This window comes from Asterias rubens, chromosome 19 (genome assembly GCF_902459465.1).
Source record: "Asterias rubens chromosome 19, eAstRub1.3, whole genome shotgun sequence".
In the NCBI taxonomy this organism is placed as follows: Eukaryota; Metazoa; Echinodermata; class Asteroidea; order Forcipulatida; family Asteriidae; genus Asterias; species Asterias rubens.
This window is the reverse complement of record NC_047080.1, coordinates 156,285-592,067: the sequence shown is the minus strand read 5'-3', so window position 1 is coordinate 592,067 and position 435,783 is coordinate 156,285. Positions and strand designations below refer to the sequence as shown.

General features: G+C 38.9%; 29 protein-coding genes and 1 non-coding gene across 40 annotated transcripts; 17 read left to right on the top strand and 13 right to left on the bottom strand.

The window, feature by feature from the left end:
- Window positions 1-1,900: 1,900 nt before the first annotated feature.
- Window positions 1,901-10,428, bottom strand: LOC117303409 (coiled-coil domain-containing protein 151-like). The gene is made up of 11 exons (XM_033787596.1): window positions 10,119-10,428; window positions 8,968-9,167; window positions 8,344-8,523; window positions 7,795-8,022; window positions 7,305-7,427; window positions 6,573-6,716; window positions 5,963-6,123; window positions 5,179-5,335; window positions 4,590-4,745; window positions 3,980-4,064; window positions 1,901-3,301 (listed from the first exon to the last, which is right to left on the bottom strand). Exons 1-11 carry the CDS (start codon window positions 10,198-10,200, stop codon window positions 3,174-3,176), a joined length of 1,644 nt encoding a protein of 547 aa, XP_033643487.1. The 5' UTR covers window positions 10,201-10,428; the 3' UTR covers window positions 1,901-3,173.
- A 2,092-nt stretch (window positions 10,429-12,520) lies between these two features.
- On the top strand, window positions 12,521-20,394 carry LOC117302939. Of its 2 annotated transcripts, none has more exons than XM_033786937.1 (7): window positions 12,521-13,824; window positions 16,762-16,888; window positions 17,336-17,548; window positions 17,713-17,777; window positions 18,284-18,473; window positions 19,047-19,212; window positions 19,410-20,394. In XM_033786937.1, exons 1-7 carry the CDS (start codon window positions 13,804-13,806, stop codon window positions 19,642-19,644), a joined length of 1,017 nt encoding a protein of 338 aa, XP_033642828.1. In that variant the 5' UTR covers window positions 12,521-13,803; the 3' UTR covers window positions 19,645-20,394. The 2 variants fall into 2 exon arrangements, with proteins under 2 accessions (XP_033642828.1, XP_033642829.1); XM_033786938.1 differs by lacking the exon at window positions 12,521-13,824 and adding an exon at window positions 15,526-16,230.
- LOC117302940 lies at window positions 17,455-23,813 on the bottom strand. The gene is made up of 6 exons (XM_033786939.1): window positions 23,086-23,813; window positions 22,554-22,620; window positions 22,145-22,266; window positions 21,815-21,909; window positions 21,004-21,103; window positions 17,455-17,542 (listed from the first exon to the last, which is right to left on the bottom strand). The coding sequence occupies exons 1-5, from the start codon at window positions 23,544-23,546 to the stop codon at window positions 21,039-21,041; spliced, it is 810 nt and encodes a 269-aa protein (XP_033642830.1). The 5' UTR covers window positions 23,547-23,813; the 3' UTR covers window positions 17,455-17,542; window positions 21,004-21,038.
- Window positions 23,455-54,605, top strand: LOC117302937. 3 transcript variants are annotated; one of them, XM_033786934.1, is made up of 18 exons: window positions 23,460-23,536; window positions 24,282-24,380; window positions 24,666-24,856; window positions 25,263-25,477; window positions 25,891-26,070; window positions 26,321-26,496; window positions 26,869-27,005; window positions 27,229-28,156; window positions 28,407-28,538; window positions 28,710-28,826; window positions 30,027-30,079; window positions 31,477-31,562; window positions 31,975-32,057; window positions 33,859-33,953; window positions 34,327-34,398; window positions 35,795-35,865; window positions 43,994-44,083; window positions 54,439-54,605. In XM_033786934.1, exons 2-18 carry the CDS (start codon window positions 24,327-24,329, stop codon window positions 54,576-54,578), a joined length of 2,820 nt encoding a protein of 939 aa, XP_033642825.1. In that variant the 5' UTR covers window positions 23,460-23,536; window positions 24,282-24,326; the 3' UTR covers window positions 54,579-54,605. The 3 variants fall into 3 exon arrangements, with proteins under 3 accessions (XP_033642826.1, XP_033642825.1, XP_033642823.1); XM_033786935.1 differs by lacking the exon at window positions 24,282-24,380 and having other exon boundaries at window positions 23,455-23,536; XM_033786932.1 differs by lacking the exon at window positions 23,460-23,536 and having other exon boundaries at window positions 24,180-24,380.
- On the top strand, window positions 47,871-49,996 carry LOC117302938 (5-hydroxytryptamine receptor 1A-like). Its single transcript, XM_033786936.1, has one exon. It carries the CDS (start codon window positions 48,369-48,371, stop codon window positions 49,518-49,520), a length of 1,152 nt encoding a protein of 383 aa, XP_033642827.1. The 5' UTR covers window positions 47,871-48,368; the 3' UTR covers window positions 49,521-49,996.
- A 1,080-nt stretch (window positions 54,606-55,685) lies between the features above and the next one.
- Window positions 55,686-59,879, top strand: LOC117303109 (cilia- and flagella-associated protein 77-like). The gene is made up of 4 exons (XM_033787201.1): window positions 55,686-55,931; window positions 57,300-57,634; window positions 58,063-58,168; window positions 58,292-59,879. Exons 1-4 carry the CDS (start codon window positions 55,872-55,874, stop codon window positions 58,523-58,525), a joined length of 735 nt encoding a protein of 244 aa, XP_033643092.1. The 5' UTR covers window positions 55,686-55,871; the 3' UTR covers window positions 58,526-59,879.
- LOC117303108 (F-box/LRR-repeat protein 6-like) lies at window positions 59,875-67,485 on the bottom strand. The gene is made up of 11 exons (XM_033787200.1): window positions 67,444-67,485; window positions 66,580-66,792; window positions 65,798-66,097; window positions 65,161-65,350; window positions 64,846-64,980; window positions 64,510-64,629; window positions 64,077-64,241; window positions 63,499-63,681; window positions 63,022-63,108; window positions 62,638-62,792; window positions 59,875-62,166 (listed from the first exon to the last, which is right to left on the bottom strand). The coding sequence occupies exons 2-11, from the start codon at window positions 66,786-66,788 to the stop codon at window positions 62,007-62,009; spliced, it is 1,704 nt and encodes a 567-aa protein (XP_033643091.1). The 5' UTR covers window positions 66,789-66,792; window positions 67,444-67,485; the 3' UTR covers window positions 59,875-62,006.
- A 76-nt stretch (window positions 67,486-67,561) lies between these two features.
- LOC117302881 (peroxisomal leader peptide-processing protease-like) lies at window positions 67,562-75,208 on the top strand. Its single transcript, XM_033786844.1, has 11 exons — window positions 67,562-67,621; window positions 68,285-68,542; window positions 68,720-69,173; window positions 69,333-69,545; window positions 69,798-70,006; window positions 70,297-70,446; window positions 70,952-71,125; window positions 71,839-71,960; window positions 72,733-72,824; window positions 73,385-73,479; window positions 74,089-75,208. The coding sequence occupies exons 1-11, from the start codon at window positions 67,606-67,608 to the stop codon at window positions 74,190-74,192; spliced, it is 1,887 nt and encodes a 628-aa protein (XP_033642735.1). The 5' UTR covers window positions 67,562-67,605; the 3' UTR covers window positions 74,193-75,208.
- Window positions 75,209-79,452: 4,244 nt separating this feature from the next.
- LOC117303293 (fibrinogen C domain-containing protein 1-like) lies at window positions 79,453-80,088 on the top strand. Its single transcript, XM_033787460.1, has 2 exons — window positions 79,453-79,558; window positions 79,829-80,088. Exons 1-2 carry the CDS (start codon window positions 79,453-79,455, stop codon window positions 80,086-80,088), a joined length of 366 nt encoding a protein of 121 aa, XP_033643351.1.
- A 5,835-nt stretch (window positions 80,089-85,923) lies between these two features.
- On the top strand, window positions 85,924-155,495 carry LOC117303193 (neural proliferation differentiation and control protein 1-like). Of its 2 annotated transcripts, XM_033787326.1 has the most exons (9): window positions 85,924-86,090; window positions 90,455-90,601; window positions 115,436-115,522; window positions 122,639-123,025; window positions 124,402-124,468; window positions 145,313-145,403; window positions 151,157-151,236; window positions 153,920-154,022; window positions 154,470-155,495. In XM_033787326.1, exons 1-9 carry the CDS (start codon window positions 86,003-86,005, stop codon window positions 154,551-154,553), a joined length of 1,134 nt encoding a protein of 377 aa, XP_033643217.1. In that variant the 5' UTR covers window positions 85,924-86,002; the 3' UTR covers window positions 154,554-155,495. The 2 variants fall into 2 exon arrangements, with proteins under 2 accessions (XP_033643217.1, XP_033643218.1); XM_033787327.1 differs by lacking the exons at window positions 85,924-86,090; window positions 90,455-90,601 and adding an exon at window positions 98,378-98,739.
- On the top strand, window positions 118,206-118,278 carry Trnan-guu. The gene has a single exon. It is a non-coding gene; the product is annotated as a tRNA-Asn (tRNA).
- A 2,223-nt stretch (window positions 155,496-157,718) lies between the features above and the next one.
- LOC117302972 (arylacetamide deacetylase-like) lies at window positions 157,719-167,346 on the bottom strand. Its single transcript, XM_033786978.1, has 7 exons — window positions 167,311-167,346; window positions 166,528-166,713; window positions 165,960-166,197; window positions 165,639-165,702; window positions 165,058-165,299; window positions 164,130-164,743; window positions 157,719-162,713 (listed from the first exon to the last, which is right to left on the bottom strand). Exons 1-6 carry the CDS (start codon window positions 167,332-167,334, stop codon window positions 164,187-164,189), a joined length of 1,311 nt encoding a protein of 436 aa, XP_033642869.1. The 5' UTR covers window positions 167,335-167,346; the 3' UTR covers window positions 157,719-162,713; window positions 164,130-164,186.
- A 131-nt stretch (window positions 167,347-167,477) lies between these two features.
- Window positions 167,478-176,487, top strand: LOC117302880 (FAD-dependent oxidoreductase domain-containing protein 1-like). The gene is made up of 9 exons (XM_033786843.1): window positions 167,478-167,673; window positions 168,030-168,347; window positions 170,446-170,556; window positions 171,312-171,430; window positions 171,890-171,984; window positions 172,490-172,674; window positions 172,952-173,245; window positions 175,223-175,327; window positions 175,755-176,487. Exons 2-9 carry the CDS (start codon window positions 168,060-168,062, stop codon window positions 176,007-176,009), a joined length of 1,452 nt encoding a protein of 483 aa, XP_033642734.1. The 5' UTR covers window positions 167,478-167,673; window positions 168,030-168,059; the 3' UTR covers window positions 176,010-176,487.
- A 1,886-nt stretch (window positions 176,488-178,373) lies between these two features.
- LOC117303116 (40S ribosomal protein S18) lies at window positions 178,374-180,944 on the bottom strand. Its single transcript, XM_033787211.1, has 5 exons — window positions 180,869-180,944; window positions 180,206-180,304; window positions 179,716-179,802; window positions 179,141-179,334; window positions 178,374-178,673 (listed from the first exon to the last, which is right to left on the bottom strand). The coding sequence occupies exons 1-5, from the start codon at window positions 180,869-180,871 to the stop codon at window positions 178,598-178,600; spliced, it is 459 nt and encodes a 152-aa protein (XP_033643102.1). The 5' UTR covers window positions 180,872-180,944; the 3' UTR covers window positions 178,374-178,597.
- Window positions 180,945-181,038: 94 nt separating this feature from the next.
- Window positions 181,039-192,644, top strand: LOC117303115 (vacuolar protein sorting-associated protein 52 homolog). The gene is made up of 17 exons (XM_033787210.1): window positions 181,039-181,086; window positions 181,968-182,096; window positions 182,239-182,314; window positions 182,674-182,741; window positions 184,066-184,241; window positions 186,527-186,677; window positions 187,104-187,204; window positions 187,462-187,594; window positions 188,078-188,135; window positions 188,258-188,388; window positions 188,734-188,889; window positions 189,520-189,638; window positions 190,226-190,349; window positions 190,689-190,892; window positions 191,369-191,546; window positions 191,969-192,087; window positions 192,418-192,644. Exons 1-17 carry the CDS (start codon window positions 181,039-181,041, stop codon window positions 192,562-192,564), a joined length of 2,118 nt encoding a protein of 705 aa, XP_033643101.1. The 3' UTR covers window positions 192,565-192,644.
- Window positions 192,645-202,542: 9,898 nt separating this feature from the next.
- LOC117302945 (centrosome-associated protein 350-like) lies at window positions 202,543-236,085 on the bottom strand. The gene is made up of 22 exons (XM_033786943.1): window positions 235,961-236,085; window positions 229,652-229,777; window positions 222,877-222,920; window positions 221,321-221,515; window positions 220,802-220,871; window positions 218,749-220,631; window positions 218,048-218,363; window positions 217,358-217,732; window positions 216,783-216,967; window positions 215,483-215,804; window positions 214,941-215,128; window positions 214,645-214,808; window positions 214,026-214,449; window positions 213,356-213,796; window positions 212,527-212,714; window positions 211,378-212,230; window positions 210,338-210,756; window positions 209,353-209,742; window positions 207,893-208,149; window positions 207,509-207,669; window positions 206,739-207,084; window positions 202,543-206,373 (listed from the first exon to the last, which is right to left on the bottom strand). The coding sequence occupies exons 2-22, from the start codon at window positions 229,734-229,736 to the stop codon at window positions 203,234-203,236; spliced, it is 10,446 nt and encodes a 3,481-aa protein (XP_033642834.1). The 5' UTR covers window positions 229,737-229,777; window positions 235,961-236,085; the 3' UTR covers window positions 202,543-203,233.
- Window positions 236,086-236,849: 764 nt separating this feature from the next.
- On the top strand, window positions 236,850-244,398 carry LOC117303027 (torsin-1A-like). 2 transcript variants are annotated; one of them, XM_033787061.1, is made up of 6 exons: window positions 236,850-237,052; window positions 237,672-237,853; window positions 238,008-238,273; window positions 238,769-238,944; window positions 239,714-239,835; window positions 240,409-244,398. In XM_033787061.1, the coding sequence occupies exons 2-6, from the start codon at window positions 237,679-237,681 to the stop codon at window positions 240,678-240,680; spliced, it is 1,011 nt and encodes a 336-aa protein (XP_033642952.1). In that variant the 5' UTR covers window positions 236,850-237,052; window positions 237,672-237,678; the 3' UTR covers window positions 240,681-244,398. The 2 variants fall into 2 exon arrangements, with proteins under 2 accessions (XP_033642952.1, XP_033642953.1); XM_033787062.1 differs by lacking the exon at window positions 236,850-237,052 and adding an exon at window positions 237,313-237,386.
- Window positions 244,399-245,471: 1,073 nt separating this feature from the next.
- LOC117303266 (proline-rich transmembrane protein 1-like) lies at window positions 245,472-247,658 on the bottom strand. The gene is made up of 4 exons (XM_033787426.1): window positions 247,522-247,658; window positions 246,419-246,573; window positions 245,966-246,100; window positions 245,472-245,821 (listed from the first exon to the last, which is right to left on the bottom strand). Exons 1-4 carry the CDS (start codon window positions 247,529-247,531, stop codon window positions 245,582-245,584), a joined length of 540 nt encoding a protein of 179 aa, XP_033643317.1. The 5' UTR covers window positions 247,532-247,658; the 3' UTR covers window positions 245,472-245,581.
- Window positions 247,659-249,983: 2,325 nt separating this feature from the next.
- Window positions 249,984-252,478, bottom strand: LOC117303187 (protein C10-like). Its single transcript, XM_033787316.1, has 3 exons — window positions 252,196-252,478; window positions 251,567-251,743; window positions 249,984-251,121 (listed from the first exon to the last, which is right to left on the bottom strand). The coding sequence occupies exons 1-3, from the start codon at window positions 252,239-252,241 to the stop codon at window positions 250,973-250,975; spliced, it is 372 nt and encodes a 123-aa protein (XP_033643207.1). The 5' UTR covers window positions 252,242-252,478; the 3' UTR covers window positions 249,984-250,972.
- A 55-nt stretch (window positions 252,479-252,533) lies between these two features.
- Window positions 252,534-263,821, top strand: LOC117303186 (WD repeat-containing protein 38-like). The gene is made up of 10 exons (XM_033787315.1): window positions 252,534-252,688; window positions 253,529-253,607; window positions 253,841-253,961; window positions 254,955-255,071; window positions 255,476-255,573; window positions 256,022-256,102; window positions 256,570-256,701; window positions 257,255-257,404; window positions 257,838-257,885; window positions 262,844-263,821. Exons 2-10 carry the CDS (start codon window positions 253,530-253,532, stop codon window positions 263,003-263,005), a joined length of 987 nt encoding a protein of 328 aa, XP_033643206.1. The 5' UTR covers window positions 252,534-252,688; window position 253,529; the 3' UTR covers window positions 263,006-263,821.
- An 81,721-nt stretch (window positions 263,822-345,542) lies between these two features.
- Window positions 345,543-351,058, top strand: LOC117303101 (LIM/homeobox protein LMX-1.2-like). The gene is made up of 5 exons (XM_033787189.1): window positions 345,543-345,750; window positions 346,139-346,260; window positions 346,666-346,743; window positions 348,164-348,260; window positions 348,953-351,058. The coding sequence occupies exons 1-5, from the start codon at window positions 345,597-345,599 to the stop codon at window positions 349,375-349,377; spliced, it is 876 nt and encodes a 291-aa protein (XP_033643080.1). The 5' UTR covers window positions 345,543-345,596; the 3' UTR covers window positions 349,378-351,058.
- Window positions 350,228-360,656, bottom strand: LOC117303102 (phytanoyl-CoA dioxygenase domain-containing protein 1-like). Its single transcript, XM_033787190.1, has 9 exons — window positions 360,526-360,656; window positions 359,404-359,544; window positions 358,794-358,869; window positions 357,230-357,333; window positions 356,493-356,577; window positions 355,544-355,669; window positions 354,939-355,058; window positions 354,283-354,409; window positions 350,228-353,744 (listed from the first exon to the last, which is right to left on the bottom strand). Exons 1-9 carry the CDS (start codon window positions 360,550-360,552, stop codon window positions 353,699-353,701), a joined length of 852 nt encoding a protein of 283 aa, XP_033643081.1. The 5' UTR covers window positions 360,553-360,656; the 3' UTR covers window positions 350,228-353,698.
- A 4,495-nt stretch (window positions 360,657-365,151) lies between these two features.
- On the bottom strand, window positions 365,152-365,481 carry LOC117303292 (notch-regulated ankyrin repeat-containing protein-like). Its single transcript, XM_033787459.1, has one exon. It carries the CDS (start codon window positions 365,479-365,481, stop codon window positions 365,152-365,154), a length of 330 nt encoding a protein of 109 aa, XP_033643350.1.
- An 865-nt stretch (window positions 365,482-366,346) lies between these two features.
- LOC117303539 lies at window positions 366,347-374,609 on the top strand. 2 transcript variants are annotated; one of them, XM_033787774.1, is made up of 3 exons: window positions 366,347-366,754; window positions 368,261-370,214; window positions 371,099-374,609. In XM_033787774.1, exons 1-3 carry the CDS (start codon window positions 366,731-366,733, stop codon window positions 371,905-371,907), a joined length of 2,787 nt encoding a protein of 928 aa, XP_033643665.1. In that variant the 5' UTR covers window positions 366,347-366,730; the 3' UTR covers window positions 371,908-374,609. The 2 variants fall into 2 exon arrangements, with proteins under 2 accessions (XP_033643665.1, XP_033643664.1); XM_033787773.1 differs by lacking the exon at window positions 366,347-366,754 and adding an exon at window positions 367,183-367,313.
- On the bottom strand, window positions 372,313-382,292 carry LOC117303538. 2 transcript variants are annotated; one of them, XM_033787772.1, is made up of 7 exons: window positions 381,682-382,292; window positions 381,295-381,408; window positions 379,835-380,009; window positions 378,786-378,895; window positions 376,069-378,312; window positions 375,988-375,999; window positions 372,313-375,917 (listed from the first exon to the last, which is right to left on the bottom strand). In XM_033787772.1, the coding sequence occupies exons 1-7, from the start codon at window positions 382,159-382,161 to the stop codon at window positions 375,870-375,872; spliced, it is 3,183 nt and encodes a 1,060-aa protein (XP_033643663.1). In that variant the 5' UTR covers window positions 382,162-382,292; the 3' UTR covers window positions 372,313-375,869. The 2 variants fall into 2 exon arrangements, with proteins under 2 accessions (XP_033643663.1, XP_033643662.1); XM_033787771.1 differs by lacking the exon at window positions 375,988-375,999 and having other exon boundaries at window positions 372,313-375,987.
- Window positions 382,293-386,385: 4,093 nt separating this feature from the next.
- On the top strand, window positions 386,386-396,384 carry LOC117303537 (caspase-3-like). The gene is made up of 8 exons (XM_033787770.1): window positions 386,386-386,473; window positions 390,261-390,628; window positions 390,865-390,969; window positions 392,496-392,633; window positions 393,180-393,412; window positions 393,850-393,937; window positions 394,527-394,691; window positions 395,187-396,384. The coding sequence occupies exons 2-8, from the start codon at window positions 390,310-390,312 to the stop codon at window positions 395,393-395,395; spliced, it is 1,257 nt and encodes a 418-aa protein (XP_033643661.1). The 5' UTR covers window positions 386,386-386,473; window positions 390,261-390,309; the 3' UTR covers window positions 395,396-396,384.
- Window positions 396,385-398,616: 2,232 nt separating this feature from the next.
- LOC117303536 (transcription initiation factor IIB-like) lies at window positions 398,617-404,042 on the bottom strand. Its single transcript, XM_033787769.1, has 9 exons — window positions 403,932-404,042; window positions 402,575-402,685; window positions 401,810-401,996; window positions 401,568-401,654; window positions 400,890-401,019; window positions 400,426-400,535; window positions 399,889-399,983; window positions 399,686-399,762; window positions 398,617-398,947 (listed from the first exon to the last, which is right to left on the bottom strand). The coding sequence occupies exons 2-9, from the start codon at window positions 402,676-402,678 to the stop codon at window positions 398,814-398,816; spliced, it is 924 nt and encodes a 307-aa protein (XP_033643660.1). The 5' UTR covers window positions 402,679-402,685; window positions 403,932-404,042; the 3' UTR covers window positions 398,617-398,813.
- Window positions 404,043-404,101: 59 nt separating this feature from the next.
- Window positions 404,102-416,749, top strand: LOC117303535 (GPI-anchor transamidase-like). 3 transcript variants are annotated; one of them, XM_033787767.1, is made up of 10 exons: window positions 404,102-404,174; window positions 404,793-404,852; window positions 405,116-405,266; window positions 405,958-406,034; window positions 406,503-406,711; window positions 409,795-409,912; window positions 410,438-410,548; window positions 410,920-411,189; window positions 411,468-411,605; window positions 416,682-416,749. In XM_033787767.1, exons 1-9 carry the CDS (start codon window positions 404,145-404,147, stop codon window positions 411,570-411,572), a joined length of 1,131 nt encoding a protein of 376 aa, XP_033643658.1. In that variant the 5' UTR covers window positions 404,102-404,144; the 3' UTR covers window positions 411,573-411,605; window positions 416,682-416,749. The 3 variants fall into 3 exon arrangements, with proteins under 3 accessions (XP_033643658.1, XP_033643659.1, XP_033643657.1); XM_033787768.1 differs by lacking the exon at window positions 416,682-416,749 and having other exon boundaries at window positions 404,796-404,852; window positions 411,468-413,182; XM_033787766.1 differs by lacking the exon at window positions 416,682-416,749 and having other exon boundaries at window positions 411,468-413,182.
- LOC117303534 (alpha-N-acetylgalactosaminide alpha-2,6-sialyltransferase 3-like) lies at window positions 413,530-423,402 on the bottom strand. Its single transcript, XM_033787765.1, has 6 exons — window positions 423,274-423,402; window positions 421,264-421,506; window positions 417,463-417,984; window positions 416,588-417,000; window positions 415,656-415,763; window positions 413,530-415,417 (listed from the first exon to the last, which is right to left on the bottom strand). Exons 2-6 carry the CDS (start codon window positions 421,282-421,284, stop codon window positions 415,228-415,230), a joined length of 1,254 nt encoding a protein of 417 aa, XP_033643656.1. The 5' UTR covers window positions 421,285-421,506; window positions 423,274-423,402; the 3' UTR covers window positions 413,530-415,227.
- A 124-nt stretch (window positions 423,403-423,526) lies between these two features.
- On the top strand, window positions 423,527-434,034 carry LOC117303061 (endoplasmic reticulum mannosyl-oligosaccharide 1,2-alpha-mannosidase-like). 2 transcript variants are annotated; one of them, XM_033787116.1, is made up of 10 exons: window positions 423,527-423,764; window positions 424,227-424,451; window positions 424,911-425,000; window positions 426,768-426,954; window positions 427,215-427,400; window positions 428,395-428,543; window positions 428,973-429,349; window positions 429,849-429,969; window positions 430,513-430,707; window positions 431,329-434,034. In XM_033787116.1, the coding sequence occupies exons 1-10, from the start codon at window positions 423,663-423,665 to the stop codon at window positions 431,677-431,679; spliced, it is 1,983 nt and encodes a 660-aa protein (XP_033643007.1). In that variant the 5' UTR covers window positions 423,527-423,662; the 3' UTR covers window positions 431,680-434,034. The 2 variants fall into 2 exon arrangements, with proteins under 2 accessions (XP_033643007.1, XP_033643006.1); XM_033787115.1 differs by having other exon boundaries at window positions 424,911-425,111.
- Window positions 434,035-435,783: the final 1,749 nt, after the last annotated feature.

The window sequence follows — 435,783 nt, the reverse complement described above, 5'->3', positions numbered from 1 at the left end:
CATGACCTTGATGAGCTAAGCACTTGGAGTGTTTCCAATGGTATGACGTTCAACCCTACAAAGTCCAAAATTATGCATATTTCCCGTAAACACTCTCTCAACCCCCCTGTTTACACTCTTTCAAGTTTTCCTGTGCAACCCACATCCTCTGTCAAATACCTTGGAGTCACTCTGAATGCTCAGCTCTCTTGGAATAACCATGTTAAAAATGTTGTTTCAAGTGCCAATAGAACATTGGGCCTCATTAAGACCATTGCTTTCAATTCTTCTGTTTCAGCTAAGTTCTGTCTTTATAAATCCCTAGTTCTCCCTATTTTAGAATATGGCATGCCAGCATGGCTCCCTCATACATCTCTCCAGACTCAGGCCCTTGAACGGGTACAAAAACGTGCTACTCGGTTTATTCTCGGGCAGAGAATGGGTGAGATGTCCTACCCCGATAGACTTATGGTCGTCTCTGTCATATCGTCGTAATTTTTCTGGTTTGTATTTTATCATTAAGTGTAAGTTTAACCTTATTCATTGTGATGTGGCAGACATAATTTCTGTCAACCATAGATATCCTAATGTTCTCACCTTCAAACACCTGTATGCTAGAACCGATGCTTTGCATTTATCAGCTCCTCATCTTTTCCCCAGACTTTGGTCTAGTTTGCCTGAAAACATTCGTAATTCACTACTGCTCTTGCCCTTCCACAGCTTTCTTAAATCACTTAGATTTTCTGTCTGCCAAGCTCATGAATCTATTGTACAGTACCTTTAGCTGAATTACTTGTGCAATATTTTAAGTTGTTTAATTTATCTTCAAGTTTACTTTTTTTTTATTTATTTATTTCCTTTTATTATTTATCCTTACCTTATCGTTATTTCTACTTACTTATTTTAAATTTATTTTGTATTCTTATTAAATATTTATTATTTGCTATTGGTTGTATAATTATCTGTTTTTTAATGCTTTGTGTACTACATGTATATTATGTTAAATCTATATTAATTTTATTGTGTACCCCAGATGTGGGGCAACAGATCTACGGATCATAGTACAATGTATGTATTTGCTTTTGTTGTCCCTTGCCCATCTCGGGGTATATTGTCAATGTATTATATTTTGTACTGTTATGGCAAATAAAATAACAACAATAATAATAATAATAATAGTAAACAGCAACATTTTGAGATGGTTGAAACATGAAATAATTACGAACGTGCAGTTACACGCACCATTAACCACGATATTAAGCATGTATTGGTGAACGTTAATGGATGCATGCACCAGAGACCGGCTATGTCTCGAGGGGGGAACACACAATGAAGAAACTATCTTGTGGAAACAATGTTCATGTAGTGATGAGTTATTGATAAAGCCTGTTGTCAGGGCCTTCATGGCTTGAACAGATCCCACGCGACTGGAAGAGGAGCCCACTCTTGCGAATCGAGTTTTAATGAATTATTCATTTACATGTACATGTAGTATGAAATGTGCTTTATTCATAAAAAAATATAAATAAAAACATTTATATCAAGAATTTTACGAAATTGGACCCCGGACTGCGCGAGTAGGCCTACTGGAAAAGGTTAATAGTAGTCTAGCTCGAGGTAAATTGTGTTTGTTTAATCTGGATAATTTAAGTGGATGACAATCACTACTCCGTATTCATAACAACCGGCCAGTCCCCCCCCCCCCCAATCCCTCCCAGGGGAAAAATACACTTCTTCATCAAGGTTATTAACTGAATGAGATAATATCATTCGAGATCGTCACCATGGTAATCATCAACATTAAACGGCTAATGTATAACCCTAGCCATAAATGGTGGTACTTCATCACTTAAAGGCACTGGACACCTTTGGTAATATTATCAAAGACCAATATTTTTTCCTTTGTGCTTGCGACCCTTATATTTACAAAATAAATAACAAAACAATGACAAATTATTTGTTTGTTTAAATATCACAGTCATACTTTAATGTACTTAATTACATCAAACCCCAGTTCATAATGTCACAAAACAAAGTAAAGGGAAATACCCCCTACCTAGCGACGGTTTGGGAAACAAAACTCGCCTTGTATTCACTATTAAGTAAAATGAACCAGGCAAAAGTACATGTATTGTTTTATACAAAAGAAAGGACGGAATTATAAGTGTGAACAGACAGCCATTTTTTTCAATTAATGCTGAAGCAAACTAATATAGCAAACTTAAAAACAACTTCTAGTTACTGCCGGAAGAATTGGCATTTTGCACAGTATTGATGATAACTATTGTATGTACAATTCAATGTCCTTAGAAATTGTTCAATTCAAAATTAGTTTCCAAAAGCGTACTTTCTTATTAATATTTACACATACCTATCACTTGACTTACATAGTATGATAAACAAAGTAGAAACAAACCAAATGATGAAGATGTTGTCCTTATTCAACAACATCTTGATGTAAGCCTTGCTTTCCAGTATTTCACTGTTTTGGCATAAAGACAATGTCACTCACTTTATTCTGTCCCAAGGCCAGACGTCATAGAACTGCTTAATCAGAAAATAAGCTAAGCAAAACAAAAATATGCTCACCAGAAGAAAGTTTACCAGCCAAAGAACCACGTCACGCGTACAATTTATGCCTGGTATCCTGCTCATTATTGCTTTTATAGCAGTATTTTCGGCATAAGCGGCTCAACGAGATTGGGCCTGGTGTCAGTTATTTGGCCTTGCCCTTTGAAATTTGACACTTCAAGGTAAGCGAGTCTAGAAAGATTCTCAGAAACAAAATCGCCCTCCCTTCAGTCTCCCCTGGAAAACAAAACATTTATTTTTAGTTGTTTTGTATGATTCTACTTTGTAGATGTTCAGGGCTCAATTTCAAAGAGCTGCTTTAAGCAGGACATAATTGCTTTAACACACTTTCTGTTAAGCAAAGCAGGATACCAGTCACAGATTGTACCATCAGAAATACCATTTTGACTGGTAACCTTCTTTTGGTAAGCATAATTTTGTTGTGCTTAGCTACTTTTTGTGCTTATAAGCAGCTCTATGAAATTGGGCCCAAGTCAAGCGAAGGAACAGTTCACCATGGATGGTGTTCAATTGAGAGTTTTGACAGCACGTCTACCCTTTTCTGCCAAAGTAGCGGAAAGGGCTCCCTCTTTTGATGGTCATTTCAGCACAGATGCCAGTGCTTACTTTCCCTTCTTCTTGCGGGCGCGGACCTTATGCTTTTTATTCTTGGACTCGACAAGGGTCAGCGCTTGTTTCTTGAGTTGACCTCTTGTGATAATGTCCTCATCATCTCCACTTTCGTCATCATCTACAAGACGAAAAAAAACCAAATAAATAACACATTAAGGACAAAAACTCAAAAGGTTGGAGGGGTCAGGAGCAAATGGGGGTTTACACAGGGTCTGGTGTCCATTTCACAAAGACAGTCCCGACTAGTCCTAAGGCTCTTTAGGAGTTAAAATCTTAAGGCTAGTTCTTAGTGAGGATGAGTAACTCGTCCTTACTCAAGATAAGACTAATCTAAATATCTTTGTGAAATCCACCCAAGATTTCAAAAGCAGAAATGACTGCATAAAAAGTTTCTTTGCTGAGCAAACGATGGTTGGAGCACCAGTTGCAAACAATATCAACTTTATGGAATTTTGGCTGGTAAATAGTATCTATTGAGCATGATTTTTCTGAGCTGAGCAAGTTTTTACGCTTACAGGCTTTATGTAACAGGGCCCAGGTAAAGTTTATTCTCGCAACGTTCAATTATGTTTAATACAGTATTAATTCTTGTAGAAGATTTGAAATATCAAACTATAAGAAATTGACTCGAGTTGAATTAGAACCGGGAGCCTCTGGATTAAGAAGCAAGCGCTCTACCAACTGAGCTATATAGACCTCATGTTGGCATAATAAAACATGCAGTTAAAAAATCAAGTCAGCCTTGTAAGTTTCTACGGGAAAATATTAAGAAAAGCCAGGAGCAAGGAATACGTACCGTCATATGTCAAGTCTCTAGAGACAGAAGTCAGCTTGATGCGTGTATTATGTTGTGGCATCTGTCCCTCAATTCCAACATGGAACTAAAAAAGAAAAATAAGGATTTAACGTCAAGTGATGATTTTGACTCTAGGCCAATTTGACCCCATTCCTCCACTCCCTTCCAAGTCACTTTACACTCCTATAAACAATGCCTGATATGGGTGCAGAGGGTATAGTTCCCCTAGTTCAAAACAATTTTTTTCTCTTGTACAAAGGAAACCATCTCCCCTAAAATCCTCTAAAAAAAACCTAGAGTCCAAGCACACAATGAAGAAACAATAGAAGGCGTACCCCCACCCCCCCTCCCCTGCCCAATATCCAGAACCAAATGTAACACCCATGGGTAAGTTTGGTATGCCTGGCCAAGTGATAAGCAACAGGGGTTAATTCCTGCATGTATCAAAAATTTGAAAACAACATCGAATAAAGACAATATTTTTCATAAAGTTTTGTCCGAAAACAGTCTTCATTTGGAGCAGGCATTTGGCTGTACTTAGCAGATTTATCAAGTTTGCCAATAGTATTTTTTACTTCTTCATTTCCTCACAAAATAAAGCTAAACTTACTTCTTCTTCCTCCATCTGTTGTAGAGTATCATCAACGTCATGGCCGTCCAGGTCCTCCATGAGCTTCAAGAGTTTCTCCTCACAGGTCGATAACAGATCTAGGACGTATTCGTCTGATGTCGGGGACAACTGTGCCTGCGGAACATGACCTTTGGTCTGTAGAAATAAAGTTGAGGTTATGTCAAAGGTCATAAGGGTATCGTGGCTGAGTGGTTTGAAAAATCGAATTCAAGTTCTTGTGGTCAAGTAATCCGAGTGTGGGTTCGATTTCCAGCCATGACACTTGTGTCCATTAGCAAGATGTATTACTGTGATTGCTTCTCTTCACCCAGGGGTATAAATGGGTACCTGCGAGGGTAGCGGTCGATATTGTGTATGAAATAGACTTATGAAGTGTCACAGCAGCCCAGGATGTAAACTCCTCAGGGAGCTGATAAAGATTAAAGGGATGTAATTGGCCAAATGACCATGGCAGTTGTTATTATTGAGTCAATGTTAGCCTCTTCAGCTAATTGCTTAACTATACGATAGATAAACCAAAAACCACAGCACTGTGTTGAGAAATTAGGTCTGTAACTTTAAACCTTACAGCTTTAAGATGTTGTAGTTTGTCAGCCAAGTGTTCCACGCCTGATTTGACGTTGACTAAGATCTTACTAGACCGGTCCAGTTTGTCTTGGGAGTCTCCCCGTCTCTCCTCCTCCTTCTTCAGATGAGTTTGGAAATCTTCCAACATCCTTTGCCCGCTAAAAAATAACAGAGAAGATAAATTTAAGATATTAGCAATTCGAGAACTGTTCGTTGATAATAACGGTTCTGATTCCAAAGCTTACATACTTTTTGTTTGTGCAACTAATTCACTTGATTCAAATTTCAAATGCAACTGTCATGGAATTTGTCATTATTAACCCGTTCTGTGCCTGCTTTTTGTTTGTGTTTTGAACATAAAATGCCCGGCTTGTTGAGGTTTTTAAAACTCTGTATAACAAATAAACAAAGTAGTTTTTCTAACCAGACCAAAATCTTGCCAAGTCAAGAGTATTTCTCGGGTGATAATGCCCTCTGTTGATAACATGTATGATTAGGGTTGATCTAAAAAATGTTGAGCACTTAAACAAGATTGTCATGTACGATAATGGCGCTTTCAGAATACATACAATTTGAGCGACATTCTCAAAGTCAGGGCTCATAGTAAACCACAGCACCCTCAGCAAATACCATGGTGCCCTGTGCTTTTGCTGTGGTGCCCTTTGCGATAGTTACAATACAAATGAAATTTGTCCTCCTAGAGGTGCCCTAACCAAAGCAACATTACTGTGCCCCTTCAAGAGAGAAGTTCAAAGCCTGCAAAGTCAAGAGTCTCAAAGACGTACCTGGACAGCCTTGCCTCCCCAGAGTATTTCATCTCTTCAAACTCCTTCTGCAACTTAGATTTGTCCTCCTTGAGACGGTTGACCTGTTTCTCACCGCTCTCCTTTAGATCTTCAAGGTGTTTAGTTGTTTCTTCTTGAGATTCAAACCGCATCACTACTTCCTGTTTTGTGGGAGGGGGCAAATAGGTTGATCGATTTTAACAATTTGGAAGTAGAAGTGGCTATGAAAAGAGATCATGAGTTGGCTCTACGGCCTTCGCTAGGACAAAAGGTTATTGAAACAAAACAATCACTTTGTTTAGCAAAAATAGGTAAACAGCAAGAATATACCATACAGTTACGATACCATTGCTTCAACTGCTACCTGTTAATGGTTCATAACGATTGAGACTCAAAGGAAAGACATAATGACTACTTGACTTAGTTAGAACTCTTTAGGTCATGTTCAGTCCGAGTATGCATAAGTACAAGTTGTCACTAGAGGCTAGTATAAAAGATTAGCGGTATACTCTTAACAGTACCCTGGTCATTTCTTGCTTAGCCAAGATATCTGCTTAACAAAATTGTCTTCATGGATTTGGGCTCAGGTGGTTGAATTTGAGTTACTTACCTGGAGGTCACTGACTCCAGTCGCATCCTTGATGGAGTGGAAGGCCTCTTCAAAGGAACCGATTTTCTTCTCTTGTTCCTCTCCACTAATAAACTGCTTCTGCTCTACAGTCAACTCGTCATGCTGGATGGATGCTCGGTGGAGCTGATAAACAAAGGATTATGAACATTAATGGAAGAGTTACAATGGGGGCATTGGTAGAAGGGAAGATGGGGGAGGGGTTGTCTAAAGCTCCCAATATTCAGGCTTCATTAAGTTGGTTGTCATTGTGAGGAGTATTGTTGACCACACAGACAATGGTGAAGTGCTGTTGATCCTGTCAGAATAGTTCTATTGTTCATTAAGTTGGTTGTCATTGTGAGGAGTATTGTTGACCACACAGACAATGGTGAAGTGCTGTTGATCCTGTCAGAATAGTTCTATTGTTCTAATAGTTCTATTGTTCTTCCCTTGTTTTACAATGTTTAGTAGACTTATTAAAAGTATTTCAAAACAGCAAACAGCGTAAAAGCTTAAAAGGATTAACAAGTTTGCTAAAATCACCAATATTGGGAGGTCTTGGTTCTTTAAGGTCACAGCCAAGCTCTTAGCCAGCGGGGCGTCTCTTGAGAAGAGTCTTTGGAAAACCCAGGTTTTTGTTGAGGATAAATTCTCAAGGAAAAGCTTTGTCTAAACACTTCGATGAACTATGGCCTGATGGCGATGATGAGAAATACTAAGAAATCAACTTACTCTTCTCTCTACCCTTTCGGCATGTGCTTTCTTTTCCTCGGCTTGTTTCCTAAGATCAGCCAGAGCTTCTTCTCGCTCTCTCCTCTCACGATAAACCGTCTCCTCATGCTTTGACAGTTCAGCCTGGACAAAAAAAACAAGAAATAGAGCAGATTACATTTAAGAACATCAGTCAACAAACGTTATAAGAATATATATGAAGTAATAAGTGGATCCCAACCAATTATCACTCGGGGTCAGTGCTCGGGGTGCGTTTTGAGGGCTGTAACCATTAATAACTGTTTCGGTCACTGAAACAGTTATTGGTTACGACCACCAAAACGCACCCTTGGTGTCGCCCATTACAGAGTTAACTCCCACAAGTATGTTTGAAATGACATTAAATTTTCAACTTTCCAGAGAAATTAAGACCCTAGGGTAAAAAAAACTTATTTTTTCTCTCTTTACTTCATGAACTTTGAGATCCTTGGCACACTGGTTTTTAACTAACCTTGGCAGCATCTCTTGAGATCTGAGCATCCCGGTTCATGGCCTGCAGATCTTTCAACTCCGACTTCTGTTTATCGATTTCTGTCTCCAGGGAGTCTAAGTCATTACCAAAGGTCAAACTGTCTTTGATCATCTGCTCCCTGATAGCGAGGTACGTACCGTTGATGTGCTCGGCCTCGTGGAGTTTCAAGAGAGCTTTGTCCAGACGGTTTTCTAAAGAACGCAAGGTCTGCAGAAGACAAATCAAATACTCTTCTGTTACTATGGAAAATCAAAATTTAAGCAAATACGAAAAAAAAGTCTTGATTAGTAGAAAATGGTTACCTCCCAAGAACTGCGTAATGTCATTGCACTCAACAACCTCATTCTCTGTGGTGTTCAATCTCACAGAGCCAAATGGTTCCAAGAATGCCTTACTATTTGCATTAGGGTTAAAGGGTCAGTTGGTAGCGCACTTGCATGTTAATCCTGTTAGGGATTGTTCTTTTTAAATTAAATTTTTACAGGTTATTTTTGTAAAACAAATTTGTTTAAATGATATTTGGCTTACCATAGCCTCATTGGAGGTTCCCGTGTCCATAGCATCTGCATCTGAAGCATCTTTCCTCATCTGAGACAACTGCGTCTCAAGTTCTGCCAGCTTCTTCTCCATCTTAATGGTCTGAGCGTTCTCAGCATTCAAACGTTTCTTGGACTCACATACCTTCTGGTCCATGTGTAATATAGCTTCCTGTGATAGAGAACACAAGTATAAAATGTTTAATAGATGTGTAAGGTGCATCGGGGATAAAGAATATTTTGTCTTCCCAGCCTCACTTCGGTTACAATGATTTGAATAGAGTATTTAATCATTTTGTGGCGTGTCATTGCTTATAGTTAAGAGCACCAGATTCAAGCTCTTGTGTTTGACCAGCAGAGTGTAGGCCCGAGGCCCGGTCGTGACACTTGTGTACTTGAGCAAGACACTTAACCATGACTGCTTCATAAATTTTGGGGAGGTGGTGCTTTCTGCTCTACCAGCCAAGCTTCTAATGGATGATACCGAAGCATATGGACTGTAAAGGGGATAACCCTGTTTCAGCCTAGGCCAGGAGAAGGTGTAAGTCCACACCTTGAAGTGGCCTTCATCAGGCCTTGTGTTTCTGGCGACTTGCATAAACAAAACTAAAATTACCTTTCCAGACTTGCCCCTTAGTGAGGCCCTTTCCACATTGCGGTCCTTGAAGGCAGTGTTGATGACTTTTTCATCTCCGGCCTTGCTATCGGCAAGATCCCGATGAAGCATCTTGGTCTCCTTACGGAGTTTGCTGATGGCATCTCGATTCTGTTTGATGGTCCACTGTGAGCTCTCATAATAAGCTTTACGATCGCCATCTGTTTACCGGAAAGAAAAAAAATAATTTTAGCAATGAACACTGTTATTTTTTTAATCCAAAACTTGTAAGACAAATGATTTTAAATTTTAGCCAAATATTTAATTCTTGTTCTCACTAATCTACACTGAATCACCAACTGACCCAATTGAGACCCAAAGCTCGGTTTACAAATTTAACTGACTACCAATTTTGTTTAAATGTATTTTAAACTTTTAACTTTGGCCAAATGCAAACCTTTTTCCAATGACGGATCACCTTAATAACATTTATTAACAGCTAGTTATATTTGATTGTGCGAACTTAACTTTATTTGTCCATATGATAAATGGTTGTGACAGGTGACGGTGAGAATGTTGTTATTTGATGACATCAAAGCCAGTATGTTGGAGGCAGTGGACTTGAATTTTATTAAAAAAGGTAATTTTTTTAAAGCAAAAAGGGGCATGGGAGCAGCCACTGACGGACAGCTGGACAGTGACTGAGCCAGCTTGCAGAAAAGGAAACGTTTAAAGTAATTGTTATCAATACTGACTTTCCTTATGCCGCCACCACTTTTTACTTCAACACTTATTTTGATTGTTACAAAAACTTAAAAAAAGGAACAATCTCATACCCCATTATTCTAGTTGATTTTCTGCCGAGTTAGTTAGAATTTAGATCCTACCGTCCTACTTTATTAATATTATTTCATAACGAATGAAAAAGTGGTGACCTTTCCCTTACATTACAATACAAATAATGACTAAATGACATAGTTTAGAGTCGTTTGTTTCTAAGGCTTAGTTACAAAAAAGACTTGGTCAATCTTTTGAGTTGATGAGAATTTACCCCACACACTTCTCGAGTGTCAAAACTCCCAATCAATCAAGTTTTCATGTTCATCACAGTCACACACAAACATTAATTAAAGTTAAACAACAGAACGTCAACTCAACGAATTCCTACTCACCTATCAGAGCTATTTTACGTTGTAGCTCGGAAATCTGGTCCGTTATTGGAGCATTGCTCTGACTTTTGCCAGTAACTGGCATTTTGACTGTTGAAGATTCCTCAGAATCCAATTTTTGGATGTAATTCTCTGCTTTCACGACTCCACCTTCACGGCCAAAATGTTTCGCTATCGCTGGTGTACAACCTTGTGCGCACAATCATAACTTGTCATACTGTTTGTTTACGTTTACATCGAGCCATAGCAACTGCTATACATTTCAAGTTGTCGGACTCGTTATAATTTGTTATTAAAGTAACGTAATGAAGTATTTCCTTCAAATAACCTTTACTAAGGAATCCTTTTTCCATATATCTGCAAAATCTTAAATATTTGGTCAAACATTTTAACTATTTGTTGCTATTTTGGGGAAATAAAAGGCACAACACAACCTCGTTCACAGGTTCACCTTTGTACGCACGAATGATTGCCGAGTTCAATCACTTTGAAAACGAGTACACAACAAAGTCCTAATTATAGGCGTCACGAGAGGGCGGTATGGATATTATTTTATGCAAATTAGATGCAATTGTTACGCGGTGCCGAACATGCCAACAAAAGTTAACTTTGTGAGAGCTTGAGGAAAGGGTTGCGCAAAGAACTTGTCAGCTGCAAAAACAACCTTATTTTTAGTCTCAAAGGTAATAAAAAAACCTTGAAAAAATGGCTGAAAACGGCAGCAACGACAAGTCATCGCCTTTGGAGGCAACTTTGCTGGCTAAGATGATTCGCGAACAGCATGAGAGCAGTGGGTCGGTGATGTTCCAGCCGGGTAAAGCGCCAAAGAGTTTGGTATCCACCGAGCGGTTGGCCAGTCTCTACGAAATGGACTACGCACCGAAGACTGTCAAGCCATCTGAGCCTAGACCTTGCTCCGTTACCCGTAGAAACAACCCACATCCATCTCATGTAAGATGCTTCAAGTTTTGCAAATTAAATTTATCCCTTAAAACTGGCACTTTTTATTAGAATACAACACCGTGCACTTTTTTAAAGATCATTATCACCTCATAACATCACATAAAGTGGGGCAGATTGGAGAAACTGCAGATTGAAAAAGACCAAGACAAAAAATATATCTTAAAATTACCATTTGAGGCATTTTAACAAAACAAAAACATAAGGGTTGTACGAAGCATGTGTGATCTTCCAAGCTCATGTCATTTAAGGAAAATGGCGGCTTCCCTTTTACTTGAAACAAGGAAGTTCAGTTAAATAAATATGAATTATTATATAAAGTTTCATGGATGCAAAGTTCTCAAATATGTGACTTTACAAAATGGCTGAAATTTATAATACTATATTGTTTGTTTCCTGCTGGCTGCCATGGTGTCGACCACGCTATAGTATCGCCAAGGCTAAACGAATTTATAGTCTACTTTTTTCCCTTCTCATTATGTGGTCTTATTTAAATGCCACACCATAAAGATTTGTATAGATATAGACCTGTGAGTTACAGCCCGTGAAATGAAATGGACGCTATGTTTATCTTCACTATTTGCTTACGGCGAACCAGTAAGCGTCTTCTTGTGTAAACTTGTTCTGGGCTCACACTGCAAGTTCTCTTCACATAAAAACACCGCATAATAAACTTATAAATATTAATTGTGATGATCTATTACCGTCTGACCACGCGGTGGTGGTACCGCCTTTGAAACTGGCATGTAAATTGAAAAGAACATTGTGTCTGCGTTACAAGTGGAGATATCGAACTACACATGTATAAAACATGATATATGGCATTTTGAACTCTTGCCGTGCGTTACGGGTAAATTATTCAATTAAACAAAAATAAATGGGTGACTATCTTGTGTTACGACACCCCAATTTTTAAGTGCCGTTGATGATTTTTTTTTTTTTTTTTAATAGATCTATACACGATCTACATACACCCATACCCAATTATTGGCTTATGCATCGGTGTTACCATTTTTACGGGTAATTGGAAAATTTACTTTGATAAACGGTTGCTTGATTGCGATGAATGTACGTATGTCGCGTTTCATAAGTTTAGAGACTGAATGTAAACGCCTTTTTCCCCTTGCATTATAAAATTACCCAAAATAATAACACATAGACTTTGAATTAGTTTATACGTCGGGATTGATGACGAAGCAAAGGTGTGTGCAACAGTGACACATTATTATACGAAACTAAAGAAATAAAAATCACAACAATTGGGGTATTGGGCTAGATGTTGAATTCAATAGCTAAAATTTATCTCACAGCTTTCGCCGGAAGAAATTAGTTTTTCAATCAAAAAAATAAAATAAAAACAAATCAGAATTGAATAATAATTGTTTTTTTATTTGAATTTTTTTTGGACAGATGTTATTGTTTAAAAACATAATTGTCAATGTTTACTTACCCCCCCCCCCCCAGAAAGTATGGGTGTCTGGGTGGATAAACAGAAATAAAGGCAATTCGAAATTAAGTTTTTATTAAAAAAAAACACATAACATAACACTAGCGAAAAAGGAGTAGATAACAAACATACGCTTCTGGCCAATACCGTCATTTCATTCCAAAGTAAAATGTGTTTAAGAGTAGCTATAAATATAAATATGAATAGTCAACTTGCGGGTACAACCATGGGAAAAATCTCTTTTGAAGGAGTGGTGGCTCTGAAAAGAGCCGGTTTGGTCTCGACGTTTCGAACAGTATACTCTGCTTGTCTCCACTCCTTGAAATGAGATTTTGTACCCATGGTTGTACTGTATCCGCAAGTTTATTAGTAATAATTTATATTTATAGTTACTCTTATTATCACACCTTGCAAAGCTTCAAACACCATTTAAAATGTGTTTGTTTAAGCATGTGGAAGCCATCGAAAAGTACTGACGTTAACACATTAATTTGATCTTGGTTCATTAGATCTATAAAACTTGGGGCGGCTTGGTTAAACAAGTTTGAAACGAAATCGATTTGAAATATCACGGGCTATACTGTAAATTTGCCAGAGCTTGATCTGTGAGTAACAATAACACAAATTAATTGCCCAGACGGTACTCTAAACAAAGGCGATGGAAAAAGAACAAAACAATGGGGGCAAAAGTACATTACAGAGATTAACAAAGTATTATAAAGTTCTATCACCATTTTATTTTATCAATTAAACCACATTTTATTTTACTAATCTTGATAGAGCATAAATTATGCGCATATGCAACATGATTGTTTATACCGGATTAATCACATTGCCAATCAAAACTGAAGCGGATTTACTCGATCCCATGTTGAACAAGCTCAGCCGGATTGCTTTTGTCGCTCTGTTGACAATTCCATTGTGGTTGGAGTGTCACTCATACAAAACCAGGAATCGCCCGCGATCGAACTTTCTGTCAATTAGGTACCTGTATTAACTGCGGTGGGTGACCCGCTCCAATTATGCCCTTCACACGACCCTGTGGGGGCCATCAGCACGCCGTACCCTTAGCAACGGGGACCCACTATGCACCCCTGCATACACCCTATAACGTGTCTGATGCATTGTGTTCCTATTCAATTGTACAGAGTTGTAGTTTACAAAATCTTGTCAACATTCAACACATGGGAGTGGAGAAAACTTTAACTTTATGCTCAGAATGTAGAGAACATTTTGGGCAATTTTATCTTTTGAAGACATCTTTTTGACTGAAGACCAATTATGGCAGTGACGGCCGATGCGGTAGGTACTTTAATTTATTTATAAATGGATATATTATTACCACTTCTTGCTTTACTCCGTAACTCTGCTGGTCCAAGATAGGCCCGTTTATAAAAAAAAACAGTGTCACTCGACAATAAGGATTGTGTTCGCATTCCGCGAACTCCTTTTATGCGTTTATGTTACGACAATTTTATTTGGACACAATCATTGAGCAAAATTAGAGAAAAATGGGGGGTTATTCCTCCAACTTTAATAGTCTTATTTCAGATTGTTTTAATTTATTTTTTTATTCTGAGAGCAAAAACACAATCAGAACAGTCAGCAATGTTTTTTTCATCGCATGGGAAAGATATAACACCCGATCAAAATGTACATATTGTAGGCCAGCCCTTGCTCTACTTTTTCTTCAAAGGGCCGAATCATGATTGCAAATTACATTATTGTAACTGGCCAAGTTTTAATCAGATTGAACTTTGTCATATCATGGAGGTAGAAATATAGAATTTCTACCTCCCCCTCCGTGGTCATAATTTGATTCGGAGACCACTGTCCCTGTTAAATGACATCAAAAGGAGTGGAGTAACCGGGTCCTATAATTTCTGTTGAGGTTTTCCCTCTTTTATCGGGAAAAATTATCCGAAATATGGACACAATATCATTTGTTGTATGCCAGGCAATGTAATTAGTGGTCTTTGACGAAGTTATAAGTTCTTTAAACTGAAAAATTATCTGAAATATGGACACAATACCATTTGTTGTATGCCAGGCAATGTAATAAGTGTGTTTCTTTGAAGAAGTTATAAGTTCTTTTATCGGGAGAATTATCTGAAATATGGACACAATATTATTTGTTGTATGTCGGGCAATGTAATTAGTGTGTTTCTTGACGAAGTTATAACATGTTCCACGCCTTTAGGAGAAACCTATAGAAATTAAACTGTAATTGTGCACTTAACGAGGTGCCAAATGTCGTTTATAACTAGTTCATTAATTTCAGTAGTCCGAATTTGTTTATTGAATTATCTTCTACTACCGCGGAGTAGATTTATCGGATTGTTTCGGGAGACTTCTCAGTTCTGAAAATAACTGTCCTGCTTTTTACCACTACCTAGGCGGGAGTTAGTATAGAAAAATTGGCTGGGACTACTTTAGCTTACAGGACAGATTGCTCTTATAATAATGTGATGTTTAAAAAGTTCACAAAACTTCAACAAGAATTGAGTTTTAATTGTTACATTTTAAAGAATGTTGTTTAAATGTACTGAAACTTATCGGAAAGCACTGGTTGTGGTGCGGTCACCTGCACAGCAGCCACATTGTGAGGGTTAAAACAAAAATTGCATAATTTTATTTTCAGCGGCCGAGTTTCGGATGGTGGAGACAACACAATTAGCTTCTTATCAGGGTCTTATTTTATGCACAATCATGCATCATTCTTAGTTCTGAAATATGAGACAAATTTTGCTGGTTTCTAAGATCTTCAAATGAATTTTTCCTTGACTTTGACAATAGTTCCGATAGAAAGATAAGCACATGAATTGAATCGTTGAGTTTATAGATAATGGAGGAGATCGACATGTATGTCTGATAAATTAACAATAATTGGTACAATATAGAACAGTTTGCGGTAACACCATGTAATAACAATATCTCAATGAGTTGGGGTGGTTCTGAAAAGAACCGTTGGATTAACTCGACGTTTCGATCAGTATGCTCTGATCGTCTTCTGGAGAATGCTGGACTCTGATGCTGTATGCTGCTTAAGTACTGGGCGGTGGATCAATAATTGGTACACAACAAAGTAGATAAATACACATTGCGTTCCTCCTCGAACCTAACACAGTTGGCTCTCATCATCAAGAACACTGTGGGTTCTGCTTATAAAGAGTACATTATGAAGTTCCGAATCCAAATAACTGCTTTTCGTTTCTGGATTTTTTGGGTGTCTTTTTATAGCATTATTGTTATAAAGAAGTAAGTTGGCAAGTCCAATCGTCCTGAACGATAGTGGACTGCATTAATAACTCACCATGCGCCTCAAAATACTGATTGGAACTTCTAGAAGTTTTTTAAACTTTCTTATAATTATTAATCTTATGTTTATACTTTCTCTGTATAGCCAGCAGTACAGCAGCTTCATCATGGCCACCTCATTCCCAATGGATTTGCCGTCTTTGTTGACCAATAAAAGCAAATTCCTTGTACTGGATGTATAAACCAGTCTTATCCAGTCTTTGTTAGGTTTACTCAGAGAGGTTGGGGGATTACATAAGACTGTTAGAAGCACCACAAACAACTTAAAATCTGTTGACCTTACTCTCTTCTTTAAATACAAGATTTATTTACTGATATTCTGTTCAGTTGATGGAACTTTGATGGAAGCTTTATGCACACACCTGTGTAAAGAGTAAACTCCTTTCTAAAGTATGATGCGCTTGGCGACTGTTGGGGACACTAGGTGGTAGCAGACTAAGTAATCCCATCTATAGACTTGGAAATCTATTGTCTTGGAAATCTGTACATGCTCAGTACTACATAAATAGTTGGATGTTTACTTGGTGTGTCGGCTGCCACCATAGTTGGATGTTTACTTGGTGTGTCGGCTGCCACCATAGTTCCTCAGTCTCGTATTCTTCTCAGACCAGGGCCTCCAATTAAAACCCATTGCAATTGACATGGTGCCATATGCTTTTGCTGTGATGCCCTTTGCAAAGTTCCATTACAAACTTACATTTTCCTCAATAAAGTGCTACTATAACAGAGGGAAACTGCCATGCTCCTTCAAAAGCAAAGTGAAGGCCTACACACCCTAGAATAATCCATTCGTCAATCTCGTTGCCAGAGGGTGTCTCTCAGGGTGCCATTTTTTTCCAACATGCCTTGCTCGCTTCAAACCCCTGGGATTGGTTAAGTTAAATATATGCAAATAGAACTGTATTTCTTTTTTCCTTGCAGATGTTCATGAACTGGAAGGTTCCAACTCGTCTTATTGTGGATGAGCCTTCTTATAAGCAGCAGAAAGAGCGGCTACTACTGGACAGCAAGCAGCGCTTCTACGAGGACATTAACGGCAATCGGAAATGTGTGTAAATCCAAAAACATACTTATATTTTTAGACCTTAGTACAGAATTTAGCCAAGAAATGTTTGAATAGGCTTTTGTACTTAAAAAGTAACACATTGTATTTTTGGTTTTGCCCCAATCCTTGGTGTCCCGATTATTGACTTAGCAAAATAAGTAGTTCCCCTTGATTTCCTACCCCTCCCCTCCCCCAGGTAGGCCTTAATAAACAGGACAGTTAGTTTCAGGAACAAGTCTTCCAACTTCGAAATCTACTCATTGGCCAAAAACAAAAAATAATGAGAAAAACCAAAGGAAAGTAGACATTACAGATGGTGTTATCGCATGCTCACCATGCAATGCCTTAAAACCCATACAGGATCAATCTGTTATTCGAGGTGATCATTTTGTAAACAAAACATGAGAACAAAAGGTTGGATCATGAACACATATTCAAAATATCTTACAGATGCCAGCCCCAGCAACAATGTCTTGAAGGAAGTGGGCAAACTCCGTGAGATGGACCACAAGCTCCTGCCATCTCGAAGGTCCCATAGGACCTCAACCACCCATCACGTGCCGCCGTACGGGATGTTCAAACAATCCAGGGAAAAGGACATCATTGATGAGGAACTGAAGGCAGCGTCCATAGGTGGAATCAGGAAGGTGGCGACTCCTGGAGGTGAGTTAAACAAGAAAAAAACCCAGATGATCATGATGACAATCTTTATAATAACATACCGTAACAGTTTAATTGATAAGACAATATTCCGTAAATTTACATTTTTGCCATCCACTTCCTGAATTGTTCACTAATGAGTTCTTTGTTTCGTTTCTTTAAAACAGCTCCAAAGTTGCCTGCCATGCCTTTCTCACAGTCTCATCAAGGTGGCACTGACATCAAGTCCCAGGTACTGCATAGACCCTCTTTCTCTTTTAGTCTTGTTCCCCTTCTCAAATGGCAATAATGATTGCAAAACTCTCATTATACTAAAATGGTATCAGACTTGTTCACCTTCCATTTGGTTACATAGGCTGTTCTTGAAACCATGGCTTGTGCTCAGGCCTCGGCTTGGGGTCAGGCTTGGGCTCCATCAGTAATGATGAAAACATTCTCCTTTTCGGAGCAGGACTTCGGACAGACCAATGTTCCCTATGCTGGATCCCCTAAGCCATAGTAACAAAAATGGTCTCTGTGCTGAATCGTTGGAAAACAAGATGGCACAACACAAAATATATGGTTTATTGTTCAACCTCTTTTTTTGGTTAAATCTTTGGAAAGTAGACCAAAAAGAAGGAATGGAAAATGTTTTGAAAAAATTAGGGCTGGCTGTCTTCTTCAAGCTGAATTCAGAAAAAAAATCTCTGAAATATGTCATCCCTGCATAATGAACTAATTGTTTGGCTTCTTTTCTAGATGTCTCGTAACTTGAAGCCCAGAGCCATGCCTGCCGCTCAGGACTGGCTCAAGACAGCCGGTATGAGCCAGACCAAGATTATCAACAATGCCATGCAGGCTGCCGATATAGACAGGACCCTCAACAGGGCGCTTCAACCTGATTCCAAGAAGGCTGTGGAGAAATGGCTGTCCACAGCTAACGAGCGAGGTAACAGACCTCAAATTACATCTTTAAAGGGAGCAGGGCAATTTCAATTTTGTATTAAGGACATTTTTATTTGACGATCTTAAAAAACCCGGAATATTTTGACGGGGCACGAAGGCCAAGACCATGAGAAAATGAGGTCAATGTCTTCATGCCATTCCATGCCTGGGGCCGATTTCACAAAGGTCTCAAATTGATCATAACTTCAAATCAATCGTAGTTGCTAAGTAAAGTGTGATGTCACAATACAAATCTCTATGGTGATACTGAAAATTTGTCTTGCGATGAATTTTATTGCTTTGTGAAATCGGCCCCTGGTACTTTTTGTATCTGAAATGAGATTTTGTATAAAAAAACAAAACAAAAAAAATTAAGTAAGACCATTATTTTCTACTGCTGTGTATGTGAACAAGATAAAAGTTACTCAGTAAAAAATATTTTTGCTTACCAGAATGAAAGGTTACCAGCCAAAATACCATGTCACATGTACAATTTGTGAAAGGTGTTCAGAATTAATTTCCAAATTGACTTCCAGAAGATCTAAATCTTTTTTTCTTTAATACTTATTCTTTAAAGATCGCGAGGTGGCCATTGAGTTTTTCGGTTCCCTCGCTGGCAGCAAGTTGATGGGAGCTAAAGAGATCATTTCAAGTCACCAGCTCCACACCGACGGCAAAGGACAGGGTACTTGCAAGATTTGTGATGGAAGCAAACTGCAAGACGTCATGGATGCCCTCAAAAAGTAAGCACTGAAAAATCCTATGCAGACTTACTGCACAGTCCAAATCTGCACAACAGTTTTTCAAATATTTTAGTCCTGTACGTGTAGGGGAGTTTTTTGAATATCTACAAACACTTTTATGTACACATGGTGCAGGCAGTAAAAAGACTTTTCAAGACTACATCTGACTAAACCTGCGTCTCGTTTTCTAATTTCAGGGGGAAACCTGTTGCCTCTGTGACACTCAACAAAGGTTGCAAACAGCCGAGTCACAACGAACGCCGAATCCAACTCCTCACACCCTACACACGGAGCCACAAAGACGAGTTCCAGACCTGGCACCACCTCCCTGTGTTCAAGCACAACGGACCTGTCTCAAACACCATTGCGCTGTTTACACGCCCCCATCGACCAATCCCAAGACACTTTACCATCCATCCAGAATGGGATTAGATTACGGGATTAGACTATGGGATTAGATTTAGAAAGACAAGTTTAAGTGAAATCTTCACTCCCACAGGAATTCAAGTCAGACACAATTTCCTGACATCAAATTATATAAAATTTTCCCACAAATACAGTAGATACAGGTTGACCTGACTGAACAACAAAATGGATTATCGCTATAGAAGCTCAGTCATCATAAAAATTGAAACATCAAAAATGTAACATAATAATTTGTACAATCTTTAATTTTCCTTCGTGGATTTGCTTTTGTTAAGTGAAATATATCTAAATATTTAAATAAATGTTTAAAAATGACTTTGGGAAAACCTTGATGCCTAAAAAAAGGGGGAAAAATTGATACTTTTATAATCAATAACTCTGTTTTACAGATACTATGAATAAATTTTATATCGTATTTTTCAGGGATTTGTAAAATCCTAACGTCAGAAAGTAGTGAAGTTAAAAACTTTTAGAGACTATTCATCAAGTATATTTTTAGGCAAAGCATTTGAATTTGGAGGAATAAATGCAATCAAAGTTTGCCTGTGATCATTTCAGTTTCTTCAATTTATTGTACTCTTGTGATAAGCTATCAAAAAACCTAGTATCGGAATATTATCAGGATTCTGGTTGTAGAAATACAACACTAGACTTTTGCAGTTCAACAAGGTAAAGTTTGTTTTAGTTTTTAAGTTTGTGTTGATGTACTATTAAAATCATGAACAAATATTATACAATAAAAGCCTTTGAAAGTGATTTTGTGTTTTTTAAACTCACTTTATCTTAATCCTGTTTCTATCGGTGCACTGTCCAACCCAACTAACTCTTACCACGAAATTCCACACCGTGGAGACTAAGTCCACAAGTCCACAGCACACAAACCACTATTGGTACAGTGTCCAACTGACTCTTGCCACAAAACCTCACAGTGGCTGTGGAAACTAAGTCCACTAGCCTCCTGTCCAACTGACTCTTGCCACACAAAAATCCCCACAGTTCACAAGCCAAGGAGTTTCCACACAATACCAGCTGAACTAACAGAAGAAATCCACTCGATACGAACCATAGCAGTGCGACTCTGAGGTAACTTCAGGCCTGCTCTATGGAAGCAACGAAGGCGCTTGACTCTATGCCCCCGGTCATTGCCTTGGTGCCCTTAAAATGCTTCAGTAGAAATTTACAATTTCCTCATAGGGTGCCCTTTACTAAGGAGAAAATGTCTTGGTGCCCTTGCCCTTTTAAAAACAAAGCATACAGGCCTGTACCTAGTAGAGGGAGTGAATAAAATACCGAGCCTTGCTCCAAAACAATGGGACATTCTAGTGGATGGGGCTTTAATAATATTGTTTTATTTAGGGTACCTACCGGACTTTACTTGCTCTTTTAAATTGAAGATTCCATCAGTCGTTTAGCTCCAGACCAAACCTCTCATAAAGATCTTTGGTAGTTACTCCATCTATCATGGCTGCAAGTACGAGACAAACTGAGGTTTGAAACTTGGAAAGAGTGAGACATTGCCTTGGTGCCCTTGAATGCTCGTGTAGAAATCTACAATTTCCTCATAGGGTGCCCTTCACTAAGGAGAAAATGCCTTTGGTGCCCTTACACTAGGCATACAGTCCTGGGCCCAATACTTCATGGACGCAATGGAGGCAAACTCCTCTATTGCCCCTGATGATCATGGCCTGGGTATCCCTTGAAATGTTCTAATACAAATTTTAGAAATATCCTCAAAGAGCTACCCTTTATAGGGGAGAAACCGCCTTAGTGCCTTTGCCCTTTCAAAAATGAAGCATCAGGCCTGGGGTAAATACTTCAAGAAAAGTGTTTTTCAATCAATCTTTTGGTAAGTTGATGTTTCGATGCTGGAAGATGTTACTTAAAGAGAAGAGAATGGCCACTGTGCATTGATGTCAGCCTGACGCCATCTTAGAGTTAAAACGCTGATGAAACAATGAAAACACACAGCTATGTAGGCACTGCGCCCAGAGAGGGGACAATGTGCAGTCTCCTTTTGACTTCTACATGGCCTTGAACTTCCCAGCAATTTCTACAGGAACCTTGCATCATAGCGAGAGCACATAGCACCATGGCAATTGCTGTGGGTGTCATGGGTTATGACATCATGCATACATTATACCAAGGTACGTCTACACATATTTTTCACTCTACTCACCTATCTTTCCAAGTATCATCTGACCAGTGTCTTTAAGCTCATTGTATTCATGCATCTTAGTGATGTGTGTCCGGAGCTCATCCTCGCAAAAACCCCTTGGTGGACAAAAAAATTGTTGGCTAAACGTTGCAAACCAATGTCAAGACAAAACCAATAATATTCTTTTTGCATAAATCATCAAAGAGAAACTAGTCCAGTGTAATGGGATTTTTTTGCACGGTGAGATATCATTATATATTGTGTGTGTCCACTTGCCAGGTAGAGTTTGTTCTTTAGAGAACTGTCTTGTGTGGCTCACAGTGACACTAGTCATACTTGAACTCATCTTACTCGTTTCGTAAGGATGCAATTTCTGTCTTTATCTCTTCCAAGGTTTGCTGCAAGCTTTCGATACTTTTAGCCCTGTCGGGTTGTTCCGCTGGTTTCGGTGAAGAGCCCTGGTTGCTTCTCATCTGCAATTGAAAAAGAAATGGTTTTGACAAGAAATACTTTGAATGTGGAGTTGCAAATATTTCAAAGGCCCATCTGCCTTAGACATCAATAATCTCCCCTTTTAAGTTAAAAAGCTGTCTTTCTACTGCAAAATGTTTAATGTTAGGTGTGGGTGCAGATGTATAGAGAGTTGATTGCTTGCTGGGAAGGGTGGGGGGGGGGGCCAAGGGGTGGATCAGCAAGGCACCCCTTGGGCAGTCTCAGTCAGACTGGTTCTACATTCTTGACACACTACAGTAAAACTTACCGGTGATTTGAAGTCATGACGGAATCTTTTCCTTGCAGAGCCACTGAGTGAGTTTCTAACTGGAAGCCTAGGAAAAAGATAATTACATTTAAAAAAATGACACGCCCCCTTTTAAAAACTAATTTTAAAAGTTAAGTTTAAAACATTGATGATGTTTTGATTTGGAAATTTGTCCATATGGCATTGCCACTGGCAACGCAAAGCCAGTTTATTTGCGATAACGTAACCCGTCGGCAGTGAGCATGGTCACTGATCAGTGATATGGTGAGTCAACAACAGGAGGGTTACAACTGACGTTAATTAAATCACAAGCCAAAATATACACTATTACCGTACAGGACTTTCATTCATGAGTTTTAGTTAATAGTTGCAATATACGCCTCTCTTAATACGGTACGTCACAATGCTAACTCAAAACGAGACGATGGGCACAGCCACTGCAAGTGACGGGTAACGTGCGCCCGAAGCCTCATTTTGGGTATTAGAATTATGACGTCATGCATAAGTATTAAGAGAGGCGTATAGTTATTACCGTTGAACGGGTGTTGCTTGGTCATCCAGACAAGATGAGGACAGAGAAGATGTGGCTGTCTCCCCAAGACATTTCAGCCTAAGACTAGGAGTAGAGTTGTCATTTTGTGAAACGAGTCCTTTCCTACCATTCGCCCCTCTGCGAACTGGAGTAATCAAAACTGAGGATTTCTCTACAGTCTCATTGAATGAATCACCTTCCAAAGTTCTTTTCTGAGCACCATGTTGAACAGTTGAGTCGTTTATTGATAGGCAAGAATCGGTGGTTTGGGTTTGCTGCTTGTCCTCTGTCGACTGACGCGAGTCTAGGTTGTCAATGTCGCTCGTGAGAAACTTTTGCTCTGTTCCCTGTTGAGGTGAAAATGGCACTGAGGAAGTTGGTCTTTTTCTTCTTGCAGCTCCAAGAAAACGTCGTTTAGTCGTGGGAGTATCAGTTGTATTTACCTGTGTTGGTGAGGACATCACTAGAAAATCTTTAAAAACTTTGCTTTTGTTGATTTCGTATGGTTAGTTTTTTTTTAAGATCACATACAAATTTCCCGCAATGTTATAACACACTGTTTACATGCTGTAAACTTCCCCAACCAATTGGGCGTCACAAAGAAACTTCATTGGCTCTCTAAAGGGACAATGATACGTCTTTGAAGTTGTATAGCCTAGTTGTGCGCTAAAAAGATTTGTCTGTCAAGCACCTGGGTCAACATCGTTCTTCTGGGCAGCACGCTGTATCGTTCCCTCTCACCGTGTACAGCGAGGAAATGGCACACGAAGTTGTAAAACTATGGCTATAAGAGCTTGAGGACGAGGTTGGTTGTGGAATAGGTTTCTACAGACGCGAGCCCTTCAAGTTTGTGTAAATTTGTTTAGGTCAGCTTTTTATAAGAACTATTTTTGCCTTTTAGACTAACAACATTACTAGTTTTATTTGCAGGAAATAGTTTTTGCAATAATATTTATTTCTCGTCATAATTCGACCGCTCTAAATACATTATTAGCTAAAACTGGGGTTAAGTTCAACTGCAGGAAACTTAATTTGCAGTAACTTGGAGGGCTTTGCCATAAGTTCTTACACTTTATAAATACCTCTGGCACAAACACTGCAGCTCAGTTACACTTTTTGAGTTCGTCTGACATGTATGAAAACGTCAATTCCAAATGTTTTTATTTTATTTTACAAATGTGCAAATGATTAACTAGGTATGTTTTTGAAGTGTCTGTTGTAACCTGTAAAAGTGGGCCACAATGGAAGATGCCCTAGCTCAAAAGTATGATCGAATTCAGCAGTTTGCTACGCGGGTAAGTTTTTAAATAATTAAATTAAATTAAACCTTGTTTGTAATTTTGTATAAACATTGGGTGCCTAAACATTGTTATTGTATAATGTAGTATGACTATTTAATCAGAATACAGTTCATTTGTTATTGTTGTAATTGGGAAAATAAAATTTTGGCTATATAACGGATAATATTAAGCCTTCTTTATAAAGGTTTCACTCCTCAGTCTTTTCTCAACATTTGTTTGCATTTCTAATTATTTAATTTAATTGATTGTTGTGCATCTTTAATAAAACCATTTTCCAAGGACTGGTTGGGCCCGAGAAGTGTTTCTCTGTCAAGGCTGGAAAGGCTCCAAGCGAATGTGTACGACATGACGCCAACCTCATCAAAAATTCTGCGCCCATCTTCCGGAAGTTCCAGCCGTAAAGTGTACACTGAGTTGGATACAGCACCACCTCTAGCTACCAAGTCACATCTTGCCACAGCAACAGCTTGGTAATAAAAATTACTTGACAAAACTTGTGGGCTGTGAGTTTAGGACTTGTCCGCTCAACTTTAAAAGTTGCACAGTGCACCAACTGCAGTGAGTGTCCATGTCTTGAATCTACAGGCATAACAGATAGTGGAGCGCATAATTACTAATGTACATTTTAAATCAAAACCTGTTCTGCAGATTTTAGTTTTTTGCCCTATTTTAGTTTTTTGCCCTATTTTAGTTTTTTGGCCTATTTTTACTCAGTAATGACACATTTATAAAAATGCATTGTCAACAGGGTCTTTATTTCCCCATGCTTTGTGGAAATTTTCTTTTTGTACACGCAACTAACATTTGATGTCGGGTATGTTAAAGAATGAAGTCATTTTCATCAATTCCAATTATATCCTGCATTTGTATCACCAGGGGTAGCAATGCCTCCATCCCTGAACTCATAAAGCAACAAGGGGAACGTCAAAGCACTCGTCAGACTAGCAACCAGGGCCCCCGTCGCCCCTTGAGTGGGCATAAGGTACCACCCAGTCCAACCCATCAGCGAAATCAGAGGAGGCCATCTGCTACTGAGAGTGGTAAAGATACCGGTGACTCATCACAGCGCAGGCTGAATGCATTTATAAACGGTAAGAACATATGTGAGCTTCAAGGCTTAAGGCCCAGTCACACTCCAGCTATAAAAAAAATGATAACGATCACAACTCAAAGAGAACGCATTATTGGTTGAATGAGCGTGTGCGTATTCTGCGTGGAGCATTTCAACCAAAAGAATGCGTTCTCTTTGCGTCATGATCTTTATCACTGCAGTGTGACTCTGCCTTGAGCCTGGGGGACTTGTGCAACTAAAAAGCCTTCTGAGCGCCACAACAGCTTGGTTGTATACTCCCCAGGGAGATGAGAAAGACTAAAGGAATGGTATTGACCCAATGACCAGGGCACTAATGTAAAGCGCATTGGTATGGTTATTGTCAACTGCGCTATATAAGAGAACTAGTTATTATATTATGACTTGTATAATGTTTTATTTTGGGGTTTACAGTAAAAGGAGCTAAGTATGACCCTAAGAGTAGACCGCCGAGTGGCAGAGGATCGAGACAAACGACAGGGACAGCCCTGGCTGAGCTGATGCTTGGTGTGGAGGATCTCAGCAAGATGGACGTGGAGAGCACTCTGGAAGAATTCATCAGAAATCAACCTAGTCCAGGAAAACTTGATCTTGGTAAAGGTTTTATTTTATTATTATTTTGCAAGTTTGCCCCAAACAAAACCGCTCTAGGTAAAGGGGCTACAAGAAGAAAATGATTAAACATGAAAATAACTCAGTAGAGCTGGAGGCAGGAAATGATCCTCTAAAACAGTCCAGATTGTAGGATGGAGGGAAACATCCATAAATGATGGCCGTACCATTCAGTTTAAGAGAAGTATGTAAAACGAAAAACCAACTTGTTTTTGTTTTGACCTCTGTACAGCCAGACTCTCTGCTGCATTTGGGGACCATCCATCACTGATTGCTCCTCCCCCTGTGCCACGGGGCTCACCTAATCCAGATGATGAGGAGGCATACCTTGAAGGAGAGGGCATGGCATCAGAGGGTGGAGACAACGCAAGGCAGGAGTCCCCCTATAGAGAAATCTTCGTTAATCAGGTTTGCTTTGTTGAAATTTTGAACAGTGAGTCAATTGTAGGCCTAATACTTCACGGAGGTAACTAGGCAATTGCCTCCATGCCCCTGGTAATTAATTGCCTCTTGCAGGTGCCCTTGGAATTCTCCAGTAGAAGTTTACAATTTCCTCATAGTTTGCCCTTTACCAAGGAGAAACTGCCTTGGTGCTCTTGTCCTTTTGAACGAGATGCACTCAGGCCTGTAATTTGCTAAGTTACATTTCAGTGATAACCGGAAAAGTATGCGTATTGATTTAGAGCATTTTTTTTTGTATTTATTTTTTTTATTTTTGGTCAATTCTAATATACTAATCCTGTAATTCTGTCATAAACGTATTTAATTTTTAATTTATAGCCAGGAGTTCCGCAGCTTCTGAGACGCCCCACCCCTGAACCTGTAAGGTTGTCTATGACAATACCTGGCATGGGTGAAGATAGTGAGGAAGAAGAGGATGATGCTGATGAACAGGAGAACTGGAGCGATCTAGACAGGTTAAAACCCCAAACTCCTCTTCAAATCGTTATTTCTTAAAGCTAGCAACCCATTTCTGCTAAGCACAGGAAAGCTTAAAAGGGACTATCAGCACACAATTTGTCACTTTTTCCCACCCAATTTTTTGACAAATTTTTGACTGGTACAAATTTCCACTGATATTTTCAAGTTTAAGAGAAAACTTATTAAGTAAAATCTGTCGGTTTGATTTTGTTTGTTTAGGTCTGACAATAAGTCGTCTCCCAACAGAACACAACCTGATCTTGAGCTTCAAAGTGTCACAAGTGAAGTGTTAACTCAACTTGACGATGCCCCAGGTAGTCCCATTTTACCCCCTTATAGGGACCAACCTACACCCCTAAATACCGACAGTCAAATCAGGATTGTTCCAACGCACTCGACTGAAACAAAGAACGAGTTGGATGATGGTCAAAAGAGGGACCCCTTTGAGAAATCCAGAGGCAAACATTCTGTTCACATAGCCGAGGAGCGTAATGTGACCATCGACATAACACCCCGCGACATTTTGAAACCTTACATTCCCCGCCCGCCTCTTGAAAAGCGACGACCACAAAGTGCTGTGACAAATAGAAACCAGAATGACTCTGATCTGAATGACAAAAGCATCGCATCCCGAACATCTTCAAGACCAGCTACTGCCAGACCAAAGTCATCAAGACCCAGGGTTGCAAGAGTTGGAGTGGAGTATGGCGACACTGTGGATCATTCCCATAGAGAGGATGGAGCGCCAGCCCGATTGCATATGAGGAGAGCTGAAGTTGAAACAATGATGTCTCGGATGGAGTTAACTGATGAGGAGTCAAACGACGATGTCAGACCGGTGAGACAGGTGTCTCAGTCCTCCCTGAGCAAGAACTACTACGAGTTGTCGAGGGAAGCATCCAGCGGTAATCCCCAACAAGGCGCGGTGTTGACGACCAAGACAATCCGGCTGGGTGAGAGCGGACTGATGGAGCAGAAATCGGTGTCAGTGATCAAGCAAGCATCTGAGCCGTTTCGGTCTGCTCTGCATCGTCAAGAAAAAAGTGGGAAAGAGACGGAAGGGAAGAAACTGAAATCTGGAAGTGACGAGGACAGCTCTCAAAAGACACACAGTGCTGTTCGAAGACCAATGAAGGCAACAAACTCAGTAAGTTTCAGAGATTCATGTTCCATCAAATTTTATTTGCACAAAGATCTGGACTGATCAGGGCCTTATTTAACTAAAGGTGATCAGCAGATAAAATTGCTTAGCAGTTTTATTTGCTTTTAAGTTTTTTAAGCACGAGTAAGCTGTGAACCAGTCACAGCAACTTGCATTTCAGCGTGGATTAATGAAAATTGTTTCTTCTTTTCTGCAAATATTCCAAGAGGAAAACTTCTTTGTTTTATAACTTCAGGTTAAGATAGCTTCTCCAGGGAGGCCTGAGTCCAGAATGGGTTACAGACACGGTGATACAGATGTCAGCACAACCCCTGGGGAGGGAGCAGAGGGGAAAGCTAAACCCGAAGCAATTGCTACAGCTAGGAGGGTAAGAGAAGTACCTTTACTGAACTCCTCATCTTTTTATAAGTTTTGTATTACATCAGGGGCCTTATGCAGATTGGGCTTCAGCACCAGCTAGGCTCTGGCAATGTTTCCCTTGAATGTTTTGCTATTTTCTCATAATTGAAATTTTCAAATCCCGCTTTTGTCTGTATAGGTGTCTACCAGACCGGCCTCGGCCCCGATTAAAAGACGTGACGCAGAAACATTGTCTGGAAGGAAAAGTCCAGGCAAGACCAGCCGACGACCACACTCAGCAAAACCACCAACAAATGTAAGTACGGATTGTTGAATATTTCTTTTGGTTTTACCCACACCGTTGTGTGTTAGCACGATATACTCTTTCTGTGAAAAAATAACGGGCATATATAACTCCGGGGGATTCGAACCCCCAACCTTTGAAATTCTAGCGCAGTGTCTTACCAACTAGACCGAACATGAAAACAACTTGAATTCCGGACAAATCAGGATAATTAATCAAAGGTCTCCAGAACTTGCATTTATTTGTACACATACATAATGTTTTTTTCTGTGAATGATGTGTAATTGATAAGTGCCTTTTTGAGCGATAAAAGGCACTTGGATGTTAGTTGTTTCCACTGTCAGAAACATCCAGACAAGTCCCTTTTTCTCTGTTATGACGTGTCCTTGGTTCTTTTACATGACACAACACATGACTTAACATCTCATCTGAAGGACAAAGCAATAGGAGACTTTCCAACGCTAGGTGGCAGCAGACATACCGGGTAAATTTCCATTGTTTACGTAGTTCTGAACATGCGCATAATTCTGAGAACAATGGATTTACCCGGTAAGTCTGCTGCCCTCTATCGTCCCAGAAAGTCTCCCATTACAGTGAAAGAGTATCAAATAAAAAAACAGGTTGTATCGTTACCCGGGTGTGATCCCTGGCTACACAGTTTGCGGTTGAATGGCTTCTGACAGGCACCCCCCCGAACAAAGATATTGACAAAATTGGGAGACCACCAACATAGGGCTAGATAGCTCAGTTGGTAGAGCGCCGGCACGTTAAACCAAAGGTCGTTGGTTCAAATCCCGCTCTAGTCAATTTTTCTTTGTTCAATCCAAAATCATTTAAAAAATGTACCCAGTCAGTTTCCCTTGTGGTTTATTATTTGATATCTGATATAAAATCCCGCTCTAGTCAATTTTTCTTTGTTCAATCCAAAATCATTTAAAAATGTACCCAGTCAGTTTCCCTTGTGGTTTATTAAACAAAAAAACACTTAACACCATTTAAGATAACATTATAGACTTGCAATGTTCATACTTACATAATAAAGGACTCTATCTAATGGCAAATAAGTACATCACAAAACTGAAATAGACTTTGGTAACAATCATCTTCTTTTGTTTTAATCAATCAATTTCATTTTTACATAATATCTTTGATATTTTCTGCCTAAATCTATTTATCTATCCGCATGCTTTTTGTCTTTCTGTTGTGAACCAGGTGGGGACTGACGGAAAGTCAAGTGCAATTGTCACAACAACTCCAAAGAAGCGGTAAGTGCTCAGCAATTTATTACTTTCGGTTTTTTGTTTACATTTTGATATTGCTGTCCTTGAGCTTAACACTTCACTCCTTAATTGTTTTGTCCTTCAGATGGGACATTAAGCAATGTGTTGTGTAAGACATATACACTTATCATTAAAGAGAAGGGGTTTATCTCTATACTTACAACTTACACTTAAGTGCCTCTTAACGCTTAAAAAGCACTTATAAGTTGTGCATTAATCATAGAAAAATTCTTGTAAAAATAAATGCAGTTTCTGCAGGATTGGATTTGCCCTGATTTAATTCGGGGTTTTTGTTCCTTGACCTCCCTTGGTCTTCAATTTTTTGTTGAAAGAGGTGAACTGACCATTACAGATAATAATAATAAGCTGGCATTTACGGAGCGCCTTTTCCAGAGAATGCAAAGCGCTTGGATGTCTCCAGATCAAATTAAAATTAAAATGGCCCAGTAATAAAAATTACTATCTCTGAAATGGAAGAACTCGCCCTAGTTCTAATAAAATCCGCCTATAGATTTCTTGAAGTTGTGTCTATAAACTCTTGAAATATAAAACACATCCCTTCGGAGCTTCATCTGCAGATCACAAGGACATTGTTAACCATTTTACACAATTTTTCATATTTATATAATTTCATCTTTGTTTCTGTAATTCATTGTAACACAATAAAATAACATCAAGTAATAAACCACAAAGGAAACTTACTTGGTAAATATCAAATAATGTTGGATTGAGCAAAGACAAATTGACTTGATCCTATGACCTGTGCAAGCCTGGCGCTCTACCAACTGAGCCATCTAGCCCTATGTTGGCAGTCTTCTCATTTGTCAATTTACCTTTGTTCGAGGGTGCCAATTAGAAGCCATTTAACCTGTAACTGCTGTATAGCCAAGTATCACACCAACCTGGGTAGCGGCAGCAGACAGATATGCATTGTTGTTTCTTCAAATATATCAAGTACAAATATACACCACGAGGGATACTGATCCAGTTCAAATCCTGCTCTAGTCAATTCATTTCATTTTATTGGAATCACATTTCGTGGCCCACAGGCCAAAATGCACATGATTTACAATAATTAAATAGTAAAACTATAAAAACAAATTCAGGTGGAATTAAAAAAAGATATAAAAAAACACACATTAACAGGACTGGTGGAAAACAAACAATGATGAATTGCAATAAAAAAAACTAGCACTATTAAAAAGTTTTCTTTGGTGAACCACCTCCATGGTTCAACCCTAAAACATTGGGACAAGCATTTTTGGCAAGAAAATTTAACCACACCATGAATAACATGTGGCATGTTGTGGCACCGCTAGAGTCCAATCTAAGATTGCATTGTGTTGTTTGTTTAATATGAGTTTGAAATCGTCTGTCTGTAGGTTTGTTGACTACAAGAGGAATAGAGAGGCAGTAAAAGCTCTAAGAGATGGGTCGTTGAAAAAGGAGAAGAAATTCACAAAGCAAGGTACAATCTGAAACATTTGGCGAGCAGTGTTGACTTTTAATTTCAAATCTGTGTGTGGCAGCTTTATTCCTCCAGTCATTGTTATTTGTTTACAATTTTTCTAGGGAGAAAGTAATTTTGATATAAAGCCTTGGAACGACACTGGTGACTGTTTTCAACGGGACTTTGAATTAATAATAATACTATAGACGTAATGTAAATTCAATTAGTTTGTGTGTGTATTTGTTATGTTATAAACTGCTATAGTTGTCAACTAGTTTTGAAATAATTAAAATTACTGGTTATTTTGTAAACTACATTTTGGCATTTAGCTGCTGTATTGCAGTATTTTTAATTAACTTATAATAATAGTATACATGTTAAGTAAATACCTTGTATATCCACCTTTTAATTTGTTTTCTTCTTGAATTAGTTGTTGCCGTTGAGGAGCCTAAGCCAGTCTTCTGGTATCCCAAGAAACCGGTCTCGGAGTCCTCTGAAGAAGAGGAACCAATGGTAATTGTATTTTTGTTTTATTATTTTTAGTTTCTTTAAACTCATTCAGAGTAAAAGGCACAAGTCTTTTGTGTGATGCACTTATCATTAACGGAAAACGATGTACCATAATGTTGCTGGCAAGGATGGCTGTAGACTTATGGACAAGTCGTTAAATGTTTGGCGCGGTGATAGCAATTATGCTCTCGCAACTACAGTCCCATTTACCAGCCAGTAGTGAGAAGTGGGAGCAGTATAATTACATGTGAGCATGCACTGTGACAAACATTTAATGACTTGTCCACAAATCTATGGCTTACTGCAGATTGTGCTGTATCACCTCAAGTATACATAAAATAAATTGGTCCGATAATTCAAATGTAGCAATTGCATACTCTGTCGAGAAAAAACATTTCAGCGCTTTGAGATGTCCGTCGAGTGTGATAAAGGACTATACAACAACTGCGTATTACTCTTACTGTTGCTATTTTTATGTTTTTCAGCATTTTGAAATAGAAATGTGCATGCAAATTGTGATTTTTACCAACCAACATTCTTCGGTTTTGAAAATGCTACATTTCTCTTATTGATTACCCATTTTTTCATTGGTGTTTTTTGAAGTAAGACTTAGATCTCTTTGAAAGTCAAGCCTTACTGAATGGAAGCCACAGAGGCCAGTGACCTCCAATGACCTCCGTTGACCTCCAATGACCTCCGTTGACCTCCAATGACCTCCGTTGACCTCCAATGACCTCCGTGGTCCTCTGGTCATGGCCTCGGTACACCTTCAAAAGTTTCCCAAAGACTTTAAGATTTTTTCCAATTGAAGTGCCCTTGGCAAAACGAAAATGGCCTTGCCCTTTCATTGATGACTCCAGAACTGGAAAGTGACACACATTTTTATCCCTTTTCATCTCAAACCAGTTTTACTCTGAAGCCAGAAAGTGATATATTATGAAATGCATTCCCGAGAGACAAAGCCCAAAGTGGTTTTTACCTGCATATTATAAGTCCTTGAAGAGGTCTTTGTGTCAATGTGAGGATTATTTAAGGGGAAATTTATATCGGCAATCCTGATGCTTTCCCTCCAGGTAATCTTTGTCAAAACAAGCTGCCAAAAAAAAAAACAGCTATCAAAACATACTCAACTTCCTGGGCAAGCAAGGCGGTGAGCTGTCATTGTAGATGCTTGTTACCATGGAAACTGAGTAATGTGGATAAGGCAGTTAAGTGGAGTGGGGGTGATGAAGTAGAAACGCCAGCCACAAAGGGATTTAATCTCATCTGTTGATCAGTTGATCAGTCTGTGACGTTGATACTCTCTCGATTTGTGTGACGTTGATACTCTCTCGATTTGTGTGACGTTGATACTCTCTCGATTTGTCCTCGCAAACACTTAACGACCAGCTTGAACGACAGTAGCAACAAGTTATCTTTGCTGATATTCATTTAAAATGTCTAAGGATGAATAAGGAGATTGGGTTCACACAAGAACAGATTTTAAAGACCCTTCTTGGGTTCTTTTAAAAGGATTTGTGAACAAGCCCTGTTATGTCATGACCCATCCGTTACGTAATTTGTGGGAGCTCCGTTTTGTCTCGGAGTGCTTATTAGGGTTTTTTAAGACATTTTTTTCCTTTTTTTGAGACCCATTTATGTAGCACCTGGTGTTGGTTTTAAAAGGTCCTGACTCCACTGCTAGAAACATCAAACGTGGGATTCAAACCAACGACCTATGCCATTTGAAAGCAGTCTCTAGACCGCTGAGTTTGCCCTGTACCTAGACATTTTTAAGTTTTAATTTGTTTTACGATCTTCCCAGGTAATACCACTGAGTGTACAAGAGCAAGAAATGGAGACCATGCATCAAAAATTGTTAGAGCGAGGCGTCAATGTTTCCGCCCAAACCCTGGCAAGGTAGGAAGAGCCCTTAGCTCATATCACATATCGTACATTGTCTAGTGTAAAACTACTATGGGCTGGTTAACATCACTTTTCAACTTGCCCTGTGGGCTACTTAACAATGTCCCCCCCTACTTTCATTTCCAAATGTGGAGAAGACATTTTAAAAATAGTCTGATATACTTTGGAGTTAGTGTATGTAATTTTATTTAACCAACAAGATGGTTATTTTCTCTACCATTTAATCTGAAAGATAATTTTTTTTACATAAACATGTTAAAATTTTGCCTAGTAAAACTTCCTGGGGTCAAGTTAAATGCACAAGTTTCTTATAGCCAAGGCTACTACCCGGTACATGATTATATATGTTGCCGTTCTATTTCCACAGGGGACTTTTACCACCCACACAAAGAGGATATGATGACTGCGTAGCAGACCTGCCACAAAAAACCTCCCTCGGGTAAGTCAACAGCTTCTGTTTAAACAATATACTTGTATATTGGAGCTGTTTAGGAGGGCTCGAAAGGGGGTTCCACTACCTAGGCCTTATTGTTGTTATGCTTATTTTTTTTTTTTTTTAAGTTTTCTTTTCAGATGTTTTGGTACTGTAAGGGCTTAACTTATCAAAGCGAAGTCAACAACTCTTAATTCAGAAGAATACTTTGATAATTGTTTGTTAAACAGATTTATTGAATCTTGCCCAAGTTGCATAACCCAAGGGGTTACAATAGTTGCACTGGCTGTAAAAATGATTTGGGCTCCCCCAGGATGTGTGGACTCAATGTGTTTGTGGAGTGTTTTGGTTGGGGCGTTGGGGATGCTTGAGTCCCCCTGCTATCATGGCCAATGCATGGCTCTGCTGACCGTAAACAAAGTAGCCGTGCTTCCGGAAGAAGGGAATTCTGCGCTTAAATTAAGCGTATTTCATGTGTTAGCAAGGAACTTTTGCTTGTGTGCATGTGTGCCCTACGTTACTAGGCATTCTTTCGTGGAGAATGGTGATCGTAAGCGCAGAGTTTGGCGGTAAGCAGAACCATGAAATTTGGTCGGAAACATTTGCCCAATCCAAAAAGCTGAGTAACTATAAATATCCTCATATTCATGTCTGGACTAGAGTGAAACCTAGTCAAACAAAATTACTGGACAAAGCAAACACTACTTCAGGGAAACTTTAAAGGGACATTGAAAGAGAAAGAACATTTATTAAAGAGTTGTGACTTTTATCTTATAATTATGAGGAATTACAAGTCATAATTATGACTTCTTACTTATATATCTCATAAATATGACTTTATTGGAACAAGATAAAATTATGACTTAACCCAAATCATAATTATGATATATTAATCTTAACTGTGTCATATATGGCACACTTGCTTCATGTTATTATTAAGTATTTGTCATAATTATGACTTGCACCAAGGTTTAATTGTGATAAATTATATAAATTATAATTCATTTGTGTTTCTCTTAATGTCCCTTAAAAGGTTGGGTTATAGATTTTGTTTGTCTACGTAATCAAAATTTATGGACAAAATTATCAAGAAAGATAAAATAACAGTTTCAAGTTAAAGTTTCAGCATAATACAGCCTCTACCTGCTGAGAAAACAGCAACAAAACTGTCATAGTATTTTGACAAGAACGTTGAACCCATTCATTTGTTATAATCTTTATTGAAATAAACCACGGAATGAAATTGATTGTGTTTATTGAAAACTAGAGGATGTGATTGAGCTTTAGATTTATCTTTCTTGCTAGGAAATCTTTATGTCATCATGGCAAATTTGAACAGATCTTACAGGGTTAATAGAAATGCATTAAATTTGCCCACTTTATTTGTGAACTTTCCCTGAAGCTTACTGAATCAGCCCGAAGCCTGGCTCGGAAATCTCTTTCGGAAGTACAAGTTAGCGGAGAGGGCATTAGGTGAGTACCATTGAAGGTCATTGAGTTACTTGCTTCAATACAGGGCTACTTTCCTGCAATACAAATTATACTCAAGTTGCATGGCCAGATTTTTGTGGAAAGACATTTTTGGGGGTTGAAGAAAGAAGAATCAACTGGAGCGGGATTTGAACATTGACCTCCGATTTAACGTGCCGCTGCGCTCTACCACCTGAGCTATCCAGCCCTATGTTGGCAGTCTGCCTAATTTGTCAATATCTTTGCTTGGTTGGGGGCGCTTGTCACAAGCTATTCAACCTGTAATTGCCTCGTAGCGAGGGATTAGTTTATGACAAAACCTGGGAAGCGGCAGCCAGGGGACCACCTTCAGGGGATGTAACTTTTCAAATATTTCAAATATCAAGTTATAAATCACAAGAGAATTTGTAAATAATTTAGGATTGAACGAAAAAAACCTGATAAGAGTTGGGTATGGGCCAACAACATCCTGATTATGGTACCGATGCTTTATAATCCAAGCTCTAGCTCTTTGTGGGTAGTCTCCAGTCAGTTTCCCCTGTGGTTTGTAACTTGATCAAGTATTTCAATCACAAAACTGTTTTTCTCTGATGCTGATGATGCTCTTTATTTTCAAAGTGAAAAACATACCGAAATTCTCAAGTGGCATGGACAACGCAAAATCGTTTATGGACGTGGGATAGTGTGAGGACTGACAACGATTCACTCATAGTTTCCAAATTTTCTGCCCTGATCATTGACAGATTTTGTGTGCAATATCTTCAAAATGAAAGCTTGTTATTTGGGGTTAAATTTCCAGACATTTTACCTGAAAACAGCAGTGCAAAATATCAACAAGATTAAGTGGTGAAATACAGAACTGAGTTGTCTTTGAAGGGTTATAGAAACGGGTTAAAAGAGCTAAAATTGTGTAAGAAAGTCATAAAATTAAACAAAACAAAATAAATTATGAGTAAGTTTTACAACTGGATTAGTAGACATGCTACTTCCCAACCGATCCCCCTCCCCAAATAAAAATTCATAAAGTACAAAAATTGGATAATTCACAAAGATATATATATTTTTTTAAATGAAAGTCTAAAGGTGTGAAACAGTTTGCAAAATAATAATCTTATTTGAGAATGGCAATAAGTCAAGAATCATACACGAATAAATGTCTCTGCCGAGTAAAATCATAAGGAAACCAGTCATAGTCTATTGATTGCACATGGTGTTTTAGCCGGTTACCTTACTACTAAATGTCCTCATATTGTATGTTTTAAGATGTCTATAATTCAGTTTGCAAGAACACCAAGCAGATATGTCTATTATGTTGTGTAGATTTGTTCTTTGAGAACTCGTCTTGCGGGAGATTTCATATAAATAAATCATGAATAACAAGTAATGCTGAGAATTTGTTGCCCGGCATTCGTGGATTAAGGCACCAAGTTTCTAATATAAATAGTGTAGTCGTTAAGAGTCTCGCTGTCAATTGGCTTTAGTAGAGTCATCCATCACGCTAATTGCATGTTCCACTGACTTTGATATCATAAATAAATTCTAACGGAGCTTGATCGAAATCTAGGATTGTCAGCTCGCTCTCCATCGGTCGTGAATAGCTCCCTTGCATGCATCAACGTCGAATTCTAATCTTACCAAAAAACACTCTAAAAGGATTTATATGTACTATTTGTCCGACACAAAACACAATCGTCCACAGATTTCTATTTATTTGATAAGGTTAGGTTTCAAGATAATGATGGGAGAAAGTTTCCTTAAAATATTACTTGCTGAGGTGTTGTAGTTTTTTGGAAATGAGAAAAACATTTTCAAAATAGTTTTCATCTCAGGGAATTGTTTTTTAATGCTAATCTTGACGACTATGAGGCTGAAACTTCTACAGATATATTATTGCATACATCTTCATTCACAAAGAGTAGGAATTCATGTCATGGCCCAAAACTTGATCTACTAAAGGTATAAAAACCCTTCACAAGTGTAATACATCATTGGTTTTTGAAAAGAGAACACTCGTTTCCATGTTCTCGTTCTCAAAAAAGATGCCATTCGACGATCCTTTGATAATCTCAACCATGCGATGCAAACTACAGTCCTGGAGTTACCTGCAGACCACGAGGGCCATGGTCTTTGTTGCCTCTGGTCTTGGCCTTGGTGCCCCTTAAGAATTTTCAAAAGGGACCTATGGCTTTACATCCCATCTGAAAGACGAAGCAATAGTGGTTAAGTGCCTTGCTTATATGGACAGACGAGTGGGACTTGAACCCACACCCAGAAACCTGAGAGCTTGAGTCGGGTGCTCTTAATCGAAATTTCCAGAGTTACAGGCCATTGGTCATCATCTCAGTGTTATCTTCACCACAATGCCAATAGCTGTTGTCTCCCCTGTAGGCGTTCTTCTGCAAATTAGCTGGTTGTTTAATTAGAATTCTGCGCCGATCAGCGTCCAATAGATCAAAAACCGAAAGTCCACTCCATTGTGTCAAATTGTTCATCCAATTGGCTCAAGGTTTTACCCTGGAAAATGCTGGAGAACCTGCAAACTCTGCAAACTTATCAATGTTTAAAAACAATATATTAAAAAAATCCCCTTGTTTGGTGGATAAAAAACTAACTGCAAATTCAACTTTCAATGTGCAATTAAAGTAATAGAAACAAATAAACGAGCTTTGTTTCTGGGAGAATACCCAGCTACCCTTTAGGGTCCAATTTCATGCCTGCGTTTACTGCGATTTCTGCAGACATTTCGTGCCTGATTGGGTTTTGGCAAACATTGCCTCATCTGTTTGAACTACAGAGTGGCATGCAGGAATCGGGAAAAGCCATTGCAAACTCCTATGCTGGGACTCAATGTATCCCAACATATCCATACAATTTGAGCTCCATTGGTCATTGAAGTTGGTAATAAAATAATAATAAAAACAAATTGGTGTGCATTTTTATGCCTGAGGAAGGTTTTGGGGCTGAAGTTTTTCTATGTATCAAATATTCTAATGCTAGTATACTTTTACTTTTTACCAAACGTGGGCCGATTTCACAAAGCAATAAAATTCATCGCAAACAAATTTTCAGTATCACCATAGAGATTTGTATTGTGACATCACACTTTACTTACCAACTACGATTGATTTGAAGTTACAATCAATTTGAGATCTTTGTGAAACCGGCCCCAGTTCCTTTAAATGGCTGCTTCATTTGAGGCTTTACTTTGTTTTTCAGTTTTCTAGGTCAATATGTCAACAACAAAAAGTTAAACATTTATTATTCTGAGTTTTCTAAAGAAATCTACTGAAGGGAACCCTGCCTTAAAATAGTTTAAATACAGCTGCAGTGCTGCTCACACCAAGTAAATATAATGGTCAATAGTTTAAATACAGCTGCAGTGCTGCTCACACCAAGTAAATATAATGGTCAATAGTTTAAATACAGCTGCAGTGCCGCTCACACCAAGTAAATATAATGGTCAATAGTTTAAATACAGCTGCAGTGCTGCTCACACCAAGTAAATATAATGGTCAATAGTTTAAATACAGCTGCAGTGCTGCTCACACCAAGTAAATATAATGGTCAATAGTTTAAATACAGCTGCAGTGCTGCTCACACCAAGTAAATATAATGGTCAATAGTTTAAATACAGCTGCAGTGCTGCTCACACCAAGTAAATATAATGGTCAATAGTTTAAATACAGCTGCAGTGCTGCTCACACCAAGTAAATATAATGGTCAATAGTTTAAATACAGCTGCAGTGCTGCTCACAACAAGTAAATATAATGGTCAATAGTTTAAATACAGCTGCAGTGCTGCTCACACCAAGTAAATATAATGGTCAATAGTTTAAATACAGTTGCAGTGCTGCTCACACCAAGTAAATATAATGGTCAATAGTTTAAATACAGCTGCAGTGCTGCTCACACCAAGTAAATATAATGGTCAATAGTTTAAATACAGCTGCAGTGCTGCTCACACCAAGTAAATATAATGGTCAATAGTTTAAATACAGCTGCAGTGCTGCTCACACCAAGTAAATATAATGGTCAATAGTTTAAATACAGCTGCAGTGCTGCTCACACCAAGTAAATATAATGGTCAATAGTTTAAATACAGTTGCAGTGCTGCTCACACCAAGTAAATATAATGGTCAATAGTTTAAATACAGCTGCAGTGCTGCTCACACCAAGTAAATATAATGGTCAATAGTTTAAATACAGCTGCAGTGCTGCTCACACCAAGTAAATATAATGGTCAATAGTTTAAATACAGCTGCAGTGCTGCTCACACCAAGTAAATATAATGGTCAATAGTTTAAATACAGCTGCAGTGCTGCTCACACCAAGTAAATATAATGGTCAATAATTCGTTTGAGTATTCACTGAGCTACATACATATGACCCTACCTTTAAAGCTACATCACCGAGCATTCCCACAGGTGCTTCATATTGAATAAGTCCAGTCCTACTAAATTTGTCCTTTGATTAAAGATGTTTCATTTCCCCAAAGCCTCCTCTACGGTCGATGATGCATTGATGTACTCCTAATTACAAACTAGCAATGTAATTAGGAGTGTCACAGATAAAGATGTAGAGTCTTTCCACGTAAAGCTATATATAGCAACCACAGGCTTGTAACTACAGACGCCACAGAGACCACTGTTGCCCTAGTCTTGGCCTTTTTGCCCGATCAACAGTGTCTTATTATAGACTTTAAGATTTTCCATGCGCCCTTTGCAAAATGAAAATGGCCTTGCGCTCTCAAAGATGAAAGTCCAGACCTGCAATCATGAAGTCATTTTCCAATTTGACTTCTCAAAGGCCACTTTTAGTTTATTCGTTTGCCATTTTTGATTCGGTTGACCCACATACCCTGATGTCATCTTCTATTGTCAATTCTTTGAACTGGACCCATTTTTGGGGGTCATACTTTACTGTGCGATGTGCACTATTTTCAGGCACGGTCCACACTGCAGTGAGGCCCTCACCACTATTATTTGACTACCAGGATGTCAGACTACGTTAGTTATCTTTGGGGCGTGTAATTGAGCCCCATTTTTTTAACTACTGGATCAGTCTTGTTTTGAGGGAATCTAGTTCCGAATTATCATAATTAGCAGTGGGCAGTGAGTACAATTTTTGTTTGTTTTTTGTGAGAAAAAACTGTTGTTGTAATTGCGTGCAATTAGAATAAATGAGAAGTTATTAATTTGTGTGGAGTGTTGAACAATGTAATGGCAATTAAGATGATTGAAACGTTTTGCTCATCACCAAGCTGCTCATCCCAGCTGGGTTTACTGACGATGCAGTCCTAATAAGACAGGATCCTCGCGGGAATCCTTGTCTCAATATTAAATTATGTTACTTCACTGGACAAAATAAAGTGACAAATCGTTTCCAATAAAAGACTCATCGGCCATTTAGTTTTTTGGACTGAAAACGAAGAAAGGATTTGTGAGCGGATGAATTATAAACGAGGGTTGTGTGTGTGTCAACCTGCACGTAAACACTATGTAGTGGCGATGCTGTGATGGATTTTTTGTAATTTACGGACCTCTGTCTTCTGACGATGACTAGAACAGGCTCATGGAAATGTTGAAACCAATTAAGAACTCAACCCACGTCAGTGCCCTCGATCCACTAATTGAAAGTAGAAGTCACCGCTGCGTCCCCACCTCATTTCCTGCCTACCTCCAAGGCACATGTACTTGTTAATTAACTCATTTCAGAATTGAAATATGGCTTGTCATGGCCTAGAGGTTAAAAGCACCGGACTCAAACTCTTGTGTTTCTGATCAGCAGAGTGTGGGTTCGAGTCCCAGGCAAGACACCTAACCATGGTACTTAGTCTTACGGTTGGACGGGACGTAAAGCCGTTGTCCCTGTGTGTTGTGTAACACACCTAAAAAAAACAGTGCATTTATCAAAAGGGGACGGGGTTCCTTCCGGTGTTTCTGGTTGGTTGGCAGCATCTTAAAGATACTTGGTGTGTTTTTGTCCGATTTTAGCCCAAATTTAGAATGGCTATTGTTATAGACTCAAGAAAGTAGTAAGCTTTCTTTTCAGGTATTGCACACCGAAATTCGCCAATTAAAAATGATTGTTAATTAAGAACTACAAATATAATTATCAGAGTTCAAATGGCTACTTTTACAGACTTGATTTGTATAGACTCGAGAAATTTATTTAAACTTTCTTCAAGGTGTCGCACAAAACAACCCGCCAATGAAAAGAACTAAATATAAATAACACAGGCGGTAAACGTTGTTTTTGAAAGAGCAAGGGCACCGAGGTATTTTCTCCTTGGTAGAGGGTTCCCTATGAGGAAATTGTAAATTGTAAAAAGGGCACCGAGGCAATGACCAGGGGGCATGGAGGCAACCCCATTTGTTGCTTCTATGAAGTATCAGGCCAGATATAAATTTGGGAATTTTGAATGGCTTCTTTGAAAGACTCAAGAACCCTATGGTTTCTTTTAAGGTATTACACACAATTAAGAAAACAAAAGTTTATTACTCTTGGAATCCAGAAGATATCCAGGCGTGTATGCTTTGTTTTTAAAAGGGCAAGGCCATCAAGTCAGTTTTTCTTCTTCTACTTTATAAAAAGTTGACAATTACCAAATATGTCCAGTGGCTTTAATCATACCATGGTAGAGATGGTCCTTATGCTGTCCAAAACTGGCTTTCATTTTCTTTGCGAAATTGCCTATCTCCTATATGCAGGGTATTCATTGTCATAAACCTTCATTTCCGTCATTGGTGTTGGCCCTTTGCCACTCCGCTCATTTGGCTGACGGCAGGCAAGAAAAAAAAACATTAGTGAATTAGACTTTGAAAGGACATCCCAGAAAGAGACAAACAAACTCGTCAGAAAAAAAATGGGACTGTCTTGGAGAGCTTCTGGCAGTTAGTTTTCCTGAAGAGCTTTAACAGAAAATGAAAAAGGTTGTTTGCTTGATGTTTGGTAAATGGGACATAATGCGTAGTTCTGCTGACCGAAGAAATAGGTTTTCAGTGTGTTTCAAAGGTCTACTTTGTGTTAAAGGAAGTGGACACTATTGGTAATTACTCTAAATAATTATTAGCATAAAACCTTACTTGGTAACGAGTAATGGAGAGATGTTGATAGTATAAAACACTGTGAGAATCGGCTCCCTCTGAAGTGACATAGTTTTCGAGAAAGAAGTAATTTTCTACGAATTTGATTTTGAGACCTCAAGTTTAGAATTTGAGGTCTCGAAATCAAGCATCTGAAAGCACACAACTTCGTGTGACAAGGGTGTTTTTTCTTTCTTAACTTCGACAACCGATTGAGCTCAAATTTTCACAGGTTGGTTATTTTATGTATATGTTGAGATACACCAAGTGAGAAGACTGGTCTTTGACAATAACCAAGAGTGTCCACTGTCTTTAATTACACATAAATCTGTCTGGGTAAAATTTAAATGTTTGGGGTTGAACAATGACAAATATTTATTAATGTGAGGAAAATTGATTGATTTCTTAGTTAGTATATTGTCATTAATTTATTTTATCTTTTTCTGGGGCCTGACATTTCAACCATAGCAGAGTCTTTCTTGAAGGCTTAAAGACACTAGTGACAAAAGAAACTATTGAGTATTACTCAAGTTGTCAATTGAGATTGTATTATTGAATGTTTACAGTGTCATCGTTCTACTATAAGTGTCAAGTTTGATGTATTAGATGTTATTATTATTATTATGTATCAGGCATAAAAACACATACAAAATACAAACATAATCAAAACAAAACAAAAGCCAGGGACATATGCATGGAATTAAAAAAGTTTACCAAAAAACTGTAGCCCGAAGGCCTTCAATTCCAATATCCCTGGCCATATATTAAAAATCTATTATTATTTAAAATAAAATTATAAAGACATTAAGAACATTAGACAACCACAGAAAGATAATAAAAAGTAAATAATTAAGGGGTAGATTCAAAAGCAATGTCTGACAGAAACAGGCTAGTATTAAATGTCAATTGAGCTTGTATCATTTGATCTACTCACTCTTAACCGTTGTTGTTTGTTTAGATTATCTTCCCATCCTATATAGGGAACTCTGCAGACTCCCACAAGGAGTTCTTTTGAAACTGATGAAAGTTTCCTTTTCATCTTGCAGTAAGAGCCAATGATCGTATGACCTTGCAGTCTGAGATGGAGGCTAAGAGGGCCGCCCGACCGCCACGGAGCAAGAAGAAGAAAAGCACCGGTAAGAGAAAGGTCAAAGTCAAAACGAGGTAGTACCCTTACTGGTCCAATGAGGATATAGTTCTACCAGTAACAAACACAGAGACTTTGAGAAACATTCAGCACCAACCTGGGCTCAATTAACACTTGGCCGATAAATAGTAAGATAACAGGAGACTTCTGGAGAATTGTCAATCAAAGATCACTAATCGGGTAGCTATCCCAATTCAGGATCTTATTGCTATCTCAATTCTCGTGTAAATCTATAGATACTTCACAGTGTCTTGGTCAACCGAACCAACTGATCCCTAATTGGGAAAATTATATCCCAACTTGGGTTAACTTGTACCTTTATTGAAACCCTCGTCTGCAAATTAGGATCTTGTTATGAACTAGTAACAAAGAAACCACTTATCTTTGTCAGTCCACAAATACACGCATCTCTACCTGTGTAGAACTGTGTCATGTATCTACAGGAGGCTGACATGGTTTCTGTCAACAAAGCCCAACGATTTCAAGATAATCTGTCAAGGAAGATATACCTCAACCCCAATCATTCTTCTTCAGATTTGGGTAGTAGCCACCCTCATTGAGGGAAACCCCTGAGCAGGTCACTCTTGTTTTTTACTCTTGTGTTTTTATTTTATTTATTATTATTTTTTTTTATAACAAACACCCCCAATAAACAAACAAACAAACAAACAAACAAACAAACAAACAATCAATCAATCAACCAATCAAACAAACAAACAAACAACTACGCACAAAACATTTGTGCTATTCAGTAAAAGGTTGTCAGCTAAGATACCATTCCATATGCAACATTTGCAGAATCGGTTCCTCACCATATCTTTGCTTAGAAGAAAATGATTAAGCACTATTTTCTGCTTAAGCAGCCCTATAATACTTGGCTCAATATATTAGTTTATTAGTGCAGGCTTACGATGTATCATGTCCACATTTCATGGGAATGTGTCACTCTGCTTTACCCCACCCCCCAAATCCCCCTTCAACTTAATTTTAATATTTGGAGTGGAGGAAAATAGTTCAATTTTGCATGTTCAGGCAACAAACTTGATCCATAACTGAAACAGAAAGATGTGCCTTTTTCACTATGTAATATTTATATTGCAATTACAGTTGATATATTTTATAATATATTATAGTAGGTATAGGAAAGAAGTATTATTTATAAATATTGTTCCATCTTGAAATATACTGTTTTTGCCGTGTGGTTAAAGATTTATGTTTTACATACAATTGTTTTAAAAGCAACTTTAATTTTTGAGAGATCAGATTTCCACAAATAAATGTTTGTAGTTTTTGTTTGTATTAAGTTAATTGTCATAATGTTTTTTGTCCATTTTAATTTGTTTGATTTCTTTCATTTTGGACTAAGTTCATATAACCGGCCCTTGTTAAACGGTTTGGGTACTTATTGTGATGATCCGAAGACACAATAGGAGTGGGAGGGGAGTAAACTGTGCCTTATAGCAAGCAAAGAATGCGTCCTATTCATTCTCAGAAACATTTAGTTTCCTTGAAGTCATACGCGAAGCATCATTAGATAAATTGGTATAAAATAAATCATCGTTTTACCATGGTTTTACATCAGCCATTCAAAAAAACATGACAGGGCAGACTTCCTGTTTATTCGCAAGGAACACGTGTCTGATTTGATTTTCCCCCCGTTTTAATTTTATTCACTATGTAAATAACCCATCGTAATAAATGCCAACATATTTTTGTGAATTATGATCACGAAGCAGAAATGCCTTATTACACCAATCAGTATAAATCTCACGCAAGCTATTCGCCTGGCACACGTGTAATTTAGAAAAATAAATCATCATAAAATAACAGTTTCTTAAAAAAACATGATTTGAGAAAAATTAACGAAAATGGAGTACACGATCCTGTGTTTCACACTTCGAGTGGATACTCGGCGAAGGCTTGTTGTATTTCCCCTCCCGAATGGTAATTGAATACTGCCACAAACAGTGGGGAGATATACACAGATAAATGATTGAAATCTGATAACTTTGAGTTCAATATCGCTCAATTTACAATTAACTTTTAAATCTGAAATATGTCAATCTCCTGTTTATTTATCTGAACATGTTGACCATTATTCCCCTACCCTGACTTGACAATCGTCTATCGCAAATACTCGATGCACGCTGTCGGCGCATGCTAGCTTGCGATCACTTCGATCTATACGTGCCTCATTCTACAGTAAGCGCTTGCGCAATTAGCAAAAAGCTATGTTGTTTTCAACTGCAAAAGCTTCCATTTTCATGGTCAAGGGCCATTCTCTGACGTGTTCCATTTGTTTGGAGCAGTCTTCCTGTGCTTTTCCCCAGGCTAAAGTTCTTTACACTGTTTTGAAGTCTCTGTTAAATAACTCATTCATGTTTGAAGCTGCTTATTTGTAATCTGTTTTCTTGTAATCTATCTTTCTGTCGTTGTAATTGTTCTCTTTTTGCTTATAGAGGCTTTGCATTAGGCACTTTACAAATCTCTTAACTATTATTGTTATGCTGATTTTACATTATCACATTAAAGTTATCTTTATCACTGCCTGTGGATATTTTTCCGTTATGCAGTTTTTAATCCGGTACACCGAAAAATAATGTGGAAAAACAAACACAACCAAAAACAAAGAGCTGTGCCCCTTCGGGTTATAACCATGTCCAATTCCTATTACTTAATTTTTAACACAATTTGTTTCATCTTACATTTTCGGATGATTCATGGAACTTTCAAGGAATGAGATACAAGGGGGGGTCAGCGATAACAACTAATCCGAATGGAAGAATGAAAAAATGATTACAATCTAAAAAAAAATCACACCTGACATTCGTGTTTGGAGTTTATGTATTAATTTGTAGATAGTGTATATGGCATTGTGACAGTTGCTAAGGTTGTCAGCATCAGAAATCAATGATCATCACTCACTAGTTCACTCTGCTGGTCGAAGACGTCTCCTCCTCTATACATGTGCCAAGTGTTTGTGTTCTGTCTGTGTGTGTCTTTGCCTATAGCCTTCTGTCAAGGCCTTAATGGTTGTGAGAGCCGCCGCGATCCCAAGCGGCTGAACAGGAGACTGCCCCCCCCCCCCCCGCTTCGGAACTCCAAGGCCTTGACAAAAGGCTAGTCTTTGTCAGGGTGTTGATCCCACGCGGACGACTATCTCGTTTCTCTGCCGTCTTGCTCATCGTGGTCTCTTACTTCCCAAGAGAGAAGTTCCTATGCGGTGGAAATTTTCCCCCATTTCCCGTTTTTTTGTTTTGCCTTGGTGTCCATTACCATTTCATTTGCTATTTCTAAGGCCAAATAAAATAAATATCATGTTGCTCGTCCAGGTTCAAACAAAATATGACAAGGGAGGTCCTTGTTATGGTTTGCGGTAACTCCATGTGTGTGTGTCTACTTGTTAAGATATTTTGTTCTTTATAGTGACTGTCTTGCTTTATGTTCCAATACCGCGGAATATAAGATTTTCGTAATTCGGGAGACTTCTCAGTTCTAATGTCGATGCTCAGTTTTTTAATTTTTTTTATTTAATTAAATTACTGAAGCGGGTCAAAACACGTAAATAATTTACAAAATGCTCTATTGTGTAAAAATGTGTTTTTCACAATATTTAAAAATGATTACCACCCTCTGATTGAATGAACTCGTCCATGCAATCTTATTGGCCGCACAGTAATAATGTACGAAGACACGTGATAGACTATTCAGACTATCTGTCATGTCTAAAAAAAAAAGCATACAAAAACTGTCAAAATCCGATGGGAAGTGACATCTCAAATGATTCGTGAACGCTGAGTTTGACTGGCTGAGTTTTGGTTACATCAAGCGGATACGGGAGTGTCGCTGACTTGAATTAAAAAACACATCGGTGGCGTGTTTCACTCGGTTTTCAGTTGTGTTTTGGGTAGGACTATATAAGAGGGCGGTGAAGTCTGCTCAGTTTTCATCAAGGGTTTTTTGCGCTGACCCTACTACTGCGTATTCGGCATGTTCCTCGACTTAAGTATACATCAATTCATCATACCAACAAGTGGACTGTCCATTGTTGCATTCCAGCCTTGGTTTGATTTCCATTGATGTGAATGTGAGGGGAAAACAAGATGGACTCGTCGCGTTAAAGGTCCACTCAAGGGAAATTTGCGGGGTTTGTTTTAAGGTGACATTTCAACAGAGCAAGGCTGTGATAAAGTGAAGACGCTTCTTAAGACACTTGGAGTGAATTGCGGTAAGAATAAGATGCTGCTGAAAGACTTGGAGTGAATTGTGGTACGATGCTCCTAGATGATAACTCAAACATGAACTCAAGTCTGTATCACGATGACGGAGAAAGTCCCAAGGAGGATCTGACTATCTTCGTCTATTACATTTTCGGGATTCTTCTCCCGATGTCGCTCTTCATCTGCACCGGGAATCTCTTTGTCATCGCCGCGGTGTGTAGCAGTTCAGCCACGCTGCTCCTACAGCAGACTACCAATAAATTCATAGCGAGTCTGGCCGTGGCTGACTGCCTGGTCGGCATGTCGCTCGTCCCCGTCTTCTACCTCGGTATTCTCGCTGAATCCCTGAAGACGGACTTTTACTTCTGCCTGGTGATCGTCATTTGGATTCAGGTGTCTTGCGGTATCTCCATGCTGCACGTACTGTGTATAGCATTCGACCGTTTTCTCGCCGTTATCTTCCCGTTGGTTTATCACCAACTGATGACAACTCGCCGGAGCACCGTTATGATCGTAACAACGTGGTTGGTCACATCAATTGTCGGCCTGACCCCATTCATGGGTTGGAGAAGACCGGTCAAAACACTCCATTTCTGTTACATTGATCAGGTCTTACATTTCGCCTACTTCTTTCTCTCCTTCATGCTGACATTCGCGATTCCTTTAGTGCTCATGGTGATTCTATACGCTCAGATTATTATCGCAGCTCGCCGTAACATCCGACGCATCAACGCCATCGTTGAACCGACCACAGCGGCCAAAAACAACCCATCCAGGTCTACGCGAGCCATTAACATGAAAGCCACCAAAACCACGGCCATCGTTGTTGGGGCGTTCCTGTTCTGCTGGCTGCCGATTTACATCTATAACTTCACCATGGAGTACCTCAACTCCCATCGAGACCCCGGCTCGGATACCATTCGCTTCCCCATGATCGAGGCCGTCTTGCACACGCTGGCGTTTGCTAACTCCGGGGTAAACCCCATCATATACGCGTACCGCTACGCCGAGTTTCGGAGGAACATTAAGAAAGTCTTGAAGAGAGCTCTCACGTGTATGGTATGCTGGAAAGAAGATGGGCCCCCTTCGAGCAGAACATCGAGGACACTTGTTAATTTGGACCAAATAACAATTAGTCCAACAACAACCACGGTACAGGGTGGGTCGTCTGTGCAATCGAACCCCATGTATGTGGTCCAACTGTGACAGACAGAACTTACACTAAACCCTCTAAAAAAACACCTGGGTCGGCAGAATTCACCCGGAGTCTGTGTCTCGGGGAACCAGGAGAGCTGCTTAAAGCATAACAAGTAGCCTAGCACAATCAAAAGACCGTTTTACGTCATGTACAATATGTGGCTGGTATAAATTTGCTTATTTTTGTCGAGCAGCCATATTTTGAACAATATTTCTGGGTCAGGCTGATGCCGTATACAGTGTAATATTTACTATTAACCTCCAGGAGATCTGCGTCAAAATAACCCATTTTGGGGTCATTTAGACACAGATACCAGGGTCCGGGCCTCTCTTAATTCTTAACGTAAACGAGTTTTGAAAAATCACTCTTTTTGTCCGCCATACCATTCTCGGAAAGAGCCGTATGACGGACGACTCTTTTCAGAGTGAATGTCCGGTATTTTCCACACGATTTAGAGTTTCATAAAAACAGTCTTCACACAATATCATGCCGTCTATAAGAAGGATTGAATGAATACTAACATTGTACCACTTTTCTCGATTTGTTTCATATTTTGGGGTGAGATAATAACAGTAGATGCTTTTTTTTGGGGGGGGGGAGGGGACAAACATGGCCATAATAGTGAATTAAACTCTCATATCACACTGTTATTAGAATTTAAGGCTTATGCACATGAAAGATTAAGCTCAGCTCTTTTTGGAATCAACCTTAGTTGGAGAACCAGTATTGAAAAGACCTTGTATGTTTGTGAATAGAGTGGCCATTTAACAGGCAAGGTATACACTGCTCATTATGGGACATGTTTACATTTTGTGCCATAGCTACCAAGTTCCAGAGATATACAAAGTAACAGCTAATCAAGTTTTAAGATATGCCCCCTTTCTTGGTATCAAATAATTATAACAACCAGGCCTTGTAGTCATAATCGCGCCGCAAGTCCAGGCTCTGTTGATCTTTTGTAAACAAGTGATAACACGGATTACATGGTATAATGGGTGCGTTCGATTACCTTCCCCGTGTCGACCCCGTGTCGGCCCCGCGGTGCTCACTCGATGAGCCCCTGAGGAGAGCTGTTATAATCAAACGATCACACTCGCCCTCTCGATGTTACGTCATGCACCTCGGGCCAGCCCCAAGTGACCCGCTCCACAAACAGGGCATTGGGGGTTGACCATGGTGCTAATTTTTTTCCCAAACGACATTGCAATGACTTGGTAAAAGAGCAGGCCAATTTCATTATGACGTAATTTTGACGGAAAGGGCCAATCACAGCGGCAGGGGAAAACAATATTGCAATGTTGTTTGGCGAAGAAACAAAATTCACGACCCGGGTAAGCAGACCGGGGGCAGACCGGGGTCGACACAGGAAAGCTAATTGAACGCACCCAATGTAAAAGGATGAATGAGATTGATATCCCTATAATTTGGATGAACGCACATGATTCCGCCATCTTTGTATTATACCCTGTGTCCAAACACACTGAATGCGTTTCTTAATTTTTATAGAAACAGGGACCTCACTATTTCCCCTTCCACCCTCGGTTTGGTATACGTTGGTTTGACTGAATGAGAAGCAGAAGGTGACTGCTCTATGTTGTTATTCAAAATAACGGAACCATTGGCATTTCGACAAGTATTTGTGCACCGTCTAAAATTAAATCGACTGTAAAGTGAGAGAATCTTGAAAATGGTTGAGTGGGTATTTGCTGACAGACGCTGATCGCGTGTAAGGAAGCCTTGTCATACGGGGCAACCTTTACAGGCAACTTGGAGGAAGCAACCAACTGCAGTGCCTGCTGCGTGACCACTTTGCTAGCACAGGAGCAGTTTGTTTAAACAGTGTCTCACGATCCCCAAGTGCACATTTAAATGTGTTCCTTTTCTTCTTGGCGATTTGCAATTGCCTGGAACTGGTTGCGTGTAAATTGAACCGTGTGACAGGGCAATTGAAATCAGCGTTGCGGTTTTTATGTTTTCAAAAACAGTTTTCTCGAAAATAACTTCATTTTATGGTTTGACTTTGAATGGGCGGGTCGGTAGAAAGTGAGTGAGTTTGTGTGAGATGTGATTGGTCGTATTATAGAGCCCCGCAAGATGAACAACTGGAACTCTGGGGCATTGGTGCCATTTCGGCAAACAAATGTCTTGCTATATCATTGATATCAATGGTAATTATCTGTACTATGGTCTATTGTTGCATCAGCGGAACTGCTTACTGAAATGGCGTCCAGTGCCTTTTAACATCGCAGCCCGGAGTTGCTAATCATGCGACCCCGTCTATTATATGAGGGATGTATTGTCCATGAAGCTTGAAATGGCACGAAACAAGTATTTGTTGATGTGTTAGTCTACGTGAGTGGAGAAATGGTGTGCAGATATTTGAGAACGAGACCGAAGACCCAGAGTAGGTCAGTGAACGAGGCTGAACTTCACACATGTTGATGACGTCCTCATAACCAGCCTCGTCCCCAGGGGTGTCCCCCCCCCCCCCATCTGCGCACATACCCCTTGGGTGTGTTTTGGCGGTCGTTAACCAATAACTGTGTCGGTTGAATTGGCCATTGGTTATCTAATCACTGGCCGCCAACGCGAAATATTTATTGGCATCGATCTCCATTTATATAATGGATCCATTTATAGTATAATGGAGATCAATGGTTAGTGGTTACAACTATACCAAAACAAAACAGTGGAGCCAAGTTTGGGGTTGCTTCTTAGCGGTAAGCACATTTTCGCTGTAACTTTAGCAGGATATATAAGCTTGGATGTAAAATATGAGTTATTTCACTGGTTGGCGAGCGTCCAGCTTGGGCATTCACCATGTATTTGCAAATGTAACATTTAGCATTAGAGCCCAATTTCATTGAGCTGCTATTAACCACAAAAAAGACTAGGCCTATAGCTAAGCACAAAATTATGCTTACCAGAATAAGGTTAATACCAACCAAACTACCACGCCACACGTCGGCTTAACAGTCAGTTGATAATCTTTCAGTGTGACCTCACTCATTGTACGCGTATGCTGATCCCAACGATTCAAGTACGTTTCCCAAAGAAAGTTCTGCGAACTTTAATACCTAGTTTTTGAAGGTTTATGTAAGGAAACAACATTAACAAAAACATCTGAAACACATTTTTTAAAGGTCTTGTCAGAATCACCATTAGTTCCTTTGTATGAAATGCTTTTGAGAGTCAGAACGATGAATGAGTGTGGGACGTCCCATGTGACCAACACACGACTTATAATGGCGTCAAAAATACAGCCATATTAGCATTCACGTGTACAACATGTTTTTCTGAAAGTCTATTTTAAAGCTTGTTTTAAAGCTAATTAGTTTGATAATATCACTAGACGTGCATTTGCCCATGCAACATAATCCGAATGTTCTTTAGCTAAACGAGGTATTATAATACCATCTTGAAGAGTCTAATAATACAATTGCGTCTGCCTTTGCAATGTGTTATTGTTCACTGTCTATATTTTTACAAAGCAAATAACGAGGCATGTCGTTCTTGCTTAACAAGAATTTGCCGTGTCTGTTGAGGTTCATTATAATATTGTATACCATGCACAAAATGTTGTTATTATTATGGTGTATTAAAATGAAATGTGGTTTTGTCAGAAGTAGCTGAATATGTTGTTTACAAAAATATATCATTAATTAAAATTGATCTTCGTCCTCAATCTTGGAGCAGTGTCCATTGCACGATATTCCCATCATCCAATGGAGCCCAATACGGAGTATTAATAGAGTGAGGCGAGGCTACTTGGTTTTCCCAGGGGTTCACCCCCAGGGCACTGCAGCAGCAGTAGCCATTTGTCAAGCAAGTGATGATATTTTTTTCAGACTCTCAACTGAATTCGACTTTTTATGTCGGCCTGGTGAAGAAAATGAGACGAAATTTGTCCAACATAAAAAAAAAATGGTGTGGTTCTCTAGTGCTGGGGCGGGGGGGGGGGTTGCCTCCCTCTGAACCGCATTGGTGACCTCTGACACACTAGGTTTAGCCTTTCATATGGCAGATTGCAATCAAGGGGCCCAGCATGGAGATTTACACCCGGGATTGAGTGTTCTATAAGAGGATGGGGAAAAAAACAGAGACGCTATCATGGTAAAAAAAATCGATCGTGTATCAAGCCGTGAAGAGTCAAGACGCATCGCAAGACTTAAGGCTTTAAAAACTATCGTTATCAGTCAAAATATTGACGAAACACTTCAACCTCTATAGCTCTCTCGAAATCGCAACACTCCGCTTTGCAATATCATAACTGCACTGTGAATATAATTTTATCCTTTGTGAGTTTGTTGTTGAATTTAAGGAAGTGCAGTTTAAGCAATGACCTTGCGTCTTTAGAGGCCGAAAGAACAACACTGTAATCGAAAGAGTAAATTAATTTACCCCTTCTATCTAAATTGACCACCTTCTAGTTTTCAAATAAATATAATTATCACACAATGTGATGGCCTCAGAGGGAGGGTCACACAATGACCTAGTTACAAATTGACGGCAAAATTGGTAATAATATTAATATTCCCAGCAACAAATCATAACAAAATTTAATTCAGTTCGCGTGCTCGAAATTGTTTCAAAATCACGAGCTCTAAACATATTAATTATTTGAAACACGGAATATCGTATTATTTCGAATTTCATTAGCACGAAATAGGGGCAAATGGGGCAATGTTTTACACTGAAAGCCTTTCTATGGGGGGGGGGGCTCTTAAACAATCTGTATTTTGTAGAATATTTTTTAAGGGCTACAAACATGAGCCCACATCTCTGTTTTCTCCTTGTATAGTTGGTGGGGTGCACCCATCGAGACCAAGGTTAAAACAAAAAGGGGGAAATAAAAGGTCTCCATCCAAATGGAAACTAAAGACCGGGGTGCTCAACCTGGAATTTTGTATGAACTTTTAAATGCAGGGACAAAGAAACAAAAAACCAAAGCATGGTTCTCAAGGAATGTTGAGGATGTTATGCACAGCATCAAACACCTAGACTCTTCGAGGGAAAGAATCTCCTTGATGACCGTAACATGTAACAGCCCACGCGATGTTCGTTAGTTTCTTCCTCCATGGTTAGATGCACATACCCCACTGCCCCTCTTCCCCCAGGGTAAGTACCCATTTCATGAACTTCTTATTGTTAACAATGGAAAAGTTTCCGTATGGCGCCACCACTTTTTCATTCGAAATAAAATAATATAGTATGTAATTTACCTGATTAACATATCCCTTTTTGTAAAAATGAGTGAAAAAGTGGTGGCGCCATACGGAAAGTTATCCTTAACAATTATTTATTATTAAGAACACTAGGGGGAAGGCCAAACTCAGACAAACAACAGACAGACTCGGGATGACGCACTAAAGCCATGGGGGCGCGGCCGTATTATTGTCGGCCATTACCGGGCACAGCAGCCGCGGTCCGCAGAGGCCACATGAACTATATAGAGGCTTGTCTCCCCCCCCCCCCCCCCCACCCGTTGATGTGTTTTCTATTCACACACAGTGCCCAATTTTCGTCTCGCCCCATTTTAAAACAAAAGTCCTTGCTCAAAAACACAGAGTCCAGAGATATTTCTTGATTGGTTTTTCATTGCTGTAACGAGCATTGTTTGTGACGTTCTTATTGAATCGTTGAATTTATTGCAATGGCTCCATTTTGTAATTTACCACCGACTCGATGGAACGCATTGCAATGCGTTGTGTTATAAAGAATAAAAGGGGAATTCTTGTGGTTCGTTGACAGCTTTGCTTCGCTTGGGCATGCAATTCGTTATAAGTGTAACCATAGAGAAAGGACATGATAACACTAAAATGTACTGAGTGACAACAATAAATGGAGGGGTGTCATGCCCGCATGCCATGAATGAAAGCAAATTCCTTACTAACCCGTTTGGAAAAACCGCCCATTTTTATCAAGGATTGGTCGCTTACGGTAATCGGGGACCCATCGAGCACCTTCATTAACTGCCGTACCTAGTTAAAAGCCACTGATATTGTTTACAAAGTTACATTTTCACCTAGATGTTTTTAGTGACAGCGGGTTATGAGGTTAAAAAACCGGTGCAAAGTTTTTGATCGACCGTTAAAAAACTGTATAGCGCCCTCTTTTGGTCGTTACCATGGGACTCCCTTTTCTTCCACGCCTCTCCGTAACCAATACAACTTTTCAGCACACACAAAACACATGCACACAACAAACAATAAACTGGACCAGTGTCTACACGGAACTAACTCGCACCATATCCACTCACCATTCGTGCGGCGGACATAGCAAATTTGTAAGGCACTCTCGCAAGAAACTTGAGTAAAACTTCTTTAAATCCAGGTTTTTATAAAACACCAGTCGTCAAGATGAGTCAGGCAGCAGTTGGGATGCCAACCGATGCTTTCGATAACCCTCTCTTAATGAAGGTATGTGGTTGATTTATTTTTATTTTGATATAAAAATTTTGATGGTTACGAATACTATTACTATACTATAACTATAGCAGAATTTTTGGACTTTGTTGGAAATTGTTTAACTACCTGTGTGCTTGGTTTGAAGAACAAGTTTTTAGTTGGCTGAAAGTTTAAACTTATTTTGTAAATGTTTGTTTTCCTTTATCAAAAGTCACAACAAAGTTTTAGAAAATTTCTACTGTAAAAAAAAACTATAGTTTATTTTATAGAGGACACCCATAAATGCCTGTGTTATCAAACTCTACTTATTTTTTTTAGGCAGGACATTATTTAGTTGCGATAATCGTAACCCTCCATCCTCCCGACGGTCGGAGACCGGAGGGTTACGACACAAGCCTGATATTATCGGTGTAACTAGCAGTTTTGACCAGTTTTTGCCAGACTCGTGATCAGATTCGTCCTTTTTTTCCACTCTCCAAAATCATGACAGACATTCTAAACACATGGAGTTGATCTTTATTGTATGACAACGTCATCTGAAACCCTTAAAACAACATCATGAAAATATTTGGCAGAAAAAACGACAAAAACTTACCAAAAGACTGACCGAATATATACATAATCCATAGCGGGGTCAACTTGTGATTTTGAACGTCGCACTTGCTTGGCAACAACCAATCAGCGTGACCCAACCATGTGGGGGTATGGAGCAACACACGGTACTTGCGCAGCATGCAGGCATGTACATGTACATGTACTGTATGAACATCGTGTGTGCACAAACTATACAGCTCGTAAGTACCGTGTGCTGCTCCATACCCCCACATGGTTGGGTCACGCTGATTGGTTGTTGCCAAGCAAGTGCGACGTTCAAAATCACTAGTTGACCCCGCTATGGATTATGGATATATTCGGTCAGTCTTTTGGTAAGTTTTTGTCGTTTTTTCTGCCAAATATTTTCATGATGTTGTTTTAAGGGTTCCAGATGACGTTGTCATACAATAAAGATCAACTCCATGTGTTTAGAATGTCTGTCATGATTTTGGAAAGTGGAAAAAAAGGACGAATCTGATCACGAAGTCTGGCAAAAACTGGTCAAAACTGCTAGTTACACCGATAATATCAGTCTTGTGTCGTAACCCTCCGGTCTCCGACCGTCGGGAGGATGGAGGGTTACGATTATCGCAACTAGACATTATTTAGCCAACAATGGCAACATAAACCGAACAACTATTTTGCCGACAGTCTTCTCTGTATACCAAACATTGATAATTATTAATGTGTTTAAGCAATAACATTACACTTACAGTGCCAGTGGTATCATAACAAATACATGTTATGTAATAAATGCATTGTTTTCTTCATCTTTTTCAATATCAGACAGAGCTTGGAAGGCCAGCCAAACGTGGCTTCACTCTTCCTGATTATGATTTCACCTACGGTCGACCAAACCTTGCCAAAGACGGAGGTGCAGCAGAAGCCATGACTGGGTGGTCCCCCACAGCGGCTCTTCCAATCTTCCGAAAGGAGAAGAAACCAGATAGAGACTTTGTCGCACTGAATAAAGCATGCGTTGGGTCTGGGTTGGTGACAGCCAAAGAGCAGTTTGAATACAGAGCAACTCACGACGTGAGACGCCGTGTTGCAGAAGAGGAGAAGAATAAGACCAAGATTAAGAGGATACCAGCCTCCATGACTTTTGGAATCTCAACAAGGTGAGAATAAAGACCAGGGAAATTAAAATTGGAAAGAAACAGACTAAGACAGACGTGTAGAGCTTAAAAAGTAAAAAAGCTTTTTTAAACAATTGACAATCTTTCAGGTTGAACAATTGCAGTTGATTGCAATTGCAGGTCTAAAATTTGTTAGAACTGACACTGACAGCCAAATTAATAAATTTCAGATGAAACCATCAAAAAACAAGTATTGTTTAACTGAAACGACCCAAACTAAAACAATTTTAGGGAAACTGACGGGGTAAATTAATTTTGTAACAATCTTTCGGAAGTTATCAAAATTCCATCATGTGCTTTTAAACAAATTTTGTTTGATCCTTGATGCAAATTTAACATTTTTATATCAAGAGTTATGTTTGATAATCATCTTAATGAAGTTTATTGAATTGATTTGTGTTATTTTTCAGACCTTCGACGCCAGTATTTGATCTTCTAGAACACAGATATCAGGATCGATGGTTAAACGACAGAAGGAAAACCGAACTTGTCAAGAGAGATCGCCTCCAGCAAAAGGTAAGAATAAGATCCAGGTATTTCTCCATAACACTCTTTGCCATAAATTTCCACATATTATTATTTTAATTTTTCACCATTTTGAATAGCACTTATAACCCCTAATCTTGTTCTCATCAACAGCAAAGCCTCAACAAAGGAATCTACGAAACAAGAGCCTCCCTCCTCCGCAAGTTCTGCCCAACAGTGGAAGCCCCGCCCCTCTGGCAGATGCCCAAGTTCCAGAGAAAACTCCCCCACTTGGAAACATTCCGCTCTATCGAAGCGAGGAACAAAGCGCTGGATAGCCATGCTACAGACTGCACAGCTAGGACGGGTGTCTTTGGACACGGAACTTACGAGGGTGCTAAAAGTTAAAATAACTTTACAGAGACTGTAAGAATATCAACGTCTGTTTCCATAGCAGTGTTTTAAATGTAGCTAAGATAACCTTCAGAGTGCAACCAAAGTTGTATTTCCTGATGATTATTTTGTCACTGAATACAACAATGGAGTGATTGAACAATCTTTTTTGGAATAGTTTTCTCAGGCGTGGAATTTCATCTTTGAGAGGGCAAGGCCATTTCATTTTTCAAAGGACACTTCCATTGGAAAATCTATGGGCAACGGAGAGGCCAGGGCCTCCATGAAATTCCAGGCTTGTTATTTAATTCCAATCCTCTAGTTCTTTAATACATGTTGTACACACAACCAAACTGTCAACACTCAAATTAAGAGGTGACATTTCTTTTCAACCAATTCAAGACATGATATCCTTCCTTCTAAAGTGTCTGATTTCCGATTTGTTTTGCCCCTTTTTTCCAAGAACTGACTATCATGCCTGATTTTTAAACCAGTTTCATGTTTTGTCAAGAATGTTTGTGCATGTTCACATTGCTTTCAGGCTTAGTTCGTTTGAGAAAATTTAAATTTAAGCTATCGTAGTTTGCAGGGTATTCGAATACTATTTCTTAAACTTTGACATTATTTCAGAAAGAAGTATCTCCCCATGGAGATTCATGCCATTGCTGGTATTATTTTATAACCAATGAGCTTTAAGAATGAAACCAGTCGACTTGTTACTGTACCAATTGACCCAATTGACAGGCCTATCATTAATCTTGGTGGCGCCATTTTTGGAGTCAACACCTTTGGTGACACAGTGAAGCAAGCGCCCGCTTTGTGAAAAATTCACAAATGGCATTCTTTCAAATTGTCTTGCAAAAAAAAAAAACGTTCTAGTGATCATGGTGGCAGCTCCTTGCTTTCAAATCCATCAAATAAACCTAATTGTTCAGGTGCCTAAATTAGACGATCAAGATTGACTAAATTATAAACTGTTTTTGTCCACATCATTATGCAACAGCATTTATGCAAGCTTTACCAGCATGGTGCATACTTTCTACTCATTTGTAAATATGTAAATACAAGTTCAAATTATTTGTGCATTATTAAACCACCTTCCATCTGCAAGTACTTTGTTTTTTTCTACATTAAGTAAATTATGTGTTTTGTAAAAAGTCATGATGAATCATGTAACAATAATAAAAACTATGATGGCACACTATTCAGTTTATGAAAGTTTCTTTATTGGTGACTTCAGGGATCATTCAAAGTTGTTAATATTTGTATTAAAGACGTGCAGAAACCCCATCCTCAAAGAAAATTGTGCCTTTAGCATGTCAGGTTCTATTAATACATTGTGTATAGTTTCATTCCAACCCCCCCCCCCCCCCCCCATTATGCCTAAAAGCAATCTGGACTAATGATGTAAGTTTTGCTGAAAATGTTCACAAATGACGGACACGCATTCCACCACTAAATGTCATCCCTAAAATCAGTCTACAGCAGCTCAGCTGTAAATGTCAATCAGTCTACAGCAGCTCAGCTGTAAATGTCAATCAGTCTACAGCAGCTCAGCTGTAAATGTCAATCAGTCTACAGCAGCTCGGCTGTAAATGTCAATCGGTCTACAGCAGCTCAGCTGTAAATGTCAATCAGTCTACAGCAGCTCAGCTGTAAATGTCAATCAGTCTACAGCAGCTCAGCTGTAAATGTCAATCAGTCTACAGCAGCTCAGCTGTAAATGTCAATCAGTCTACAGCAGCTCAGCTGTAAATGTCAATCTGGTAACATTGTATTTTTTGGTACAAAAAGTACACAGACCCTTTAACATGATAAATAACAGAAATTAAATAAGATTTGGTTTTGTTTTTTGTTACAAATACATTTGTATTATCAATTGGACTGTACAGGTACATTATCATAAATCTTTGAGTTTCTTGAGTGGTCAATATCCACACCAAAAATTGCAAAATACTTTGTACAAAATACAATAAATTGTTGTAGAAAAATTGATAAATACATGTATTTACAATCTCTGGTACATTGTACAGTCTGCACTGCTTTTTCAAACTTCATGTCGACTGGCCTGTGTACTGAACTGACTTACAGCTGAGAGTTTTTAAAGCCCGGAACAACTTTGGAGTGCTCAAAATATAGTGCTTGATGAAGACATAATGCTAGGTGCTTGGTGAAGACCTAGTCCACATATTCCTAGGTGCATAGCCACATACTCCCAGGTGCTTTGTGAAACCCTAGTCCACAAATACTTCTCTGGGTACTTGGTGGTGAAGCCCTAGTCCACAGTCTCTAGGTGTCTGGTGAAGCCCTAGTCCACAGTCTCTAGGTGTCTGGTGAAGCCCTAGTCCACAGTCTCTAGGTGTCTGGTGAAACCCTAGTCCACAGTCTCTAGGTGTCTGGTGAAACCCTAGTCCACAGTCTCTAGGTGTCTGGTGAAGCCCTAGTCCACAGTCTCTAGGTGTCTGGTGAAGCCCTAGTCCACAGTCTCTAGGTGTCTGGTGAAGCCCTAGTCCACAGTCTCTAGGTGTCTGGTGAAACCCTAGTCCACAGTCTCTAGGTGTCTGGTGAAGCCCTAGTCCACAGTCTCTAGGTGTCTGGTGAAACCCTAGTCCACAGTCTCTAGGTGTCTGGTGAAGCCCTAGTCCACAGTCTCTAGGTGTCTGGTGAAGCCCTAGTCAACAGCCTCTAGGTGTCTGGTGAAGCCCTAGTCCACAGTCTCTAGGTGTCTGGTGAAGCCCTAGTCCACAGTCTCTAGGTGTCTGGTGAAACCCTAGTCCACAGTCTCTAGGTGTCTGGTGAAGCCCTAGTCCACAGTCTCTAGGTGTCTGGTGAAACCCTAGTCCACAGTCTCTAGGTGTCTGGTGAAGCCCTAGTCCACATTCTCTAGGTGTCTGGTGAAGCCCTAGTCCACAGTCTCTAGGTGTCTGGTGAAACCCTAGTCCACAGTCTCTAGGTGTCTGGTGAAGCCCTAGTCCACAGTCTCTAGGTGTCTGGTGAAGCCCTAGTCCACAGTCTCTAGGTGTCTGGTGAAGCCCTAGTCCACAGTCTCTAGGTGTCTGGTGAAACCCTAGTCCACAGTCTCTAGGTGTCTGGTGAAGCCCTAGTCCACAGTCTCTAGGTGTCTGGTGAAACCCTAGTCCACAGTCTCTAGGTGTCTGGTGAAACCCTAGTCCACAGTCTCTAGGTGTCTGGTGAAGCCCTAGTCCACAGTCTCTAGGTGTCTGGTGAAGCCCTAGTCCACAGTCTCTAGGTGTCTGGTGAAGCCCTAGTCCACAGTCTCTAGGTGTCTGGTGAAACCCTAGTCCACAGTCTCTAGGTGTCTGGTGAAGCCCTAGTCCACAGTCTCTAGGTGTCTGGTGAAACCCTAGTCCACAGTCTCTAGGTGTCTGGTGAAACCCTAGTCCACAGTCTCTAGGTGTCTGGTGAAGCCCTAGTCCACAGTCTCTAGGTGTCTGGTGAAGCCCTAGTCCACAGTCTCTAGGTGTCTGGTGAAGCCCTAGTCAACATACTCCAAGCTACTTGGTGAGGCTGTTCTGAGATCAGTCTTGAGTTGTACCAGACACTCCCCTGAATAGCTGCGCTTCATCCCACGAGGTAGCCCACGACAAGAGGCAAGATTGAGTGATACAAGTGATGGACATCCCTCTAAAATGGACCTACAGGCAAACAAATAATAATACAACTTCTTTCTTCAAACAAGTCTCCTTGTTTTAGTGTTGTGGCTAAAGCCTTACAAAAAGTTCAAGTGCTTGGGATTCAAATTCTAGCGACCCATTCATCAGAGTGTGGGTTAGAATTCAAGTCAATTAGAACATTATTGCTTCTCATCACCTGGGAGTTAAATGGGCATCTGCATAGGTAGAGGTAGTGACTTTGATTGATAAGCTTCATGTGAGCCAATTAGATGGCTGGGGCTGCACACTCCTCAGGAGTTGAGATTGTTTAAAGAATGCCTTGTACCAGATCAACTGGGGTAGGAATTGCGTAAGGCGCTTTGAAAAATTGGCTTCAAACAGTATATGATTGCAACAATGCATTTGAGGACTGGATACGGCATGGGTACACATTAAGAAGGGCTGACAGGAGGGGATGGGGGAGGGGGGGGGGGCTGGGGCTGCAATATTCACCTGACTCTTTCGGCCGTGATGGACGTCCCTGCCAGATTGATATCTCTTAGTACGGACTGACCGGGCACACTCGATAACTTCTGTATAGCGATGTCCAGCGACATGGCTGGGAATACGTTCCATGATAAGTCAAGCTCTATCAAGCTGTGTCGCCACTGTGCAAGGAATAAATTACAAAAGGAATCAAGTTTCATTTCTTTGACATTTTACTTTTTGATCTATTACTATCCTGATTCTGGTAAGGATAATATTTCTATGCTCAGCTACTTAGTGTGTTTAAGCAGCTCTATGATATTGGGCCGAGGCCTGTAAAACTATCCACATTATACTAAAACCCAATGGTCCCCTTTTTCTCTTTGCCATCACAGCCTTCACTGTACATACCTTTTGTACTATTGCTTCTATTCCTTCGTAGCGTGACACTGAACACTGTGATATAAACAGATGCTGAAGATCATACACTGGAAGTCTCTGTTATTCAGAAAAACAAAAAACAAAGACAAACATATGTTTCAATAATGGAATTCTTGCATCAGTGATAAAACCCAAAATCTTTGTTTTAATTGATCGCGTCATAACAGACAGTTCGCATGAAGAAACTCCAATACGATCTTTCTTTGTTGAGTGACATGCCTGTTAGAGTCTTTACTTGATTCAACCATCCTAGTCTGGGTCGGCCTGGTTGTTTCCCTTCAACGCTATATGTTTACATGTGTGTACTGACTGTACTAGTACTACTGTGATCTAGCATACCAATGATGCGTAGATTGCTGAGTTTTGGAATGTTTGTCCGACAGCGAGGTATTGTTTAGTAAATATGACGTCATTAGTCGTAGTTCCCTGTCATGACACTTTTCTTACTTGTATCCCAACGGCAGTGATATGAGTGCAGCCCCTGAGGTCCAGTAACCTAAGCTGATGAGATTTCACTAGGAGTCTTAGAAGCATGTTATCATCTATAGCGATTCCTCCATTAGACACGTTGATATCGGTGTTCACTGCCAGGCTGAGTTCTTGAAGATCAGGGAAACCTGTAGACGCTGCCTGATAAAATGGATAATGATACCACCATATTGGTCATGTTCCCCATGTGCAGTAACAGTCATTTATATAATTCATGTTGTGTGAAAAAAGGGCCAGACTATTTTCTATCAGTTTGGATAACATTATTTGAATTGTTGAACAAAAAACATTTGCGCTATTAAAACCATTCATTGCCTTGGTGCCCTTGAAATGCTACAGAAGAAATTTACAATATCCTCATAGGGTGCACTTTAAACCAAGGAGAAAACGCCTTGGTGCCCTTGCCCTTCAAAAATGAGGCATACAGGACTGAATGTACACTGCTGACAGATACTCTGTATCGCGTTTAAAATTTCAGCGTGTAAGTGGATTCAGAAGAAACATGATACAAACAACTTAAACTACACTACATGTACCTGAGCTTTAGTGGTAGCCTGGCCTGCCCTGACCATGCAGCCAGCTAATCTTAATACTTGTAGCTTGGGACAGCCTCGTTGGAATTCCTCAATGTGTAACATCAGGAAGTCAGAAGAGAACTTGCAGTTGGAGATATCTAAAGTTGTCAGATTACTGCAGTATGTCTTTTACAATAAAAAAAGAAACCAAATAGTTAATGGCCTGACGTTTCGACCCTAGCAGAGTCTCTCTCGAAGGCTAAATGACAACATAACAAACATGAACAGGTAACTAAGTGATTGTAAGTAACTATCACAACCTTTTATCGTTGCGGTACCTGCTGCCAAAACATAGGATTCGAACTGCCTCTCTAGCTATCGGGCAATCTCTGTAGTCTAGTTGGTCTATATTTTCTGCTTAAGCACCTCCTTGAACTTGGGCCAAGATTCTTACCATGAGACTTTTTAAGATGGGACCTGCTTTCAGTTTATTTGAAGCAAGACTCAGGACTCGTAATCGGCTGCCGAGGCTCTGCAGAACATTAGTCATACTACTAATGCTTACAACGTCTGCCTACACAAAAGGAGAATGAAATTAATTAGCACGAGGGAGAAACATGGTCTCAGGTGGAAAGAAATATACGCATGATATAGACTTTTATATACATTTCATACCATTTAATCACAATTTTTCTGTTTTTTCCAAAAGGGCAAAACAAATCGGAAATCAGACTACAGTAGAAAGAATATAGTGCCTTTCTAATGTGTGGAGATTTAAGCAGCTACTTACATTGCTGTTTGACAGGTCCAAGGTGTGAAGCTTTGGGCAACTATCGGCCAAAGCGTTGACAGACTTAGAGCCAAGTTTGATGCAACCGTTGAGCTGAATGGTAGTCAGATGCTTTGGACAGTGAGTTACCAACGCCTGAAACCGTCATCAGAAAAACAACAATTTAAATAATTCCATTCCAGTATCCTTAGGCTAGACACTCGTCTTGGAGATTGCCTTGAAATGGTTGCCCGCAAAGTGTCTCATGGGAGAGAAAGTGTGGGAAAAGAAAAAGAGGTTGAAAAAAGAAAAAGAGGTTGCTTCTTCTGAAATTACCTTAATTCCTTCATCGGTTAGCTTTTTCCAACCTCCTAAGTTAATTGATTTCACTTGTGATAATCTGTTCTGTGCCAGCCAATCCAACGTGGCATCCGTACATTTGATTCTCCCATTGGCTAAGTCAAGATGTTGCCATAGCGATGAATGAACGGCAGCCTCTCTCCACAGTCTACAAACTCTACACGCTCTACAAAAAAAAATATCAGAAAACTGTTAAGGAAGACTTTTGAAACTAAGAAGAATTTTTGTGTCAAACATATTACTGGAAAGCTTCATCAAAGAAACAGGCTAAAATAAAACATTGTTTCATCTGGCAACTCACACCTGTTATCTCAATGTAATTCTGTTCCCAAACAAAGGACTTAATTGGATCATGCACAAACCAATAGGGCTGCTGACTGCCCCAGGCAGATTAAATGCTAATCTATGAAGTTTAACGACCCACGTAATGACAATGTAATAACACCCACTGTTGAAAAGGATATTCTTTTGTGGCGAAAATCATAAAATCTTTAATTGAGCTTTCTCGTTCTGCATTTCCATATGAATCAAACTTCAGAACTATTATTTTGTCAGATTTTGTTTGAACTTACTTTGACTATGGAGGGAAGGCTCAACTGAAAAAAAAACCTACCTGCACAGAAATGGAATAGCCCCGGATGATTGCACCACATACTGATACACCTTCTGAAGCACAATCAGTGGTAACCTCTGACCCCACAAAGTGGGGTCTCCGAAGCTTGACCTTTGAACTTCACTGTCATTTCTATCTGGAACCTTTTGACCTTTTGAGGATGGCGCTGAAGTCCTTCGTCTTTTTGCTGCTTTCCTTTTATCTGTCTTCACTCCTTTTGCTGGTTTCTGTGACTTTTTTGTTGCTTTTGATTTCTGTTTTGATCTAGAGGGAATAGTGTCCTTTTTAGAGGTTTTTGGCCTGCAAAGATTAATAAACAGAAAAAGTGTTTCTAAATAATCCAATGAGGACAAACAAAAACAACAAGTAGGGCTCATATTTATAAACATTGTTTGGCGGGGTGAATGGCCATGGATTAATGATGAAGAAATGACTAAAAGCAGTGTACAAGGGATGTTCTATATTCTAAATTAAATTCTTAAAATTGTTTCCAATCTTCAAATTAATGTACAGCTAGTCTCTCATCACCACAGGCTTGTTTGTCTGGCAGTAAACAAGTCTCCCTTAACATTTGGGTTGTGGGTTCAAATCCCTCCAGAGGTGTCTGTGGATTTTCTTCCTTGAGAACTCAAGAAGCACTGAGTGCCGCACTGTGCTTCATCACCAACAAGTTTAGGAAATATTATTTTCTAAATTAAATGTTGGTCTCCAATCTTTATCCCTGATGCATTCGACATTAGCAAAACCTTCTGAAGGAAAAATAAATCAACTAATAAACCTACTTCTTTTTTGAAGATATTGCCGTTGGTGATGCTTCACCATCCTCGTCACCAAAATCAGCTGAAACATTCGGATCATAGTCGGAATCTTCCTCGTCATCATCAGACGGCCATTCCTGTGCTCCGTTCGGGAGGAACGAGAACAGCAATGGCTCAGCTGGCTTCAGTACCCCTAATATTCCCCTTTGACGTGGCTGTTGGTTTCCAGCCATGATCCTGAATGATGCAAGGAGAGTAACACTTTTAAATTGCAGCGCAGTGTAGTTGCAATTATAACGTAACCTTCCTTCCTTACCAGCTTACAGCCGTCCGGACGAGGGTTACGTTACCGCAACTAAGCACAGTGATACCTTGGGGGTGTTAAGGTAGTCCCTAGACATGCTAGACGTAGACCGACTGTAAACATACATATTCATTGCTAGCATTAATCATTGTATTGTTTTGTAATGTATTGTTATAAATAATTGTTTGTAGTGACAAGTAAACAGTGTGGAGTTCAGAGCGTGTGGTCATGACACTTTACAGGTACTGCTTGACACTTTAAGCAGTTGCTTCGGGTAATACCAACTAATGTTCAATCAATAATACATGTTTAATCCCAACATAGTTGAGCCATGGTGGCCAGACTTCAGTTGGGACAGTTTATTGGGCGCGCCAAAATTTGTAAACAAGGAAATACAAAACAGTTGGAATTGAATAGTCAATAATCATGTTTCGATCAGTCCTTCTTTTTAAACTAATGATTGATCAGAAAATCACAAATTTTAGTCACAATTGGTAAAACAAAAGTAGACATTCAAACAACGAAATTCTACAACATTTAAAGATATTTCAATCAACTTTTGTGACAAAACAAAATACTCTTACCTCTAGCTTCACCAGCGACCAGGCTGCCTGCTGACCTTCAAAACAGAAAAGTGAGTCAGTGAATAGCGCCACCAAGTGCTAGCAAGTGGCTAATGATAAACAGTCGTCTGCTGTAAACACTGTGCAGCAAGAGGCGAACTTTCTTCAGGCTGCTGCTGCTGGATGCTAGCAGAATTTGGTAGGCTAAATTTAGGAACTGTAAGAATTGCAATTGAATTTTGTTTACCTTACCCGGGAGGACCTAATGATTGTTACGTTTGCTGGGTGCTGTTTTAGTGGAACTTTGGGAACTTTGATTTTCAAGAGTCAAGACTGAGTTCCTGAACACTTGGCCGGTTCCTACCTCCGAGAGTTGGCCGGTTCATCCCAAATGAATTTGGGGGGGGGGGGGGGGGGGGAATCACTCATCCGACCTCCACCAATTATTGCCCAAGTATTTCTCTGTCACAAGGTTAAGGTAGTCACTTATCCACCTCAGGCTAAGTTGGTTGTTTGTAATGTTAGTCAAAAAATTGCATCCTTTTCTAAAGAAAAATGTAAAAGTAACATTTTGTGAAAACAATCTTGAATCTTCATTTAAACTGTCAATTAAATTGTGATGAAAGGAGTGTAACAATAAGATAAAAATGTCCTTCCTCCATGGTTGGATGGTCACTAGCATCGTCATCGCAACTACTGAGACTGTCGAGTCTCAAGAAGAATTCAACGTTATGATAATCTTACTATAAATCTTACAACTCTTCACTGATGCTGATTGATAGCCTGTTGCAAATGGATTATGTAAAGTACACTAAGATCAGTTTCCACTTTTTCACCCCTGACTTTGTTGAATTTTCTTTAGAAATGGACAGCCACGGATGTCTGAACGAGAGCTGTGTTGTTCGTCTTCGTCAACAAGATGGTATTAAAACGCCCTCAAATGGTTGCGTTGAGGGCGACAAGCCAACACAGCAGGAGTTCAGCTGCAGCGGTGTCGTCATTGAGCCAAAGGAAGGATTAATCCTAACTAGTGGTCTGGTATTTGCAGAAACTCTGAAGAAGAAACCTCATGGGCTTCATTCCTCAAAAAAGTTGAACATTTCTACAAAAAGACAGACTGGTAAAAGGCCATTTTGTTTCTGTTGTTCTCTTTTCCTATTCCTCTAACCCTATTTCTGAACGGACCAAAAGTCATACCTGATCAGTGTAGGGTAACACAAATTAATGATGTTCTTGATGTCTGATGCAAACTAAAATGACATTTGTTAAATAGAGGCTACGTTCTTTTGCCTTTCAGAGGACATTCCATTTTACACAGCAAGTAGTGTCTCCCAGTTCCTCATTGATGTCGTTCTGCCTGAGAGCTCTGCATCACAACCTCTTCCGACAAATCCACCCTCTTCAAGCACCGTACAAGGACAACGCCCTCTTCCAGCAACCTGTAGGACCGTCACTCGCAGAGCTGATCTGATCATCCTTTGGAAATGTCAAGACTTTGATGATATTCTCAAGACATTTCTACCACAGCGGGACGGATGGGAATTCTCAGACAGTAAAGAGGGTAGTGTAGACCAATCAGATCAGACATCTGAGAGAGACGCTGTTATTGGTGCAGGCGTGGAGCCTATTGGGTTGAGCTCCGTATCTAAGAATCTCCCTGAGGAATCTTTCATTAGTTGGTTTGCTCTGCTGAAACTAAGAGAGAGTGAGAGACACTTGGAGCATCTTGGGCATCCAATAGAATTCCTCAGGTAACTGTTCCAAGTACTTTAGATCTCCCAACCAATCTCTCTTTAGACCCGAGACCAGTCTCGAAACCTAGAACACTGGTATTTAGCTGGAAAATCACATGCGACTTTTATTGTACGTTACTTGATCATTTTCAACATTTTCACTTGTTTCATTTTCAGATCACTTTCATTGCAAGATGACTTTTCTGTGCGACAGGGTAACGCAGTCTGTCTGCGCGCCACTCCGTTTGGTGCCACGTGTCCTTCAGTGTTTCTCAACAGTCTTAGCATGGGAGTTGTAAGCAATGTAGCCGGACCACGGCACCAGCTCATTATGACAGATGCTAGATGTATACCTGGAGCCGAAGGGGGTGGGATGTATTTAAATAACAGGTAAAACTTTTTTACTTTATCAAACTTGTTTTCAGTTTTGCCCAAAGTGTACTTGAAGGGTATCAACCACGGGGGCAATTCACACAAGTTTAAAGTGAAACTGGAGACTGTGAGGCTTTTTCACTCATTTTCATAAGGAGTCTTTTTATTGGAAAATGGGTGGCTCTCAAAACTGAATTTAACCTTTGAGCCCAACATAAGTTTCTGTATTATCCGAGGTGAGTAAATGAGTCACTGTTGTTTCTCACACAGTAAACTTGCTGGCATCATCGTAGCTCCGCTATGCTGGAAAAACAATGAGTGGATTGGACTCACACTTGTCTGCTCACTACGAGCGATTATCGAGTCACTGAGTCGAGTTATTGACTCCAGAACAAAGGATGTCAATCGAGCTATTACATCATCAGTGAGTAGTGACTTCACAGCGGAAAGACTAAGGACTACAAAGAAACTCAGTTTAGGTAGGCAAACATCTGAGTGTTAATGGACTCTATTAACAACGTGCAGTGGGTCAAAATGTGCAGGAAAGGAATGGACTCCCCGAAAAGGCAGAAATGGTAGACGCACATTGTTCGAGGTAGTGTAAACATGTTTCAGAACCAACACTTCTCAAAAGAGATTTTGGCATGGTGTTACCACAAACCTCTCTTAGTTAGGAAGAGACCCATAGAAAAGTGCGGTATAAAAACTAGTTATTACTATAATATGATTATTATGCATAATGTCCACTTTATCTTTCCCCAACATATAGCAAGTTATCCCTCTCTGATCCAGCAGTGCATGAGGTCAGTCGCTCTCATCAAGGTTAGCGGAGTGTGGGGGTCAGGTGTGATCATCAATGCTAAGAAGGGGCTCATTCTAACCTGCCGTCATGTGGTCTACAAGGCAGAAAGCCTTAAAGGTAAACTATGGCTCAGCCTGGAAGATGTTGACTGCGAGTTTCAAGCATATTCCAACCCCTGGAAACTTTTTGGGTTCCTTCGAGATACGAGTTAACATTTAAACAACAAACCAAACAAATATGTCAAAGATTTGCTCAGTCTATATCTGGATGGGGTGTCGTGGCCGAGTGGTTAAGAGCACCAGACTCAAACTCTTTTGTGTCAGCCAGCAGAGTCTGGATTCAAGTGCCAGTCATTGGTCTCTTCTGTTGTGAACACATGTAAAAAGAAAAGAGAAAAGAGAAGGGGTTGGGCCCAGTGTTTCTTGTTTGATTGGCTGCATATTTCCTTACTGTAAAAGGTACCTTTGAATGCCTGCTGCTCGGACATGAGCCCTGTCCTTCACAATATAGCTTCTCATCTGTTAGTAAGGATGATGAGCCTCCCTTATGATTTTATTATCTGCCCTCTCAATTTCGATATAAATTCTTAATATTCATGACAACATTTTCCCGCTACCTGTAGTTCAAGTTTGTCTAGACTATCCGTACATACATTGGAAGTACGCTGCTGTCATATACATGACCAGACACAACTCCCCATTAGATCTGGCTGTTCTTCAATTAGAGGGAGGAGTTGGTGTGTTGAGTGAGGCCTTTGGGTCTACTGGAAAAAGAACGGCCAAGTCCTGCAGTCAAGGTAACTTTATACACACACAGATAGAGGGTCTGTAGATATCAATAATTAAAATAAACAATTCCTGTTTGTGTGCATTGATATGAGGATAGACTGAATACAAAATTAAAATTTGATTAATAGATTCTTTTGTGAATTTTTAATTAGTGATTTCATTGGATCAGCTGCAGTAGGGCTGCAGATCAGCAAGGTTAAAAAGATTGTGTTTTTAAATTTTTAAATGAGGTGTGGTCCTTTCTTTTCAACCTCCATTGGTGTCACTGATATTATTTGTATTTCCCTTGTAAATTTCCCCTCCAATTCTTCTTTAAGGTTAAGAAGGGTATACTTTTGGCGGTTGCCAAGGACTAGTGTTCTCACTTGATATCCCTAAACATGTTAATAAGATAACAATTTTGCTCAATTGGTCATTGAAGTTGCAAGAAAAACCCTTGTTGCATTAGAAATGTATGCTTACAGATGCCTGAGAAAGGTCCCCCCCCCCCGATTTAAAAGTTTGTGTGAAAACTTACCCCTTTCTCAAAAACTACATTACTTTAAAGGGGTTGTTTCTAACATTGTTTTATAATAACAGCAGCTCCGTTTCAATGATCCATTACTTGTAGAGTAATTACCAGAAGTATACACTGTCTTTAAGGGGAGAGATACTGAGCAAAATGGCCACTCTATAATTTTATAAAGAACTGTTTCTGTATCTTGTCTTGGTTTGTTCACAGGTCAACCAGTTTTTGTTGTTGGTCACGCCCTTCTAGCACCTGAACGTGACCTCTTGCCTTCTGTTAGTGCAGGGGTCATGTCAAAGGTCATCAGTGTGAGGGAATCTCCAATCATGCTACAAGTAAGTTCTTGGCTTTTTCTATAAAACCTCGGCTTGGGATTTGGCTCCGGCTTGGGCTTGGTCATCCATTTTGGAACAGTGTACATTTTAAACGGTGTTTCCAACATAAAACAAAGCCTGGGGCAAGAAACAAAGCCTGAGCCGAGGTTTGGAAAGGTGGGTTGTGGTTTTGGAGGGGTTGGGGTCTTAAGTCAGTTAATGGCGAGGACCAGAACAGCAGCCGATTTCACGAAACGCTAAGAATAATCCTATCTCGAGTTAAGTTCGTAACTCCAGTAACTCGTCCTAACTTAGGATGGGTTCAATGCGTCCTAACGCCGATGGATACGGAACTTAACTCGTCTTAGAAAGAAAGTTAGAAAGAGTTAGGTGAAATTGACAGCTGGCATTGTATCTAGAACATGCCTTTGCATGCTACCTACTGTAATATCTGGTTGGATATTCAAATCTGCAAGAAATTTAGGGCGTTGAAAAACTGTGCAACTTGAAGAGGTAAAAGTGTGCCCATTGACCAGAGATAATGCTGTGTAGCGCAATGATCTTAATCACTTGAATATGAATGCTGGATTGAAAGACCAAATATTCTTTCCTCCTGAAGACAATCAGAGCATACTGATCAAAACATTGATCAAAACTACCGGTTCTTTGCAGAACCAACACTACTCAAAAGAGATTCACTCATTGTGCTACCCCAAAGCTTACCTGAAAAACAAATACTGTTGATAAGAAATCTTAATTCTTTATCTCGCTGATTGTATGGCTTTGATTACAGTCAACTTGTGCAGTCCACTCTGGAACAAGCGGAGGACCACTTTTCTGTGGCAGGACAGGCCAGCTTCTTGGCATAGTAACCAGTAATGCAAGGTTTGTCAATTTATTATTTCCCTTTTAATCAATCCCACTTCTCACACCATGTTAGTTTATGTCTATATATACCGTATCTAGGGTGAGCTACATCAAAGGATGACATCAGATTCTTCTGATTTCTGGATCACTGATACTTTATAAATGACCATGAATCGTCGCCATTTTACATTGACCCAGCATGCAATACGTGAGATAACCTTGGGGTCAACAAACTTAAGTAACATGACCAACATCCCTGAGAGTAGATAAGTACAAAATGTTATAAGTACAACAATTTTTAAAACAGTGATGGGGTTTTTCACTATTTTATTTTAGTGACTCTGAAGACCGATTGAGCTGAATAAGTATTCACAGTTTTGTCACTTAGTGAAATTGTTTGGTGACAAAAAGTGTGAGTACTGGTCTTTGACAATGACTAATGTTGTCCACATGCTGTAAGATCAAGGCCAATTGTTGTCCTGAGAACATTTTTCTCTGAAAAAAATGTGTTTTATTTTTGCACTTAAAAAAAGACAACTAATTTCAGCTTTTTCAATTTTCTTGCATTTACTTTTTAGGGACATGGATTCTGGTGCTTCTTTTCCACACATTAATTTCATCATTCCATGGTCTATCTTTGGTCCAATTCTCACTGAGTTTCTCCACACAGAAGGTAAATCCCAATCCTCTTTTTCTTTCAAAATTCAGGTCTGGAATTTAATCTTTGAGGAGTAAAGGTCACTGTCATTTTGCATATGACAAACTAATAGAAAAATCCTCTAAGTCTGTATAAAACTTTTAAATTGGAACCATTTAGTAGGATTCGGTAGCATTGGCAGAGCTGACAAAGTAACCACAGATACTGTTCATGTTGTTTGTGATCAACCGTTAACATGAAATAACAAACCCATTAAATTTTGGGCTTAATTTGTTGTGTGAGTTAGGTAAAAATAGTGAAAAACCATGCACAATTTTCAGCATGTAAAAACATTGGTTGTAGCAGCCAAATTCAGTGTATTTTGTATTTAGGTTTTCAGTTACTGGTGTTTCTAATATGACTTTATTTCAGACTTAAATATTTTTCAGAAAAAATCTTCTTGAATGAACCAAATAATAAGTATGTTTTCAGACTAAATTTGAACAATAGTGGTTTTTATCTTGACCAATTCTCAATATAATACCTTTAAGTGCCTTTTAAACCCTTAGTAGATGTTACTTTAATAATTATACTCGCACCCTTCCTGTCCTTAATTCTTAATTTTTCTTATTAATATTTATGCAGATCTGAAGGTTTTGGGAAAACTCGATTCTGACGATGAATTTTTAACGTCTGTGTGGAGCTTGGACGAGAGGAGAATCATGGAGAACATTCAGAGTAAGTTGTGAGATCTTGAGGCGAATCAGTTGAAAGTTTTAATTATTTTGGTTTTTTTTACCTACAAAATATAAATTTTCGCTTCATTGGTTTGTTTCCTGGACTTCAATCGCCTTTGATTGTGGGGTCTCTTATCCAGTATTTGCATTGTTAAAGGCCAATACAAACGAAATTACAGGCATGATATTGTCCTTCTCAAGTCTGATTCTGATTGTTTTGCCTGTGAGATAATCAGACAAATTGGGATTAAATAATCTAAGGTTTATTGAAGGCATCACCTTGTGCACATTCAGGTTAGCCCTCGTACTCGATACAATATTCATGATACTGTTTTCCAAGGACTAAACAACATGCCTGAAATTAACATTATTGTTCATTTGTTATATATAAAAGTAAATGAGTGAAATCAAGTAAAACTCATGTTTCATAACAGAAACAAACCCACATTTTGAAAAGTCACGTTGGGCTCAAAACGCAGAGTGAAAACAGGTCTCCAGAAACAGGTCTTAGAAATCAGCACTGTGATGTCACACTGCGGACTCGGTCCATGACTTGATCCAAACAAGAAAATTTGAAAATGCATAGCCATGGAGACAAACAACCATCATCCAGTCTAAACTGGTTTTACACTGGTTTTCTGAGGCATGGCGCTTCAGTGTTGCTGTTACTTGTTTTACACTGGTTTTCTGAGGCATGGCGCTTCAGTGTTGCTGTTACTTGTTTTTGTTATGATTTGGGAATCATGAAGGGCGCTGCCAAAGCTGGGAACAAAACATGTTTATCTGATTATAGCTCAACCGAATAACAGGGAGGAAATCTTAACACTTATGACCAAATAAAAATAAGTAAACAAGGATAAAATAGTCAAATTTTTTTGAGTGAATTCTATTATTAAAAGTTGTTTTTCTAATTCAACAATGTTTGGAATTAAGCACTTGTCATTTTAAACATGTATGTTTTGTATAACGAATCTTATATTTATCAATGATCACAGAGATTAATAAAACATTATATTTTCATCTGTAAATATCTGTAAAAAATGATAGATGTTATGTATATGCAAATAACTTATTGTTTATTTGAATGTAATGTATTGGATTTAAAGGTTTTTAATCAGTGAATTAACAGTTTAATAAAAAGATTGTTGATACTTTTCAAATGACATTTCCGTATTTTTGTAATTTTTGGTTGTTGTTTACATAGTGTTAAGCTTTATTGGACCAGTCATTTATAAATCTTGTTTGATATAATAAATGGTGGATGAATGGCTTTTAAATTCAAGGACACAAGCGCAATGCTGATAACCTCGTTCCCCATAATAATAATAATAATAAATCCTGCCTTACAAAATACAATTTACCTGTATTACGCTTTGATGCGGTAGCTATAGTAACCCTACTTCTTGGACTTATGGCTGCGCTCACAATCGTCACCGAAACCAATAGCGCGAGAGGAGTCGTAGCATACCAGTGAAGTTTTGACTTGCAAGCTCAAATTGTATACCCTCGCGTGGTGTCACATCAGATAGCCTATTTTTGGAGTTACACCAAGACAGTCTTTAGTTGACTCTTCATTTATGTCGAGTAAGTCTGTGTGATTTTCCGCTATCGCCATGAGAACCGGTCTCCCCGCCTTCTCCTGGTGGGTAGTACTGCTCACTTTCATCGGCGTACTCGGGGTACATACATGTAGCCGGGGGTCTTGCCGTGTTTTCAAATCTAGGTGTGTGTCGGATACCCGTCTGACGGGCCACACCTTGGCGGTGTGGTATAACGTAACGTCAAAAATTCGGTGTATGAGTGGATGCTTTTCTAATATTAAGTGCGAGTCGATAAATTACCGCATTAAGATGCAGGAATGTCAATTAAACAGTGCTGCTATAGGAAGATTGTATGTTGGTGAGATGGGAGATGGAGACGTGTATTGCGGACCGGAGGAGGGTGAAGATTTGCGGGTAAGTTTGGTGTTAATTACCATGCATTGTTATTACTGTTGGTCATGTCTTTCTCCCGTTTTTGACCAATGTTACAACATCTGGTAAGGAGAGCCAAATTTAGTCTGGCCAACTTCCGCAATGAAAATAGATATTTCATTTTGCCGAAATGACGGCAAATATATTTGACATTCTGCTTCACTTCATTGGGGGAAGCCATGTTTATATTTTAATAACAAAATTAATTTTTGTATATATATAAATCCAAATAATGGTTTAAGGCTCAATGCTTTTAAATTGGCTTCAGATATTGAGTTTATACGGAGATGTGTCTTCAGAAACCGCTACAACTAGGCCTACGCCACGAGTTACCACACCACAAGAAACCACTACACCACAAACAACCACAACACCACAAACAACCACAACACCACAAATAACCACAACACCAACAGCAACGACTGGTAAGTTGAACTGAATATGAGCTACATTGTTAAAGAGAATTAGGCCTGACCTTGTCCATGTTTTGTTTGTTTAACTTTCGATTAAAGATTGTAAGAATTATTTGATTAGTTGGTTGTTCCCTTACACCGAGGTGTGTTCACCATTGTATCCAGAGGGTATTCGTATCCAGAGTACTGTGCCATCAAAACATGCGAGCGCGCAAAATAAATTGAATGCAACAGTAGCTCAAAGAACTTCCCTATAGTTTAACAAAAGTATGGAAACATGCGTGATTTAATGCTTGTGCATAAAGTGGAAACATAAATACTTGGAACAGGTTATATTTGGTCACTAGTGATCCAGTGGTCATGTTTATAATGTATTATAAATAAAAGTGTTACCACGGTTAATCGTTGCAAACGTAACATGTAGTCACTAACGTCATAACATGGTCGATCAACCCTGTTTTATCATCGAAATAAGCTGAGTTTATCTCCGCAAGTGGATGGGTCCGTTACCACGTCTCATGAACATTTTTGAGAACCATGCCCGTCACCTTAAACTGTTACCTTGGACTTTTAAATACGTTCCGGCAACTGGTTGAAAACCACATTTTCTACTTCCCTTTTTTTAAAATTGAACCGTTAAAGGTAAAAACCCGTATTGTCCAGTCCTTTCGCTGATATTTTTACTTTGTGTTGTATTTAATGGCCCATTATTCTGCGGCTCCATACCTTCTAACTACCGAGAAATGGTAACTAGTGGTAACTGCTGAGCACGCATCAACAATTAATTTGTGAAACGAACTGAATGTGCTGATTGTTAATGGCCACCCCCCCCCCCCCACCTTGCGAACGTGGCGCGGGCACGTTTTCATTGACGCGTCATGCGTTTAAAATGTTATTCTCGTCATGTTGTACCTCACTATTAACCCACTCTAAATTACCAGTGCCTAGCAGGGACAATATGTGACCAGTTAACAGACCGTCTTTTATATTATATGACTGGTACCCAGCACTTTTTAAAATACCACAGATTAATATTTAGGCCGTGTCCGAAACGGCGACTTCGGCTACAGCTACGGCTAGATCGCGCGCGTCTGCTATTCTTCAACACTGGTAGACGCGCTGATCTAGACGTAGCTGTAGCCGAAGTCGTCGTTTCGGACACGGCCTAACATTCATGAAAGTTTTCACTAAAGGCAAACCCTGAAGTCAAAATTCGCGCCGTCTGTGAATGCACAAGAACCAAATGCGCTCTAATAGAGGTCTATTCCCCGGTGTTCCTGGTTTGATGGCTGCATAATACGCCGCAGCACCATGCAAACCATTAAATAGTGACATGTTACCAAAGATCTCATACTTCAAAATGATTATACCATGTAGGAAAACACTGATACGTGCTTTATTATAAGATTGGTTAGTTGTTATGTCGTCAATTATTTTTAATGTTCCGTGTCAGGGCCACCAAAATAGCCTTCGTAAATAAACAAACACAATAATCGAACAGAAGATTTCTTTCGTTTCCATAGAAACTGTCATGACATGACATGTTGTTTACTATAGTTTCCTAAGATGTGTGAAGTTTGCGGTTGTGCGCCTTGAGTTCTAGACTAACCACTTCTACACACGAGTTCGTAAAGTTTTCAACGTTAAAGTTTACTCTCCAGATTCCCGTATTTCTTTCAAGTTTATGCCGTTACTAGGATCACACACAGTTGTTGAATAATACACATAATTGATACACAAGCAGCTTTCTTCGTCAATTTTATTGCAACAACGTGTTTAAACTTTACGAGCTCCAGAAACTGTATAATAACGGAAGCATCGCGGACCGGCATTGTTATTGCTGAGCTTCGGTGTCTATTAGATGCGCATGATAAACCTAAAATTTAATATCAACCATGGGTACCAGCTGAAAATGAAACCACGCCCGGACACAATGGAGAGAGGACAGTAAACAGAAGACCCGGCACTGAACAATTTTCACAGCAAAAATCGATATTGTGGTGCATGGAACGTGGTTGTTTGACTTGTTTGTTTGCAAAAAACTACATGCTGCTCAACTCTATATATTCATTCAATTCAATAGAAGAATAATAGAAGAACAATAGACCTACACAACTGTTTCGGACTAATTAAGTTGCATGTCTCAATGCGCATGACCGGCGCACAAAAGATTATTTTGTGAAATAAGAGTTCTGCAACACAAGATACCATCATGGCAAGCCGATTCGGACACGGTCTTTTGCAACGGCGGCCATTTTGGCAGCTGGATTTATGTTCCACTACTCCGTCTCCCACTCGTTGCGTTATATTATATTTAAGATGGCGTTTGTGCATGTATTGGCCAATTTAATTTGCTTCTTTCATTTACAAAATCGGAATATTTTTAAAAACATTTTGGTTGTGTTGCTTCCTTCAAACAGATGCCAGTGCTATTTACTACTGTACCAACAAACCAGCTAGTGGAGTGTACACGATTCACTACGAGGGGTCTGCCGTTGGGGGCGTTCAGGTGTACTGTGACATGGACACAGATGGCGGTGGTTGGATCGTACGTCAAACTAAACCATCTTTATTTCTTTGTTTGTTTTTTGCTCTTCTGTTTTGTCGTTTTGTGATTTTGCTTTGTCTGTTAATTTAACAAACATGACACACCGACCATTTTCAATTCATCCTCCCAGATTTTGAATGGTATTTTAGGGTATTTTATTATTTATTATTTGAATAATATTCCAGGTATTTCAGAGACGAACGGACGCATCTCTCAATTTCTACCAAAATCACCAGAGCTATGCAGACGGTTTTGGTGACATCAATGGAAACTTCTGGCTAGGAAACCAACTTCTGCATGACGTCACCTCAACTGGCCAATGGCAACTCAGGGTTGATATGACTGACTGGGTAGGAGGCGTGGCCTATGCGCAGTATGACGTGTTCAGCATCGGAGCGTCACCAGGATTCAGACTGAATGTTGGCCAATACTCGGGCACTGCTGGTGAGCTCTGCTAACTTTTTTCTATATGGTTCAGTTTGTCTCTGTTCAACCACAAATCATGAACTCTTACAAGAAACGTGACAGTGGCACAACCAGACCTTTCTTCGGGTGACACGTAGGGTCAAACATGGGGGCCTTTTGGTTTGTTGGACCATTCATGTGGGTTTTTTCCGACCTCATGGAGGTGCAAGAGAGGGGTAAGGGTTCCATTAAAAAATGAGGGTGGTGTAAATACGAACTCTTCTTGAAGAACGTTCCATTCTTTTGTAGGTGACTCGATGACACATCACAATAACTTCGGTTTCACTACCAACGATTATGACAGCGATGGTGCGACTGGAGGCAACTGTGCTATCTGGCTGAATGGTGGGTGGTGGTACAACGCCTGCCACCGGTGCGCCCTCAACGGCAATTATCTGATTGGAGGGGGAGTTACCCAGAGGGATCAGGGTCTTCAGTGGGTAGCTTGGAAGGGGTTTTATTACTCACTGAAAGCGACTGAAATGAAAATTCGTCTCCTTTCATCGTAGAGGGCTCACCTTGTTTTGGGAGACTTTTGGACGGACCTTTTCACTTTTTTTTTCAAAAGTAGCGCCCGTGCTCACCAACGCTCAGAGCAGCAAAAGTCTCACAAGCTCTCCTATAAAAATGCTAAATATTCAGAAATAGAAAACTCACTAATAATTTCAAAGTCTATCAGTGGCCTCTAATAAAATTAATTATATATTTGCTGACAACGGAACTGTTTTGATAGCTTAAGCAGGTTTAGCTGTTGAACATAATTATGCTCATCCAAAGTTTAAATCACCTCTGCACAATTAAGTAACTTAATTATGGATTTATAGATGTCGGTGTTATTGTTGATGTTGTTGTTGAGGAGGTTTTGGTTTTTGGGTTTTTTTTTTTTTTTTTTGGGGGGGGCGTTTACGGTATGAAAGGAGTATTAAATATAAACATTAATTATAAATAATCAAAATGAAATGAACAAACGAATATTGTTTAAACACCGAAGTTATTGTTTATTCCAAACTAATGAATTAATTAAACGACAGGAAAACAATGACAACGCAATGTAATCAAACGAGAATATTTTATAGGAAAATGGATGACAAGCGATGAGGTTATCATCACACCCTTAGTTTCCAGAAAAGAGATATCGGTCAATATGTATTGACTTTTATTCCGATTGGCCCCTTTGAATTATTTTGATTGCTTGTCCCTGTATGTTAAGTAAATTTCAGGTTAACTTTCATTTTCCTTCCCAGGTTATTAATCTGAGATTGATCTTGCTTATTTGTATTTAAAAAAAAAAAACAGTGTTGATAGTGATACTGGTAACCATTGGCAACCGATGAAATTATTTCGCGAAACATTCTTGATGGAGATTGTGTGATAAATATAGATTATTTTAGCATGGGGGGGGGGTGGCAACCTTGCTTAAGAGTCGATAATTTAATGCCACAATTTTTTTAAACATAATACACAATGAACAAAATGTTTCAATCCTGGCCTAAAAACAAACTGTCACCCTCAAGTATTGCTTTATAGTTTGCTGCGAAGAGGTTACAAGCAGGAAACTAGTCACAGATTATGTGAGATTGTATTTTTGGCTGATAAGCATTATTTTGTTGTGCTTACTCCATATAGTTATAAATTTTTACTCGATTATTACCGATAGTGTCATTTTTCGTCTTAAAATCATATGTAGTTCGAAGAGCAAGAAAAGGTTAACGGTCCTTTCTTTTAAAATTAAGTAATAATTTTATCAAACTAAGTACAGTGTCCCAAGTTTTAATTTTGTTTCATTGTTATAACTTTTAGCAAACTATTTTGAGCTGTATGAAAAATGTCTTTGTATTTAGAATAATCGCAGTGTTGGAACGTTGTGTATCAATATGATTTAAAAGGAAGATTTTATTTTTCTGAAAGTATTAAAATTAAAATTAAATCTAGTGACAACTAAAGGTGATTTTGGTCCTTAATCGATTAGAGTTGATTTCAGTCTGAAGTTTAAGAATAGAGTAGTCTTTGTTCAAGTTATCTTGATCATTGTTAGACAGGCGGGGCTTTCACAGTCTATAGCGAGAAGATTTGGCAGGATGTAGAAGTATGTTAAATAATTTTATATAGCCGAAGGTCTTTTGGAGAATTTCGGTAGATTTTACACTTTCAAGTATTCAAATAATACAGAGTATTCTGTTTACAGAGTGATCGATAGATCAATATTTTAATAATGTTCCCATAGTACTGTACATCACATTGACTTTCTTTCAACACAGACTTTGTTAAATGTCAGGTCTTCAACTATTTGTTGCATTTGGGCCATAGAGCTATTTGGTCATACCTTTTTGTTGGAAAGCAGGTTGCAACAAGCTAAATCTCTATTCACATGAATTTTTATCAAACCATCTCTTTTTTTCTCTTTTGTACATTCAGAGCTCAAATTTATTCTAGTAAGAAGATTAAAATCATGGGTTGTAATGTGTTTTGCTTATAGTGGGTTTGAGTTATGCAGGTTTCAGTATTAAATATAAAAAATATATAGCTGCATTTTGACTGTACATTTACTCCGCGTTCTCTATCAACATCATCAACCAATCTGTAAAAGGTTCATTCTGTGTAATGCTCTAATGAAGAAAAAAACCGGAAAATGTGCACCATGTTTTGTGTTGATGAATTTGCATGCTCCTTTGTGGCTTATTTTAAATGTGGCAATCAAAATAATGGCCACGGGTATAGTCTTAAAATGCTATTTTAACAATTTTAAATGTTATTTTAACAACTTTAGTAGTGTTTCAACCAATATATAGCTCTGTTGTTTCAACCGAACATTTTCTGTATGTTTGGCAAAATCATGCACTTCAAAACCAATAAGCTTTCAGATTGAACGGGTTATATTATTTATTTCGGTAAAAGTTCGTGTAAAGTGTCTTTAAAGTTCATTATGGATCCTCCATGGATTTTTGGACTTCTTCAAAGGCTATCGCCAACCTCTGTTTATCCGTCTTCCGGTAGAAGATGGTCTCCAACTCTTGGATCTTCTCATTAATGATGGCAATTTCCTTTGACAGCTCCGTCCTCTCGAAGGCCAACTGGTTGGATCTACTCGTCGCAGACCTCATCTCGTTGTAATCTCTCTCGAGATCTTGTTTCTCTTTCTCGCGAGTGTTCAGGTCCGTCTCAGTGAGCTTGATGCTCTTATTCAGTGATTTCAATTTCTTCCCAAGGATCTCAATGTCTTTCTTCAGACCTAAGATATTATCAATGTCTTTGGTTATGTCTGTGATGTTCTTATTAAGGAACATTACCCGTTTTCTCTCCAAGACCTCCTGCTCTGTCTGTGTCTTCTCTGACGTCATACTCCGTTTCAGACTATGCAGTTTATGAATCTCCTGGTCCAGCTGTTTGATCCTCTCGCGGATCTCGCGAGCTCTCACGCGAACTCGTCTCTCAACGATGTTACTCAGAATATTACCATGCTCCAACTCAAGTGTGTTATATTCCTCTTGTTTGAGACGCTGGATCCGTTTTGTTTTAATCAGTTTAAATTGAACATCCTCCAGGTAAATCTGATCATTTGCGCGCCATTTTCCAACCAGGTGCAGCACAAAATGTAACTTCTGGAAGACATCCGGAAACAACCGCAAAATAGGGTACCTCTTTGTGTCGAGCGTTTCAGCCACATCCATCGAAAACTTGTCGGTGCTGAACAACTTCGGATTCACCCCAGTCTGTGCCTCACGCAGGAGGGTAGAAATACCTTGGAGGTTGTTCTTAAGTTCCAGATTGGCGGCACGGGCCCACTTCAAATCAAACTCACCCTCCAATGATTGATAGTTCCGGCAGAAACTTTGTACGATTGAATACAAATCTCGTACCTCATCCAGGAGTTCCGAGATGGACTTCACCCCGCGCTGGAACGCCTGCATGAAGGTGTTGAGGTCCTTACTAAAGCCGGCATCTCGTACGCCTCCGGGTCTCCGGACCTCGTTGCAAGTCCGGGCGAATAAGTCTAACTCAGCCCACGAGGACACCTTCGGAACCAGGGTCTTGATTCTCTTCACTCGGTGTTTACTCTTGAAGATTTCCTCGACGTGGATGAGGAATTGGATAGGGTCGATGCCGCCGTAGAACAGTTTCTCTGTCTTGGTGACGAGTCTGACTTTTAATGTTTTGATTTCCCGGTCTATGTAGTCGTAAACATCTTGTATCGCTAGAGGTGCATCATCACCCTGCCACACATGGGATGGCATTGTTAAATACTTCAGTCTCTCTAGATCATCAAAATAACTCTATCGTTGAAGGGAGAAGTTGTGATGATGAAAACTGCACAACCGATTGTCCTTTTGTGCCATCACAAAAACCGGAATCGTTGCATTATGTTCACGTCCAGAACTACTTGTTAGAAAAGAAAAAACACGTCAACAAAGAAGACACTGGCGTCACATTGATATTAAAACAATGTTCTCCACTTGTTACTTGTCCGGTCGCAACATGAGCTTATTCGGGGTTATGTTTTACAAGCATGTCAGTGTTTTGTTATGGTTACAATGTATGCAAGCATTGGCACTATGGTCGAAAAATTTCACTGACGATACAATAATCGCCTTTTATTCAGCCGCCAAAACTGAGCACATGAAGGAGGGCTGGGAGGGGTTGGGAGGTGGATGGGATGAGGGGCACGGGTGACGCACATTGGACCAAAGATACAAACGAGGAAGCAATAATACTTAAATTAGTAAATAACACCAAGTATGGTAGATCAAAGTTTATCAAAGTAAGTAATCCACGTATACCGAACGAAAGTCTGTTAGAAGTTGTGGTAAACATGTAAAATTCAAAATATCTCCCCTCTTGTTTGAATCGAATCGTCCATAAAACTTTGAACAAAGTGGACACTAAGTTTCTCTGCTCGTATCAGAAATCGTTAAAAGCACTGTTTATGTATAGCGTTGAATATCCCCTCCATACACCTTCAAGAGATGCTTAGAGATGAAACAAGGCTGTTGTCAAATTGATTGAATTCTTAGTGGGTGCTGTTATAGGCAGTTCGGCTTGTTAGAACACACACCGGGCGAGAAAGAACTCTTTGTCTGACTGGGAAAAGTCGATCGGTCGCTCGGCAGAGATCGATTCTGATTCGGGCCTTTTCGTTAATTATTCATGGAACTCGCTAATAATGTACCGTTAAAGTCGATTCAATTGTTTTGTATGGGATTCACCACACACGTTGGATCTATTTTTATCAGTGCTTTGATGAAAGGGGTGATAGGTTGAGCAGTAGTGATTACAACTTTTGGGGAGGGTTTGTGGGCTAAGGCGAGGTTAAGGGAATCGGGGTGGGACGGTGGATGAAGGATCACCGCAATTAGTAAGAAAGGAGGAGGAAAAACAATAAAGTCAAGTCTGTCCCGAGTTAATGTGGCTCATCTAGCCGGTGTTTATAACAAGTTTCTTGGGCGTTGAACGTCTGAGAATGTTTCTATCGAAGTTTTTTCATAATTTAATTGAACTATTAATGGTGGTTTTGCACTTAAAGATCCACTCATTTTCCAATTCCTTATGAAAACGGGTTATAGAAGGTTATAGAAGACTGTAACCTCACATTCAAATAACTAAACGCAACAGAAAACTGAGCGTATCCGAAAACAGCAAGGATTCTGCAGTACTTCAATGGTCCCTAATGGTTCCTGAACTTGTGCACAAACTAAGTTCTCGCGTGTTCACACTTTTAAAGTAAGAATCAAAGACTCAGACATTCACGTTCATTTTGTATTATGTTCTGTTACTATTTTATATACTTTTATAATGGGATTTGAGGCAAAGCATTGTGAGATCGATGTTTTACAAGATTGTTTAAATTAAACGCACATTTTTATACGGAATCCGAATTGTTAATAATTCTAATGATTGACATAATTTGTTTACTTTACCTGGAGAAGCGACCTCACTTGATACTTAGAAAAGTTATGTGTAGCAACTTGGGACTCTGTTCATGTCACACAATGCTATAAATGGAGTAAGGACAACACAAAGTCTGCGACAAACGGGTTTCTTTTTCACTCCAATCGCACACTATACATTCCATATAAAAAAAATTGTGCCTGCATTATTATAATATAAAAAAGGGAATGCTAAATTCAGATGGAGTCTACCAGGGATGCGTTTTGGCGGTCGTAACTAATAACTCTGTTTCGGCGGTTGAACATGTCATCGGTTCTGGCCAGTGACCTAAGTATTGGTTATTACGCGCACGACCGCCAAAACGCACCCAGATGTATCACCAGACAGCAGAGGGCGCAAGTAAAGGCGTTTTTACGTTTTTGGGCCGTATGATGAAACACCAAACAGCCGTCGAAACTTCACGGTAACATGGAGGACACCGTCCGGTGAGCTACGTTAATTGAAATTCGCTCAGTTTGGCGTCAAAATTAACCGCTGAAAATGACGGGGAAAATAGTGTCAGTCACCTCACTGGCATGTGTAATTATGCTGCATCATTTGCTGTTCTTTTTAGTGGGAAACGTTTCTGGTAAGTTCTAAAAATTATCTTCTTTTTCCACTTGTTTTTTTTTGCCAGCCGGCTTGACCTGCCATTGGTTTGCTGTGTGTGTGTGTGCAGCCAGGCGGCAGCGCTCTGCATTCGGCCAGTATTTCATGCACAACTGAGTGGGCAGTGGGCATGGCAGGTTGTTTTCGGTGTTGAGGTAAATCCCTGTGGTGGGTGTTCAATAAATGTCAGCTTTACTCTGGGGAAATTGCACCAATGATTTACAATTGATGTAAAGTAGAACATCAACATGTACTTTGTATTCAGTTTTGCGATCAAAACAAACAGCTTTTTTAAATACATTTAGTTTATTTTTACAGTCAAAATTTTATTTTCAGGTTGAGGGTCGTTAGTTAAATGATTTCAGAAAAGTTTCTGTATGGCGCCACCACTTGTTCATTCGATATGAAATAATATAGTATCTAGTTTACCTCAATCAATGAGATCCCTTTTTGTAAAAATGAGTGAAAAGGGTAGGATAACTTTCCGTATGGCGCCTCCACTTTTTCACCCTTTTATACAAAAAGGGATATCTCATTGAGGTAAATTAGATACTATATTATTTCATATCGAATGAAAAATTGGTGGTGCCATATGGAAACTTTTCCAATGGGTATTTATTGGAGTGCATTTTGGCGACCCCAACCAAAGCCCAACCAACTCAACAATTCGGTTACCGGTGCGGTTGGTCTGAACAGCATCGTCACCGCGCTCAACCTGAACACGCGAAAACGCTCGACAGATAACCAATGTTTCTGGTTGGGGTCGCCAAAACGCACTCCTGGTAAGTTGTTCGCCATAAAAACTTACTGGGTGAGAAGTACTGCTGTTGACCAGTATCACGTTAGTAATTATGGTTTGAAAAAATTTACACCAGACAACATTCAAATCTGATAAATGATTCATGCATGGATCAGTTTTTAGTTTGATGAGGGTTGCTTGCTGTTCATTTCTTTATGCTGCGTCAAAAGATGGTAACCTCTTTATTACTTCTCTAAACGTAGAGATAGATTTGACAATGCTGTGAAAATACTAAGACTTTTCTTTCGTCAGTTTTCTCAGCACGATGACGCTATATTTGAAAACCTGATGATTTGACAAGTGACATATGTGACGTTAAAAAATATGCTGACAAAAACTTATCTATGATACTCCCTTTAAAAAGTTATAATGCACAATGCTAAGACAATTATTGACTAAAATTTTAAAACTGGGTCCGTCCTAGTTGTTTACAATACATTAAATGTAAATGAGAGATAAAACAGGGTACAGGTCTGACAAACAGGGTGTCATGGCTTAGTTGCTAAGAGCGCAAGCCATGGCAGCCTAACGTCCGTCGATGTCGGTTTTTTCCCATTATCGATATATCGAAAATTTAATATCGAGTATACTCGATATATCGAGTATTTCCCGCGCGCAAGATGGAAGCCTAAAAACAGCACTTGGTATACTCATGGAGGTAGAAATATTTATACCATAGACTGACAGTTTAATAGGGTTACATTTCAACTTGTTTTTGTCTGATCCCCCGAACTTGTTTGTAGTCCAAACAATTTCAGATTGCGTAGTCCCGCCCCGATTATTTCTGGTTTTACAACAAAGTATGATCGCCGCTACCGCTGGCTTGGCCAATTGGTGAACGCTCACCACAATTCTCGATTCGTGATTGGCCATGATTGGCCGTCTCAAAATGACACAGAGCCTTTGTGAGTTGCGTGACTCGCCGACATTAAGGTGTCAGTTGCCGATGCATTGACGTAGAAGTGTCAATCAAGTTGTCCGACGGGCGCGCGGACTACCTTTACGGTTGAAAATGGTTGAGATAATCATCGAAAAAAAAATCACTAGAAAGTCCCGCAAAACACAGACCTACCACTCAGCGATCACAATATACAACGCACGCAGCATGCAGTCACATAGTCTCCAATAAAGGCTCGTAGTCTTTTTACTTTGCATTCTATAACCAAGGCAAGAAACATTGAATGCTAGAACGCCCTCTATTGTCGAAATAACGCAGTGCATCACGCGGTACCGCCTTGACCAAAGACTGCATGTGTCTGCGCATGCTTGGGCAAACGGGTTTTCCCCCCGAATTGCAATAACCATACACGCTGGTGTGCACGCTTAAACCGTACAACAGCATAGTCTTCGCTGGTACGCACGCAATAGCCGCCGACAGCGTGGTCTGCGAAGCATATAGTTCCTCGGAAATGTTAGCTTGTTTACCGAAAACAACACAACGTGTAGGCTTTATTTGACCAAAATGACGCCATTACGATACCTTGGATTGATAGAAAGATTATTGTAAGATTGTTTTCTTCCTTGTTTTGTTTTGTCTTGTTGATTCGGGGAAGTTTTTGCGGGGTATTTTTGCAAAGTCAATAATGCTGTGATGAAGACGCATTGATTTTGATCACATGCACGATGGGAAGTTGCATCCGTTTAAACAGCCGATAGGCTAGGGCAGCAGCGGCTGTTTCTTTTGAGGTTTTACCGTGCGCTCGCCGCGGGGTCGTGAACTTCTGCGGCGGGCCGGCGGCTGATGGCGAAAACACAAAGAACATGCAGACATACTTGCTTGTAAAACGTATTTTATTTAATAGGGCAACTCAAAATGATGAAACTACATAACGACGACGGCTTTTCTAATACTCAAACACAGATTTCTTTTAAATAATCGGACACTCTTTTGGTATTTTCGATATCATTTAGGAACATCGAAATTTTCAAAACATCGAAATTTTTCGATATATATCGAAAATCCGATATTACGATATGATTATAAAAGTGACATCGGCGATTTCGATGTCAAAAAAATATCGAGTTTTTGAGTATTTTCGATATATCGACGGACGTTATGGCAGCCCTGTTCACCTAATTGTCCTTGAACAAGAAACCGTATTGTCCTTTGGATGGGACAAATAGTACGCTGTAGGTTCCTTCTACTAGGACTGGTGGTGCATGTAAAAGAACCTTGAACACTTGTCATGGAAGAATAGGCAGGTAGAAGTTTAAGCACTGGCAGTTACTGGTGTTTCTGGTTCACAAAGCAAGCGCCCTTTCAAGTTTACTCAGGCTTGCAAAGTGCAGTGATTTAAAGTTCACTTGCCAGAAAGTATGTTCAGAATGGAAGCTCAATTAAAGCCTAAAATGTGAACCTTGTTGAAAAAAATCAGTATGCAATCCGTTTTAAGCTTGTTTGTACACTTAATTTAAATTGACCTGTTGCATTATTTTCACCTCCCAAGTCTAGAACTCTTTGAATCTATGATGCATTACCCTACTGAACGTTGATACAAACTCCTTCACGGGGGTACCTTTCTCCCCATCCCAATAAATGAACGCAGCCCTCTTCAAGGTCGAGGAACATTTACTTGGCTGACAGTGTTAATAACACAGTACATTGTACCATATTTGTTTGTACCGTATTTGTACATTATACCGTATTTGTCTGCCTAGCAGAGTACAGATCAGACACTACATTCTTCTTGCACTGTGGAAACAGGGCCCTACCCCAAAATATCATTGTTGATTCTGTCAATAGAGTTGGGTGATAGTGGATACAACACAAATGCCAAGCCTCAATACCAAGCCTCTGCCATGCCTGTTCTTTTTATGGTATGAATGGAACTATTATGGCATATTGGGACAATCCTGTAAGCTCTTGACATCAATATGTTTTAGTATGATAGCCTCTGATAACTGATAGCTGGTAATGGAGGGCTTTTTGATTAGATTAATTAATCAATTGCTGCCAACTGGTCCTGATTCTGCAAGAAGTGCCCTGAAAATAAACTAAATTTGGATAAATCCAGACCCTGCTTAAGTAGAAACTTTCCCTAATTCACATGCTGAATGTTCTAAATATTTCCCTGGTTGTCGTATGTATTGTTGTCGTACGTATTATAATAATAAACAAAGTCTTATATAGCGCACATATCTACCAAACAAGGTACTCAAGGTGCTGAGTATATAGAAACTTGTTGTATAACATCTCCCTGATTGCTGGAAGGGTTTCTGGGTGTCTTTTTAGACACCCTGTTTTAAATTTTGGCACTCTGTTTGATCTGTCTATTACATCACATGTAAGTGAACCACTTGGACGTCGGTTTTTAAATTTCAAGCAAATTTTTACCCCTTTAGTTTGACCAAATCCTGGCTAAAACCTGTCAGCGTAAGCTGTATCCAAAGTAGTGAATACAGCTGCAGCTACTAATTGTTAATTGTGATGCATTGCAGTTGCTTAGGACATAATACTATCCTTCATCATGATGGTAAAGCGAAGTAGCCGTTCGCATTTGAAATGTTTTCTAAATCTTTTCACATTTATTGTTTGGCACCTGCAGGTGAAGCAGCTGCAGGAACTATCTGTCCCTCCATTCAAACCTGTACAAATCAAAGGAGATCTGAATGCAGCAAAGCATCAAGGGGGTGTGGACCATGTATACATCCATACATTGAGCACAATGGCATCTGCAAGTATAATGGACAAGGTAAGGATACATTCATGATTGTCTTCTGTGAATGATGCTAATTGCAGATCTTCGATGTCACCTGTTGTAGGTTTATTGACCAGGCCAGAGAAGTACAGTACATGGATGACATCACAGCTCCAAAGATCCACTAAACCGTACACGTACAAGTACGTGTAGGCCCAAGTGCAGTAATCTTTTGCAGGCCTGGAATTACACTAAAGCCAGTGAGGCCATCGGCTCTGTTGCCCTCGGCTCTGTTGCCCTCGGCTCTGTTGCCCTGGTCTTGATCTTGGTGCCATTCAGATGTTTTTCATAGACTTAAAGATTTTCCAATGGAATTGCCCTTTGCTAAATGAATTACAATAGCTGCCATGGCTGCATGTGAGTGAATTGTTGCAACCATTTATTTTTTACATAGAAAATCTGAATAAAATGAAAAGCCTGATTTCACTTTAAAAATAAGCGAAAGGAAGACACAAAAACATGTCACTCAATTTAACCTTGCCTTGTTTGGACGAACAAGTGGAACTGATATGTTTTGGGAACAACACCGGCAATTAAGCAAAGAAAATCCTATATTCATTTTCATACATTGTTGACCGTCCAACAATGTGCAGTAAATATTATATATTGTACATTGTACGCGGCAAAAGACGTCATGTGACACATGTTCCACCAATCAAATGACAAGGATCTACGTATGAGTTAATATAAAACCTGGATTAAAACCAAGTATGATAGTACAATGTCTGTGACCTGTACTGAACAATTTACAACAGCTGTTCAGATCAGAGGTTTGTACATGAAACTGTTTAAAGGAGGCCCTCTTGTGGTTGTTTGAAGCCAGGTTTGATTCTACATTGTACATAGTGTACTCAAAGCACGTATGATGCTGATTTGGATTAAACTTTCAAATAGATCGACTCTGTAGCTCTAGGTCGTAATGATTGATTTACAGGTAATAACTTCACAGAATGTCTGTGTATCAAATATTTTTGATGAAGGCAGTTGGGTTTAGTTTTCATATCTCACCCCCCCCCCCCTTCATCTGACAGTTCCTTGATTAGAAACTACATACTTTAGAAGCTCTTCATGGTCAAAACCCAATCATGCCTTCGTAACGATCACAAACATTCCATAGTTGAGCGAGAAAAAGCTAAATTGCTGCCTGTCAATGATTTGTTGTGTATGTAATTGAAGTCTGGTTGGTTTCTGTGTTTGTTCCCAACTTGGTGAGTTTGGTCACTAGCCTGGCTACCAGTCTAAAATGATTTGTGAAAAGGCAAAAAGCGATTTACGATGTAGCCTACATGTTTTGCACCATGCCAACACTGCCTATTTCAAACGATAAAATGAAATACATGTACGTATGCAGGCCGTTACATATACACTGTACGAGCAGTACGTATGCGGTTATGACGTTGTTGATGGTTTGTATCAATAAACTCACAACAATAGAAAAAATTAGAAAAATCACCAACAACAAAAAAGCGAACAGTTCATTCCTTTATGTAATTTGATGGAAGGTGCTGCCATGCCGATCAATTGAAAAAATAAATAGATGAAATGAAATTGGGGGAGTGGGGGAGGTTTGTGGGAAAGAAATTTAATAAGATGTTTGGTTTGCGTGTGAGTTTGACAGACAGATCGCCAATACGACACCTGGAAAGGTAAAAGGGGAGATGCTGTCAGTAACTCTCATCACCATGGTAACCAGGATACCATCATGCCTCGGAGCTGTTTATGACAGGGTGCAGAGTTGGGACGACTCCACGTTAGGGAAACACATTTATGTTAGTTTGCAAGGTTGCGACCAGCATCTTTAGTTTCCAGATGAACAAGATTTACCCAGATAATATGAGCCCAAAACTTATTGTCGGAAGTTGTCTTTCAGAGGTGGAAATTTGAGAAATAATGAAGTCCTGGAATTTCTGCAGGCATGACAGATTAAATATTTAGAGCAAAGGAAAACCAATTATAAGTAGATATCTTTCATGGCCTCTTGTAAATGATATGAGGAAATTTGATTACCCTCTGAAATATTTTACCGATACGCACCATAGGCCTGCACACTTAACAGTACAGTTTGTGTCCATACTTCAACATGTACTGGGTTTAATGTGCGGGACACTTGTAACATATATACAAAATGACTTTACTTGAACTTGTGCCGCATTGTGCAATGTTTGAATATTTCTAAATTCAAACTTTTACTTTGAGCTTTAAAGCAGTTGATAATTAAAACCAGTTATTAAAACCAACTCTGATTTGTTTACACTGCACTTAGATTTGTGGCATTGTTTATGTTTAGTAAATGTAGCCCAATGTATGCTTAGTCATCCTTTGCTGGTCATTAATATGTGGCAAACATATTTTATTCACGAGGCTAAGCCTTCAAGCGTATTACGAAAGCCATCTTGTTTTTGCCCCCGGGGGATTGTTGGAGATAGTGACCGAGATGGACTGACTGATAAACAACCCACTTCATCGTTTGGTCTTCTCTTTAGCAAGAATTCCTTTAGCCATTGGTCAGTATCTCTGCTTATAAAGACATTGCTGCCAAACGCTGGATACAGTAGATACAAGTGATCAACAGTTTGTGTAATGTATTTAACAAAGTGAACTCCAAGACATGACGTCAAAGCATTGTCATTTTTACGCACGCCGTCAATGGCAGAAGGGCCCTGATTATTTCCTTGATAATTACGAAAAATTCAGAAGTGTACACAAATGAAAATTACATTTACATGTACGTGTAGGCCTAAATAGTAAAGAAACGCATTATAAACAAGTTAAAATAGCATTTCCGTTATAAACATTCCGCTCAAGTAGCATATTAAAACAATTGATGAAAAATAGGCTCACTGCTCTCTGCTTGACCATGTTAACAGCTGTATGAAACTGGGCCAAGGTCTTTGAACAATACTTGCCATGATCAAAACACAAGTTATGAAATATTGCATCCTGTCCTATTGTTTGAAGAGTCTGGTTTCTTTTGTTCCTCAGTTTGTTCTCATCTGTCCATTCATATTTCATTCATGAATATTCATGGTCAATAATTGAAATTCAGAATATTTCCCATAGAGGTGCTCTTAACCAAAGCGCTTTGGTTTGAGCCCTTTCCCTTTCAAGAACAAAGCACCCTGCCTGCATTCAACTAAATGCTGAAAAGGGATCCTTATTTTTAATGCAGCATCACACATTTTCAAAATGAAATGATTTTCTTCTGGAATGTCTTAACCTTTAGCAATCTAGGATTTCTCTGAAAGCATCAGCCTTTGATTTTCCACACAGATTACATAACACAGTTTTCATCAATTTAAGGCACAGAGTGCAATTCATGCTGGCCTTGATGAAGAAAATGGGTACCAGACTTTGCTATTGTTGCCTTCCTCCTTCATTCCAACCCTCGTCTTTCTTCAGAAGGTAATAAGATGCACCTTAATGTTCCTAGCCACCTTCTGCAAAGACTCTGTGAGACAGGAATTATTTAGCCAAGGTCCCACTCTTTCCTTATTCCTGAGTTCTGAATATATGCAGTATCTGAAATCAATAAAGCTCTGTCTATGTAATAGACTATTTAGGGGTCGTCCATATGGGCAGTACGTGTACATAAGCCTCTTGGTTGTTGCCTCGAGATGGAATTTCATCTTGAAGGGAGAAGTATTATTTTGGATAGTCACCAAGATTTTATAAATAACATGGATCTTTGAAGTGTTTGTATGCTGTTCACATGGTGTGGGGTTTTCTTTTGGACTACCCATGTTCTTTTGGACTACCCATCTTTAAAAAATTATTTGGGAAAAACATAGTTTTATGCACAGCTTGATTAGATCTACTAAAGTATGGCATTTTATTGATCCCGCCTCCAGTCAGTCATTTTCTTATCATTCCTGAGAGTTAATAAATCCACAAAAATATATTGAACATAGGCATGACCTTTCCAATATGAACTTTAAAAGTCTTGACAAGGATAAAATATCAACCCCAAAAACGTGAATGATCCATGTACAATTAAAGTCTTGGAAGAAAAAGTCCTCGACAGACACATGCTGGCTGCAGAACGTGCTAGATTTAGCAGATAGGTCAATCTTGCTGTCATTATGAACGACATTGTTCTCAATAATTTGTTTTTGTGCTTCAATGGGCTTGACATTTTCTGACCTTTCACCGTTCTGGCCACTGGCTGTCCAGAAATGTCACCCTCTCATCCGTTAATATACTCCGCACTTGCCCCTGAAGCTAATTACAAAACAGTCTCTTTTTAGTGCTTAGATGATGTGACTACTAATGTAGACTTTTTACTCGATTTAAAATCTACTTAATTTTGTTTTAAAATCATACAGGACTTTCTGAGCCTTGACAATTTTATGCCATTAAAAGGTGGGTGTACTGTATATTTGTATAAAGATTTTTTGAAAAATTGTATAGAACAGTTTAATTTGCAAAATTGTCATGTAAGCAATTTCGTTATGCTGAATTCAAAAAAATTGCAATAAAAGGTAAACAATACAAATTTTAAGATTTATTAAAAAAAAACAGGCAACCAAATTTTTCAATGACAAAGAAAATTTGAAATTAAAATCTGAAAAAATAAAAAAAAATCAACCAAAGTTATTTTTTAAATAACAACAAGTTAAATGAAATACAAATTGCTTGGTGATAGTTGCACTAGTGCAAACTGCTTTTAAAGTAAAAGTTACTAGCGATTTAAAAACACCACACCAACAGGATTGTCCAGTTGAGTTTACTGGAATCGATGCAAAAAATCACTGGCCTCAGTCCTGTATCAAGTGTTAATTTCGAGCCCTGTTACCCTTGGTTAATATTTTACAATCATTCTTCATAATCTTAATTACATTATTGATACGATTGTAAACAATGGTAACAGCAGGCTCTCAGCACCCCATCTTCCCAACTCCTTTTAGACATTTGTCCGTAAAGCGGATGTTCAGGAATCCTGAATTGCATCATGTGTAATTTACCCCTGGGGATTAAAAACGGTATCAATTTAATGTTGTCCTTATATCATGTGTGTCTCTGTTCTCGCTCGCTGGTTAATCACAAACACGGTTTATGTTCGTGGTGCCAGAGGACACGCTGTTACTGTCGTAAATGAGATCACTTTTTGTTGATACACAAGAGAGGGATTTTTTCTCTCCCCTTTCCTCCCTTTTGCGGCGGGGAATTGTGCGAGTTATGTTGAAGCACAAACACTCTAGTCTAATTAGATAGAGACTTTTTGTGTGAGACAACAATGAAGATTCTGAGACCGTCTTGGTTCACCTGAGAGAAAATCTGCAAGGACGTCTCATAATGTATTCCATGTTCTCAGTATATGTCACTTTCAATTTATCCTGGAATTTAGGCTCCTGTGTCCTCGGTCTTGGCTTTATTGCCCTGGTTTTATCTTTGTTGCCTTGGTCTTGGCTTTGTTGCCTACAATGTAGGTTTTGGCTTTGTTGCTCTAGTCTTGGCTTTGTTGCCCTGGTTTTATCTTTATTGCCCTGGTTTTATAATTGATGAACAATTGAAGCACCAAAGGCAGTTGCCTCCGTGCCCCTTGGTGGCCTTGAGGTCCCTTAATGAGCATAAAAAAAGCCTTGCCCTTTAGAGACTGAAGATATCTGACCTAGAAATGTATCCGCTCGGTTCTTACTAATGGAGGTGCCCTTTGATTAAGGAAAGTGTTTTTTTTTTTACCTGTGTGGATGCAAGCCTATACCCCTTCCCCTCTTGTCAGTGATCCTCAAGTTTTGAAGGACTCTAGCTTCCGTCCCTCAAATAAGTTGGTACAATTGCATTAGCCAAAGAGGTACCTGATGTATATGTATAACACAAATCCTTTAATATAACCATTTACAGAAAAAATAAGAAATAAAACTGTCCTGTGTATAGTTAAAAACCTACATGTATCTCCATGCACAATGGAATCAATGGAAAATCAAAGATTAAGATGGGATGATTGACAACTGACAGCAAAAAAAGGTAAAGAAATGTTGAATATTTTAAGATGGACTGTTGCTATTTGCATATTTGATTTGGTCTACTGTACACATACCATTACTCGGCTGGATTACATAAAAACACATTGCCAAGACAGTTCCGTACTATTTAAACAGTTTTATGTAAATAAATAATTTAAGTCTCTCTGCATGCAACACAAAGGAAGTACAACCGCCCTCTATAGCCCGGAGCAAGTATTATGCAAATGAGGGACATTCCACATTGAATGGTAAACACATATATTTTATAGTCCGATCAATACGGATGATCAATACAGATCTCCGAGGTAACTCATTGTCTATTGGTAATTCCAGAAAGGGATTATTGGTGATCAATAATCGGGGTTTAACGGTCGCCACTGCCATGAGGTGGAGATCGATGGATATTAGCGGACAGCAACAGCTCTGGCGGGCTGGGGATTGGACAGGGGTTTAGGGATGGAGAGACATGGTACAATTTGGTTGGGCGTCACATGAATGATTAATTATAGGGCAATGTGAATTTTTTGTTGATAGAATTGAAAATGATGATTCATGTGTAATGGAAGTACCTGACAGATGTCATTAATGATTAGAGTACTGTAATCATGAATTACCCACAACCATGGTGTAGTCATCTTGGTGTTGCATCAAGGATAAAGAATATTATTTTGGGTTTATACTCGGATACACCGATGTGTGTGAGCACTGTTTACTCAGTACTTTCCCGAGTCCTGTGAACAAATATCTCAGGCATATAACTCAGGTGGGATTCGAACCCATGACCTTTGTAATTCTAGAGTAGTGTCTTACCAACTAGACCATGGAGATTGCCAGGTAGCTAGAGGCGTCTTGGTGTTTGTTTTCTTTTGCTTAGCAAAGGATTTTTAAACACTATTGTTTAAAATGTCTTAAATCTCAGTAAAGAAAATCAATCTCCATCGTCAAATGTAAATATCATTAAAGTATTATCAATCTAGAACAATGTTTGTGTTCATATAAACATGTCTTTATAATTAACAGTCTTGCCAGTTGTCTTTAGTCGTGATAGTTTTTATGCATCATCTATTTTTCATGCTTAAAAATATCGTTGAAAATAAAGCCAAAGCCAATAAACCTATAGTTGACACTGTTTATTTGCGCCCATTTATTGGTTAATAACTAGAGTAACCAGTCAGAATTTGATCAATCAAACATTTGTGTCTGTCTTTTAAAAATTTTCTTATTCATACATTGTACACATTCTGCACTGTACATGTCATTGAGATTAATATTACCAATCCATAGTCAGGAATAATTCCTGAGTCAGTCAGAGAATTATCCTATCTCATGGTCGGACTTCAGTTTTAAAGAAATTTGCCATCATTTTAAAAATAGAATTGAATGTCAGAGGGCCCCTTTCAGTTTGGGATGTTCCAGCTATGTTCCCCCCACTAATGTGGTCGATATCTAATAAATAAATTGTTAATATTATAATTATCCATGGATGTTAAACGCATTGTAGCATTGAGAAACAGCTGGTCCGTCCTTGTGTGTTTCGATCATATTCTAACCCTGGTTTTATATACATCTCTGTCCGGAACATGATCGTTAATACAACCAGCATTTTTGTCCCATCAAATTACCACCAGAGCCACAACAAACAATTCACATCATCTAATTATTCAACCCCCTCCCCTATGTCCTTGTCTTCCCCTCATCTCATAATGGAGCATCCCGTGAGTGAACCAGCATCTGTTAATGCACTCCGGTAATGAGCCTGAGAGATCCGCATACATCTACGTCATTCCACATACAATGACTAGATAGGCCTCACTACACACAATAGTAATATTTGCCCATCATAAAATCCCTGAGTAGTTGATATCTCTAGACCGATTCAGCGAGTTGGCACGCGAGTAGTGGCCGCTCATCTTCGGCGTTAAACCCCCCTTCTTTTACCCTTCATCTTGGATTTTTTTATAATCTCCATTGGAGTTCTGTTTGGATCGATACATGCAGGATATCATTTAAGGTTTTTGCCGTTGTGTGGTTTGGTGTCTGTTGAGATGGCGTTGTGGCCGCATGGCTCGCTTGTATCGTTGCTGTTGTTCCTTCATTGCTTGTCCTGTCAACCCCTAAGAGGTTCATCCACGTGGGGTCAGGAAGTGGATCGCTCAGGAGACCTACAAGGTATCTTATTCAAATTCAAAAGTCTCAGTTTGTAGAAAATTATACACTATACATGTAGCATTAATAAAAGATATTCTTAGCATACTGATACTGTGTGCATTCATTATTTACTATAGTCCTTTTGGTTGGTAAGCAGTTTGCAACAGTTAATTATATTTTCTCATCAGTTTTTCATGTAACAATTTTGTTAGCACTGTAAAACAGCAAATAAATTTACTTATCTGCATACAATCACAAACACACACACACACAAACTCCTTTTGTTTGAACAGTTTGTGTAGCTCATACTAATACATTAAGGGTGATTATGCGCAGTGATAACATTAATGTTAGTTAAATTATTGAACATAATCTGTAAAGACTTTAAAATATTTTTTTGCTTACCACTTATAATCAATTTAATTTAATTGAGTTTTTGGTCTGACAGACACAGTCTTGATTGTGCTCTGTTTCAACCCTTCATGGTTACATAAGCCAATCAGGAAAATCTGATGAAGTTTAATTCTTGTTTTTCTATTTTCAGTGAAGAAAAAATACAAATTATAATTACACAAACAAAATTTAGAAATTAAGAAATTGAAGAAGCTGACTATCCAATGAACGGTTTCTCTTGTATAGCTTAGCAAAACACGGCAAAAACTTTGACAGCTCTCACTAAAAAACATCAACATTTTTGTTTATTCAACACGGTCAATTCCAACTATAAAAAAACCCATAACTTATTGTTTATTCAGCATTCTGGAGTGTACACAAAACATTCAGTCTAAATGCTGCGCTATGGCAAAATCGCCGGATGGTATTGTTCCCTACATCTGTTTTTATTTTATTATCTTACATTATCATTTGCATTATATTCCACTATCACTTTTATTAAATTCAACATTATCATTTTTATAATATTCAACCCTGGATGAATATTTGAATATTTTAATGGGAAATTGCGTCTTTGATAACTGACAACAGTCCTGGGAATTACTCAGGGGCGCAGCCTTCATTACCCTGGTCGTGACTGTTATGCCCCTTCAAAAGTTTCCATAAGACTATACATCCTGTAAGGTTTTCCAATGGAAGTGCCCTTTGCAAAATGAAAATGACCTCGCCCTCTCAAAGATGAAACTCCAGGTCTGTGATAATAAAAATTAAACTCATTTGAGCTGAAAATTATAATGGTCTCAGTACATGTACACGGCCCTGACACTCTTTAATGGGCCCTTCAACTTGCCTCTGGTACCGGACATGTAGGTGGCTCCTTCAACTTGCCTCTGGTACCGGACATGTAGGTGGCTCCTTCAACTTGCCTCTGGTACCGGACATGTAGGTGGCTCCTTCAACTTGCCTCTGGTACCGGACATGTAGGTGGCTCCTTCAACTTGCCTCTGGTACCGGACATGTAGGTGGCTCCTTCAACTTGCCTCTGGTACCGGACATGTAGGTGGCTCCTTCAACTTGCCTCTGGTACCAGACATGTAGGTGGCTCCTTCAACTTGCCTCTGGTACCGGACATGTAGGTGGCTCCTTCAACTTGCCTCTGGTACCGGACTTGTAGGTGGCTCCTTCAACTTGCCTCTGGTACCGGACATGTAGGTGGCTCCTTCAACTTGCCTCTGGTACCGGACATGTAGGTGGCTCCTTCAACTTGCCTCTGGTACCGGACATGTAGGTGGCTCCTTCAACTTGCCTCTGGTACCGGACATGTAGGTGGCTCCTTCAACTTGCCTCTGGTACCGGACATGTAGGTGGCTCCTTCAACTTGCCTCTGGTACCGGACATGTAGGTGGCTCCTTCAACTTGCCTCTGGTACCGGACATGTAGGTGGCTCCTTCAACTTGCCTCTGGTACCGGACATGTAGGTGGCTCCTTCAACTTGCCTCTGGTACCGGACATGTAGGTGGCTCCTTCAACTTGCCTCTGGTACCGGACATGTAGGTGGCTCCTTCAACTTGCCTCTGGTACCGGACATGTAGGTGGCTCTTATACAGTGTAGGAGGAATTTTGTAAATTTTGAACTTTTCAAAGGGAGCCACAGTAAAAGCATAAGGCACTACAGCAATTGCTGTGGGATACCCCATGGTGATGTTGAAGCCTGGATACATGTATTGAATTTGGTAAAAGCAAATTTTATAGAATCAAATGAAAATGAAAAGGTCAACTATTTATTTCAATAGTCAGTCAGTCAGGCATGATACGTCTTATGAAAAATTCATTGCAGAGTAGACAAGCACCAAGTCATCATGCAGCTTTCCAATTTTCTAAACCAAAATTTAATCTATCCTTTCAACCAGATCAGATAAAAACCTCTTTTGGAGTTTTACAAAACATCGTCAATTTAGAATTCAACTAGAAATGAAAAAGTTGTTTGTTGGGTAGATTTTCGTGCACCAATATTCACGGCAGAGTTGACTTAAAAAGAAACAAGTAGACTTTCAAATTAAGTCATGCGTTTTCACTCTTGTAAACAAACCCTTTCCCCCGGTAAATTGAGGTAAACACTATAATGGTATTTGGATTTGAAAAAGCAAATATGCTCTATTATGTATAGAAAAACAATCCAAATGGAAAAGCAATTTGTTAAAGTTTATGTTATAATGTATAATGTTCATGTACAGTATGTCTTGTAAACAAGAATTTGTGACAGAATTGACTAGAAAATAAAACAATTACTTCAAAATGAAATCGAGTATGTTCAACTTTTTGAGAAATTTTGCTCTCCTTTAAGAAAAAATGAGCTGAGAAAACTCTCATTGTGTTTGAATTCAACAAAGCAAATATAAAATCAAATTCAAATTAGAAAAGTTAGCTGTTATAATTTATGTCAGTATTGCGAAAAGATTCTTTTCAGAGGCAACAGAATATCATCAAGTCAACTCTCGTCAGACTGCAACAAAAGCGCGCAAAAATGTATTTACCTCAAAATTAACTCATGCATGTCCATCTACAGTATGTAAACAAATTTGTTTCCTGTCCTTTAAAAAAAAATGAGCTTATCGAAATTGTCAACCTCATTAGTTATGCCTTACTGCTGCTGTGACCACCAAAGCCTTCTATATTTGGATGACATTGGACAAGCGTATTCCCAGACTTAGTGTTCGCCAGAGGTGTGTCTGTTGGACACCAAGTTTTATATTTGGAGACCCTGTTTTATCTGTCATTGTAAGTGGAAAATTAAGAGGCACAGTTTTAAATTTATCTGCAGCAATTCACACACTCTTTAAACAAACCCTGACTAAAAACCTTGTTCACGGAGGCTGTTTTTCATCTGGTGAAAAAGCTGTTTTTCATCTGGTGAAAAATCAAATGTTATTTAAAAAACAAAAACATTTAGTAGCCCAGCAAGAAAACAAAAATAAATGTTGATGTATAACAGCTGACATCCTGCGCATTCATTGCTAATGCTTGTAACCAAATGGATTTAGATAGGATTCCACTATGTAGGCCTTTCAAACAAAAAACTCCTTCCCTCCTAGTGCTGTCCATATTTCTAACATTAATTTATCAGATTTATCCAATTTCGCCTAGTGAAAATTCCTTTACCTTTCAAGTAAACCGGCAAAAAACATAGTGATAATAATTTTACAGCCATTATTGCCTCAAGTACTGAAACAAACTTCACCATGTTCACTGTATGTAGGAAGAGAACGACCAGCATATTTTAGAATTGACCCTTACCTTTCTCTAGCTCTTTTTGTTGTGTTAATACGTCTATAACTTACGCTGGTACCTATCATATCAGACAGTATCCGAACAACGTAGTTATCTTGGGTCCATAAAATGTTTCAGCCATTGAGGATGTAATGTACGTATACCAGTACATCTTTATTATTTACAAAATGTACAATGTGTATGGTTTACATTAGCAATCAGTAAATGTAATTATTGAAAAGTGGTTTTGCCCCCTGGTCATCGCCCTGGTGCCCCTTGAAACAGTCCGAGTAATTCAAAATGTCCTCGTAGAGATGCCCTTACTAAGGAGAATACACCTACATTTAGGTGCCCTTTAAACAAAGTGAAGCGTCAGGACTGCATTTGCTACTCAATAATAGCATTCAGTGTTCACAAAAACATGTTCAGTCTTTCCCAGCCGGCCAACCAAATTCCTGATGTACATGTTTTGTTTGATTCTGTCGGACCTAGGACTGCATTTAAAAAAAAATTTTTTTATAGTAAACTGATCATGCTTTACTCTGGGATCAGGCATACTGCCATAAGAATCCAACAGTTTAGGCTTTGAGTTGCCATTATGGTGTTGGATTTTGTTTAGATTGAGAGAGTCGCTTAGTAAATCACTCCAGTGGAAATGTTTTAAACCAAACTCGCTGAAAAAAATAGCATTTTAAAGAAAGTTTTGTTGCTGGTCCTTATGGAATGTGGTTGTGAAAAGAAAAACAACAATAGTTTTTATGCAATGTGGATATTACAGGTATGTATAAAACTTGATTGAATGCTAGACCTAATAACACTTCTAAATAGTGTCATTTCTCTAATAGTCATTAGGAATTCACAAGACTCCATTCGCGAACTCGCGAACTCCATTTTGTTTGTTTCTGTACCATTTTATTTTGCAAAGACTAGAATCGAAATGAGCAAAAAGTATCTTCACTGATGTGAACTGTTTTTATTTTATCAAAAACTGGTGAGAAATTGTAGGCCTATCTCATTTGTTTAAGAAATGCAAGTATTACACAATCATGTGTTGTAAATACTGAAGATAATTGAAGATTATTTTAGTCAACATTGGAGCTTAATTTTATAGATGAGTAAACAACTTTACAAACATCAGTGGGTAAAACCAAACTTAAGTTGTTTTTATTGAAGCTGTTCCACCGTGAAGTGTAACAGAAAAACACACTTTTCTGGTCATGAGTTTACCAGCCAAAAGCTAACACCACTGTCTCAGGCCTGTGATTCAGTGTTCAATCCCTAGTTTCACACAAACTACGATCATCAATATTTTGTTGTAAAAGAAAGAAGAAAAGAAGAAAAGAACTGTCATCCAAGGTTGAGTGACACGGTACATGATTTAAAAAAGGCTCATCTAACCTTAATTTTGTTTTTACTGAGTAATTTTAATTGCGAAATCCTGCAAGGACAATACATTTTAATCCTTACCATTGACGTATCTACAATCAGTCCACAATGTTATCAGAATCTATCTGGATATAAATGGAACTTTAATCATCATTAATACTCCCCCCCCCACACCCAACCCAACAACAAACTTGTTTGCACCAACTGCTCTTTTCACATTATTAAGCAGTTGTGGAAAGAAAAGGTAATTTCTTGTTTTCAAATTAAAAATTAATTTGACATGTAAATCTTTGAAAGTGCCACATAAATAGTTAAAGGACTCACCAAGCATTTTAAAGTTGTCAAAATAAGTAGTCTTGCATAATGTAAGCAAATTTATTGTTTTTTGTTTACCCCTTATGCTAAGGTATGAAAAGCACTCTTCACGTAGTGGTTATTCAGAGTCAGAGCACTTGGCCCATTTTCATAAACATGCTTAAGCAGAAAATATTGCTGAAACAGTTTCTGCTTAACAGGAATGAGCTGGATAGCAGTCACAATAATTGTACATGTGATGGTATTTTAGCTGCCAACCATATTCCGGTAAGCATAGTTTCGTAGCGCTTAGCTGCTTTTTTTTTTTTTTACTGACAAATTACAAAAAAAATTCATGGAAAATTATGGCTCATACATTATGAGAACGAGAAATCAGTATGTTTTAACTCACTACTAATTTAAAGATGTTTACAAAACGGGTTGTATTTTTTAGAAATGGCAGAGTTAAATTTACTGGCAGGAATGTTTGATTTAAAGCATTCATGACAAATTGGATAAACCTCCTAATGTGTCAATTTCCTCCTTAATTACTTTTGATTGACACCACATTCTTTACTCATCTCAAATCGAGCAACATGAGTCATTGAAATTGAATAATCGGCATGTAGATCTTGGCGTCCCTCAACCCATATCGTCTTTGGTAGATCAGATTGTCTTGATCAGTTCTCGTCGCCGAGTGCGATCGACGTTAACAGAGTAGAGGCTGTAATCGGTGACTACCGACGGAGCTTGTATGGGGCATAACCAATCATCCTTGTGATTCATTCGGAAACGACCACCGTATTTTTTTTCTTAAAATCTAAAAAAAAAGAATTGTCATTGAAATGTAAATTATAAGATCAATAATCTAAAAAAGAACATTTGTGAATGTTTTGCTTTTGAAAAGAAAATGCATTGATGACATAAACTTGCTTATTGGGATCTACAACTACATATTTGTCCTTTCTGTAAAATGGGAATTTGAGAATCAAGTTTTGACAAAAATGTGAAAAGAAATAATAATAATAATTGGCTGTTGAATGACCTCAGGTCGTTTCTTATAAAGCCCTTTCCTCCCACATCTTAAAATGAGCATTTCTTCTCATTCCCTATTCATCCTGTTATTGGCAAGTCTATAACAGTGAAATTAGATTTGTTATAAAGTAAATAAATAAATAAGTTTGAAATACTCATGCTTGTATGCTTTGTTTTTGAAAGGGCTAGGGCACTGAGGCATTTTCTCCTTGGTAAAGGGCACCCGATGAGGAAATTGTAAATTTCTACTGAAGCATTTCAAGGGTAAAGTTATATTGTAAGTTGTGTTATCTGAGCTTAAGTTCAATTTGATATAATATCTTTTCTGTCCTCAGAAACAAGTGGAACGAATCGTAATACATAAGATATAAAACCGTGTCCGCAAATGATATTCCTGACGTATGTTGCTGTGCACAATTGCGTCAAAAAACCTCCCTGTGCATGACAAATAGCTGTGCATCATATCTGTGTGTGTGTTTATGAGTGTGCTGCGTCATGCAAGATGAGGCTTCTCTCAGTCTCACCATATGGACGATTCAGCACGTAATGCAGTGTCTTCTTTCATGCCATTCTCTTTATATATTGGACTTATATCTGACCAGGGAGTTTCAGTGAGGCTTTCTCTTCCGTCTTTTTTTCTCTCTCAAGAGATTAAAGGAATTTCGCTGTCAAAGAATTTTGCTGATGGATTTTCAGAATTATATTTGCATAAATTGAGTGGTTATGATATAATTTATTTTAATTTAATTTTATTTATTTATTTCATACAGCGTCCATAGTGCAAAAAATGGATGGATAAATATTTAGTAATTGACACTAAAAAAATAAAAAAACAATGACACAACTTACAATGCTGCGCACAACCATTCAATGAACACAAGAGCATTCATGAAATGCACTTTGTCAGTTATCACTCTGTAATATTTCTAAAACGCTTTTTTTTCTTCTTGCCAAATTCAGATGTTCAAATTAACTTGCAAATAAACATCATCAGTTGCCACTGCTTTAAAATCATTCCAAAACTTCTTTCAGATCTGCAAACAAATTTGAAAATAAACATCAGTTACCACTCCATTATAATTTTTCTAAAACTGTTCTTTCAGATGTGCAATAAATAAACTTGTAAATAAACAGTGTCATCAAATTTATTCCTGCTGTGCCATTATAACCCTGAAGGCTCTATCAACCTCGTAAGTTAGTTTAATCAGTAAAAAACAAATGTTAAGGATTTCGTTGAAATATGACACGACCCCTTAACAGCCCAACATCAAACAATCCTAATTACAAGCCGTCAACCAAACGATGCAAGAGAGTCAAAGAAACGGAACATCTCCATCTTGTTTCTTGTCAGTAGTCAAGTGTGAACCCACGTCATTACCCCATTAACTCCTTTGCCTGGCAGCATGAATTTTGAGTCTCAGGTTGGTAGATGCCGCACAGCGCGACAGACAAACGAATCACTGCTTTAACCCCCCCATAATCAGCCCCATATGTAAAACTCATTATTAAACAAAGCAACCTCGTTGTTTTGGAGAGGGTGGGGGGGGGGGGGGTGGCCTTAAAGGAAGACAATTATTTCCAAGCCCATTATTATTGTTTCTTCTATCTCTCAATGGCCTTTTGAAATGTCATGAGTCTTTGACATTTGATGATATATTGAACTGAGACAATTATGGAGAAACAGTTCGCTTTAAAGGGACAGTAGATCTTTATTGTTGTTTCTTGAAGAGTACACCCTTTCTTATCCACTTGTTTCTAAAACAAAACAAAACATGTTACACACCAATCTGTGACAGTGTCTTTAAAATCAGCTGTCACATTTTTTTTAAATACAAAATTGTAGTTCATACTGCTTTCAGCTTCATACTGCTCTCATTTTAAATACAGCATCAAAAATAAATTGAAGTTTTGACAGGGATTTTGTACATGTTCATGCTGGTCTCATTTTAATATAAACCACAAGGGTGGTCTCATTTTAAATACAGCATTAAAAATACATGGAAGTTAAAATAATGATTTATTTGCTCTTCAGTGAAGGAAAATGTCTATATTAATTACATATGCTGATCAGACAATTGGCTGATTTGACTCATAAATTATAATTAAAATTTTAATTAGATATTTCTGTTATAGATTTGATAAAGTTCATTTAACCTTTTTGTCTGCTTATGCTAAGGGGTACTTAATGGAAAGTAAAAAATAAATTAGTGTTGGGATCCACAGCTGTGTACAAACCATTTGCTTTTTTGTATTTTGTGATTTTTCCTAGGCATATGCAAATATTTTTGTATGTTTTGTTTTGAAACATTATCATCATCTGTCAAAATTTGTTGGAAGAAAAAAATCCTTAAAAGAATTTGTTTTCAGAGAGCAGGGGACATGAAACTTTATAAAATAGGTATGTAGGGTCTTTGTTTTGTTTTTGTCAACATAATGCTGGTTTACCGGCAATATTATCAATAGAAACATATCAAAATTGACTTTTGCGTCAATACCAAAGTATGACGGCCAATCTTTAAATAATCTTCAGCGTAATCTTTAAAGATTTGTTCTGTACAGTTTTTGTTCAATTGGTTTTGTAACGCTGTACGACCAAACAAGAAGTCAATTTATGTACAGTAGGTCTAGATGGACCACACAGAATCAAAAACAAGTATTCGCTTTTTCAATTAGGATTCCTCCCTCAGTCCCAACGAGTATTTAGTCAGCATCACCATGGCAACGCGTTGAGGGTTTTCCTCCCTATTGTTTGGCGTTGTCATGGAGAAGCTTGTTTTTGTCTTAGCAACGTCATCAAGATAAATCCCCCGCACTGATGCCAGTCCACCCCCATAGCTTAATAATAAAAATAATAATAATAATAATAATAATAATAATAATAATAATAATAATAATAATAATAATAATAATAATAATAATAATAATAATAATAATAATAATACAAAAATTTGTAAAGCGCCATCAATCTATGGCCGAACATATTATTCCGAGGCGCTGGAAAAAAAAGAGAAAGAAAGGCATTTCATGAAACTTAGAATTTCAAAGGACACTTGGGATGTAATTAAGAGCACATTAATAGGGTCAGTCTTAAGCACAGATGACCAAATTTTGTTTTGGGTACGCTTTTGAAAATGTCCAGAGGTTCAGTAGCGCGGATATTTTATAGTAACGAGTTCCAGAGTTTGTTCATGTACAGTATACTGTACACATAAACATATTTCAGCCCATATTATCGTTCTACTGAGACATTTATATAGACTGGATTTATTTTTTTCTTATTATTTTATTCTTCCTTGTTTTTTTCTCTCACATTCAAATCAATTCAGTTAAACCAAGCTTTGATGGTGTAAATTTGTTCAATGTTAGCATTCAGTGTACACAAATAAATTGTTGCGCGAATTGCTGGATGAAACTTCTCCATTGCATTCGTACGTCACACTTTAACAAACATGTGAAAAACTGTAAAAAGGGAACTTAAAAGGAAACAGGACCCACAATTATTCAATAGACAAGTATTGTGATCATCACAGATGATTGTCCGGCATTATCAATGACTTTCCCCTCACATCCTCTTGCGCTTTTTACTCGCATTTGTTCTCCAGATGTCGTCATCATCACCTCACTTTATAAGAACCCATTCATGATTTCACAGCCGAACTGAATTAGATCCTAAGCTACACCAACCGGTGCTGCGTCTTTCAAACGACTCTGCGCCATTTCTTTGAACCCCGTTTCAGGTTTCGGATGTTCTCACTCGAGGCCGCAAACGCAAATATGGATTTCATTAACCAGTCTTTCGTGATCCACGTAATTCCTGTCAAGTGTTGAATTATCTATTTTGATCTTGGACTTTAAGTACGTCAATCTTCTTTTACTGAATTCTATATAAAAAAAATCTCACTGAAAAATTAATGGTTTCGGTTTTCTCAAACAGAGATTTCACAAGACCTTATTGTAATGACTTTGCATTTTATCAACGTATATTTTTTATTAATTCCCATATATGCTGGTCTTCAATACCACATAATGTACATGGCTTGAATCTTTAACTGGACATTTAATTTGACAGCTTCCAGAGGCTAGTGATTTTAGTATCAGGCCAGTAAACAGACAACTCTACGGACAACTCTAGTGGTCTTGTGTTTGTTATTTGAATAATAATACCTCACTGTGTAATGACAAAATGTTATTCAAATGTTGACTTTAACTCTGATAAACATCTTTTAATTCTGTTGAGTATCCAAGCATATTTACTCATAAGACAAATACGATTTAAATCTTATCTCAGCACTTCAAATTAAAACAGTTTATCTTACTTTTAAAACTGTGTGGATAAGATTTTTAAAAATCATATTTTGATTCTTGATTCTGGTCTTGAAAAGAATATTCTGGTCAAGAATTCAGAACTAGGAGTTCTGCGGTCTCCTCAAAAAAGGGGAACAAGACAAACAAAACCTTTAAAATTCCCCGTCCTACTCTTGTTCATGTACCTGTTCAAATACTAAAATTGCAGAGATCAATGGTAGCATTTTGAAGGATTCATTTTACAACAGTTTTGTGGGATCCTTGGATTCCATTATCTAGACTTAGACCACCATAACAACGAGCCTGTTTCAATTATGTTGAGGGATCCCAGAATGCTATTTCCTAGACTATCGTTATATCAGGTTTATTTTGATTGCGGTAACTGAAATAAGCAACACTGGTTTGTGAGATCCCTGTACATGTATGCTATTTCCTGTGACATTTAAGACTTCATTTTTAGAAATAAACAAGTCTCTGGAGTATTGTGTCTGATAAGAACTTTATAAACAGTGATTGTAAGATTGAAAGATTGAAATTAATTTTTTATTTATTTTTATTTACGCATCAATTTTTTGTAATGACTTTGTAGAGTGGTTCATTAACAAACAGATACACGGCAATACATTTTGCATTTGAGCGAAAGTTAGCTTAAAATAGACTTTCGTCATTAATTCAATTTGATATAAATTGTATTACAATTTCCGTATTTCAAAGTCTTGAGCCCAACCACTGTCCCGTTCAAAAATCCAATCTCATTTCAATGGAATACAATGCAGTCTGTAGTTTTTGTAGTTGTTTTCTCCCTTTTTTCCCTTGAATTGTCTGACTAATTTAATTTGAATGAGATTTATGCAGTCGAGAGCCCGTAAGATGTAAGCTGCTCACGCTAGCCATGGGTATTGGCCATCACAGTGAGCAGTGTGTAGGAATAATGACATTTTATTAATGGCAGTGAGCTTTCTAGATTGTTATATTGGATGAAAATTACCTTAAATGGAAAGACCGTGTGATGTCATTTTCAGGCCTGTATGTTTCGTTTTGTGAAAGAGCAAGGGCACCAAGGCATTTTCTTTGGTATAGGGCACCCTATGAAGAAAGTGTACATTACTACTGGAGCATTTCAATGGCACTAAGGCAATGATTAGGGGGCATGGATGCAGTCACCTTCATTGCCTCTGTGAAGTGTCAGGCATGCATGTTTGTGCTATGGTCCTGAACCAACTGGTAGTTTACATTGCCCTGGTAACCCTTTTTGAATACTTGAGGATTTTGTATTTTTCAGAGTCAGAGTCTTGTGTCCAACAGGTTCATATTGTTGCTCTGAAAGAGTATCAAATAAAATGACGTTTTACACCATTAAAATGTCAGGTTAGAGACTTATTTGATTTTCTTCTCCACTTTCATGAGCACTCTATCGATTTTACCTTAGGCCCCTGCTTTAATGAGAGATGTTCTTTTTAGCGCTAAAAGTACGTCTGGAAGAACCTTCGCAAATGAAGTATATTGACAACAAACACATGATTGTGAAATAAAGTGTAACTACGGGCCACAGGAGTCGGTTGATACTCACCAACCCCGTAGACAATTATTTACACTGAAGAGTGCAGATGTGTATTGCCAACAAAATAGCATTGATCATTGGCTCATGGTTAGATCTCTGAAAACAGCAATGGGTGCAAGGTGAGAGAGGGGGGGGGTCATTGAGATCTCGGCTTCTTCAGCGTGGCAAGGCAATGATGTAGGTCACTACGGCAACAAGATAGTAAGGCTACTTTACTCCGCTAATTCACCCAGGGGGGAGATGAACATGTTCCTCTCACGGCATGGATGGTTCTACTCTGATTTTGACCCGCGGGAAGTTTTTCCCGATGTTGAGAGGAATATAAAGTGACCGGAACTATCTTGGGAGTTGTAAATTGCAGGCCTTCTTCACCGACTGAATTTTTAATGATTGTAATGGATGTTCTTGGGGCTCTAAATGTGCGATTCGAGTAATAAGCAAGCATTAGGGTACCCATAGCAACACTCACAGCAGTAGCCAGAACCGTAGCTGTAGCCGCTAATGCAAACAATATCTACTCTTCCGATGTTCAAGTATTCAGGACACATGCCAAGCTGTTTGATAAATGAGTCAATTACATCAAAGAAGCACAATTAATTCAGTATGTTTTGTTTTGTCAAAGGTTCATTCATTCATGGTTCATTCGGTTGGAACATAACATGGCAGACAAAGGCTATTTAGTATGCAAAAACCAAATGACTGTCATTTACGCACCTACTACATTTTTACTTTAACAAATTACTGGCAATAGAAACTGATGTAGTAAGAGCAACAGCAGCTTCTGATATTGCATCTTGAGGACCTTTTCACTTAGCAACGCTTGATTCTCAATTCAATTAACTATTCGAGCCACATTTTCATTTTTGACTTTCACTCTTAATGTTGTCTCTCATCATAAATAGTTGATAGTGGTTGATTCAAATTCATTTGTGGCGTGATTGATTGTAAAGGGTGTAGGCGTCGGCAGTCTACTTTTAGATTCCTGGCATAAAGAAGAGTCACTTCAGTTTGATGCTAATCTCTCTAAAGGTCTGTGGAGATTTTCTGGGTTTAGTTTAGGATTCTGAAACTGTTGTCAACACCAGACTTATGTTACCATTCAAAGGGTTATTTAACAGTAGTTTTTCTGTGGGTAGGATTGGACTTTTTTTTTTTCTCTCTTTTTTCCCTGTCTTTATGAAGAAGGGTGTCAAGATTTGGCATTAACTTTTTTTTTCCTTTTTTCCCCCTTAGAAATAAACTGTGTCCCCAGCATTCTGTGGTGATATCATTTTTTTGGCTGCCAAATAAATGTGATTGAGCATTGATTTTGTGAAAGTCTGAAACCATAAGCAGCCCAGGATAGAATGGATGTAAACACACAGTTGTTTTTATAGCAGTCTCTTCGGGGATCTATGCATTCAATCAAGTGTCACCTATATGAAAAATGCACACTCGGCAGGTGTTCTCAGTTTCTCATTACGGATAATATCCATTATCAATAACAAATTTGATTACATGTGTAGTCTCAATCCAAAGTTGCAATCATTGTAACCACTATTTCATACCACTACTGATCAGCCAGAAATATTTATCTGTCTTTGAAATACTGTCAAAGTAGAGACAGTAATAGCATTTGAACCCAGTTACCTATTCAAATTCAAGAACTATTTACGAATACCAATGCACTAAATCCCTTACCAATTAAAACCACTTTATTTGTGATTTTCAGTCCAATTTGATCATCGAATTTGATAAAGTGACCATTGTGCTTATCAAAAACTAGCTGATGGGAATGATCGATTTTACTGATCAACTCAAAACAAACCAACACTAAAGGACTGTTATGAAGTAGCTAGGTGTTCTAATGAGACAGCAACTTGTCAGTGTGTCATTAATGACACCACGGCCCATCAAGAGGTGACATGTATGACAGAGTGTTGACTGCCATTGTAATGTAGACCCACAGGCTACCAACAGGAAAGGAGGTGACGTCAGTCGCTGATAAGGCTCAGGTGGTTATTTGAAGCAGTCTCTGCTCTCCCTCCCCCCTGAACCAAGGAGAACAAATGCGTTGATCTAGTGAGTGTCAAGGCAATCAACACTAGAACTCATTACCAAGGAATAATCAAACAAACAGAAATTGGAGGGAAGGCTGTTGAAAATTAAGATGTAATTACGCACTTGTTTATGCGAGGCGAGAAGTTAAGTTTTATTTGGAAGTGATTGAAGCAAAGTTTATTGCAGGCCTGATAGGAGGGAAACAGAAGCAATTGCCTCCATGGCTTTAGGCCCAGTTTCATTGAGCTGAGCAAAACTAAATTATGCTAAACATGTACATGTAGAATATGGTTACCAGCCAAAAGGCCATGTAACATGTACCATCTGAGACTGGTATCCTGTATATTTTTGCTATTTAAGCAGCTCTTATGGAAATGAGCTGTGGTCATTGTTTCTATCCAAAAGTAAAAGTTACAATTTATTATTGAGGTGCTTTATGTATTATTTACTTGTGTACGGAGGAAAGAATACTTTGGGTTTGATCGAAGAATCAGGCTTGACATTGTAACCACGGTAACCATGAAAAGCTTTTTAAATTTGTCACCTAGTGGTAAGACATCTGCTCTAGCAACGCAAAGGTTGTAGGTTCCAATCTGAGTGATTTGCCTGTGGATTTTTTTCATAGAACTCGGGAATGTACTAAGTGTATAGCTTATCTGTCATTCAACTCAAGTGGTTGATATTAGTTTGTCAGGCAGTAGGAGGGTTAGTCTAATGCAATTCTCTTTTTAGGTTCATGTACATATGTAAGAAAATGGAATAAAATATTTTAAGAAACCAAAATGAACAGTGCATTCCATTAGAGCAGCTGCCTAATGGTCCTGCTTGACAGCCAATCATCTCAAGAGGCGTCTGCGATATTCTCCTTGTAAAGGGTACATTCTCGTGTTGGATTCCTGAATCTTGTCTTAAAGGGTTTGAGTACTTTTTGTATGACGTACATGTACAATATAAATGAAAATGATGGTAGTAAGCTATCCGTAAAATTTGACTTGCTGATGAGGTAGTTTTAGTTAAACGAGTAAAACAATGTCACACAAATGATTTTCGACACAGGAGACAGACATTATTTTACATACACTGTACATGTACACTGTATTTACACGACTCTCCTGAATTTTATTTTTCCTCAAAGACTTGACAACAATGGAGCTGAAACTTCTACAGGCAAATTATAATACATACATCTTTTTTCACAGTGAGTGGGCATGGGATTCATGTCATTGCAAGAAACTTGATCACAAATGGTGTCAAAGCCCTTTAAAATCACTGGCTTTGGCCCACGGTCCAGTGTACACTCTTGTTCTGCCCATCTGTTCTTTGGATTCCCTCAAGGAACCTCTTCCGAAAACAAAACTGTTTAAACATTAGAGAAGCTCCCAATAAATGCCAATTAGCCCAGTGGAAAACCTTGGTATTCCAATCTCGGCACCAGAATAACAAAAATGAAGACGAAATGAGCGCTATCCAATGAGGATCAACACTCAGATGAAATCTCAAATGTCAAGTCGTCTTGGAAAACCCATTTTTTTTAAACGCGTCCCCAAACCAATTTTCTGTCATTACAGCGAGGGTCATGAGGTGAATCGATTGCTCCAGAATTAGTTTACGGAGAGAGGAACCGAGGAGAGCTTGTTTGGAGCAATTTATTCCGTCATAAGCACCGAGGGGGGAGGGCAATTATGTACTCATTGCCTCAGCAAGGGAACTGGTAACCTTCTTCATGGATTACAAGAACATCAATATGGACATGATTAGATGGAAGCGGAGTACCTGGAAAGCCTATTTACTAATTCATGTTTGGGGTCACAGTGCGACCAATGTTTTTCCGTGAATTGTTGACGTTTTTACGCCAGCTTGTTCTGATGGGCGCAATTGGTGAATTCATCTGCATTGAGTGAAATGCTTGGCTGAATGGCTAGTAGTGCAGGGCTGGTACATGTTTTAAAAACGATTTTGGTATTCTGCTTTAGCGGGAAAAAAAAAAATAGGAAACCAGTCAGTATATAAGACTATATTTTGTCTGGTATCTTGTCCTTATTCTGGATAGCATAATGGTTTTGTGCTGAATGAGCTACATAAATGTTCTTTTGCTACTCTGTGATTAGGTAGTTAGGCCTAGTTGAAACTTTGCATGGTGGGAGTATAATGAGGTGAGGTTTACGGTAGCACCATGTGTAAATCTCTTTTGTGTAGTGTTTGTTCTGAATAGAACCGGTTGTTGACAACTTGACGTTTCAATCATTTTGCTCTGATCGTCTTCAGGAGAATGTGAAAAAGCTCTGTAAAATAGGGCTTGTTCATATAGCATCCATGACATTTGACTCATTACATATTCGTATATTATGAATAATTGTTGTCACTCCTCAGCCATTTGTTTACCCCCCTCATTTTTTTATTGCAATTTGATTGTTCTTTTGTTGTTGACGTTTTCAGGAAGTAAACGATCCAATGAAAGGGAAGAGTTTCCAGAAATAGATCTGATTGTCAAACGAGTGGAGCAGACAAGACGGTCAAATGGAGGTAAGTGTTGCCATGACAACTGCCGTGTGATACCTCTTGAGGGCTCTGTAGAGAAGGGGATTTTGTTAAATTTACTCATCGTCAGGGGCCAATCATGAATTAGTTCATGTAACAGTTGCATTGGGTAGTAAGAACATTATCTTCAATCAAACTTGAATCATTCTGATTGGTGTGGTCCGTATGTATGTGAAAATGCCTGCCTAGTAATATTGGCACAGAGCCGCTTAGAGTCATTTTGATCAGCACCGATCAGTGGCCATCAGAGTCTCAGTGAAAAGATCAAGCGTTTGCATTATCCATTTCAGTTACACTGTATGGATAATAAAGAAAAAACAAGTCAGTTATCGAGCTGAAGCACTGTTGACCTATGTCTGTATGACTTTACTTTGTGCGCATCACAAAAACATCATCTTCAAGCTCCAGTGATGTTTTCCTTAAATCATTCCGAGCCCCCACCCCCTCTCTCACAGCCACAGACACAGCGCAGCTACAAATAAGATGTAGGAAAAGAAAGTGAGCATGGCAGGTCTTCTTTGTCCGCTATGACAACCATCTTAATCATTGTAGATCTGCCTTCAGGCACAATGAGCATTGTGAGATTCAAATCATCATGGCAGGCAACCCTGTCATTTTTTATACTCTCCGTCTATCACTGGCAGTCTTCGTTCACCGGCTGGAACCCCCCCCCCCCATCTCCAGCCCCTGTGGTCTGATCCCTATCACAATATCTGTGTGCCGCAGTTGCCAGGAGCCTCCAAAAGCCGTAACGGAAATATGGGAGTAACTTTAATTAAAGTGGAGATGACACGCAGTGATTCTTGGGAGTGGGGTAAACTCGACAAAGAGATAATCCTAGACGATGTTGGAGAGCAGTTTGGTTTATTAGAGTGAGGTATACATTACACATTAGGAAAATGGCATGGTTTTCTTCACCCAGCCCGTTGCTGCTGCTGCTGCGTGGTCTTCTTGGGAAAGGCGTTCAAGGAAATCCAAACCTTGATTAAGATTTGAAGCTTGGGTGAGAAAGCTAAGAAGTATGTAACTGGTTTGAAGGTGACAACCAGTTGGAGGTCATCTGTTCTTGGAAGAAATAAATCCACAGAGGAAATAATGGTTCTGAGAAAAATAGCATACTTTTATGTTAAAGTAACTATTATATCAGATTGAAACCAAAGAACCGCTGTGACACTCGATCCTTCTAAGTATAATAAGCAAGACACTTTACCATTATTGCTGCATCCTTTGGATGCCGTTGGACCCGTGTGTTGTGTGCATTTATCGTAAAGAGAAGGGGTTCACCCCAGTGTTGCTGGTCTGAGCGGCAGCATATTGCGCCACATTGCCTTGTTAACCTTACATGGTGCTTTATAAACGAATACATGTAGGTCTCGTACTTCAATACGTACAATGTATGTAGCTCAACATACCTTGCAGGAAATAATACTTAAGGTTTAAACCACTTTCTATAAGAGTTCAACTTTGTCTCACTTAGTTTGATTCCCTTCGGTTCGGGACATTTGTTTCCATGAAGCGCACCTTCCGCGCCAGGGTTTACCATACATTGTTTCAAATATCATAACATACCTGACTAGATTACTTCTCTCCTTACTACTGTGGGGTCATCAAATAAAGATTGCGTGCATGTGTACATGTAGACAACATTTATTGCCTGCTCCTTTCTAGGGTTGTTTGTAGCAAACTCACTACATTGCCGCAATGGTTAATGAAAATGTATCAAATAAATTTGTCACCGCCTGACACTATAGTTTATAAAAGATCTTTTGCAGATGGTTGCCTGTGTGTACATGATGTACTACATGCGTTTTAAAAAAAGGACGGAGTGCAGCCGGAGGCTTTCTATCCATAATGATGCACTGTATCTAGTAAACCATCGGCGATTTAGCGGCAAGACATTTCAAGAACACAAAGTGGCAGGTCTTGGTTGTTTCCCCTAGCTACCATCGGTTCTCGCACACGTGCCCATCGACCGCTCTAAATTATAACGAATTTGGCCATGACTGTGAGTTATTCACCACTTAAATTTTCGTTTTGTTTTCCCTTTATTTTTCTCCCGTTCCACGATTCAATAAATGGGCCTTGTTTGGGTTGGGTTAATTGCGGTTGCCATGGTGACAGTATCTACGGCCTGATCCCTAAACGTAAATTATGCCATGTTGGTCAGGTTGACCGTGATGTCAATAAATAGAGCAGTCGATGTGTGTTTGACCAGATGTAGATTGCGATTGATTTTTCCTGTCAGTGTACATAAACGCTGACGTTAGTTTACACTCGTTTCACATGCATTTTTTCTCTTCAGTATTTAAGAAATGCTACATCTGTGTGAAACCTGTGAAGCTCAACAACTGGCCACGGCACTTGTAAATCACAGAGTGTAAACAGGAATTCAGCTTTTCTGTGTTTGGATTCTTGATTACATAAAGTTTGTTTTAAGTCAGTGGTGTTTTATGGACATTTTGTGTTGATTGATGTACATTTACGTTGATCAATCTTTGCTTACAATTACATGTAGTTTGTAAAGTTGTCATCTCTGTATCTGTACAAACCTACGAGCCATTCATTTTGAATGAACCTTGAAAGTTGATCAAATTAGAACAACCCTTTTTAAGCCTTTCACGCACCCCTGAACAAAGATATTGACAAAATAGGGACACCGCCAACATAGGGCTAGATAGCTCAGTTGGTAGAGCGCCAGTTCGTTAATCCGGAGGTCGTTGGTTCGAATCCCACTCTAGTCAATTCTTTGTTCAACCCCAAAAATCATTTACAAATTTATCCAGTCAGTTTCCCTTGTGGTTTATATTAATCAAAAAAAGAAGACTTACAGAAGTTTCATACTTGTGTAGAATTTGTTAGAAATTGCTTATCATACTTAAAAAAATTCTTAAAATGGAAAACGTTCCTTGATATGTATAAATTCTTCTTTATGAGGAGTCTTCCTTATTAATGAAGTTGTTGCTGAGATGCTGACAGTTTATTAAGCAGCGAGAATTCCTCACATATAAGAACGCAACACTTTCGTTTAATTCACTAAAAAGCGAGATTGACCCCACAAAGAGTAAGACTTAAAGATGGCAGACTGATGAATAAGATGGATACTGCAGGCTTAATCCCTGGGTGTTTGGTATGCAACTTGACTGTCTTTCACAAGTGTTTTTTATCGGGCAACACTACCCACTCGTATGGAAACTCTGTCGGTGTGATGGTATCTTGCGTACAAAATGAGTAACCAAAGTCAGCGAGAAATCACAGCCAATCAGTATTCCCAGTATGTTTGACCTTTCAGCAGGTCAAGCAACCACTTAAAGAAAACACCTGCAAGAAGCTTTCATTTCTAGCATATCTCTTTCTCTATAAGATGGCGTACACTGACATTCTCTCATCCTGAGTTCAAGCACTCTAACAAAATTCCTGACTCACTTTCGCCCAAGTACAGTCTTCCGTTTCCTTCCTGTACCTTTCCTCGCTTAAAATGAGGGCGCAGAAAGGCTAAAGGATTTAATGAAATCTGCTCAGGTTTTCTTGCTGTTTTTTTTTGTGTGCATGAGTGCGGAAGCGACTGTTATAGGAGCGTACATTATGGCGCCACATGGCCTTAAGATAGCCACATCTGTGTGGCGGAGTCAGGCTTTACTCGGATGCGGCATGCATTTGGCATTGTAATTGCTGTTTAGTGTTTGTGTGTGAGCACGCAGTACTACTAATTCATATGCTATGTGAGAACATAGAGCAAGAATCAACATCAACTCTCTGTCATTCAGACCGTGTAACCTTTGATTACAAAAGAGTACATTCCATGGCCCATTTTGACAGATAAGATAATGTCAAACACTACACTCTTTACATTTTGTGAACTTCCACATAAATTCAAGAGCTGTGAGAAATAACAGCAAGTTTTGAGATGTGCTCCTTTTTCTTCATATTAAAATTTGATCAAATCAGACAGATCTCAATGAAATATAAGAATTTATGTTTTCTTCTCTCATGTCACAAGTCACATGGTGTCATACCTCCTGAAAAGAACCTGCTTTCCACATATTTTGTGAACTTCCACAAACACCTGTACATGTAAATTCAAGAGCTGTGAAAAATAACAGCTATACAAGTTTTGAGATGTGCCTTTTTTCTTCACATTAAAATTTTATAAAATCGGACAGATCTCAATGAAATATAAGAATTTATTTTTTCTTCTACTGGCTGTGTTTTTTTCTAAACATGTCATCTCACAAGTCATATGGTTTCATGTAAGACTCTGCTATGTTTTGTTTTTTGTCAATCCAACTGAAAGAGTATTACAAAACTACAGAGTGAGATGTACAGTTTTTAATCTTCAATTACAACTGAAAATTAATTTTTTGAATTGTATGAATAATACAGATATTTGTGCTGGTGGTTTGACCTTGCATGCAATTGTATCTGAATGTATTGATCCACATGGAAGTGGAGTGAACAGTCACGTCTTGCCCAACAGTATCAAGGTTTCATCAATAATCAGTAGTTTTATAAATGTCACTAGTGAGAGACCCTTTCCCTTGCTTTAATGGTACATGTACATCATGTACCAGCAACACCAGCTACTGCCTTTTAATAAATGCAGGCCATGAACTGGTAGTGATCTGTGCATCTGCACCATGAGTGTCAATTGCGGCGGATACCGGCACTTTACAATTTTCCATTATTATTATTATTATTAAGATTTGGATCTTCAATCATATTTACTTAAGTACAACAATGGTATTATCTTGAACTATCATGTAGAAGATAATATTTATGTGTCTCTATGGGAAGGTCGTTGATTTCAACATTCAAATCCAGCAGAGATTTAATTATATATATGTAGAGGAAATAGCGTTTGAGAAGACCACGCAAATTATTTCTGCCGTTAGGTCTTTCTGAGAGTTTCTTTGGACATTAAAAAGTATTGAATGAAGAAGATGTCAGGAGAGTTGGCAGGTTATAAAGTCAGCCTGGCCAAGAAAGCAAAACAGCTACTTCTAATAAAACCCTGGATCTCTAATTTTGCTTTGGCTGCCAGGCATTTTTCATAAGGTCTGCCTATAATTTCCACGTTTGTCAGAGTAATTTGATTTGGTTGCCTATAAAGCGCTGCATATTCAATGACTGTGAGTTTCACAGACATTCCTGGATATGGATTTTTAAGTGGCACATGACCCCACCCCATTTTTGATTTGTTTTTACACCTTGAGCTTTTCTTAAACTTGCTAACAAGAAGGACTATAAGGATATTCATTTTTGTGATCCAATCATTTTCTTTTGGATTGATCTTGTGAAAACAAAATGACAAGTCTCTTACCCTTGTTAAAGAAGGTGTGAACAAATTCCACTGTGTCTTGTAATCTTCACGACGTCACATTTGAAATAAATGGTCTGTTAGGTTTGTAACTTAGAGAAGTATAAGTCCATTCATGAATGTTGATGATATTCAATCAAAATGGCTTTGAATTTTGACTGCACAATGAGTCTCTTTAGAAATTATACAACAGATTCAGAAGAAAAAAAAACACAAAAAAAAAAAAAAAAAAAACCACCTTGTGAACTCCTTAAATGAACCTCTTAAATTAATAACGCCATTAGATTAAAATTAACTAGCGCATTCCTGTGTCCCCTAACCAACCCCCTCTCTAGACTACTAATGAAGTCGATTGCGGTTTCCTAGACAGAATTCTTGATGTACTTGGCAGAACTAGCTGCTTCCCGTCCTTCATGTAGGCCTACATCTCGTTAGAACTCTCTGTTTCCCAAGCATCAAAGCGTGCAAACAGTCGGAATTTGGAATTTAAAGTTCAGCTTGATGTATCTAGCCACTGTGTGTGCCAGACTGGGCATGTGTTTGCACAGTGGGTTTAAGATATACGTCCAATAAAATGTAGATTTTAATTTGAAAGCTGTCTTGGTGTTAAAGTTGTATTCTCACTCAATTGTCCTTCTTCAGACTTCTTTGTTTGTTGGAGGTTAGAGGATGGAAATTAATGTTTCAGAAAACAATAATTTGTAATCTGCCTAAAAAATTACTTCAGTCTGTGTCCGATTGTACTTTCTGTGTACACCATATCTTTAAAGAGAAGATACATTCGGTAATCACTCTTAAAATTAATGCCAATAAAATATGATTGGTTTAGAAGCCTACATCAGCTTTCAATAGTAAAGCATGTTGAGAGTCATTACACTTTGAAGTAATGTGGTTATGTACAGAAATATACAAGTTATTATCTTCAAAAATATAAATTTGAGAGTCTATAAAGCTTCTCAGATCGTTGGAACTATAATTATTCTTCCTGAGAGTGGACACAACCGCTCGGGATTGTTAGATATATTTTTGCCGGAAACCAAAGTTACACTTTGCCCTTAATTGTAATTCAACGGCTGGGCTGCGTGTGTACAGCATACATAATGTCTGTGTGTATTTAGTGGTTAAATCATGGCTGGCTAAACTCTTCCTCTAGAGTTAAACCCAATATCAGAGAAAGTACATTGCACCTGATGATGCACTCTGATGTATTGAAAGTGTAGTCAGTAATGCAGCAGTGGACGATGGTTACTGGCCCAAACTTAATAATGAATAGTGCCTACATTGTGAATTTATAAGTGGCATGGATTCATTATTTCTTCATGATGTGGAGGAATGCGATATTGTTTCTCGATATAATGTCAAAGTGTCTGTCACAAAAACAATATTCTAAAACAAAATACTTGGGCTCCTATTGAAGCATGTGCTAAATTAAATTATACTGTATTTAAAAAAAATGAGTTAAAGAATTCAGGGGCTGCACAAGTGTAAGACTTGGGCCCTACCTCTTAATTCAAAAAGTCGGCGCCTACCATTTGCATGTAACGTCACATAAATGTATTTCACAGGTTAGCAAAGAATTGTTGCTTGTAAGCAATCTTCAACAACACAGCTTAGCACAGAAAGTTGTGACTAACCCTGTTTTGTCTTTGTTGTTAAAAGACTTTAGACTAGATTGTTAAGTTAATGTGCCTTTCTATATTTCAGCCAACCGATGTTTTCAACTCTACAATGTACATTCCCTCAACCACTCACAATCCCTCATCTCTTTTTTATATGTTTCCCAATAGGATCAACACCAACTTCAACAAAAGGGGAGGTAGTCGTTGACAAGACAGAGACCCGAGTCAAAACCGACCACCAGATTGTTGAACCCAACGGCGAAACCACACACCTTGAGCACGAGAACGTTGACACGGTGGAGAAAACCAAACCAGCTTCTGACCCAGTGGAGTCGTCGCGGGAGGAGGTGGTACCCGTTGGTGGCGCTGCACCTGCGGCGGATCCGGTGGAGGTGGCAGAGGACCCGGCACCCCAGGGGGAAGTTGATGCAGCGGTGCGGAACGACAACGATGACCTCCTGCAAGCCGATGCTGGCCCTGGCGAGGTGGACAAGCAGCAAGGCTCACCCTTCGCACACGATGGAGAAATTTTACTGGAGGACTGGCAATTTATATGTAAGTTTTTCATGAACACACTGTAGCTATGTAAAATCGTTGCGTTAACCGCTGCTATAATATAGGTTTTGAACTGCCTTTAGCTACTGGGCGATCTCGGTAGTCTAGTTGGTAAGACACTGCTCTAGATGCACAGGTTAAAATTTCGAATACCACCTGATAAATGTGTAGCGTCACTTTAACCCAAAGAGCGTTCACTGTTTAATAATGACACAAAGAAACGCGTGGCAGATTTTCATCACCCAATGTCAACATGCTCCAAGACTTGACATGGATTTTGTGCTTGAATGTTATTAACCTTAGCCTGTCAGGTCTTCTGAAACATTCATGGACCAAAACGTGATTTATGAAACATTAATGAGTTATGGTGAAGAGTGGGAGTTATTTTAAAAGGTCAACATGTCGCCTGATATGTAAAATATAAGAACGAATCTTTGTATATGTAGCCAATATAATCATGGTTATAAAGATATAATATTAACCAGGTACTCAAGGCACTTGAACAAACAGAAACATTCTAAGACCATTTGAAACAATTTTTTTGTCCACTATTACTTTACAAAGTGCTGCGGCGAATTCAGCAAAACTACTTCCAGAAACACTGTAGTAAATCCCTGCTGCAAAATAGTGTACATGCTAAGTGTTCTCTTTGGATGGTATAAATTGCTAAGTGTTCTCTTTGGATGGTATAAATTGCTAAGTGTTCTCTTTGGATGGTATTTGGTGTGGTGACATTGCTGTGGAGAGATACACATACAGTCAAATAAGTTCTGCACAGTCAAAATTACGTGTGTAAATATTTCTCCGAAACGTCACTATTTGTGAGGAAAATAAGGTAGAAGACTTGAAAGAGAAAATAAAAGAAGACCAATTATTCGTTCCCTGCAAATTCCACCGACTCCAGCGAAATAATTGATTTATAAAAACCAATTAACAGCGAGTTGTGTGTGTTTTCGAGCCAGAGAAATACCGTGACTATTAAATTAGTGAGATCCGTAGCTACAAAGACGCTGGGTAATTACTGGTTAATGTCCCGAGTACATATGGTAAGGAGCCTTGGTGCATGGGTTTGTTGACGCCGGCTGCAGGATGGAAAGTAAAAGCGAATGCTGTATGTTTTTTTGACGAGGTGGAACAAAACATGGCAGTAGGATGAAACTAATTTAACTGCAAAATGCAAAACTGATTTAAAACAAAGTTTTGCGGCGGAATTTATGTGGATTAGTAAAGAGAACTACAATGTTGACAAGGGAAATAAAAATGATGATACAAATTTCTCCAAAAATATGTTCAGAACAGCGAATTGACACAAACCCACGACATTTTTGAGGGGAAACTTTGCAATAATGTTTGATTTGGTTTCTTTTTTCTTTCAGTGATAGTCTGCGGTTGTGTAGCTGTCGGTGTTCTGGGCATTGCGGTGGCGTTTCTATGCTGGTACAAGTAAGTACAACATTTACATCTATTTGTATTAGAAATAATAAATTGTGTGTTGACAGGGGGCTACGATGCACACGACTTTGAGACAACATTGAAATAACTTTGGTACAACTAAACACATAAAACCATTTTTCACCGTTTAGTTCATTTTGTTTTTCAAGGTATGCATCTTCCTCACGTTAATTTGTTAATAAGAATATTGGTTTCTCTCTGTCTTTGTTAGTGTATTTCTTAGAAGCACTTTGTAACTTGCTGTAGTGCCCGGTGTGCTAGAATAGCCCCCTCTTGTGATCATGAGTGGATAGACAATTTGGGTTGCAAGAAAAGGTGTATACTGCCCTCTACTGTTGTTCCTCACTCATTGATCCAAACTGCCTGAGCCGTCGGCTGATTTTCTACATGTTAGGACTTAAGTAGGATTTGAAACTTTGCATGGTGGAAGTAAGATATAGAAAAGTTTGCGGTAACACCATGTAATAACAATCTCTAAATGAGTTGGGGTGGTTCTGAAAAGAACCATTGGATTAACTCGACGTTTCGATCAGTATGCTCTGATCGTCTTCTGGAGAAGACTCCAGACTCCATTCTCCAGAAGACGATCAGAGCATACTGATCGAAACGTCGAGTTAATCCAACGGTTCTTTTCAGAACCACCCCAACTCATTTAGAGATTGTTATTACATGGTGTTACCGCAAACTTTTCTATATGTTAGGACTTGTCCCTTCACGCTGAAATCTTAGTATAAATTGCTTCATTCCACATCATGGACATTTATTTGGATAATGATGAGTTCAGTTTAAAAATGCATTATCGGCACATGTTTTCTTAGTGTCTCTGTCAGTGCCCCCCTCCCATTTTTTTTAAAGGTTTTTAAAAATTCGGTAAAGAAAAAAGTCTTTCTAACCAAACAACATGTATATTGCTAAGTTTGTGCAAAACTAAATTTTCTTGAGTGCTCATGCCTTCTCATAATAATTGGTTGTACATTTATGATTAATGACATTTTTGGAGTTCATAAAATATATCGAACAAAAAATAGATCATATGACCTTGGCACTGAAAGATTTAAAAGAAAGTGTATTTATGATTGTGACAGCATTTTCCAGTCGCCTCTGATCAAAAGTTAAATTCATTTATAATTGCTGAGGCTCCACACATCTTGAAGTAAGATTATTCAACATGATTTTTTGTCGGCCCAGCACTCCTCAAATGTAATGCCCTCGAGGCATGTTCATATGGAATTATACACTCCAGCTTCTTTGCTCTTGAGTAAAAATAAGCGCTCTGTGTATTGACTTACGGGATGTCTTCATGTTTACCAAAATTACCATGCGCTGGATCGCTGCGGGGGGTTTCTTAAAAATTAAATGAATTTGTTTATTTTGATTCTGATAAAGAGGGCAAGGCTAGTTTTTAATTTGCAAAGGCCATTTCCCTCTTGAAACTCATCATGTCTGCAGAGAGGGCACAAAGGCCAAGACTAGGGCGACTAGGGCAACCGTGTAATTTCAGGCATGCATCAAAATAATGAATGGCCTGTATTTCAGCCCTAGCAGCAGAGTCTTTATTGAAGGCTTATTGATTCCAATGTTTTTTTCCCAAATGAATCTTAGACCGTCCAAGTTTTATTTGTCCAAAAGTGGATGAAATTTTGTCCCTTTTAAAAACTAACCTTAACCAAAGACCTTACTCCTTGGATAGGATGATCTTTATTATCGTCCCTCAAATGGTCATTGAAGATCATAAATTAAATCCATGCACAAAAAACAAACACAAAGACAACAAACACATGAAACAGGTCACCGTGGAAGATGTGTAATCTTTCAGTGTGAATCTCTTGGGTTCGAGGCAAGACAGGGAGAGAGAGAGATGGGGAGAAGATTTCTCTTGGCTTGATCGATACCACCAAGATGCATCCCTAAGGCTCTGCTTTCAAATGCCGCCCTAAGAGAAGGCAAAGGAAATTGTGCCTGGTGGAGACGGTGCGATCTCGTTGCAAGAGACAATTTTAAAGGGAGGCTTCAATGTCTGACCCGAGGGAGCATATCCTGTAAAAATGGTGTTGTCAAAACAAACTCCAAACCAGTGCGCTCTGAGTAATAAGTTTGCATGAATTTGTACATGAATGTTCTGCCATGTCTGATTTGTTTACAGTTTGTTTAAAGGGACAGTAGATTCAAGTCTATCCTAAATATTAAGGATCTTGGCTTGCACTGAAGGAGGTGTGAACAAGAGGTGTCAGTTAAAGGGTTCAGCTACTTTTTTCAGAACACAAAACACAATGTTCACAGATTTACATTCAACTTACACTTGTACATGATTTGAAGATAAAGATGGTAGAAAGCTTCCCTTAACATAATATTTGCTGTGGTACTCTAGTATTTGAGAAATGAGTAAAACAATGCACACAATATTTTTAAACCAAAGGTAAATGTATGTAAGCATGCTTAATGCGCTCGCAAGCTCTCACACTTTGCACTCTAGAGTTCAGTTTTTGTTTTCAAAAGCCTATATCTCATCCCTGATCCAAGCAACTGCCTCTTTGATGCCTCATGAAACCGATCCAGAGTCTTCTTCACTTATTAGCATTTCTATCTCCAGTCCATCAAGTCTCAGCATCATGTTTAACCCGGCCTTGCGGGCGACAAACAACACTTCCCAGTATAAGTTCCAGCGTATTCTCTTTCACCAGCCTCCGGCCGGCATAAGAAAGCATTAGGTTTCGCAGAAGGTACAGCTTAACACTGTTCACACTACGCAGCCGAATCAAACAAACATTTCAAGAGAAAAGTCAGGCCTGACTGAGAAAATACAAGAACAACCAATATTATTTGTTTTGTTTTATCCATAAACTTGCGACAACCAGTGCGTGTCTGAGTGAATAGGGCTCGCTTTTACGTTATCATTTCCGTTGCTGCCGACAGGGTTTTCCAGCTTGAATCAAAATTAATCTACTTGGGTCTAATTAAGGTCAGACCTTCACTACGATGCAATGTTGCATACCAGAATGACCTAAACAATTATGGGACAAGGCAATTAAATAATATTTTGAATGGTCAGATTTTATTGAGTTGGTAAACTTGGTTAACTTTGGCCGAATCCTTCCCTTTTTGGGCAGCATGGTAATCATTTAGTCTTTAGGGAAGTGATACCTCTGTTTTAACCAGAAATCCTTTTTTCTAGTCCTAGTAGGTTGAGTATGTTTGCATTAGACCACTTGTTAGTTCATAGAGTTCAATAGTACCCTCTTGCAGCAGTTTTTACAGTGTATTCTTGGCTAGTGCTTTTAAAAGTCAAGGCCGGCCCGTATATTAGAGCCCTTAAATTTCACAGCGGCAGCCGAGGTAGTTGAGGTTGATTGAGGAGTTTGGGAAATGATTCCTGTTAGACTCGTTGTCCCCTTTGACTCTCTCCACGAATCCATCATCAACCCTCCTACACCAGCATCAAAACCTAACCAACATCCACCCTTGAAAAATAATTACAATTAAGTGAGATTTCTCAGCAATAATTCATGCATCTCTGGGCGAGATATTAGGAGTTGACCTTGCGAGGGCCGATGCGGTAATGCCAGTGGGCCGACAAAGTGTTCCACTCGTGTGGTCATTGTCGATCTCTGATAAATATTTCATGTTTAAAGTCCTACATGTATTAACATTTGAAAAGAAAATATTCAGACAGTGTCAGTATGTATATCAAGTTTCTACTGAGGATGAGCAAAGTATAATGTTTGGAATCTTCAGACCACACCGGCTCTGTTCAGAGCCAAACACTCCCACAAAAGCAAGTTTATTATTTATTTTTAGCTTCTCCCTATACATCGAGTTTGTTTAATTTTCTTATAAAATTGTGTCCCTTGCTTCATTCCAATGTACAAATTTGTCCATTAACTCTAATGGACTTCACATGTAAGCATTTTTTATAATTGGTACAAACTTAGTATTAAGAGACTCTTCACATAAATTAAGTGAGGAATATGAGTAAGTGTCACAGCCGACCACTGACTGGACTGGACGCTCAATTTACAGATTTATCTCTAATTTGGTTTTTGTTTGTATTGTTATATCCTTGTGTGTGATCTTGTATTCTTGTATTTTGTTTTTTTCTTCTGGTCTTTTCTCTTAAGTTCCTTAGGGTTTTATTCAAAAGTTCAACTGTACATATTTTACATAGGCCATGTGACTCATCTTTATGCCAAAGCACAAAGAACTATCTTCAAAAAGTATTTTCGTTTACCAACTCGGAACATAGAACAAGAAAAAGATCTACAACCCTTGTCGACATGCTTAAATGAATGTAAACTTGAATATTTCCCCTCTTCCCAGTTAGTTCCTCCGAGTGTTTACAATAAGTATGTTTATCGACTTCAAGGATTTCTTGGAAAGAAGGGGTCAGGAAATGTTTGTAATGTTACCAGCGGCATTACTCTCCTCCCCTTAAGGCAAACACACATCTCTCTTAACATTTGATAAACACACATGCCAGAAAGCCTTCCTCAATGTCTGACGACTCCAAATCTAACTCAGGAAATTCACAAAGAAAAAAGTGCAAGCAAATATGATTGCAGATCTCTTACTAGCTGCTGAGAGACTAAATGGCTAGGAGCTCCAACCATTAGCATATCAAACTTCCTCACAGAGAATCGGTTCGACGATAAAGCACAAGATGGGTAGCTAAGAAACACTGGGAATTGCTTTCATATGGGCCCAATAAAGCTGCTTAGTGACTAATTTTGTGCTTACTGCACAAGTTTTCATTTCATAGCGGTCGTTTTTTAGGGAACTTTGTGCAGAATCAGGGCGAGTTGGCTGTTTGGTTATAGATTCGGGTTGTATGTCCTGGGTCCAACTTCATAGAGCTGCTTAGTGGCCGTTTTTGTGCGAGTTTCCATTTCATAGCGCTGCTAAGTAATCACATGAAAAGGCATGCTAACCTTCTGGTGCTTGCTGTATGAAAAAGAATGACATAACAAGGCAAAATTAATGGTGAACATGCAAGCTGGTAGCCTAATTTTCCTGCTTACGGTGAAAAAATTCAGGAAGTAAGAAGAAAACAACACAATTTTGAGGGATATTTATGTGAATCCTTGTATTTTACTTGTACAAAATCTTTCCAACCATGTTCATTAAATAAAGAAATGCTTTCATAGCTCAAAGCGCCAAATCCTAAGGCAGTGTGTCCCTTTAAGCAGAAATGGAAACAGAGTGCCATGCAACGTTTTCTAGGACCTGTAATGTTTTTTAGATCCAGTGGAAATGCGACCACAGCCTGCCGCCCTGATGGAGTTATCTGGTCCGTTAATTGATTTTCGATTGATGCTTCCATCGGCCTCGACATTAAAACCTTTCCAGCAGTGATAAATATTGCTCCCTTGTTCAGTTTCATGCAGACAGAATTCTATTTTCAAAGTTGATTGTGTGTTGCGTTGCGGAGAGTCGTTACCGAAGATTTCTCCGCATGGAAAAAAAAAAAAAGTAAAAACCAAGATTAGATCTTGGCTGTACCGTACTCCGCAATATTGTATACCAATCGCCCACTCTGATTTAATCTCTTTCATCAAAGAAACTCTATGTAAATGTTGATAACTTACAGACGTATTTGACTCACAGAATTATACTCTGGTTTGGTTTTTCTCTTTTTCCTTGATTGATCCCTTTTTACATAACCCTTTTTAGTATTAATTGAATTGTCCTTTTAGGTCTCTAGCTTGGAAAACACTAATTTAATTTCATTCAATTTAACATTTATTTCAGTAGGACTTGAAACTTTGCATGATGGAATTATTACTAAGAGATTTTTTGCGGTATTTCTTTGAGTAGTGTCTGCACTGAAAAGAACCAGTGGTTAACGACTCAACGTTTCGTTTAATTTGTCTGATCTTCTTCCGTTTTCGTAACTACTTCAAGTCAGATAAAGGAATACAAAATAAGTTGATTATAGAAATCTGAAACTATGATTGAAAACAGAATAGAGTAGATAGTGAAATGAACATGTATAGGCCTGTTCATAGTAGGTAGAGGCTAGTAGAGAACAGCCTTTTGGAGAAAACAAAAAGCAAAAAAGCAAACCAAGGAGAAAACGGGGCACGGTTTAGTCTTTAGTGGTCGGATGCTAAAATCACTAGACTTGGTCCATGCAGTTAAAAGTTCACTGGTTCTAATCAGAAGCCTCAAAGTTTCTTTTCAGAACAATAACCTGTTTGTATGAGAACCGTTACTGATTCCTATCATAACTGTCATTGTTTTCTTATTCAAACCATCACTAGCCCTGATCAGAACCACATTATATCAAAGTCATACACTGTTCAGCAAACATTTCAGTAAACATTTAAGTGGGAGAAGGTGAATCTGCAAATAAATTGTGTAACAAATGAAATTTCCCCTAATGGCGGATGACACTATCTTTGCCACCTCCTGTTTGTAACAAGACAGAACAAAAAATGATTTTGAACTGTAGGACCACCCTCACTGTCCTGTTGTGTACTCACTCCCGCTTACGCTGATCCGGTTACCTTCATTAGCATTGGTTGCCCCGGCAACATGCTGTCTAAAAGCTGCCTTTAGAAGTAGTGTTGTTCAAACAAAAAGAGGTGGCAAAGATTGCTTGTTGTCAAAGACTGCTCGTTGTCAAATCCAAAGCTGTCACCTCTTCTCTTTGTCGTCAATAGAAAATAAGTTCTTTGACAAAGACGGTGAAGCCAGTGAAGCTCTCTTGCATAATTGTAATACACAAATAGGTTACAAAACGTAAATATGTTTGAACATGAGGTTTATTTAAAGAATGATATATTGGACCCCTTTGTTCTAAATCTTAAGTATCAGGCCTTTCGAACTCGATGACTAGTATAATAGTTGACGTGCTTTTTTGTCTTGTGTACACATACAAAATATTAGTCCCAAAAATTTCCAAATGAAACTGCAAAGTTTGATAGTTTTGCAATTTGCAGATTTTTTAATATTATTTTCTAACGCCTTGGAAAATAAATTCACTAAATTTCAGAATTAATTTTGAGCCCTGACAGAGTTTGAAAATTTTGTATGTTGCTCACACAAATCAAGGATTTCCGTTTCTCATTATTTGGACTTTGGTAAAAAACCACCCAAACCCCTTTTTAAAATCTTAAAATATCACGAGTAGACGCCCTCTACAACAAGGAGATACAATACTTTTGTGCGGAGCCTCTCTCGTGCGAAATACGTCGCTATTACCATAGTGCGATGTGATGTTTTTACGCCGACTCATTGATTTCTCTGTTACATTCATTTGGTCATTGAAGCATAAATTCAATTAATTATGGTCTAGTCTTTTCTTGAGGTCTATTTGGAGTGACATTCATCAAATTATGATTTGCTTTTGTAACACTTTTGAGGTAAATGATGACGCCAGTCCAGTTTTAATTAATAAACTCTTCATATCAATATGTATTGTCAACCCGCTGTCACCTCGCTAAACGCGGATGGTTCGTGATAGCACCATGTATGTGTCTACATGTACTTGCCATGTAGATTTTGTTTTTGAGAGAACTGTCTTGCTTTATATTCTACTGCCGCGGAGTAGATTTTCAGAATTTGGGAGACTTCTCAGTTCTGATAAAATAATACCTAAAAGGAACAGACATACTCTTAGAAGGGTTACCGATAACGCGTCTTATGTTCAAATTTCGGTGGATAAAAAGTTGATATATATTTGTCCATGTCCGCAGTTGTTCTCAGTGAAACGTTTCTCAAAATGCCCCCCCATCATACTATCCAAAGTTTATATATATTTGTCCATGTCCGCAGTTGTTCTCAGTGAAACGTTTCTCAAAATGCCCCCCATCATACTATCCAAAGTTGATATATATTTGTCCATGTCCGCAGTTGTTCTCAGTGAAACGTTTCTCAAAATGCCCCCCCATCATACTATCCAAAGTTGATATATATTTGTCCATGTCCGCAGTTGTTCTCAGTGAAACGTTTCTCAAAATGCCCCCCCCCCCCCCCCCATCATACTATCTACAAGCTCCTGTACATGTACTTCTTATCTGACTTAAGTTTTTCTTGACATCTGTTTTTTGTATTTTTACAAAACGAAGCAGAAGACCAGGGCCTCCAGAGCACACAAATCCAAACTGATCTTATTTTAATAAACTCCTGCAAGTTGAGAATTCTTTTATTTTTTTTTATCTTCTTAAGTTTCCTGGAAATGTGACACAGTGTTTGATGTATTTTTTAATGAGCACGATACTTAAATAACCCAGCGTGAAATTACATATGTATCGACAGATGATCAAGCATTTATTCGATGCAAATTCTATTTCAGTCCAATTAGTTATTAGTCCCGGCACTGATGTCCTTAGTAGCTGTCAATAATTGCCCATTAAAACTGGAGGACAATCTAGAAGTGTGTAGACTTAGACAAGTCTACCTTAACAGTGGAAATGATGTGGATTTCAGACTAAAATAAGTCCTCTTGCCGTTAATGCACAACAAAGACCCCAAAATGAAGTCCATAAAATAAACCTGTATTGTAAACTAAAGTAATGTCAGGAGTAGAGTGGAACTTGTCTACTTTTATGGCAAACAGGGACTGGTGCAAGTCTACCTGCCCTGGAAACTATTAAGAATGATAAACAGTGAATAGACTAAGGCAAGTCTACCACCCAGCATCGTCGTACAGGAAACTATAAAGAATAATGAACAGTGGATAGACTAAAGCAAGTCTACCCCCAGCATCATCGTCATCTTCCTTAACTGCAATGTACTGATCAACGCTAGCTGGCAAACACTATGGCTTAATGTACACTGTTCATTTACGTCCTTGGTGAGGCTAGCTTTCCTATTGATTTGAATTAAAGACCCTAGCAACACATGCGCAGTTAAGCCCTCTTCCTGCCTCATCAACATCCCAGCCCGTGGTTGTGTATAATTATCATGGCAGCATTGATCCCTACAACACGCAAGATGCTGTGAGTATTTACTACACGGCCTGCTTTTCATCAGTATTAGAGGCAGTGGACGTTGAGGTAGCAAGGGGAGACGAGTGTGTGTGTGCGTGAGGAACGATGTCAGCTTGGGATACGATGGAGCAGTGATAAGCTAGCTTCGTATCCGCATCATCTTCTCATCTTGAAGACGTTTTGTATTCATCCTTTCTGACGGGAAGCATACTTCTGGAGAGAATTAGCCGGATTCTTGTGTGTTCGCTACGTGGATGTTGCGTGTTTGTTGATGACCGACAGAGTCGGGTTTGTATGGCATATTGCCATGGTGAAACAAGGCCTGTTACCTGATCGTTATCAGATATAAACACTTAGTGATGACATCATTGCAGAGTACCAGCTGATTAGGAAACCGGTGCATTTGGTGACTTGATCGACACATCTCTGTACTGTGAATTTTACGTCGGGCCTTTGCCTTCCCATTTTTTTTATACTTTTGTACTGCTCGGAAATTATTTTGCGATTTGCAGGGATGTTATTTTTTTAAGTCTGTTTTTATACTCGATTAAATATTATAAATAAAACATTCCAAAGAATTTGTGACATGCAGAAACAATTCCTAACAGAGTTCTCAAGCGTGTGGAAACAATAAAACAAACAAACATAAACAGTGCTCGTTCCAGGGGAGATTTTATTCCTCAGCGGATGACACAAAGTAGAAGGCATCTAGATGCCGGCGTCCGCGGTTGAGCGATTTGGTGCAATGGATGAATTCACTGACATGCTCGGGCGAGCGAAGGACTATGTAGCCACCGCCCGCGAGTCAGCGAAGGAGTACATTTGCAACGCTAAGGAGTACTTCTATGCAAATCTGCAGACAGACTATATGTAAGTGTTGGTTGTTTTCATCACAATGTCTTGGGGCTGATTATGACCTAGATTCTTGGAGATTTGATGACTGGTTGATGGAAACCTCTGGAATTAAAAATATGAATCGAGGAGTTTGATTTGCATAATTTTATTTTCATTTTCGTGTGCTTGATTTGATAGTTTCAAGATTACTTCTGTTAAGTTATTTAACATTTGTACAAATTACAATGTCCTTTGAATATAGTACAGTTGTAATCAAATGAGGACCCACCAGACAATCTCAGTGGTCTAATTGGTTAAAGACACTGCTCTAGAATTGCAAAGGTTGTGGGTTTGAATCCTATCCAAGTAATATGCCTGTGATTGGTAAAGACACTGCTCTAGAATTGCTAAGGTTGTGGGTTTGAATCCTATCCAAGTAATATGCCTGTGATTGGTAAAGACACTGCTCTAGAATTGCAAAGGTTGTGGGTTTGAATCCTATCCAAGTAATATGCCTGTGATTGGTAAAGACACTGCTCTAGAATTGCAAAGGTTGTGGGTTTGAATCCTATCCAAGTAATATGCCTGTGATTGGTAAAGACACTGCTCTAGAATTGCAAAGGTTGTGGGTTTGAATCCTATCCAAGTAATATGCCTGTGATTGGTAAAGACACTGCTCTAGAATTGCAAAGGTTGTGGGTTTGAATCCTTTCCAAGTAATATGCCTGTGATTGGTAAAGACACTGCTCTAGAATTGCAAAGGTTGTGGGTTTGAATCCTTTCCAAGTAATATGCCTGTGATTGGTAAAGACACTGCTCTAGAATTGCTAAGGTTGTGGGTTTGAATCCTATCCAAGTAATATGCCTGTGATTTCTGTGCTTGTGCTGTTTCAGTTCCCATCTTAGCCTTTAAGTTGTCGACACCAACGTATAATAACTGGAGCAGGAGTTATGATAGATAAGCTGTTATGTGCATATGTACACAATGTACAACTTCAAAGGTTTTGCAAAATAAAGCAATAAGTTTTGCATGGATATGATCCGTCTTGCCAGCCTGTACATCTACTTAGCCACACAGATTCATCTACTACACCAAAGATGAATCAAACCGGCTCCTTAAATTCCCTTTGGGTTGATTAAATTCCAGGCCAGCTCAATGTGCACAAAAACCAATCAGGTTATTTTTTAAATTTTTATTTTGTGTGTGTGTGTGCAAGCATCGCCGACGCCGACTTTATTATCATCAAAGCCGGTACTGCTTTTGTGTTGCTGTAGCTACAGGAGAATTTCCGTGTTCCGAGTGTGGTTGCCGTGGAATGTTGTAAAGAGGTAGCAGTGGCGGCGACTTTGTGTCGTGAATTTTGACTGGGAGGAGGGGTCAGGGGGGGGGGGAATGAGCGGGTGCAAGGCACTCTTGTGAGACAATGTGGTTTTCATCAGGAGATTATACGACGTGAATACGTCTCAAATGACTGCAGTAGTGAGTAATGACTTATAAAATTTAAGTACATGGTTAAGCTACATTGTATGTGTGCTGTTACGTTTACTTTGTATCTTTTAACTCTAAACCTCTTGGGTTATTCACCATGATTCGAAGGTCGTATTCTGTGCAAGGTCCAAGACGGGCAAGGAGCTCTATCTATCGTTTCACAGTAAAGTATGGCATGGGCGCCATTTCAGTAAGCAATTGTGTTTTTATAGCAATGATAGCATTGATCATTGCTTAGAACCGATCTATTAGTGCATCAACAAATCTGCTTACTAAAATGTCGCCAGTGCATTTTTATTTCAGCACAAGATGCACATCCTTTGCTAGAATCCTGACTCACTCCAACAAAAATCCAATGGATTCGGGAGAAGAAATCGCTTACTTGATCAAAGATATTTTACTTACATTGGTCCTTCTGGGACTAGACACACAAAACGTCTTCAGAACTAGATTATTTTTCCCCCAACCGGTCCAGCGTCGATGAATGCAGCTTCATTTGGACCCCTCATCGACCTTTTCCGAAAATGGATGCCGGTTATCATGCAGTCACAATGATTATTGTTCCTCTGCCTCGGTTACCGGTGATTTTGTCCATTAACTGCATTGGTTATTTGATAAGCATACAGATAATTGGCAAAGGGGAGGTTGTGTAAACAGTCTTTCTGCTTCTGCTCTGTAGTTCAACAAACAAAATTAACAAGATGAAAAGATGGATCATTTTTAGTAATCAAGTTGAAATTAATTTCAGATCTTCTGGGTTTTGATTGATTTAAAATTAAATTGAGTATAGCCTTTATCTAAAAAATTTAGCAGTTCCAAATAAGTCAAATTTAACTGGGACATTCGTGTGAAAAGGGTCCACCATTTTTTAGAATCAAAGTTTAGATTTTCGTAAAGCTTCAGATGGTGTTGTTTCACGATGTAAAAGAAAAACTTGACATCTTTTATTAAAGGTATAGTTTTGTGAATCATTATATTCTACTTTTAAAAATATCTTCCCAACATTAACTTCATAGCTACCGCTTTGCATAGCTCAAAGCGCCCAATCTGAATGCAATGTGTCCCTTTATGGGGAATTTTTTTTTAGCTGCGCTCAATGTGTTGAAATGAAGGACTGTGTTTCCCTGCTTCCTTGGTAGTGCCGGGTCAGCAAACTATACTTTGCAAAGTCAAAAGCAAGGAGCGAACGTTTGTCCTGCTTTAATTGCATACTATGAATTATTTCTAGTAAAGTCAAAATAATGAAGTGAAATTTAAGGAACTTGCGACTCGTCCCCCAAAACCTCTTGGGTCTTGCTCATTTATTTTCATTCAGTCCCTCTGGATTTGTGGTTTGCGTTTTTTGTTTTTCTTTTCATCTTTGCGAGGAATTAATTCTTCCTGAATTTATTTATTATGTGTAGGCATTCCATTTGTAAATGCAGTATTCTAAACCAACCCAAACATGGCTTTGTTATTCTGCTAAATTTGTTTCTTTGTCTATGCAGAGAGAAAAACCGTAGGGGGGAAATTGAAATAACAATAATTTTGTTGTAAGCCAAATTCTGTCAATCTAGTTTATTTTAGATCGTACACGTTGGAAACTTCCATCAAGATGCGAGAAACAGGAGGATCTCTGTTTTTACTTGTATGGAATTCACAATCAGTGAGTTTTTAGATTGGAACTAGTCAACCAAAGTCTTTGATTAATTTTTTACTCTTCCTTGTCGGACCGAACCTGATCGTTAATTCATTAAATTCAGTTCTTGAAAGGTTTCGTTCGTAATCCACTTATGTCGGACAAGTACCACTTGATCCGAAAACCTAATCCAACGTACGCAAGTTTATGTGGACTGGAAATTTAATTTGCGGCTGTTTTTGAAGTTGGTTATGCGGGGATATCAACATTAAAGTGTTGTGTACTTTTCATGTTGTTCAAACCAAAATCGTTCTTTTTTTGTAGACATTTGCTCAGAAACTGTCTACTTGTGTTTTCACCAAACTAAAATAGCCCAGCCATCTTAAAGTAAATTATTCAGGAGTGAGGGGATGGGGGGGGGGGAGTTTATAGTTTGAACTCAAAGGCAAATTGAATGATTAATTCTTACCAGGAGCCGATTCTCCAGAAAAATATTGATGTCTGTATGATGGTATAAGTTGAAAAAATAGCATTTGAGCGGCTTAAAGTATAACTTTTCCATATTTTGGTGGCTGCAATCAGAGTTATAAGTATAACTTCGAAAAGTATAGTCTTTTTGGGCGCTCTTTTCACTGAAGCTTGATCACCAAATTTTATGATAATTTTCAGTTAATTGAAAATTGCAAGATTGGAATAAATCCACTGTTGAAAATACCGCCCAAAATAACAACAACAACAAAATAAAATAAAGGATCCCTTTAAATACTATTTTCATTCCAGCTCCGTCATTAATTAATCATAGCTCAATATTCCCAAGGGCGGTTTAAAAGCACCTCCTCCTCGGAACAAGTGGACCATCTCTGATTACCGTAAAAAGTGACGCAGCTTCTCTCAAATCTGTGATAACTCAGGGTGTGATCAAAATTGCTCCTAACATGAATATGTATTTCAAGCTTGCAGATTGTTTTTCGAGAGGTAAACAGAGTGTAAACTTAACCACCCTGATGACCTGGGAGAGTTCAGCCGATTTTGAAAGATAATAATAGACCACCCTGATATTTTATTTTTTACGAGGAATGAATTTTACATGAGGGAGAAAGAAGTTCAGGCGATCAGTGTGAGGCAATTTCAAGCATTCAGTGTTGGGCAATTCAGGCATTGAGCTTGGCCTAAGTGTTTTATTCCCTGCCTTCCACATTTTTGGACCTTGGTTCAAATCATCCTTCACATCGGAGCCTTGTTTCAGATGGTGGTCTCTCCTTATGGTCCATGTTTTCTCAAACCGACCAATCAATTGCCCCCACACTTGCAGGCGTCAATCACTGCGCCCTGATTGGTGGATGTGGTTTCTAGCGCACATTTTATCCATTGTTGACTGAGCGTAGCATTTAGTTCTGTCAGACGTAATGCACCATGATTAACAAGATGTATGTTAGGACATATATGTAGGTTGTGGAGCACTTGTACTTTTGTCAGGTTGGCAGAGAGATTTGTCCGAGGGCAGTTGCAGTCAACTTTGCTAACTATACACATTCTGTTCTTTCAACTTTAAAGCAGAGCTGTCCTTCACAAATGACAAATTGTGTATAATAAAGAAATAATTTGGTTGTTAGCCCATACATCGATGTGTATTGCACTTCCACTCAACTTTCCTGAGTCCACTGAAAAAACCCCACACAAACACACTTCTGGGGTGGGATTCGAACCCATAACGTTTCCCATGCTACAGCAGGTGTATGTTCATTACCATTACAACTTCATCATGACACACACACCTGCTGCCAAATCTTTCTGGTCATTCATGATGCTTTCGCAAATGTTCCTGTTGTAATTAGCCCAAGAGCTTGCTCTATGAAATTGTTCCTTACATGCCCCTCCCATCTCCTCCCTAGCAACTCCTGCCCCCCCCCCCACACCCTATTCATGGGCCCCTCCCCCTCAATAACCCCATTCTCCACTTTATTGATATAACACATTACCTTTATGTATCCTTGGCAAAACTTAATTATGCATCAAATTTATATGATTGATCTCAGGTGGGAAATTGAAAAAAAGACTACACTAGGGCTCCTGGTCATTGAAATACCTTAAAACAAAGAACCTTGTCCTGCCTCAATTCCAACAGAGGAACTTACTCCTGATCGAGTTACTTGAATTGGAATTCACTCCGGAAGCTTTAAATTTTCTTTTATGGTAGGATTTTGTTGCAAGATAAATAAAGAGTAATGTCTTTTTGCTTAGGGCTTGTATGTCTTAAAAGTGTTGTTTAGGAATCTGACTTGCAAATTGTTTAAATGTTTGAGATAGAGTCTGCACTGGCAGCAAAGTGAGATGTGAATGCACACACAAGTGTAAGTTTCTATCTTTGTCAGACAATGTCTAATGTTTACCAACCTAAAATTTATTAAAATTTACCCAGTCAGTGTCCTTCGTGGTTTATTTTGTTGTTTTTTCAAAACGTATGCTCTTTTTTCTTAAGCTTTTCTTTGCAAATGGGCAGAAGGAAATTTTTAGAAGAAGGAAATATTTTATGTCTTGGTTTGAGATGTTTGAGGTCCAATGACATTTCTGAGAGCTATAAAAACTTGTGATCTAATAGACTTTTGTCATGAAATTGGAGCGCCGGCCCATGAGCTAAGGGCCTTTTTCTAAGCATCTCAGAGGCAGTGGGTGGTTGAAGTGTAAATCAGTGGGAAGAAAATCCATAGGCTAAACCAGGCTGAACATATCTATGAATTACTTCAAACTGATTATACACATCTGTAAATAAATAAAGCAGGACAAATGCCAAGACCTGGTTAATTACTGAGCTAGGGTTTCATGTAGACTGAAAGTCATTATTATCTTTTATCTCCGCTCGTTGCTCATAGACTCATCTCAAACTCAAAGTGTTCCGATGGATGTTCTGATTTTCTAATGGATTTGCCCTTCACAAGTTGAGCCTCGGTCTGTGTGCACATTCGTGATGGACAAATGGACAGCATGGACAAATTGAACTGATTGCAGTGAATGGTGTGTCGCAGCTTGCATCGTTGGCCCTCAACTTTCTTCAGTGACGAGCCAGTTTGTCATTTCACTTGCCTGACAGCTTTCTTCTATTTTTCAATTGGTCCATTATCATTGAGGGATTCTTTTGTTTGTTGTTCTTGAATTTGAAGCTATATGGGCAATATTGTTCAGGCAGTGGTTTACATGTAGTGGAAAGTAAGGAGGACTTTGTAGCCTCTAGTAGTTCTAAATCTCATGAATGTTAATCGCGAGTCTCATGCGAATTCAAAAGAGTAGAATGTCATTCATTCAAAGTTCATTCACTTCTATTATGACTTGATGGGTGGTGCACACCTGTCCCTGTAGACATGGTCAAGAGTAGTAGATGGACACTATAAGACTCCATAGACGATTACAAGGTCATGTAGGGATATCGAGAGGCATCAGGGCTTCCAGAGGACATGACTTGCTGGCTCGTTATGGCGAGAAAACGTGACCAACTCGCCAAAGGCATCACTGTCTGGTGATGGTGGAGATCAGGGTTTTCCTTTAAGTTTCTCAGTGACTCTATACAGCCAGCAGGATTGTTTAGCTTGCCATTTCACTGGTCTGTCAGATTGTTCACAGGTTCTTATTTTAAGGTATTTTTTCAAAGTTGTCATTAGCATGGGACTTGTTGTTATAGTTGAACTGATAGAAGTGGTTCATACATGTACGTAGCGCTTGGACTTCAGCCATAAACTTTGACAGCGTCATTGAGTGATGAATACGAGCGTTATATTAGAAGCCATTGTTGAACAGAATTCTGCGGCCCACTGAAATGGGGGAGGCTGGAGATAATGGCAACCATATAAATCAGAGTTACAGAATTGTTGTTTGTCAAGTATTAATAGATTGTAGAAGACTGTCAAGATAAAGTACAAGATTGCTAGTTATTAAAAAAGAAAGAAAAGACAAAAAATGATTAGTTTAATTATTATCTCACTGATTATAAAGTCGATTTTTGTACCAAAGCAGAGTTCAAGAAATGCTGACATTTACCACCATGTAAATAGAATTAAGAAGACTGTCAAGATAAAGTGCAAGATTGCTAGTTATCTTAAAAGAGAAATAAGAGAGAGGGCATCAGCACTCAAGAAATACTATTGACGTCTGGATGTACCAAGGCAATTCAAAGCAGCAAGATACAAAGACATTTTGTGAGAATGTCTAAATTGACCCAGAAATGATAGGCATTTTAGGTTTTAAATGCAAAACAAAAGCGGGTACTGGAGAAGTTAATGTGCATTTTAAATAAAGAATTTTATGGCATTAAATTGCAATGTTTAATTGGACTGATCGTGTATATAAAGGTCTGCATGCTTACCGTAATGATCTCATCGTACTGATGAACCTGTTCTGAATCTATAATATTGCCAACGAGGAAAAAAACACTAATTGAGGGTTGGATTATTGATCTGCTAGTGGTATAATGTTTGCGCTATCTATTCTATCTCGTTAAGGCTGTACCGGGTTTAGTCTTAATGTGGGGTGGATTCACGTTTATTGATTGCTAATTAATGGTGGGTTATCTCATCAGCAATTGCTGCGTCACTGAGTGAGGCCTTGGTAGAATGTTGACTGCGACTTCATTCGTCTTAAGATTATTGTCGACCCTGTGGTGGTTGGAGGAATCGTCTTCGGGAGGATGTAGATGTAGCCCACTTGTTTGTGCCCAAAAGAGGAATTTAATTGTCTTGGGTTCTAGTGAAAGTTACTCCAAACATGACGTCCTCTCAGTTCATTAGTGGGGGGGGGGGATTGCTAAATGTCCAATGGAACACAATTTATTTTTCTCTGAGCAGTGGCTGTGTACATGTGCATTCATATTGGCCGAGTCTACATCACATGCATTGTTAAAACATTCTTGTACTTGACTCATGTGTACAAGTTACTCTCAAAGGCACCAGCAGCCATTTTAAGTGAAAAAGCAAACAAGCCATGACGGGGCCAAAACAAGATTACCCTCTTCTCCTCTTTCCGTTGACACAGTCCTAGTTTTCACTCATCTTGAAGACACATTCTCTCATCTTATTCTGGTTAGGGATAATATAGGTTCCCTCTCCGTATCTTCACGGTACAGATATAACAGCATGGGGTTAAGCCAAGTTGAAGTGCTTAACTGTGGAATTACAATTCCTAGTGGATACCTGTTTGCATCGTACGTGCTTGAAATTTACTTTGTGAACGTCTTAGTAAAAACAGAGGCATCCCATGGGGGAATGGACGGCCACTCCTCTCTCTCTGATTTCTGTAATGTTGAAGACATCCTTAGCTGGTTCTGCCTTGTGTTCAAGCTAAGAGATGGCTTGTTTGTTTTGCAAACAGCGATGTGATAATAGTGCTACGAAAAAATGATTCCGTACTGGTCAAATGTGACTGCGCGTAGGTCAGTCTAATAGGCTGGGTTTTTAATAGACGGAAACCTGGCACTTGAAAGAGACAGCTATTAAAATCAGTTGGTTGTCATGAAGTCTTGTCAGCAACATCATATTTATGCAACTTAACTTGTCAATTATTCATTACTATGCAAATGAGTTCCCTGGTGTGTAAAGAAGCTCGTTGTTAATGGAGTATACCTTAAGGTATTAGTCATGCGTTTCAAAGATGATTTATTAGGAATCTAAAAGAGTATAAATCAACGCGCATTCAACGCCCATTATGTATGCGGGTGTTTTCATTATGTCCTGCACAAAATACATATTTTCTAATTTGGTCGCGGACATTGCGTGAAGTGTCGTTACCATGCTACTGCCCTGGAGTTGATTAAATTAAACAAAATTCCTACAGCATCGCAATAATTTTGTTTCCCTCCATCCTCATCCTTTGTTTTTGTAAGCGTTTCTTTTTTCCCCTTCTTTTTGGACCCGCCCATTAATTGGTTACGAGTTGAAAGACATCACCCATAGCAACGCATCTTCAGGGTAGGTGCGTAGTTTTTTTCTTCTGCTGCCCCAATTTTTTTGATTAAATACAGGAACTCTCACTCGGCAGTTGTTTCCATGTGTTCATGTCGTTCAATTTAGTTCACAGACACCTCAACGTTGTGGAGTTGTTGGAAATTTATCGACTGTAGTAAAGCCCTTTTCCTCTGGCATTGTATGTTCGGTAATGGAACATTGTGACGTGTGAGTGTTTGTGTGGAGGTGGTGATATGAAACTGTAATTTCAGGGGAGGGAAAATTGCGCTGAATTTGATGAAGGGTTAAGCAGACACGTTTTAAATTTCTTTGCATTCTGTTCATGATGTTACATGTACTTGCTCCAAGGAGCATACACACTGTACATGTGTACAATGTAGTTGGGAAATTTTGGTCATGCTGGTAGGGTAAACAGCCTAATGGAACATGAAAATTGAAACATGAAATTTTGGTCATGCTGGTAGGGTAAACAGCCTAATGGAACATGAAAATTGAAACATGAAATTTTGGTCATGCTGGTAGGGTAAACAGCCTAATGGAACATGAAAATTGAAACATGAAATGTTGGTCATGCTGGTAGGGTAAACAGCCTAATGGAACATGAAAATTGAAACATGAAATTCTTTTGAATATTTATCCACACTTGTCTTGAACTGCTCATCCATGTCTCTCCAAGTTATGAATTTTCTCAAATTTGTCGACGGCTAGTATTGGTGATACTTGCACAATGCACCGCAGGTGTTGTATAGCATCCAGCGATGTAGCGAGGGCACTTTGTTTTTGGAGGGTGTAATTAAGACAATTTGACGACCAGCATTGTCCTTCAATGGAAGGAGGGATATGGAAGCCAATTAGCAGACTTGCAGATTATTTTTAGTACTCAACTCCAACTATTCATTGTGTCAGGACAATGTGTCAGGACAACCACAAAAGTCTTATTACAAAAAATTTCATATTTTTTAAATACACAATTTCACTTTTAATTTACTGTAAACAGTCTGTTATCTTTCAATTTTTCTCCATCCACAATTGTTTGACTTCAATGGAAACTTTTTCTGATGAATTTTGAATAACCTGAATTCAACTTTCAGTTTTGAAAAAATGTGGATATTATCGTTTTGGGCCTTGGGGGACCCTGTCCAAGTAAATTTGTTTTGATACTTCACCCGTCAAATCTGCTTACAAGTCTGTGAATAAATGACTGTCCCCTGAAAAAAAACCACTCTCATTTGATAATAAATTACCTTAACTACTGTTCGCTTGTCAATTTGTAGCAAAAATGTGCCTTAATTTCTAAGTGATGGGCAAGTGATATACAGATGTTTGCCTACAATGTACGTTTATAAAATGTACAATTTGCCGCCAGATCTATGGGCTAGTGATGACCGCATCACTCAGTTACCATGGTAACGAACATAGAGGAGCATTTCATCTTGTAGTTAAGACGGTCAATTTCTTCAAGTGTGGTTCGGGGGTTTGAATTTGTTTCAAGAAATCAGCAGGATATGCTTTGTTTTTGAAAGGGCACCAATTGTAAAGTACTGGAGCATTTAAGGGCACCAAGGCAATGACCATGGGGCATGGAGGCATTCACCTTTGTTGCCTTTGTGAAGTATCATCAGGCCTGATTCAGATTTAATTTGTCAAACTTAAAGTCCACCTACGAGATATTCCATCATTCAGATCAGTTTATCCCCACATGTCTTCCTCTTTCTTGTGCGAACATTAATTGTTTTTTGGTATCCAATGCTGCTTTCCTAATCCCATAAGCCTCGCACTGGGACTATCCGTTTCCTTTCTTACTCTGGTCGTAGTTCTATAAAGTTTAGCTTGCTCACTGCCTTCAAAGGCCACTTCCCTTCTCTGGTAACCTCGTACTTCCTATAGACTGTATCCAATAACCCTAGGAGCGTCATAATTTGCATAACTAACACCAGCTCTTTATTTATGTCCGTTATTATCTTTTATATTATTTATTTAAATGCATAAATTGTTGTATCTGTTTTTGTTTCCGTACAGAATCCAAACAACTGCCAAAGCCCAGAGTGAAGCTGAATATCCAGCCTATGGACTGACGGGGCCCAGTGCACATACTCCTTCAAACATGTCCGTAAGTCAAAATCCAATAACAATTTTCGTTCTAGGTTTGCTCTGGTCTGTGGTCATGGCTTCGGTATTGATACCACTAGTCTGTTATTTGCAAAAACCATGCACTCTAGTCCCCCAACAGTAAAGTTAACATACGCAGGGAGAATGCAGTGTGAAATGCAGTGCGGTCGATGCATTTCTGATTGGAGTTGTGAGTGCCCACATTTCTCACCTCATTAGTTGACTGTCTTGAATTATTAATTAATCAGCGTGAGAGTTCGGCATTAACAGATGAAGTGCCAGTGAACTTGGCTTTAGAGGGTCTATGCTTGGCCTGGAATTATTAAATAGGCATTAATTACATCCTTATAAACCCATTGTATCCAAGCACCTTATGTTAGTGGTTTGTTATGCAAGTTTGACCCAACTCAAGCACAAGTTTACAATACAACCTGAAAAGCAGCAGCAGAGGGATTACCAAGTAATAAACCACAAGGGAAACTGACTGGGTATATTTAAAAAAAATTACCCAGTCAGTTTCTCTTGTGGTCTACTACTCAAAGGGATCTGTAATTGCACTTTTGTGATAAAAATCAAATAAAAAGCGTTCACATACATGGGTTTCACAGTTTAAATGCCTACAAACATCCTGTCAGACCCTCGGATCAGTTGTGATAAATTTTGTTGCTATTCTTGGAGAGCGGAAGGCATTGAATGTCTTCATGTAATTTAAGTTGGTATGCGTATGCGTGTGACGAACGAGTATAAATAGACACAACATGTGAGGACTGACGGACAATTGACTGTCGTAGCAACAACCTAAAAGTTGAGAGTTGACAATGAAGGGAGTCATCCGATCCGATCTGTCACGCCGAGAAAACCTGACATGATCAGCCATGCAGAAGTTACACCTGGGCACCCCCTGTTTTGTTGTTGCTTTTGGGAGAGAGAAACGCGTAGATAGACGACTAAAGACAGGATATTAAATGTCAATACAGGGCAAACAGAACGTGACATCGAGTATCTCAAGAAGACCCAGAAACACGTAACGTTTTAATATCGGAACAATAAGGTTGTCCTCTAATGATTATGGTACAATTTGGATGGAAAAGATTGATGGTTTGAAGTGTTGGTTTGGGTTGCGTTTAAACACTCTTTACTTTTGCAAAGTTGGACAAATTTAATCTGTACCTAAGCAATCTTGATGAGCAAGGAAGGGTTCCATACTAAAGTGTTCATCACTAAGCCAAAAATTTCATCAGTGAGAGGGCAAGGCAATTTTTGTATCGCAAAGGGCACTTCTTATCAAAAACCTTCTTTATGTCTTTGCCAACCAAGGTTACGAAAACTATGGACAGCCAAATGCAAAACAAGAACAGTTAGCCACAAATATTATAGTGTTGATTTTGTAAGAAACAAAGCAACCTACATGTATCATACAAGGTAGTTTCTTTCAGAATAGAAAATATTGAGTTGGGTTCAAAGTTCCGTAAACACTATTGAATGTTTTACTAATATTCGGCCGTCAATGCAAACCAGTGCGGTTTGTGCGTTAACTACGGAGAGGTCTATTGAGCAGTTTAGCTCTATTCTCCTGAAGCTTGTAGCATGCAAATTGAACAGTCAATATTCCCGAAAGATGTCCACATTAAAGGGATGCTGCAGTGAATTAAAATAAAACAGTTAATTTTGCTGTCATTTATTTCTGATATATGTATTGAACATCAATAAAATGTGTTTTGTTTTTTCCCCGACATATCTCACTGGCGTAATTAGCGAATAAGTCATGCCCCCCCCCCCCCTTTGTGGATTGTTACCGCCCCCTACCATCGACGTCACGTCGGGAATTCAAACATATCGTCAGCAAAAAGAATCTGGTTCCTAACTACACGCGCCTAGGTAACAGGCCACACAATGCACGCGTCTCTGTATGCACACAGCCAGGGGACCCGACGGCTCAGGTTCCCGACATGACGTCACATGAAGGCTCCCTTTTAGGGGCGGGGTGGGTTCCCCTAATCTCTTGAAAACCACTTTTAAAATACTTGCGCATTAAATGAAAAATTTAAAAAAATATTTCAGGTTTAAAAAGTCATGTTTAATCGTTTAAATTAAAAAAAAAAAAAACCACTGCAGCCACCCTTTAAACATTCTAGCGGTTTGAGGAGGGTCCCTGAGTGATGGATTCTCAGATTGTAGCAGTAGGTTTGAATATATTATAGAATCGATCAGCGTGGCTCATACAAACCAGTGTGGTTTGTGCATTTAGCGTGGCTCATCGCTCGTTCCAGTTGGCTTCTTCATTTAGAAAGATAAATTGTGCGGGAGGGAGAGGGGGGCGGGGGATGTAGCACTTTGTTGAAAACTGCATTAGGGAAATCAGGTACCGTTATAGAACCCTGAAATCAATGATGAACTTCTTGTTCGGCTAAAAGGCAGCGTTCTTATTCAATATTAGCTTGAACGTTTAATGCCATACTTTGAGGCTCTATAAATACACCAGAGTACATTTGACCTTTTGGTTGGTGCCCACGGTGCACTTGATGCTGATGAGGTGCTGATGCTCAGGTACCAGCTAAATGTATAGTACACAATGTACATGTACATGCAATATACATACATCCATTAATATGATATTCTTGAAATCAGAAATAAAGTATTTTTTTAGAAGCTTTTCTTGTTTCACTCCCTTAAAATCTTAAACAAACTTTCTTGGGAGTGATGCAAGAAAGTTGTCCTTGAAATAGGATTTGTGTCTTTAACAACCTAGCAACAAACCCACACTCTGCTGATCAGAAACACCAGAGCTTGATGCTTCGGTACTCTTAACAACTTGCTTGGCCATGAAACCCTATAAGATCTAAGGTGATACTTTTCAGACGAGGAAAAGGAAGATGGCAGCCCGGTTTGCTTTGGTTTTTGTAATGGCAAGGGCACCAAGGCATTTTCTCCTATGAGGAAATCGTTAATTTCTACTGGAGCATTTCAAGGGCAGTCCGCACCGTACCTAGGCAATGACCAAAGGGCATGGAGGCAATCCCCTTAGGTGCCTCAATGAAGTATCAGGTCTAAGATGAGTGAGTTTTTCAAGAGTCGGAATGAAAGAATTGGATGTGGGTGAGGAGTCTGATGAACCCCAAACTCTGATGAGTGCAAGGACCGTGTTATTAGACAGAGAGGAACTGATGCCTCCTCCCCATTCATCAACATGTTCCTCGGTGTCCACGCTCCTACATCAAATTGACAAATTTACCTCAACCATCTAGAAGACAACCCCACCCCACTCCCCTCAGGCAGGTAATGCTTCTGCATGAGACGGAGCCTGTCAGCTGAGAAAACGCTCAGCTATAGAAGAGAGGAAATACCAGATTGAGGAGTAGAGGGTTTTGAATTTACGCTTAGAGTTGATTGAGAGGGTGGGGATCATCAAAGAACATGGTCAAGGACGGGCTGGAATGAGAGAAACAAATAATAAAAGATGGAATGCTGTGAGGTAGAACTAAGATGGCTCTTTTCCAAACATACACGTACATGTAGCCTCCATTTTTGTTTAGGGCTTTAACCTCAATATGATGGTGTCAGTATGACGGGTTACCAGCTTCAAGTCATGTACTAATGTGAATATGTTTTGTTTGGGGCCGGTTTCCATCCTCGTTTCTACTCTGAACAGCAATCAGTTTCTGAGGATAGAAATGTGTCAGCAGAGTGAGCTGAATTCCCAGATGAGTGATAAATGTTCTCCACACGTAGTTAAAGCCTCCGGCAAGTCAACAAGAAGAACAGAAAATGTGGATTTATGATACATTTGAGTCTCATACATGAACAAATCCAATCTTCATGTCAGATTCTGTTGTGGATTGATCAATGTTTTGAGTTACAGTTTCTGAGAAATAATAAATCTCTCTGTATTCCCCAACCCTTCAAAAGACAGACAAATAAAAAAGATGCTCAATAAAAGATGCCGACAGCTCTAATATAGGTAACCGAAATCCAGTTTTCCCTCTAAAGCCCCTTGGCGGTTTTGTTATAATTTAAACACGGCCGTCAAAGCAAAACAAGTTTCAGTTTCAGGAATGATACATCAGTAGCAAGACTCGGAATATTTATAACTTCTTCTCTTTTTTCTGGAAACATAAACCCTCCAAAGCCCTTCAGGGCAAGGAAGGTAGTGAACTTTCTTTGTGCAGTACAGGGAGAAGCTGGTTAGAGAAACTGCGCATTATTTATTTTTACTGTTGGCTGTTTACTCATTAAGATTGTCTTTAGTTGTCGGAAGGGATTTCTCGGAGGATGATGTTTAGGAGCGGAAATGAGTGAACGTTACTCGGAAAATTATCTTGTTGTCCGAAGATGTTTTGGGATGGGGAGGAGGAGGGATTGAGTGATAGATTGTTTACCAGCCAACATTGTCTTGAGTTGTCGGAAGACATTTCTGGATGGAAGAATTAAGTGACTGAAAGGAGTGACTGTTTACTCGTCAAAGTTGTCTTGAGTTGTCGGAAGAAATTTCTGGATGGAAGAATTAAGTGACTGAAGTGAGTGACTGTTTACTCGTCAAAGTTTTCTTGAGTTGTTGGAAGAAATTTCTGGATGGAAGAAAATTAAGTGATCAAAGTTAGTGACTGTTTACTGGTCCAAATTGTCTAGAGTTGATTTTCCAATCTTGAAATAAAGGTTTGCCGTGACATCAAGTGTTTCATACTTTACATATACACTGTATGTAATGAGCTGCGATAATTCCAAAAAAAGAACCCATGGTTTAGGCTTAACAACTTCGTGTTTGATCAAATAAAGCAAACATATTATTTTCCTGCGGTGGCCGTCTAGGCTGAGGTCAGCCAACTTTACAGATTGTAATCAGCAAAGGACTCAGCTGATGAAGGAAACCTCTCCTCGGAGAGTGTGAATTAGTTTTCATTGATCTCCTCAGATTGTGTGAATTCTTTCCCAAGCCCCCCCCCCTCTTACTCTGATGGGCAGATGCTTCCATTCTGCCATTCTTACCCCAAGCCCTATCTATATTCACTTACACACATTCATCCAGCCATTTTTTTATTTAGTTTTCTTCATACCTATCCAAGTCTAATATACCTCAGGGTTACTGACACTTCGATGAGTCTCCACATAATCTGAAATGCAAATAGAGTTCTCATTGGATAACCGATCGCCTGAGCTCTGCATATTTTTTAGCACATGAATGTTTTGTTTTCTTTCATGTCTTTGTTATGGTTAAAGGGTTTAAAGCTGTTCAGCAGGAACATTTTTCATGGAGCAGAAAACCTTTGCTTAGCACAGAAAATCTTTGCTTAGTGGAAACAGGTTATCAGCCAAAAAATTATAGCTGTAAACATGACTGGTGCTGTCCAGCTTGTTTACAAAGCAAATATGTTAAGAGTTATTATTAAATTGGGTCTTACAGAGGCAACGGCGCAAGTAGACTTGAAATTCTCAGTACTCCACAAATTTGACCACAGCTGTGAAATCCATTATCATTACAGTATTGTAAATAAGGTTGTATCTTTTATTGTGAAACCTTTTAGCTGCGTTGGACCACTCACACAATGTGGTACACACCTTATTATTTGGATGCAACCTCAATTCCAAGAAGGAGGCTCAGATGAGGACCTGAAAGGATGAGGAGAATGGAGGAGCTTTTAGGATGATCCTACTGCTGGCTGGAACCGCAGTGATTGTTGTCCAAGGAGACTGGTCAGCTGGGTTTTTATTAGCTTTAAATTTGAGTTTTTTTTCTCTTCCTTTTTTATTTGCAAACAGAGTGGTGATCGGAAGCTGGCCCAGAGTGCACAGATGTATCATTACCAACACCACAAACAGCAGATGATTGCCATGGAAAAGTAAGTCCCATAATTAGAGTAGTCTGTTGCAGGCTTTATTTGAGAAACTTTGACAATAGAACCCTTGCAAATGACAGACCCTTCCTTAATCGGCGCCCTCACCGAGGTCAATGTAGAACTATCATTGGCTAAGAGTCATGCGCAGCATGTACACTTGTGCACGTTTTTTCTTGTTGGGCATTATGTGAACGATATCGCTTACTTTTACCGTCAGAAATAACCCTTTTTGAAGAGAGAATTCTTTAAGGATTTTGTTTATTGGAAACGAGAAGCTGATATGATGTTGAGGGGGGAAGTGTTTCTTGATATTTTTATAAGCTTGGAATTTCCTCTCGATTCCGGGGCTTGGAGGACTGTATCCTGTTTCGTTAAAATCTATGAGTTCACATTTTGTAAACTCTTTTGGTTTTATAAATCCCAGATCCATAGATGCCTCCACTGTTCATTTATCTTTTCCTTCCCGGTGTCCGGTGACACCAAACCGGTGATCGTATCAAAGGGACAAAATGTTTACGTGGAGGGCCGTAACAATGTCATGCGGATCGTTAGCCTTTCACAGTGTCACTAATCCCTGAAGACTAAAGTTGAGCCATTACTGGTTTACATGGTTTACACAGTCGACTTGTTAAACAAACAACTAATATGGGTTAGCATTTATTTTTATACTCATACACCGATGTGCATTATAAGCACTGTATACTCGGTAATTTCCAGGAGCTCTGTGGAAAACAAAATTCAAAGGCAAATCACTCAGTGGGATTTGAACCCGCTAAGCAGAAATTGTTTAAGCAGTATTTTCTGCTTATAAGCAGCTCTTTGAAATTGGGCCCCAAATTGGTTTTCTTGAAGGAAAAAAGAAGAAGTTTATTAATTGAGAAAACCCCTGCCCCAAACTGGGGCAGAGAACTCTCCAGAGTAAAGCCACCTTTGAGGCAGCTCCACCTTCCAGAAGCCAAACAACAATGCAGCCGAGGGGGCAGGAGAGAGTGAGACTGCGACACTCGATCTGACACAATCACACAATCCACTCCGGTGCGGGGAATAATCAGGCGTCTGCTTGCAAACCACGGCGGCTAGGGGAAAGCTTCTGTATGCAAGTCGCGTTCTCTCATCGTAGCCTCGGGCTGAATCCAAGAAGTCAATTTATTCCCACCCCTCTTATATTTTGTTTCATTCCTGTTGACATTATCATGCGCTACCGAATGAAATGCCAGACTGATCGGAAACCTAAGGAAAAATCCATCCCAGATGTTTTGAAATCCTGTTTGAAGGGAAAGTCTGAACTATGTTTGAAAATTCAAAAGCCTGGCACGAGTACTATTAAGACTCTCCTCTTCTACTTTTTCATTTTTTGCAGTCAATACATTCTGCTGATCATGAAAAGAAGTTGAAATTGGGTTAAAATATTCACAGTCATCAATCATTTCCACCCCTGACTGTCAACTTGGGAGTGAAACATTAAACTCATCCATGTGTCGATTTAAAGTGTTCTGTAACCCGACATGTTATGGTGCTGTGTTGTATAGATGTTTAGCCATGTGAATTGACTAAACAACCAAACTTAATGTATTTCCTATGGAATGTGTTACTCGTCTACATGATGCTGGGTAGTGTCGTGCTTTTATTATTTTAAACCATTTCTAAGATGACAACATGATCTGTGCCCAATTTCATGAAGCTGTTTAGTACAACAGTGCTAAGCGCAGAAAAGTCTTGCTAAGCAGAAGTACATTAGCAGCCAAAATTACCTGTCAAGTGTCCTTGTGACTAGGTGCCCTGCTGTCATTTTGCTAAGCAAGTACATTTTTTTAAACAGCTCTAAAAGAAAACAAATCTTGGGGCCTAATCTTCAAATTTATCAATGCTGAAAACGCTGCAAAGAAAATTTCTTTGAGGAGCGGTATACAGTGTCTAGTTTAGATGTACATGTACATTGACTTGTTTCATATTGTACACAGGAGAACTGCATTTACCATACCAAACCAATTGAACGATATTAAATGATATGACGCCAATGGTGTGAATGGGAGGTTTTACTGTGTACTATTAGGAGTATGATATGAAGGTGCATTCACCACATAATATCCTTCATTTTTATTTATGGTCTTTCAAAGAACGCCACATTACAAATCCATTTGAATTGGTGAACAGTATAGTGTTGTTATCTTTTAATGGACTTATTTGGGTTTTGTTTCTTTCTTTTTTTTACAAGAATTAGAAAATAATATGCGAGTTTCAGGAAGTCACTTTAATAAATTATGTTCCTTCTCAAAGGTATTATATTGGACTGGTAATGATAATGAAAAAAATTGTAATTGTAGTCTGAAAAATTATTGAGTATGAAGTTCATATAAAAATAAATTTGGTTCTGTGAAATATTTTTCTCTAAAATGAAATCATATCAATTCAAGAAAACTTGATCAGAAAACCTCAGCTATTCCGACAAAACTTAGGAACAATGTGCATCAACAAATTTGACTAGAGTGGGATAAGAAACAGTGAACTCCGGATTAAAGTGCCGGTGCTCTACCAACAGAGCTATCAAACCCCATGTTGGCGGTCTCCTTACGAGTCAATATTTTTGTTGAGAGCGCGATACAACTGTAAACTAGCCAATAGCCAGGTATCATACCAAAGTTTACGCATTGAGATAACATGGCATTCATTGTATTAATCTATTCAGGAGGGAAAAGGGAGAGATGCAACATGATGCATCAGACTACGACTCAGAGGAAGAGAATGAAGATGGTGACCTCACGGTGTATGAATGTCCAGGACTTGCTCCGGTAAGATCCCTAACCCTAACCCTAACCCAAGTTCTCAAGATGATCCTCTTGGAACAAATAATACCATCCCAAAACCCCGTCATAATTTGTTTTTTGAAAGTATTTTCTGTGCCCTTTTTTTTATCCTTCATATTAAAGAAAGGACTTTTTGAACTTTTAGTTCTAGAATCAACTTCCAATAAAAAAGATTGGAGAGCAAAAAGGATGGGAAGAGGGAAAAAAGACTCCACTTCTTTTAATAAGATAAATGAAATTCCTCTCTTCCCCATTCAATTGTCAGGTGGGGATCGAGAACCCAGTCCACATACATGTAGTGCCACCGGCTTGATTTGAACCATGGTCCTATACTAGAGGTGGAGGGCAAGGAATGCCACACGACCATTGATTAAACAATATTGAATGCCATAATAAAAATGTGTTTTCTATTTTTTTGTTTCTTGCAAACAGACGGGAGAGATGCAAGTGAAAAACCCCCTCTTCACCGAAGACAGGAATTCTGAGGCCGTCCCGGAACCCGAGGAGAAACAATAATGCTTGACGTTGACGTCACTCCAGAGCGATCATTCACTGCCAATGATAAAACACAAACACAGAGAGACCATCTGATTAATAATATAGACAAACCCACGTTGTTGAAAACACGTCACATTAGGGCAGATAGTAGGGGATGAAAAAGTCAGTCAAAGGCAGTCTGGTGTCTGACCAGTCGAGCACTGAGTCCCCTTTTCTAGCCGGTGAAAAAGCAAACAACTTAGAGTGGTCAAATGTGGTACTTTGTTAAATGAACAAAAATTGTTTGAGCAAAAGGAAAACATTTGTCAACTAGTCCAGTTTGGACTCTTTTTCTCATCTCAGGCAAAGTTTGGAGATTTTTTTGAGATTTAAGAAGATTGATGTCCTTTTTTAGAAAACAAAAATGGATTCAGTGGTTGTTTGGTCAAACTTGCGACTGCCTTATATCTCAGGTTAAATGAATTTGTTTAAACCTATGTGACGAAGAGAGGTCAGCCTGCGGCCATTTTTGTACGCTTTACCGTTGGATAGTCTGGTGCCGGAGATGTATGGACAGAATAGTCTGGTGCCGGACAGAATAGTCTGGTGCCGGAGATGTATGGACAGAATAGTCTGGTGCCGGACAGAATGGTCTAGTGCTGTGGAGTGTATGGACAGAAGAGTCTGGTGCCGGAGAAGTTTGGATGTAAATCAGAGTTTCTTTACCATGGAGGTTCTTGGCAACCCTACAATGATGGCCGCAGTAAGATGGAGAGAGTCCATTGCTGTCCAAGAAAAAAGACAAGTCACCAGGGACACTTTAGCAGAATTTATCAAAAGTCGCCCCTCACTTCACCTTTTTGCAAAATTCATTAAATAAATCTCTCCACAGATGGTCATTAATCACTCCACTTTTCAGGGTTTTTGTTTTCAAAACATGAATCAATAGAGTGAGCTTTCCTTTAAAGCTTTGAGAAAAAAGAAAACTACAAACTCGTTCTGATATTGAGTTTAATTGACCCCCTTTTTGTTTCAAAAATCTTGAAATAAGCAAAAAACATTTGATCTCTGGCAACTATGTACTTAATTTATTGCATGTTTTCACCCGTACTGAAAGAAGAAAAGCGTTTGTTTGATGTGATAAAAAGCACAAGTAATTTCCCTCTGAATGTACTAGCAGAAGAAAAGAGCCACAACAGTACTGAGAAACAACGGGCTGTTTATTTTAGATTAGTCATTTAAACTGTTAGTGAGTGCTGTATCACAACAACACAAGTATATTTGGGTGATGACTATTCCATGTATATTTAGTTATTTAAAGATGAATACAAAATAATGTTGGTTTAGATTTGAGAAGGGGGGAGTGGTGTTTGAGGTTAAATAATAATAATAATAACTTTCGATTTATATAGCGCCTAATAACTAACACTTTACATTAGTGCCCTGGTCATAGGGCCAATAACATCCCTTTTTAATGTTTCTCAGCTCCCTTGGGAGTATACAACCTGGGCAACAGTTTATATCGCTCCAAAGGCTTTTTCATTCACAATATCAACTTCTACCCTCGCAGGTACCCATTTATTCCCCTGGGTGAAGAGAAGCAATTATAGTAAAGTATCTTGCTCAAGGACACAAGTGTCACAACGTTTAAAGATAAACATTGTCAAGATCAAGAATATCTGGTGTTGGAAACAATAACATAGTATACATTCCATGATGTCAACATTTCCAGAATTCTATTTTCCAGGTTTTTTTAACAACAGTACTTGTTCATGCCTATCTTTTAAAAACTAATACAAAGTGTTTTCTGTTATGTCAATCAGAGCTGGGTCATTTGTACCCAGGCAAAATAGTCATAATTTTGAGACATTTCAGTACTTGTTTATTGTTAACATTCCAGCCAGCATGTCAATGCAGATGCTCAAATCTAAATTCCTGAAGCTGCTAAGCATGATAACATAGCTTACCACATTTCTTTGTCTGGATAACTCTGTACACACAACAAACAGTTACTCACAAATAGAGTGCATTATAATTTGGCTCTGAGCTAATCAGTTTATCCATATTTGTTGTTCAGCAATTACTATATTTTATGATAAATGGAGAAAGAATTGTTGGATTAATGATTACACGTTACCAACAATGGTTAAAATCTAAGTACTATGTGACGTCAAAGCATGTGTTGTACTATTAATTTACAAGGGGATAGAGAATAGGCTTCAGAGCTCGGCAAACCTGGTTCTCTTTAATGATGTATTTTCAATTTGTGTAAAACAGTATTCATGTTTAACAATAATATTTAAACAAAAACTTTACGTTAAGCCTCATGCGAATTTTTTATTGATAACAGATTTGACTAATCTCCCATGTTTTATTCCCTCTTTCAGGTTTTATTTATTCAATGATTGTATTAATTTTTTGAGGGATATGGATAGGGGAGGGGTAAGAGAATAATTTGAATGAGGCTTGACTGTTATTGTGTAGAGATTGAAGCCAACTATGTGTGGTCTTGCTGTTTTTAGAAACACAAATAATCAAATAATAGCTTTTTGCCAGCCGCTTCACTGCCGTGCAAGTTTAGGTGTCGTGATATTTTTTATTTCAACCATATACTTGAAATGTGCGCACACCACGGCAGTGTCACCGCTACTAAAATAACCAACAAGTTATCGATGCACGGAGTATTTAGATGTCAGTTAAGGCTCTATTGTTGCACATTCGCTTTGAGTTAATAATACTCGTGATGAGCTTATAGCGAGTTTCTTTTGAGTTTCTGTGACTTGTGATGCACACATAGTTGACTTCGATAAGCGTTTTAATTGGGCGATCCTCGTGTTTCGTCCGCCTTGTGCAATGTTATGTCGATAGAAAGCTGTGTCAAAAATTGAAGTTGTCAAATGTTTATTTTATTGTATTGTCAGTTGAAGAGTTTCCACCGTATGCTGTGATCATGTTTAATTGGAAGTTGATTTACATGTACCTGTTTGAGAATTGTTATGGCAGTCTTAGCCTTGGTTTTATTCTAAGTGAGAGCTACCAGATACCAGTCGCAGGCAATGTCCTTCATATACTAATGGTCGGTAACCTAGTTCTGCTTAGCAAGGTATTCCACGCTAAGCAATTCAATCAGGTACGTGTGAATCCACCATGACATGGCATATTTTATTCCATTTCTGTTTGTCTTTTACTTTAGAATTTATTTAAAAAAAAAAAAAAACAAGAAAGAAGTATTTTTATCAGATGCTCTTTTTCTCATATGGACATTCCTATGTTGGTTTGATTTTAAGTTATTGAAAGGGTTTTGCTGCTTGGATATGAACAGGGGAAACTAAAAATGCTGTTTAAAGAAGACTAACTTCCTAGCTCGTAAATTTAAGATTAATAATTGAATAACTGTCAATACCAACATACAGGGATGTTTAAATGAATATATATTGTGTATAGATAAAAGTAGCATGTATATAATAATGTATGTATTGATGGAAATCTAATGCAGTGATATTAGACCATAGACATTATAATATATGCATATTATTTTCATATTATTTGCATAATTATAATGCCACTGGCATCTTGTAATTTAAACTGTACATATTAGATGATATCAGCACGATTGTGTATTGTAATTAAGTTATGTTTATTCTGAATAATCCGAATATCAAGAGTAGAGAGAAAAGAAACAAATCCCAAAGTCATTAATGTTTTTAGAGGTTTCTATAAATAATATGCAAATGAGCATATGATTTTTAAACATGGCGACTAATTGCGCTGGTTGAACAATATTGTTTGACTAGTTCCTGATGAAATTTGAACACAATATTTTTTTAATGTGGCAATGTGGAGATGTTTTATTTGCCAATGACGAGAACGATTCTAGCAGAAGATTGATCATGAATAATTCATAAGCTATTGAATAATGAATAATACTAATAATTCTTGTGAGACTTTTGTCAATAATGTCAAGTTTGGTGTAGAGGAGACTGTTAATACAGAAAGGGTGAATGATATATAATAAATTACTTTTGATTTCTACTTAAACAGACAAAAAAGTGCACAGGCACTATACTTGTGCTTCCAGTCAATCCAGCAGAAACATTTGTGTTCAAATATACTTTTTCCTGCATGGTTAATAGATTTGGATCTAAGTAACGCCTTGAAATCTTTATAAGTGAAATTTGTTAAGAATCTGAAGTTGGTTACAAGAATATGTTACCCTCCGAGATGAAAGTTAATCTCTTAATGTTGGCTTCACCGAGTGTTGATCACTTTAGCATGTATATTATTACACATTGAGGTTCTTGGCCCAGATTTATGAAGCTGTAAGCAAACAACTATTGGTAAGCTAAGCACAATTGGAGCAAGGGAACCACACTGTTTACTGACTGTGGCTGGTAGCCTGTGTCTGCTAGGCAGTTTTTATTCAAGCTGCTAAATCACAAGAAAGTGTTACTTAAAAGAACAAGTGCAAGACCAAAATCAGTTTTGAGACAGTCCAACTTACTGTATCATACATTTGCATGCATGTTCTTGAAACCTGCCCTGCTAAGCAAGGGTTCTGTACTCGCTAAGCTAATTTCTGTAGCCCCTTCGCGGGTGTATGGGCAGGTGCTTGCGGCTAAGTTATATTATTTTCTGTACAATTTATGGTGATGCTTTGGTGATGTGAGCTGAGCGTGTACTCTGTTTCCCATTCACCACTTCAATTGTTCATTAGTAGCAGGTGATTGTGACAATGAGAGGGTAGATTACATCAAACCTCATCAAATTTGAAAACATCTACTCTGCATGCAATCAAAGAAGAGTCTTTTGTGTGAACAGAACACCCAGTCATACAGTCTAACAAACATGGTATGCAGATGTCCAATCAGTTGCACAGAAGCTCAGTTGACTAGTTTGAGGTTTCTTCTAGTGTGGAGCCTATCCAAATCTCCATAGATATTAATAGCCATTGAGATGGGTGCAGTACTTGATCAATATAAGACCGGGGCCGTGTTCAAAGTGGACACTGGCCATAGTATCATATAATACACAACTTTCCAAATAGCTGGCTCCCTGTCAATTTCTGCTTAGCATATCGATTCTTGCTTGTTCAATACGTTTCTTGCTTTTAAACAGCTTCGTGAAACTGAGTCTTAAGAATTTGGATACATCATTTACTGATATCAAAATATTGCAGTGTCAAACCATATTTCATACAGTTTCATACAGTGATCCCGTTTTATAAATCAAAAAGTGCTTAGTGCAGGTGGTAATTTGCTAATATGCTTAGCGTGTCAACCAGTAGACACTGAGCAAAAAAGAAGTTAGCTTAGAAACAAGTTGGTAACCTGCCTCAATGCATTGTCAAACATTGTGTCATGAAACCAGTTGTTCTAAGTTAACATTCTGTTTAGCACAGATTGTTGTAAACTTAGCTGTGGAAAAATCTCACAGGTTTGTGCCTAATCATGAATCCATCCCAATTAAAGACAAAATTGTGAGACCCTACAGTATCCCAGCTTGGTAAGACTTTATTCAAAAGGGATGGCCAATTAAAGTCTTGTGCCATTTTGACAAGCAACGCACAATCACTAAGTTGAATTTTGTACTTAACCGGATCGATGCTATATTGCTACAGCCTGTAGATACATGTATCAGTATGGAATCAATGTGCAATTAATAATGTAATAGTCATATAGAGCTGTATAAAGTAGCCTATAGACTACTTGCATGAAGGGGTGAAAGGTCAAACGGCTGCCATGTTGTTGGTGGGCAAGATTCCGACTGTCAATGAAAATGAACAAACCAGGATTTTCAAAATCTAACACAATACCAAGTTAGAAAGTAAACTAGTCAATATTGTTACGTTGTAATACTCTCTGCTTGTCCAACCAATAATGGCGGTGGCTTTGACCTTTGACCTTGCTATAGCAAGTCGTTTGTTGTATAATTGTTACTATACTGTCTGAAGTGAGGAGAATTAACAGATAAAGCACGTGTATATGACATCATTGTCTCATTTGTCACTTCTTCCGTCCATGTTGAAGGTATTGAATAGCACTGCCAGCTAGCATGGTATGATTATGTGACGTGAATATCTGTTAGACATGTGTATGCACAATGTGACTATACACACTACACTTGTAGTTTAATTATTTGCTCTTCACTTATACTCAGGGGTTGAGTGTAATGTGATTAACCATTACCTGTTATGAATATTCATCAGCTGACTTAGCTCATCAATCAATCTATGAATATTCATCAGCTGACTTGGTACAATCTATGAATATTCATCAGCTGACTTCAATATCTGAGAGCTTGCTTGTAAGGGAGCTGACAGAACTCAGTTTGCATGTGAAATGGTGTCTTCAGTTGACGCCTTCTTGGGAGCTTTGATGGTCCCCTTCCACGCAATTGATTCAATCGATTACAACAAGGTTTCATCTTAAATACATTTATTCATCCCTTGTTCATTACATTTCTACATGCATAATTTGTTATATCAAATTAAATAAGTTTGTAGATGATCATACTGGATACACTTTCTATAAAATTTATGCCAATATCATAATAGAAAGCATTTTAAAAAAACATTTCAATTCAAAGTAATGTGATTATGTAAAAAGATGCAAGTTATTATTATCCCCAAAATTTGAATCTAAGAAGCGTTACTGTCCAAAACAATTCTCAGGTTGTGTATTCCTATTAGGGAATACTTTCCTGCATGGAAGTATTTACTCAGGATATGGCAATATCTCAAAAACGTTACTATATCAAACCATTACAAAGCAATTAAACCGTTCCAAAAAATAAAAGTACATTGCCTTTATATACAGCAGGTCCTCTCTTTATGCTGTTATCTGATTCACCCTCTATCCATAGATAACATGTATGTTGAGGTAAACCCTACATGTAGACTCCACTCAAGGCGTTTATTGCCTCAAGCTACAGTGGCAGACATCTAACTTATGTACTACGCTATCCAGCTAATAGAATTAGGTATCAGGAGTACCCGGGAAAATGAGATTTAGAGTAGTGTACCGTGAAGTATCAAGCTTCTGGTGGCAAAAACTACACCAATTTCCCCAATTACTTCAAGTGAGAAAACAAGGATGTACATACTGGACTGGTAAGTAAAATGCAAAGTTTCAGTCTGAAAATTTACTGAGTATTACAAATCCTCCAGAGAAATATTTCTGTCTGAGTAAAATTTTCAATATTGGGAGAGAAGTACATTTGAGGACCCTCTACTATAATATCACAGTTACTTATTTGAAATTAAATAAGTATACACATAAATAAATGTGAACAGGTGATCCTGACAAAAAATATGCCTTTTTTGTAACCTAAAATGCATCCATGTGTACATGATTATCCCTATTCACTACATACAAGATTCAGTAAAAGTGATATAAAAATACACATCTTAATGCATTGAATGGTGCACTTAAATATTGAAAAAAAAAAAATTCTTTTCATTATTGCCTCAACTTTTATATCAATAAGAATTAAAAAAACATTAACAAAATACTTTAGATTACAAATAAAGACCTTGTTCTTGATAACATTTTGTCTAATTATTTTGTTATGCACTTGGGTACATTTTATGGAATGGGCGCAATATAAACCAATAAATTATTATTATAGCAAACCATTCAAGCTTGCACCGCACTTACCAACACCACAATTTGTCAATGTCTTCATAAAATTATATAATATAAATCATTAAGAGTACATGCACATGAAATATTAAACTGTAAACAGGTAAACAATGCAATAAGTGACCTAAGTGTTGCATAAACAGTCAAAGGTTGCAAAGACAAAACAGTCAACGGCTGACTGTCATTTCACACAATTGTTATCAAAATAAGTGCACTTTGATCGTGCATAAATAATCTCTCAGCCTCTTGAAAGATTTCAGTAACATTTTACAATAGTCAATATTCAAATTTAATCATTCACAAACTTGTGACAAGTCAGTTAGAAATTTATAGTCCATTATCTTATATATATATATATACTCACAACTTGTTCTAACTAAGGTTGGTTAAAAGAAAATTATGTAAGTTTCAACAAACACTGACAATAATATTGGCAAGAGAAAGATCATAATAAAGCAACTCGCTGTAGTGGCTTTTTATCTCAGCACCTTGAGTACCTTGTTGGTAGATATGTGCACTATATAAGACTTCGATATTATTATTATTATAATTACGGTTATTAGCTGTTCCGACCTACCGTCGGAACAGGTTTTGTTTTCGTCTAGATTTTTATTGTTTTTATTATTATTCTTTGTTTCCGCCTAAAACCCCATTGCATTTGTACACGTTTTTTTTTATTCCTAATCTCCCAAACCACAAGGTCAAAAGAGTTAAATCATATATCAAATTGAAGCTTAGAACTTAAGCTTAATTCTAAATGTCACAAATGTTAAAATTCTTAATTAATTAACCACGTGACCCTCATTTGCATATTTAATTGGGAAATATTTGTAGCACCATATCTCAAGAAGTTCACGGCAGATTCTTACCCTGTTTGTTGGTATAGACTCCTTGGGGATTGGGGATTAATTTTGAAAAACCGTGACCTCAAGTTGACCTCTACTTCCGGGTCAACCGGAAGTGGGACCATATCTCAAGAAGTACACGGCCGATTTGTAGACTGTTTGTAATTAAAGACTCCTTGGGATTGAAGATTAATTTGGAAAAACTATGACCTCAAGTTGACCTCTACTTCCGGGTCAACCGGAAGTGGAACTATATCTCAAGTACTATACAACCGATTTTCAAACTTTTTTCAGTTTAGACCCCTTAGGCGTTAAAGATTAACTTTGAAAACCTTGACCTCAATTTGACCTCTACCTCCGGGTCAACCGGAAGTGGAACTATATCTGAAGTACTATACAACCGATTTTCAAACTTTTTTTCAGTTTTAGACCCCTTAGGCATTAAAGATAAACTTTGAAAACTTGTGACCTCAAGTTGACCTCTACTTCCTGGTTAACCGGAAGTGGGACCATATCTCAAGAAGTACACGGCATATTTTTAGACTGTTTGTAGTTATAGACTCCTAGGGGATTGGAGTTAAGTTGCAAACAAACTTTACCTCAAATTGACCTCTACTTCCGGGTCAACCGGAAGTGGAACCATATCTCAAGTACTATACAACCAATTTTCTTCAACTAAAGACCCCTTAGGCGTTGAAAATAACTTAGTTAAACCGTGACCTCAAGTTGACCTCTACTTCAGGGTCACCTGGAAGTGGGACCATATATCAAGAAGTACACGGTCGATTTTTTGACTGTAGTTATAGACTCCTTTGGGATTGGAGACACATTTTTGAAACACCTTGACCTCAAGTTGACCTCTACTTCCGGGTCAACCCAAAGTGTGGCAATATCGATTTTCAAACTTTTTTCAGTTAGAGATTCCTTGGGCATTGGAGATTAGCCTTAGATTACCATGACCCCATGTCGACCTCTACTTTCGGGTCAACCGGAAGTGGCACCATAACTCAAGACACTATTCGGCATTTTCGTCCTTTTTCAGTAATAGACTCCTTGGTCATTTTAGCACATAATCCAAGGAAAAGAACACGGAACAGCTTTGTGTTTGTTCACAAACACCTAATGTCTAGTTATTATTATTGTTATTATTATTATCATCTAGTTACTTATTCTCAATATGGAATACCTTATAGAAACCCACGCGCGAATTCCACAAAATCATTCTCTGCTTTTAGCCCCACCTCAAAGAAATTGAAAACGATGGGAAGCATTCCGTGGAATCCTCCCTCATAGTTGACCCAGTGGGCCGATACGCCAGCCGCCTCCAGACGCTTCACGTAGAACACCCCGTCGTCTCTCAGGCAGTCGTTGTCCCCCGTGACGACGTACGCTGTCGGCAGACCATCCATGCTCTCTGCGATGACCGGAGACAAACGTGGATCCTCAAAAAAGTGTCCATATTTCTCCAACAGTTCTGGGTTATTATTCAAGGATTCCTTTGTCTTTCCTAGATCCATCCCATTCCTAAGATGATCCGGCACCAGGTTATCATCAACGTACTTGACGTGCTGGGGGTTTGTCTCTGGAGTGATGACGCTATTTGATGATACCAGATCCACGAATGCCTCATAATCTGGGCTTTTTCCTAGGATGTAGGTTGCCAGATAAGAAACTGCCTCTCTCCGGGTCAGCATTCCGCCATGGGTATTAAAATGGGCATCATAAATGATATGTGAGGGTGAACCTACAAGACAGCAAAATGTAGAGATAAGATTGTCACCCTGTCTTCAAATATCATACAAATATTGTACCATGTTTTAGGACAGCCTTCAAAATCAAATAGATTGTTTTGATGAGGTTTGGCATAATGCATCTAATGGTTTGGATGTTGAGTTACCATGGAGTTTGGGTTTGTCAGAGTAAGGAACATTCTAGGTAAGCACTCAAATGAGTTGGGGTTAAGCTTGAGAAATTAAATTTCCATTAAGCCATGCATTCACTCTTAATATTTCTTGAAATGGGATGAATGAACCAGAATCATTGTTCTACTCTACTTACCAACATTAAGGAGCTGTAGAGCCGGGTAAAACAGCACCTGTAGTTTGAGATTAGGTATCAATGGGTCGTCAAGAATCTGTTTGGCTACTGCAGCAGCCAGCAACCCTCCGGCACTGTCTCCTGCCACTCCGATGCGCCGAGGATCAACGTTCAATGTCGGACCGTTCAGGAGAAGCCATTTTGTTGCTTCCCGACTGTCGTCCACAGCCACAGGAAACAGATGAGCTGGGGCTAGTCTGTAGCTGAGGGAAGATTGTAAAACATGGATTAACCCTCTAACTGTCTGACCATTTAGTACCATCCACAAGATAGATGCACTAGTATGCCGGTCGCAACAAACACTCATCCCAAGTTGTATTTATTGTCACAATGTTAATGTCAACAGATCATTTAGTTAGATGTCAATGAAAACTATTTATAGGGATACTTATTTGAGGATACTTGTACAATAAAATTTGGCACATCTTAGGAGAGCACTGTGATACTCGCTCTCAACAACCCAACTTGTTTAGCTTGATCATGATAAAAACATTTGAAACAGATACTTGACAAACAGAAAGTAAACAAATCGGTGAACTTACTCCACTGAGACAACAACACTTTGAAGAGACTCGCAAAGGCGTCTTGTAAAGGGATGGAAAGATGCTGGAGACAAATGAAGACAAATAAAATCAAATGTGACGTCATACAGTCTAATCAGGCATGACACTAACCCCATTGAAAAATATGAGACTTATTGAGTGCAACCTCTCATAATTTATGTTTGAACTTTTTAACGTTTAACGAATAATGCTGAAGGTGTACAACTTGGATAACCTGGCAAGGAGGTGATGGGAATGATTGAGTGCAGTACAATTACATTTTCAATCATTTCTATTTGTATCCAAGATATGAAAACTAACCAGAACTTCCATACACAAAGCCCCCACCGTGGAAGTAAACCAATGCTGGCAAAAGTCCCGAGTCAAGTGTGACTTTCTTAGGTCTGTGGACCCGGACGGGAATGCCGTTGAAGTTTTGTAAGGTTGTTGAGACGTGTTCATCGTCCATGATACATTCTGGAAGCATCCAGTCCGTGAAGGCGGCCATGTTTTCTTCCATCGTGGATCCAAATACTCTGAAGAAAGTCAAAATGTGTGCCTACAGCAAACAATAACAATTCAAATTTAACATTTAAATACTGATTTATAGCTTTTAAAAGGCATTGTTTACTTTTGATTTTTTTGAACTGTGAGCAATGTGTCCAAGCAAATAGAATAATCTGGAATAGGAATACACAATCTGAGAAGTGTTACTGCAGTCTCAGATTCAAAATTTGGTGCATAAAAACTTATATAATTTTACATTTTAAACCACATTACTTTGCTTTGAAGTAAAAAAAATCAAAATGCTTTTATACTATCAACATACCTCCACTTTAATTCAAGAAGAGACCTTATTTTGAAAAACTCAGATTTTTATTTCGCTTACAATGAACCGATTGACTTTGAACATTATGAACACAACCCTGAAGAGCCATTTCTGGTTGATGGTTGGCGGAACAGCAGTGTAGAACTCGTAGCACGCCCAACAAAACAAGCAAAATGTAAATACTAGAATAGCTCCAGCAATGACGGATAGAGCGTCTAGTGGCATGATGGCATCCTTGTGGTTCAACTGATGAGAAAAAACAATAATGAAAGATGTAAATTCCATTTATTCATTTTTTTTTATAGATTAAATTTACCTCAATCTATTTTCTACATTCCTAATTTTATTAGACAGTCAAGTCTACATCTAGCAACTACTCCTAGAACTATGTATGAAAGTATGAGGTTCGTTCCCCAGGGATGTCAGTTGACTTGTCTAAGGTTGACTGAACTAGCCGTCACGTTGTCATTTAATTGTTTTTTACTGAACAAGACAGTTTCGTTAATAAAATAATATTAACTTTTTAATTTAGTAAATAAGAACAAGGAAATACTGAGCCCCATAAATAAACGGGTAATATTCCGGACGTCGCCACCAATTTATCCGCCGTTAATTAACTCCAAAACCACTGAATTTTTTTCTTACCTGAGAAGAAGGGTTACCGCATATATACATCCAGAAAAAAGAGAGAAAAATAACACAGTTTGTAAACAAAATAAAATATTTGTCAAAATTATAAACAATCTCTTCAAATTAGTGGATGCTCTAGTCTAATAATAAGAGTGCAGTCGGTCGGAGGTGCAATCCTCAAATTTTCATATAAATCTGAAATCACTCACCTACCTCATCTGCTGAATGAATATCCATCACCTTTTTAGTTTAGATATTAAATTATGTTGTTTGTCCTGCAAGTTTGTTGGCGAACAGCGCCCTCTCTAGGCTAGTATTAGATAGTAACCAGGGATGTGAATCCTACGACTGTTTGATGCTTTACTGTGTGTGCACAATTACAAGCGGTGAATGAATGGTGATCCAGATTTTTTTTGTAAATCGTACGTTTTTTTTACGCACTTTGTGTGACTATAATAGGCTAAATAGCTCCATGCTGTGACACAAGACACTACAAACGTTACAGTACTTGGAAGGAGGAAGGAAGGAGACAACGTTGTTTTTGTTGAGTTACATTAAAAACCGTTTATAATCTGGGTACGTTGCATTTTTGCATGCTTCTTCTCTTGTCAAAAGAAAAGATTAGATTTTTAAAAAGAGCACACAGAAGGTCTGACCGGGGGCTCGGGTTTTTGCGAGTGTCAGTGTGAGTGTGAGAAAGTTGGATGGGTAGGTCAACTCGGTCAAACTCCGAAGCAAAGATCATGTAGCGCCGCTATGCTATGGCCTATGGTCTTTAACTAGACTAAAAAGTCATCAACTCTGTTCAGTACTTTCAGGCATGGTTCAGGCTACCATTTGCATGAATGGTGGTCACAACCACAAGAGGGCGCTGCACCTCTCAAAGTTATTATTTCTCCTCTTCTTTTAAACTGTTTTTTTCTCTACTCTAGGGGTAGGTTTGAACTGTGTCTTCCACCACCATGGCCACGATGGCCAGCTTTATGGCCCGACCGTTGCGAACACTCATCGCAACGCCCATGGTCCTTCGCCACAGCAGTAAGTTCACCAAGACAATAAAAGATGGCATCAAAGGGAAGCATCCGTTTGCGACTCCTGAAACGTCTGCGTTTTATAATCCAAATCACCCGCCCTACCAGACCGATGTTGTGGTCATTGGAGGAGGAGTGATGGGATCAAGTATTGCGTACCACCTGAAGAGGGACGCAGAAGCGGGACTTAATGTGCTCGTCGTTGAACGGGATCCAACGGTAATAAGCATTTCAAGACGAATACAGGGTGGCTACTAATAGTTGCTCTTGGAGCAGAAGTTGTCTGCTTACAGACTTTATACTAAATTGGGACATGCTCAGTGAATATATCTGCCTTGTCCTTTTAAGAATAATTAACAATACCTGCAGTTGTGATTAATATTTGTTAAAAAATGTGTTCTTGAATTGATCATAAAGCTGTAGGTCCCGTGTGTTGTGTAATGCACGCAAAACAACCCAGTACACTTATCGTAAGAGAGAAGGGGTCTGCCCCGGTGTTCCTGGTTTGATTCGCAGCATAATATGGCTATGCAACAGCACCCTGTAAACCATTACATGGTGCTATAAAGGAATAGGTATCATACTTAAACATACGTACTGGATCTTAGCTCAGCATACCTTGCAGGACAAAATACTGAGCCCCATGAGCAACCCCCTAGGGGTGTGTGAGATGGAAGAAACTAGGAGAGTTAATATTATTTATTTCTTTCTTTTCCCCCAGTACACCCGGGCGTCAACCCTTAGGGGTGTGAGATAGAAGAAACTAGTAGAGTTAATATTATTTATTTCTTTCTTTTCCCCCAGTACACCCGGGTGTCAACCCTTAGGGGTGTGAGATAGAAGAAACTAGTAGAGTTAATATTATTTATTTCGTTCTTTTCCCCCAGTACACCCGGGCGTCAACCCTTAGGGGTGTGAGATAGAAGAAACTAGTAGAGTTAATATTATTTATTTCTTTCTTTTCCCCCAGTACACCCGGGCGTCAACCCTTAGGGGTGTGAGATGGAAGAAACTAGTAGAGTTAATATTATTTATTTATTTCTTTTCCCCCAGTATACCAGGGCGTCAACCCTTAGGGGTGTGAGATGGAAGAAACTAGTAGAGTTAATATTATTTATTTATTTCTTTTCCCCCAGTACACCAGGGCGTCAACCCTTAGGGGTGTGAGATAGAAGAAACTAGTAGAGTTAATATTATTTATTTCTTTCTTTTCCCCCAGTATACCAGGGCGTCAACCCTTAGGGGTGTGAGATAGAAGAAACTAGTAGAGTTAATATTATTTATTTCGTTCTTTTCCCCCAGTACACCCGGGCGTCAACCCTTAGGGGTGTGAGATGGAAGAAACTAGTAGAGTTAATATTATTTATTTCTTTCTTTTCCCCCCAGTACACCCGGGCGTCAACCCTTAGGGGTGTCAACCCTTAGGGGTGTGAGATGGAAGAAACTAGAAGAGTTAATATTATTTATTTCTTTCTTTTCCCCCAGTACACCCGGGCGTCAACCCTTAGGGGTGTGAGATGGAAGAAACTAGTAGAGTTAATATTATTTATTTCTTTCTTTTCCCCCAGTACACCCGGGCGTCAACCCTTAGGGGTGTGAGATGGAAGAAACTAGTAGAGTTAATATTATTTCTTTCTTTCTTTTCCCCCAGTACACCCGGGCGTCAACCCTTAGGGGTGTGAGATGGAAGAAACTAGTAGAGTTAATATTATTTATTTCTTTCTTTTCCCCCAGTATACCACGGGGCGTCAACCCTTAGGGGTGTGAGATAGAAGAAACTAGTAGAGTTAATATTATTTATTTCGTTCTTTTCCCCCAGTACACCCGGGCGTCAACCCTTAGGGGTGTGAGATGGAAGAAACTAGTAGAGTTAATATTATTTATTTCTTTCTTTTCCCCCAGTACACCCGGGCGTCAACCCTTAGGGGTGTGAGATGGAAGAAACTAGTAGAGTTAATATTATTTATTTCGTTCTTTTCCCCCAGTACACCCGGGCGTCAACCCTTAGGGGTGTGAGATGGAAGAAACTAGTAGAGTTAATATTATTTATTTATTTCTTTTCCCCCAATACACCCGGGCGTCAACCCTTAGGGGTGTGAGATGGAAGAAACTAGTAGAGTTAATATTATTTATTTCTTTCTTTTCCCCCAGTATACCAGGGCGTCAACCCTTGGGGGTGTGAGATAGAAGAAACTAGTAGAGTTAATATTATTTATTTCTTTCTTTTCCCCCAGTACACCCGGGCGTCAACCCTTAGGGGTGTGAGATAGAAGAAACTAGTAGAGTTAATATTATTTATTTATTTATTTTCCCCCAGTACACCAGGGCGTCAACCACTCTTTCAGTCGGTGGCATCAGACAACAGTTCTCAATCCCAGCCAATGTGGAGTTGTCCATGTACAGTGTAAACTTTCTTAAAACAATTAAGGTAAAGAAAAGGATCCAGATTAATATTCCAAGCCCAACCCTCCACCACCCCACAATTGACCACCATTGCTTTGCCCTAAGGATGGGAGATTAAGCTTTAGGTCCTATGTACTGTGAGTGGTGGTGCATGTAAAAGTAACACTTATCGTGGAAGAGTAGGGGTTAACCCTGGTGTTCCTGGCTCGACCAAAAAGCAAGCACCCTTGTTTACAGATTTCCTCAAGTTTGCGAGTGATCAAGTTCATTTGATTAAGTTTATTCATGGAGGAATAAATTAGATTTATTCCTCCATGGTTTATTTATGAGGCATCCTTGGTTTTATTACCAGAAATAGCAATAATGCTTTATGACTTGCTTATGGTAAGCATCAGCAATAAGGGATCTGCTAAGCTGAAATAATTTGTGTGTTTGTTTGTTTGTTTGTTTGTTTGTTTGTTTGTTTGTTTGTTTGTTTGTTTCTTAAGATGATCTACCCTTGAAGGGAACTCAGCAAAGCTCCTACGAGCCAAGCTGGCAACCGTGAATTTCTCTCATACAGACATTTGATTTAATGTCTATGATTATGAATTGCACGAATCAAGAAACCATGATTCAGTAACTAGACGACAATACTTATTCTAGTCATTGTAAAATCAGTGGTTAGCTTGATGGGATCCGAACCAACAATCCTGTGATTGCAAGTCCTGCAGTCTTACCACTGGACCCCCAAGGTGTTCTGAAATGACCCCTTAGCTTCTATTAATTTACTACCTTTAGGAGCACCTGTGTGTTGATGATGCAGATCCACCTGACGTTCAATTCAATCAAGGGGGATATCTACTCTTGGCCTCAGAGCAAGGCGCAGAACAAATGATGGAGAATCACAGAATGCAAAGGTGTGTTGTTTCAATTCAATGACAGGCCTTGTACTTCGCTCTTGAAGGGGAACAGGGATTTTCCTCTGTTAAAGGGAGACTTTAGTCAACCAAGATTACATAGAAAAAGCACTCATGCCTGAGCACAAAGGCCGTTTGTTTCAAAGCTGAAGTTTTGTCCATGTTTACCCTTCATACTAAGTACTCCACACCTAAGTTCCATTCCAACCCCAAGAGTAGTTGGAAAGAGAAATATCAGACCTTTATATTGATAGTAAAATATAATAATTTGCCCTTATGCAATCCCTTGGGAAAGTAGCGAGTATACAGTGCTTAACAGTACACACATTGGTGTAAGTATAACAACATTATATTAATTCCGATGTAAAAATAACATCTGTCATGTCTTATAGCAACAGACTTATTTGTCATATGTTTTACTAACAAAAGGTTTTTTTTTTTCTGTCTCTATATCACTAGGGAGTATGGTGCTATGGTTGAGCTCTTTACCGCCAAACAACTCAAAAGCAGATTCCCTTGGTTGAATACCGAGGACGTGGCTCTAGCTTCATATGGTAATGAACCCTCTTACAGAAACCCATTCTATGCGACCCTGTATTTCATTCACTATTTTAAATGGTATGCCTATTCATGCATTACAAAGTATGTACAATTAAATTTTCAACAATAAATATAGGATGCAATTTGTTCATGGATTGTCACAATGAACTTTGGAAGTCTGCTGCCACCTAGTGACCTAAAGTCTCACATTGTATGAAAATGTTAAATTTAGAAACTCAATAGTGCTTTTCAAACTACTCTATTCCCCTGGATCATATGGGCATACACGGGGAATAGCCACCCCTGCTCTGGAGTAGGGGCAAGCGGTAGAATCCCAGTGTTTTCTTAAAACTTGCAAAAGGAACACTGTGGAATAGGGGGGTTGGCGGGGACGGTGTGAAAGTGCTCCGGGGTAACCTTGGGGTAAAATTTCCTGGGCCCTCCGCTAGGCTGTCTCCATGGGGGATAAGTGGTACAATGTGAACAGGGCTTAGGATTGTTTGTTTTATTTTTACACAGGATTTGAAAATGAAGGTTGGTTTGATCCTTGGTCTCTTCTCAAGGCTTTTAAAGAGAAAGCGTTGTCACTCGGAGCTCAGTATATCAACGGAGAAGTCAATGGGTTTGGTTGTGTGCAAGTGCCGAGACAAGGGGCTGAAATGGCATACTATACAGGCAGTGGTCGTAGGGTGAAAACTGTAAAGGTAGGCTGCATTCATTTTATAATTGTTGCATTTGTCTTTCTTAACAACCTCCGTGAAAACTTTAACCCTTGACAAAAAAAGGCTGTTCAGATTTTGTTTCCTAAAATAAAATCAGACCCGTACATTGTCCCATAATGCTTTTTCTTCAGTCATCGTCACCTACAACTACACTCCACTCCACACATTTTTGCACAGTATGAATGTTTGTAAAAACTCTGACTACAGACCAACAAAATTGTCTTTCAAAGTATTATTCCTTTAATTTCTTGTGGTTTAGATCCGTATGCCGAACAGTCCAGAGGTATTACAAGTGCAGTGTTCAATGGTGGTCATTGCAGCAGGGGCGTGGTCAGGGGAGGTGGCTGAAATGTTGGACATTGGCAAGGGGTCAGAGGAAGACCTCCTCGACGTAGCCCTGCCGGTTGTCCCACGGAAGCGTTACGCCTACGTAGTGCACTCACCGGACGGACCGGTGCTGGACTGCCCATTAGTGATTGATAACTCTGGAACCTATTTGAGGAGAGAAGGACTAGGTGGAAATTATGTTTGTGGCCGAGGGCCGCCGACAGAGGTCAGTCGAACTCCTGACTCACTATAATTTTATACATAATTACAACAATTTGTTATTGTATTATTTGTTGACTTTAGATGAAATTGGAACAGTTGAAAAAGCAGATGAACAGTGGCGAATGAATTGTAAACAACAGCGGTGGTCGTTGACATAAATGTTGCTTCACTGTTCCCAATGGCACATTACACTGGAAAGTAAATCAATATGATTAAGTTTGATTTTTTAAATCGGATGTATAATATGTGGTTATGGTAACACAAGTTACCATGGAACTACATTGATATTTGAAATAAAAAGTCACATCCCCTTAAGGTGATCCCTGTGCTTGGACTTCCCAGGTTGTATCGTAAGCTTAGGTGTGATCCCTGTGCTTGGACTTCCAAGGTTGTATCGTAAGCTTAGGTGTGATCCCTGTGCTTGGACTTCCAAGGTTGTATCGTAAGCTTAGGTGTGATCCCTGTGCTTGGACTTCCCAGGTTGTATCGTAAGCTTAGGTGTGATCCCTGTGCTTGGACTTCCCAGGTTGTATCGTAAGCTTAGGTGTGATCCCTGTGCTTGGACTTCCAAGGTTGTATCGTAAGCTTAGGTGTGATCCCTGTGCTTGGACTTCCAAGGTTGTTTCGTAAGCTTAGGTGTGATCCCTGTGCTTGGACTTCCAAGGTTGTATCGTTAGCTTAGGTGTGATCCCTGTGCTTGGACTTCCAAGGTTGTATCGTAAGCTTAGGTGTGATCCCTGTGCTTGGACTTCCAAGGTTGTATCGTAAGCTTAGGTGTGATCCCTGTGCTTGGACTTCCAAGGTTGTATCGTAAGCTTAGGTGTGATCCCTGTGCTTGGACTTCCCAGGTTGTATCGTCAGCTTAGGTGTGATCCCTGTGCTTGGACTTCCAAGGTTGTATCGTAAGCTTAGGTGTGATCCCTGTGCTTGGACTTCCAAGGTTGTATCGTAAGCTTAGGTGTGATCCCTGTACTTGGACTTCCAAGGTTGTATCGTAAGCTTAGGTGTGATCCCTGTGCTTGGACTTCAAAGGTTGTATCGTAAGCTTAGGTGTGATCCCTGTGCTTGGACTTCCCAGGTTGTATCGTAAGCTTAGGTGTGATCCCTGTGCTTGGACTTCCAAGGTTGTATCGTAAGCTTAGGTGTGATCCCTGTGCTTGGACTTCCAAGGTTGTATCGTAAGCTTAGGTGTGATCCCTATGCTTGGACTTCCCAGGTTGTATCGTAAGCTTAGGTGTGATCCCTGTGCTTGGACTTCCAAGGTTGTATCGTAAGCTTAGGTGTGATCCCTGTGCTTGGACTTCAAAGGTTGTATCGTAAGCTTAGGTGTGATCCCTGTGCTTGGACTTCCCAGGTTGTATCGTAAGCTTAGGTGTGATCCCTGTGCTTTACAGCAGATAGATTGAATGGCTTCTGACTAGCACCACCAAACAACGATAATGAAAAAAAGGGAGACCGCCTAAAGTATAGCTAGATACCTTAGTTGGCAGAATGCTGGCACATTAATCTGGAGGTCCCATATTCAAATCTCGCTGTAGTAATTGTGTCTCCCCCCCCCCCCTTCAACTCCTAAGTATTAACATTAGTACACCTTCAATTATCACATTCTTGGGGATGCATCACTAAAAAATGTTTTGCAAAATTGTAATGAAGACTATTTCCTTTGGTCGTGTTATAAACTTGACTTTGAAGGTATCACTTTCTGTTCCTATTGATCCAAGTCACCTGACCGTCATCATCAGAATAATCTTGGATGCGCCATACTGGTGGGCAATGTTACTGTGCGTGATTCAGTGAAGGGCACATTTTAGGCAATGCAGCGTTACACGTAAACCTATGTGCCCACCAACATGGTGAGTGTGGCACAGTCGCCGTCTGTGATGTGCGTGCAAGGGGTCAATAGTAGTTTTGTTTTACAAATTTTGTTTACAGAATGACCTAAGCTAAACAAACTAATATTGTGCTCTTTTACTCACTACAGGAAGAAGAACCTCACACAGATAATTTGCAAGTAGATTATGAATTTTTTGAGGAGAAAGTGTGGCCTCATCTAGCTCATCGAATGCCATGTATGGAGAACTTGAAAGTAAACAGATTTCATTCATCTCATCTCCACTCAAGATATACAAAAATGTCCACTAGACCTTATTCTAATAATAATAGACTTGTGGACAAGCCGTTAAGTGTCTGTCACGGTGATAGCGTCCAACTCTCTCACTCTGCCCTGCCATGGGAAAACAGTCAAACTTAAATTTCTTTTTTTTATATAATGATGTCCTTATCTCGGCCTCCTTTACTTCTTTTGTCCCATTTTTATGGCAAAACATCTCTTAACTTTAACATCTATTAAATCTCTGTACTTGTTTCTCAAAATATAATTTTTAGACACATGTCAGTTTGGTTCTTAACCAACTTTTCAATAGTTATTTCTTTTTTTTCTTTTTTCACATTAGTTTCACACACAGGTATTAAAGTTTTGTTTTGTCTACTTTCTTCTTCTCTTGTTGTTTCAGGTCAAAAGTGCTTGGGCTGGTTACTATGACTACAACACATTAGATCAGAACGGCATCATCGGTAACCATCCGGCTTACCCCAACCTATACATGGCAACTGGGTTCAGTGGGCATGGTATCCAGCAGGCTCCAGCCGTTGGCCTCGCAGTCAGCGATTTGATACTTCATGGGGAGATTAGCGCGTTTGATCTGTCGGACCTCAGCTTCGATCGCGTCATGCAGAACAAACCGCTATTTGAGAAATGCATTTACTGAGACATGATTGGACATTGTGTAAGTTCTGAGAGCAGTCTACATTGTGATGGTAAGTCATCAAGCCAGATGTGCGTAAAAAGACACCTGCTAAAATGTGGATAAATTGAACTACCTCTAACTCCAAAGTCGGCATATTTTGAGATATACCAAAGCTCACTCGTTGGATTCTTCAAAGGTATTTCTTCTGATTATTCAAGGAGGAACCTCAAGAATGTTGAAAGGCAAGTTTAAGAAAAACAAATTCCACAGAAAACCAAACAAAACTCGCTTGTTGCATTTTCTTATGCCTTTTGGCAAACGATGGAGCCAGGTTGTGTGAAGTTAAACATTGTGACTTTAACAGTGGAACTAGGCCTTCTACTTCTTCTCACCCATACACTGTGGCTTTGTTGAAATGTAGAGCAAAGAGCCATTCCAACAGCTCTATTCCACGTACTGCATCTCTTTGAAACTCCTTGCCTGGTGCATGTTTCCCTCCATCCTACAATCTAGACTGTTTTAAGAGGAATATCAATTCATACCTTCAGCTCCACCCCACCCCCCCCCCCCCCCGAGTTATTTTCATCTGAAATATTTTCTTCTTGTATAGCCTCTTGCCAAGAGTGGTTTTAGCCTATTTGGGGTGAACGTGCTTAAATGTTGCAGCCAGAGATGCAGTTGGTAACCGCTGTCACCTCGCTAAACTTGGATGGATTGGATAATCTTGGGGAAAAACCATGTCAGTTTGTTGCTGTCTTCTCAGCAAGCAGACACTGTATATACTTTTTTCTAGCGGTTTTGATAATTTTGCCTATAAATTATGTTGGAAAAAAAAACTAGCACTAAGCTGCATTTTGATGTAAATGAACATGAGAAGGACAAGGCAAGCACATTCCATAGTAGAATGGCTCAGGAAGATATGATATACCCTTAGGTGTAGAATAAAACCATTATTTAGAAATAAATATACATTTTCTAATTTTACTTCAATATTTTTCAATCGTATTTAGTGTGTCAAAGGAGTTGGGTATGAATCTATTTACTTTAGACTTATGAAAAGTATTTTATTAAAGTTTTTATAACTGTTGGATTTTATTCCAATCAATGGGATGGTTTTTCTCAATCTGAAACATGCTGATGTGCACATTGGTTAAGGCTAAATGAATGGGGCTGTCGTGTCATGAACAAGGCAGGCCTGTGGCTGTACATGAACATGGAATGATAAACTCTTTCCCAGTTACTGGTGGTGTGTCTTGCCCGAGCAGATAAGAGCACCGAACTCATGCTCTGGTGTTTCTGATCAGCAGAGTGTGGGTTTGAATTCAGGACATTACACTCAAGCAAGACACTTAACCATTGGATGGGACGTAAAGCCGTTGGTCCTGTGTGTTGGGCCTGCTATGATCAAGATGAAACTGCCCTTTAACATAAATTATTTAGTAGAGTATCATGTCATGAATATTCAGTTATTTTAGGGCACTAATATGATTATGGACATCACTGTTTAAACAGTATTCAAGGGTAGAATGCTCTTTTCAAATGTACCGAAAGATAAAAAATGATCTGGGTCGACAAACAACTCATTTTGCTTGACCGGATCCCATATTTGGATAGGTATTATTGTCCTCTTGCATTGGCCTTGTTATGGACTTGTGGTGCAGCCATGTTTTTCCACTTTCAAACCCATGTATTGAAACCTAGGCTTGGAGGCAGATTCAGTATGCATTGATGTACATGTAACGTGAATGTTACTGCAGCTACGAGTATGAAATATTATCCTTTTGTATTCAATTAATATCGATTTATTCAGTATTATATTTTTACCAAAAGCCAGTCTAATAAAATGTACTTCTTTAATTTAAAAATGTACTTCAATAATTCTATAGTTCATAAAAATTGTTATACTGTTCAAATTCTGGGAAAAATTTCCGTATGGCGCCACCACTTTTTCATTCGATATGTAATTAATACTTACCTAATTTACCTCAATAAGATATCCCTTTTTGTAAAAATGAGTGATGGAGTGGTGGCGCCGCACTGAAAGTTGTCCAAATCCTGTACAGGTGTAATGTACATGCATAGGAAATATTGTACTTTTGGTATATCCCACCTGCATTCAATAGCAAACCTGGGCTCCATTATGGTCATCGAAGTTGAAGGAAAAACACCCTTGTTGCACAGAATCTTGTGCTTTCAGATGTCAAGCCTTTCTCTTCAACTACATTAATCGGGTGTTGTTTCCAACAATGTTTTACAATAACAACGGCTCTCCAATGCTCTTTACCAAGTGGGGTTTAAGGGTCATAACTTTTTTGAGTAATTACTTAAGGTATACCACCCTCCCTTTAAGAGAAAACAAACCATTAATGACGACTGAAACAGTAATTTTAATCCAATACTCCCATTTGTGGGCATTTATTGATCTTTCAAACCGTTTTAATTTACATCATGAGTCTGGCATTTTGTTTGCAGTGTGTTTTATATTCCCTAACTTGCAACAAGTTCAACTGAGCCAGTTTACTACAAATAGCAATATCTGACATGTTCTGATTGGTCTATGTTCCTGATAGACACACACCCACTGATCATCTCTAGGCGTTCTGATTGGTCTACTTCTTTTTGGACACACCCACTGTTCTTCCTCTCCTGCCTGTAGTCTTGGTGTGTTGACCTCTGACACGGAGACTGCCGAGAACAAACAAGAATACACAAATTCAGTATCTCAAACTTGAAACATTTTTTTCCCCAATTTCAAAAGGCTCCTTCTCTCCACCAAGGAGTACAAATGAGTATTAGCGAGAGCTGGGGAGTAACCTGCGATAGACTTGCATCCTGTCCAGGGAGAATAGCAACATTCTGTCATTTAATGCCAAGGAAACCAAAGGAAAACACCAGCCTGATGAGCCATATTGGAACAGAATTCACAATTTAAAAATGCTGGTAAAAAGCACATGAAATGTTGCTTAGCATTTAGTAGTGGAAACGGATCCCAACAAAAAAATACTGCATAATTTACATCATTGTTGTGACAAGTTCATTTGTTACTGTCTTCACGGAATGTAGCTTTAAATGAAACTGGACACACAACACATTCAGCGCAAACAGAATGAAAAGTTGCATTTCACACAGCAGAAATTTGAACTAAAACCTACCCCCAGTAGTGACGAAGACCACGATGGGCTCTGATCTTCTTCAGTCTCTCAAGATCTTCACGGAGTTTGTTGTCCAGGGCGTTGGCGAGGACCTGGCTGTATTTGCCGTCACGTTCGTCCTTTTGTCTGTTTAGGAACCAATCAGGGATCTTGTACTGACGTGGGTTACCGATGATTGTGATGACCTTGTCCACCTAGTAACAAATCAAAAACATGTCTTAATAATCATTCCTTATCACAAATTGAAGTCACATCAACTAAAAATTACCAAGGCTTGGACGGACATGGCTTAACCTGATATGTTTTACCTCTTGATTTGCAGGCCTGGAACTTCACGGAGGCCATAATTCCTGGTGCACTTCAAAAGTTCTTATGGAAATGCCTTTTGCAAAATGCAATTGTTCAAAGATGAAATTTTAGGCCTGGATTTGTTTTTCACTGCAATACTCTAGAGAACACCAAGTACAGAATCCTTATCACACATCGGTCTTGGTTAAACAAGTATCAAATACTAGTCTTCATCACTTTATGCAATTCTTGCCATTCTTGACAAACCTATTTTTTTGACTACCAACCTCTTCTTCAGTCAATTCACCGGCTCTCTTTGCGAGGTCGATGTCAGCCTTACGGCAGCAAACGTTGGCATATCGCCTACCAACCCCCTAAGATTGGAAAAGAAAAAAACGGTTTAATTTATTGGCGCAAAGAGAAAATGTTAAAAGTGGATTTTTAAAACCATGATACTTTCACGTGAAGCAGCCTGTTGCTCTGGCAAAACTTTTTCTCCATTTAAAATCACACACTTTTTAATTAATGCAACCCTCGCACTGATCTCACTGCACGATATTCACAATGAAAAGATGACCACAACTTTTTTAGTCGCGAAACAAACAAAAATATAATTTTTTTAGAACCTCTCTTTTGGTTGGGTCAAGAAGGAAGACACTATTTTTTGATAGAAAAAGGTATGATTGAATGACTGTCGGATGTGGCTTAATTTTTTAATACTTAACACATTAATACGACATGTGTTTAGGTCCTAGGATAGGAAGATTTTTGTCCTACCTTAATGGCGGTCAGGGCAAACATGATCTTGCGTCTGCCATCGATGTTCGTGTTCAACACACGCAGAATGTGCTGAAACTTCTCAGGAATCACCAGACTCTGCAAGAAAGGATTGTAAATGTAATGAGTGTCTAAGAAGTAAAGCTGCTCTTGTGCAATATGGGGAAAGTATACTACATTTTTTGTATCTACTATTACTAAGTTAAATTGACAGGCAGATGGGGGCCAAATCAAGGGCAAGTCAAAATTGTTTGCATAGGCCCTATTTGTTTTCAACATAGTCGCAAAAAACTTTCATCACACGACGATCTCACTAAATCACTGTTCAACTGTTGGCGCAACAAGTAGCCTAACATTGACATTGCCAAATCATATTCGATATTTATAGCCTTTACAGAACTTTAAACTTTAAAACGTATTCAGTTTCATTCAGTTTGCCAAAAAAATGCACTCGGTTAATCTTGTTACAATTACAATACACGGCAGTTAAACCTACAATGAAATCTATAATTTTTACCCTTTCCCATACATTTGTATGTACAAAAGTCAAGTATATAATAGGGAAATGTTTTCCTTTTACACAAAGAACTGAAGAAAATATTTCTAAAAACAGGATTGCAGTGATAAAAGTGGATTTAGACATGAGTTCCGACAGCCCCATACCATTTTGCCTGCTTGATGGATTGGAAAAGACAGTCCAATGATCTGTTCATCAACAACTCCTGTACAGTAAACGTGATTGGATGACGTTTTCGAGCTGTCTCAGAATGACCCTCTCTAAGCCAATCACGTAGCGCGTTACATGGATAAAAGGTCTGACTTAATGAAACAAAATGGCGACGACCGATGCGAGAACTGCGGATGTTATCCACGAAGACGAGGCAAGTTTATCTGAAATAGGACATAGTCATTAGTTTAAATGCTAGAAATGAACCATTGATATGTAAAGTGTTGATTAGTGTATCATTTAGTTAACGCTTGTGTGGAAGTGTTACTCTTTTAACGAGAAAGCACTGCCAGATGTGCTAGTTCTGTGTTCTGTGTTGACATTTATTTTCATTAGGGCGCCCTCTCGCCATGCTTGCTTTGCATGACATGTTGGAAGAGGGTGGGTGTGTTATGAAAATAAATTTGTATTAACAAAACCTTGGGTTTTTAAAGAGTTCTTGATGACAATGTTTGTTATTTGTTTTCCTTAATATAAATATGATAACACATTCAGACAGCTGAGCTATAAATTTGTGCAGGAAATCAATTCAAAATATTGTTCAACCCAGACCAGACAATCCAATCTTTGAATTTGATGAGAAATCATTAGAAATTTCTGAACGAATATAGGAGATGGTAGTCATCAACGTCAATCTGCAGCCCTATCAAAAACTGTTCCCAAAACTGAATTAAGCTACAGATCATTCTGAACCCCAGTATAAATTAGTAACATGGGCAGGATTGTTGGTGCTTACTCCCGGAAGGTTTGACCGCTATCGTCTGCAGGGAATGAACCTCATAGTTAGTTCTAGGAGTAGTTGGTGATATGGTCACACAATTTGAGGGAAATTGAGCACCATTGGCTATCACCAAAAGGGCAAACAAACTGGACAACAGCAGTCCTATTAATTGTTGTTAAATAAGTAAAGCATTAATTGCTGTCTATTTAAAGCAATTATGAGAGTATCTGAAAAGGTTAATATTTAATTAGAGCCATATTTCTCAAATTGTTCCACTAATTGCGATTTTATTTCCATTGCGTGTCTATCTACAGAGCTTGGATCTTCCCGAGTTGAATCTTGGTGTTCTGGATCTAACATCAGATGAGTTCATCCTTGATGAGGTAGATATTCATATTCAACAAAATCTAGAAGATGATGTTGTCAAAGCAGCTCTTGAATCGGTAAGTATAATTCTTCCCACTCCAAACCTTGCACGAAACCTAACTGTAATGGATACGACAATACAAAAAGTTTAAGAATATTTTTCAACCCTTTGTGAATTGTTTCTGCCCTGATTTGACTTACTGTGTATTTGATTTGCAGGGAGTGGATCTTCGTCAGTACTCCAAGCAGGTTGAAGCCGAGCTCCAGACAGTGGAAAATGCCTCCATCCAAGACTGTATCCTTGTAGACTTCAACTAATAGATATGAAAAATGAGTGGATGTGTTTGAACTGGATAATTGTGTGTGGATACAGTACAGAACTTCCCTATTGAGAAAATGACATCCATAAAAGCCAGAGTGTGGAGTTTTAGAATGTTTAGATTTAGAATAATCGTTCAAGGTGATGGAAGTTAGTGGATGGGTGACTTTTCAGTGAAAGTTTATAGTGGTTGTGCGGATTTTTTTTGATAGAGATTACCATTGGTTGATGTTGGTGGATTTATAGTGGATATAAGGTGTTTGAAGATTGTTGCATTTTAACTGGTTGTTGATGTTTTACACTTCTTGATAAATTATTCTTAACTGATCTAACAGATATTAAAGAAAGCCAAAACATTGCCAGCTTGCACAACCAGATATCGGCATGTGACACAATACTTGAGGTAAGTACCTTTCAAGCTGTATACAAAAAGGGCAAACCCTGTAGGCATGGCAAGGGATAATAATGGTGTAAGGCTGTACTTGGATAAGGGATAACAATGGTGTAAGGCTGTACTTGGATAAGGGATAACAATGGTGTAAGGCTGTACTTGGATAAGGGATAATAATGGTGTAAGGCTGTACTTGGATAAGGGATAATAATGGTGTAAGGCTGTACTTGGATAAGGGATAATAATGGTGTAAGGCTGTACTTGGATAAGGGATAATAATGGTGTAAGGCTGTACTTGGATTAATAATGGTGTAAGGCTGTACTTGGATAAGGGATAACAATGGTGTAAGGCTGTACTTGGATAAGGGATAACAATGGTGTAAGGCTGTACTTGGATAAGGGATAATAATGGTGTAAGGCTGTACTTGGATAAGGGATAATAATGGTGTAAGGCTGTACTTGGATAAGGGATAATAATGGTGTAAGGCTGTACTTGGATTAATAATGGTGTAAGGCTGTACTTGGATAAGGGATAACAATGGTGTAAGGCTGTACTTGGATAAGGGATAACAATGGTGTAAGGCTGTACTTGGATAAGGGATAATAATGGTGTAAGGCTGTACTTGGATAAGGGATAATAAGGGTGGAAGGGCTGTACTTGGATAAGGGATAATAATGGTGTAAGGCTGTACTTGGCTAAGGGATAACAATGGTGTAAGGCTGTACTTGGATAAGGGATAACTAATGGTGTAAGCTGTACTTGGATAAGGGATACAATGGTGTAAGGCTGTACTGGGATAAGGGATAATAATGGTGTAGGCTGTACTTGGATAGAATAAATGGTGTAAGGCTGTACTTGGATAAGGGATAATAATGGTGTAAGGCTGTACTTGGATAAGGGATAATAATGGTGTAAGGCTGTACTTGGATTAATAATGGTGTAAGGCTGTACTTGGATAAGGGATAATAATGGTGTAAGGCTGTACTTGGATAAGGGATAATAATGGTGTAAGGCTGTACTTGGATAAGGGATAATAATGGTGTAAGGCTGTACTTGGATAAGGATAATAATGGTGTAAGGCTGTACGTGGATAAGGGATAATAATGGTGTAAGGCTGTACTTGGATTAATAAATGGTGTAAGGCTGTACTTGGATAAGGGATAACAATGGTGTAAGGCTGTACTTGGATAAGGGATAACAATGGTGTAAGGCTGTACTTGGATAAGGGATAATAATGGTGTAAGGCTGTACTTGGATTAATAATGGTGTAAGGCTGTACTTGGATAAGGATCCAATTGACTTGGAAAGGAGTATAATAATACAATATTCTTACAGCGGATGGAGGAGATGTTGAATGGATTCCAGTCAGATCTTGGAAGCCTCAGTGCCGAGATCCAGACGCTACAGAACCAATCCATCGCGATGAACATCAAGCTGAAGAACAGACAAGCAGTCCGTGGGCAACTCAGTCAGTTTGTGGATGAGATGGCAGTACAGGAATCCATGATCACGTAAGTGGCATTCCTCCCCCTTTTATTTTGGAGTTAATTTTGACTAAAATGTATTGGTTGACCAAATGCTGTCCCCCCCCCCCCCCCATACGGGATAATAACCTACATGTAGGCTGGATTCAAAAGAGGGCGCTATCAGAGGAAGTTTCTACACAGTTCACTGTATGATTGGACAGAATCTCCTGCTACACCGGCAATCATCCAACTATTTACATGTTGACAGTCTTTCTATTTTGTCAATATGTTTTCGGGGGTGCCAGGCAGAAGCCATTCAATCTTTTAACTGCCGTGTAGACAGGGATCACACCAAAGTTTACGACACAAACTGGTGGCTGTAGGAGAGGGACCACCTACAGGGGGATGTGACTTTTTATTTACAAATATCAAATAAATAGCCACAAAGGGAAACTGACTGGGCAGATTTAAACAATCTTAAGTTTTACAAAGAAAGTTTGACTAGAGCAGGAATCCAACCTTTGGAGAGATTTTTATTAGCTGTTGCGACCTACCGTCGGAACAGGTATTGTTTCTGTCGAGATTTTTATTTTTTTTAAAACCCATAGCAATTGCACACGTTTTTTTCTTTTAACCTCCTAGACCATAACTTCAAAAGAGTGAAATTATATACCAAATTGAAGCTTAGAACATAAGCTTTACTCTAAATGTAAACAAAATTAAAAATCTTAATTAATTAGCCACGTAATCTTCATTTGAATATATAACTGGATGCAGTCGCTTCCATGTTATTGTTAAATATTCTCTTTGGTAAATGCCATACAGTATGTACCTATCATGAGTTGTGACTTCTTGAGATGAGTCTACGCGTTTGAACCAAACTGGATGCAGTCGTTTCCATGTTATCGTTAAACATTCTCTATGGTAAATGCAATTCAGTATGTACCTACATACTGTATCATGAGTTGTGACTTCTTGAGAGGAGTCTACTCAAGTCTCTTTTTCTTGTTTTTCTTCACACGTTCTGGACCACAGCAAAGTCTCTGTTTCTTCGTTTCCTAACCGAATTCTGGACCAATATGCTTTGTACACGAATGTTTAGGGTTTTTTGTTTAACGAACGTGCGTATATAAATAGGGGTTTTTGACGACGACGACATACCATGGTGTCCACAGAATTACACTAAACTTAAACAGTTTGAAGATAATGACAGTTGAAAGCTTCCCTTAAAATATTACTTGCTGTGGTGTTGTAGTTTTTGAGAAATAAGTGAAAAAATGTAAAATTTAGACTCTGAGGTGGCGTCGTCCGTGGACGAACGTGCGTAATTGAATAGGTTTTTTTGACGACGACGACGTCGTCGTCAAAAACCCATAAAGGCATCTAATACTACATTTCAACCCTACTTAATAGTTATAGGCGTTAGCAGTTCATATTTAGTGACAATGTTCGCTAAATCATGAAACGAGAATTATTTCGCCGGATCATAATCCCCTCTGTTGATATACATACATGTAAACCCTCAGATTATGCATTGGCCGTTATACGTTATAGCCTAGTGGTCATCAGTCGCACTTACTTCGCTGATACCTGCGAGTTCCAATTTCCGTACGATCACAGTTTTTTTTGTATCCCCCAAAACTAAAAAAATATTTCTTTTTGTAATATTAAAGTTAGATTAATATCTTTATATCGATAGTGTTGCCTTTTCTTTTTCTCATTTGTTAGCCCAACATAACATGTGTGCATGCATGACACGATGATGTTTGAAAAACACAGTAAGCGGAAAATGGTGATCATAAGCGCAGAGTTTGGTGGTAAATCAAATCGTACTAGATCAAACATCAAACCACCGACCCCCAAAAATGTTAACAATCGTAATTACTTAACCACGTGACCCATATTTGCATATTTATTTGGGAAATCTTTGTAGCACCATATCTCAAGAAGTACACTGCCGTTTTTTAGACTGTTTGTAGTTAAAGACTCCTTGGGGGATTGGAAATTAATTTTGAAAAACCGTGACCTCAAGTTGACCTCTACTCCCGGGTCAACCCAAAGTGTGGCAATATCGATTTTCAAACTGTTTTCAGTTAGAGACTTATTGGGCATTGGAGGTAAGCCTTAGGTTACCATGACCCCATGTCGACCTCTACTTCCGGGTCAACCGGAAGTGGCACCATAACTCATTCAGCATTTTCGTCTTTTTTTCAATGATAGACTCCTTGGTCATTTTAGCTCATAATCCAAGCAAAAGAACACGGAACAGCTTTGTGTTTGTTCACAAACACCTAATGTCTAGTTTTGTATTATTTCTTGTTGATATCCAGTCACATCTTAGACACATCGGTCACAGAGCGACAGTTCCTAGAGCAACTCCATGAGTTGAATCACAAGATAAGCTTTGTCAAGGAGCAGTCGTTTAAGGAGGCCATCTCATGTAAGGATGTACAGGACATCTTAGAGAAGCTCAAACTCAAGGTATATTGGCTGATCCTTAAAATTTAGTCTGTACCTCATCTTTTTAACCAAAAGCTTCGAGATTTAAAATAATCCTTTATACCATACCTGTACAGGATTATTTTCAATCAAATAGAAACTTTTTTCCTAGAAATATTTTGTTTTGTTTGTCAATGGACCTGTTAAAATGACCACCATCAAAACACACAAATTTGAATACCAGTATAAGCTTGACATGGTGTATTGCTTAAAAGTTTTGATTATTTGTTTATTGAGTTCTTCAAAGCAAACTTTAAAGAAAACTATTTGGATGGGAAGGAATTTCTAAAAAAGACCAATGTATTATTCTTTAAATGAACTTTGTCATGTCATGCTTATCCTTGGCCTTGACAAGGCATTTTGTTATAACCATTTTAATATGAAGTTGAAATAACATTTTTGTTTCAGGCAATAGCAAAGATTCGTGAGTTTCTACTACAGAAGGTGAACCAAATGAGGAAACCAATGACGAACTACCAGCTACAACAGAACACCATGCTGAAATTCAGGTAGGTCATCCCAATCCTCTGTATGGAATGCAGTAGAAAAATAATAAAAAGTTTACACAAACTTTGTCTGCCACAAGTTAAATTCTTCACGTCGGAAAACATGTTATCTACAAACAAAATTTGTACAGACTTGGGGGGGATTTTTTTAAAGCATACAATGTAGAACAACTTTGGATTTTCCTCAAATTTGTAGTAGCTTGATTTTCTCCTGTTTTTCTTCAAGACCTGAGAACCACTTCTCTCATTTATATTTCTAGATTTTTCTTTGAGTTTCTGTTAGCCAATGAGCGGCACATAGCCAAAGAGGTACGCGACGACTATGTGGACACAATGAGTAAAGTGTACTACTCATACTTTAAGGGATACATAAGTAGACTCATGAAACTACAGGTAAGACTACTCATTTAAAACTCATTTATAGACGGTTTTAGTCTTGTGAGTAAAGACCAATTGGACAAATTTCTTCCAGCAATTTCACAATTGGCCAGTTACCCCACAAGTTTAGATTTTTTTTTTTTTAGCAGTGCTTGTAAGTTTTGATGGTCATTAATTTGTGAAGTAATCACCAATCTATTGCCCTTCCTTAAATACTTTAGGAAAAAATCAAAAAGTACGCTTTAAAAAAAAACCCAAACTAATCTAGACTTGTGGACCAAGTTTGAAATTGTCAGAAAAATGTTGTTCCATGTGGTCAACCTATTTTAAGAAAAGGATTCACTTTGAATTGTTGTGTAATTTTTGAGTCAATAATAAACATAAATGAATTGGATGGATTTGAAAAATTTAAGACCAGTGGTGATGTGGACATTTTTAGTGATCAAATCAATGGCACCTTTGGATTATTCATGAATTTCATTTTCTTTTTTATCTCAGTATGATGAGGTGGCAGACAAGGAGGATTTGATGGGAGTTGAAGACACTGCAAAAAGAGATATCCTTTTTATACTCTAAACCATTTTTGACTCTGAACACAGAATTACTAAAATGAGTTTCTTGTTGTTTTATCATATTTATGTATTTACCTTTTGTTTGTGTTTCCTTAACATTTCACACGATTTTTCTCCAAACCATCTCTCAAAAACCGCTCCACTGTTTTTACTCTTGGTAACCGTGGCAACATCATCAACAACAATCTTGAAGCACCAATTATTATTCCACACGCTGCACAGAAAGATGATACCAAGGTACTATACTGGTTTTTGTTTTCTAATTTTTGTTTACAATAAAATAATTCAAATAACTAACAAGCATAAAGAGTAATAATAATTTTTATCAGGGATAAAATAGTTTACTATTTTGTTAACTATACTGATGTGATCTTTGAGTCCTGCATTAAAAGGTATACAGCTACTGTTGGATTCAAAACCACAACCCCTGCATTCCCAGATACCTTCACCACTAGAAAAACGATTGTACCCAGTGTCAAGATGCCAATTCAAATTGTTTAAATATACCTCCTCAACATTGGGTTCTACCTGTAGCTTCAGACCTTTATGTCAGCAGCCATTCTGTATTTGTTTGAATTTCAGCACACCTTTGAGAGTCTGTTCCGCAGCCAGCACTACGCACTCCTTGACAACTGTTGCCGGGAGTATCTGTTTGTGTGTGATTTCTTCATGGTGTCTGGCTCCAGCGCCCAAGACTTGTTCAACGCCATCATGGGAAAAACACTCTCCATGTTCCTGGTAAGATATCAACTCGTTCGGTTGAAACTTGTTAATATGCCGAGTTTATAACCTTCCAATACTCTGATAAACTGATTGACTATTCAATGCCATTCAGCTGGGTTGAGTACCTTGTGACCGAGCTATTTGTGTACTGTCCATATTTCATACTGCAGGCTGGCATAGTGCATCTATCACACAAAACCCCAATGTGTGAGGTGAAATGGTCTGACAGTAGGAGGGTTGACTGTGTACCAAGAGCAAGTTCAAGTGTGCACCATGGTTAGCTAAATGCTGACCTATTTTGACTGTACTCCAGGCTGGTTGACCATTTTGAACCAGCCTCGGGACCATAATTTCTTCCCTGGTCCCAGTAGTTTTGTTTAATGCAAACTCGTGTAAAACACAGAATGGAACCAGTGACACCATAGCGAAATAGCAGTGGGAAATGGAAGTGTTGAATACCGTACCAATAGTTGACTAGACTTTCAAATGAGTTGTTGGAGTGTGTACATCAATGCTCATGTAAATTGTTAGTCAGTGATCAATCATGGGCCAACTAAATGTGCACTCGAACTTGCTCTAAAATGTCTGCTTGATTAGATAAGAAGTTCTGTTTTGATTTGTTATTAAGTTCTGTTTTAATTGTAGAAACACATGGACATGTATACCAATGAGTGTTTTGACTCCATTGCTGTGTATCTATGTCTACACATCATCTTGAGGTATCGGATGCTAATGCACAAGCGAGCTGTGCCAGCCCTAGACAAGTAAGTTGACTACCCTCAAAATTTTCCGCCATACAGTTAATTGGTGTTGGGAGTATAGCGCAGAACATCTGTGGTTTTTGCGTTTTTAGGTGTTGGTAGCATTTCACCCGGAACACCTCCTGCTTTGCCTTCTCTTTTTCCTCACAGGTATCCCCTTTTTTCAGCCTGCGTTCTTTTTCTCCCTCTTCCCACATTTGATATTGTCCTTTGTGTTTCCATCTTCTTGTGGTTAAACCAGCCACTTCCCTGCAACCCCTCCCCCACCTTTTGTCTCTCTGCGTTTGTTTTTACTGTGTGCTCTCTGACTCATTCTCTATTTATATATTTCCACTTGTCTGCTTATTTTACTCTTACTTAGCCGTTTGTTTGTTGTGTTGTCATTTAGCCTTCAAGAAAGACTCTGCTAGGGTTCAAACAGCAGGCCATCAACTTTGTTGTTGTTGCATTTATACAATATGTCCTTTGGGTTGGTAAGTAGTTTGCAACAGCTAATTATATTTTCTGACTTAAACATTGTTTAACCATGGAGGTAGCTCCATGGTTTAACCTCCTCAATCATCCACCTTTTATATTTCATGTTTTTGCAGATATTGGGAGACACTTCTAGAAATGTTATGGCCACGTTTTGAATACATCTTGGAGCTGAATATCCACAGTATTAAGGAAGCAGACCCACAGAGGATGGGTTCCATCGACATCAGACCGCATTACGTGAGTAAACAAACAATTAGTTAAAGAGGGACTTTACTGGTTACTCCCGAACTAAACTTCTAAGATAAATGGGGGCAATGCCATGGATACACTGAAAACCAAAATTTTACTATCTATTCTAGCCCGTATTGGTAGCCAATTTTAAACATTTTGAACGGCTGTGATGGATTCCCAAATGCAAGTTCTTTTATTGTAATTACTTTTTCTCGTACCCTTGCCCTTTACCAAGCATTTTTATTTTTTTATAATACACAACTTGTAATACATCAGGGAGCTAATATCAACTGTTCACCCGAAATAAACCATGTTATATTTGTGTACTGTTTATGTTTCAAACAGATCACACGTCGATACGCGGAATTCTCCGGCGCTATCGTGAGTTTGAACGAGACATTCCCAGATGAGCGAGTCAATCGGCTATTAGCCCGCCTCATGTCAGATGTAGAGAACTTCATCCTGAGAATGGCGGCTGAGTTTCCACTACGGAAGGAGCAACTCATCTTTCTTATCAATAATTATGACATGATGCTCAATGTCATCAATGTAAGTCTCAAGATGTTTAGATGAGTTTACCAGAAAATAGTTTTTAAGAGCAAGTTTAGTCTGAAGATTGTATTCTGCCTTATCCGATGGCCAAGTTAAATAAAACACCAGTGGATCGTCCCAACCCTCATCATTTTTTGAAGCCACATTCTTATTTTTCTTCTACTTTTGTCCATCTTGGCTTTTTATCTTGGCACCATTCTTTCGACGTTTCTTTCAGACATGACCTTTACTTTGTGAATTGATGTTAGTCAAACCTTGCGGCCGTTTTCAGCCGCTTTGGACATTTTGGTTCAAGCTGCTTGTGGCCGCTATGGTCTGTAAATGGTTAAATTCACTTTGATAATCCACTCTGTTTCTTTCAGACATGACCTTTACTTTGTGAATCGATGCGAGTCAAACCCTGCTTGTGACCGCTATGGTCTGTAAATGGTTAAACTCACTTTGATAATCCACTCCGTTTGTTTTTCTACCAGGAGAGGACAGCTGAGGATTCTAGGGAATCAGACAGCTTCCGGCAGCTTCTTGAGGCAAGAACTCATGAGTTTGTTGAGGAGGTGTTGATGCCACATTTTGGTGCCATGATGATGTTTGTCAAAGATGCCGAGTCGCGTCTTGAGAGGGGCCAAGCGGACATGATGAAAAATCAAGATCGTAAGTCGAGTTCAGTTCTTGCGTCTTCAGGAAAGATACTTACTATGAAGTAAGATTTGTGGGATGGCTATGTGTTTATGTAGATGTTGTTTAATAGGGGGATTGGCTACACTAATGTCTGATAGGCACTGCATGGAAACATACCAAAGGATTTGGCAAGAACGTGTGTCATAATTGAGCAGTTAACAGCACCGGACTCAAGCTCTGGTAATTCTGTTCAGCAGAATGTGGGCTTGAGTCCCGGTAGTGACGCTCGTGTCTTTTACCAAGACATTTAACCATTATTTGTGCAAGCATTGATTTAGATGTAAAGCTGTGGGTCCTGTTTGTTGTGTCATGTACGTACAAGAGCCTAGTACACTATTGCCAAGGGAAGGGGTTTGTCCCAGTATTTATAAGCCTTTTTTATCTTGTTGTTGTAGGTCGTGTGGAGCAACTGGTGAGAGAATTTGGCACTACTTGGAAGCAAGCAATTGAGACGATCAACCAAGACGTTATGAGATCCTTCACTAACTTCAAGAATGGAACCAGCATCTTACAAGTAAGTTAACCTGACCACCTTGGAATCTTAAATAAAACATTTATCATTATCATCATCATTAGACATTGACTCTGTCACCTCATCCTTAAATTGTTATGGGGGCACATTCCTGGAGACCCAACCTTCACCTGTTCAAATGTATTAGTTTGTTTAAGATAATCTTCCCATCAAGGGAACTCTGCAAACTCCCACAAGGGAATATAAACACCAAGCTGGCAAAAGCCAATCTCTCTCATACAAACATTGGTTTAACGTCTTCGCACGAATCAAGAAATTGTGACACAGTACCAAGATGACATAATCTATGTGAATTCCTGTGGTCTGTTTCAGAGCACATTGACTCAGCTGATTCAGTATTACCATCGCTTCCAGAAGATTCTATCTCAAGCTCCATTCAAGAATATGGCGGTACGTGGGGAGCTCATTAATATTCATCATCTCATGGTAGAGGTCAAGAAGTTCAAACCTGCTTTCTAAGACACACCCCCCCCCCCTTAATAGATAAATAAATATTTAGGCCCTTAAAGGCAGTGGACACTATTGGTAATTACTCAAAATTGTTATTAGCATAAAACCTTTCTTGGTGACGAGTAATGGGGAGCTGTTGATAGTTTAAAAGATTGAGAAAAAGGCTCCCTCTGAAGTACTGTAGTATTCAAGAAAGAAGTTGTTTTCCACGAATTTGATTTTGAGACTTCAGATTTAGAATTTGAGGTCTCAAAATCAAGCATCTGAAAGCACACAACTTCGTGTGACAAGGGTGTTTTTTCTTCCATTATTGTCTCGCATCTTCGACGACAAATTGAGCTCAAATTTGAACAGGTTTGTTATTGTAGGCATATGTTGAGATACACCAAGTGAGAAGACTGGTCTTCAACAGTTACCAATAGTGGCGAGTGTCTTTAATAATGTAATAAATAGGTAATTAAATAAATAACTTTATAAATATAAATATAATATATACGTGTGTGTTCTTGTACACACATGAGAAGCCTCTGGTGCATTTGTATGGCCAGGATAAACTGAATCGCATGAAAATCACAGCAAGACTTGACTGCCTCTGTATATGCAACTTCAGAACTAGCTAACATGTGTTTTATTATGTAGTAAGATACATATAGTTGAACCGTGTTTAAACGTTGAATCGTTACTTTGTAAACAAACAAGCTGCGTTGTCTTTTGTCTCGTTGATTCCACAATTGAATCTTGTGCGTGTTTTCATCATACATTAATCCTCTCTTATTGATATGTAATATCAATGTTGGTTGTCCTGTAGTTACTTGTAACTTATTATATGCTTATTGTATTTGATATTGAGTAATTGATCTTCATAGAATGATAGCTTGTATCTAATGTATCCAAATTATTATTTTGCAATTGTTTGACCCTACCAACATATAAAGCCTCCTGTCAATTGTAACCTAAACATTGTGTATGAATGAATCTATACAGTCCTGTTAAGCCTTATGTACACTAATGGATTCAGGGACGTAACCTTTTTGGGGCAAAATATGACAAGTTCAAAAGTCCTTGTAAACTTTTCCAAGCAAAATTTGACAAGTTTACGAGGCCTTGTTGACAAAATTTGACAAGTTCACAAGGCTATATAAGCCTTGTAGTTTTTTTCGAGCAAAATTTGACAAGTTCACAAGGCTTATATATAGCCTTGTAAAATTTTTCGAGCAAAATTAGACAAGTTCTCAAGGCTATAGCCTTGTAGATTTTTTCAAGCAAAATTTGACAAGTTCACAAGGCTATGTCCTTGCAAAATTCGTTAAGTTAACAAATTGTAAGTTTTTTTCGAACAAAATTTGACAAGTTCACAAGGCTATATATATAGCCTTGTAGATTTTTTCAAGCAAAATTTGACAAGTTCACAAGGCTATATATAGCCTTGTAGATTTTTTCGAGCAAAATTTGACAAGTTCACAAGGCTTGTAGATTTTTTTGAGCAAAATTTTACAAGTTCACAAGGCTATAGCCTTGTAGATTTTTTCGAGCAAAATTCGTAAAGTTCACAAGGCTATATATAGCCTTGTAGATTTTTTTCGAGCAAAATTCGTAAAGTTCACAAGGCTATATATAGCCTTGTAGATTTTTTTTGAACAAAATTTGACAAGTTCACAAGGCTACAGCCTTGTAGATTTTTTTGAGCAAAATTTGACAAGTAGATTTTTTTCGAGCAAAATTCGTAAAGTTCACAAGGCTATAGCCTTGTAGATTTTTTTTGAACAAAATTTGACAAGTTCACAAGGCTATAGCCTTGTAGATTTGTTCGAGCAAAATTTGAGAAGTTCACAAGGCTATAGCCTTGTGAACTTTTCACATTTTGACGAAAAAGTGTTAAGGCTATAGCCTTGTGAACTATTCACATTTTGACGAAAAAGTCATAAGGCTTGTGAACTTTTCAAATTTTGACGAAAAAGTCATAAGGCTTGTGAACTTTCAAATTTTAACGAAAAAAGTCGCAAGGCTATAGCCTTGTGAACTATTCACATTTTGACGAAAAAGACATAAGGCTATAGCCTTGTGAACTTTTCAAATTTTGACGAAAAAGTCATAAGGCTATATATAGCCTTGTGAACTTTTCAAATTTTGACGAAAAAGTCGCAAGGCTATATATAGCCTTGTGAACTTTTCACATTTTGACGAAAAAGTCGCAAGCCTTGTGAACTTTTCAAATTTTGACGAAAAAGTCATAAGGCTATATATAGCCTTGTGAACTTTTCACATTTTGACGAAAAAGTGTTAAGGCTATAGCCTTGTGAACTATTCACATTTTGACGAAAAAGTCATAAGGCTATAGCCTTGTGAACTTTTCAAATTTTGACGAAAAAGTCATAAGGCTTGTGAACTTTTCAAATTTTGACGAAAAAGTCATAAGGCTTGTGAACTTTTCAAATTTTAACGAAAAAAGTCGCAAGGCTATATATAGCCTTGTGAACTTTTCAAATTTTGACGAAAAAGACATAAGGCTATAGCCTTGTGAACTTTTCAAATTTTGACGAAAAAGTCATAAGGCTATATATAGCCTTGTGAACTTTTCAAATTTTGACGAAAAAGTCGCAAGGCTATATATAGCCTTGTGAACTTTTCACATTTTGACGAAAAAGTCGCAAGCCTTGTGAACTTTTCACATTTTGACGAAAAAGTCATAAGGCTATATAGCCTTGTGAACTTTTCAAATTTTGACGAAAAAGTCATAAGGCTATATAAGCCTTGTTCACTTTTTCAAATTTTGACGAAAAAGTCGCAAGGCTTATATAGCCTTGTGAACTTTTCAAATTTTGACGAAAAAGTCATTAGGCTATAGCCTTGTGAACTTTTCACATTTTGACGAAAAAGTCATAAGGCTATAGCCTTGTGAACTTTTCACATTTTGACGAACACATTTTGACGAAAAAGTGATAAGGCTTATAGCCTTGTGAACTTTTCACATTTTGACGAAAAAGTCATAAGGTTATAGCCTTGTGAACTATTCAAATTTTGACGAAAAAGTCGCAAGGCCTTGTGAACTTTTCACATTTTGACGAACACATTTTGACGAAAAAGTGATAAGGCTATAGCCTTGTGAACTTTTCAAATTTTTGAGGAAAAAGTCATAAGGCTATAATAGCCTTGTGAACTTTTCAAATTTTGACGAAAAAGTCATAAGGCTATATATAGCCTTGTGAACTTTTCACATTTTGACGAAAAAGTCATAAGGCTATAGCCTTGTGAACTATTCACATTTTGACGAAAAAGTCATAAGGCTTGTGAACTTTTCAAATTTTTGACGAAAAAGTCATAAGGCTTGTGAACTTTTCACATTTTTACGAAAAAGTCGCAAGGCTATATATAGCCTTGTGAACTTTTCAAATTTTGACGAAAAAGTCATTAGGCTATAGCCTTGTGAACTATTCAAATTTTGACGAAAAAGTCATAAGGCTATATATAGCCTTGTGAACTATTCACATTTTGACGAAAAAGTCATAAGGCTATAGCCTTGTGAACTATTCACATTTTGACGAAAAAGTCATAAGCCTTGTGAACTTTTCAAATTTTGACGAAAAAGTCATAAGGCTTGTGAACTTTTCAAATTTTGACGAAAAAAGTCGCAAGGCTATAGCTTTGTGAACTTTTCAAATTTTGACGAAAAAGTCATAAGGCTTGTGAACTTTTCAAATTTTGACGAAAAAAGTCGCAAGGCTATAGCCTTGTGAACTTTTCAAATTTTTGACGAAAAAGTCATAAGGCTTGTGAACTTTTCAAATTTTGACGAAAAAGTCGCAAGGCTATATATATATAGCCTTGTGAACTTTTCACATTTTGACGAAAAAGTCGCAAGCCTTGTGAACTTTTCACATTTTGACGAAAAAGTCATAAGGCTATATAGCCTTGTGAACTTTTCAAATTTTGACGAAAAAGTCGCAAGCCTTGTGAACTTTTCACATTTTGACGAAAAAGTCATAAGGCTATAACCTTGTGAACTTTTCAAATTTTGACGAAAAAGTCGCAAGGCTATAGCCTTGTGAACTTTTCAAATTTTGACGAAAAAGTCGCAAGGCTTATATAGCCTTGTGAACTATTCACATTTTGACGAAAAAGTCATAAGGCTATATAAGCCTTGTGAACTTTTCAAATTTTGACAAAAAAGTCGCAAGGCTTATATAGCCTTGTGAACTTTTCAAATTTTGACGAAAAAGTCATTAGGCTATAGCCTTGTGAACTTTTCACATTTTGACGAAAAAGTCATAAGGCTATAGCCTTGTGAACTTTTCACATTTTGACGAACACATTTTGACGAAAAAGTGATAAGGCTTATAGCCTTGTGAACTTTTCACATTTTGACGAAAAAGTCATAAGGTTATAGCCTTGTGAACTATTCAAATTTTGACGAAAAAGTCGCAAGGCCTTGTGAACTTTTCACATTTTGACGAACACATTTTGACGAAAAAGTGATAAGGCTATAGCCTTGTGAACTTTTCAAATTTTTGAGGAAAAAGTCATAAGGCTATAATAGCCTTGTGAACTTTTCAAATTTTGACGAAAAAGTCATAAGGCTATATATAGCCTTGTGAACTTTTCACATTTTGACGAAAAAGTCATAAGGCTATAGCCTTGTGAACTATTCACATTTTGACGAAAAAGTCATAAGGCTTGTGAACTTTTCAAATTTTTGACGAAAAAGTCATAAGGCTTGTGAACTTTTCACATTTTTACGAAAAAGTCGCAAGGCTATATATAGCCTTGTGAACTTTTCAAATTTTGACGAAAAAGTCATTAGGCTATAGCCTTGTGAACTTTTCAAATTTTGACGAAAAAGTCATAAGGCTATATATAGCCTTGTGAACTTTTCACATTTTGACGAAAAAGTCATAAGGCTATAGCCTTGTGAACTATTCACATTTTGACGAAAAAGTCATAAGGCTATAACCTTGTGAACTTTTCAAATTTTGACGAAAAAGTCGCAAGGCTATAGCCTTGTGAACTTTTCAAATTTTGACGAAAAAGTCGCAAGGCTTATATAGCCTTGTGAACTATTCACATTTTGACGAAAAAGTCATAAGGCTATATAAGCCTTGTGAACTTTTCAAATTTTGACAAAAAAGTCGCAAGCCTTGTGAACTTTTCAAATTTTGACGAAAAAGTCGCAAGGCTATAACCTTGTGAACTTTTCAAATTTTGACGAAAAAGTCGCAAGGCTTATATAGCCTTGTGAACTTTTCACATTTTGACGAAAAAGTCGCAAGGCTTATATAGCCTTGTGAACTATTCAAATTTTGACGAAAAAGTCGCAAGGCTATATAATAGCCTTGTGAACTTTTCAAATTTTGACGAAAAAGTCATTAGGCTATAGCCTTGTGAACTTTTCACATTTTGACGAAAAAGTCATAAAGTCATAGCCTTGTGAACTTTTCAAATTTTGACGAAAAAGTCGCAAGGCTATAGCCTTGTGAACTTTTCACATTTTGACGAAAAAGTCGCAAGGCTATAGCCTTGTGAACTTTTCAAATTTTGACGAAAAAGTCATAAGGCTTGTGAACTTTTCAAATTTTGACGAAAAAAGTCGCAAGGCTATATAATAGCCTTGTGAACTTTTCACATTTTGACGAAAAAGTTCACAAGGCTATATATAGCCTTGTAGATTTTTTTCGAGCAAAATTTGACAAGTTCACAAGGCTATATAGCCTTGTAGATTTTTCGAGCAAAATTCGTAAAGTTCACAAGGCTATATATAGCCTTGTAGATTTTTTTTTAGCAAAATTTGACAAGTTCACAAGGCTATATATAGCCTTGTAGATTTGTTCGAGCAAAATTTGACAAGTTCACAAGGCTATAGCCTTGTAGATTTTTTCGAGCAAAATTCGTAAAGTTAACAAGGCTATATATAGCCTTGTAGATTTTTTCGAGCAAAATTCGTAAAGTTCACAAGGCTATATATAGCCTTGTAGATTTTTTTTGAGCAAAATTTGACAAGTTCACAAGGCTATATATAGCCTTGTAGATTTGTTCGAGCAAAATTTGACAAGTTCACAAGGCTATAGCCTTGTAGATTTTTTCAAGCAAAATTCGTAAAGTTCACAAGGTTATATATAGCCTTGTAGATTTTTTCGAGCAAAATTCGTAAAGTTAACAAGGCTATAAGCCTTGTAGATTTTTTCGAGCAAAATTTGACAAGTTCACAAGGCTATATATAGCCTTGTAGATTTTTTCGAGCAAAATTCGTAAAGTTCACAAGGCTAGAGTTTTTCGAGCAAAATTTGACAAGTTCACAAGGCTAAGCCTTGTAGATTTTTTCGAGCAAAATTCGTAAAGTTCACAAGGCCTTGTAGATGTGTTCACAAGGTTACCACTTTATCCAAAACTGATTAAAATGCTGGGCTTACCCCTAGCCCTGGCAGTCTTACACTTTCGTATTGTACTACAGTGACGCCCCAGAAACGGGCCTCAATCGTTCGTAAAGTTCACAAGGCAACTAGCCTTGTAGATTTTTTGACAAGTTCACAAGGCTTGTAGGCTTGTATATATATAGCCTTGTAGATTTTTTCGAGCAAAATTTGACAAGTTCACAAGGCATAAGCCTTGTAGATCTTTTCTATGTTATTTTTCAATTTAAGGCAAAAAATTTATAAAATGCTGGACTTGGCCCTTTTGACAGTTTGCTACATAATACACGACAAATGTAGATGCTAAAATAACCAAGTCTCATATTGTTTGTTTGATTTGTTGGCATATCATTTTAATACACATATACACACTAGAGACATCTTACACAATTGCCATTATTACACGTATATATACACAGCAAATCCATCTGCCATTTAGAAGTAATTTACATGAACGCATTTTACATAAACTTGAAGCATTTTACTATCTGCAAAAATCAGGAGGTTTTGTCTCAGCTGAGAAGTGCGATAAATGCTTGGTACATGTACATATGTTACATGTCATATAAACACCATCAGCAATAGTACAGTCTGCTAACATCAATGCAATTTTGATCTCGTCTCAAATGGTTGACAAATTTAAATATGTTACAAGTACATGTACATTCCAGTGATAAACCTTAACATTAAACCAGAAACTTACCATTTTTTGTACATTCTTTAAATAGGAATGTGTCGTTAAGAGAATCTAGAAAAGTTTCCATCTCTTTGTACAGTAACTTGAAATTGCTGAAATTTCATCCAAAATCTAAACCAAAACCAAAAATTGATAACAAAATTAAAAGAGTCTTTTGATGTGGAAGCATAAATTATAAAGACTCCTAAAATTGAACATAAATTCTGCATCTCTTTAACTCATTACAAATAGAATATAAATTAAAAATATTGCAGTACAAAAGATTCATGCGAATAAATTAACAAATACCAACTTAATATACACAACGTAGATTTTGGATAAAATTAATAAATTGCTCACGTCATAATGAAACGCTTTTTAAAATTAAATGCTATAAAATGAAGTATTTGAGTATAAATCATAGCCAGTGTATGTTAATAAATGTTTTGCCAACTTTTTGTTGTAGTAAAGGTTATTGAACTAGGAGGTTTTCCTCTACAGAATATGCATTTTTGTGGTTCAGTTTATATGCCTATAAAGAAATATGATGGTGTTAAGTTTAAAATACAAAAAGGAAGATAAATGACTTAATCTGTGGGTTTACAGTTATACATACTTAGTAACCATGGTAGTCAATATAGCATAAAAAGCACCTAGGAAAATTCAGCCAATGTCACAGGACTCTCTTTTGGTGGTCAAAAAGACATTTGGGTCCCTTTAAAAAAAATATACATGTGCAAAATCAAACACATGAAAATCATCCCATTATGAAGTTTAAACATTTCTAAAAGACTGTGCTTTTTACATGAGAGAGGGAGGGATTTGAACAATGAGCTAGTGGCCATCTTGAATAATTGGTGTGGCTGTCGTTTTTAACAGAAAACAGATGGGGCCTCCCAACTCTTTTTCTATTTCAAAAAGGCATTATGCAAAACACGTTTTTATATTTATTTCACCTAATCACAAAATATTTCCCTAAAATTTCAAGAAATATTAAATTCTCATTCTAGCCTCAGAAGCTTGAACTTCTCACATAATAATTTACGTACGCATTTATGAAAAAATATGACGTATTAAAAATTGCTGCGAACCATTTGGTGTTCAAGAATTTTATATAAAATTGGCCCTTAAAATTCAACTCCTACCCTTGACTTAGTTATACTTAAACCTGGACAGCAATGAACCAACCTAATAAGACATTTGGGTAGATGTGTCTGTATACACCTATTAAACCCAACCAGTGTACTCCTATAGTGTCCAACATATCTCAACATTAACCCTAACCCTAACCCTAACCCTAACCCTAACCCTAACCCTAACCCTTGACTTAGTTATACTTAAACCTGGACAGCAATGAACCAACCTAATAAGTCGTTTTGAGATAGGTTTGGGTAGATGTGTCTGTATACACCTATTAAACCCAACCAGTGTACTCCTATAGTGTCCAACATATCTCAACATTAACCCTAACCCTAACCCTAACCCTTGACTTAGTTAAATACTTAAACCTGGACAACACTGAACCAACCTAATAAGACGTTTTGAGATTTTGAGGTTTGGGTAAATGTGTCTGTATACACCTATTAAACCCAACCAGTGTACTCCTATAGTGTCCAACATATCTCAACATTAAGCTTGAACAACGGCCTGATCTACGCAAAGTACTGTATTAGCACCAACTAGACAAATCTTTTGGCAATTTACCATCAACATTCGGCTATAATTTACAATTCTTATACAGTATCCTGAAACATTGTGTTATACACATTGGCCCTGAATGTTTATGCTGCATATTATGTTAAGAGCTTAGTCATATATATCACTTTACAAAAAACCTAGTTGTTGTTTAGACCTTATACTCTGTGATTCTGGATTGAATAGACCCCTTGCATTAGCCACCTTGGTCGATGAAACTTGTAATGTGTGAAAGGCTATTATTGGCCCAGAGTGCAGTGCATAAACACACACTTTTACACCAAAGAGGGCAAATTAAGATGCCATGTGCAATTTATTCTTAGTGTTTGAAATATAGAAAAATGCTTATTTATGTGGTAATATTTTGAGAGTTTGCCGCAGCCTAAACTACCTGCAGCATCTGTGGCAATACATTGTATAAACTCAGAGTGTGATCCTCTCTTTGGCATAGTATAACTTGAGTGATTTTGTTAGTATGTACAAGCGAGACAAGTAGTTGAGTTGTTACTTCACTTAATAGGGAACAGTCCCCAACAAGATTTGAAGAAAATGATATGGAAATTCACAGCTGCTTGTTTAAGTTGGAAAGTAACGACATGGAAATGGAATCCTAGGTTTGGTTCAAGAACCAGTTGTTCTTGTGATACATGTTAGTAGGTAAAAACTGACTACATGAGTTTGTGTTACACATATCTATGGTTCACTAATGTCAAAGGAAGATACAAATAGTTCCAAGTAAACCCTCAAAAGCATTTTTAAAATGCACATAGATTCGTCTATTCCTAATCTTCCAACACAATCCACAAGCACTCTAAAAAAAAAAAATGTAAAAATTCACACACAAATGTTTGTTATTGGCAATGCTCTTTACAGTTTGAACATAAAAATATAGGTTTGAAGTTTTTTGCACAAGTGTCCAACAAACACGTCACATACAGTTTCAGAAGCTGATCTTTTGGGGGTTACCGGTTTAGTTGCCCCCATGTCTACGCCTCGATGCCCAATTAGACTAAACAATTGGCCGCACAGAAAACCTCATTTAAAACTGCAAGGCTGGAACTTGTGCATACACTCTAAAACACCAGCAGTCGATTTCAAGAAACACTAGGATCAATCCTATCTCAAGTTAGGACAAGTAACCCATCTTAACTTAGGATGAATTCAATGCGTCCTACATATTTGGATACGGAATTGATATTGTCCTAAGTCCTAAGATTAATCCTAAGAAAGAGTTTGGTGAAATCGACGGCAGGCACAGCTGTGTATAATTATTTTTGTATACAAATCAGATGAAGAGCACTTTGTCGTACACAGACACACATACTAGAGTTGATTGTTTTCAAAGTTACTAGGTTCCTTAGAAGAGTTTCCTAGTAATAATTCCACAATGGAGACCTACATTCAGGCTTGCGTTACATTTGCTACTTTGCGGGAATAGTTGTGAAAGATTTTGCAGAAAATTTACAAGATGTACATGTTCAATTCTGAGTTGCATAAAAGTGTGAGAGCACTGTGAAATGGCAAAAAATCCTGAAAGATGAACTGTCACCCCCCCCCCCCCAAAAAAAAAGAAATACCTCATGAAAAGAAAGCCAAAGTTTCAGAAATGATTTCTCCATTGTTGAATTTTTTACCTTGAATAGAACTAATTTTGTACGTTTTGCCTGTATGTATTTTTCTCCCAAGAAAATACTGTCCTGATTTTTTCAACCAGCGAGGGCACTTTTCACAGAGTAAAAAGTGTTCAGTTAAAAAAGTAAAGTTTATCAAAAAATATCCATATTGTTTTTGCGTCTATAGTTTCTCTGTGCAGAACAAACACATGAGAGTGCCTTAAATATAGGCTGGACCACATTTACCTTATCTAAACCTTAAGGATACAGGGAGTCAGACTCGGAGGTTAAAATTAAAATTCAATTTCCGGTTCTTCCGGTGAAATCCTTGCCTTCCGCCTGTCTTGTATTCTATTAAGAACCATCGCAGTGTCCGTGAGCAAAGAGTCAAATATGGCCTCGGTCAACTGCATCTTGACGGCTAATTCATCGTCGTCATAGTCAACCCATTCCTGTTCTTCTTCCCTCAACTCAAGAGTCAATATCTCATCTACATGGTCCTTCTTCTTCTTACCGAACCGATTCATGGCCGGGTCCACCTTGGGTCGGCCGGTCAACCCCGTCACAAAAAGCGCACGATCCTCGACCACCTGAGCAATGTCCGGAAGCTCCCGTGGGGGTTTGTCAAAGAAGTATTTTCGCGGACGTCTCTTTGGTTTCATCCAGAGGGGTTGTTCACCTTGCTCCTGCTCACCGGTGATGTCCTGGTACGCCTCCCCGACAAGATTAAATACCAGTCGCTTGTAGGATTTGCGGCTAGTTGATTCAATGTCCGAGCCCTTGGAGTCATCGCCCATGATCTCCTGAGGAGGTGAAATGGAACTGGTCAGCTCATTCAGTAATGCTTTCTCATGGAAGACTTTGATCGACTGATCTACCAGTGACTTGACTTCCTTGCGGTTATGCGGCACTGCATAAAATGGTTCCTGAGCAATCCGTGTGAGATCCAGCCTGTTAAGCTCTGGGGTACCAGGCACTGGGGTACCGGGGACGGGGGTTCCAGGAATCGGAGTGGCGATCGGAGTCTCCTGATTGCGCACCGGTACCTGTATGATGCTTTTGCTCTTAGGCATCGAGCCGAAATCATCATCAAACCATTCCTGCTCTCCGAATAGATCTCCTTCGAAAATGTCTGCTCCGAGTTGCTGCATCTGTTCCAGTCTCTCACTAAGAGCTTCTGGGTTGATTCCGCTTGGTTCTCCAAACACAGGAGATCCTGGTCTGGCAACAGGGACCTGGTCTTGGTCCTTTAGATCAAAGGGGTTTGTTTCCACTTTGACACGGTTGATGAAGATGTCGTCATCCAAAGTGGTCTCTTCTTGATTGATGGGGCTCTCGCTATCTGGTGTATACGGGGTGGTGTTTCTTATAAAAGGGGACGCAGAGGGAGTTTCTGGGGACGGGGATTTCAGAATCGGCGAGGACGGTGGTGACTCTGGCAGCAAGTCACTTGATTTATGCTCAGCATGTGGTTTCTCTGAGCGTTTCCTTCTCAGAGAGATCAGTTCAGTGATAGCGTCCATCAGCAGAGTCTCAGTGGTTGTATCAATCTTTCTCTTGATAACTGTGGTCCGTGTTTGTTCCTCCTCCTTATCATCGATAGCTTCCTCTCTTGGAGATTTGACTACATCATCAGGAACCAGGATCTTCAACAATGATGTGCTTGGTTTCTCTGTTGATGAGCTTCTTTCAGGAGTCTTGTCACTGTCCTTCTCCTCAATGACTTTGTCTTCCGGAATCTGTTTCATCTCTGTGATGGTCTTTACCGAGTCTTTTAGTACATTAACCGTCAGTTGGTCAGTAATGGAGTCGACCAGTCTCTCCTTTGCTGAAGTGGGAGCTACTTCTTGCTCAGGAGCTCCTCTAGGGGTCTCAGCACTCTCAGAAGTGGGAAACATTTCCTTCATGTCTTCCTCATTGAAGGACTCCACAGCAGCTGCCGCTGAATTGATGAGTCGCTCAAGGGCTGCGTCGTCCGTCATTGGCTCTGAGAAATCCTCAGTGATGGAGTCTTCATCGGTGGCTTCTGATTTCAAGACCTGAGCAAGAGGTTGCATGGATTCAGAGGGAGTCTTGGACGAGAGTGAAGACACCGGGGAATGCTGTTTCCTTTGTTCAGGTTCTGACCTCTCTGATACTGCACTCACAACATCTTCCTCAATTGATGATTCCTGGTCCTGTTTGGAGTCAGCTCTAGGAGACTCGTTCAGGAGATGTTCAAGCCTGTCAGCCGTAACAAACATCCCATGACTTGCTTTGCAATGAAAGTAAACATGTCCATCCTGGGAGCCATCATTTGTTCCTTGAGGTTCATCCAGTTCAACACCTCCCCAGGGACCGGGGGCAAAGTGGGTCACCCCTTTGAACAGAAGAGTACCCTTGTCCTTACTGCTCACAATCACACGGTCTCCAATGTCAAAGCCAGTAAAGTCTTGCGATTTCTCCAGGAGTTCGTCATTCGGAGAGGCAACTGGAGTCCTCTCATCTTCTTCACTAACACTATCCTCCTGTTCTCCACCCAGTTTCCTCTCAGAGATTGTAACTTCAGGAGCTGCTTCCAGTGCAATTCTTGTCCTCTCATTTGGGCCCTTATCAGCTGATAGATTGAAGGTGAGTTTCCCTCCACTTGTCACACTTACTTCAGAAGGCTCACTAACTATTGACAGCTGCTCGCTGATATCGTCATCAGTGTCTGAGAGGCTCTCCTTGTTGTTCACTCCAACTGACACAGAAGACTCAACAAACTCATCACTGTAACTTACTCCCGACTGCTCACTGTGAGTCCGGGATCGATGCGAAGACGCAGTTCTGACAGAGCTCGAGTAAGACGGCTCGCTTCTCTGGGAGAGGTCCTCGATGGAATGAACTGGAAGACGAGAAGGGGCGCCTTTCCCAGAGCTGTTGAGACTTCCATCGTGGTCTGGCTTTGGAGGTTCTGTCCTATTATTCTGGTCTTTCTGGTGGAGGTCAAGCAACCTCGGCGTAGTCCGCACTGAATCCAGAGATGCTGAACTCGTTGTTGACAAAACCTCCTCTGGGACACTGGAAGCTTCAGACAGTTCTCTCTCCACATGACTCTGACCCTTCAATTCATCAGTGACCTGAAATTCTCTGGTAGAGCGCAACCTGGGGGACTCCTTCAGGGACACTTCATCCGGAGTGGCAGAAGCAGAGCTATACACCGATTGAATATCCTCAGAAATATCTGACACAGCGGAGGAGTCTCTCTGCCCCTCTTGGTCCTCCGACTGCTGAGGTCCTTGTTTCTGGCGAGAAACATCCTTCTGAGTTTTCTTGTCCATGATGGCTCTCTGCGAGTCCTCATCAGTGATACTGTTTGCCGTATTCTCACTAACCTCCTCAGGTAGACTGAAGCTGTTCATCTCTGGCTTGGTGGTGGGTGTAGAAGTCTTGAGAGGACCTGGTGTTGTATCTGGAAGAAATAAATATCACAGAATATTAAATTGAGTGGGACACCAGCAACAACAAGGTAAACTTGAATGTTACTTTGGCTGGTAACCTGTTTCTGTGCTTAGCAAGTTTCTGTGCCTACAGGTTGGACACAGTGCCCAATATTGCTAAACAATTTTCATCTAAGCAGAAATGAGCAGGATACCAGTCTCAACTTGTTCAAGCCACATGATAACTTGGCCGAACCTCATTATGGAAAGCATAATCTTGTTTTGCTTAGCTATATTTTCTTCTTTAGCGGCTCCATTAAATTTGCCACATGTGTCATTGTTTGAACAAGGTTTCATTCAGAAACTATTATTGACAATGTCTAACATTGAAACCCACCATCAGCATGTCGAGGTGTCGTCGGTGGAGTGAACACCGAGCTGAATGAAGAATGCGACGGTTCTCTCCCTGATCCAGCCTCTTCATCCATGCTAGAGCGGCTTGAGACACTGCCCTCCGACACCGATCTCTTCTTCCTCATGGACCCAAGCTCAGCCCCTCCTTCCCTGCTGCTGTCTGAGGCTGTGCGCTGGCGTAGAGACCGGGCATGAGAGCGATCTTTGAGTCGTTGTGATTCTGAGACTCGTAGCTGTTTGATCTGGGGCTTGACTGAGATGGCGGTCGTCTTGGCGGCTGACTCTGTCTTTAATTCTGCCTTCGTTTTCTCAATCAGCTTTTCGTAGGACTAAAAAAAAATAGTAATATGCAAAACTTATAAGACATTTTTTATCAACATATTTTTGGATCCATGAAATTGGGGGGAGAGGGGGAATATCAGTTTTTCCAACTTAAAAATACTAACTTCTGATCACTGGTGACAACTTTCTAATCTGTAAACTTGCTGGCGACAGATAGTGGCAACAACTTTTCTTATCTGCAAATTTAAAGACCCCGTGCACAAAGCAGAACGTACCTCTGATTCTGAACAATACGCATCCACCATTTCTGCCTTTTTTTTGGAGACAGTTCCTATATGCATATATGCACATTTGGCTCTTAAATTGACTCCCAAAATGGCCCACAGAATGGTCCAATGTAGGTGCATTGTGGATTGTGCAAGGGGTTTGTCTACATACAGATTGAGAGAGAAATTACACTTTTTACTGTACCTCTAATTGTTTCTTAAGACTAGCTTCCTGTGCCTTGAGTTTCTCTCGCTGCATTCGTTTCTGCTGACGTCTTAGCTTCTCTGCCTCCATCTTGCGTTTCCGAAGCTCTACCTCCAGGGCCTTGACACGGCCCTCCACGTCACTCTGATCTGATGCAATTTCTGTTCAAAGAAAGCAAAATTTGATAAATTTAGACAGTGATGGAAACAAAAAACAGAACAAAACTGCTCAAGATTTTTTATCGTCAAAATGGTATTGGGCAATCAAGTTTCTGGAAGGCAAGTAATTTTGTTTCTCTATCTGCCGGCTAGTAAGCAATATAATTGATTTTAGACCCCTGTAAAGACTAATTCCTGATCAAGTTATAAATATAAAGAAACTTACCAGACACAGTTTGAGAGAATGACTTCTCAGACTCCGACCCACTCTCAGACTCCATGATCCTACGATGAGGTGACAGGGGTGCCCGGAATGACTCCAGAGTAGACGATGATCGCTGTGGGCCAAGAAGAGACTTGGTTGGGGTCAGGGTGTGGTCAGTCGTGTCGAAGGAATCACTAGCGTAATCCTCCGGGATAGACTTGGTGTGCGTCAAGGTGTCGTCACTGGAAATGTTACTCGCAGTGGGTATCCGGGAAGAGCTACAGAGGGCAGCAAAAAGAGGACATGTCAGTTTTCAGTTCGTGACTGTACATCATGACTCAAAAGTTACACTGGCCTGAGGCTGATCCAGTGTCGGGCCAGTTATCTCATGACCTGACAAATGCAGATATTTTTAAAATATTTTGTTATTATTATTATTAAATGACAAGCCTGCAAATAACCCACAGCACCCAAAGCAATTGCTGTGGTGCTCTAAGCTTTTACTATGGTGCCCTTTGTAAAGTTCAAATACAAATTTACATTTTCCCCATAGAAGTGCCCTTTTACCAGAGGGGAAATTGCCCTTTCCCTTCAAGAGCAAAATGATAACACCTCACTGTGTAACCCAAAAAATCCTAAGGTTCAACTTAGAAATTAGACTGTGGAAGTCCCACAATAGAATAACTCAATTGAAGACAGGCTTGATTCATAATTTTTTGAAAGGGGCAAGGGCACCAAGACGTTTTCTCCTTGGAGAAGGGCACCTCTATGAAGAGTGTGTACATTTCTATTAGAAAATGACATGGGGCAATGTTGGTGCATTCATAAAGTATCGGGTCTGAATGACTAGATTTTTCTAAAACCTTCTTTTTAAATACTATTCCAAAAACAAATCCTTGAAAATAATGAAACAATTGAATTATTCACATCATTCAAATAGTTTCTTAAAATTCCCATGATTTTCAGTGGAAAATAGTCCATCTAAATGTGTTTGATGACAATAGTGATAATATTTTCAAGCACATTTTAAATGCAATCTACAGATCATTGGACAAAGAATGTCGAGTATTTAAAGCACATGTTAAACTCATCACTGATCATGCTGGTGCATATGGCTTAAATTTCACACCTTTTAAGCTCACAAGGGTTGACTGATTTTCACAATTGACCTTTTTCCAGCAGAAGGCTTTAATTTAAAAATAATTATAATTTGTAAACCACATATAAATTTGAGAACAAAGACTCAGTTTAGCTATAAAAATCCTAAGTATGATATTTATATTGAAGGTATTATTTGGTTTAACCCTAAAGCTGATGTGTGTTTACAAGCTCTTCCCAAGTTCTGTGAAAAAAAACTGTTACACTGGCATATAACTCGGGTGGGATTCAAACTCTCGACCTTTGCCATTCCAGAGTAGATGTCTAGAGGTAGTTTGAATCCTTTATCTGATATTTATATGAAAGATGGACATCAAAAATACCTCATTTTCTTGGATGGTTCTGATACGATGTATTCTGGCACACTACTACTGTGACTGATGTCCTCAGAGATAGAGTCCCCACTTTCTCTCCTCTGCCCCTCCCCATCCCTCACCCCATCCTTTATACTTGGAGTCACTGATATCGAACCCTCTGAGATGTCATCGGATAGGAGGCGTGGGGAGGATTCATGGGCGGAGTCACGCGAAGGTGTAGAAGGAGGTAGAGCCTTCATCGGTGGACGGGGCTTTGTCGTGTCCAGTCTGCGCATTGCTTCTCGCTCCATGTTAAGGATGTGTGACTCTTCTTCATCGAGGCGTCTCTGCCAGGCTAGAAGCTCCTCTGCATTACGTCTACGCTTCGTCAGCTGCTGTTCACGCTTGGTCAGGTACCTGTCACAATCACCATAAGGCATATTATAATGAGGAGTCATGGACCATGACCAATCTTCCAACTCATATTTCATTGACATGTTAAATTAACTTTTAGGACTTACGTCGGTATACAATATAAAAGCCATGGTAATATCAGTATGCAGTGTCAAAGCATCACATGTAGAGTACAATTAAGATTAAACTGTGCTTCAAATTGCTATTGGATTGCTACAACTATAGAGTTTGTGATGTATCACCTGGATGTTTCAGTCTCATCCCATACCAATATCAGTTCCCTTTTTGGGAGGCGCTTTTAACTTGAAATTACTTGTTTTTTTGTTTTGTTTTCAGCAAATATAAAATAAGTTGCTGATTTGTGTTGCCTTAGTACATCCCTAGGTCAATGCATAGTATACTAGTGAGTGTGCTGATGCCCTCTTGTGTACAAATGAGGGGTTGTACATGTATGACTGATGACACTTTATGAGTACATAAAAAAGGCAGCGTACGATAATGGTGCTTTCGGAAAACATGAAGTAGGCCGTACATGTAACAACCTTGGACACTGAAAGAGTTTAACAAATACTATTTAAGTCTACTGGTTTGAACTTACTTCATGCTGAGTGGTTGTTGAAGTTTCTTCAATTTCTGCATGACCTGAGCTTGCTTCTCGGCAGGTGTCAAACTCCCCTTGGCCCCACCATCCTTCTCATCATCCGGCCCTGCCCCGTGATGCTCCTCCCTCAGCCCCGCCCCTTTCCTATCTCCTGGACTCTCCATCGAGATGTTTGAATCAGACAAGACCTCAGGGAGATCTGGTGATGAAACAACCGTGGATGCGTTGCTTGGATGGTCTTCGCTGAGAGCGCCCCCTATTGACGAGGTAATGGAGATGTTAGAGAAGTCCTTCATGTTGTCCTTGACGGCCTCGGTGGCCTTGCGCATACGCAGGATCTCCTGCTGCTGGAAGAGGAGTAGTTGACGCTCGTGACTTGCTGACTTCTGAGCTGCACGAAGACGACGCATTTCAGCCTTTTTGGAAAGTAAATAAATAAATAATAATCACCACTTAATTTTACAATTGTTTAAGTCAAATCCGGAGGATTGTTCTCGCAGCACCTGAAACTGTTCATAATTTGAGCATAAAAATATGGTTTTTTCTTCAGATGCCTCAACTTAAGATGATATTCTAAAAAGTGTGTGTTTTGCAGAAAAGTTTAAGTCACTTTTTTTTTTTTTTTTTCCCACATAGACACAGAAATGTTAGTTTTGTTAAAAATATCAAGAACCAACGGTTCTTTTCAGAACCACCCCAACTCATAAGAGATAGTCATTACATGGTGTTACCGCAAACCTTTCTATATCGTATTTCCACCATGCAAAGTTTCAAATCCTACTTATCAAGAATTTACTTTTTCCTTTTACAGGCTTTAATGCAGTATAATAGATGGAAAATTGCATAAAGGGATAACGAATATTAATTTTGGTTTTACCCATAAACACCTATGCAGTAATTTCAGTGTTCTTAAAACAAAATCTTATGAAAAAAAAGTTAATTGCACAAGTGCACTGTAAAGGGGCCTGTTGAAGTAAAATGGAAACAGAATTTAACTGCTCAAAAGAGCTTTAATTTCATCGCTGCATGATTCTTACCTGTTCTTGTTGAACCTTAGCCACCAGGGATTGTTGTTTCTTGCGGGCACTCTGCAAGGCTTCAGTATCTCCTTTCTCCTTGTGCCGCCGCTTCTCATGCTCTAACCACTCCAACTCCACCTTAGCCTTCTCCAAGAGAGTCTTCTCTCGTAGCTTAAACAGCGCCCCCTGTTGTTGGGAACGGACTTCCTCATCGCGTAGCTGCTGTCTCAGCATCTCAGCTGAGAGCCGTGTGAAGGAGTCATCCATCCCTAGAGTGAAGTTCCCGGCTTGGGGTTGCCGGACCTCATAGGTAGCCATCATCTTAGATTTCTCTTCCTTTGTCCTTACAGGGGTACTTGAAGACGTTGGAGTAGTACCACTAGATGAAGTCTTGCTCCTAGTGTCGCTGGAGAAACTACTATAGCTTGACTGTTTGTTATCGGGGACATCCTCAGAGATACTGACTGTGCTCCCTCCGCTGAGGTTGGATGCAGTCAGGATAGAGGAGTTCCCAATGCTGGGCGAGTATTCGGACTTCACTGGGGACAGGGCTGAATCCGTTTTAATCGACATACTAGAGTTGTCTTGGCCGACTGACAGACTACTCGCTGTCTGTATAACATCAGTGTTGGTTGGAGACTTTGCAGACTTCCCAGATCTAGATTGATCCATGATGGAGAGAGAGCTTGCCTCGGGGATTGTACCTGTGCTGATTGAATGAGACGATCGTTGGGACTTGGCGCTCTCAGTGAAGTCATCGGTATACTCTTGTTTGGGAGAGTGAGGAGTATCTGATCGGCTGCTGCTGGTGTAACTTGACTGACTGGACTGACGACTTGGAAGAGACAAGTTCTCACCAACACCAAGTGACCTTAACAGGCACAAACAAAATAATAATATAATACATAGCAAGACAAGTTCTCAATAGGGCATAATCTACCCAACAAGTAGATATACCCCTGGAGTTACTGCAAACAAAATATGCGTTGATACCTCACCATGCAATGCCTCAAATGAAAGTACTCTTTTTATTTAATTTGGGTGTTTCTTTAAATAAGCAAAATGACTTTACACCAAAAAAGAATAGTTTACTGTATTTCCTTGTCTCAACGTTTGTTTATTTTATTAAAACAGGAACAATTTTTCTAAAGGATCGTTTGTCCTTACCTTGTGTGAACAGCGGAAGTGGGAGGAGCGAGGGCGCCCTTCATCTCTTTGAGAAACTCAATCTGGTGGAGTCGCTGCTGCTCCAGTGCAGCAGTCACTGCTGCCGATGTCGCTGCCGTTGCTGTGTCAGTAGCTAGCTTGCCGGGATCAATGCTCGGCATTGGTGGCATGGCTGGCATCCTCTGAGCCTGCAACGAAGATTTTAAAACGTTTTAGGAGATTAACTTGCAGGATTAGCCAAACTCCTCATTCTTTTGCTTGCTGCCTGGCTTGCAAGATGAAAAGACAAATGGAGCTGAGGAGAGACTGGACTCAAGTGGCAGTGTCATGGCTGAGGGGTTAAGAGCACCGGATTCAAGCACTGGTGTTTGATCAGCACGGCGTGGGTTCGGATCCCGGTAGTGACACTTGCTACATAAAATTGGGTAGGTAGTGCTTTCTGCTCTACCGACCAGGCTTTGAATTGATGATACCCAAGCCTACATTCGTATGGACTGTGAAAGAGGTAACTCTGTTTCAGCCCTAGGAGTACATGTAGGTGGCAACGGCCTCTGGAAAATATAATTGTAGCCCACACCTTGAAGTGGCCTTCATGCCTTGTGTGTCAGGCGACTTGCATAAACAAAAATTAAAAAAATTGATATCATCTTGAGTAGAGGCTTGACTAGAGTACTCCTATAACAGTTCTCGATGAAACTACTGGGAACCTACTTGGATGCCAGAGCTCTACCTAGAACTTTTTTTAAATATAAGGCATTCTGAACCCAAAATACTACTGTAGACATCTCAAGATTTTCCTTCGACCATACAAAGTGACATGTGTACTTACTTCAGCCATCTGTTTAGCAGCCTCTGCAGTCACTTTCGCTGCCTCAGCCTGCGACTCAATCAGACGGCGAGTGGTGTCACTCCTAGCATCGGTCGCCTCTCGGCGAGCCTGAGCCAAGACTCTCTCTGCATCAGAAGCCGTCTCAACAGCTCTCTGCCTCACAACCTCGAGTTGTTTGTTTGCCTCTTCCACTTCCTGTCTCGCCTTCAATGACAGCAACTGTATCTCTCGTTCATGGTCTCGCTGCCGTGCCTGGAGAACCCGAGCTAACGACACGCTCTCCTGCTGGGCCAGGGAGACATGGCGAGTACGTTCCATCTCAGAAATCTGTCTCACTGACTCCTCTAGAGACTCCAAGAGGTTGAGCTCCGAGGCCATCTTCAGACTCAGGGCAGCTGGGGAGAACTGGCCAGGAAGAGGCGGCTTGCCTGATGTGGAAGGCTGCAGGAACAAAATACAGATTATTGGCTGAATGTTTCAGATGTAAAATTTTCTTTAAATAACAAAAAGAAGAGAGTTTGTTGTTCTTCTGTCTTGGGACTGTCTTAATTTAATCAAAGGTTCTACTTTTGAGGGTAACTCTACATCTCAAAAAACATCTCAGCACAGAATGAATGAATACAACCATAAGAGTTGAAGCTTTTATAATTAGAATCATTTCTCCATTTACCCTTTGATCAAGCCCACTTCTTGACGTCTTCCTCTCCGCTCCTCTATCGCCGTTCATCTCAACAGACGACCCGCTGCTCACCGGCTTCAGGAGGATCGATCCATCCTTGGTGTGCATCGATTTGGAAGACGCAGAACCCTGGTTTCTTGAAGATCGAGACTTAGACTTTGAGCGGCTCTTACTGCCGGACGTCTTACTTCCACCTGATGAATTACCTGATTGATTCTCAGCGACTGGTGAGCGAGACAGAGAACCCGACGAGACGGTACTATCGGGACTGGAGGGTGTCTTTGAGCCAAGGGAAGCTGTTGGACTCAGGAGGGATGGAGAGGAGCGCTGATCTGAGAGACTCTTGTTGTTGAAGGACGGTTTGGGGCTCGGAGTACGGGAGACACGCCTACGCTGGTGGGAATCGTCTCCGGAACTGTTGGTAAACAAAAAAACAAATGCACCACTCAAAATTACAATGATAATTGAAAAATGAAACAAAGTAAGACTATTTGATAGCCAATTTGGTTGAAATTAGAATTTTGGTGAAACTTTGTGCATTTTTGTCTGTATAAATGTTTCACAGGTACACTACCTTTTGATGTTATAGAGAACTAAGGAAATAGTTTACCTTCCAAAGCTTTCATTGGGAGACATATCCAATGTGTTGTCGTCCATCTTTCTGCTCCGTGTCTGCTCATTGACCTCTGACCTGGATGACCTTGATGACCTCTTGTGACTGCTGGCTGTCCTGTAGCTTGACTTGCTACTAGGGGAAGTTGTTGAAGAGTTACTCTACAAATAAAAACAAAAATAAAAATAGGGTAAAAATAACTAGCAATATTTTCTGCTGAAGCAGCTCTATGAAATTGGGCCCTGAACTGGTGTTGGATGCCCCTTAGACTACTCCGAGGAAAACTTTGTTACCTTGAATCTGGTCTTTGACTTGCTACTGCTTGAGAAGTCCTCAATGTAAGGTGAAGCCTCCTCCTGTTTGGTCTTCGGTGGTTTGGATGATGCGCTTGACGCTCCAGTAAAATCATCATTGTAGGAGTAACCAATAGGAGAGCCTTTAGGTGATGGGATGGCATCAGGAAGTTGACCATAAAGAACGGCTACAAAAGTAGAAAACAACAAAAATGTATATATTAACAATAAATATCATCAAATAGGGCCTTTATCTATTATTGTCAAAGATGCTTCATAATAAGCCCATTTTCAGACATACAACTTTAATATACCAAAAAGAGGAAACTGTATGTGGAACCCAACACTTTGTACATTCCTTCACATTCCTTCAAAGTGAAATGATTCTCAAAATTGCTTATACTATCGGAAGCTGCTGTACTTCTAACCAATCAAGTTTTGTCTCCATTAAATTAAAGTCAAAACCAAACAAATACCTTCTCTTAAAGTCAAGACTAATCTCACAAGGTCACAAGGTCATTGACCTACATATTCTAACTCACCCCTGTTGGCATTCTGATACTTCCTAGTGAAGATATTAATCACGCTGAGTCCATCAGCGAGGCTTTCCTTCCATCGATCTGCCGTCGCCCCCAGCAGGCTGGTCGGTCGAGTCAACGGAGCATCGCTCCCATAGACCTCCTCCTGGCTGGTACCCGGTGGGGAGGACTGGCACACATGACTGTGTGTGGTTGGCAGACTCTTGAACGTCGGCATGTAATCAGGTGCATCATCACTGAGTGGTCCCTCACTGAGAGATGCATCATCTTCTTGAACACCCCTACCACTGAATGGACCAGCCCTGTCTGCACTTGACACATGGACCTGAAAAACAATCAAGCAAGAATGGAATTTCAATCACTCTGAATATAACACACTAGAAGACCTAAAAGCTCAATAAAAAATGTGCTAACCAGAATAAGGTTACCAGCCAATCTACAATGTTACATCTACAATTTGTGACTGGTATCCTGCTCATTTCTGCTTAGCGGACAGTTTTTAGGCAGTATTTTCTGCATGAGCAGCTCTATCAAATTGTGCCCGGGTCATGTTACCTTTGTCGACGCCATAATAGGTTTAAAAAATCAAGTCATTCAAATAATTCTTTATAAAAGAATTTACCAAACAGCAAATTTCTGTAGTGCTGCTTAATATATCGTGAAGGGACCAATGATTAAAGAATCAAAATGACTTATCAGTCAGGCGTAAACCTGGATTACCGCTCTGAGATGTATTACAAGATGACTGAAACAGACATCTTCGTGCTCCACTAATTTGCGGATGAGTCATTCGATAAATGCAAATTGTACATATATGGAATTGGAATTCTTTCTCCATTCCATTGGGTATCTATACAGGCCAAGTTGTAATTTCCAATTGGTAATGGGCACCGATGTTTGTGAATCCTACTGTCTGTGTGGAGATTACCCAGTGCCCTCAATCAATTCAAGTACAAGAAATGGCGATTATGATGATCATTGCAAATATTTGTTTCGATCTTTTTTTTTTTTTTTTTTATGTATATTTATTTTCATCACACTGATCTACCTCGACACATCCTCTGCCTAATTGACCTTTTCAAAATACAGCATTCGCTTTTATTAAATGTTCACAGAGATTGTAAGCTTCAAGGTTTTTCAGGGTTTCAAGTGTTCAATCTCAAAATACCTCAAGTTACTGCTTATTTATTGCTGCATTTCTCCCTTACATTCTATTTTCTTATCGAATAGTTATAAAAATGACTATTAAAACCATCTATAACCACCAGAGAAATTCTCAAAACAAAATATGATTTCAACATACCTCTGGTATGGCATCTGGAGCCCTTCTCCTCACACTTTCACCAAGAGTTCTTCCTGAGGGTAGACTCCAATGAAGACTCTGCCGTACGCTGTGACCACGGAACGCTGCTTGGATCTTTGTTGCTGCTTGGTCTTGGTGATGGACAGCATGGGCGTGTTGAGCCTGGGTTGACAGATTGGATGTACCTGCAATGGTTGAAGGTTGTTACAGTTGGTGGTTTAAGAATATAGTGGGATTCGAACACATAACCCGCTAAATGTCAAAGAGCTGCTTATTTTAGTATTTCATTTGCTAAAAACCACGACACTCTTGGTAAGAGGCAACAAGAAGAAAACATCTGAGATGAAAATAACTCAGTGGAGTTGAAGGTAGGAATTGTTATTCCTTTAAAAACAGTCTAGATTGTAGGATGAATCTAATCACTGGCACTAATAATACAAATAACAATGAACACTTGTAAAGCAACAGTATCCGTCAAGCATTACGCTCATGGCAAATTAAACCAAAACAAACAATTTAAACAGAAAATTGATTAGCAAACAGTGGAAAAATGTAAGAAATAGAACAAATCTTACCAGGCAATGATCCAGTGAAGACTCTTTGATTGTAGTCATTGCCGACCATGCGCTGGTAACGGCTAGCTTTCATAGTGCTATCATCCTCCCACGCTGGCGATTCAATAGCACTTCCACTAAAGTGTACAGCCCGGCTTGGGGTGGCTGTTTTATTGCCAGCGGGATATGCCCATCTTCCTGCTTCCCCTGGAGAAGTAGCAACTGGTGAGTGGATGTCCACGGTTAGTTTCCTGACTTCATTGTCTATTTTGCCTTGCAGGGCTGCTGCTGTGGCTTTGAGGGCCTGGATCCTGTCTGATCTGCTACGAGCCACTGTTGAGATTCCAGAGGGTGCCGATTTAGATGCTGGTGGAGGATGTGCATTATTCTTGAGACCTTTGGTGGAAAAGAATATTTGTTACAACAAAATCACAGAAAATTAACATCAGGGACCAATCTCATGGAGCTGCTTTAGAAAAAAATAATGCCAAAACACTTGTCTGCTGAACAGAAATGAACAGGATACCAATCACAACCTGTGTGATATTGTAGTTTGGCTGTGACCATATTCTGGCTAGCACAATGCTGTTGTGTTTAGCTACTTTTTGTACTTTAAAGAAACTCTGATTTCATTTGTACAAATAACAGACAAAAATTTCTTCTGTTTTCTTCTAAAACTGTTACATCACTTTTTGTCTTGCATAAATTTACCTTGTCCGACCCCTGCAGGCTGTCTAACCTCTGCCCTTTGACCTGGGTCACTCTGGAGTATCTGACCTCCGTCTGACATACCACTAGCCATCTGTGTAACCACCACCCCTATGGGTGAGGACTGCCGGGGTGGTTGGCCATGACCCTCCGCTAGATCGCTCAGTCTACCGAGGTGATCAAGTTGTGGCGGTGGCTGAATGATGTGTTCTGATGGGCTGTGTGGAGCATCACTCGGTAGGTTGGACTGGACGCTGCTGTCACTGCTTGAGGTACTCCAAATATTTTTGTTCTCTTTGTCTGAGCTCGTCACATCAATCTTAAAAAAAAAAAAAAAAGCCAAATAATAATAGACATGCCCAGCCGTATCTGGTGATGAACCAAAAACTTTCACATTTTTAAATGATTGTGGGTTGAATTATGAAAAAATCAGTTGTTTACGACAACCAAATTTTTTAATATGGAATTGAATCATAAATTAAACAAAAACTTTCTTGACAGATTTTAACAACTGGGCCCAATTTTATAGAGCTGCTTAGCACAACAAAATAACGCTTACCAGAATAAGGTTGCCAGCCCAAACACCATGTCACATGTACAATTTGAGACTGGTATTCTGCGTAATTTTGCTTAGCAGCTCTATAAAACTGGGCCCTGATGAGTACTATGGGCAACATGTTAACAGAATCTTGAATTGCATCTACCTTTTTCCCTTCTTGTCTGAATGGATGATGCCTTGGTAGAGGGTCATATCCATTCATCTGACCTCCTGCCTGTCCAACTGGCCCCTTGGAGAAAGTCTCACCAAGCTGACTATTTGTTGCATCTCGAGTCCGCTGGCAAGTTCGAACGCTTTCCTTTTGCTTCTTGCTCAGTTCACGGAGTTGCTCTTGTTTGCGATCCTGCGCAAGTTTCCGCTCTTTCTTCTCCTCCTGAAGTTTCCGTCGGCGGTCGGCTTTCTGCTTGGCCATGTACCTGCGGACATTGTCAGTGTCATAGTGTCGGACTCTCTCAGCTGGAAACTCTGGATCCTGTTGAGGTGCTTTGGCAGATTTGTTATTTTTGAAGGACTTGGGCGGTTGCTGAGATTCTCTTTTCCTTCTTTGCTTCTCTGGTTGTTCATCCTCGCTGTCAGAGGGACTTAGGTTCAGGTCCTCCAGGACATTCTTGGCTTCTGATGGAAGGTTAACCATGTCTAGGGACAGGCCAGGTTGATCATCTTTAATCTCCTCAATGACTTCCTCAGGTTCAAGAGGATGATCAGATAACTCGGCATCAGAGACGTCATCCTTAGTTTTCACTTCAGTGCCAAGATCTAGAGATCTTGGAGAGGTTGGCTCCTCAGTGTCATGAGTTGGGGGTGAGTGAGGAGGCGGGGATTTGGGGACACCAACGGGTTTCTCTGGAGGTCCAAGAATTTTCAGGACTGTCTTCTGCCCATCCCGCCAGGAAGTTGTTGAGATGATGTCCTTGCGTTCTGGGCGTTTGGGTCTTCTCTCTGATGTCTTTGATGCTTTATGAACCTTGCGGACGGTCCTACTTGGTTTACTGTTTTGCTCTGGCCGATTCTGAACATGGAGTGCCAGACTTGGCTTCAAAGCTCGATCTGCCGCATTCCGAACATTCTGGCTGACAATTCTATTTCTATGCGACTGGCTCTTCGTGCTGGTTTTCTGGAGAAGGAGATTCTCCTCTGTCATGATCTTTCCGTCTGGCATTTTAAAACGCGTCTCCACCTCACTGAAGCCTCTGTACGCAGGAGCAGCAGGGGCCGCAGCGACCTTCCGAATGGTACTTTTCCCAGCAGGGACGGAAAACTCAGTGAAGGCATTCTGTCCGCCATCAGGGTCTTGTAAGACGACAGGGTCAGCTTCTCGATGCCAAACCCTGTCAAGGCCATCCTCCTTGACGGTGACAGCGGCTTTTTGCTCTTCCACCTTCTCTCGAAGTCTGTCCATGTGGCTGGATGCACTGCCTCCGGCTGCTAGTTTCCGACTTGCTCTGATTCTCTGACGCACCGCCTCACTTTGTCTGAGCTCAGCATCATTTTGCTCTTGCCTGTTGGATAACTTGTCCATGGGCTGCGTACCGTATATCCTTTCATACGCGGGTACATAATCCTCTCTAAATTCATAGTTCCTTTGATTCTTCTCTTTCTCAGAGGGCTGTTGACTCGACGGCAGATCGTTCAAGACTCGAATCGCTGTGCTGTTATCGACAGACAGGTTTGCCGAACCCCTACTCAAGATTTCCTGACTTGATGGAGACGGCGCATTCCCTTTTGGTGAAGTCCTCCTCTCGAAGCTTTCCAAATGAGATGAACCATTGGTCCAGTTTCTATCGGCTGGGATGTCATCATACATGTAGTTCCCCCTTCTAGGAGGAGACGACCGTATTGTCTTGCCGTCATAGGAAGATGATTTGAGAGTATGCGACAAGGACTTCAGCTGGTTTTCAAGCCTCTGAATCTGGGTGTTATCGATACTTCGTGATGGACTCAAGGAATTGGGATTCCTCGTCGGATCCCTGTCATTTCTTGGCGGGGAAAGAGCTGGATGAAGTGATGGTTTGTTCCACTCAAAATTATCTAGAAATAGCAACAGAAGAAAAAGACACTTTACCACTCTGTCACAAAGACAACTATTTTATTGCAATGTAATGTGGTTTAAAAGTGATGTGATTTGTTTTTAAAAGGAAGTCAGCCAATTATATTGGGTAAGGTGTTTAAGTTTACAAAATATAAGGATGATTTCTCACCAACGATTGTTACTCTTTTCCGTGCTCTGTCTTTGCCGTACTTTGCTCGGCTACCCCTGTTCTGTGAAACCTATTTCAAGAAATGAAGCAACAAATTTGATAATTAAAATTAAATTAAATATACACAAGAGCTCATTGAGGAAATCAGAAAATATCTAATACTGCTCACAACATTAGACCATCGACTATTTTTTTGTAAAGGAAAAAAGTATCTTTATTTTATTGAGATCAGTAGTTTAATTTTTTAAACAGACCTTCTTTTCTAAACCATAGAGCCAAATTTTATCTAAGAGACGACAACAATTTATGAAATGGCCAAAGACTGTCTTCATGTTTTGCACCATACAATACATGTAGCTCTAAAAAGTAAAAATTTGCATACACTTATAAAGAGACCAGACTATTTTGTGGGAATGGGCATGGGGGTTAGTACTACTCAATATCACAAAACCATACACAAGGTCATTTTCAATCAAAAGTTTTACTCGCTGTGAACTGAAAAATTGAACAAAATCTTACCTGACTGTGTTGCATGCCACCGAATTCTACCGATGGTACCCTGTCGACTGGTACCCGCACAGATCCAAGATCCTCTCTGCCGTCTAGGTATCGCTTGTAGGCGGGACTCAACACCCCTCTGGGATCCTGGTCCATATTAAAAGAGCCTGGATTGTAGGTCTCCGCTTCCTCTAGCCTGGCCTCTGCCCTTTGGAGCTGGAAACAAAAAACAAGCACCATTGGGATTATGCTGTGTGTGACGCCAACAATCTTCTGACTTCTTCATGGTCAAGATACTGTCTGACAGCAATACAACACAACTATTTCCATCGAAAAACAAAGTGATACCATGCACTCTTAAAGGCCCCGGACACTTTTGGTAATTACTCAAAATATTGATTACAAGCAACTGAGAGCTGTTGATTGTATAAAACAGTGTGAGTAACATAGTTTTTTCTGGAACTCTCTACCACTTAATCTTCGATCTTGTGTTTGTACCGCAAAATTCAAGTCTCTTCTCAAAACTTATCTTATGTCACAGGTTTTCAATGACTAATTTTGTTGTGTCTGTTTTTTTCTTTGTGTTTTGTTTTTGTTTTGTTTTGGTTTTACTGCGCCTTGAACACCCAGCAGGGTGGATATGTGCGCATTACAAGTCTTATTATTATTATTATTATTATTATTATTATTATTAATATTTGAACTGAAATAGACTTCAGGCCTGATACCTTTCCCAGGCATCTGAAAGCACACAGTGTTGTGCAACAAGGGTGTTTTTCTCTTTCATTAATATTTTCTTGCATCTTAGATGACCAATTGAGCCAAAGTTCTCACGTCTTGTTATTTAATGCTCATGACATGTATGAATTAGGATACATCAAGTGAGAATACTGATCTTTGACAATTACCAAAAGTGTCAAGTGCCTTTAAGCAGGGGATAGACTTTAAGACTGACTCATCCCACCATAGTGGATGGGATAAAATACATGACATATCTTATAATCACCCAAACTGGATGAAGTTAAAAAGCAGGTGCTTCTTGGCCCCTTGGTTTAGGAATAACAGAGCAGATGTGGCGGAAAGATAAGAAGTAGAGGCATATACTGACAGATGACGCTTTGAATTCGCAGTGATATTAATAAAGTAGTACTGGCATTGTTGTTTTTTGATGGCAGAAACTCTGTTTTACAGTCAACTGCCTCTATGCTTTTTTTTGAAAGGCCAAAAGCATTGAGGCATTTTCTCATTGGTCAAGGGCACCCTATGGGAAAATTGTAAATTGTAGGGGGCATGAAATTGTAAATTGTAGGGGGCATAGAGGCAATCGCCTCCGTTGCCACTATGAAGTATCAAGCCTGCAGTCATTTGATTATCGAATACACTTGTATTTATAAATGGAAATCCAAAAATAAGTTTCATTCAGGAAATGAAAGTTTAACAAATAGTAGTTGAAAGTTAATTATTGTGGAACATAAATATCAGGCCTGAATTGATTGGAGGTCACGGCCTTTGTTGCCCTGGTCTTGGCCTTTGAAATTGAATGATTTTTTTGTAATTTTATAATTGAAAAAACTTACCGCATTATTCGCTTCAGCATGGTTGTTCCACGCTGTTGTCAGCTCTGAAGGTAATGAAAAAACACAATCATGAACGGAAATATTAAATCAATACCCTTACAACCTAGTCCCATTCAAACCAATTGGCTTCAGAGGACTGATAACAAATTAACAATGTTAACTTTCATTCATTTTAATCTTGCTCCCCCCAACAAAAATCCATTTGTCAACCCAACAACCCAGATTTTTTATTTCAAAAACTGTTGCTTTCATCCAATGTAGTTTTTTTTTTCAGTCAAATTTTATATCGTTCTACTAAAAAGACATTTTTATGCATTTAGTGTGCACAAAACTTGTTTAGTCTTAATATTTCGCTAGGCAAAAATTGCTGGACGAAATCATTGTGTGGATCATGAAATTAGATTAGGGCAAGATTGGATCTTGAGTTACCATGTGGTATTGAGTTTTGTTTAGACTCTTTCCTCTACTGGCCGTGCATGGATAGCTTACATTGTTTGAGCATTGAGGGTTATATTGAATTACAGCGAGGAATGATCCTACATTACATCAGAATTAATGGTTTAAACAGGAACTTGTCAATTGATACTACAAGGCTTGAACCTGTATGGACCAAACCAGTCCTGATAATGTATGTGACTAATGCTTCAGGACTTCAATAAATGGAACAAACATTCCACTACAGACCAGTAGAGCTTCATACTTGTAACTCAGGGACCTGATGGGAGGGGGACCATTGGTGCTCAGAACATAACCCTAACTTGTAACTCAGGGACCTGATGGGAGGGGGGACCATTGGTGCTCAGAACATAACCCTAACTTGTAACTCAGGGACCTGATGGGAGGGGGGACCATTGTGCTCAGAACATAACCCTAACTTGTAACTCAGGGACCTGATGGGAGGGGGGACCATTGGTGCTCAGAACATAACCCTAACTTGTAACTCAGGGACCTGATGGGAGGGGGGACCATTGGTGCTCAGAACATAACCCTAACTTGTAACTCAGGGACCTGATGGGAGGGGGGACCATTGGTGCTCAGAACATAACCCTAACTTGTAACTCAGGGACCTGATGGGAGGGGGGACCATTTGTGCTCAGAACATAACCCTAACTTGTAACTCAGGGACCTGATGGGAGGGGGGACCATTGGTGCTCAGAACATAACTCTAACTTGTAACTCAGGGACCTGATGGGAGGGGGGACCATTGGTGCTCAGAACATAACCCTAACTTGTAACTCAGGGACCTGATGGGAGGGGGGACCATTGGTGCTCAGAACATTTGATGGAATGATATCACTATCATTGTTGTTTATGTACGTCACTTTCTGCCAATCCTACATGTAACACATCATAATTTGGCAGTCCCAACTGGAACATTCAAGTTGTGACCGGTCCCAAATTTACTTTGAATCAATGGTAATACACATTTGCAAGTAACGATCCACAATGAATGAAGGCCCTACATATACACTGTCATGTGCTTGTGTACCAGCAACTTTGCCAGTAATTATTGAAATAATAGGGCCTATCATGTGACCTAGTAGGCAAAGAGCCTCCACCATAAACTATAGACTTACAACGCTGTACAAATGTACTTAGGACACCTCATTGGACAATTACTGGCTGCGTACATGTACATGTACTTATGTAAACACACTCAGAGTAGTTTTAATTTTAATTTCTCCAGGGACTCTCTGCAGCATGTCCAGGGTATTAATCAAATATCATGTAGATCTGGGACAATACACTTTTGCAATTATTAGAGCTAACTGCCCATACTTGTACACATCTACCATACTTTTTGTTTTGTTGGTGTTTTTTAATTAACATTGCACTGTAAAATATGTTGTATTGTTGGTGTTCTGCCAATTTGTTCATTGTAATGAAAAAAAAGGGAACTTATGTTTACTGGTAACATTGACAAAATTTTCATATGACCTAAAATCTGTATCCTGCAAAACATTTAAAGCTAAAAAATGTATCAATTTGGTTAATGCTGTCTTGCTACTTACATGTAGAACTTAGTACGCACATTTAAGTGGTCCACACTTGTTTTAAATAACTCAGACCTAATAAAACTATGCATTTTAGATGCAACCCTCACTGTGAGTATGGACTATTCCATTCCTATTCGCTTTATCAAACCCAAAAGATGAGCTGAAAAAATGCTTCAGGGTGAAAAGGTAACAATAATTGTCAAAGCTCTTATAAAATTTGTGTTAATTTCCTATCTTTCTTGCACTTTTACACAGCATGGTTTTTCTTCAACTGCTGACCAGGCATTCTAACATGTAGTCCTACACAATGTACGTGTACATGTAGTGTGTTTGGTCCTTGAAGAAATGAGAAACTTATTTTTAGCACAAGGGCTGACCTACTCTTGTTCTACATTATGATGTAGGGTTTCAGGCCTATATGCTTCGTTTTTAAAAGGGCAAGGGCACCAAGGAGTTTTCTCCTATGATGAGGAAATTTTAAATTTCTACTGGAGCATAAAAGGGGACCACTGCAATAAGCAGGGGGCAGAGGAGATCGCCTTCATTGCCTCCATGAAGTATCAGGCCTGCGGTTTAATTAGACCTTCCATTCATGCTATTTAATCACAGGGTTTTTTCCCCTGAAATATACGAGAGCCAGACAAAAATTGGAAATCAGACTAAAGTGGGTAGAATATCATGCCTGATACAGAGACAGTGAGTGGACTTATCTTTACCCATCACACAGTTTGAGACAATCAAGATGATGTGTCAGCTCAAAGAGAATGCATCTGGACTATCCTACATGTTGTATTTAAGGTGTACAGTACACTATACCATATAACTTGCTCTATGCTTATTTAACTGTGTATGCTATACATTTTATATATACAGTTAATTTCATGCACAGTTGTTACAGTAAAGCCTGGTTCTCATCCAGTTTCAATGAGCTGCTTCATGGTAGCAGGTATTATTAACAGTCTTCTGCTTATAAATGTACACTGTAGCATAAATGAGCAGGAAATAATTATGTCACTTGTACATTATGGAGTAGTACAGTGTACATGTTACTTAAGTTGGTTCCCTTATTCTGCTAAGCCCATTTTATTGTGCATAGCTACTTTATGTGCTCAGTGAAAGTGGACCCAGATGCATAGTGTAGTGTCAAAGGCTTCATTGTTTCTTAAAGACACTATTATTTGCATCATCTTCCTACATGTGTCACATGATGCAGTACAGAGAACAAGTCTACAATGTAGTAAGTTGCATACAAAATGTGCACACTCAATCTGAGAAATTTTGACATTCGGTTCATTAAATTACTGTAGCGTTAATTCGGACGTGTTATTTCAAGAACGTAGGAAGTAGGAAGAGGTTCCTGCCACCCTCGACCAAAGATCTTCACCATCTGGCCATGAATTAATATTAAAATATAAAAACCAGTACAGAAGAACTATACATCAGTATATTTCTGGATACATGTACATCTCATAATCAGGAAGGATTGACGCAGCTGACAATTTTGTTTAATATTACGCATTGATTATGAAGATGAGAAAAACAAATGCACTGACTCGACACTGAACATAAACCAGGCAGCTATATATTACACAGCATGAAGACACTGCAATACATCAAACACATTGTACATAGTACATCCCCTTAACTCATCATCAAATTAACTCCAGGATGTTTTTCTCTCTATTACTGTAGTTAGTGCAGAAACATGCAAAGGTATCGCCATGAGGTACGTGTAGTTTGTTATGTATCCCCCAAGCTACATACAACCTACGTATTTTATGTGATAAAAACAGCTGCTAAATGGAGCCTTATCACAGCCTAATGCACTCAAGGGTGATATTGTGTGTACTGCGTAGACTTATCAATTACTCAGAATTGACTCAAATTTATTGAATTTTCAGCTTGTTTTCTCACCAATTGGGGCTATATTTGGATGAACAGTAGCAGGGCCCCTCGATAAATAATACTGGACTGCAGATCAGTGATTTTAGCGTCGGGCCAGTTTAACCCATGACATAACAAGTATGGGCTATTTAAATATATATATATATATGGGATAATTGAAACAAAAAGGAGCTCCAAAATATGCAGTGTACGGTGACTTTATGCATTGCATGTTTAGTACATTAAATGGACTTTTCATCCAAGTTATTTCCTAAATTAATTAACAACGTATGCAAATTTACAGTTAATTGCTCCAAAATTGATTGATGACACACGTCACTGCCTTTTAAGTGTCCAACGCCAGTTTCATATTGAGAGTAATGACATACAGATTGTGCATTAAAACTAGGTACAGCCGAGGACTAGTAAGTTTAGATGATTAAGTACATGGTGCACAACTGACTTTTGCAAAAAGGGAAAAGATCTGTCACTTTTACTCTAATCTTCTTATTTTTCAGGGGAAAAAATTATGTCAAACAAACCTCTGTCGTTTCATGAAACAATCAAATTTGTTAATTTGTTAGCTTTGGTACACAGAAATCAACCCAGTAAAAAAATAATCTTGGAAAATGATTTGACCCTGTCTCATCTCCCGAATGTACGTGCACTTCAAAACATTCACAACTTCCTCATTTTTGTAAGTCAAGATTCTCTGGAACCTGGAAGTAGGGCCACTGATTTTCCATTTCAGAAAAGTGCAAATTCCGTTTGGCAAAAACATGTTTTTTTAATTAGATAAAAGGTTGTTTAATACCCAGGGACACACTTATAAAAATCAATTTGAGATAAGTTGCACTGTTGACTTCGTAAAATGTTCATTTGAACTGACAAATTTCAAAAAAATACTTTTTTTTATAATTGTGGATTATTTTGTATACTGCTGTTCTAAAAAGGTTGCACTGTGACTGCAATATCAATGCACATCAGCCCTGATACTTCACGACGGCAACGACGGCAATTGCCGTCGTTGCCCCTACCGATTGCCGCAATGCCCTTCAAAAAAACAATTTTTCACGGCAATGATTGACGTGCCCTTTTCTCATCATTGCCGCCGTGCCCTTCGTCCCGAAAACAAATTATATTCAACGTTGTCAAAGTTCGAAAATAAGCCAAAAAGTCCCGATGTCTGTGTAAATTTCACGCAACGAAATATACCCCAATTTCACGCACGTAAGGCACAACAGCAGATTTCAGGCCCGTTAGTCGTTGTTCTTTGCGTGCGACAAAAAAATACTCGAAACATCGAACGCTAGAGGGCGTTTCGGAACAGAGCGATAGCGTGAGATTAAACGCCCTCTAGTGGTAAAATTACGCGAACCAACGCTAAACGCCTTGAGAAAAAGACTTGACGTGTCTTTGCATGCTGGGATAGTGGTTTTCCCCATGCTTGGTACATGTGATGTACCATCATGTACAGCATAGGCGTCGCGCACCGCATGCATTTATTCTGTCAACATCGTGTCAAAATGGAGCAGTTACGTGGGAATTTTAGTGCTCTACGAAAAACTACACAACGTGCATGACCAATAGTAGGATTAAGTATGAACAAAAATTATTTATTGTGTATTGTAAGTAGTTGTTCTTTATTTTGTTGAATTAGATGAATGCTTTCTTTTTTTCATTGGGTAACAGTTAGAAAATGGAAAAATTGGAAGAACTATTTTTAACAGGCAACTCGGAGGTTTTTTTTCAAACTGCCGTCGTGCCCTTCGCAACTTTTTATGATTGCCGTGATGCCCTTCCAAATTTTTGAAAATTGCCTTGGTGCCCTAAATTTTTACAAAAAGTCAAGGCAAAACTGCCGTGCCCCTTAAAAGCCGAAGTATCAGGGCTGCACATGATGTGATAGACTTGATTCCAAGTCTAAAACTGCAGTTGATTCTCTGCATCAGCCACATTGTAGGCTAATGACAGGAGTGTATCCACAAGAGGGCGCTGTTTCAGCATGATCAAAGACTTGGGAACAAGTCTATGGACGTGACCATTCTCCATCCACAAACAAAATGTCAGCCATTTTGTTTTCGCTTTGGCGACAGAATGTTGACAGTTTACGGTTTTATTTTAGACCTTTCCGAGATGAAAAAACATTGTATGTGTTCTTATAGATCATAGGTAAGCTAGTTTGTGTATTATTGTTGGTAAAAGAGAGGGAGAAAATGCAATTTGGGTGAACAAAAAATGTTTAAAACGTGCCGCGAATAATGCCCTTCGCTTAACCATGTTAACAACGTGTGTACATCATGTGTGTAAACATTGAGGATGGTGTGAAGTAGAACAGAATGATCCACGGTTACGATCTCGTACTTTTTAATGGTCTGATTTCCGATGCCTTTTTAGTTTAACAAAAAGAATCTTAATAAAGAATGCAATTTCAATACTTTTGGCGTCAAGAAAAAAAAAAAAAAAAAAAATCAAATTTTCTGAAATCCCGTTTTCCGTTTCAAAGGGCGAATTCCGTCCGTTTTCCGCGATCGCGGAAAATCAGTGGCCCTATGGAAGACTATTTGGGTTAGAGCAACAAATGGCTTGTTGGCCTTGGTTCCCTCTTATTCTACACTATGCAGACCCAGAACCTTTCAGATGTTACAATCCAAGTTTACAGAGCAAGCATGGAATTGTATCTTTGAAAGGGGAAGGCCATTTTCATTTTACAAAGCCTTCTTAAAGGGCACATCTATTGGACATGTTGGAAAAGGGGCACCAAGACCAATGTAGACCAGGGGCAACAGAGGCAATGTCTCCCTGGTCTCCATTTAGAGTCTCCATATTGAATTTACCAGGCCTCTGGAATATTTTAAGAAACACTTGACATTATGAACATTCCTTGGACTCACCATCAAAGTTGGAAGATTGCGGCGGAGGTCCTCGCTGTACAGGCAGTGGGTCTGCTACTCGACGTACTCTGATTCCACCTGACATGGTAATGGCATTCTAATGCTGTCTAATATGATTCAATGTACCTGTAATGAAACAAAAATATTTCTTGTGAAAGGTCGCTGACAATAAAGTACACTCTTGCCGATCCTCCAGAGAAATTCTTCAGTTGAAGTACAGTCAAAATAAACTAAAAACGTAGCCCGGATGAGCAAACTCCAAAAATTCTTGTTCTCTTTACTCGTTTGAAGCAACATAAATAAGCAGTGCATGCCGTATATGTTTTTGTACTGAATATATTCTGTGTAAAATACTCACAAATAATTTTTAATAGAAAAAGTACTACTTATACAACTAGTGTGTCGTACAATATAGCACCGTCCTTCATATCGCGAATATTCATAGCATGTCCAACACGCCGATACCGAAATAAATCTTTCTGATGTTGCCAGATTATTATTTTTGGGATGGTGTTGAAATCCATACTGCGTGTGAGTGTTAGTTACACTTGACTATCAGCACAGCCGCCTACCAATATCAAATCCATGCTTTGTGGAGATTTCTGAGTTTGAAATGCATCCCAGACTGGATGATGTCCATGGCCGTGTTTGTTTAGATCTTCTGTAATAATATATACCTGAGAAAGTCTTCAAAATGAAGCCAACCAGAAATGCACTTTCAAACACTTCCAGTTGTTTAATTTCCTGGTAGGCTATGTGATTAAAAGCGTTTTTTTAACTACATTTTTGTTTCCACAAACATTGGAACCGATTCCAAAAGTGGTCAGGAAAGAGGGACATTCATGCGAAAACATGCATTCCCACAGTGGGAACTTCCCCTTTGCAAAAATGAAAATGACCTTGCCCTCTCAAAGATGAAATTATAGGCCTATCATAATGTCATCGTCTACAATGAATTACTGTATGAATTGTACATATCGTACACACTGTACAACAATGTAGTAGCTACATTAGAAGCTATTGTGATGACCTTTTGTTTACTGTATGTAATAATACCTGTCACAATATATCAAATTACTTCACAGTTACAAATGCTCAATAAAAACCAAACACTTGAAAAGAATGTCCACAATTTACAATCACTTATAGTATCACCTGGATGCACACGACACTAGTCTCCACAAAGGTGTAATGTCCAAAGTTTACCATCAAAACAAATCAGCCGCTTCAATGAATAGAAACAGCCCATCACAACAAGATATCATTCTCTCTGCGTTTTGTATTTATTTCATGTTCAAATGCCACAGCAGTAGTAGACAACAGGGAAATGTGATCTTATTTGTCATAAGCCGCCCCCCCCCCCCCAAATGTATGGTGAGACTGTAGGGAAGTGACGTTATGCAGGAAGGTGCATTTCCTGTGTTTTCTAGGGACACAATTGGAGCTTGATAAGAAGATTGTGCCTGAATAATACAGCCCTTTCTCTTTCACATGAAATCAAATTCAATGCAATAACAAAATGGTGGTACTTTTGTTGGGGAAATGTACAAAGTAGTGCGGCAGCCATGATACATACAGTGTGGGGTTTTGTTGTCTGAATTCATCCCAACGCTTTTCATAATCAATGCCACTAGATTGAGGTTAAAAGGGTCATCTGCTTTCTGATGAATTCATTTTGGTTAAGAAGTTAAAGAACCTGACATTACACAACAATTTTTATTACAATCATATTATGTTTTGGATCCAACTACACTGTACATATACCAAGGTATGATGTTTATTATCAGGCCTTGTGCTGTTTCTTCAGGCCTTGCGCTTAAAATCCCTTTTAGTAAAGTAGCCTAAAAACCTAGCTAATAAACTGTGCATTTTACTTTGTCATAAATGTATCTTACTGCATGTACAATCTATTGGTTATTAGCAATCAAAGCCAGTGAAGTAAGCCATGTACACCAGCACAAGCACATCACACACATGATCCACAACTTTGAATATTCTGAATGCCCAAATGTAAAAAACAAAGTAAGCATTTTCCTTCCCTTGGGGAGCTGGATATAAACAACTGGGGATGACTTTTAACAAAGTGAACGAGGAGTTGATTAAATAAAGATCAATAAGCAGTTATCCTGACACAGTAAGTGCCATTTCAGTGGGTTTACCGTAGCGTCGATGGCCTACGCACCAGTTGTAATTATTCAGCCAATGTAGAAAATCAAATGTTCTAAACTGGAAATCAATCCTGACAGGTTCTTTAAACTGACTTTGAGGAAAGCAGAAACACTGGTCCATATTGGTGGCTACTACTGCTGCTAAGGGTATTGCTAAGGACATTCTTTACTTGAATGCATGATGACACTGTGATCCAAACCAAGCCATAGCCGTCAATTCTGACACAACCTTGGAACATGTATCTGTTTTGAAGACAGCTACATACAAAGAGCTGATGATGCATACACTGCGCAAACCTCATAGGAAATCAATCTGTCTATTAAAGTGCTCCAATCTTTATAGAAAACCAGGACAAGTTTTATGTCTAAAAAGTGATGAAACATGGTGAGATTTCCGTCTTATTGTCCTACAACAATAAATCAAACAGAGAATAGAGGGTCAAATAAGTCTGCTCACTCTGTTGTCTAGAATCAGCAGCACATTTTTCTTGTGATTGCAATAAAGGAATATTACGCAGTGATGTCAAAAGCTAAATAAGTAAACTGCGCTGTTTTCATCCACATGCCTGGAATTACACAAAGGAAACGGTCCAATGTTGCCCTGTATAGGCCTTCAAGCGAAGTACATAAACAAACAAAAACGTATTGTACAGACAGACAGGTGATAAGCTAATGAATTTAACCTCTAAGCAAACATCACAAATCAACCCTCTCAACTCCGAACGGGAATAAGTCACAGAAGTTCATTCCTTTAAATTCAAGCTTCCCAAATGCATCTAAACTCAGCACAGATTAGGTGTACTTAAACAAGGTATCAACTTCTAATAGATCCTTGAGAAGCATGCGCCTTTTACACATTTGGCCAAACTGTCAAACTTCACAAAGTCGGAGAGGGTTAACACGATGACTCACTAGTCGCCACCCTTATGCGGTTCACATCAACACCTGCAATCTCACATCATGTACGTTTAGTTGCAGTACAGGCTCTACACTCAACTTCCTGAGGTTAAGAAGCAAATACTTTGCCAAAAGCCCCCCCCCCCCCCCCCCCCCCCCTCCTCCCAACTCTACTACGTTCACAGCCAGGTCAGCCTTAAAGTGGATTACCATTAGTCCACCGGACTTTATTTTTAAACACACTAAAGTTAAAACTACCAGAACATTCCTGTGGTTGGCTATTTATATGAAGTACATTTGTGATTATAAATGCCGTAATCCAACTGACAATTTTAGTATCAGTAAATAGGGTAAATCTTCATGCACAGACCTGACTAGCTTTAAACGTCATGGTATGAATCCAGTTTCCAAGCTGCCAGAAAGTTAGTTGGGAGGTTTTCTTACAACAGTACAAATTATTTATTGATTAAAGCAAGATTTTAGACAGGATTTGGTAAAAGGGTGTCCAAACTTGCTGGAGATTTAACGATTGGGTGTCCAAATTGTTCATATCCTCATATAATTGACAAAAGTTGTCAACCAAAGAACATCAGACACACCTTTGGCCATCACAATGGATTTAGAGGGTTTCTAAACGGTCAAGGTTTGAACATTATGGAAACAGTATGCAATAAACCAGCAGCAACCTCACCGATAGAACTTAAGGGTCTGCTCTACAGAGACAACTCAACAACGGAAGGGACGGAGAACGCTGCAACGTCTTGCTGGTAAAATGCAATGAGTCAAACTCTGATCAAACCAATTGGAATTGATGCATGGGTGCAACCCTGGGAAAAGGCTGTCATCAAGCTATTTATAGAACTACTACTAGATGTCTCTAGACTGTAATGGAATGAAATGTTATGTTTGCATTGGTCTTCACTGACAGTTTGTTTTCAAGGTGATTAAATATCCATACCCACAATGTAAATAACCGTGACAATTTATTTTTGATGCAACAAGTTTGAGATATCAGGTAGCGCAATATTTGTTAAATGTTACAGAACATGTTCTTTATTTAGGTATGATGTAATGTACAGTCCTCATACATGTACATGTACCTGTGTACATCGCAAATGCTTGAATTTCTTAAAACAAATATCCTGTTGTTACAAAATTATTCAATTTTTTGTGCAAAATACCTGGCCTCTAAATAACAACAACAAAATAAGGGAAAGACCACTTTGGCCTTGGAGCAGGTCACATTTTGGAGGGCACTAGATAGGAAACCAATGCCAAAAATGTACAAAAGACAAAGCCAGCAGATGTCAACACACTTTCCATATTTGGTCACAAAGCCTGTCATCAAACCACACACAGTGAAGCGAGTACAACAAAGTATAACAAACGGAAACAATGTAACAAAATGCAGCAGTATATCTCCCTGTCTGTAGCTGGAAAACTAACATTAAACAATTAAAACTGCAGCTACATGTGTTTTTTTTTTAATCAACTGACAACTTTGGGAAAAGGGTGGTAGGAGATTCTGCCCAAAAATTTGAATTTTATTTCATGTTTATCCCCTTTTTAAATGAATGGCCATAGTTTAATTATGGTCCACTTTTTTTTTTTTATGCACCAGCATCTTAACCAGCATGAAAACGATTGACATTAAAAAATGCAAGTCTGGTTACTGGCAGTAACTTGAATGTTTACTGAAGCAGAAGAACTGTTTTAACAAGACCAGAACCAAAGTGAGAAAAACCTAAGGCTAAGTTGACACAGTGTTGCATTTAACTGTTTTTATTTAAACAAGCACTAATGAAAGATTATCTCCAAAGTGTTCTGCACTAGAATTGAAAACATGTCAGATAAATGAGTAGTTACGATAACGTAACCCTCGTCCCGACGATGAAGCAGGAGGGTTACAACCTGTGGTCCAGTGTAAACAATTCGTGCCCTGACTAGTTTGTTACACAAACACTTTCAAAATTGGATACATGTATGTGCTTAACTATCACGCATTTTATTTTCTAACCCCCTGTCTGCAATTGACCATCGGGACTGCGAGGATGGATGATTATGATTCTGCGACTGACTATGATTTATGAATTACATTATTCCAAAGTCATAATATGTGTGTACAGTGGAATATTTATAAACAGTTTTGCCAGGTGTGATTTCACTGAAGAAAGACAAATGCAATGTTCTGATTGTATCTTTTTTTTAAAGCTATGGTCGGCCAACCATCGTTTGAACATGTCTAGTTGCGATAACGTAACCCTCCTGCCGACGGCGTAGCCGGAGTACGCCGTCGGCAGGAGGGTTCATTATCGCAACTAGACATGTGATAATTGAGTTGAAGGAATTATAAGTAAAATCAAAACAGTTCTGGGATAACTTTCCGTATGGCGCCACCACTTTTTTACTCATTTTTACAAAACGGTAAGGTAAATTAGATACTATGTAATTTCATATCGAATGAAAACGTGGTGGCGCCAACTTTTCCTAGTTCTGAAAAGCTGTTTGGCTGCTTTTAAATGTTCTAAAAAATCCCAACTTGCTGTTGTTTTTCTCAGTGAGTAGTGACTTATTAAGATTTGGAGGCACTACAATTACAAACACTGAAAGGTCGACAAAACAACATTCATACTTTTCAATTTCATTGAATATCATCCTACAAATCCATAAAAAAAGTACAACAATTAGGCCTAGTATTAGTATTACCTTAAAATTAAATTAATGATGTGTTTTCCATTAATTAATAAATGAAACAAACAATGTCAACAATTTCTTATATTAATATTATTTACAGTTAATATTCCGTACCTTGTTTAAACTTTTATATAGATGTATGATTATAAATTGATGATTATAAATAAAATATCAAGATTATTTATAAAAAATGCAAAATAGTTTTTAAAAATGTTAGCGTTTCACGATGATCAGGACGATTGTTTATATATATGTACTTTCGCCGGTAAAAACAAAATATCTAATAATGCCAAATTTTGATTGACAATCACCAATCTCAAATGACTGAAAGAGTGACGGTATTTCTCTGGCAGAAACGGTTGGTCTGCGCGCGGGCCGGTAGATGAGTACACCCACCCACCCGGCCCGGCCCGAACTGGTCTAGCCCGCTGAGCGTTGGACAGATCCCGTTGAGTTGACAGCAAATTATCAAAACGTCTACCCATCTGTTCGGTGACAAACCCCGTTTTAACATGTTGTAAATCAAATTAAAAATAACTGTTCAACTTACCAAAAACTGTTACATGCGTAAGGTACATCACAAAGAAAACGTCTGGATATCACTCACTAGTTTTTTTAGGAATTTACTTCCGTAAAATCATTGTAAACATTCGAACGAAACCGAAAACTCACGAAAGACGCCATCTTGCAAATTGCACACTAACTGGAAAAACAAGTGCATCATGGGAAAAATCCAAGTGTTGGTCGCGGTTTTAGTGGCGGGCACGTGACTCATCGGCAGTTCACCTAACTCTAAAATAATGAACTCAGCTAAAAAGTGATAAAAGAATCAAATAGTTTTCGTAACTATAGTCAAATTTTGGGGGGAAAATGTGAATAACATACTAAACATATCCCAAGAGATTTAAGTGCTTGTGAGACATGAATTTTCTGCGAAAGCGTTGAGAAATGTTGAAATTTATATATTCCAAATTAAACGAATATTCATTTCCAAACTAGGGAGGGATTTCCAGGAAGCCTGTGACCATAGGGGAAGGAACATGCTCTATGCTATGATGACTAACTTTATATGCCGTTTAGTTTTATGAAAACAAATTGAAAAAAATGTCACCTTCTGAAAGTTGTCAGTATTTAAATAGCGTCGAAATTGTTTTTGCCAACTTAACCTTACCTACGGCATAATGGTACAGTCCACCCAATCTCATGGATGTGAAAGCAAAAAGACGCCCCCTGTAGGCTGCTCTGGAAAATACATATTTTTTGTATTTTTCCAAATGATGATAACCATATCTGGGGATAGTAAAGACATTAGAGCATTTTCAACTTGACTTCAAAGTTAAATCTGAAAATGTTAAGTGCCGGTGGGCTTCGTAGACAGTTGCTAGACAGTTGTCGTGTGGGCTTCGTAGACAGTTGGTAGACAGTTGTCGTGAGTTGTCGAGAGTTATCGGCCAATGTACCCTCATACATGTATTCTATTAAGGTTGAGCCTAAAAACTAAGCATTCGAACGTCATTAGGAGTCACATCGTGCCGTTTGTTCAGAGGTAAACAATAACATTCAAGATGGCAGCAGTTTGATGACAAGTCATGCAAGTATTTTGTTGATGTTTTGTCATTATGGGTGGAGGAGAGAAAGCTTGGTAAATCTAAACTAATGACAAATTTTATTAATACTAATAGATTTGTAATTGTGTGTGACAAATAAATGGTCAGGGGTGTGTGTGGATATCAGCTGGAGTAGTTAAACCATGGTTAAACATAATTTACTCGTTATTTTTTTAGTCACTGATGATCAATGCAATAGCAATGCAGAAGCGCTATTCGGGTAATTTACTTGAACTTACTTGAATCCACCGACGCCATCACACAACAGGGGAGGAGACGGTGGTTCTTCCTTCCAATCATTCATTCATCATGGGTCGACCGTGTTAAATAACTCATAGTTTTTAAAAGGAGTCCCATAATTATAAACAAGTTTGTAAAGATATATGCCTATATAATTTGTGTAAAGTATAGTTACTAAAACTAAATTAAAGGGGATCCCTCTTTAAGTTTTTATATATGGTGATATAATATCATGATAATTTTAAATTATTGTTGTGGGTTTTTTAGGTTTAATTTCAGATGAAGCTTTCTTGAATATGATGATTAAGACTTTATTTCAGAGGGAAATAAGTTTGAACTTTATAATCAGGAAGATTTATAAATCCTGTATATTTTTAATATTAATACTTTTAAAATTTTGATTTTTTTTTTCAGATTTAGAATGATGCAGTTTTCATCCCGCTTCCTGGCTCTATCCGTTAACTTTGCAATGAAGATCATCATCATCAGCCTCGTGACAAGCGCCCTCTTTGTTCAGTATACTGCTGCTTTCTGGAACCCATTCTGTTATTATGAATGTTGCAGTGACAAATGGATAAATCTAAAAAATGCCACAGGTAAAAACTTACATTGGTTGAATTGTTTGTATTTGTAAGCAATTGTTTGTATTGGCTGGTGCGACTTTGAAAGTTGTTTTGCTTTTTTTTCTGATAACAAATGCATTTGTTTTGAATATTGACTGGTGTATCAACCCCTCTGTCCCCCTTACAGGGCTCCAAAAGGTGCTTGATAAACAGTTATACGGCCAGCATCTAGCGACTGAAGTTGTAGTGAGTGCAGTTAGTTCTCATCTCACGGACCCAGATCCATCCAAAGCGTTGGTCCTCTCGTTCCACGGCCCTACCGGCACCGGAAAGAATTTTGTCTCTCGCTTGCTTGCAGAGAGTATCTACAAAAAAGGAATGCACAGCAAATACGTGCATGTGTTCTCAGCTAACAACAATTTCCCTCACAAGCAAGAAGTTTATGAATACAAGGTCAGTATGGAATGTTTAATTTGAGGCTGTGATTGATAGATTTGAGGAAATGAATGTTAGATTTCAGCCATTGAATGGTAAAGTTGAGGCACTGAACTGATCATTCGTGGTCAAGTTGACTAAAAGTCACATCCTTGGTCTGGGCAGAAAAGGATTATCCTTGATACAAGTTTATGTCTGTCTTACTATTAGAGCTAGTAATCTTTCCCCAACAGGATAAACTCCAAGCTGGCAACAGCCAATCTCTTTCATATCTATCATACAAACAATGGTTTAACGTGTATGATTTTGACTCGCACAAGTCAAGAAATTGTGATTCAGTTACTAGACAATACTTATTCTAGTCATTGTGAACTAAGTGGTTAGCTCGGTAGGATTCGAGTCCCAGAGTCGCTCTTGTTTTATGCCATGACATTGTTGTGGTCTTTCAAAGGAGAAGGAAACTAGAAAATGTTGTCATTGGATTATCTTAATGGAACTTCTTTTCTTTTGCAGAAATTTCTTAAAGACACTGTAAAAAAGCATGTATCCAATTGTCCACGCCAGCTCTTTATCTTTGATGAGGTGGAGGATTTTCCTGAAGGCTTGCTGGATATCATCAAACCATACTTGGACTACAACCAGCATGTGGATGGTATAGATTACAGGAAAGCTGTGTTCCTTATGTTAAGGTGAGAAAGATGCTCTCTGTTTCCCAGTAACTGAACTGCAGAGATTAAAAAGATACAGGCCTTGGCAAGTTGACTGCCCAGTGGGACATGGTGAAATGATTTGAAGGGCAACATCGGTACTGCCCAGTGGGACATGGTGAAATGATTTGAAGGGCAACATCGGTACTGCCCAGTGGGACATGGTGAAATGATTTGAAGGGCAACATCGGTACTGACCAGTGGGACATGGTGAAATGATTTGAAGGGCAACATCGGTACTGACCAGTGGGACATGGTGAAATGATTTGAAGGGCAACATCGGTACTGCCCAGTGGGACATGGTGAAATGATTTGAAGGGCAACATCGGTACTGACCAGTGGGACATGGTGAAATGATTTGAAGGGCAACATCGGGTATCTGAATGATCTGCCTGATCCTGCAAGCGCTCTTTAAGTGTAAATTAAATCACATTTTCACTAAAAGGCATTAAGGTTGGCTAGGTGTTTTTTCCCATGTTGTTTAACTTCATGTCTTATTGGTATCCCAGAATGAAGCATTGGGTTTTTAAATATCACGCGATCAACACTAAATGTTCTCCCCTTTTTCAAAAAACGTTAGCATTACAAGCACAAATACTTTGCAGGAAATTGTCCATCACTACCATGTATACTGTTAAGTTATGTGCAAATCTGTGGATGTTTATGTATTTTCATTCTCACCAATGTTGTGCACAGTGGACACCCTTCAATGAAGTTCTAAAAGTTTGAACTATCTCATTCTATTTTAAAGTAACACAGGCTCTATAGAGATTCTTCGCAAAGTAGACAAACACCTGCAGAATGGAGGCAAAAGAGAACAACTCGGACTTCGGGAAATGGAAGAAATCATAGAGAAAGTTTCCATGAACACAGGTATATTATGGGATTTGTCTTTTTATCAATCACATTAATCCATGTTAACACTTTCAGGAAAGATATCAATATGAACCACTTTCACGAAAGGGAATGTGAAGTGAACTACACGATGCAAACAATTTTGTAAGCACTGCTTTCCAATTAGGGACACTTGATGGTAGCAGACTTTACTACGTAAACAATGGAAGTTTACTTCGTAAGCCTGCTGCCACCTAGCGTTCCAAGGAAATTTGCTTCACTTTCTCAATTTACATGAAGTTTAAACCGGGCTCTCAATTTTCTGCTAGTCATACATTATACATTTGAGCTTGTTACTTATTCTGGTAAGCACAATTGTTTTGTGCTGAGCACTATTAGTGCCCTTTACCAGAGGAAAATTGCTGTGCCATTTGAAGAGAAAATGAGTATGTGTATTTGTTGTAAACCTTGATATAATGAGTATGTGTATTTGTTGTAAACCTTGATATAATGAGTATGTGTATTTGTTGTAAACCTTGATATAATGAGTATGTGTATTTGTTGTAAACCTTGATATAAGTATTAATGCCTACCTGGTCTTTTGTTCCTCAGGTGGGTTCCGCAGAAGTCGTCTCATCGATCATTACGTCGTGAGTCACTTTCTGCCATTTTTACCTTTGGAAAAGAGACATGTTCGAGAATGTATACAAGCTCTTCTTAGACAGAAACCAGTACCAGAACGCTCTTATGAAAAAATAATAGATGAAGTTATAGAAGATTTACAGTTTCAGCCGGAGGGTACTGAGCAGTATGCGACTAAAGGCTGTAAAAACGCTGTAGAGAAAGTTAACCGAGTACTATACAGAATGAAGGATGAGTTATGAGATTGCCAGTGTAGCAAGTCTAGAAACTCTACAACCTCTCAAGACCGAATCTCTGATCTGCTTCAAGTTTACTCATCAACTTGCAGAGAAACAATGGTGCCAGGATTAGAGAATATATTGACTTGATCACACACAGTTTTGAAGGACGAGTTGTGAAGTACCAGAGTAGCAAGTCTAGAATCTCCAGCTCTGTTTTCTCAAGACCCAACTTGCAGAGAAACAATGGTGCCAGGAGTAGAATACATTGACTTATTCACACACAGATTTCTCGGGTTAAATTCAGAAATCTGATGTAATGGTTGAAATCAGCTACACTGATACACATCAGGCTTTGAATTACAAGCAGGTCACGTTGCCCCTGGTCTTGGCCTTGGTGCCCCGACGAAAGTTCCCCATTGACTTTAAGATTTGCCCTTTCATAAATGAAATTCCAGTAATGCTACACTGATGTACAAATTCTATCTACGAAACAAGAGGCACTTTGTGTTGGATTTAAAACCAAAGACATTAAAGAGCAAAGGTGGCAATAACTGATATGCACAAGTGCTGTCTTAAAAATATTCTGTGCTGAATTTTGGGAAAACGAGTACATACATGTACATCAAGCTGGCAAGATGGACGCCCTGTTCACATGTGACTATGCAAGGGTTTATTATGGTTGTGTACTGCATAAATTCAAAATCAGTACACCATGATGGTTTCGACGTAGCTTGGACTAGGAATCCTTCACGCGCATTGTGGGACATACATTTCGGTGATTGGGAAAGTAATTGCACATTCATTGTCACTGACTTGCCACTTTAAACTGCCATTTTTCACCAAAAAATGTAATTTTGAATCTTTGAAACAAACTTCCTAAAGAATCTTCATTGTGCCGTTTGTTTTTAAAAAATAACCTGTAAAAATGGCTTTCTACAAGTTGTGATGAAGATCCGTGAAACCCGGTTCAAAGTTCCTGTGAATGCAACAACAAAAGCCGTGTTCAACTCCTTGGAAACATTCGCTGCAAGGTCAGCCCTGTGACGTTGAAACACGCTTTGCATTCACATGAAGTATGTACCAAGCTTAAAGGCATTGGACACCTTTGGTTATTGTCAAAGACCAGTCTCACTTGGTGTATCTCAACATGCATAAAATAACAAACCTGTGAAAATTTGAACTTGTGAAAAGTTGAACTATATTCAAAGTCAGAATTTTTCCTCCTAGAAGAAGTGATCTAGGGAAGTGATTGCTTGATATGTGCGATGCTGCACTTAGTTTTTTAATAATAATTAGTTTGGGTTTTTTTTTTTCGGTGGGGGCATCTTGTATTTTTTCCTTTTGTAAAGCAATTCTTTTTTTTCTGTTAGGTAGTTTAAACTTGCACTGTAAAGTGCCTAAACTAAAATTGAGTGAATAAATGTTAAATTTTCCCAGTAAAGAATATTTAGAACCTGGTTTATTTTGACATGTTTTTACTGTGAGGGGGGAAGTCCACGACGGTGCAAGGGGTCAAATTATGCCGGACAGTCACAAAGCCAGCATGTTGCTATGAAGGCTACCATTTACAGACAACATCTAGTATGAGAAGTTTATTTGAAATTTCAAAAGAAACAGATCACATTATAGAAAGGTACTAAATACATGTAGTTGGCATATTAAATGAACATGTATGGTTAGTTGTTTCAGTGTGTTCATTTGTTGAACTCTAGAAATACAACGAGATAGTAACATAACTAAGTTTAAAACAGTAGAAAAATATACTTATCTATTGAATAGTTCAGTCGGGGCAAGATCGAGTATGAGCTTATGGCAAAAGAACAATAAAAAATGTGTCGGCTGAAAGTACTGCTGTGAAATTAAACACAAATTAATTTGCATAATAATGGACAAGGATGCTTCATACAATCTGCCAATGAAGATACATGACTCATTATGGACGAACAATGTAGTCAAACCAAGAAAATAGCTTTTAACTCTAAACTATAAGCGGAAGTACTAAATAAAAAGTATACTATTTAAAAATACAGCTATACTTCTAACACTTGAAAGAAACCTCCTATTTAAAAGACTCGGTACACCAATGGTAATGTTGGTAAAATATTTGATACTTTTCTTTTAAGATATAAAAAAGGATGCAAAAAAAAAACTTCACCAAAAGGGATCCATGTGTTTAACAAAGTTAAGGTGTTCTAAATTCAATTTTGTGACGCTTGGGTCCAAAGGATGGTAGAATGAAATCTTTGATTTACAGGGTTGACTAACGAAACCTACGTAAAATATCTTGGCACATTTTTTTTTTTTTAAGAACTTGACAGTGATATTTCCTTGGCCTTCAAATTCACAAAATGTAAAGTAAGAAGAACTTTTGGAGCGTTTCTCTCCAAAGCTATGCACAAAAGAATGTCCACGTAGGCACAAACCTGGAATCCGTTGAGCTGCTAGCCAAACTAGTACAGGAGCAAACCTATACACGCATCAGTATTTTGAATGTTCCAGCCATTAAACTGAACGTTCCAGCAATCAAATGGAACGCTCCAACGTATAAGCTGGAAAACTTATCCGATCCAGTTAAGATGCTCCTACTATTCAGACCTTTAAAATACTCTCCTTCTAAAGGTGATTGTTAGCGTGCTGTGCAAAATCAGAAATCAAGTGAAGTTTGCAATAACTCACACACAAAATATGTTTGGTCACTAATACCGATATACAATCCCTTTTAATTACCTCAGTTACTACGCTGTACTACAATTGTCAGAAGATTACCAATATGTAGTTAAAGTCACAAAGTCTTAACCTGATTTACTACTTCAATCTACCCCAAAATAAAGCACTACTTCAAGATGACCAACCTCGCAGTCTCTGCTCTGTATTTACAACTTTCCACATGCCTCTGAAGATAATTTTTTTTTGCTGATTATAATTTAAGCAGCCCATTAACAAGTATGACTCGGGCAACATGCAATATATAGAGTCAGAAATAGCCCCTAGAAAATATTAATTTTAATTATTCTATTGTCTCACTTATTTTACTTTCCCAAACTTCCTTTTCAGCAACTTGCTAACAGGTAAGCTTGTTCCTAAGTAAATATGTTCACGTTTCCTTCATTGTCATTAATAGTGACAAGAATTGAAATCAGAAATGAGTTTAACAGATTTTCCAGCATTTTTCTGCTTTTAAACAAAAAATAACACTTATGAATGGGAGTAAGATTGTGGCACCTCAGCATTGAATGTTCAATTAAAACCTTTGTAGGGTCATGGTTGTGCAATTAAGCTCCTCGCCTTCAGCTCGGCCCTTTATCCATTTTAAAACAAACCCTCAGAATTCCCTCACTGATTTCATATTCCCTTTTGAAAAATTCAAATGTTAGCAGCTAGGGTATGAATTTGAAGCTATAACGAACAATCTGTCTAGTTCAAGTTAACTACAAGTAAGCCAATGGTTTACTCGAGCCATTGGTTGTGGGAAGCAGTGAACCGACTACGTATCATTTGGATAGAATTGAAGATTTCAAAGCGAACAACAAGAGCAAGTTTCCACAACTGGTCAATTTTGATTTTGTTTCTTCTTTTAAATAGGTTCTAACATCCTGAATTTCTTAGTATTACAGCGACAGTAGGCGTGGCAGGAGATTCTGTCCCTCCAATTGGCCAACTGTGTACAAACTTCACCTGATGGCGCCCTCTTTGGATCATCCTCCTTCTCCCCATGTTTATTTACCATATGAGGGGGTGGGGACACAGAATCTCTGTGACAGATTTCCCTGGGACACCGGCATCCAACAATATTCTTTCACATTGTGGGAAATAAAAATGACCTTAATATTTTCTTGTTACTTTCATACACAATAAAATAATACAATATAAAGTATAAAACAAACACTGTATCAAAAAGGGCTATATGGCCTCTTGAGTAAAAGGTTTTCCAAACAAAACAATACAGAAATGCAGTTTGATAGATTAAGAGTTTTAAAGAGTTGTGTACCATTAGTCCACAGAGTTTGCCTGTTGTACCATTCAAGCATTACCCACTCCTGTGCCCAATTTCACAGATCTTCTTTAGCAGGACACCAGTCAAAGAAGGTACGTGTATTTCAGTATTTTGGCTTGTAAGCAAAAATGGCACTTAGCGACTCTTTGTGCTTGAGCTAATCCATGAAAGGGGGGCCCTGTGACCAATTTCATAAAGATTGTAAGCACAAAAGTTTGCTAAACACGGCCAAATATTGTTCAATAGAAGCGGGTTAATCAGCCAAAATTACGTTGAAGGAACGTTACAGAATTGGTAAAAACAAAAATCGTGAAGATCACAGATTTAAATAAAACTTACACGGTCTAATGATGATGATAGTAGAAAACATCCCTTGAAATATTTCTGAAATTTTATTAAAATGAGAAACAAACAATCTCATTTCGTGTTTTGAGTTTATCGCTCAGTGAGCGTTTTATTCATTTTTGTTTTGGCATCGATGCAATGCAAAATTTGTAATCCGTTTTTCACTAATTTCCCATGACACAGATTGCCGATCGATCTCAAACTTCTACAGGTTTGTCAGTTCATGTATATGGCCGATTACACAAAGTGCTTACACTGCCAGCAACTTTTTTTCTTGCAAAACCAATTCTGTAATGTTCCTTTAAGTTTACATTGTTGTGACTGGTGTCTACCCTTACTCAGTGTCCCACTCAATGTTTGCTTGGGAAAGAAGTTTTTCAAGCAGTATTTTCTAATTAACAGCTTTATGAAATTAGGCCCAGGGGTGGATTTCACAAAGAGTTAAGACTTGTCTTATCTTGAGTTAGGACGAGTAACTTAGGACTAGCCATAAGATTTTAATATTTAATAGGACTAGTCCCAAGTTAAGACTAGTCCTAACTCTTTATGAAGTTAAGCCCAGGGTCTTGGCCCACTGGGCCATCTATCCAAAGATGCTTGCTGACCCTAGATCCAGGTCCAGATTGGTATTAAGACCATCAATGATTTTGGAGCTTTCGTTAGTGGCAACCCCAACTATGACGGCGACATAAACAATGGTAATTATAATTGAGATCACTACAGAAGCAATCCCAATGCCAAGACCAATCATGGAGAACTTCCTTGCATCAGCGGAGGCTTGGCTTGCCCCAAGCATGTCTCCTGTGTTGAAGCGGCTTCTCACCTATATAATGTACACAAATAAAGCACATTTAAAACTTTGAAAGACCTTGCACAGTCGGAACACAATCTAGTAAGGTTTGCATAAACCACGTTTTGGTACTGTCCTGTACAAACGGCTAATGAAGTAAATATTAATGTTTCTTACCTCGTTTGCTTTAATGAGTGCAACGATGCCAATGGGCCAGAAGCAACACAGGCAGACAAAGAGAGCAAATCCAAAGTGATCGTTTGGCATGGTATGTGTGGTTGAGATGATGGTCTGAGTTGTAGGTGCCGTCATCTATAGCATGAACACAAACAATCAAAGACATTAGATCCAGATTATATGTTTTTTACCTTTATACCGATGTGTACTAAGCACTGCATAGGCTTACTAGGTTCTTTCCCGATGGTTTTGACTGTGGGGGAAAAAAACAAACACTGGCAAACTACTCGGGAGGGATTCGAACCCATGAACTTGTATAACGGAAAAAGGTCTCATACATAGCTCGGCCACATACCTTACAGGAAAAATTACATGTGTGAGCGCCATGTGCGTCACTGAGTGACTGATTTTAACACTGTATAAGAAGGCATTATTATTACTAATTATACCTACCATAATGTTGACTGGAGGGGCTGGTGCAACGTTTTGAGCACTGGGAGGGGGAGGCGCATAGCCAACTGGTGGCACTCCTTGAGGTGCATAGCCTGGTGGTGCAGTCGGTGGAACATACATTTTATCGCCCTCATTTTGAAACTGGGAGTATTGAGCTATGGAAAAATCATTACAACATTATTTTAAATTATCCTTTTTAACAAATACTGATTATTTATTAATTGATAAAATCTAATAGATGATCAATTTGTTGAGGGCTACCATACATCTAATTTACCTTCTTGTTTTTACAATAATAATAGTAAACCAGTTCATCTGCTTAACCACTCTTTGCTTGGAAAAAAATTCCATGTCCTGGCACCACTTTTTTATTTGTTAGGAAATATATAATGATCTTATCACTTGTTTTCTTCATCCATGATGATCTAATCATTGCTCACTTATCTAAGTCACTCAAATGACACATTCCTTTGGGGGTAAAAATTAGTGAACAAGTGGTGGCAGGATACAGAAATCTTTCCCTTGGTTTTTATACACAAAATTATTACTACAGTATTAAAACATGTCCTAGTCTTTGTTTAAATTACCAAGTAAAGTAGTAGGCCTATGTGTATGTCATTGAAAGAGGGCTCAATTCTGGGCGTCATCTTCTCTTTACCACACTGGTCCATTTATTGTTCTAAAACACAATTTACTACACTCAGAGCTGCACAGACCCAATTCACGATTTATTGAGTAAACAAGTTAACATGTGTACAGCATAACGGGCATATCTTATCGTGATTTTGTTGAGGTAGACCGCCATGGCCATGGTTTGACCATGATTTGACGGGAAAGTGAATGTTTCTTTATTATAAAAATGTCCTCAACATTCGCCCGTTGCAACCTGCACATAAGCATGGAGGAAGGTACATGTACTTGGCATTGGCAATGTGTTGTGCAATTGCAAGTGCGTCGTCAGTGTTCAATACAATGTGCTCTTCCCCATTTGCAAAACAATGGTGGAGCACTTTCTCTCATAAAAACAAAGGTGCAAAACATGGATTTTGTCCTCATTTTCGAGCTCAATTAAAACCAATTTTACGTTAAGAAGATTCTCTCACCTGTAGACATGGTGAATTTTGTTACTTTGTCCTGCTTTCTCGAACGATACCAACACAATTGGCGGTTTTTAATCACGCAGTTTCTTGTTCACCTCTTGCCAAATGAGAGTTGATTCAATGTTATGACGTCAGTGGACTCGCGAGAGCGTGTTCGAACATGCGCATCCCTAATTGGTGCTGCACCTGTCAGTGCGCTTCGTTTTTCTGCTGAAGCCTTGAATTTATGAATATTATTCATTTATAAAATAAAACAACAAACAAAGGTGATATGGCAAAACCAATTATACTGTCGAAGATAGGAGAGTATAATGGTAACTTGGTAAACAGTTACAATTTTCAGTTTTGGAACCGGTGTCGCATGCAAATATGTCCTCTGTGCAATACTATCCGGAGGACATTATTGCATATGCGATAATGTCCGCCGGACGGTTTTGCATATGCAATCGTGTCCGCCCGGACACTGCTGCATAATGCAATTGTGTCCGTCTGGACACATTTGCATATGCAGTTGTGTCCGCCCGTGCAAAACCGTCATTGCAGTAAATTAAACGCCCTTGGTCGACGAACACGTTCCCCGCGATTGATTTATACAAACTAACAACTGTTTCTTGTGCAAATTATTGACAGAACTAAAATAAACTAAAACGTAATAATATAATGCGACTGAAAAATAATAATAAGGCATAGTGACATCGCCTTGGTCTCAAAGTGCCATTCACAAAAACCATAAATCGGCTACTCTACTAAAAAAATAACCTCGTAATACTATCGATATGCAGACTAAGCAACTAAATTACAATTACATCCACAATATTAAGTAAATAGTAAAATATATCAACATAACTCCGACGAGATTTCTTTTAAAGAGATTGTATGTTTGGTAATTGGAACCCTCTGTTTAGTATTAAATTAGTTTCAACCTATATATAACCTGTGAACATTTCATCACAGTGATATCGTTTTGAGATTTACATTGCAGAACTTAATCTGAGAGACGATATGCTTCACAGCCTATTCAACTTTAGCCTATCCAACTTTGGAGGATAAAAACTGATATATTTGTCCGTTACACAATACTTCAAAGTGAAATGAATCTCAAAAAGTTAGCATTGAAGTTAGCTATTTCAGTTGAGGAAGGAAATATCGTGTGATCCAGTACGGACACGGACACAGATGATAATTAACCGTATATCCTTTCACGCCTTTTGGGGGATGCTTTTGTCCTGAGAATTCCCGGAACAGATAAACTTCCACTTTGAAGGTCTTGCACATTATGTATGCAATATCCATGCACTCGGATGGGTTTGAACTTGAAGCTTGGAGTTTCATTCGGGAACTTCAACACCAAACCGCACATCAGGATTACAACATTTAGCCGAGCCACACGATGCATTGCAAGCCGCCCGGGTCAGCAATGATGGAATTATAATCACGGTCCAAACGGTTGGACTTTCCAAACAGCTAAACGAAGTTCGAGAGTGTTTTGAGATTTCCGTCGAACATTATCTGGTACCAGGGGACTTTCCCTATGCTTTCCTGAACACCACATTCAGTCTTCAGTTTTAGACATATGGTGAATATGTTCCACTTTTTGCGATGGCGACTACAACCCTGAATGTTCTAAAGTAAAGGTCATATTTTCCAACCAAGTTCCTTCTACCTTTACCACAAATGAAAGGAAGTCATGCATGTAAAGCGGGATTAAAGATGTATTGTATTATCAACAATACAAATTAGCTTTTAACCTGCAAACTGAACAACATATACAGCATAACAAAATATAATACGCATAATAAAATATCTTACGGTGCAGAATGTAGATGATTAGTTAAGGTGAACTTTCCGTTTACATTGACCCAACTGCAAACCTTTTCATTCATTATAAAACAAATCAATATAGATATACTGCTTTTGCTAACATTGAGTCCGACTGAAAAACTGGCAGTCGGTTAGGAAATTTTCCACAGGAAAGTTGTAAAAGAATATACCAATATTTTTCGAGTCAAAAATTGGTCTTGGACTCAACTAAGCTGTATGGCAGATCAAATTGTTTCAACATTGAGTCTCTTTGGTCACGGGGAAAAAAGTTTGTTTTTGTTTCTCGGAGCAAACACAGAGCTTCAGGTCGTGATCGGCGTTTTTGCTCCCCAACTGCCCCCCCCCCCCCCCCCTCCAAATGGCAAACCGTGTGGACAAAGTTCTTCTGATACTAGCGCCCTCTTTTGAAGGCACAGGGGTCGATTTCACAAAGAGTTAGGACTAGTCCTAACTTAGGACTAGTCCTAGGAGATATTCAAAACGTATGGCTAGTCCCAAGTTAGGACAAGTAACTCATCCTAACTAGAGATAAGACTTGTCTTAACTCTTTGTGAAATCCACCCCTGGACACTTAGCTCCAATAGTCATGAAAATCAAATTAGAACATATAATAACAAAATAATGAGAAACAAACTACAGCTTGCTAAAATACCATAGTATGTGTTTATTTTGAGGATAAACGAATATGAATCAATAATACCCAAAATGGGGAAAAGGGGCAAGACTGTAACTGTTTTAAATTCAGCTTGTGAAGTCAAGGCTTTAAAGAAAAACAAACAGAACAGTGTACTTGCCGAGAATCCCTTACAGACAAGGAAGGAATTCAGTTTCAGGTTGGGACTGAAAAGCCAATCGACATGGTTCCCTGGCGGGATTTGAACCGGGGTCAAAGAGGTAGAGCACAGGTTAAAAAACTGCCATGCCAAGCAAACTTCCCCCAATTTGACCCAATTTCCGTAGCTATTTATTTATTTAATTTGGCTGGCCATAACCACACTGAGTATCTAAGAGTAAACAAGTTATTGGTATCAAATGTTATTGCCCAGGTGGGTACAAATGAAGGTGTTTTAATTCCAGAAGATATCATCAGTAAATAAATAAGTCAATATGATACAACAAATTGCCTGGAATTTCATGAAGAGGATCAATAATCTATTTTTCAATCAGCACCTTCCATTGGGAAATCTTCAAGTTCAGGACACCAAAGCCAGGGGCACCAAAGTCAAGGGCACCAAAGCCAAGGGCACCAATGCTTAAGGCACCTCTTCCTCTCTTGCATGTCTTGCACAGAAGTACCACCCTTGAAAATCCTCTGAAGATTTCCTGAGCTTCCCGGACTTCAATGGATACAAAACAGGAAGGTCAAGCCTCCAAATAACAAACAGCACCCACAGCAACACGGTGCACTTTGCTTTTGTTGTTGTACCCTTGGAAAGTTCTAAACAAATCTACATTTTCCTCATAGCATGTGCCCCTTTACCAGAGGAAAAATGTTGCATCCCTTCAATAGCAAGGAAGGGAGGTACACCATGCCGCATATCCAACAACACATGAAGTAAGGGGGTGCCATTCCTAAGCTAGAGGTGCAAATGCTGTCCGAGAATAGAGTTGCCGTATGTAGAATGACAGTTTATTATGATGATGCTACCGAAGCTTGGCTCTGAGGAGGGGCTGGGAGAGGCAAGGGGGGTAGGAAGATTGACTTGAGTTGTGAGGCAAGTTCAGCAACAGTACTATCCATCGTCTCATAGTGTCGAACCAACTGGGCAAACTTTATTGCACCTAGGAGAAGAAAGACAACAAAACTACAAATCACAAATGGAATGTTCAAAAACTTTATTTCCCCTCCTTTCAATTACGGATAATAAGAAAAATAACACCCCAAGGGGCATACCAAAGCGCTCAGTATTTTTTCCTGCAAGGTATGTGGAGCGAAGACCTATTCCTTTATAGCACCTTTGGTTTACGAGGTGCTGTGTTACAATATGATGCCGATCATCCAGGAATATCAGGGCGAACCCCTTCCCTTTTTGACAAGTTCTTTCACCTGCAATACACAGCACACAGGACCTTTGCCTTTTTGTCCCATCTGAAGGACTTATAAATGGTTATGTGCACGACCAGGACTCAAACCCACACTCTGGTGATCAGAAACACCAGAGTTTGAGTATCATGTTTTTCTTATCCGCTTGAACCTTGTCCCCATCAAAATAATGGAGTGACCCACCTTCTCCGTCCACACTGAACCCATATTTCTGAATGACCTCCATCTGTATTTGTGTTGCTACGGGAAACACTATCTGCATCATCTTCATCATGTCGTTGCCTGCTGCGTCTTTCACCTCATCCATGCGTGTTTTATTCTCAGGAGTTACAAATGCATCCAGGATCTCCTGGAGGATTTCTGTTTGAAAATAAGAATAAAGAAACAAAGAAATCAAATATACAATACAACATTTGGACAAATTTGCAAAATTAGGACTAAAAAACAAAGGGTCATTTTGACAACCAATCCTTCCATTTGATTCTGTTACTTTTTATTTCTTTGAATAAAGATTATCTTCTCGTCTTTCAAGGGAACTCGGCAAACTGATACAACACAAAGGGATATAATAACAATACAAACAAACACTACCCAGTGAGTTTCTACCTCCATGACTGAACCAACTAAGCTTTAAAAAGGTAATTAAATAAACATGACAAAATCAATCATCCTTTCCATTCCAAATATGTTTATGACACATGCAAATTAATTAAGTAAAATATTCCCTCTCAAATCAAATTTGTAAGTAATATGGGATAATGGTATGGTCATAGAGTAAGGACAGAGACTCTATGGTATGGTAAATAACTCACTTCTGACTTCATCCAGCGATAACGTAGGTTGTGAATTCTGTGCCATGGTAGTATCCAATGCTTCTGCTTCAATGTATTTAATGTTCTAGCGCAAGATTTATTCGTTCATTTAGTCAACCATGAGTCAACCAACCCAAATCAAAACCATGAAAAAAACTCATTTCACTTACACTTTTATATGTGTACTAATGGGAGAGTGATTCCCAGACGTCTTAAACGAAATATACAAACGCAGATCAAACATGGTGCCTGTCTACTAATACTGCGGAAGTGACAGCCAAAAACAACACGGGCCAAGTAACGTGAACGCATATGAGTGTGCATATAGGAGTCGGAAACCAGACCATGTTGCTACAGACGCTGTACATCCGAAACCAAAACACACATTTGATCAAATAATGTCTGTCTACAAAGTACATGTACAAGGTCACGGTGACTTCACGACTCAGATGAAATGAAACAATGCTTGAACTTAGGACAGGATAAGAAAAAAGTAAGTATGTTTTACACATTAACTTCCTATCAGCCATCACTCCGGCAGTAATCTACATGTTTTGTTTGATTGATGGAAACCGGTAGTTTAATAATTTTATAGTTGTGTATGAATGAAGCTTGCCCCTCTTAACTTGGTGGACTCCCAGTGTATTTCATCCTATGATCCTCATTTGTAATGTTTGCAGTATTGCATTAATTAATACTTCCGTTCTGATCTGGTCATTATCAAAAAGCTTGGGGTAACTAAAGACGATTGTTGCGGCATTCATTGTGAAAACCATTTTTTTATCTCCATATTAAAAATAGTACAATACAAGTATTTGCTTCCCCTGTTCAGTTTTGTGTGCACATTGAAAGCAAGTTACATTGTAACTGTAATTAGTGAAGATTAAGATTAAAGATTAAAATATTTTATTGTCATGATAAAAAACATGAAATTTGTCTTCCCTGTGTAAAGGAGACTATACAATACATTCAAGAAAGGCATAGCAACAATGGACAACAAGAATAAAATTACAATTTACAGATATATACAAATATAGAGAAAAAAATATGTGGGGAGCTTGTAAAAAGTACAACCAATGAGAGGACTATGCCAAGTACCGAAGTAGTGGTAGAAGTATGTTTATGATGCAAAGCCTATCTATCTATATGGTGAAGTACCATTCCTCTTGTAGTAGAGTATAGTCGTACTGTGACTGTGATATAATAATGGGATTTATTGGTCAATATTTAGTAAGACAATATACCACCCTTAGTTTTGATGATCCAGGATGATCATCAAATTTTTACAAATTCATTATATCATATTTAAATTTGTTTGTAAATGTCTTATCAGGATGCTCTCTGCTCGGCTTGAGCTAGATGGAACCTTTGAGAAGATCAGCCAAAAAGAATACAGCAAGCACAAAGATGAGGTCAGTTCCTTAGCTATGAAATTCCTTTCATTTGTTCATAATCATTCTTAAAGTTGTGAAAAGCTAATGGCAACATTTTGTAAAATAGGAATTTTGGCCGGGCCTTCTTCTTTTTCTTCCTGGGGATTTCACTACCCCAAGGGACTTCTTAATTTGTCTCAATATTTAGACGAGCTTGCTCTAGTCATCACCATGAGGTCTCTGAAAGTTAAAGTTTTTTTCTTCTTTTTCAGGTGAACTGTTGTGCATTTTCCTTGGACCTTGAGATGATGGTAACTGGAGCCGACGACGGTCGAGTGCGAGTATTTAACAGACTTACAGGGCAGCTGGTCAGTAGGCTCTTTGGCCATGAAGGTGAGAGCAATGGGTCACATTTAACAGACTTACAGGGCAGCTGGTCAGTAGGCTCTTTGGCCATGAAGGTGAGAGCAATGGGTCACATTTAACAGACTTACAGTGCAGCTGGTCAGTAGGATCTTTGCCCATGAAGGTGAGAGCAATGGGTCACATTTAACAGACTTACAGGGCAGCTGGTCAGTAGGCTCTTTGGCCATGAAGGTGAGAGCAATGGGTCACATTTAACAGACTTACTGGGCAGCTGGTCAGTATGCTCTTTGGCCATGAAGGTGAGAGCAATGGGTCACATTTAGGGTCATTTATGGGTCATCGCTTAGGGATGGGCCATTCTTTGGGGTCATATTTAGGTTTCTTTAGGGTGAACTTTGGGCTTATTTTTATTTTATTTTTTATTTTTTTAAGGGGGGGGGGTTATCTTAGGTCTGTCAGTTTTGCATAGTGGTATCTTTCTTTGCCTTCCACCTCGAGGACCCTGGTTCAAATCCCACTGAAGGCACTGTGTAGATTCAATTCTCACTGGGTGTGTTTTCTCTGGGGTGTCCCTCCCACATCTGAAGATTTCCTTCTTTGTGGAAGGTGGTTCAGTTTGCTAATTTAATATGAGAGTCCTTGGCTTCACAACCATAATCAATAATTGAAATATTTATTTATGAATTTATTTATTTATTTATTATTTACCCTGGGGAAACCTCTCAGTGAATCACTCTTTTTCAGAGGTGCACAGCAACTACAAACACATTAAAATTTTAATGTGATAATCTTTGAAATCATCTTTTATGTAGAGGTGTTTTAATAGTGGAGAGTTAGAGAAAGGGCAAACCGGGTAAGAAGTGGTTGATGGCCATCTTCACAACACCTTACTGGCATTTTGGCTGGTAGTCATTTTGGGTGGTAGTCATTTTGGGTGGTAGTCTAGCTGTTTTTGGATCAATCAACATTGTGTTGAGCCTTTATTTGTGTACTGAGAAACTCTGTTTGTATTCATTTCAGGGGCAATAAAGAGTGTGGCAATATCATCGGACAGCAAATACATCGCCAGTGCATCACATGACACTACTGTGATTGTGTGGAGGACTTGTAATGCATCTGTTGTCTACACTCTAACAGGTAGATATAATAACAACAAACACCAAGTTCACCAAATAAGGCACAAGTCTGTGTTTACAAAGTGAAGAGTCACAAAACACAAGTTTATATTTTAAAGTTAGGTCGTGTAACTCGTTCTAACTCGAGCTAAGACTAGTCTTATTTAACTCTTTGCATTCACCCTGGTCAATTTATGGATGAATCAGTTTCAAAGATGGGTTAATATTTAATATGGCCCAACTTCAAACCATGGTTCAAATTCCATATGTTTTAAAAACTCCATATTGTTTCAAGTTATGACACTAGTTGTTTTGATATTAATCAAAATCTTCTAGAGAAGCATGAAATTCTGTACTCGGTAAGTCTGAAAATAAGTATGTGAGATTGATAAAACAAATGTTTATTACCTTGATGAATATTTTCAGGTCATTGTAGGAGTGTTGAGACAGTGGCGTTTTCTCAAGACGGAAACTTTTTATGCTCGGGATCGTGGGACAACAGCGCCCTCATCTGGAATATGAAGGTAAGTTACATTGTTAGTCTAAACATCTAGCGTCACTTTTCGAGGCTCGTGAATATTACAAGATACCACCCGTGTGCTCCTGGCAGATCCTGCCAGATAAACCTTTGACCTCACACCCCATTCACACGTGAAACACATTACATTGATTTACTTATAAACATTATGCACAGGCAGCAGCAGAGGATTGAAAGTACAGTTTACGGCTGATGTATGTAGCTGACAAATTAGTCACTTCAAGGGAAACCAATCATAAACATACAACTTGAAAACCTTCTGTCACTGCAAGTTTATCGACTGATATCGTTGGGCATGTAAGACCAGTACCTGTCTTTATCCTTGGAGATAAAGATGGGGAACCAGTCTACCTTAGTGTTTTCTAAAGAGAAATTCAAAGGATGATGGCAAATGAGTGTTTTTGACAATTGTTATTTTGTTTTATTATTTCCAGACTGGCACCGCAACTAAAGTATTAACTGGCCATCGAAACGTTGTGCAATGCTGTGCCTTTTCCCATAATGATAAATTCTTGGTAAGTTTACAAGATTTGCTTGGTTTGTCTTCACTGGACTCAAGCTCTAGTGTTTCTGACCAGCAGAGGGTGGGTTCGAGTCCTGGACTTGAGACTTGTATCCTTGAGCAAGACACTTTTTTGTGGACTACTTTCAACTCCAACTTTCCAGAATCTGTAACTAAAAGCTTGGATCAAATTTAGGGCGATCAGGTTAGCTTAGTGGTATCTTTCCTGGCCTTCAACCTCAAGGACCACGGTTCAAATCCCACCGGGGGGGGACACTATGTGGATTGGGTTTTCAGTTCTCTAACTCATTCTCTGGTGTTCCCACATCTAAAACTGAAACTTCCTTCTTTGTCTTCTCTCCGTGATACTTGGCTAGTATTAGTGAATAAAGCTCACTTTTCTGACAATCCTTGGCTTCACAACCAAAACAAATGTATCAAAGTTATAAATAACTTTTATTTTCTTTCAAATCAATTTAGGCAACTGGTTCGTGGGATTATACAGTCCGTCTGTGGTCCCTTGTAAGAGATCCACGTATAGAAGAATGTAGAATACTGAAGGGACACACCGGTAACGTTCATGCTGTTGCCTTCTCCGTCATGGGAATGCTGGTAAGAGTGGCTTCCTATTATCAAGGCCCAATGTCATCAAAAACTAGCTAGGCACAACAAAACTATGCTTACCGGAAAAAGGTTACCAGCTAAAATACATTTGACATGTAGCATCTGTGATTGGTATCCTGCTTATTTTTGCTAAGCTGAAATTGATTACGCAATATTTCTGCTTAGGGTGAGCAGCTCTATGAAAGTGGGCTCAGTTTGGAATCATGTTGACTCAGTGGATGCTTTTCCCTGCCTTTCACTTTATGGACCCTGGTTTGAATACCACCTCAGATCGAAGCGTTGCATGTGGGTTGGGCTTTCAGTCCATAATTCAGACTGCATGGGTTTTCCACTGATAAAATTATCTGGGGTTTTTGCTTCCACATCTAAACCGAATGTTCTTTCTTTGTTTTCTCTCCATGGGGTTCTTGACTGATGTACATAGTGACAAAGCTTTCTTGGCCTCACAACCAGAATTATTAAATGAAATAAGAGAACCAGAAACATGTTTTGCCATTTGAAATGTTGGTATTCAGATGTATTAATGACTTCTCTATTGCAGGCATCAGGCTCATGGGATAAAACTATAAGATTATGGCGGGCACGAGATGGCAGTCTACTATTCGTTCTGAATAATCATACTGGATGGGTGAGGGCGCTAGCATTCTCACCTGATGGGACTATTCTCGCAAGTACAAGTGATGATGAATCGGTAAGAGTGTTAACTTTCTTTTTATAGTACACACCGATGTGTGGTATCCTGTATACCAAGTACTTTCCTGAGTTCTGTGAACAAAATCACGGGCATATTACTCGGGTTGGATTCGAACCCACGACCTTTGCAATTCCAGAGTAGTTTCATACCAACTAGGCTATATTGTGTAGATTATTCATGCTGCCTGCAAGTTTAGTTTGCAACGGTCACAGATGTAGCAAAAAGACGTTTCTAAACATTTAGTAGGTCAAAGAGATGTGTTTCAATGGGAAGGTGTAAAATAAGATTGTGTATTCTATTCATAAAATATTTGATATTATTTATTAACAATTCCTATAATCTGATTCTCTGAATTTAGGCTTTTTTATGCCCACACAGGATGCTTTTAGAGGCTTTTCTTGATTGTATTTTCTTTTTTTCCAATCTTCAGGTCAAAATATGGGATGTCCTCACTGGAGAATGTGCAAAAACATTGGAGGTAAAAATTTAAAATTTTAGAAAAAAAAGGTATTTCTCAAAAACAATTTTAACAACAAATATTGAAATATTGTAAATGTTATAGATGTTTAAATTTGGATCTGGATATCAGAGCTGCAACATTTGCAGCTTGCAATCAGGGAGATTTTGTTTGACAAACAGGGAGATATTTATCATCAAATTCTGCATATTAATGCTAATAGGAGAAAGGTTTTCATAATCAGGGAGATTCTCATATTTTGTTCATCAGAACATTCAATGATTGATTTAGTTTCAGAGAACATTCTGCAAAGTCGGGAAGAATTGACAGCCTGGGATAGATAAGGGAAGACATGGGTTCACTCATTAGTAATAGTAGACCAGCCAAACTTTAAAAAGTGCTCTAGAAAAAAAAACCACGGCATAGTTTGTTAATGGCTAGCATCCATGGTAGATGTATGGATCATGGGCTCGGGAAGACGATTAGGGTGGATGCCCAGCTTGATTTTGAATTTTAAGGTCATTTTGGGGTAAAAAGGTCAAAAAAGGTCAAAAATCAATATTTTCAAAATTTATGTCAAATTTATTCACATTTGATCGATCTATCCATGAAATGTGTTTTTAACTTTATGTTGATACTAGAAACCTATGTAATTAACGTATAAACTTTGACCTTGTGCACAAATGTATAGCAAAACGAAGTGTAAAAGTGTGATTATCTTGAAAAGGGTACATTTTGAGTACACCAATTGTTTTTGCACTCCCCATCCTCATTGGTGCATTTATTGGTTTCAAATAACTTTTTTTGAAAGGTAAATATACCCAGGCAGTTTTTGAGAAACAAAAATGATTCAAATACCACCTTCATGTGGGGTCTTACCGACTTATTTTAAGGTCAAAGTTTCAAATAAAGCAAAAAATTAGCATTTTTGAAATTTTCACAAAATTTGATTCCAAGTGATAGATCTATCCATAAAATGTATTTTTACGTTAATGTTGATATGCCAAACGTATGTAATTAACGAATAAACTTTGACCTTGTACACAAACGTATAGCAAAGCAAAACGTGAAAGTGTGATTATCTTGAAAGTGTAAATTTTTAGTATACCAGCTTTTTTTGCACTCAATGGTGCAGTTATGTGTTTCAAACAACTATTTTTTTTGAAAGGTTAATGTACCCAGGCAGTTTTTGAAAAAAGAAATTACTCAAATACCACCTTCGTGTAAGGTCATATTGAGGTCAAAAAGTGCCAAAAATGTCAAAATTTAATTTTTTTTAAAAATTTCGCCAAATTTTACCCCAGGCGGCAGATCTATCCATAAAAAATAGTTTCATCATCAAAATGACATGCCAAGTCTGTGAAATTATGAGTTAATCCTTTGTCTTGTACACAACGTATAGGAAAATTAAATCTTCAATTGCAATTTTCTCAAAAAGTGCGTATCTTGAGCAGTGTTTTTGCACTTTCTATCCCAGCAATGCATATAAATGTTTGAAAACAACTTTTTTTGTGAAAGGTCAATATACCAAGGCAGTTTTAGTTTAAACTAAATTCATATTACACCTTCCTCATTGGTAAATTGAAACAAGAAATGCGTATGCTGATTCATGCAATTAGTTTGATATAGTAGTTGTATAGTTTGACGTGCTCAAAAAATGCATGTTTGTATCAAAGTTATTTCAACACTCCCAATCTTTCCAAGTACATGTATGCAGTTAAATACACAACTTTTATTAGTGAATTAACAAAGTTGAACATTCTTTTTGCAGTAAAATTTTGTTTTTTCCTAGGTAGGCCTATACATTGTAGCTACGATGGGGGGTATGGGGTATCGTGCAGTGGAACATTGTATACTTTCTTATCTGGAGGCCATTAGTCAAAGCTAACTCCAGAGCTACATGTAACCAGGCACACCAAAACCACTACAGCTTGACATACTTTTATGCCAAGTTTCTTTGATGAAAGAATTCTCACTACTCTTCAGGCACTAGCAGACAGCAATGACAATCTCATCACTTTGATCAATCAGTTTGTGGACATAACACAGGTCAGAAACATTCCATCATCACAGTTGCCCGGCCACTATACACTTCAGGAAGAAATGAACTTAAACGGGCAAGTCCAAAGTTTGAGATTTAAATCTTTTTCAAGGGAGGACTACGTCTGCTTAAACAAATTCAACAAGCACTCTAGAAATCCAAACTCCCGACTGTGGTCTCATTACATTGTGATGGTGGAGATTGAGATCCAGGACTCGGAAAGACAGATACTTGATCACCAATCTGGAAGCTTTTTGTGTAATGCTGCCGTCCCCATCATCTATGACCACAGTAACTTTGATCGATATGGATGTGTTCATCTGGCAGATATGAAACTCCTCAAGAAGACAGAGATGTTGATGATGTTTAGAAGCTTTCATAACAAACAGTAAGATTTGATGTGTTCCGACTAAACCCAACCTTGGCGAAGAAGATGACACAGACTCTGATATTGTTAGAGAGATACCACTGGTATCTTTGACAACAAAAGACATTGCACCAGTTGCTGTGGTAAAGTGATCTTCTAACAACTCCAAATCATGAAACGCAGTATATAATAACCATCTGGAAGCACCGTCTGCTTCAAGAAACTGATGGTTTTAGTGACGCCCTGAAGAAAACATTGCGCAAAAACTTTCTCTGATCTGTACAATGCAAATGTTTCAAACAAACGAATTATGTACGGTACAAAAGCCTATCAAAACGGACAGAAAGTTACTGCAACAATTGCTCAATGCTGCCACTGGAACCTACAACCTGGTCTTGATCGCTAGATTGGAGAGGGCTCCACCAAGGCAGTGACACAGTCGAAGAGAATGGGAAAGAAAAAGCCAATTCGAAAGTTCATCGATAGACCGGGGTTCCACACCTATACACGTCAGGTATGGGCTATTGAACAAACCTGATCTCAAGTTCTTGTCAGTCGTTTTTGTAGAAAGGGCAAGGGTCTACTGGAAAGATGAGGAATAGTACAGGCGGGGGTTCCTTTATGTTACGGAAGCCATGGTCCTTTAGGAGAGATGACGTTTTGAGGACACCTTAGCAGGCTGACACCCGGTTGATGCTCCATGCATAGAGGCAGTCAATGAAGGATAAGAGTGATTTGCAGGTGGAGAAATGTCACATTTGTGTGTTCAAAAGCGTCAGAAACTTGGAAATAAATGCACATTAGTTACCCGATAGGTGCAGTAACTGAGAGACTTGCCAAGCTTACATGCTCTTAAATGATGCAACACAGCCTCTCCTACATGACCATTGGGAAAAGCAAGTCTCCGAAAAGCAAAGTTAATATGTGTCAAGGGAATCGGCCGTTAAGGAGAACTTGCTCTCATTGAGCAGTTTGGTAACACTTGTGCACCTTGGTATAAAATCATCAACCTTGTCAGGCTCCAACTCTTTGATAAATAAGGCGAAGAAGTGTCTGGAGATGTTACCGCCAACAAGAGATGCACTGAAACTTCACACAGCATAAACTAGGAATACATGGACGTCTCATCTCTCACACTGACACAGACACACATGAGCTTAAAAGAAAGAGTGGGGTTACCTGGAAGACTACCCCTATCTCAGATGCTTGATTTGAGCTAGTTTTATTAAGGTGCAAATCAAAGGGCACCAAGTCAAACTGTAAAACTATGTCAAACTGTTCTGCGTGAATAGCATACAAGTACCTTTTTGTTTCATTTTACCACATAAGAAAGTCTGATATGATTTTTTTTAATGCCTTGGTATATTGACCTTTCAAAAAAAAAGTTGTTTTCAAACAATTATATGCATTGCTGGGATAGGAAGTGCAAAACACCGTATTGTGCTCAAGATACGCACTTTTTGAGAAAATTGCAATTTAAGATTAAATTTTCCTACACGTTTGTGTACAAGACAAAAGATTAACTCATAATTTCACAGACTTGGCACGAAACTATATTAAATGGATAGATCTGCCGCCTGGGGTAAAATTAGGCGCAGAAAGTCAAAAAAATTAAATTTTTACATTTTTGGCACTTTTTGTCCTCAAAATGACCTTACACGAAGGTGGTATTTGATTTTTTTTTTTTTTTTAAACTGCCTGGGTACATTAACCTTTCCCAAAAAATTTGTTTGAAACATATATATGCACCAATGAGCTGGGGAGTGCCAAAAAATGCTGGTATACTAAAAATGTACACTTTTCAAGATAATCACACTTTCACGTTTTGCTTTTGTATACGTTTGTGTACAAGGTCAAAGTTTATCCGTTAATTACATACGTTTGTCATATCAACATGAACGTAAAAATACATGTTATTGATAGATCTATCACTTGGGGTCAAATTTTGTGAAAATTTAAAAAATGCAAAATTTTTGCCTTATTTTAAATTTTGACCTTAAAATGAGTCGGTAAGACCCCCACATGAAGGTGGTATTTGAATTATTTTTTTTTTCTCAAAAACTGCCTGGGTATATTTACCTTTCAAAAAAAGTTGTTTGAAACCAATATATGCACCAATGAGGATGGGGAGTGCAAAAACAATTGGTGTACTCAAAATGTACCCTTTTCAAGATAATCACACTTTTACACTTCGTTTTGCTATACATTTGTGCACAAGGTCAAAGTTTATACGTTAATTACATAGGTTTCTAGTATCAACATAAAGTTTAAAATACATTTTATGGATAGATCTATCAAATGTGAATAAATTTGACACAAATTTTGAAAATATTGATTTTTGACCTTTTTACCCCAAAATGACCTTAAAATTCAAAATCAAGCTGGGCATCCACCCTAATCGTCTTCCCGAGCCCGTGATCCATACATCTAGCATGGATGCCAGCCATTAACAAACTATGCCGTCCAAAGTGTAATTTCACACTTTGGCTGGCCTACTATAAGCCAATATATTAAGAAAAACGAGTTGACTAAACTAAAATAATATGTTCGTTTTTTTCTTTCTTTTTTCAGGGGAAAATGGAGCAACTACAGACTTGTATTTTTTCAACAGAGGGCGCTCTACTGGCCTCCGGTGCAGCATCCATGCCCAATTTAGCTTTCAAGAACTCGTTGGCGAACAGGCCCAAGTCAGCCAGTGGACAAAGCATCAAGACAGAGGGAACAACGGCGTAGGCGTAGGAGGATCGGCACAATAGCGGCCAGAACATGGAAACAGAAATTTAGTGAAACAAATGTTTTTTTTCTTCATATTTTGCTCTTTGAGAAAAGCTTCAATTAATTGTAAAAAAAACTGTTTGTTTGCTTTGTTACATTCCATAAACAATTTTAATTGGAAGCGATGATCAAATGTGTGCTAGTTTGTTCAAGGGAAGATTTTTAAATTTTAATTATGAATTATTGTTTGAGAAATGTATACGAAATTATATAATTATTGGTACATGATGGAGTGCTTCATGTTACTGTTTGTCTTTATCTATAAATTTGTAAATAAACAAGAAAGTGGTTTGTAAAAGACAGAAGTTCTGAGGTGCACCTTAAATATTTTATTGGAAGAAGATTATAATGTGGGCCCAATTTCATGGAGCTGCTTAATCACAAATACTAGCTAAGCACGTCCAAACTACCATATAACATGTACAACTTGTGACTGGTATCCTGCTCAATTCTGCCAAACAACCTCCTTTGACACATTTCAGATACTTCTGAAACCCCACTTAATTCGGGAGGCCTGCCATCAATGACTTATTTATATGTCGGCGCTATATTATGATTGATTGTACTCAAAAGTTTTCTTTTCACGTATTAAACGAGGGACCTCACAAGATAGTAGTAACATTTTCTAGAAAGCTTTGAGCAATAATTTATTGCTCAATGAACAAAAAGCAAAACCAGAATGCTGTGGACTTTTCGTGTTACATGTTGATTGATATCCAACCCACAAAACATTGCTGAGGAATTATAAGAAATTAAAAATTACAACTGCAGATACATTTTATTGTTAAATCTCTTTTGTAAAAAAGGGCATAGCAAAGAATAAAATACTTCTCATATGGTTTGGTCAAGCCATCAATAGTAAATGATATTTTTGAGATGGGTTGAAAATCTGAAGAGACTAAGCAAGCATGCAATGTTGTCACGGATCCGTTTTCCTTGAAGTCAAATACTCGGCGCATAGTGTCGGCCGATTTGGCTGTGATTGTTTGTCAGTCATGGGCGGTTAGAGAGCGAGCCAAACGTTTCGTTCCGAGTGGGTCGTCTCGGGTTGCTTACCGTTGGAGTACCAATATCCCTAGCAAGGAGACGGACGGCGAGCTGGGTCGCTCGAGATGGTTTCCGGTGTAGAGGGACCGGCAATGCTTGGGACTGTGGCAAGGGGGGAATGATGTAAACCGGAGAAGGCTGTGTTGATGGAGTAGGAAAGAGGAGTATTGGTTGAGAAACATCAGGGTGCAGGAAAGCATTGTTCAGTGGGAGAGAATGAACGGGATGGGTCACCATGGTGATGGGTTTGGGCGATGACACGGAGTAGCGCCATGGGATACTTTTAGATTATTATTTTTTCTTCAGAAAAACTTGAGTCACGAAGAAGGAAAGGGTAACTTCGTTCCCCACTCTTTACAATCTAGAGACCATTCAGCTAGGCATACTGGACATGGATTGTTTGTGAAAGTGAAAGTCATGGGGAAGAACATTTAGGGGTTTTGGCGATGGCATGGAGTAGGGGATGGGATACTTTCAGAATATTATTTTTTCTTCAGAAAAGCTGGAGTCACAAAGAAGAAAAAGGTAACTTTGTTTCCCACTCTCTACAACTGCTATTCATTCACACTGGACATGGATTTTTGTTGAAAGAAACAGTCCTGGGGAAGTGACAATTAATAGGTTTGGGCGATGACACTGATACTTTCCGAAACTTTGTTTCTTCACCAAACAAAACTTCAGTCGCAAAGGAGAAGGAAAGGTAACTTTGCTCCCAACTCTTTACAATCTCAGCCTACTGCCTTTCAGGCAAACTGGACATGGATTTTTGGTGAAACTGAAAGTCCCGGGAAGACAGTAATTTATCCAGGGTTTGCTGATCCATAATGGCATGCAGTGAGCAAGAAGATGCAGACCAAACCCAAACTTCATTAGCAACACAATCACTAAAAATGTCTACATATCAAACTTATCAAACATACAGTTGGGTGAAAGATGCAATGGGGACAAGGGAAAGGGCAACCCACAAACAAGCTGTCCTTCCCACACGCGATCAGACGTAAAACATAATTACAATAACCACGTCAATCCACACGTTGAAATTGGATACCAGTCACAGTCATTTTAAGTTGAACTCCCGCAAGTCATCATGGCGACAGTGTGCTCAGTACAATCATTATTGCTAAGCACGGGAAAATAGCCCACAATTGATTCCGTTCGTGGTTTGCTGGTAAGTTAAAGCTGCTTAGCAGATATGTATAATTGGGCACAGTGGGCCGAGGGAACTACGGTATAGCTTTTTTGTTGTGCGGTGGTTTGTGCGTGGAGAGCATGATGCATGAAGCATAACGGACACCGTATATCGGCATAGACTCAGCATCCAATCTACGCGTACCACCAGTGCTGGGCCAATTAATTAAAACAAGAAAGGAGGAGAAAACTAAGGGGATGGGAGTTAAAGGGACTTGCAAGGCGACGAGTTACATGGGTGTGATATGGTTTGTACCACCTGTTTCGTGACTATAGATGATCTTCCCGTCAAGGAAACTCGGCGAACTCCCAGAAGGGGATATAAACACAAAGCTAGCAACAGCCAATCTCTCTCATACAAACATTGCTTTAATTTATCTGTGATTATGAATTGCACAAATCGAGAAATTGTGGTTCAGTGTAGTCATTGTGAAATCAGCTGTTAGCACCTGGTAGGATTCTAACCTTATACAACATTGTAATAACAAGTCCTGAAACCACTTGACCACGGTGACTGTGGTTCACACTCGTCTGTATCCCTCACAAACATTGTGATAACAAGTCATGAAACCACTTGACCACGGTGACTGTGGTTCACACTCGTCTGTATCCCTCACAAACATTGTGATAACAAGTCCTGAAACCACTTGACCACGTTGACTGTGGTTCACACTCGTCTGTATCCCTCACAAACTGCAGGTCCTAGTCTCGTTTGGCTAAAATGAACTCTGGCTAATGAAAGACCTACAAAGTACATTACTTATAGTCAGCACAAAGGACCATCGAAGCTCCTCTATCCAAAGTTTGCCGCAATAAGCCCACTTACCGATTGCCATAATACCCCAGTGTCGATTGGTAAACCTTTTTCATTTAATTTAATTTCATTTAGTCTGGTTGTGAAGCCATGGACTCTGTATCATTGTAGGCATATAGTAACCAAGAACCCCACCGTACATGTACATCGTTATTGGACATTGAACATTCAAATGGTTTGTACAGCGATTATGGTTGTTGTTCTCTATGGTGTGCTTATAATAGGAATCACCACTACATCCTACAACATGACATCATCAAGACCTGTAAACTGAGATCCTGTGTTACAGCTCATCCCTGTATTAGCATCGATCACGACTTTCATCGTGAACACTATCTAGCCAGTCCAAACCCAGAATAAAACACGAACCTCTCATCAAGAAAAATCACCATTAAATCTCCCTTTAGGTCCCCCCCCCTCCCCACCTCGAAAGAGGATACAAGCAAACCCCAACGTGATACACAGGATTATGGGGAGCACGAGAAAAACCCTCCGTGTTTGACAAACACTTGTGACCGTGGCTGTCCAGGTGGCGCTGCGGGGCTCGAGTGACAATATGCCGGCATATGGTCCCGGTGCAACTCGAGTCCCTAGTGAGATTACCTTAGGGTTTTGCTCCGGTCCCCGTTGTCTGTTTTCTCTCTTTTTATAGCTACCACAGAACGGGACCAACATGTTATAATTATGTCAGAATATTCTAGGGCTGCTTGAAGTGAAGACTACATAGGCGTCAGACACTGGGCGCTGCCCAATATCATATGAATAATCAACTTAAATCTGTAACGATTATACAGCACAAAGGAGGGATAGTTATATTTTGTATTTTGAATGGCCTGTACGAAATTCCAGCAGGGTAATACAGAAGAAAACTGTCTTTGATTTGAGTATTAAATGTGTATACAGAACTGAAAGTTCGCTCAATGGATTTTAATAATGTGTTTGTTGATAACTGATATAGAAATGAGTTCACTCTTTTAAAACCAATAACCTTTTTTAAGTAACCACCGAATTTGTACAAATTCACGAAATCCAACCAAATGCAAAACCCCACATTTTGATGCAAAAACTGATTTCCACTTAACTAAAAATCTGCCTTCGTGTTATCGTGACGACTCTTAAGGAATTACCATCTAGCATGTTTCTTATTTGTGTATTTTGTATTAAATGTAGCTTAGAAATTTCCTTTCTGTATTGTTAAAAAAATGATGATACGGAGGCTAGCATGCTTTGTACGTCTTGAACTCCGCTCTTGAAGGGGTACAGCAATTTCCAACTGGTAAGGGGCACCTCTAAATTGAATTTGTGTTGGAACTTTGCGCAGGGCAACAAAGCAAAAGCACAGTGCACTGCACCAATTGCTGTTGGTGATGTGTGGTATTTCGAGGGCCGACAAAATATTGTATTTCATTTAGTTTTAGCTTACGACAAGAACATTCCGAAAGCTCTGTTCTGTCTAGCTATGCCGAGCAATCTTCTGAACACCACACACGAAACGTCGCGCCCTGGACAACAGCCACTGCATTGTTTGCGAAACGTCAATCCCTTTCTAGAAACGGTTAATGTTTAATTTAAGTACATTGTTCTTGATATCAGTAAAAAACTCAATATTTCCTAATCCTTCAATCACCAATTCTTGTTCAATCACTGCAGTTCGCTTTCATCATCTGTGTCCAATATTGATACATAAAATGATACACTTTTGTTTTCCCATAACCCATATGATAAGAACATATTCAAACATTAGAACAAGTTAATCCCTATTGTACAGCAAATATTTATTCATGATAACAGGGCGACTCCACATCGATGTTTACTATAAAATAAAAACTGTAGACCAGCTTGGAAATGGCATGGCATATGGTTTGAAACGGCAGAATCAACACAAGGGAATGAGTGGTCCACTATGGGACAATCACTCAGTCCACTGGCCACGGGGCCTCTCCTGGGATGGAATACGATGCAAGCAAGGATGACCACTAGTAAACTGACCATACTCATGACATAATGTAATCTATATATACTTGTAAGTTTCACCAAATAGAGAAATGACTATGGTTTCACACATCATTATTACCAATAAGTCCATTGTATTTATATTGATTGAGGAATTTGGTAATAAATTTTACCATTTGATCACTTCCAAGAAGCTTTTGTAAAAAGTTATCCTCAATGCAAGAGAAGTAAATCAAATAGCATGACCCATTCAATTTAGAGAAAAATACAGCATCTTGATTACCAAGTATAGACTTAACAAAGTATGAATTCAGATAAAAGGCAGACAAATTCCATCTCTGTAATTTGTGATATCTAGAGTTTAAGAGAAAAAATCGACCATACATCAGCAACACGACATCAATCCCCGTAAAGAAATTGCGTACAAAACGGGAAATGTTTAAGCTCCCCAAGAGGTGTAGAGACCAACACATTCCATGCATCCTTAATTTCACTTCACTCCATCATGCTTAAATCAATCAAGAAAAACAACAAGAGTCAACACGGTAATTTGATCAACAAACTAATAGCACAGCCTTGCCGCTATTTATAACATACACGTTTCTATGAAATATGGGACAACAAAGCTTGTATTGTTCTTTTTGTTTGCTGTGGTGTTACTTTCGGGGTAATTTTTCAAGATCAGAGAGTTATTTTTGACCTGTGTGGTTCCATGGGCTAAGGGTGTGGGTCCCTTCGGCGGTGCCTTTGATCTCTCAGACAGAACGGGCGTGTAGATCGGGTTTAGGAACGCCATGCAAGAGTGGTCGGCTGTTCTTAATCCAGAGACAATTATACTTTCAGATATGAAAACAATCTAAAAAAAATTTTTTTACTGAAACAATGACAGCAATTCTATTTTCTCAATTGATTTATATAAGATTCACAGTCACACAGATCACCTAATTCGCAAATTATTTCAAAATACTTCAAGATTTTGTTTTGTGGTGTGCGTAGAAGTATTGATCTTTGATTTACACCAACATGAAACAGCCGTCTGGTTCTATAAATACGGCCATGGCTTGAACTTGAGTGGATTAAAGTAACGAATTTCAAACACCCCGTTATTATACCACAAGAGTTTGGGCGCGCTTAGCAACGCTACGTTGCCCCCGTTAGCTTAGTAAAGAGGGAGGGGACACTCCTGTCGGCTCGGTCGCAATGAACTCGGCCCGAACAAGAGATCAAAACACCGTAACATCACTAAGTAATTCCTAAACATACACAACTCTGATTAAGATTTTATCCCAACACAATAGCGTGTAGAGTATCTTTACTCTTGTACCATTGTAATGATGTTTTAATTTACAGATATACAAATTAGGTTTGTGTGTTGAACTTAAAAGCCGGTGCTGTTTGATGGAATTATGAATTTAAAGGTGACGCTGTAACTGTAAAGTACGGATGAAATCGGGCTAGCATAATTTCAAATCATTATTTCAACGTTGAATGGGTGTAGGTTTAGTGTTGACTAATATCTAACAAAGTATGACTTAATAATAAACAATATAATATAAAAATTCGAATTTCAAATTTGTTATTTGTTCATGAACCTCGGCTCATTGTTTTATAAAAAAAAGGGGGCGAAAGTCATTGCTGACCATTTCTAACCTTAATTTTAGGAAGTAGGCCTTTGTTGAAATGATTGGTATTTTGTGGCGTTTTGTATTGACTTTAGGAGCATCTTGGGATCAGTATCCTCACTAAAAGTATTGATTGAAGAGCAGGATCTGAAGATTACTCATCCCTGCATAATGGAGAAAATGCTCGATTTATTCTTATTTTTATTTAAAATAACGACTATTTAAATGAACTCTAGTTGAAAACCATTTCGCTTGGGTAGAATCTGCGTTTTCGAAGAAAAAACCCCCACTAAAATTGACAAACTCATTTCTGATTGAATCACATCCCGTCCGGCCAACTAAAGTTACCTACCACCTTCAGCGTCAGATTCTAAACTTATCTGAAGTTTAATGTTACATTCCCTTTAAGAACAACACCACTCGGGCACTTTACTTGGAGTGGAAGTGTGTCCAAACTTGGTTGGTCAATGGATGAGGTGTTTGCTTAAAACGAGGGATTATCATGCCCTTAATATACAGCCCGCTTCGATGACATCAACCCATACACATCGAACTCTGACACAGTGCCGTTGAGGCGTGCCATAAGGGGAACGGAATGAGGGACTGCGAGACGATTTGAACGGTAGCCTTTGGAGCGACAAGACGGTACGGGACCGCTAACCCTGAGGTACGTGCTTTATAAGAGTGTATTGATCGTGGAGTTCAGACATCAACTTTACTTCTTATAAAAGATACTTTGTTGGTTGTTTAGGAGTGGCATTTATGATGAAGAATACATTAGGAGTGCTGCACCAAGGAAAGTAAGTAGCAAATATATATATATATATTTTTTTTTTTAATTATCATTAGTTTTATTTTGGTTTTTTTCATATAGTTAGAACACTATTAATTGCCTATTGAGTGCAAATGGAACTAAACTTTGTATGTTGGTAATCACTTACTTCTGAAACCAATGCATTGTAAGCTCATGATGAAATGGGTTTTTTTTCCAGTTAGTTTTCAATATAAGATAATGTTGCTAAACTTATATAATATAATGCATGTATATTTAACCAAATAAAATGTGTACATAAATTTCCAAATAATTAAAAAAGAACAGATTACAAACTTTATTTTTATAGGCACTTCGCTTTTCCATAAAATTTATTAATCTATGTTTGTCAAGAAACAGATTTCACGTAGTGCTTTGTGAACAATCACGCAACCACGCTAAAATCAAGCAAAGGACCCTTGTTAAATTGCCATGGTGTGAAAGGGCTGTGCTTTTAGACAACAACAACTCGTGTCCGCTGAGGCTACCAAGGGCAATGAGGCACTCATGCTGGTCACGAGTTGCTGGTTTCTTCCTTCTGTTTTCCCGGTATCCTCACTATTTATACCCAATGGGTTCAGTTCGTGATCAGACTGATATAAGATGAGACATTAGATGATCGACACAAGAACATTCAACTGGATTTAGGGATAGCTCAGCATCGTGACTAGCTGAACATCAAGCTGTAGTGCTATGACCTAGGGCAGAAAGATTACTGCATTACAAAACACTGCATTTATCATAGTCAGGGATGAGACTTATATCCGAATCCAGACGGGTAATTAAAAGAGGCCTGTATGTTTCTTAAAATATAACAAGTCTTGTTATTGGGTCTTTCTCTCAAAAAGGACTGAGGACTGTTCAAAAAAGCTCATTGAAATTTATAATCCATGTGGGTAAACAAAAGTTGGAATTTCCACCATTCCAAAGTACCTCCCAAGATCTGCATCTTAGTTTCAGACTTTCCTGGTCAGCAACGACTATCGTCTAAGCATCATCTTTTTTCGACTATATACTCTTGCACTATCTCGCCACGTTAATGTCATAACACATAATTGTCAACCTGAAACCGCAGTGGAAAAAAAGTACGATACCCACTGCTCCAGAAAAACATGTTTTAGATAATGACAAAGACTGGCATTTGAAGATCCACAAAAATCACTAATAATTCCAATTGTCACAAACGAAGTCTATATAAGAACGTGCACAAAACCACGGACTAAAACATTATATTATACCGTTATTCATTGGTGTCACTCAACACTGGACCACCTAAGTTTAATGACTTGTTCACGGGTGGGTTCAAAATGACGAGTTTAATAACAGAATGATTGCTACAATAAATTTAATATTCCAAGAACCAACGATGTACTACTTTTGGTCTGAGCACACCACCAAGGGAGGTGGGGCTTTTTAAAACACAAAACTCAAGTTGCAAAAGAATTGTGTGTTTCGTAGGCCGAAAGCAGAATGTATTTCTTAATCTTAGTCAAAATTATTTCAGAGCAGCACAAAAGTGGGGCACCATGATCAAATCAACGTAAATTGCATATAAACTCTGACTGATATAACCAGTTTCTGCTAAACATCTTATATTTGAGCTAAACACATTTCACTTTGCCAGCTTGCCCAAAAATGAAACCAATGATGCATGTGAATTGCAGTATGACCAATATAGTACAGATATAAGCCGTGTGCCTAGATGCCATTGCATGTACATAAACACTGTCACAAGTCCCTGTATCACTTCCAAGTGACGTACCACACACCGTACATCACCAACCCACCCTCTAAATTGGAACGCGTACGACAAGTTAAGTCGATTAAAATTGATTGTAACCCAGTTCTTTTTGCTACCATGGGAAATGATAGGGATACAGAATCAGGAGAGAAATTAATATTGGCTTTAAGTTTTATTAACGGGGAGCTTGTTTACCACGATAGGCAGATGTAAGAAAGCCATTTAACATGATGTTTCTTCTTGAAGACAGTCGGTGTGTCTTATCGAAACGTCGGGATAGACGGGGCAGCATATTACAACTGAAGTCACTTTATGTGAAGAGGCTTTCGACGGAGTACGGGAGAAAAGACTCACTGATTGTAGATAACAAAGAACCATTATACAAATTCTGCATATATTTATTCTTTTGAGAAATCACAGGCGAGATTCGAACCCACGACATTTTGCAATTCTAGAGCAGTGTCTCGGGTGTACTGATACACACAGTCGACATCTCAAAAACGCGAACACCTTTTGATATGAAATTTTACATTACAGTTTACAGAATATCCGGTGATGTTATAAGAGAAATTGCAGCACTGTTTGTCGTCTATCAACTGAGTTTCAAATGGAATTTCCCCAGCGATATGCTACCCGTTCACGGTACCACGGTTTCTGTATCAGGTGGTGTCTCAAATGTTCACAAGTCGCGAAATTGACGTGAACTTTTGCCAGTGCGGAACACTTTCGCGGGATAGACCACAGTAATTTTAGAAGCCTGTGCGATGTAAGTTATTGTCCATACCACCCGTAATGCTGAAATGTGACGACCCTTGTACATTCGGGAAATCTGTATATACCGCGTGAAGCTGTCATGGAAAGTTCATTTCTGAACTGGGTTAAAGAAAACATCTTTCGATAATTTGCCTGATTCATGCCATCGCCTAACTTTGAAATATGGGCACAGTTTCATTTAATTTCAAAATTATGCTTAGAATGAGGGTTACCAGCCAAAATTCCAAGTACCCCGTAAATATTTCGGTGTGAAAGTTAAAGGAGGGACCGGGACTAGCCAATCCAAAGAAGGCACTAATTGGTAATCACCATGCTGGTTCGAGCAAACTTTGAGTCCCCTGAACGTCTGGTCGTCACTCCAACATTTTGCACAAATTTGCTTTAATTTTAATACATTTTAAACAGTCTGTAGCCTATTTGTATGCGACCGTATCCCCCAAAAATTGAATCTTAGAAGTGACACCTCTCAGATTGTGTTTTCCAATTGCAGATCATTCTCCCTGCATGGACACGACCTCTCCATATTTTCGGCAATAGCCCTAAAACTACCACCTTTTGAAAGGCCATTTTTTCACAGGTTAGTCTTCTATAGTAGGCATATAGGATTGAAATAAACATAGGTTCCAACAACCAAACCACTTTAAAGATTTCTTAAAACCTGAACTGGCATTGAACTTGGCGAGTTGTCTTCTAGGTACCGAGGTTATTAATTGCTTTAACTTCAGTGGACCTGTTGGTATGTTGTGCATATAGGGTTAAGGTTTATGGGTACTTACCATTGCGAGGTACAATAGGTGATCCCTTTGCATAGCCACTTCGGAGTAATTAGGTCGCCTGGGATCGATAAAATACAACGGCATGTCATGTTAGAGATTGATAGAGATCTCAAAAGGTGTAACAGTTAATTCTTTTGGCTCAATTGCATTTGGCCAGCGAACCACTGTTTGTTATAAGGGATAAGAGGGATGATATACAGAATTGTTAATTACAAAATTGCAACAATTGAAACTAAAAAGGGAAAACGATACTGAATTTGAAAATTTAGTTTTAAAATTTACAATGAAATTTGCCGTTTAAATCTGATCAAAAAAAATTACGCTGGTTTTGGGCCAAAATAGCTATGTTCACAAAAGCAACATCATGATACTTGATCCAACGGAATGGAAGCTGTTTGAGGAGTTCATGGCGATGGGGGCATACGGGCCAGCGAAGCGGTCCACCGGGTGCTCACTCCACCGACCCTGGTGAAATCACTTCAGCACCCTTGCGCTATGACGGTATGTTTGGTATGTTTTGGCAGTTAGACCATACAAACTGAAACAAACTTTTAAAATAACAAGTTTTAATTGATTCGCAAGCAGTCTCGAACCCAGACGGGATGGGGAACTAAATAACTTTCCCAATGGAGTGAGGGTGTTATTTTCTTGATGATTTATCGCAAAGTTTTGCAAAAGGGGAACAAATAAATTGTTCTCGCACTGCGGAAACCAAAACCAGACATTTTGTGTCCCATGTGGACTCACACCACGGGCCGTGTGGAAGTAAATTCACGCCGAGGGAAACCCACACGCTGGTCCCGTCAGCCTTTAACGGTAACAAGCAAAACCAATCTGTCAATTTAGAGGAAGCCAAGGAGATAATGGGGGGTTAATTGAGGTGCAATTAGGAGGTAAGTGTCGCAACACACCGACCGTGTCCTGGCCAAGGACACGGTATCTTCCCACACCATTGGGGGGCTAGAGTAGCATCCTTGGGCCATCATTCTTGATGACCAGATGGGTAGCATCTTGCGTCTTGGGAGGAGGGATGGTACAGCTCATAGATGTGGCACACAACCTTCGCATATCTTTATGCTTCATCCATTAACATTCAGTATTTCAACTTGAGAACATCTTTATGCGTTTTGACTCTAAGACAAACTTACAAAAAATAAAAAATAATAATAACTTTTCTGTTTGGAGAGATTTTGCAAAGTCGTGTGTTAATGCCATTGGACACTTTCGGTAAACAGTATTGTGCAAAGGCCCACACTTCGTGTAACACAACTGATATAAAAAATAACAAACCTGTGAAAATTTAGGCTCAATCGGTCATCGGAGTCGGGAGAAAATAACGGGAAAACCCACACTTGTTTCCGCACATTTCGCCGTGTCATGACATGTGTTTACTATAATCCGTAATTCTCGTTGTCGAGAATTGATAATTGTTTTAATGTTTTCTCAAAAAGTAACGTATTTCATGGAATAATATTTCAAGAGAAGTCTTTTACAATTCACTTCTGTAAACCCTGTAAGTTATTTGTAAATCTGTGAACTTTTATTTTTTTTTCTGTTCCGATGTATAATGGCTTTCTGTATAATGGCTTTAAGAGACTGTGTCACTTTGTTATGCCCCACAGACACTGACTCTATTTTAAATATTAATTTATGAATATTTCTCATTAAAAAAAAACGATATTCTTAGTGTGGTAACTTGTATTATTTGGTTTGCGGTCCACCATGTAAGATGTATACCTACTTGCTGTGTATAGATTATTGTCTTTTGAAAACTTGTCCTATATATTCTACTACCGTGGAGTAGATTTTTTTCGAAATTCGGGAGACTTCTCCGTTCACCTTCAAAATCAAAGGAGTCTTTACATATGGCAAGTGTGTTTAAACAAACAGTATACAAACATAACTCAGTGATTTCAAGATGGTTTCAAGGCATCAAGAAGAAAAACAAGTTATTTGTTCACAAAAAGAACATGACAGTTTAATTAGAAAAATAAAGGGCTGAATTGAACCTTAGGGGACAAGTCAGACAGTTAATAGTTATTATCGGTCATCATGTGCGGACCATATTCTTGGGTCCACACTGCGGGGTGCCTGCTCAGCCTGCAGTTCTCAAGACATTTTTGAAGGCATCTTGTACGGTCACCTACGGGAAAACATTTTCCTCCAACATAGACATTCACCCAGTCGGGACGTGACGGGTATTGACGCGCAACGAAAAGACATCGTGTAGGGTTTGGTCTTGGGGGGTGGGGGGGGGGGGGTACATCATCACCCTTGAGGGGTTACTTCCTAGGGGCCTTGACGATTACCCTCTGTGCATGCCGTGTGAACAGGAAGTGAGGTAACTGTTGGGTGTCATGTTTTTGCCTCAAGAAGACATCCAAGTGGAGAGATGTGATTATGATGATAATGATGATGAAAAGAAAACTTGGGAAGCTGGGAAAACTCTGTGTGAGACAAGGAAGGAGTAAATTACTCTATCCTATAACGATGGTACGCTTACAGTCTTGATTGTAAACTTCAAATAAAATTAGGGCTTTTTTAGTCGAATACAAGATGGTTGGCCCAAAGTGAGGCAGTGGCAACAACCTGTAATTGTTTCTTAAGCCCCATTCACACAATAGCAATTTAGCAAGGGTTCATTGCTAAATTGTAGCTCCCTTGTGTAGAATCTTGCCCAACATTGCTACCTTTGTAGAAGTTGCAAAGTTTCTGCAGAAGTTTGTGCCAATGACATGTCTTGGATGTGTTCGATATTATTAATTATGATGAGTAAGGCAAGGTGTGCCCATGAGGTCAAACATTAGTCTGTCTAAAGGTCAATCAAATTCAAGTCTATTGCGTTTACCATATTCAATCTCTAGGCTATTTAGCAATGTCGCTGTAAGCATCATTACTGCAAAGTGTGCTTTTGGTTTGCTTTAGTGAGTATGACCCAGTACGTGGTACAAGTAATTTTGGAATGGATATCGGTAGCGTGGGTGTGCACACACAGTTAAAATGTTACTTTAGTCAGCATAGCGTGTCGAGTATTAACAATGTTTTGCAATGGCTTTTTAGCTTGTGTACATATTTTGCACAAGTAGGTCTATGCGAAAAAGGGCGGGGAACTATTTGGGATGAGGCTTATAGAAATATGATTTCATAACTCAACACAATGCAAATATTATTCCACTAAAAATAAGCATTACGTTTTGCATGATGTATGCGACCTGGCCGGATGTTTTGACTTTTTAGGGACCTCAAAGACTCAATACAAAAGTAACCCGGCCATTGTCATTAATTTAGAGATCAGTATTATAAACTAAAGAAAAAGATGTATACTGATTCTGTTGTTTGAATATACACTGCATTTTTTTTGCCCGTTTCTGTGAGTACTTTCTACAAGAAATCGGGAATAACTTAAAGACACAAACTAAAGGTGTTATACAAAATTGGTAAGAAAAACACCATTGTTTAAATTTTAATCTAAAAGCTTACTGGTTTTGAAGCCTATACTAGATCCATTTTTGTTTGAAATTCTTTCCGAGTAAACTGTATCTATATTCCAACCTTTAAAAATATTTTCAACATTTTCTCACGAGTCATACACAATGGAGCCCACATTTTCACAGGTTTGTTATAATCATGTATTTGGTTCATGGCACAAAACATGACCACTATGTGACTGTTTTATCAGCTCTACAACAAAAAAGATGAAAATACCGCAATCTTTCTACTGTGCACACCTTTCAAAAGATGTTTGCATGCGTAAAGTAACAAATTCAACCTGGAAACCAATTAAGAGCATTTGGCATGGACAGTTTACCAAGTTTCAATGCAGAAATCTCAGTGTATTAAAGGCAAAGTCGGTTTAAATAATTTGCCATATTAAGTTTCACCAAGAAATATATGAACAGCGCCATCATGCGATAACTTCTATCTCTGTTTTTGCTGTCCATACCCTTTGCTCGTCTCCAATGATGGATAGGCGACTGTTCAAGGCAACTTATTTAATATGGGTCATGTTACTGAACTTAACTGATTTCAGGAAATTAAGCAAACTTTGTCTCTGTTAATCTTGAAAACTTAAGAACCAAGTTAGTATTATTGCTTATAACAATTGAAAATCCTTCATCAAGGGACATCCAGAAATGCATTTAGTTTGCGGTTGTGGGCTCAACCACAGAAACCAATAAAAGTGGTTCTTTTTCTGAAGATGCTACGGCTAAACAGGGTGGATAGAGCGCAATGGGAAAAGTGGGTTCGCCAGGCAGAACAAGAACATCATAACGGCATACAGACGAAAAAGGACGTAACTTATGTATGGTTTATACATACATGTACATCTAAAACAAAATACATAACAAACACTAAAGCGAGTTGCTTTCCATCAAACACATCTGTGGAATAATTTAGGTGAATATTCAACACATCAGATTTTAAAACAGTGAGAGAAGGCATCCAGAGTGCATATTCACGGGATGGGGTTTTGTTGGAGTCAACATTATACGCCTTGATTATCAATCTACAAGCCCCAAACACATCTGGCCCTTGTATTAATGCATAAAACATTGTCTGCACATCATAAGCTATAGTCCAAACTGTAAAGCAGGGTCTAATTCAGTTTTTATTGCAGCTTCGTGTGTACGCAATGAAGCAGTGCATTTTGCTATAGCTGCGAAAATGTAATCAAACGCCAGCCAGGGTAGGTCGAGCTTCTCCAGGTATATACTGTGACTTATGCGACTGTAACTTTGCCCTCTTTAGTTTCGATGTGAAGTAAAAAGATGATCTTGAAGGAGAAGTTAAACAGTGCACTCTACGGTGTATCCTTTAACAGTTTAGGAATCGAGTTTAACAAAAAACCTCTCTTGTGTAACACAATGATGACAGCTTTTCGGTTCTCATACGCATCACACTGCACGAAGCAAGTTAAGTTGCGTACAGCTTTTGTACATGCCCCGAGGTTGTTGGAAAACACAAGATCCTTTCTAAAAAAAATATCATTTCGCTAAAACATCCACACCTTTTCCCTCCTCTGAACAAAATCGTTACAGCTGCAGCGCCCGGGGACAAACGGGAGACTAAAATGTTTTCGGCAGCACGCACGGGCAGCTCCAGGCGGTCAAAGCAGTCCCCTTCCCCCCACGCGGCCCGGCGAGTTTGACCGCTGAACCGTCAAGGCCCGTAAAAAAAGAAAACCTCTCACCGACAAACGCGAGTACCTGCTGCCGTTGTTTCACGCACCAGTGCCCAGGTCCAGATCACTTGTTATTTTCCAATTTTGCCACGATAATGCGTCAATTAGGATGACAAAATCGTCGGATTTATAACCGAAAATCGCTAGCCGAGCGTGGTTTGCGCAGTGATAGCCCGTGAGCCGTAAGAAATGAATTTGAATCAAGCAAACTATCGTGAGGCAAACTGAAATCAATTCTCGCGGGTTGGGGTCCGCGGCAGCTAGCAGCGCGGTTGTAGAAAGCGGAGTTGCGTGAGAAATCCACGTCAGGTTTGCCTGTATTTTACCTCACTTGATTGCTTTGTATAGATCGTGAAATCTCTCAGAAAATGACAGGAAACCATCATCACTAAAAAACGAGATGAGGAAAATCTCTAAACATTAAAAGCATGTGGGAGTGTCAGCTTGTTTACCCCTGGAAATAAAGTTTTCACATGTGCATCATTACACGATTGTTCATTTATATTTCCCAAGGTCGTCCCATCCATATCCCATCCCATATGACCTATCGATAACATGTCAGTAATAAAGTGAGAAGATATGATGATGATTTCTGTGAGTAATGTCAGGAAGGGTGGGGAAACCAGTGGCTTGCTTGCCTGCTTCCAGCAAAAATGACCATTAAAATTAGTAAAACTTCACTTAACTCATTTCTTCCTAAAATAATATATGTATACACTAACCAGCTCTGTCACAGGGAAAGTATACCTTTTATTTTAGAACCGTTTCATTGCTTTAATCTAGGTGCGTATACAATAAAACTAACCTCTGAAAATTTCTATTCAAAACGTGGTTGCGTTTTTGAGATATCGACGAAAATCCGGAGCGATTATGTCCGATTGGGATTTTTTTTTAAACAATTGACGAAACGCCATATACTATCGAAAGGTGCTTACCAAGTAAGTTTGTATCTCCTTTAATTTTAAGAATGATTATCAAACGTAGAATAACCATACCTTTCTCCTCTACTAACATCGAACTTTCGATACATGGCTTATTTGCTACAAACACAAAATAGGCCTTCGGTTAGAAAATCTAAAACAACACAAAATACAAAACAGCTAAAGCCACCGACAGTTTTTTAGGTCAAATTTAATAAATTTAGGTCTGCATATTACACATACCTATTTTCATTCAAAAAACGGCATTTTTTAGATGAGGTTTTATATTTAATTTCAGGCGAACCATTTTCTGTACTTTACACAAAAGATGAGTGATACCGCAGCACAACGACCTCCTGTGGCTGTGCGCGTTTGATTAATCCTTACTCTACCATGACAAAATAAAACAAGCTGTTCACAAGAAATATCAGCCACTAAATGTACTTGGTAAGCAACAATAATAGCACAGTAAAGTGCTATTCACACGACAGCAATTTTACTGGGTCCCTTGCTTAATTGTTAGCATGGTTATAAAATATAGCAATGTTTGACAAGATTTTGCATGAGAACTTGGACAATAGAAAAAATTGCCCTTTCACGTTTGGTAAAATTGTACAACACGCTACAATTATTTAGCAGAGGACCCTTGCTAAACTGCTCTCGTGTGAAAGGGGCTTAAGCAGCTACAATAGAGCATAACATTTCTGTTAAGCAAGATTTGTTTATGCTTACCGGCTGTGTATAAAGAAGAGCTCATATCATAATTAACCATAATTATTAGAGCGTACATAACGACTACCATTATCACGACCTGCTTGATAATTATAATCCAAAAATAGACGGCAAAAACGAAATTATCTGATTGCGGATTTTCAGTTTTTGTTAGTTGGGGTTAAACTTCACTTGAAAATAGAGTTCTTAGATGATCTTGCCATCAAGGGAACTCAGCAAACTCCTACAAGGGGATACAAACGACAAGCTATAATGGCAAAAGCCAATCTCTCTCATAAACACATTGGTTAAACGTCTATGATTATGAATTGCACAATTCCAGGAATTGGTAAAAAACTGAGTCAGTGTGAATTCAGTGGTTAGCTAGGTAGGATTTGAACCGACAACCTTGTGATTGCAAGTACTGCAGTCTTACCAATGAAACAGAAGGACCTGATGCAATTGCTGTACCGCACTCAAAAATGACAAGTGACTCAAAACTCAATGCCATACAGCTTCTATTAACAGAGCGAACCCGTTTATGTCAAATCAATGTCCACCTGTTAGTTTGACCATGTCAGTTTGATCAGGCTTCAAATGAACTCTCTCAGAATAATGTGCCGTAGCTCTTTAAAAGACCGTTATATTGAACTTCGCTGTAATTGATAATCGGATATAACGATCATCATGACCCAATAATTACAATGCAGAAAGGTCGTTGTTGAGATTATACCAATCCTCATTCCAATATTACATGAGATGTACTCGTACTGTATGCCCATAGAGCTGGGCCCTGTGCCCTATAGCTCTATAGTATGACTAAACGTATAGCACAACTTGTATTTATAGATGCGTCGTTGACCCAGTGATTATGACATAAAAAGGTTACCGAGAAAGTGACATATAATTTGACATTGCAAACTACATGTTATTCGCTGTAAAGAACACGTTGTATGTATGCAACGAATTAGGTCCAATGACAATCTGCTGTGACAGAACAAAATTAACTTATAGCTTTGAAATAGATCCCAAGATCTGGGTATAGGTTGGCCAAATGCACTGCGATATTAATCATTTATATAACGACAAATATAAGGCAAACTGTACACCTTTTGTTTTTGATCGAATCCTACATAAATGTGACTTTATACAATAAATCTAACATGTAAAGGCTTCATTTACTTATAAAGGTATTATTGTTTTCAAATTGCTGACAATCTGGAGCGGTAATGTACACGTAAAAAAAACACAATCTGAGATGCGTTTCATGCAGCGCTTCTTACCAAGAAAGTTGTTATGGTATTTTTTTTTTTAGTACTTACAAAAGATATACCCTCATAAATAATCTCAAAGCAAATATAGTTTTCATATATTTTTTAGTACAATGAAAACAGTGACTTTACTAAGCGGGTTTCTCTGTACCGCAACTCATGGGCCGGAGGCCATTGCCCACTTTATAGTCTGCAAGAGTTGTATTCACCTCGCCTTTAAATAAAATAGTACAACCAAACAAAATCTGCGTGTTTCGCTATTTTCATATAATACCACGGTATTAAATTATACACAGGTGTTTCCAGAGGCAATATTCACAGGCGAGATGGGGGAGGAAACTCATACATAGCAAGAAATAATCACCTATTTATATGAAGCAAACTACCGTGAAACGCATGCGAGGGATAGCATGTAGTTTGACAGAGGAAAAAAATATTTCTGAAGATAAACAGAGGTTGATAGCACATATACACACGCACAATACCCGCTAGCACTGCGGGTGAAATTTAAACGGCAACCAAACGCAATAAAACCGGCTTATTTTTAGTCTATCTTTTTCTTATTCATTATTATTTTTTAGGGGGAAAGGAAGTTGGGGCGAAATTGCACTGTATCAAAGGTTTTTGGGCATTTTAGCAATTTGGGATGCATCGATAGCATCTCCAGTTTTTGATTATCTGCGTATTGTTTTACCCTTTCCATGCCGTTGGCTGCGGGGGAGTGTTGGGACGGTACAATATGAAAACTGTCGAATCTCACACACGTGTGCTTAGTGTGTTTGTGGCGATTTGAGCTATAGAATAACCGACCAGTTAGAATTGCGAGCTATCGGTTTTATCTTAAACAAAATATATCCGTCAGTGTTTTATGGTGTTTTACTGCAGCGCACCCACGTTTCTCTATAGCTCTAGAGTGACCCTAAAGAGCCGCGCTTCGTCTCAATATTGTTTTAATCAATCGAGATTGGTGAATATCCGACCGGTTCAAAGGACTGAGTGGTGAGGCGACACCGTCACCCTCAAAGCACAAAGTGTCATTTGAGGAGCCTCGCTGGAACTATTGGAAAAGCCACCGCCAACATCAAAAAATACATGCCTTCTGTGTGCACACTAGTACCCAGTGTTTCTTAAAGGGAAGGTATATTTCATTTCCATACATTTATTTCCATTCCAGCAGAGAATTTAAAAGAAAAAACAATAACAAAGATCAGTTTTTAGGAGAATTTGAAATGGGGGTATAACCAGAAGAGGCAAAGCTTGTGGTAAGTATGCCCAGACAAACACACACACAAATGGACTAACATGAACATTAACGAGTATAGTGTAAGTAGGTTATTTAACTGCATTCGATTGTCATGCAACTGTAAGTTCAATTTTAATTTTATTTTGATTGCCGTGTTTTGTGTTATCTGTTAATGAGCACAGCGCCCTCTGTTGTGAAATATCATGACACGCGATAAAGACTGACTGATGCCGTAATAAATAATTAAGGCGAACAAATTTCAGCACAAGAAGGATTAATGTATTTATAGAGGCATCTTTAAAACGTGTTGTTGTCTTCAACAATAAAATTGGCTCAGAAAGACACGAATGTGCTCATCTGTGAGTTGAAGACGCCTTCAAGCTATGCGCAGGCGCACATCAAGTCGCATTGCATGTATGCGCATGCAGCCGCTCTGTGTATCATGTGAAGACAGCGGTTGTCTAGCTGGGCCTGCTGAATCTTGTTGCATCTAGCTCAAGGCAGTTCAGTTCGTCTCGTACCGTGCGTTATGGAACGAGGGGGGGGGGGGGGTATCTGGTCATCTTTTTTGTAGGGATAAAAAAATAAACGGCTCAGAAAACGGAAACGGACTCTGAGACGCGAAAATGTATAATTCTGTTCGGTGAGAATAAGGAGTCACGATGAATACTTGCGAGTGTTGCATGCAGCTAGCATTTTAAAAACAGTTGCATAAATTGTATTCGTCTTTGGTTTGAGGGTTTCTTTGGGATTTTTTTGTGGAGGGGGGGGGGGTAGTTCGGAATAGAGGACATACATAATTATTTAAAACAACAATTGCTTTGAACAACAAGTAGTTTTATAATTAATAGAAATACTCTAAAGTGCCAATGCAGTCATAATCACCGCATCAGAAGAAAATAACTGACTCATTTGCTTCTATTACTCTCTCAAAAAAGGGTGGACAAAAGGGGAAAAGGGAAAGAAAAAGGACAGTCGTCAAGTGAATGAAAATCCAGCATAACCCAGGGGCAGTTATTATGTCCCCAAACAACTGACTTCCGATCACGAGCGAACCGGGGTCCCTGATAACGAGAGAAACCATGGGAGCCCGCTAAGGCATGCAGGCCAAGGCAGGCCTTCTCTTCCCATCCGCCGGTATACACCCTTCTCAACCTTTCTCCCCTCCATCTATTTCTCTCCAATCCCCACACTCGCCCTTCTCATCTCTCCCCGACCGAGCACAATAAAACCAGTCAACTGGAATCTAACGCAACCTTTCTTCATACTCTTTCTCTTTCTCTCGACCCCCTCCTCTTATGTATTTATGCTCTTGATATTTTGTTCTTGATATTTTTTTTCTTGATATTTTTTTTCTTCGGATTGTTGTTCTCCAGGATTAGAGAATGCCTGATGCACACGTTGTAGGAATACAATAGTCATCGTGTGGTTATGGCATACTGAGTAGCCTTTGTAGTCATTCTTTGTTATCGTGTTGTACTGACTTATATTGAGCGGAGAACACGGCAAGAGGACAAAGGCGAGAGTCGAGGTTGACTATTGGTGGGGAATATTATACCCATGTTGGCAGTTTTTTATGCGCATTAGAATCGCCATCTTCAACAAATTTCCTGATGGTTTTTTAAGGATTCCCTTTTTAATCGACTTAGAAAAAAACAAATTCCCCATTGAAAAACCCTTTACGACACTAGTTAATTCGTAGTACAGAAAAAGTGCATCCCGTCTATAGTTCCTGGGAAGGAGGATGCTATCGTATGATAATGTTATTTGAAGTTGCATTTGTAATATACTAATTAATCTAATGAAGCGATTTGAAGCTTATGTACTACCACAAAACAGCTTGTATTAGTAACATTCATTTTCTAATTGGATACTGTTTATAATATCGAAGACAATGGACATGTTTCCCTAGTACATATTGGTTTTAATTCATAGAAAAAATCATTTATAATTGGTCTACTTTAAAAGAAAATTAATCCAATTCGTAAAGTTTAATGATCTAGTTGAAACTGGTGTAAAAAAAATCCTTGCAACCAGCAGAGCCAATAATAAGCCAATCGGTGCAAACAACCATTCAAACCCTACACTTCTACGAGCCGAAGAATCGTCAAGGCATAAACATTGATATTTAGAAGAGTAGAACTAAATGCACTCCACTTCTCTGGCTTTTTAAGAAACACATCAGTAAACTTCCTTGTGTAAATTTCATCGAAATAAGTGTTCACGTTTTCACTGAGACAACCTGGCGTATGGGTTCAGTGTGTTGTTCTGTTTTCACACGCAGTCGTTGCTTACACACGTTTTTCACGAAAACAACATTTGTTGTTGTCTTTTTTTATACAAGTTTAATGCTTGTTTCCCTCGCTTCGCAGGCAGAAGGTAAATAAATAACCAAGAAAGAAAAAAATGGTCAAACTGTCCTTGAATACAACTATCATTTTGATGGAAACATTATGCTGATGTAGTTGGGCCGTCTACAATTTAAGAATGCTTTCAGCGAGCATGATAATTGGTCCTTAAAAAGTAAGGAAATTGTATTTACTTCAAGAGCTGACCTAGATGTACATCGGATTCAATTGACTTTTCAGGCTATCTGGTTAATCACATGGCAAAAAGAAGGAAATCAGAATTAAGATAGGAAAAACATCTTGCATGTTTAGATTAAAACAAAAATTAGTTTATAACTATTTTAGTAACAATCATTTAAATATTCGAAAATCCGCAATTCCATAAATCTGTAATTTGAATTCCGTTCAAAACTCCCCAAAAGTGCATTCCCGTATATAGCGCTGTGCTGCAGTCAAAACCTGTGTCAATTAAGGGGGAATCAAACGACCATGTAGAGACATGCACTGACACACATACGTGTAGTAGCTTGCTTCCACTTAGCATGAAATTAACTCAATTCCAACAAGTGGCGAACTGACTGCTAAACGGTTCGTCAGAGAGTACGTGACTGACTTGAAATATTTATCAGCACTAATGTCCCAGTCACAACTTGAAGTGTGTGTTCTATTTAGTGATGTGCTTCAATTTCTAATAGTAAATGCGTTGTTTATGTATACATGTACATCTACAATGACACATTACAATACTCGAATGTGTTTAATTATTCCCACTTCAAATATCACATAAGACCAGTATTTTCGAATATAACTACATTGTGCGATTCCGTGTAATGTCTATATATTTTTTTACAATATCAACCTTAAGTTCTGTGCATATTTTTTTAGCTGAAACACATCATCTCTAGCGTGTGTGCATGATAAAAAGAAGGCTAAGCCCCTTTTCACACGAAAGCAATTTAGCAAAGGTCCCTTGCTTAATTTGAGCATGGTTGTAAAATTTTACAAATTGCACTTTGCGTGAAACAGCAATGTTTGGACAGCCCTAGATCCCAAGTGAAATCTTCACAAAATTGCCATCCTTTATGATCAGAAAAAAAAAAATTTTGTCCTTTCATACGAGGTGCATATGGTAGAATTTCACAACCATGCTAACATTAAGCAAGGGACCCTTGTTGAATGGCTGTCGTGTGAAAAAGATGCTTAAGTTAGCTGTGTTCTTATTACGCATTCAACGCGTCGACAAACAAACAGCGCGAACAAACAAAATGGGAGATGAGATCTGTGACCACCATACGCAGATATGGGTGACGTCATCTAAGTTTTGCTTTGCGTTACTTTGCGTCACAGAAATAAAGATGAAGACGTACTTAAAACCAGTCACTCTATAAGAGAGATGCGTGAAATCACCCTGGTAACTGCTTCTGCAAAATGGGTTGGAAAGGAATTTATATAAAATATGCACAAACTCCCATCAACGATGTGGCAAAAAAAAAGAAAAAAAATACAAATTCACGTTGAGGCCTGCGATACGGAGAAACGCTCTATTACACACGATGAAGCGAGTGCTATTTACTGAGCATTGTAGTGGGGCTACACGGAGCATCTTTGAGCCCGAAACGCGGACCAATTTGCGGTAGAACGTGCAGCGAGCACAGGGATGGGATAGATTTCAAGTGTGGAAGGGAGGTATGGAAGGGATGTATAGAGTTAAAGTACGGGGTAAGGGGAGGAGGTCTTGGTGACGAAGCGAAGCGGGAGGAGGGCCTCTCGGACATAGTGAGTCACTCTATATAGTCGCATGATGAATGCGAGCCTGGTTCCTTTATGATTTAAGTTGCAAGCTGAAGATATTATGCGTCCATTTGGAGTTCGGTTCTTATGAACAAGTATAGGATACTAAAGGAAGGACCAGAGAAAAACTAGGCTGAGAGAATGATGAAGTAGTAATGATGTTTACTGAAGTAGTAATGATGCATCTTTTCGAGTTGAGTGGTTCGAATCCCACTCGACAAAACCCGTTAAAGAAATTTGAGTTTCAGTTCCGAGTGAATTTTCCAAAATGTCTCTCTTTGTTATTCTTCATATACTCATGCGGTTTGGTTTATATTATCGAAAAGAAGGCAAAACAAGAAAGGAACAAGGAAAAACAAAAATGAGAGAACAGAAAATAAGTAAGAAAACTGTAATGACACGTGATGGTGCCGGACCCCCCTAGCATCTTTGGATTCGGGTGGTTCGAATCCATCTCGGCATAATCTGAAAATGGATTTGGGTTTCAATTCCAAATAACAAGTAATTTTTCAAAAACGTGTCACTTTAGTTTTCTTTATACAGTTTTCTCCTCCAAGCTTCGTAAAAACAAAAGAGGATGTTTGCTTCATCACAAAACTAGTTTAGTAGACCCTCGTTCTACAAGAAGGGACGCATACAAATACTCCCCTTGAAATAATAAATAAGAGTTTGGTACAGTTGTGAAGAAGTGAGAATAGAAGCTGCCTAAAATGGTTTGATCAAATGTTCATTTCTGCATCAGGGATAAAGATTACATACTTTGTTTACCCATAAACTGATGTGCATAGAGCACTGTATACTTGACCTACTTTCTCAAGTTCTGTTAAGAAAAACACAATTTAGGTTTTATTTTAATACTTTTATTATGTTTTCACAAATCAAGATGCTTACTCAACCCCTGTCACAAGAAAACACAAACCAAAGAGAGTCAAATCAGTTTATTTGATATAGACAAAGTTAGAAGAGGGTGGAGTAGACAGGAGGCACAATTCTATTGTAAAAGGAATAAATAAATAAATAAATAAATAAAAACACCGTTAGCTCGATGCTGAAATTGAGGAGGAGGAGCAAACTAAAGTAAGATATTCTCAATCGATAGTGGTTGGAGGGTCAGGTACGTAATGATCATTATTGCCTTAATTTACATAAAGACCCCTATCTCCCTGGAGATCCAAGATCACATGCTGTCGCTAAAGTATCACGGCAGCTCCAATAAGTGATAGAAAATCTGATTGACTATTTCAGAAAAGTTGTATTTCGAAATAAATATGTTTTGCGTACAATGCGCTTTATATTTATCTATTGAAAGAGGAAATATTCTGCTGTCGTTCTACTAGTGTACGATGCGGATTGCGGGTCCAACTTAAGACGACTTCGCAATCGACCAACAAAATGACAACAGACAGTGCCGTAGGACACCCTATCTCCATTCAGTGTGCGATGTAACAACAGAAGACGAACCCGTACACACAAAAAACAAGCAGTAGGGCTCTGAAACACGACACCGTGCGCCGCGCAGCACATGGACCCGCTCGATCCGCTCTGCTTCGCCCACGGGCCGATCCCCAGTCAGTACGGCAGAAGACACAAACTATAGCCCCCGGTTAAAACTTCTCAAGCCCCACGACCCATGCAGTAAGAAGAACTGCGATGGGTCATTTCGAATTCTGCGCGCGGCAATTGGGAAGACTACACCGGTTACCGCTTCAGAAAATGTTACTCATTTTGTAGGATGTATGCACGGCCGTTCAAAGTGACAGGACTCCGGGCGGACAGGGTGCCCCGTTGGAGGCACTCTCTCTCTCTCTCTACCTAGCCAGTAGGACCCATAAAGATTCACCGTTCTAACTCTTTGCCCGTGTGATTTTACAATATTCTCCTCCAACTACTTCAGGCCTTGCATTCCTGCAAGGCGTCCGGAATAATCGCTCCAATTTATCCCTCTAATTTGAGAATTAGTGAGCCCATATCGGCCATACGAGCTACAATTTTCGCGGATCATTCCATAAAATTGGTCATGTTACCAATACACTGCAATCTGAGCGGATGAAACATGTTATAATGAATGGCTGATAATCACTTGTTTTTCCCCAAACAAAATATCAACAAATTAATGCGAAATAGTCGTCTGTGTTGTGTGTTGCCGTGGAAACACTGCTATCCATGTACTACAAGAAAAGAAGTCTCCCAAATTCCGAAAGAAGACATTGCTTGAAAAATGGCTCACGTGCTACCTAAGTGCTCTGATATAACATGCACTGTAGAGTGCATTAGAGTTACCTAATTGATATTTGATTTGGCATAGGAGTAAATTAACCAAACATTGGATGAGATAAAAAACCAAATGGTCCGCATTGGGATTTGAAGCCAAGACGCCTGGCACTGCGGGCAGATGCTCTACCGTACTGAACTATGAGGCACAGTAGGCCCTTATACTCCCTCAGGTTCTCCCTAAGAGCCACAATTTCAGTTTCAGATTCAAACTGGAGTAAACAAGACTTCAGTCAGTCCTCCGTGTAGTTCTTAAAATTACACTACACATAGCAGGCCATTGACTCTATAGGAGATAGCGTCGCTTTTGAACGTTTCATAAGTCATCACTGTCAACTCATTTGACAGCTCTACCCTGGAATAAAAATACAGACTTTATAACACACGACCCCGATATCAAGGAATTTTGTCGCTGATCACATCCGCAAGACCTTTCGGGAAGACGGTTCGGGAGAGATCCACAGTTGGGAAACGTGTCCAAAACCAATGGGGAGCTGTTGCAAAAAAGTTACGATTGTAAACAAAATAGGGGTCCACGGTTGCAGGCATATACAAGTCTGGTGGGTTAGAAACTGAGATCCAAACATGTCTCGGTCGGCGTTCAAGACAGCATGAATGAAAACGGATTTATAGATGGGGGGATAGGGGAGCGATCGAAGAATGTCTACAAGTCGGTCAGAGAGACTGACAGAGTGGAGAGGTGTGGAGAGGAGGAAAGCTCTTCGGGATGTAGACCTTTTCTGCCAATACGAGTACCCACTGATTGAATCCAAAACTCTCTCACACTCTCACAACTCTGGGCAACTTTTAACTCTGGGCAACTTCCAACTTGGTTAAAATCGAACTCTCCGGTTAGACTTTTTTTAATTGAATATAAGGTGTGTGATGATAAAGTGGTATTTGGTCGTTTACGAAGAAATGTATAGCTTTGCGGGTGTGGACATTAACAGTTTGCCTTACTCGGAATACTTTGCCAATTCGGAAACTCACTTGACCTACTGTCGAACGAAAGTAGAACAATTTGCGAAATAAAAACTTCAGCACAACAGCAACAACGATATACAACAAACTTACTAGCAGCAGTTATTATTATTTAAAGGTATTGTGCATGCAGCTTGTCAATTCATCAGATTTTTGAATGCAAAACTTTTGCTTGTAATTATATAGACCAAAACAAACAATAATGTTTATATAAATCAACTTCAGTTTTTAAGTGGCAGCCTGTAGCCCCAAGATAAACTGATACTTATTAAAAATTATATCCTGTCACTTCAGCTGGTGACAATGTATGAACGGATCAACTTGAAACTAGATATGAATATTTAATAGTTCATTTAATGAACCTTTGTGGCATATAATAAATAATGATTGTGAAAAGCTATCATTTATGTCAAGTGCAATTTCATTAAAGAGTGTTTACCCTACATTAGTAAAATTTGGTTGCTTGATGTTGCTTTATGCAATTTGAACTCAACAATAAACTTATAACTTTATGATTTTATGTGAAAGCTGACTGGTGCGAGTATAACGCAGTTGCGACTTTCTATAGACTCGATTGCGGTTATTTTTAGCCATGATCATTTGCTATTAATTTCATATCTAAAATAGCTTTCACACGAGTGGGTTTTGCTATTTTTTATCCTGGATGTGAAACATAGCAAAATATGTTGGTTAAAAAGCTCTAAAGGCACTGGACATCTTTGGTAGTTATCAAAAACCAGTTTTCTCATTTGGTGTATCGTAACATACGCATATATAATACCAAACCTGTGAAAATTTGGGCTCATATTGGTCTACAAAGTTGCAATAATTACTTTGTGTTCTTTTAGATGCATAATAAAAGGCTGCAGCTGCTGATGAGGTCTTGTATTATTAGGGTGAGAAATTACGTTTTTCTCAAAGACTACGTTACTTTAGAGGGAGCCGTTTCTCATAATTATATAAACACCTCCCCATTGCTCGTTTAACAAAGTAAGTCTTTGTGCTGAAAATTATTTTTTAGCAATAGTGTCCAGTGCCTTTAAGCCAGGTTTTCCCATAAATTTATGATAATGGCAGAAAGTCCGGCGAGTTTGCTGGAACCCAAACCGGCTGTCCGTCTCACAACTTGGGGTTGAATATGGCAGAAAGTCCGGCGAGTTTGCTGGAACCCAAACCGGCTGTCCGTCTCACAACTTGGGGTTGAATGTATAGGCACAGCCTCTTAAAGGAGCCGTCGGCGGATCAATGATAACCCTAACGATTGTTGGCTCGTGTTAGTTGAGGTTAAGACAGGGGTAGACAGGGAGAAGGGGGGAGGGAGAGAGGAAGAGAGGAAAGAAGGGTGGTCGAAAACATATCGATCTCATAGCATCGATTTCAATGAGTTGAGGCGATCGTCAGCGTACTCTAAGTATGGGACTCGTGGGGGTTTGGCCTAGTATTCACAGCTAATACACAGGGACGCGTTTTTTATTTGATCACGCTTTATTTATAAGCCTACATCTTAACTTGAACGCACTCTATGGTATGCAATTGCCGGATCTGAACAACTAATTCTAATTAAATTGAAACTAAAAGTGGGACTAAACTGTTTTCTTCCAGCCTGCTTAGTGCCATTCTGTTTGATTTGCAGATGTACCAGGCTTGAAATACATAAATCACCAATGATTAATATTTTCCTGTCCAATGGCTAGCTGTCCTCACCAATTTAATAACTGTACTTTTTAATGAGGTAATAATAACCCGCAAAAACATGATATCACTGATGACGGGTATTATTAAATTATGTAGCCCTTATCGAAGTGATCCGTTGATAGTTTCCATTCTGTCTTTTTTTATTGGCGTTTCTCCTGGTCCCCCAATACACACCCATAAACATTGACGACCGAAACTATTCTGAATATGATTGAAGTATCGAAACGTCGACTGATATTACTTTATCTGCGGCTCTTCTCAAAGTCAAGACGTTTTGTTAAAAAAGCAAGGATAAGAATATTGAAGGATGTGAAGATATCGGAAAGGAGAAACTTTCTGGAGTGGGTTTTCAGCCTCATCTCACAAACCTCACAAATGTTACAACTCGGGAGGTTTGCGGACTGGCAGTACATCACCAGAAACAAACAGAAAAGGTTTGGGCACGATGTGGAGTGTTGTAGACTTCCTTCTCATTTTGGTGACAGTGCTTCATTTATGTCAAGAAACTCTACGGGCTCAAGGCCATTTTGAGAAGAAACAAACCCTGGACCAAAACTTGAGACACCACGCGCCTGCAACAGTTATGAGATGTATGTTCACACCCAAAACTTACACACGCAAACCATATTCAAACATTATTTCCAAAAGCCTGTCAAATCTCGTTTGTATCTAATAACCCACGGGCGGTAACAAACCCACGAGACAAAAAAAAACTTGAATGAAATAGTTTTGGAGGTCTGTATCTGTATTTTTATAAAGTGCAGCATATTTGTCATCTGAAGATCTGACATTATGGCTTACCACGTGACCAGGGTTGCCTCGGCAACCGTCAAAAGGGCACCTGTGCCAACAAGCACTTGTTTCCAGCTTTGCCTAAAACGAGCCACGTGGCTTGGTTCTGTGCCCTCATTTACCGGGATTTATTTGCGATTGTTCGCCAACTCGTGGCAGTCACTGGGCCGTGTTTGGATGGGTGCATTATTGTCTAAATGACTGTGGGACGAATACAGAAGGGGATGGGGGTGAAAATCAGGTTTTCACGTGTACTTTCTTCTTTTGCCATTTGGAGTGGGAGGAACCAAACACACATGTAACGCTGAATGTATCCAGTGGCAAAGCTGGTTGATCGAGGGGCCTCGGGCATGAGGCTTTGGGCCTTGGTGGTAGGGAGGCAAGCAAGATGGGGTTAAGGTAGGGGTTTCTACGCCCAAGCTTCATGGTGTGAACGTAGTGTGGTTGGGATAAGCGGGCACAGGAAGGATAACATATACTGGTCAGTCTGATACCAATACGTCAGGGGTTGGCTCAGTGGTTTCTGTCTCTGCCTTTTACCTCTCTGGACCCAGGTTCGAGCCCGGACCGGAGCCTTGCACGGAGCGAATTGCCCAGAGTCACAATTAGAAAACAGTGCAGTTCGTTTGCGTCATGTCATTGCTGCGCATGATCCGGGCTTCGACAAGAGCTTTCCCCCAAACACATCCAATTCCACTCACTGCATTGTGAATTTACTTTATACATTGATACATATATGCAGTCTTGTGAACAAAACAGCCTTTGTAGATCTATAGCAAACTTCGGTGAACTTTGAAGACTTTCATTTATTTGTCAACTAATGGGCGTACTGTATAAATACTGAGTGAAATGAAAACATTAAAAACGCCTACGTGAACTTAACTGTAAAAAAGGGGCTTCAAAAGTCTCAATGTTATTGTCATACCACCTCGCCTCCTCATTCTATATACTGAAGGGATAAAATAGAGAAACGAAGCTAGTTGGTCAAACTGACAATAGACGATATCGATTGCCGGAGTATAGAACTCTCTTGTTTTACGGCACAACCCCCATACCCCAGCGGAAATGTTTGGAGCCTTTGGCAGTGCACCAAGCCAATACTCCCCGCCGGTTCGGTCGGTTCGGCCCGCAGCCAGCAGCTGCTTGCCGGACAATAGATGCCGCACGCTAGGCAGTGGTGCCCCGGGCCGCTCAAGACAAAGGGGTAACGCCCGACCGCGGAGTCGGACAGTTGTCCGCACTTGGACGGGCATTGCCTATATGGCACTGGCAGTAGCACCCCTGTCAAACACGACTTGTTACTCTCCCTGTACTTTTGGGGCTCGTGTACGAAGTGTGTGATTTTTGGACAGTGAAGAGCCAACATACCGAGTTTTAGAGACAACATTTTTTCTGTGTGCTCTGAAGTGATTTTTTCTCCTCGAATGATCACCTTGGTAAATATAGGAAAAGAAATTGGACAAAACTGTTTTAACTAAAAACAAAAATTGACGTTTTACACTTTTTACACAATAGGATAAGTTATTTCAACTAATGGCTTCATGTCCAGTTTGAGCAAAAAAAAACACAATCTGTATATATGAGTAATACGTTACACAAACGCAGCTGCTACCGATACAGCTATTTGTCGGTAGTTCACAGTAGATTGCCAAAGTTTTCTTTCCCTTTATACCAGTTCTCCCTCCTTCAGCGATGATATTTACTTGATATATATATTGTTCAGATTAGCGCGTACGGCACGTCATTCTAGCCCATGTCTATAACATACGTAGCCTAGAAGGCGGGAAGAAAAATTGGGTCATTTTCACGAATCTGGCGTAATGTAAATGAAAGATTCTTCCCACGTACACCTAAGCAAACTTTGGAGAGAGAAAGTGAATTTTTGTCTTCTTCTAGTCTAAGATGGACACAGTACTGTTACGAGTATCGCACGCATTAACCATCCCACGTGGCTCTCATGAATAATTCATAACCCAAACGGCAGCCCGAGCGCGATTTGTTTGTCGTCATCCATCCTCTGGCTGGCTGCGTGTTAGAGGAGAGGAAGTGAGTCGTACTGCGCAGATCTGTCTCCTCTACTCGCACCATAGATAGAGGGTTTGAATAATGATGGTAGATGACCATAGCTGGTATACAAGGTGCACATGGATAGGCGTAGCATCCCAAAAATAAAGACAAAACACACACACACCACTAAATACCCTCCCCTCAAACATTCTACTGGTGGGTGTGAGAGAGACAGACAACAGTGATCAGGGGAAAGTGGACTTCGGGTTTGTTGGTATCTCCCTTCAGTTACTGACAGAGTATTAATACGAGCAGTACACTGTACAGACACTGCTCCTGCGGATTAATTAATGACAAAACGTGAGCGTGTGGTGCTAAGACGGGAAAACCTACGGCACGTCTACATTGGATGAATAACAGGTGGAGTTCGACAGCAAACTTTCTTCATCTTTTCTAACAGCAAAAAGACAAACTCAAAAATTCTGGAGCTGGACTCCGACAATCTACAACGTACACCACACCTTGCCTGTCATCTTAAATATACGACCATATCATCTAAGACCAGTGCAGCATCATCATAAAGCGACGATAGTTCTTAAAAGTCACCTTTTGAATATCAGCCCAGACCACAACTTGGAAACTGATAGTGTCTAGGGGTTTACAAAGCAGGTGCTTGGATGCTCACCACGCAGTTGGATCGCTGCAACCAAGCAAGCAACACTGGTGTGTTGCATGCACACACACCCCCAAGTGAAACATCAGCATCAAGTTTATATAGTCTTATCACACTGAACGTTTTCCTTGGAGGAGACCAATATTGGGGTACAAGTTATTCCCACTCTGCTGCTTGTGCTAAGACTATGGTTGCCATACATCACCAACTTTATTCTCTCTGATTGACTTCATCCAAAGCATCTTATTAGGACAAACCACTCAACAAGCATCTCCCTATAACAAGACTTGCCACTAATTTTGATTGTATTTTACTTGTCCTGTTTTGCCATCAGTCTGCCTACCCATCATCATCTTGGTTATCAAGAGCACCATCAGTACCATCTTCAAGAAGGAGGAGACGACATCATTATGGACATGAAGCTGGAGGAGGCTATAATCACTGGGCCAGAGTGCAAGCATGTACCGATAGGTAAGATATATATTTTCTATAATCGAAGCCAATTTCATTTTTCGTGAAACATCCTAATTGTTGAATAAGTAAAAGCTCTGAATGTAAATCACAGCCTTGCATCGTATCAATATCAACAACGGTACCTGAACATTATGAGTACAGGTAAGAGATTAAAACAAATTGGAATTGAAGCCCATTTCATTTCTCGATAACGTTGTTGCTCTTGTGAATCATCATTGTAGAATACGAGGTAGTCGGCTTCTCACTAAAACTTACAAACCTTGCATCGAGTAAAAATCCAAACCGGTTCTTAGGACTAACATGAGTTCAGTAAAAAATAAAAAGCTTTTCTATAATCGAAGTTCATTTCTCGTTAAATTTACTCCAATTATAGTTTTTTTTTGTAAATCATTATTCTAGTAGTCAAGTTCTCACTGAAAGTCAAATACCTTTAATACATCGGATGAAAATCCATACTGTTACGTAGGGCTCAATTTTATGGATCTACTTACCGTAAAATTATTAAATGCTTACGGTGCCTGTTAAACACACAATTGTATGTGCCTTAAGGGTAGAATTCCTGAATTCCTCATTCACAGAAATAACCTCACTCGACATAAAGACTGCCCAGAATTTGAGGCATTATAAAATCGTAGGATCTTAAATACATTAAGTTGTTAAACTCAAGGTGTTCAGAACTAATTTAATAAATTCAACATCTGCAGTCATAACATAAATAAGATTATATGTCCCACTTCCTTAAAATAAATCCATTTTGATTTCTTGGTTGAGGGCAAACGAAGAGTCTATGTTAAAGGCACTGGACACGTTTGGTAATTATTCATAATATTAGCATAAAAACTTACTTGGTCGGTAATGGAGAGGTGTTGATAGTATAAAACATTGTGAGAAACGGCTTCCTCTGAAGTAACATAGTTTTTGAGAAAGTAATTTATCACTCAAAAAGGTGAAACACCTCTAGTCTGTGTAGCCCTTCTTAAAGCACCTGAAAGCACACACATTCGGCAACAATGGTGTTTTTTCGTTCATCAAATCTGTGCAACTTCGATGACTTATTGAACCCAAATTTTCACGTTGGTTATTTTATGCATGGTTGGGATACATCAAGTTAGTGAGAATACTGATCTTCGACAATTACCAAACGTGTCCAGTGCCTTTAAAGCACATTAGACACTTTGAACCATATCGTCACAACTTGATTGTAATGGGAAGTAATGTAAGAAGGAATAAAGGCAAGAAAACATATATCGCATCTTGGATGAACCATGCAGCACACTGAAATTTCAACATCCAAATCAATGGACAAATCAAACGAAGAGTCTATGTTAAAGTACATTTACAGATCGACCATTCATTTAAAACTTGATTGTCATTGAAGTAATGTAAGAAGGAATGAAAGTACAAAATGATGATACATGAAAGAACTGTCGTGGATGAAACATGTTGTACATTGAAATGATAACATCCAAATCAATGACGATCACATTGCGTTGATGTACAACGGACAGCACCAAAACGGCCTTGTAATTGCAGACTGGACACAATTCCAATTATTCCGGGCGATCCAAATGCAATTTCAGCTAAACGCCCCAGCGGGACCGCCCGCGGGCTATGAATTCATAATAAAGTGCCAGGATTTGGGGGGGGGGGGACCGTGGAAAGGACGGGTTACGGGGTAAAACGATCCAAACAATGTTTACGGGTGTCGCCATGGTTATCTGGGCAGCAAATGCCAACGATGAATTGATTATTTCAAAAAGAAATGTCCATTACATAGGACCAAGAATAAACCACAATACAAGAATGCTACCCGGATAACTGCATTAAAGACTGAAAGTATGGCAAGCTGAATCACAAAATAGCGGGAAAGACAACAACTATTAAAAATTGGGTCAGGAATTTACAGATTTGACGGAAATAAAATGTGAATCAAGACCTAGTTTTCTAGAAGAGAATGAGCGAGATTATAAGTACCTCACAGAAGCTTCTCTAGAAGGGGGTTCTTGATCTCATGTGAGAGCTAGCAGAATTATCATTGTAGGCATCCAATTCTGGAGGAATCTTCCAAGACAAGTGTTCTAGGAGAGGAATCTCTGCAAAAGATGAAGCGTGAGATAAGAAATAAACTATAAATATACTATTTTATTAATTTATTTTATACGTTAATTCAAAAGCAAAGACGTCACAACCACAGAACTATAGTGATCAAAGTCTGTGAAACTACATCATGACAGGTGTAATCATAAATGGACATGTGGGTAAACATTTGTTTTTGTTTATTTTGTTTATCATTTTTCAAACATTGTTTTACGATTATGTAATCATTCATGCGGTCAGATACTAAAATAAATATTTGTTTTATTGGCTCATTCTTAATGGAAGGTTTACAATACGCATTAATCTATACCACTAATCAAACAATGCACGAAATGGGGAAATAATGACAGGATTTGTTTTCTTCTGAAGTCATGAACAAATCAATGTAAACAAATCGAGGCTGCAACATGAAGTAGTCTGGTTCCTGTTTAAACAATGAGTATTGCCACAAATTACTGTTGTTTGTAACAAAGAACATGACCAAAACAATGTAACGTTGCTGATATCCTGCGCATTTTTTAAGCAGAATTGTTAAACAATATTTTCTGCTAATGCAGCTCAATAAAATTGTTCCCAAGTCTCATTACATGTGGTAAACTGTACAGAATCCATGTGGTTTTCTATTATACGAAAACCCACGTGTACTGTTGTGCAACCCTCACCATAAAAAAAACCCATCACAATACTTTCCCAGGAAAAAATAATGACTGTTAAAGTTGGCAGTTGATCTCCTTTCTCATGCAAGATGTCAATCATAACTTTTATGTGCATCTAAATTTCTTCTTGCGGGTTGGAAAATTATTTTCAAAAGGGTTTAATTTTTTAGTGGTAGACAGGGCCAGCTGGTTCGTCTGTTGAGTCAGTTCTTTTTGTTATTATGGGGGTGCTTAAAATTCAGGCTTAAACGCATGCTTAGACACGCACCAACGCGCTTCACCTCTAATTTCTACAGTATAACATCAAACCGATTTACGGGTGATTATGGGTTATTTGGATACAGTTGTTAAAACGCAGCGCATCAGGGTGTAAAGGTGGATTAGTAGTTTTAGAAGCAGGTGTATACAAAGCCATAAAGGAGAAGCTGAGCCTTTATTCACAATGGGATAAATAAACTCACAATTGTATTGTATTGAAAAACTAAAAAAAAAAAAAACTTGTATGAGTTGTTATTGGAAACTTTCATAAAGAGACATGATTTATTCATGTTTTTTATGCGACTAGATTTAAACATGAATACAAAAATCAGAAACCACTCGAAACTTAACAATGCACTTATTTTCCATAGCGTTGAGAGGTTGAAAATCTGCCATATGCACGGGTAGTGATTATTTTTTAAACAACTATTGTTTTCTTTGACTGACAGTTTCGAACATGGCAACATTTTCATTTAGATCTGCTTAAACAACAAAAATTGCAGGAAGATTTTCTGCTACGCAAAAAGTAAGCAGGGTAACAGTCACAGGTGGTGCATATGTGGAATGATATGTTAGCTGGTTGCCTTATTCTGGTAAGCATAATTTTGTGCTAAGCTCCTTTTTTGCGTAAGAGAGCAGCTCTGTGAAATCGGGTCCTGGTAAATAGCAAAATGTTGAATGCGTGACATTTGTTTTGAATATTTACTATTATTATTATTATTTATTTTTTATTTATTTTTTATTTTTTTTGGGGGGGGGTGAATATGTTTGTGGTACCACGTGGTGCCCTGTTTAAGATCAAGTTGTAAAAGATAATCAGCATAGTTATTAATCAGTGGTTTAAATATCAGAAATATGCAACCCGTATTCAAGTTACTCCTAATCATTTTGTATCATCATCCCAACACAATCAATGTTTTTGCTTTTCAATAGAGACAAAAGAAAAACAGTCTGATTCTATTAAGTAAACAAAACATATAATTAAATCACATCAGGTGCTCCGTATTATTTCTAAAAGAAAAAAATGTTGTTTTTGTTTTCTATAAAAGTATCGTGTATGTGGGTTTAAGGGTCGATGTGGTACATAAGACCGGGTGGATTTCTCTTGGCACGCGAGCGAGCGGACAGCCCGGGCCCGTGTCGTGTTTTTCGGGGGTATGGAAGAGAGATGCATTGGAGCCCGCATCCGGGCCGCGCGCCGACCGGTCTCAAACATCTCCTTAGGGATGTAAGAGAAACTAGGCGTCTCGTAACTCGCCACCTGAATACACAAAGCAACGAGAGGAGATTGTGCGATGGAGGAGAGCGATGGTCTGGTTTCGTCAGCGGAGGAGCGCTCCCGGGCTATTCCACGGTTTTTATGTTTTTTTTTCTTCTTCATTCTCGTGGTCTTGGCCCGTTACACAGACCAATTAGAGAAACACGTGTACGACCAAGTTGTCGCAAGGTCTCCTGGGAAATCGAACCTTGACCTTCTTCCCAATGATAAAAACTAAGTTTGTGTCAACATTATATAAAAAGCTGGCGGCTTCTGAGGACAATTGTTTTTAATGCCCCGCAAATATGTTTTCGTTTTGAGATTAGGTAAACACTTTCAATATTTAATCCTTGCATTAAATGTTGACACTGCTTAATGCCTGACCTTGTGCGTTTACGCAATAATAATAATACTAATCACAACAACACAAGATGGCATGGTTTGGCCATTACGATGAAACAACGCCCATCGCCAAGCCACTGTTTATACACTCCTCTTGAGAGAGACACCATCAAGTATGCTCCCGACACACTTCACCGATTTGCCAACAAATATCAAAAGAGGTCCCTACTCAAACAAGCTGTTTCCATCTTAATATGGCCATTTAAAATCAACAGGAGCGCTAGCTGCAACCGCTGTAGCTCTTCTTCCTAGAGCTATGGATTGCGAAGGGGAAAAACCCCACCTCACGGGAGGGGGATTTGCCCCGGCCGTGCCATCCTATTGTTGGGCAACCAGATCCCGTGGTCATACGGCAAACAGACGGCACACTGCTCTCTCTCTATCTCTCTAGCTCCAAATATCTACCCATGAAACGCTCAGTCAACATCAATATCACCGGAGCGGCTGTCACAACATTAACCAAAATAAGACTCATATTAGAATGTCTGGGCTCAGCCTCCTCATCGTATGTCATCCTATGGTAATAACCAGACTATGACCGATTAGCGTAGCAATGATGCGTGGTTGGATGGATTGGGCAGAGTGGTTTGAATTATGGATATCTTACCTTTTTTGGAGGGAGGAAATTAATTATCACGCTCATGTGGGTTATTATTGCTGTAAATCCGAATAACACACCTCTGAAAATGTTTCTTAATTATGATTATTCTATATCAGGAATCAAACCATTTAGAGTCACATTATTAAATATTTTCTCAAAATCAGTGTGGCGTTACAAAAACGTTATGCAAAATAGATTCCTATACATAATTTAAGGCCACTTCAAATATTTGTATTCCCATGAGTGAGTGAATGATAGTGCCTCGTGGAGTAACCTTACTCAACTGTACCCTATTAATTATTCATTTAAATTCAAAGTATACTTCTCCTTCTTTTTTTCCATTCCACTGTTATTATCCTATTGAAATTCAGTTTTCTCAAAGTTTTCTTGTGGATAGTGAGTTACAGCAAAATGCCTCTTGTGCTGCCGAAGTTCTCATTTTGAAACAATTGCCATGTGTGACAATACCTTCCAGATAAACAAATAGGTGTAATATTGACATCACTTTCCTTTGTATAGGTAACGGAAGGACCTCCAAAGAAGTTTGTGCGGGATGTGCGAGACCCATCGAGGACCGATACCTCATGAAAGTTATGGACCATTGTTGGCACGAGCACTGTCTCCAATGCTGTGTCTGCCAGTCACCTCTTTCACACTCATGCTTCGCAAGGGATCGCAAACTTTACTGCAAACTCGACTACGAAAAGTAAGTCATTATTATACTTCCCCATTTGAGGTTTCATTTCGTAAGAAAGGCTGAATCTAAAACTATTTATAACGTCTAATCTAAATCACATTTACAGTCGTATTAGTTTGTGTTATGTTTCATTTCGATTGCGTAAACGGCGTAAAGACTATGACTAGAACTGAATTCAACGCAAGATGAAACTTAATAACTCACGAAAATGTTTCCCAAATAATACTGTTCAATCAAATTGCTTTGGATACGGATAAACATGCATCTTAAATCTCTTCCGGGGAAAGTTACAACTGAAGAGCCATGTCATTATTTAACTTTTACTTTTAAACTTCAAACATGTTGTTCAGTTCGAAAACGTCATCGGGTTGCCTATAAATGCCACGAGGTCGTTTTGAAAAAAAAACAGTTCCTTTCATTCCAAGTTAACACCCGTCGTCCACGCATATTACGGAGTGAAACGTACGAGCAAAACATTAATGTGGTTCAATGACGTCAAAGAATACATTTTAGACACTGTAAAGATAAAGAATCTGTCGTTGTCCTTAGTTTTGTATGCTACATCGTCTACAACTCACGCGTGATATATGCATAAGAGTACTACCCTGCTGTAACGTTATTTGTTTTCCACTTTCTCATTGTCCAATTGATGCTTTAAGGTCGCACAATGGTTTATTTCAGTATTTATTTTATACGGGGCCCTTTCACCATCACGCTTTGTTGCATTATGTGTTAATGAACTCTCGACATAAGAGCTAAATTGGCCTATGGCCTATATATGACGTCATTATACAACCCAAGAGAATGTCAATTTGGGAATAATTGCGCCTTAATGGATGGGTATAGAGCGGAACGAGGTCACACGCTATAGTTTAGTATAAGACTGTCACTAAATAGTATCAATGGGAATATCCAATAATACTCTGCTATCTTATCAAGATATTCAACTCACGTGGTATCACTTAAAGGGAAGGTAAACGTTTTTCACATGTTTTATTTTAAACATCTACATAGGATTTAAACAGTCGAACGGTCCCAAAACCAAAGGTATACTTCGCCTTTATTAACCATAGGACTAATCTCAATATCACCGATTTGTTTATGAACTTTTCAATGAATGGAATCAGGACAAAAAAGATATAAATTAAAGTAGATATGGGTGAGCTTATGAACATAGCCACACCCAGTGACAAAACCCAAGTTAATGGAGCTGCTTAAGCATAAGTGTTGCTTTCAAACATTTTGCTTAGCAGAGGATACCAGTCACAAATTGTACATGTGCCATGATATTTTGGCTGATAACCTTTTTTATGGAAAGCATATTTTGTTGTGCTAAGCATGCTTTATAAACTGTGCACTGGTGCTGCACGTTACGGTTTGAGTAGATTCAGTGATGTAACTTGATTCCAACAAAACACACGAAGTGCAAGAAGTGTGCGAATCTTAAACAAGCTGCACCCGGACCATTTACTGTGGGTATCTGGTGACTATGCCAGAGCGCGTTACGGGTGTATGGTTTTTTGAAGGGAAAAAAGTTAGAATTACAAACTAATACGTTGCAATGTGAACTTTGAAAACAACGTCGATGTCTTTTATGGGGGAAAATATATTATATGAAATAAATTATATAATGCCAATGTGAAGGAAAATATTTTCAAAACAGTGTACAAAAATAAATACACAAGTCAACTTACAATCAGTCATTCCCTGGTAACACACAGAATGTTGCAAAGGATGCTCTCTTAGACGAGCCGGACAAAAAACCAACAGGATAAAAAAAATATGATGGTTTCATTAGGAACGTTAAAAGGCACCCGCTGCACTAAATCAAGCTTGTTACACACTGGCTGTGTTTTTCCTACGAGGGTATAGAAAGAGAAGGTGAGAGAGAAGGGGAAAAAAGTCCCCCATCCCCCACAGGCTATAGAAAGCAAGCATTTAACCCAACCCTAAGCGCCACGATCCGCGACTGGGGACCGTCTATTCTGTTTGTTTTCCCGGGAGCAAATGACTTAGAAGTAAAGCTCGGACCTTCGGGACTCTTCTATAAAAGCTTATAACGCCAGAGCTTGGTGTATAGCTCGAAACAAGGCCACCCGAGCATTTGTGGGGGGAAATTTTTATATAATTCCATAGCACTTGATAGATGCTAAATTGTCTTACTGAGCTGTATAAACACAGGGGATTATGATGGGCAGAATGAATGTGTTACACCCGCAGTACAAAATACCAGGTCACTGTTCTTTTTGTCCCTATATTGGTTTATCATATCACGGTTTTATGAAGGGGGAGTGGTTTTATAAAACGCCATACTGTTTTATCGTTTAGGTCTCCTCTTGTATTTATCATCATGCGAGGCGACTTTGTCAGTCAGACATTGGAGCGCCTGGCGATATTGGATGTTATTATTTTATATTTTCTGTGTGTGTCATAACTTGACGCTAGTGATAGAGCCGTTGGGATATGCGGTGGTTATTATGTAAGCTCCATTAAAGGACTTGTACTATGACGGAGAGTCAAATACGGGAGGAAAGCCCTTAGGGTATTCAAACCTTTTTATTAATTATCATACAGTGAATGAAAAAGTCTTTCTACGAAATGCAACACTAAAGCAGACGTTCTGGAAGAACAAGTTGTTGGCAGCATTTTTAGTTCACGACAATCTCTAAATGAGTTGGGGTGGATCAACTCGACGTTTCAATCAGTATGCTCTGATCGTCTTCTGCTGTCTGCAGAAAGACTATATATCGTATTTCCACCATGCAAAGTTTCAAATCCTACTTCAAATCATCAAGCAAGCGTTCTTTAGGAACAAGTTGCTGCCACAATAATGTTTAGTTCATGAAACCGGAATGATACTATACGTAAAGTAAAATCATTGTTGAGTGTATGGACAGTTTCTAAAAAAAAGATTTTCTACAACATTTTTGTTGTGGCATCAATATTATAAAAAATAGTCTGGTGAATTGTAGTCGATGGTAGTTTAATGAAAACAATATTGCATCATCAGAAATATCACAAACAATAACATGAGTCATCCGTTGAAAGTTTGTATAATTGCAAAATTCGTTTCAATTAAACAATCTCCCTCAAGCACAGGCGTCAAGAAATCTTAAAGGATGATACACACACAATATAATTGACTTTAAAAAAGGATGCACACAGAAAACCCATTGAAATAATCCAACAATGCAAAACGAGCATATCGCCTTACATTTTTACAGGCAGGTATCTTATTGAAAATTTTAGACAGACATAAAAAAAATCGCCATGAAAAAAACCCGTGATATTGACCCGGTCGGGAAGGGAAATAGGGCCTCCGTCCATGGGTTTTATTGGTCATCGTCTCTAAAGAGATACAACTGCATATATGACTCCTTACCAACAAAAAGGGAGAGAATAAATGAAATTTGCTGTAGGCTGTCAGGCTAGCCTGTCATGTTACCGGGCTATATGCGCATACAAGTTAATATCAAACAGTTTGGCTGTGAGCGTCGGTTTGCATCTGGAACGCGGTATCTTTAGATGATGATAAAAGATGATCGCAAACCAAAACGCATGGGATGTTACAAAGAGACTGAGACAATCTAGGGCAATATTGCTGGGATATTGTTCAACTGGGGCAGTTACTGTTTGGTTACTTTGGTCGAGTAGGATAGGCCGGTTGTAGAAATGTTACAGACCTACTCTTCATGCCCTATGGTGGTTTATATACGTGAATTATTCACGAGTAGAGATATAGAAGGGGAGGTTGATATTCAAGACGGGATCCGGTGTCATGAAGATGGAGAGGACATCTTGTATAAATAACCCCCACTGAAAAGGTCTGCTGCCTCTTTGTTTAATCACGCTGGGAAATGACAGACAATTGAATTACGTAATATCAGTTTACAATTCGCTTGGGTAAATCTGTAGCTTTGCATTTGTTAATTAATAATGTAGGCCTATACCTCCCACTTGGTTTTCACTAGTCCGAGTATTATGATGATGAGCATCTTTATTGGTTAATAATTAAATTAATATGGTTTCTACTTTATAATGATAGTTCCTACCACAACAAAATACATTTTGAATTTAGAGTCAAAGTGAGTGATGAAGACCATCATTTAAAAAAAAACGAAACGTGGAGGAGCAAGCCCGACAGAGGAAATGCAAAATTACTCTCATTCGAATATATCATACTATGTACAATGTAGATCGTTTCTACTTAAGAGTTTCGGCATAAAACAAAATGAAACATACATTTTGTACATAACAAATTTAGAGTCAGAAGTGACTGATGAAGACCATTATTTGAACAACGAACCGTCGAGGAGTTAGCCCGACGGAGGTAAACCAAAAATTTCGAAGAGATTGTGTCTCAAGGCTCAGAGAAGGAATAATGAGACAAAAACATCTAACATTTCACCGACACGTGCATTACAGAATGTCGTGACAGTGGAAAATAAATAATGATAAAGATCGACGAGTAGGGTAGTTATCATGAATATTACACCGCGTCGAACCCTCCTTGGTCAAACCCCACACGTGGCTCTAGTTCCGGTGAGAGAATAAAAAACAGTTTGCCGCGTTTTTTAGTCAAGCTCTCAATCAAGATGGATGAATGCCGGCGTGCTGATTAGTCCTGTCCTTCAGATATATAAGGCTCTCATGTCGTTTTTATTAACACATTTCTTTCAATTATTGTAAACGTGGCTGTGTCCTATTTTGTAAAAATATATATTGATGGCCTATTTGAGGAAGAAAACTCAGTTTTTTATGAAAAGTGCTTTTTCAGCTCGAGTGATTTAGAAGCAATGTATAGAGCAGTTAGCTTTATACATTTTCCACACGTGGTTCGTCCCGTATTTAATGGCACGTGTGACACAGTTTAACAATTAATGTTTTTAACTGATCCATTTAACTCCAGAGCGTGATTCCTCGTCAAAGTGCAGTCCTTTTATTGAGAGGGAGAGGAAAAGAAAAGGCAAATCCTGATGGCACAACTTGCGTAATGGCGTGATAATCGCACAAGGCCGTTTTGTAACTCGATCGTGAATGACCGCCCCTTTATTTTCTATATAATTTTTGTTGATGGAACATCAAATGAAAATGTAGATCTTCGGCGCACAAAGGCAAACAGCCCCGGACTCTGCACTTTCTTCACACTTTCGATCAAGCATTCAGGCCTCAAACTCCTTTAGACAAATATCACAATCCTTGCATTTGTCCCTGTACAATGTCCCATGCAAACGAGTCATAAAAGACGACAAAAGGGGTGGCACACAATTATTTCCTTTCGCTTTATCATGTAACGTTTCAGCTGGATTTATTTCATTACTTATAATCATGCACATTATGCCAATTGTAACGGATCTGTTACAGAAGCGGTAGAGAAAAGAATCCTATAATGTTTGATGGTTGTAGGGAAGTTCGCTCCCTACGCTTAAAGTCCCTGATGTAAAGCGATATGGCCAATACTCCACAACACCCCCAAGTCTCCTAGGTTGTTGGGTTTTTATTTCATACATGAGTTATATATAAATAGTTATAAAACCTCGAGAATGGATAAATTTGTTGAGGGTGTTTTTCAGGCCGTGTGCGTAAGGTGTGTTTTCCCCCCGACATGGAGATCAGTATACCGCTCTTAGCCGTCCTGCATGAACAGGGGCCGGTCCAGCGATATCCGTAACAGACCGCACGCTCCCGGCTACAGGTTTAGCGTGCAGGTGTCAGCGAGCGGGGCCGTTTCCTTTCTAAAAGCCGCCGACTTTCACCCTCAAGATCCCCCAAAACCCCTCCGAGGCAAAATCGAGAATGTTTAGGACCGTATCCCCTCTTGTCTTTCCCCTTTTGAAAACGTGGTATCGATCGGTTTGCAGTTAGGCAGGGCAGAAGAAGAAACAAAATAGAGGACAAACCGGAGAAAATCCACTATTTGTGGAAACCTCCAATTATTATGCGTGAATAGGATAATACTCGCATGTTTTGACAAGACCCGATAGGTGCTTCTGGTATAACCCCCCCCCCCCCTTCCTGTCCAAGGCTTCTGAGGTCCCGTCTCAGGAAGCGGGAGGCTACTTCAGACGGTCTTAGTGGGGTAACACTAAGCCCCCCTTTTATGGATTCCACTCACCGATCGGTGGCACGCGAGCGACCGCACTACCGGGGACAAAAAGAGCCCCACGCGCCCGGCACGAGCGGGTCGGACATCAACCTTTTGTCTGAGACGACCTCCCTTCCCCCTTCGTCGGATGGCCGATTTCAAACCAACAACGCCTAATCTCCGGACAATAAATACACGGGGCTACCTTGCAACAAGTTACATGGAAAGAAAACGTTATTTGCGAAGCCCTACCAAATCCCCAAGCCCTTGAAAACTAGCGGGGCATTGTGTCCCTCTAAAACTCACTTTTGGAGTTGGGATCTATGAGAGTTTTTTTTTATAAGCCGGGTTGTTGAGACTGCGAGTACATACTGTTGAATCTCAGCATGCATTAATGCTTAAGCCTTATCGATCCAAACAACTTGTCAACAAGTCTTTGTCAAGCCATATTTCTATGCCATTGCATTTGCATAAATGTACGATGACAAAAGCTACTCCAATAACATCAAAATACTTGTGTGACAGCTTCGGTAACAAAGACTCTGCGGTCAGGAATATGGTTTGATGCATGTATAGACATCAGGTGTCAGGAACTTAGAATAGTCAAACTGATTCGAGTAGTGTACGTTTATACATTGGAAACCAGCAATAGTCAAACTGATTCGAATAGTGTACGTTTATACATTGGAAACCAGCAATAGTCAAACTGATTCGAGTAGTGTACGTTTATACATTGGAAACCAGCAATAGTCAAACTGATTCGAGTAGTGTACGTTTATACATTGGAAACCAGCAATAGTCAAACTGATTCGAGTAGTGTACGTTTATACATTGGAAACCAGCAATTAGTTTCTTACCTTTTTATGTACAGTGCTTTAGATATTATTGGATAGGCATACATGGCGCTTTATTAATACTTTTATTATTTTTATAAATAATAATAGTGTTTTAGTTGAACAAAGTATTTCGAGACATTCCACTTAAAATCAAGAACACATCAGGGCAATCAAGAACACTTTTATTTTCAATTTTATAGAGCTGCTTAAAAACGTTGCTCAGAAATTTTCAGCTGAGCAAAAGGAAGCAGGTTATTGGGCATTTAATGCGGGACTATATTTTAGCTGGTGATAACCATGCACCTATCAGAAATCCAACAAGATAGCCTCACGCCCAAAAACCTTGACAGACTCTGATAATATTGGTATACCAAATCCAACAGCTGATTATGTAGCAGTTCATCTATAAAAACAACATATTTTTGTGTGGTATTTTAGGATGATTTCTGTCATTATTGTGTAAGCCATTAATGTCATAAGTTTCTCTTTGTATTTCCATTTGTGAAGGTACCACCAAATGGCGTCACTTGACGATAGCTTCAATTTCTAGCTGCACCAACATTACTTATTCACTTAAAGACGTCTCTCTTCCGTAAATCTTCAAACACACTGATACAATATTTGCAGAAGTCATCTTCAGATGACACGTGTCACCGTACAAACAATATAAGAATGCTTCATGAATATTAATGAGGATAAGAAACCTCATTTGCATATCTTCGGGAGACGAAGTAAGAAATTCTTTATACTCGTGTGTGTTTTCACAGCCGGGTAAATTCACTTGCCGTTATAACATGCGCATAACTTGACTTTATTCCAGCGTAATGATGACTTAACATGTGGAAATTTATTCTAAAGCCATGTGTGCATTTTTTACATAATAATAATCAATAACTTCCACTAAAACGTTCAAATTCCATCACTTTGAACATTATGGTATGATTCAAAACCACACACACCAAAGCCAGTTTATTTGTCTACAATTTTCATTAGCCAATAAGAAATAAAACCCGTAAATTTTTTATCACTTGTTTGTCGGCAAACACTTTGGATGGAACCCCACTTGAAGTGTGGAAGACTTAAGCCAAAACCAACTCCAGTCCACGGGTAGAGAAAGAGAGAAAAAAGCCAGTCGATACTCCATCGACGTATCGATCCCTTCACTGGCAGTACGGTTGCCGTCGACAATGCATGCATGACGGCCAGGATTTCTCTACAAATTTGAACGCGACGTGCAGGCGCGGGGCAGGCGGAGTGCGTGCATTACACTAGCCGGGTGTAGAAGGTCGTTTTCATCCCGGTATATTCATGGCCGGTGTAGACGACGAGACGACATGTCCGTTTGTTTGCCCGTCGCACAGACCGCACCTGAATAAAGAAAAAACGCCAGGGAAAACCGGCTCGAAGGGGAGGGATAGAATGTGGGAAAAGAGTCCGTATATAATATGTGCTGTCAGGCTTCAATGTTCTTGAAATACCAAGAACGCGAGCTGCATTTGCAATGAGGAGAATGAGATGTTTTATAACACCAAGAACTTAGAACACATACACCTAAAACAGCCGTAGGAACCCAAGCTGAGACCGGTTCCACCAAAATCCATTGAGATATCACAAAAACAAATACAAGGCCTTAATAGCAAATGTTTGCACAGAATTCGAAAACATAATAGCACGGCCTAAATTACTTCTCCTACTGCTTAGTTATTAAAAAAAAAATCCCCGCAGAAAATCAGATTCATGAATATGACATGCAGACCTTACGGCTGCACGTCATCATGTCCGCCATTTTGAATCTAATTGTTGACGCAATTTCCAATGTGAGAAATTCTGATCAGACAGGAATACCTTTAGTTTGATTATTTGTATTGTTGTTATCTTGGTAACCAAATTGTCACTACGTCATGCCCGTTCCTGCCAACGACCGACCGCCGAACCTATCAAGAACGTTTAGGGTCCATCAAGAGAGCGATCACCCACCCTCACACCTCGAGACAGAGACCTCTTCAAGACACAGGAATATCAGGCGGCCCGACACACTGTTGCAGTCTCGATGAGACATGGCCAGTGGTCCCGACGATGGAGCAACACTTGGACCACTCATAGAGGCTGACAAGTACCGGTGGGCTCCACACTTGGTGCTATTTAACGGGGCCCGAGACCCACGGCACAGGAAGAGCTCGGTTTCAAGAGGCCCAAGTCCGGAACACGTGGATAAGGTGACTCGGGTGTTATGGAAAGAACAAGTTCGGTGGACTTCTCTTTTTTCTCTCTTTCTGAGAGAAGAAATTGTGAGATGACTCCTAATAGGTCTAGATGGATTGTTGTTCACTCACAGCCATGATTCCACGGAGTAAGGTACAATGAGTGAGGTACAATGAGTGAGACTCGGTAGGGATAAGGTTGACTGGATGGGTGTGGTTGGTTTTCAGCGAATGTGATCTCACAAAGTTTGAGAAGGGAGTCTTCGCTTCCGCAAATCACCACTTTTTAAGCACAAAACGTAGCTACGCATAACAAAATTATGCTTACCGGGACAGGGTTACCAGCCGCAATACCACGACATAATATGTACAGCAAATGAATGATACCCTGCTTTTGTTATTGCTTGGCAGACATTTTGTAAGCACTACTTGCTGCTTAAGTAGAACTATGAAACTGGGAACAGCTTGTAGGAGAAGCTCATTTGACAAAACAAAAAGTCCAAACATCAACCACTCAGAATTTTGTTTGTGAGTGTCATTATATGCCACTCTATGCATTCTACGGTCACAGCTGCTACATATTCTCATGTTTAATCATTTATTGACACAGATGTGGGTTCGCATCATTTCAACAATTCACTAGATTCCTGCCTTTGTAGTTAACAAGTTGGGATTCCTGTACAAATAATGATATTCTGTGATTTTCGGATTCAAATACAAAGCACAATAGTTGTGAAAGGCCAAATATAACAACATAAACTTAACGGACATACAACCAGTGTTAGTTAGTTCACCGTGGCCCATTGGTTAGACTGATTACAGACACAATATTGTGGGTTCGAATCCACCCAAGCTAACAGCGGATTTCACAGTGAAAAAAGTGCCGCCTAGTTACTGAGTCACAATTTCTTGATTTGTGAAATTCATAATCATAGACGTTAAACCAATGTCTGTATGAGATAGATTGGCTGTGTTTTTATACCCTTCTGTGAGTTTGCCGTGTCACACGGAATTATCAAACAAATTCAAAACGGTAAATGTGCACGTTGTGCTTACCAATAAGTGTGCTAAATGTTAAGCTGTGACGTCACGACACATTACCCAGAAGCATTTGGGTCAATCCACCAAGTGGAAAGTGCAGATTTGAAGCGTGGATGAATGGACTCTTTATAGGCAATACATGTAAAATGCATTCTTAATACCCGCGTTTTACATTAATTCCTCATGTTCTATCTTGTCATGTACTTTAAATAAACTGCTTTCGTTCCAGCTCTGATATTGGTACGTTAAATCGCTTTATAACAGCGAGTTCTAGTGTTTACATCTAACCACAGATCTATATCCAGCTCCGTGGTCCTTACCAAGTTAATTTAGTCAAGTGGGCTTATAGTCTCTTGCAGCGAAACGCGGTATTGGTCGGCTTGGGCTCAAACTTTCCAGTTATTGTACACAATCTATATTACGGTACAAGTTGACAATGGCGCATGCCTTGCACAATACATAGCTTATTGAACTCATCATCGCCCTTCGGAACAATATTTTTTTAGCGAGGTCTGTTTTGAGTATGATAGTTATGCCAAACAATTAACAGTCGTGTGCTGAAAATTGGAGATTGGACTGGAAAGAAGGATAGCTGTGGGAGTGAGATGGCCGTGTGTCGGTAGAGAGAGAGGGGTGCGAGAGGGGTGCGGCCTTGGTGAATATCAACCCCCAGCTCGGTGTCTTCGGATAATAGATGCACTCGCACGAAGTGAGGAGTGGGTTGACATTAGGTAGTTTAATAAGGACACTAGGTCTTGAGTTTGATGGGGTTGAAAACATAACTACTTGGACCGAATTAAGTAGGGCTGGACATAGCATGGAGTGGACTTGGGCAGGAAGTGTTACAACGCTACGGGCGGTGAACAGGTTTTACGCAGGTGCATCGGACGACGAACGCTGTATACACTTAACGCGCCAAATTTATTTTACAAACCTACAAACCATCATCAGAGTCACATATACAACTGTGATGAATTCATTAACATTAAATCAATACGTGAAGATTTTAGATTTATATTAAAACCCTGCTGAAAGGTTATTACACCGTAGTTTAGCTTTTCATTGAACATGAACAAAATCTTCTGCTCATACATATTTTGGGGTAGGCAATAGCTGTGTTGTGGAAATTGCCGTGGCTTCTTTCCACTTGCGTGTTTTACTACAGTGACTCATGTACAATTTAATAGCGAGTACTTTGAAGAAGGCTTTCAAACGGTCCACATGATGGTTAGCTTTTGATTTCTTTAGATATAGGGCCGTACTGGAAACTAACTGGGTATTTGAAGAATTCAAGATTGTCATTGAGCACTTAATTCACATTGCTCCTTGTTGGCCTATGATGGCGCTGTTTAGCGATACTGAGAGATACTAAAACCAGAAACTAAAGAAAACTCCTCTTTATACACACAGCATCTTCCGGTAAAAATGCTTACGACATAGCAACCCAAACCAAATATTGAAACGCTGTGTGTATATTTTTGCTTGTGCCAATTCAAAAATGTCAGCCCCGGCTCGGGCGTCGTGTGTGCTGGCCCCGGCAACCAACAAGGGTTTGCTCTCCTTTGGCCAACGAGGCTCCATGATGAGAAATTTTGTAATATCCGCGGATGAAAAATGCGGTCATCCGAACTGTAAATTAAAGAATGGGTGATGTTGGTGTGTGTGTGGGGGGGGGGGGTATGGAAGCGAGAATCAGAAGATAATGAAAGTGAGTATACAACACAGATTTCATACAGGATAGTAATAAATATCAACCAACGATGAGGCATATATCAGACGAGTGTCCTGGCAGGGTTACGCAAGTATTTTGTAACTTATTATAAGCACAACATATCACATCATTGTCCTGGGTTGTAACTAATTAGCAATGTTGCACCAATATGATGATCAACTTTCAGTTTGTTATCGGAAAATACTTTTCTGCACTCTCCATTTAAAGGTAGACATACCAGTGCATTTTACAAACAAAATCCTTTTGGCAGAATGATTCCACCCAAGGCTTTGCTCAATGCTTGCACTTCGTAGATGAAACAAGGGAACCAGACTACACATGAACCATGCAGAAACGCAATTTGTTTTCCTAAAAGTATAAAATGTTATTTTGAAGGATTCCTTTTTGAATCGATTTAGAAGAAAACAAAAATCACATTGATAAGCACTGGCAATTTTGGATAATTAATTGCTTTTTACGCTAAAATTATATAGGTCTAAGTCCTTTACAAAAATGTAACATTACAATCGCGGCATCATTCATTTTGATAATAGGTCAAGGGTTTGGAAAAGCTTGCATGTGTGAATGCGAATGTCTTTGGCGTGGAGTGGTTGGTGCATTTCTCTCTTTTTTTAAAATAAAAAACCAATGGCCAATTTGCATGCGACTGTACAAAGATAAATTCAGTTTAGCATTTAAAAAAGTTATCAATACATCAACTAAAACAAAAGTATAATCATTCGCGCGTGTATGATGAAATTAATGATTTGAGTTTTTGTGGATGAAACTAAGAATTGCTACAGGAGTCATTGTCCTTAATTCCAAGTCGGTGCCAAATCACACACTATAAAACACACACACCGAAACAAAATATAATATTATATAAATCAAAACACACAACATAATGAAAGAAAACTGGAACATGATTATACTGGTCGTCCGTAGTGGTCGATACAGCACTTGAAACTGCACGGGGCCCAAGCCGGCGATTACCGGGGCGTTATCAAGCCGTGCCTTGAACGGTGGAGTACCCGGTCCTCGACTCGCCCGGCAATTGCGCGAGGTTTTGCAATAAGGCCTTCGGTCTACGAGTCCAGTCATGTTTGCTGAGGACTCGAGCCTCGTGGAATACGGGGCCTTGCTCATGATTAGTTGGGTGCGAGGACTTGTCGTGCCCCCCCCCCCCCCCTATCCGTAAGTCCCTTCCCATCCCTCCCTATAAAGATCCAGATCGATCAGAAAGCAGCCATGTTGATTTTCCGTACATCGTCGTAGGTCACAACATGAATGAAATAAAGAAACCGTTAATATATAACAGACTTTCAGATTCAAAAATAATTGTTGTACATGTGCTTCTGCAGGAAAACCATCCATGCTGAGCAAAGTTGTGTGACTTTTAACTTTTCAATGAAAATATAATTGGCTCTAGTCAGTGTCATAAAGAAGCAATAAGCTGCTAGAGTTTCTTATTAATACTGTCACATCACTTGCAACACAATCCAAAAGATTAAGAAATAATTTGATGTCTAATCATACACGAGCGAGCAATATAGGTCCAATGGTGGACTGACTATTCAGCTGTACACGCGTGACTGAATCCAACAACAGGTTTCACTACAGTATGTATTACAGCAGACCACTCAAATATCAATCTGGCCTCATTAGAGAGGGTAAAGTCATATTTTGATTAATATGAAAGTAACACTGATTCCAACTGGATGTATATTAAAACAGGAAATTAAAGTTGTTTATTGCGGATAACTTACGGTTAAGTGAACCCAATGCTGGTATATTATCTTTAAATTAAGATGAAAATAACAAAAGGGTTTCATAAACAATAATACAAAACTCAACTTTGCAACATCACTCTTAATTTATCCTTTAATATCGTCTTGTAATCAGCCAATGTTTGATTTCGTAATAACGTCAACATTTTCTATTGTCACCCCACATTGTATTGAAAGGTTGTGTAAACTTTGAAGACCACGAGTTTTCTTGACTATGGACAGAGAAAACACACATCATCAATGCGATAATACACCCCCTGCTTGGGCAGGTCCCTAGATTCAGCAAGTCGGTTGAAATGGTTTTCAACTAAACAATCAAAAACGGTTGATGCTGTCCTTTTATACGAGCTGCAGAACAAATCACCGAATTCTCATAAGCCGTGTATACACTGTCAGTCTTAATTAAGAAATGCAAGCTCGATATATCCAGGTAATTGCTATTTTATGAGATAATGTCAAAACACGTTTAAATAGAAGTTTGTAATAATGAGCGAGATGGTGGTCCTGCTTTTGACTTGCCTTCGTAATTATTATATACGCCAAGTCAGGAAGGTTTGCTTTTCATATAATTCTGTCTATAAGAATAAATTGTTATACTCCTGTTGGCCAAACTGTTTTGTCCCGTCCTGTCCCATGCGTGCCCTGCAGGACTGTTCGTTTGTGTCCTTACCATATTGTCGTGACACAGTCATGTCAAGTATAGTTTGTCATCATTACATTGTCATAATTCGCCGCGACTGTCGCGTCTTTCGTATTGGTTCCAAATGCTGCCAAACCAGATTCCATTATTGAAAACGTTTTACACCTGCAAGATGTATATTTCTGCGAGGCTTTTCCTCATAACAGAACATTATTGAGTGCCTGCATCTAGACACCATCGAGAAACTACTACTGCGCTTCAATACTCAATACGTCCCGACAAACGGGGTCACATGTTCCTGGCTCGGCACATGATTGGTCAGATGTTTTAATATAAACTAAAAAATGCTGCATTATGACACAGATCAATAGAAGATTTCTTACATTGTAAGGAGATCCCCTTTGAACGATTTCCTTTAAATGTGAGAGAAAAACAATATTTACACAGCGATGCCATATTTATTTAGAGATATCCTCCCCCAAAAATTGTCCCAACTTATCCAATACTAGACATTGACCGAATTGTGGAATGCAAGACGACGAGGCTGCCCCATCCAAAAAATGAAACTAAATCCATGTGAAATCTTATCCGTTAGATTCCCCCTCAAAAAAAATTGGGAGGTGAACAAAATCAACCCTTTTTGAAGTGAATTCACGGTCCTTCCTGTCCAACAACCCAGTGATATCAGGCAAGCCTTTGATAGCTGTGTCAACAACCACGGACGAGTAAGGGGTAAGTTAGAAGCAGGAGCGGGTTTGCTTTCTCAACGGGAGAAAATCTGACGGTGGATAGACAGATAGAGAGGGTACCGATTAAAATGTGTTATTCCAGGGCCTGGGTCTGACAAGGGGGAGCGCGACTTCCAAAGACTCTTTGCCAGGGTTTTTGTGTACATTTGGAGGCAGGTTTCTTACGGATGGGTAGGTTTGATGCGTTTATTAGAGGTCTTAATTTGATGGCTAGGGACTGAGTATGGCAGATTGGACAAGGGTGTCATGAACCCCTGTCAGCACACTGCCTTCTTTCACCAGTAAAACTTGAACCAATTTGTTGGTCTTCGGGGTTTTCCCAAAAAAGTCGTGGTACAGAAGTTCATTAACTCCACGTAAAGTAGCCTCTGCGTAATGTAAATGGTACTATACCGAGAGTGCGAATTGTTATATTCTTAACATTCGAGCACGACTCTGTTGAGAACGAAACGTCAGACCAAATTTTATTTGCCAAAAAAATAGTTATTATTTAAAATAATAACTATTTTTTTGGCAAATAACATTTTACAAATACACAAATTTCAAAGAAAGTCTTCCAATGATTAAACAATTTCAATACACAAAACTTATCAAATCACAAAATTTAACACAGAAACCGCAAAGGAGAGTTGAGCAATGAAAACCAATGGCACCTTGAGTCTCACTTAATACACCAAACTGACTGTATGAACAAGAATAGCATGCCAATGCAAGTCTGCAATAGCCAGGTCTCCGTCAACATACGACCCCAGACAAACGGCATTTAATTAAAAATCACCTCCCTCCGACGAACAGGGTAAGGCTCATAAAAACAAAACCGCGCCGTGTGGTACAAACACAGCACCGGGGCAAACCGCTTGGGGAATCACCCACCGGTCACAGTCATGGGTGGTTGGGGAACGGGGTACGAACACGGTCCCTTGGTCGGTGGCGTGCAACCACAAGAAGAGAGGCCCGCCCGTCTTGTATGCAACGTCTCAAGAAGCTGACGAGGCTGAACTGCCCGACCATCTGGACCGCCAAGGACCCGTTCTCGTCATCTTCAAGCTGTGCTCATCCTACTGTAGATAATTAAAGAGTGCCTGGTGACAAGACAAGGAGGTAGACTAGAGAGGATGGATGGATGGTTGGTTGGGTCTAGCTGCACTCCTCCAGTGCGACTCACGCTAGAGAGAGCAACACAGATCGCCTTACATGCCGCCAAGATATGCGCCATAAACCTCAATGATTCACAGGGCGCATGGGGGATGTAAAGCTGCTCATTAATGGACATGCTGTATACATCATCATAGAGAGCTTTCTATATACGATTAAATCACCGTTTATACAACGCCATCGCGTAAACATGGTGGCAGTAAGACCCCACTCTCACTTAAATAGGTGTCAAATTAAATACAATTCGGTGACTAATAGGATTTCATACATTGATTTACGTTCTGGTTGTTTGTCAAATTAAATTGTGTAGGCCGATGTCGTTTTAAGTGGCTATTAGACTAGTCCCCAGACAGCACAACCCGTGCGAGGGCGTGGTATAACACGAACGGTGATCCAAAAGTCGCTTCTCACACCCACCTGACTACCAGCTACTTTCAAACTCAACGAGCAACACCTCTATGGTTGTAACTTTCCATACACAACAAACTTCTGTTGAGAAGTTTAGCATTATAGCAACTCTTTTTGCATAGCTGTATCTCTCAAATTGCAAACTTAAGGCAATCGTGTTGGTCTACTCTAGAAGTATTACCAACTATAGTTGGTAGGCCCCTAATACATCTAGAATTGCAAAGGTCATTAATTTGTTCGAGTCCCAACCGAATTATATGCCTGTGATTTGTTTTCACAGGACTCGAGAAAGTACTGAGTAAACAGTGCTATGCACATTGTCGAAAGGGAACCACAATTAATTTGGCAAACTTCACTTCTGAAATCAATTCTACTCAGCGTGAGGATTTTGCTCATGACTATCTAAACTTTTGGAAACTCTTTCCACGTGTGTCTCTTTAAAGTGAATGGAAATGACTCATTGGGTTCACCATTCTCATTCTTCTTGATTTTCTCAGTCATTTTGCTCCGCCATGGGTTATTTAGCAGACCCATTTGAAGATAATCAGGATTTTGAAATACTTTCATTATTAAAAACTATTAAACCTTGTGTAAGTGATATAAACTATTCGTAGCGCTAGGGATGGAATGTTGGAAGAGGTTGGCTCTGAAGTATACCAGCATATCGATAATAAACAATATCTGTTAATTCTGCCTCTGGTTTTTAAATCAATATAATTTGTTTCACCCTAAATGCACCGAAACTTAGTTATTCAGTGTTTTTAAGCAAAATACACATCGTTATAATGGTGAAAACAAATTACATATGATAATAAAAAATGCAATAAAATATATTTCTGGTAAGAAAACTCCTTGTGTAAAATAGCTAACCAAACTCACAATATTCTAAAATTGCATGTTTACCTCATAAAATAAACAACTCCTAATCGAGATGGATCAGTTCCAAGTATCATGATTTTTCACAAGACTTTGAATAAGACAATTCAGATGCCTTATCATAGAAATGAGTTGCATAATTTGTTATGATGGGATATGAAAGAGCTTTGGAGAGACAACCAAATTGCAGTTGGACCATCCAACCTTTGCAAAACCCAAACGCCAATACTTTCTTATGCGGACCGGCTCATCGACAATCTTTCTCTATCTCTACATCGTCAAAATGTTGAGCGGTGAGATCGTAAGTACCGGGTTGCGCCGTCCACCTGCCGCTAATCTCGATTTGCTATCTGTCGGTTCTAACAAACCCAATGCGATTTAAACATGTAAATCAATGCTTCACTCTTGTAGTATTTTATTATAACTCCAAACCCGTTTCTTCTTCGTCGTAATCTTAGTGTAACCCAACCCGCCTGCCTATAAGTTAAGCACGTCCATTCTGTGAATTTACGACAAGCCGTGTACTAGCGGCGGACGAATATGATCTTCATTATAAAGTAAACGGTGTTTTCTTATCCGTGGAATATCTTTTAAATCAAGAGCAATGGGTAGGAATTTATTTTAAAATATACATAAAAGCATGAAGGGGGACCTGTACCCCGGCCTCTGTACTCGGTTATGTTGTTATTTAGTGTTTTAACGGCAAATGATGTCGCATCTGCATGTGCACATTAATCTTTATTCGTTTACTTGAGTTTTTTCCGTCATCAGAAGTTTCATAATGAAAATTCTAATAATAATTAAGTATACGAGGATTTTGCTGGGAAAATAATCACAAAAACTCACAATGGAGAGAAGTTTTTTCTTTGGCGTCTCGGTACAATATTTTGTGATTTGTGATCAGTTTACTTACTGATACGCAACGGTTTGCATATCACGGTTAATTAAAAACTTCTTTTAATCTTTGGTTATACTTCAGACTACAACACAATGATATCTCCTTTTATTACACATAATACATCTACAGAAGCGAAAACATAAACAAAACCACACTTCTAAAATGCTGTGTGCACAAAGACCAGCCATATTATCCACGACTTTTCTTCCCCGGGCATTCCGTATAATCCACTCGCTCAGCCATAAAAAAGCCCCCGGGTTTCAGCGAACGCTCCCGGCCACTCCAACTCGCCGCGCAGTTAGCGCCGCTCAAAAACCCCGGTTTTTATAGACTTCAAGCTTTCTTCTCCGCACACAAAAAATAACCTCTCACTCACAGTTTGAAACCATTTTCCCCCCAACACAACAACATCAAGAAGAGACCGAATAGGTACATGTACAAGTTTAAAATGCAAATATTATTTTCAGAACCCCGGAAATTAGCTGCCAAGCGTCGCAAAAAAAAAAGCGTCAAGCGGACAAACTCGCCCGAGCCGACAGTTATATAGCGTGCATCGAACTGTATTTGATGCAGGCACATCCGGCCACTCTCGGTCAATTTCGTCCGAATGATGACTTCCGAAAGTGCGGCACCGCCTTGGAGGTTCCCTCTATTCATGGTACCCTTGTCTGGCACTAAACCACCCTTAATGATCGGGGTGATGGGTAGATGCAGCAGTGAGAGATCCCTCCTCTCTCTATCTCGACTGATAACCCCATAATATCGTTGAGGAGGTTAACAAAAAATGTCTTAAAAGCCATGGGTGAGACGGGGTTGTGGTGCTTCTTCTCTCTTAGCTATATATCAAGCAGTAATTGATCAAAGCTAGCCGCACTAGACAACCCGCCAACTCAATAGAGTGCAATGAAATAAAACTCGCTTTGTAGATATCACACGAGACACAGGAGGCCGTTTAGTTCTTGATTAAAACATAACATAAAGCTTATAAATACCAGAATATTGTTTCATCATTCCAATGAAAATGGGGCAGGATTAACTGTCCGATAAATACAGATGATAAATCCTATTAAAGAAAAGGCATGCACAAAACTCGGTAGGACTTCTTAACTTCCAATGACATTATAAAAGGACAGAAGACTGAGCGTTGGTTCTTGCTGATGTGCAAGTTAACATTCCATAACGAAAAGGTATGCGAACCTCACGGTGCTTACTGTATGAAAATTAATGACGTCACAATACGAATCCATGGCGAACATGCAAGCTGCAAGAATACTCTTGCTTGAACCTGTAAAATACGCTTACGCTTAAGCAACTTTTTCTGCTGCAGTTAGCATTATAATTTGCTTACCGTTATAGGCAGCGCTATGAAAAAGGCCCCTGCTCTGCTCCAAATCCACGGTGAACGCGCAAGCTGACCGCTTAATGTCTTGCTAATAGTGAAACACATAGTTGCTTACCGTTAAGCAGCGCTATAATTATGTAAGTTTGGCTCAGAGCAGTATGTTAATACCAAGTCCATGCTCAGTTGTTATTATGGGTGGTAAAACGGAACATAACAGTACCTAGATCTGACAGTACACTCAACACGGAAAAGTACATCCGTGAGCGGGATGAGTGTTGGTCGTTTATGAATCACACACACTCTATAGACAACGGGTTTTAAAGTGGCCGTCAACCTCGCTCCCACACACTGCGCTGAATAATCGCAGATGATTAATGCCAGAACACGTTTACAATCATAAGACACAATGCACTTTCTATAGTCGGACGATTATGATAGGCCAACCTCGCCGATGCTCGGTAATTATCGGTGGCACTCGGGGTTTCTCGGGAATTGTGTGCTCACTATATACGATATACAAGGTATCAGAAAAGTCAGTGTCTTAATAGTGGTTACGTGTTAACAAAGGGGAACGTTCATGCCATGTCCGTCTTTTCGTTAGCTTGTATCCACTACAAGGGTATCATGCTTATCACTCAAATAAATGAACTTAAATGAAATTATTATAATGAAATGTGTAAACAAAAAGACAGTGGGTTAAAGTTATTCTAATTCCAGATTACTTGTTAACAGTTTGACCCTCAATCAGAAGCTCAATAACTCCACACGGTATCCAACTGCTTATACGTTCAATTCTTTTTTGACAAATGTGGCGTTCCCATTGAAATGCAAATCCTAGTAAAAATGATCTGCAATTATAGGGTCGTGTTCGCATGGCCAATGGGAAAAATCAACAAACCACACATCCTCATAGAAAATCTCCAAAGTGAACTCCAGCGAAAAGCGATTGTAACACAATCAGACTCGCTGGTCCAAACAAAACCAGCATCACGAAACCCACTGCGGCTTTCTCGCTAACACCCACCATCATCAGATCGGAGGGTGGTTCATCGGGCCATGGGAGGTAGAAGGTTTGCATGGTTTGCCCCTTACACACAACAAACAGTCCTTGTACTTCCAGATCGAGTTCAGCCCGGTTCTTGAACTTGCTGAAAATGTTGTACTTTTTGTCTGATTTGACGCAAACAATCAGAAAGCTGCTTGTAAATCCGGGGATAATCGTGCCGGGGGCGTCACCGGGCCACGTGGCAATCAATGCGGACAATTAATCGCCAATCGACCGCACAACTTATTGGGGGTAAAATACCAAACCCCCCACGCGAACAATTGTTTCTTGGGAGTTTTTCTGTCAGGTATAAAACAACAAATAGAAGCATAATAGAAGCTTTCCGAAATGGAGCATGTGCGACCGGTCCCCCCTACAGCAGGCTTCACAACTGAAGGGCAATTCTGGAAGCTATGCGAACCTTTGTTCAAATTTCATCAGAGTGGACTGGAAGGCCAAGCTTTTTGAAGCTAAAGTTTGGTGACCCAATATGAAAATATGTTTGCAAACTCATATCATAAATACGCGTATGTAATAACAAAACCAAAATAATCCTTTCAACACAATTCGTAACAACAAAACTATCATGAATTTCGGTTGAAGCTCTGTGACTTTAAGCCAGATCTGAATAATAATATTATGAGCTTGAGGACTTGAGAACCAAATTAACATATAGACCGACATCTGATGTTATCTGCCTTTATTCTTACACGGGGTAGAAAGATGCGCCGGTGGACCCTTGCCCTCAGAAATTCCCGGTGTCTCTAAATAAAACTGCTTGTCAACCGGCTGAGACATATTAATTATATCTCACACAGCTACTGTAGTTCTTGGTTATTGTTCGTGTTCATATAGCATGATATGCAGCCCTATTGTCCATGTCAATAATTTAATTACGAGCGGATTAGTTTGGGGTGGGTGTGTGGGATCCGCACAGGGGGCGCGCGTGTGGCATTCACATCTAATAGTCATCAAAATTTCATGACCCAACTGGGTGGGGAGACTCTATACGGAAAACGTATGTACATGTATTTTTGTTTGGAGAGGGAAAATGAACTGCTATTGTTGCTGCATTATCGGACTTATATTAAATCTTTAGGTCAGTATCGATGTAAATTTATCAAGATACACACACATTTTGTTCAACCATGGTGAAGTTCGGCTGTGTACATAATTATATGCAAGGCGTTGTTGTCAACAAACAGTCCTTAATGGTGTTAGATTGTCCGAATACTCGGTATTTCTTGATATTTAAAAAAAAAGAGTTCGAACAATGCATCAGTCGTACATTGTTCTCCGTTCAGGACTTTAACTTTACAAACTTTTATAAAGATAACTTAGAAGTCACTCCCAAAACTTATTACCAAATCCTTTAATATTTCACACTTCTCTGAGATGATGTGGTTATAGACACTTGCATCTTAACACAGCCACATGCTTCCAAAAATGACAAGCAATAGTTTTAGGTTAGCCGGACAATAATGTCATTATGGCAGAAATAGCAGGTATCTTCAGAACGGTCACCGCGACGTGGAGAACAAAAACATCCCGTCTGTGACTCCGCCAGCCAAATTCAATTGTACTATAAATGGTCCACGTATGATCCCCCGTCTAAATTGAATTGAAATTCAAGAGATGGGCGGCATTACATACAGTAATTCCATAACATCGGCAATTTATACATGCAAATGTGTAAGTTAGACGACAGGTGTGGGCCAACAACGCGTTATTGCCTTGGCTCTTATTATTAGAGCTTTTCTCTTATTTTGACTATAGTGTATACCCCTCTTGCGACAAGTGTATTGGGGTACAGTGCACTTTATAAGGGGGGGAAAGTCAGGCTTCAGTGCCGTGATTTGCATACTAGGGGTTTTCACATGTCTTAGATATGATGTTATTATTGGGTAATGAAAATATCATCTGCGGGTATTGGAAAGTCGTGCGGGGGAAGTGTGCATTATGCGATTTGCATGGCTGTCTCTTTAACTGGAAATGCATCTGAAGAAACCACATGACGGTCAGAAGACACGGGTAAAAGATGATATATCAAGATTGTGATGTGGTTTATTTATTAAATACAAGTGTGTATGATCCCTTAGAATACACAATGCTTATTACTCTCCATTACACTAGTGTGACCATTCTAACCACCGGAATCCCACAGCTTGTGGTCCATGTGGATATATAATGCTACCTGCTTTTACCACATTCCAAGTATTTGTCTGGTACCAAGTCTCTGCCATGAAAATTCGCTCGATTTGAGGTTAGCAAAAACATTAACAGAAACACTTGTTTCTCAGTGCCACAAAATCTGGTATTATATCTATGATGTATGTATTAAGACACTATGCGTGCAAGTGGTTCATCAAAATGATATTACTCTATCATTACATGACACGCAGGATGCCTTCCTTCAAGGTTATTCATGACGATCACATTTTCAGTCACACAAACATCATTCATGCCTTCTTCGTTATCCATTCATCATTAGTTTGCTGATAATGGGAGAGTTAAAACTATGGGATGTTCCGGCAGAATTTGACTTATTATACAAGATACAAAGATATTAATTTGATATCAACATATTTTGTAAAGGCTGTTTATGTTTTCTTAAACACTGATTCATGTTTCCGTAGTGTGTCCACATAAATCTCCCAGAAAACAAAATAACCAATTACATTTATCAAGTATTCAAATGTTTAAAACTCGGCTTCACTTGTAGATGTTCACCTTTTTATTATTGTAGTAGACACTATGGGAAAAGGGGTGTAGTAGGCCTATTGCTATTGCTATTATTATCTACGAAAGAAGCAAGTAATAGACAACCTTGTGCAGTCAAGGTGAATTTCATGTGAGAACAGCGACTAGAAATGAAACACTTCTAAAGCTAAACTTCATTCCATCCTTTCTTCATAAGAATGTTGGCCATGATGAACTCTTGATTGCAGTTTATTGGCCATGAAACACTGCCGGTTGGTTTTGACATGCACCTCAATAAATTTATTCTATCTGGCTGACTTCGCAGGTCATTTCCTCGCAGGGTGGGTCCGAGTCCTCAAAAAGCATGGCACTCTTAAGGGATAGACGATATTTAAGAAATATGGTACCATGGTACTACCTAGATGCTCGTGTAATAAAACCCAACAAGTGTTCTAATTGTCTTCATGAGCCTAACAAGGCAACACATAAACACATTCTAAATAATGGAAATTGCCCATCACCGACATCAACCAAATAAGCTGGATTATTTTTATCTTCTTCTTAAAGGTCCCCTTTCGTAGTCTATCCTTGGGGTTAGAGGGATTTTAATGTAGGCATGCCTATTATTGTTATTGCTACATTAAACACGATCAATAAAAGGGCCTCGGGCAAAACACGAAGTTCACACCGACAAAACCTTCCTCGTCAATGACACGAGGGAAGGAGCTCGCTCGACCAGAAAATTGGGTCATACACAGGCTGCGTGTGGTGCACATGCAGGGCCTCCGCGACTGTGTTTACGGTACTAGTCTCTAGCTCTACCTCTCTCCTCTCTACCACCAAGGGATCTGTACCTCCTTTAGTCCGACTGCGTCAAAGCGATCTAACCATACTTGGGGGGCTGTTTTTCCTGTCTTCCGCTTCGCTGATCAAACTCCAAAGATTCAGTGCGCGGGGCTGAACAAAAATTAGCAGGAAGAGGAGCTCTGCGGTGGATCTTAGCAATGGGGATAGGGTGGGCAGCCAATCAGAGCGCGGCGACTAATTTCCAGCCTGGAGCATTGCCACTTGGTTGGCCCAGGTGCCGACGGCAGGCAGTGCAAGGCAGCAGGGGAAAGGAACTTTTCACCCACACTGCTTCATCTGTAAACAATACTCATCTCATGGAAAATTATGCAGACATTTTTTTTGCTTGGTGTTTATGCTTGATTATTCTTCACCACGTGATGAAGCTCAAGACACTATATGTGTAAAATAACATTGAGTGCAATACAAATGAACAATAATATTGAGTGCACAGTGTGTACTTACAAAATGCTCGGTGAGAAAACTAGCTGGTGCAAGCTGTTGGCGATCATCAATACCACGTTGATGATGTGTAAAACAAGGCAAGAAATGCAGCCTTTTAAACTCGAGTACACCTTTTTCTGATGAAAAAAAAAATACAAATGAAATGGTCTTTAAAAAGTAATTTGGGGTTGAACAAAGAAACATTGACAAGAGCGAGATTTGAACCAACGACCTCCGGATTCAACGTTCCTGTGCTGTAACACCAGCTAACTAGCCCTGTGAATTATAATGACATTAATAAACGGTACAAAATAATAACAACTAAGAAGCAAGTTAAATTGTGCGTCTTTATAATTTCTCTGAATTATGTAAGTGCAATCGAAAATTTGTGTTCTGAATTTCTGAAACAACATGCGAGAAATGCTTTTCTCGCTAAGTTAAGTTTCAGTGTGAAGATTAAAATATTTTGCATTTCAAAAGAATAAATGTTTAAGCTAGAACATTACGTGGCAAGGTGTAAAAACAAAACATAATGTTTACCAAAGTTTTTTAGTTCGCTGGTGCAATACAGTTCAGAAATCTGTCCAAGAATAAGGTAAGACGTGTGTTTGAATCTCAGGTGACTATATTGGTTCCTTTGCATACAGGACTCAGAAAACAATATAAAGTAGGGAGAGTAAAATAATATCAAATATGTAGAGTACGCTAGAAAGGTGAGGGGGTTGTATGTCAAATGCAATATTGTAGGTCCATTTCTCAAATCGCATGAACTTAATATTGTGCGCCATTTCATTTCTAATATACTTTCCAATGGGTGGCATATATCTTCTGTTTCACCAATTTCCCCTGTCCTTTCTTACCTTCTTCTCGACCATTTCTTGGTAGGTGGTTTTGGGGATTACAGTTGGATAATAGTGAACATTTGTTTTTAACAATGGGTCACCTGCAGTGATGAAGCTTGAACAGTGAAGGGTTTCTCTCAAAGTTTATGAAAGTGCATCAAGTTTTTTAATTGCGGGTTCAAATTCGTCAACCATATCACATTTTGATTCCTTATTTTACAGAAGTTTTTAATTTTACTCATGTCAATTATGGAGGAATATTTATCGATGAATTATGGGGAAACTAAGAGATATGTGTATTTTATTACTTTATGATATTAAAATACTCTTATGAAATATATCTTCACATATAGAGTTATGTTATTGAGATGGTGTGAACGAGATGTCATGCGGCGAGACACTAATTAAAAAGAAAACAATATAAGAATCAGAAAAAAATAGGAAACAAATTACACAGGTGGTAGCGGTTGTTTTTAAAGTCTGGGTAAATGGAAACTAGTGCAACAAATTAGTTAGTGGCCTGACGTTTCGTTATCAGAGTTGTTCTTGAATGGAAACTAATGACAGAACATTACAAATGATTTTGAAATAATGTTTAATGAATGTCACGTTAAATTATACCATGTCATCTTTGTTTTTTAAATATTGATTTTTATGTAAGGGTCAGGATTTGAGTTTGGTTAGCGGTATGTCATTTAAACTGTTAACAGTAAGCTCTATTTATGTTATAATTTGCCCTTTTATTACCAGCTTCGAATGAAACGGTTACACTAGTCTTGGCATTGGTGCCCCATCTAAAATTCTCCATTGACTTTAACAAAATTTCCAATGGAAGTGCCCTTTGCAAAATGAAAATTGCTCTCTCAAAGAAGAAATTCTAGGCCTATGAGTTTTGTGGCGTAGAAGTTCAGTCATCAACTGTTGAATGCAATCTGGTGTGACTGGGGGAACAACAATTCACACAGAGACTCTGGAAACAGTAACGAGTGGTATAGAGCAAAACAATAAAATATTAATAATTAAATCAAATCCATTGAAATTTGCAGAGGAAGCTGGAAAGGTGATGGGGGTTAGATGTCAATGTGATACTGGAACCCATTTCTCATATCACTTGAATTTAATATCGATGCCCGTGTGCCATACCCTTCCACAAATCTTTCCATTTTCCACCAATTTCCGAGTCCCTTTGTCTTTCGTCTCGACCCTCTAAATTGCTGGATGTGGGACAGCGAGAGAAAAAACTGGGTCATCGGACACTTTATGACAGAGACAGGCCTTAATGGAACCTGAAAGAATTATTACAAGTGTACGACTCTCTCATTATGAAAGATCTGCAGTGGTGACATACTGCAGGGGGGTTTCGGCGGGATTTTTGTTTTTTAATAAACGCCACTTTCTGAACAACTCCAGAACCAGACAGTGAATAATGTAACAAAAGCAGCAAGAGAGAGAATGATAGACTGTAAACTGAAAGAGTAACTAGGCTATTCATGCTTAACGAGCTATTATTTCGGGACACATGTTGACAGCTGAGTCATAAAATATGCAGATTTGTCTGAAATATTTGCAAGGGCTTTTGAAATGTGATCGTTGTGAGGATGACCATATGTGGGGTAATGACAATGGAAAGACTGCAGGCATGCTGGGCAGAATAGAGAGATGGGGTATAGCATTGTGTCTCGCAACAGAAATGATAATTCATATATTTTATGTCAAACTTTTGCAATGTGTTTTCTCCACATGACTATAACACATAATCATTTCTATTAGGCTATGTCTCATTCGATGCTAAGGTCTTACATGTATAACGATAAAGGTGAGACAGACTTTTTCAAAAACATGTATACAGAATTTTGACAAACCTATACCAAAAAAAATTGTGACGCTTTTTAGCTTCAAAACGCAAAGCTCAGCCGGCACTACTAATTATTAACACTTTTACTTCAATATTAGTATTTTTAATTTGTTATATCTTGTTTTACAACTGTAAGTCGCCAAACAAAATTACTTTAAGTATCTTATTACAATACTGAAATCGCAAAAAGTACTGATAAACTGCTTTTTAACTAACTGACAACAAATGGTGGCATTCTTGGTCAAGTTTCTTCTTAAAGCAACTCTCTGAAATTGGGCCACTCTTGAGTTGGCCTTGTTTTTATTTTCACGACCGTGAGTCATGACAATTTGACGGCAATGAAGCTATATTCAAATACCATGCGAGTGTTCATATGAACGAAAAAGAGTTTGTCTCAATTTTGCAACCAGTTTCTTCGGAAACTGTATACTCAAGATTTGTCTCTATGCCAGTTGCGTCTGGCTACAACTACAGACAATTACACGATGTATTCCAAAGCACAGAGCGAATAAGCCACATCAGGCTTCATATAGAGAGTAGTAATACGATCACCACTTCATGTCTGTCTTTTCAATTGACACTAATGCCCTCAAGTATTATGATTACTTTCATATTCAAAAGCTCTTTTTCAACACGTTTAAAAAAAACCAATACTTAAGCCTCCAAATTGAGTTTTCACCTCTTTTCGTCATCTGTGTCACTTAAGGTATAATGAACAAATGAAGCACCAATTTTCAGCAGGGGCAGTGTAGCCGCCATGTCTAATCCACTGATGGATGGACCTCAGTTGAGGTAAAAACAAAATTTACCTCACTGAAAAAAAAAAGTGCATCAAAATTGGCCTCCTGAAGATTGCCTTTGTGGTGGTGCTAATGACAACATGACTGGTTAAGTAGTGTGTGGACAATAAGGCGTGGGTCTGAAAATTGGAAGGAGGGACGGGATCGTTGCCAACGGCCACAGTTACTTCATTTCTTTGGGGTTCCTGTCTCTTGTCAAGGGAAGGGAAGTTACTTGATGGATGCCCAGTCACGGTGCTTTTGTAAAGTTGTGGACATGGGTCATTAAGGAGCATGCTTGCCAATAAAATGTCATTTATTTTGAAGGGAGGTCTTTCTGCTCTCTTGTGCTGGTAATGGTGTGATTTGTTTTCATGACAAGTCGGAGGAAGGAGACTGGGTAAAGGAAGAGGATGTGGGATGCGGGAGAGAGTGATGCAAAGCAAAGAAACAAAGACGGCAAGAAGTTAAGAAAGAGTGAGAGTTAGGAGGAAAGTGAGCTGGAGAGCACAAACTTCAATTAGATTCAGTAATAAAAACATATATATAACAGACATAATGCAACTGTTGAGGAAGACAAAGTCAGAATGTTTTACGAAACACAGACCGTGTGCATGGCACGCTACTGTTGGGAAATGTGGTGCCGCCCTAATGACATAAGATTGTAGGCCATTTTGTGGTCGATACGACCACTTGGCCCAAACAGATGACTGCGTGAGTTTGTGAGAGTGTTCCATACATGGATATTTCCATTAACAGAAGTGAAGAGGTTATATGAGGAGGGAGGGACAGTTGGTTGATGAGAAACAAAACACAAACAAACAAACAAACAAACACAACAATGTAGTTGCTGAAAAAAATATGCAATATTTGACACAAAATAATACAACCCCAACAATTGACGGAGAAGGCGCGAGTGTAATGTAGAAATAACTGGGAGGTAAAACAAACAAAACAGAGGTTTTTTTCCTTCTCCTCCACGTGTGAATTTTAATGTTCATTTACACCGAGCCAAAAAATAATACCGATTCATCATTGAAAACACAAAGCACTTCAATGAAAAGCATACGTTTTTCTGCTGTGGTGGAGGGAGGGGATAAAGGGAGAATCAAAAAATAGAAACAGGGAGAGACGAGGCAAGAAACGAACAGGAAGACAGTGGGTATGGCGAGTGCGACGGAGAGAATAGAGTGAAATGCTAATATTGAAACAAGATTATGGGCCTGTATTGTGCCAATATTGTTCGGGGCAGCACATAAGCCGTCCGCGTGCTGCTTTGAATGGACGGACGGCAGTAAGGTATTTGCAGAGCTTGTGTTGACTGTGTCAACAGACCAGGGCCACATAAACAGTAGCGGGGTGAGGGTGTGGGACAAAAGCAACAATAGAAGGCCCTCTCATCTCTCCCAACTCCATGTCCAATACACTGGCACTCAGCAAGCAAGCACACACGACCAAATCACCATCCCTCCTCCTACCCCCCCCCCCCCTTTCCCAACAACCCTAAACCAAAAAAAAGAAAAAATCTCACCCGGAAAAAATATCTGAGCAAATAATCTAACCTCTTTTTTTGTTCCGTCAATAAAACTAAAGTGGATGATTGAAGCTCAATGGTATCTTGTTACAATAGCTAACAATTGTAGTCACCCCTTTGGTTGTAGAGCACAAATGCAATGTGGGGAAAGAGATTGGAAGACTGGCCATTGAAATGAGGAAGACTTTAACTGTAGTAGAAGTCACTGGGTTGGTTTTGATTAAACTCAAGATTCACATCCTGGACGCAGTGCTGGCTCATGTTAAATAATAACAGAGTCATGAGAGTCCTGGGAAACGGGAAAAGGACACAATGAAGAGAGGAACGTTGTTTTGGAAAGGGTAGAGTTTTAGTGTGTAACAAATTTATTGACATTATTCTGCAAAATTATGGTTTTGATGCGATTCACAATCTATGTTTGGAGAGATTGGATGTTGCCAGCTTGGTGTTTATATCTCCTTGTGGGAGTTTGCCGAGTTCCCTTGATGGAAAGATCATGTTTTTAAAAAACAACTTTAAAATCATTTCATGCGAGTGCCAAGAGAGGAGTTCCAAGAAATTAAATTTCTGACTGCACTACGTTCAGACTTATTCGAATTTAAAGTACGATACGTGCCCTTTATACAAAGCCGATCTTGATTAAATCGTCTCCACTATGATCAATTTGATGTCAACTACAATTTGTACAAAAACAATCTTGTTCAATTAGAAGAAAATATGCAGAGTGGTCAACAACATGGATCAAGCAATTTAGTGAAGGTCAGATTTAAGCACAGGAGCTATGGCACACTAATCCCTGATAGAAACAGGAATCCAACTAGGTTCCAATGTTTCTTTTAAAAAACACCTAAATTTGCAACTGACAAGACGCATGTGTTTTTAATACCACACATTCAATAGACGAAGTGTCATCCTTCAATTTAACGCCTGGCTTGCCTGGCACCAACTTGCCCATGACCGGAGCGTGAGAAAGTCAAAAGTGCTTTCAATTGACATTGGTGCCATAAAACCAATCAAATCTTTTAATCAATTTGTAACATGAGGAGATATAATCCAACAGCAACCTACACTTAATTTTATCAGAAAAGAACAACGACTCACCAAAATACAAACTGTGCTCTTATTTTTTTCACTGTATTTTGTCTCTAATATCCGAAAAGAACAACAATTCACAAAAATACAAATTGTGCCATTGTTTTTTAATGCGGTCTCATATTATATCTGAGACTATTTCAGCTCTGAAAAATGCAAACTGTGCTTTTTATTTATACTGTCTGTCTGGAATTAAATCAGAGAAGAACATCGGTTCTCCAAAATGCAAATATTGAGCTTTTATTTTTACTGGGAATCTCAGGTTTTAGAGACATTCAAGGATGAATATTTTGAAAGCTCTAGGCTTTCCCTACCTAATGCAGAAATGCTTCATGATCATCTCTTTCCATAAAATCCAAACTCTTCCTTTTTCTACTGAGGCCGAGACATCTCATGCATGACAATTCCTAACCGTTTCCAAAAGCGCTGGTAAATAAAAGAGACCTTGTAGAGAGAATCAAGTAATTGTTCAAGCGTATGATGTGGTTAAGGGGGGAAAGATAGTGCTTGGCTCTATAGGTCCAAGGCTGTTGCTGTTCAATGTAGTGGATGAATATTTATCAATCAAAGGTATGTGCTGGGTATACATGTGGAGTGAGACAGTATAATGACACACTAATTAGTGCATCATATATTGCATGTATTCATGGAGTTAGGTATTATATGATATGATAGCTTGGTCGTGTTCCCTGTGTACACTGCGGTGGCGTACAATGATTATCATACAACAGGGCTCAGCCTATTTTTGTATTGTTCGTTGATTTTGAAAAACAAAACCGAATCACGACTGTTGCACTATCCCCATTTACCGAAAATTCCATTGGCAAAAAGCGATACGACCAAAGTGGTAGACAAGCTTGGACATGTTCCCTGTGTGCACGTATGTGTTCAATGCATATCATACAACAGGGCTCAGACTATTTTTGTATTGTTCGTTGGTTTTGAACATATTTTGACTCTTGCACTATCTTCTTTTACTAAGAACACATCCATTGGGTAAACATGTCCAAACATAATATAGGTAATACGACTGAAGTAGCAGGCAAGGTTAATTTGGTAGTGATTTTTAATAATCCCCATGCAGTTTGAATGAAATCTGATAAAGTTTCCACTCCATTGATGACCAATGAACTTATCGCCTCCTGATGATCTCTTGAGACTAATTCACCCTCCCAACCCATAGAACCCATTGAATTGAAGAAACCAACCCATGATTCCTCCCCAACATGTGCATTCAGTTCGGGAACACTAGGAGAGCCACTCCCTACACTCCATACGTTATAAGATTATCAACTTACATAAAAAGGGGAAAGATTTTTCTAATGACATGTCATAGCATCCGCTCTATTGAGAGTTCAGTATTGCGTTTCAAGACATCTCTTCTACTTTGGTATTGCGTTTACAGTGTTCCATTGAAACAGGAGAGAGAAAGAGAGAACAAATCCCGATCACCGCTCATTCAAGAAACAAAGAGATGCAGTTACCATGGAAATGGACCACAGGCATTTTCTACTTTCTTGTCCTTTTGGCGAGCGACTGAGTAAACATGGGCAGGCAATAGAGCAGTGTTTACCCAGGTTCCTAGGGCTACAGAATGGTGGTGCAGTCCAAGAACTGTAACAAAAGCTGGGCCAAAAATGACATATACACCACTAACCCCGCCGGCTCATGACACAATAACCATATATTGGTATGAATGGCAATTGGCTTGCACGTGAATGAAACAGCGCCTATATGACTCAATAGTAGGCAGTTGAACATAGATCGCTATCAATCCAGTAACAAAAAGATGCAGTAGTGATTATAATTCTCTTTTCATTTTCTATTTATCTGGGACTGAAATGAGTCAGATTTTCCCCAGATTTATTCCTCTTGTGTTTTTGAGGAGATTGTGTGGGGGTCCATGCTGCCATTGTAGAGTTAACATAACTCTATATTAATTACATTTACGGTGTATTGGATTTACTGTTCTTACAATGTATGTTAGACTGGTAGACATCCCTTGTGAAAAATACATGTCGATTGAAATCATCTTATGAACTACTGAACCTTTCACAATTTTACGAGGCTATTGCAATGAAGTCATTACATCTTGAAACAAATAATTAAGAAGTTTCAGTTTGTCTCTAAGGACAAACACTATAACCGACAAAACAACACAAGGTAGATTTACAGATACAAGTAATCGTGTAGGTTTTTAATAACTGCATTACATCATTAGTTTTAGAAAGAATATCTCCATTTCCATCCTCTCATTTTCATTCAATGAACAATCCACACAACTAGCCCGTGAAAAATGTCCTCCATTTCAGGCAAGGTCTCCATTTAAGTGAAACATATATAAATACTATAATATGTTTATATGAGTGCTCATTTCTGCTGCATTTTTTGGGGCCTTCAAAATGCAACTTTTCCAAACTGTAATGGTATTTCAGCAAACATTGTTTCCTTGGTGGAATAGTAGCGAACGACAATCAGTGAGCCATTTTATTGTTTGGGGGTACCAATCCTGTACTATATGTAAAACAAAATTGGTGTTACTTCCTGACTATAGTTTCGTGGACAACGACACATTTTCTCACAAAGTCTTCACTCAAATAATTGTATAAACTTAGCCTTATTGTCACTCATGACATAAACAAATATAGTGAAATTCACTTTGGTTCTACGAGTCTAAAAACGTAATGCTAGTAACGTAAGAATTGTGTTTTGGCAAATATAGTATTCACAGTCCACACTGTTGTTTCTTCCCTCAGCTATTTGCGTAGACAATAAAGACGTGACGGGCATAAATAAAACAGGAACTTATACGAGAATGATCTATTGCCAAAACGTTCAATATCCTTGGGAAGGGCCGCCGTAAATCTGTTTGAACAGTGGATTCAGTTTCTTCGCATGTCCCATCTTAATACTGCGGTCTTTCACCGGTGGGTCTCTTCTATGGGGAGATTTAAGAGGTGTCACAGTATTCATATGATAGTCCGTCATCACACAGTCATCCCTGATTTGCAATGATGGCTTGGGAAAAATGGGATATTGTTTTTCCAAAATGGGAAAACAAATTACACCATTGAAGTTGGAATCGTTTTGAAATTGTAAGGCATGATGGTACTTGGGGAAAAAGAGAAATTGGTTTCGTTTGTTTTTCTCTCAAAATAGATATAAAATAAAACACGGGGCTTAAAGGGTCCAAAGATACACCTTTGGTAATCACTCTTATAACTATATAAAAGCATTCCGAACAATTCTTTCGCCTATACGGCAGCTTTAATAACATTTAGAGAACCATTTCACTTCAAAGTAACTTCAAAGTATCCCTTAGTGACCCCTGGATGATCATTTGAAATTCCACATTCTTTATTCTATCATTTTACACCCTTTAAGTCAGTAAATCTGCAACAAACTAATAGTAGATTATGCCATTTGGGTTTGATACTGTAAGGCAAATTAAAACTGCCTCTAAATCCAATATGAATGCTTGACAAAGCAACCAGCAGAGTAGAATCTCTTCTAGATCCAATAGATCTAATAGTCTTTAACGGCATAACCAACACTGACATCTGCCCTACAAACCAGTCAATATTAGGCAGACGGTTATCGCCACCGAAAAGCGCAAATTTACGGCAAAATGCTTCTGATTTAGTCCTGCCCTGGGCAACCATTATTCCTGAGCCGGGACCCCGTAGGGACGTATTTGGACTGTCTTGGGAGGTTAGCATTATTCGTCGATTCCTTATGTGCGCTGTCCCTTTTAAGATTGCCGACTTGGACAATTCTGATACAATTCCACGTGAAAACAATCTGCGAGACCTCTCAATGCCCGGAGGGTGACTGCCTTTTCTATCTCTGGCGAGTGTGTGATGTGTGAGTTGGATGTGCTACAAACTACAAAGCACTTCTCTATAAATTGCAAGCTAATTTTGTCTTGATTGTACTAATGGATGGGTTTGAATATATACCTGAAACTGAAAGACACATTGTGAAAAAATAACCGAATGACGTTTTAGGAAAATAAGGTACGAGTAACGGCGCCAGGTGATATACCGCACTTGTATAAGCCTGCATACTCAATATCTGGCTCAAGACAAAAGGTGTCAAAGAAGTTGCTCAGCTTTTTAGTTCCGCGGATTATTGTAGGGCGTGAAAACATTCTAAATTGGTTTTAAAGTGATGACTTATTTAAATGAAAGTTTGTAACTTGTATACATAAAATTGAAGAGAAAAAAAAACTGAAATACTTTCATCTATTTGCAGTCTATAATTAGTTTTACCTTTTTTCTCTCTAAACTTTTAACAATCTGTTTGGCATTCCTCGTTCCTTGTCTGTTTATCTGTCTGTCTAATAATATTAATATTTAATATTTAAAATACGGTTTCATGTCACATACACATCACAAAGGGATGTACTATTACAATCCAAATACAGATAAATTGATTAACAATAATTGCAATATTTGCTGATAAGAAAGTTATTCTTATAATAAATGTGGGTTTTCAAAGAGCTTTTAAATAATGTCCATAGCATTAGCACGTCGGATCGCCCTCGTCAGTTCATTCCACAATTAGATTGTCTAAATCAGTCACAAAACTGTTCTGATTGGTCGTCTCCACTACAAAACAGTAACCCTTTAGTTTGTTCATAAAGCAAAGACAGCTCTTAGTGGTTTGTTCGTCTCACTCTGTCTATCTGTTTCTTTTCTCAAACTTATTAACATCCCTTCATTTGTCAGTTTGTGTGTCCCTGTCAGCATCCAACCTCTTGGTTTATATGCTATAATCTGTCTACTTGCCACCCCTCTGTTTGTCCTACCATCTATCCTGAATCCCGCACATCATCCCTTTCTTTGTCCTATTATTTATCTCTAAACGTAGTTGCTGAATGAAGTTGTCTCTATGTTGGTCACACTGTTTGTCTATCTATGTGTCTTAGTCTCCATCTCATCACCTTATCATTCTAGTTGCCATCCCTTTGTTTGTCCATTGTCACACTATCTATCTATAGCCTGTTGCCAAATGTTTGCCTGTCTGTGTACATCAATTGTTCTCTGTATTAATTACATGTTATCCTTTTTGTCATTGTTGTCTATAGCCCTGTCTATTGTCTATAGCCCTGCATGCTTGTGTGTCTGTGTATTGTTCTATTTATTAATTAACTAGTATCATTTTAGTTGCCGTCCTTTTGTTTGTCAAACTATACATTGCTATCAAAATGTTTGTAGCCCTGTTGTCTATCTGTGTGTATCTCAATTGTTCTCATTATTAATTAGCTATTCATTCTAGTTGCATCCCTTTGTTTGTCACACTGCCTGCCTCTCTCATCCTCCGTTTCACTCAGTCTTCATCTGAAATTCCTCTCTTGCCTCCCAGTCTAAAACATATGCAGACAAATTGGCTCCATAATGAAGTGATGTCCCAGGGCTAGCACTAGCAAGTCAGGCATGCAAAGGGCCTTTGAGTAAAACATGGCTGGCCGTAATGTAGTGAGGGGGGCTTTTAAACCACTCTGCTCTCTGTGATGGTACAAGTGACTCCAGCCAAATCGAGCTTAAAATGGGCTTAGACCACAAGGCAAATACTAGACACCTTTACTAATAGGTCGCTAAGGAAGTTGAATTGCCTGCTTTTAGGGTTTGTGTTGTTTAAGATGCACTATAGGTAACTTGTTAATGTGATTCCTTTAGGGAGATTTAAAAACATTTGAATAGGGACCCTGCTTAACTAAATTTACAGGTTGAACTTGATTGACAAAAAAAGCCTTAATGTTGATTGTAAGAGAAGACAGTTTATGGTGAATTAAGAGATCTAACATATCGAAAAAAGAAGCAAGTATTACTGGCTTGTTTGTTTGTTTGTTTGTTTGTTTGTTTGTGTGTGTGTTTGTTTGTTTGTTTGTTTGTTTGTTTGTTTGTTTGTTTGTTTGCTTGTTTGTTTGTTTGTTTTTTGGTTTTTGTTGTTGGGTGCTTATCTGTTTGTTTAAGATTATCTTCCCTTCAAGGGAACTCGGTAAAGCTCACACAAGGGGATGTAAACACTCAAGCTGACAACAGCCAATTTATCTCATACAAACGTTGGTCTACGGTGTTAACTAGACAACAATACTTATTCTATCACAGTTAGCTTGGAAGGATTCAAACCCACAACCTTGTAATTGCAAGTCCTGCGGTCTAACCACTTCAGTTACTTCCTACAAAACATTATTGATTGAAGGCCAGTGCAGAACTTTGAAGAAAATTAACGAACCGTCAGTTTTCTGGGTTAGAGGAAACTATACCTGTAGAAAGGAGCTGATGTAAAAACATGACACGTTATGAGACAATTACTCCTTTTCCTTAAAGTGATGTTTACAAAAGGCCATTATAAACATGCATGATTCCTTCACAAAAGACACGATGAATAAAAGACTGGAATTGGGTTGTGCTATTCTACAAGTCTCCACAGCAACTATATCGTAAACAACCCGAAACGGGTAGAATGAGAAACGGAACGCAAAACGGGCGAAGCAGAGTGACGAATGTCAACATTACCAACATCAAACAGAGAGAAGCCCTCTCTTTGCACGCCACACAAACTCTCCTGTTTTGTCTTCTTGTTTTATTCTCCAACAGTGGGCGGCAGTTTTGCCTGCTCTGTGTGTCCCTACAGCGCCATGACGTGACTTCCAGGGGTAAACCTGGACTGTCGCTCCGAGACTAACCCGACTCGGTCGTAATTTCCTGTTCTAGCCGACACCCTGTTTGCCAGGAAGACACTCTAATTAATCCACTCTCTTGTACTTTTTTGTGTCAACCGTTGCTGAAATACAAGCCCATCCTGAAGCACCCAGTCCTGCAAAACATTTTGATCATCATTTTGGTGACGACATTTTGTTCAACCCATCCTCTAGGAAAGGGGATCTTGCAGGACGGAACACACTGGATGTAAAATTCCCATGCGGCCGCCTTGGTTTTTTGATTTCAAAGGGTGGTGTTTAATGTAAGGCGATAGTAAAGGATGGACAGGGGTAGGGTGTTGATGTGGATTCTGACAATGATGGGGGGAAATTGGTTGAATTCACAGGAGAGGAATAAAGAGGATGGTACCAAGTAGGGACAATGATCAAAGGGGAACATGAGAAGAACAGAGTGACAAGAGAAGGTGTCTGGAAAGTCATAATAAAACACAACAAGAATTAATACCAAAGGAGAAAAGAAGTCAAAGAGCCTATCGAGAGAGAAAGAGAAATTACATGGGGAAATGCAAAAGCTTTAAGAACAGGAATGGCAGTAAAGCACAGGGAAACCAGAAAAAAACAATGAATATCTAAACAGTCGTCATGGTAACAATCAAAGATGAAGATTATCCTGCCTACTCTAAGAAGTAAATAAAGAATTCGATGCTGAGAGGAGACTGCTTAAGTATCAAATGATATATGGGGGACCATGGTACAAGTTGTCTTACTTTAAAGTAGGAACAACTCTCCCATTTGTTTTAAAGGGAATGTACGTTTGGTAATCACTCTTAAACTTAATGACAATACAAACGTTTGGTTAGAAGCCGTTAATACAGCAGCTGTCACTTCGAAATAAAGCGGTTATGTTAAAACATATCAGTTTTTATGCCCCCGAAAACATTTCGGATAAGTTTCCGTAGACATATTCACTCTGGATTTTTGGTGATATCTCAAAAATGCGACCACCTTTTGAAATGAGGTTAGTTTGTGTGTACATCTTATAGGATTTATTATGATGAGGGTACAAAGGTCAGAGGTTTAAAAACTTGTCACTGCTGAAATTGTATGCATTTTCTATATTTTATCAAGATTTTACCTTTTTCACCTTCTTGGGCAAAACTTTGGACTCCTAGAGAAAAATGAACGAAGAAAACAAACTAAGTAAATATCAAGAGAGCCAAAAAGAGGAGGAAATTACCAAATTAACAAATTAAGCAAGGAGTTTAAATAATCATCTCTTCGTAAAAAAAATGTAATTTCAAGAGAGTTTTCCCAAGATAACACTCCTTGTTCCACACTGCCGCCAACCTTAAAAAAAATCATCTCTGGTTTATGTATCTTTGATTTCTCCTCTCTAATGTATGCAAAGAACAGTACCTTTTCCCCTTTCGAACCTTATCAGTTATTCAAATTGAATTGGGGGAACAACACAGCTTCGCGGCACATTGTGACCAGTCTTACTGGGATTTTCATCGCAAATTCTACAATATATTTGGGTTTCATGATGTCCGAGATTAATGACATAATGTATGCAATCTGATAAATCAGTTGATGAAGATAAGACGCAGGAGGAAGGTAAAGATGCGGCAAAAGCACAGCAGTGCTCACATTGGAACACACCAACTTGTGCATACATAATCATTTGAATTTCTTAATGCACAACTCCTTTGAATTGTGGGTTTAGTTTTAACAATCCTTGTCCAGGAGGAGCGAGTAATATGAGACGGGAGAAAGTTTTAAGAAAAGTGGAGACAAGATGCAGTCTGCCACAACAACCCTTCCCTCAAGTTTGTACAACACAAACAAGTGGACTCCACTTTTTTATATATTATAGTATAGCCATGTCTTTCTATGGGAAGCTGTATGAGTGGTTGGTACACATTTTCTTAATGGGTTAGTAAAGAATCTATCCCTGGCTCTTCAAGTAGCCGTTAAGAGGAGCTAAGCATTTCATAATGGTACTGGTGTTATGCCAGCTTGCCCAGATGTTAGTCTTCAAACCTATGGACAACAAACTTGCAGCGCCTTGGCTGTGTTTTCAGTTTCTCAATCCATCCCTCTTGGATGGCACCTTAAGAGCGTTACGGCAGCTTCTGATTGGTCGGCATCTCCCTAGCGGTTGCATTCCCGTTTTCCAAGCACCTCGGCGAGGCGTTACGATAGTGGACTTCACCCTTACACCTGGTTGGCGGTGGTTGTTGTATTAACTCCTACGTGTACATTCAGCCACATGGGCCATTGAGTTTCCATCCCCAGATCGGATGTGTGATTTCATGGCAAGAGAGATCCGTACACAATAGACACGTGTTGCATATGTGTGTGCGAAAAAGTGTGCTAGCCTGGTAGACGCTGAAGCTTGTGGAAACCGTACCGCGGAACACGGACACGGCAGGATTAATTAAGATGGATGACGACAGAGCACAGGGGCTATGCTCAATATACCGAGCGTGATTGTGCATAAATCAAACAAGATGTTTCCTTATGATAGCTATGCTGGAATCCGAGCACCTCACAAATTGGGCTTTTTTATAAAAACCCACATATCATACTCACTATTATAACCATCACAGCCATTTTTCATATTGGTTTTTATTGATCAACGAACGGTCACATTCTTATTGGCTTTAAATCAACGCTGCTAACAATGACGAAGTCTTGACTCAAGAATAAACCTTGCACTATACATCACTCTTTCGACGTTAACATTTTATGTTGGCCGCAATTTTCGAACGAACTACGAATGACAACAAGAAATGCAATATGACAGAACAGGTATGATGTGTACCATATAGTTCGTACTGAGCAAGATATATTAGACTTGAACACAGAGCCGACAGTCTCCACTTATGAATTCTGAGCCTTGTGGCCCGAAACACAACTCATCAATCAACTTGTAAAACTACAGGTTATAACCAAATATATGGACAGGTTATTCATATATCAGGAAAGGGGCGTGACGCAGAAGGGGAAAGGGGGGGGTTCAAGAAGGGTAGTGAATGCGTTTAAAGCTGTGACGAGTCACAACAAAAGCGTGTGTCCATGTTTGTTGCTGTGACGAATCACAGCAAAAGCTTGTTTCCATGTTTTTTATATAAAATGTATCACAAACAAAGAATGTTCATAAATACAGCATGTAAATTGTCATTGGAAGGGGTAAAATTGTATGCAGATAAATTGGTGTTTCGGTAACATTTTGGAATCAGTAAATAAACATTGTGCATCGTGAAAAATGTTTCATTTGTTTGCAATTTCAAAGTGTTCTGTTTTTTTACAGTTCCATCTTTGTCATACATCTGCCTTATTGCACCATCCCTTCATAAAATTCCAAGTATGTGTTATTAACGGTGCAATAAAGCAGATTTCTGCGAGGGTTTTGTGACAGGACAAGTAACTAAATGCCTTATGGTAGATGTGTTACCATGGAGATGACCTTTGTGTCGTTTCCTGCCGAATCGCTGGTATTAAAGCAAGAGGCATAGAAGCATGGCCACTCTGCAAAATAGTGTGGATTATTGACAACTCTACGGACAGAGCATCTTCCAAGCAATATGAACAAATATTTGAGTTTATTGCCAGTTTTGAACTTGTGTTTTCGTCATATCCAATAACAGGGGGGGATTTTTCAGGGACCTGCTTTTTAGCGAGATATATTGCTTCAAGAGAACCTTCGACTACAATTTATTATCATGTAACACTTTGAACATCTCACTAGTATAACATGTTTTTTGCTTGGCAACATCTATACAAGGCAATCTTGAATTTATCATATAATTTCTTGTACACAAATTTCTCAACAATGGCATGTTATATTTTTGAGAAAATTTGGTATTCGAGCCTATAGGTTCCCTCAGATTGGAGGGATTTTGTATTTTGGTCAATAAAAATAATGATGATTGATGATTTGTGAAGTCTTCTGTAAGGTGGCAATTAACAGATTTACATCATGTACCATAAGATTCAATTAAGCTATTACTCCACGTTAATCTGACACCAAGCCTGTGATTGAGCCCTCGTATTGGTACGAGACCAATTCCATGGTCTTTTACAGACAATGGTTCAATTTAACATCAATCACTGGCTGGCGAGAGATGACCACAAGATAATTACACACAAGGCGAAACAAAAGAGGCAATCAATAAATAACAACAAAGGTGATGTTAATTGCTCAATTATTCCCACATATTGCTTTCGCACAATCTTGACGATCTGTTATTGCCAAAGACACAAGGACACGGCAAAAGTCTTGTTTGACAACAATTGCAACAATAAAGGGATCCTTAATTACTCATTTGCACTGAGAAGAAGAAACAAAAATCACTGTTGCTCTCACACACTGCCTGCGGTATTAAGACACTTGCAGCATCTTGCCAATTTAAGAGGGCTTTAGTGGACACTGAACCCAAATGAATGTCAAATCAAGCATGCTGGTATGATCATTGGTGCTGCTCTGAGAATCAAGCAGGACAACTTACTGCATTCTAGGCCCACAATGGGTTCTAATTGCATGAACAATGGGCAAGCATGGATTCTGCCTCAGCAGCGCGCCGTGTGACTTGAAAGGTAGCGTTCTTACTAGATTATAAAGACATTAAAGCGCCACGTGATCTGTACATCTTGCGCTGTCTGGCTACAGGAAGTCACGCAGAATGAACAGTCAGGGAATATTGGAACAGGGAGACTGGGAAATTCATTAAATGCTCTCAATAGATGGGAATTGCTTGCCATTAAAACATCGGGGTATCATGTGAACAGAAGTTGGTTACTTGTGACTGTTTAACTCACAATAAAGTAGAATTATATTTATTCAAATTGTAAATAGGACTACCCGTTTCCAATTAAATTCAAATACAATACAATACAACTTAATTGTCCCTGCATGCTCCGATATCTCGAAATAAAGTTATGCGCGATCTTCATGTTCAACCTGTACTGCAAGAAAAACACTGCGAATTGAGCATTAGCTGAATTCAAAGTCGTTTTGTATTTAAAACTAGTGAAACAAATAAGGCAATCCGTAAATAGGATCAACTCCCAAACAGTAAGACAAAGAAAGCAAGAAGAAAAGAACCCACTCTTAAACCCCAAAGTCCTCCCTTCTTTGTTTCAAGACGGCATCATCATTATATAAACCTGCCCCACCATGATCGAACTGTGCAACATCTGATATATTCATGCTCACGCAACAATCCGCTTAGGCCCAACAGCAAATAATGGCTCACTGGGTATTAAGTAACGCTCCCCCTGAGGGCTGAGACAAAACCTCGTCTATTGTTCAGCACCTCCCTTGTGTCTTTGTGACCCCTTAAGACACCCCTGTAGGATCCCTTCTAAACCCAGCCGATATATCTTTTGTTTGGGTGGGAAGGCTTAATTCTTGGAGCGTGAATAGAATAATTACACATGAACTGTTTTAAGAGCTATTTTGCTCTGTGCGGAACAACAACAAATCTCACGTCGCATGTGAGGCTAAAAGAGTTGACACACGACACAGGCATAAACGTATTAATACTGGGTAAAAAATCACAACAGAGTAGCGTACACGTATGCCTTAAAACGATATTTTGTTTGTATCATAGAACGTGGTTGTTAAAACAATCTGGCCATTGTTTGTTAAAAGTTTTTTTCAAATGTTATTACATTTTGAGTTATTAAGATGAATATCCTTTAAATTTATCACGTTTTGTTTAAATATTATTATCAAGGTATCTGGGTGGTGCGCGTGGTATTGTAAAAACTTTATCCACTGTGTATTACTAATAAAAATACTACCATTCCTAACCACTTCTTGCTGACCAAAATATCCAGTTGATGAACAATTCTAATAACCCCCTGTTTGTCTTTATCTTCTTTCTTTTGACGTAGGTTATTTGGAACAAAGTGCAATGGCTGTTTGCAATCCATTCCCTCTAGTGAACTAGTGATGCGGGCACTTAGCAACGTGTATCACCTAAGATGCTTCACGTGTGTCATCTGTAGGCAACAACTCAAGAAAGGAGATGAGTTTGTACTGAAAGAGAATCGTCTCTACTGCAAGGAAGACTACACAAAAGAACAGAGCACTATTGAGCAAAAAGGTAAGATGAAATTCCGAAAAAAGTCGAAGAATCGAAGAATATAATAATATAGTAAAGCAAGTTCTCAAAAGAACATAATCCACCCAGCAAGGAAGTATACACATTGTGTTACCACAAACCAAATATAGGCCTACATGAAAAGAGTTCACCAATCAAGTACACAAAACACTAAAACTATTTCTTCAATTGACTTTGATATTTTTATGTAAAAAACATGAAATATGTCTGCTGCCCTCATAGTCGACACTCGTCAAGATTGCTGGGACTGGTCAAGATTGCTGGGACTGGTCAAACTACCTCTTTTTAAACATGAACGTTGTTGTAGGAATGAATGAAGTCACCAAAAGGTTCAACAAAACTAATTGGAACTGTATTTTCTTTATTTCAGTTTCACGTAAAGAAAGTTCTGATGGTAGAAAGGGACCCAAGAGACCAAGAACGATTCTCACAACACAACAGAGAAGAGCTTTCAAGGCATCCTTTGAAGTCTCATCCAAACCTTGCAGAAAAGTAAGACAAGTTTTTTGTTCAGTCTCTGTAATTGTTCACATCATCTTTAATACATCATACAATCCAGAATGAAGCAAATATCCCTGTGAAAAAAATGCTTTCAGCTGATCCCTCAATTTTTCTATTATTTTTATTTATGGACAACATAAAATATTGTTTGAGATGCTCTCAAAAAGTGTTATTCTTTGGTGTATGAATTTTTAAGGCTAAAAACAGATCTTCTTGTGTTGCCATTAACTCAATAGAGGGCGGTAGATAACTATATGCTATTGTCACCAGATCTCGCCGAACAGGTTCAAAATTTGCTTTTATAAAAACGCGAACCAAGACAAGGCAGCTTCAGTGAACGGATAAAAGTAAACAGACATTGTTTTAATTAATGGTTTGTCTTTGTTCACCCTATAGGTACGTGAGTCCCTTGCAGCTGAAACAGGACTCAGTGTCCGTGTTGTACAAGTATGGTTCCAGAACCAAAGAGCTAAGGTGAGGGGCGAGACAGGAGACATCCTGAATACAAAAAGTAATTTTAATTCACACATTAATTCAAGCTTTCTAAAAAAAATTAAAAACGAGATGGGTTCCCAGACTTCTGATGTAGGGATAGTGATGTTTAGACAACACCTCATGAAAAATAAAGCAGTGGGCACACTTTTATGATTGACAACTATGCCAATTTGAAGCTTTTGGCTCATAGCTATTGAGTTTCTTGAAACTAATAGATTTGAGCGTCTACTTTCAAAACTATTTTGACTGAAATCAGATTTGAAGTATGTATGCATTTGGTGTTGACAAACATTATTGTCCAATCATCATCTATTAGTGGGTTCCCATCCAGCCTCTTGTCTCGCTACATGTTACGCAGGAAACTCTGAACCTTTCACCTCTGAAAACTATCAACTAGGAAACTATTAAACTCAGAATCAGATTCTGAATCATCTACTTCTCTTTAAACACTGCTGCTATTTCTTTCTTCCTTTGTCTTGATCAAAAACACTCCTAAAATGACTAGATAAGTATTTTGGTCCAGTAACTGAATCACAATTTCTTGATTGGTGCAAATATTACCAATGTGCGTATGATTTTGAGACAGATTGGCTGTTGCCAGCTTGGCATTTATATGGTAGTTTGCCGAGTTCCCTTGACGAGAAATTCGTCTGAAAAAACATCCCAGTACAATTGACAGATAGGCTGCTGACGATAAACTCAATGCAAAATTTGTGTGTCTCAACCACAAAGTGGTTTGTCTGCTCTTACTTTTGAAACTTGCTAGTATATTCAGTAAGGTTTTTAAATTATATACATTGATATCAATAATAAGTACAAGAGGCTATGGTAGTCCAGTGTTTTTGGCAACGGTGGAGAACTGTTGAGTGAAAGCCTTAGAATGTGTGTGTTTTTCGAGCTTGTTTCTTAGTTTCGTTTGTTTTGCTTTATTAGCACTTTCTGTACTGCAAGTTCGCACGTTGTGTAAAAATTCTGCAAACTAGGTTTTCTTTAGAATTAACGCATATTAGCAACCTTTATTTGTTATATTGCTAAGAGCCAGATATGAGATTGTTATCCAATTTCAATATTTTGTGAGGTCAACTTAAATGCGATCACCTCCACAACTTTCCCGACGTGATAAACATGCAAGTTATAATAATGAAAACAATAACTACTTATCAAAGGCATGATCCGAATTTCACAATATTTATTATAAAGGGTTGACCTACAGACCTACAAGTATGGTAGACATATGGACTTTTCAGACCACAACAAAATTGCTGATTTTTCTGAGGTAAATCAGACTCAAGTATAGGAAGGAAATCATACCTGTTATCGGCAACATTTTGTGTGACATAAAGTGATAGGATGTGTGATTGTCTAAAGACTAATGAAAATGTTTTCTCTTGTCTTAAAGATGAAGAAATTAGCCCGGAAGAATATGACGGAGCAGGAAGCGGCAGCTCAGAGAAGGAGTGGCCAGAGTCGGAGACGCAACAAGGACAAGAATGATGGTAAGACGATCTTTACACAATAACTAAATTAACACATTTTCGATGCATCTCCTCAATTGCCCGATGACAAAAAACACCTGGTAGATCCTAAGCTGTTTTATAACAAGATGGGTGTGTTACAAGACCACTGTCAGTCTACTAGTGCAGAGAAGCAGACCCAGTGTATCAGCAGCTTTTGAAGGGGCACCAAGGCCAACTAAGATATATCCGTTGAATTCCAGGCCTGAACAAGTAATGCAGTTTCATAGGGAAATCGTGTACGTCCCCCCGAATGGCAAGAAGTCAAACAAGCGCTGCAGAAGCTACAGTGTGATTCAAAAGAGGGCGCCATCCGAAGAAGTTTGCCGTACGTGGGCAGAATCTCCTGCCACAACGACTGTATTCTGTAATGGGAGACTTTCTGGGACGATAGAGGGCAGCAGACTTACCGGGTAAATCCATTGTTCTCAGAATTATGCGCATGTTCAGAACTACGTAAACAATGGAAATTTACCCGGTATGTCTGCTGCCACCTAGCGTTGGAAAGTTTCCTATTAGACACAGCACTATGATATCATTGGATTTGAGTAAACTTTATTTATAAGCCAGTGCACACCTATGGATATCCACCATCTCAAAAAGGCTAATGGCACCAGTAGGTCAAATTCTTTAAATCATTGTATTGATGAGATAATTTCTTTTCAACTTTGCAGACGATTCAGACAGTGATGACAGCACATGTGTCAAGATGGATGACGACGATGATGATTTCTCATTCGATGACCTCAGCAACCATGAATTTGACATGGGTCAGGGCATGACCCCACACATGACCCCACCAATGATCGACCCTCCCCCGTACCCAGAGTCCTCCATGTCACTCACCATCCCACCACCCCAGGGGATGACCTCCACCTCACCGATGTACCACCACGAGCACATGTTCATGGCTGACGGACCCCCACCCACAGACAGCGGTATCGACGATGACTTAATATCGACGAGTCAGGGTACCTCTCTGCACAGTAGCGGTAGCGAGTGCGAGGGAAATGGTATGGTGCACCACAGGCTCGGCATCAGTAATCCTATCGACAAACTGTATTCAATGCAGGATTCCTACTTCAATGCAATTGAATGAACTCTGAGTGCCTCAACTCAAACCAATAACAATCCTCTTGTAATATAGGTATACAGTATATTTGCATGGACTACTTATTTATTTATTTATTTGTTGTGGACAGTTTTCCTCCTCAACCCATTCCACAAGCTGTTCTCAAGGATTCAAAGTTGGAGTAACACTTCCCCCGATTTACAACATAAAGAATGCGTCCAACTCATCTCTATAAAAAAAAAACTGTAAATATTACAACAGAACCTGCCATTTCAAAAGACAGCAGAAAACCAAGCCACTGGTAACACTCAACATCAACCAAAGGTAGATATACACAGTATCACTACATACTAGCCTGACCATCTGACGTCACACTTCGAGGATCGTAAATTACGCCAGAGATCTGCCGTCGAGTGACGTCCATAATCACCTTTGACCTCGCATGGCCATTATGGTTCTGGAATTTCGCAGCTAAATCCGCCGTACATGTGTAGGCATATACATAAAAAAACATCCGTCATTAACATTGCGGATTAGGACAAGGGACCAGTCTAAATTTCGACAAGCTTCATACAAAGACAAGTTGAACATAATCGGGCACAAGAGGGAGGTAGAGAGAGACAGTGCGCACAATCACAGCGTCATCCTTTAAAGTTTGTATTAATGTTTAAAAACAAGGCAGCCCCAACGGGCTAGATATTGTACTAATTTTTAAAATCACTCTGTCATATTTTTCTTTCTCAGTCTCTGTGAATGTGTAGGCCTATGCAAATAGAATGATTCTTTATTATAAATCTTTCAAACCATAGGGATTTAATGTCTTAGTAGAATATTCCACAATTTGCTGTGCAAAAGACGATCTTTTTTTTGGCGCACATATACATAAAAAAACGTTTGATCAAGCAAGTTTGTTTTTGTTAAGTTTTTTTTTTTTTTTAGATCGTCTTGAAAGCTTCAAAAATCTCTTCAGATATGTTGTAGTGTATATTTTTTGAACTTTTCAAAAGTTTAACAGCACACTTTAAGAGTACCAATATTTATGGAAAACAATTTCTTTTCCAAACAAGCAGACAAGTTGGGAAGTTAATTTATTGAAAACAAATTCAAAGTTAGGCCTACATATTACCGATATTAATAATAGTGTTCTGTTTATACCAATAATGGAGCTTTTACCTTTGTGAATTATTCTTCCCTTTTTGGCTTAAACATGGAGGAATAAATTAAGTTCAGATATACACTGCCAGTCTGTTCTTATGTTAAATTTGACTTTCTTAATTTTAACAATTTGCTTAAACCCTGCGCCCATTGTTCGGTCAGACAAAAATGTTTTGCTTTCTTGATTAATTAACATAATTATTTATCTTAAAGATTTTTTAAAAAGAGAAAAAGTATTCCACAAGGACCTATTTATTGTTTAAAAAAGGCTGATGAGCCATTTATACAAAGTTTATTATTAATGTATATATATTAGATGTTTTTTCTGTGCTCTCTGTTATTGTACTTTCACTAATTTATTCATTACCTAATCTGCTTCATGAATATTCAACACGTGAGCATTGAACAACTTTTACGTAGGATTGACATAGATCTGTATATTTACTTGTGTGTATTTTCCCTGCCAGTTTACAGGCAGATTATGCTTTTGGTAATTAATTAACAAGCCAACAGGTGTTAATTAAAATTCCTAACACTCCTACCAGAACAATGACTGTGTGTCTCTGTTGTTGTTCATTTAACTCCCTTGTGTTATTAACTTAGACCCATTCCTCATAAAAAACATTTGAAACTCAACTCACAACCATTAAAGCGCGCTGTTTAAGTTACTGTTTAAGTTACAATATCAGGATTGTAAAGCGTCACCCACAGCCCTAATTATTACATTGTTTTGACCGCATGGGGGCGCTTTCATCGGGAAATTTTCTTGCGTCAAAATATTACAGTTCCATCTTATCTGAGTTGTCTGTATACCGTTTTCTTGAACCGATGACGAAATATATGAATATAATATCAACAATGAAATAAACCGCAGTTTGTTTACTTGATTTACGTCACGTAAATTCGGGTCGTATACGCCCTCACGCGGTCAAAAATACAGCAAAAATCAATGTTTGCTTGAAGATTATTATTTATCACAAACGGGCTCATGGAATATGGAAAAGATATAAACAGTGCTCTGTGTCCCAGATCAAACACGGCTTCGTCAAGAAATTTTTTTCTACGATCAAAGAATATATTGTCCCTCAAATTGCAGTATGACATGTTCTTTCTTGCAAACTTTGACAATTCTTAGAAATGGGAAATAAAACTGTCCGAAGTGTGAGATAAACTGCATCAATATCAACTAGGTCACACTCTGAAAGTAAAACTCCTCTAGACTATTGCAAACTCGAGAGCCTGTCCCTAAAAGAATATGAGGGTGTTGGTTTTCTGCAATACTGAGTCAATCAAACTCAGTCAAGACCTAGGAAAGGTCCTGTTATCAATATGCCTCCAGATGATGGTATCTTGATGCCCAACAAGTTACCACTTGGATGCAGCTTGGATACGAATGACTGGTTCCAAGATATGAAAGACAAACTACGATATCAAACCAAATGATCATGGGGTTGTCAGGGTTTAACCTTAGCAAGCATGAACAGAATTAGGATGGTGTCAACAAAACACATTATTTTCCACTTCTAAATATTCATGGAGGTTTGAGAACAAGGTGGAACCTGGCCGAGAAACTCACCATTTACACAAATTTATTTTCTTATACCATAATATCATATATTCAGAGATTTTTTTTTTTTAAATACATATTTTGGGCCACACTGCTTCCTAGGCCCAATTTCAATAGCTGCTTAAGCACAACAATTAGCTTAGCACAGGCCTACCAGAATGAAGTTACCAACCAAACTACCATGTCACATGTACAATTTGTGACTGATATCCTGCTCATTTCTGCTCAGCAGACAAAAGCATTGTTTTCTGCTCAAGCAACTTTATAAAATTGGTCCAAGGTGCTCTATAGTTCTGTACATGTAGTTCTTGAGTACATTACTGGATGTGAGTCACTGTTTGGTCCCAATGTCAGTAATAATTGATGGGTAACTTTAATAGTAGCAATATTTCTCATCTGCTAAGATATACCCCAAAAATAGCAAGGGTGCAACATAGTAGAAATTGTCCGTACTTGTTCTCTCCAGTGTCATAGGTATATACAAATTGGTAACAAAATATATTTCATTGTTTTATATAACCCGTTTAATATTAATAATGTTATTTTCATCTGCATCAATTGAAAGAGGAATAAAAGAATTTTAAAAAAATAAAAAATAATATTTTGATCGCAAAATAATAATAATGTTAACACTTATATAACATAAAGTGCAGGAGCATATATGCACAACATAAAACATAAAATAATGAATCACATTAATACAATCAAGCAATTTGTTACAAATTATCGTAGAAGTAACATGCATGGAATATTGAGCCTATAAGATTTAATGTTTGAACGTTAAAAGTTAAATTTACAAATTTAAATTTAAAGTAACGAATCAGTAAGTAACAAATGAGTTATTCAATGAATTATAAACCATCACCTCTTTGAAAAAAATTACTACTTCAAAACGCCAAAGTGAAGGTCCCTTGTTTACAATTCTGTCTTAAAAAAATGAACATTTCAATAGCTACCATAGCTCATTTTGAAATCCATCTGTCTTTCTCAAACATTTTCTTGAAACATAAGATGAACATTTTCTGATCGACCATCCCTTTATATGGCTTTTGGTTAGTAGAACTTAAAAGTTGGTGGAAATACAAGCTAGAGAAGTTTGCTGCAGCATCATGGAAGTCTATCCTTAGCATTATTACGGGTAAGCTCCATTGAAGAATTAAAGAAGTTTGGCCACCAAAACCTGGAATCTGTACATCCTATTCAGTGCGTGAGTGTGTTTACATTGTTATTACTTGGGTCTTTAAACTTAATGGATGCAGGATTAATCTGCCAGGGGCATTACATGGTGTGATTTGGTAAAGATGAAAAGGATGTAATGTTCTGGCCTCTTTCTTTAATGGAGCTTTCCCCTAATAGAGACTTGGTGCCTCTAAAAAGAGTTGGTGCTGAACCAACTCAGAATGCACTGATCATCTCCAGAAATGCTCTTTCAGACATATTTACAACCAACGATACGTTGCCACTGCAAACATCTCTAACTTAATGGTTCAATTGTGATCAATAACAACAGATGTATGAATGGATGATTGAACAGTAACTCAACGAAACTCAACGCCTGCTGTACTCACACACACTCAGCTGTTGATCTGAACTGGGTCAAAGGTGAAGGATCATACATACAGATGTTTATGTGTAGAGCTCAGGAAATGGCAGTGCCTCAGTAGGTTGCAGCCTGGGGAAATGAAGAGAAATCTTTAGTAACTAAACACATAGTGTCAGACCAACAGCGCAACATTGCAGAAATAACACCTCTTCAAGAATGCATTTCACAGAAACAATTGTTCTAGTAACTTTCATAATCAATAAGCAGGCCTATTGTCAAGTTGTTAGGCTGAGAATACCAAAACGTACCAAGTTCAAGACGGAATTTGTTTTCACTCCTACTTGTGAAGGTAAAAGTGCATTCTGCTCTACCAGCCAGGCTGCTAGTGGATAATACCCATGCTTACATCCTTACGGACTGTAAAGGGGGTAACCCTGTTTCAGCCCCAGGAGTAGGTGGCTCCTAGTGGATAATACCTAAGCTTACATCCTTACGGACTGTGAAGGGGCAGCCCTGTTTTAGCCCCATGCGTAGGTGACAATGTGCCCCTGGTAGCTCTTGATTTGGGTGGATAGCCCAAATCAGTTTAGCGTAGCCCCCACCTTGAAATGGCCGTCTGGCCTTGTGTGTTAGGCGATAAACAAATGGTTGAAAACACTTGACTCACCAGTTGCCTTTGGACCACTCGGTATCATTCGACTCACTGATATGAAAAGTGTAGATGTGCCTAGATCTATCGGAGCAGTTCTTTTCACTCTTGTGAATGACTTGCCCATTGATTAGAATACAAGTTCCTGAAAATAAGAAAAATGAAAGTTCCCTAAATACAGAGTTCAGAGTAAACATTTCAAAAAGCACTTTGAAGGAGTAAGAATATTATACATTTTTAAAGGGAACAAATAACTTTTTTTACTATTTGATTGTTTTAATATAATTATTAATATTTACAATAAAACTTAACTTAATGTGAAAATTTCATTTCTACTGGTTGACAACTCAACATTTTGACCAGTATAGTCTTATAATAGATGTTAAATTTATGGGGATAAAGAATATTAATTTGGTTTTTACCCATACACCAATGTGTGCTAGCACGGTATACTTAGTACTTTCCCGAGTCCTGTGAAAAAATATCATAGGCATGTTACTCGGTGGGATTCGAACCCATGACCCTTGCAATTCTAGAGCAGTGTCTTACCAACTAGACTACCGAGGTTGCCCAGTAGCTAGAGGCAGTATGGTCTTACACTACTCAAGAGAAATTAACATTGCAAACCTGCCCTGACGAAAAATAAAATTTACAAAAAAGTTTGTTATTCGTACCGGGTTCCACCTCCTCTGGCACAAAGAGCGATGGATCCCTGTCAAGTTCTCTTGGGGCAGTGAAGATCAAAGATGGCTCTCCTCCCTCTGGATTACGAATCATACGAGAATGGACTGGAGCTGGAATAAAACAAATAATATTAATAAACATTTTTTATTTTATTTTATTTTATTTCAGGCACACCCAACAGCGCAAGTGCCAATAACAGAATGGATAAAAACATTAAAATTACACAATATAGCGCAATAAAATTATTAATAGTGGCTTCTTTTATAGCTCTTATATCCGTGACTCAGTGTTGCTCAAGGCGCTTCAAAATTTAGTATTTTCCTGCAAGGTGGGGTTAAATTTTAAGTATGACACCTACTACTTTCACATAGCACAATGTAATGGCTTACAATGTGCTGTGGCCAAATATGCATTGGGGCGAACCCCTTCTCTTTTCCACAAGTGCACTGGGAAACTATACCTTTGGTTTACTGGAACCCTTTGGTTGTTTTAATTCTTACCAAGTAAGTTTTCTGCTAAGAGTCATTAAACTGTTATAGGGTTCAATAACATCTGAAAAGGAATTTTAGGGAATGAGTCACAACTGTAAACTTACTGTCTTGAGAACCAGGAATAAACCACAGGCAGGCATTCTCAATGGTGCATTTTTCAAGAGCAATCCAGAACCCTGTGAGTTTAAGAGGCTCTGTGTGAAGGAAGGAGGCATCCATGTGCGACGGCACTACATGTGAACAAAACAAAAATTAATTAAATATAGTCAGTGAAAGAAGTATGTGCACAATCAGCATTTGAGCTGTTTCAATTTTTAACACGGACTAAAATTCAAGCCTTTTCCCCAAATTCACTTAAACAATTCTTGTGTTGGCATGAAGGCCAGGCCTCCGTTGCCCCTGGTCTTGGCCTTGGTGTCCCCCTTTAAATGTCTCTCTACTTCCCTTTGCAAAATCAAAATGGCCTTGTCCTCTCTAAGATGAAATTCATGGCTTGTTGAAAACATAGAGCCCATTCTTACACCCGACAAGGATCTTTGGCTGTGTGACCATCTAAAGGATAATTAGGCATAGAATGTGAACCTACATTCTGATGACGTGGCCACAATTATCTATTTAATGATCTTTAAGCCATATACAAGGAAACATTTCTTTGACACAATCTCGAGGTTGCAGGTTCAAATCCTGTTCTAGTAAACTCTTCTGTGTTCAATCCAAAAATATTTTAAAGTTAACCCAGTCAGTTTTGCTTGTGGTTTATGACTTGATATTTGAAAGAAAAAGTTACACCCCCTTAAGGTGATCCTCTTGGTTGTTTTCCATGGCTACATGGCAGTTACAGGTTGAATGGCTTCTGACAGGAAACCCGGAAACAAAGATGTTGACAAAAGAGTGGGAATCGCCAACGTCAGAGAAAGATAGATCAGTTCGTATAACGCCTGCATTTTAATCCGGACTACACAGGTCAAAATAGTAACACTTTCTTTGTTCAAACTAAAATGACTATAATCCAGTGTAAATACATCTAAATGTACCCAACAAAAGATTGCTAACCTTCTCCGCCTATTTTAGGCTGTTTACAGATGTACATGCTCTGAACAATAACTGGTTTATTGTAACCAAGTTTCCTGGCAACATCCTGACAAAGAAAAGAGAGACAGGCATATAATAATATTACTAGATTCTTATAATAGCTCTTAATCCCACTCCTAGGAGCATCAAAGTGCTCATTATTTTGTCTTGCTAGTTATGTGGAGCAAAACTTTTGAAGAATACCATCTATTAGTTCATAACACCATGGCATGGTTTAAAAGGTGCTGTAGTGCAACATGCTGCCGATCTGACCAGGAACACCGGGGTGAACCCTTCTCTTTTTAAACAGTGCACTGGTTTTTTTTACACGCTTTACACAATACACAGGACCTACGGCTTTGCGTCCCAATCCAAAGGACGAAGCATCATGGTTAAGTGTTGTTTAAGGACAGGAGTGTCACGACTGGGACTCGAACCCACATTCTGCTGACCAGAAACACTACAGCTTGAATCTCAAGTCATTCAAAACATAATTTCATTCTCTAAAACATGAAACTATATCACAATGGAATATCAAAATATTTCTAGGTACAGTAGAGAACCCTGTCGCTTTCCGTGCCGCATTCAATGAGTACATGACTTGGCACTAACTTATTGTGCGCTAAAGGGTTTCATGCAGAGAAAACCTGCATTTATTCCTTTAGGGTGTGTTCATTCAGGCAGGAATAATTACTGTAAGAGAATACATAAACTCAAACCTGTGTATTATTGTTGTGGGTAACCTTCTTAAATTCTGGAACCAACTCATGCAGGGCGTGGCCAATCTTGTTGATGGACTTAAACTTGTCTACTTTCAGCTCCCCTGGAAACCAAAGCACACAATCTTAACCTAATACGTTTGGTATTCACTCCTAAAACTAATGGCAATAAAAACTTGCTTGGTAAACACACAGCAGTTTTCAATAGTATAACGCAACTTGAGAAGCATTTCACTTCTAAGTAAGGTGGTTATTGAGGAATATTTGAGTTTTTATCACTCAAAATTTGAGGTTGAGGAGTGTTACAGTCAGAGATGTTCTCATATTGTGAATTTGAGGTGGAGGAGTGTTACAGTCAGAGATGTTCTCATATTGTGAATTTGAGGTTGAGGAGTGTTACAGTCAGAGATGTTCTCATATTGTGAATTTGAGGTTGAGGAGTGTTACAGTCAGAGATGTTCTCATATTGTGAATTTGAGGTTGAGGAGTGTTACAGTCAGAGATGTTCTCATATTGTGAATTTGAGGTTGAGGAGTGTTACAGTCAGAGATGTTCTCATATTGTGAATTCCAATTACAGATTATTTTTGCGGGAAAAAACGCTACCACCTTTTGAAGTGATATAGTTGCATGTAAAAACGCTACCACCTTTTGAAGTGATATAGTTGCATGTAAAAACGCTACCCCCTTTTGAAGTGATATAGTTGCATGTAAAAACGCTACCACCTTTTGAAGTGATATAGTTGCATGTAAAAACACTACCCCCTTTTGAAGTGATATAGTTGCATGTAAAAACGTTACCACCTTTTGAAGTGATATAGTTGCATGTAAAAACGCTACCCCCTTTTGAAGTGATATAGTTGCATGTAAAAACGCTACCACCTTTTGAAGTGATATAGTTGCATGTAAAAACGCTACCCCCTTTTGAAGTGATATAGTTGCATGTAAAAACGCTACCCCCTTTTGAAGTGATACAGTTGCATGTAAAAACGCTACCACCTTTTGAAGTGATATAGTTGCATGTAAAAACGCTACCACCTTTTGAAGTGATATAGTTGCATGTAAAAACGCTACCACCTTTTGAAGTGATATAGTTGCATGTAAAAACGCTACCACCTTTTGAAGTGATATAGTTGCATGTAAAAACGCTACCACCTTTTGAAGTGATATAGTTGCATGTAAAAACGCTACCCCCTTTTGAAGTGATATAGTTGCATGTAAAAACGCTACCACCTTTTGAAGTGATATAGTTGCATGTAAAAACGCTACCACCTTTTGGAGTGATATAGTTGCATGTTAAAACGCTACCACCTTTTGAAGTGATATAGTTGCATGTAAAAACGGTACCCCCTTTTGAAGTGATATAGTTGCATGTAAAAACGCTACCACCTTTTGAAGTGATATGGTTGCATGTAAAAACGCTACCACCTTTTGAAGTGATATAGTTGCATGTAAAAACGCTACCACCTTTTGGAGTGATATAGTTGCATGTTAAAACGCTACCACTTTTTGAAGTGATATAGTTGCATGTTAACTTTGTTGTATACTAACATTTACATGCTTACCATTTTCACCAACAGCCTCTTCTTCAAAAAAGAATCTTATTTTGTCTCCACTGGTCAAGAAGTAGTCATCCCTTGTCTGTGTAAAACAGTAAAACTTGTCATTGCAAAAGTCTCATCAACAAAACACAACTCAGGCATTAATCTTGAAGGGGCACAGCAATTTTTCCTCTACTAAGGGGCAGTAATAGTTTGATTTGGAACTTTGGGAAGGGCACCACAGTAAAAGCACATGGCACCTCTGCAGTTGCTGTGGATGCCATGAGTTATTTTTAGACCTGACAACTATGTCAATTCATATGTACTTCAGATCAACATTATTTTGTCAAAAAAATCAGTTGTAAACAGTACATCAGTTAGCAACAAAAATGCACAGCAAAGGTAGATAGATTTTTTCCTTTTACAAAAAGGACCAGATGTGGCAATAATTTTCTAATAAAAGTCTGCAGTCCGTCCCATCATGAATTGCCAACAACAGAGGGCCTTATCACTCCATGGACCGCTAGCGGTTCATGGCGGCAACTTTTATGAGTCTTGAAAATACAAAACAGGGAGGTCTTGCACCAAGACTATCTTAAAAGGATAAGACTAAGAGTTTGTGTCTCTGTCAAACCTGTTTTCTGCAGCTGAAGACTGTTAGTGTGTGATCCTTGGGGTCCATAGCTGCTACAATGTCTTGGTAACCATTTTTCAATGAATCAACTTCATCTGCATTAAGGAAGTCCTTGATGACCACATAGCCGTCTTTGCGGAACTGTATAAGAAAGTAAAAATAACAAAGCTTGTTTTATTACATAATATTAATAATGTTTTGTTAAAGGATTCGGGTACTTTTTCAAAATGTCCACAGATTTACATTAAACTTACAGGGTTTGAAGATAATGATAGTGAAAAGCTTCCCTTAAAATATTACTAACTAAGGTTGTGTAGTTTTTGAGAAATGAGTAAAACAAGTCACAAAATAATTTTGAGGTCAAGCATCTGAAGACTGAGAAAGCACACAATACGTGTGACAAAAAGACTGTTTTTCTTTTTCATTAGGCCTTAGCGGCCTATTATCTCGCAATTTCGACGACCAATTGCCTCAAATTTTCCCAGGTTTATTATTGGAAAAGTTTCCGTATGGCGCCACCACTTGTTCACTTATTTTTACAATACAAACAGGGATATATCAACGAGTAAGGACAGTCAATCAGGTAAATTAGATACTATTTTATTTTATTTCGAATGAAAAAGTGGTGGTGCCATACGGAAACTTTTCCACTTTGGTGAAAATGGCGACCTCCATAAGGCATAAGGTCAATACAACAACAACTTGCACACACCACACCGCGCACACTCACTCTTCTCGTTTTGCTCTAGTAAGAGCGTTGAGAATATTGATCCAGATCCAGATCCACACACCACACACGTAACACTAGCTACTAAGCACTATGCACACATCATACTGCATAAAAGAGCATAGGGAAAAGTTTCCGTATGGCGCCACCACTTTTTTATTCGAAATAAAATAATATAGTATCTAATTTACCTGATTGATATATCCCTTTTTGTAAAAATGAGTGAAAAAGTGGTGGCGCCATACGGAAAGTTATCCGAGCATAGCAATGACCACGGATGAAGTGACAAACCGAGTCCGTTCTAATAAACTCAGTGCATAAATTCAGTGACAGTGCTGTTTTTTAATCAATTTAACAATATATTGACAAGTTAATACACACCAATGCAAACTTACCTTTGCAATATGTTCGTCTGTTGCCATAATTATTTTGTTCGCACACGTTTTCGGATAATTATGGCGTATTCTATTTCTTAAGAGATCTCAAAAGACCGCCTGTTGGTTCCAGTTAAGTTGTTGTCGTCCGTGAAAACATTGTTATGTATACACACACTAGAAAGATGCGCACGTGCGCAACCGGACGCCTAGACTTGATTCAACTTCCTCCGATAGCGCCCTCTTTTGAATCAAAAGCCTACTAATGGTTGAGGGACCGGCTTTACAAAAGTTTTCTGACGTTACAGGGACTTGAGTCAAGTCTACACTGGACCTTGCCCTCCTCGATTTTGGCAATTTTGTTTAGCCAATCAAAACACTGCTTTTGGGACGGGGCTTTTACGTCATTGAACCAATAACCAATCAATTACACACCAGAACCTGTTTCTAATCTAGCCTACTGCTCTGAGCCTAAACTTAATGAGGGAAAGGATACTCGAAGTGAAACGCAGATTTTGTGTTTTTAAAATGTTATGTTTTTGTTTTTCTATAAGTGCCAAATTTGAGTCTGTTTAGTGCACACATGAAAAACAATTTTCACTTTTTACATGTAATCTGTGATGAAATAAATTAATTGAATTGAATTGAATTGAAAGTTTGTGGTTCCAATCACAATATAATATTGAAGGTGTTACACGGTCACATAGCAATCAACTTGGAGGTAAACCAAACTGCACTGAGTTTGCAATCACAGTGATTTTGTGTTTTTAAAACATAAGAACAAAGTTTGTGAGAGTTCTTCATAGAAAAGATAGTCTGGAAGCAATATTGCCTCGTGTACTCAATTGCAACTACACAATGTGGACCATATCATTGTTGTCACTGGTATACAGTCGCCTTCGTTACAAAGAGCAGTTATGTTTGCTTATAAAGAATAGATTCCGAAGTCCTCTCCTGCTGAATCCAATTTCTGGTTTGTGGTTCTTTGTTTTGCAGTCCTCTTATTACACAGCGTTTATGCTATAAAGAGATACATTTTGGACAGTCCCCCAGCGACCTTGGTGTAACTATAGAGTCGTGTTTAGAAGACAAACAACGATCGTACGACACACAGTAACTAATTTTAGCAAAGAGACATGAATCTTTGTCCATAACAGTTTATTTAACATCACGTGATGAATACAATCATTGCTTTTTTTAATAATAATATCATGCATGGCTGGTTTATTTTTGGTTAGACACAAAGTCAAGGTGTCCCAACAACTAGACGGCCTTGGTATGGCGTTGGGTTATTTTTTTATGGTGCGTTTTCGAAATCAGAAACCATCAGGCTCATGAGTTGAAGTTTGTAGCCAAGCTCGCGAAACGATAAGAGCTGGAGCCGGACCCCTGTACCAGTTTCGACAACACTTCAAGAATATTTGATAAATTATTATACATAACATTTGATTACAATAATAACTGGTGATTAAGGTAATACATGGCAGTGATACATATACTTGAATGATTATTAACAACTATTTTGTTTAATTCAAATACAATACTGAAAAGGTTATGAAAAGTATAAAATGCCTTTTTTAATATTCATAATGCCAAAATATACATTCGGCTATGCCAATGTGTACAGTATATACTGCAATGATAACACATAATTATTTAAATACTCACAAAATAGGTCATTCGATTTTGAACACGTCACATCAACATATTGATATACAGTTCTTTTATTAAGGAAGTGGTACACATTTTATAGGTTTTAAACTTAAAATCTTGATATGCTTTTTTGGGGTGTTGATTTGCTGTAAATGTCAAACTTCGTGTTTAGCAAACATGAAGTGTAGGATCCAAAACTTCAAAGTGTGTAAAAGTATCGAATGTTAATCGAATTAATCTACACGATATAATTCTAGGGGCGGCTCATACCTTTATAAAAAGACAAATTGAAAGGGTCACCTTTACATGTTCTTTTTTAACTTCACAAAGGCCACACAAAACGATAATAATAATAAAATGTGGGAAAGGTCTTGAATTTTGTGACCCAGAGGTTGCATTCAAGTTTCAAATGCCAGAGTAGAATCTAGCAAGAAAAAAAACCCTGCAAATCACGAAAGGTTAAGGCGCCAAAGCAAATGGCCTACCACCAAGAACCGAAGACCTGGTTAACCCTGCTATTCGTTAGATAAACAACAGGGCCTTTTTAGCAAGAACACGCTTCCTTGCACACTGGTGTGACCCTTTGAAAGAAATTTCTGCTCTTTTCTGGTGCCGTGACTTGGCAAACAGAAGATCCGATGGGGCCTAACAATGGCAGGTGACCCTGGACTTGCTGCTACCGCGGATTTCTTTTCGTCTTGCGGTATTCAAGAAATTTAACAAAATACCTGGCTGTGATGTTATGTCAACAACAGGTAAAGGTACATGAAGGGTACACAAGGGGTACATGGAAGGTGCACTGGAGGGACACAAAGGGTAAACGAAGAGGCATATGGCGGATTAAGGGTAAAAACTACAGTACATGTACATTTTGGGCATGCAGGGTAGGCCTACACATTGTAACTTTGTGTAAAAGACCAACTTCTTTCGAACATACCAATAATGACAATAAAATGATTGTGACATTAAAACTATACCCTGTTTAAACCTTCACAAACAGTTACTGGCCAGATTTTTCGACCACTGAGTCTCTATTGAAGTCATCACCAACAAAGTGGGCAAAATAATACACCATAACTGCTGCATTACTTTGTGTGCTATCAGACGCATAATAAAAGGCTTTAGCTAAAGTCTTAAATTGATGAGAAATTTCCTCTTTCTCAAAAACTACGTTACTTCAGAGTCAGAGGGAGCCGTTTCTCACAATGTTTTATACTAAAAAAAATATATCAACAGTTTTCATTGCTCGTTACCAAGTAAATTGTTGTGCTTACAACTATTTTTGAGTAACTACCAATCGTGTCCAGGGGGTGGATTTCACAAAGAGTTAGTCGCGTTAGGACCAGTTACTCGTCCTAACTTAGGACTATCCATGCAGTTTGTATATCTCCTAGGACTAGTCCTAAGTTAGGACTAGTCCTAACTCTTTGTGAAATCGACCCCGGTGCCTTTAAAATTACTCTGGCGTGTGGGTGTTGACCATTTTTTCAGTATTCAAACTTTTTGCATGTTTGAACTTTCATTGGAAACACTGTTCAACAACAATTATTTACCAGGCATCAATGACGCACGGCTCCATTATCTCATAGATTTACAGGGTTTTCCATTTTCTTAAATCATATCTAACTGTTTTGATCACATCAAATAAGTTATCAAAAGGAATTTGAGTCCCTTTAGTGGTTACAAACATCAGGATGACATTACAAAATAATTTTCTGTTGTAAATCATTATGTTGTTGAATGAGTATTCCTTTTAAAAGAATCTTTGAACCACGAAACCACTCTTTGGAATAGATGTGAATATCGTAGTAAAATGGTGTGTTTTCAAATACAACATCACTCCAGAGTATTACAGTCACCAGCAATTTGAAAACTGCGAAATTTAATTTAAAAAGTTTTAAAATGGTCTACACCCTCATCATTTTTAAAAACAGGAAGCCCATTGGTCAGCCCGCAGATCCAATCTCCCTGGCAATATCTGTCTTGACATTTGAAAAGTTGAAGAAACATTTGAAGAGACTTGCCCCCATCTTCAAATGAAATAGAAAAAACAAGAAAACCCCAAACCAAATGCATGAAATCTTTGGTTAAACATTCGTGCTTGATGTTGCATCAAAATAGTGACAAATTCAGACAACATTTTCACAAAGTTGCATAATATGATGATTTCAGAATTAAAACTTTCTGTAAATGTACCACTTCCTTGAAAATTTTAAATGACCAATATTATAGTATGGCTAATCAAAATAATAATAATAATAATAATACAGAAAGGCAGTTGTGTTTAATTATTATAATCTCTTCCATTATGATAAATTGTTCCCTTTTCATAAAAAAAACACAATTTTAGACAATCAAAAGAGCGTCTTGAAGTGATGACTTATGAAAACGTCTTAAGAGCAGTTCATGTTTTAAACTGGGCCCAATTTCATAGTGCTGCTTAGGCACAAAAAGTAGCTCAGCAAAACAAAATTTTGCTTACCAGAATTATTTTGGTAGCAGAAAACGTTAAAGGAGTATTTTCTGCTTTAGCAGCTGTTATGAAATTGGGCTCGGGACTGTCGCCTTTTGTAAGCCTACACACATCTCGTTCTCTTCCTCCATGCTTAAAAAACAGAACGCCCAATCTGAGGTTGTTTGCAAACAACATTTTAGAGGCCAAGTTGATATCTGTTCTGGCAGAGTGTATGCCGATTAGTATGGAAGTCACACAGTTTGATTATACACCTTCTTGCAGAACTTGGATTCACAGCACCATAACGCAAGTGTTGTTGTTGTTGTTGTTGTTGTGGTTGTATTGTTGTTGTCGATGTGTCTTTTCCTTTGCGTTGTGATTAATCTTCCTCTATTGTGGAGGAGGTTAACAGCTAACATCCGTAACGCTATATTTTATTCCTCCATATATGAAGAACAAGAAGACACTCTCAAACGGTGGTGGAAATGGGAATAAAACAAGGAGGATTCTTGGCGTTGAGCGGAGACATTCTCGTGCCGTCACCGCTTCCGATCGCCCCCACGCCGTCGGATGAGGTAGAGTACTATATCGTCGTGGCCACCGTAGGCTGCTATGTGTAGTGCATTCCACCCATCTCTGTTCGCGAGCCGTACATCAGCTCCAAACTGCACGAGGAGTTTGACAAGTTCCAAGTTGCCGACCAGAACGCTCTGATGAAGCGGGGTCTGGCCGTCTCCATCGAATACATTCACGTTTACCGTACCTGAAATATTACTCCGTAGAAGCCGGGTCAGCTCGTTTGGGTCCCCCCTCTTTACGGCTTCGTGAAAACTTCGTTGCTGGTTGCTGTGTATTGCAGTTGATGACATGTTATTGCACACGAGCACATCGGACGGAACGGCCAACAAAATACTTCCAAGTCCAACGAAAACGAGCGATCTATAGCCTTTTCATCCGGATAGTGAAAGCCTTCATGCTCATTCGATACTTTCCCAACACATGGTGGAACTTTAACGCTGATCCTGGCTTCAATTTCGTCTCAAAATGTACGAGAATATCCTACTGGTGTTGGTTGACAGACGGCCAGCCCGGCGCACGGGTCCAGAACTGTTCTATGGTCCCCTGCGATAGATTCGGTGGACCGTGCATGCGATCGCCCAGTGCCTGCAATATCGCACTTACAGCTCCACTCACGTGGCCTGTAAAAGAATTATTTAAGCTTCAGCGAAAGGTCGGGTATTAACATGATAAAAGAGGACTTTCAATTGCGTGAATTGCAAACTGTTCGCACTCACAGAGATCAAGTGATTGTATGCAGAGGCTCCGTGATTTTCCTATACCCCGTGTGTTCATTTTTTACCTTAGAAAACCATCGAGAACGCACGTGGACCATAGGGCGTGCATCAGTTTGTAGGGATAGGGAGCGAACTACAAATTGAACTACAAGTGCACCACACCGTGGTGGGGACACACAGTTGCTGCACCATAGTCATGAGCGGAACGCACGCCAAAACACATTGGGCGATGATAGGGGCTTATCACCGCCTTTTCAATACCGTGGGAAAAAACAAGCAAGGGTCCGGCAAAACCCACCCCATTGAAAACTTCCAGAGACTTTGCCTATGGAAGGATTAACCTTTGTATGTCAGGAACAATAGTACACACTGTCGAACCTCCCATAGGTAAAGTCATGTGAAATGAGGCACAAAACGCTTCCTTACACCATGCTTACACCCTATCAGCAGCTCAGACAAAGAATGTTCCCCGTTGGTGATGATTCGTAACCAGTTTAAAATTGATCAGATCATCATTGAGCTGGAATGGCAGACAGTCTGTTTATTGCATAAAGAGGACATCATGGAGGAATAAAACGCATAAAATAGTCCTCGTGCAGTCACAGTTATGGGGTCCAAAATTTTTCAGTTGAACCATGGTTTTCTTCCTCCATGGTTGGACCATAAATTTTCCTCCATGGTTGGGCTCAGATTATAATAATCTTCCTCCCCAGTGTCATAGCATAGGGAATCTGTGTGATGTTAGGCCCCCCTATCTCAGTCCCGGTTTCTATGGATTGACATACCGTACGGTTGTGCTGTACAACTATGTTGAGAAATTTGCATGAAGTGTGGACAAAACAGTAAGGTGAGCTTTGAATATTGAATAACCATAAACATTAGCCGTTGTTATCACACGTTGACTTAATTTTAATATCCCAATGTCTTAGCCACCACATGCACACACATGGTCAGCTCCACCATAATGCCATGATATCCTAGCTGGACCATGCCACACGTCCTAAAGGGGTGCAATCAAAAAGGGTTTGATAGAATGAGGCAGGACAAAATATCTGCCATCACACTCTTTTTGAAAGTAGCGACTGGTCTGTTCAAATGGTAGCAACGCTGAAATTCCCCACCCAAAAATGTAGGCTGGTATCAAAGTTACCGTTCTACCAAAATAAATAGATGAAGAAAAAATTCCTATGATGAGCACTGGCAACCGGCTGGTATGATTTTGATTATACAGAGAAAAAAGAGCAGGCGGCAATAGCGCCCCCACTTGTTGGTTGCTCATCCTTCTTAATATCAAGATGGCGCTTAAAATTGAGGAAGAAGTGATTGAAATAATGAGTAGTTCGGACGAAGAAGTATCTTATGAAATTGAACCTCCAAGTATCGCAAACAAAGATGTATTGAAAAAGGTACGTTTCTTATCGGTTAAGAGTGAAATTGTTAAAAAGAAAATGGGGGATATGAATTGATTTGAATTTCGTCAAAACTCGCAACGGGATTTATTTTAAAGTTTAGTTTTTATTATTAAAATTAGAAGCATGGAATGGATGGATGGAGGTAGTTCTAGTTATATGTTATTATTTATAATATAAGTTAGCAAAAATAGTTATATACAAAAACGTTGTTTGGACTTTTCAAGCAACATGCACATTTTGCGTATGTCTAATTTTGACTAAACTACTAAAAGATGAAAGTACATGTATTGATTTCAACAGCAAAAATAACGAGTGAAATATAAAACATAATTTCACTTTTCAAGCAGGTGCTTGGCTTGTTCTTTTGTTGGGTTTTTAAAAGACAAAATTCCAAAATTTCTATTGTTTTATAGAATTTTCTATTTATAGAAATTTCTATTGTTCAATCAAGGCAAGATGGCTACCATATTGTCTTAATACAGTTTTGAGCAATCATTTCTTTTTTCCACTGTCCAAACAAGCGCAAAGTAATTAGCCTATAACAAAACCAAACATATTGGACATAAAATGTTGGACAATAATTGGGACATGTTTCGAGAAGTAAAGAAGTTTTCCCCTCAAGCTAGCGAGGTTTGTATTGGTGTATTGTATCATTTTGTGCACTTTTGTACTGTATGCCAAAATATTTTCCAGTCACTTTCCAGAAAGTTACCGTATTGGCATTCCGACCTGGCTGTGAAAGTAAGATGTTTCACATATACCTCCTCAGCTCACTCAGGAAAGAGCTTAACAAATTCTAAAAATTCTAAATTCTATAGAAAAGAGGACTGCCATGTGGGACATTTGTAAAACAACTTGTATGCGTTACGGTTCAATTTATTGTTACACTTCCTCATACTGTTTTATAACTTACATTAGGATTTATTGTTCTCTCTTTTCAGTTTATCGATGTGTGTAGGCCACTTCTCAAGACCAACCAACAGAATGCTATCACCAAGCTTCTTAAGGACAAATTTGTTCAAGCAAGGAAGGAGTACACCAAGTCAGAAAAATTCCACAACCTTCTGGAGCAGCACATCTCCGACCTGCAATCCAAAAAGAAATCTGTGTACGTTCACATTCAAGATGTGAAGACTTTGTTAATGAAAGCCTCGGACAACTTAAGAAAAGAGGCGGTGAAGGAAGCAAATGTTTCGGATGATGAGTCTCAGAATGATGCACAGATAGTCAAGAAGGAGCAATGCAGGAGAGTAGAGGAAGAAGGTGGCTCCGCTGATCTTGAGATGACTTGTGAAACCATCAGCAGTGGAAGTTTAATTGAATATTTAAAAACTGATCGCATACCTCAACCTGAGGTTGAGGAGATGCATGATGATGATGCAGCGAAAGAACATATTGATCAAGGGGCGGGGCCGTCACTAAGTGTTAATACCCCTGCAACTATAGCTCTAGATGAGAGAAATGGAAAGACGATGAAAAGTGTAGAAAGTGATCGGAAAGAGAAGAAAAAGGATAAAGGAAAAGGCTCACAGAGACAGATAAACAAACTAGAGTTGATACTGAAGAGAATTGGTAGGGCTATTAAGAAACTTGAAGAACGCGAACTGACCTTAGATGAGATGGATGAGGAAGACTCCGTCCACATCCAGGAATATCAACTCAGGAAGCGCTTCATGAAGGTGTACAATATGTATTGTAAGTTGAACGAATGTTCCCCATCAACCGGGCGTGTGATCGAGCAGAAGATCCACTACGAAGGAACGCGTTTCCCAGAGATCAACAAGAAGTTGGAGAGACTAATCAACAAGAAGGATTTCTTTCCAGACTTCCCTGATGTTTACAAGGCTGTTTATAAGACAAATAAAAAGAAAGATTTGGGTTTGAACAGGAGAAAAATCAACAGCATTGCTCAGGAAGCTTTTGAGGATGTTGGTCGGAAGTTGCAGAAGAGACGCCAGCAAGACTTTATTCTCAACTTCAGTGCTCACTCTACGATCGACTTCAGCACTGCAAGAGACCCCTCCGACAGAGATCCAGAGCTCAAAAAGAAGTTGCTGGAGAATAAAAATGTTGCTTTGCAGAAGCTCAAGGAAGTCGACGAGCCGTTTGTGAAACGACAGGAGGAGTATGAAAAGAACGGCATCGTCCTGGAAGCAGCGGAAAATTCCGAATCGGATGTGGCATCAGATGTTCCCACCGACGACGAAGCAGACGAACCGCCATCGAAGAGACAAAAGAATGATTGTAGTGACGAAGAGGAGCAGAAAATGAGTGAGAATGAGAACAAAGGAAACGCTAAGGAAACAGAAGGAACTCCCCATCAGACTGTGAATTCCTTCATCACCGCACCTTCTCATGGGGAGCTCCAGCCAAATTTGGCAGACCCTTTAAGTCAGCAACAGCATTTCCAAGTCCATGCCCAGGACATGGGCTCTTCCAATGGCAGTGTGCTGTCTAGAAGGGTATCCACTTTTCACAGTGGTGTCGTCAGCGATAACCTTGACCATTCTAATGTTTCAGATATCATCAAACCCTACAAATCTGCCATTGATGTAACTGGTAATGGATTGTTTACTTGTTACGATGATGGCGCAGCAGTGAAGGTAGCCACAACACATTCCATCAAATCACCACAACTACTTCCCATCAAACCAGACTTGCAACCTTCCCTTCACTACAACACTGCTGAGCAAGCTGTAAGAGCCCTTAAACATGCCCCCTTCTTAATAACAAATGTATGTAGCTTGTCACCAGACTACAAACATCAGCACAAGCCTCATAAGGTAGCTTGGACTCAGGGAGAGACCATAGCGTTTGAGGATGAACATGAAGGATTCGTTATCAGTCAACCAAAACGGCAGAAGATCATAGCGGTTCAGTCAGGAGTAAAGAATGGTGGGCATAAATCTTATTGTTTGTTTTCCCTGCTAATTGCAACAAAAATCTATTAATTTCAATGCCCAGCTCATTCAAATGGGTTTGAAAATTAATGTTACATTGAATCATCATTCAACAATCAAAATGAATAACTCAATTACACCAGTTAAGCATTCACTGGTCAAATAAGATCATTCAGTTTTCATTAGGCTGCAAGACTTATTCACTTTCGCAAAAGTAACAGCCTGCAGCAAGAGCTGGTCAACCGTCCAATTTTATCAAGGGTCAATAAGTAGTAGAAATTCAACTTAAGAATGGTCAAAGTGTAGTCTAGAGTGCATATTAATTAAACAAAATGACCGAAACAAATTTAAATGAGACTAACAAAATCATGTGAGCTTTAAAACAAAATTGAATGAAATGTAGTGGCGACTATTGCAAGACCAATGTCAAACAAGAGCCATATAACAGCCAAACAAGATAGGCTACACGGATGTCCAAGTGGTCTTAAATTTGGACTTTAACTACTTTGTTTAATTCTGACAATGCAGCAGATGTTATTCATTTTTTGTATCTTGTACAAGCTGCTGTTGCTTTCAATCCTAGTTGTAAATATACATTGTATTGTATACCAACAAAACTAAGCTGGAACATTTAATTTCAGTAGGTGATAGCATTTTTTAAAATATTATCAAAAATGTGGAGCGGTTTTAAGAAGAATAGTCTACAATACACAATCCAGTAACGCTTCTCATATTCAATTTTGAGGTATAAAAAGTAAAATATTTTTCTGTCACTGCAGTACTTTGAACTTAAAGTTTCTTAAAATGCATTATATGATCCAAACATATAAAATTGTATCCTTATATCATCTCTTGTCTTTGCACAATTTACCTTTCTAGTTAAACTTCAGACCTCTGCACCTATCACACTGAGCATCGATGACTCGGAGACGGAGCTAAGCTCTGAGAATCCTGAAAAGGAGACCAACCTTGCCAACCTCCCCAGGGAGACTGGGTCATGCAGCCCTACCAGCACCCAGCCAGACCTTGATGTACATCTTAATCCAGACATACATGAAGTCACAGTAGCTTCCACTCAAGGACAGTCGCTTAAAGGGAGCACAGAACTTAAAAAGACAATCACAAATGACCCACCTGTGCGGAAGGTCTTCATATCGCGTTATCCGCGCTATAAATCTAGCACTGAGACGACACAGGCAGGGCAAGTGTTAGTCTCCAAAACCAGGAGTACTTGTAACTCTGTCCAGTGTAGCCCCGGCCCGCAGATAAGAAGTGGAGTCACCAGAGATGGTTGTAAACCGATCTGCATCCAATCGACTCTCGTCAGTAACAGCAGCTCCTACCTTAAGAAATCCTCCCCAGCTACTAACTTGCAAACTCAAATTAGTCCGTTGAAGCCTTTCAAGCCTACAGCCTTGTTTCAAGACGCATCTGGAAACAAAGCCCAAATAAAGCGACCAATTACCCCCCAAAAGCGTACAATCCCACTCAAAATAAAATGCTCACCAAAGTGGCAAAGGAACAGTGCACAGAGTACGGGGTCACTAACTTGTCCAAGGCCAGCGAGTAACAATAAAGAGGACTCAAAGACTATCATCATCATTAGTGACTCGGACTCAGAGATTGAAGACATGACTGATCTTCAGCCAGAATCAACCGACGTCATCTGCATAACAGACTCGGATTAGAACATGTTGCTGCTTTTTGTGTGGAGGCTCAGCTTCACCCATAGAGTGTAACTCCTCGTAACTCCTCTCAAGTCCTTTAGCTTCTCATGGGTTTGTTGGACGAGAGGATCTGGGGATCAAAACCAATCACTGAGCCAATACTATTAGAGTCCAAAAATAACTGCCTTATTTGATGAAATAAAAAGGGTTTTTTCCCCAGAAATTTTGGGTGGCTGGGTGAATTAAAATTATTGAAAACAAATTTTCAACTTAAATTAAAGAGAAAAACTGTCTGTGCAGTTCAAGACTTTAAAGGCTGGCCTCCGTGCCTAATCATCCAATCATGTAGTCTTCGTTCAAAAGAAAGGAACAAGTGACTCAAACTAATCTATGGATGAATTTTAAACGGTTGCTTGATTTGATTACCCCCCCCCCCCAAAAAAAAAGCATATTGTTTACCCAATTATTAGATTAAGTTAATGGTCATTTGAAAAGTGGTTGTCAGATCATGGTCAGATACAGTGTCAAACTCCTTGCTTAAGTTAGAGTAATTTGTAGCAAATAATTTCGCCCATAAACATTTTCTTTTAATTCATTGTTATAATTGTTTTTTTTTTCATAAGCAGTTGAAGATGAAATCAAAGTGGTTTTAATTTATTTTTTTTGTGTATTGGATTGTGAGATAATGAGCTGAATTTTTGTTCCAAGCTAGTGTGACAATAATGGCAACACCATAATTGTACAAAACAAATTTAAAATGCAGATTTCTTTTTCAAAAGATTAAGAAAAATCCTTTTGTAAGAACAAACTTTGCTCATCTTTTATACAAAAAATGCAATAAAAACCAACAACATATGAAAAGATTTTCATAATGACAGTATCTATGTACATGTATTATAAATATTAGTTTGACGATTATTCTGATTTCTTTTTAATTCTTAGTTTTTTTTGCAATTTTGTTTTGATAGGATCTTGTGTTGCTCTAATTATTTCGAAAACACTATGTTCCAAAAGTAAAACCCCTGATCATTTACGTTATATGCTTTGGTTAGAGTTGGGAAAACACATAAGGAACATTGGAGTGTCGGAACATAGTGATGTTACATGTATACCAATCTGACCAATGATAAGTGTTGATGTTTCTGATACTAAAGTTTGTAGAGAAACTTTGCTTTAAACTCCTGGCTCTGCCAACTGCTTAATTATGTGCTAACCAACACCATTCTTCGCTTACAAGACAGAGGCTGAATGTCTACACTACGTGTATAAGTGAAGGATGCTTATTACATGCGCCCAATTTGATAGAGCTGCTTATTTCAAGAAATAACCTAAGCAAAACAAGATTATGCTCACCAGAACAAGGCTACCAGCCAAATTACTAAGTCATATTATGTACAACTCGTCACTGGTATCCTACTCATTATTGCTAAGCATAGATTTTTTTTAAAGCAGTGTTTTCTGCTGAAGCAGCTATATGAATTTGGGCGCTGGAGTGAGTGTGCACAAGCATGGAATTATTTCCTTTACAGCAAGCAGAGCCATGATATTGGGTCCTTCACACAATTGGACGGGAAAGGACAAATGCTACAATATGATGGTCATGTATATAATTTTTCTCATTAATTTGTATTTTTATTCAAATACAGGTACACAATAACAAACAAACAACAAATAAAAAAACACTTGATATTTTACAGACTAATTTAAGGGGTTAAAACTGGTAACATCTTGGGAGTAATGACCACCAACATTCATAAAAGACAAAGTTCATAATGCCATTTCTGAAAGATGGGACCAGACAATGTGTTCTCAGCCTCGGTTTCGTCATATTGATAGGAGAATTGGAGATAACAATGAACTACTGTCCTATAACAAACAATATGCCATGGAACATCACAACTTTCCTGTTAAAAAATAGAAACATCGCAGAAATCAAATGGGAATAGACTTTGTACTGCCTTTACGCTTCATTGAGTTAAAGGGAAAGAGAGCAGAGTATACTGAAACGCTGAGACCCCACTCCTCCAAAAGAAGTTTATACACATGGTTGTACCCACAAATATTTTCTGCAGCATGTAATTAAACTGTAAAATACCAGGATCTACACTTTATGACCCAACAAGTACATGAAATGACAAGCCTGTTAAAATTAAAAACTCAATCGATCATCGGAGTATGAAGAAAACAGTTGGAATCCCCATGTATGTTTTAACTGTTTTCCCAAACCAAAACTAAGCATCTTGCTTTCTCTACAAAAACTATAGTATTTCAGGCAAAAAGATATCAGGGGAAGTTTACCATGTCCATCTTTATACCATGTAATTGTGGAAATGGTTAGACCCCGATGAAACCTAACCCTAACATGTAAATCATCAAGAGTTTTTAGGAACATAGGTTGTCGGTACATAGGGTTGTCAGAACATGGGGGTGTTAGAATTTATAGAGCAGTCTTCTGTGCAAATCTTCAACTTGTGTGCAAAACTTGACTAAATACTTATTTATTTCTATCTGATATGAAACATTAAGGAGACATAGCTTTGCCTTTTTGTAATTTTCATTATTTGTCCTTTAGTTTTAGTGACTTTGATGTTTTTAATTTTATATTTAGCTGTGGTTTAAATCCTTTGTTGCAGATTTATATTGATTGTTTACACAAAGAATCATTGTAATTCTTGTTCTTTGTAGTTTTTTGTTTGTAATAAAAAAAAATCAGCAACCCGATAGTTTACGCTGCAAAATGTTTAGTCTTGTGCTTCAAAATCCACATATTTTAGGGAGGGTATTGATTTGGTTTGTGTCATCGTAGTGTTGATTAAGATGCACTAAAAGAAAGATACAATAAAAGTCACCTGTGAAAGTTTCAGCTCAACACACCCTCTAGTGTCTACTGATTGAGAAACAGCCAAAAACTATCCGGGTCACAAGAACAAAGACTACCATTTTTAGTGTTGACGAAAGGTGCCAACTGCATCTGGCCGCAGCAATCGCAAATTGTCACCAACCCTTAGAAATCCGAGAAACTGATTCATGTATGAATCGTTTCTTGGATTCAAATGTTTTGTATATGAAACTTATGCACTATGATAGGGAATTCATTGAATAATTGGAGGAAGGAATTTTTGAAGCTTCAAGAGTGATTATTTTCTTTTGAAAATATTGCCACAATGCAACCCGGACTTGTCAAAGGAAAGACAACACGGGTTGAGTACCTTGAGAAAATTAGACGTGAAATGTTTCAATGAATATCAACTGGTCCACAAAATGTCAACAAATTGGGGCATTCCCTTTAAAAATCAACTGACTAAAAAAAAATAACTTAAAAAAAAATTAATAACTTAAAAATAAAACATTATTTTACCGAGGAAATTGTGATTAACCAATATTTACATGTATCATCACCAAAATGTAAGTTTGATTTGGTTTAAATTTGTATGAACTTCACTCATTTCTGAAAACCATTCAGTAATCATTTCATCCAGAAAACAATTGTTGGGGTTGCCAAACAGTACAACTATCTTTTTTTGTATAAAAACATGCGGTTTATCAATAAATGAAGAACAAGTTTTTGTGATTAACCCTGTACTTATCATTACGGCAAAACCTTTTTTTTCTCCAGGCATACTTGTCCTAGTAAGTTTCTGGTTAGGGGCACTTTTCACCAGTAGGAACTGGTTACGCAATCGATAGTTACTTGTTCTTGTTGCTGGTTAGGGTCCACTTGTGATTGGGGGCACTTTTCACCAGTAGGAACTGGTTACTCAATCGATAGTTACTTGTTCTTGTTGCTGGTTAGGGTCCACTTGTGGTTAGGGGCACTTTTCACCAGTAGGAACTGGTTACGCAATCGATAGTTACTTGTTCTTGTTGCTGGTTAGGGTCCACTTGTGATTGGGGGCACTTTTCACCAGTAGGAACTGGTTACGCAATCGATAGTTACTTGTTCTTGTTGCTGGTTAGGGTCCACTTGTGATTGGGGGCACTTTTCACCAGTAGGAACTGGTTACGCAATCGATGGTTACTTGTTCTTGTTGCTGGTTAGAGTCCACTTGTGGTTGGGGGCACTTTTCACCAGTAGGAACTGGTTACGCAATCGATAGTTACCTGTTCTTGTTGCTGGTTAGGGTCAACTTATGATGGGAGCTCTTTTCACCAGTAGGAACTGGTTACGCAATCGATAGTTACTTGTTCTTGTTGCTGGTTAGGGTCAACTTGTGGCAGCTGCTGAGGCTCCTGAGGAGGGTTGGGTTTAAGTCTCTTGATTGAGGGCAATGCACTCTGCATGTAATGATTGTGCACTACCCGTCGCTGTAGCTTCGTCACCATGAGGGTTAGAACCTGCTCTGTCTCCGATATGAGCTCCTGGTCTGAGATGTCATTAATCAAGTCCATACCTCGCTTAAAAATGTTCACTATATTCCTCTGCTTGCCATCGAGGAGAGGATCAACTTCAACTTCGGCAGGGACGGTTTCTGCGCTCTTCGCAGAAGGGTCTTCAAGTTCAGGAATGGAGATCAAGTTGACTGGATTGGAGGTGATTGGATTGAAGCTTGAAACGGTTTCCGCTGTGCTGACGACTGTCTCCGTCGAGCAAGGCTCTGGACCTCCTGGTATCATCACTTGGATCTCAAGCGGTGTGTACTCTTGGGAGACTCTGGCTGCTTCAGCATTGGGGTCTTGTAAAACTCCGATGTCCCGCGTCAGGAAAACACTGTTGATGTATAGCTCCGGCAGACGGTGGAAACCCCATTCGTAGAAATGCAGGAAAATCGCAAAGAAATGCTTGCAGGGGAAGCGGAACTTCTTCCACATGTTGCAAGTGCAGCTCGGTCCGAGAAAGCTTGTTATGTGGAAACCTTTCTTGGACCTGACGTGAAATACTCCATGTGTGGGGTCCATCAACTGAACGTCGACGTTGTTGTACGTGACAGCGTCTTCCTGGTTCTTTAAACACTCGCGGACAAAGTGTGACGGTCGCTCCCGCAAATATTCAGGCACATTCTGGACTGCTGTTGGGAATTTCGTGTACTTCCACGCTGCATTCTTCTTGCGATATTTGTGAAAGGCATCCGGTATGTAGGACTCAACGATGAGTGTCACTATGCCGAGGACACCCTTGTCTCTGCTCTTGGGTATCGTGGAGTAGCGAAAGAAGCGATCCATGGCAAGCTCCCCATTGTTTACATTGATGAGGTTGTCTATGGCATAGTCACGGAATCCATGAGCCCAAGTTTCTGGACAGGAGAACCATTCTGACTGCAAGTAGTCAAGAAACTCGATGTTCTCGGCTACTGTCTCGTCACTCATGAATTCCTTCTTGGCGCTCTGGTACAACGTATTATTCTGCTCCAAGGCAATTCTGTCAAACATGGCCAGAACTCTCTTCTGCTGGTCCGAGTCCAGACCACACTCCTTCCGACTGACCCACCTGTTCAGTGACTGTTTCCTGTGGTAGTCACTTATGTAGATGCGCACATTTGGGAATAGTTCTTTGACTGCGGCTACCTCAATGTTGCACTTGTCCACCATGAAAGAGCTTGGATTCCACCAGGTGTTCCAGCTTTGGATAACACCTAAAGCTTCCTTGATGTTGGCCACTGTCTCCTTCTCTACTAGAAAAACAGCTACAACAATGTAGTTGACATTGGTATGAATGCAGAGGCAGTACAACGGAGTCGCCATGGTCAGGATGGTGTTTGACTTTGAGGTTGCATCAAGAATCACTAAGTCGCTTCCGTACCTTTCCAGCAACCTCTGCTGCCACCTCTCCTGTTGAACAAACAAAAAGGATTCTTCTGAACCAGACTGGTGAGATCGATAAAAGAATTTCCCAGTCCCTCTTGCTTGCCAAGCCTTCACGTTTTGAGCCAACATGTCGGTATTCTCTGACTTAGTCGACAGAGACGCAGCAATCTGTCGCTGGACATCAGACGGGGAAGGATAGAACTTCCGATTAAACGGCTTTGGCTTCTTCTCGATAGGGTTGTGCTTGAAGAGGACGTCGTCAACATACACCTTCAAGCATTTCTTGATCTCATTGATGTTAGTCACATTGTTGGAGATCAACTGCTTCAGTTTTTGCAGGACTCGTTGATCCATGGTCTGGTTTGCTGCTGAGTTTTCGCCGACCGGATGAAGCGATGAGTGAACTCTCACATATGGCATCTTAATATACAGCCTCCTTGTTGTGGTTACTTCCTTACCGTTACCTTCGTCGTCTCGGATCTTCTTCAAGATTCTCTGCTTCTCCCAGCGAAGCTTGCTCGAGTTCTTGAACTCTTTCTTGTCAACGAAGTAGCCTTCATTTGTGTATACACTGATCTCTCTCACTTGGATCACTGCGGGGCATTCCAACTTCCTATTCAATGCACTTCTCGGGCGCCCTCTTCGACTAACTTTGGGAGGTTTGGGTTCCTTCGGACGAAGATCCTTCAGAGAAAAAAGAATTTAAGTTAAGTAAGTGCAATGTGCAATAACAATTGTGTAACAAGTGTTGCTTTTGTTTGTGTGTTTGACCATTATTAAAATCTCATGAGTGAATACAAATAAAAATATTAAAACTCAACCCAGCTTTTATAAGATCAATGGACTTTCTTGTGGCTTGGGTGTGTCCAGTCAGGGTATCATCACCTACCAACATCATGTTCAGCACGCTGAAGTCACTGGTTCCATCCGAGTACAAGTTCTTTATCATTAGCAGTTTTCTTGTTTATTGGTTCACTCTTTGACCCCAAATGGTTTATGGGGGGTATTTTTTGAATGAAGGTTTTTGAACTACTTTCCAATTCAAAATTTGTAGTAATGACCGCCTCCCCCCCCCTCTTCAAAAAAAAGAAAAAAGAAAAAAGATAGGTAGAAATTTAAAAAACACCAAAAACTCCCTAGCACATAACTAGACTTACTCTTTTTGGGCCATGTAAGCAATGTAGGTACATGGAGCTCTCTATCTTAAACGGGTACCCACAAAACTCAATGGGAAGTGTGCCACCTTTTGCCTCCCAGCGTATACGACCTGAACATAGTTTTGTAAAAATCATTGAACAAAACAATTATTCTGAGAAAGCACATCCACAGACATCAGTAATATAACATTAACTGACTGGGTAAGTTGTAGAAGTACGACCATGCAGTTATATATAAAATACACCATGTCCAATATGGGGGTAGAGGGTACCCCCTGATGTTCCCATATGGGTTTGGATACCTTTTGCAGATAAAATGTTAGCCATGATATAAATCCATACTCACTGTGTATGAAGATGTATATAAAACTATTAACCGATTTTCGGGGTTGAACAAAGAATTGACTAGAGTGGGATTCAAACCAACGACCTCTGGATTAACGTGCCGAACCAACGACATCCGGATTAACGTGCCGGCCGTTAATCCGGAGGTCGTTGGTTCGAATCCCACTCTGGTCAATTCTTTGTTCAACCCCAAAAATCATTTCAAAATTTACCCAGTCAGTTTCCTATGTGGTTTATATTGAAAACTATTAACCTGTAGAAGTTTCAGCTTCATTAGTCGTCAAGTTTTTTAGAAAAATAAAGTGAAAATTTGTGGGTGAACAAATAACCCCCTAAAACAACATTTCTTTAAAGAGGTCATTTATAACAATGTTTTATACTACCAGTAGCTCTCCAATGATGTTTATCATATAAGTTTTAATGGTAGTTTACTTGTGGAGTAAGTACTAAAAAAAAGAGTATATTCTGCCTTGAAAGGCAAAGTATACCTTTGGTTTTTGGAACTGTTCGATATTAAAACGGTTTTATAGTTTTAATCCTATATAAATGTAGATAATATAAAAAGCTGCTGTAGGCTTCTAACCAAAGTTTTTTCGATGTTATACATTTTAAGATTGATTACAACAGATACCTTCCCTTTAAACAAAAAGCGTCGACAATGAAAACAACATAATAAACACTGCTTTTATTGTTCATTTCCTCACCTTCACAGTTTCCATAGTAGCGAGACTGGCGTTGCTGGCCAGTTAACGGCATGGTCCTACTTCTATTACTGACGGCAACGAATGATGTGCCTGTGATGCAGAAGTACTTGCTTAGAAACTCCTCAAAGCTAATACCAGGTCCCTCATGAGAACCTCTCAAGTAGTTGCCGTCTACCTGTACATACAAAATAATAGGACTTTAAGCATAATGCCAACATCTTGGTGTTGTTTTCTGTATCTCATAGCAGTAATTATAATGCAAACATTGATTTCCCCAAAAAGGAACCAGACTACTTCTTCTTCCAGTTTTTTGCATTTATTACCTCGGTCCATTTTGGTTGGTAAGTTGTTTGCAATCCAGCTAATTCTATTTTCTTCCAGTTTGGTTACAATTTTTAAGATTGGAGAAAAAACAACCATTTTTCTTCAAAGTAATGTTGTGTGGTCACTGCAGGTCCATTGGTAAGACTGTAGGACTTGCAGTTACCAGGTTGTGGGTTTGAATCCTATCAAGCTAACTGCTGATTTCACAGTGAATAGAATTTGTAAGTATTGTCAGCTAGCTACTGCATCACAATTTCTTGATTTGTACAATTCATTATCATAGATGTTCAACCAATGTTTGTACGCGAGAGGTTTGCTGTTTGGTGTTTATGTTGGGCGCGATCAGTCAATCTGCGCGATCTGTTGATCGCGCTGAGCTATTATAGATCAATTGGTCGCTCAGCAATCGGTCAAACGCGCAACAACTGGTCGATCAGGCAACAATCGGTCGATCGCGCAATGAACATCTTTGCGCGATTGACCGATCGTGCTACGAGTTTTTTTTACGTGATCAGCCGATCGTGCAGGAAAGGCTTTGCGCAATCTACCGATCGTGCAGGAATGGGGTTTGCACAATCAACCGATCGTGCAGGAAAAGTTTTGCGCGATCGACTGATCGTGCAGAAATGGGTTCACGCGTTCGACCGATAGTGCAGCTTAACCAATCCTGGGGGCGATTTCTCAAAGCAATAAAATTCATTGCAAGACAAATTTTCAGTATCAACTGAATACAGTGTCTGAATGCATGGTCATCTTATTCTAATAAAAAAAAACAAGCGCATACAATATCTGTTTTTCCCTCGCTATTTTTCGCAACTCAGATTGATGGATTAACCTTTAATTTTTGGTTGTTATTTCATGTTTTTGTTGGGTCACAAAAAGTGCAGATGTTGGTCTTTTCCTAGTCTTGGCCCAAGAGGTCAGTGATTGTCAGTGGATAGTGTACACTTTAATAATTGATAGTTGGTTTAGTGTACACTCTGGTCGATAGCTAGCCCTGGTGTAGGACATCAGTCAGTGCCCAACGGAGGAGTCCAACTTGGGCTAGTCGATAGCAATAAATAGCATGACAGTGGATAATGTACAATTTCACTATCGATCACTAACGTCTTGGGCCATGACTTGTCTTTTCCTACCTCCTCAACATCATTGAGAAATTGCAGGCAGAGTTTTGACACATTCTCATCGATGCCTGAAACATCAACCTCTGGGACTTCCGTCGCGATTTCCAATGGTGTCGCTTGAGTAACCTGGAGTCAAAGAACACAATGTCACTGTGTAAGGATCAATCATTACTAAATTAATAAGGAAATATTTCCACATCCAATCTGGCCACCACTTAATTTACCATAAGTCCATAACGGAAAATCTATTTTTGAGACTGAGTAAATTAGATAACAATTTATTTCATAGTGAATAAAAAAAGTGGTGGCAGGATGCAGAAACCGTTATATATTGTTATGCGATGCCTATTGCTGTGTTTTATAATGTTAAAATTCATGACTAAATCATTTTTTTCATACCGAGACTGGGAAAACCCTTTTTGTAAAGCCTTGTTGATCATGCACCACTGAAGTCTCAACCTGCTGTGAACTTTGCGCAAGTGGCATCTCAATCACATTGACTTCCTGAAGATCAACACCCATAGATGTCGTGTCTATTGTCATAGAAGATTCATTCAGGGCAACAGTTCCACTGGGGTGGAGGGATTGATGCTGATGTTGTTGTTGGTCATTGGGTTGTTGTTGTTGGTGGTGGTGGTGGTGGTGGTGATGTTGAAGTTGCTGCACTTCTTGCAAATGCTGCTGCAGCGCTGCCGAATGCTCGTGGACAATTATCTCTCCGTCGGAAGAATGAACCATAATCTGGTTACCGACCTGTTCGTCTCCGGCACATTCAGACTGGGTAACGACTTGAAGGATGGTGGTTTCGTCGCCAGGATCGACGTCTGTTTGCATCGCCATTATGGCAGCAGCAACGAGATCGCCATCTTCTCCCTCCATTTTGTTTGCAAATGCGGCAATCAAACGACGGCGACTGTTTCGTGCTCTCTCTCTACTCTCTCTGCCGCAAATACATAAACCGCAAACGGTCGCCGGGTCACTATAGAACGCCCTCTTCGACGACGGCGGTACCATACTAGCATAGACCTTATTGCAGATAGCATAAATCCGACTTCCCGCAAAGGATTGTGGGAAATATTTTGCACCTCCAGTTATACGGTCGTCACGTAACGTGTTCTACAAAGTTTTTTTGTAAACAATAAGTTTGTAAACATTGACATTGTTTGTGGTGGACGGTTATGCTTCTGTGGCGGAAGACAGTTTCACCCACGAATGGGTGTACCTCCATGCTTTATTTAGCCATGTCAGATGTGTATTATTAATATAAAAAACTACGACAATAATGCCATCGGACCAGTGTGTGTGCTTTGCGACTCAACGGAAGAACGAGGGAGTGTACATGTATGTACATACGTAGGTAGGTCCATGCATGTTCTTTTGACTTTGAATGAACACAAAATAGTTTAATAAAATATCAATAAAGCTTGTTGATGATTTAATCATGACCGGGTCATGATTAAATCATCAAGCATGTCAAACCCAGCAAGCTGTAGGCTACAGTTTGAGTATTGTATAGGCTAGATTTATGTGTGATTGGTGGTAGAAACTAAAAAAGAAACATAGGCCTATTCAATTATATATTCCTCAACATTTTTTAGAGATAATAACAGATATTGATATTATATTCAGAATATAATATCAATATTCTGATAATGATACTGCTCATTAATTAGCTCATAGTCATATTAGTCATGACTGACTTTCAGGGCAGAGTGTTTGGTTATGATTTACAAGGCAAAAGATCATTCATAAATGCCTCAATCAGTTTCGCTATCTGCATTCCTGTTGTGGTGGAAAGCGCTTCACGTGGGGTCAGGGTGTTTAAAGTTAACGAGTGATAAAGACCAGCTGGAGCTGTTTATAACCGGTTGTTTTCGGATATGTTTATGCATAATATGTGCTGGTCTTGGTGCTAGATGTTTCACCGATACGGGTGATGTTTGTGAGTTGGCCGCGCTGGGTGTGAAAGCAAAACAAGAAACGTCTTGCACCAAGACTAACTACGCACACACCACACAATGCATCCGAAAACTGTCTCAGTCATTAAAATGCAACACATGTCAGGTCATCAAATAAGACACGTAAAAGAGGAAACAAGGGCTGAACGACCACGACCCTGCCTGTTTTAAACGCCTTTTTAAGAACTTGTAACCACTCATTTATTCCCTTAGTTTTTGTCTGCTTTATCTTTCAGATAATTACTTGTGCATCAACATGCTTCGTGACAGGACTCATATTGGAAGCAGTTATTCTCCCAGTTCTGTGTTCACTCCAAAGATGTGATCTGTACTGTTGTTTTGTGGACTCGACCAACCACATCCTACTTCTTTTGCTGCAGGAGAGCTCATTGACCATCTTCTGAATTGACTAAAGGCTGTGTGTGTGTGTGTGTGTCTTCATGCTCTTGAGGCCATTTTTGACTGATGACACGTAAATTGGCGATGAAAAGATAAATGTTAATTGCAGAGTGAACTGTGACGCAAGCGAAGGTATCGCAAATGCTTCTTAATATGCCTGTGCGTGGCGTCCTGCGGTTGTAGGCTACAATTCTCAGAGAAAGTAGAATAATACAATACAATACAAACAATAACACTGTCCAAACGTCCATTTCCACTGTCTTAAAGAGTTTAAAGCTTCATTTATTCTGGTTACTTAAATCATACAATAATACTTCATAATGCAAAGATTTAAATAATACCAAGGGTTGCAATTGCAAAGATCTAGAGGGTTGTAGTTAACTGCCTCAGTACAGTCAACATGAACAATACCTGAGGCAAACAAGGGTAGATAATAATTGAGTGAAGTAAACTGCAATGTAAGTGTTTTTAAGGGGCCATGAAAATACCAAGTGTGTTATAAAGTTAATATTACCAATTTAGATATTTGAAGAAAAAAATTAAAGGATGGAAATTATAAAATAAAAGTGTTTGTAAACAAATATATTGAACAAAAAGTGTGACAGGTTTGGATTTATTTTCAGCAAGAGTTAAATTATGTGTACCCACAGTTATCAATGAAACCTTTAAACTCTCACCATAAAATGGGTCAAATAATTACAGATGCTGGTTAGATTGTGAACAATTGTTTTCACACCAACCTCGGGAGTTAAACTCACAACATGCATGATATAGCATTCACAAACAAGAATTTGTCACAGGTTTTATACAAAGCTGCAGTTTTATCATGGCACTGTCATCTTTAGATTCCATTCCAACCTGTGGGTGTAGAAGATAGTCTGATCCCTCTTCTAGAGTCTTTTTGTGAACAAGGACTCTGACATGCATGCCGTGTTTGCCAAAGGTGGCTGCAGCTTAATAAATATCAATTGTTTTAATGGCTTTGTGAAGTCATGAGACAGCTTAATACATTACAAATTGCCTCTGGCAGTACTGAACCCATTATTAGTGGGCCCTGAACCACCTGACCACAGTGCCAGTCAACTTACTTGTTAATTTAAATCCAAATTTTTAAGATGCAGAGTTTGCAGAGAATCACATTTAAGTGCTCACAATACTTCTTCTTTGATGGCAAGGTTTGAAATGACTTTTCACCAAACTACAAAATGAGACCTATCAGTATAATTAGTTTAGAATCGTTTAGAATCAAAAATGTATTAATTGGGATAGTTGCCCCCAAAATAATAAAGTTAAATGGTAACAATTTCCAAGTAAAACCAAAAGGATTTATTTTTTGAGGATGCCCAATGCAGAATCTATTTTTGTTGTTGAATAAATCAAACTTATTTGAAAACAAAAATTAAAAAGAAATTATATTCTTTTTTCAAATTCCTACCTTAAGAAGGGTTTCGCTCATGTGACCTAGTCCTTGCTTTTCGAATTACAAACCTACAAAAACTCATAGTCTCATATCATATGATAAAATTATAGGCATAACAAACATACCATTATTACAGTACCAGTAGGGTCTAACAATAAAGCTTACAACTTGATGCTTTATGGTACAGTGTACTAAAAGTATCATTTTTGTAATACATGCACAAAACAAAGCACAAAGTATGTAATTATATTATACACAGAATCATGTTCGTACAATACGTGTACATCAAACTTGTATAAACTGAACCCTTGATAAAAACATGTTTATGCTAGGACTACTTGTAAGTTCTAGAAACTAGAAGTATGCTAGGACCTACACTTGTCGTACTTGTCATGTCATGATCTACGGTATAACCATGGAGGTAGAAATAGATTTATATTAATAAATATAAACATAAACCACAATTACTTAGTCACTTTTGGTCACTTTAATTTTGAACCATATCAGTGGTAGACCTAAAAAGTTGATGGTGTGAGAAATAAGGAAAAAGTATCATCTGCCACATAAAGTTTTAAAAATGTACAACTACCATGATTGAAAGCTATTCTATTTACGTCCACGTCATTGCTGATCAGTATTACAGATACAATCGAATCAAGACAATGTAACCATTGATGGGCTTTATCCATAGAGCTATATCTAGACTCTATCTAGACCAGGAATAAGAAATGTTTTTATTTTTTGTAAAACAGTCATGACAGTCCTCGATCATCATGACCTTGGCAATGTTTCTCTGTTTTGTAACAGAAAAAAATGTCTTACTTTTGTCATGGAGGTCGTCCATGCTTTTGTCGAAGTATTTATCAGCACAAATCGGAGTCACTGGTGGGAAGTTTTGGTTGTTATTTCCGATCCTTCGAGGGTGACTGATGGTTGCGGGAGGGTCACTGATCCGTGTTGCAACTTCTCGCCATTGACCTTGTCAATGTCAGTCTTCCGACGCCCTACAGACGTAGACGGGCAAACCTAAAAACAGTAATTTTATCGCGAAAAAATGTCGCCTTTGGAGTTTGTCTTTAACTACTGTGTCTTGTCACATTCACTTTAGCTAAAGATTACCTTAGTTTGTCTATGCCAGAACTATTTATTCTATCAACCAGCTCTTTCTCGGTCACTCCTGCCACATCCATTTTGCAAACCGATCGATCGTGTACGAACGTTGAACGTTGTTTACTTTTTTGAGCGAGGTGCCAAATTTTTCCCACAGTCCTTTGCGCGCACATGCGCAGTTGTTCAAAATTGCTATCTGCAATAAGGTCTATGGAAAGTCCCTGGTGATTTTAGTTAATTCCTGGTTCTGATTATCACCCGATTGTGGAGAGTGCTGACGTCCCAAAACATCAACATTAAGATAGTAAGTAAAATGTGCTTGTTTTCACAATTTTCATCATCAATGTAAAAAAAAAACACAGTATGTGCTTGGGGTGTGGATAACTTTACGTATGGCGCCACCACTTTTTCACTCATTTTTACAAAAAGGGATATCTCTCATTGAGGTAAATTCGTAGCGTCATACGTTAGACCAAGTAAAAAAAAAACATGTTTCGCGTCCCCGCCCGCTTCCTTTTTACAGGCCGCCTCCTTTTTTATTTTATTTTTTATGCACATTTTTTTTCTTCTTTTTAAATAGGGTTATTTTAAATGATCTCAGTGAATGCCTCAACTCAATTGTTTCATTTATGTTTTGTGTATTTCAGCAGTAGAAAAAACAATGGATATTTGACATTTTAACAAAGAATGGCGGCCATCTTGAAATAAAAAATAAAAAGCCCCTCTTCCTCCTTTTTTTGAAAAACCCGGACGTGAAACATGTTTTTTTTTTTACTCGGCCTTATCGACCCTCATATGGCATGGTTTCGGTCCCCAACTTTGATTCCCGTTTACCGCGAAATTGTGCAAGCTGCACCGGTGACAGAAGCTATGCAGTTTACTTACGGTCTGTATTTTCATCAGGCTTAATCATGCTGAGAATAAAGTTTCCGTTCGTTGGTTATGCTCAAACATTTATAAAATGATTGATTTTTGGTACTAATCACTAGTGCATTATTATGCCAACATTCAAGTGAGTCAAAGAAACATCATCCAACCTCGAAAGTTCAAAACAAAATTACTATCTGCTAGGATTGAGTTTCATTCTGCTTTAGTCACTAGATGGATCACGTGAGGTGGTTACTATTTGGGATTCTATGGTGTGCAAATGTGGGGAAAATATTAAAATATTTTAAGTGAAAATGACAACAATATTTTTTATTTATTTACTGCATAACTGTTATAAATTCCGATAAGCGTAATAAATATTAAGTCTACATTTAAGAGAAAATATCATAGATTGGTTTCTTATCTCCTGAAACCAAACATTACTGGTCTGAAATGGGGGAAAACGGATTGTTATGAAGTGTGAGTGCATCAAGGGGGGGGTGGGGTGTTTTACTTTCATGCCTTATGATATCTCTGGATTCTAATATAGTAGCCATAATGCCTTAGGACAAAAATGTAATTAAATTTGTTAAGTACTAATTGAATAGTATTTTTGATTTACTTTGCCCGCCATACTAGCTTCTGAATATTCAATAAAATACCAACCAATGAAAGGTGTGAAAACATATGACGTTGCTCCAATGTCGTGCATGCACAAGCACTGTTAATGGCGGACTGTCTCTCGCAACGTAAAACCAAAACTTTAAAAATTTCAACACACCATGAAGTGAAAGTGTTATTGTTAAAAAATTTGATAGATGATTTGAAAAAAAAATATTTAGTTTTTGATTGTGTACAATTTTCCTGTTATCCTACTGAAAACACATGACACCAGGATATTTCATTCATATCGAATGAATAAGCTTAGGAATTTTTCTCGATGTCCCTTGGCCTTGAAAGTAGGCTGGTCATCTCGCCACCTAGCAAGCTCGCTACCAATAAAGTCGCCCCCGCAAAGTCGACCCCTAACTGGCTCGCCCGGAGTTGTTACAAAAGTCGCCCCCTGAGGGCCTGACAATGTCGCCCCAAAACAATGTCGCCCCCTAGCAAAGGCGCCCCCTGACAATGTTGCCCCAAGCCAATATCGCCCCAGCAAAGTTGCCCCCGGAAAATAATTAAGGATTCTTTCGGTAATAATGGCTTATTATTGTATTGGTTAGGGTTAGGGTTAGGGTTAGGGTTAATGTATTAACTATATTTTTTTACCATTAAGTATTGTAGCCTTAATTAATATTTTCCGAACAACATCTGGGGGCGATTTTGGTAGGGGGCGACATTGGCTGGGGGCGACATTGTCAGTGGGGGTGACTTTGCTAGGGAGCGACATTGTTTGGGGGCGACATTGCCAGGGGGCGACTTTGTTTCAACCCAGGGCTAGCTGGGTAGGGGGTGACTTTGCAGGGGGTGACTTTGTTTCAACCCAGGGCTAGCTGGGTAGGGGGTGACTTTGCAGGGGGTGACTTTGTTTCAACCCAGGGCTAGCTGGGTAGGGGGTGACTTTGCAGGGGGTGACTTTGTTTCAACCCAGGGCTAGCTGGGTAGGGGGTGACTTTGCAGGGGGTGACTTTGTTTCAACCCAGGGCTAGCTGGGTAGGGGGTGACTTTGCAGGGGGTGACTTTGTTTCAACCCAGGGCTAGCTGGGTAGGGGGTGACTTTGCAGGGGGTGACTTTGTTTCAACCCAGGGCTAGCTGGGTAGGGGGTGACTTTGCAGGGGGTGACTTTGTTTCAACCCAGGGCTAGCTGGGTAGGGGGTGACTTTGCAGGGGGTGACTTTGTTTCAACCCAGGGCTAGCTGGGTAGGGGGTGACTTTGCAGGGGGTGACTTTGTTTCAACCCAGGGCTAGCTGGGTAGGGGGTGACTTTGCAGGGGGTGACTTTGTTGGGGGCGAGCTTGTCAGGTGGCGAGATGACCATAATTCCTTTGAAAGTGTTAGTAGTAGCTTCAATTGCCTCTCTATGGAGTATTCCACTAATTTACCACTCTGGCTAAACCAGAACTTCCTGAGGTTGAGGTTTGATCTTTATTTGTACAGTTAGTTGGTGGCCCCTGTCTGTGCTGCATGGTTGACAAATCAGTGTTCAGGGTTTAAGCCCTCGAGGCCCCTGAGTATCATAAAGGTCTCGATTTAAGATCTCCTCGCAGCCTCCTGCACTCCAGAGTGGTCAATTTCACTTTCCTGAGTTTGTCATCGAGTCTAAGTTGAATGCAAAGATGCCAAGTCCAGAGGCCAGCTTTGCGTGAGATTTTTCAAAGCTCACCCCCCCCCCCCCCCCCCCCCGAACCTGCTGGGAGAGCAAAAGCGTGCGCAATCTGCAAATTTGCGCTCTGTTTGTACGGCAGCAAGTTGATGATTCTGATAAAAACTGCGTGCAATCTGAAGATTGTGCAAACATTGTAGATTGCGTTTTTTGTACACACAAGCGCGATTTGGCAATGCATTGTCGTTAATTTTTATTTGTTTCCCTGTCTGGCCCCAGTGCGTGAGAAAATGGTTGCTGTGCGTGTGAGCGTGACACAGAGCCCAAATGCGTGACTCTCACGCCTAATGCGTGAGACTTGGTAGGTCTGGTATATGTTGAGTGACTCGACTGTCACAGCCAGTGCCATCCCCTAACAAGTCAAGTGTTGGTATGTCAGGCCTAACATGCCTAAACAAGGCACTGGACACCTGTTTGGTAATTTTCAAAGACCAGATTCTCACTTGGTTGGTGGTTGGTGTGTCCAAACATACATGCATAGAATAACCAAAGAGCAAGATTGGAATAACAAATAGTAATTTTTTCCCCCGGACTCATTTCCTGAAGATTTTTTTTTTTAAGTCCTAGCTAGATCTAGAGCACCCTCTTTTTGTCTTTTAGTTTTAGGGAAAAAAATAGGTTTAAAATTTAGGGTTTCTATTCAAATATTGTTTTAACACCCTGAAGCTACATGGGCCGGGTATAGGGCCAAAGTGCGGAGGGAGTCGAGCGTATCGCCACTATTGATGGGGTTACCTCGTTGACATGCAAGCAATCAGCCAAAGACACAAGATCGCTTCTGACTTGCACTTTAACAAGATTTTTACAAAAAACAATGAAGCTATCTTTTAGTTAGGGCTAGATAGCTTGAGTAGTTGTTTTGATGTATAAATATAATGACATCTTTTTTTTCTTCCTAAACAGCTCACTGTTATTGAAGTTCTGCCAAACTGCGAGGGAGTGATCTTCTAAAATGTCTCGAACAGGAAAACCCAAAGCTCACTCGGCTTTGCTTGTCTACTTGACCAAAGCCATAGATAGAGATCTGTTTAATCAAATGAAGAACACCGTCAAAACAAAGGAGTATGGTGGATTCCTGGCTGGAGAATTGGAAAAATTGGACACACCACAAAAATTACTTGACAAAATGGAGCACAAAGGGGTGTTCAAAGTGAAAACTCACCCCTCACATACAGTGGATTATAGAAATCTGAAGAAGGTCCTTGAGCAATGTGAAAATGATGAAATTCTGACTAAAATAGAATCAACCGAGGCTGAGTTGGAAAAAGAAGGTAGGTTACAAAAACAAATATGTGATATGAAAATCACCCAATAAAGGGGCTGAACACTATTGGTAGTTACTTAAAATAGTTGATAGCAAAGAAAGTTACTTTGTAAAGAGCAATTTTCAAATGTACAATGCTTTGGTTTTATAGAGAAGTGCTTTATAAATCCATATTATTATTAAAAAGAGATGCATTTTTCAATCTTAGCGTCTGAGAAATGTTCTTAATTTTTGCATCTCTAGGTTTTTATGTGGAGAGAGGAGACCAAGCAGACGCTGGATGTACTTCAGTAAGTGTAATGGAAACAAACCGTCCGCTCAACGTGAACAATTCCCGGAGTGACAGAAGTAAGTCAAGTTAATCATGTAGCCCAACTCACAATTTAACGATCAGAGCAAACTGATCGAAACGGTGAGTTGAAACCAACGGTTTTTTTCAGAACCACCCCAACTCATTAGAGATAGTCATTACATGGTGTTACCGCAAACCTTTCTATATCGTATTTCCACCATGCAAAGTTTCAAATCCTACTCATTAGAGATAGTCATTACATGGTGTTACCGCAAACCTTTCTATATCGTATTTCCACCATGCAAAGTTTCAAATCCTACTCATTAGAGATAGTCATTACATGGTGTTAGCGCAAACCTTTCTATATCGTATTTCCACCATGCAAAGTTTCAAATCCTACTCATTAGAGATAGTCATTACATGGTGTTAGCGCAAACCTTTCTATATCGTATTTCCACCATGCAAAGTTTCAAATCCTACTCATTAGAGATAGGCATTACATGGTGTTAGCGCAAACCTTTCTATATCGTATTTCCACCATGCAAAGTTTCAAATCCTACTCATTAGAGATAGTCATTACATGGTGTTAGCGCAAACCTTTCTATATCGTATTTCCACCATGCAAAGTTTCAAATCCTACTCATTAGAGATAGTCATTACATGGTGTTAGCGCAAACCTTTCTATATCGTATTTCCACCATGCAAAGTTTCAAATCCTACTCATTAGAGATAGTCATTACATGGTGTTACCGCAAACCTTTCTATATCGTATTTCCACCATGCAAAGTTTCAAATCCTACTTAATAATTTAACATTGGACCAGGGTTCTGACCAGGATGACCTGGAGCCAGTAAATTTAGGACTGAACAATTTCGGTGGTCTTGGGATTTTTTTTAATTGACTGAAAGATTCACTTTGTAAAGAAAAAAAAGGAAACGAAAGTTCAAATGATGACGTTTGAGTCCACTAAATATCTTTCAATTGTGTTGAGGGAGTGTCGTGGCCGAGCGGTTAAGAGCACCGAATTCAAACTCTGGTGTTTCTGATCAGCAGAGTGTGGGTTCAATTCCCCAGCCATGGCACTTGTGTCCTTAAGCAAGACACATAACCATTGCTTCGTCCTTCGGATGGGACATAAAGCCGTTGGTCCAATGTGTTGTGTAAACGCATGTAAAATAACCCAGTGCACTTATCGAAAAGAGAAGGGGTTCGCCCCGGTGTTCCTGGCTGGATTGGCAGCATATTGCGCCACAGCACCTTGTAAACCATTACATGGTGCTTAAGGATTAGGTCATATCTCAAAATTCACCCCACTCCTTGCAGTAATAATACCTGGCGCTTTGTATCCTCTGGCAAAAGGCGCGTTATAAATACGGTTATTATTGTTATTATTGTTATATTCAAGGGTAAAAACAAATAACATGCAGTATCCCCCGATGAAAATTTAACATCTGTTCAGAGTTATGTTGTAATTATTAATAACTTTATTTTGATAACATGGGGCATGACAAAGATGGTGCATGAGTTGTTTATTATGATTTATTTAATATCTTTTATTCTTACAATTTCCTGTATATTTCAGGTGATGCAGTGCCATCTGGTATTAGTCTTTCGGAATCTGGTGATAAAGTTTTAAATCCAGAAGAATGCTATAACAAAGGCAAAGGATATTTATTGTTTATAAATAACTTTGAAAATTCTGGCGAACCACGACGAAAAGGTAAATGATAATGTATGTAAAAGGAGTAGGTCTTATGCTTCAAATGTAGTGTCACACCTTGCAGGAAAAACTGCTTGAGCATCACTGACTGACGGATATGCTCGCTATATAAGAAGCCACTATTATTATTTTTGTTTATGAATTCAGCTTCCTTGAGGCCACTAAAGCTTGGATTGTAAAGTAGTATTTCAAAGAAAACCTGATCTTGACACTTATGTACATGATACTTGAGTATAATTGCTTCTCTTCACCCAGGGGTATAATTATGGGTACCTGTGAGGGTATAGGTTGACAATGTGTATGAAAACATCTGGAGTGACATGGCAGCCCGCTGGCAGCCCAGAGATGTAGAATCTTCAGTCTTTAGGAAGCTGAGAAAGATTATAGGAAAGTTTTTGGCCCAATGACCACTAATGTTGAGCGCATTGATACATTATTGTAAAATTTACTATTTAAGAACAAATTATTATTATCATATTTTATAAGAATCGCTTGAAATTAAAGTCAATTTGTGGTAAAACATTTAAAAATTTTTGTCTTGTATAGGAAGTGAAAAAGACAAGGACAAAATTGAAACGTTGTTTGAGGAAGACGGTAGCGTTGACTTGAATTTTAAATGTAATTATGAGAAGGATTTGACCAAAACGCAGCTGTTGAAAGTTCTTCACAAAACAAGAGATAAACTAGCAACGGGGAAGTACTCTAGTTTTGTCTTTATCCTTGGTAGTCATGGTAAGCAGGAGGTGGTGAAAGACAACGAGGGAAAAGAAGCTACTGTGGTGAGTACCAATGTTATCTCTATGCTTGAAAGCCACTAGACACCTTCGGTTAATGTCAAAGACCAGCATTCTCACTTGGTGTATCTCAACATATTTGCATAAAATAATAAATCTGTGAAAATTTGGACTTGATTGGTCATCGAAGTTTGAAGAGAATAATGAAAGAAGAAACACCCTTGTCGCCCAGATGTGTGTGTTTTTAGATGCCTAATTAAATGCTTCATCAGGCATTTCGATGAGAAATTACTTTTTTTTCCAAAACTATGTTCCTTCGGCGGGAGCCATTTTTTCTATCAACAGCTCTCTATTGCTCTCCATTGTAACTTTTAATGCTAACAGTTAGTTTGAGTAACTACCAATAGTGCGGTACCTTTAACCAAACTCATATACCTATTAATTATAAGTAATGTTTCAATTACACTTGTTGATTATTGCAGGAAGGAATTGTTACAATTGATCAAAAGTTCATCACAGAGGAGGAACTCACTAAACCCTTCTTGGGAGACGAACTCAAAGCACTCAATGGTAGGTTGTTATTATTAGAATGATTCAATTCAAGTCAATTTGACATTTGTTTCCATCATCATCATCATCTTCATATACTGTGCAGAAACCTCCTATTGAGTATACTCACACATTGGTTGAAGTGCAAACTAGCATGAACAAAATCAATATGTGCAAGTATGCAGTTATTTATTGTAGTATCTTGTGAGGGGTATTATTAGCTGAAGGTGACCCCATTTAGTTTGTTCTTGAAGACATCTAGAGTTGGTGACTCATTAACTTGCTTAGGCAGTAAATTCCAAAGGCATATGGTGTCAGATACCCAGCCTACTTCCTTATGGACCGTGAAGGGGTAACCCTGTTTTAGCCCTTGTTAATCACATTAAGGGACATATACTGTGCCTCTGCAGTAGTTTTTTTATATGTGATAATATTGTAACATTATATAAAAGGGATTTTTGTGCATTTTTGCAAGAATTTATTGAATGAGTTTGCTGGGAATAAGAACGAACTGTGGCGTACTTAGCCATGGCCGATAATCTGCCACTGTATGCTTGAATCTTGAACTTGCCTCCAATTATGTACATTTCTGCATCTTTTGTGTGGACAGACAAACCCAAAGTGTTTATCATTCAGGCATGTAGAGCTCCTCGTCGTGACAAAGCGGATGATATGGAGACTAGCTCTAGGGAAGAAACTCCAGATGAAGCTACCCAAGCAACTTTCAAAAAGCCTGTCAATGCAGATATGCTTATCTCATATGCTACATCTAAAGGTAAACCTCTACCCTTTAACTGTTTTTTTTTGCATTTGTTTCTCCAATCAGATCTTGTGACCTCAAAATCCTTACCCCTACATTAGTTGAGAATATAATTTGCTTTTTACCATTGCACTGATGTGTATTAGCACTGTTTACTTAGTTTCCTGAGATCTGTGAACAATGTTCACAGGCAAATCTCTCGGATGGAATTTGAACTCAAGACACTTGCATTGCCAGGGCCCTAATTTCATGGTTTTGCTAATTCACAGGTTAGAAGGAAATTTCAACATGTGCTTGTGCGTAATCCACATACTAGGCATTCTTTGTTTACAGCTAGTGCAGAAGTTTGGCGCTTGCACAGTAAACGAAGACTGGTGATCTGAAGCGCGGAATGCAGCGGGTAAATAAGCAGAGCAATGAATTGGGCCGTATGTCTATTTTTTTACAAATGATTACAAATCCTAAACTGGCCCCCAGTAAATTTCGTTTTTTTTATTGTTTAACACAAAGGCACCAAGGCTTGGCGAAATGATGATGGGACGTGGTACATTTCTGAGCTGTGCGAAGGAATCAAGAAGTATTCCAGACAGAAGCATCTTCTGGATATTTTGGTGCGTGTCAATCATGCCATATCGCTTCGGGAAAGTACCGAAGATGGCGCCAAACAGATGCCTTGCCAGATCTCCACACTGACCAAAGAATACTGGCTGACCAGATGAGTGTTTAACATCCACTAAATGAAATTAATATGAGGCCTGCTCATTATTCCTGATAGCCCCGTTCAGTACTTTCTTTTTCCATATAAGTGTGGGAATTTTAATATATAACAAAAGGCTGTTGCTTTTTCCTGAATGGTCAGGTTACATTAGGTTCTGACACCCCTAGTGTATTCTTCTAATCCTAACTCTAACCCTAACCCCTATTGAATTTTTCTAACCCTAACCTAACCCAACCCCTAAGACTAGCATGAAAATCTCAAGGTTTTTTTTTTAAGGGGGGGGGGGGTAAATAGGCCTACCACTATTAAACCATTCCAATTTTGGGAGAACCATTACCAAAATCATGCTGTATTCTGAACTATGAATTTGTTCTGTATTCCATATTGACCAGTTGCTTCAGAGCGCCAAGAGTGCCACCAGCATTCACTTGAAAGCTGCAGCAGCAGCAGCACGCAAACTCGGAAGCTTTTTAAAGGTTTATTTTTCTTAACAAATATTAATACAACTTAAAATCATGTGAATAGTAAAGTTTTTAAAAACGAAATATTTTCCTTGCAGTTTAATCGTGTAATTTTTTACTTTTGCAACTTATAATAGTTTCACTTTAAAAAAGTGTTTTTAATCAGATTTTACCAATTTATAAGCATACTATAGGACTTTTTAGGTAAAAAACCCCAAATATTTTTATGAAATTAACTCAGCCTGCATCGATGTCAAAGTGTGAAGTAAGTTTTTAAAAAACAAAATGTTTTCCTTGCAGCTTTATAGTTTCAGTGTTATTTTACTTCAGATTTTACCAATATTGGAAATTTAAAAAAAAAAAAAAAAAAATAACATATTTTTTGGAAATGAACTAATTATGAATGTGATGTCAACAGTTTTTAAATTAGAGTTATATAAACCCTAACATGGTGTTAAAACTTTGAAATAATCTTGAAAAGAAAAAAAATTGTTTAATTGTATGTTTCTTTATTTTTTTATTTTTTTCATTTCCAAATATCACAATAAATAATCATAAAACATACAAGACAAAGAACAAAGGGTGATACGAGGAGGGCACCAGGAAAAACCCTAGGCTTGTACAGAGCCTGGACCGTTTTGTTGATCACACATTACAGATGAATTTTATAAAAATGTTTTTAGCCGTACACTTATTTGAATACTAATTTTATGAATAATAAATTGTTGTTTGTGCTATGGCGAGAATATTTTCGCAAGTTGATAGAGGGAATGTTCCATTCACCTAGTCGAAGGCAAGTTGAACGGAACATTAAATCTTTCAACGAATGAAAATCTCCTCAATACTGCATGGATGCAAAACATTTACAATTTGTTTTATATAGCGCCCAAGTAGATCTTTGTCATTTTGTGGAGGAAAAAACAATTAGTCACGATGTCAAATTGGCCTACGCTTGTATGCGTGCAGTCATCTAGCATGCAATATTTTTAGTGCAAAAATGATTGATCGACAATGCATGTTGAATAGTACAAAAATGCACGAAATATTGTCAATAATGTATATCGTGTGACTTCCAATCGTCCAGTCAAATTACCTGATAATACCCATCATAACTATGTGTGATAAAGCGCTGTGAATCATTCACTTTCCCCAAGGAGAAAAGAAAATTCACCTGAAAACTATTCCACATGGGTACTGGTGTTGAGAGAGATTCGAACCCTAATCCCATGCTTTCTGAAGCAGATATCTCAATCACTAGTAGACCACCGAGCATGCCTGGCTAAGATATCTGCTCTTGAATTCAGGGATCTTGGGTTCAAATCTCACTTGAAAAGTTACGGGTTTTTCTCAAACGCCAAGATGAGTACTTTTTTTGAACTTTAATCTTGAATGTGCAGTACATTTATGTACATGGATTTTGACCAGAAGTGTTTTACTGGTTCTGACCAAAGTGAAGTTGTTGTTTTTTCTCCATTAAAACATGCAAAATCAAATGTAAAATATAGTTTAATTTCCAAGCAATGCATTATTTGGCAGGTTTTACCTTAAATGTAGACGTTGTTAAGCAACTGTAATGTACCGTAATGATTAAAGTTTCATATTGTTGTCTATACTCGGATTTGCAGACTAAATAGATCCTTGACATATGATTGGTGGATTTTAGGTCACATGACATATCAGATTGAAATTGCATGTCTGACATGTGTGTGCAATGTTTCATCTAGTGTGTTACTTATTTACATTGTTTATATACTCAGATTTCCAGACGGAATTGTACTGAAGTAAGTTGGTTTCCATAAACAAGTTATAAATAAAATGTAAAAAAAAAAAAAAAAATTGAGACAAAATGGCAAAGCTTTTTTAATTTGAATCTTTTATTTCAATGGACACACAAGCAATATAACTTCGGACAGATTTTACAAAGCAATGGTGTGTTGTTTATTTAGACCAATCAGATAGTGATTAAAGTAAGATGTTGTTCACATCATGAAGGTGTTTCCTTTGGAGCAAACCACAAACAATACAAAACACCACAAAACAATAACTGCTAAGCTTTTTTAAATGGGCTTTTCGAAATAAATAGACTCAGAAGCGCAACATCTTTTGGCAAGAACATAGGTATACCGTGTTCTTTAGTACACATTTACATTGTGTACAAAGTTGTTTAAGTTAAGAGTTAGACTTGTGGACAAGGCCTTGTTTGTCGCAGTGATAACGTCACACTCTGCTCTGCCATGATCGAAGACTGCTCTCGCGAGAACAATGGCTCCTGACTACCGTAGGTACAAGAGCAGTAATCTTGATGTAACCAGCAGTCTTGCAAGCCAGATTTGCAGAGAGTGTCAGTACGCTATCAACGAACAACTATTTTACGACTTGACCACATGTCTAACTTAAAGGTTGTTTATACTCGGATTTACAGATAGTATTTCGAACCCCTCTTATTTGCCATACTTGAAATATTCATGGTGTGTAGTTTATTAAGTACAATTTCATGTTATGTTATTACAGTTATATGTTGTCTAAACCTGAATCATCAAATTAATAAACGCTTGGTTTTCAAATGAAAATTGTTGAAATGGAACCATTCTTCATACTAAATGTTACTTCGCGACTGTAAAGGAAAACCCTGCAATTTCAAGGCATGTTTGTGTGGATCAGTTTATTCTACTTTTAAAACATCTTTCCAACCATATGCATTTTATAACAAGTGGTTCCAAACGCTTTTCAAAGACCAGCTCGTCCAATCCAAGGCATTGGTCCCTTTTAGCATAACTTTGTTGTGCTCAGCTACTTTTTATGCTTTCAAAGCAACTGTATGAAACTGGGCCATAAGCTTGAATCCACTTAACTGCTTGGCAATGACACAATATATCAACATACAATCATTGATTGTTATAAAGTTCCCGTTGTTAACTTCAACTAAAGAGGTATGGGTAAAGGGGAAGGGAGATGGTTTTATGGCGCCGGTAAATCCTCCACTTTAGTAGCAAATTTAAAGTCCTCTGGAAATAGTTCTAATGCCTTTGGATACATTAACTTATATGATTGTCGAATGGTCACCTCAGCTGTACCGGCAATATCTCCAATTTCTGTGTGAACAAATCAAAAAATAAAATTATTCACACTGTAAGCTTTGAAAAAGTCTTGAGCACAGACAATTATTTGGGACAGAAAGAAAACAAGATTATGGGTTAAAAAGTTGTGTAATGTTAGCTACTTTAAAAACAAACTATTTTAACGTTTGATTCAATTCAAAATTGCATTTATTTCCATACTTCATGAACATTTCAAAACAGTACATAGCCATTAGCCAAACCAATAGTTGTCACTGGTACCTTGCTAAGATTCGATTCGCAACTTACTTTGATAAGCAAGTTTCTCTGCTTAACATCTTCAGGAATTTAGCCATAGGCTCTCACTGCAAATGGCTGTGCGTAGTTGGAAGGAATATTGCATCCCAATTATGGCTGTCATGCCTTCCACTTCACCAGTGTTAGGGCCATTGTGCGTAGTTGGAAGGAATATTGCATCCCAATGTGGCTGTCATGCCTTCCACTTCACCAGTGTTAGGGTCATGTCACTTAAGGCAATTTACAGGCAACCAGTTCCAGGCAATGTCAAAGAAGAGAATCTTTTCACATTTTAATGTTCACACATTTTTCTTGGGATTTGTAAAACATTGTTTGAAGAATTACTTATGTGCTACCAAAGTGGTCCTCTAGCATGCACTGCAATTGGTTGCCCACCAAGTTGCCTGTAAGGTAACCTCAAGTGACAAGGCCCTTACATTTAGCGTTTCTGTAACCTTTAATGAAGTGACAACTTACCTTTTTGAGAGCGTTTGTCGCTTGAGGCCTGAGATGCCATGTAAATTGCGGCAGCAGCAACCGAGATTGGGCTGCGCCTAAATATGAATAACAAGAATTTAACAATCAGACACACAGCTTGCTTACTGGCAGCACAGAAAAAGACTCTGACTAAGCATTTACAAAAGGCTAAATTAAAAAATGAAATGTCATAAATTTCTCACCCAGGTACAAGATCCAATTTCATTGCTTGGTTAGCAACATGGGTCGCTGCCTTCTGAACTGATGTAGGAAGGGTGAGGTTGGAGCAAAAGCGAGACTGAAACATAGAAAATGGATGATTAAAAATAATTACTATCACAAAGAGTTTGCCTTGGTAGTTACCTTAACAGTTTAAAAAAAAACCAAGTATATTCAATTTGAGAATAAGGATATTGACACCATAAGGAAACGGCCAACAATTATGGCTAGAGAGCTCAGTTGTTAGAGAAACTGGCACATTAGCCAGAGGGTGCAGGTTCAAATCCCATTGCAGTAAATTTGTCTTTGTTCAGCCCACAATTTACCTATCCATAAGTTGAATGACCCAAGTGTAATGACCTAAGCAATGAAAACACATTCGCTCACTGAGAAATGGCTGTCTAGTTCATAAATTTTGTTGGCCAAACTGGGAAACTCTTTAAAGGAACTTTCCCATAATGCAGCCATTGTTTATTTCTAATTTAACTGTTACTTGTAATAAATATACATAAAGAGTTTACCATGAAGTCACCACTGTTGATGAGGCTCACATTAGCTTCTATTGCACGCAGTATCAGCTTGAAACAACGGCCAATCTCTTTCTTACTGACTCTGGATACAGCGCAGATTTCTGAAACAGACAAACAAATGAGGAATTGGATAGTCAGTCTAGAAGTTAATATTTGGGAGGACTCAATATACAAATCTCTCTGAAATGGTTTTCCAAGGAATATTGATTGTTTTGTTTTGGGAGGGATTCTGTCCAAATTCAGCCCGGCTTATTTCGATCCAAATGTTTTTTTTTTTAATTCATCAGATTTTTAGTTGTGAGATATATTTCTGGGTGATCTGTACGGCCGGCAGTGTATGGGTATGGGTAATCTTTTTGGTTTTTTAAGTCTCTGTTAAAAACTCAATTGTTTGAAGCTGCTTATTTGTTATCTGGCTGAAAGTGAAAGTTTGGACATGACTAATAATGACTTACCTTTGAATGTCCTTGGAACACCCTCTTGTCTACATGCTATGTACAGACATGCTGCAGCGATGGCATCATTGCTTCGTCCCCTCAAGCTGCGCTGCTCATGAACTTGCTTGAACAATCCATTGGTTCGATCCTAGTCAGACAACAAAGTTGAAAATTATTATTTTTCCTTGCATTTTTGGTTTGCAGTAACACCGTGTATCTATTTGCTGGGTAGATTATGTTTTTCTGAGAACTTGTCTTGCTATACAAAATGCTACTTCGACAGTAGACTTTTCAGAATGCGGGAGACTTCTCAGTTCTACAAAGAACTCGGTGTCCTGCTATTACCAGGGCAGAAAGTAGGAAATTGGCTTGGACTGTTGCTTTCACTTAGTGGATTCAGGGGACTCCTCATTATTAACTTCATTACTAAAGAGTGAGTTCTTAAGTTTTGATTAGTTTGCTTCCGGAGACTTGAGCTATGATTCCTTTAATAATTAGCTCACTTGCTGTTTTCACTGTAAACTCTGCGCATTTGGCCAACAATGGAGGTCAAATGAAGGATGCTTATTGGCTCATTCTGGTGCAACGAGTACATAGCCTCGTTACCATTAGAAGGTAAGCACTGAAAATCATCATGAACAAATCTGAGAAATATTGTTGAAACAATGGTTCACATGTTGTTTGTATTTGACCTACCAGTATGGTTCTTGGTAAATTGATTCGATCCGACATGTGCGATATCTCTCTGAATGCACTTATGAGGGCTCTGTCTGAACTGCTGACCTGGTGTGAGAAAGGAACGTTTAAAGGTTTAGTCAGGCGCGGCCCTGTTTTGGTGTTAGAAAAAAGCCCATCATGAGAAAAATGGGTTTAAAGTTGAAATCACTGTTTTTTTATTCATCACACGTATTCACACAAAAACAATCAGTCCCTCTCACTTGTTTTCTATTTTGGTATTTTGCGGCGCCGTCTTCTCCAAACCCTGCCGATCCAGACGGCTGGCCGATGATGGTTGATAGGTCTCCACCGCTGAGTAGAGGATTCTCTGCAGCACCAACACGTGATGGATCAGCGTTGGCTTTGTCATTACTGAATGTACGCCACTCTGATCCAACATCAATACATCTACAGGGAACAAAAGGTGATGGTTCTTTAATAAATTCATAAAAAAATACAGTGTGATTTTTTAAATTTTGGAATGAACATAAATAAAATAAATCATTGTAACTAAATCATCAGATGGTATGGGATCAGTCCCAACTCTAGTTGGGACCCCCTAACTTCAACACTCAAGTTGTGATCAGTCCCAACTCTAGTTGGAATACCCCAACTTCAACACTCAAGTTGGGACCAGTCCCAACTCTAGTTGGAATACCCCAACTTCAACACTCAAGTTGGGACCAGTCCCAACTCTAGTTGGAATACCCCCACTTCAACACTCAAGTTGTGATCAGTCCCAACTCTAGTTGGAATACCCCAACTTCAACACTCAAGTTGGGACCAGTCCCAACTCTAGTTGGAATACCCCCACTTCAACACTCAAGTTGGGACCAGTCCCAACTCTAGTTGGAATACCCCAACTTCAACACTCAAGTTGGGACCAGTCCCAACTGTAGTTGGGACAGACTGCCCAACTTCAACACTCAAGAGCGGACCAGTCTCAACTAGTGTTGGGCCAGTGGTCAAGTTGGGACGAAACATACCTATCGACAACCACCAGACCACACTGTGGGCAGATCATATCTCCAGCATGATAGTCCTCGATTAAGTTGGCATCAGGATGTTTAGGACAGCTTATTCGATTCATTTTCAATCTGAAATTTGAGAAAACAAAACAGAAGAACCTTCATTTATTTCTTACCAGTCGTGTATGAATTGTCTCTAGTTTTAATATTTCGTTGGCGTTTTTGTACAGGGCCTTGACATTTTGTGTAAAAGGTGCTTTATATAAACACTATTATTATTTTTCATTATTAGTAATACTAATACTGGGCCTTAAGAGTTTTATTATTATTTAAATTATAACCAATGACTTGAAGGTAGAAATATGTTATAAACTAGCCCATGATGATGATTCAGGGCGGGTTAGGGTACAGCTTTCTATAATTATATTTAAGTCCTAAATAAAATGATCAGATGTTAGTGTACCTAGTTCTGTTCTAAACTAGACCCAGTAACTGGAGCACTGTACTCCTTTTTCAACAGTTCGAAAAAAGGAGTACAGCACCCCAGTTACTAGCCTTTAGTCAAGGCGCACGCGGCACACCGGATAGCACGCGTCACACCGGATAGCACGCACAGCCCCAAAAATGTAATGCATGAAAAAAGACTATCACTGCGAGCGGCGAAGCGTCTTTACCAACTCATTTTGGGGGCCTTATGTTTTTCTTTACATTTGCCAACGATTTTGGTGGGAGAAAATGTAACGAATTTGCATCGAACGTTCTTGTGACGTCATGCAAGTAACTGTGGCTTCTTATTGGCCAGCAACTCGCCACGCTAATGCATTATGCATTACATTTTCTCCCACCAAAATTGTTGGCAAATGTAAAGAAAAACATAAGGCCCCAAAACGAGTTGGTAAAGGCGCTTCGCGGCTTCGCCGCTCGCGGTGATAGTCTTTTTTCGTGCGTTAAATTTTGTGGGTTGTGCGTGCCATCCGGTGTGCCGCGTGCGCCTTCTTCACGAAAGGCTACCCAGTTACTGGGTCTAGTTCTAACAAATCTAAACAAACCCAGTCAAAAATAAACCAACCAACAATGCGAACATACACATTTCAATGTTTCATTCTATTTTTTCTAGTTTTACATTTTTTTCTCAATCAATATCAATAATAAATATTTCTCAATATTAATATTATTATAAATAAACATACTTGACCCAGTCAAGTGACTGGTGGGGCGCTAGGTTCTTTTTCGAAATTTATCGAAAAAGGAATCTAGCGCCCCAATCACTGGGTCTAAAATAAACAGTAACACTATTCTTTTGTTCCACACGGTCTAACCTTTAAAGAAAAACATAATTTCAAAGAAAGGGAACTTTAATTAGTGTAATACGCACTTGTTTTTGACGATCAGATTTGGTTGTTGCACAATGAATCAGCTGCTTGTTGTCGATATTTTTTTACAGTGCAGGAGGACGATCGGGAAAAGTGCATGATGGAAATAGTCTCCCGTTGGTGGCGCTATACCCCCACCCCAAAAAATAAAAAATAAAACAATCATGGCGGCCTCCGTTCGAGATGTTTTGAAAGCCGCAGCTTTCGTGTTTTTAATGGTTTCACCTTGTGCTACCTCTGTAGAGGTAAGTGTTACGGAGCCTTGAATGTGGAATTAATTTGGTTGTAATATGCTCTATAAAGTGTTGTTTTAAAAATCTAGGGTTGGTGAATTTACGGGTCGAAAAATTATAGTCCTAAATCCGCTCTTGAAAATGAACATTTTGAAATTGCGCGGTGTGCCATTTTTACGGCTACGCTGCAAACCTTTTGCGCAGGAAGCTCGGGCGCAAACTGTATGCACCGCGCAAACTCTTATGGGAAATAATTTTTTCTTTTAAAGCCATTGGACCCTTTCGGTACAGAAAAAAAAAAAAAAAATCACAGATTTACAAATAACTTACAGAAAGATTTGCTGGTAGGCATTCACTAATATTGTTTTATGAAACAGACGGTTACAAGTGTTTGAGAGCATGAAGACTTAGTAAAGTCCTTTTGAAAAGATGGATTTAAAAAAAAAAGATGCAGAAAATAGTAAATAATAAAAAAAAGAATGCGGCCCCAAAAAAGGATGCGGGCGGGAACGATCAACTGGTATTTTTTTATATTTGGCCTACTCTATCCTTTTCTAGTTGATTGTTCAAAAGTAATTTGTTTAATTTAAGATATTGCTGATAATGTGTGCTTTTTTATTTCATCATCAGCAGGAGCAAAACGTCAAAGGTTTCTTTAAAAGTGGACATACAAATAATTGGGCTGTATTGGTAAGTACTTGCAGCTTATAATTTCAAGTTACTGACATGTATCAATATTGTTGTCCCTATTGAATTCTGCCCAGAGCTCAATCTGGGTATTCAAACATTCGTTGAAGTATGAGAAAATCTGTTTTTATGTGCCGTTGGAGCCCGCTAATCGTTCCCTCCAAACTTGTCTGAACAAAAAGAAAACTGCAACTATTTTTGGCAGCTCTACCATGGCTCTACTAATCCTGTATATTTTATGGAAAGAATATTTCTTCTTGTTCCAGGTGTGCACGTCGCGTTTCTGGTTCAATTATCGCCATGTTGCAAACACCTTATCCATCTATCGCAGTGTGAAGCGACTCGGTATACCAGACAGTCAAATCATTCTAATGTTAGCTGATGATATGGCTTGCAATGCACGGAACCCAAGACCAGGTGAGCATCAAATGATTAGTGTGTCACGGCTGAGCCGTTAAGAAAACTGGACTCATTCTCTGGTGATTAAGTCATCAGAGTGTGAGTTTGGGTCCCGGCTGTGACAGGTGTGTCCATGAGCAAGATGTTTTTTAACTATACTTGCTTTTCTTCACCTAGGGGTATAAATGGGTACCTGCGAGGGTAGAGAATGATATTGTGCAAGAAAAAGCCTTTGGAGCACTGTGGTTGTATACTCCCCAGGGAGCTGAGAAAGATTAAAGGAATGTTAGTGGCCCAATGCTTAAGGCACTAATGTAAAGCGCATTGAGACGGTTATTGCTTTCCTTTTGTATGTAGGCGCCTTTATCAAGTTTTATGGATAAGTGGGCCATAAATATCTTCATTATAATTGTTGTTATCATTGAGAATTGCCCTATTTTAGAACTTGTTATTGTTATTGGTATTATAAGAGCACTGGTGGATTCAAGCTCTGGTGTTTCTGATCAGCAGAGTATGGGCTTAAGTTCCCGTTGTGACACTTGTGGGCCCTTATAAAAGCAAGACCAATTATTACTTCATTCTTCAGTTGGGACGTTAAGCCGTAGGGGGTTTGCCCTGGTGTTTCTGTGTGTTTTATTTTCAAGAAGCTTGGCAGTAGACTATGATTTCTTTGTTTATTTCTGTATATGAATGGTTTTGTTATGTACAGCGACTGTTTTCAACAACGCCAATCAGCATATCAATGTGTATGGGGACGATGTAGAAGTTGACTACAGAGGCTATGAGGTGAGGTTACACTTTCAATGTTTGGCAGATTTGGGTAGCCAACTGAGCTGTTTGAACACTCCCATTTTGTGATGTTTGACCATGTAATGTTGTGTTACAGGGCAGGTATAGATTTGGTAGTCACTCTTCAAATTAATTGTAATATCAACTTTTGTTTAGAAGTCCACAGCAATTTCGATAGAATTAAGCATTTCTCATATTGTGTATTCCTATTCTATGGATTGTTCTTCCTGCTTGGACATAATTGCTTTGGATATAAAAAACAACCTCCTTTTAAAATGAAATTTTCACATGTTAGTTTTATTTAATACAAAGGATTAAAACGATCAAATGAAAATTGAGAATAAAAATTACAAGGCTCTAACCTCATGATAAAATGTTTCTTGAAGGCAAAACATCGGACCATGAACCTTAATTTGCATTTATACAAAGCTAATTCTATTCTGAAAAACATATGGTTCTCTTCAGGTGACTGTGGAAAACTTCATCCGAGTTCTGACTGGACGTCTCCCACCAGGGACCCCTCGTTCCAAACGCTTGATGACGGACGATCGCAGCAACATCCTCGTCTACATGACCGGCCATGGTGGGGAAAACTTCCTGAAATTTCAAGACGCTGAGGAAATCTCCAATGTGGAATTGGCTCATGCGTTTGAGCAAATGTGGCAGAAGAAAAGGTTGGTAGTTAATAGTGAGATCAACAGATGCTCTGACATGGTCTGTTTGCCTTCATGTACAGTTATCGGGGCCGCCGATTTTCTGGCCATGGTAACCGACAGCCTGTTTAGAAAAGTTTTGCTGCTGTCAAACCATGAGTAACCATGTAATTGAATGAATCCTATGGATTCGTACATTCAGAAAGAAGTTGTATAACCGGCAACATTTATAGTTAACGATGAACCATCTCTGATCAATGGCCAGCTGTGGCCAACTGAGAAATTTGTTCCAGTATTTGACAAATGTTCTTTTTGGAATTAGTTCAGAAAGTGGGGCATGCTTTGAATTACTAAGTATTGCACACAAAGATGCAACCATGTGGCTGTTAAATCACTGGTGCTGGCAGCGGTGATCCTTGTTGATTTGACATTGTAACTTCTCCCATGGTCCTTTCTTAATGCTGAGAGTTGGATCATACATTTGGGTTGAAGTCCCACTTGAGGGGTCTGGTACGGGCTTGAACCAGGATCAGCAATGGTGAAAAGCAGGGGAAAAACCATAGAGCTTATCGAATACCAGTCATCTCGCCCCCCAGCAAAGTCGCCCACAACAAAGTCGCCCCCCAGCAAAGTCGCCCACTACAAAGTCGCCCCCCAGCAAAGTCGCCCACTACAAAGTCGCCCCCTCCCTTACAAAGTCGCCCCCTGTCAAAGTCGCCCCTCACAAAGTCGCCCCCTGACATAGTCGCCCCCCAACAAAGTCGCCCCCCGACACAGTCGCCCCCTAACAAAGTCGCCCAAGAAGATTTCACTAAGTGAGGGCGCCCTTTGTTAACGGTTTAGATTCAACCATTGGAGATTCCAGGCTTGGCGAATGCTCTGTCTTTTCGCTAGATAACTAATTAGCTATTTTCTTTTTTTTTATACTTTGACTTGGCCTTCTAATATTATGTAAATCTGTATCGAACATAGACAGTTTTCTGAATTAAATTAAGCATGCCAACCATTTAAGATTGTATACATAATTATTGCTGTGCATAATTTTTAATCCATACCGGAAACATATTTTTATACCCAATATTTTTAGTTAATATTTTTAATCAATTTGTTTTAACAATAAACAATTGTTATGACTAAAATGTGATTTTGTCTGTAGGCCTAGTGATCGACTTAGGGTTTTAATTAAAGTAGGCAACCTGTCAACTTATCACAACAATAAAACTTCAAGAACTTCAAATAGTGTATCAAAACACATCAGTTTTAGAGTTAACATAATTTTATTCAATTAAACAACATATAGACTATAAAAAAAGAAGGTTTTAAATATTAAAAAAAACCAATTAGAACTTTATTTAAAAGCAAATATGTAACCACCATAACTTTTAATAAATTCGCGAATAATTACCATTGCACAAACATTTGCTTCAACATGGAGGGGAAAAAAATTAAACAAATTGAGTTTGAAGTTTGCATCAACAAAAAACAAATAAATAAATGCAAATAAAAACAACCCATCAGTTACACGGAAATAACAAATATTTAAGTTTGAAGTTGGAAAAAGTAGTACATGTATTTAAAAAAAAAATAAAAATTTTTGGAGTAGAACAACAAAATTAAAACTGTATTTAAAAAAAAAAAAATAACCACAATTACTTTTAATAAATCTGCGAATGCTTTGTCTTTTCGATAACCAATTAGCTAGTTTTCTGAATTTAATTATGGTGCATTGCCACAAAGGGCGGCACAGCCACGTAACAGTTTCTTGGCACCGATTTCGCTGTTGGTGTAACTGTCCCACAGTTTAAAAATACGTGCCTGGTTGAGCGTAGTAGCACGTCGCTGGCGCGCGTAAGCTTCTTCTCACTTATCAGGCGGACCTGCATGTTTACCATCTGGGCTTCCTCGTGGAGCAACCTGATAAGGAAATACATATTCAGGTTGCATCTTCCGCCCGCCTTCGAGTTAAGCCTATTGTGCCATCCTATAATAATGAAAAAAGACACAAAAATAAATAATATGAACAAGAGGACGTTTGGGCATAGACAATGGTATTGATCGATTATGCGGTATCTTTTGGTTGAAACACTTAAAGGCACTGGGCACTGTGAAAATTTGAACTCAATTGGTCGTCGAAGTTGCGAGAGAATAATGGAAGAAGAAAAAACATTTTAGTGAGAATTTTTTAATATCCGCCATGTTGGTCATTCTGACCCAGAGATGTGGTGGTAATTATTTCTAGTGGGGGTGACGCGCAGAGCGCGGCATCCCGCTAGTGAATATTCCCCGCTAGTACAACTAGAAGATCACCGGAGGCTCGTAGTGGTGTGGTGATGACCAAGCATAGATGAATCACACTGGATTCACCAACTTAAGACAGTCCAAACTTCTCAAAATAAACACTCGTGAAATAATTTTCCATCACCCTCAGGTTCACTTCTGCTTGATAATTTATTTGATGTATATATATTCCGTACATAACATGTAAATAACCTGTTATATATATATATTATTTGAGTGTTCTAATATCTAAATGAAGCTGCTACAACACAAAGTTAAACACGCTCAAACCCGTCGTGCACGCTCAAAATCCCGTAGCATTCCTTCTGTAACAGCATGAAGGGGCCTACATTTCGTCTTTCCCCAGTGCTAATAATTGTTTCAAACTATTCAAAAGCGCCCTCACTTTTGTGTACGTCGCTCAACCATGCACTGGGCGACTTTGTTAGGGGGCGACAGTGTCGGGGGGGGACTTTGTTGGGGGGCGACTCTGTCATGGGGCGACTTCGTGAGGGGCGACTTTGACAGGGGGCGACTTTGTAAGTAAGGGGGCGACTTTGTGGTGGGCGACTTTGCTGGGGGGCGACTTTGTAGTGGGCGACTTTGCTGGGGGGCGACTTTGTTGTGGGCGACTTTGCTGGGGGGCGACTTTGTTGTGGGCGACTTTGCTGGGGGGCGACTTTGTTGTGGGCGACTTTGCTGGGGGGCGACTTTGTTGTGGGCGACTTTGCTGGGGGGCGAGATGACTGGTTTCCAGCTTGTCACACTGCCTCTGTGGAACTTAGTGCTTCAAAATTGAAATCTTATGGTTTTTATTTGGTTTGCAGGTATCATGAAGTCTTATACATCATTGACACGTGTCAAGCTGTGTCCATGTTCCAACTCTTCTATTCTCCAAATATCCTATCTGTGGGATCTAGCCAGGTCGGAGAAGACTCATTGTCTGTAAGTATAGATCCAATTGTTGTAAGTAGTCCTTACCAAGTAATAAACAACAAGGCAATCAGACTGGGTAATTTGTTTTTAAACTTTGAGTTGAACAAAGAAATAATTACTCGAGCGGGATTTGAACCAACGACCTCTGGATTAACGAGCCCACAATCTAGCAACTGGGCCCTATGTTCTAGTTCACCAGACCCAAGCTATAGTATTGTCAGCAGCAGAGTGTCATTACACTTGTGTCCTCCTTGAGCATGGCACTTGACCATACCCTAATTGCTTTGTAAACAAGTTGGGAAGGTATTGCGTTGTGCTCTAACAGCCACGCTCCTAAGGGATGGTACCCATGCCAGCATCCTTATGGGCTGTGAAGGGGGGTTACTGTTTCAGCCCATTAAAGTGACCATTCAGCTTTATGATGTTAGGCGATATCTCATTGATACTACTATTGTTTTTATAAACCAAGAATACAATCATTCTGATTGAGAGGTTTGTCTTTGAACTTAGTGATTATTTTGTCTTTCCATACAGCACCATGTAGATCCAGCTATTGGCGTTTATGTCATTGATAGATATACATACTACGCTTTGGAATTCCTAGAGAAAGTCTCACCTAACAGCAAGAAATCAATGGCGGACTTTGTGAGTTTATTTTTTCTATCAAAATTGTGAATTCTGTCAGAAGCAATCTGCAAACTTATAAAGTTACCTTCAGCATAACAAGGAATTTAGTGGTAGCTCTTAAAGACTAACTAGTTGTAGTAGTGGTAGTAGAAGAGGTCATCGATGGAGCCTCTGATGGTCGCTTTTCTCACATCTCGCTCAGGAATGCATGTTCTCAGTGATCTCTTGTTGAACTACATCTTTCTGCAGCTGGTCATCATAGTATATACACATGGTGGTAATGTAAACTCAATCATATTTTTGTTATTCATGTAAAAGACTTAATCTAAAGTTTCCTTCATGGTTTTGTTGTGAGTAACAATTATTTTGTTCTACATTTCTTGTTCTAGTTTCAAGTTTGCCCACAGCAAGTTTGCCGCTCCACTCCGGGCATAAGGACTGACCTATTCCGTCGAGACATCAAAACAGTTCCTATCACTGACTTCTTCGGAAGCGTACGTAATGTTGAACTGTCATCAACAACTATTGCACTAAGTAATGAGACAGAAACTACGGAAAGAGTCCAACTTCCTGAGAAAGAAGAAGGGCCTAAAGACAAGGAGATAAAACGATTCAGTTTTGTAGAGCAACTACCAGCTGTTGAGAAAAATAGCGAAAAGGTATGTCATACCGATATTCAGTTATTTAGTAATACAGGTGCTTTATAGAGGGGCGTCAAAGTAAAATTCATTATTTTTCAACAGATAGACTCCTCATGAAAGTCTCGGGTTTCACGTTAAAATGATGTAAAATGTCATTTTATCTGATACTCTTTCTACTGCCAAATGAGTAGATCACAAACTTGAATTTTACCTTGGAGCCCCTCTTATAATCGCCATCAAGTTTGTCTCCACTCTTTCTATTTTCTTTACCTGTTTCTTTTTCATTTTTCTTTTAGGGTACATACCATCAAAAGGTTCAGTTATCCAGTGAGTTTGTGCTTGCCAGCAGTGCACTGCTGGCAGTTGTCGTCGTTGTTTTATTAAGCCGGATAGCATCATGACATTAGAAATATGCCATCCCCTTGTTAGATTTGGTGAGTGTTTATTTTTTACATATGTAAATTTTGTACAATTTTTTCATGGGCAGGCCCAATTTCTTAGGCTCTGCTTACCATAAGCGTTCCTTATGAAAGCAGATAAATTTGTGCTTATGTCGTGCGTATTTCAAGGATTAGCAGGGAATTTGGGCTTGTGCACGTGGGTCCTCCACGTTACTAGGCGTTCTTCGCTTACACAGCTAGTGTTGAAATTCGGCGCTTGCATGTAAGTGGAGAACGTAGATCACAAGCTCAGAATTCGGCGTGGAGCAAAGCCATGAAATTGGACCCAGTTTGTTATGACGGTTTGACTGTTTGTAACTTTGAACCACAAATATTATGGAGTTTGAGATGCCATGTAAAGATGTGAATAGACCCCTTGCATGTGACGTCACACTCTCAACTGAGGCCAAAAAGCGCTCTCACTGAGGCCATTGGAAGCAAACCATAGGACGATAGATGTTCTTAAAGATGTGCGCATGACCTGTGTCCATGTAGCATTTGCCTGTTATGCAAGGGGTCTACTACAGAAATCATTCAGGGATCAAAAGAAATGCCTTGCTGTTGTTTGTATTGATACGTTTAAACAAAAATTAACAGTTTCTTTAAGCTGATGTTGAGAAATCAGCATGAAACATCATGACCAGAACATGCCAGAGTTAAAAACAAATACTTAAGCAAGGCTGGAATTGTACACTGGACGGAAGGCCTGAGGCAAGTAGTTTAAGTGTTGGGCCAGTAATATAATGATTGGACAAGTCCGATGGTCTTGTATTTGTCATTTAAATACCAATTTACCCCACTGTATAATAACTTGAACAGAAACAAACTATGTTCAAATGTTGCAATTGCGTCTTTTGAGTAATAAAATATTCTTAATGCTCAGTGTTCTCAAACTATTTTTACTCACGAAAGAATAATAGCACTTTAATTTCACATGATGGTATTTTCTTGTTAAAAGTTTTTCTTTAAAATGGGGGAAAAAAACTCCTTTCACAACAGAAAATAAATGTGAATCAAACAAGAAGTGTTTTATTATTTGACATCAAAACATTCAATTTGTTTTCAAAGTAGACATAATTTATATCAAACATTTATTAACTCTTATTATTTCATTTGCTTTAACACAAAGTGTTATATCAAGTACATATCAATAATTGATATTAAATTTGCATAAATATACAGAAATGTACAAAAAATGTTTAAGTTTTTCATTTTCAAAATACGCCATTTGAGGTATACTGAATACAATACTAGGAGAATATTACGTATGGGTTCCTTTTTTCTATAAAGACCAAGCGATATGCGCCAGAGCTGTATGCCGTCCCTTTTTTGTTCATGTATTTAGTTAGTCTTTAAGTCCAACCACTACTTCGAACTGCCTCTAGCTACCAGGCAATCTCAGTGGTCTAGTTGGTAAGACACTGCTCTAGATTTGCAAAGGTTGTGGGCTCGAATCCCACCCGAGTAATACGCCTATGATTTGTCCACAGGACTTTGAGAAAGTACTGAGTATACAGTGCTAACACACGTTGAGGTGTAAATAATATACATGTATTAAAAACAAAAACAAATGAACATGTGAGTTATTTAAAGACAGTGGACACTATTGGTAATTGTCAAAGACCAGTCTTCTCACACTTCATGTATCTCAACATTATATGCATAAAATAACAAACCTGTGAAATTTGAGCTTGATTGGTCGTCGGAGTTGCGAGATAACTATGCAGAAAAAACACCCCTGTCACACGAAGTTGTGTGCTTTCAGATGCTTGATTTCGAGACCTCAAATTCTAAACTTGAGGTCTCGAAATCAAATTCGTGGAAAATTACTTCTTTGTCAAAAACTACGACACTTCAGAGGGAGCCGTTTCTCGCAATGTTTTATACTATCAACCTCTCCCCATTACTCGTTACCAAATCAGGTTTTATGCTGAAAATTATTTGAGTAATTACCAATAGTGTCCACTGACTTTAAATAAATATTAATTATAATCAAAATTACTTGTGAACATTAAGTAACAAATAATTATTTATTTCAATTAGATACAGCTGCATTAATTAATAATTCAGGACTTAAAAACCGTTTCTGGTGGTGTTTTTTTTTCAATTCAAAAGCATTTTCTTTTGGTGTAGCTCTTATTCATTTGTAGTTAATGAAACTCAGTTTGGCACCTCATTAATTATGTTTTCTCATCAATATTTACAATTTTAGGAGTAACTATAAATATTAATAGTAAACTTGCAGGTACAACCATGAGTAAAATCTCTTTTGAATGAGTGGTAGGCCTACCACTCATTCAAAAGAGATTTTACTCATGGTTAAATCTCTTTTGAATGAGTGGTAGGCCTACCACTCATTCAAAAGAGTTTTTCCCCATGGTTGTACCCGCAAGTTTACTATTAATATTTATATTGATAGTTACTCTTATTCTCCACACCATGCAAAGCTTCAAACACCATTTATAATTTTAAATACCTTAATATTGTTCTTTTTAATGGACGTCTTTCTGAAGCACAATCAGTCTGGTGAAAAGCCATAATTTATCAGCCAATCATCCACAGACAGCATCATCAATTAAATGCCTCGTTATAATAATTATAATAATAATAATAATAACAGGAATGATTTTGGAAAAAACTACAGAAGTGTTACAGATTTGGCAACTTTTGAACATACATGGAAACGCCAGCAAAAAATAAACCAACACATTGTACTTACTAGTTTTAATGGGGTGGTACAAATGAACTGGTTTCTTTTGTATTCTTTTTGGCTATACAGTGCATGAAACTTTTATATTAATGGCACTGGTCACTATTTGGTAAGTACTAAAAAAATAATTGTTAGCATAAAAACTTACTTGGCAAGTAAAAACAAAGGTACACTTTGTCTTTAAATCATGACCTCATGACCTCTGGTTCTGTCATGCTTGCTCAAATACAAAATTGTTTTAGATAAAGGTGAGAAGAAATTTCATAGAACTACAAATTTATACAAACAGTACACAAATAAAAACTTACATTAATTTGAAATTAACAATCTCTTGAAAATGTGACTTAATGCAGGAACATAAAGTTACCCAAATTACTAGGTACTTTGACCAGCAAACTGTGTCCCTCCCAACCTTCAGAAACACAAGCTGCCATCTTTGTGAATTTGGGCCCTGTCCATTCAGTAATTATCATTTAAATGGGAAGGGAGTCCAATTGCAGCAATAATTATAAACCCAAGTTGAACAAACTTCCAATCGATAACCTCGCTAAACATTGATTGGATTGGATATTCTTGTAAAAAATACCATGACAGTTTTTTGCTGTTTCTCAGCAAGTACACATTGTCTAAAACTTATATGACTTTAATTGCACTTTATTTATAAGTTTGCCTATTAATCAGCATTACATTGACCAAAACCAATCAATGACCCTACCTTTAAAGAGAACAAAACAGATGTTTAACAAAAAATTATAATAAGTCAGCAATCTACTTACTGGTAGTACTGATCGTTTATCACTCTATGCATCTGTTAATAATTTATATGTTTGCTATATGAAACATTGGCTTACCCTTCAGTTACTGCTTTGTGAAGTAAGCCCCGTTATTTGCTTCAATTCGATGACCCTAAGGGTTCCAGAATGGAGTATGAAAGTACATTGGAGGTTGTTCCAGTGCCCAGCGAGCAAAGATAGCTTTTTCCGTAATGAAACGATGTACGCTTCTCTTGCCCTTTTCATTCTTTTTGTAATAATCGCATTCTTTGAGGCCGGCTGTGTCATAGTAGTGATAAGGAACCTCCTTGTTTGTTTCATTTCTGGAAAGGAAAAGAAAGAGAATGTTGATATTAACCTACACTTAATAACAATATTGGCTTCTTACAATGTATAGCACTCATATCTATCACTCAGTGACGCTCAAGGCGCTGTAACATACAGTATTTCCTGCAAGTTATGTGGGACTCGTTTCAAATATGAGACCTAATCCTTTTCTGTAATGTTTTATAAGGTGCTGAATTCTATGTATTGTTATAAAATAAGTAGAAGTCTACTTACTGGCAGTACTGGTCATTTACCATTCCATAAATATGAATCTCATCGCACACGTTACGGGCTAGCAACATGGTGAACCATCCTGTACTCAAATGGGTCCCAGACTTCATCCTGTCAGAATAAAAACCAAAGTTAATGTACTAACAGTTAACAGTTGTGTTGAACAAAGATAATAGAGAATTTTCGCTTTCGACGAAGGAAGACTCTGCGACGGTATGAGTATTTTTAGCCAAATGTTGTCGTTTTCAGAGCAACACAGATTCATTCCTCATTACCATTGCAGAACCATCCGTCATCGAAAGCGATAACTCTTTATTGAAACAATAGGGAAACCGCCAAGACGGGGCTGGATAGCTCAGTTTGAAGAGGGCCTGCATTTTAATCTGGAGATTATTGGTTCAATTCCCGCTCTAGTGCATTTTTCTTTGTTTAAACCCTAACGTAAACTTATCGCCTTTTACTCAAGTTTTATAATTGGAAGTTGTGAAGGTAAACTTCTGATAACACTTTGGGGAAAATTCATGACATGTATTTTTAAAATGTTACATTTACTTTTAGCCATAGTTCAGAGCTTCTAACATTTGCATCCTGCAATCAGGGAGATTTCGTACAACAGACGGGGAGATAATTAGGTCTACATTTAATGTAGAAAACAATTCCATAATCAGGGAGATTGTCAGATTTGTTCATCAGTGCCTTTTCCAGCGGTTGCAAAGTGCTACAAAAAATGATGGAAAACCACAGAGGAAACATATTATACAAGCGAGTGAGTTTTAAGATGCTTTTAAAACTTGGGAAAACTTATTTCAGCGAGTTGGGGAGATTGTGAATTTCTTCTTGGCACCAAAGCAAAGACCAGGGGGCATGGAGGTAATTGCCTTCATTGCCTCTGTGAAGTATCGTGCCTGTATCCAAACAAAATTAATGTTACGTACCTTGGGACACCAGTTTCAGCTTCAAATATTTCATCCGCTTTGTTCATCTGTTCCTGCGTTAGATAAAAGAATCCTGTCTTCTTATACTTCTCAGCTGAGGCTTTCAGAGTATTAAATGCAAATCCAGATCCAGTTGTACTCAGGGCTTTGGCCGGTCCCCATCCAACAACGTACTCAGTCGGACTCGGTATATCCACTAGATACTTTGGGTTCTTTTTAAGGTGAGGAGTTGACGAATGAGCAATAACTCGTACCGTTGTCCGAGACCCGACATCTTCCTCGTATCCGGAGGCCGGTGCATTGTTCATTCGAAAGACGCAGTCAGCTTCGTCGATAAGATAGCCGGCGCCGGATTTCAGAAGTTGTCCAGAGCTGGACACAAAGGCACATTGCGCACAGTGAAGATTCAGTTTCTAATTTAGGGATAAAACAAAAGCCCATAAGAAATTAGTAATTAAGAGGTAGTAGTGTCAACTTTGGAAGTACATAAACAAGTAATGACCATAAAAACCAACTTGGTAAGAAGCACTGTACAGCTGTTGATAGCATTCACTTCAAAGTTATGTGGTTATGTAAAAATATATAAGTTTTTATGCCCAAAAATTTGAATCTGATGAGAAGCAATACTGTCAGTAATGTTTCCCAGATTGTGTATTCCTAAAAGGGATGATTCTTCCTTTCTGGACATAATTATTTGCTCTGGATTTTCAACAATATCTCAAAAGCGTGACCAAATTGAATTGGTTTTTGTATGAGCAACATTTAAACTACTTAACAGTTCCAAAAACCAAAGTAAATTTGCCTTTAAGCACCCACAATAGACTACAGTCATAGGCCATCCTATTTTATTGATCTCAGCTGATGTTACTACATACCTTTGTTTGATCCAACACGGATAAATAGCCATGGTTGGTATACAAGGCATCCGTTGTTTCAACTTTTGACTTCCTCTCAGTATCTAGCAGTTTTGTATCACTTGGCAATTTTAGTTTATCCGAAGTGGTCACAGGAGCCCTGGCCACCTCTGTGTGTTTTTCTGTTTTCACTTTTGTGTTTGCAGTTTCATTCAATTTGGTAATTCCCTGAAGATTTTGAGATTCATTTCCTGTTTTTACGGTCGTTTGATTTCCAGACGATTGAGAAGAAAGTGCTGATTGATTTAGAAAACTACTTGCTAATGTTGTCTGATATTTTGAAATGGAAGTAGACTGATTTGTTGAAGTAGAATTAGACAGTTCAGAATTGTACAATTTTCTTAATTCTTCACCATTGAATTGCCTCGTGTTGACATTATTTTGTAATAAGTTGGTGTAAAAAAAGATGCCAGAGTTGAGATAAAATCCGAACCCAGTCAGAGTGAAGACTGCCAACACTATGCAGAAGAAGAACAATTGTTTCTGTAAAGTAAAACGAACAAAACATTTTAAAGTATATTTCAGTTAATTGTATAAACTTTGCCTGCAGGCCTGTGGGCTCAATTTCGCAAAGCCTGTAAGAACAAAAAAGGGCATAATTCACCAGCCAAAATTACATTGTTGTGACTGGCACCTCACTCAATTGTTTTTAGCAGAGAAAATTGCTGAGCATTAATTTCTGCTTTAAAAACAGCTTTATGAAAGTGTCCCAGGCTGAAAACAGGCAGTCCCAAGCAATCTCCAAACACAGACGGCATTCACATTTCACTGTTCACATATTTTTCTTCGGGTTCGTAAGAAATTGTTTGAAAAATGACTCATGTGCTACCAAAGTGGTCCTTTCCAGCACACTGCAGAACTCTGGATGGTACTGAGTACACAGTGCTAACACATATCAGTGTATAATAAACCCAAATTAACATTCTTTATCCCAAAACAACGGTACCCACTGCTAAATATATGATTCGAACTGCCTCTAGCTACTGGGCAATCTCTGTGGTCTAGTTGGTAAGAAACTGCTCTAGAATTGCAAGGGTCTTGGGTACGAATCCCACTGAGAAATATGCATTTTATTCTTGTTCACCAAACTCTGGAAAGTACTGAGTATACAGTGCTAATTTAAGGGTAAAACCCAAATAGACCTTTTCGCAAATACCGGGGCGCGCGCGTAAAGCTTGGAATTAGGTGCATTGTGGTCTAGCTGGTATCCAAATTTGATCCATATATATCCCACAATGCACCTCATTCAACAGTCTGCGCTTGCGCATTGGTATTTGCGATAAGGTCTATGAACACACTGCAGTCGGTGGCCTCCAAGTGGCCTGTACAAATTGCCTTCAGTCGGTCTTCCAGAGGTTGTTAAACACGCTGAGACATCAGAACAATTCAAAACCCGGTTGAAAACATATCTGTTTACTTTGTACAATAATTGTTGATTTCCTTTTACAGCGCATAGGGACCTCACGGTGATATGCGCTATATAAGAATGGTTTTATTATTATATTATTATTATTACAAATTGCCTTGTGTAACAGAGCTCTCAAGCAGAAACCATGTTATGGTTCAGCAATCTTGTTGTCAAGTTATTGTGACAAAAGGGGTGACAAAAAACATAAAACAAACAATTTCAACTGTAGAAGCCTAATGCTAGTAATTTTACTATGCCTTCTTGCAGTAACACCTGCGCTGCGTTACCAAAGACACGCGCACGCAGTGATGTTTTTACTCAGCTTTTTCGTTCCATCCGAAAAGTACCATTGCACGCTGGCAGCGTGCCAGCGTGCAATGGTACTTTTCGGATGGAACGAAAAAGCACGGCGAGTGACTCAGCGTGCAATGGTACTTTTATTTGCTATCACGTGACGGACAATCCTCCAATCAAATGGCAAGGATCTGCTTGGGTGTTATATAAACATTTATATTTACCTAAGAATGTACTATGCACCTTGGCTCTTGCAGCTGTGAATAACCATTAAAGGGCCAAAGCCAAAAGTGGTCATCCTGAGCTATAATTTTTTTGGGGGAGCTTGCTTGGGTCAGTTGGTTCCTTGTTTACACACCATAAATTAATTTCTGTTTTTATAGTTCTATTATTAAATACACTGAAAATACTACATCAAATTCCGTCCTGTCACACAAACGATACTTTTGGCTTTGGCCCTGAAGGCAGTGGACACTGTTGGTAATTTCCTTGTGCTGTGTCTATATTTATATTTACCTAACTAAGAATGTACTATGTACCTTGGCTCTTGCAGCAATGAATAGCCATTAAATATGGGTTACCGGACACTTCGGCACCTTGCAAACTCGGCACTTCGCAAACTCGGCACCCACTGCACCAAGAATGTCGGCACCAAACAAACTCGACACCGGCCTGTTTTGGTCTAACAAACTCGGCACCAAACAAACTCGGCACCGGCCTATTTTGGTCCAATAAACCATGGAGAAATAAACCCAACTCGGCACCAACAGCACATACCACCCGAAGAGTAGTATTAAAACAAGTTAAGTACGTGTACTTAACACCATAAAAACTGGTAGAAATTCAGTTAAAATAATTAGTAGTTATTCTAGCTTATATGACCATAACCACTTCCGAACTTTTGAAAAAATTGGCATCAGAGATTGTTTTTCCCTGAAAATTTTACGTCCGCACGCTCAGTTTTTGTTTTGTTTTTTGTTTACATGTTGGTGAAAGTGCATCGCTATTTGTTGATGTATTGGGCTTTGAAAATGTTAGCGTTTGGTTGACAATGATCGACTTTTTTATTTTGAAGAGAGTGCAATTTGGGAGCCTGATTTGCCTACATGTCGGCCGTGGGGGACTTTTGCCCCACCGCGGCGGCGGCAGCGACAGTTCAGTACTCTTTATTTTGAATTTAATGTTTTTTGATCAAAGTTCTGTGTAAATGTTCCCCAAAAAATACTAAGACATCGAAATTATGATTTTCGACTAAAAAACGTCTTGAAAAGGGGCGCCCTCACTATGTCAGTTTACACAAAATAAATACTAATTATTTGATACAGATCTTTGAAAAGGGCAACCTCACTATGACAGTGAAAAATTAATAATAATTATTTGGTATGTATAGTCGATACGTCGTCGAACCCGTCGACACACGACGAGGATCGGGATTTATTTTAATTTCCAACTGGGTGCCGAGTTTGCAACCGTTGCAGATCGAGCGTTTTCAACCAGGTGCCGAGTTTGTAGTTGTGCATGTGCCAAGTTTGTGGGTGCCGAGTTTGCAAGGCGCCGAGGTTGTGGGTGCCGAGTTTGAGAGGTGCCGAAGTGTCCGGTATTCTTGAAAACATGATACTGTGCAGGTAAATGTGCTCTAGTGCTTTTTGTGCGGGCAATCAATTGTTTTTTTGACAATGGTTCACATATATCCTAAATAGCCGTACATGCAGAATTTGAACAATTAGATCCATTTCAAAATTATGTTTTCACTTGCGGATAAAATACAATATTTAACAGAGCCTGGTTGTAACACCAGTCATTGACTGGTTTTATCATGTTGGATGGGCTTTAACCAACGGTATTAGTCACAATTATCTGAATCATTTCTGGGGATTATTTTTGCATGAGGGCTCCCTTTTTCAACCATTAGGTGCAGTTACATGCACTGGAAAGACAACATTTGAGTTGGAAACCTCATTTCATAGGATTAAAACAAACAAATGGTTCCAAAAACCAAAGGTATACTTTCACTTTTATAACAAAAATGGTAAAAATATGATGAATAGAAACGGTCATACCTGTCCCAGCATTTGGCTCATCTTCTTCGGCTTTTGACTCTTTTTGTTTTCTTTGCAATTTACATGCTAAGAAATTTGGCGGGCTGGTGCTATTGATGTCCACATGAATGTAGTATTGTGTGAGGAAATGCAGCAAGTTGCTTCTTTATCGGATGATCACTGATGCAGAAATATGTTCAATAACTGGCCATAGACTAAAAGCATGACTATGTGTTCCTACATCCTCCCTTGCTTTCACATGGTCTGTTCAGAGAAAATGTTTGCAAGTCATAAATAGTGGACTTCGACACTGTGAATGAATTTTGCATAAATCAATAACCTGTTACGTATGTGTACAGGTACTTTCCTGCTGTTAGAATTGTTTGCAGCCAGCTGTGGTGTTTGTGATATTGGGACTAGTGTCCAAACAAGCACATTGCATGAAAGCAAGCCTGCTTGGAAAGATAGTCAAAGTTGTTGTACATGTATGGTCATGACTTTACAAAGTTATGGCAAGAAAAAAACTTAATTGGTTAGAAGTAGATGGTATAATGCATGATGTGAAACTTACTTTTTATTCTGAATTACTGTGGTTCTGGAAATAGATATAATTTTTATCCCCAAAAATTTGAATCTGCTGAGAAGTGTTACTAACTGACAGTTAGTTATATTGTTAAACTCACTTAACTAGTGTATTCCAATGAAACAAACTGAGCTACATATACCAACTCTATGTTGGCAGTCTCCCTATCTTGTCAATATCTTTGTTTCGGAGTGCCACTCCAAAGCTATTAACCATTAGCTGCCCTGAAACCAGGGATCGCACCCAAGTTTATGATACACCTAGGAAGCGGAAGCAAGGGGATCACCTTAAGGGGATGCAACTATTTAATTTCAAACATCATCAAGTTATAAACAACAATGGAAACTCGAAAATTTGGTAATGATTTTCAATTGGTTTGAACAATGAAAAATTGACCAGATTGGAATTTGAACAAACATTTGAATGTGCCGGGCTCCATCAACTGAGCTTCTATTATAATAGCCCTATGTGGTGGTCTATTTTGTAAATGTCTTTGTTCAGGGTGCCAGTCAAAAGGCCATACAACCGTTAGCTGCCTATCCTTGCACATATAGGATCACACTCAAGTTTGATACCAGCGAGCGAACATAGAAACAAAACAGAAAACCATCTAGTTTTCATCTACCTAAAAAAAGAGATGGCAAATTATAACAAGTAATCATTATTGCCTTGTATTTTTGTATTTTTGTATTTTTATAACTTGTACTTTCATCATTGTAAATTGTTTGCTATAGACATTATTGTTGAATGTTTGTCAGGGTGATGTTGACGTTGGGCGCTGGTACAAATCTACTCCTAGAACTATGGTTAGTTCCGCTATCGCGAAAATCATTAATATAATTTATATATTTAAGGACAATTATTTTATTAATTTTCAAACAATGTCTAACTTATGGTCCCCGAGATTAATGTGAACATTAAAATTTGAAAGAATTATCTTCTTGCAGTAAATAATTTTTTTTTTTTTTTTATGGGGTTTTGTTTGTGTTATTATTTCAAATCAATGTATTATTATTAATAAAAAACATTAATAAAAACATTAGTTTAAATGTTCATGTAGTTTGACCATTTTGACAAAGCCAGTCTGGAAAATAATTAAATTGCGGGTTAACACAGATACATGTATGTACACCGTCTGACAATAATTTGCAACCTAACCGTTGAAATATGTGACAATGCCCTCCAGCCATCATGAAGTTATCTCCAAAACCGACCACCATTTCAACGCGCCTTCATTCAGTCCCTATCTCTTGGTTTAAACCCCGCCTCGCAATCGCTACGAACGTCGGCGGGAGCATCGAGTGTACGAGAGCATGGTAGGAATAGAATAGTACGAGCCACGAACTAAAATAAGAATTCTAAAGCTGAAATAAATACCGAATTATCAAGACGAATACAATACAAGTGTTATTTCCATAGGTTAACGGTTAACCTCAAATTAAACTCACCTTAACCATAGGGGAATGTGGTTTTCTTTGCTGAAACTGGCATTTTATGCAGTAACCGGCAAAATGTAAACATAATTCTTGAAAGAATGGGCGATCGACACGCACCGGGGGTTGGTGCAAAGTTCACAATGCATTTAGGCTTAGTATAAAGTCTTTGTTCACTGTGGGGTGTTTTGCGCACCGTGGGTGCAGAGTGATAACCATAATCCCAGACTTGAAATCAAGTCTAGGTTCAACACGTCATCTTCCGGGAACAAACATGGCGGCCTCCACATAACATGTCTCCGTCTAAATATCCTTCGGATGAAATTTTGTTCACGAGAGATGTCACAAGTTTGGAAGGTTCCTAGCTTTCTGATCGATATATATTTTAGCAGTTGACAGGCAGTATGTATGGATCACAGAATCAGAGGGATTTTATTTCATTTACGGTCGCCGAAGATGAAAAATACGACAACCAAAAAGTACGAAGGAGACAGTCTTGCTGGCGGGTAAGTAAGAACTTAGGGCTTCTTAGGCCCTACACACACATTCAAAATCTAAAAACAGTGTGAAATGTTTGATTATATATCTATAATCATATATAAAGATATTAATTATACCACACTCGTACATTAATTTGTATTGACAGTGGCCTACGAATTGCACATGTTACCTTGTAATGTTAGTTCTATTCGCCCTTTGTAATTTATTTGTATAAATAACGATAATTATAGGTCGGAAGTAATAAATTAAATAGCCTGCTATATTATAGACTATATAGTATTATTAATTTAAAAAAAAACAATTAAAAATATTTAAAATGAATATTTCTAATTCCACTACTAACTAGTGACCCTGACCCTGTTGGGTGCAAACTTCAATCCTCGTACAAAATTCAGAGTGCGCAAACTTGATGGCCAGATTTGAATTTGTTTAAACATAATGTTTAATATTGTGTTCTCAAATCCCAGGCTTGGAAGCAACTGTCACGGCTACAGCGCGCTATCTTCAATATAATGCTGATGCTGACAGCCGTCTGTGTAGTCTACTTACTAATGATGCCTGGTCCTGGTCCATCGGAGTTGGACATTGATCTATCACGGAATAATAGGATAGGAGGAGATGCGTTGAATCTTGATGATCGTATGCAAGCATTGAACGTCGTTGATGACATCAATGGACAAGTTGAAGACATGGTAACTTTAGCTAAGAATTCACGATAGAATCCTCTTTTTTCAGTTTGTAACATTGCAGGCCTTGATTTTTGTTCTTGAGGGGGCACAGCAATTTTTCCTCTTGTAAGAAGCCTTTCTTTGAGGAAAATTGAAACTTGTATAGGAACTCTGCACAGGGCACCACAGCAAAAGCACAGGGCACCACTGCAATTGCTGTGTTGGTGCCGTGAGTTAGCTGGAGGCCTGACATGATTGCTATAGACTTGATTTGACCTAACATATACATGAAATAACAAACAGGTGTGTGAAAGTTTAAGCTCAATCAATTATTGGAGTCACAAGAAAAAAGTTGGTGAAAACCTTTAATGCTTTCACTGTCCGTGGCACTCTACCAACTGAGCTACATGTTTCTAGCCGTTTTTGGGTGGTCTCCCTATTCTGTCACTCTTAATTTTCCCATTTTCTTATTCCCTCTACAAGAACCAAAAGGAAGGACCTAAGCGCCACAAGAAAGGACCACCAAAGCTGAACAGAGATCGAGGAGCCCTCGCAGTAAGCTTACCTGTACATGTAAGTGGTGTAGAGATCCCTGGCAGACAACAGCATGTGGGTGATGTATTAGATAAAGTTCCGCTCCGAATCTTTGAATCTCGGGAAGGGGCAGCAGCTGGGGCATTGGAGGTAAGATTTGTTTTGGAAAGGAGTCTTATTTGGAGCATGACGCTGCAGTGTAGTGCTGTCGTAGTGAGTATCCATTTCTTCAGTGCCTCATCTGCTTTCTCTTCTCTTTATCAGGCATGATATTCTCCCCACTTTATTCCGTTTTCTGATTTTTTTTTTCCCTTGGAAAAATCTGGAAAATGTGATTTTATAGGCTGATATGTCTATTAGCATGATAACAGCCTTCACTATGTGTACATGTTGGTTAGCCTGTGTACTTAATGAAACATTCATACTTTTTTTTCCCCAGGACCCAATATCATGCCTGTCTTTATGTACAATATACATGTAGACCCCCTTGCACAATGCAGAACTCAAGCCTTCATTGATAAAGGGGCACAGCGATTTCCCTCTGATAAGGGGCACTTGTATTGGAACTTTACCCAGGCACAGCAAAAGCACAGGGCACCACAGCAATTGTGGGTTTTTTCGAGGCCCGGGAATGCACCTCCTAAGAATGCGCTCCTACTATTACCAATATTTTGGGAGTCAACTCCTTTGTGCACATTTTTTTAAGTCTCAAACTGGCGGACAAGATAGGCGTGTGTTAGTGCGCTGCGCGTTGTGCAAGGGATCTAGATAGGCGTGTGTTAGTGCGCTGTGCGTTGTGCAAGGGATCTAGATAGGCGTGTGTTAGTGCACTGCGCGTTGTGCAAGGGATCTAGATAGGCGTGTGTTAGTGCGCTGCGCGTTGTGCAAGGGATCTAGATAGGCGTGTGTTAGTGCGCTGCGCGTTGTGCAAGGGATCTAGATAGGCGTGTGTTAGTGCGCTGCGCGTTGTGCAAGGGATCTAGATAGGCGTGTGTTAGTGCGCTGCGCGTTGTGCAAGGGATCTGTAGGTCTGGGTTTTGTTTTTTCCCCGGATACTGGCAAGCCCATCAGACTGATGCACTCCAGGTCTCATTAGAATTTGACTTATTGCTATGTTGTACACAAGAAACAGGGCAGATGACTGCATCTGGTGGAGTGTAAAAGCTTACCCTTTTTCAAAAATGTTGTGCTCAAGTTATTTAGTGAAACTATGTGTAAATCTCTTTTGTGGGAGTGTTAGCTTTGAAAAGAGCCAGTGTGTTATCACACCGGCCACACTGGTTCTTTTTCAGCCAACACTCCCTCGAAAGAGATTTACACGTTATGGAAGAATGAACCAGCATTTAGGGTTCCGGTTCAAGGTTAGATTTAAAAACAGGTTTAGAGACAGTATCAAAATGGAGATCAGTGTTAGTTTTATTCAGCAGATTCTAAGACAAAATAAGGGTCTCCCAAAGGTAAAGGATTTGTTATCCCAAAGTCATGATAGATATTGGGGCAACCAGATTGATTGCACTGTGTAACTGCAAACCTGCCTTTATGTACAGTGTATTTAGTTTGTTCGATAACATGATGTCAAACTTGTGCTGTTTTGCTGGACTGATTTAAATAGTTCATTGATAGTTGTTAAAAATTTCGTTGCACCAAATTTTGTTTTATGATTTTATGTTTCTGTTACCCATGGTAGATTTACACGAGAGCTGCTAAGTATTGACAATCTTCTTTTAGAAAATCTGCTTAGTATGTTAATGTGCATGGCACTTTAATTGAAACAACTGTTTTCATTTAAATTGGTACCCTTTACAGGATAATAGGATGGGGGAGGATGAGGAACCAGTTCTGCACGTGCCAGATGATGGCGCAGCTAATAGAGATGAAGAGGTCAAAGGTCAGCAGGAGTCTGACCCTCATAGAGATGGTGACCCAGATGAGGAGTCCAACAACGAACCAGAAGAAAGGAAGGACGACTCCGAAAGTCAGAGCAGCATATATGGTTAGTTGGTAGTTCTTCCATTTTGAAATATTTTTCGTAAACCTTGAGCAGATGGCTTTTTCAAACACAATATCAATCTCTTCCCTCGCAGGCACCAATTTACAGCCCTGGGTGGAAAGAAGCAATTAAATCATATTGCTCAAGGACACCTGTATCACGACCCTGATTCGAAACCCACGCTCCAGTGACTAAGCCACCGGACTCTCTTAACCGCTCAGCCATGACACCCATGTTTTTTGTTCTGTTTTTTTGTCCACCAGGCCCAAAGAATGAGAAGCAAGAAGCAGTTGTAGCCGCTTTCCAGCATGCATGGAAAGCCTATAGAGCTCATGCATGGGGGCATGATGAATTGAAACCCATCTCTAAAACCTACAATGAATGGTTCCATCTAGGACTTACTATAATTGATTCTTTGGACACGATGTACATTATGGGTCTGGATAAAGGTAAGCATAGTGTTAGCCAGAGGGGTGTTTTGTGCACCTCTATGAGGAAGTTATAAGTTTTTATTGGCACATTTCTGAAGTATCAGGCCTTGACCTGGATGTCGGGGGGGGGAATTCAATTTGGTGTGCTGATTGGACTCTTTGAGATACCCCCAGAACAAAATTGTTATTTCTTCTGATTAATTATTTTTTGAGATATGGTTGACAAACTTTTACTAATAAGTATAAGCTGCTATGTTTGGTCATTGGAATCTTGCTATGTTTGGACATTGGAATCCTGCTATGTTTGGACATTGGAATCCTGCCATGTTTGGATATTGGAATCCTGCTATGTTTGGACATTGGAATCCTGCTATGTTTGGACATTGGAATCCTGCTATGTTTGGACATTGGAATCCTGCCATGTTAAGACATTGGAATCCTGCTATGTTTGGACATTGGAATCCTGCCATGTTTGGACATTGGAATCCTGCTATGTTTGGACATTGGAATCCTGCCATGTTTGGACATTGGAATCCTGCTATGTTTGGACATTGGAATCCTGCCATGTTTGGACATTGGAATCCTGCTATGTTTGGACATTGGAATCCTGCTATGTTTGGACATTGGAATCCTGCCATGTTTGGACATTGGAATCCTGCTATGTTTGGACATTGGAATCCTGCCATTTTTGGACATTGGAATCCTGCTATGTTTGGACATTGGAATCCTGCCATGTTTGGACATTGGAATCCTGCTATGTTTGGACATTGGAATCCTGCTATGTTTGGACATTGGAATCCTGCTATGTTTGGACATTGGAATCCTGCTATGTTTGGACATTGGAATCCTGCTATGTTTGGCCATTGGAATCTCCAAAAGTAAAGTAATACAGAGATAATATTTACATTTCAAAGCTCTTGAAATGGCCCTATTTTTAATAACATAAAATTTAAAGTGTACCACATAGCACAAACAAAGTATTCAAAAATATTACCTTTGACCTCGATTTCAGAGTTTGAAGAAGCTCGGAATTGGGTGGAGAATGAGATGAACATCAAACCCAATGTAGATGTCAACTTATTTGAGACGACTATCCGTGTATTAGGGGGACTACTAAGTGCCTATCACCTTTCAAACGATGAAGTCTTCTTAGATAAAGCAGTAAGTGGTAACCAAAGCTCAAGTTCATAGAGCTACCTAAGCACAAAATCTCACTTAAACAAAAAGAAACATTATAAGATAAAATGTTATCTGTAATTTAGTTTGTGTTATTACGAGATCAATTTATGTAGCAAGGTGCTGCAGCGCATTCAGCAGCCACTGCCAGAAACACCCTTCTCTTAGCGAAAAGTATATCCGAGTTCTTTTATGGCATTAAACAATACAAATGACCAAAGTCATTTCGTTCCATCCAAAGGACAAAGCACTAGTGGTTGTGTTGTTTAAGGACAAAAGTGTCATGTACCGGACCCGAACCAACACGCTGCTGATAAGAAACACCAGAGCTTGAGTCCGGTGCTCTTATCCGCTCATCAACGACATACTAAAAAATCTAATGAAAAATCATCCCTTTTTCCTTTTGTGATCCAGAAAATATTAGGCAACAGTCTACTTCCAGCATTTAACACCAAAAGCAAGGTACCCCACGCTGATGTGAACCTTAAGACAGGCAAGGCCCATGCACCCCGCTGGGGACCAGATAGCTCTGTGTCGGAGGTCTCAACAATCCAGATTGAATTTAGAGAATTAAGTTTCATCACCAAGAACAATATCTACAAAGATGCCGTAGACCGAGTCATGAGTCATCTACATGGGCTGAAGAAAGTGGACGGATTGGTGCCCATTTTTATCAATGCTAACACAGGGCAGTTCCGCCAGCGTGCTACGCTTACTCTGGGCGCAAGGGCAGATAGTTACTACGAGTACTTATTAAAACAATGGCTGCAGACTGGCAAGAGTGAACAAATGTAAGTCTTTATAAAAATAGCATTGTGTGAAATAGAATTCTTTGAACATACTGTTGACATTATTATTGTTAAAAGGATATGTTGCTTTAGGATCAGGCGCTTTGGACTATAAGTGAACAAGTAGACACTCGGTTCAGCTCTAAGCATAAACGTAACTGGAAGAAATCTTGATGCACCTCACAAAAACTGAAAAATACCAGGGACGAAAGAAGGCAAAATGGAATAGGTTGGTTTGAGGTTGGATTTGAAAATGTCTAGGGTAGCAGCTGTTTTAAGTGAAGGTGGTATAGGGCATTCCATAATGTTGGTGAGCTGTGTGAGAAAGCGTTCAGGCCCTGCCACCTCGATACCCTACGAGGTGTTGTGGTCGTGAGTAAGTTTTGGGAAACGAGCGGAGAGATCTATGAGGTTGATGTCGGCAGAGTAACTTGGCGTTGTTAGTTAAAGATAGTATTATTATTATATTGACTTAAACAGCAGATTTTTTTTACTATGACAGATTTAAAGAGGATTTCGAAGCAGCTATGACTGGAGTTAAAAATCGCTTAACAAGACACTCAGGTCCCAATAATTTAGTCTTCGTGGGTGAACTTGTGAATGAAGCCTTCTCACCCAAGATGGTAAGTTAGCCACAGTAATGTTAATACTATATAGACATTGATGGCTGGCCGCTGTTAATGGACCTCACCGACTGTTATTGCCTGATTATTTAGGATACCCAGAACTCTGGCCACCATCTCAAACTTGGCCTATGAGGCTCATGCAATATGAACATAATTCCCCCCCTTCCCAATTTTGCAGAAAGTACTCCGAAATTGTTCCATGTTCTGATGGACAAATTTGGAAATCTCCCTGACTATGGAAACCTTGTCCCTATGACGTTGAAATTATCTCCCTGATTGTTGTACAACCTATGAAGTTGAATTTATCTCCCTGATTGTTGTAAAACCTATGAAGTTGAATTTATCTCCCTGATTGTTGTACAACCTATATAGTTGAATTTATCTCCCTGATTGTTGCACAACATTTCCCTGATTGCAAGCTGCAAGCGTTGGCAGTTCTGTAGTACAATTGTAAAGGTTCTATCTACTGAAAGTACAACCAATAACTCATTGTGTCATTGTTTAGTTACAATCTTCTCCTTGTCATTGGTTACCCTTTAGGACCATCTAGTGTGCTTCCTCCCTGGTACCCTTGCCTTAGGATATCACAATGGCCTTGATGAGTCATATCTGGAGCTTGCCCGTAGTCTTGCCCATACCTGCTATCAGATGTATGCACAGATGCCAACATTCTTAAGTCCAGAGATTGCACACTTTAATATGCTGCCTGGCACAAAGGATGATATTCAAGTTAAGGTGAGATTTTTATGTATACATGATGACGCTGCTCTTACTGACTTAAATCTTTAAACAAGTTCCTTTGGTTTTACCTTGATTTTGGGGGAAAATACTATTAAGTAAGTAAGTTTTGCATTTACACCATGTAAGAAATCTCTTTTGTGAGTTGTGGTGGCTCTGAGAAGAGTTTTGATCAGTAAACTCATACCATCTTTCTCCAGAAGGAAGCAGTAAAAGGAATTCATACATGGTGTCACCGCAAACCTTACTTACTTAGTAACTTTATTTGATTGATCAAAGCATCACAGCATGTGACAAAGCAAACACTGGATTTAGTCTGCAGAACGTAAAGGTCTTATACACGATTGGTGGAGCTGACAAAATAATCTCGGACAGTGTTCATGTTTTGTGTCATTGACCACATTCATGAAATACACAATCTGTGAAAATTGATGCTTATTAATCAGTGGCAAAATTTTCAGTATTTAAATTCATTGACGTTAATTTGGTCGTTAACACCAGGATCAGCTAGTACGTTTTTTGGTAGATTTTCAGATACAGTTTTATGGATTATTATTTCATTTCAGGGAAATATTTCACTGATAAATGAATTGATAATTTCTTCTCTTTTCATTACAGCCCGCTGACGCCCATAATCTCCTTAGACCAGAGACTATAGAAAGCTTCTTCTATCTTTACCGCATCACCAAAGACCAAGTATATAGAGACTGGGGCTGGCAGATATTCCAAGCCTTTGAACGCTACACCAAGATCCCAGAGGGCGGTTACTCCTCTATCAGTAACGTCAAAAATCCTGATAAACCCTCCTTCAGAGATAAAATGGAGAGCTTTTTCCTTGGAGAGACACTGAAGTACTTCTTCTTGTTGTTTAGCGATGAGCCGGACTTATTACCGTTGGATAAATATTTATTCAATACGGAGGCACATCCTTTTCCTATTCGGACTATAAATGGCGCCATCAAACACTAGTATGGCAAGTAATTACTTAGGTTCAGTAACAAAATTATTTTTAAAGAGGCTATGAAATGTGAGATTTCAGACCTCGCTCTGGTGTAGGCTTGAGTACATAGTAAAAAGCAAAGCTGTGATGAGCAGAAAGTGTTGCTTAACAAAAATGTTTTTGCTTAGCAGGAACTCGCAAGGAAACCAGTCATGATACTTAATAATCTAGTGGTGTTTTTCACTGTTAACCTGCAATCTGCTTAGTAAATCTTGTGCGACGAAGTGTTTCCAGCGGGTTTGTGAGATTGGCCTCAGAGAAAGAGATACCAGATATTTGAGTGAGGTTTTGTTTAGTCATTCATGCTGGTGCAATCTAAATTCTCTTCTGTTTGTGTGTGCTCAAAGTGCCATAAAGGTGGAGTAGGGAATTATGATTGAAATTTGTACACAAATAATGATTGACTATGCCAGTAGTTGCTGGGATTTGAGTCAGTATGGGTAATTTAGTTGCTCAAAGCCATTTTTTCTTCTGAATTCAACTAAGACATTGTGGATCTTTTTCTAAAGCTGAAAATTATTGTCAGTGTAAAATAAGTATTCTTTGACTGTCAGTAAACTCTTAGCTGCAAGGGTTTTTACTGCTGATTGTTGTCTTGACACACAGAATTATGAAAGCTGCTAAGCAGAAATGAGCAGGGTACCAGTCACAAATTGTACATATGACATGGTAGTTTGGCTGGTAACATTATTCTGGTATGGATAACTTTGTTGTGCTGGTAAGCATAACTATGGTTTGCTACGCTGCTTTTTGTGCTTAAGCAGCTCTATGAAATTGGGTCTTGTGTGTAAATGTGTTTGCAGAAGCACAAGAATTCTGAGATGAGAGATTTGCAACATACAGTTCACCAGGTTTTTTTTTGTCACATGTTTGCTGAACGCCATTTGGGTCCAATGTGCAGTTGGCTAGTCAGGCATCCTGTTTGCACACATGCTGGGGTTTTTCTTATTGCAAGTTGTCGTCATCACTCTCAATGCACAGCTCTTCAAGAAGCTGGTGTATGTAGCCTTCTGTTGGATCCCTGTAAAAACACAGAAAGTAACACCTTGAAACAAGGCTAAGTATAGTATGAGTCGTACCATAGAGAAAGGACCCTTTCTCTATGGTCATACAGTGATGGAAAATTCAAACTTTTTCTGAATGCAGACTTTTTAAAATCTACCTGGTAAATAAAAAAATGCTGTAATATTCTTCAAATTTAATAGGTGATGCTCTTTGATCTACTTTTCTAGTGCTAAGGAGACTGTTCACAAAAGCTCATTGGAATCTTTAACTCCAGGGGTTATTATTATTATTATTATTATTATTATTATTATTATTATTATTATTATTATTATTATTATTATTATTATTATTAAAAGATGGACATACTATCATTCCAATGTACCTTCTAAGACCTGGTTTCAGACTGTTAAACCCCAGTATTAATCATTTACACTTTAGGGTTAGGGTTAATGTAAGGATTAGGGTTTGGGCGTAGATAAGGAAAATACACTAGGAGTGTCGGGACATAGGGATGTCGGAACATAGATTTCATGAAGTGTAACGATTTGTAAATGTTGAATGTGGTGTGACCACAAAAAAAGAATTCTCTGTTTAGTGTCTAGCTAGCTTTTACCCTTTAAGGGAAATAATACATTAAAGTTTGAAGTTTTCCTGCCAGTTTCTACAAAACAGACATTCCATTTAGTATCCATCTCATTTATTTTAATTTGGAAGTCTAGCTTGTTCAACATTTAACAGTCACAATAACGAATAATTCATTTTCAACAGTATGGCATTCATGTCAATTAAGATTATTCAAATTAATAAGGTCACAATTCAAAGATAACTCAATGTCCCCAAAGCTAACAGCAAGGGTCTGTCAACATTCAATGTCATCAGTGTTGTAAATAGGCAGTGCAAATTCAACAGAAGAATGGTGGAAATGTTGTCTTGAATATCCATTAATGAAATAGAATCTCTGAAACTAAACTAATTGAGAAGAATGAAATCATGTGTGCTCAAAAACGATAATGAATGCAATGTAGCTGAAAAGAAGAGTTTATATTTTGCAGAAACTGGCCAGGCAAACCGATAATGATTTTCTCTGAATACTGTTGTCACTATGAGCTGTCTGCTTTTAAAAGTCAAGCTCATGTCCAGCTTTTCCTTATGTATTATAATTGTTGGAGGGAATAGTTAGGACTGTTGAATAGCTATCTGTATTTTAGAATAACTGATTTGGAATAAAGCTATGGACATAAAGCTGAAGACGAGCAGAGTATACTGTTCGAAACGTCGTGACCAAACCGGCTCTTTTCAGAGCCACCACTCCTTCAAAAGAGTTTTTACCCATGGTTGTACCCGCAAGTTGACTATTAATATTTATATTGATAGTTACTCTTATTCTCCACACCATGCAAAGCTTCAAACACCATTTATGGACATAATGTGAGAAATGTTTGAGGCAAGTCCATTTGCCCTAACAGTCAAGGACACTTAACATTTCATGTCTTCTTGGCTGGTAACCCATTTCTCCTAAGTGTGTATTTGTTATGTGCTAAGCAGATCTAGGAAATCGGCTCCAAACCTAGACCGCAGAATATTCACACAATTCCTACTTCGAAAAAAAAGTTATGCCTTATTTTCAAAAACTTTCATGTCACATTTATAAGACAATACCTCATTGTATTTTGAAAAGTTGGCTCTTGGAATTTTACAATTATTTGTGGAAGTAAATTTTGTACAGGATGTTTTGTTTTTGTGCAATAATCAGTAAATCGTTGGTAGTATTTTATAATTGACACACATAGAGTAGACAGTTGCACAACAATAATGCAATAATGTGAATCTACTGTAGAGGTGATTCAGAAAAAAATCAAGACCAAACTACCATTTAGTAGTTTCTGATTCAATTCAATTCAACTAAAAAACCTTGATTAATCCTGGAGTAGGCAATTATAAAAAGATCTACAAAATATCTATATCCTCGGCAGTAGTCCTAATTTTCATTTTTTATTTTTTGGTATTACATCATTGATCATCATTCAAACCATCAACACTGCTGTGACTATTTTATCAGCTCCACAAAAACTGTATAACACGTTTGTTACATAGAACTTTTACTTTTGTTTTTGTATTTCTTGGTAAGGTCGACACTAATTATGTTCTTTTAACTTGTGGAATAATCATTTGTTGTTGTTGTTAGGTTTGTATTCACAACAAAATAAAGTTTATTAATTTTTGTTTGTCACAACATTGTCTACACAATATCTTTTGAACGTTTTCTTAGCAAAATAATTGATGAAATATTGTAAAACTGCAAATAAGAAATGATATGTCCATAAGTAAACAAATTAATTATTTTGATCTTTTCAGATTGTAGGTTTTTATTCACATTAATACCTTAGACGAGACACCATAACAGGGCTCATTTTTATGCTTTACGTTAATAAAATATTATATTTTTACAGATTACATGCTTATATGCACTGTGAAACCTTTTGGATGTTTCGTTCTGGTTACCTGGTTACATATGGGGTTGTTGTCATGGTACATCCACAAAAGTAATGTTTTCTAGAATGTTGTATATATATTTATACATCGGGTCTGTTGGGCAGTATTTGCATAACTACAACAAAAATGATGTGAATAATATGCATTTCAGTTGTTAAGTACAATAATGAATTAAATTAGAAAGTTGTTTTGTGAACTTTTTGTGTAAGTTCGCTGTTGATAGTATTTCTGTTTGTTTGTCATAGTTCTTTGACAACCAACTCACTGTAGCCTATTCCTCTGAGTTAGGGTATAATTGTTTCAACAAATTGCTTGCTTAAAGGAACCTTTAAAGAAATGATTAGATATCGCCCAACTCACAATTGGCCAGATGGCTCAAGGGGAGGGCTACACTTATAATAACTTATTTCAGTTGTCGACTCAGATCAACTGTCACCAGGGACACTATGCCACCATGGAGGTGATACCACCTACTCTTGTGGTTCAAACAGTGCTACACCCCCTTCACAGTCCAAAAGGATGTTAACAAGATAAGTTGGGGAATTTATTGGGTAATTTTTAAAATAATTTTTTTT

Bases quoted from the DNA above. Each gene is read 5' to 3' on its own strand.
- LOC117303108 (XM_033787200.1), bottom strand. From the start codon at position 66,788: ATGGCTGGAAACCAACAGCCACGTCAAAGGGGAATATTAGGGGTACTG. The intron at 64,242-64,509 runs GTAAGAATCTTG...TTATTGTAAAAG, and splicing joins CCATCTTAAAAAGTCTCATG to ACATACTGCAGTAATCTGAC. The intron at 63,682-64,076 runs GTACATGTAGTG...CCATTTTATCAG, and splicing joins AGGCTACCACTAAAGCTCAG to GCAGCGTCTACAGGTTTCCC.
- LOC117303116 (XM_033787211.1), bottom strand. The intron at 179,803-180,205 runs GTAGGACAAAAA...TTCCAATCTTAG, and splicing joins TTGCCCTGACCGCCATTAAG to GGGGTTGGTAGGCGATATGC. The intron at 179,335-179,715 runs GTTGGTAGTCAA...ATTTGTTACTAG, and splicing joins GTGAATTGACTGAAGAAGAG to GTGGACAAGGTCATCACAAT.
- LOC117303536 (XM_033787769.1), bottom strand. From the start codon at position 402,678: ATGAATCGAATAAGCTGTCCTAAACATCCTGATGCCAACTTAATCGAG. The intron at 401,020-401,567 runs GTAGGTCAAATA...TTGTCTGACTAG, and splicing joins ATTTACCAAGAACCATACTG to GATCGAACCAATGGATTGTT. The intron at 400,536-400,889 runs GTAAGTCATTAT...TGTCTGTTTCAG, and splicing joins TGTTCCAAGGACATTCAAAG to AAATCTGCGCTGTATCCAGA.
- LOC117303537 (XM_033787770.1), top strand. From the start codon at position 390,310: ATGTCTCGAACAGGAAAACCCAAAGCTCACTCGGCTTTGCTTGTCTAC. The intron at 390,629-390,864 runs GTAGGTTACAAA...TTGCATCTCTAG, and splicing joins GGCTGAGTTGGAAAAAGAAG to GTTTTTATGTGGAGAGAGGA. The intron at 390,970-392,495 runs GTAAGTCAAGTT...TGTATATTTCAG, and splicing joins CAATTCCCGGAGTGACAGAA to GTGATGCAGTGCCATCTGGT.
- LOC117303186 (XM_033787315.1), top strand. From the start codon at position 253,530: ATGCTCTCTGCTCGGCTTGAGCTAGATGGAACCTTTGAGAAGATCAGC. The intron at 253,608-253,840 runs GTCAGTTCCTTA...CTTCTTTTTCAG, and splicing joins ACAGCAAGCACAAAGATGAG to GTGAACTGTTGTGCATTTTC. The intron at 255,072-255,475 runs GTAGATATAATA...GAATATTTTCAG, and splicing joins TGTTGTCTACACTCTAACAG to GTCATTGTAGGAGTGTTGAG.
- LOC117303193 (XM_033787326.1), top strand. From the start codon at position 86,003: ATGACGGGGAAAATAGTGTCAGTCACCTCACTGGCATGTGTAATTATG. The intron at 86,091-90,454 runs GTAAGTTCTAAA...TGGCACCTGCAG, and splicing joins TTTAGTGGGAAACGTTTCTG to GTGAAGCAGCTGCAGGAACT. The intron at 90,602-115,435 runs GTAAGGATACAT...TGACGTTTTCAG, and splicing joins CTGCAAGTATAATGGACAAG to GAAGTAAACGATCCAATGAA.
- LOC117302881 (XM_033786844.1), top strand. The intron at 70,447-70,951 runs GTAAACTATGGC...CGCTACCTGTAG, and splicing joins CAAGGCAGAAAGCCTTAAAG to TTCAAGTTTGTCTAGACTAT. The intron at 73,480-74,088 runs GTAAATCCCAAT...ATATTTATGCAG, and splicing joins TGAGTTTCTCCACACAGAAG to ATCTGAAGGTTTTGGGAAAA.
- LOC117303109 (XM_033787201.1), top strand. From the start codon at position 55,872: ATGAGTCAGGCAGCAGTTGGGATGCCAACCGATGCTTTCGATAACCCT. The intron at 57,635-58,062 runs GTGAGAATAAAG...GTTATTTTTCAG, and splicing joins ACTTTTGGAATCTCAACAAG to ACCTTCGACGCCAGTATTTG. The intron at 58,169-58,291 runs GTAAGAATAAGA...TCTCATCAACAG, and splicing joins GAGATCGCCTCCAGCAAAAG to CAAAGCCTCAACAAAGGAAT.
- LOC117302880 (XM_033786843.1), top strand. From the start codon at position 168,060: ATGGCCACGATGGCCAGCTTTATGGCCCGACCGTTGCGAACACTCATC. The intron at 170,557-171,311 runs GTAAAGAAAAGG...TACTACCTTTAG, and splicing joins ACTTTCTTAAAACAATTAAG to GAGCACCTGTGTGTTGATGA. The intron at 175,328-175,754 runs GTAAACAGATTT...TTGTTGTTTCAG, and splicing joins CATGTATGGAGAACTTGAAA to GTCAAAAGTGCTTGGGCTGG.
- LOC117303538 (XM_033787772.1), bottom strand. From the start codon at position 382,161: ATGGAGGGAGAAGATGGCGATCTCGTTGCTGCTGCCATAATGGCGATG. The intron at 380,010-381,294 runs GTAGGAAAAGAC...TTGTATGTACAG, and splicing joins TTCTCAATGATGTTGAGGAG to GTAGACGGCAACTACTTGAG. The intron at 378,896-379,834 runs GTGAGGAAATGA...AACTATGTTCAG, and splicing joins CTACTATGGAAACTGTGAAG to GTCGTATACGCTGGGAGGCA.
- LOC117303102 (XM_033787190.1), bottom strand. From the start codon at position 360,552: ATGGCAACAGACGAACATATTGCAAAG. The intron at 358,870-359,403 runs GTTTGACAGAGA...TGTTTTACACAG, and splicing joins TCTTCAGCTGCAGAAAACAG to ACAAGGGATGACTACTTCTT. The intron at 354,410-354,938 runs GTACGAATAACA...TCTTATTTTCAG, and splicing joins GCCAGAGGAGGTGGAACCCG to GAACTTGTATTCTAATCAAT.
- LOC117303061 (XM_033787115.1), top strand. From the start codon at position 423,663: ATGTATGGATCACAGAATCAGAGGGATTTTATTTCATTTACGGTCGCC. The intron at 426,955-427,214 runs GTTAGTTGGTAG...TTTGTCCACCAG, and splicing joins AAGTCAGAGCAGCATATATG to GCCCAAAGAATGAGAAGCAA. The intron at 430,708-431,328 runs GTGAGATTTTTA...TTTTCATTACAG, and splicing joins AGGATGATATTCAAGTTAAG to CCCGCTGACGCCCATAATCT.
- LOC117302939 (XM_033786937.1), top strand. From the start codon at position 13,804: ATGGCAGTGACGGCCGATGCG. The intron at 18,474-19,046 runs GTAACAGACCTC...TATTCTTTAAAG, and splicing joins GTCCACAGCTAACGAGCGAG to ATCGCGAGGTGGCCATTGAG. The intron at 19,213-19,409 runs GTAAGCACTGAA...TTCTAATTTCAG, and splicing joins GTCATGGATGCCCTCAAAAA to GGGGAAACCTGTTGCCTCTG.
- LOC117303115 (XM_033787210.1), top strand. From the start codon at position 181,039: ATGGCGACGACCGATGCGAGAACTGCGGATGTTATCCACGAAGACGAG. The intron at 188,136-188,257 runs ATATCCTTTTTA...AACATTTCACAC, and splicing joins TGAAGACACTGCAAAAAGAG to GATTTTTCTCCAAACCATCT. The intron at 192,088-192,417 runs GTAAGTTAACCT...GGTCTGTTTCAG, and splicing joins ATGGAACCAGCATCTTACAA to AGCACATTGACTCAGCTGAT.
- LOC117303101 (XM_033787189.1), top strand. From the start codon at position 345,597: ATGCGGGCACTTAGCAACGTGTATCACCTAAGATGCTTCACGTGTGTC. The intron at 345,751-346,138 runs GTAAGATGAAAT...TCTTTATTTCAG, and splicing joins GAGCACTATTGAGCAAAAAG to TTTCACGTAAAGAAAGTTCT. The intron at 346,744-348,163 runs GTGAGGGGCGAG...CTTGTCTTAAAG, and splicing joins TCCAGAACCAAAGAGCTAAG to ATGAAGAAATTAGCCCGGAA.
- LOC117303409 (XM_033787596.1), bottom strand. From the start codon at position 10,200: ATGCCAGTTACTGGCAAAAGTCAGAGCAATGCTCCAATAACGGACCAG. The intron at 7,428-7,794 runs GTTAGTTAAAAA...TTTTTTGTCCAG, and splicing joins TCTCAAGAGATGCTGCCAAG to GCTGAACTGTCAAAGCATGA. The intron at 4,746-5,178 runs GTAAGGTTTAAA...TTATTTCTACAG, and splicing joins AACTACAACATCTTAAAGCT to ACCAAAGGTCATGTTCCGCA.
- LOC117302938 (XM_033786936.1), top strand. From the start codon at position 48,369: ATGCTCCTAGATGATAACTCAAACATGAACTCAAGTCTGTATCACGAT.
- LOC117303293 (XM_033787460.1), top strand. From the start codon at position 79,453: ATGACTGACTGGGTAGGAGGCGTGGCCTATGCGCAGTATGACGTGTTC. The intron at 79,559-79,828 runs GTGAGCTCTGCT...ATTCTTTTGTAG, and splicing joins CCAATACTCGGGCACTGCTG to GTGACTCGATGACACATCAC.
- LOC117302940 (XM_033786939.1), bottom strand. From the start codon at position 23,546: ATGTCCTCACCAACACAGGTAAATACAACTGATACTCCCACGACTAAA. The intron at 22,267-22,553 runs GTAAGTTTTACT...TTTCAATTGCAG, and splicing joins GTCATGACTTCAAATCACCG to ATGAGAAGCAACCAGGGCTC. The intron at 21,104-21,814 runs GTGAGTAGAGTG...TCGTACTTGCAG, and splicing joins GATGATACTTGGAAAGATAG to CCATGATAGATGGAGTAACT.
- LOC117303539 (XM_033787773.1), top strand. From the start codon at position 367,203: ATGGCGCTTAAAATTGAGGAAGAAGTGATTGAAATAATGAGTAGTTCG. The intron at 367,314-368,260 runs GTACGTTTCTTA...CTCTCTTTTCAG, and splicing joins ACAAAGATGTATTGAAAAAG to TTTATCGATGTGTGTAGGCC. The intron at 370,215-371,098 runs GTGGGCATAAAT...TTACCTTTCTAG, and splicing joins TCAGTCAGGAGTAAAGAATG to TTAAACTTCAGACCTCTGCA.
- LOC117303535 (XM_033787767.1), top strand. From the start codon at position 404,145: ATGGTTTCACCTTGTGCTACCTCTGTAGAG. The intron at 405,267-405,957 runs GTGAGCATCAAA...TGTTATGTACAG, and splicing joins TGCACGGAACCCAAGACCAG to CGACTGTTTTCAACAACGCC. The intron at 410,549-410,919 runs GTGAGTTTATTT...TTCTTGTTCTAG, and splicing joins AGAAATCAATGGCGGACTTT to TTTCAAGTTTGCCCACAGCA.
- LOC117303292 (XM_033787459.1), bottom strand. From the start codon at position 365,481: ATGTCATCAACTGCAATACACAGCAACCAGCAACGAAGTTTTCACGAA.
- LOC117303266 (XM_033787426.1), bottom strand. The intron at 246,101-246,418 runs GTAGGTATAATT...TTCATGCTATAG, and splicing joins CCCCTCCAGTCAACATTATG to ATGACGGCACCTACAACTCA. The intron at 245,822-245,965 runs GTAAGAAACATT...TACATTATATAG, and splicing joins CACTCATTAAAGCAAACGAG to GTGAGAAGCCGCTTCAACAC.
- LOC117303534 (XM_033787765.1), bottom strand. From the start codon at position 421,284: ATGAGCCAAATGCTGGGACAG. The intron at 417,001-417,462 runs GTATGTAGTAAC...TCCCTAAATTAG, and splicing joins CCGTGTTGGATCAAACAAAG to AAACTGAATCTTCACTGTGC. The intron at 415,764-416,587 runs GTACGTAACATT...TTATTCTGACAG, and splicing joins GCTGAAACTGGTGTCCCAAG to GATGAAGTCTGGGACCCATT.
- LOC117303187 (XM_033787316.1), bottom strand. From the start codon at position 252,241: ATGGCACAGAATTCACAACCTACGTTATCGCTGGATGAAGTCAGAA. The intron at 251,744-252,195 runs GTGAGTTATTTA...ATTTTCAAACAG, and splicing joins ATCGCTGGATGAAGTCAGAA to AAATCCTCCAGGAGATCCTG. The intron at 251,122-251,566 runs GTGGGTCACTCC...TTCTTCTCCTAG, and splicing joins GTTCAGTGTGGACGGAGAAG to GTGCAATAAAGTTTGCCCAG.
- LOC117302937 (XM_033786934.1), top strand. From the start codon at position 24,327: ATGGAAGATGCCCTAGCTCAAAAGTATGATCGAATTCAGCAGTTTGCT. The intron at 24,857-25,262 runs GTAATAAAAATT...TTGTATCACCAG, and splicing joins CTTGCCACAGCAACAGCTTG to GGGTAGCAATGCCTCCATCC. The intron at 27,006-27,228 runs GTTAAAACCCCA...TTGTTTGTTTAG, and splicing joins AACTGGAGCGATCTAGACAG to GTCTGACAATAAGTCGTCTC.
- LOC117303027 (XM_033787061.1), top strand. From the start codon at position 237,679: ATGATGCAGTTTTCATCCCGCTTCCTGGCTCTATCCGTTAACTTTGCA. The intron at 237,854-238,007 runs GTAAAAACTTAC...TCCCCCTTACAG, and splicing joins AAATCTAAAAAATGCCACAG to GGCTCCAAAAGGTGCTTGAT. The intron at 238,945-239,713 runs GTGAGAAAGATG...TCTATTTTAAAG, and splicing joins GCTGTGTTCCTTATGTTAAG to TAACACAGGCTCTATAGAGA.
- LOC117302945 (XM_033786943.1), bottom strand. From the start codon at position 229,736: ATGTCAGGTGGAATCAGAGTACGTCGAGTAGCAGACCCACTGCCTGTA. The intron at 209,743-210,337 runs GTAAGTTCAAAC...TGATTGTGACAG, and splicing joins CAACAACCACTCAGCATGAA to GTACCTGACCAAGCGTGAAC. The intron at 206,374-206,738 runs GTGGGTTTCAAT...TATTTCTTCCAG, and splicing joins GACACCTCGACATGCTGATG to ATACAACACCAGGTCCTCTC.
- LOC117302972 (XM_033786978.1), bottom strand. From the start codon at position 167,334: ATGGATATTCATTCAGCAGATGAG. The intron at 165,703-165,959 runs GTTAGTTTTCAT...ATTTGTCTCCAG, and splicing joins CTTTGTGTATGGAAGTTCTG to CATCTTTCCATCCCTTTACA. The intron at 164,744-165,057 runs GTAAGTAGAGTA...GCTGTCTTGTAG, and splicing joins TCTACAGCTCCTTAATGTTG to GTTCACCCTCACATATCATT.